At 37.2% G+C, this 552682-nt stretch overlaps 1 protein-coding gene and 1 pseudogene across 1 annotated transcript; one reads left to right on the top strand and one right to left on the bottom strand.

The window, feature by feature from the left end:
- Nucleotides 1-123114: 123114 nt before the first annotated feature.
- Slc35f1 (solute carrier family 35 member F1) lies at nucleotides 123115-497291 on the top strand. The gene is made up of 8 exons (XM_076859791.2): nucleotides 123115-123293; nucleotides 348521-348696; nucleotides 421107-421234; nucleotides 455530-455689; nucleotides 462760-462916; nucleotides 464686-464738; nucleotides 469700-469854; nucleotides 497067-497291. Exons 1-8 carry the CDS (start codon nucleotides 123115-123117, stop codon nucleotides 497289-497291), a joined length of 1233 nt encoding a protein of 410 aa, XP_076715906.1.
- A 31877-nt stretch (nucleotides 497292-529168) lies between these two features.
- LOC143401850 (mitochondrial nicotinamide adenine dinucleotide transporter SLC25A51-like) lies at nucleotides 529169-530100 on the bottom strand (annotated as a pseudogene).
- Nucleotides 530101-552682: the final 22582 nt, after the last annotated feature.

The raw sequence follows: 552682 nt of genomic DNA, 5'->3' as shown, positions 1-552682 counted from the left end.
GTTTGTTTCTAGGTTAGTCCTTTGATAAGGTTTAAAATTCCAATTTATACTTTCTGTCTTGTCAAATTTGGTAAGGTTTATTTTCCTAAGAAATTATGTTTAATCTAATTTAAATTTTCAAAGACATATATTAAGTACTTTCATGATTTAAAAAATATATTATTGGTGTCTAAGTCATTTTTCTCTTTTTATTTCCTATTTGCATATTTGTGTTCTTTCTCTCATTTCTTCTCTCCCACTCCTTTTCTTTGATTAGGTAACTAGCAATTATTTGTTTTGCTGATTAACTTTAAAGAATCAGATTTTTAAATTATTAGTTCTGTTATTTTGTTTCTAGACAATTACTTGTATCTTACATTTATTTTTGCATTTTTTTCTTTCAACTTTATTGCTGTTTTTATAGTTTTTGAAATGAGTAATTCAATATATGATTCATTTTTATTAATATAAGTATATTATAATTTCTAAAGTTTCCACAAATATTTAACTTTTTACATTCTAATACGTGATTTTTTATTGTAATTTTTTTTTAAAGAAAACTGATAGTTTTGATTTTTTTTCATTCTGATCTAAATTATTTGTTTAATGGTGAATTTTGAGTTTTTCCATTTTCAGGTGAAGTAACAGTTTTGGTTTTTAAAAAATTCTTTTTTCAGCTTTTAAATAGACAATACTGTGATCAAAAATATTTGCATTTTTCTTACTGAAGTTTTCTTTGTGACATAATATACAGTCAGATTCCTTGAATGTTTCACATTGTTTGAAAAGAAGATAAGATTCTCTAATATCAGGGTACAATTTTGGAGATATATCTACTTTAGTGAGTATGTTTTTAGTTATTTACTTTAGTGAGTATGTTTTTAGGTCTTTGACATACTTATGTTTTATTGTGGTTGTTTTGTCTTTTTTCCACTTGATTTATTTGTTTCATTTGCTTTTGGATCTGAATTTTCCTTCATCAGATATGAAGTTCACAATGTTTGCTTTACTTTTATTTGCAATTGCCTAGTCTACTTTGCCTATTCCTTTATTTTTATTTAGCCTTTTTTTAAAACAAGGCAAATGAGTTAGGCTGATTTACATTTATTGATACAAATTGCTGGTGACTCTTAAGTAGAGTGTCAATCTGAGACTTCCAAATTCATATGAGCCACAACTTAGGCAGTTTTTACAGTTCTGTAGCAATGCTAAATATTTTACTATTGATGATCTTGTCTAGCTTGCATTTTCTTGAATTTCATGAGTAAGAAATATTTGGTAGTTTTATCAAAAGAATATGGCTAACCTAAATCAACAACTTAATAAAATGTAGTTTCAAAATCACGTAAGAGAAAATAATGAGCTTTGGAGTAAGAGTAGCATGTATATTTTTTTATTATACATCGAATTCAAATGGTCAAGCAGCACATCCAAATCTGCTAGAATAGCAGTCACTAGGGGAGAATAATATCTAGGGTATGCCATTGTCTAGGCTAGTATTTACATAGAGGTTTAGCAGGGCTAGGTATTCTATTCTGGGCAAGTGATTACTGGGATAGTTGGACTTCTATGGTGCATGACTATTTTGAAAGCACTGGGCTTCCTGCTGGTGTGATCAGGGGTTGGGGGAATGTAGTCATATCCTAATAACTCAGGCCTTAGGCTAGGGTGCATATATAGGGTGTGGGTTGAAATACTACTCTTCCTTTGCTGTAATGATATGCCAGTAGCAGGATTTGTTTCCCCCTCCTCTAGTATGACCAGGACAACAGGGTCCAAGATTTGGGGTTAATTGAGAATAAAGGCATTAAGTACTAGTAGGCATAGCTATTTTTCATGAAGTATTGCAAGTTCCAACTCCTTCTCTGAGAAACTAGCCTCTTAGGCAAATTAATAATTAATCCTCTATTTCCATTACAGAAAAGATCATTATCAATTAATATTTATCTCAAAGCAATGTATGTGTATGTAAAATTCCTTAAATATTTGAAATGTTTTCCTTTGATAGGTCACCAGATCATGACTTAAATCTGGTCAATTGTGAGTAAGCTACACAATTTAAAAGGCACAACTTAATTGTGCCTTTTAAATTTGGTAGTTGTTACCATGGGGGAAAAAAATACAAATTCTATTTTTAAAGGTACTAAACCACATGGATATGAAATGTGCTTCCTTGAGGGGAAAATATTTTGTGCAAATAACTTCTAGCACACAGCATGCTTCCGCAGACTTGTTACACTAGTTTCCATTATACTTTATTGCCAACTAGCCAAGCTGGCGACCTATGCTGGGTTCACAAAATCTGGCTACCTCAATAACTAAGAAAATGGGGAAAGAAGCACACAACACACAGAAATATCTTTTGCTTGCAGGAATCAGAGATGGCTCTCGAGGACTGCTCTCAACCTTAAGGGTCTGTGGGAAAGAGAGAGTGAGCCACTTGAAAAATCCTCTATTTATTAGGGAGAAAGATATTTGAGAAAGCTCAACCCAAATGAGGCAAGGGATTGGGTTTTGGGGGGTGTAGCCCAGTCTCATTGGGTGATGCCCACTCCCAGAGCAACAGTCTCCTGCCGAGTAGAGGTGGGATCCACCTGCTCTCCCCTGGGAGTGGAAGCCAGTCCCACACCTCCCTGCTCAAGGTTAAGGGTATTGCTCACTTCTGTGTGGCAGCTCCCAACAGTACTTCAATTTCTCTCTCAAATGGCAAAGGGCAAGCATTTTTGATCTACTCCAAGGAAGAAGAGGTTAGAGACAAATAAACTTTGGTTGTAGTTTGGGGCAGATATTTAACTCATTTCTTCACATTTTTAAAAATATTAATAACTTTTATAAAAATGAAACTGATAATTCTATTTCTTTTCCATGTTTCATGCTTCTTAAATTTTCAATAATTTATATATTATTTTAATCAAGTGAATATTATATTAAACAAAGCTATGTTTCTTTGTATATTTCACATATATGGCATATATTTTATTTTACTTATATAAAATATTTTTTAGTTTAAAAATATTCAAATATCTATATGAAATTTGTGTTTTTTCTCCTGATGATAGCTGAAAAATCAAGTGTGTTAATGTGTTTGGTATTTTTATTGACATGTTCTTTTGTTCCTTTTTGTTATATCTTCCATGATAATACAATGACATGCTTATGGTGAGGAGTTTGTTGTTGTTGTTGTTACTGGGGATTGAACCCAGGGGAAGTTAACTACTGAGCCACATTCAGCATTTTTATATATATTTTTGAAAGTTGCTGAAGCTGGTCTCAAACTTGCAATCCTCCTGCCTCAATCTCTCATGGTGGTTCTTGATGAATATGGATAAATAAGTGACTGCAATATACCCTCTCTAAGGCAACTTTAATCCCTATTTGAATATGTCTCTGGAACCAAATTTGTGATAATTAATTTACTGTCAACCAGACTGTGCCATGTAATGCCCAGATATTTGATCAAATGTTATCCAGGGTATGTCTGTGAAGATGTCTTTGGAAGAGATTATCTTTGGACTTGGTAGACTAAGTACAAATTGACCTTCCTAATGTTGTTGGGTCTCATTTAATCAGTTGCAACCCTCAGTGGAATAAGAAGATTCACTCTCTTGGTGAGTAAGAGGAAACTCCTCCTGTCTGATTACTTTGAGCGGGGACATTTTCCCTGCTTTCTTTGGACTCAAACCAAAACCTGGATTCTTCCTGGATCTTGGGTCTGCTATCCTTCAGGCTAGAATCTATACCACTGACTTTCCTGAGTCTCTAGCTTGCTGGCAGCGGACATTGAGAATTGAAAGCCTTCAAAATTGCATGGGCCTATCCTTATTATAAATATCTCTCTTTTGCTTTAAGTGTGCACACATGTACACAAACACACACACACACTATTGGTTCTGTTTCTCTGAAAAGACTTAAAACACCTAACTACCATTTGTTTTCATATGTAATTTAAAATACGAATGTTCACTATTTCCTTGAACCCACTTTCCCTTTAAGTTAAATATGTTATTCTTATTTTGCTGGGTACTTATGTATACATATAAAACTTGTATAGAAATGAATATTTAAACTATATACAGAAATAGATTATTATGGTTATAGCAGGTTGAATAGTAGCCACCAAAAATATCATATCTGAATTCCTGGAATTTATAAATGTTACCTCATTGGAAAAAAAGAAGATTTGTAATTAAGGTAAAGATCTTGAAAAATGAGAGTAGCCTGAACTGTGTCCCTAAAAGCCATCATATTTTTCTTATAAGAGTGAGGCAGAAGAAGATAACAGACACGAGGAGGAGGAGACACACAGATGAGGAGGACATAATGTCACTGCAGGAGGGGACTGACGTGATGCAGCCATAAGTCAAGGAATACCTGCAGCCACCAGAGCTGGAAGAGCAAGGAAGAGGTTCTCCCCAGAGCCCTCAGAGGGGTTGTGGCCCTATTGACACCCTGATTTAGAGTTCAGGCTTCCAGAACGTGAGAGAATTCAGTTCTATTTTGTATGTTTTAAGCCATAGAGTTTGTGAAAGTTTGTTAAAACAGATAGAAAAATATGGAAAAGTTACTTAATTAATATTATAATGGCTATTGTAATAGAAAATAGCCTGATTGGTTAATGTGTTTATGTGGAATAACTTTACAAGTAACCAATTTGTTTTACCATGTAATTAATTAAAGTCTCTATTCAATCTGCTGCTATTTCAATGATCTGATTTTATGCAAATAATTGTAGTAGCATAGCCAAAAGTTTTTGAGGCTAATTGCTTAAAAGGCAGAGTCCTTTTCAGGCTGACAAAATGTGAATTTGGATTCTAAAATGATTAAGGTATGGATTGTCCTCTTATGTCATTCAACTGACAATCACCTGGTGATACTTGCTTTTTTTGAACAAAATAAGATGGATGCCAATATCCCCACCAATAGCATGAAATCCTAATATCCTTCCAATAAATTCCCTCTTTACTTTAAAGGCCAATATCAGTTTCTTTCAATTAAAAGATTTCTAAAAGACATAATGGTTTTTAGCACCTATCTTTGTTCCTAATATTCTCTTAGCAGTTTAGGCTCTGTTAAATCCAATAGGGTTTCTGATTCTGAGATAATGAGCCATCATGTATAGCCTTAAACTTACTGGTGTTGATTATCTCCTTTCAAGCCATATAAAATTGCACGCAAGGTTTTTTTTTTTGTGTGTGTGTATGTGTGTGTGACAAGCTACCAGGTGCCTTTGCATAATTATATCACACAAAGTAACAAGAATTCTGATTAGTGCTTAATACGTTAAATAAGGTATTTTTGTTGAAAGAATAGATGAATTATATGGCATATATAGGAAATTGTATGATAGATAAACATTACTGAAAGCTTTCTTCATACCAATAATTGTTTTAAGCATTTTACATACTTATTTAATTCTCATAATAATTTTATAAGGAAGGTACCTCATAAAATTATTTCAATTTGCACATAATAAAATGGGGGCATTGGCAAAGAAAAAAGAAAAACACTGCTGATAGTTTTATTACTCCCCAATGCTTCAATCATTACTAGTAAGTTCGGCCTGTAAGTCTATAAGATTTTCTAGCTTCTTAAAATGCAGCTAGGTCAGGTAACTTTGCTGCTATAAGGTTTCATGTGCCCTTTGCTGCTTAAGTATGTATCTCAAAACAGCATCACATGCAGATGGTGCAGCTGGCCTAGCAGATGTAGATTGAAGCCATCTGCAGAATTTCACAAATGAATCTGTAGTTTAATTTGTTCATATGTATAAAAGTAATAGTAATGTGCTATCTTAATGTATACATTAATCTTTTTTTTAAGGAACACCTTTCTCATCTAGAAAATCATTTGGGATTACTTAAGGCAATCTCAATTTTATAGCTCAGCTGGAAACATAAGGAGAATCTTGATACAGCAGTGCCGAATAAAATTAAGTCAGTTATGGTTGAGGTTTCATGATCTAATTGGCAGAAATAGATTTCTTTTTTGGCTTCATAAAATACTTTGGCCCAGTAACATTTTACCTCTTTCAGGGTGGTGGGCTATAGGTGTCATTTAGATGGAACGGATGGTCTGAAGCCCACGTCTATATTTCTGGGATTCTCTGGCTTCTTCAGTATTACGCATTCATCTCAACTTCTTTTGATCTTTAATTTCTTATTCATTCACATATTGCCTCTTACCACTTCCTCTTTTAGACCCCACTTTTTCTCTGAAGCTGAATCCTGTATTCCAATCACCCAGTGCTGCCTAATGAAGTACCTTACAATTTACTGGTTTAAAATAACCGTTTTCTTGTTATTTTTTCACTGTTCTATGGATCAGAAATTTAGACAGAGAAAAGAAGTTTTATCTCTGCTCCATATTGTGTCTGTGGGGCTAGAGTGTCTAGTGCCTCCCATAGGAATTGTCCCGTGGTGGGACTGACTTGAATGGCTCTGCTGGGGTCATATGTGTAGTGCCTTTGCTCTTCCTGTTGGCTCTATTTCTCAGTTCTTCTCCATGTAATGATATGATCCCTCCCCCACCCCTTCTCTTTCTCTCCTTCTCTCTGTCTCCTTTCCTCCCTCTCTCCACATTGTGTCTACAGTGGGGTTAGCAGAAGCTGCCTTATTCTGTTGGTCAAAACAGGTACAGATAAGGGGAGGGATTACACAAGGATTATTTTAGGCACTATATGGTACGATGGCAGCATCCCAATCATGTTTGTGTCCAGACATTGTGCGCACGCACAGGCAGATATCTGATGGAAGCTTTCACTCCATTCTCCTTCTATCAGGTTAGATCCTTGTTTCAGTCACCTATATATAGATGTAAAATTAACCACTTCACATATTATTCTTGTCATTCAGTTACTACTTCTTTCAGTTGGATCAGATTTGCAATAATTTCAGTCAGGGATTAATACAGAATTTAGAGAATGATGAGTTATGTCTTCAAAATACAGGTAAGATAAAACAAAGTGGGTTTACTTCTACTGCCTTGCTATTTTAAAAAATTATATCACTTTTTTTGTTCATTTCTCTTCATTCCTGCCATCTTAGGTATTTATATATTTAATTGTTTTTATCCTCTGGTGTCTTTAGCTAAATATTTCTGTTTTTACTAAACTCATTTTGGGAGGAAGAGACTAAAATATAATTTATTGTATATTGATTTCATTTTTTAGAGTAGTTTTAAGTTTACAGGAAAATTGAGCTTGAAGTACAGATAGTTACCATACAATTCTAACTAATCCATTTCTCATTATTATCATTAAATATCACAAATAAAAGAGGTTTATTTTGGCACATAATTCTGGAGGTGCATGGTCAAGGGGACTTATTTGGTGATAACATTCTTGCTGGCAGAATCCCAAAGTGGTAGAGTTCATCACATCACAAGAGAAGACATGTCTGTCTGTGTGCCTCTCTCCCTTTGCTTACAAAGCCACCATGATTCAATCATAGACTCTACCCAGTGGACCTTATTTAATCCAATGACTTTCCAAAAGCTCCACTTCTAACACCAATGTCTAGTTCCACCCATTTAAAACCATTAACATATGACTTTGTAGATTAAACTTCGACATGAGATCAGGGAGATGAATCACATTCAGACCCTAGCATAGCCCTTGTTCTCACTGCTCCCTAAACCTTTGCCTGTATCAACGTCCTACACCAGAGTGATGTGCTACATTTGTTATAATCAGTGAACCTATGTCAACACATCAAGACCACCCAGGTTACTGGCTTACATTAAGGTTCACTCTTGGTTGTGGGGTACATTTCACAGGTTTTGACAAATTGTCTAACAGCATGTATCCACCATTATAGTATCATACAAAGTATTTTCACTACCCTTTTGTTTATCTAAATTTCTGTGCTCCACATGTCATCTCATTTTTTTCCATAAATTGTGGCAACCACTGATCACTTTACTGGCTCCAGAACTTTGCCTTTTCCAAATGTCATAGAATTGGAATCATACATACAGTTTTTAGCCTTTTCAGGTTGACTTCTTTCACTTAGTAATATGCATTTAAGTTTCCTTCCTGTCTTCTCATGGCTTCATAGCTCATTGTGTTTTAGTGTACTGTAAAATATTCTATAGTCTGGATGTATCACAGTTATTTATCTATTCATCTTCTATCTTCATTGGCTAGGCCTACCACAGGTTGGTGACTTAAAAAGAATTTAATTGTTCACAGTTATGGAAGCTGGAAGTGCAAGTTCAAGGGCCAGCAGAGTTCAGTTCTTGCCGAGAACTTTCCTCCTGGCTTGCAGATAGCCTCATTCTCCTTGCATCCTCATGTGACCTTTCCTCTGAATGCACATGGGTGGGGAATATAGGAAAATCTCCTCTTGAAAAAAAACAGACCTATTACATTAGGGCCTCACCCTTATGACCTCCTTTAGCTGTAACTTCCTCCTAAAAATTATGCCTCCAAATTCAGGGTTATGAATTCTATATATGAATTAGGGGTGAGTGGGTAGAAATAGCTGGGTTTTGTTTTGTTTCTGTGGACTTAAGTTTTCAATTCCTTTGGGTAAATACCATGGAGAATGACTGCTGATAATGTAGTAAGGGTGTTTAATTTTGTAAGAGACCTACAAACTGTCTTCCAAGGCAGCCATGCGATTTTGCATTCCCATCAGCCAATGAGAGTTCAGTTTGCTCCTGTCCTTGTTAGCATTTATGTCAGTGTTCTGCATTTTGGCCATTCTAATAGGTAGATAGTGGTATCTCATTGTTTTAGGGTTGCATTTCCCTAATGACATGTAATGCATAGAATTTTATCATGTGCTTATTAGTCATATCTATCTTCTCTGGTTATATGTCTGATGAGAACTTTTGTTTATCTTTTAATGGATATTGTTATTTTCTTGAAAATTTTTTTTCTGCTAAGCCTAGGGTTCTTTGCATATTTTGGATATGCAGCCTTTTATCATGTATTTTGTACATATCTTCTCCCAGGCTGTAACTTAATTGCATCACTACTTTGATAATCATATATATATAAAACCTAGATTTTTACCCTCTCTGGTGTTTTTAATTTATTTTTATAAATCTGAACTTTAATTTGGTATTATTTGTCTTACCCCCCCAAAATGTTTTTGGAAACACTGTTTTTTGATAGAGAAGTTCTTCTGGAGATGAATTCTCTCTGTTTTTGTTGAAAATATCTCTACTTCACTATCACTTTTGTAAAAGGTTTTTACTAGATATATTGTCCTAGGTTGTTTATTTTTTTTCCTAGAGCACTTTATAAATATTATTCCACTGTCTTTGGGATCCATTATTTCTACTGAGAGGTCATCTATAATTACTGTTATTCCCTGCATAAAATATCTTTTTTTTTATTTGGCTGCTTTTGAGAATTTGTCTTTAGCTTTGTTTTTTAGCCATTAGACAATGTGCCTAGTCATCTATATTTCATCTCTCTCTTTGAGCATTTTTTCTGTCTACCTTCTGTCTCTCTTCTCCTTATGTGCTCCAATTACATGTGCTTGAGATTTCCTTCATATTATACATAGATATCAGGTATCTGTTCAATATTTTTATTGCACTGTTTCAGATTTCTATTGATCTATCTTCAGATTAGCTGATTTTTAATTTTTCCATCCTAACATACAAATTAAACATATTAATTCTTACACTCATCAAATAAATTTCTTCTTCCAACATTTTATTTGTTATTTTTGTTACTTCTATTTTTATACTTTCCATATTTATGTTGAATCTTTACATGTTTCACACATGTAGTCCACATTATCCACTACACATTTCAGTATATTGAGAGTTATTTAAAATTCTTCTTTAGTAATTCTGAGTTTCTGAATCTTCTTCTATTGACCATTTCTTTTTTTAACCATGGCTGTATTTCCTTTCTTTTCCACATCTCATAACTTATTTGTTTATTTAGGTTTTATGTTGAACACTTTGTGTCAAAGACTTAAAGTTGCCGCAGCCCGGCTGGCTGGGCAAAATAACCGGGGGGGTGACGAATAACTTGTGTACATTGATGCAGCAGGAATGGAAGCGGTTTATTGTAGGATAACAGAGGTATTTATACATTTTGCACAGCTTATCTTAATTAGCATAAACTAGATACAGCAGTCAACCAATCAGGAATCTCCACACTTAATGGCTCGCTTTTGTTACTTTACAAACCACTTCCTCTGGCATTTTGCCAGGCGCCATCCAGACTTGTTTACAGACTCTAACATATCCCCCTTTTGTTTAATTTAAATAACGACCATAGTGGTTTTTACACAAACACCATAAATAACCTGCTAGAAACAGAAAGGGAGGATACAAAATGTTACAATTCCAAGCTAATTGATGGCTCCATGCAAGAAGCCCTTGGAAAAATTATACCAGCAATGACACCGTTAGCAAAGATACTGAGTTACAATTTGTTGTAGATTATAGTTTGTTATCTCAGTCCAGGTAAAGCAGTGTCTCAATAGATTAACTCACAGTCCAGGTAAATCACAGTCCAGGTAAGTTCTGCAGGCAGCTAGCTTAAGTTGTAGCAGCAGAAACAGCAACAGCTCCGAAGTCTTATCGGGTTCTCAGCTGAAGTTTCCTCTGGTTCTCAGCAACACTGTAAATTCTTTCACCTTTGTTTTTACCGGCACTGGGACAAAGGCAGGAACTCCGGATGGCTAAAGAAAATCCTGTAGCATTTCACTAAGAAAACAACCTTCTGAACAATTTAGTACATTATTTCAAGGTTTTTTTTACATTTGAAATAAGCCTTAATAGTGCTCATTACTCATTAGCTTCCAGGTGTGAGACCCATTGTAGTTACTGGTCTTGGAAATGATCAAACTTCAGGGACACCAGTAGTGTCTTCTGCCAGCTGTAGCATCCTGGGCAGCCCCAGATGGCCCTGGGGAGAGTCCCAGACTCAAACTGCTTCCAGGCACAGGTTTGGATTTTGGCTCTCACAGTGGCGATCTGATCCCCCGGGCAGGGGGGCGGGGAAGAGCCCAAAACTGCCGCTTGGAAAATTCTTGCTGCTCCATGATCGGCTTGGGCAGGTGGCAGCCGCCTTGTCGATTCACGCACCCTCCGATAACGAAAAGTATTCAGTAGTAGCCTTTTGTTGCAACTTTTTTCCTGATAATTCTTTTTCTTCTGAACTTTCTTTTTCTTTCTGACTAGAGTTTCTGGGCTTTTATCAACACATGCCCTAACTATTCTTGGTTCCACTGGGGTGCCTTTTTCCCTTATCAATTTACTTCTCACCCCTTCCATATTTTCATCACAAAGACAATACAACATTTCAAGACAAAACAAGACACAAACATACTGCATCAATCTTCTCCATTTTCTTGAAATGGCCATTTTTCCTCTCGCCCTATCTGCCTAGGGATGAGCAGATTGCTCCTGTCCTATCTATGGACGGGCAGCTTTTTTCGTCACTTACCCCCGAGTGTCCCGGGGCTCCCTGTACGGGCCACCATCTGCCGCAGCCCGGCTGGCTGGGCAAAATAACCAGGGGGTGACGAATAACTTGTGTACGTTGATGCAGCAGGAATGGAAGCCGTTTATTGTAGGATAACAGAGGTATTTATACATTTTGCACAGCTTATCTTAATTAGCATAAACTAGATACAGCAGTCAACCAATCAGGAATCTCCACACTTAATGGCTCGCTTTTGTTACTTTACAAACCACTCCCTCTGGCATTTTGCCAGGCGCCATCCAGACTTGTTTACAGACTCTAACATAAAGTAAATAACTTTTATTTCCAGTAATGAAGACAGTTATCCTTTCACGCCACTGTTTTTGTGTGTGTGTGTGTGCATGCATAGATTTAATCTAATATTTAGTTGAGTAGGCTTATTACAGCTTTGATTAAATTAAGTTCAACACTGACTTAAGGTATTTAGAAGGAAGGGTAAGGATTTTGCTCTAAGAAAAGATTCAGACCTGAGAGTCAGTGAGACTTCAGGGATTTTTAGTTTTTAGAACTCGTGTGCCATCTTTCCCAATCATAAGAAATCTGTGCTTTATAGTTCAGATTCCAGCTTTCTAGGCCTCTGAGTCAGCTTTCCATTACTGTAACAAAACGACCAAGACAATCAATTTAATAGAGGGTCAGTTTATTTTGGCTCACAATTTCAGAGGTTTCAGTCCATGGTTGGTAGGCCACATTGCTTTTGGGATTGTGATAAGGCAGTGTTATGGGCCAGCCTATATGGGCAATAAAGAAACAGACTCCATTTTACCCTGAGACTCCTTATTATGTAAGAAATGATAAAATTCCATCTTTGCCATCCTTAACCTGCTTAGTACGCCCTGTTTAGAAACTCAAATGTTTGTCCTTTTCTTTCTTTTTTTTTTTAATATTTATATTTTAGTTGTAGTTGGATACAATACCTTTATTTATTTATTTTTATGTGGTGCTGAGGATTGAACTCAGGGCCTCGTACATGCTAGGTGAGTGCTCTACCACTGAGCCACAACCTCAGCCCATAAATGTTTATTCTTATACATTATAAAATTGTTCTCATTTTGGTTCCCATTTTTCTAGGGCAATGTACCCTGCCAGAGAATGATTGTCTAGACGTTAGTAACCATTCTTTAACTTGTACTCAACTAGGATCATTTCAACCCACTTCTCCTTCTGCTTATGATTTTAAATCTCATGATGTTCATTTATGGTTTTGGATCATAGCAACAGCCACTTGTGATTAATGTGGTTTTGAACTATAAAGGTGTGCTGTAACCCTTGGAGGGGATCAAAGGATGCAGACTTGCATCCTGCCTGTTGGCCTGCCAGCTGGTGAATAAAGATGGTTCCATCTCCTGCTTTAAAATTGACTTGGTGATTTATTGCAGTCTTGCTATAACAGCAAAACTTCTCAATTCATGGCAACCAGGACAAAGGAAGGCCCAGGGTTCCTATATCTCTTTACAATATCCTGCTCCCCATAACTAGCTTCCTTTCTGTAGGTCCACCTCTGAAAAGTCCCACCGTCTTCCAATGGCACTATGGGTGAGAAATAACCCTTCAAAACTGGTCCTTTTGAGGGTACCTATAAAAACCATAGCATTTTGATTTCTTTATATACCCTAGAGATTAGTGCTCTATCTGATGTGTTAGGGTTAAAGATTTACTCCAAGGATGTAGGTTCTCTATTCACTTCACAGATTGTTTCTTTTGCTGAGAAGAAACTTTTTAGTTTGACCCCATTCCATTTATTGATTCTTTATTTTAATTCTTGTGCCACAGGATTCTTAGTAAGGAAGCTCATCCCTAATCCGACGTGATGGAGATTAGGGCCTACTTTTTCTTCTGTTAGACTCAGGGTCTCTTGTTGGTTTCCTAAATCCTTGATCCATTTTGAATTGAGTTTTGTGTATGGTGACAGACAGGGGTGTAATTTCATTTTGTTGCATATGGATTTCCAGTTTTCCCAGCACCATTTGTTGAAGAGGCTGTCTTTTCTCCAATACATGCTCTTGGCATCTTTGTCTAATATAAGATAATTGTAGTTTTGTGGGTTAGTTTCTGTGTCCTCTGTTCTATACCATTGGTCTACCAGTCTGTTTTGTTGTCAATATCATGCAGTTTTTGTTACTATTGCTCTGTAGTATAGTTTGAGGTCTGGTATAGCAATGCCACCTGCTTCACTCTTCCTGCTAAGGATTGCTTAAGCTATTCTGGGTCTCTTATTTTTCCAGATGAATTTCATTATTGCTTTTTCTATTTCTATGAGGAATGTCCTTGGAATTTTGATTGTAATTCCTTTAAATCTGTATAGTGCTTTTGGAAGTATGGTCATTTTGATAATATTAATTCTAAGAGCAGGGTAGATCTTTCTATCTTTTAAGGTCTTCTTTGATTTCTTTCTTTAGGGTTCTGTAATTTTTCAATATATAGATCTTTCACCTCTTTCATTAAGTTGATTCCCAAGTTGTGTTTTTTTTTAGGCTATTGAGAATGAGGTAGTTTCCTTGTTTCCCTTTCTGAGGATTTGTCACTGATATACAGGAATGACTTAAACACACATACACATACACAAATAAATAAATATAACCCAATCAACAAATGGGCCAAGGAACTGAACAGACCCTTCTCAGAAGATACACAATCAATCAACAAATATATGAAAAAATGTTCATCATCACTAGCAATTAGAGAAATGCAAATCAAAATCACTCTAAGATTTCATCTCACTCCAGTCAGAATGGCAGCTATTATGCAAACAAACAACAATAATTGTTGGTGAGGATGTGGGGAAAAAGGTACACTCATACACTGCTGGTGAAATTGCAAGTTGGAAAACAGTATGGGGATTTCTTGGAAAATTGGGAATGGAACCACCATTTGACCCAGCTGTCCCTCTCCTCAGTCTACACCCAAAGAACTTAAAAACAGCATACTACAGGGACACAGCCACATCAATGTTTATAGCAGCACAATTCACAACAGCTAATCTGTGGAACCAACCTAGATGCCCTTCAATAGATGAATGGATTAAAAAAATGTGGCATATATACACAATGGAATATTACTTAGCAATAAAAGAGAATAAAATCATGGCATTTGCAGGTAAATGGATGAAGTTAGAGAAGATAATGCTAAGTGAAGTTAGCCAAACCCAAAACACCAAATGCCAAATGTTTTCTCTGATATAAGGAGGCTGATTCATAGTGGTATAGGGAGAGGGAACATGGGAGGAATAAATAAACTTTAGATCGGGCAGAGTTGTTGGAGGGAAAGGGAGGGGGTATGGGGTTAGAAATGATGGTGGAATGTGATGGACATTATTATCCATAGTACATGTGTGAAGACATAAATTGGTGTGAATATACTTTGTATACAACCAGAGATATGAAAAATTGTACCCTATATATGTAATAAGAATTGTAATGCATTCCACTGTCATATATAAATAAAAAAATAAAAAAATACCAGTCTCTGAAGAGTTTTCTTTGTTCTCTAGCCCAATGGCTATATTTTGTTTGTTTGTTTTTTGATTTTCCTCAAGAGATTTCTCCATTTTGCTGCCCTAGCCTCAGTCTTTGGAAGACAGCTACCTTTCAGTTGGTGAAATTGCAAAGTTTCTCTGTGAGTTTTTTCTTCTCTGTGTGGACCTTCAACAGTGCCTTGCTTGCATTCAACTAAGGTCTGATATATATCAGAGGAATTCTGCTCACTTCTCTTTTCCTGTTTCCATCCATAGCTGACTGTCGCTTAGTGCCTGGAGAGAGCACTGTGTCTTTCAGGGTAGAACTCTTTTGGCTCTCCTGACCTGCATCCAGTCTTAAGCATACTACTCATCTACTTGAGGAAGATCCATGGGAAAGAGTTGATGGATGTGTTCAGATATCCAACTATTAAATGGTCATTTAAAATACAGTTTGTGCTAACTTCTGTCTATGATAAATTCACCTTTTTAATTTTCTGGATAAGTGAAAGTAGTCATTGATCCCTTCCTTCAGAGAAAGAAATTGTTACTTTATCTCACTTAGTTCACTTTTCTGAAGTCTAGTCCCACGACTTTTGGAAAGTGTCTCCTATGTGACTTGCCTCGGTTAACTTCTGTGCTTTTGCATATGCAGTTTCTTTTATTATTTTTGTGACTCCTCCCCCCACCAATACTCAACATTTTGCCTTGTTAAATTTTGTTTATTCTTCAATTTTATTCTACTTAGTTCAGTTCCTCTCAACTTACACTTTCACGAAATCTAGTCCAATGTTACTTCCCAAGTTTACCTTCCGTTACCTACAACAATTTTTCGTTATTTCTCTTAAAAGTATTTTGCACCTTTTCATCATAGTACTAATCTATTTTATTTATATTTTTATGTGGTTAATGGATTCAAGTCCATTTCTTCCAGCAGACTGGTTAGTTCTTGACAAGCAAGACTGTCTTTTGCTCATGACTGTTCCCTTCCTACCTGGCAGGCAGTTCCAAATTTTACCAGATACAATGATCAACACTGTTTACTTAGTCACTTTTACATATAAAAATAATTATTCATCATTGATTATTTGATATTTACTTGGAAATTGTGTTCTAATACAAAATTAAAATTATAGACAAATGAAGTTTAAAAATATACTGAGTCTAAAGATATTAAAAAACTGAAATGATTTATATTGAATTTATAAATATAATTCTTAGAATTCTTAAAAAAATTGACAAATTTTTCTTCTTGGAATTTTTTTCTTTTTTTGGTGGGGGGTAGTCATTTTAAAACCACATGAAAATAGACTTTTATTTGGGTATATCCATCATGTGTGTAAATGGGAGATTTGGAGTATTAGAGTTTTTAAGGAATAGTGACACACATATTGAAGAAAAACAGGGGACATCTTCTCATTTCTATAAGAACAAGGGACCTTCCCATCCCTGCCCTCACCCCAGACCCTTGCTTGCCACTTGGACTGTGTCACATGGACTGTGTCACGTGCCTTTTCAAAGCAATGGATGGAAAAGAAAATGAAGTCTTCATGGTTGGCTTAGACCAATTAGGACCCAGACTTGGACCTAGAGATGGAGCCAGTTTGCTCTGAATTTATGACTATATGGAAGAGGTGGATGTCTAAGCAAAATCAAGGTAGTACTGTTAGAAATAGATGTTTAGCAGAAAATAAATGACTGCTAAACCTCATTTCCATAAATGAATTTACTTATTGTGACTTTGGAAAGCAGTAAAACTGTGGCACTGAGGGAGAGTTACTTCACTAGGGATTGGTGCCAATGTTGGGGAGGGAGAGTCAAATGAGGTGGAAAACAGAAGAATGGTAAGGCCCAGGTAGGAGCAGGATCTGGAAGGGACTCAGGCGGAGACAGGGTCATGAGGCTAATCCTAGAGGGAGACAAGCAAACTTCAAAGGACAGCTTGGCTGGCTGCAAATTTTGCCTTGGGCTATCATGCTCACATGTTTGTACAGAACATAAATAAATCAGCAGCTCTAGGCACTGTAGCAAGTCATGAGGTCAGAACTATGAGCTGTTTCTTAAAATAATTAAGTCAGGAGGGAAATTTCACCTCTCTGGATATTTATGGGATTTTATTTACTTCAAAAAGGCATACACACACACTCACACACACACACACACACACACATATTGAAGAAAAAAGGGGACATCTTCTCATGTCTCTAAGAGCAAGAGACCTTCTCATCCTTGCTCTCAGCTCAGACTCTTGTCTGCCAATATATGTGTAAAGAGCAGGGTCAGCTACATAATTAACAGTTAAAAATTCAGAGAAGCTTGGATTAAAAATTATACATACACAAACTCACACGTATGTATGTGTATATATATATGTATATACATATGTATACACACACACACACACATATATATATATATATATATATATATATATATATATATATATATGTATTTTTAAGACATTAATAGCAGGACATTAAATCAAATGTAAGTTCTTAAAACATGGTGCCCTGTACAACTGTACAAGTCCCATGCCATGAACACATGTCTAGTGGGGAATGTTGTTCCCTGCAGAGTCTGATGAGGCACCAAGTGATTCCCATACATCTCTTTAAGGAATCCTGTATATATTTTGATAGGGCAACCCCACTGAAGCCATGTAACATCAACTAGAGTATGGTATCAGAGCACAATATAGGGAATCAGAGAAGCAATTTCTGGTCCAGTTCTGCAACTGAGGACAAATTGTTTGACTTTTTCAGATCTAAGTTTACTCATTTGTTAGATTTGATCTAGACGAGTAGTTTCCAAACCTTTTATTTCAAAGCAGTAGAACCTTGTTTCCATTAAAAAAATGTTATCTGGAGTCTGCTATGGTCTGAATATATCTCCTCAAAATTTATGTTGAACTTTAATCTCTAATGTAATAGTATTAAAAGGTGGAACTTTTGAGAGGTGATTTGGTCATGAGGGTGGAGCCCTCAAGAATGAGGTTAGTGCCTTTATAAGGGGCCAAAGAGAGCAGAGTTTTTCCTTCCCCCACAGAGGACACAGTAAAAGATGGGCATCTATGAAATAGAAAGTGGGTCTCGCCAGACACCAAGTCTTTCATAACCTTGATCTTGCATTTCCCAGTCTTCATAAATATAGAAAATAAATTTTTGATAGCCTTGCTATCCTGTTTATGGTATTTTATTATAGCAGTCCAAATGGACTAAGACAGAGTCCTAAATACAAAATGATAAAAGAGAAACTTCTAACAAGCTAGAAATCCAATTAGCTGAAATGGCATTTGGTACATGGATCTAGACTCTGAAATAAGAGAGAAGCCCAGTTACCAAGATAGAGATACAAGGCTGAAATGAGAAAAGCAGTAAGTTTGATAAGATGCCAGCTTATCTGAAGTATGGATTATTTCTGAAATTTCTTTGAATAGTGCTCTGAATCTCAGAGCCTCACGAGAGAATGGAATTGGAGAATAGAGAAGACTGAGGTAGAACAAGATGAGTCCCCATGCAAGTCAGAGAGATGAAAAGAAAATGTCCGTGGAAGGATACAAGAACACAAACATGAAACACTCAGTAATGAATTGAACACAAAGAATAAATTTTAAAAGAAGAAGAAGAAGATGATGATGATCCAGGAGGATAACAGAAAACAGAACAGACTGTTTCATAAGCATCTATTATAGGTATACAAAATGAATGGAATTGCACATACAGGTCAGTATATAGGGGCATATATGGAAATCAGAAAGAAAAATCATGCTGGAATATAACACTGTGGATTTGAGCTTCCTGTGGCAGTTTAAAAGTAGAGTTGCCAAGGCAGGTCCCTAAACCGACTGAATCTGAGTCTCTGTGACTGGGTTTTGGCAATTATTATGGATTGGATTATACTCTCCTGAAACTTCATATTTTGAAGTACTAAGCCCTAGTAACTAAGAATGTGTCTATATGGAGGCGTGGGGTGGGCAGAGCACTTTAAAGAAGAGATTAGGTTACAGAGCTTAAAGAGGAGGTGTGGCCATTAGGATGGACCCTACTCCAATCTGCCTGATGTCCTTATGACAAGAGGAAATTTGGACATAAGAACATCAGGAATGCACATTTACAGACAGAGGACGACCCAAGGGCACAATAAGAAGACAGTCACAAGAAGCCAAGGAGGACTCAGGAGAAACCAAATCTCTGAAAACTTTGCTTTTGGACTTCAAGTCTCCAGAACTGTAAGAAAATTAATTTCTATTGTTAAAGCCACTAGTTTATGGTATTATGCTATGGCAGTCCCAGCAAACACATTTGTCATATTCGATATTTAATAATATACACAGGTAATTCTGATATCCACATGGAGTTGAGAACCACATTGTTAGAGTTAAGATGTAGACCCAGCGGAAAGATAAAGGAAAAGTGCTGAAAAATTGTGTAAAAGAAATATTACTTTACACATAAAAAAGAACTAGAACCCTTGCGTCCCCTGTGCTGGCTCCTGTGCCTGTTAATTTGGTCTGTAGCTGTGAAGCAGCTGTTTTTGTGCAGAGCCCTCAGCTGTCCACAGGAAGCCCTCCATTTGGTATCAGGGTGTTCCTTTTGTTGTATGGAGTCAGATTGGCCATAATCTGTTTTGTTTTGTTTTGTTTTGATTTTTTGGAATCTTGCTCTCCACCAATGGCAGCTGGCACATGTTCCTGTTTGTGTTCTTTGTTGGTTCTCTCTCCTGTTGTCATGTTGGAAATTGTGCAAGGGACAGAAGCCAAAGACCAAAGGCTTCTCTTACCATTAAACAAATTATTTTTAAGCTAGACAACATAAGGGCCATTTTTTTTTGATGGGGTAATTTTGTTGCTATCCATGACTCATTGTATAAATCCCATTTCTCAAAAAGAGTTGCAGCTTTAGCAGTTTCAATGAAGCACTTATTAAGCATATTTGGCTCTGATGAAGGCAGACTCATTTGCTAATGATCTTTATCGGACTGAAAATAGCAAGTCTTGAATATTTTAGTCTTTGTGCAGAGAATATTAATGTTTTCTTTATTTGTTCCAGAGATACTGAAGCAAAATGTCTTCTGACAAATCAGTCAACTGAAACAAAATCTGAGCTTACCTTAACTCCTGTCTCTTGTTACTTAGCATGACATTCAACTAAAATTTCAGCAGCCCATTTTCTCTGTGGTTCCGATGGAATATATCTGGACCTTAATCATTTGCTTAAATACTTCAAGCTTCTTTTTAAAGGAGATAACATCTTCTGTTAGATCAAGGAATGACATCAGCAAGATGGTGGGATAAGAGATCCTGGCCTTCATCCTCCAACAAAAACAATGAGCTACCCACAAATAAGAATAGCCCTGAGAAGCTCAGGTGTCTGTTTATGAACATTTGGCAACCTAGTAGAGCAAAAAACCAAACCCAAGAATAATTGCACCAAAGGGGTACAAAGAAAAGTTTAATTTTGCCTGCATCATCCCATCCTCCAGGCTGTGAGTTCCCCTTTCAAGGAAAAGGAGAATAAGGTAAATGACCAGTTTCCTCAGACTTTGGGGGCATTTACCAAAGGACCTGCTTTGATTTTACCCTACCCAGATCATTGGGGAGACCAGTAGAGCTGAAATAACTAAAAACAAAGAAGGGTGGGAGTTCTCATTATTTGTCATATAGTGAGTGGGTACCACTGTGGTCCCCAGTGGTTTGTGTCCAGGTTTCACAACTGAGGACCTCAACAGCTCTTGTGGCATTACACCCACAACCCTTCATTGCTAGCTTTCACTGTCAAGGACTCCATGGTGTTTGTCATTGTGGATCCCAGATATCTGTTTCACCAGTTGCTTTCACCTCTGAGAATTGCAAATTTTTGCAGGCTCCAGTTGTCTAAGACACCATCCTTCTCCCTTTCCTGTTGGGAGCTGCTCTGTACAGGAGCTATATACACACCTTTAAGTCTTGAGTAAATAGGCACTGAACTGGTATTGCACACATTGCAATGCAATTGGACCTTACTTCCACTTGGATAAGAGAGGTGCAGCTCCAGAAGTGGGCGTCACCCGATGGGGTTGGATTACACCCACTTGTTTGTTGTAACCCTACCCCTTGCCTCATTTGAATGGCTTCTCCCCAATAAAACCTGGGTTTGAGGTGTGCTCTTTCTCTTTCTTGCCCCCCTTTCCCCCTTGTGGGAGATGTGGCTGAGGAGCCGTCACTGAACCCAAAAAGGTACTTTCTGTGTCTGTGTGTTTATTTAGTCAGCCCAAATTCAACTGGAGTGACTCTGACAGGTTTAGTCGTGTGTCACGACACTTTCCCCCTTTACTAAGCTTCCCAGGTGGTACCACTGTGGGTCCCCTCTCCCTGGGATACAGCATGCCACTCACTGTATATACATAACTTGCAAATGCTCTGGGTTGCTGACATAGGCTCTGGCTTCCAATGCTACATGCACACTCACAGTTGCCCCTGCAACCATCCGTATATAGGTAGCTGACTCTAACTTTACTGTCAGCCCCCACTGTCATGCAGGTACCTGTGATTGATCCCTACAGCCACGTACAAATATGCTACAAGCCTCAGCCCCAGATGCATGCATGCAGCTAGTCCTGACTCCTGTTCTTGGCCTCTCACCATATTCATGCCTGAAATTGCTCTCTGAAACTGAGCTTACAGTGCTGCCAGCTCTAACCAACCTAGACACACATGTACCTGCAGTTGGTCCCTATAGTCAAGCACATACACATCATTGTCTCCCAAAATATCCACTATTGTCTGCTACGGTCCATTGCTGCTGAACCCAGAGGCATTACTGGGGACCTCAACAGCTTCCTCCTTATTGTGGAACCTTGAAGTCCACCAAAGGTCATGTGGTTACCAATGTGAGGGATCCAGCATCCTGAGCTGATGTGATACTGTGCCCCATGATTCTTATGCCCCTTGTGCAACAAAATACTCCATGGTGCTCTCACCTTACTGAAGAAAGCCTTACCAAAGTCAGTCCATAAAGTCAGGAAGAGCTCTTCAATATGCACCTATGCAAGTCTACAAGAATCATAAAGAATCATAATAAACTTACAGTAACCAAACCCCAAATAACAAATAACCTGACAAATAACCTGACAAAGAATTCAAAATGTCGAAATGATAGATATATTAACTTTATTGTAAGAATTATTTCACAATGTATAAATATATCAAAACATCATGTTACACAACTTAAATAGATCCAACTATTGTTCATCAATCATACCTCAATAAAACTTGAAAAAAGGGACTGGAATTTATCTTCTTTCTCAGTTACCATCTGATATTTCTTCTGTTGACACTATGGATTTTTTTGCAATATTACTTTTAAAAATATTTATTTATTTAATTTACCGTAGAACACATTTTGACATATTGTACACAATATGTCAAAACGGCTGTACATGGTGCAAAAAGCCACTCCAAGAGTGTAATCATATAGGTATATATGGTAATAATGTCTGTATCGTTCTACCGTCCTTTTCATCCCCACAATCCCACCTATCCCTTCACTCCCCTCTGCACAAACCAAAGATCCTTCATTCTTCCCTATCCTCCCACCCCACTATGGATCAGCATTCGCTTATTAGAGAAAACATTCAGCTTTTGGTTTGGGGGGATTAGCTTATTTCACTTAGCATGATATTCTCTAGGTCCATCATTTACCTGAAATGCCATAATTTCTTCTTCTTTAGGGCTGAGTAATATTCCATTGTATATGTACCACATTTTCTTTATCCATTAATCTGTTGAAGGACATCTAGGTTGGTTCCATAGGTTAGCTATTGTCAATTGAGCTGCTATAAACATTGATGTGGCTGTGTCACTGTAGTATGCTGATTTTAAGTTCTTTGGGTATAAACCAAGGAGTGGGATAGCTGGATCAAATGGTGAATACATTCCAAGTTTTCTGAGATGTCTCCATGCTGCTTTCCAAAGTGGTTGCACCAATTTGCAGTCTCACCAGCAATGTATGAGTGTATATTTTCCCCCACATCCTTGCCAACACCTATTGTTGCTTGTATTCTCGATAATTGCCATCTGACTGGAGTGAGATGAACTCTTAGTTTTGATTTGCATTTCTCTAATTGCTAGAGATGATGAACCTTTTTTCTTATGTTTGTTGATCAATTGTGTTTCTTCTTCTGTCAAGTGTCTGTTCAGTTCCTTAGCCCATTTTTGTTATTTGTTTGGGTTATTTGTTTTTTGGGTATTAAGTTTTTTGAGTTCTTAAATATCCTGGAAATTAGTGCTCTGTCTGAGGTGCATGCAGGAAAGATTTTTTCCTATTCTACAGTCTCTCTGATCACATTAATGATTATTTCCTTTGCTAAGAAAATTTTTAGTTTGAATCCATCCCATTTAATGATTCTTGGTTTTACTTCTTGCAGTTAGGAGTCTTGTTCAGGAAATCAGGTCCTAAGTCAACATGATGAAGATTTGAGCCTACTTTTTCTTCTATTAGGCACAGGGTCTCTGTTCTAGTGTCTAGGTCTTTGATTCACTTTGAGTTGAGTTTTGTGCATAGTGAGATATAGAGGTTTAATTTCATTTTGCTATGTATGGATTTTTAGTTTTCCCAGCACCATTTGTTGAATAGGCTATCTTTTTTTTTTCCAATTTATGTTTAAGGCACCACCATATTTATATGAGCTTTTCTCTGTGTCTATTTTCTACCACTGGTCTACATGTCTATTTCAGTACCAATACCATGCCATTTTTGTTACTATTGCCCTGTAGTATAGTTTAAGGTCTGGTATTATGATGCCTCCTGCTTTACTCTTCTTGCTAAGGACTGCCTTGGCTATTCTGGGTCTCTTGTTTTTCCAAATGAATTTCATGATTGCTTTTTCTAGTTGTATTAAGAATATCATTGGGATTTTAATAGGAATTGCATTAAATCTGTATAGTAGTTTTGGTAGTATGGCCATTTTGACTGTATTAATTCTGTTTATCCAAGAGCATGGGAGATCTTTCCATATTCTGAGGTCTTCTTCAATTTCTTTAGTGTTCTGTAGTTTTCATTGTAGAGATCTTTCACCTCTTTTGTTAGATTGATTCAACCTTGTTAGATTGATTCAACCTTGTTAGATTGATTCCCAAGTATTTTATTTTTTTGAGGCTATTGTGAATAGGGTGGTTTTCCTAATTTTTCTTGCAGTGGAATCATCACTCATGTATATAAATGCATTTGATTTATCGGTATTGATTTTATATCCTGCTACTTTGCTGAATTCATTTATTAGTTCTAGAAGTTTTCTAGTGGAATTTTTTGGATCTTCTAAATATAGAATCATGTCATCAGCAAATAGAGATAGAGGTCTTCTTTTCCTATTCCTATCCCTTCATTTCTTTGTCTGTCTGATTGTTCTACCTAAAGTTTCAAGGACTATGTTGAATAGAAGTGGTGAAAGAGAACATCCCTGCCTTGTTCCAGTTTTTAGAGGGAATGTTTTCAATTTTCCTCCATTTAGAATAGTGTTGGCCTTGGACTTAGCATAGGTAGATAACTTTTACAATCTTGAGGTATGCTCCTACAATAGGGTCTTGACTTAACATCTGAGCAGCCATCTTAAGTGTTTATCACCATCTTACCTGAACTTCCCCCACTCCCTTTGGTGACCGAAGCCTAAGCCAATCTCAGAAGGACAAAAGCCTAAGCCAATCCCAGAAGGACAGACCCTTTGACTCTGGAAAGCCCTATGGTGCCATGACCCATGCTATTCCCACCCACCTAGCACTCACACAAGCACCCACCCCCTAGCCTATCCCATAGAATCACAACTACAACTCCAAACCCCTACCCCACAAAAGTTGAACACCCAAACATCTAGGGGCCTCTCTCTCTTCTCTATCGAGAGATGGTCTTTATTTGTCAGCTTTCACAAATCAGCTTTCATGTGGATCTCTGCCTGGTCTCCATCCTTCATTTCTCGCTCACCTGTCTCTTGCTTTCTCATTTTCACCTACTAGCCCTAGTTTTTCCAGGGTTTTGAACATGAAGAGGTGCTGTATTTTGTCAAATGCTTTCTCAGCATCTATTGAGATAAACATGATTCTTTTGTTTAAGTCTATTGATGTGATGTTTATGTTTATTGATTTCCGTATGTTGAAACAACCTTGCATCTCTGAGATGAACCCCACTTGATCATTGTGCACTTTAAAAAAAAATTTTATTTATTAATTTTTTTTGTAGTTGTAAACGAACAGAATGCCTTTATTTGTTTATTTTTATGTGGTGCTGAGAATCCAACCCAGTGCCTCTTACATGCTAGGCAAGCGCTCTGCCACTGAGCTACAACCCCAACTCTGCACTATCATTTTATACTTTGGTATGCGATTTGCCAAAATTTTATTGAGAATCTATGTTCACCAGGAGTATTGGTGTGAAGTTTTCTTTGCTTGATGTGTCTTTGTGTAGTTTTGATATTGGGATGATACTAGCTTAATAGAATGAGTTTGAAGAGTTCCCTCCTTTTCTATTTCATGGAATAATTTGAGGAGTATTGGTATTAATTTTTCTATGAAGATCTTGTAGAACTCGACTGAGAATTCATCTGGTCCTGGGCTTTTCTTGGTTGGCAGGCTTTTGATGGTGTCTTCTATTTCCTTGCTGGAAATTGATCTGTTTAAATTGTCTACATGCTCCTGATTCAGTTTGGGCAGATCAAATACTTCTAGAAATTTGTTTGTGTCTTTGGGATTTTCTATTTTCTGGAATATAAATTTTCTAAATAGTTTCTAATTATCTTCTGTATTTCAATAGTGTCTATCATGGTATTTTCTTTTTCATCATGAATTTTAGTAATACGAGTTTTCATCTTCCTTTTTTTAGGGTGGCTAAGGATTTGTCAGTTTTATTTACTTTTTCAAAGAAACACCTTTTTGTTTTGTCAATTTTTTTGTTTCAATTTAATTAATTTCAGCCCTGATTTTAATTATTTCCTGTCTTCTACTACTTTTGGGGTTGATTTGTTCTTCTTTTACTAGGGCTTTGAGATGTAATGTCCTTTGAGATGTAATGTCTCCTCCCTGATGTCTTCTGTTATCCATGAATCATTCAGTATCATATTGTCTAGTCTCCAGGTGTTGGAGTAGCTTCTATATTTTATTTTGTCATTGATTTCTAACTTCATTCCATTATGGTCTGATAGAATGCAGGGTAGCATCTCTATTTTTTTTCGTATTTGCTATTACAGTTTTACCCTACAATCTTGTAATGTCCCTGCAGGTTATCAACACCTTATGCTTTGTGGCATAACATACAGTCTATTTTTGAGAAGGATCCATGTGCTGCTGAGAAAAAAGTGTATTCTCTTATTGATGGATGGAATATTCTATATGTATGTTAAGTCTAAATTATTGATTGTATCATTGAGTTCTATGGTTTCTTTGTTTAGTTTTTTTTTTTTTAGAAGATCTGTCCAGTGGTGAGAGAGTTGTGTTAAAATCACCCAATAGTAATGTGTTGTAGTCTATTTGATTCCTGAAATAGAGAAATGTTTTTATATATACACGGATTCTCCATTGCTTGGGGCATAGATATTTATGATTGTTATGTCTTGTTGATGAATGATTCCCTTAAACAATATGAAATGACCTTCTTTATCTCTTCTGACTAACTTTGGTTTGATGTTCACTTTATCTGATATGAGGATGGAAACCCCTGCTTGTTATATGGTCCATGTGAGTGATAGGTTTAATCCCATCCATTTACCTTAGTCTGTGGAAGTCTTTCCTATGAGATGGGTCTTTTGAAGGCAGCATATTGTTGGGTCTTTTTTTAAATCCAATCTGTCAGTCTATGTGTCTATTAATTGACGAAAAAAAATATATATAGTGTTCATTGCTTGAGATTCTGCCTTCTAATTGATCTAGTCTGTTTGTGATGCTTTCTATTGAATTTTTTATTTGGTTTATTGTTTCCTTCATTTCAAGGATTTCTGTTTCGTTTTGTTGTTTTTTTCAGAATCTCTATCTCTTTCTTGAAGTAATCTTTTGTTACCTGTATTTGCTTTCTTTTTTAAAAAAAATTATTCTAATTTGTTATATATGACAGCAGCATTCAATTGAAATGAATGCATTTCAATTCATATCACACATATGTAGCACAATTTTATTTGTCTCTTATCCCTTTGTTGGACTGATCAGTTGTTGCCTGTATTTCCTCTCTTATATTATTCTGTGCTTCACAGATCATTTTAATTATGTATGTTCTGAACTCTTTCTCTGCATTTAATCTACTGTACTGTCGATGGATTCTATTGCTGTAGCATCTTGGTTTGTTTGGGGCACTTTCTTCCCTTATTTTTTCATGTTGTCTGTGTGTTTTCCTCTCTAGCAGTGCAGAGCTGAGGTATTACAGTTTCTATCCTACAATCTTGTAATGTCCCTGTAGGTTACCAACACCTTGCCTTTAATGGGAAGATCAATGTTTACAGCATCCAATTCAAACAATATGCAGCCTTAAACCAAATGACTCCTATTTAGACAATTACAGTTCTGTGGCAATAAACAGAAATGATATGTTCGATTAGTATCCACAGTATAAATGATAGGTTTGCATATGGATCTATAGTCTCTAATGGTGGACAAAGTGGGGGTGTAGGATGTGGGGTTTATGAGGTAGGAGGTGAAAATATCGAGGTATTAGGTCATAGAGTGAGAGAGGAATCAAGAGAAATAGACTAGTAGGGATACCTCTGGTGTAACCAGGCCTTCAGGGACCTTGGTGATAGTCTTCCAGGTCCTGGCTGTTGTCTCCAGATGGAAGGAGTCCGGGGGAGCCATGTGTTAGTAGATGGGGGTCTGCAGTGTGGTTGGTCTCCTTCCCCTCCTCAGGGCGTTGGGCCAGGAGACACTATGCATCTCCATGCAATGAATCCTTTGCCTTGGCTGCTAGGATGCTCAGAATCAACTAGATGTTCTACTTCTGTTGAACAATATTATCAACTACTCCTTCATATTATAATTTTTAGTATTACTTGCATTCAACCCAAATTCCTCATTTACTTATTGTGGTTTTTGAAATGTTCAACTGGGCATATTTAAATTATCTTTTTAAAAAGTAGATCTTGCCTCTGCCTACATTAAATTGAAGAGTAGCAGGGATACAATGGGAGTTTTACCCAGACTACAGAAGCTTGAAGAGTTATTCTCATTGGCAGGAATAACCCAAGTCTAGTGACTCTTGCCTTGCACGTCTTCTTTAAAAAAAAAAAAAAAAATTTTTTTTTTAGCTTTAGGTGAACATAGTATCTTTATTGTTTTATCTTTATGTGGTGCTGAGGATCGAACCCAGTGCCTCATGCAACTAGGCGAGCACTCTACCATTGAGCCACAACCCCAGCTCTCACCTTGCCTTTCTTCTTTACACTGGGTTTTGATACCAACATGTATTTCTTCTTGGCTCCCTTGCCGCCTTCCCATGCACCTAAGCAAAAGTTTCTCTAAGCAGAGTTTCTCCACCCACTCCCTCTTTCTATTCAAATCAATTCATTAAAATAAATGGCATAGGTTTGCCAATGATATTACTTTATTAAAATTTTCCTTTAAATTTTTTTTTTAAATTTTTTGTTCCTTTTAGTTGTATAGGACAGTAGAGTGTATTTTTACACACTTATACAAACATGGTATATCTTATTCTAATTAGGATCCTAGTCTTGCGGATGTGGAGATTCACTGTGGTGTATTCATATATGAACATAGGAAAGTCAGGCCCATTCTACTGTCTTTCCTAGCCCATACCCCTCCCTTTTCTTCATTTCCTTTTGTCCCCTTTCCTTCATTCCAATGAACTTCTATTCTTCCCCACTTTGTTAGCTTTCACAAATCAGACAGAATATTTGACCTTTGTTTTTTGGGGATTTGATTATTTTACTTAGCATGATAGTCTTCAATTTCATCCATTTATTGACGAAGGTCATAAAGTTATTCTTTTTATGGCTGAGTAATATTCCATTGTGTGTGTGTGTGTTTGTGTGTGTGTGTATCACATTTTCTTTATCCATTCATCTGTTGAAAGGCACCTAGGTTGGTTCCATAGTTTAGCTATTGTGAACTGAGCTGCTACAAACATTTATGTGGCTGTATTACTGTAGTATGCTGATTTTAAATCCTTTGGGTATATACTGAGCAATGAGATAACTGGGTCAAATGGTGGTTCCATTCCCAGTCTTTTGAGAACTCTCTATACTGCTTTCCAGAGTCTTAGCACCAATTTGTAGTCCCACCAGCAATATATGAGTGTACCTTTTCCCCACATCCTTGTCAATGTTTATTGTTACTTGTATTTTTGATTGTTGCCATTTTGACAGGTGTGAGATGAAATCTCAGTGTAGTTTTAATTTGCATTTCCTTTGTCCATTTATTGATTAGGTTATTATTTATTATTATTATTTTTGGTGTTAAAATTTCTTTAGCTCAACCTAGTCTGTTATGTTTATTCTACCTGGGACGTGGGAAATGTACCACAGAGCACAGGGAAGTGCCCAGACATGCTCTTTCTTTCCCTTTTGTTTTTTTACCAGTTCCAGGACAATTTTCCCATTTCAGATTCTCTGGGTACTTTTACTGTCCTTTCTTTCAGCCATTATGCAGGGTCATAGCATCTCCACCAGGTTATACCCGTGTTAGTGATGCATATGGACTGTCATTTAGACTTCTGTGCAATTTTCTTGCCTCTGACACACATGATATTCGTGGGATATAGTTGGAAATAATTAATTTCCTGACAATTAGGCTTTTGGAACCAACAGTGTTTGCTGATAACTCATTGGGAAAGGTACAAGGTTCCTATAACCTTTATGGATTCAAAGAAAAGAGCATTAATTTAGAAAATTATTCTCTTTTTCACTTGAGTCCTTCCAAGTTATGGAGCCACAATGTGGTTTTATAAGTTTCTTCCTTTCATGAATTTTCTCCATTAGCTATTTGTTTCAGGTTATTTCAATTAAATATTAAACTATATGTAAAGGAGAGTTATGAACTATTGAGATTTTGCTTCTACTAATAAGAAATTTTAGAGTAATACCCCTGGCTGCACAGGCAAATCACTTGGGAAGGACTTCAAAACACTGATCCTCAAAAGAATTTAATTGCCTTCCACTGGAAACTAGTGGTAAGAAATTCATCAGATATTCAGTGTGAATGATGCTGCTTAAATGTGCACTGAAGTAAATAATCCAGACCGCAGCAAAAGTAGAGGCACAGAAGTTATTACTTAATACAATTAACTTCCCCCCTTACACCTTATCAGGGCATACCAAAGACTCCCAGTTAGGTCCCTGGTGTCACCTATGGGTTCATCAGCCTTCTCTGAGTCTCTCTCTTCAGTCTTCTCATCTTCTCTCAGCAGCTTCTTTGATTCTCTTGTCTGTCCCTCCCTGGGGACACCAAGGAAGTTGTCCTGGCCCCAGTCCTTTCATGTGTCTGGTAAGTTTCCTACTTCAGATCTGGCTGGAAGGAAATGGATATTTTTCTTAAGATTCTGCTGACTCTGAGAGGAGGAGAATTGCGTTCTGATCTAAAGAACTGGGGGATTAGAGTTGAGGGTGGAGGTAGACAGGAGACAGGTAGACAGGTTTCCCCCAAATTATGACTATGACTAGTTGCTCCTCAATTATGACAAATGTGTCATAAATAAAATTAATTTTCTGCCAGGCACAATGGCTCACGCCTGTAATCCCAGTGACTCCAGAGGCTGAGGCAGGAGGATCATGAGTTCAAAGCCAGCCTCAGCAAGAGAGACGCTAAGCAACTCAGTGAGACCGTGTCTGTAATAAAATACAAAATAGGGCTGGGATGTGGCTCAGTGGATGAGTGCCTCTGAGTTCAATCCCTGGTAACCCTCCCCCCAGAAAAAAGAAAATTAATTTTTTCTGTAGATGACATTCTCAGATGAGAAATTTTGTTTAATTAAAATTAATTTATTTCTCCTATTTGACCCTATTCCTTGCACAAACAAACACATAGAAAAAAGAATCTTAACAGCATTACATTAGGGCTCGTTTTGTCATATAGAACACCCTCTTGGTTGAGGCTGACGCCATCAGAATCATCTGGGCTGGGAGACGCCATTCCCAGATAGTTTCCTCTTGATTGCCAATCTCTTGCAAGACAAACACAGATGTTAACTTAGTTAGTGTATAATCCTCTCAAAGTATCTTGAGGCATATAGATTAAGTTAAATATTCTCAACTGAGGGCAATTTTGTTTCATAGGTTATATTTGGCAATATCTGGAAACATTTTTGATTATCACTGTAAGGGAGAGAAGTTGCTACTAGGAGTTTTGTAAAGGCCAATACTGTTACTAAGCATGCTAGAGTGCACATGATAGCCCCATACAACCAAAAATTACTGAGTTCAAAATTTCTCCAATGTAGCTTCATCCATCTTTTGATTAAGGAAGTAAAATCACTAGGTCTTACTTTTGGACATGCCCTGGTAGGACTGAGCTCTAATGGGGAAAAAGATCACTTTCTGTGACAAAAGGCCAATGGGGCCTCACTTCCCAGTGTTCTCTCTTTATATAATGCTCTCTCCTCTCTCCCTCTTCCCCATCCTTAACCCCACCCCCACCTCTCTCAGGGGAAATCAAAATTAATATCAAGAACGTTCAAAAGTACAACCTTAGGGAGGATGTGCATTGAAGGCTAGCGATCCATTCTGGTGCTTTGTCTTTGAGATGGGAGGCCATGCTTGGACTGTACAGGTTTTAGAGAGAAAGGATGATTCTTTCCTTTTCTTCTTCACTCCTATCTGGCTCCTCCAGCAGGGTTAACAGATAAACTAAAGGATGCTTGGCTGTCTTAGCCCAGGTTACCATAACAAAATGCCTAAGACTAGGTGGTTACACAACAGAAGTGTATTTTCTCATATTTCTGGAAGTTGGTAAGTCCAAGACCTGGGTACCAGCTGATTCAGTTCCTGGTTTGGTTCATCCTGGCTTCCAGACAACTGCCTTTCCTCTGTGTCCTCTCAAGGACATTCCTTGTACAATTCCTTGCACATTCCTTTTTCCTCTTCCAAGAAGTTCACCCACCATATTATATTAGGATTCCATCCTTATAATCTCATTTAAATTTAATTACTATCTAAAAGCCCTATCTTAAAATAGAGTCACAAGAGGGGTTAGGGATTCAACATGTGAATTTTGGGAAAAATACAATTTGTCCATAGCAGCAGTCAAATTCAAATTTCAGATAAACAAACAAATAATTTGTTAATGCATAATTATGTTAAAATTATTTGTCATTTAAATGAATAAAATTTAAAATTTATTTGGACACCCTATGTTTTTATTTGCTAAATCTGGTCACTTGGCTTCCTAGTCCATTAGCTGTTTTAGACAGCACAGACTGTTCCAGGATCAAAACCACAACAGGGGTGTGGTGAATTCCAAAGTCACATTTCTACAGGGCAGGTCTGATTTGGCCTTAAAAAAAAAAAAAAAAATCCCCGTTCCATTGTTTTCTGCACTTAAAGAAACGTCTCTTTACTAACATTGGCATGTTTGTTCCAAGTGCAATTATGCCCTTTCCAGAATGTGAATAGAATTAATGTTGCCATTTACAGTTGAGATGTTAATTGTTTTTGTTTTTATATGATCCAAATATTGAATAATTTGGAAAGCAAACAGTAAGTTGTTGTTAGGAATTGCACAATTTTCAGTGTCAACCTTAATATCTTCATATTATTTGTTGATTGTTAATAGTAAATCATTTTAATTACCTCACTTTTAATATGACATATTTCTTGTACTATGATATAAATCATCATTATTTACCTTGTCAAAGACCTTATTAAAATACTAGTAGTTATTCAACTTTCAATATACCCAAAAGGCCATTCAAGGTTTCTGTCTCTGGAGTGTCTAGCTTACATTTATCCATTTATTCATACAAATGTTTTTATACATATAATGAACACTTGATACTCACAGTGTGCAAATACCTAAGATCTTTCACTAGCTTTTGGAACTTCATACTTTGACAGGTGTACCACACTCACATGACAGTTTGATTTGCTTATGTATTTGCTAGGTAAAAAATTAACCAACACTTTTGTGGTTGAAGCCACCACATTTATATCTCCCAGTTTCTGTAGTCCAATCATCAGGGTACAACATCTCTGGGTTTTTTTCTGCAGTGAGTGCTGACCAGAGCCGTGTTCTTATTATCCCAGCAGGGAGCACCCCTGCTTCTAGGCTCAGTGATGCGATTGTTGCAGTGCCCAGTTCCTCCAGGGTTGTTGGCCTGAGGGCTTCAGTTCCTCACCTGCTGTGGACCAGAAGATGCTCTCAGTTTGTCTCCATCTGGGCCTCTTTATACCATTGCTCAGAACATGGCAGATAGTCTCCATCAGAGAAATCAAGTGCAAGGGAGGGAGAGAGAACAAACCAGTAAGACAGAAGCCATCATTTGTAACCTGATCATGGAAGTGACATCCTAATACTACTCTTGCTATATTGTATTTGTTAGAAGGAAGTTTCAAGGTTTAGCCCTTAGGAAAAATTAATCGGAGAGGGCAAAAACTGAAGTATCCTTTGATTTTTAAAAAATTCTGACTTCATTGAAATTCTTATTTAAAGTTACCTTGAAGGACAACAAAGAAAATAGGGGAATTCTTCAGGAATAAAGAGGTTGGAAGTTGGACAACATGCTGAGACTAGGGTTGAGAGGAGTGAGGGATCAGATTTGATTTAACTGGACTTACAGACAATAATGGGTATTTCCTATAAAATTTCCACACCTATATAAATCTGGGGACAGAATGCCTTTGCCATTTATGACAATTATTCACTTTAAGAGTTGATATGTGATTGAGACGGGACTAACACCAATGTTTGAAACTAACTGAATAATCGTTTTATGGATTTAAATCTTGGTGTGTCTAATTTAAATTGGTTGTTTGTAGAATCCTATAAAACCTATTAAATCATGTTAGGTGGAATTTGTTCCAGAACAATTATTGATGCTTCCACCAGACTTAATATTCCTTTCTATAATTATTTTCCAATAAATGAAATGCCGTAAAAAGACCAGAACAAATGAGTTTTTGCTTATTTAATCAGCTATTTCTAGTGGTTAAAATAGGATGTTTATTGGGCATGGGAATGAAAATATTAAAATCTCAAAATTTGAGATGAACTCTTGGTAAAATAAACAAAAATAATGATATTTACTCTGCCTCATTCTTGTTTCCACTCGTTTCCTCTGCCTCAGACATTTCAGCAATCCCCTAGCTCCCACTGCTGCTATCTTGGTGAGAGACAGTGTTCTCTCTCTACTGGTCTCCTGCAAGAACCTTCTAAAAGCTTCCCTACTGCCACTCCCACCCTAAATTAACTCTTCCTCTTTTTTTTTTTTTTTTTTTTTGGTACCAGAGATTAAGCCCAGGCCACTTACCACTGGGCTATATATCCAGTCCTTTTTATTTTTTATTTGAGATAGGGTCTCACTAAGTCGCTGAGGATGGCCTCGAATTTGCAATCCTTCTGCTTCAGCCTCCTGAGTTGCTAGGATTACAGCTATGCTTCACCACACTTGGCCTAAAACTCTTCCTTTACATAGCAGGACAGTGATTTTAAAACAAACAAAAGAAGTCAGATCACACCGCACCCTTTCCAAAGCCCACCTAGAGCTGCTCACTCAACTTGAATAAAACACAGATTCCTTAGATTGCCCCAACCTGTCTGTCCAGCTACACTCCCTCTCACTTTACTCCACTGGTTTTGGTCCTTATCCTTACTAAATTCTAAAGGGTAATTCAGGTGGGTTCAGCACACCAATAAACAAATAAAAAACAACAAATAAAAAAGCAACTCTGTCTTTGGTGATCAGAGTGCTCCTACCAAATACTTTTAATAGATAAGTTTCTCATTAACTGTTGCCTGAATCAATTCAGGTTTTCTCATGTGTTAAATTCTAGTTTATTCTGTCAAATGAACCACAGTTTTTACATAACTGGGAAGCCAATTTCTGTAGCTTTCTCTGCCATTACTCTCTAAAAGGAGTGACAATGACTTGTTTGGCTGTTCAGCTAGTTTTAGCTAAGAGTTATAAGATTTATAAAATATTTCTTTATTTGAAGATGTTTAGTAGTAACATCTGTGCCAGGAATTTCATGGTATATAGAAACTAGGTATGTGAGCCTGAAGCAAATTTCTTTGTTATTAAATTCTTTCTCCTTCTGTTCATCAGTCCTCATGAGCACACATATTCTAGTTGTCAGAAATGACCTACCTGTAAACAACTTTGGAAGCAATAGTTGCCTCTAACTGCTTAACTCTTTCCTTAGAAAGGAGATATAATTTCTTGGCCAAACAATATACCATCACACTGGGTATTTTTGAAAGGGGTGGAGAAAATGGAGTTATTAATCATTCTTCATGTTCTGCAGAAAATGCAGTTTCTCTTTTCAGTAAAGCAAATCGTTTCTATTTGTTTATAAAAAGTGAACTCTGACCCTCCTCATGACTTTTGGGTCACGCCTGGAAGCATGTCTATGATGACTCCACAGGACCCAGTTCTATCCTTCCATAGGTTATTCTTTCTCCCAGATGATTTTATGTGGTGGAGAGAGTTGAAGCCAAGCTTAGGTTATTTTTCCTGGAGATTGCATGTTGTGACTCTTGAGTACTCTTAAAACACTCCCTGCCTGAAGGACTGTAAATTCTCAAGAGGAAAAAAAGAATTTCACATAAGCCTTAGAAATATATACTAAGATATACTGAAAAGAAAAAATTGTACTTTAAAGCTTTCATCATTTTCTCCAGATAGTCAAAAAAATATCTGTTAAGCAATTAAAGTGTGTGTTCAACACTTCACTAGGACAGTTAACAAACACTCTGGAGACCCAATAATGACCTATACATCACAGTAAAGAAAGCATACTATATAGCATAATGTAAGAAAGAAATCAGAGAGTGCAGGAACCAAAGGATGAAGTACAAGAAGACTGCAATAATCAGCACAGCCCTCCAGGGTTCTCAGCGATGGGAATGATTTGCCTGGGAATTGAAGCCTTAATCATTCTCCCTGTGAAGCCTATAGGACAGTTTTGTTATTTTTCTTTCCAAGACGGCATTCTGCCTTCTCAGAAATATGATCATTTATCCTGGCTCTATCTAGAGTGGCTTAATCCGTGAATTCTCCTCTTTATCTAGGGACTCCAGATATTCTCAATGTAAAGCCAGGTTTATAAAACTATCCAATCTCATCTGTGCCTTCAAATCTGGGCTCAGGTTTCCTTTAAGGCAAATAATAACTTCTTACCAATACTCTGCTTAGAACTTGCAAAGAACAGATCATCTCCTCTGCCCAAGAACCTCAGGAAGGGAGATAAATAACATTCATCTTACTTCCAACACTACTCACAAACTGTTACTCATGCAAAATTTCTTTCTCCTTGGAGACTTTTTAATCTTTCTCTTCTTCATAGCTGTCAAATACCAAACTCATGATGACTCATCCATAGTCAGTAATGACTGTGGACCTTGGCTCCCTGTCTTCCTCTTCATCCCAAGCCCCACCATGGTTCTTAAAAGAAGCACAGACTTTGAAATCAGAGCTGGGTTTGAGACACAGCTCTGCCATCTACCAGTGAAATGATCCTGGGCAAGTCACATAACTTCCTTGACCCTTAGTTTTCTCATGTGTAAAATGTAATAAGGGTGTTTATTTCAGAAAGGCTGTGCAGCTCTGCATGAAAATTGATAACCCTATCCCAATTCATAGAAAGTGATAAATAAATGTTCCTTATGAGAATCACTATGATGTGGGCAGTATACCCAACCCTCATTAATGGTTCTTATCTCCACAGCTCTACCAGTCTCCACTCTACTCAGACATCTTTAGCTTTATGTCAACAATTTTTATTGCTCTTCCTGAAAAATCCCAAACCTCTACATTTTTACATCACTCTTTTATATTATTCTATCTCTCTTATTTCTATAATTACAAACCTGTTCTTCAAAATTTTCAATCCTCAGTTCTTCCTTGTTCTTTTTTCTCTTTTATTCTCTAAGAAGTAAAAATCTCATGATGCTATTTATAACAATCTTTGACAACTCTTATTTTTCTCTGCCTCTTTCTTGTAAAACCTTATTCCTAAATCAAATCAAGTGATCACCTCTTATGTTTTTATGCCCAGCCACTAGAGAGCTATTAGGACAAAAATACATTTCAGTGTCTGTAAGTTTGCAATCTTAAACCTAGCTCTGGTGAACTACCTCTGCCATGCCTCACCCATCCTTTGACCTTCAACACATTTCAAGTAATCTTACCTACCCGTATCACTTCCATGAAAAATCTTAGATGAGCATCTTCACATCTAGATCATGAGAGGAACTTTGTTAACCTTCTGCTGCTTCATGACTTCCAATCCTTTTCCAACTCCCCTCCCTCCAGTAATATGGATCCACAAGTACTTTTAGTAGAAAGTTCTGTATCTCACCCATCTCTGTTTCATTAGGGATGTCTTTCCATTGTTCATCTCTTTTGCTTTATCCTTCCTTCAACTAGTTGTTCTTTCCTTCAGAATATAAATGTATTTTAACATGTTCCTTCTTCATATGCTTCTCCTCCCCAGACACTAGTCACTAGTTTCTCTGTAGCATTCTCCTGGTATTTCCTGTCTCTCTGGCCAGGCTTTCTCAGCCACCATTGTGGGCTCTTCTTTATTTTCCTCCTGTACTTCTCCTTTATTCTTCAGTAAACTAACATTTTTTTTGGGGGGGGGGGATTTTATTCTCAACCCTTTCCTATCATTACTAGATCATATTAAACATAGGTGTGTTAATCAGATTTCCATTTCTGTGACAAAATACCTGAGAAAAACTACTTAAAAGAGGAAAGCTTTATTTTGGCTCACAGTTTCTGAGGTTTTACTCAGCAGTTTCTTGACACCATTGCTGTGGTCAGGCAGAACATCATGGAGGAAGGATATAGTGAATCAAAGCTGCTCACCTCAGGGTGGTCAGAAGTAGAGAAAGAGTCGGGGGTGGGAAATGGGAAGAGGCTGGGGACAAGATATACCCTTTGAGGATACTCCTTCAGTGACATACTTCCTCCAACCAGCTCCTATCACCCTATTCAGCTATGAACTTGCTATAATTCCACTGATGAGGTTAACACCCTCATGAACCATTAATTTTCAAAGAATCCCACTTAAGAACTTTGCTGCACTGGGAACCAAGCCTCTAACACAAGAGCCTTTGGAAGACACTGGACATTCTAGATCCAAACCATAACACAGAAACTATGGACCTTTAGCTGAATTAGTGTTCAGAAGGAGCTCAACAGAAGTATATGGATTGAAGGGCTGATGTACAAAGTGGAGATGTTATAAATGCTTAACATCAGTACATTGGGTCTATTCATTGTTGGTATGTGGGTTTTGTTTCTGGTTTTAAAAAAACACAGAATTAATGACATAGATAATACTTCCTGATCTTTGTTCAGTGTTTGGAGAAACTATCAAGACACACACAAAGTGTCCCTCTGGAGTTTCTGAGATTAGAGGGCTTTTTGAGCACCTGCTGCCTTCCCTTGAGTACTTATGGGTGCTTGATGCATCTTGACTACCGACTGTAGCTTTCTCTGTATGTTGCCAAAACAAGTCTAGATGCTTTAAGTTAGTTTCACTTGCCACTCTCCTTCTTTCTAGATTTTTCTTTCATAGAGCTAGAATAGTAGCAACATGGACACAGGTAACATTCTTCAAGTGATCTTGGCTTATATTTTGGATGTTTTCTCAAGATCCTGCTTCCTTTTTTAACCATTTCACTAGAGTTAAATGATTTATTGTTTTATGTTTCTCTGTTGTCCTGTAATTTTAGAACATGCAAAGTGAGTTCCAGATGCAAATTGTGATTTGGCTTGTTAGTTTGGATCCGGAAACCATTCGATTTAAAACTCTAGAGAGAACTGCTTTACTTACTAGAGGTTTGAGTCACTGTGTCTCTGGTGACTTGGGAGCAGTGGTAAATATGTTTGAAAACAGAGTCTGGAGTAGTAAAGGAAAAGACAGCCTTCAGTCATCAGAGGATGCAAAGTAACCAGAAGCAGATTAATTACACAGCAGCAAAAGATTCTTCCTTCAGAATCATCTTTAAAATTGTTGCTCAAATTATGGCTAAAACACACCTTCCCTTTCCTTTTCATGGCTCATCTTTGTTGCCCTATAAGTGAGATTAACAAACAGAAAAAAAAAATGTGATTTCTTACATTCTTGAGTAAACAGAAAGTTCAAGCCTGTTGTATTTTATAATTTTATACTTTTTGTGTAAATATTATTAATAATTTGAATTTTTCTTATAATTGAAATTCAGAGTAACTCTTGCTGTCACGTGATCCTTGCTGGGGGTTAGCTGACTTTATTATCTATTTTAGGCCATCCTCATTTTATTTTCACAAGTAGACCTAGTGTTATGCTATAAATGCTCAAGTGGCCATGTTGGAATTTTTTTTCCACATCATCTTTTTTTTTTTTTTTCTTATGGTATTGGGGACTAAACCCAGGGCCTTGTGCATGCAAGGCAATTTCCATATTATCTTTAAGAAAGGAAAGGAATTAGAACTCACTGATCATGCATAATGTGCTGGACACAGTACTAGTTGTTTTCTGTGTACATTCTCACTTAATTCTTCTTCATCATTCTAATCTCATGAAGAACAGATTATTTTCATCATTTTACATGAATGCACTGGAGTTTAGAGAGCTTATGGAATTTGACCAATGGAGCATGGAATGTGGGGAGCTTAGATTTAATCCAATTAGGATTGATAGCAGAAGCCCATTATCATTCTTTTACCCAGTACTATTCCTAGTATGATTAGGGAGTACTCCAAATTTAGTATTTACTTTCCCTTTAACTTCTTCTTTTTAAAAAATATTTTTAGTTGTAGATGGACACAGTACATTTATTTTTATGTGGTGCAGAGGATCAAAACCAGTGCTTCATGCGTGCTAGGCAAGCTCTCCACCACTGAGCTACAACCCCAGCCCCCATCTCTTTTACTTCTTATTGATTCTTTCTTCTTTTAAAAATTCACTGTTTTCTAATGGACTCTCTATGTCTCCTGTAACTGCTGGGGACACTACGATGTGAATACATATACATCCATTGTCTCCATTCTATAAAACTTTTTCTTGTCTGTTCTCTTCTCTTATCTAGAATCATGGCCTTCCTGGTTGAGCAATGAGACAAAGATTAAGTGATTCTTAGTAGTGGTCTAACAACTAAATTCAATGGGCAAGAACATTGGTTTTGAAGTATTTTCTTTGATTTTTTTCATATTTTTATTTTTTTGTTTTTTTTCTTTCATATTTTTTATTGGTACATTGTAATTTTACGCAAGGATGAGATCTGTTGTTCCACATTTGTACACACACGCAATATAACAATATAATTTGGCCAATATCATTCCCTGTGAAGTTTTTTTTTTTTTAACTCATTCATAATGGTTGAACAATGCTGACTTATGAGTCCTCAACAAATTATTCTAGGTTGTTAGTCAGGGCTGCCTATGAAGCAATACAAACACAGGGGCTATAAATTGGCATGCACTTCATGCACTTTGAAATCAACCTACCCAGTGACTGGGGGAGCACTACCATCTGCCCCAGGTACATGGAGAGCAAGGCTTGTTAGTACAGAAGGATTCTTAGCAAAGGGAATAGCTGGCATTATATAGTGTCAAGTTAATTAGATGATGTGATGTAAATTATAAGAGGGGTGTCACATCACTCAACAATCTTTTTAAACTTACTGTTCTGTTCTATGCAAATCCACTTTCTTGACCTCCTAACACCTGCCTTGTACCGTCTACTGCAGCCCTAGTGTCGTGTCTTAACTTTCTTGCTAAAATTCTTTCAGACCTATGTCTACTTCCAGAGCATCCCACCATTCTGCTAGCAAAGCACTTAAAACAATTTAAATGAGGTGTGCAGCTGGATAATATATCAGAGTTTCCCTGTGCGACTATTGAATGCTCATTTCTTCAGAGAAGGATTATGCAAAGCAGAAGGCAAATGCTTCTTGTCTTAACTTTTTTCTTCTAATTTCTAACCCTGGAGGAGGGGGGAGGAAAGAATGTCTTGGTTTGACTAACATTTTGGAGAGACAAGGATTTGAGCCTGTGGCAGAGTCCACTGTGTTACTCACCAAAACTTGTTTCTTTTTCTCTTGGAAGTACAGTCAGATGACACTTTCTAGACTTCCGTGTCATATGAGACCATAAATAAGTCTGGCCCATGGAATGCTAATAAAAGTGATGGGCACCTCTTCCCACCTGGCCCATAGCACCTACCAAGTAGTTCTCCATGCTTCATCTTCTTTTCTGTTTGTATGGAGAAGACTCTAAGGACCTAAAGGAAAGGATAATCACAAAATGCAAGGAAAATAGGTTCCTGAATCACCACATGCAAAGTTTCCTGTTGAATACATAGAGGAACTGTTCAATGAGGGAATGCAGGATGGGAGGGGACAGAAAGACCTGATTACAAGACAGAGTTGTAGACATTGAAAAAATGGAAGCCCAGTTTGGTAGCAGAGCTTTACTGAAGAGATATGTAGTGAGTGTATGGTGTCCCAGAACACCATACAAGCAGAATAATTCCCACTCCCTTAGCTCAGTACAAAGTATATAGAAATGTTTGACATGAAGGCCCATGTGGATGGGTTGGGACCATTTCTCAGAGGTGATCTCAAAGACTGATGTCAAACATCATATGGAATGCTAGATGAAGATGTGGGCCAGCTAATGAAGAGTGGGCAGGTAGCTTCAAGTGGCTTCAAGAAAGTGTTACCTTTTTTCATCCCTATCAACTCCTCAACATTTTCAAACACCCATCTCTCAATGTATATGCAACTCATGCAAAGAGGTCTCTAATGGACCAAAATGATTTCTGTTATTCTGAGAGAAATGGGAACTTGAAATAAAAAGTGGGTTGACTTAAAGAAAAATTAAGAAGTGTATATATATTTTCACCACTGAGTGTGGGGACTGAGGTTCATTTTCAGTCTCCTCATTTGCTTATTTTTCCTTTTTTATATTGTGAGCTCCATGATGTAGGGCCTGTTAGTTCACCAGGCTGTCCCTTGGCATCCAGCACATGGTGAGCATTTTTTTTTAATATTTATTTTTTAGTTGTATTTGGACACAATACCTTTATCTTATTTATTTTTACTTGGTGCTGAGGATCGAACCCAGGGCCTCACACATGCTAGGCAAGCGCTCTACTGCTGAACCATAACCCCAGCTCACCAACCCCATTAAAGGTGAGCGTTTAATGACTGTAAGAACATCTGTGGATGAGAGGGTGGTTCCATATCTGTCCATCAATAGCAGCCACAGGAAATAACTTCACATCAGCAAGAAGACAGAACCAGGTTAGAAGTGCCTTCTGTGAGGATTTTGTTCTTTCCTTCTAAAGGCCAAAAGTTAAATGTCACTGATTCTTGGGAGACAACATTAGCTACTGGGTCTTAAAATTAAAATGGCCAGCGACAGAACAATGTCACCTCTGTGAAAAATTTCCTCTTCTCCATGTTTAACTCTTAGGGTGCCAAGCTCAGAAGACAATAAGATGATGTTCAGTGGTAGTCTTCTATCATGATACTTTTTTATGGAAAAAAACAAACAAACCAACCACACACCCATACACATAAGCTTTTACATTTCACATACTGTGTCTCTATAATTTTGATTTTAATCATAATGAGCAAAAGCAAGAATTAATAGTATTTCTATATGAGTTGGAAATGCTACATTTGTTAATAACCTAAGAGTGCTTATTTTTGATATATTATGTAGGATAATTTTGTTACTATGTTTTCATTTTACATGATAATTATCATGGTCACAAAAATAAGGTTGACATTGTCTTGATGGGTTGTTATTGAGTGCTTGCTTGGTGTCTCAATTATTTTTAACCTACTTTTGGTTTTAAATCTATGCTTAGCAAGGCAGGAAGTGTCATTCCCCCATCCCTCTTGGGATCACACCTTGACAAGTGGATGTGAGCAACATAAACTCCCAGAGCTAGAGGAACCAGAGTGTTGATGGCTTATGCCTAACTCTCTCAAGAACAGTGTAGGAAGTGCTGGGGTTGTGGCTCAGTGGTAGAGCATTCGCCTAGCACGTGCAAGGCCCTGGGTTCAATCCTCAGCACCACATAAAAATATATAAAATAAAGGTATTGTGTCCAGCTACAACTAAAAAATAAATATTAAAAAAAGAGAACAGTTGTAGGAGATGCTAAGACTAAGTGAAACTCTGAATTCAAAATGATTTGAACTTTGGTCCCCAAAACAATAGGTACCCCTGGAAACTCAAAATGTGAGCTTATTTGAAATAAGGGTCTTTGAAAAGTAATTAAGATAAGAATATTGACCTACATTATGGTAGATTAGGTCGGATCCTAAATCTAATGACAAGTGCCCTTAAGAGATAGGAGGGGAGATATACAGAGAGAAGAAGTTCATGTGAAGATGGAAGTAAAAATTGAACAATGCAGTCCTCAGCTAAGGAATGCTAAGGGTTGCTGGTCATCACTAGAAGCTTGAGGAGAGACATGGAGCAGATTTTCCCTCAGACACTACAGAAGCAACCAACCCTACCTACACCTTGATTTCAGATTTATGGCTTCCAGGACTGTGAGAAAATAAATTTTTGTTGTTCCATATCACCTGTTTTGTGATGATTTGTTATAGTAGCCCCAGGAAACATATATTAGCAAGTACAGAGCCAGGAGACCTGTGAGCAACCTTACAGTCTCCTCCTGCAGGTCTATGCACAGAGAGCAAGTAAGCTTTCTAGACCAAGGGGCCAGAGAGTTGGAGTTGTCCAAAAGGACCCCAAGGCAGGAAAAAGAAGGACCAGAGTGTGAAAACATTGGGCCCAGGGTAATAGCTTGGATTCCACTGATGTCCCAGGGGAGTCCATGCCTGCATAGCATAAGAGCAGCTCAGCCACTCCAAAGGGAATCTATCAAAGGCCAAAAAATAGCAGTTGGATGCCAGGGGCCTGCAGGGATGAGGGTCATCGTGGAAGAAAGCATCAGGCTCTTTGGTTCCCAGCATATAGCCTAAGGAACTCTGTGCCCACTGCCAACGCCTGGTGTGAGCTGCCTTTGGTGTTTTGTTTCCAAGGAAGCAAAGAGAAAAGAGAAAGGGAAACCTGTAACTGAATATTTACTTAAAACATATCAAGTATTTATCTGAAATGCTCTTTTATACTGGAAGGGAAAGTTACCTTCAACCTGAATGCCTAGTTTGACCTTCAGTATTAATCATATAGAAGGCTGAAGGAAAACCTATAGGAAATAATGCACTGCTTTATCCATCTGAGTTATTTGTGTGAGTTCAAGAATTCTATACTTTATCTCTGTCTTATCTGAGATGAGATCTTTCTCAGGAGACTCCTGTACCTCACAGGACAAGATTTCATGGTGGTTTCAGCACCACTGCCCACCCCTACCCTGTGATCTTCCAGATGGTTTAGGTGTAGTGGAATCCTACAGGGAACCCCCTGTGCACTCCAGATGAAATTTTTGTCTAACATTTGAGAGTGCTCAAAGTGCGTGTGTGTGGGTCTTTACTTTCTGTTTTTTTCCTACCCAATTTTGCTGAATTATAAAAACTTTCAAATATGCTAAATAGTTCAGAGAACTGTGGAGTGATACTCCCAAATACTTAGATTCAACAATTACTAATATTTTGCTATTATTTCAAGTACACACTGTCTCTGTCTATATCTAACTATCTCTAGATATGTTTATGTCTTTAAATAGAAAATATAGATAGATATCTTTTACTGAAGTATAACTTACAGATAATAAACAGCATATGTTTCTTTCTTATATGATTTATCTCAATCTTCTTTTCGTATTTATTCTTTTTAGATATAAATGACAGTAGAATGTATTTTGACAAACACACATAGAGGAAAACTTCCCATTCCTGTGGTTTTTCATGATGTGGAGTTTCACTGGTCATGTATTCATATATGAATATAGTAAAGTTATGTCCAATTCATTCTACTGTCTTTCCTATCCACATCCTTCCTCACTTTCATTCTTTACCCTTTGACTAATCTCTTCTCCCTTCCCCACCTATTGTGTATTAGCATCCACAAAGCAGAATATTTGGCTTTGTTTTTTTGGGATTGGCTTATTTTACTTAGCATGATAATCTCCAGTTCCTTCCATTCACTGGAAAATGCCATAATTTCATTCTATGTCCGGATACATTACATTGTGTATATATACCACATTTTCTTTATCCATTAATCTATTGAAAGGCACCTACGTTGGTTCCATAGCTTAGCTATTGTGAATTGAACTGCTATAAACATTGATGTGACTGTGTCACTGTAATATGCTGATTTTATGTCCTTTGGGTATATACTGAGGAGTGGGATAACTGGGTCAAATGGTGGTCCATTTCAAGTTTTCTGAGGAATCTCCATACTTCTTTCCAAAGTCGTTGCACCAATTTGAAGTCCCAACAGCAATATATGAGTGTACCTTTTCCCTCACACACTCACCAACAGTTATTGTTACTTGTATTCTTGATAATTGCCATTATGACTGGAGTGAGATGAAATCTCAGTGTAGTTTTAATTTGCATTTGTTTAATTGCTAGATATGTTGAACATTTTTTCATATATTTGTTGACTGATTATATTTCTTCATCTGTGAACTGCCTGTTCAGTTCCTTAGCCCATTACTGATTGGGTTATTTGGGTTTTTGTTTAGTTTTTGGTGTTAAGTTTTTTGAGTTTTTATATATCCTGGAGATTAATGCTCTATATGAGGTGCAGGTGGCAAAGATATTTTCCTATACTGTAGACTCTCTCTTCACATTCTTGATTGTTTCCTTTGAAAAGCATATATTTAAAGTATAGAATTTGATGAAATTTGTCTTATGTATACACCTCTGAAACCATCACAATCAAGTTATTAACCACTAACAACAACCTTAATTTCTAAAAGTTTCCTTCTGTTCCTTTATGATACCTCCTTCCCTTTCCACCATTCATTTCCAGGCAACTTCTGATCTGCTTTTGTCACAATATTGCATTTTCTAGAATTTACGTAAATGGAATTAAACAGTACGTACTCATTGGGGGTGTTTTTTTTCACTTAGCATAATTAATCTGATATTCATCCAGGTTATTACATGTTTTAACAGTTATTTATTTTATTGCTTAGTAGTGTCCTATTGCATACAAATTCACCTGTTGATGTAAATTTTAGTTGTTTCCAACAAGTACAGTGACTAAATATTTTTATACAAGTTTTTGTGTGGACCTATGCTTTCATTTCTATTGAGTATATACCTAGGGGTGAAATGACTAGGCTATTGTGCCATTTATTTATGTTTAACATTTAAGAAACTACAAAGCTATTGTCTAAAGTGCTGGTGTCTAGTTATATCTATCAGTAGTGAATGAGAGTTCTAATTGCTTCAAATCTTTGCTAGCCTTTAAGTTCATTTAAGTGCAATATTTCAGTCATGCTAATAGGTATGTATGGAACTATCCTTGTGGCTTTAATTTGCATTTCCCTAAAATCTAATGATGTTGACAGTCTCTTCATATGCATAATCCATCTTTTCATCTTTTTATTCACCTTTTCCATGTGTTTTCTTTGGTGAAGTATCTGCTGAAATCTTATCCACCTTTTAAAATTGGATTAATAATCTTAAATTATTGAGTTATCAAAGTTCTTTTACATTTTAGAACAATATCCTTAATGGATATATGTTTTACAAACATTTTCTCCAAGTGTGTTGCTTGCTTTTTTATTTTTTCTAACAGTGTCTTTTGAAGACCAAAGTATATAATTCTGATGATGGAAAGGAATCCAATATTTGTCTTCTTTTATCTACTTTACACAACTGGCATTAAAGAAAGTAGCGTGTGATAGATATGCACATAAGTTTTAAATTCAAACAGATCTCAAGTGACTCCAACCTTTTCTACTTGCAGATTAACACCATTTTGTCTTATTTTTCTCATCAGAATCAGGGTAAAATATAACAAATTTATAAGATTCTTTACAAAATTGAGAAGGATTCAGCAGGGGTAGGGGACACTTAGTTTTAGTGATTGGCATATGGTTAAGTATTCATTCTTTTAAAAATAAGCTATTATGTTCCTGAATTTGCATCATGGTTTTACCTTCTAAGAATATGGAGGAGCATATTAATAATTTAACTAAGTTCGTCAAACTTTGATGAGGACATCTGACCCAGGGAAGGGACAAGTCCATGTCACTCCATTCTACACCTTCTTTTCCTGACACTCAAACCCAAGGATATGCTTACAGCACTTGATGAGAAGATGCGTGCTTATTCTTGCCCTAGTCACAGGTATGGTTTGTTCAGGACAGAAACTGAGAGGAGCATATTAGAGTAACACAAGGGTATGCCCGGCTGGTTTCATCCAGGACCTTTCAATAGGTATATGTGGTCACCACCATTTTACAGAGGATTGTAAAAGGCTGCTGAATGTGATCTACTTTCTCAGCAGGGTGCAAGTTTTGAGTTAGGGGCAATTTGGGGTGGGGGACAGTTTCCCAGAAACCAGGGCTGGTTTTGGAATACGCTTATAGCCTCAGAATGAGTCTTAGGAACAGACCTGTAAAAAAAAGTTTTGAACACTCAGATGATCAAAGGACTGCCTGGTCCACCCACATGGGAATCTTATCTTTGGTGTCACATATTGCTGATAGCCTGCTCAATGATTGTTTCCTCCTTCTCCTAGTCAATGGAATGCAATTTTATTTAGACTGCAGCTTAGTTTCAGGGATGAATCATGAATGAAGTAAGTCATTCCTAAAAATTTTGTTCCCTTTTGGTCAGGATTCTTATGTTCAACCAATGGGACATAAAAGATCCGCTAGGGGATTCTAGAGAAAATCTTTCTAGATCTTTAATGGAAAAGATATCTACAGAGTTACAGAGGGAAAATGTTCCTTTTCTTTTCTACCACATCCTTCCTGCTGTGGACCATTTCACTAAAATGGTGATAGTTGTAGTTTCTGCAACCCTCCTATAATGGTCAGGTAAAGAGAATCACAGAGGTCCACACACAGAGTTCTTAGGTCATCGAGCCACTACTACCTACTCCAGAGGTACCTGTCTTCATACTTTTTGTTAAGCAAGATTAAAATTGAGGGGTTATTCTCTTAGGTTTTTTGGACCCTGATTAAATACATGTATAATCCAATGTTCAAGTCAGAGTTTGAGAAGAGAATTTACTAAAAGGCCTAGTTGAGAATGCTTGCTTAAAGTTGCTCACAGGTTCTGGACTGCACTTACCAAAGAGTCTGACCCCACGGATATTTTCTGTCTCTGAATTAATCTGGCATAGAGAAAGATTATGAGAACATAGCTGTTCCTGATTCTGTGTGTCTCAGATAAACAGGCTCATTGTGTTGGGCAGCAGATTTTCTTAGTAAAATAGTCTCCAATTATATTATGTCAAGTTGTTTGTAGATAAGGTCACACTTACTGTTAGAAACTGAATAATTGATTCTATAAAAATAAACCAATCAACAAAGAAAAATGCAAACAATATTTTTCTGATTGTTATTTTGTTAGTTTTTATATTGGCTTTTTTAAAAAAACAGTGTTTCTTTGCCAGCCTACTTAATCAAAAACAAAAAAAAAAACTTGTTGAAATCTGCTGTATGCTTGACACAAAAAAAACGTGTTTTGCTTGCCCTAATGGCTAATTATTTCAATTGGGAAAAAAATTATAAATACACACTGATTAACGACATAAGCTTGGAAATTACCACCCACACATGAAATCACTCTTCAATGAAAATTTTTCATAGAATTACATGATACCACAAAGAAGCTTAAATCTTTTTATGTGGTAATAACTCTGGCATACTTTAAAATAAAGTATAGGCTCTGGAACTTCTGGAACTTCTGACTGGACATATGTATCTATTTAATGAGTCTTAGAAAAAATTATTGGGCTGGGGATGTGGCTCAAGCGGTAGCGCGCTCGCCTGGCGTGCGTGCGGCCCGGGTTGGATCCTCAGCACCACATACAAACGAAGATGTTGTGTCCGCCAAAAACTAAAAAAAAATAAATAAATATTAAAAAATTCATTCTCTCTCTCTCTCTCTCTCTAAAAAAAAAAAAAAAAAGAAAAATTATTGTAAGCCAGTATGTTCCATAAAATCTACACATTATGCCATTTCATATTTACCATTCTATAAACTTATAAAGGAACTCTCTCCTCATTTAAAAAGATATCTTATTGATTTTGCTTTGATTATAAAGGTGACATGCTCCAGGACAAAAAGTCAAAGTACACACTTAAATGTTCAAATGTATAATGTGAAACTTCCCCTGTAAGTTCATCCTCCCCAAAGGAAGCATTGCTGACTTTTTAAGGCACAGACTTCCGGTCTTTTATGTATGTGTATGTATGTGGTGTGTGTGTGTGTGTGTGTGTGTGTGTGTGTGTGTGGGATCTTATTCTACATACTGTTTTATAAACTGCTTTTGTCATTTAAAAATATGTCTTGAGTCTCTTTCCAAGTCAGAAGTAATATATGGCCATCCCTCAGTACTGTGGAGGATTGGCTCCAGCACCCCCCACAGATACTGTAATGCTTGCCTGTTCAAGTCCCTTATGTAAAGTGACAAACATACTCTTTTCACATAGTCTACACACATCCTCCAGTATACTTTAAATCCTTTAGATTATTTATAATGCACAATAACGTGTAAATGCTATGTAAATAGTTGTTATGCTATATGGTTCAAGGAATAATGACAAGAGGAGAAGTCTGTACATATTTTTTAGAGATGTAATATTTTTTTCCGAATATTTACCACCCATAGTTGGTTGAATCTACAGATGCAGAACCCATAGATACGGATGACCAGCTATACTTCATTTTTAAAATGGATGGATATATCATACTTTATTTAATGAAATTAACAAAAAAATCAATTTTAAATAATTCTGCACAAACCTCAATGTGCCAGCATGCTTTTGTACTTGTATGACTGTTTTTCTGAAGATAAATTCTAAGAAGTTGAATTACTTTATTAAGGGATAATGCTTCAAGATTTAAGTTCATATTGGTAAATTTCTCTAGGAAGTTTATATCAAGTTGTGTTATTGTACCCAGTGAATGAGAGGATGCACCTTTATATCTTGCTATTGATGAGCAGTACCATCTTTTGTTTTGTTTTGGTACTGGGGATTAAACCTAGGGGTACTTTGTTACTGAGCTACTTCCCCAACCATTTTTGTTTTTTATTTTGAGATAGGGTCTTGCTAAATTGCTGAAGCTGGCCTAGAACTTGCAATCCTCCTGCCTCGGTCTCCCAAGTTGCTGGGATTAGAGGCATGTGTGTCTGTGCCTGGCAGTAACCATCTTTTGATAATATGTCTATCTGAAAGACAAAAATAATACCATTAATATTTGTTCTGTATTTAATTAATGATTACTGAGGTTGAACATTTATTCATTGACTTATTGGTTACTTATATTTCATACTTTGCTGCTGGGAGCCATCAGCCAAGTAGGTATGACAATTTCCTTGCCAGCGTACCCCCATGTTTCTTTAGTGGAAGGACTTGTGGAAATAGGACATTTTGCAGCGACATTGCATGTAAGGTGACCTTGCTCAAGGACCAGGGCGGATCCGTGTTTAGGGTGTTCCCGGTGTAGGATAATCGGAGTTTAGGGTGTTCCCGGTTTAAGGTTATTCCTGCTGGGAATAGGGCGTATCCTGCTGCCTGAGTTCCCCTTGAGTTCTCACGGAATTCAGAATATATTTGGGAGACAGAAGCCCAGTGGAGTGTGGATTTGGGCAGAGAACGTGGATTTCCCCAGAACGTGTTTGTAGACTGTTGGTGTGAGATCGGGAATAAAGAATTGCTGTTTGAATCTACAAAGCTGTGAGTGGCTTGTGATTTGTGCCCAGTCAGACTGCGGCACTTTGCTAATTGTTTGAGCATATCCTTTGCCTGTTTTCATAGGAGTGTTAATGTTTTACATATTGATTTGTAAGAGTTTTTATATTTTAAGGGTATTAATTTATCTGTATGTTTGTAGAAGTTACTTGTTTATTGAAGATTACCTATCCAATTGACTGAGAGTTACTTATTCACAGAGTCCCAGTCTTCTTTGGAAAATGAGCTGAGTTAAACAGTCTTCTCTTTTATTCTGTAGCACTTTGGACAAGCATTTCCTAGAACTCTCGTAGCTAAGCACTGTGAGTGTATTTCAGATTGACGCCTTCATCAGACCTGTAGTTCATGGGAGGCAAGGACAATTTTTGTTCTCTTTGTACCCTAGTATTGGACATGTCACCCTTAGAAAGAAGTCATTGAAAGTGGTAATACAAGCAAGGCTATTTGGCTTTATTTTTTCTTTTATTTCCAAAATGAAGCCCAAGCTGAATGTACCTAATAGTAGGATAGCATTTTGCTCTTTTCAATCAGTGTGAAGTGCTTACAATGTGCCAACATGATGACAGAGGCAAGAGCTTTAGTCCTTTCTCCCTGCCATAACAGAATAGCATAACTAAGTGGCTTATCAACAAAAAACATTTATTTCTCACAACTCTGAAGTTCAAGGTGATAGCAGATTTGTTGTCTGGTGAGGGCTCACTTCCAGGTAATAGAAGGCCATCATTTTACTGTGGCAGAAGAGATAAAGAACCTCTCTAGGACTTCCTTTATAAGGGCATTAATCCCACTCACAAGGGCTCCACTTTCACATTCACATTCCAGAAGCCCCACTTCCTAATTCCATCACCTTGGGGATTAGAATTTCAACATACGAATTTCAATGAGACACAATCATTTATACCATAAAAGATGATACTCAAAAAAGGAAAGAATGAGTCCCCAGGGTCATTTGCTGATTTTTTAATTCAAGAGAAAGAGGTCTGTTCCAAAATTTGGGAAACAAGGACCAAAATATTAAAGTCATTGCCTACATATAGGGTGATATATATGAATACAGAAAATTAAAATAGTATGACTGACACTGAGAAGATTCATCCTTACAGTGTCTCAAAAATGGCTGATAGAACAAGGACAACATATTTTGAAACTCAATTAGATTTTTACTCATTTGTTTATATATCTAGATATAAATACATCTAGAATGTACAGATTAGATTTGTAGCTTATTCTCTTTTCAGTGATTATGCTGATGACAGATTTGTAAAGAACTGTTGCTAAGCAATATAACTAGAAGCATGTAATGAAAGTTTCCTGTGACTACTTAAATATAAAAAATTACTATCTTAATTTTACTACTTTGTTATCAACAAACTACTTTTTTTGCGGGGGGGGGGTGCCACAGATTGAACTCAGGGCCACTCAACCGCTAAGCCATATCCCCAGCCCTATTTTGTATTTTATTTAGAGACAGGGTCTCGTCTCACTGAGTTGCTTTGCACCTTGCTTTTGCTGAGGCTGTCTTTGTACCCCTATGTTCTCCTGCCTCAGCCTCCTGAGCTGCTGGGATTACAGGCGTGCACCACCACATAGGCTCCAATCTACTTTTTTTGGTACGGGGGATCGCATTCAGGGGCACTCAATCACTGAACCACATCCCCAGCCCAATTTTATATATTTTATTAGAGACAGGGTCTCACTGAGTTGCTTTAGCACCTTGACATTGCTGAGGCTGGCTTTGAACTCGAGATCCTCCTGTCTCAGCCTCCTAAGCCACTGGGATTACAGACATGTGCCACTGTGCCCAGCTCCAACCTACTTTTAATGTCTGGGGTGATTCGTCCTTCATACTTCTCTAATTAAAAATGTTGTACAATCATCTAAAACTGACCTAATAACCCAATAGAAGACCATGGGGCAAATCTCCTTCAGATAAAAATGTTTATATAGTGACAAAGAGATAAGATTTTGATATTTAACACTGGGTTTCTGTCATTATCTGGCTGTGTGATTTTGATCATGTTCCTCCTTCTTTCAAGATCTCACTGGAAGTCACAGCCAATGTGATAGGAAAAAGAAATGCAGTGTGAGCATGAGGAAAGTCAATATTTGCTATAAGATTATACTATATTTTAAATGTTGAAAATCCAAAAGATCTTGAAAAATATTGGATATAATAAAATAGTTCAGCAAATTTGACATAAAGTTCATCAAAATACAAAAATCATTTGTATTGTTATGCTAGCATAAGGAGATAAAAACAAAAATAGCAAAATAGATTCCATTCCAAGAGGGACCAAAAGCCTAAGGTAACCTAGAAACGAGTCTGTGCCAGTTATCCATGGAGAACATGAAAATGCGTTAACTTGACTTAAGGAGAAAACCTGAAGAAATAGAAGAATGTAGTATGTTAATAGATGGAAAGACTTGCTACTATAATTCTATAATTTATGTTATTTCTTTCCAGAAAAAAGGCTTATATAACAAGAATAAAATCTCAATAGGATTTTTCATAGAGCATGACAAATCTACCTGAAATTCATATGAAGAAGGCTAACAGGCCTCTCATAGAAAGGGCTGAGAGGTGCTGAAACCATTTTGAAGAAGGTGGGGACAGAGACTTGCCCTTCACATGGGAAGAGATATTATGAAGCTATGAAAAGAAAGGTGATGCTTTTTTTTTTTTTGAGAGAGCTTTTTTTCTCCAGAGATAAACAGAAAGAGTAATGGGATAGATTGGTGCAAGCAGAACTCAGCAAAAGCCCACAGTTACACGTATGCTAGATCCACGACAGAGATACCACCATAAATCAGCAGAGAAAGGTTGGACCACACTAAGCAGTGTCAGTACATTTAAAGAACATCGCATAAAATCGAATTCTAGGTAGATGGGCTGGGGTTGTGGCTCAGTGGTCAGTGCTTGCCTCACACGGGTGAGGCCCTGGGTTCGATCCTTAGCACCACATAAAAATGAATAAAAGATATTGTGTCCACATACAACTAGAAAAAATATTTTAAAAAATTCCAGGTAGATTAAAGAATTAAGTGTGAAGAATAAAATTTTAAAACTCTTAGAATGTAGATGAATATCTATTATCTCTCTCACAGGAATTTTTAAAACATAGAGATGTGAAAGCACAAGCAAAAAGAAATTGATAGATTTTATAATATAAAAACTGAAAAGCTTTTTATTTTTTATTTAAGAATGATAGAATTTATTAGCCAAAGGTATTATCTTTTTTAAAAAATATATTTCTTTTAGTTGTTAATGGAACTTTATTTTTATTTATTTATATGTGGTGCTGAGAATCAAACCCAGTGCCTCACACATGCCAGGCAAGCACTCTACTACTGAGCTACAACCCCAGACCCTAAATGTATTATCTTACCACATGACTTCTCACAAACTAGTTCATGTAAAAAAATGTATAGATCTTAATTTCTAAAAAGCAAAATTCCACAAATAACCAGATTATCGTATAACTTTTATGGTAGTGTTTAGTTGAAAGGTCTTTACTTTTTTGTGAACTCTGTTTGTAACTTTAATTGCTTTGTCCTTTATGCTATTTAATTCATGGGAGCCTCTCCTACTGCCACACAATCTCAGTCCTTGGTGTTTGGAAAAACTGCTCTTCTGCATCCAAGACAGTACCTTTTTGCTACATCCTCATGTGGCAGAAAGCAGAAGGTCAAAAGGAGCAAAAATCTAAAAAGACTTTTTATTTTAAAAAGGTATTTTAAAGGCTCAAATACAACCTACAGACTGTAAAAGATATTAGCAAGAGAGAATTAATATCTAGGATACATAAAATACATAGTTGAATCAGTAAGACAAAAGGAAACAACTCAATGTAAAAATGGGCAAAAGATGTGTATGGATATCAATAAGAATAGAAGAGCAAGTCTAAGAAGAAACACTTCAAACCAGGGAAAGCGTTGCAGGCCTATAATCCCAAGTGACTTGGGAGGCTGAGGCAGGAGGATCTCAAGTTCAAGGTCAGACTCAGCAACTTTGTGAAATTCTCAGCAACTTATCAGGACCTTGTTTCAAAAAAAAAAGGTAGGGGGGTTGGGGTTGTAGCTCAGTGGTAAAGCACCCCTGGATTCAAAGTCCCTTCCTCCCAGCAAAAACAAAAACAAAACAAATAAACACCCCTATCTCACCCCCCTCCGCAATTTCTAGTTACGAAAGCGAAAATAAAACAATAATGAAATAACCTAAGATTGACAAAAATGGAAAAGCTCAATAAATAGCAAGTTTGGGAAGTCTGGAGAAATGAGAACTCTTCTCTGCTCCCTTCAGAATCCAGAGGAAAGAGAGCTTAGTGTCTGAGGATGTGGATCGCAAAGGAAGCCTGCCTTCCTTACCAGCCAAGAGACATTTGTCAAGCTGTTCCAAATGCGCATGCCTCAGCTTTGTCATCTATGAAACACAAGTAACAGAGGCCAAAACTTACACAGAGCTTACTCGATATGCTGTTCTAAGGTACCTCACAGGTTTGAGTGAGGACTCGATGAAAAGCTTTACACAGTATCTTCCCACAGAGGAAGCACTCTACAAATGCTAGGTATTTTTCCTTGGTAATATCTAGGAAAGCTAAAGCTGTCCATACACTTCAATCTGACATTTCCCCTTTGAAGTGCAAACTCTTGAAAAACTCTCGCACCTGTGCTCTGGGGGCCTATACACAAATGTGTATTACAGTATTGATGATTACAGAAAAAAATTAAAACCAATCAGGTTTCTATCCATAGCAAAATAGATAAATTATGGGGTATTCATTCACTCTTCTAAGAGCAACATGTAAAAACATGCTGATTTTCTTCTAACAGAAAAGCAACATCCAAACTGATTAAATATATGCACATATACACACATGTATATGTATTAAGATTTCATTTATTTAAAGCTTAAACATGCAAAACAGTACGATGTGATTATGGACAAATATAAGTGTGTAAAAAATATAAAAACAGGTATGGGTAATATCAACAACTGCAAGATAATGATGCTAAGAAAGGGTACTTAGGGTTCAGGAGAAGCAGGGATGCAGGTTGATGGAAACCCAGCCATGCTGCAGGTGCACCATCTGGAATATTCCACCTCCTCTGTTCCAACAGAAGCAGATAAACACAACAGGGGAGGCACCCACACACTTCCTACCTCCTCAGCTCACAAACAACACCGGTCATTCCTGTCCACGTTTTGTGGACTAGAACTAGTCATTTGTCCTCAACTAACTGAAGGGCATTCTTTTGAAGAATGTTTCCCATTCTTGGCCTGCAGTCTAAAAGGAGATAGAGAGCATTCAGCTCCAGAATAAGTAGTTTCACACCATTTTGTTTGCTCTAGATGGGAAACTCCTCAATAATTCAGTCTTCCTGGATCTTTCAATCTTTGGACCTTGCATTGGATTTGCAAACAAATTCCTTGAATGCCTTGGTGGGGCCCAACTGCTTATTTCACAGAATCACCATATGGGAGCAGAGGTTACCAGGATTTTATAGTGACTCACAAAGTCTGGAGTGTTTCTACATCTTTTGAAAGTTTTTTAAAGGTGTCTAGAATATTTTTAGGTTTTAAAAGTAAACATTAAATAGTAATCATTGTAGTTATCTTTTAAAAATAATTTAGGCCTTACCCCTTAGTGGCATAATAAAGTGCTTTGATGAGAGAGTCTTTGAATGAGGTGCATACTGACTGGTAGGTCTTCCCTGAGCTTGGGATGCTTTGAAAGGCTCATTCATCAAAGCCAGCAGTTTTGGCAAACTCTGAGCTACAGCTTTAATTAGCATCATGTTGCTTTCTTCAGTTTGGAATTTTGCATAAGTTAAAGCAGCCAGGGAAATATTTTACTAAAATCCACCTGCTCACTCAGCATCACCTACCTCTTTGGTTTTCCATAAATAGCTCAGGATGAAGTTGGCAATTGACTTGTTTCCATACTCACAGCTTGGGTGACTCAACTGAACATATGGAAAGATAGAATTTGGGGGCTTTATGACTCTTCATAGGCCATGGAAGTGGGAACCCAAGGCTGTTTTCTTAATACCTTCCTTGATCTCCATCTGGCGCTCAGGTCTGGAGCTGGCCTTGTTATTAAGTTGGAGATTTAGCTGGCTTTGATGTTGTACTGGAGTGATATTTCACTTTTTTTTACTGAATATCCTTAGAAACAAACATTCTCATAAGTTAGTTTCAGAACTGCCTAGACCCTTTATCTAAGCACCTGTGTCAATTTATCTTTAATTAATTTAAGTGTTAAATAATTTGGCTGTATCATTAAATCAGTTTCTGTATACATAGTATTGAAATAGAGCAAAAAGTATTCTGAGAATATAGGATATATCTGTATTTTATGGTTCATTTCCCCAATTGTCTTGACTCACTTCCATTTAAGTAGGTATAAGACTTGAGAATTCCTCTCTAGTACCAGAGGGTAGAGGCAGAGGCAGGTGGATGGGTGGGCCGGTTGACAGTTGTGATAGTTCTTGCCATTTACCATGGTAGAAGGTGGCTTAGAGCTTTCTGCCAGTTGTGTGGATTCTCTTGTCCTTCATCAACTCTGGAAATGGGTATCTCTCTACAGACAAATTCCATATCTCACAAAGTCTATGGACCCCCTTTGAATCAGTTAGGCACTTCAGCGTCCAGATAGAAAGGGAAGTAAAACCTTTCTTTCCAGATTCCATGGTTTTCTCCCTAGTATAACTGGAGCAGAGCAAAACTGTGTCTACCTTAAGTAATTAGAGTGTGTGTCTCCCAGATACCCTTCAATGGAGGACTTATAGATCAACTTCCACAGAGAGCCTCCAGCTGCTCTTTCAGGGTTTGCCTCAGTTGCCAAGAGTGGTCTTATTTTTTTTTTTACAAGAACAATGAATGCTTTTTAATAACTGCACAAAAAGATAATCATGGGAGATACATGAAAATACTGAAGAGAAATGAAAGGACCAGCTGAATAAAGATGACAGAAATGTTCTTCTTAGGTTTTCTTTAAAATCAAAAATTGACAAGTCAGAAGTAAATGAACTATCACGTAGTCAGTTCTGGACACTACCTAGTTGTTCTCTGAGGGTGGTCTGATATTGCTTTGCCTCCAGGGCTTTGTTCATCTTCTTCCTCCTGCCTGATATCCCTCCATTCTCCTCTCTCCCCAAGGAGTGGTCTTATTTAATGTTCTTTTTTTCTTTTTTTTACTTGATGTTTAATTGGGGACATTGATGCAGACATTGTCTTGGACATTTTGGCCCCATGGGGGTCAATTCTGATGGGCAATATTTTCTTCTGGTTCCCTATGGGGTCAGCCAAGGTTTTCTCATGCCCACACCAGAGACTTTCCTTCCACCCAATCTGCTTCTTTTCCTTAATATCTCTCTGTATGCCACAACTCAACCTGCAATATAAAGCAAGACTCTTTCCTTGCTACTTAGCCACATGCACCAAGCACAACAGTGATTTTTTTCCACATTCATTTATTTATATGGGGTGCTGAGAATCGAACCCAGTGCCTCACACATTCAAGAGCAGTGGCTCAGGTAGGTGAAGGGGTATAGCACCTGGTAGGGCCACAAGATTATAGATTCCACTGAAACCTAAAAATGGGGGAGCTAGAAGGGTCTAACGAGTTCAGGGAGTCCAGCTCTTTCAAAGTGGCTGGGTCAGGGATTGAAAAGTTGTCCTAAGAGTGGCTGTTATGCTGACATGGCATGAGGACAGGAGGGGACTTACTTCTCCCTATAAGTAAAGTGCAGCTGGCTTTAAGAGGCTGCTAGAGGACTGGGGCTGGGTCTCTTGTAGTATAGGGAGCAGTGGTCCAAAGGAAGGCTGGAAATCAGCCTGGTATCACAGAGCAGAAGAGGATGGTCTAGGAAATAATTAAATCCCCAACAGGGAAGGACAAAGTGGTGCCTTTTCCCATAGTGGGGAAATGAGAAGCACAGACCTGGAGCTCTCAAAAAGACTTAGCACAGGCTGGCTGCCGGGAGTGGAGATCAAAACAGAAAATAAAAATGGCAATGGAGGTGGATTGCTGAGACAGCCAAGTGGAGCTTTAAGAAACTAGTCAAAAGGGGTTACTCGTAAAGTATACTGCAGTGTGTAACCCTTGTCATAGGGGGTCTTCCAACAGGTCACAGACACTTACTTCAGGTATGAATCAGCTTTAGACATCAGTTTTCCAGAGAGAGCAAATACTTGTAAGAGACAGGCATGGAAAAACTTCCCTTACTCACTCTCCTTTCCCTTCCTCATCTGCCAAACTCAGAGAGGAAGCCATTCTAGTGATCAGGATAGCAGAAGGAGCTGGCAGACTAAACGGGAGAAGCCAACTGAGGCCCCTCTCCCAAAGCAAAGCCAGCAACAGCCACTACCTGGGAGTTGCTAGGTGCTGGGAGATGATATTGCACTGTATCTTGTCTGTTACTTACACTTACTGGTGACTATTTACTGGCAGACTTTTATTCTCAAGGATAAAGGCTGTGATTCTTGCCCAGGGTTTTATTCAAGGAAGGGGATGGACATAGACAATGCATAGATGAAGCATAGATGATGCTGTCAGATGCTGCAAATCTCTCAGCAGATTTGAAGGTGCAATGTTGAGAAAAAAAAAAGTTGCTGAGTGAATGAATGAGAACAGTGCAGTGGTAAATACTACGGGCTGTGGAAGCTGATCCCCTGGTTTCACATCCTCACTAATTAGCTCTTTGACCTCGGGCAAGTTGTTGAACTTCTGTATGTCTCTTTTTCCTCAGTTGCAGAATAGGAATAATAATAAAACCTACCTCGTAAGATTATTATAAGAATTAAATTAGTCAACACATAATGAATACATAGAATAGTGCCAGACACATAATAAATGCTCTTGTAAATATAGGTTATTATAGATCTAGTTCATTTATTACCTATTATGCAAGAATATAGGAATATAGGAGGATTCCAGAAGATGCAGCTCATTACCATTCTGTTGGTAACATTGCAGGTTTCCTTTCTTCCTTAAAAAAGGTATGCTGTTTTCAGAATTGACTGTGTGGACACTGACAGAACTCCCTAGCAGGCCCTGAAAGATGCTATTTCATTTTACTTTCAGTCTTCCTATAGGACTTGCACCAGGGCTTAATATTGAAGGCCAATTTCATGAGTTCATCAGCAGGAGGCGCTGTTCCTGTGCAAATCTACTAGAGCTGGCACATGCAATTCAGTATTCAGGACATTGTGCTCCAAAGTGAATGTTTAATATCATTTGATAAAGATTTCTAGTCTGTATTGTTGATTCATATAGTTAGTGAATTCTTCTATCAGCTAATAAAAAATCTGTTTCAGTTCTTTGCCCACAACTTCAATCTGTGTATTTGCAATGATAGAGAAGTGGAAATCCAGAGATTTTTTTCCCCCCAGCCCTTAGAAAATGAGATGTCTGAGGTTGAAAATCTTTCAAGTAGTTTCCAAGATTCAAAGCCGAATTTAAAACAAGAAATACAGAGAATTTGACATTTCCTTTTTATATCAGTGAGTCATGTAATTTGTTTTTTTCCTATGATCTACATACTTAGAATTTAAATTCAGCAATCCATTTTATACTATATGCAATTGAGTTAAATAATAGTTATATAAGAACAAGAAGGTCAAGTTTGTATAGCTTAGTTTTGTGTTGCCAGTTTGTTGGTCTCTGTTTTGTATATGCTTCTCTTTACATAGAAATAATCTGAAACATAATTTTCCAATATTAGGAAAATGGCTGAGTATATCAATATAATGACTTTAATGTGTGAATATGACCAAATTATTATGAATACAGACTAGATATCACCTTATCAATGTGGAATACACAGACACACACTTAAAGTAACTAATGATGTATTGTTTGGATTTTTTAAATGTATTTTTACCTCTATGACAAATTTTTGAGCTTTTAAAAAATATAACTCAAGTTAGTGGCCTGTTTATTTTGCTTATCATATTGGCCTTTGAAATAAAAATCTAGATTGAATGAGTTTAATTATTTCTGTTTCCTAAAACTATGGTCACCTCAGCGGAAACTTCTGAAGGAGATTTGCCTGGGTAAGTTTGTTTTAAACAGTTCTTTCAGGATCAGGCCTTCATCTTAGTGTGTTTTGTGCTGCTGCAATAGAATACCCAAGACTGAGTATTTATAATAAATTTTTTTTGGTTTAGAACTTCTGGAGGCTGAGAAATCTATTTTGAAGGAGCCAGCATCTGTCGAGGGTCTTCTTGTTGCGTTGTCTCATGGCAGATGGTAAGAAAAAGAGAGAGAGAGCAAGGGGGAGTCAAATTTACCCTTTTATAAGGGCATAAGCTGGACTTGGTGGTGAGTATCTATAATCCCTGCTTCTCCAGAGGCTGAGGCAAGAGGATTGAGAGAAAAGGAAAGAAAAAGTAGAGAAAGAAATTGGTGGAATTGTACCCATTCCATTAATGAGCGTGAACCCCCATGACTATGGCTTTGTATAGGTTCTACCTCTTTATACTATTGCAATGGCAATGAAATTTCAATATGAATTTTGGAGGGGATGTTCAAACCAGAGCAGGCACCCTTCAAAGTTAATTTTCTGCCAGCTTCTTTCACATTTTGCCATGTACTCACACGGAGGAACTTGTCCAAATTTCTTTTTGTGGCAGGAGTATTTGAAGTATAGCAGCGGCTGTGGATTCAGTGTCTCTATATCAGTTTCATAGGATGCAATGGAAACACAAAGGAAAATATGAGAATATGTCTTTTTTAAAAATGTAAACTCAAGGAAATGTGTTTTCTAAAACTCCAAGCCTCATACACATTAAATATTAAACTATATAAGTAAAATTCTTACCCATCGTACATATTCTAGGTGGGCAATAGAGTCCAAGTGATCTACTTGTTCTAGAAAAACAATCATTGATTTTATTATGCAATTTAACATTGCATAGTTATACATGAACCCAGCAGTATGTCTACCTATACCTGTAATACCTTAGCCTCTTTTTGATAATGGTTTTCTGTATTTGGGTCTGGGCATTACACAATCAGAAATGAAGCCGACTGTTGATTCTAATGACCACTCAAGGGAGAGAGTGGTCAGACAGAAATATTTCTAGCTTGAGAATGAAATTCTCTACAAGGAAGGGACTAGCAGAAATTTGCTCTGTAGTGCCAAGTGAGGTTTAAGCCAGTCCAATTATATGTCCAAGTTAGACTGTACATCCTCAAGAGGCCAGAGATACCAGGAGAAGAAATATGTGGCCTGGGGATTAGGGAGAGAGATTTTCCCATTATTGTCTGGTAAACTTCTCAAAGACCAATTAAGAGTACCAGAGTAGAGAAGATTTAGAGAATAAGGATTCTCTTTGCTTTAGAGCATAACTAAAAACTCATTTGTGTTATTTCTGTATCTTTTCTTTGCCCCATTCCTTCTTGATCATTTGCTGGCTCTTTTAGGTAGGTACAATGCACTGAGAACTGTGGCAATAGACTGTGTCAGCACTATGGTTACCATACAATTTGATTTGTGATCTTTGTCTTAAATAGAGTCCTAGGTTATTGCTGGGCACTTGACAGTTTTAGATGATTCTCTGGCATTAGTTCAATTACTAATAGATAGCAAGGCAGCACAAATTCTGAGTTATGGAATATATGTAAGGGTATAAAAGAGAGATTCATTTCTTAATACTTTAAGATAGTTTAATTTTAGTTTATAGCAACTCTTAAAGAGTTTTATTCATTTGAAATTAGTTGTTAGCAGCTCATTAACAACATACTGAGGACATTAAACAGTGTTAGTGACCAAAATGAGCCCACCACATTCCATTATGGGATTGAATGAAAAATATTCACCCAATTTTGGTTAATATTCCATTTTAATCTGATGTCTTCAGATGGACTCTTAATGTAATGAAGGTAAGTTAATTGAAGTTGCATAAATGGTAAAAAGAGGACTGCACCTATGCCTATCAGAAGTGACATCTTGGGTTAGACTAGATATCTGTAGATGCCTGATAGTTGATCCCACCTAGGGCTTGCACTGTGAATGGCTTCCCATGAGAAGCAGCATGACATAGCTGGAAGCATAATGACCTGATTTAGGAAGACCTCTTGGGAAAAACTTCATTGCCAATGGGATTTTATGAATTGGGGCCTGACTTAGGGCTGGTGAGATGGTCCAGGACATGCTGTCTGTCCCAGGCCTGCCTAACAGATGAAAGCCTTCTATTTTAGGTTTTGATGTCATCTCCAAATCTGGCTGTCCAGTTACACAGGAACACAGCAACAGCATTGAAAGGAAAAGAGATTTGTCATCACCTTTAGCTTATGTCACTTTCCTAGACCACATTGACTAAAGTGGGATATAGATATTCTATGATATATATTTTATATGGAAACATTTTTATTGAGTGGTAGAGCACTTGCCTAGCATGTGTGAGGCCTTGGATCCCCAACACTACAAATTTATTTTGTTTTAAATATAAATATTTCAAAAATGTAGTAAATTTATAACCTGTTTATTATAATGGTAAACTTGAAAAAAAGAAAATATTTTTATCTGTCATATTGTATATGATTTTTAGCCTACTCAAATGTGGTTTATTTGTACTTAAACATTGAACTAGGAATTCATACTCCAGAGACAACTATTTAAATATTTTTATTTAAATTTGCAGCAAAGACTTTGTTATTTAGACAAATGATATTACAAATAATTCTTCACTAGAGAAATGAGAGGTGTTCAAAGTGCAGATGGTCCCCAACTTATAATTGTTTGACTTAGTTTTGACTTTATGTTGTTACAAAAGTATACCCGTATAATCAGCCTGGTTTTCATTTTCAGTATGGTATTCAATTAATGATATGAGTTATTCAATGCTTTATTATAAAGTAAGCATTGTGTTGCATGAGGTTGTCCAACTTTGGGCTAATGTAAGTACTCTGAGCACATTTAAGGTAGTCTAGGCTAAGCTATGATTTTCAGTAGGTTAGATGTAGTAAATGCATTTCAATTTATATTTTCAACATACAATGGATCTATCAGGACTTAAACCTATTTGTGAGTCAGGAAGCATTGGTATACAATTGGTTAAAAAGATTATACAAATATCTTTACCCTTTTATGAAAAGAAAAAAAAAATGGCCTAGCTAACACCCAGCACATGCAACAACATACTATGTTTGCAGAAGAGCCTTTGTTCTAGACCTCCTTTCGATAATTTATGCCTCCCATAATGGAGGGTAACAAAGCTTATTGATTCTGTCTTCTAAATATTATTATATCTGATTTGAAGTTTTCTGTAGGACCTATTTTAGAGTCAAGAGTCATCTTAGTCAGCTTGAGCTGCTATAACAAAAATATCATAGTCTAGGTTCTTGAACAACAGACACTTACTTGTCATAATACTGGAGGCTGGCAAGTCAGAGATCAGGATGCTAGCATGATTGGATTCAAGTGAGGGCTGTCTGGCTTGAGAACACCTGCCTTCTGGCTGCATTCTCACGCAGCGGAGGAGAGCTCTAGTGTCTTCTTCTTATAAAGTCTCTTCCTCTTCTTGTAAAGACACTAGTCCCACCCTGAGGATGAAACCATCATGACCTCATCTAAACTTAAAACAAAGGTACTACCTCCCAAACCCATCATGTAAGGAGTTAAAACTTCAATATGTGAATTTCTATGGGGACACAAATATTCAGTTCATAGCAGGCACACTTTGAGAGAAGACTTTTTAAAATTTACAGGAACATTTTATATGGTTGTTTCTGTACTTAGTTGTAAATAAATGTTTGTAGGTGTACACAACTTAGTCTGACTTATTTTCATTTAACATGCAATCTGGTAGCCAGGTGGTGGGGAGGAGACATGCAGTCCTCAGTTTTTTAATTATCACTGTAGAATTTAGGAGGCTCTGTTTTGAATATAACTGCTTTATCTTGTATTTTTCATTACCCTTTCAACTGGAGGAGCATTTCTTCTTTCTTTCCCTTCCTTCCTTTCTTCCTCCCTCTCCTATTCCTTTCCCAGCCTTCTTCCTTCCTTCCTTTCTTAGTTGGTTCTGGTGCTGGGGATTGAACCAGGGCCTTGTGCATATGAGGGAAGCAGAGCTACATTCCCAGCCCTTATGGAGGAATATTTCTTCTTAACTGAATTATGTTTTCCTCTCCAAAACTCAAACCATGAAAATAATGTTAAAACACATGCATGAACCAGGTATGTAAAAACTTCAAACATGATCTCAGGATATTTCTTCATGTGAAGAAATTATTCTTTCTTATCCTGAGTCCTGAACCAGAGGAATGCTTTAAAATGATTCCAACAGAGAATTGCAAGATTTTGAAAACTGTCTTACATGGTGTGTAGAAGTAATGGGGATGATTGATTGACTATTTAATTCTTAATGGCTCAGTTTCTTCCAGGGATGACTTTGGAAATTGATATAATTTTTCTTGTTCCTAGTCTACAAATCAGAAAGGCATTTTTTAGTGTGTTGCATATTGCAATGATATAAAAAAATAAGTTATTTACTTGCAGTTTTATTTTTGTTATTCATTAGGATTTTTTAAGAGAGTGACTACTTTGAATCTCTTCATATGGGTGGCATGTTTTTCAGAATGACTGCAGATACTTTGTTGGCACTATTGAACAGGAATAAGGTATTTGGGAGTGTGGAGTTTGAAGTAGAAATTTGAAAAGTGTAAGAAGAAACATGGATTAAAGACTCAAGGCCTACTCTGGTGCGAAATCAGTATAATATGTCTTAGGGTATTTGCTTATGCTAAGTTAGTATCTTTATCTATGAAAAATCACTGTATATATGGAGCTGAGTATAGTAACATGCAATTATGAACATAGTGAGTTTGTATTTTATCAAAATGTTTAAAAATAATATCTTAAAGTGCTTTAAGGCATCAGGTCAGTCAGCAAAATTTCATCTAGTAGAAAAATCAGGTTCCTTTTTCCCACATTGAATGTTGGCTCATGTGTCCAATGCAATTATTTCCCAGTAAGGAAATGAGACCCACAGTTTTTGAGACCCAAATCTTCTCTGCAGTCTTTCCTGTGGATGAATTTCAAGGGCAAACTATCAGACTCTCTATCAGATTCTACAAGATTGTCTTGTAGAATATAAAGTTACACTTTGGTCAAAGATTCTGCAATTAAACTCTCAAGTTTCTTGACAAGTTTCAAATAAATTATTATTACAAAACACAAACAAACAAACAAACAACCTCTGTCTTACTTTCTGATATCTTTTGGTTAGGTCAAGAACATCAGTGTGTTTGTTGTTGTTATCTGATATAGTGTTTTTGTCCATCTGTTTCAAGGCAACTTGAATGTGGAAATCTTCCTAATATTTTCCAAAGTCCAGAAAGAATGTTAAAAAGGCAACTTCTTAAAATCAAGTGTTCCTCATGTTCAAGGCACTGTGCAAAATGCTCTAAACAACTAGACATTTATGTGCCTTAATCCACTGATTGCATTTTTTTGTGTTCAGTAATTATGTAATATTCCCTCATAACCTGGCTGACTGTCTTCAAAATTAACCAAATTTAAAAAAATGCATTCAAATTTCTTTTAAGGTTATCCTTGTATTCCTTCTTTTGCTTGCTGCATAATTTCTGGTTTTCACTTTAATTTCTAGTCTGAATGTGCTTATTCTCCTCTCTTTAGCCATAATTTCATTTTAAAAGGAAACTTTCTCTTCATAATATTCTTCCACACCTACCCCTAGGTCTTGTTATCTTGTTTCTTGGCCCATATTTGTTCCAGAACTTTAAATGATCTCCGGACTTCTTGTGGCCTCAAAAGAACTACTGTTCTAATCCACAATGATTCTTCTTTTACCTACATTTGATCTGTCCATACCCTTTAAACTTCCTATTAAAAATTCCTATTATTATCTGACCTATTATAAATTCATCAGGGTCATGTTGTTTTTTTTTCCAGATCAGTAGTATCTTCCAGTCCAAGTTGTCAAGTACAGAATCACTCACAGAGATTCTGCAGTCTCTTCTTTATCCAGCAAGTTGTTTCTGCATTTCTGTTTTTCTTTTCTTGGATGTGGCCCAATATTAGCTATCCTCATTTAATATGGCTGTATTCTTCCTTTATAATTTTGACATGAACCAAATTTCATTGGTTGTCCTTATTTCTTCAAAGCTCTATGTTGTCCATTATATCAAAGCTCTTCTCTACTTTTTTCTCCCTAAAAGAAATTTTAGGACTACACACACACACACACACACACACACACACACACACACACACTTTTTTTTTAAAGGAAAACTGATTTTTTAAAGGAAAACAATCTAGATATGATGATAATTAATATCAGAGAAGATCATATACATTTTTTAAAACAAAAATAATTTCAAAATAAGATATCTTTGATCAGTAGATCTTTGAAAGTAAAAACATTATTGCAATGTATGTCTGTGCTAATACTATTAGGATCACTCTACGATGAAAATTTAATCAAAGTTGTCCTGACTTTTCAATGGAATACATTATTTTTTCCCTCATGGATAGAGTTACAAAGAATCACAGAATCTTGGCTGTGATATTCAAAACACAAACCAGAGTAAGAGAGAGGCCAGAAATTGTTGGTGCATTTACATATTGTTTTTGCATTTATTTCCTAAGGGAACATAAATAACTTATGAAGGGAAACAGAAAGAAGCAACACTTTTGTTCTCTTCCAGGCATAGTAAAATACAATGTCTTTATTTTTTTTCAAAGACCTATGTATTCATGCTTGACATTATGAAGTTATGAAGTAGACTGAGCCTTTGGTTGTTTACAAATGTAAGAAATGATGGTAAAAACTTAATATTTTCTGGTAGTGCCTTTTTTTAAAAAAAAAAAAACCTTTAGAAAAACACTTAATAAAAAGGAGAGAAATAAATTCTCTTTATTGGTATTCCTAACATCATATGTTTTAGTTTGAAATAATATATTTTAGCCTTATAAGGAATAACAATATAAATAACCAAAATAAATCCTTGAGTACTTTTCCAGAACCAAATTATTTTCTGAAAATATTTCCTTTTTACAACATAAAGGACTTAGTCCTTCTCTGGATGGCTCTGTCCTCTGGGTACTGGCATTAGGGTGCTCTGTTAAGATGATGATAGTGTTCTAAAATTAATTTCCAATGGTTGGAAAATATATATATATATATTTTAGTGAAGTTTGGAAATTCTTAATTTCTATAATTTTTGTCTAGCATAGAGCTCTGCCACCAAATCAATTCAATCAACATTATCAATGAAATCAGCAAAAATAAATAAAACTCATTGTTTGAGTTCATATTCATTTATTCAATAAATTTTTATCAACATCCTGCTAGGATAAATACTGTTTTAATCACAGTAACTAAAAAAAACTCGCTGAACTCATGAAGCTTCTAGTAGAGGAGAGAGACAAAAATTAATAAGTATGTAACTAGGTGTGTGTGTGTGTGTGTGTGTGTGTGTGTGTGTACACACATAAGCACTTAGAATAGTGACTAGTATGTGTTAGGCATCAATAGTTTTTTTTGTTTGTTTGTTTTACAAAAAATGATTTATTGAAGTAAAATTTACATAAAATGTGGAAGACAGAAAAAAGCACCCCGAAATATCTGTCTTACATCCTCAGAAGCTGTTATTGTTACTTGGCAAGGGTGATTACAGGTAGAATTAAGATGGCTTATCAATGGACTTAAAATAAGAGACTACTCTGGATTACCAGGAGGAGCCCACTGAAATCACACTGGTTCTTTAAATATGAAAGAGGAAGACACAGAAGGCCGTGTCAGAAAGATATAATGTGAGAAAGACCTGACTAGCTTTGGTTGGCTTTGAAAATAGAAGGGATTCATGAGTCAAAGAATGTGGGCAAGCTGGCAAAAGCAAGAAAATATGTTTTTCTTACTTCTGGAAGGAATCAACCCTGCCAACGTCTTGGTTAAGTCCAATGAGACCTGTTTTGAACTTCTGACATCCAGAATTGGAAGTAATATCTTTTGTTATTTGAAGTCACTAAACTTGTTGTCATTTGTTACAGCAGCAATAAGAAACTAATATATATGTTAAATTTTATAGACCTTAAGTGTATTGTTTGCCAAGTTTTAACAAGTATCTTTATCCACAGTAGTCAATGAAACTATAGATATTTCCATTCCTAAGAAAGTTCCCTCATTGGCCCCTTCTAGTCAAATGACTCTTGGAAGTGGTTTAAAATTAGAATTGCTGGGCTAGGGCTGTTGCTCAGTGGTAGAGTGCTTGTCACACATGTGTGAGGCACTGGGTTTGATCCTCAGCACCACATAAGAATAAAGCTATTGTGTACATCTACAACTGAAAAAATATTTTAAAAATTAGAATGGCTATTCTATTTTCTATTAGATTAATTTATTTTAACCTGTTCTTGAACTTCATATAAATGAAATCAGAAAGTATTTATTCTATTGTATGTGACTTCTTTCTTTCAATATGCTCACTTAGAGATTCATCTAAATGGAGTCTATCAGCCTTTCAATACTTTGTATTGCTTAGTAGTACACCATTTAAAATACACTGCCAAGTCAGATCAGGACTATGCCTGGAGCTCACTTCTGTCATCATGTATTGGTCAAAGCGGTGAGAGCACCCACCAAGATTCAAGTGGGTGAAGAAAATGATGAGAATGGCAAAGACCCTCTTATGGACTGAATTGTGTCACCCTACCACCAATTTATATGTTCCCCAGGTATCCCAGAATGTGACTATATTTGGAGATAGGGCCTTCATAGAGTTATTTAAGTTAAGATGAGGTCCTATGGGTGCATCTTGATCCAGTATGCTCTTTTAAGAAGAGGAGATCAGGGACAGACACTTACCCAGAGGGAGACACAGGGAGAAGACAGCTGTCTGAGAGCCAAGGAGAGAGACCTCAGGGTGAAAATGACCCTGATGATACCATGATTTTGGACTTCTAGTCTCCATAACTGCGAAGAAGTTAATTCAGTTGTTCAAACCACTCAGTCTGCGGTATTTCCAGCAGCCTTCAAATGAATGCAGATCTACTATAGAAGATGGGATGTTATTATTGTGGCTATATATGGAAACCACAGTCTCCTATGGTTAGGTCTGAGCCCTCTACCTTCTGTTGTTTTTCTAGTTGTCCCATCTGCTTGGTTTTGGTTTGATTTTAGTCTTCTTTTGTCTCTCCCATCTTCTTTTTTGGTTTGACTGATTTTTTTTTTTTTTTTTTTTTTTTTTTTTACAATTTCATTCTTCATCCTTTTAAGTTCTAAATCTCTTCTTTTGGTATTTGTACTAAGGAGTATGTTATATATCCTTAATTTATCATAGCCTGTATAGGATCAATATTGTACCACTAACATTTAACATACTTACAGCAATATAAATTCTTTTGTACTTTATTATTATACATTTTTCTTCTACCTATATTATAAACATTTTTTTTCCTTGTAAGCAGTCAATTGTCTTTTTAAAAATTTAGGAAAAAAAGAAAATAGACTTTTATATTTACCCTTTTAGTTAACAGTTTTTCATTTCTTCTTATAGATCTGACATTATATATAGCATTTGATTTCATTCTAAATAACTTTCCTTAATATTTATAAAGCTTTGGTTACCAGAAAGATTACCTCAGTTTTATTTTATCTGACAAAAAGTGTGCGCTTTATCCTCATTTTTGAAGCACATTTCCACTGAATACAAAATTATAAGTTGACAGGTTTTAAAAATTTGTATGTCAAGAGTTAAATTGTGTCCCCCTTGTTACTTTCTAAATTCCTATGTTTAAGTCCTAACTTACAGTCTCCCAGATAATGATTCATAATGCCCTTATTTGAAGATAGGGTCTTTTCAGAGGTAATCAACTTAAACTGAGATCATTGTGGTGTCCTAATTCACTATCTAGTGTCCTTATAAAACAGGTAAATTTGGACACAATGACATGCGGGAACCAATGAGAACAGGCACAGGGAGAAAATGGCCACCTACAAATGAAGGAGTGAGATGCCTTGTGCTCAGCAAGTACCTGAGGTGCCGCAGGTTACTATAGGGACAATATTCTGCCTCCTCTGGTTGCACCACAATGTGTGAATTTCAAACTCTCACTAGCTCCAAACTCCTCTACTTCCTCCACTGAGTTCATGTTTTCTTCCTGGGCTTCCACATCTGTAGGTTGTCAGGAAAGTGTTCTGAGGAAGAAAATTGTAGCTTATGTGTGTATACTTGCTTCTGAGCATTAAAACCAGAGGTTGTGAGGGGAAAGGGGTGGGGGGAAACAAGGGAGAGAACTGAACAACAGCAGATAAGGTAGAGAGGGAAGATGGGAGGGGAGGGGAGGGGGGATAGTAGGGGATAGGAAAGGCAGCAGAATACAACAGTCACTAATATGGCATTATGTAAAAATGTGAATGTGTAACTGATGTGATTCTGCAATTTGTATTTGGGGTAAAAATGGGAGTTCATAACCCACTTGAATCAAATGTATGAAAGATGATATGTCACTAGCTTTGTAATGTTTTGAACAACCAATAAAATAAAATTTCTCCAGTTCCATTGTATTTATGGTGGAAGAATAAGTTCAATAGTACTTGCTCCATCATGGCCCAAAGTGGGAGTTCAATACTCAATACATTTTTATTCATAAATGAATGAATTTGACTTTGTATTCCTAATATTCACCATAAAACCCAGCACAGCTGGTGTTTAATCAATGCTTGTCAGATAAATTTCTAAAATGTCAATGAAAATCTATTCTTGAGCTCCTTTATTGGCTCTCTATAAATGTAGAAGATAGGAAAGCAGAAGTAGATGAGGGTATTGAGTGTTAATATAGTACTTTTTAAAATTTCAGTTTTCTTGTCTTCGTGCAAACAGAAAGACATGTTTCTATTTCTTGAGTTGTTTCATTGGTAAACTCTATGAAGAAGATTGAGGGGCACTGCACAATGCAGATTACTTCCTATGTAGAAAGAAAAATGATATCTCCACTAGACTTGGCTGGGAAGAAACAACCATGGTGTCGAGATCAGAAGATGAAATGCACAGTTTCTTTGAGGAATAAAAGAGTGTCTTGACAAGAGATTTGGATCTCATAATCTCATTTGACTGTGGATGCCATTATTAGTTTTCTAAGAGGCTATGTAAAAAGAGCAACTTTCTATCCTTTTTAGCATTTTTCACCTTATTTTTCATGAGGGTTTTTTTTTCTGGTTTTACCAAAACCCAGCTGAGGAATCCTTCTGCATTTGTGATCTATAGGTCCATTCCATGTCATCAGCTAGGATGGTTGTCAGTACTCCAATTAATCCTTAAGGATAAATCTGCCTCTCTAACAGCATGGTGACACCACACCTTCATACTAATAGAATATAATGTCTAATTATTCAAGTTATAATAAGGATAGTGCTTCCACTTCTTTTCAAATTTGGACTCTCAGAAGAATATCCATTAAGAGAATCAACTGTGATTCACTGTCACAGCTTGCATGCCCATTTTCTCCCCAGTAATGCCTTCATTCCCATTCTCTGCATATTCTTTGTAGACAAATCTGTGTTCTCGTTTACCAGAGAAATAGCAGCAGAGTTAAAATTTGCTGATGAATCATGTGACCTCTTACAGTACAGATTTTATTGACTGTCAGAATAGAATCATGCAGATCTGCCAACTGCCTAAGTCCTAACACTTCCTCCTTCAGAGAATTAACTTGGTTCAAGACTCTGGAAAGCAAGAAGATGAGTAAGATATTAATAAGATTGATTTATGCAAAGTAAGTCACAACAATGAATATATTGTGCATTATGCAAACCAGAGGCAATGCCCTTCAGAACCAGAGTCACTCCAAATGTTAATTACATTGTTATATCAAGAAGTACACAGCAGTGATGATGTCCCATATTAAATATCTAATCTCAGGATTCTCAAATAAAAGTTGTGGTTAAAAAATTTTAAAGCAATTTAAAAAACCCACAACACAATGTTATAAATTTCTGTGTATTTCTTTACTTAACAAACATGACAAGATCACAAGTGATAGAAAACAGCTGAGTGCATTTGACATGTGCCTTTCTGCTTCATAACACACCTTATATGCCTAATGAGGAGATAACCTTTTCTGTTATAATACGACTCAAATCACAACCCACTGGGAAATGAGGCAGCCACTAATGCACAGCTGTTAGATTTTGTGTAATAGATTCAGAATAAAACGTCCTCTATTAGGGCTACTGCCTTTTTGTGAAACAGCAGTGAAATTGCCTACAATAAGAGCAATGATGATAATCTCTTACATTTACTTAATGATTTATAATTTACAAAGAATTTTGGTTTTAGAAAGACCATGGCTACCATTTCTTTACTGCCATATGCATTTGGGCACTTTACTGAGTACCTTTCCTATACTTTGTTGGCTTAAGCTTTACAACAACTCTGCATGGTAGCCAACGTTTTCCCAATTTTCCAGATGAAAATACCGAAGTTTGAGGGATTAAGTAATTTAAATAAGGTCATGTGACTGGTTCGAAATCACAGCTATGTGCTTCAAAATCAGTCATTAAATACGTTTTGTACTGCCTGGTTTGACGCTCTCAACAAATATATTCTAATGTTAAATGAGGATAGCTAACTCCTATCCAGCTTCCAATGTGTTACAAACTATTTATGATTTGAAAAAATAATACATTTGCATAAAAGGAAAAAATAGAAAAGGCTGTTTTTATCTTCAGTTGCTTATGTTAGTCGCTGTATCTTCTATACCCTCAGACACTATCACCAATGAAGGAGCCCACCATGACTTACCCAGTCCCTGTTGTTCTCCAGCCTGAAAATCCTCTTGGCCACTCAGTAAAATGATTCAGTTCCTCTATCATAGATATTCCCGTGTGTGTGTGTGTGTGTGTGTGTGTGTGTGTGTGTGTGTGAGAGAGAGAGAGAGAGAGAGAGAGAGAGAGAGAGAGAGAATGAGAGGATGCAATGCAAAAAAGAGCCATGCTTGAAAGATCACAACCAAAGGGAGAGATCAGGTTTTCTGTGATAACAGTGTTAGCTCCTCTAGGCTTTTGAGTCATGCTGGAATATTATGCAGATTAAGTTAATCATTTGTTCATTCATTCATTTGTGATCCTTAAGCATTCATTCATTTGGTAAGTGATCCTATTAAGTGATCTATAATAGGCCTTGTATTAGATACTGGAAATACAGTGAAAAATACAGATATATTCCTTACCCTCATGGAACTTATAGTTTGGGAGGAAAATAGGTATTTCTCATTGCAATGTAATTTGAAGAAGGAGATTTTGAAAATAATGACAAAGCATAAGTCAGAGACCAAATAATTAAATTAAATTAAATAGCTTCTGAGAGTGGTGGAACATTGCCTCCCAACTTCTGATGTTTTCATACTTGTTGGAGGACAAGAATTAGTGCAACACCCAGCATGTCTCACGTTGTGTTTAATTCTCTGGGTCACTACTGTGTGCCTTCACACTTGCTCTCCATTTCTTCCCTATTAAGTCTTACCGACTGGTGAGTCTGGGAAGAGAAACCAGGCACCTGCAGCCCCATGCCTTCCATTCCCCTTCTCTGTGGGACTTCTGTCTGTAGGAAATGTATGCTTTTGTCTCTCCACCATGCTATTAAATTATTCCAGGCTTGCTCTGCTCTCTGGAGATGACTGAAGATTTCAGTCCTGACTGAGACTGGGTGGATGAGACTGTTTAATCTGGATTGCAATTTTAGAAACACATGGTTGCTGCACATTTAGCCACATTCTTCCATATCAGCTAAATGATAATAAAACTGACAATATATTCCCAATCTTTGTTTTTTAATATTATTTTTCAAATGCTTCAAAGAGCCATTGGGTGGGGAGATAAAGGTGTAAATTATTGTGATTCATTTATAGTTTAATGGTAGCCATCCTAAGTACTGATTAAAACAATTACTTTTAAACATCTCTATTGTAGAGGAGGACTATAACACATAGAATTATACTTATAACCCAATTGTCAACATGATTACTGCCTGTTATTATATTTCCTGTAGCAATGTCATTTGAATAAAAGTAGTCCTGGAATAAAAAAGTTAGGAAATGATTCTATATTCAATTATCAGTATCTAATTTCTCTTTAACATTTTCTACATATGTAATTATTAATAGTAAATTTAATTGTGGCTCATCACAAATGAGTTGTCCTTTTTTACATGATACTAAGCCTTGGAGACTCATTTCACGTTTATACAGAAAAATTTATACAGACAGAAAAATTCACAAAATATTAATGCCAACCATTGAATTATCGCTAGATATTTACTCTTTCTTTATCAGTGTGTGAATTCTGATAAAGAAAATAATGTGATGGTGTTTTAAACATATTTGTTGATTTTTTCAAGTGCCAGTGAAATCCAGGAAGCTTTGATATCAGCCCAAATTTTAGTTCTTTATTCTTATCTTAGAAGCACAGCCCTCAGAATGCAGTTGATGATCAGGACACCTCCCAATGTGTGAATTGCCTCTTATTGACCTCCAGGGTGCCATTGAGACTGCTGTTTCCTCTTACCTTGCCAATCTCTGTCATTACCAGTGCCACTCCATGCATGGGCAGGTGTAGAGGATTCGCACAGAGAGGCTGTTAACTTGATGACATTTCCTTGGGAACTTAGGAGGCTGGAGGGAAAAAAAAAGGAAATTTAATAACCTTTATTTCCTTCTCATTTTGAATGATATGAGTTATATTTTCATAGGTGAATCTTCTAGTCCTTTCAACTCAGAGCTATAGCTTTGCTTGGTTAACTCTAATAGAAATACAGTCAGCCCTTCTGCTAATCAAATATATGTACAATTTTCACTTCCTAATATGTTGTTCTTTGGTTCATGAAATTATTTGTTTAACATTTATTATTAAGGTCTTTACCAGGTTCTGGGAATGCACAAATGAATAGGAAATAGAATTATAATAGAGTGATAAGCTATGAAGTAGATTTAGGAAATAGATTTGGGAGCACAGTGCTGAATATAGACTGCGAACAATGAGGAAAGACTTCATGATAAAGGAGGTGGGGGCAGGTTGATTTGATTTCATGAGAGACTAAAGCTAGGAAAGACAAAAGAAACTGAGACAACCTCTCTGTTTGGTAACTGTTTATATCTTCTTGCTTGTTTCATTCTTCATTCTCTCTGAAGTCTGATATTCAATACCTAAGCAGGCATATTGTAGCAAATGGCTACACTGTAATTCTTTCAGGTCCAGAGTTTTAAGTGCTTAGAGTTGAGGTGTCTCAATTATGAATTTCTGGAACAGAGACCTATGTGATTATCCCATCTGAGGTCAATGTCTGTTCTTGTTTCAGTTACATGTAGCTAGTTTGCCCTGCGGCTCACTTTGTAGGGATTGTGAAGACTGATTCTCTGAGAAACAAATATGAACAGGTTCTAAAAGGTCAGGTAGAGTTGGTGGGAGTTGTACTTGTTAGTACATATACATATACTAACAAGTGTATATGTGTATGCAGGATATGCATATAAAACTAAGTTAATTCGTAAATTTCATGTAACATCCTCAAAATGCAGCTCTACTCAAGTGGATTTAGGATTTAATTTTGGAATTAAGAACTCAAGAATAGGAAAACTATGGTTTAAATTATTGGTGCAGTGTCTCATTGATTTCAGATTCCTTACTCAAGAATGTAGCTGATTACAGCCAGGTAAATTATACACTGTGCAAATGGCCCTGTGAGTCTGTGCCAAAGATATTCCTCTTTTGCTTCTGGTTCTTTTATCATACCCCCAAATGTCTTCTCAAAGCTTTTGTTTCAGCCCAGGTGAAATCTGTTGTTACGCTTGTTGACCATTTAAGACAAAAATGAACTCTTCTTTGTTCTCACACTCGCTAACACTGACTGAATTATTTAGAAATTTGAAGCATTCTGTCGGGAGTATCACCATTTTTTAAATCGTTTATTAAAACCCTGAATTGTATAGAAAATATTCTATTTTGGATTTATGTCTACTGATATTTATTATTATAATTTAGCAATCTAGTCAGAAAGAAATGTAACTGAGAATAAGAAGACTGCCTTTGTTTGGTAAAAACCCTAAATGTGAACGTAAGTGGAGAAATGCCTAACTTTTTTCTGTCATGTTTTATAGACACATGTGGTTTGCAATTTTCCTCAGTATTTGTTCTTTAAAGTTTAAATTATTAGGCACAGGCAACAAGAAGAAAGAGTACATTTTCTAGTCCTCAATCCTTGTAGTATAATGTGACTATAACTAATTTCCTATGTAAGTTCTGGGAAATTTTTTTAAAAGAACATCTGTCCTTTTTTTTTTTTTTTTTTTTTTTTGGTATCAGGGATTGAACTTGGGGACACTCAACCACATTCCCAGCCCTATTTTAAATTTTATTTAGAGACAGGGTCTCACTGAGTTGCTTAGCACCTTGCCCTTGCTGAGGCTGGCTCTGAATTCTCAATCCTCTGCCTCAGCCTCCCAAGCCACTGGGATTACAGGCATGTGCCACCATGCCCGGCTTGTCCTTTTCTCCATTCCTTCTTTTTTCCCTACTGGTTGGAATTTGGATGTGAGGTCTAAGTGGCCATACTGGACCATGAAATAGAAGCTTCAAGTTGAGGATGCTGAGCAACATAATAAAAACAGCTTGGGTCTTTGGCACTTCTGAGTTTTTATATTTACCCTGGACTGCTTTGTCTCTGCATCAGTTATCTATTGTTATAATAACACCAAGTAGAAAACATTCACAAAACCTTAGTAGCATACAAAATTAAATAAGGGCTGGGGTTGTGGCTCAGCGGTAGAGTGTTTGTCTAGCATGTGCTAGGCCCTGGGTTCGGTCCTCAGCACCACATAAAAATAAATAAATAATAATAAAGGTACTGTGTCCAACTAAAACTAAAAAATAAATATAAAACAATAAATAAAGACTTCTCTTACATATGTGAGATGTAGTTGATCTGCTGCTGGGCTCTCTCATGCTTCATTCCATTGACCAAAGCAAGTCACAAGACCAGCTCAGATTTAAGGAAATAGATTCCACATATTTAGTAAGAGGAACTGAAATTTATACATAGGGGATGATGTAGGAAAGAGTGAAGAATAGGAATTTTGTAATGTTTCACATTTTGTAATTTTGTAAGTTTTGGTAATTTTGTAATGTTTTTGCATTTTTAGATTCTTTTGTGTAAAAGCAAAAAATATATATATCTTATTATAAGGTATTATAGATTAGTTTTTATTGTTGCATGTAACTGACTCTAATCCTGATTGGTTTATTGTGCTCCCACTGGAATGTGAGTGAGCTCCATGACTATGACAGATACTGTAATTTGCCCCACTCAGCTCCCACTCAATGTCTTTTAAATTGACTTTCAGAACTATAAAGACCTAAAAGCTAAAAACCTATATCTTCCCATTTCTTATCAACCAAGATACTACAAGCAGTTCTTCCACCAAGTTGATCAAACTATACTTGATATGGGGTTAGCAGTGAGCTGCACAGGGTGTCTCGCAGCACAAATGATGGCAGAGATATCCATCTGAAGCTATAGTGAAGGTTTTTACTTAGTGTCATAGGTGTTGACTGGAGAGGAGTGGGGACAACATTTGCATATAACCATGTAGGTTCAGTGATGTCTTTTGGTTTTTCTCCTCACTGCTCTATTTCTGGTTATATTCTCAAGCCCAATACGTGGACACTCCAAGATATTCTATCAGCAACACAGTATTTCCTAAGAGACCTGATTCTTCACAACAGGGGCTTTTGTTATCTGCAGTTGTTTCCAGAAACAACCAAAAATCTGATGAGTTATATTAGCAGAATAGCCTCCATTTTTATGGACCTTCATTTAAAATGTTGCAGAAATCTATTTTAGCTTAGGGATGGAAGTGGGAAAGCTTCATGAATAAATAGGTACATTTAAATTTTTTTATTTGACTTTTGTTTATTTAAAAAAATACTTCTTTGCCTAACAAGAATGGAAAATGAATAAAGCATCAATATGTGAGATATTAATATTTCAAATGTGTTTTACAGTAGTTCTTTTCTATATTCATGAGGCATAAAGATTAAACTTTGTTTTAATTATTCTGTTTTTTAATTACTCATTCTTACATCCTTGCACAAATTTTTATCCTATGTAAAACACTAATAAATATTTGAAATAAAGCATTTACTTTGATTATATTTATGACATGGATAAAAGTTTCTACCAGAGTGAACTGCTTTTTCCAATATTTTTGCTAATTTTGGAATAAATGGATATAAGTTGATACATAATGTATAATCATCATATAAAGCCTATAACTGGGATTCTCCACTGCAGCACTACTGACCTCTTGGGTTGGATAAATTTTTGTTGTGTATTGTGTGCATTGTGGAATGTTTAACAGTATCCTTGGCCTCTACACATTAGATATCAATAACACAAATCCTTCCAAGTTGCAATTTAAAAAAAAAAGACACTGGTAAATGAGGCAAAATCACTCCCATTGAGATCCATTGACTTCAATAGACACATAAAACATGAAAGAAATTTCTAATGAAGCATTAAAAATATTTTTCAAGATCTTAAAGGTTAACATCTTAGTGCACAGTGTGTGAAAGATGCACCATAGATAGCATACTTTAATATTATATCAAGGACTAGTAATGAAATGGGTACATATTTCCTTTTTTCCACTCTATTGCAATAATGACATTAAGTTTGATTTTTTAAACACAATATCTAAGTAAGCAAGTTGTCAACTTATTAAAGACAAAATAATCCAGGCACGTATACAAATGAAAAAGTAAAACATAACTAGAGGCACATAACAATTACCTATGATTAATTTTTGAGCCTGTTTTTATTTTAATTTCTGAGAACACTCTTAACAGTTAGAATCTTATCCTGGGGGTGAAATAAAAAATTACTTTTTCTTTTTCCCAGCAGGTGAAAACAAAAATGACTGTACCTGAGTTCATTCTCAAACCATGTATGGGTGGCCCTTGGGCTGTATTGTCACAATTATTTATTTATATGCTCTATGATCTTAGTCTGGGAGCGCTTCAGGGTTCCTAGAGCAGTTTTGAGGCCACAACAATAATAATTAATTAAAAATACTGTGTCAAATTTTTTTTATAACTCAACAAACATTTGTTTCACACATAACATCAAGAATTTTTTACACACCAGAGGACATTGGCAAAATGGCAGAATAAGCAGGCTTCATTCCACTTTACAGAAAGTTCAACTAACAACTATCCACAGGCTGGATAGTTTTTCTTTTTTGAAAACCCCCATATTTGGAAAAAAGTCTGAAACAACTCTGTGTTCCATAAAACTAAATAAGACTTAAATTAGAAGTGTCAGAATAATAGTCTAACTTCATTATCCTGCCTCTCCATAATTCCCAAGTCAGCACAACATCAGATAAAAATTTCCCTAGCTCATTGTTAATACAGGGAAAAAAGAGAAACAAAGGTGGTTATCTAGTTCTTCAGCTGAGATGCTTCCAAGAAATCCCACTTGGTCTCACCTCACAGGAAACACCCAAGATCAAGTAGAATAAAAAAGGAGGCAGAACTCACAGAGAACAGTACATGATTCTTGGTGAGATCTCTGTGTTCCTGCCAGCTATAGTATCCAATCAGAGATACCAGCCAACTTCATAGTCCACCCATAAAGCTGAGATGGTAAGATTTAGAAGCATGGAGAAGCCCAACCTAGCTTGAGTTCTTAGATGTCTCTGTGTCTAACCTCAGAGCCCACTCCAACAATTGTCCCGGGAAAAGAGACTCCCACCTCTGCCCATTTGAGAGAAGCACAGGAACTAGACCTTCCCAACCTAAGAGGCCAAACACTGGCACAACTCAGCCAATAGTTCACTCCATAGCTCCACCACCACAGGAAGCAATCTACAATCATACAACTTCTAAAGAGCAAAACCTTGGGTCCCACCTATCCCAAGCAGTCACTACACCTAATTGTAGAGCCCAGCCTGTATTCCTATCCAATTGCACATTCCAAATAGCAGAATCACCAAGTCAGAGAATACATCCTCAGACTAGCCTGTATAGAAGCCACTATAGTAATCAGCTAGAAGCTCTATCTGATGGCAGAAACCAGCCAGTGGTCTAACCAGATGTCAGAGTACAGCCAGTAGAGGGGACTGTTTTGTTAAATATGCAGATAACAATGCAAAGATTTCAATGAATCAAGAATCCTGACACTTTCCAAAGGAAATAAAGCTCCAGCAATGAGCCCTAAAGTAAAGGAAATCTATGAAAAGACTGGGAAAGAATTCAGAATAATCCTCTTAAAGTAGTTCAGTAAAGTACAAGGACACATGGGGATAGAAAATTAAATGAAATTTGGAAAACAACACAGGAACAAGCAAGAAGTTTGACAAAGAAATAGAAATAATTTTGTAAAAAGCAAATAGAAATCCTAGAGATGAAGAATATAGTGACTGAACTAAACTTAAAAATTTAAAAGAAGAACTCAATAGCACACTCAATCAAGCATCAGAAAAATATCAGTGAACTCAAAGGCAGAACATTTGAAATTCTCAGGAGACAGTAAAAGAACAAAGAAAGGCCATGAGAATTATGGACATCAAGAGTCCAAACTTTTGCATAATAGGAATTATAGAAGCAGAGAAAAGAGTAAAGGGACTAGAAAGCGTATCTAAAGAAATGATGCTGGAAACTCCCCTAATTTGGCAATATGTGCCAGCATCCAGGAATAGTAAGAACAGAGTTCCCCAATTAAATTCAACCCAAAGTCGAGTTCACCAAGACATATAATAATAATCAAACTATCAAGAATCAAAGACAAAGATAAAATCCGAGAGTAGCAAGAAACACATCATAACAAAGGAGTGCCCATATTACCATTTGTGGATTTCCCAGCAGAAAGCCTACAGACAAGGAGAGAGTAGGATGTTGTATTCAAAGGGTTGAAGAGGAAAAAAAACAAAAAAAAATTAACAAAACTTTATTAAGACTTCAGAAATGAGGGAGAACAAAAACCTTCCCTGACAAACAAAAGCTAAAGAGTTCATCATCACTAGACCTGCCTTATAGGAAGTGCTAATTAAAAAGGGAAAACATAAAGCACAAAACTCAATGGTATAAGTAATACAGAGTCATATTCAGAATATTCTAGGACTGTAATGATGATATGTAAAGCAACTTTTTCCTACTGTGAAGATTAAAAGACAAAACTATTAATAACAACTATAGTTAAATAAATTGCCAAGAGATATACTTTACAAAATTATATATATATAAATTTTGACACAAAACCATAAATTGGCATGGAGGCAGAGTACAAGTATAGAGTTATTACATGCAAAGTTAAGTTATTAGCTCAAGTTATTAGGCTATTCTAATGTATGATGTTGTTATAGTTTGGATCTTCAAAGTCCTCCAAAATCCAATGTGTCAAAGACTGGCTCCTCATGGTGGTGCTATTTGGAGATGCTGAAACCCTTGAGATCGAATGAAGGACTTTATGATATTCTGGGAGTGTGCCCATAAAAGGATGCAGAACACTGTTTACCTCCTCACTTATTTTTTGCTTGCTGGCCGGGAGGTAAATGGTTTTCTCTGTCACACATTCCTGCTGCCTTGATACAGGTTCAAAGCAATGAGGTCAACAAATCATGATTTGGAACTTCTAAAACTGTGGGACAAAACGAACCTTTTCTCTTTATAAATTGATTATCTCAGGTGTTTGTTACAGATACAGAAAGCTGAATAACACAGATATTTTGTGGAAACTTCATGATAACCACAAAGCAAAAATATTTGGTAGAAAACAAACATAAAAATAGAAATAACTCAAAACAACCACCACCACAACAAAAAACACCAAACCACAAGAAAGAAAGTATCAATAAAACAACAAAAAAACCTTCTGTGTTCTCTATTCTGTGCCATTGGTCTATAGGTCTATTTTGGTGACAATACCATGCTGTTTTTGTTACAATTGCTCTGTAGTGTAGTTTAAGGTCTGGAATAGTAATGCCACCAGCTTCACTCTTCTTGCTAAGGATTGCTTTTGGCTGGGTCTCTTATTTTTCCAGATGAATTTCATGATTGCTTTTTCTATATCTATGATGAATGTCATTGGGATTTTGATTGGGATTGCATTGAATCTGATAGTGCTTTTGGTAATATGGTCATTTTGACAATATTAATTTTGCCTATCCAAGAACATGATAGATTTTTCCATCTTCTAAGGTTTTCTTTAATTTCTTTCTTTAGTGTGCTGTAGTTTTCATTGTAAAAGTCTTTCACATAACTACAGTTGGCTTATATTAGACAAAGGTGCCCAAAATTTACGCAGAAAGATAGCCTCTTCAACAAATGGTGCTGGGAAAACTGGAAATCCACATGTAACAAAATGAAATTAAACTTCTCTCACCATGCACAAAACTCAAATCAAATTGGATCAAGGACCTAGGAATTAAACCAGAGACCTTGTACCTAGTAGAAGAAAAAGTAGGCCCAAATCTCCATCATGTCAGATTAGGGCCCAACTTCCTTAATAAGACTCCTATAGTGGAAGAATTAAAACCAAGAATCAGTAAATGGAATGGATTCAAACTAAAAAGCTTCCTCTCAGCAAAAGAAACAATCAATGAGGTGAATAGAGAGCCTACAGAATGGGAACAAATCTTCACCACAAGTACATATAGAGCACTAATCTCTAGGATAAATAAAGCACTCAAAAAAACTTAACACCAAAAAAACAATTAACCCAATCAACAAATGGGCCAAGGAACTGAACAGACACTTCTCAGAAGATATACAATCAATCAACAATTATATGAAAAAATGCTCAACATCTCCAGCAATTAGAGAAATTCAAGTCCAAACTACTCTAAGATTTCATTTCATTCCAGTCAGAATGGCAGCTATTAAGAATACAAACAACAATAAGTGTTGGCAAGGATGTGGGGAAAAAGGCACATTTATACATTGCTGGTGGGAATGCCAATTGGTGCAGCCAATATGGAAAGCAGTATGGCAATTCCTTGGAAAACTTGGAATGGAACCATTTGACCCAGCTATCCCATTTCTAGGCTTATACCCAAGCGACTTTAAAATAGCATACTACAGGAACTCAGCCATTATCAATGTTTATAGCAGCATAATTCACAAAAGCTAAACTGTGGAACCAACCTAGATGCCCTTCAGTAAATGAATGGATAGGGAAAGTTTGATATATATACACAATGGAACATTACTTAGCATTAACCATTTGCAGGTAAATGGTTAATGATATATATACACAATGGAACATTACTCAGCATTTACCATTTGCAGGTAAATGGATGGAGTTGGAGAATATAGTGCTAAGTGAAGTAAGCCAATCCCCAAAAAACCAAAGGCTGAATGTTTTCTTTGATATGAGGAGGCTGACTCATAATGTTGATGGAGGAAGAACATGGGAGAAGTGGAGGAATTTTAGATAGGGCAAAGGGGAGGGAAGAGAAGGGAGGAGGCAAAGGGGTAGGAATGATGGTGGAATGAGTTAGATATCATTACCCTAAGTACATGTATAAAGACACAGATGGTGTGAGAATACTTTTATGTACAATCAGTGACTTGAAAACTTGTGCTCTAGATGTGTAATATGAAATGAATTGCATTCTGCCATCATGTATAACAAATTAAAATAAATAAATACATAAATAAATAAAACAAAAAAAAATATCAAATAGCAGTGAGAAGTCCATGCCTATCAATGATTATCTTGAATGTAAGTGGAATAAATTCTCCAATAAAAAGACATAAAGTGAAAAAATGGATAAAAACTAAGACCCAACCATAGGCTGCTTAAAAGAGTCTCACTTCAATTGTAAGGACTGAAAGCGAAGGAATGAAAAAAGATATTACATGCAAATGGAAATAAAAAAAAAGTAGGGATAGTTATCCTTATAGCAGATGAAATAGACTTTAGGTAAAAATCTAAAAAAGAGGCAAAGATGCACAATATATGATTATAAAGGTGTCAATTCATTAAGAGGATATAACAATTATATATGTACCCAATGTCAGTGCATCTAAATATACACAAAAATATCTAAAAATCTGAAAAAATAAAGAGAGATTGCAACACAATAGTAGCAGAACATAAGACCTCTCTTTCAACAACAAACACACTATCCAGAATGAAAATAACTTAGAAAACTGGGCTTGAATAACACCTTGACCAAATTGACCTGACAGACATACACAAAACATTCCATTCAACAGCAATAGAATACACATTATTCTCAAATGTATACAAAACATTCTTCAGGACAGATTATTTTTTAGGGTATGAAACAAGCCTTAGCAATTTTGAGAAGAGTGAAATTAGATCAAGTATATTTTCTGACCACAATAGTATGAAACTATAAATTAACTTCTGGGAGAATTTTGGTAAATTCATAAATACATGGAAATTAAACAATATGGTCTGGAACAACCAATGTGTCAATGAAGAAATTAAAAGGGAAATTTAAAAATATATTGAAATAAAAATGGAAACACAACATAGCCAAGCTTATGGGATATGGCAAAAGTGATTTTAAGAGGGAAGTTTACAACAGTAAGCAACTACATCAAGAAAAGAAAAAGATCTCAAGTAAACAACTGAACGTTACTCCTTAAGGAATTATTTTAAAAAAGGAGAAAATTAAGCAAAAAGTTAGTTTAAAGAAGGAAATAATAAAGATCAGAGCAGAAATAAATGAAATAGAGACTAGAAACACAATACAAAAGATCAACAAAACTAAAAATTAATTCTTTAAGATAAACAAAATCAATAAACCCTTAGCCAGACAAAAAGTAGACTATAATAAATAAATCCACAAGGAAAGAGATGTTATAATGGGTATCACATAAATACAAAAGATTTATAAGAAACTACTATGACTAATCAAACACTAACTGGTTGGATAACCTAGAATAAATTAATAAATGAATCATGAAGAGATAGAAATATGTTCATATTTTCAATAACTCAATAAAAAAGTATCCTACCAAAGAAAATTCTAGCACCTGATGACTAACTACACTGCTAAATTATTTTATTTTCCATTTTTATTGGTATAGTATAGTTGCACATAATGATGGGATTTGTTGTTACATATCAATGTATGTGCACAACCTAACAATAGAATTTGGCCAATATCATTCCCCAGTATTTTCCCTTTCCCTTTCTTCCCTCCCCACCATGCCTTCATCCCTTTCCTCTACTCTACTCCCTTTGATTTTCATGAGATCACCTCTCCAACCTTTCTTTTCTTTTTGACATATGAAAGTAAACAAATGATCCTTTATCTTCTGAGTTTGGACTATTTTGCTTAACATAATGGTCTCAAGTTCCATTCATTTTCCTGCAACTGAATAATTTCAGTTGTGTCTGAATTAAACTCCATATTTTATATATGCCACATTTTCTTTACCATTCATCTGTTGATGGATACCTGGGCTGGCTCCATTGCTTGGTAATTGTGAATTATGTTGCTAAATATATGGGTATACATATATCACTAAATACTGACTTTAATTCTCTTTAGGATAAATACCCAGTGTTGAGAGCCACAGCCGAAGGGGCCCCAGCAAACTTTCAGACTGCCAGCTGATGACTGGCTCACAACGACCCAGGAGTGATATAGCTGGGTCATATGGTGGTTTCTTTCCTAGTCTTATGAATACACTGATGCATTCAACCAAACATAAAAAGTACTAAGTCTGAAACTTTTACAACTCTTTCAAAAAATGTAAGAGGAGAGAATACCTTCAACATCTTTTCAAGGACTCCATTAACCTGATATCAAAGTCAGGCAAGAAAAGAGCTTTACAGACCAATAAGCTTGATGAATATAGATGGAAAAATATTTAACAAGATATTATCAAATTGAATTTACAAAATACTAAGAGGATCATTTACTATAAGTGAAATGTGGGCAAGGAAAAAAAAGCATATAACTAGGAAAGAAAGAAGTGAAATTATCAGTGTTTCCTGATGACCTGCTTTTATATGTGGAAAACCCTAAAGATTCTGCCCCCAAACGTGTTAAGTAATAAAAGAGTATAGTAAATTTGTGGGACACAAAATTAGAAAATATTGGTTCTATATACTAATAATGTACTTCTATATACTAATAATGAATATTTGAAAAAGAAATCAAGAGCATGTTCCCTTTTACAATAGCTAACAAAAGAATTAGAATAAGTTATATTCCACATATGTATTAAATGTCAAAATATGCTACAGTCATGTATATCTAAAAAGAACAAATAAAAAATTTGAAAATACAAAATATTTAGGAATTAATTTAACCAAGAAAGTAGTAGACCTAGACACTATGAACTATAAAATGTTGATGAAGGAAATGAAAGAAAACACAAATAAATGAAAAGATCCTTCATTCATGGATTGGGATTAATTTTATTAAAATCTCTGTACTACTCAAAGTGATCCACAGACTCAGTGCAATTGCTATCAAAATTGCATTGCCATTTTTTCATAGGAAAAAAAGCCATCCTAAAATTAATATGAAACCACACACACACACACACACACACACACACACACATTAGCCAAGGCAGTCATGAGCAAATAGAACAAAGTTGGAGATATCACGCTAATTTCAAACTACTACAAAGCTATGGTACATAAGCAGCATCAACCAGCATAAAAATAGACACATTGACCAATAGAACCCAGAAATGAAGCCATTCACATATGGTCAACTGTTTTTTGACAAATTGCCAAACTACACAAAGGAAAGGAATAGTCTCTTCAATAAATGATGTTGGAAAAACTGGATATTCACATGCAAAACAATGAAATTGTTCTCTTATTTCACCTTGTATACAAAAGTTAAACCAAAATGGATGAAAGAATTAGTGTAAGACAGAAAACTATAAGATTAGTAGGAAAAATTGAAGAAAACTATACAATACTGGTGTGGGTAGTCATTTTCTAGACCTGACTCCCAAAATTTAATCAACAAAAGCCCAAATAGACGAATGGGATTACATCAAACCCCAAAGTTTCTATACTGTGAGGAAAATAATTAACTGCAAAGAGACAGTCTATAGACTTCTCTTTGCAGAGAGGGTTCCTCAACTTCATTGTGTATTACATGCTAAAATGAATTTTTATTGAGAAAATATGAGTAAGAAAGCCCTTTTAAATAGAATGCTCTACATTCCTCTCTTCTCCATGGATATAAATTTTTACATCTTCTGCCAGTACCCATAAACCTGTGATGGGTAACTTAATTTGCCAGCAGGATGCAATCTCAGACCCTCCATAGTTCTTGACCATTAATATAAACATATATTTTTATTTGCTTACTTACATATTACCTGTTTCTTTATGTCAAAGTTAAGCTCTATGAGGGCAGGGACTCTTTTCACCTTATATCTTCAGTGCATGAAATAGTTCTTAGCACATAGCAGAGTCTCAACAAATATTTGCTGACTGAATAAATAAAAAGTTTTTCTTATACATAGTTTCTTAGCATAACTTCAAAAAATCTATAGAGCCATTTTTTCTACATCATATTCTGAAACCAAATCAACTCCTATTTTTTAAAAGTTTTCATATATAATATATATATATATATATATATATATATATATATATATATATATTAAGAGCTGTTTTCTAGTCATTGTCATTGTTGGTGCACATAGAAGTCACCTTATCCTAATACCAAAGTTTCTACTGCCTAGATCATTTTTCTTCCTGACTAGACTATTATTTAAAGTCTTTTCTTAGCACACTCACATTATCTTTCATTTCTTCAAAAGCATATTTTACATTTGTTCTTCTTGTAAGAGTTAATATAGGGGTTAATGAATATGGGCATAATGGGTAATATCATAGACACTAGAGACAAATAGCTTCATGATAGCTGTTGGCTCTACCAGCTACTAGAAGTATAACCTTGAGCAATTTACTTAACTTTTACAAACATCATTTATTTTTTAATCTTTAAAATAGGGATGACAATAATACTTAATTTGTAAAATTAAGTATTTTGTCATATACAAAGTATATGACATATCATATTCAAAGTACTTAGCAGAGTACTGGAGCTATAACAGGCATTTAATTCATGTGGATTGTGTTATTTATGGAATTTGGTTGTGATTAGTCTTCCCCATGATGCTGACAATACCTTGGAATCAGAACTCTTTGCCAACTTTAAGTATATGCTCTCTGTTCCATGCTGAAGGAAATAACAAAGCCAGAGACCTATAATAGGTTCATAAATGTAAAGCTCTGGGTGTGCCACTAAATTTTCACTCAACTTTATAGTTGCCACAGATGACCTGACAATGCTTCTCCAGAGTAAAATTGCAGCAGAAAATGTGGGCAAACCTTTTGGAAATTCCGGGAAGTAAAAAGAAATGAATTTTGGTTTGGATCTTCATTTCTAGGTGTACAGAAATCAAACACTTAATGTTATTCCTGGTTCAGAATCTCCCCACAAACAATAGTTTCAGTGCCTTGCTTTATTAAAATTAGGGACTAACAATATATTAAAGCTTTATTTTAAAGACAGAAAACTAAAACAGTGTGGTGTCATGTAAAAAATATGGAGTTGCAAATTCTCACCAAATAGGCTTTTATGAATTTGCAATTCAAGACCTGGGGTATACATTTGAAATTCTTATGTAATATATTAAATGATGTCTGTGCTGCTAGATAGTGGCATACTCATATACTTGTGACATTGTTTTATTTATATTAAACAGAAAATACTATGTAAAGAAAATTTCTATGGAAGGCAGAGGTGCTTCTTTTGTGAAGAGGTGCTTCTTTTTTGAAAAGGTGCAAAGGTTCAGCAAAGACTTAAATTCATCTTTCCCAAATGTCAGCACACTCCAGACATGTGCAACTGCTAGCTCAAATGAAGCCACAGTTCATCATGAACTCCACGTCAACACCAGTGCAAGGGGTTGCTAAAAAATAGACTGAAAATCTGGTGGTTATAGATAGATTTCTAGAAATAGATGAATTTCAGAAAACAGAAACAGAAAAGGCTTGACATTCTCAGATGGTGTTATATTTACAAGTTGCTCTAGCAAATGAAATTGAACACTAGTGACAAAGCATTCACCAGAAAATAAGTAACAGAAAGAGTCCCTTCAGGCTGTGATTGAGGATGGCATTTTGTTATATCAGGCAGAAAACTTTCATTAAGTAAGGCTAAATGTAAGAGAGTACGAGATGGGATGAATATCCACTGTCAAGGGATTATTAACAAATACCAAATGCAGAAATATATTGGGCACATTTTCCTATAGGTGCATTATTATCATCATTTTCAGCAATATCACGTGCATTCTAAAGAGACCATGTACCATACACTCTAGTGTGTTGGACAGTATTTGTTTATCTTTGTTGTTCTTGCAACTCTGTCTGTTAGGGTTCTTTTTTATTCTCACATATGTTCTAGTTTGGACTCTAAGATATACAGTCACTCTGTGCATGACATGGAATTTGAAGGCTATTCCAGGAAAAGCTGTGACCCTTGAACTTAGTAGTAATTACTTTTCTTCTCTGTGGACACTAGAGTCCCTCTTGCATTCTGAAAAGCAGGGGTCAGGAAGCAGGGGCATGCAGCACATGGTATGCAGCAAGGCTTCATAGATTGGTAAATTGGTTGAATAAAATGTGTACCCACCCTCAGAGCCTCTTGCGGTTAGGTGAATTCAGTAGTGCCCATTTACCTGATGGGGATATATTTCAAGACCCCCAATGGATGTCTGAAATCACAGATAGTACCAAACCCTATATAGAATCGTTGAGATACCAGGACAGTTGATCTGACAACCACGATGACAATTAAGTGATTAACGGGCAGGTAACATATACAGTGTGAATACTCTGGATGAAGGGACAATTAATGTTTCAGGCAGGACAAAATAGGATGGTGAGAGATTTCATCATGTTACTCAGAATGGTACACAATTTGAAAGTTATAAATGTTGATTTCTACAACTTTTCACTTAATATTTTTGGACCATGGTTGACCATGGGTAACTGAAGCTTCAGAAAGTAAAACTGTGGATGGGGTAGGTGGTGGGACTACTATAACATCTTATTGTAGAAGATTCTGAGGAGTTTAAAAACTACTGTAGCCTGAACAAAAAGAAGTTGTATTCAGCCTTACCATGTTGGAAAGTAACCATGTCACAGTATTTGCCCTAAAAGCCAGCTTTTATGCATCAATATATGACTAGCTCTTCCCTTTGAAGGTTAGAGTGAGTTAATATTTGCTATTAAAAATCTTAAACATAAGAAAAATTCCGAGGCAGTGCTCCCCAAATTAACAAACTTATAAAGCTACTACCTGAGCCTCTTTCTGAATTAAGCTTTTCTTTGCTATTTTTCAGGGACAGCAGCCAATCAATTGGGTTCTGAACGGAGTATGTTGTTTAAGTTTTTTAAATATCATACTGAAAATTAAGCTTGGATTTTTAAAAAATGAATAATCATCCCTGTAGGTATTAGAGGCAAAAAGGAATAAGATTCAAAATCTAAGCAGAACCTTAGACTTTTTAATAGTACCTGACATCAGGATTCAAAGAAACATATAGATTTATTTCTAAAATTTAATTCTCACAGCTTTATGAAGAAAGAAACAGATATTAACATCTCTGATCTCTGTGAAGTAAGGAATAGGTATTATAATCTCTGTTAAGTTGAGAGAGAAAAGGAAAAGTGTAGCCTCAAAGATTTACATACCCGTGGTAAAATAATGAAGTTTCACTGAGCTTTAAATTAAAGAAAATTGGTAAAATAATTGAAACTTTCCTTTTGGTGATGATGAGAAGAATATACATTGCAACAGGGCCTCAGAGATAAGCTAACAAGAAAGATTAAAGAATTTTCTGGCTAATTTATTTTCAACATCACATTCACTTGAATTAACTTGGATATTTATCAAGTTAAAATTGCTACTGTGAGTCTTTGTAAAAATCATTTATTGCTCCTCTTAGAAATATGCAGTTTTGAAGAATTCATTAATTTATTCAGCAAAGAATAATTTACCACTTATATGCCAGTTGCTCTTCTAACTTCAGGGAATCCCGAGGTGAAAAGGATAGACAGGGCCCTCTGAACATATGTAAAAGGAAAGAAAGATATAAATATTAAGACACAATATGAGTAGGGGATGGTAATTTTTATGCTTTAATATTAAAATAAAACGTCCTTGTCTGGTCTATCATAAGATCCATGCAATCATTTATCATTATGTGTGTGTATGTGTGTGTGTGTATGTGTATGTGATTTCTTTAAAAACAGGGTCATTTCAAACTGAAATAAGTGCAATATAGTTTCAGACTGGGATAAGTGCTATGGTTAATGAACCAAAGATTACCACAAGTTTTGGGGAGGGCAGGTTTAGACTACACATTTTTGGATGGTGAAATTTAAATAAATTTAAGGCCAAGGACAGAAAACATGATGAGAAAAAAGTCACCAGAATCACACTGGGTATTAGTGGTCATTTTTCTTCTGCTGAATGCCTTCCTTCAATGCTGAATAGCTCGTAGCTTCTCTCAATCAGCCTGTCCTACTCTCCATTTCTTAAGTAGAGATAAGTGGTGAATCCCTGACGGAGCACAGAAACTTGGTAATCCCAAATCACTCCTAACATGTTTTTCTTTGATGCTGCAAATCTTGGCAGAAAGAATCCCTGTATTTAATCCTTAAGTGCCATGCTACGATGTTTCCCTTGTGTTTTGCATACTAATCACCAAGTCCACTTCACCCTTTAGGGAGTGGTTGAGATCAAGCTCCACCTGCTAGAGGAGGGAGTATCTATATATTTTATTTAGAAGTCTGTAAAGCACACTTGTCTCTTTTTCCCCACTTGTTTATTCAATCATTTATTTACATTAATATGGACTTAGGCATGATCATTTTATGCTCAGAGTTAAAAGATAATATTGTGTTATTTATATTTTTGCTCTAATTATTTCAGATTTGTTCATGAGGAGTTCATTCAGGTCAGTTCTTATGTACCGTACACATATCTCTATCCTTTTGTTTTAATGTATTTCTTTACATTCTAGCACTACAAGATGCACCAGGTTCCTCTTATATTTTCCCTGGACTAGACCTAGAAACAGACATTTCTTAAGGAACCCTGATTCTTTTTATTGGACAATGGTGTTTAGAAAGCAAGGCAGGAGGGTAGGTATGCTCATTGCTACTGGAGTATTCTAGGCCCTCTCAGTGGGTGGAGGTAGGAAATAAATGTATGTATATAACCCATGCCTATGCTGATTGTTAATTTCTAATTGGCTGGTTCTAACTTCATGCAGGTTATGAGAAATTGAACCCACACCCAGATATGGCTCACTGTTTCAGGTTCCTGATGGTGACTCTTTTTCCATTCACCACTCAGTGTTGCTGTCACTTCCCATGATTGATCTTGGGCCATTGAGCAGTTTTCTCCCTATCTTGGGGACTGCATTCCTCTCTTTAAGCAGGAAGGTAAGTTCTAGCATCAACATCCCATCAAGTGCAGGGTGTGCAGCCTTAGCAGGATCCTTTCTCAGGCATTATATCCCACCCCTTAACTCATGTCTTCTGACTCTCCTTAGGGCCATTAACTTTTGTCACCACTTTGAGTTTATTGTATTCATAGTTTCTGGTACCTAGGGACATCTTTTTCTTACTTGGAACTTTGGTAGGTATAAAAGGAAACATTTAATGTTATGTTTTATTTAGCATTTCTGTTTCCTGTGTGTGTGTGTGTGTGTGTGTGTGTGTGTGTGTGTGTGTTTACTTTCACATTAGCCCCATCTGTTGTATTGAATAGAAATTCTGTCTATTTATAGTTAAGGTAATAAACACCAGAAAATTGGCATTACCCAAGATCACACCATGAGTTAGTGCCAAAACTGTCTGCACTCTCATTTTGAGTTTTCCATTAAACTTTCCTATTCCTGTGGTAACTGCAATAGTTTCAAAAAGTTTTAAGCCTTTTCAGACATGACTTTCTTTTTCAAAAAATAATTCTGTCCTAAAAACTTCCAGAGTTCTCCATTGTAGTCAACTTTACTTGAAATGATGCCATAAAACTGATGGGGTGGGCAGAAGACCATGATAGACTCAGGATGAGTTCACTTTCATTTTAGAACAATATGCAGTGTATTTAATTTGCAATCCTAATGGAGAAGAACAATGCTTGGCAAACACAAATACTCCTAAAATTTTGGAATTCGTTTAGAACTCAAATATTAGCTAAATGCAAACACTTTTATTGGAATTTATGTAGATGATATTTATAGCACAGCCCTTCATTTAAAAGATATCTACCTAGCCTTAGAGAATAGGTCAAATTCTGGACCCTTTCTTTCTAACTGATGTGAGACATATCAAAATAGAAGTAAACATTTGCTTTATGGTTCAGAGGTTGAAGCAAAATTATTTGTATGCTCCTCAACTGGGCTTCATCTATCTATCTTTTCTTACTGCATGGTTGTCTGTGGTTTTCTCATTTCATTTAAAAGTAATAATATTGAGAACATTTTACATAATCAAATACTCTTAACATTAAAGCATTTATTGATAGAATGAATTATTTTAAATTAGTAAGTTAAACATTGTAAATGTAATTACAGTTTATTTTTTGTGTGTTGGGATTTAAACCAAGCGCCTCACACATGCTGAGTGTATGCTCTATCACTGAGCTATATTCCTAGCCCCTAATTATAATTTTTGCTGAGAAATAAGTAAAGACAAAACCAACAAGCAAACAAACAAAATAGCCCTCTCCTGACCTCTAATCAAACTTCTCCAATGATGCCAGATGGATATCAGATATAAAACATGACTGATACTTCATTACTCATATTATTTTAGAGCAGAAGAAATGACCCTATCAAAAATGCATTCTGAGTAATTTACCACTGTGAGATATGAATCACTTAACTAAATTTCCTTCCTTAACTTTGACATCTGCATTAATGTTACCTAATGCTGATTAAAATTTGAGGATCAGTTATGCTTGGGCAAACCACAAGAGCTACATTTTAAGCCCATATTCTCCAAATGTGTAAAGCAAATATTATTTGAAATGGTTCTTTGGTATCTTTTTCTTGTGGACTTCTCAAAAGTAAATGTCCTCAATGAAAATCAGACCTATGTGATTTGTGGGGAATTATTAAATGCTTTAAAAATATTTGTTAACTATAATATTTATCAAAATATGTTTGTTATATCTTATTTTTATTAAATTATATGCTATTTATTAAATATTTATAAAATATTGTTGGAACTACATTTCAACTGATTTATCTTAGGAGCCAAAATGTAATATACAACCAGATTTTTTTATACATAGTTATTTGTTATGACTAACCACTGAAGTCTGATTAATGTTAGCTGTAAACTAATGAGTTTCTTGAGTGTCAATATTTATACAATTTAAAAAATTTTACTCATCCACATAGTCTTGAAAATGTTAATGGAAGTTGCTATTGAGTGTGATATTATTGTTCACATTATCTAGGAATAACCTAATTGTAGGAGAGAGAGACCACAAATCCAGGATATTGGGCTATCACAGGCTATAAGCTTTGTTTGTGTATGTGTGTGTTTTTAAAAGCTTCTCTATGAAAATAAAGATATGTAAATAAAATGAAGTATTGATTTATGTTCATTGTTTCAAAGATGAATATTCTGTACTTCCTGATGAATAATTTGGGAATCCAAGAATTGTGGGAGCATTTGATGAATTAATGTCTTCAATTTCCTCAGTGGAACATCTGGGAATCCCAGTGGTTCAGATTATTCCCTTTGTTTACTTGGGACCAAGGTGGTTTTGAGCTACGGCATAATACTGAACAAAGAGAGCTTTTGTCTCTGCTTCTATGCCTATAGGAATCTCACCAGCACTTTATGTCCACTTCTTTACTGAACCCTTAAACTGTGCAACCATCCTTGGTTCTAATGGTATGTACTCTTTTCCAGTTTGATTCTTTCTTTATATAGATATATTTTTTGCAGCAGTTCATTAGAAAACAGCAGCCAAACCAACAGCAGCCACCATTGTGGATGGATGCCTTCCCCCTTGTTTTCCTCTTAAATGGCTCCATGCTGGTACATGAGGTCAGCAGCATCTTGAAACACAGGGTTGGAGTGTACCATTCTGTACGTGAAACTGCTCGAGTGTTACATTGAAAATGCAAACGGTGTTGTTTTTAAAATAAAGGAGCAAAGTGTTTTTGTTGTTCTTTTTTTTTTCTTTCTGTCTTCCTTTGGTTCTACCACATACACATGTTTTCTCTAATGAGAGGGGTCACTGAGTGACCCTTTGATTTGTCCTATAATTCCCAACTGTGCTTTATTGAACAAAAACCCTTTTTAGGAGGAGAGTGGGAACATTTTTTTTTTCTTAGCAATGCATTTCTATTTTTGCAGGGGAAAAAAAAGCATAATAGAGTGACAGTCACAGAGCACTAACAGTCTACCTGTATCTTTTACTCATTCCTTTGTAGAAGTTTCTAAAAGCAGAATTTTCTCGCTTTAGGGGAGGGAGGGGGGGAGAAAAGTGTGTGTGTGTGTGTGTGTGTGTGTGTGTGTGTGTGTGTATGTTTTGTATGAAATAAGATGAAACAGTTAAGTCATTGAAAAAAAGGAAACCTCTTTTCCCTTTCTTTGCATTCTCTCCACCCTTCTTTCACTGAGCCTGTCCTCACCAACCAGCTCCAACAAACATTCCCAAACCCATTTCCATAATGATCTCATTAGTCAGCAGAGCCAACACCTAATGAATCTCTTTTATCTTGTCAGGGAACAGGCATTTAGTTCTTGAGGGGAAAAACATTTGAAAAGATTTGACTTTTCCCTCTTAAAAATGCCCCAATTACTTTTAAAATGGTGACACATTAGCAATTACAATTACCCTCCCCAAGTGGGATCCCTTTAGGAACATGGGCTTCCTCCACACTTAATATGACTGCCCTGACTGAGGTGGTCCCCCCTGTGTCACTTAGTTGGCAATCTGTCTTTGGCTTACCTCGGTCTCTAGGCAGTCTTGACAATTAAACAATGGCACCATGGGAAGAGGCATCTTGACACTCTGACAAGACTATCCCGCTCATTGACACTGGTGAAACCCCACTGGGGGGAAAGCATATTTTATAGTGTTTTGTGAAGTAAGTGACAGCTGGGAGTGAGATATTTGAAGTAGATTGATGCCCAGTTATCAGTATTTAGTGGAGATCTTAAACATCCTTCACAGCAAAGGACAATCTGGATTTATGAAAAGAAGAATTCTCCTATCAAAAGGCCAAAAGTGGCCCCAGTGAAAAACTATGGGTCTAGCATACATTAAGAAAGGAAGAAGGTTGTTTTGAGTCCTCTCTGTGTCCCCCATCTGGCATTTGACTTCTCTGTTTCATATGCAGTCTCTGTTGCTGCCAGTCATAGGTCAGCTGGTCACTTTGCTTCTGGTCACTTACTAATAGTCTGGGACACAGCCCTTTGGGGAGACTTTTGCTTTCTTCATGGAAACCAACATCAGGACTGACTGAGCTGTGTGTCTCTACTCTCCACATTCCACCACCGGTGTCTTAATCTACTTCTGTCAAGATTTTGGCATAACCAAAGGGAATGGCATTATAAATGGGAAAATGGTTAAAAATTTACACTAAATAAAACTTTCTTCAGATTTCAAGATTAAAAAAAACCCGAAACACTGACTTTTATGACCTTGCAAACCTGTACTTAGATGCTCCACTAGAACATTCTCTTCTTTGCATCTCTTTCATGTAAGTCTGTCTCTCAGAAAGTTTGTGCTGTATGTGCAGCTTTGATCTTGCCCAGGATTCATCACTATTTTTGATAGTACATTTTCCGAAATTTGGGTAAGTCTATCCAGAATTTTATATATATATATATATATATATATATATATATATACATACACACACACACACACACACACACACACACACACACACAGCCTTTCCAAGTAGCATACAGCATTTTTTAAAAATTGTAAATCTAATCATATTACTCAGACTTTCCAAAGAGCACATGTAACATTTAGATTAAAATCTGAAGTCTTCATCATGGGTATGAGCCTTGAATGATCCACTTCCCTGACCTCATCTCTTGCCACTCTGCTCGTGTAATACTCTGCAGCCACTCTGGCTTGTTTGCTCTCTTGTTTCTGGGTTAAGACTCTGTACTTTTATTCTATCAGGGATTTCTTTTTTCCTGATGCATTTATAGCTGGCTTCTTGGTTTCCTTCAGGTCTAATAGACACACCTTTAAAAAGAACTTCTTGGACCACCCTATGTAACAATGACAAGTCCTCCTCACTTTTCCTTATCCCCTTTCTCTGACAGATTGTTCCTCATTTCTCTTACTGTAACCAATATTACATTAAATATTTAATAGACTATAAATCTCTGAGGACAAGAATTTTGACTTTCCTGTTCATGGATGTATTCCTGAGATGCCTAGTGCATTCTTTCATACTTACTAGGGTTTAATCAAGCCTTGTTGAATGAATCAAGTGAATGAAAACTTTCTTCTTTCTTGCAGTAAATCCTATTTTGGCTTAGGATAGATTTGATTTCTGTTACTTGAAGTAATAATACTGAATGATATAAAATTGAATTTTTTAAAAAAAATTCTCATTTTCCAAGAAGGAGAATTTAATCCAAATGCCAACTGAGAGATTGCTAGTTGTTCTTGGCTCAATTCTCTTTGCCCTTGGTACTATTTAAAAGCCCTTTCTCAAAAATACAGTTGGATAATATTTGACTTGTAACCTCACTTCAGATATTTAGCAGACTCACATCTAGTACAGTTCTATTGAGATGAAGTGAGCTCTTTTCTCATCTTTCCTTTCTGGGTTTCGAATGCTCTGAGTAAATGACACACACAAGAACTTCCTCAAATGCTGACATTAACTCTTCCTAGCACCCCAACCAAAATACTTTATAAGAACATCAATACTTCCCCCCCTTTCCTTCTTACTGACCCTTTGTTTTCTGGGAATAGCCTCTGTGTGACAGTAGAAACAGGCCTCAGTGGCAACTGACGTGGACAAGGGACTCTGGCCTCCTGAGAAGCAACATTCACAGGCAGATGGCACCAGTTTTCTGGTCCGTGTTGTTTGACCCAGTGATAAACATTGGGGAGTGGTGAAGCTGTCTTGCTCCCTGTGATCATGAGGGACATTGGGTTCTTAGTGAAGGTAGTTTTATCTGGGGTACACTTTGAGAAAATTCCTCTCAAATTTTACAGATCAATGAGTGCCATTCTTAGGTTATAATCTCAAAAAATGTACACATCTTTTTTTTTTTTTTTGGTCCTTTACAAATATTTTAGTGGATATTTGGAGATGATGTCAGAATTTAAACAAGCCCTGGTGGTTATTTCTGGACAAGTCATATTCTCTCAGTAGTTTTTTTAAGGTCTTTATCTCAAGAAGAAATACACACATGTGCATAACCAAGATAGTACTTGCATTCATACACTCCATATTTTACTTATGTGATCCTCTCATTTGGAGGCATGATCTTGAGTTGCTATTGCAAATATTGAAACTCTGGTCTCCCCATTTCATTCCAAATCCTTCAAGGAAGGAAGAAAAGGAGGTAATAAATTGTGATAGTCTGTGGTAAGTTGCCAAATATTCTCTTTGCCTTGAGGCCTCTGTATACAGGCCATTGTTTTCAAAGGTGGTGGTGGCCTTGGCATGACTTAAGCATTTGTCTGTAACTTATTGATAGCTTTCTCACTATTCTCATTAATGACTGCCTACTATTAAAATAGAAGTGCTTCTGTTTTTACTTAAATTTAAGTTCTTTGAATGTTAAAGAGCCATGCACAGAGTTTGTAAGATGCCTATAGACTGCTTATAGACTCTGGTGCCCTGCACAGAAGACTCATTGCCTTTGGTTGATTGAAAATTGCCATGTGTCCAGTGGCAGACACAGATTGGGATACTGAGCTTCATCTCTACACACCATTAGAAAACTATGGGGTGAATAGAGAAGGATGTACTATCTGTATTACATATATTTGTTGGCATTTTAAATGTTTGTGGTAAGCATTTCTGATATGCTGTATCATTTAATTTAGTTTTCACTGCAAATATTACCATTCCATTTTCACTAACAAAACTTTTGGTTCAGAAGAAGTGATTACATGACCACAATAAATAGAAACATCAACAACTAATACTACATAAAATTACATTCTAGGAACTGAAAAGGAAAATTCATATCTGTATGTATAGGAGAAATCCTTAAAGTAAAAATGAAAGGTAGGATCATTTGTCTGTTGGGAGATAGCCTAGGTTGGTAGATAACTGGTATTCAATAGAGACCTGGAATACTAGAAGTATAAATGTCAACAGTTAAAACCGTAACTTAAAGGTCTAACTTTTTTTTCTTTTTTGTTATTTTCATTCTGCAGAAGCAGCACCAGGGAATTTGAGGATAAAACAATGTAAGGGAATTTGGAATTCCTCTGATTTTACATCTTTCCATTATTAATTAGTACTTTATGTCTCTCCATTATTAATCATGTTCAGTAGACATCAAAATCTCCTAACAGAACAGTAGCCTTATTCCTGATTATGGAAAATCATGTTTCCCTTTCTAATCAAGGCATTATTCTCTAATTGCTTTAGTGAGTAAAACACATCTATTCCTGTATTTATATTTAATTTTGTGATTCTTCTCCTCAAAGTCACATAGCTTGACAATGCTAGTCCTAACATCCTGTTTGTTTAGTGCAAAACTGTTCAACAGGGAGAATGTCAGTTAAGGGTACAAAGTTTGAGTTATGCAGTTATTTCAACCATTATCTGCTTGCTTCTGGCAAAATTTTATAAACTATTTTATTGGATAAGCTTTTCATAGGAGCACTGTTTTCTCACCTTTTCCCATGTTTTGAAACTTTAAAGTGATAATTTGTAAAAGTTGTTTCTTTTCATATTACATATTATGCCAAATCAGTATTTCCTAAAATGTGGAGCATGTGCCCCTGGTGACATGAGAGACAATTTTAAGTGGTATGGTGCCAAGCATTTACATAATCATATTACTTATTTTTATTTTAGTAGGTATTAGAAAAATGTGATTAGCACCTCAAATGTGTAATTTTGTGAATATTCTTTCTCAACATGAAGCTAAAGTAGGCAATTACATTTTAGAGAGCCATTTAAAAACAATATCAAGTAAGTAGTAGTACAACTTATTTTTAAAGTGGCTGAACTCTGGGAAAAGTAGTTGTTAAAAAAATCTTCTGCATTGGCTCTACCGCTTGTACTTCCTGCTCACAAGTGCTCTTCTTCATCTGTCTGTCCTTGATGTGGTTACTTCTACCAGGAGTGTCCTCTTCTCTCAACACCCTTACTGTCTGTCCACCAGGTAAATTCTACAGAACCATCAAGGCCAGATCAAACCCTTGGAGGAATTTTCCCTGTCACCTTTCCTTCCCCAGCTCTTTCATAAAGCAAACTGCACCTGCTTTCTACCCTCACTATTAAAGTTATTCATTCATTCAGTGTGGCACTTATCAGCTGGTTATATAAAAAGATCTGTTTTGCTCACTAAACTGAGAATTTTTTGAAAGCAGAGACAGTGAATTATTCATTTTTGTGTCCTAGAAGTAACCACAGTACCTGGCACATAGTGCTATGCTTAAGAAGTATTTTTCAAAGGACAAACTCTGATTTTAATTTCAACTTTATTATTGGAAGATATTTTTTGAGTACCACCCTCTCTCCCTCTCACATTCATCCTATTTGCAGGCAGCTTTCCACCACTCTAGACTAGGAAGTACTCAGGAAAGCAAGTTGCATTTAGTATTTGCCAAAGGGAAACAAATTAAGATATGAAATATGTGAAGGAGAATCGCAAAGCTTTCCAAAACTAAAACAAAATCATTCTTGGGGGGATTGCTTATACCTCTGCTATCAAATGGTTTCTAATGTAAGGACTTAATTTATTATGCAGGCAAATATACCCTGCTTTATTGAAAAAAAATCATATTTGTCTTGATTATGAAGCTTTATGCTAATTTCCTATACCAAGCAATTGCCCAACTCTCCTTTTTACCTCCTTGATGAGCTGCACTACAAATATACACTGCATAGTTCTTTACTATTAAGGTAGGATAATAAGATAAATAAAGAAAGCTTCTGAATACATTTTCTATAAGCCTCCTTATGTGAATGAGTCATTTAGTTACATCTAGCACAATAACAATGTGCAAGATAATCAGGGTTTATAGGAATAATTTCTGGCTAAATAAAAAGTTAACTGCATTACTTTCTAGAAAGCTTTTGGCCTTTTCTTGAAGTATTTTCTAACTTTTCCATTCCAATCTTAAATAAAGTCCACTAGATTGGGCCTGCTTCTATCTTTTTTCTTTTCTTTCTCTCTACCCCTCCTTTTTCTTTGTCTGCCTCTTCTTCTTCCCCTTCCCCTCCATACTCCCTTTCCTCCTCCTTCTTTGAGAACGTGTAGGACAAATTCCTAAGTCTATTTTTTCATCTTCAGGGAGTTATTTGACAAATCATATACTTATTCATGCCAAGCACTGTACTAAGTGCTGGGCTAGAAGCTGAGGGAGGTACTTCAGATAATGGGGCTTGCAGTCTACAGAGAACCACATGGGGAAATTGATGCTGTGTTTGGTGCACTGAGAGAGAACTGTGATTTCACTAATGAGGACACCTGATCTTTTTACAAAAGCAGGGAAGACTTCCTGAAGGAGCTGGCTCCAGAGGTAAATCTTGAACAATAAGTGTCACCTGGAGCAGGAAAGGAGGGAAGGACATTCAGAATGAGCACAATGTGGGAAGGACCAGAGGCATGAAACCACGCTGCACTGTAGGGAAACCAAATATTCTGGTTCTGCAAATGACGTTCACACTGGAAATGGGAGAAAATGAACCTAACCGGAAAGTTTTTGCAAATGGACAGAACGTGAATGCTCTTTCTAAAAAACTAAGGGATTTGAACTTTATCCTGCAATCTGGTAGAATCATTTAAAAGCTAGTAGCAAGAAAGCGATAAAGTCAAGTTTGTGTTTTGATGGAATACTCTGGCGACTTATTGGAGAATGTATTGGAGTAATGTCAAAATGAGACAGAGAGTTTAATTCAAAGGCTTACAATAGTGTCCAGACTGAGGTGTTTACAAAAGCCTGAGCAAGGATTAGTGATGTGTTGTGACAGAGAGGACAGGGAGAATTGTTAGGAACTAATACTGCAAGATGTGGTTACTGTGGTGTGAGTGGGAAGGCACAGTGTAGGCATCTCTCAGGGCTTTTCTTGAATAACTGAGTTGGAATTAATGTTATTCACCAAGCCAGCTGTCATAGCAAGAAAAAGAGATGAGAAGGATGGTTTGGGAAATAGTTTTCTGATGAGTCTCCAGGACATCAAGTGTTGAGATTAGGGACTGTCAGATAATTCTGAGACATAATTAGATTAGAGAGTCATTGGAGTAACAAATGACAACTGAAACCATATATATGGACGAGATCTCCCACAGATCATGCAGTGAATGAGAAAAGTGGAAGACCAAGACCAAGGCTCTAGATACAAGCAACAGTTAAGAGGAAATCAGAGGAGGAAGAGAAGGAGACCTGTAGATAAGAAGGAAAAGCAAGGAGGTGGGAGAAAAGAACAGAAAAGTTCTTCCAGGAGCAGAAAGAATAGAGAATCAACAGTGTCAAATACTGTAAAATTTTCAGGTAAAATAAGAACAAAAACAAAAAAGGGCATAAATGTGATGGTTAATTTTATGTATCAACTTGACTAGGTTAGAGATATTTTATAGCAAGCAAAGCATCATTCCTGGTGTTTTAGTGACAGTGTTTCCAGAAGGGATTATCATTCGAACCAGAAGATCTACCCTCACCTATGTGGGCAGGTACCATCTAATTTCAGGTTGGTGCAACTGGGTAGAAGGTTGGAAAGGATCAGTTTGTATTATGCATAGGTTTAAAATTTTTGTTTTAGATCTTCAACTGGAAGATCATGTGAAACATCTAAGTAGAGATTCTGAGTGTATCTAACATATCTAGAGGCCAGAAGACAAGACTAGGCTGAACATATCAATTTGGGAGTAATTCATTCAATTTACTAGAGCAAACATTTTGAGTAAAGACTTTGTACAGACATGTTTTATGTGCTTGAGATAGAGAGGTGTTGAGTTTTTGAGGCAGAACCAACAGCATTTATAGATAGATGTTGGGATGAGGAAATAGGGAATGAAAGGTAATTACAACATTTTTTTGTTTCTTTGGGAACTGATATTGACTTCATTTATGGAAATGAAGAAGTTGAGTTGTAGATATGTAAAATCTGAGACATATGTTAGAAATTCAAGAGGAAGGTAAAGGTAGATATGTGGGCCTTGAGGTCAGGAAAAGAAGTTGGGCTAAAGGTATGAATTGGGGAGTCTCTGACACATACATGCTAATGGACTGGAAGGATCACCCAGTAAACATGTGTTATGGTTTGGATGTGAGTGTCCCCCAAAAGCTCATGTGTGAGATAATTCAATAAGGTTTAGAGGTGAAATGATTGGTTATGAGAGCCTTAACCCAATCAGTGAGTTAATCCCCTGACAAGAATTAACTGAGTGGTAACTGTGGGCAGGGAGGGTGTGGTGGAGGAGGTAGGTCATTGGATGGGAGCGAGCCTTTGGGGTATATATTTGGTAAGTTGAGCTTTTCCTCTCTCTGCTTCCTGATCATCGTGTCTTGAGCTGCTTTCCTTTACCACCCTCTTCCAACATGGTGTTCAGCCTCATCTTGAGCTCTGAGGAATGGAAGCTGCTGTCTATGGACTGAGACCTCTGAAACATGAGCTCCCAAATAAAATTTTCCTTCTCTAATTGTTCTTGTCAGGTGTTTTGGTCATAGCAGAAAAAAAAGCTGACCACAACAGCATGGAAACATTAACATGAGAAAGATACTAGGAAAGAACTCCTGGTATTTACAACCACTACAGGAGGAACAGAGAAAATTGGAAATGTGTCTGGAGGATGCATGAGGGTCAGTGTAATAGTGAATTCTTTGGGTCACCTTGGCTGCATTATAGTGCCCTGATATGTGGTCAAACATTATTCTGGATGTTTCTGATAGTGTGTTTTCAAATGTGATCAACATTTAAATTAGTGGATGTTGAGTAAAGAAAATTGCCCTTCCCAGTGTGGGTGGACCTCATTCCTTTAGGTGAAAGCCTGAATAGAACAAAAGACGAACTGCCCTTGAGAGAAAAATTCTACCAGCAGATGATCTTCAGACTTGAACTGTAACATCAGCTCTTCTCTGGTCTCCATTTAAAAGCCCACCCTGTTCATTTTGAACTTGCCAGCCTCCATAATCACATGAGCCAATTCCTTAAAATAAATCTCTACCCCTGTCTCTCCACACACATATATTATTGGTTCTGCTTCTCTGGAGAACCTTGACTAATACAGTCAGACTTTGAGAGGAGGGAGAAAACCATCTTTATCATACCAGGAGGAAAGGTAGCCTGTGACTAAGGATGTATTGGGAGGAAGACAGAAAATCTTCTGATAGCATCCATTTCTCAATGAAGAATGGAAAGAGAAGATGAGAGTGATGGTGGAATAGGGTTGCAGAGAGAGGAGAATGTATTTATAGGGGGAGACCAAAAACACTAATGTTAGTTATTGGGGAAGAAACGATATTTGAGCCTTGTGGCTGTGGAAATGAAGGGATAATTAGCAGGCTTGTGTTTTCTCTTTTAGTAACCTTCAACTAGCTGCTAGGTACACGCACAGCATAGGGTGATAAATGGATTTAGTCAGGTAGGGATTTGTCAGGTAGATGGAAGGAATTAAGGTAATTTGAAAGATGATTCCCATAGTGGCTCATGGTATTTAACTTTGGAAAGGGGGGGGCATTAAGAACTTGAAAAGAACTTCAGACGGAGTTTTGATGAAGTCAATTGCATCCTCCATTGAAAGTACCAAAGTGGCAGTCAGAGAATAGGATATTTTGATATCAATAGATTTAGAAGTCACTCAGTTTTTTGTGATGATAAGGACCATGAAAGTGAAGGAAGAGTTTAAGGGAAGATCATTGGAGCCAAGGAAAACCTCAGGGATAAGCAACACAGGTATTATCTTAGCACTGGATCATTACACAGAAACTAATAATGCTCCCAGAGTCTTCTTGTCTTACACTCAGCACTAACTGAACTTATCATGGAAAAGTTGGTCTTCAGTAAGGCTTCTGGCCTCTATGAAGTTCATCTGCAAGTAGACAGAGAATATTATGTCTAAGTCTGAGTCACAAAATTTTTTAAAAATGGGGAGGTATATAGCTATTTAATGTTCTGTAATCTCATATTGAAAGATATCCAATATGCAGTAGCTAACTCCCATTGACTTTAAAGAGCCCATTGGATGGTACAAACCCAAAGGAAAAAGGGAAATCTACTATATACAGCTGAATGGATAAATTTAACAATGTTTAATTTGTAAAGAAAAGAAAAAACTCTAAAACTTGTTTACTCTCTGACCCACTTTGCTGACAGGATGGTAACTTGATATCGGCTTATTGTTTATTTAATATTCTATCAGTTCATCTAATTTTAAAGACAAAAAAGTGTTGAAACAAAGTTGAAATCATCTATTGGAAAATTGAAGGTTTATCAATGAAGAAAAGATAGTTGTTTCTGGTGAATGGAAGGACAATTAGTAAATTAATGAATCTGCTTATAGATTTACTGACAATTACTTATTCACTTAAGTAAGCAACTGTTCCAGCTCCTACTATCAACCCCCACTTTTTTCCTTTAACTACACCTCCTTAGGAAGTGGCCTCAAGGACACTACAAATTCTGTGAAAAGACAAAATAATCTGTCAGGGGTACTCTTCTTCATTTTCCTTTCTTTAAAAAAAAAGGTTTATTTTTATCAGGGCTATACCTGTATGGGATTTAAATGGTCAAATTACTCTGTAAGAGCATGTCCTTCTCCTCCTTTTCCACCAGAGGCAATCACTTTCCATTCTCTTAGTTGATTCTTCTATTGATTTCTCACTATGGAAGTGTGAGTTTAGCTTTCTCTTTTCCTCTCTCCAAATATTCACATGTGTCATTTTATCCCCTCATCAGTCATATATAGTTATAAAGGCATTTAAATCAAAATTCAGTGTCCATACTGTTAAAGCTCAGTAAACATGATTCAAAACTTAGAACTTTAGTGAATTATGATTGCATTTCCTACCTGAACAACTCTCAGTTACTGCTGGAGATAAAAATTACCACTTTCTTGAATTTTGGGGGGTCATTAAATTCGAATGAAAATTCTCTGCCTGTTGTCTAAATTTATTTTCAAGAAATTAAGAATATAAAATTAATTTCATTTCCTTGGTGATATCTCTCCAAGAGTCTCCTGACATTTTCCAATGTGGATGGCTTATTCTCTATGACTTCTGCATATCTGTAACCTTGAGATTTCCTGATACCAACCCAAATATTCCCTTTGTTTTTCTCCTTTGTCAGATCTCTATTTCTCTTTCTTCATTTACTCTTGTTTTGGTACAGCACATCAATAAGTAACTTCTTGACAAAATGTGTATAGGAGAGAAATATTTTGAGAACTTACATGTCTGAAAATGTCTTTACCTCCCTGCACAGTAGATTAACAATTTGGCTGGGTATAAATTCTTAAAATGAAACAATTTTCCTTCAGAATTTTGCACAGCGCTTCATTGTCTTCTAATTTCCATTGTTGTTATTAAGAGGACACAATTCCCTTCCTCCCTCACCTTCTTTTCTCTCTGGAAGTTTGACAAATATTTTTTTGTCCTCACACTATTGGACTTTCATGATAATTCACTCCGTGTAATCTATTGTTCTATGCCCTATCCGACTGTAAACTCACATTTTTCAGTTCTGATGAGTTATTAAATTATTTAATTGATTGATTTCTCCTTCCCATTTCTCTATTTTATTATGTGGAATACCTGTTTTACAAATGTTATGACCATTTCATTGATTTTCTTTCATTTCCCTCATATATTTGTATTTTACGTTCTTATTCCTGAGAGCTTTTATTACCTTGTCTTACAAACCACCTATTGAGTTTTCACTCCTTCTTTAAAACATTTTAATTTCTATGAGTTCTTTTGCTTTCTGAATTTTCTGTGTTAGTCTGTTCCTGTTTGTAAAATCTTCTCTTACCTTTCTGAAGATACAAATGATATCTTTTCAATTTTATTAAGGTAAAATTTGCATATTATAACTTTATCTAAATCAGTATACAACGCAACAATTTTTAGTAAATTTATAAAATGATGCAATCATCAATTTTACTATTTTTTGGCTAATCTTTGTTCCTACCCTTGCCTCAGGCAACTACTAATGTACTTTCTATCTTCATAGTTTTGTCTGTTCTACGCATTTCATATAAATGAAATCAAATATATGGTTTTTGGTATCTGGTTTCTTTCAGTTAATATAAACTGTTGTAGATTCATCTATCACATAGCATATATCAGTAGTTCATTCTTTTTTATTGGTGAATAACATTATATTATATGTATAAGCCACATTTCATCTATCCATTCATCAGTTGCTTGACTTTAGTTTTTTTCTGAAGTTATAAGTAATGATTAAATAGACACTTGTATGCATGTCTTTGCATATATATTTTCATATCTCTTGGATAAACACATAGGTGGGGATTTCTGGATCATAGAGTCAATTTGTGTTTAAGAAACTACCAACCTGTTTTCCAAAATGACACCACCACTTTGTAGTCCTGCCAGCCATGGATTAATGTTCCTATACTCCATATCTGGCCAACATTTGTTGTTGTCTGTGTTTTAATTCTAGGCATCCTAATAGGTGTGAAATGGTGTCTTATAGTGGCTTTAATTCATGATTTAGGAAAAGCTTTCTTTTGAAATGACTTATGATGTTAAATGTATTTTTATGTGCTCATTTGTTAATTCACATATCTTCTTTGGTGAAATGTTTGTTCAAATTTTTTGCCTATTTTTAATTGTTCTTTGTTTCTTTCCATTGAGTTGTAAGTTGTTGTTTTTTGTATATTCTGGGAACATGTCTTTTATCAGAAATGTTTCTTTGCAGACATTTTCTTCAGAATCTGTGGTTTGTTTTTTCAATTCCTTAATGTTGTCATTTGAAACACAAAAGTTTTGAATTTTGGTCTGATTCAATGATGTTTGTTGATGGACCACGCTTTTGATGTCATATCAAAGAAAGCTTTTACTAAATCATGATCTCACAGATTTTCCTCTGTGTGTTCTAAAAGTTCTATTACTATATATTTTGCATTTACTTGTAAAATCCAGTTTGAGTTAATTTTTGCATATGGTATGAAGTTAAATCTAAGTTCACTTTTTGTATGTGGGTATACAATTGTCCCAGACAATTATTAAAATACTATTATTTCCTCCAGGGAAGTGGCTTCACAATCCTTTTAATTGATAAAGATTTTGTTTTGACTCAATTTTGTTCCACTACTCTGTATGTTTATTCCTTTGCTAGTATCATACTATCTTGATAATGGGTTTTATATTAAGATTTGAAACTAGGAAGTGAAAGTCCTCCAACTTCTTTTTCAAAATTGTTTTTGATAGCCAAGAGCTTTGCATTTCCATACAAAGTTTAGGACCAGCTTATCATTTTCTAAAAAAAATCCTGATGATATTTTTATATGGATTGTATCAAATATGTAGATCAATCTGAGGAGTATTGCTATCTATATTAGTCCACTTTCTGTTGCTTTAACAAAGTTCCTAAGTCTGGGTAATATATAAAGACAATAGTTTTTTAGCTTATAGTTTGGGAGGCCATCAGTCCAAAATGGGTTGCCCCATTGGTAGGGCCTTACCACAGTATGGCAGATGGCATCATGGTGGAAGCATGTGCTAGAGGGAGAGATCAGGTGCTAAGACTGGAAATCAGAGAATGAGAAAGGGCCAGTATTGCTCTTTTTTTTATGGCAAATTGCTCTCACAAAAACTCTCCCTCAAAAAACTAACATTAATTCTTTCTGAAGGCAGTGCCTCGCCAATAGCCTAACTGCCTTTTTTTCTTATAAATTTTTAAATTATTTAAAATGAGTTATACATGACAGTAGAATGCATTTATGCACTTTGATATTCCATACAGAGATAGCATATAATTTCATTTTTCTGAGTGTACATGTTGCAGAATCATATTGGTCATATAGTCATATATATACATAAAGTAATAGTGTCTGTTTCATTCTACTATCTTTTCTATTCCCACATCCCCTCCCCTCCCCTCCTATCACTTCCCTCTACTTAATCTAAGGTAACACTATTCTTTCTAGTGTCCCCCACTTTATTGTGAATTAACATCCACATATTAGAGAAAACATTCAGCCTTTGGTTTTGTATAATTGGCTTATTTCACTTAGAATGATATTTTCCAACGCCAACCATTTACTAGCCAATGCCATAATCTCACTCTTCTTTAAAGCTGAGTAATATACCACTGAGTGTATAGACCACATTTTCTTTACCCATTCATCTGTTGAGGGACACCTAGGTTGGTTCCATAGTCTAGGTATTGTGAATTGTGCTGCTATAAACATTGATATGGATGCATCACTATAGTATGCTGATTTTAAGTCCTTTGGATATAAATCAAGGAGTGGAATAGCTGGGTCAAATGGTAGTTTCATTCCCAGTTTTCTGAGGAATCTCCATACTGCTTTCCATAGTGGTTACAACAGTCTGCAGTCCCACCACCAATGTATGAGTGTACCTTTTTTTACCACATCCTCTCCAACATTTATTGTTGCCCGTATTCTTCATGATTGCCATTTTGACAGGAGTGAGATGAAATCTTAGTTTTGATTTGCATTTCTCTAATTCTAGAGATGTTGAACACTTTTTCATATATTTGTTGATCAATTGTATTTCTTCTTCTGTGAAGTGTCTGTCAGTTCCTTAGCCCATTTATTGATTGGATTATTTGTTTTTTTGGTGTTAAGTTTTTTGAATTCTTTATAGATCCTAGAGATTAATGCTTTATCAGGGGTTCATGTGGTAAAGAGTTTCTCCCAATCTCTAGGCTCTCTCTTCACATTATTGTTTCCGTTGCTGAAAAGAAGCTTTTTAATTTGAATCCATCCTATTTATTGATTCTTAATTTTACTTCTTGCACTTTAAGGTCTTGTTAAGGAAGTCAGATCTTAGGCCAACATGGTAAAGATATGGGCTATCTTTTCTTCTAATAGGCATAGGGTCTCTGTTCTAGTGCCTAAGTCTTTGATCCACTTTGAGTTGACTTTGGTGCAGGGTGAGAGACAGAAGTTTAATTTCATTTTGCTACATATGGATTTCCAGTTTTGCCAGCCCCATTTGTTGACTAGGCTATCTTTTCTCTAGTGTATGTTTCTGCACCCTTATCTAGTATGAGATAACCATATTTATGTGGATTTGTCTCTGTGTCCTCTATTCTGTTCCATTGGTCTACAAGTCTATTTTGGTGCCATTTTTGTTACTGTAACTCTGTAGTATAGTTTAAGGTCTGGTATTGTGATGCCTCCTGCTTCACTTTTCTTGCTAAGGATTGCTTTAGCTATTCTGGGTCTCTTATTTTTCCAAATAAATTTCATGATTGCTTTTTCCATTTCTATGAAGAATGTCCTTGGGATTTTAATAGGAATTGCATTAAATATGTATAGTGCTTTTGGTAGTGTGGCTATTTTGACAATATTAATTCTGCTTGTCCAGGAGCATAGGAGATCTTTCCATCTTCTGAATTTTTCTTCAATTTCTTTCTTTAGTGTTCTGTAGTTTTCACCTCTTTTGTTAGATTGATTACCAGGTATTTTTTTTTTAGGCTATTGTGAGTGGAGTAGTTTTCCTCATTTCTCTTTCAGTGGATTCATCACTGATGTATAAGAATGCATTTAATTTATGGGTGTTGATTTTATATCCTGTACTTTGCTGAATTCATTTATTAGTTCTAGAAGTTTTCTGGTGGAATTCTTTGGATCTTCTAGATATAGAATCATGTCATCATCAAAGAGTGATAGTTTGAGTTCTTCTTTACCTATTTGTATCCCTTTAATATCTTTCTTTTGTTTAATTGCTCTAGCTAGAGTTTCAAGGATGATGTTGAATGGAACTGGTAAAAAGAGGACATCCTTGTTGTGTTCCAGTTTTTAGCAGGAATGCTTTCAATTTTTCTCCATTTAGAATGATGCTGGCCTTGGGTTTATCATATATAGCCTTTACAATGTTGAGGTATGTTCCTACTATCCCTAGTTTTTCTAGGGTTTTGAACATGAAGTTGTGCTGTATTTTGTCAAATGCTTTTTCTGCATCTATTGAGATGATCATATGATTCTTGTTTTTAAGTCTATTAATATGATGAGTTATGTTCATTGATTTCCATATGTTGAACCAACCCTACATCCCTGGGATGAATCTCACCTGATCGTGGTGCACTATCTTTTTAATACGTTTTTGTACATGATTTGCCAGAATTTTATTTAGAAGTTTTTCATCTATGTCCATCAGGGATATTGGCCTGAAGTTTTCTTTCCTTGATGTGTCTTTGTCTGGTTTTGGTATTGGGGTGATATTAGCCTCTTTTAGAATGAGTTTGGAAAGGTTCCCTCCTTTTCTATTTCATAAAATACTTTGAGGAGTATTGGTGTTAATTCTTCTTTGAAAGTCTTGTAGAACTATGCTGAGAATCCTAGGCTCTTCTTGGTTGGGAGGATTTTGATGGCATTTTCTATTTCATTACTTGAAATTGATCTGTTTAAATCATGTGTGACCTCCTCATTGTGTTTGGGAGATCATATGTCTCTAGAAATTTGTTGATGTCTTTGATATTTTCTATTTTAATAGAGTATAAATTTTCAAAATAGTTTCTAATTATTTTATTAAATTTTCAGATGTGTCTATTGTGATATTTCCTTCTTCACCTTGTGTTTTAGTAATTTGAGTTTTCTCTCTTTTTCTCTTTGTTAGCATGGCCAGGGGTTTATCTATTTTATTTATTTTTTCAAAGAACCAACTTTTTGTTTTGCCACTTTTTTTCAATTGTTTCTTTTGTTTCAATTTCATTAATTTCAGCTTTAATTTTAATTATTTTCTGTTTTTTATTGCTTTTGGTGTTGATTTGTTTTTCTTTTTCTATGGCTGTGAGATGTAGTGTTAGGTCATTTATTTGTTGACTTTTTATTCTTTTAATGAATGCACTCAATGCAATAAACTTTCCTCTTAGTACTGCCTTCATAGTGTCCCAGAGATTTTGATATGTTGTATCAGTTTCCCATTTACCTCTAAGATTTTTTAAATTTTATCCTTGATTTCTTCTACTATCTATTCATCATTCAATTGTGTATTATTCAGTCTCCATTTGTTACAGTAGCTTCTATTTTTTATTTTATTGTTGATTTTTAATTTCATTCTATTGTGGTCTGATAGAATGCAGAGTATTATCTGTTTTGTTTTTGGTTTTGTTTTGTATTTACTAAGAGTTTCTTTGTGGCATAAGATCTGGTCTATTTTAGAGAAGGAGCCATGTGCTGCTGAGCAAAGTGTATTTGCTCATTGATAGATGAAACATTGTATATATGTCTGTTAAGTCTAAATTATTGATTTAGTTCTATAGTTTCCTTATTTAGTCTTTGTTTGGAAGATCTGTCCAGTAGTGAGAGAGGTTTATTAAAGTCACCCAGTATTATTGTATTGTGGTCTATTTGACTCTTGAAATTGAGAAGGGTTTGTTTTATGTACATAGATGCTCCATTGTTTGGGGCATAAATATTTATAATTGTTATGTCCTACTTATATATACTTCCCTTAAGAAGCATGAAATGTCCTTCTTTGTCTTTTCTGACTAACTCTGGTTTGAAGTTTATTTATCTGAAATAAGAATGTAAACCCCTGCTTGTTTATGTAATCCATATGTGTGATAAGTTTTTTTCCCATCCTTTCACCTTCAGTCTGTGGATGTCTTTGCCCATGAAGTGAGTCTCTTGAAGACAGCATATAAGGTCTTGTTTTTTAATACAAGCTGTCTTTTTATTGATGAGTTTAGGCTGTTAACATTCAAGGTTACTACTGAGATATGATTTGAATTCCTTGTCATTTTGATTTATTTCTGGTTTTTGATTTGTCTTGTTTCTCATTTGGTTGAATGTCCCTTTTGTGTAGATCCTCCCTTTGTTTGTTTTCACTTTTCCCCCCCCACTTCATCCTCATGGAATATTTTGTTGAGAATGCTCTGTAGGGTAGGTTTTCTAGTTGTTAATTCTTTTAATTTTTTTATATCATAGAAATGTTTTAATTTCATCTTCAAATCTGAAACTTGATCTTGCTGGATATAACATTCTTGGTTGGCATCTGTTTTCTTTCAGAGCTTGAAATATATTATTCCAAGACCTCCTAGCTTTGAGGGTCTGGGTTGAGAAATCATTTGAGATCTGAATTGGTTTCCTCCTATGTATAATTTGATTTTTCTTCTCTCACAGCCTTTAAGATTTTATCTTTATTCTCTGTGTTAGTCATTTTCATTATAATGTATCTTGGTGTGGGTCTGCTGTAATTTTGTACATTTGGGGTCCTGTAAGTCTCTTGTATTTGATTTTCCATTCTATTCTTTAGGTTTGGGAAATTTTCTGTTATTATAGCATTGAAAAGATTGTGCATTTCTTTGGTTTGTATCTCTGCTCCTTCATCTATTCCAATAACTCTTAAATTTGGTATTTTCATGTTATCCCATAATCCTTGGATGGTCTGTTCATGATTTCTTACCATCTTCTCCACATGTTCAACTCTGCTTTCAAGATTATATATTTTGTCTTCATTGTCTGAGGTTCTGTCTTCCAAGTGATCTAGTCTGTTGGTGATAGTTTCTATTGAATTTATAATTTAGTTTACTGATTTCTTCATCTCGAGGATTTCTGCTTGTTTTTTTTTCCCCACGATTGTTAACTCTTTATTGAAGTGGTCTTTCACTTCCTGTATTTTTTCTTTGATTTCATTCCTTATACTATCCTTTACTTCACATATCAATTTAACTATATACAATCTGAACTCCTTCTTGGACATTTCTTCTACTGTGTTATCAGTGATTTCTGTTGTTGAAGCATTTTGATTTGTTTGGGGCACTTTATTCCCCCCCCTTTTTTTTCATGTTGTTAGTGTGTTTTCCAATCTAAACATATGGATCTAAGGCAGGATAAATTCTACCCTATAGACCTATAGTGTCCCTAAAGGTTTCCAGCACTTCACCTTTACTGGTAAAACCAATATCAACAGCACGCAGTGTACACAATATATAGCCTTAAGCCTAATAGCTCCCACTAAGGTGTCTACTGCTTTCTCGCATTAAACCAAAATGATGAGTTCAATAACTATAGTACAAACAGAATATTTGTTAAAATGATTTACCATTTCAAATGGTGGATGAGAGAACAGAAGTACCATAGTATGCAATATCTGCAAGGGGGGAAGAGAGAAGCTAGAAGTGAAAATTCACAGGAAGAGTGGAAGAAGAGCTTACAGAGATTGGCTATTGGTTGGAGAAAAGTTGGAAAGAAAAATCTAAGAAAATAGACAAATGAGATGAAGAATATGAACAAAGAGAAAAAAATTAAAAACATAAGAATACAACAAAAATGCAAAACACCATTCATATATCATTGTCCTCCACACACTGATGCATGAAAAACATCCTGTTCCAAATAGAGAGATTAGTGAATCAAAAAATAAAATAAAGTGTACAATCAGAGATATGAAAAATTGCGCTCTATATGTGTAATATGAATTGTAATGCATTCTGTTGTCATATATGACAAATTAAAATTTTTAAAAATTAAAATAAAATAAAATAAGATAAATCTTGCTGGAAAGTCAAACTGTCTCTGTCAGTGTTCAACAGTTTCTCAGCCCTGACTCTACATCTCTCAGTATCACCAAACCCAGATGAGCCCTGGCAAACCCAGTCTCTATCCCACTGATCTGGGTTTCAGATGCCTCAGGCTTGGCCACGCTTCAGTTCCAATATCTCAATGCTGCTCCTACTTGCAGAGAGTCTGACAGGGATACACTCATGCAAAGGAGCAACCCCAAGATGCAGCAGCAAGACAAGGGCCACCAGCACTCTCAGCAGGAAGACCCCAGCTCCTCCAAACCCACAGACACCCCTACACTGGACCTGCAGTTCCCAGCTGGAGTCCACAGACTGAGTCTCTTGTGGTGGTAAACCTGCTGGCACCCAGGCCCCAGGCCCTGGCTGGTATCCCAAATGGGTGCAGCCATGTGCAACCCAACCTGGAGTCTTCCCTGAAGCAGTCCTCTAGGCCGTGGTAGCAGTGGTAGTGGTTGTTGGCAGCAGGCAAGGGGTCAGCATTAGCTGGGGCTTCTGCGGCAGCTGCCTATGGCAGCGAAGGCATCTGTCCCTGGCTGCCTTTTAAAGGTTCTATTATATCTCAACATTGCCACACTAAGGACCAAGCTCCCAGCATATGAACCTTTAGGGCACAAACTACATACAATTATAGCACCATCTTAACAACAGTATGTGTTCCAACCCATAAATGTGGTATACCTTTCCATTTTATTAGACATTAATTTATTATGATAATATTTTGTGATTTTTCCTGTAAGCATCTGACACTATTTTTGTTAAATGTGTTTCTAAACATTTGATTATTTTGATGCTCTCATATGTGGAATTGTTTTTTAATTTCATATTTGGCAGTGTATTGCTAGTATATATAAATATAATTGACTTTTGTACATTGGTCTTATAGTCTTCAACCCTCTTATATGTATTTGCCCTGATATATATTTTTTTCTGGATTCCTTGGGATATTCTATACAGAGGCTGATTTCATCTAGGAATAGAGAGAGGTTACTCTTTCTTTTCCTTTTAAAATGCCTTTCTTTCTTAATGATTGAACTGGCTAGGTTCTCCAGTGTAGTTTTGAATCAACGTGGTGACAGCAGATATTCTTGGCTTGTTCCTCACTTTGGAAGGCATTTAGTCATTTAGTCTTTGAATATTAAATATGATTTTCACTCTAGAGTTGGGTTTATTTTTGGTTATTTTTCTTATTTTGGTTAACACTTTCAGATTTAGAAAATTCCTTTCTCTTATAAGTTTTGTTTTGTTTTGAGATTTTATCATGTATGAACATTGCATTTTGTCAAGTATGAAGTTTTTGTTCTTTATTCTATTAATGTGGTATATTATATTTACTGGTTTTTAGATGTTAAAAGAACCTTGCATTATTAGAATGAATTCCTTTTGGTCATAGTATATAATCCTTTTTATGTTTTTGGAATTTGTTGGCTAATATTTTGCTGAGGATTTTTCTATCTATATTTCTGATGGGTATTGGTCTGTTTATATATAACTCCAAACTTAGAAGAATTCCTACATTTTAAAATGATTTTAAAAATAAAAAGAATATATGATAGGTGAAAACTGTAAGAAAATAAAATTTCTTTTTGGGGGGGGATACTAGGGATTGAAAGCAGAGGCACTCCACCACTGACCCACATCCCCAGCCTTTTTTATTTAGAGACAGGATCTTACTGAGTTGCTTGGTACCTTGCTTTTGCTTTTCCTGAGGCTGGCTTTGAGCTCTCAATGCTCCTGCCTCAGCCTCCCAAGCCACTGGGATTACAGGCATGTGCTACCATGCCAGGCTAGAAAACAAAATTTCAATGTGTATCAATAAATAAAATTTTATTTGAAACAGGGCCACAGTCATTCATTTGCCTGTTGTCTATGGCAATATTCACATATAACAGCAGAGAAGTTGTAACAGATTAGTTGCAATAGGCACTGTATGGCCTACAAAGCCTAGAATATTTACTTAGCATTTTCAGAAAAAAATTTTCTAATCCCTGCTATATGTAGATCATTACTCATTTTTCACCCTAGCTTTTTTTTTTTTTTTTTTTTTGCATCTGGAGTAATACCAGAATGTGACCTTTTTTTTTTTTTTTTTTTTTTTTTGTGGAGTCTCAACCAAATGTCTGTGGCTTTCCAATTTTCTTTAATAGCTAGATCTAAATGCCTATCTCTTCCAGTACTGTGCTGCCTCTGACATGTCTTGGGTAGCAGTTTTCTTTGCTAGATTTCTCAGAGTCTTGCATTGCACAGATATAGCTTAGTAGTTGGGTTTGAAGGTGATTTTTTTTTTTTAGCCTATTTCTCCTACATTTTTTTTTTTTTTCAAAATTTGGCGGTAATTCAGCCCGCCAAATCTAAGCTATAGTTCTGAACTTCCATTTTTGTCTCTTCTGTCCAGTGAGATGGCCACTCTGACTATTTCTCTGTACTGTGGTTTGGAAAACGCTCTGAGGGAGATACACAGGATAAACACGGGGCTTATCTAATGTGCTGCATTTCTTATATTTCCTTTCCCTAAAGGATCGTAATCTTGCATTGACTACTGTTCAATATTTTGTCCAGCTTTTAGCTCTGTTCTTGGGGAAAGGATTATTGCAGTATCAGCCACTTCATCATGTTTAGGTCCAAGTCAATTATTTTTTAAAATATAACTTTTATGTCAAATTCTTCACATGTATTATTGCTAGTCTGCATACATCCTGAATAATAAAAAAAATTATCCTCATTCTTGTGGATTAGAAAACATGCTCAAAATTTAAGAGAATTATCCAAAATTAATACATCCAGTCAATGAAACTGGAATTGCAACTGAGATTACTTAGGTTCCAATTTCTATTATAACATTCTATCTACTAGCCACTAAATCAGCACATAAATTATGCACAAGAGTAACTATAATTTTACCCCAAATTTTACATTAATATTATTTCTATTGATTAAATATATTAGAGGGACAGTATGTTAAATTAGCAGCTGAAAATGATAACTGACATTTGTACAAGAATTTTGTTTCCCTACTCATAACTGATGACCGATTATAGTATTTAAAATAGATTATGGGGTGCCGTCAATAGATGTATTTTCTTTCCTTCCTTCCTCCCTCTCCCCCCCCTTCCTTCCTTTATTTTCCTGTTCTACCCCTTCTCCTCCTTCTTTTTCAATGGTGCTAGAGATTGAACCCAGGTCCTGGCTCATGTTGGGAGAGTGCCCTACCACTGAGCTACAAACCCAGCCCTCCACAGATACTTTTGCCAATGTATTGGTATATTAAAATAATTCTTATCACTTAGAGAAACTGATACTACTGAGTCAGCTGAATATGGAAAATTTTCTGTTGACAGAGATTTATTGCATCACTATGTCTAAGATTTACCTTACTATGCTTTTGGAAAGAAACACTTTGCAAATAATACTTAGACATTTTAAACCTATCAAAATGTAGTCTGACCCTACAAAATTAGCCCTTATTCACAACAACTAACACTAATCTCCTTCTCTAACCCTCATTGCTCTGAGCATAAAAGGTCAATTATAACCTATAAACAGTATTCTGAATACAACAAAGGACTGTTTCCAAACTGTAACACAAAGAATTACATAAGCAAGCAGAAACATAGTGTGATGTGAACGGTCTTGTTGCCTAATGTCCATTTACCTGCTTTGTGCATATTATTTATTTCCACTAATACCACTTGCAGATTGTGATGGTAAGTGCTCACTGAACTTCTAGGCCTTGATGTCCCAATGATTTTTCCATTTCTAGGATGTAAATGTAAAGACATACCCAATCTAATCCACTTTTTTTTCCTTTCCTCACAAATTTCCTATGTGTTTTGCTTAGCTTTCTTCTATCCTAAATGGGTTCACTTATGTGAATCAAAACCATGAAGCTGTATCATTCTAGATGTCATACATTTAGCAGTATGTGTGAAATAGATTCCATCAGACTTAGGAGAGACAGAAAGATATTAAGAGAGTGACTCAGAGAAAGCATATGGGCCACTGGGCATTTGCAGTAGCACAAGAAATTCCAGGCAACTGTTCAGCAATTTGGGGAGGATCATCAGTCACTTTGGGTCATCACTCTGAAGCTTTTCTCAATATAACGCACAGGTGCAGCCTATACTAAACAAATTAGTCAAAATGCCAGATGACTGTAAGTCCTGAAACTGAGACTAGATTTTACACTTTCCTGCGTAAGTCTTCAAAATGAGCAACACTGAACAAGGTGTAGCTGGTAGCCAACTTCTGTTTCCTTAAGGAATCTGACAAAACTAGTGTGTCTTAAGAGATACTTAGGCAATATAACAGTGTAAGTGCAAAAACTACATGGAATGAAAAATTTGCAATAACATCATGCCACTAACTGGTCAGGGAGATGTCAGCTAAGCAGTGTGATGTTGGAACCCACCTGCCACCACTATAGTACTAAATCTAGATCTTTGACTTATTGTCTTCATTTCCTCTCCTTTTGATAAGAGTTCAGGGAGGATGGATTTTAAGGTTAGGAGACAGACAAGACACTTATAGCATGAAAAAGGGGGAAAAAGCCTTCCCCATATCTTTTCTGTTTCATTCTATGTTAAACATACTACTGTGAAACTTGTACTTTTGACACCAGTTTCCCTACCTCTCAAATGATACTTAGCTACTTAAGGGATGAACATGAAACACAGAATCTGAGGGGAAGAAGAGATCTGATGATGTACCTCCATACAAATTGGAATAATAAAAACACAAGGCTTGAGACTGCTTTGAGATATTTTTTTCCCCTTACCAGTAGAACTAAAAATTTACATCTCTCATTTTATTTTTTCTCTCCTCTTCATTTGATTCCTTCCTAACCCAGTGGAGATTTAGATCATTTGGATTCAGTAGTACTCTAGAGAAATGACAAGATGTAAGTGCAGATATTGAAGTGCAGACAAAGCAGCAAGTTGTGACATGCCAAAAACACTCAAAGGGAAGCAAGCCAAAGGTGAAGGAATAGGGCACTGAAGCAACCAGTCATTCAAGGAAGACACCTGAAATTACCTTAAGTGTTGTTTTAATAGAGAGACTCCTACAATGATTTGCTGCCAGGTTCTGTTAAAGTGCAGTTTGTTCATGTCTGCAACCTTTGGCTGGTCCACTGCGGGCAAACTCATTACATCTATTGGAATTTTAATGTCCATAGGTTTCAAGCCTTGTTCTTTTTATTGCAATTCTTCAGGGCATCCTGTGCAAACCTGAGGTGGAAAAGTATAATGAAAGGTCCTTGAGAAACAGTGGGACAACATATTAATTATAAACAGAAAAAAATTCTGAGATCTCTTTCTACAAACCTCAACCCTGATTGGAATTTTTGTCTGTTTAATGGACGATTATAGTATATTTCAGGGAGTAAATAGGTTTTGCGGCTACAGGAATCTCTACCTATTGGAGAGATTTTGTGGATACCTGTATCTTCAGATTCTTGATAAAAAGAGGACTCCCAATATTGTTAACTGAATGAGAAATTTTGTTTTTTTATCCCTCTCTCTCCTGTTTTCCCTTTGTTGAGAAGATATAGCCCACTCCTTTTTTGAATGATATTTGCTTCCAACTGAGCCACATCCCCAGCCCTTTTCATTTTTTATTTTGAGACAGGGTCTCACTAAGTTGCAAATTTGCTGAGGCTGGCTTTGAACTTGCAATCCTCCTGCCTCAGCCTCCTGAGCTGCTGGGATTACAGGCTTGCGCCACCGCTGCAACTGGCTCTCCAACACCTCTTTCTATGGCAAATTGTATGACCAGTATTTTTTATTTGCTGGCTTCCAGAGTATTTAGAATCAGGGATGCTATCACCATGCTTCTGTGTGAACAAAGATATCTATTAAATTTAGGGCAATTAATTCCCCCATACTGCAGTGAAGTGGAAAAAATATTATAAATGTGAATCATTTTTCATTGAAAAATCCTTATCTAGGCAATCTCGATAAACGAATATTTGAAAAATCTCTCTCTTAATAATCAGTTAGTAACGGGGATGTGAATCAATAGGTATAAGAAATACATGGAACAATCATTTTCTTGGTAGAAATGTGGTCTTGCTCAGGGCTAAGATTTCTGTAGTAAATACGCCTTTTGCAGGTGAAGGATCATCTGGCCCTCTGCCTGGGTGGTTTACCTCAATTTACTCTTACAACATTCTTGGGAGAAAGACAAAAGTAGCCCCGTTTCACAAAGGCGAATGCCTCAAAATTTAAGAAATTGCTTAAGGACTCTGTGCTAATAACTTTCACAAGTGCTACTGGAACTCAAATCTGCTTACTTTCCTTTCACAGCGCGCTGTATTGCCTCAAACTGATAGGTTTTCGGTTGGCTGAATTTGCTTTTCCCAGTTCCCAGAATGGATTCTTGGTAACAAGTTATTTCTGCTTATATTTCCTCCAGACCAATTATTATGAATGTAGCTGTAATATTTTGGATATTCAATTTGTGTTTCTAGTGGGGCCAGCACCTATCTCTGAGTGCTGCCGCTGTCCCGGGCCGGTGGTGCTGGATTCTGCGGCGCCATGGCTGGAACGGGAGAACCCGCCAACTCCAGAGGGAGGATGTATCCTCAGTCCGCCCTCCCCAAACCCCAAACCCACAGACCCAAAGACAAAACAGTCACCCGAATCACCACGACCTAGACCACGGGCCTCTGTGGACCAGGGGAGAGGAGGGTCGGGGGCAATAAGGCGCCTCCGGCGCGCCCTCTGGCGGGAAGAGAGCGCGCAGATTCCCCGCCCAGGCCCCCCTTCCCCGCCGCCGCCGCCGCCGCGGCGCCCCCGCCCGGCTCTCCAGGTTCACTCTCTGTCTCTCACTCCGTGAGACACAGACGGCAGCTTTCTGAGCCGGGGGACAGGCTGAAGCAGAGCCAGCACAAGTGCCACCGCTCGCCCGGAGAAGACCTGGGCAAGGGGAGAGAAAACTAAGCCCGGAGCTCCATCCCTCCCCTACACGGTTCCTCCAGGCAGACCCGGCGGTTCCGCGCCCCCGCGCGATACCCATCGCAGCCACTTCGCGGGGCGTGCCTGGACTTGGGTCGCAGATCGGAAAGAGCCAGGCGCGAGGCAACGGCGGCCCAGGAGCGAGGGTGCGCTCACTGGGACTGGAAAGGAAGGAGTGAGTGGCGGACTGGGCGGCGGCGGCTGTAGCAGCGGGTACCTCCCCACCTCTCCGCTTCACGGGCAGCACCGCCTCCAGGGCCGGGCCGCTCGGCCGGGTCTTCTGCGCGTTCCCGGGCCCGGAGCCGGCGCACGATGCGCCCGGCTGCCTTCTGATCGCCGCTGCGCCTCCGCCTCCGCCGAGATGATCCCCCCTGAGCCGCCACAACAGCAGCTGCAGCCGCCACCACCGCCAGCCCCGCCGAACCATGTGGTGACCACCATAGAGAACCTGCCGGCCGAGGGCAGCGGTGGCGGTGGCGGGAGCCTGTCCGCTTCCTCCCGGGCTGGCGTGCGCCAGAGGATCCGCAAAGTGCTGAACAGGTGAGTCGCGGCTCCGGGCGAGGGCGCGGGGGAACGGGACTGGGGGCTCCCGGCCCGGAGTTCCCTCCGTCCCTCGGATGTCTCAGATCCCTTTGGGACTGGGTCGAGGCTAAGGGAGACCGAGGAGCCCGGGCGACCAGCGAGGCGCCCGGCGCTCGCGGAGAGGCCACGGTAGCTTTGTCCTGGCGCAGGGAGCCCTGGAGTGCTGGAGCTGCAGGCTGGTCCGAGGAGCGAGTTCGGGGAGAGGCGGGGTTTTTCCGTATCTAACCTGCCCTGTGTGTATCCGCACTCACGCCCTCGCATACTCTTGTCTCACTTCCCTTTCCCACTCGTACCCCAGCTTTGCACTCGGGGGACCCGGGGACGTGGCCAGGGCGGAGGCGGGAAGGCGCCGGGCTGCGGAGAGGGCTTGGAAGTCGCGGCCTCGAGCTGTTGTCCTCCCCGCTCGGCTGCTCCGACCCCTCCCCAGGGGATAGGGTAGTGGCTCCAGCCTCAGTGGACTGGAGGGGAAACCACTTCTGCCAGACGCTCATCACGGCTCAGTCTCTTACTGGCTTCGGGCAGGGAAACCGAGGCTAGAGGCCTGGACCAGACCCATGCAAAGTGCAAAATGTTGCAGGAAGGGTGTGAGAAGGAGGTGCCCGATTATTCTGAAGCTGGCCAAGAAGATCGCAGGCGCCTCCAGTGCTGGAATCTGCGTAGTGGAGCCTTTAAGGACAGAGGTGTTTTAGAATGAGGTCCTCGATAAACATAAAAATGGGTCCCCCACTATAGCCCCTGAGTCATCTGTGACGTGAAAAGGACTTTTGCTACTTAAGTAACTTAAAATGGTCCGCGAGTTGGAAGATTAAAAAAAAAAAAAATCACAGAGCAAGTGGATTTTGTGTGTTTTCTTTTGGGTGCGAGTGCGTGCATTTGGATGCGCAAGTAGGGGTAACCCTTCCGGTTGCTCTGTTCATACAGGTTTCTGTGCGGTACTGTTTTGGGTAGCAGGGATTTCCCAGTGACTTCACACCAACTGTTTTGGGGTTAAGGCTCTAGTTAGTTCTGTATATAGAAATAAAAACTTGATGAATATCTTGATTTGAGGAGTATGGATTAATTTAGTTATATCAAACCCCAAACCATTCAAGATGCCTTGTGAAGTCTTAACGTGTATAACAACTTACTTAGGGCTACTTCTGCATGTTTCCACTTATTTTCCAAGCAGCAATTCACTTCTGAGTGAGACACAAGATGGTAATAAAGTCGAATCTTTCCTGTCATTTGTAGTTTAGAATAGCACATTCCAAAATATTGCGTCTGAAGGATAATGAGCAGAATAAATCAAGGAGATGATGACTCAGTATTTATCATGTTGGATTTCCTGTTCTTTAGGAATACCTGTAGTTTTAAGCAGAATATGTTTTTAATTATTAATTTTCTTATCAAACTAAAAAACACTGTTGTAGTAGTTCGCTTATTTTTAATTTATAAATTATTATCAACTCTGTGCAGGCAGTTTATATAATGAACCTTAGAGTCGAGAATGACAAGATCACTGAGTTGGGCTTGAGGTTTGAGGCTAGCCTTGGCAATTTAGTGAGACCCCACCAATCAATCAATCAATCAATCAATAGATAGCTGGCTGGCAATGTAGCTCAGTGGTAAAATGCCCCTGAGTTCAATTCCCACTACTGCAAAATAAAATGTCTAACAATATTTGTCTTACTTCCCCTGCCATGATATTGAGAATTAGATAATACTGAAGGAAACACCTGGAAATTTAGGCAGCTCTACATTTTTTCATTTATCCAACTTTTGTTGTATGAGTCTGTGGGAGCAACATACACAAATAAGAGAAAGTCATAGTACATTATGGGTAGAACTTGGTGTTTACTAAGACTTTTGTGATCTGTGACATAAGTTGTAGGGTTCCTAGTGTATCAGGGAGGGACTTAAATTTAGGTTGGGTCAATGGAATTTCATCTCAAGCATATCCATGAGTGGGACTCTAGGATTATAACCTTTAGAATTAAATTAAAAACAATTACTTATTTGTCTTTTAAAGTTCTTCAGATTTTTCAAAATCCTATTTCGTTTGGGTTAAATGGCTTTTCCTTATACTTAAAGAATAAGGAGAAAATATTTCTCTTTAGAAAGATCTTTAGTAAGAAGACTAAATCATAATACATTAAAAAATGTCGACTGGATAATTTCTTTAGCATGCCGATGAGCTTGGCTTTTGTGCCAGGATAATGCCAATCAATTAGAGACAGCATCAGTAGTGGCTACTGAGTGATAGATGCTAAGAAGAGTGTGAAGGAGAGTGGAATTATAGAGGTTGCCAGTTCCATAATGTGGCTCTCCTCATGAGGTTTAAACCCTCATGGTGTGTTGACTAGTCAATTATACCTAATCAGCTGTGTTTATTTTCTGAAAACTCAAGATCTACTCACATTTTGTCCCCCCTCCCCCTTTTATTTGCCTCCTTCTACTTCCGTTTCTTTCACCTGCATTACCCTGTCCACTCATTGTCTTCAGTTGCTTCCTTTAATCTATCCCTGGCCTCTAGAAACCAATATAAAAAAATATCCATCCAAATTTTGGCATGCACCTCTGTAGTTGGCAGAGTTCTCCTACTGTAAGCTGGTGGGACAGCCTCATTGACCCGCGATGTAACACTGTCAGCTCCTACCATCCCATTGGACCAAAGGGGTAGAGCTGAGGGGCAGGGTAATGCCATGGGAACAGGAATAGAAGACAGTGAGCCAGGCAACCCTGGTGAGCTGCCAGTCCTTGGTCAGAGTTACCTGCCAGCCCAGAGGATGAAATGCAACCACATGGTATTTATGTCCTGTCTTCACAGGGACAGTTAAAGAGAGAAGTATTGATTAATAACTAATTAAAGGTACTTGCTCTCAAAAAGCTGAGAAAGAAGATGTAGTGTTTCCTTAATAAAATAAGCTTACATGGTTCTGCATTGTTTTATTTCCTAGTAGAGCACCACATCCTGCCCCCTTACTTTAAGCCTTGTGCAGTTAGACTGCTGCATTTTATTTTTGTTGTTTTTTTTGCACATGACAATCCAGGCATCTCACTGAGGTCTACTTCCTTTCTGTGAAGCAATTAAATTAGAATATACTAGTTTCTAAGACTTAGGCAAAAGAGGAGATGCCAGATAATTCTTTTTTAACCTATTAATGGGATATATCATATTCTTTCCCCTGTTCTAGTCACAATTGTTTTGGCAGTGAAATGTAAGAAATGCAGGATTATTTGAATGCTGAGGTAATTACATAAAATTACAAAGATGCAAAATAACGTATTGATTCAAACAAATAAAAAAATTGGCAATATGTTTTTCTCTTATTTTTTAGAATGAAATCACATTTATTACCCTGCCTCAGGCAAGCAAGATACAACAAAAAGAAAATGCTTCAAGGGCAGCAGTTGATGACCCTCTCACAGAAACTGCTGATCAAGTAGATTTCTTTGAGACCTAGAAGAGTTGATACGGATCTATTATATTAAAGTGCCTGGAGATCCTCTCCTCTAAAATTATTATTTAATAAGATACCTTAAAAATGAGTGATAGCTTATTTTGTGTTTTGCATATGTATGCCTTCCCATGGGAAAAGAAATATTTCATTATGCTATAAATATTATTATAAATATTCCCATTATTTTCAATTCTTCACAAAAATAACTAGGAATTTCTAGTTTTGATCCATTTTCTTCACAATAAGACATATATTGGATTGTCTTAAGTTATAAAGATGTTTCTGCTTTTTGAATCTTGTATTGGGATGTTTAATCATTACAATAGAACCACTAGTGACCCTGGGCTATCCATTCATTTGATTTGGAACTGATTTCCAACTTACATTTAAATTTATTTCATTAATTTTAAAAGTACCTGAAACTTTTTTGTATTGTAAACCAAGGAACATTAAAAAATGATACATAGGAGAGTTGCAAGCAAGACTTCATTAAATCAATGTCCAAGTGGGAAAATGATCATGTAAGATGGGCTAATATGTATACATAGCCTTTCTGAGTCATTCATAAAGTGGACAGAAAATTGCAAACCAATGGAATTGGCTGCAAGAAATAAGGTCATGCCTAATCTAGGTGTTAGATCAAGTTGATGATGACACATTGTAATTTAGATGATCTTTCTTTAGAAAGTGAGAAGTATTTTGTTAAGAAATTGATAGTGAGGTTCTTCCTCAAGCTGCTTCTTTGAACAGATGTCAAAATGAAAAGAGGAAGATTGGCTCGTAATGAGGATAATTGATATAAATATTCCAAATGGAACCGGGTGCTGTTATTAAAACAGACATTTCTAGGATCAGTAGTAAATAAAAGTTTTCTGAAGGATGCATTTATTTTTAACTAAAAAGTCAAATTTATGAAAATAAAGTAAATGGTCATTTAGTATGCTTTATGCACTGTACTTGGAGAAATGAATGGTAATATTAAAGAATTATTTGGTTTACTTTGGGTAAAGATGATGCGTTTCCAAGTAATTTATGTATAAACAACATACATCTCCATGTAGTTTTTCTTTGACCTCTTACTTTCTCAAAATTCTTCAGTGCCTTAGGATCGTCATTATAGATGTCTATTTTGTTGTACACTGCTGTAGATTATAGATGGTATAGGAAATTGAGCTGGCTGTCCATATAGTTCTAAAGATACTTAATGCAAGAGATGATTTATTATTTATTTTTAATTTTTTCTCATGAAAGTCAGATGCAGTATGTGAAAGTACCACTATCAAATTGTTTAGTTTTTTTTTTTTCATTCATTTGAGTTCAGGCCAATGAACATGAACTGTACATTATTCAAACACATTGATTTTTTATTTATTTTTGGTAGCAGGATTGAACCAGGGAAACTTAACCACTGAGCCACATCCCCAGCCCTTTTCATTATTTATTTTGAGACAGAGTCTTGCTGAGTTACTTAGGGCCTAACTGGTGGTTGAGGCTGGCTTTGAACTCATGATCCTCCTGCCTCAGCTTCCCAAACTGCTGGGATTACAGGCATTTGCCCCAATTGCTTGGATTACACATTGATTCTTGATTATGCTACTAAAAAGTGATTAGGAGGTTAAACTCTAGTAGACATATGGAAAATACATAAACATTTGGCATATTTTTGACTGCAGCATAGACATATACAGGTACATATTCATTTATTCTTAGGCAATTACTTTATGCTGAGCTCTCTAAAGACACATGGATGAAAAAACAGTCTTCTTGGATTCGATGCCCTCAAAATCTAACTGGGGAATTTGACATGTATATTGCTATTTGAAGTGAAATTCTCTAACCCATAATCTGAATTATCCTATATAATGCCTAACTGGATGCTTCCAAATGTTTAGATACTAGAATCAAACAAATAAATTGTTCAATATGCAATTCATATGCAACTTCTTGTTCTGATATTTTGGCCTTATTCAGGGACTACTTGAACAGAGAAGAAATTTCACAGGAAATGTCAAGGAAAACAATAAAAATAAATATGCTTTAGAATATGTTTTCTCAGAAAAATGTCACATCTCAATCAGTGAACACAAGAGTGTAATTTGTTTGTCTATCTTGTTATTTAATTTTTTTTTTTTTTGGTGGTGGTGTTGGGGATTGAACCCAGGTCCTTGTGCATGCGAGGCAAGCACCCTACCAACTGAGCTACATACGCAGCCCTTGTAATTTAATTTTTAAAATATTTTTCTATTAAATTTAAATTTTAAGCTTTTCCTCAAGAATATTCACCTATGTGACTCCGTGAGAACTGAAAAAAGTACCTTAAGTATCATTTAGCAAAGTCCAAGATTATGAGCCACTAATTCCTATTACATTACATCTTAAATTAATTAGGCAGACCTACTACAACTGAATAAATATTTAATAAATTTTTAAAAAAGAATTCATACTAATTATATCCAGATTTAGAATGACAGGGCTAGAGCTTGTAATTATCCTTGATTCTGAGAAAGCACAAAGTGTCCTGATCCATTGAAGAAGCAAATCTCCTTCCCTTGTTCATTGATTCATTCACCCAGGCAGTCTTTTATTCAATGAGTATTTGTTGGGTATCAGACACTGGTAGCACAACAGTAGTGAACCAGACAGCCACGGACTGGTGTGGCCTCTGGGTGCCATTGGTAGAGTTTTTTATTATTACCCTTTCAATATAACCCATCAAAAAGGCAATTTAAATAAAGTGGAAGTAAATATACACCACGTCTCAAAATCCCATTTTCAAGCTGGTTTAACAAAAAATCCCCATAAGTTAGCTGCTTATGGGAAAGCTGCTCCGAAAGTTCAAACCCATGAAATTACTCCAGGTGTACACAGATTTAAGCAGTAGAGTTTTCTTTTTTCTTTATTTGTACTTTTTAGTTACACTTGACAGTAGAATGTATTTTGATGTATCATGCATACATGGAGTATAACTTCCCATTCTTGGGTTATACATGATGTGGAGTTTCACTGGTTGTGTATTCACATATGAAAATAGGAAAGTTATGTCTGATTCATTCTACTGTCTTTCCCATTCCCATCCCCCCTCCCTTCTCCCTATCTCACCCCCAATCCAGTGAACCTCTACTCCCTGGCTCCCTTGCATTGTGAGTCAGCATCTGCATATCAGAGAACATTCAGTCTTTAGTTTTTTGGGATTGGCTTATTTCACTTAGCATGATACCCTCCAATTCCATCCATTTACTGACAAATGCCATAATTCCATTCTTCTTTATGGCTGAGTAATATTCCTTTGTGTATATGTGCCACATTTTCTTATTGTGAACTGAGCTGCTATAAACATTGATGTGGCTGCATCACTATAGTATGCTGATTATAAGTCTTTTGGGTATTGCCTAGGAGTGGTATAACTGGGTCAAATGGTGTTTCCATTCTAAGTTTTCTGAGAATTCTCCATATAGCTTTCCAGTGTGGTTACACTAATTTGCAGTGCCACCAGCAATGTATGAGTGTACCTTTTTCCCCACATCCTCACCAACATTTGTTGTTGCTTGTATTCTTGATAATTGCCATCATGACTGGAGTGAGATGAAATCTTAGAGTAGTTTTAATTTTCATTTCTCTAATTGCTAGTGATGTTGAACTTTTTTTCATATATTTTTTGACCATTCATATTTCTTCTTCTGTCTGTTCAGTTTCTTGGCCTTTTATTGAATGGGTTACTTATTTATTTTTGTTAAGTTTTTTGAATTCTTTATATATCCTCAAGATTAATGCTCTATTTGAGGTACAGGTGACAGAGATTTTTCTCCCATTCTGTAGGCTCTCTGGGTACATTCTTGATTGTTTCCTTTGCTGTGAAGAAGTTTTTTAGTTTGATACTATCCCACTTATTGATTTTTGATTTTACTTCTTGCCCTTTTGGAGTTTTGTTGAGTAATTTGGTTCCTAAGCTGATATGATAGAGATTTGGGCATATTTTTTTTTTTCTAGTTTGCACAAAGTCTCTGGTCTAATGCCTAGGTGCTTGATTTGAACCTTGAGTTGAATTTTGTGCAAGGTGAGAGATAGGGGTCTAATTTCATTTTATTACATATGGATTTTCAGTTTTCCCAGCACCATTTGTTGAAGAGGCTATCTTTTCTCCAATGTATGTTTATGGTACCTTTGTCTAGTGTGAGATAACTGTGTTTATGTGGGTTTGTCTTGTGTCTTGTGTTCTATATTACTGGTCTTCATTTTATTTTCATGCCAATACCATGTCATTTTTGTTACTATAGCTCTGTCATGTAATTTAAGGTCTGGTATTGTGATACCTCCTGCATCATTTTTCTTGCCAAGGATTTCTCTGGCTATTCTGGGCCTCTTATTTTCCCAAATGAATTTCATGATTGCTTTTTATTTCTGTGAAGAACATCATTGGAGCCTTAACAGGAATTGCATTAAATCTATATAGTGCTTTTGGTAGTATGGCCTTTCTGACAATATTAATTCTGCCTATCCAAGAACACGAGAGATCTTTCCATCTTCTAAGGTCTTCTTCAATTTCTTTCTTTAATGTTTTGTAGTTTTAATTATAGAGGTCTTTCACCTCTTTTGTTAGATTGATTTCCAAATATTTTATTTTCTTTGAGGCTATTGTGAATGGGATAGTTTTCCTAATTTTTCTTTCAGTGGATTCATCACTGATATATAAGAATGCACTTGATTTATGGGTGTTAATTTTATATCCTGCTACTTTGCTGAATTCATTTATAGTTCTAGAAGTTCTCTGGTGGAGATTTTTGGGTCTTCTAAATATAGAATCATGTCATCAGCAAATAGAGATAGTTTGAGTTCTTCTTTTCTTATTTGTGTCCCTTTAATTTCTTCCTTCTGCCTAACTGCTCTGGCTAGAGTTTTCAGGACTATGTTGAATAGAAGTGGTGAAAGGGGGCATCTCTGTCTTGTTCCAGTTTTTAGAGGGAATTCTTTCAATTTTTCTCCATTTAGAATGATGCTGGCCTTGGGCTTAGCATAGATAGCATGCTCCTGCTATCCCTAGTTTTTCTAGTGTTTTGAGCATGAATTGATGCTGTATTCTATTCAGTGCTTTTTCTTCATTTATTGAGAACATCATGTGATTCTTGTCTTTAAGTCTATTGATGTGATGAATTAACATTTATAGATTTCTGTATATCAAACCAACTTTGCATTACTGGGATGAACCCCATTGATTATTATGTACTATCTTTTTAATGTTTTTTAAAAATTTTTAAAAATTTTTTATTTTTCGGTGGACACAACATCTTTATTTTATTTTTATGTGGTGCTGAGGATCTAACCCAGTGCCCTGTGCATGCCAGGTGAGCGTACTACTGCTTGAGCCACATTCTCAGCCCCCTTTTTAATGTTTTTGCATGCAATTTGTCAGTATTTTATTAAGAATTTTTGCATCTATGTTCATCAGGGATATTGGTCTGAAATTTTCTTTCCTTGATGTATCTTTGTCTGGTTTTGGTATCAGGGTGATACTAGCTTCATAGAATGAGTTTGCAAGAGTTCCCTCCTTTTCTATTTCATGGAATAATTTGAGGAGTATAGGTGTTAGCTCCTCTTTAAAGGTCTGGTTATATTCAGACGAGAATCTATCTGGTCCTGGGCTTTTCTTTCTTGGTAAGCTTTTGATGGTGTGTTCAATTTCATTGTTTGAAATTGATCTGTTTAAATTTTCTGCATCCTCCTGATTTGGTTTTGTTAGGTCATATATCTCTAGAAATTTGTTGATGTCTTCAGGATTTTCTATTTTTATTAGAGTATAAATTTTCAAAATAGGTTCTGACTATCGTATGTATTTCAGTAGTGTCTGTTTTGATTTCCTTTTTCATCTCAGGTTTCAGTAATGAGTTTTCTCTCTTTTTTCTTTGTTAGCTTGGCTTAGGGTTTATCATTTTCATTGATTTTTTTCCAAAGAATCAACTTTTTGTTTTGTCAATTTTGGGGAATTGTTTCTTTTGTTTCAATCTCATTGATTTCAGCTCTGATTTTAATTATTTCCTATCTTCTGCAACTTTTAGTGTTGATTTGTTGTTCTTTTTTTAGGGCTTAGAGATATAATGTTAGGTTATTTATTTGTTGACTTTCTATTCTTTAACGAGTGACCTCAATGCAATGAACTTTCCTCTTAACACTGACTTCATAATGTCCCAGAGATTTTAATATGTTGTATTGCTATTCTCATTTACATGTTTTTTTTTTTTTAATTTCATCCCTGATTTCTTCTGCTATCCACTGGTCATTTAATAGTGCATTATTTAGTTTCCAGGTGTTAGAGTAGCTAAGCAGTAGAATTTTCTTGTTGAATATAGTTGAGCTGGTTTCACCTAAGGCTTAAAGACAAAATAAAAACAAGGAACTGGCCATTAATGTTCATCTAACTTCAGAGTGTTAGAAGAAAAAGGAGAACAGATTTGAGTTCTGTCCTGCTGTTCAGGTTGAACTTATTAAGGTCGTTGCCATATAACTCAAGAAACTAGTTTTCTGAAAATATCATGTGCTGGCAGTGCAAAGACAACTTAGGGGGGCTTGGGCACATGTTTGTGCATTGCAGAGAGGAGAGATTTAAAGTATGATCTGACCAGGAAGATGCATTGGTGGAAGGACTGGATACTTTACTGTTTGCTGTGATATAACCTAATGAGAGCGCTCAGGTTAAATTAGCATTTAAACAGCAGATCATGTTCTTAAATTTTGCATTATAAAATATACATTTTATGTTAGAAAACATTACATTATATGTTATTCTCCCAATGACAAAAGTTGTTAAGGGGAGATACTAGGGAATGAGAATGGCCAAATTATATATGTGCATGTACAAATAGATCGTAATGAATCCCACAGTCCCACTATTTAGTACAGTTAAAATGCACAAATAAAAACAAAATGAAAATAAAATATATTTAGAAATCAAAAAGTTCTTATCCTTTTCTAGAAACAAATTCATGTGATTTCTCACTTAAGACTACAGAGGAGGGAGAAAGAGTGCTAGGCTGGAGACTTGACAGGAAGGGTCAGGGTGGTATTTGCCATTATTGAAAGATGGATAGGATAAGAACATGGGTGGGGAAGGCATGGAGAGAAAGGATGAACTATATGTATGGAAGTAAAAGATTGAGGAAAGGAGTCAATGCCCAATTTGACAACATTATATATAGGATGTGACTAAATTGCAGTAGAATGAATTAGGGCTTGAATTGTGGAGAATGAATTAGGGCCAGTAAGTAGTTTGACTTAATTCCCTTAGTTATTATTATTGTAGCCTATTGAAGTGATAAAGAGTATGATCACACATGTGCCTAGACATGATATTCTGCGAAAAGTCTGCAGGCCAGAGGTGAGGAAAGGGATTGGAGTATGGGGATCAATTAGGAGACAACTGCATTTATTTGGGGAGAGGAGCTGGGAGTCCAAATGGAGTGGAGGTGGCCAGGATGGAGAGGGAAGTTGGTGAATTAAACAGAATCTGGACCAGAATCAAGAGGAGGAAGATTATATTATATATGGGAAAGCAACCAACAGGGCCTCGAACATAGTAGATATTCAATACTTTGTTGGATTCCCGACAGCACTTATTTGTTGGGACGCTATTGAAAAGCTGCTGCAGGGAAGAGATCTGCTCCCTGGGGCTGAGGGGGTGTAAGGTGCTGAGTGAGCTAGAGAGGCAGTCAGGCCAGCATCAGCTACTCAATGTGGTCTGTGGACCCATGCCAGACCCCAAACTGTGTGACCCAGCTGTGACAAGAAGAGAAATGAAGACTAATCTTTAGAAATAGTTGCAGAAGTTTGACAGAACACTTCTGTGTCTTTTGGGTCTTGTATTTGACTTTTGGTTTTTGCCACTTCATTTTTCTTACAGTTGCTTTTAATTTAATTTTTTTTTTTTAAGTATCACCTGGAATGAATTGATAAACAATTGATATTTTACAACAGAAAGTTTTAGAAGCACAGGTCTCAGCTGGTATCTCAGTGGGAGTAATAAGTAACAGTGAGTTTTAGGAGTGCATCTAGTCATGGAGGAGGGAGGTCCTCGTTGTGGGGGCATTAGGTTAGTGCTTCTCATGGCCCTGCAAATCTGTGCATACCAGCTGGTGATGGGGAGTATTTTCCTTTGAATCTTAAATGTCCCTCAAAGGCTTTGTGTTACAGATTTGGTCGTCAGCCTGTGACACTATTGGGAGGTGATGAACCTTTAAGAAGTAGGGCCTGGTGGAAATAAGTCAGGTCATTTGGGGCATGCCCATGAACAGATACTGGAATTCTAGCCCCAACCTCTCCCTCTTAGCTTACTGGCCACCTTGAGTTGAGCAGATTCCTCTGCCATGCTCTCCTGCTCATTATGTCTTGCCTCTCCACTGGCCTAAAGGCATCAGGGCCAAGTGGTCATGGACGAAACCTCTAAAACTATGAACCAAAATAAATCTTTTTTTCTCATAAGTTGGTTATCTCTGGTATTTTGTTATAGTGACAGAAAGGTGACTAACACATGGAGGTAGAAGGGTAAGCCTGGCAATTGCTACGTAAGTATCAAGGCTCCAACCAAATTACCAGGAGTTCAGTTGGGGCTCCTCCTTGAAAGGTCCCCCCCACCCCTGGAATATTGGGCAGAGAAATTAAGAAAGGAATAGGGTAAGTACAGCAGCCCAGATCTGTGGAATGAGCTGTAATTGGAGAGTGCTACCTTTCAGGGGTCATAGCATTGAGGAGAGCAGATGCTGGGTCTGAGTGTATGAAAAGTGTGTCAGGGTTACCATGGGCCCAACATGAGTGGCTTGATCATTGATACCACTTCATCTCAAGTTCTGAGTAGTACAGAGTAGGTGGCACTCAGCCATTCAACACATAATCATTGAGTCAGGTCAGAGAAACAATCTAGAAATTGGTGGTGACTTAGGGAACGAGAAAGAAAAGAGCTCCATCTTATGGATGCTACATTCTGGGGGTAAGGGACAGGCAATAAGCACACAGGAAAGATATTCAGTAGCAATGCATATGATGCAGAGAATTAAAGTGGGGTGATGTGACAGAGAGGTAATGCATGGACTTCAACTTGTGGGGGGGTACAGGAGAGGCCTCTCTGGTGACACTGAAACTAAGATTAGAATGGCAAGAAGAAATGGGCCACTGGAGAGTCAGAAGGAATGGCATCCCAGGCAGAGGTGCTGAGATCAGTTATGTAGGCATAATGAACTGGAAGGAAGAGAGGCTCTAGTGCTAGAAGCAAGGGAGAGTGGTAGGGGAGAGGACCAGAGAGGGAAGAAATGCCACTTTTAAGTGGGATGGGGAACAAATGGAAGACTTTAAACACATTATTGTATTAATGTTTTGAAAAGACCACTCTGGCTGTTGTTGGAGATTGTGGGAGAGGTTATGTGGCTACTTTAGGAGAGACATGTTAGAAGTGGTACTGTCCAGTAGCAATGGAAATGGAGAGGAGTGGTTTTGTTTTGGAGAGATCTGCATCAGGAGATGGAGTCCTTGGGGGCTGGCTGGTTTATTTGAGGAGGAGGAGGAGTCAAGAAAAATTCCCAGTTTTTTTCAGCTTGAGCAGTTGGGTAGGTGATGGTGCCATATTTCTCATGAGACAAAAAAGAATAAGAGAGGAATATGTTTGTGGGTAGAAATTTAAGAGTTCACTTCTGGCAAGTTAACTTAGAGATGCCTAATGGAAATGTCCAAATGAAAGCTAGTATGGAATTCTGGGAAGAAATCAGAGCCTGGCATTTGGACTTGGGAGTCACGGGTCCCAGATACGATTGCCCAGAGGCAATGTACAGACAGAGGAGAAGAGGGATAGATGATCTGTGGAGCACACTCATCTTCAGAGTCACAGGAGGACCCAACAAAGGTTGATGGCAAATGTAAAATAGGAAGAAAGCACCACAGGGAAGTGTGGTGTTCAGAACCCAGAGAAGAAAGCATTTCTAGAGGACAGAGAAATGATGAGTGACTTGGACAGTGTCAAGCACAGACTTAGAGGAGTGGTGCTGATGGAAACCTGATGGAATGGTTTGGCAGAGAACATGAAGTGGGGGGGGGGGTCAAAACAGCACTCTGAGACATGTTGCCTCAACAAGGAACAGAATAACAGGTTTGTGTGCTGATGGGATTGGCTTATGAAGAAGGGAAAACTGGATATGTAGCAGGAAGGAAAGCCTTGAGAAAGTGCAGATGGTGGGCTCCAAAGCATAGAATTAGGGGTTAATATTTGAGAGGAGCCAGGGCTCTCTCCATTGCAGAGGAGGGAGGCAGAGTGTAGGCCTCAATGAAGTTCATTTGGTAGATTTGGTAGTAAGAACAGAAGGCAGTTCCTGTCCGGGGCTTCTCTTGCTGGAGGTCAGGATTTCAACTGTGAATTGAAGGTGCTAGGTGCTGTGGGAGGGTTGGAGAATGTTTGTACAGAGAAATGTGGGAAGCCATCCTTTTGAAGAGTCAGAAAGGAAATGCACTAAGAAGTGTTATGTGTAAATTTGACATTTTTGGATGTGGTAAGGGGTGTGTTGGGCTGGAAAAAAAAAAAGCCACTGTTGTTTAGAATCTGCCTTGGAAAGGGTTAACTCATAAACAGATTTGAGACCATCTTAAGCCAGAACCTTTGGTGAATTCAGATGTGAAGCCAGGGTGCCAGAGCAGAAAGTGTTTGAAGGAGCTCACTAAGACATGGGTCCTGATTCTATTTGGGAGTGGGAGAGAGAAGAGGGAATTCAGAGATTTTATTTAAGAGCTTGCTTGGTGATTTTGTGCCTAGGCCACTAGATTGATGGTATCCCCTTGAGAAGTCGATCTGTTCTCCCTCAGGCAAGTGCCAACTTGTAGGGCTTCAGTTTTCTCCTTTGTAAACCAGTTAAAGTAATCCCAGTTTATTTCCTATTGGCTGTTTGGGATTTTTAAATGAAAAAGCATCAGGGAGACGGCTTGGAAAGCTGCCAGGTACTAACTATGTGATTGTGATCCTGCTCACAAAATTAAAAAGTGAGCCTGGGTTTTCCTGGCTTTCCCAGGATTGAGGCTGTGATACCAGCTGACCCGTCTCCTTATGGACTTCCACACAGTCACTCCTCTGGCCCTGTCATTTGTCTTAGGAGCCTTGTCAGGGTTTGAAGCGAAACCCACCCATCTATGAACAGGCACTAGTCTGTTTATGTTAACGTGTGTGTTTTAAGCTACATTGATTGATTGATTTATAAGAAAGCAAGCCACCTTTGGGGAAGATTCCCTTGGCAGCCGGCATCTGACCTGCCCTATAACTGTGCCCCTTGAGTGATGGGGCTTAGGGGTACCTGTGGGGTGTCAAGCAGAGTTTGACAGGCTTCAGGAAAGGGTTAGTGGCTCTTGAACCCGGCAGGTTTCAAAATGAGCAAAGGCCTGAAAGGCTCCTTGGAGGCCGGCAGCAGGGTGGACAGAGCGGCTCAGAGGGAAGGGACAGAACAGCTTTAATGTGCTAATGAGGGGAAGCCCAGATGCCGGCGGGATCACTGGAGTCCTTTGTGAGGCCGGGTTCCCGGGGCTGGCTGGAGCCTCTGTCCCTATCTGGATCCTGCTGCAGGCCGGAGGAACACTGCGCTCTCAGAGGGGCCCTTTCCTCCGCAGATCGCGCTCCAGACCGCCCACGCTGGCGGGCGGGGGCGCCTGCGGAAAATGCCAGGGCGGGGCCTGCCCGGCGGGAGGTGGCGGTGGGGCGCGAGGTGCGGGGGGCGGGGGCAGAGGACGCGGGGATCAGTTCTGGAGCGTCGTGTGGAGGCAGAGTTAGGAAGGTCGTTTGTAGCTTCCTTAAATGAGCGGATTTCCCTCCACTACCCCCAAACCTGGCGAGTGCCTTTCAGTGCAATCTGAAAGGGGATCATCTGCCCCTGTGCGAGTCAGTTTTTGGCTAATTGCAGGATAAGTCCGAACCATCGCAGTAACCAATACTACCACCACCCAGTGAGTGCTGGAGTGAAGCTCACCATCTGATTGTTTTCCATCAGGGATCCCTCCTCCATTACAGCGTGGGAGGGCTCAGGGGCCAGGTCTTCAAGTGGAGCCTGCATGACAAGAACACAGTATTTACAAAGACTCTGTTTACCTGTACTGACCCCATCCCCTCATAGGCACATAAGGTAACTGAAACACCCGAAATGCTGCCCCTTTATTTCATCATAAGATCTAGGGTTATTATTGTCTTTGGAATTTCCAGGTAAGATATTCAAATGATGATAATCAATCCATAATATTCTGCTTTTCTTTTCCGAATCTTTCTGGGGACATATAACTATTTAAATACATATCACAGATTATATACATACATGTGTGTAAAAAAAAAAAATATATATATATGCATATATATAATTTCCCAAATACTGTATATTAGATAATATTTGTAATGAGTTTTTCCCTGTCTTGCTCTATTTTCTGTCTGTCTGTCTGTCTGTCTGTCTCTCTCTCTCTCTCTCTCTCACACACACACACACACACACACACCCTCATTCACACAAATAGTCATTCACTCACTCAGCCTGATAGAGAGGATGGTTTTCCATTTGGCATAATTTGTTTTCCTTATTTGACAATACCTCACAAATTTCTTTACTATTTTTTTTTCTTTTGGTGATGGATGGATGAGAGAGCTCATAGTTGGTTCAAGAAGAATTCTTTGTTTTAAATGTGAGTGTGTGTGAGTGTGTCTCTGTGTGTGTGTGCTTTCTTTTTTTGGAACCACACTGAATTAGTATCATCTAAGAGAAAAAAATTTCATTGTGGAATAATCTGTGACCTAGTTTTATCATTGAACAGCCACTCTACAAGGATTTTTCCTCCATTTTCCTAAAACATATGTGATTTTTCTATAACATTTCATTCCAGGTGGGAGTGGGTACAATGACTTGACTTTAAGTTGTATTGTCTTTTATTCACTCTGACTAATGGATTGTGTGGTTTTGTTGCTTTTCAGGCAAAATCTCTGCTTTCCTTGATGCTTCTTCCCCCCTAATTGAATACATGTCTTTTGGGTTGACCTTCCCTAGTGAAAGCTGGATCCTCTCAAGCCTAAAGAACTATAAGCAATGAGGGGCTTGTTTGCATTGGTCTTAGAAAATTGATCATTTGCAACTCTAATGCTGATAAATGGACTTAATTGTGTCCAATATAGAGAGACCGTAATTATTTCCTTCCTGTCTCAAAGTTAATTGCAACCTGAGAGTATGCCTTCTAGGATGACAGAAGAAAATCATCATTAAAAAATTTATAGCAATGGGTATCAGATTCCTCTTTTGGATATCAGTTTATTAAGGAAAACAGTGATTACAAAAAGTGTGTATGTAAATGGACATGCAGGTAGAATGAACCCAGTGGAATAGATATGCAATTTGTTAGGATATTGGTTGATGAATACAACAACAACAGCAAAAGATATCTTAGATTGTCGTCTTGTCACAGCTAGAAAGTAGTTCATTGGATTTAAGAACCTAAGGACTCTTTCTTTTTAGCTGCTACTGGACAAGCAGGTAAAAGGGCTAGAGTCCACCAGTAAAAAATAAATAAATAAATAAAAGAGAGAGGGGCAGAGTCTACAATGCACTTTTTTCCTAAAAAAAAAAAAAAAAAAAAAAAAAATTCCCACAACTTGATACTTTACCACAAAGAGTGTTTGGAGGAGATAATACTTATTCAGTGGTTTAATGGTGTACTTATAGTGAGTTGAGGAAGGAGAGTTAAGAACGTCATCCAAAAGTTAGAAGCCTTTAATTCAAAGAAAGCAAGGGGAAAGGAGAACAAGATTCTTTATTCCCATTCACAGTTATCTTTCTGAACAATTTCTATCCATTAGAAGCTAACTTAAGTTAGATTTCTTCTTCATGTGCATCACTTTGTGAAAGTTAAACACAATTAAGTTTGATATCCTTGGCGTGTCTGCTTTAAGAAAAGCATAGTCCTAAGTGTGGTTAGGAGGGCAAACCCATAATGTTAGGTCCCTGCTCTCTAGTATGTTTTATTCTAATAAATTCTTATTTCAGAAACCAATTAGATTACTTTTCTCTTAAGAGCTGAAATCAATCACAGAAAAGAATGGGAACATTACTTGAAGCATCTTCGGAGCATAGGACATTAGATATAAGAGCAGGTCTGGCTCACTTTACAGTGGGGGGAAGTTGTACCAGTCAAGAGCTATAAGCATTTTGGGCTAAGGAGAAGAACACACAAGCATGGGAGAACACTGGAAATCCACTTTACTGTCTTTGAAGTATGTCCAGAAACCCCTATCAGTAGAATCAAGTATTACCTCACCAGATTTTCAGAGGTCAGTAAATGTCTGAGAATGTCTACAAGACATCTGTGAGAATTTTTCAATTCATCTGAAATACATGGTTCTCTATTTATTAAAATCTTTGATTATACATGGAATACAGCTCAAAGATCTTTTGACAAATTATATGATGTTTATTTCCAAAGCACATGTATAATCTTTCTTCTTCATGTGCTGGTATCTCAAAATAAAATCACAGCCCTGCCATTTTAGTAGTCATTTTTATGTGCTTATGTCCTGTGCAAATAGCCCCTGCAGAAAGAGTTTAGAAGTTAAAAGATCCTGCTTAGAGCTCCAGCCAAGGAATTATTAGATACCTCTGTATGTTTAGATATTCTCTGCCAAGGTAGGCTCAGCCTAACTTAACAAGAATTAAATGGAAATTGGCATATACATTTTTCATTTTTTCTAAAAGTATCAGTTAACCTAGTTCCTTTTTGTTTTTTTGTACCAGGGATTGAACCCAGAGGCACTTTACCACTAAGTGACATCCCTAGCCCTTTTTATTTTTTATTTTGAGATAAGTTCTTGCTTACTTGCTGAAGCTCTTGCTATGTTGCTGAAGATGGCCTTGAAACTGTAATCCTCCTGCTTTTTAGCTTCCTGAATCACTGGAATGAGAGGTGTGTATCACTGCACCTGGCCCTAATTAGTTTTAAAATTTCTTCTCCACAAAACAGAAATGTGAAACCTTGAGGAACAGAGCAGTGCCAGAGGGTGGATAATTATTACAACCTTTTCTATCCTCTCTCCAGTTTTTCCAGTATCACTGAAGCAGAGTTCCTGATTTAGGATGGACTGATGGAAACTCACTTTATAATTTGTCAAAGATCTCCCTGTATAAAAAAGAGTGATGAAGTCATTTGGCTGGTGTGCTTGATGTCATTCCTGTTGCCTCTGGGCAGGGTCGAGGGAGGCAGTTTCTGTAGCTGCTGTAAGCAATAAACCTCTAAATGTTAAATGCTGACTCAACATAAGTGTGTCTGCAGAAGAAGATGCTTAACTTGAAGGGTGGCTAGCATCAGCAAGAAGAAATACAGCCACACATTCACACAGAATATAGAGTATTTACATGTGACATTACAGGAGCCCTCTCAGAGAGAGAAATGTAATTGTGTTAGGTCAAAATCATGTGCTCTTTCCCTTTTATCATTGGCATTAGAAATTTTCTTCTCCAAAATCTGCCACTGGTTCCCTTTTTTAGTGTATCCATTTTACCCCAGATGGTTAACATAAGCCAGTTGGTTCACGGCATCCTCCTGGAGATTGTTGTGGGTCTCGTGATGGGCAGCATCTCAGGTTGGCCTAATCAGATTGAAAAGAAGGACTTACAGCTGATGCTGGGGGAAGAGACCTCTCCTTCTCTTGCTGGATTTTATAAAGGAAGCAGCCATGTTGCCACTGCCTGTTATAGGCAGCCACCATAAGACCATAAGGGAAGCCCCCTTTAGGATGTCAGCAGAGTGGAGAGGGGGTAAATTCCTCTGTTCTTGAGGGTCACACTGAACGCTTGACTGCAGTTCCTCATGCCTGTAGCTTGCCTATCACTAGACTTTCATTGTGTGGGATAATTAGTAACCTCTTTAAGCCAACTGGAGTTGAGATTTATTTTGTAGCTGAAAGCATTCCCTAAGTGATACACAATCATTCACTCCTCTAAAATTGATGAATTCCTTTGAATACCATTCAGGCCTTTTCATGTCTTCCAGTCTGGACACCTCTGCCAAGGAAGAGCAGGGTCAGGTTTGCTCCAGTCTCTGACGTGGAGGGTTGGTTTTTCCCAAGATGTGATTCCATGGAGGGTAGAAAGAATGGGCTCTTCTAAGACAGGTATGGATAGCTGTGGTATCTGCCAGTCTGTAGCACCTTTGGTAATCTTGAGGAGACCTGGATTTAGACAAATAGATTGAGGAAACTGGAATGCCGAGTGAAAGTCTCTTTCTATATCATCTATTCATTCATTTTTTTCGATGAGTATTTATTCTGCATCTGCGTTGTTCCAGGTGATGCAAGGCATGGGTATGTGAAAGGTCTTACAGGGGGTAATGGAAGACCATGGGAACATCAAACACAAAAGGGTCGAGGAAGTCATCTGAGCGTATTTCAGCTAAACTCGGAGAAAGAGGACATGGCCAGGATAAAGGGAGGAGTGTATTTGTGAGTGTGTGGTTGGTGGTGAAGGTTATGGGGAATAGTAATTTTGACTGAGGAAACATGTCAGAAACCTGTAGGCTGGTGAAAGCATGGTGCACAGGAATATAAAGTAGGTTCCCTTGGCTACAACCACATGTGAGAGGGAGAGATGTCAGAAGCTGGAGGAGTAGGTAGGGACCAGGTCATGCAGGGCTCTGGAAGTTTTATATGCTTTGCCTTAAGACAAGGCAGCATTGGAGACTTCAAACCAAAGGGTAATATGACTGATTTCCACATTTCTAAGATCTGGCTACCTGCAGTGTAAACAGTGAATTGAGTACAGCAAGATTTCACTAAGGAATCTATCTTGGAGACAGTTACAGAGGACAAATGGAGGATTATGGAAGACTCTTAATCTCTCCTTTCTGAAACTATGGGTTTTGATTTGTAATTGCCACATAAAAGAAGGATGAATCAGGTCCAAGTTTGATTTCATTTAGTGTACCAATCTTGTGACATGGGTAAATTATCCAAACTTGCTAAGCTTTGGTTTCATCACCTGAGAAGTCAAAATAAGAATACCTATTTTATAGGAATATTGAAGAGGACAAGATAAGATATTTAAAGTTCTTGGCATCATGCCTGAAACATGTTAGGTATTATTATTAATATTCAGCCTAATAAATATTGAAGGAAGAGGCCCAAGATTGAAGATAGAAGAGGACCTTCTTTCTGAGTTCCTTCATTGTCTAGGAATTGAGACAAGTATAACTAGTGTGCTGTCAGTTTTTCTTTGGAAATGGGACTTGTAATTATTGTATTGCCAACAAATTTCTAGTAATCTTTGCTCCTGGAAGGAGCATAAGTAGAAATCAGGACAAGAAATGCTTATTTTTGGCTAAGGAGGAGAAGAGCAGGAGTCTTGGCCCAACAGAACTGGCAGAGAAGGAACCATTCCCGGGAGATGCCAGGAGCAGAGACTTCCAAACACCTGAGACGTCTGTGCAGTGAGAGCATTCAGCAGAGAGATGCCTAGAAGCCCTAGATGAAAGCAGGTGTATTCTTTAGGGTGGGGACATCTGTTTCTTTTTTTTTTTTTTTAAATCAGTAGTGCCTGCCAGATGGTATTGTAATCAGCAAATATTGTCTGAATGAATGAAGGAACGAATGATGAAGGGATGGATGTGCTTCTGTCAAGCTTTGCATTCTGGGGTCAGAATTTCTGTCTGGGGCATAGACACACCCCGGGTCAGGTTCCCTTCATTTGCTGCCTACAAAGAGGTCTTGTATTTTCTATTGCAGCCATCAGAGAAGCTAATTAGAGAAGCTAATCAATAGCTGATGAACTGATTCATGAAAATAGATTTCTCAAGCCAGGGTTTGCAAGAACAGAACAGATTCTTTCCTTGGGCTGTGTAAGCAGCTATTTTTAGTTAGCAGATGTTACAGCTTTTAAGAGACGTTTGGCAGGGTTTCCTTCTACTCCCATTTCATCCCAGATATGTAACTTTCATCGCTTCCCTTCCAGAAACATGCTGCTTTGTGTTTTCTGGTAGAAAAGAGGATTGTGAGAAAGTGTAATCAAGAAAAAAAAAAATGGATGAACTGCTTAGCACAGAACTTGGCTCCAGGAGGGGCAGTAAATAAAAGTGAACATAGAAATGCCATTTGCCGAGTGTGGGAGGAGGAAGGAGATGGCAGGTGGACACTCCTCCCTGTGAACATGGAGGACATTTCTCTGCATCACTGGAGATAGTGCTTTGCTTTCAGTTTCCTCAGTCCAAATCAATTTCTATACCAGAGCCTTGGTTTATAATTTTAGCTGTCAATACCTATTAGTTTGGGAAGGGCCAATCAGTTTTCTTTGTGCATTGCTTTAAAACAAATCCCCTCCAAATCGATTGATGAAAAGACAGTAACTTAATGCTTTGGAAAAAAAGTGGGTCCTTAGGAAAACAGTATGATACAGTTTTGAGGTGAGAACTGAACCTCCAGAACCGTTATTTCCTATGATGAATTTCTAATCATAAATCAGGCTTATACCAGCAATTGAAAAAGGTAAGCTGTGGGTATTCATTTGATCTGTGTTCCTATGTTCCACTGTGAATTGTCAAACTTGGGAAGACAACTTGGACTTGTGTTTTTGAGAACTGCTGCAGAAGTCAGTCAAGTGTGCTGGTGACTTGCGTCAGTTAGCTCATCATGGTCTGCAGTTGTGGATCCTGTTCTGACCAGTACTGCAAGATGGTTGGTGAACAGCTAGGCATTCACGATGACTGGATCAGTCGGGTAGTCTCCGGAGAAACAGAACCACTAGGCACAATTTGTCTATACTTTATATAAAATACATATTTTAGATATGTGAGAGAGAAAGAACTTTCTTTTGAGGAAATTGGCTCATGTAATAGTGGGGATTGGCAAGTCTGAGATTTGTCATGCAAGCTAGCATGCTGGGAATTCAGGCAAGGTTTCTGTGTTAGTGTTGAGGCTGGATTTTTTTTATCCTGAGAAACCTGTAAAGCCTGCAGCTGATTGGATGAGACCCACCTGTGTTATCAAATCTGTGCAAAGCCAACTAATTATACATGTTAATCACATCTATAAAACACCTTCAGAGTAACATCTAAACTAATGTTTGACCACATAATGGGACACAGTAGCCTAACCAAACTGACACATAAATTTAATCTTCACAATGATGATGATGGCAATAGTGATATCAATTCTTAGGTACCCCAGAATTACCATGTGTCAGTCACTGTACCGTGTACTCTACATGTATTATCTTGTTTAATCCTCAGAAACCTTTGTCTGTATCTTAAAGATGAAGGTAAAGAATATTAAGCCAGAAAAGTCTGCTAAGATGTGCAAAGCTGCATAGATCCTGAGTGGCATGGCTAGGGCTTGAACCTGTCTGGTTTTTAACCTGTGTTCATACATAGCAGTCTGTGGAGGGGTTATTAGTCTGTACCGTTTTGTTTTCTCCCTGTGACAGAAACCTAACTCTGGCTGAAATGAACAAACGTGCAGTTAATTGTGTTGTGTTTTAGGAAGTCCATGGTAATGGGATTCAGGGGCTAAAACGAAGCTGTTGGGACTCTGCTTTTTGCTCCATCTTTTGATTCTATCCACTCCCTCTTACTGTAATTCTGCAGATATCCTTTCTTTGAGGAAGGGCAGGACTCACTTCTCTAACTGAGCAAGTGCATTGGAAAGAGGCTTTGGCTTCAACATAAACTTATTGTGATTCCAGAAAATGACTTCAGCCTGGCTTGCATTATGGCTATCTGTGATCTGATTTCTAGGTCCTAGACTCATAGACTGGCACCACCTGGGGCTCAGGTCTAACTCTGGTTTAGGAGGTTTGGGGCCCAGGAGCCAGGGCATTGTGATGGATGTTTTGCTAGAACAGTGAGAGGTGAGCACAGCCACACTTAGTGTCCCCCCCCCCCCCCCCCCCCCCCCCCCCCCCCCCGCCAAGTGGTTTCCTGTGGATACTTCCTTGGAAGGGAAGCTCCCACAACTGAACTAGGTATGACATTTTACATCTTCTTGGTGTGTAGAAGTACCCTATAGCCATTTTTGGGGAATACTGTTTTTAGTGCTTTGAGCTGTTTGAAAGGCAAACTCTAAACTGTTTAGAATTTAAATATGGACTTTAAATTTTTTTTTCCTCTGATTCAAAGCCCAGGACCCAGGCAGGCTTCTTTGCTAAGCCTTAATGCTAAATTAGCTTCCCAGTGGGTGCCTAAATAGCAAAAGCTGTCTTAGGGAAGGTAATAGTTAGAACTAATGCTCATATTACTTTATCCTTTCTAACTGCCGATCACAGATTACCCTGAAATATAGTTGTTTGTATTTCAGTTTTATTTTCCTACTAGACTGAGCTATCGAGGTGGAGGGGGCAGGGCCCAATCTTATTTCTCTTACTAACTCCCTACAGTTCCTGGCACAGATTTCTGTCACAGTGGGTGCTTGGACAGTGTTTTTAAGCAAGTGAATGAATCTGAGTCATTATAGAGTAAAATAACCCATTGTGTGCAGCACTGAGTTCTCCAGGGAAATTTTCAAAGGGGCACACACAGAACAGGGTTAAGGGCACTAGTTCTGGGCCAGACTACCTGGACTTGAACCCTTAACACTTTACTTTTTTAATCTTCATACCCTCAAGGTCATATGGAGATTGTACTAGTTTTTACTCCACAAAGAGGTTACAGAGGATATTGTCAGTACCTGGTCCATGGTTAATATTCAGCAAATGGTTGCTATTATAATTATTGTTGTCCTTTGCTGGATTTTGATGCTTTAAGATTTCTGGACCATGTTTGAATCTGGCAAGTATTTGATTTACTTATGCTTATAATTGTGCCTCTTTCATATATCACTTAGACTTATTCTTGCTTAGGTTGCAAAAGTGAAAACATCTCTCAAAAAGCAGGTTGCTTTTATTTTTAATGAAAAAAATGCTAACGTATATCAAGAAAATTTATGAAAACAATCATAGTGTACAGGTAGTTGTTCTCTAAGGATCCCAACTTCGGATGTGGTAAAACTGCAGCTGGTTCATCCTGATGATCCCAAAAGACATTCTTCAATTTGCTTGATCTATTTCCACTGTAAATGTGGCCCATTTCTCTCTAAGCGCATGGTTGACTAATGGCTTAACTCCTGTCTTGCTCATTCTTATGGTTCAGTCACTTCTTGGCACATCATTTGATAATCTTCACATTCCAAATGCATTGGAGTCACCCATACGGATTTTTGACTTAGCACGAAGATTTAATTAATTATATGAGGCAGTGAAGGTAGGGTGGAGTGCGTCCATGCTTCTTTGGAATTCACTCTGGATTTCTGTAGATGGCAAGAATGTTAGAAGTACTTGCAGAGAGGTCTCTAGCCTTGCTTCATGCAGTACCAAGGACCTGTTGCAGTTAGTTATCTGCTTAATTATTGCTGGTTTATGAGAAACTATGTATAAAAAAGGATCTTGTGTTTCACTATTATTGCCTAAGGTGTTACTATGGCATGAATGTTTGTGTCCCTCCAGAATCCATGTTGGAACTTCAACCCAAAGATGATTCTCCTAGGAGGTGGGATCTTTGGGAGCTTATTAGGCCACGAGGGCTCCACCCTCCTCAGTAGGATTAATGCCCCTATTAAAAAAAAAAAAAAAAAAAAAACCCAAAACTGCCTGATTCTTTTGTGCCATGTGAGGACAGATTTGACCCCTTTGCCTTCCCACTATGTGAGGCTGAGGCAAGAAGGCACATCTTGGAAGCCGAAAGGGGCTCTCTTCAATATTGGATTTGCTGGTCCTTCATCTTGGAAACTCCCAGAACCCAGACTATGAGAGAAAAAATTCTATGATTTATAAATTATTCATTCTGTGATATGTTTGTTTTAGTAGCAGGGACAAACTAAGACATATGTTTTAACTTTTTCAACTGTTAACTACATTTCAGAGGAAAACTAAGACATATAAAGATTAAGATACAGAAAATAGTAAAGCTGAGGTTTGAATTTCTACAATTTACAGGCTTTTAGAACCTATACTCTTAGCCATTGCTCTGTACCTGCAAAGGACACCCTTTTGAAACTTGCATGTTCTCTACCAGATTAATTAATTTACTGAACTTAAAATACAACATGAAAAATGCTAGATGAACCAAATTTTAGACATTGACAATGTCTTTTCCTCTGGGAATCACCAAGGTATTTGAACTCTTCATTTCTAAAAACTAGCTTTTTGGTATAATAATGTTGCCTGAATTATGTCTTCTCAAGGATGGTGTGAATTTTTTTTAGGAAACTAAAGGACCAGTGAGCCTTCTAGAACTTGGAGTAGCTTGAGGTTCATCAACATTTTCCTTTGGAGGTAATTGACAAACATGATCTTTAGAAAGCTCTTCTGATACGCACACACACCTATGTGACTGGGCTTTTGGGCTGCATGAGCCAGTACTTTGCCCGTGGCCTATGCCCTGTTCTTCACTGTCCCTCTTCCTCTTACTGGACTTCTTGGAGGTACTGCTCAGAAAACTGGCACTAAAAAATTTCTTGTGTGGCTATTGCTACAGCTCAGAGGACAAGCTCAGAACTTGTTTGAATTCTGCTTTTTGTGCTTTAAGCTAGAAATTGTAGAGACTTCTGGTGATGTTTACGAAATGAATGTGATGCATATTGAGATGTCATGGATGGGATCATAATCCTTTTTTCTTAATAATTCTTCTTTCACTTTTCAATCCTAATGTCTCCAACATTCATACATTACCAGGAGTTATAAACCTTATATATTTACATCCTAAATACTTTTCTCGGGGCCTGCCATATTCAGTATTTGAACTCCTCTAGTTTCTTCCTTCCAAAAAAAAAAAAAAAAAAAAAAAGCCAGCCCCACAAAGCACCCCAGATTCTATTATTTTAGAGTAGCAAATTATCTTTAAAACAACGTCACAGCTGGGCACCAGGGGGCAAGCCTAGAATCCCAGATACTTGAGAGGCTAAGGCAGGAGGGTCACGAGTTCTAGGTCAGCCTTGGCAATTTAACAAGACCTTGTCTCAGAATAGAAAAGGGCTGGGGATATATAGCCCAGAGATAAAATGCTTCTAAGTTCAATGCCCTGTACTGTAAAAATAAGTAAATAATAAATAAAACGCCACACTTAAGGTGCTCCCATTTACTTTTCAGCACTCTGTTTTGCTTTTTTTTTTTTTTTAAATGTACGACATTCTCATAATATTCCTGAGTAAGCATAGGTGTCTTGTGATGTAGTGGTTGCCATAGTAATTAATTACTTCCCAAAAAGGATAGTGGGGAATATAAATCCATGTAAATTACTCAGAACACCAAACGGAACTGCCCCTGTGGCACCTTGGCTTATGAAAAATTTCAGCAGAAAAAGGAGGTTTTCTTCTTTTTATGTTTCATGGAAAGAGGGATAGAGAAAGCTGCTTTTGTGCTCTGACTGCCCAGGCCTCTCCCTTGCTGCTGGCCAGTGCCAGAAGGTCGAGCAGCAGTCAGGCAGTCACTGAGGCTGACAGAGAGGTCTCTTGTGATGACAAATTATAAAATTCACTTGGGCGTGGTGGGCTGCATCACTCTGTGAATATTCTGCATTCAGATCCTCAACTGGCAGTGCCCTTGCAAGGACCCTGCGTGAGAACTTGGGAGCTGGAGGTGCTCACTGCTGTGGTGGATGCTCCTCTGCTTCTCCTGACCTGTGTGTCCCCTTTCAGATTGAAGTGAAAGTTACCACCGATTTGGATTTAATAGTAATAACAAAAGTGATTTTGAAGGTTGTCCATGGAGCAGGGGTCTGCTGAGATGGAGCAAGTCACTGTGGAGGGAAATTCATGAACTATAGAAAAAGGCCTGCAAAGGTAGTAAACAGCTGAAGGGTGATTTTAGAAATTTAAACTCTATTGAGCAGTTGCTGTTAGGCACCTAGGATAGGCTCACCTTTTCTTAACTGCTCCTTGTAAATCAAAACGATGTTTTCCAGTCCTGTTAAGGACAGTCTGTGTCCTTCGGAGGTCTGGTGCAGCTCCGTGTGGCTGGCATACAGAATCATTCCTGTCAGGATTTCTTACAGGAAGGCTAATGGAAAAAGGTTAATAGGGTGAGGGTGATTTTTAGCGAGGACAAATTCAGGGACTTGCATTAGGTCATTCTGGGATCATACCGGAGAGACAAATTTTGATAATGAGATATCTGATAACAATCGAGGATCTATTTTTAGAGAGAATTAACAGTATCAAGCAAAAGCCTTAATAATTCATATGCAGGTTTACCTCCCTATGTAGAAGATATTTTTGTTACTTGTTCACTTGGGCGTGGTGGGCTACATCACTTTATGAATATTCTGCATTCAGATCCTAAACTGCTAGTGCCTTTGCAAGGACCCTGCATGAGAATTCTAGTCTCAGTCAAAACAAAGTTGCTTTGGGTAACAATTACTTATTATGAAGTTTACAATTTATTTTGGGATAATATTTGGTCAAGATGTTTATAACAAGCATAATAATAAAACAAACAACTGTATTTAATGGTTTCATTAAAATGAAAACAACTGGTTATTGTTCAAAACAAATTTCAAGATATGAATTTTTTTTCATGTTTGACTCATAAATAAGATAGAGTTCAATGCCAAAACCCAATAGATCCTTCTGACAAGAAAATTAGTCACTTGGCCTCTGTCATACTTTGTGCAAAAATTCTACACCAAGAAAAACCTACCACTCTATTCCATTTGACTGATTTTACTCATTGACAGATATCAAATTACCTTCTTACTCTCAGTACCCTCTGCATTAAACAAATCTGAATATGGGAAATAATTATTTTTTTCTTTATTTTTGCCAATGATAGAACTTCTAACCACAAAATATGATAAGATGAGCAGCACAACTGGAGCCATAGAAAGGGAGGGAAGTTCAAGGTAATTATAACTGTAGTGTTTCAGATTGAAACCAACAGAATTAGATTTTATTTCATTCATATGAATGCTGGTCTCTTAAAGGATTACCCTGTTAGCTTAATATTGTCCACACAGACAATTTCAATATACATCACTGCAGAGTGAGCCTGGTCTCATTCCTCAAAATTCAGTAGTAGATAGGATATGATCATTTGGGGAACCAACAGTTTATGAGCATCTACTAGTGCTGGGTATAATGCATTTCATTTAATCGGCAAAACAGATTATGTAGATGATCACTTACAAAATGGGTAACCATTATCAATTTCATTTCAATGGATGAGAAACTGGGGTTCAGAAAAATTACATAATTCACACTCCTGTGGACAATACCATAATGGAGATTCAAATCAAGACCTTTTATTACAAGCCCATTCCTTCCCTTTAATTTTCAAGTGTTTTAGATAAGAGTTCCTTTTTTTGTATGTGAAATCTTAGTGGAAACAACACATCCATTAGAAGCCATGACACAGTCCCTCAGATACATTGTCTTCATTATTGGGTGAAAACATGCCATAGTTAGTGGATCTCTGAAGCATCTCACCAGAGCCTCAGTATATTGGGGGAGCTCACTGTGAAACTGATGCCAGATATGCTGCCTCACCAGCCTAGAATAGTTGTGGGAAGGAGAGGCTAGGTGACTGTGGAACTTAGACAGTACATCTTGAAACAGGCTCATAAATGAGATACATATGCAATAAGGTAGTGAGCTTTTTGACCAATTTCAAGTGAAAATAATGGTGTCCATATAGCTCTCGTCAAAATATATACAACACTGGAGCAATGAGGCTCCACAGAATATATAAATTTAATTTTTAAAATTTTTCCGACCTGGTGAATAGCTTTGCTATTAGCCTCTTTTCTCAACTTGACCCATTTTGTGTCATACCAGTCCTTTGGAGCAATATATCAACTTTCTAATTTAGGTCAGGACAAGCTCATAACTGTTTCAATGTTAGTTACATCAAGTTATAAAGAGGAGATGGGTTGAACACAAAACTGGCAGTCAGGAATTCCAAGTGACATTCTGAATTGCTGCTCTGAGTTTTGAAAAAAGGCTTGTTAAGATTGTTTAGTTCATGGAATAATAATAATTTCCATTAATTCTTTAGATGTCTTTTTGTTCCTTCCCACACTGACCATTCCCAATCCTGTTTTTGAACCTGGTAAACCTGGATTACAAAGCATTCTTTTCCCAGAGATGGCACACTTATTTCCCAGGGGTGATGCTGGCTAGCTAGTAGATTCCATGAAATGTCCCACTGCAAGATGCAACAATGACTGTTGTTTTTTCTTTAATCTTTATCTATTTCCCTAAATCCTTTCTCAAATTCCCATTGGACGTATAGTATGTTTATAGTCATTACTTAAAAATATAAGTGGTGATCAAAGAAATCTGTAAAACTTAGATGTATGGCTTCATCTTTTTTTTTTTTTTTTTTTTTTAGTGGTGCTGAGGATGGAACCAGGGCCCCTTGCAAGTTAGGCAGGTGCACTACCATTGAACAAAATGCCCATCTACTATGAATTCATATTTTGTTTTGCTGAAGTGTATAATAATTCCTCTGGAGCAGATATGAGTAATGAAACTCCAAAAAATTTTTCAGCACAAGGACTTATCTTGAATATTAATTTGGCTGAGTACAGTTTTTTAAAATTATTGGTTCTTTTTAGTTATACATGACAGTTGACTCCATCTTGATATATTTATGCAAACATGGAATACATCTAATTCTAATTAGGACCCCAGTACCTCTCCTTCTTTTTCCCCATTCCCTATTCCCTTCTGTCTTGATCTTTCTGCCATTTACCCATAGTTATTTTTATTTTTTAAAATCAATTTTTGTGGATGTACACAATGGTGAGATTCACTGTGCTATATTCATATATATACATAGGAAAGTTATGTCAAAAGTTCAGAGGATTAGTAAAAGAGAACGAAAGGAAGGGGGGATAAGAAAAGGGAAGACAGTGTAATGAATCTGAGTATAGGTTTTATGATCAAATTTGTTTTCTGAACTTTGAAGGTACTGTTGCATTTTCTTTTAGTATTCAGGATTGTCCCTAAAAAGTTTGAGTTTAAAACGAGTCTGTTCTTTCCAGGAAACCTAGTTTTTTTTTTTTTTCCTGGAAACTTAGAATTCCCTCTGTATCTTTGGGATACTAAAATTTTACCACAGTATATCCACAGTCAGATCCTAAAATTCATTCTCTGAGCACTTGTTCAGCTCTGGCTATTTGAAACTAGGTCTTTTCTTGATTTCAGAGGAATGTTCTCAGTTCTCTCTTATTCTGAAACTTCTATGTCAATGTTAAAATTTCTCTCTCCCCAACTTCTCTTACATAGCTTGCACATTTTTGGTTCCTTTGCTGTGCCTTTGGGAACATTTCTGGCTTGACCTAACTTGCTTATTTAGTCTATTGCTAGCATCCATTTTGCTGTTCAGTATATGTTGATTTTAAAATTTCTGCAATCATGAATTTATTTCCCAAGAATCTCATTGTTTTCCATACAACTTGATCTCACTTTTGGATGTAACAGCCTTTCTTATCCACATAATGATGTTAATTATACAGTTGATTTTCCATTAATCACAGTAGTAATGCTTTATAAAGTTACTGCAATTAGTGAATTAGCAAATACTAACCATTGCTCTTATAAAATACATGGTTAGGCTCCTGTGAACCTTTGGTCACAGTTTCATCAACCAATCTAAACATTATTTTATGTGTGTTTCTATTTAAGACACCTTATTTAATATATATTGTTGACTCACAAACATGGATCTCACAGCCAACAGCACTACCCCTCATGCTTGAATGAAGCTTATCTAGCACATTATTTTTTCTATAAAGTACATGACAGCCTCTGGCACTCAGGAAACCAGACAGCCCCTAAGTGTTATGCTAGGGGATTATTTTGTACAGTGAAATTACCAATAAAAAAAAAAGCAGCACAAAAATGTGAGAAATATGGTACTATACAGAACACCAAAAGGACACTTCTTTTAGGATAAGAGTTGAAATAAGAAACTGTTGCTATGACTCATTTCTGCTGGGAATGTGCATGTCAGGCAACTCAAAAATTTCACCACTCTATGTATATACATGAGTGACCACAAAAGTGCTGGGAATACTGATTTGGGGATTACAAATTATTTTAGCCAAAAGACAAATTCACACATGAAATTCGCAACTAAGGAGAATCATGGCATATTTTCTTTGAAAGTTAACATCTGCTTGTTTTATTGTTCTTTTTAGGTGTTTGTGGTTCTTGTCATTGAATTTGGTGGCTTCTTTCATGGGGTTAGGTTTTTTTTTAAGGTATTTGATGTTTCTTCTGTGTTCATTTTTATATTTGAAAGTCTTACATATTCTTCAATAATGTTTGTTTACTGGACTGTCTTTTCTGATGGAGGAGGAGAGCAGGCATGTGCTACCAGGTGTGGTTCAAATGCTCCCCTTCTGGATGTGGGGGCATTCTGTTCTTCTAAGCCACTGATCATCCACATCTCTCTCCCGTCTTCTCTGTTCTCATGGTTCCTAGACCCCCAGGTGGATGGTGCTGCTGTTGCTTTTGGTGGTGGGGGAAGTTGGTCATGGAGATGTGGAAAAGTGGGAGAGTGGGACAGGGCGAACTGATCACCCACCAATTACTAAGGTACTTTTCTTAGTATTACTTCCTGCTACCTTGTCATTAATCTCAGTTTTGAGTATCCCAGAGTTGATTTTCTTTTTGCAACTCAATTCTTCTCCATGTGATGTACATTCAGTTTACTCCATCAATTTTGTCTGCAAGTCTTTTATTATTTCTGGAAAGCTTCAAAATATTTGTTTATCAATTCCACTAATTCTTATTTTCTAGGATTTCTCCCTCGTGTGTGTGTGTGTATTAAACAGATTTTCTGGTATTTTTAGTAAACTGAAGTCAAGGTAGGCTTACAGGCTTTGTCATTTTTCTTCTAAATTTAGAGAAAAGATGGGTCTTCAAAAATTTTTTTTTGTATTTTTAAAATAATCCAGACAAAAATGTTCCAATTCTAGATTTCCAAGGCAGATCCAATATTGATGGTTTATGTAGATATCTGCAAGAATAAATTGGTAGATCCCAATTTATTGAATTTATTGTACATGTAATTTTTATCTTCTTAGTTATTTAAGAATTTTTTAATAATTTTTTTAAGAATCTTCGGCCTCTAACATGTTTCCATCGTAACAGCAGATGCCAGATACTTCATGGTTCATTACCTCATTTAATCCTAAAAGGGCCTATATGGCAGTGGTTGTCATTGTCATTTTGAGGATGAAGAAACAGGTTCATTGTCTTTACCTCACCTGTGGATATCAAATATATAATGGAGCTGGATCTGATCTAACATCTCTGGCTCCAAATTCATCATCCTGCCACATTCTTCTGGAGAACTGCTGCTTTTAATTAGCACTCCACAATGCTAACTATTAGCTTTCTGTGCATGTGCTCATATACATAAAAATTGGGAAGATATGCAATGCATAATGAAAAATTAAATCTACAATAGAGGGACTTTTTGGTAAACATTTAAACATATGCTATAGCCTTGTTGAGTTTCTCTTCATGTTAGAATGAATAACTGTTTAAAAGTTCATCTTTACAAAGCAAATTAATGATCAATTTAGTGTCATTATCAACCATTAAAAAATTCCTTTCCCATTTAAGACATAGCAATCAAACATTTACTTAAGGAAAATAATTCTGCTCTCCCTGGGGTTTTTCATTTGAATAAACAGATAATAAATCAAGAAATACTGTACACAGCAGGCCTCTAGCTCAGAAAAATGCTTCCGACATTTATGTTATAAAAACATAGAAGAATTACTTAATGATTGGATTTAAGTCGGAAAAATACCACTGGTTTTATCTATAGAGATGATGAGTACATTGGGCAAAAGCAAGAAGATCTCCATTTCTAATCTATTTTGGGTTGTTCAGGCACAGAATAAATTAAAATTCAGTGGAATTCCCTACAAAATGCAGGCTGAATCTGACCTCCATGCTGCAGCCCTCACCTTCCTCACCCTCCAGTTTGATGGCTCAGTTGGTTCCATATGCATTTCCAGTCTACGCCTCTTTTGAGGCAGCATTTCCTCCTTGGAGGCTATAGAACCATTTTTAGAGATTAGTTCAATTATCTGACATGAAATATAAATCAAATAAAAGCATGTGGATATCAGACCTTGGGAATAGGCCTAAGAAAGAAACCTAAATATCTTATGACTTCCCTACATTTTCACTGTATATAACCACACACACACACACACACACACACACACACACACACATACACACACACACATATACATATACATATATTTATTTTGGGGAGGGGATCATGAGATGATTTGCTGAAATCCAGAGTTTATTATCTCTTCCAAACCTAGTTGCTAATTTGTCAATCTGTCATGTAAGAGACATAACATAGAAATAAAATTCATTTAATTCAGTTGTATACATTTTACAGAATCAGGAAAAATAAAAATAAAGTCTGCTGTCTTTATTTTGGTTAATGCTACCAATCTACATTGTGTTGACATTAGTAACTCTGTCCGATTCTTCTAAATCTGTTTGTTCTTTCAGCAGTTTCAGTCTATTGTGGTAAACTTCTGAGAGCTGCCTTACATACCATACCTCATGGGTTTGTCAGGAAGTCCATGCCCTGGCCTTGTCATCCAGCAGAGCCCACTGCCCTTCAGCCTGCTCTGTTCTTCTGAGCACTTACCCTGCAGGAGGATCTGAGTCCTCCGAACCATAAAGGTTTTTGATGAGCCTGCTCCCCTCTAGAGTGTAGGCAACTCTAGAGAAGAGGAACAGAAGATATTTCTTCCTGCTTAGTAATATTCAGCTAGGGATGTTCCAAAGAAACTGGTGTCATTGAGTGGGATGGTTTTACCATATTCCATGCAATTCATTTTTGGCCTGCAGAATGTACATATCCCAGGGTAGCTTTGTCTGAATGAATTTAAGTACCAACCTACTGAATGCTGGCATTTATAATTATCTTTTCCCTGACTCTCAGGCCTGCTGCCTCACCAAGTTAAGAGACTTCTGCTTTTAAGATGGATTTTTCTTTTGTAGGCAGCCCCCCTATCCTCCCTGAATACTGATATCCATTCCTTTTATTTCCAGAATTCTACCAGATGTGCTTGTGTTTAGTTGTGTCTAGATAGAGACAGGAATCAAGTGTTTCCCTGCCCACCTAGATGGCCTTTAGCCCTAATGTAAGTCAGTGGATGCAAATATGAGAACAAGTGCCACTTAGATCCACATACCAATAGAATCCCCCCACCTCTAGTCTGACTTCAGCTCAATAGAGGATGGTATGTAGTTTTCCCATTTATTTCTCTTCCCCAGATGTGTACTCTTCCCCTCATATTTTTATGTTTAAACAGTATATTAAGATGATGTGGGCATTCTGGATCATGGTTTTCTATGACCTTGAATTTTTCTTTGCAATTTTCTTACACTTATTAAAAGTTACTAAAAAAGTTGAGTCAATGGAATTCTAAATACCTTTGTCCCAGTAGTTTTCTGAAAAGAGCCAATTAGAATGGACCTAAAAAGGTATAAACCCAGAAATATAATAGATGCCCTACTGTGGCATTTGTGAAACAGGAAAAGTAGAGAGGTGATTTATTAAATAACCAGAAATGGTGCTTAGGTTCACATTACTTTTCTGCTTTTGAATTAAGAGTTCTCCTTTTAAATTGACCCAAAGAGGAAAGCTCATTCAGGTAGAGTGGGAGAGGTCATTGATTGAGTGCTCCTTGGTGGAGGATAGAGACAGAGGGACCTCACATTACTTGTCCTCGGGTCCTGTAGCCCTATAGTCCAGCCCAGCTCAAAAGGGAGAATGGGCAGTTGTCCTTGGGACAGTCCAGGAACACACAGTAGGTGCTCTTTTAAGTTAGCCTTTTCCCTGCCAGTTGAAGAGCTCCTACTGGCAATTAGTCACTTAGCCGAATATAAGATGGGCATTGAAAAGGAGGAAGCACAAAAGGAAATCACCTCCTTGCTTTTGATCCCTCATAACCCAATTTACTAACTACTCTTAGTGACCCTCTCCCCCCCAAAAAATCTTATAGTCCTTATTAGCCATCACGGAGGTAGTAGGATGTTTCTGTTGAAGTGTTGGTCAAGGTTGGAGTTTTCTCTAAGGATCATCTGATACATTTTATCTATGCGAAGACTGTACTTTTAAATTTATTTAGCTTTTGAAGCATAAATAACAAAAATTATATTTAAGGTCTATTTAAAAAATTAAAAATAGAACTACCATATAATCTGGCAATCCCACTTAGGATTGATATATCTTTCAGACACTGATTTCATTTACTTTGAATATATGTACCTCCTATGTTTATTGTAGTATTATCCAAAAGAGCCACAAATAATGGACTCCACCTAAACGTCCTACAACAGATATATAGAGATTGTATGCTTTATCACCAGCTGACCAGACTGGCGATATGAGCTGGGTTCAAAGGAGCTGGCTATATCAATAACTAAGAAAATGGTGAAGGAACCACGCAGCACATGAACATAAGTTTCTAAGGCAGGATGGCTTGGCTTGGTGACGCCAAGCGTCAGCTCCAGTGCTGGAAGGAGTAAGAGAGCAGGCACACCTTCTATTTATCGGGGAGAAGACATTTGAGAAAGTTCCACCCAAATAAGGCAAGTGATTGGGTTTCAAAGGGTGGAGTCGTGCTTGGTGATGTCTTGTGGTCAGCAGATTGACATCTTGGAAAGCCACATCCATCTCTGGTGCTGTGTGGGATCAAAGGTAGAGTGAAAGAAGAGGCACACATATGTTGCACAGCTCAATCAGGCAGTAACATCAGTCGAGTCCCCTCATGTGCTCAAATGTGCATAGCTCTCACAGCTCATGGATGGCTCACGACAATGCTTTTTTACTTTGTTTTAGCATCTGTAAAGTTTTCTTTAAATAATGGTAATGGCAACTTGCATTTGTGTCTATATGATGCATGCTGATGTGAAAGCCAGACATCAGATTTGATACAGGTCAGTTTTTATTCTCCTTTGATGTCTACATGTTGGCTATGATGTTTACATTTGGTTTTAAGAATCCAGACATAACTTTCTGCTTTATATATTGCATATTTCAAAATTGCTTTTTGAAATAAAACCTCTAGTACCCCTTGAAAAAATATATATATTTAGAATAAATTATTTTTAGCCTTTTGTTTCAGATAAACATGTTAGGAAAAACTTACTGCTATTTTTTTTTGTCTTACACATTGTTTGCATTCAAGGTGAACCCCTAACTATTTTCACTCTTCTATTTCTGTAATCAAGGTAGAAAGGTTTATGGAGTTGGGCTTACATCTTTAATGAAACCCTAAAGTCAAATCTAGTCAATAACAATAGCAAAACCAATAACAACCACTACCATTGTGGCCCTTCAAGCAAACCAGGAAATCAGAAATGTCAAGGGCAGTTCATCTGGTTAGTGCATTCCTGCTTACCTTTAAGGCAGTGACTTTTATTTCTTTCTGTCATATAGTATTCTACTTGCCTTTGTAAATTGATATTTGTTGCTGATAATGCAACAGATTAGTTTTCAATTAAGAAACAAATTCATTCCATGAAGTGAGTTGTTCAAGTACCACTGTATTTAAACATCATATGTACTTTATTATATTTCTTGTTTACTTGAAGCTTTTCTGAAAGAAAAAAAAACTTCTTTTTTTTCCAATCTGGGATTTTTCTATTCAAATCTGGAAAATTCTTGACAATCAACATGACTCAGCAGGTATTGACCACCTAGGAGTTAGCTAGCTGATTTTTTTTTCTCCTTTTTCATCATATCACTTACTTGAATACCTACAGTCTTCCAGGAACATCTTTCTCAAGATCGTAAGCATTACAATAAATGAAGAGAATGAAGTGACGGAAAGGGCAATAATATGTGTATTTTATCAAAACAGTCATTTAATCCTCTCAAAACTTTGAGGTATTAGTGTCATTTCATGGACATTGGTACTGTCCAATGGTGCATCAGTTAGTTGTGTGAGATAACTCACTAGTGGTACAGTGAGGGCTTGAACTTCAGTCTCATTGACAGAAAGGTCCATGTTGTTGTTTTTTGAGAGTTGGACAAATTCTATTATATATTATTATAAACCATTATTAATCTATTATAGATTATGAATTATGTAAACATTATGAGCATAGATATTGTAAATTCCTAGGAAAAAGGAAGTGGGAAAACATTCTTATGTGTATAGTCTAGAGGTCAATACCAGTTGGCTTTGATTCTGAAAATGTTCATTATTTTGTGTTCATAATTTAAAGTTTTTAATACTTAACAGTGATTAATTTCAGACTTTTCTAGAAGCAATTTCTATACAGAACAGTTTCTATACAGAACAGCTAATTCTAGTTTTTCATGTTATTACTTTAATGAAATTAATTTAATTGCCTCACTTATATTTTGTTTGATTTTATAAACAGTTATTAAATATTTTGTTTAACTTTCTGGTATGTATCAAAATGTTAACGATTATACCTTCTGCCTTGAAGTTGTTATTTTGGTTAGATATTGTCATGATTGAAATTTTAGAATTGAATTCTTCCATAGTGCCCTGATATGCACCTGTCCCAGCTACTCGGGAAGCTGAGGTAGGAAAATCATTTGAGCTTAGAGTTTGAGTTTAGCCTGGCCAACATATTGAGACTCCTTCTCAAAAAACAAACAAAAGCAACAACAAAAACTTCAATTGTCAGTTTCACATTATTTCTATTAAATCTAATTTTTCAAGATCAATTATTAACAAGATAGCACGTGAAGTTGTAGCTATGATGAATTACCTTTTACATTACTTGTGCTTATAAGTGATACATTCATTTAGAAAAACTGGTAGTTTTTATTTATTTCTTGGCCAAGCCAAGAAAAATTATGATCAATTTGTTAGTCCATCGTTTCTTTTGTCAATATACCATCCCCATCTCAAATTCTTTCAATTTTCACACAATCAATAGTCAAGTAGTGCCTTTGAGACAATTTTTTCTCTCAAATGCACAGATCTTATTATTGATCCATTTTGGATTGAATTTTGCAGATCCTGTTAATGCATTTCTAAAATACACAATGCATTATTTCAAATTTCATTTGAACATGATATGCATTTCTCTAACTAGATTATTTGGTAGATCTTTACTGGTGATTGATATTTCATTTTGGGATTAGACCTGTGGAGATAATCAAAACACATTTTCCTGAGCCAATTTAGATGTGGTTGAATAATATATCAACTGCTAAGGTCTCCAATGAAATCATAGCTTATAAGTTGGAATTTAGGCAAGTGACACAATCATTACCTCTGAGCAAAATACATGTTGCTGTTGGATATGCTGTTAACATTTTCTCTCCAATTTTCACTAAGTTAAAAAAATGTAAGAAAAAAATTGGGTGGTCTGGATCAATGTTATTTGTTACAACTATGAACACTGATGACAGTTTGAAATTTTGTATAAAGATAATGACTTTAAGCATACATCAGTAGCAGGTCAAAAATAACTGAAATCATCTTGCACTGGAAATTCTTGCCAAAATTCTGTGAAGGATGACTCATTTTGATCATTGTAGTAAACATGAAAGCCATAGGCTAGACTCAAATAAGTGTCCCATATTTGTAGGTCTGAAAATATTTTTGAACTTCTATTTGTGTAAAAATTGATTTTGCTGGTGCTTGAAATTCCTTTAGTTTTATGTCCTTTTTTGGTCATTATATCCCTTTAGTTTTCCTTTTGCTTACTCTCATGTGCTCTGATAAGCATAAATCTAAATTAAAGATGATGTTTCAAATTTTATAAGCCTCAGTCATGGCGGCACAAACTTTGGCAACAGCACATCCATGAGAATGTTCCTTGTCACCCATAGATCCAATCTCTTTGTGGGGATGTGAAATCTAACTTTGCAAGTGTGAAATGCACTAAAAATTGATATTCTGCTTCTCAAAAATAAGTGACAATAAGTAAGTGGTCATCATAAGAAAATTTCCTGCAATTACATTTGATACTCTTGTTTTAGATTTGTTTTTGATTGCCAAACAAAATGTGAACAATTAGGGAGAATTATGTCTACACTTGAACTTACTCCTCCTCTCCTGTCTCCTTGCTATCATTTTGCTACCTACATCCTTCACAGTTCGAAGATCATTAGTAAGGAAAAGATAAAGAATCTAGGTGCTTGAAAGGGATTTATCATCTCTGAGGTCAAAGTTGTGTGGCCAGCATATATCATTTATTGCCAATTTTAGTATAAATTCTGTTGCTGGGCTTAGAAAGTCAAGGCCATGTTGCCATAATAGAATGCCTTGAATAGCTGAAAAATTTGAATGTAGTGGAAAAAAATACTGATTTATTATAAATTTAAATTTTTTAACTAAAAAACTAGTACTATAGTTTGGATCTGGAATGTCCTGAAAGGTCCATGTGGCAGAAGCTTGGTCCTCATAGAGGTATTATTGGGAGGTGGTGTACCCTTTAAGAGGTGGGGCTGTGATAAGGTCTTTTGGTCATTAGAGAAGGTGCCCTTGAAGGGGATGATAAAACTAGGTTCCCCTCTCTCACTCCACCCCCCATTTCCTGGTCGTGAAGTGAGCACTTTTGCTCTCATACATACTTCCACCATGAAGGCAGCTCCAAAAGCAACGAGGCAAACAAATCATGGATTGGAATCTCCATGGAATCTCCAAAATAAATCTTTTTTCTTTATAAGTCAATTATCTCAGATATTTGTTATAGTGGCAAAAGGCTGACATAGCTAATTACTATTTTTGTTTTTATTTTTTAAAATGAAATCGTTTTGAGATCTACTTTTCTTAACACAGACACAGAGACACAAACACATGCACACAGAATATATTCTTAATGCAAACACATGATAAGTATTTGTTGATTTGTTTCAACTTTACTACCATCTTTATGGGTGCATCTGTTCTAGAGAGAGAATGCCTGCATTCAAACAAGGAAAATTTAACTACACTTCATAGAATTCCGATTTTAAAGAGTAATTTCTCAGCAGTTTTGAGATGTGATTCTTATTTCAATATGAAGCCATTCTTACCTTTAGTTCCAGTATGCTGAAATCTGAGTGTTTTTTACCATGTTCCAAATGGTCTGGACTATTGTGAAGATGTTGCTGGATCTGCCTTTGACAAGGCACAGGGATTTGGGCACTGCAGGGCAGAGCAGGGGGCAGTACCTTTTGGCAGGGTACCTGGGCAATCTGGGGGGCTCCGAGGTGTGTTGTTCTTCTCTGTGGGTCATTTAGTGATTGCCCAGTCACTGTCAGGGCATAGCACTGAATCTCCTTAGGTCACACATAGATGGGGTTGTCCCTATTTGGAAAGATTTGCTATAATATATGTTTCTTCTTGTTTGAAGGGTTTAAAACATAAATGGTGGTAAATTTATAACTATTTACTCAGTACATGTTACATACATTATATCTCTCAATCTTTACAACATCCTACAAGGTAGACAGTAGTCATTATCCCATTTTACAAATGAGTAGTGTTGGTTAGTGAATTAAAAAATATATATGAAATATTTCTCACTATTCTGAAAATAAAAGTTAACTAATCAGGATGATTTTTAAAGAGTTGCAAGTGTTTAAAGTGATCACTTCTTGAAAGTTAGAAGCAGCATCCTTTTCCCCACTCTCCAGTTTTTAAACCTACAAGTATAGACATGTCCCAGTATCACAGGCTTGATGAGACTCTCTGCTGTCTTTTCAATGTTGATGTGCTTATTCACTTTTCGGTGTGTGTCTTCACAGCAGGATTGTAATGGGAAATACTTCTCTTCTGGGATAGTCACAAGTCTTTCCCACTTTGTAGGGCCATTTTAAATTTTGCAAAAAGTGTAAGTTGCTCAGTGTTATAGTTCCCCAGAATGAACTTTCAGAGATCAGTCTCAGGAGACAAAGATGGAAATAACCCAAGAAAAGAGACCAGGGTCCTAAGAGAAAATGATAGTTGTTAAAGGATGAACATTTTCCGTCATCCGCAAAAAGTTTATGTTCTTAACTTAGAATTGAGGAACAAAACTTACTCCTTGTGCTCTATGATGGTGCAAGAATCAAAGGAAAACGAACCAAATGGTTTCCACAATTATGTTCGTTTCTTTCCATTCTCTTCACACCTAACTTCCAAGTCCCAGTCCCATTCCAGAGACTTTTATGGGGGGTTCAGTAGTAGAAGAGGGTAAAATAAATGAGTTTGTACTTACTTCAAAGATGTGGATTTAAAAATTCTTCTGTTAATGGTAACATAAAAATAAATAAAATGTGAAAACATTCTGCAAAATGCTGTTCAAACCACTCAGATGACTGAAGAATTTTGGGCTTCTTAAATTGGAGTCAGTGGAGGTTTGAGAGATTGTGCTACTGCTCGTGGAGCTCACAAGAGTTGGAGCTTGGATAATAACTTGGGCTTCATGACCTTCAGGCCAGCCTTCTGCAGTCCAACATTGCTTTCCCATTTAAAGCTGTCATAAGTAAGAAAGATCATATAATATGCCTCCTTTTGAGGTGATAGCCTCCATGAACTCTTTTAAGTGGTTTGACCTAGAGGAAACCCATTACTGGTTAATTGAAAACTTTATGCTTTTTGACATTACCAAAGACGTGGAGATGAATGTAGAAAAACAATGACCTTTCATGTCACAAGATTCTTTAGGCTTCTTGATACTTTAACGTCAACCAATGAAGATCTTTTTAGCAGTTATAGAATAGTACCTTTTATTTATCTAAAAGTACATCTTAGAAAGCAAAAAATTCTAACTGGTTCGTTCATTCATTTGATAGGTATTTATTGAGTCCCTACTCTGTGCAATGCATTTTTAGATTTTGGGGGAAAATCGGTGAATAAAGTAGACAAAAATCTGCTTTATGTCTTTGTAGGGGAAGACAGAAGCTCAAGTGTTAGAAACTTGGCCCCCATTGTAACCGTCTTGAGAGGTAGGAGCTCTAAGAAGTGATTAGGTTACCAGGCCTTGCCCCATAAATAGGTTAATGTTGTTGTCACAGGACTAGGTTAGTTATCATGCGGGCACCTGATAAAAGTGAGTTCAGCTCTCCCTTGCTGTCTTGCACTCTTGCGCTTTGCCATGGGATAACTTGCCAAGAAGGACCTCACCAGATGCCAACATCTAGACCTTGGACTTCCCAGCCTCAAGAACTGAAAGCAATGAATTTTCTTTAAATGTGGTATTGCCAATCTGTGGTAAGGTTATAGCAGCATAAAAACAGATTAGGACAACAAAAAATAAGATGAATGTGTACATTTTATGGTACTGGGTAAGGAGAAAAACTAATTGAAGGGTGATATAAAGTATGGAAAATGAGATGAAATTTGAGAAAAGTTAGTAAGAGGTCTAAGAAGATGACTTTGAGTGAAGACATGAGGGAATAAGCTATTTGGATATCTGGGGAGGAGCTTCCCAGGCAAAGGGAACAGTAAAAGCAAATGCTTGTGGCTCTAGGTGCCTGGGAGGCTCAAGAAACAGCAGAATGTTGAGGGCCCCAGAGGCTTTGGAGGATGGTGAGAAAAGGTTCTTGATGAAAGTGGGACAGGTCACTGGAGGAGAGCCCTAAAGGTCACTGTAAGGATTTTGGCTTCTATTCCTAGAGGAATGAAAGTCACTTGTGGATGTTTAAGAGGAAAAATGTAATCTCATTTCTAAGATCTCTCTTGTAAAACAACACTCTAGCTGCTCTGTTGAAGAGACAGTTATTTAAGAATCAAATGAAGGGCATTTTTTTTTTTTTTTTTGGAGGTAAAAAGAGTCATCCAGTGTGAGATGATAGCAATAGCGTAGGTGATAAAAGGTGGTAGGATTCTGGATGTATTTGAATGTAGAGCCATCAGAATTTCCAGCCTGATTGGTTGTGGGTTTTGAGAGTAGTTGAAGGAAGGATTATAATCAGTTATGACGGGGAGGGTGCAGTGAGTAGGAGGAGGGGAAAGACCAGCAGTTTAGTGTTGTGTTTGTAATGAATACTATATTCTTAAAATGTATTCAATTTTGAATTGTTGAGGGGAATTGAGTAGAGGAGACAGAGGAGGAGAGAGGCCTTGCTGGGCATACAAGTTTGAGATCATATTTAAAATCATGGTACTGGACAAAAACCTTCAAGGAAGTGAAAATAGACAAAGAGAGAAGATGACCAAGGTTAGTAGGAGTTGGAATGTTCCTACAGTAAGATCTCAAGAAGGAAGAACAAGCAAAGGGATTAAGAAGCAGTTGTGATATAGGATAATATATTGTATAGTACTAGATTAATTCATGTTTCAATATTTTTTTTTAGAGAGAGAGAGAGAGAGAGAGAATTTTAATGTTTATTTTTTAGTTTTTGGCAGACACAACATCTTTGTATGTGGTGCTGAGGATCGAACCCATGCCGCACACATGCCAGGCGAGCGCGCTACCGCTTGAACCACATCCCCAGCCCAACAATATTTTTTAAAACTATAAAACAAATGACAGTAAAGGAATCTGGAGAAAAGTAGCTAGTGGTTAGGGAAAAATTGGAAAAATGATCAGAAATGACAGTTTTAAACTAATACAAACCTTAGCTGTGTTAAGTAGCAGAGTGTTTCAGTCAGCTTTTTGCTGCTGTGACCAAAATACCTGACAAGAACCACTTAAAGAGGAAAAGTTTATTTTGGACTTGTAGTTTCAGAGTTTCAGTCTATGGTCGGCCAACTTCAAGGCTGTGGGCCTGAGGTAAAGCAGAACATCATGTGGAAGGATGTGACAGAAGAAACCTGCTCAACTATGCAGCCAGGAAGGGCATGGGGAAAGAGACAGGGGAAGGGGAAGAGGAGGATGAACCAGAGGGGGCGTGGGGGAGACTGTGTGTATGTACAGGGAGCCAGGGACAAGATATAGTCTCTACGGGCACACCAAAATGCGCCATCCATCTACAGTCCAGCAGATGGATTAATCCATGGATGAGGTCAGAGCTCTAATTATTGTCTGAAAACCTCACTTCTGAACCTCATTGTACTGGGGACCATGCTTTCAAAACATGAGCTTTTCAGGTGATATTTTTAGATCTAAACTTTAACACAGAGCTAAGTGCATGGAAGCCAGTAATGAAGAAGCAATAGCATCTTCATTTTCCCCAACCTTTTCTACTGAAGACTCACCAATTCCTAATACTTTGGATTTGACTTAGTATTAAAAAATGATATAAGCTATGGTTTCTGAGTTCTGGAGAAGCAATATCTATTTTGTTCTAAATTTGGGTCCATTGCTTTCTACATTGTTTTCAGATATTTGAGTGAAGAATTGGTTGTTTGATTTGATTTTCAGTTTTATTTTTATTTTTTTCTTGTGTCGAGGGTAAGAGCATTCTGAATTTCAGTGGAGAGTCTAGATCTCTCACCGTGGCCTTTGTTCATTTACTTATGCAATATATTCTGAAAAATATTTGCTGTCAAGCTTCACATTTGACATTGGGAATATAAATATCAAGCTAATTCCTTTTCCTGAAAGAGTTCCCATTCTAGTGTGAATGAACAATTATAATGGAATGTGATGTGTGTATAGTAGAGTTGAGTGTTGAGGGGGATTTATTAAAGACCTCAAAGAATAACTAGCTTCTTGGTAAGGACTGAAGAGGGCTTTCCACAAGGGGTAATACTCAACTTAGTCTTGAGGAACAATAAGACTTTCCTTGGATTTGACTTAGTATTAAAAAAAAATTCCAAGCAGTCAGGTTGTGTGTGTGTGTGTGTGTGTGTGTGTGTGTGTGTGTGTATGTGTGTGTGTATGAAGGAAGTGAAGAGTTTAGAAGGCATATCAGAGATGGAATTGGGAAGGTTAGTAGGAGTTGGGTTATGGAGGCTGTTCTCTGCCCTATGCTAAGCATTTATTCTTAATTTTTTTTTTTTTTTTTTTTTGTGTGTGTGTGTGTTTACCCACTGAATTAACCTCTGAGATGATATAGTATTAATGCTATTTTTGTAGACGTCTGTGTTAAAGCATAGAAAGAATAAGTAGCTTCTCAATCTGCTATTAAGCTGTAGCGCTATTATATACACATTTGATGCCAACAGTATTAATTCGTGATTCCTAACTTTCATCCCCATTTTCTTCTTCATAGCATAGCTTCTGGCCCCTATCATATCAGATTTGACAAGTGTTTAATTTTTTTAAAAATTTTCATCATCTTTTCACAAATTTGAATTTAAAGTCTTTTTATTAGGTTGGCAAGCCTCCTACCAAGGTTTGGTTTATGTGAGTTGCCATCAGACCCCTTCCAAGAGCCCATAATTCTGACATTTGTGAGCCAGGGCTCATAACAAACTGCCATCCTTCACTACCACCTCATATGCTCATTTTCCCCGTGTAATTCTCACCTTCATGTTGGACAAGACCACCTATCGACCTGCATCTCGAGGCTTTCGGTTTTCTATAATACTATCACTATCAGTTTCTACTGAATGAGTTATGAATTGTAGTGTAGGTGGCACCTAACCAGGAAGATGGCATCTCTCCTTGTAGTCGTGGGAGAATTGCATTTACATATCTTCAGTAACACATTTCTGTCTCTGGGGGAGGTGGGGGGCTTTGCACTTGAGAACGCATCCTTTTTTTGTGTTCTGTGGAGTGAGGTGCTTCTCCATTTGCAGGTCTGGAGTCCTTCCACCTTGGGTAGGGTATCACATTTTTAGATTAATACTGGGAAGAGCATATTTTTGTCTATATTACAATCACCATTCACAGCCTTTCATCAGGTTTGACTCTGACACCGATTTCCTTTCCCCATGCCCACATCCACCATCTTTTTCTTCTGAATATTGTTCTTTCCAGGGATTATTCATCTTCATAATAAACTAGTAGAAAGATGTTCTTCAAATTCTTTCACATTCTTCCTTAGCAAGGAATTTGACTCTGACTTGCAGCATAATATTAAATTGGGAGCCATATATCCAGGAGGAGCGTGCCTTAATTGGCATTCTTCTACATTCTACTAACTTAAACCTTTTGGAGGTTTGGGGAGGTTAAAGTAATATCCCAAAGTATACATTGCCATTGTGCTGAGGCCCAAACTCCAGACTGGTGAAATTCAGAATCAGCTTTGCTTACTATGTTCTGCTACCTCTTTAATTCTTAACATCAGGGAATAGTGGTTTTGCTAGTTTTATTGGTAAACATTAACAAATGCCATGTAACATGGTAGCATACATAGGTCTCTACTTTCAAGGAGGCTTGCTCTCCAGTGGAGTGACAAAGACTGATGTGTATAACACCAGCCATGGACTTAGTTTCAACATTTCCTGCACATGAAGCCATGAATTCAAGTAAAATAGAGAATTTTCCATAATAAAACTAAGATCTTATAGGGAAGTCATCTGAAATGATTTTTAAACGTTAACAGTTAACATGATTAAAAGCTTTAATTTAAAAATGGTGCAGTGTTGGAATTATAATTCCCTAAATTACAATAAAGGCATAGAATAAAGCAGGTGTTGAGACATAAATGTTGATAAACAAGGGACTTTTAAATAGTCTGAGTCATTCCTAAGAAATGGAAATTTTTTTTCCAAAAATTTCAACGCATAGTTAAATACATTCTTAACCATGTCTGAACTAAAATAAAAACCAGAGACATGTAAAAGTGAATCAGTGACTTTAGTATTTGCTTCTGTCTGGATGGTCTATATCCCTTAGACTGAATTGGGAATATTTTTATTCATTGGGAATTTATTGCAATAGCATGAATGTTATCTCAAAGTGAAGATGTTTTATAAGGTTTGTACAGACTCCAGAATCCTTCCAAAATGCACTGAGGGGCTTGAACTTTGGAGCAAGACTGGAAAAGTCTAAAAGATTTAGAGAACAAATTCAGTGCCTAATAGTAAGGTCACTTCTCAGGAAGAAAGGGAAACAAAAGAAGGTCATGTTAGAAGGAGTAAATAGTTGTCTGCTGGGTTTAAGGTTGAAAGAGTTACATGTCATGATAACAATCTGGACATAAAACTGTTGGAGAGATGGGGAAAAACGCACTGAAATTTAGTAGTGCAATTTTATTTTGCCATGAAAAAGAAACAAAATGGAATTTAGTGCATTTAGTGGAATTGAATGATGTGGGGGAAATAAGTTGTATCATATTGCACTTTATATGCTTATCACATTGTATTTTATACATACTAGTAAGGAAATACAAGAATAACAGAAAGTAAGAGAAGCTATTTCTGTGAGTGGAAGGCATGATCTAATTTTTCTTTTAAATTTTTGGCTTCTTTAAAAGAGCAGCTCATCAGCTTTTTTTTTTTTTTTTTTTTTTCCTATGTGGAACAAGGAATATGCTCAGGATGAGAGACTGGGAAAAGACCCCTGATCAAACCCAAGCAGTGTTGAAGGACCCCACACAAATGCTCTTTTTGCCAGAATCCTAACCCTTGCCAAAGAATAGCCACAGTGCATGTGTGGGTAGGGGGGAAGCCAAGGAAGATGGAATGGGAGTCAGCCCCGATTGCCATGGGCTGCTTCTAAAGTTATTCATTAAGCCTGAGGGATCCCCAGCAAAGTGTCTGCTGGTGGAATGTGGAGCTCCTGAAAGGAACCTCCAAGTGCAGCTGGGAATGAATGTTGCCCGTGCTGTGGCTGCCAGCCGGTGGCCCGCCTCATGCTGTGTCCTTCTGCAGAGCAGCCATCTGCTGCTGCTTTAATGAATGAATCTGGTGTGTGTGTGTGTGTGTGTGTGTGTGTGTGTGTGTGTGTGTGTGTGTGTGTGGTTTTTTGTTTTTTGACAGAACAATGACTTCCATGGTGTGATCTGCATTCCAATGGATTGAGTCACTTACAGTGTGTGTGTGTGTGTGTGTGTGTGTGTGTGTGTGTGAGAAAGAGAGAGAGAGAGACTGACTGTACAACTGAGGCTTTTCAGTCTGGCCATTGGCCTGTTTCGGAGGGTGGGAAGCATAGCACTGGTGAGTGTTGAGGGTTATTTTTCCCCCCCTAGAATCCTCACTTTGGAGACCCATGTTATGCTGCTGGCTGCTGTTCTTTCCTCTCCCTTCTCCCACCTGTTGCTCTCATTTCCAAAGCCCTTTACCCCTGAACACTGAAGATGGATTCCCTTCTTTCAGGAAATGTTAGTGAAGTATAGGTCTATGGAATAAGATATTTAAGAGGATTTTTTTTTTTTTTACTTAAATCACCTGATGGTAACTTGAGTTGAATCCCCTTCTTCCTCCTGCCTTGGCCAGGCTTTTTAGATCCATCTGACTGCTTTTGATGCCTTTCACTGGATGAACCCTCTGCAACCGTTGTCAATCTCTTTTTCCCTGTGGGGCTCATCAAACTTGAGACTGATTCTTCTTAATTACAAAGCAGAGAAACATCCCAAAAGACAAATCAAAATTTGTACCAGGAGAAGATTGATTTGGTCTTTATTTTAATCATCCCTCAGAATAGAAAATTCTATTTTGCCTGTCAATAATTGTCCTGTGGTTATAATCTTTAGCCTAACAGAACAAAAAAAGAGAAACTAATTTGGGGAAAAACTTTTGAAGATTGGTTATTGAACTAAGTAAGGACATCTAGTTTTTGATTTTCAAGGAGGGAAACGATATTTCAAGTAAATGTTGTGCAGAACCTTTACATATAAACCAGATAGAATTGTAACTGCTCTGGCTGATGTGGAGAAGTGAGCAGGAAGGAAACAGTACCTCACTGCATACTGGCCAGCGTTTGCAGGTTTTATTGGACCATTTGTAAAAAATATTCTTCTAGGATATTTATTTGGGGAGTGATTCTGCTAAGCCATAGTAGAAACTAGCTTATTTGTATTTGTATTCTGCCTTTTAACTGTTAGCAGATAAACTATTTTATATCCTGTACTAGAATTCCTTCATCTCAAGTTGGGCTACAATAGGCAGAGGATGGAATAAGGAGAAACTAGAAATCCCTTCCATTCTAAAATTTGAAGTCAAAATACATTTACTATTTTGCTACTCTATGCTGAAATCTTTTTACATAGTTGCCATGTGACAGTCTTACCATTAGATATGTGTAAGAACTGATTTGATTTTTGGCTTCTTTTAAACATGCATATCTATGTATATTTATGTGTGTATATAAACACAAAAGATATACTTGTGTAACTCTGGCGTAGTTTATTGTAAGAGACATATTTTCAGTGATAGGATTTTGGAGTAGTTGAAGTTCCTTTTTTATAGATGCTCTCACCAAACCCTCAGAATCCTTTTTGTAAATCCCCTTTTATAATCTAAAACTATCAGCAAAGCATCAATTAATATAAAAGTTATTGCTGTTTTCAATTTAAGTTCGGGCCAGGGACTAAACCAGCAGATCGAGGAGGTGAGCAAGTAGTTACTTTTCTATTTATTTCATATGTGAAGGTTTCAGATTCCACAAGGAGTTTATGGAACCTTAGCCAATTTGGGAACAGAGGAAGACTCGCATACCCAACTAGGCCCTCTATGAAGGCATCTGAGTGGGTGGATAACCAGTCACTCTCATGGTGGCAGAACACAGATAATTATTGCTAAACCTGGGATTGTTTTGAGAGTGTAGGGAAGCATCAATTGAATGGGATGCTGCAGCAGCAGGTATTAACCAGGTTATATGGTCACCCTCCTAGTAGCTTTTGACAGCTCCTGTGGATGAAGATCTCTACTGCTTTAGATTTTAAAGCACAAACTTAAGTTCTGTAAGCAATTTCAAAGAGAACCTTAATAACTCCAGGAAACAAAAGCTATCTCAATTTTGTTAAAGCAGCTTGGTTATTTATAGCAGTCTTACTATATTATAATTGCTTTTCTGTGACCACAGATTATAGAACTGGTGTGGGGTAAGAGCCAGTTAAATCATCACAATGATGAACATGATGAATTTGGTGACCAAGAAATTTTTTTAAAAAGATAATGCTGCTTAAACTGGATCTGCAGAATATTCAAGTGAAGAAGTAGGGGTGATAGTAGACATCATGCTTTCAGCTAGATATTTTTTCTATGTCTGAATATATGAGAATATGTGGAGCTGAAATTTCTATTTGATGGACTGTGATCCAAATTTTGCATTCAGATGTCTGGTGGTGCCTAATCACAGGCAAAGCCTTTCTATTCTCCAATTTTTTCATCAGTGTAAGTAGTTGAATACACAGGAAATTCAGCGATGACCTCAAGATTTCTTTACTCATTGAATATTAAAATATGCTCAGCATAAAATTTGCAATTTTAAGCATATTTTATTGTAATTCTTTGAAAATATTAAATATTAACTCACCCATAATTTATTTTGAATTCTTCATTAACCTTACTGTTAAGCTTTATAGTTCACTCCTGGTCTATTCCAAGTTTTGGGGAGATAATTCTTCACTTTGAAAACTTAGGAGAAAATTCTTATCGCTGGTATATATATATATATTTTTAGCATTTGGTTTGACTAACTTTTAAAAATTATATTTATGCCACTTAATAAAATTCCAGTGCTATTTTATATCTTCGAACTTATAACTCCTGATTTTTAAGAGATTTTAATATTGTTGTCAGAAGTTCCATTTAGGATTTGTAAGCAAAAATTAGTACTTGAAACTGCATTTTGTAATACTTACTAATTTTCTAGTAATCCAGTATCGAAAGCTAAACTTGTTACTCATTGCCCCGTTCATGGTGTGACAAATGGTTCGAGAAATGGATTCATATTTGGAATCAGAACTGACCCACCCTATGGTTACCACACCCAGAGCAACTGATATAGTACCTAGCAAGTTTGGTGGAACTTTAAGTACAGAATTGTATTCTGTCTGATTTCAAGTTCTAATGCTTCTTTGAATCTTAATGTTCCATAGTCAACAATTACGAACAAGATTTCTAAATTCACAATGCTGTTCCAAGACCTTGCTTCTCCAGATACCCAAGGTAAAGGAAAGTGGTTAAATCAGGAGCTAAAGGGGATATGAGAACAATGGGAACTGTGTTAGGACTGCAGCTCTGTGCGCTTTTGCTGCAGTCTGGTATTAGCTTCTTTGTCTCATGCTTGCCTGTTGTCATCCAGTTTCTGCCTTTGTTCAACTGAACATTTCACATCGGAACTCAAGTACAGGTACCCAGCCCTGTCTGGGGGTGCTTGAAGGTAATATAATTGTAGAAGTAGTAACCTAGAATGAAGACTGAAAAGTTTTATGTGCAGGCATTTTATAACTACAGAAATTCACCTGCCTGTTTAACAGTAAGCATTAGGAGAAATGGTGTGAGTTACCAAAACTATGCTGGTCTGCACCTGTTAGCTGTGCCCTGGCCTGCAGGGACCACTTGGGAGATATGTAGGAATTGCTTTACAGGAATACCAGGAACCTCCAATCAGAGCTGAGTGTAGCCCCTACCTCCAGGTTTACTATTACATGTCCTTTCTACATTTGTGTTGGACACTCCAGGATAGTTGGAAGACACCTGCTCTTCAGTTCATAACAGGTATCAGCTTAGCAATGGCAGGGGACCTTCCTGGGGGACAGACTGGAACACCTCAAGCTCTTTATCTCCGGTCAGTGGATTTACTGTCCCTCTGCAGAGTGGGGTATTGGGGGTACTGTGGGCATTGAGCTTTCCCAGAAGATGAGTAAGCCATGGTCTTTTTGCTCTGCCCAGCTGGAGAAAACATATATGGGACAATGCAGAGAGATCGTGTTGTCTTTTGATGTGCTGTTGGATTACCTCGTGCAGTAAAGGGTTCTGGCCCTTCCATTGTGGATGTGAAACTGTGATTAAACCTTCAATGAGTGCTCTTTTACTAGGCAACATGGGGACAGTGCCTGGAATCTAGTCAGTTCATTGATAAAACTCGAGGTTGAAAGCATGACTATTCCTTTGTGTGAGTGCATCCAGGCCTCATTAGCGGGCCACTGCCCAACTCTGCCATCTGATTCAGCCGCTGACTAATCGGAGGCCTTGCAGAGGCCATTTTAAAGCCACCTACAAGAGAAGCTTTTAATTTCTCATTGAAACATTTCAGGACTTTCCAAATGTCAGTAAAGTCCCTGTTGGTTGGTAAGGATTTCAACAGAGATTGTGTGAGGTTAAGATTTCAGCAGGCCTCAGAAAGGGCAGGGGAAGCTCATCCTTCTTGGTGCATACAGTTTCAACATTTTCTTCAAGCAAATATCTAACTTCAAAGGTGGGCATTTGTCTTAACTCTAACCATCAAAATGAAAGCTGAAAAGGGGAAGATGAATGAGGATATCCCTTTCCACAACTTTGTCCATGGAGTAATATTCTAGGCTATACTGATGCCTTCTTTCTTGGCCCTGTGAGGGTGGTTTTTCTTTAGTGAGTGTGAGCCTCTCTGCTCTCCTCTTGGGCACCCTGAGTGATTTATGAATCTGCTTGTGCGTCTGGTGTGTCATCATTTTTTTCTTCCATTTTCTCTAGATATATTTCCTAGGTAAAATGCACATTTATCAAAAGAAAGAATGACTCCAATCACCCATGAGAATCATTTAGTTTTTCTTGAATCTAACTTCTTTTTTTTTTTTTTTTTTTGCCACTCTTCCTTTCTTATAGAATAACCTTTGTCACATTGAGTTTCCAGAGGTTAGTACACAATACTAGGGCTCTGTTCTTTAGAGAAATCTACCAGAATTAAAGAAGAAAAAAAGGCAACAAACTGAAAAGCATTGTGATGGTATTTAGTATGTATTCAGATTTTCAAAATAGGTTTTATCAAGCATCTGAAGGAGCTTGAATTTTACATGTGAGCTTAATAGAAACTTCTGAAGAATGGTTTTGTGGTGTAATCTATTATTCTACTGGAATAGTTACTGGGAAATATAGAAGGTTTACATAGGGTTCTATAAGGCTATACATAAGGTTGTGATTTTTGCGGTGAACAATTATAAAAGTACATCTCTTTATACCATTTAAAGAATAATAATTTTGCATCTTTCTTTGTGGACAGTTGCTAGATAGCCATAAAGAGTACTTCAGAGAAAGACTATGATTTAAAAATGCATTCATTTCGTAGAGCTCTGCATTGCAAGAATTTCTGAATCTCTGACTAATTTAGTGTTCCATTCCTGTGGAATTTCGATTTGGTGAAGTAGTTTATCATTCAGAGCACAGAAGCAGACTCCCTGGTTTACATCATGACTCCCCCACTTGCTTGTTTCATGACCTTGGGCGAGTCACTTAAATTCTCTGTGCATCAGTTTTTTCATTCATAAGATGGAAATATTCTTGGGACTCTTATGAGATTTGTGAGTCTGATCTAGATAATGCTTATAGAATAGTGTGACACATGTGAACACTATATGAGTGCTTGCTGTTTCTTAAAACTTGAAGTCTTGGGGATGGGTCCAGTAAAGCCCTCTGAGCATGTGGGGAATTGCAGGTAGGGAAGACTAAAGCAGCCTCATAGTTCTTTACTAGGGCTGGGTTTAAGAGTGGTATACTCTGCTTTTAAAAATATACTAAAGCAAATGCTGTCCTTTGGGTTAAAACTTGTGAGACTTTCATACAACAAGGATCATTTAACATTTCAGTAACTAAATATTTATATGGCCAGAGATAAAGTTCCCCAATACTCAGGATTGTTCTACAGTGAAGAATTTTCCATCTAGGTTCCAGCTTGTCACATCCAATGGGAAGAAAACAACTCTAGCCTCCTGATGGACAGGCCTTGCTATACTGAGATGTAGGAAAAAGAAATAAAATATATTTATACACAAATACATAGATATAAAAATAGGGCTCACTAAACTTTTTGGCTAGATAATGCAGAGAATAAGAAAAAGAGAGCATAATAGTATTTGAAATTCTCTTCTTTGTACAGGTGAACAGTATACTGAACCAAGAGGTTTCAAAGGGTTGCTATTGATATATTCCAAGTCTGTATAATACCTGACATAAGTTGTACAAATAATGCTTTTGGTTCCCTACTATGTGGTTAACACGTTCAAAAGCTTCGTTCTATAAAAGTCTCCATTTAAGAGTAATGTAACACATTCTGATTCTTCTTTTGATTCCCTTATTTATAAGACATGTGGGTTACACATTGTCTTAATTTTTAGAGAGGAAAAACTTAAATAAGAAATTTATTGAAGGCTATAGACACCTAACAGTTGTCAGGGCAGTTTTCAAATCCAGGAACTTCTGATGCTGAATTCACATGCTTTCCAGTAAAATCTTGTCTTTCAATGATAATTCAATTCAGTCCAGTGGAAAACTACTAAGCCCTTATTGTGAGCAAGGCACTGAGGAAGATGTGGGGGTATACCCTTTAATATTTTTAAATGTCCTTATTTGTATTACAACGTGCACATTTTATATTCTCATCTCCCTTACTGAACATTGCCACTGACATCACAGTTCACAGATAAGACTGTATACACTACAGGTTCATCATTGATTTGGTTGCTTTGAAGATTCAGTAGAAAAGTGATAATTCAGCAAGTTATATTTCATTTTAAAACAAAGGCATCTCATGTCAGCTTTCTTACTCCCAATGTGATACAACTGAAGTTTAACAGATTTATCTTGATGTTGGGGAGCTCACATAGAAGAGGTGAGAAGAAGCAGGAAAGCAGTTTCTGTAGTATATGACCCACAGCCCTGCAAATTGGGTGGAATATGGATAAAGTATCTTCGTTGCCGAAAGAAAAGTTGTGTATCAGTTGATGATCGATGGAGAAAGGACAAATTATTAGTACAGATACAGGAGAGGTAAAGGTCAGATGGCCAGGGAAGCAGAGAGAAAATGAGGGGTGATGAGGTGTGTGAGAGTTTATTTTAGACAAGATTGCATTATTTGTTATTTCCACAGTTTCAGGAAACTTTGCATTCCTTCAGGGGCCTTTTTGTGCCCAGGTATGGCTCTTCAACTGAAGAGTGCAGGAAAAGAAAGATATATGCTATTATGACACCCTGCTCTAAGTCATTCATCTTTAACTAATCCTGTCCAATTTAACACAGCATCACAATATCTGCTTCAAACCTACATGAAAGAAATATAAATAATAAGGGAATCAAAAGAAGAATCAGAATGTGTTACATTACTCTTAAATGAATCACAAATTTCTTTTAGATCTAGTGTATTTTCTTTATTTTTTTCCCTATCTTCAGTGCTTGGGTGGTTGCTCATTTATAATAATAACCTCTATAAGGAACTCTGTGGAAAAACTTGGAAATGGAACTACTTAATTTCCATGAATGAATAACTAAAAAATCCCTAGCAAATTCAATTATTCTGACATTTTTATTCTGTTTTCTCATTAAAACTATTCAGAGAGCCAGAATGAGTGCAGGCAGGACACCAAGACCTCTGAACATCTCCACGGGATGAGAGCATTTAATAAAACCAAATGGAAAACTTGGTGATTTCTTCCTTCCTAGTCTTCTCTCAGGCAGTCCAGACAAAGGCCCCATTAATGAAAAAGAGCTCAGCCTCAAGCTCTGGAGTCATTTGGTCAGGTCCAGAAGGGAAGTGACTTCCAGGGCTTCTCAGTGCTGCATCTAGTCTGGCCTCTTCTGTCTCCACTCCTCCCCTTAGCTGTCCCCTGTGCTCCGTTAACATGTAGCTCAGATACACATTGCTTCCTGAGGGACTTGGCTATCATTTTTCTTGATTCTACCGTGAGTTTCTTTAAAAACTGACCCACTCTGAAGTCTCCTGTTAGGTATACAGCCCAATGTATACAAATTTAATTTTTCTCGGTAATTTGCTATCAAATGAGAGATTTCTTTCCAGTACTGAATGTTATCTTAATGTATAACATTGAAATCGGAGTTTGAGGTGAAACTCGATTCTCCGCTTCTGATGGCAGGTGGGGTCTATGCAAGCTGCAGGCCTCTGCAGCCCAGGAAGCCTGTTTTAGTGTTAGCAGCTAATCACAGCAGGGGATGCTTCCCAGCATCAGCTCTGAGGGTCCCATCCAGCAGAACTGGAGTGGTATGTTGCAGCTCTTCATGGTGGGCTGTGCTCTTCAGTATTGTAGCAGATCCTTGCAGCTCATTGCCAATTTCTTCCAGGATCTTTTCTTGCAAATTTGAAGAATGAAATCCATGGGCAATGATGAAAGACGAGAGTAAAAGGAGTAGGACTTACTCAAATCTGAAGAAACAGAACTCTCATAGGACACGAGGGGACTCCACAGCAGGTTGCTGCTTGAGTGTGCTAGTGTAGGGGTTTATATAGCTCTTGAGTAAAAGTTATGGTGCAAATTTATGCTCATTAGGGTTTGGACAAGTACCAACTTATTGGTTAGCCCCTGAGTGACTTTCTTGCAGTCTCAATGCAGATCTACCCCCACTTCTGTTTTCCCATGGCTCAGTGCCCCAATTCACTTTGGCCCTGACTTGCTGTGCCTCAGGCCCATGCTTTTGGCTTCATGTGGCTATGGCTCATGCTTGTGGTTGGCGCTCCAGCCCGCCTGGCCCATTGCTCTGCCACTACATGGTAGGATTAGTGGGCCAGTTGCCAGGCTCCATGACCAGGGAGCCAAGTTGACCAGGACAAGGGCTTGGATTCAACATCTCATTTTCTGTCATTCTAATTTGACACAACTAAATAAATATGCCTCCTCTACATTTATGTCTAGCCTGTAATTCCTTGTCTTACAGATTACAGACATGTGAAGAAAGTCTTGGTCAGAGTAAGGTGGCAGTAAGTGATGGCAGAATGTAATTAGAAAACAGAGTAAGTGCTGCAGAGGTGGTTCTTTGTGTGTGAGGATTTGGGTCTGATGATACATACTGTTGAGGATGGCTGTGGTGGTTTCTCACATGGGAATGTTTACTAACTCTTGCATTATGAACTGAGTCACTCAGTTTCCATTTAGAGGTTTGTAGTCTTCAATATGTAACGTTTCTTTAGAATTCAGGACCAGTTCACTGCCAAGCCAGAATGTAACACATCTAAGAGGCAAGACAGGCAGGAGCCTCCCTTACCCATTCCTGTCTCCCAGTCTCCCAGTCTTCCGTTTTCACCGCCATGTAAAGATGAGGAAGCAGCACAGCTCCTAAAATATTCACCCAGTATTTTAAGGCAGAAATATAACCCAAGGTGTGATGTTTTTGTAAGACAATGAAAATTATTTACTTTCTCCCTCCTCTTACTAAAGATCCCCATCATCTCTGCAGATCTTTTAGCGGGTTTACATTTTGAAATGACCTCCTCCTTGCTTTTTAAAAAATGCAGGTCCTTGAGCCATCACACACAGTCGCACAAAAGGTTTTAAGATGCAGTCTTCTTTGATGTGAGACCCTGGGGTCTTGTATAATCATCTGCTCACCCGGAGAGCAGATGCTGCTCTCTTTCTTGGCAAACAAAGCTTGGATTAAAAGGGCAACAATGCAGAGAAGCTGTTAACACCCACCACTCCTCTCCCACTGACAGGAGGTGGACTTCTCTGGAGGGCCTGCCAGCTCCTGTCAGCTGCTAGACATGGAGTCTTCCTAAGGGACAGAAGAAATTGTCATCAGAGCATAATGTGCTGGAGAAGAAGCATTGAAAAAATGCAGACAGCGTGAGACTCTCGATCAGCTGGGGCTCCCTCTAATTGATAAGCTGCCCCGCCCATTTTTTCCAATGCGGGATACACAGATAAATGTGTGGAGAGGACAGTGGGTACTGGAAGACCCAGGAATCCCATGTTCAAGCTTGGCTTCACCACTTTTCAGCTATGTGAGCAGCACAAACATCTTAAGCCCCTGAGCTCGGTTCCTCATGCCATGGCTTGCAGCTAGCAAACTGGGGGCAGCAAAGCCAGGATCCCCGATTTCCTGTCATTTGCCAATTTCAATGGTGTAACTAATTCCACTGTGGCAATTTCCAGCCCCCAACAGTTGTGGCTGGAAAACATCTTGAATATTTAATAACATGCTCATTAGCTATTACAAGCCCATTATTGCTGATCTATAAAATAAGCATGATAGACTTCATCTGGTAGGGCTGTGCTACTGATTCATGAGAAGACTTATACAAATTCTCAGTACTCTAAGTTCTGGCATGCAGCAAATATTCAACCATTCGTAAGTATTTCATTGTTTTTCAGTTCAGTAACACTTTTAGGGATTCTTTTGCACTAGTATTTGTAACTCTGGATTCAAGGTGTCACATGTCACAAAAGTTGTCATGATTCAAAACAATTTAAGGATAAAATTAATAAATTCTTAAAATAATCATTGTGTACTCTAAAACAATTTTAGAGGAAAGAGGGATATTTATCAATGTGGAACAGTATGTATTTCCAAAGAAACTGTTAGCTGATGCTTTTTAAACTGCATCTTTTAAGACGATCGTTTTTCTGAATTTTTGAAATTTTTTTTTTTTGCCAAGTCTTGAGTATTTTTTGTAGTTTTTAATGTCCTGGGCTTTTTCATCATATCATGAGCCTCACTTTGAGTATCAATGTGAGTTTTGTTTGTTTATCACTTTCTCCTGTGCTGTTTCACACTTTTTCTAGCCTTCATGACATCCTGGGAACATCCCTAACATTCCTGGTTGCTTTGTCTTATTAATAACATAGCCTCTCTATTTTGAATTTTTCCCCTCACATCTGATTCAAAACCTCTTTCCTCCTCCAGAGCAATCTCCATCTGTGACATAAGGGGCTTGGAGGTAGGATGTGCACTACAATTTATACATCTGTTCCTGTTTTCCTTTGTGAGCTCCTCCACAATTGGCTGCAAGAAGGGCATGAGGAGAAAGGATCATATCTGATCATGTAACTGGCAGGGCTCGGGTCTCTCCTTTTGCCATTTCTTTGGCTGATAATGTCTTCCTTTTGGATCCCTCTCTGAGAGGTCAGCATTCAGCTGTTGCTTTTTATAGAGCACAAGGATACTTGGGAGGACAAGAGAAGCCTCCTCTTTCTACCATTCCCCAAGGTGAAGGTTTAGACTCTAGCTTGACCACTTCCTCCCACTCAGCATTAAACACCATGTCTTACCCTGTAGCCTTTGTAGTGGGGTATCAGCAACATGTAACAAGTCTAGTAGCTTCTGTTGATCACGGACCATTCAGACATTGTTGCCTAGCTTTTTCTCAACCGTGCCATCTCTCTTTACTTCTCATGAACCATAGACAGACAGAAACAGTGAAAGCTGCCAAAACAGAAGTCCAGCTGGGGAACAAATCATTAGCTTCTTCTTGTATTTGTCCCAGCCTTTAAAATGAATATTCTGGAGGCCCTCTCATTTGTATTAGGAATGGAGGAGCATTATCCTTCCTTCCCCCATGGGATCCTCCATCATGAGCATTGTTCCCCAATAGACTAAGGACTCCATTACTCCTGTCCCACAGCTGGGGTGGTAGATGGTCAGGCATATTAATTTCCTAAAGCTGCTGTAATAAAGTACCATAATTGGGTGGCTTAAACAACAAAAAATAAACGATTTTAACAAAGACAATTCTGGAGGCCTAATGTTTGAGATTAAGATGTCAGCAATACTGGTTATTTCTGAGGCTTCTCTCTTTGGCTTAAAGATGGGTATCTTTGTGTTTTTTACATGGGCTTTTCTCTGTGTCCTGGGTCCACATTTCTTCTTGTGAAGGCACCATTGGTTGGGACTAATCTAATGACTTCATTTTAACTTAACTTTTTAAAACCCTATCTCTCAATATAGTCACATTCTGAGATTCTGAGCTATGGTGGGGGGCGGGGTTAGGACCTTGGGCCTTAACCATCAATTCTGAGATGATATAAAAAGTCCACTCAGAATTCTATTCATTGGGAATATAATAGCTAATATTGGATATTTTACTTTGCCTACATCATCCAAATAGTTGAAAATATGAAACATATAAAATTTGTAGAGCATCGTAGTAAGGGCTGAAGAGAAGGAAAGGAAAAATTAACCATGAAACTTCAGAAACAACTAGAAAAAAGACTACCAGAAGTCCATTTTGAAACTGAAGAAAACCTACACTATATCTTGAAAATGAACAAATAAGATTTTAGAGTTAAAACACTTTTCAGTGGAGTTTTTTTTTTTTTTTTTTTTTTTTTTTTTTTTTTTTTTTTATGAATTTAAGTACTCACCGAAAATGTTACTCTTATTTTCTGTCAATTATGTAGAAGTTAGTAGATTATTCCTACTGAAGTATCTGTCCTCATACATATTATGGTTTCTTTAATGCTTTGGCTGTTCAGTGAGGTCTCAAGATAATGTCTGTTCAACTTGATAAATTGGCACATCCTGCCCCTGTTTATTCTAGTCCCCAATGCTAATTTTTGACTTTTCTGCAATTTGTGGGTACTGAGACCCATAAATGTTCATTTAAGTAAATAAGCCCTTAAGAACAAAAGGATCAGTCAAGCTATCTTAGGCAATGAAGGAGTTAATGAAAGTTAGCCCAGTAAATTAGTGGATGCTGTTATCAAAAAGTGAATCACTTAAGGCCAAGCAAAGAATGATGGAGTCATTTTAATCCAATGTGGTCATTGTAGAGGAAACAGTATGTCTTTATTTCAAAAAATTTTTTAAAAATTCTTTTGACTTCTTCACTGCAAGAATTCAGAGAAGGGTGAGTGTGTGTGTGTGTGTGTGTGTGTGTGTGTGTGTGTGTGTGTATGCATGCTCTTAATAAAATATTGTTAGGATTGAAGATGTTGTTCAATATTTTTGCCAGAGCATTACTTTCATTTTATTTCTGAAATAATTGGCAGAGAGACAAGTAGAATTGTTGATCTCTTTTGGATGGTGGAGAGTGGCAGGGAATGATGAAAAGAAATTGAAGAGAGGCAAAAACTTACTTGAAAGAAAATTTGGGGAATGCCCAAACTCTTCCAGTATTTCATTGCAACCATTTTTTAAAATGATAATCACAGGTTAAAATAACTAGTGAAGCCATTATTTTTATAAATCCAGTAAGATTTAGATTGAAATGATGTGCCAAGTAATAGTTTGAAAACTCTAATAGTCAGTCCTTTGTATATACAAAGACTTGAAAAATATAGCTGATAGTCTATCTGCATTGGAAGCATCTAGGGTATTTATTAAACCTACTGTTCCTGGGTTCCTGGGATTCTGATTCAGTATGGTGGTGTCCAAAGACTGCGTTTGTAGAGGGTTTTCCAGATGGTTCTGAGGCACAAAGACGTTTGAGAACTACTGTTTGGGGAAATAGCTCAGTTCATTGTGACAGCAATGATGCTTGATTGTCTATGAATCTTTTTTTCTTTGTTGTGTAAGTTCACCAACTACACATTTTGCTCCAGAGACAGTTAGTTGATGACTGTTTTATATGGGTAGCCCAGAAAATGTTTTGTTATTAGCTGAAAGTTATTTCATAATTTCAGTATGAGAGTATCTCTCCCCAGTGTCTCTTAGTCTTTGGATGTATTTTAGCTAGCAGAAATTGAGAGATGATCATTTCTGAAGTGAGAAACAAGGAATTTTGTTAGAAAACATATTCACATTTTTCACAGTACATTCCTCCGTAATTCTCAAATTTTTACCTGTAACCTGAAACAACTTCATGTATGTTTGAATAAAAATATATTCTTCACTTGTGCCCTTACTTTTTAAATAGGACACACTTAGTTGGGAAGGTACCTAGAGATTTTTCCCAGTTTGTGATCAAAACATCAGTGACATGATCAAGAAAACATTTTTAAATTTGATTATTCATAAATCAACATGGTTGTTGTAGCATTTTTGAAATATAACAAAAACTGTAAAAAACAAATAAAATTACCTGCAATTTCATAACTCAGAAAAATGTTAACATTTTGCTTTTTTTCTCTTATGTATATATGTATGTATATATTATACACATACACATATACACACACATATATAGTTATTAATATTTTATGCATGGTCTGCAGGTATTTTTGATCATATCATCCCTTTAGGATAAATTCCAGAAAGTATGATTCTTATTTTTTAAAAAAGACATTTTGAGGGTTTTTGATATATATTGCCAAATTGTTTCCCAGAAAATTGAGCTAATTGATAGTTTAACATGTAAATGGATAATCAGACTTAAGAGGTTCAAATTGGTATCATTTTTTTTTAACTTATAAGGAAAACACTGTCCATTTTTTAAAAGGTTCATAAATTTTTAGTGAATTTCTGAATTTTCTGACTCCTTTGCTATTTCATGCTGAGGTTACTGTAATGAGTGGCCTGAATGACATTCTCGGACAGTGTTGAGTTATGCCAGTCACCATGTGTGGGGGTGAAGACACTATTTCGAGGGTTCACCTATAATGCTTCTGTTTAACCCACTCCATCTTCTAGGGAGCTCTTCTGGCTGCAATGAGGGTAGCAACTACTGACATTGGCGTAATAGCATCCTGCAGCTGCCACCTCTGGCCTCTTTGTTCTTCACAATAGCTTGTAAGTTACTATAGCTGACGGTACCACCCTCTTAAGACGTTCCAGAATAGAAAAGATATATGACCTTGAATTTCTATATATGCTTTTCTGGTAGTGTTCTGTAGTTTGGCCATCTTCTCCAGCTTTTCCTTGTCAGCTCTTGACAGGGGAGGTTGACCACAGTCTGTAATTCTAACTGTTATCACCTGTGAGTCACCCATACCAAGAGCCCCACTGTGGGAATAGGGGAACTTCAATTTTTCTTCTCAGGTGAAATATCTAGATGTCAATTTAATAAATCTTACAAGGATAGTGTTGGAGGTTTAAACTGGAATTAAAAAAAAATATATAATTGAGGGCATTAAGCTGGTGTTTTTGTCCACTAAGGCTGCCCTAACAAAACACCATAAGCTGGTGGCTTATAAAAAACAGAAGTTTATTTCCTCACAGCTTTGGAGTCTATTAAAAGTCCAAAATCAAGGTGTTGACAGGTTTGGTATCTTCTGAGGCCTTTCTCATTGGTTGCAGACAGCTGTCTGCCTTTTCTCTGTGTCCTCATGTGCCTTTTTTCTCCGCATGTGTGCCCCTAGTGTCTTTCTTCTTGTAAGGACACCAGTCATATTGGATTAGGTCCACCTATATGACCTCATAGCACTTTACTTACCTCCTTAATGGACTTATCTCCAAGTACAATCTCATTATGAGATGAACATAGGACTTTATTTTTTAATACTGGGGACTTAACCCAGGGACACTTTACCACGGAGCTAAATCTCCAGCCCTTTTTTGAGATAGGGTTCTGCTAAAATTGCTGAGGCTGGACCTTGACTTGCAATCCTCCTGCCTCAGTCTCCTGGATTGCTGGGATTATTGTGAGGGGGGACACAGTATCTCAGCAGCTGATTTATTTGCCTTAAAATAGATTTACTGAATGTGTAGAGATTGTACTCTTGGACTGATTTGCTGATGGTATACTTTCTAGGTGTATCTCCACATTTCAATGTCAAGATTTATTTTATATAAATTATGCTATTTATTGTATTATTGGTAATATTAGGGCTTTTCTGCAAGCTTTTATAATGTGAACAAGTTAAGGATAACCAAATATTCCTGCCAATGTACTTTTTTTAGATCAATGAGGGTAGCAACAGATTCCAGACGTAAATAATAAACTCAAATTCATGGAATCTTCCAGCTCTTGGCAAGGTAAACTCACCGCAGCAAATCTTGACACTGCTTTGGGTGAGCCAGTCTGTGTATCCAGTTTTAAGACCTCACTGAATGGTGTCAGTTACACTGGTTATGTCCAGAGATTTTGCTGCCTGTAAGTCCTGGCTCTTGGGCAAGTTGCTTCACCTTTGCACCCCAGTTTCCTTGTCTATAAAACAGGAATGATAATAATATATGGGATCCTAGTTAGGAGTCAGTTAGTTATGCCAGTAAGTACTTAGAATAGTGTTTATAACATAGTACATACTTAATAAGTGTTAGATATTAGAATTTAGAGGAAGTTGCATGTAGTTTTTTTTTTTTTCAGGCCCAAAAGATACCACTTATTTCTCTAAACTAGAAATTTACCAATCATTGCTTTATTTGCACATAACAGGTACTCTACACATTTTTACTGACTAGATGGATGAGTGATATTTGAAAATTTCTTATTAGGTTGTTCTTCACTGAAGTGGAATTTAATTTGGATTCTAAGTAACAAAGTCAAACAAAATTGCTTTTCAACTCTGGAGTGAAAATCTAGAAGATCTTCTGGGGTGTCTAAGTTCAACATTAATATGGCTTTTCACTGCTGAGTCAGAATAGAGGTCTGATTTCTATCTACAAGAATTTTGGTCCAGGACCTATTTATATTCTTTAGAATTATTGGGAACCCAAAGAGCTTTTGCTTGTGTGTGTTATATCAATTCACATTTACCGTATTAGAAATTAAAATGAAGACATTTAAAAAATGTATTGTCCAAAATTACAAAAGTAAACACATTATAGGTTAACATAAATAACTTGTTTTTATAGAAAAATACTTATTTTCCAAAACCAAAGTTTAATGTGAAGAGTAACATTAGTATACATTTTCACAAAGCTCTTTAATGTCTGGTTTAATAGGAGACAGGTGGATTTGTTTATCTGCTTCTGCATCAATATGTCACAAAATTTGCACTGTATACTTGTAGGAGAATGAGGGTAAAACAGATAGTGTATTTTTATGATTACAGAAATAGTTTTAATGGTTAAGGCCTCCTGAATGGATCTTGGTGGCTCCAAGACCACATTTTGAGAGCCACTGATGGTTAAGTCCATTAGGAATCCCTAGTCTCAGAGCTTTGCAATTCTCTATCTATCAGCACTAATGAGATGAACAGATGGAAATGTTTACATCCTTTCATTGATGTTTAGAAACAAGTTGACTAAAATGGTTTTCCCTATGTCATTTACCCACCCTTCAGTAGTAATGCCCATCTTCAAAGTGTCAACATTAAATGTCTGGGGGAATAAAAGTGGTTCGAGTTGTTTGAAGGAAGGAAGGAGTGAAGGAAGAAAGAAATGGGAAATTTTGGTTATCATTCACTACATTATAACTTCCCAAAGACAATGTGCTGCTTTATTCTCATTTAAAGTCCTACAAGTAGGGATGCCAATTAAGCTTCTACCTAGGATTGGCCGGTAGCACCCCAGGAACGGACCAGCAGTGTTGTTGAAGTACAGAAATAGGACCTAATGTCATGAAAAACTCTTTTCATTTTAATATGATATTCCCACTTTGATGTGTTAGGCCGAGATACACAATTCACTCTGTCAATCAGATGTGATGTTACTATAGGAAGAAGCCCAGAGTAGCGTGATGGGAAATGTGAATGTGTTTTTCTGGGCAGGTGGGAATCTACCAATATCCACAAAGGGGGAATTTATTCTGTTCTGTTTTCTTTATGCTCTGTTGAAGATGACAGTCTCTATTCTGTTATCTCTAATTTGATTTTGTTCCTGACATAACAAGTTGTTTTTATCATTTTCATTTTTTAAAGAAATGTTTTATCATTTCAGAAAGACTTTAAATTCTTTTCTGGAGATCCTGACTTAAATGTGAGCACAGCAGAGCATATGTACTGCCTGAGATCATCGTGTGTGCTCCCCTGTGTTAATAACACTACCATGTAGTAGGACAGTACAAGAGGTGGTCAAGCTGCCAAACATGAGTTTAGGACAAGATGCATTTCTGTTGAATGTCAGGAACTTTCCCATACAAACATGTTCATGCTGAAAACCTCAATAATCAGTCATTCATGGATGATTTTGCTTCAAGGAATGTGGACTTCTCTGTCTACTGAGCACAAATGTTTTCTTTTTTTATCTGATTTTCTTTCTTTTTTTTTTTATTGGTTGTTTCTTCTATAGGGAGATAACACCCAAGTCCCTTTCAACTCTAAATACATTTAAAAAATTCTTTCCCATGCTCACAAGAGGGCGCTAATTCATATTCATGCCTCAAGTGGCAAGGATATATTTACTCAAATATGTTACCTTCAAGGTCAAATTGGTGAAACCTTGGCTGAAAGAAGACTGTTAGTTGTAAAATTTCAAATTTTACAAATTTTAGTGTGCAAGAAAATCCAATAATTTCACATTGTTGTTGGATTATGTGGCAAACTCGGATTGAGGGGGACAACTGATTGGGGTTGCAGGGATTTTGTGTGCTCAGTTTAACTCCTGTTCACTTTTTAGTCTATTGTTGAGATAACAATAGATAGTTTCAGGATGGAAGGCGATCCAGAAATATGTAAATATAAATGTTGAAATAAGTACCAATGTATTTATTGAGTAGCCTTGTAAAAGTCTGAGTCTTTTGCATATTAAGATTAATCTATGTGTCCATTTTCTTATTATAAAATCACAAAGCTTAGCTAAAGCTAGTTCTGCTATTTTGCTTCTTTCATTGCAAAAGTAGTGCACATTTATTGTAGAACCTTAGAAAATACAGGAAAAATATTCAAAGGGAAAAATTAGTCCATAATCAATTCATTTAATCGTAGTTGACATTTTGGTATATTTTCTTCAATCTTGTCATATGTAATTGTGATCATACTATATATAGATACATAAATTTAGTTTTGTGTGCTACTTTGAAAAACTTGATGTTAAATCAGTTATTTTCAAATGCCATTTAAATTGTTTTATATGTAGTTTTAAGGAAGACCTAGTATTCCATTTTAATTATTGAACATATATATGTTTATCCCTTTTTCTGCTATAAAAGTAATGTGACACTTTGTTGCTAGCTCTTTGACTTGACTTTTTAGGACAGATTCTAGAAATGGAATTCTTGAGGAAAAGATGATTATTTTTAGAGCTTTTGACACATACAGTTAAATTACTTCCTAGAAAAGTCTTTCACCAATGTATACAATAGGAGAGGGTCTGACACTCAGTAACTAACTGTATTAGTGCTGAATATTTTAATTTAAATAATAACAAATTTAATGAAAGTGTTAACTTTTCTAGCAATCACATATGACAAAGTTTAGCTGTTTTCTGTTAATTATCTTTTCATGACTTTTGTCCATTTTTTAATATGATGTGGCAGATTTTATCTTTTCAAATGAGTTCTTAATTAGTTTGTACTTTGCCATTTAATGGTTTCTGATTTTTGAAAAACATACTAAATCAGTTCTAGGTTTTTATTTTTTATTTTTATTTCTTGCATTTAAATCTATTGAGTACCTTTGTGATTTTGGTCATTTAATGGATAAAGTATTTGAGTAATCATAAAAATATTTTTATAATAGGAAAAGATTTTAGAGAAGTGACTTTTAAGAATTAGTTTCATTTAGTAATAGTAATTAGTTTCATTTAATAATAAACATTGAGAAAAAAATTGCTTGGAAAGAGAGTAATCTTTATTTGAATTTTAGGAAGATTGTGCTTCATAGTTCACCACAGTCTTTTTCCAGTAAGCAAACAGATGCACTTATTACAGTCTTTTCAGGATCAATTAGTTGTGTTATCTCCTCAGCTGTACTTACATGGTCTGAACTTCTTGTCCTATTGGATCCATGTTCTCCCTCCAAGTAGTGGAGAGGTGCCTCATTTTTCTCACCTTTTACTAGAGAATAGAAAGAGGGCCTATTTGTCTCTGGTTCCATTTCCAAAGATTATTCCTGTGAAAACAACTCCTCCCATGTTCCCTGGGGACCCTCTTTCTCCAGTTTTTGATATCATTAATCCACCAGATGGAGAGGTATGTCCCCAGACCCAGGAAAGCCTTACCACACATATCACTTGGTGTTTCATTCCAGGCTGGATTAGATGTGCCTCTTCTTGTGGATGCCTGTCCACATCCCCTTTCATCTTCTGCACAACGAGCAAGCCCTGCAGTCTTGGTGCCAGTTAGCTACAGCACATTCTTGTTCCTTCATGGAGTGGTCCTCACTAATCCCTTCTATGGCTCCCTGTTCGCTTCAGACCTAGGGCAGAACCCCTGTTCATTCTTATCAGATTCTGGACTCCTAAGAGTCCCTTTCCTATGACAACTTGATCCTGTTTTCTCTCCTGGGTGTGATGAATCAGGTTTTCAGTTCTCGTTCTTATATAGGCCCTCGTGAGCCCCCTTGCCCTCATTTAGGGCTTCAGCAAATAAAAACATAGGACAGACACCTCATTGAACTTGAGTTTCAGAGACATAAAGAATAATATTTATAAGCATGTCCCATGCAGTCAGTAATTGGAACATTTCTTATATTCCCATGGTTTTCTTGGTGGATCTGAAATTCAGATTTAACAGGATGTCTTGTGGTTTATCTTGCAACCCTGCCCTTTTTTCCTGTGGTTCATTACATGGTCACTCTTCCATTCTTCTGGTTCCTGTGGAGCTGTGTCCTTCTGGCCATATGCCACTTGTCTGAACTCCTCTCCATCTTGTCCCATCGTCTTGATCTCATCCTTGCCTGCCTGCTATTAATTCTTTAATACTTTGGAATACATTTTCCAGTTTACACTGTACTGTTGTCTGACTCACTTCTATGTGAATAGATGCCCTTGTGGTTGGTTTAGATGGAAGACTAGCCAAGAGGAGAAGCCCCACTCATCCCTCAAATGGCTCCAATGAATTCTAATTCCAAAAGTGGTGGTGGAGCCAGGACTCACATTGGTGAGCTTTTCATTTCACAGCTCGTAAAAGTCACAACCCTCTATTACTCCATTGGAAGATTTCCTTATGAGGCAGGTGCTTGCTTCTGGACTTTTAAAAACTGTTAAGGTTTTACTGTGTATATAAAGCAAATAACAGCAGGTACAGTTTAAAGATTGGTTTTGCCTCACAATATTTTTCCTTTTCCTAACAGAAGTCGATTTCAGATGCATTCATTGCACCTTGCCCACATCTAGAAAGTATTAATAGCTTTTTCTTTCACTAACACAGCTTGTTCTCTAGTAATCAGCATACTGGTGTGTTCCAATCCTGCTGTGTCCTGCCTTTACATCAGAAAGAGAAATCCTTGCTTAAATCACTGCTTTTATAGCACAGAGGCATTGAAATTCTATCATTATGTCTTCCCTTTCTTCTCTGAGGCTCTTAACTCAAGGACACATAGGAGAGTCTGTGGGCTGGGAAAATCCAATTCTGTTTCTACCTGCATGTACTGTGAGATCATGCTCACCATTGTCCTTGGACTTTTATCTGTTGGATCCACTGAGGTGGTTTCCAATATTGGAGCCTCTTGTTTCACAGCATGATGAGATGAGGGAGTTTTTTTGTATATCTAAGCAGAAATGTTTGAGATTCCTGTTTCTTTTAGCTCTCTTGGCAAAACTTACGAGAATTTCTGATTCTTTTATCGTGGTAACAAGTTGCTGTTAGTGCAGTTATGAGGTTCCTTCTACCCATTTTCAGGGACTGGGGCCTCAATTCTTTTTTCAGTCATGGATGGGTTTCTGTTTGTGCATGCATATATCTGTCTATATGCACTACTTTCCAAAGCCTCATTTGTAAGATTGAAGCAGTGAGGCAGGGTCTATTTATGATTCATTCTTAACATCTTTTTTGATTTTGAAACAACATGTGAGGGGAAGCTTCAGAAATGCACATAAGTAAACCTTCCCACTGAGGTGCAGGTGATCAGATGAGCTAACTGACCTCCAAGGTCCCTGCTTCAGGCCCTTGATTCTTATATGCACATCATTAAAGCAATGTGGGGGATGGTGGAAGCTACAGACTCCCTGAGGAACACCTAATGATTCTCATTTCTCAAAGCCCTAATGATTTTGTAGAATTAGAAGAATTTTATTAAACATCCAGATCTCATGTTGTATTTATTCCAGTACCTGTTTAATTCAACAATGATACATTTCAGTGGATGATATTACAATTTCTAGAAAGTAATAGGATTTGGGGAAAAGCTTAAATGGAGGAAAAAGGAATTTTATTTTAATTCACTTATTTAACAGACAGTTGTTTGTATCATTGGTACTCCTTAAGCCTGACACTATGTTGGTTGAGGTTTATAAAGCTTCTAGCTTTAGGGAGGTCAAGTTTAAAAAGAAAAGAAATACACATACAAAAAGTTATTGGAGTACATTATAGAAAAGACTGACTAGAAACAATTACAAAAATGTATAGGAGAAATGAAGATTCTGAAGGAGAACTAATTGTAGTCCAGTTGGCTTTTCAAATGAGTTGAGATTTGAGGAAAACCTTAAATAGTGAAGGAGTTAAACAGGTGGTCCCAGAGAATAATCAGGGTAGCGGGAAGGATATGAATAAAGACACAGGATAATTACTTTTTTTTTTAAGCTTGATTTTAAGGGATAAAGTGATATTTTGAGTTTTGTTTCCAAAACTCAAAATATAGGAAGACTAGTAAGTGGCTTATAGTTGAAGAATGTAATAGAATTGGAAACAGGTTAAAAACAGGGAGAAGTGAATTTGAGAGAGCTTTGATTGTAGGGGATGAGAGAATTCCCATTCATGTAATTAGGATATTTTGAGTTGCTATTAAATAAGATAGGAAACTGAAGATTAAGAGAAAGATGTTGTTGTTCTAAATATGTTTTGGTCATTTTGGATTAGAGGTAGAACATGAAGTCGGATGATGAAACTCCTGAGCTGGAGGGCAGGAGAGAGATGGAGCTGAAATTGTAGATACAGTCATGACACAAACATCAATGATAATCGAAGGCGTGGAGGAGACCAGGTGGGGAGAATGAGGTGTAGGCCATGCGAAGTAGATTAAGGTTAGCAGGCTTTTTTATTTTTATTCTATTTTACGCTTTAAAACTTCAAAGCTCTGCTAAGGAGTATAACAGTGGTCGAATATATTTTTGTAAATTCACACCACTACTCATACCATTCCAGTTTTACAGTGGTTATTAATATTGTTTTTGCATTGCCTTTTTCAAGTTTGTTTTTCAAGAGATCATTTTAGGGCAGGTAGAAATTCTCTGTGGACTGAGCTGATGGATGTTAGAAACGTTGACAAGGGATTGAAAAGCCATGCAATGTATATCTGTACTTTCAATATCACAGCTCCATGCTTACGTTTTTAAGGATATTGTAAAGTATCAAATTCATATTTAATCCATGATCCATTACAATCTCCAAATCTGTTTCTGTCAAACTTATATTTAAAATATATTTAGTTAAAATTTTTGTTTCTTTCTACATAAGCCACTTTTTGATTCCTTTTTACATCAGTGTGACCAATCTTTAAGGAAAAAAATCGGCAAGTTGACTCCAGCTTTACTTGGTGGGTTGCTGTCATGGATTTCTTGAGAGCTTTCCCTTGTGAGATGTCAACAAATATCTCTGAATTACTGAAATGCAAAATGTAGCAAAGACTAAGAAGTCATTATTTAATGAGGATTTGGATTAGCATTGAAACTTTCCTTTTCAAAAAAAAAAAAAAAAAACTCCTATGATTTCAGAAAACAACAGATTCTTTCTCTGTGGCTTTTTCTCTGTTGCCCTACTTATAAAATGTTTTGAAAATAGGAAGGGTAGAAACTGTTTCAATTTTCCCTACAGCAACTTAAAACATTAGCAGTGGTGAATAATGTGGGATGATGAGTTGACATTTAATTGGAATACAATCCATGGTATGGATGGGCAAGGGGAACCTCCAAGGAGCTCAGACTTCAGCCTGGATTGCAGGGTGCTTCCAGTTGGCAGAAGTGTATGAATATTTTTAATGAGAGCTTTTTCAGAAGGGAAAGCAATTAAGACATGGGGGTCTTACACTTGGGTTGCTCCTGTGCAAAGAGAATGAATATTAATCTGAAACTGAACCCATGGAGGGTAAATATGGAACTTAAACAAAAACCCATACTTTTTGTTTCTCCAAAGTTTTCTGCATATCATCATTCCTTTAAGAACTTCAGAAAATTAACCAATCTGACTTTGGGAGATTACCTGAAAAACTATCTACAAATACGTTTCTGCATTTTCAGGTTCTTAGACATATGATCTCTTTCATTATCCGGTATTACCTACTCATTAATACCTTAATAAGATGGTGGCATTTAAATGCCACTATCCATCTGCCTATCTTTTTTTGATCTCATTCTTTGAACTGGAGAAACTTGGACTGGAGCACTTGTTTTAGAAGGAAGAAAGACCTAATTTTTCCCTACTGCACTTCTGTCAGTGGACTTATAATTGTATTCCTCTGGACTGGAAGGGTGGTCAGCAACTGGATGGTGATAGATGAGTTCAAGGCCTAGGAACCAACCCGAGGCACATGCCTTTGGAAAGCTGGCTGATGTTCTGTCTCTTACTGATGGAGAATTGTCTGTGCTTAATTGCAAATGGAAGATGTGCTTATCCAACATGAGAAAGGTCTTTAAAAAGTAGATTTCTGCAGTATGGAGATTTCTTGGAAAATTGGGAATGGAACCACCATTTGAACCAGCTATCCTTCTCCTTGGTCTACACCCAAAGGACTTAAAAACCACATACTACAGGGACACAACCATATCGATGTTTATAGCAGCACAATTCACAATAACTAAACTGCAGAACCAACCTAGATACCCTTCAATAGATGAATGGATAAAAAAAATGTGGCATATATACACAATGCAATATTATTTAGCAATAAAAGAGAATAAAATCATGGCATTTGCAGGTAAATGGATGGAGTTAGAGAAGATAATGCTGAATGAAGGTAGCCAATCCCAAAAGACCAAATGCCGAATGTTTTCTCTGATATAAGGAGGCTGATTCATAGTGGGGTAGGGAGGGTGGACGTGGGAGGAATAGATGAACTCTAGATAGAGCAGAGGGGTAGGAGGGGGAGGGAGCGGGTATGGGGTTAGAAATGACGGTGGAATGTGATGGACATTATTATTCAAATAATGTACTAAAGTACATGTATAAAGACACGAATTGGTGTGAATATACTTTGTATACAACCAGAGATATGAAAAATTGTGTTCTATTTGTGTAATAAAAATTGTAATGCATTCCACTGTCATATATAAATAAATAAAGGAAATTCACTTTTTATTTATTTAAGTCCCTATTGATTATTTGGTTCACCTGCCTTACAAAATTCGTAAGGGGTAATAGATACATGCCATGTTTTTAAAAAAGGCAGGAACTTTTTCTAAAGTTCCTACAAAACTTCCACCATCCTGATCTCGCCACCATGAACTAAAAAGGTGTTTAAAGATAAGGTAGTGAAACCCATTTGTGGCCTAGATGAGAAATTGGAACAGAAATGGTCAGGCCTTTGTCTTTCTGTTTAGTTAAAATCCATGCTGACCTTTATTTCTGTTGTGACTGCCTTGCCCTTTCCTTTTCTCTTTTTGAATGGTAGATATGAGGGTCCATCTAAACCTTCATATCTAGGCTCTGTTTGGAGTTGAATTAGCTGAACATGGAGTCTATAGTGGGAATGACAAGGCTTCTCTGCTCCTTCTTAAATGCTTTGAAAGCTATATTTCATCATGTCTCAGGAATCCATCCAAAAATCCTTTTATTCCTCCAATGGCAGATTGAAATGTAGGAAATAAGTAAGAATACATTTAATTTAAAAATCTCTTTCTATGTTCGACAGCAGCAATCCCTCCTTTATTTTTATTTATTATCGTTAATAGCAGTACTTGTCAGGGTTTGCTGTGGGGGCAGGCTCATTGCCTATTTTTGTATGGCTTGCAAACTAACAATAATTTTTACATTTTTTAATGGTAGGAAAAGCTAAAAATATTTCATGACACATGCAAATAAAATTGAAATTTTAGTGTCCATAACATAAGTATCATCAGGTCACAGTCATGCTCACTTATTTATTTATTGTCTGTGGCTGCTGTTGAGTAATTGCTGCAGAACCTAAAACATTTATTGTCTGGTCCTGTACAGGAAGTTTGCCAAACCCTGCTCCATACCACATTCTCTATGATGTCAACCCTTTCCACAGCGCTTTGCTGTGTGTGCATTGGTTCTTTTTCCATAAATGAATAAACTGGAGTGGAAAGGATATAATTTGACCAGGGTGAAGCAACTAGGGGATGGTAGAATTGGGAAGGTAACTCGTGTTTTTCTGATGTGCAGGTGCTAGCTCTTTTTCATTCATTAAGTTGCATTTCTTATTGGCTAACAACTCAATCCATTCCTCCAACACCATTGCCATCTTCTTCACTCTTAAGTGTCCTCATCTCTGCTAAACTGAAATGTCAGTGCACACCATTGTATAGGAAAGCTGTGCATAATATAGATCACAACTTGATAAATCTTTTCCTTAATTGAATAAGTTGACTGCGCCTTTGTTACCAGACTCTGATTATCAAAGAGTTGACTGAGCTTTTGGTTGTATGTGTGAATAAAAACATAATGTATTTTTTCCCATTTCAACAGTACCATATATGATGAACTTTATATACTGAGCATGCTAACTGATATGACACAGGTTAAAACAGAAAAAGTTGAGTCACTGGAGAATGTTATGACTCAAATGAGCACATTAAATTTAGTGCCTGTAACTTGAGCTTTTTAAGCTGGGCAGGGATTGTAATGATTTAAGATTCTGTTTTTAGCGGTAATACTGAGCTAAAAGCAAACATTAGATAATTGCAATTCACTTTCAATGGACACATGGAGGGAGAAAGTGCTTGAGAAACACTACAGAAATTTATAATTGTGTGCAGAGTTGTTATGGAGGAAAAAGTAACAATTAAAGTCATTGCATTCTACATGTCAAATTGCAGCATCTTAAGATGTTCATTAAACAGCATAGAGGAGCATCTGAGGCCATTGAACACCTGTAGTTAACTGGTATAACTACCTACATATAGATCCTTTAAGTCATATGCTCCATATGTTGTTAGAATACATTCAAGACGATGAATAGTACCTCAATCCATTGACTCATTTCGTTTTAACTTGCAAGTCTTTTAACTAGGGAAGGAAGATAAGTTCATAAATTCTTACATTAAGGGAAAAATATTGAATCTTTAAATGTGAAGACAAATAAACCCACATGCTCTTGAATGGGTACCTATCTTAAAGTTAGATCTCCCTTGTTTGCCAGTAACAGAAACTAGCACTCACTGGAATGAAAAAGGGGAACTTCTTATTGGTAGGTGTGACCCAGGGGGGTCTCCTGGAATCCAAGTGGGATTAATGGGCTGGGGTATCCCAAAGGACAGTGCTATGTGTTCATCCCTTTCTCACTGTTTCAGGCCAGATGGGTCCCTTGTTTCATTCTTTGTCATGTCTGCTTTAGGCTTGTCTTTCTGCAGAGTAGCCTTTTCTGCTTCTCCATTCACATGTTGGAATATGGCCGTATCACAGCTCACTCGATTCTGGGCAGTGTCCCAGTTCCCAATCCTGGAAGAAAATCTGTTCGGGTTAGCTTGGATCTGGGGCCAATCAGTTGTGGCCAGGGATATGGGTATCCCAGTTTAAACAGGACCATTGGAGCACTGGTGGAGAGGAATTATCAGAAAAAAGAATCTGCAGCCCAGGTAGGAGTCTCAAAAAGGTATCTATCACACTATCCTAATAGCCAGCGTCAGACCAAAACTGAACAGACTTTATTTATTAGCTTTATTTTTCTTGCTTAACTCAAAAAAGCTTGCTGACATTATGTTTTTGAGTTTTTGTATGTTCTGTTTATTTTCAACAAGTGCTAGAGCCACCTGGGATGTTGGGATGTTTGAAGCTGAATGTTTGAAAAGCTCACTGATGGGCCTGTGCCCAGGCGCTGTTCATGATCACAGCTACCCCTGGGCCCCTGAGGGCACTGTACCTCTGTCTGGCTTACTCCAGCCTTGCAGTGCGTGTTTGATCCTCAGCTTCAGTCATGGGAAATTGTTAGTCTAGCTTTTCACCCCAGAGGATCTTGAAAGATGAAGAATCTCTTTATTTACTTGACTTGTTGAATGTGACAGAATGCATCAAATATTTCTGAGGGTGCCATTTCTCTCCAGCAGCTCTAAAGAGGTTTTGTTCTTGACGAAAACTGCTGAAGATGATTTGCAGCCACCTGTGTTGGGCTTCTTAAGCTTAGTTCAGCTCCTTCCCTATTGTGTGACAGACAACGTGTTGGGTGCTGAGGATGGAGATATTTAGAATTGATTTCCAAATTGAGCAGACAAAGTAATTTAGAAATGCTTAGGACACTATGGAGCACAGTGCAAGGGACATTCAGGTAGCTGCTGAATGAAGTGATGCTTACAAAAGCCGACTTGGAGCCAGCCTGCACCTCACACCTAACTGCTTCCTTAAGTTTGTTTCCCTTGGTCTTGCAATATCACCTTTGTCATAAATCAGACAGTTGTACGTATGTGGAAAATCTGTCTGGAGCTCTGTCTACCCGATCTGCCCATGATTGTAGCAATTCCATACTGTATTAACTACTATAATTTTATGTTTGATATCAAGTAATGTTAAGTCTTCCAGCTTTCTTCTTTCTGCTTCTCCCTTATCTTCCCCTTCCTCTTCCTCTCCTTTACCTTCTCTTTCTTTTTTTCATCTTCCTTACTTTTCTTCTTTTTCCAGGCTACCTAGTTCAATATTTTCATACCAGAGCCTTGGAATTCAAACAGTTTCCCTTTTGTTCCCTTAAGCCAGGCATCACTAAACCTGATGACTACCTGCTTAGAAATGGGGCACAAGAAAAAGGGGATGAGTCTACCAAGAACAAAAACAAATTGATACTTCAGTGATTATTGTGCTTTGCAGATATAAGCCCTTTGAATGGTAATGTGCTTTCCTGTCCCAGACACAGGAAGATTAAACTTGTGATTCATCCAATGCCAGGGAATTTCTCCAGAATACCTTATTTTATGTCTTTCAAATGACTGACAATTCTTATTGATGAATATCAAATTATAAATTATAAATTTTTCGGTCCAGACAGTGTATTTTTTAAATCTGAAGAAATAGATTTATTTCAAGAAGCTTAAAACTTAGGTTGTAGAGTCAGAGCCCTCTGTGGGTGGGACACGCAGAATGTCCAGGAATTCCAGCACTAGAAAGGAGAGAGCATTGTGAGCATTCATCCACCCCTCCATCCAGATAACAGCCTTTTGAGAGCAGTTGGGGGGACATATATCACTCCTCAAGAGACGTGTGAAGCAGGAGAAGTCACAGCAGAGTTCCCAACCCCTATTAACAGGCAAGGCACAACAGGTGCCCAGCAGTATTCATAAGTGGATGAGTTAGATAGAGGGATGAAATAATGAAGATTGTGTTTGAGCCACTTTGAGCTTGGATAGAAGGTGGATTTTTTTTTTTTTTTTTTTTTTTTTGCTTGCAGAAACTTCCCATGTATTCTATAGCAGTAAGCCCATCCAGATTAATAGAATGTTAAAGTCCATTAACCTCTCAAGAGAAAAAGGGAATGAAATCCTAATTAGAATACAGCAAAATCCTCACATCTCCCAGAGTTTGTATGGAGTTAAATGAACAGAGTTCCTAACTCCTGCACCTCAACTGAGATGAGGTTTCTCTTTGCAGAGAAATCCTTGGTGTGAAAGTTATTTCAATTATTTGACTATCAGAGATAGATTTACCTATCATTAATATTAACTAGCCTGACCATTAACTGTTCTTTTATGATATTGAGGAATGTAACATGGCAAAATGTTTCCCTTGAAGAAGATAAACACCATGGCTTCATACTGTGGGGGGAAGTTGGATTCCTATTATTTATGATAAAAATACTTTTTAGGGCTGGATGGTGGGGTCAAGGGGTGTTGTTGCTTATTTAGTATAGAGTTTCGGTTTTAGATTATAGAAAATTTCTGGAGATGGATAGTGATGATGGTTGCATGACAGTGTGAATATGCTCAATACCACTTAATTGTACACTTAAGTGATTAAAATGGTAAATTTTATGCATTTTAGAGTAAAAGAAGTCCTATTTTGTGAGTTTCTGGAAATGTCATTTTTTCTCATTTTTTATTGGTGCATTATAATTCTACATAATAGTTTGTTACATATTTGTACATGCATATAATATAACAATATAATTTGGTCAGTTTCACTCTCAAGTACCTCTCCTTTGCCCTCCCATTTGTCCACTTCCTCTACTGTCAATCTTCTATTTCCAGAGATCCCCACCCCACTTTTTTCCCTTTCCACCTCTAGTTTCTATATTTGAGGAAAAAGATATGACCCTTGACTTCCTAAGTTGGGCTTATTTTGCTTAACGTAATGATCTCAAGTTCCATCCATTTTTCTGAAAATGACAATTTCATTTTTTAGGGGGTACTAGGGATTGAACTCAGGGGTACTCAACCACTGAGCCACATTCCCAGCCCTATTTTGTATTTTATTTAGCGACGTGGTCTCACTGAGTTGCTTAGTACCTCACCATTGCTGAGGCTGACTTTGAATTCGGGATCCTCCTACTTCAGCCTCCTGAGCCGCTGGCATGTGCCTCCATGTGCCATCATGGCTGGTGACAATTTTATTCTTTTATTTTTTAATTCTAATTTGTTTTATATGACAGCAGAATGCATTATATTCATTTTACACATATAGAGTACAATTTTTCATATCTCTGGTTGTGTACAAATTAGTCACACCATTTATGTCTTCATACATGTACTTGGTCCACCGTCTTTCCTACTCTCATGCCTCCTCCCTTCCCCTCTCTCCCCTTTTCCCTATCTAGAGTTCGTCTATTCCTCCCATGCTCTACACCCCAACCCCTTTATGAATCGGCATCCTTATATCAGAGAAAACATTTGGCATTTGGTTTTTTTGGGTTGACTTACTTCACTTAGCATTATATTCTCTAACTCTACCCATTTACCTGCAAATGTCATGATTTTATTCTCTTTTAATGTTGAGTAATACTCCATTGTGTATATATGCTACTTTTTTTTAATCCATTCATCTACTGAAGGGCATTTAGGTTGGTTCCACAGTTTAGCTGTTGTGAATTGTGCTGCTGTAAACATTGATGTGGCTGTGTCCCATTAGTATGTTGTTTTTAAGTTCTTTGAGTAAAGACTGAAGAGTGGGATAGCTGGGTCAAATGGTGGTGCCATTCCCAGTTTTTCAAGGATTCTCCATACTGCTTTCCATATTGGCTGCACCAATTTGCAGTCACACCAGCAATGTATGAGTGTGCCTTTCTCCCCACATCCTTGCCAACACTTATTGTTGTTTGTATTCTCGATAGCTGCCATTCTGACTGGAGTCAGATGAAATCTTAGAGTAGTTCCGATTTGCATTTCTCTAATTGCAAGAGATGTTGAACATTTTTCATATATTTGTTGATTGATTGTATATCATCTTCTGTGAAGTGTCTGTTCAGTTCAGCCCATTTATTGATTGGGTTATTTGTTTTTTTGGTGTTTAGCTTTTTGAGTTCTTTATATATGCTAGAGATTAGCACTCCATCTAACGTGCATGTAAAAATTTGCTCCCATTCTGTAGGCTCTCAACCTCACTGTTTCTTTTGATGAGAAGCTTTTTAGTTTGAACCCATCCCATTTATTGATTCTTGGTTTTAATTATTGTGCTATAGAGTCTTAAACTACAGAATGCTAAAGAAAAAAAACTAAAGAAGACCTTAGAAGATGGAAAGATCTCCCTTGCTCTTGGATAGGCAGAATTAATATTGTCAAAATTACCATTCTACCAAAAGCACTATACAGATTTAATGCAATTCCGATCAAAATCCCAATGACATTCCTTATAGAAATAGAAAAATTAGTCATGAAATTCATATGGAAAAATAAGAGACCCAGAATAGCTAAAACAATCCTTAGCAAGAAGAGTGAAGCAGGTGGCATCAGTATATCAGATCTTAAACTATACTACAGAGCAGTAGTAACAAAAACAGCATGTTATTGGCACCAAAATAGACTGGTAAACCAATGATACAGAATAGAGGACAAAGAGAAACCTACATAATTAGTTATCTTATATTAGACAAAGGCACCAAAAACAGACATTGGAGAAAAGATAGCCTCTTCAACAAATGGTGCTGGGAAAACTGGAAATCCATATGGAACAAAATGAAATTAAGCCTCTATTTCTCACTATGCACAAAACTCAACTCGAAGTGGATCAAGAACCTAGGAATTAAACCAGAGACACTGTGTCTAATAGAAGAAAAATTAGGCCCAAATCTCCATGTCAGATTAGACCCCAACTTCCTTAATAAGACAATTTTAGTCTTTATGGGTGAATAAAACTCCATTCTGTGTATATATATCACGTTTTCTTTATCCATTCATCTGTCAGTTGACACCTAGGCTGGTTCTGTAATTTGGCTGTTGTGTATTGCTCTGCTGTAAATATGGGTATGCATGTATCACAATGGTGTGCTGACTTTAATGCTTTAGGATTCATACCCAAGTGTGATATAGCTGGGTCATATGGTGGGTTCATTCCTAGTCTTTTGAGGAATGGAGATGTCATATTTCAAAGTAATCATTCTTACCTCTGTGACAAGATAGGTAGAGAAGTTGGTAGTATTCACAGAGCCAACTGAGCTTCAGTTCCAGGTTAGTCATTGCCTTTGGTACTTCTCCTAGGTCATCTCTGCAAGGCTCAGTGCCTTTTGCAGTCCCCAACTCCTGGCCACTCTGAAACCTCAGCAACTTGAGCATTATTACACTAGGGTAAAGAACAAGTTTTGGTCTCTTGACAGAACAGTTACAGGAACATTCTTATGCCATTTTTAGCTGAACACATTTTATTCCCCTCTCCTCAAATGGGAGACTGTCTCTGTACTGTCAAACCAGTGCACTTTCCTTTCTGCAAGATTGTCAGCCATGGAGGAAGTACTTTCTGCCTGTAACCTGTCAGATAATTTGGGATTTTTCTGCATGAAAAGTGACATGTCTGGAAGAAAAAGGCTGCCTACTTAAAATAATTTTTGGTCTGATTTTCATATACAGTTTTCATTTTGAGAATGTTTTATCTCAGACATTTAATTTTAGGACATTCTGAAGTCTTTTTTGGTTCACCAGTGGTGGGGGGTGTTGACAAAATGGGGAATAGATTGTAATTCCTGAACTTGCAAATGATTTGCTTTTGTTTTTATTAATTAAATTCAGAATCCTATGTGCAGTGCTTACAGTCAAGTATTCAGAACTTGTGAATCACTACTAAACTTAATGTTGGATTTAATTCATTTTTTTTCAGTGATGATGGATATAAATTTTTAGTTGGGGTTTATAGGTAGAAAAAAGTAAAACAATGAATTTTAGCACTAATGAAGCTTCAGCATGCTTTGAGAGGGAAAATAACTTGACTTTGTAGCAAAGCCCTCATAGATGCATCAAGTTCATTTGGTCTGACAAGTGACAATGGTTTTTCCATTTTGCAAGCTGTTTTGTTATCCTATTATTTTATTTTTGTAGGTGAGCTGAGTCAAATTTGGTGTATCAACATGACAGTGAAACACCTAAGTTCAGAATTTTCTTACTGCTTGAATATTTGATTCAAAGTAGAACCTGACAGTTTTCATTTCCCTAGGTTAAAAATGGCTCAGTGGATGGCTTCCATCTTAAGGGTATCTGAGTCCTTTAAAAAATAAAATTCAAAAGCCATCAGGTAGAAGAACTTTTTTCCCAGGGTACTTTTGCAGAATTTTATTGCAGGAGTCGACTCTTAATCCTGAGTATTGAAGTCTGTTATTTTCTCCAGGAAATAACTAGACGTATATACTAAGGAACTTCTGTCTCTTTCTGGAAGCCACTGGTAAGTGTGTGTGCTTAGACTCACATTTATGCTGAGTTTGCACCATATGCTTCTCCTTTCTCCCTTCCCTGGTGAAATATTATTCTGGTTTATCTAGTGGTAAATTTCCCTGGAAGTTACTAGATGACTGAAGAAGTACATTATTTCAGCAGTTTCAAAATTCAAAAAAGAAATGGGATATTCTGTTGTATAAAATAGTGCAACTCAAGGCGACTTCATCCTTTTCTGATTGCTTATATGAGCATCCCAATTTACATTTTACAATGTGATTGCATGATTAGTTACTCCTCAGTATCCATAGGGGATTGGTCCCAGTACCCCTGGGGATACAGAAATCCACAGATGCTTGAGATCCTTATATAATATTGAGTAGTATTTGCATATAACCACACACTCAATTTCCATATATTTAAAATCATATCTAGATTACTTGTATACCTAATACAATTAAAATCCTATATAATAGCTGTTATGCTGTATTATTTAGGAAATAATGACAAGACAAAATATTTTGTGCATGTTTAGTATGTTTCAATCCTCAGTTGTTTGGACCCAAGGATGTGGAACCCACTGATCCTGTGGGAGGTCCAACTGCACATATGTTCATTTGTTTTGGGGATTGCCCTGAGAGCAAGTGCCTACTGTGTGCTGAGCTCTGTGCTAGGTACAAGCATGTAAAAAATGAAGAAGGTTTTTGTTCTTTTAAAACCTGTTCTTGCTTTTTAAAATGAAGTGTTCAAGGTTAATGTTATGAACAGAGGAGAGGCTAAGTGAGAAAAAACCCAGATCAAGTGGAGTTAGTTGCTGTTGACCACATCGACCCTGTCTACTGCAGGTTGTATTATAAGTCTTCAGGAATGACCAGGACTTGATGAGATTTGGCCAATTTGTGGTGATTGATGGTATTGTCTTCCAAATTAGAAAAAAAAAATAGGGTGTGAATTTATCAAGTAAGTGACTTGGTAGTTCTTATTTTTTTTTCTGATTAGAAAATCAGTAGATTAATAAATTATTGAAAATACAGGAAAAAATAAAGAAAATAAATTATTTATAACAGACCAGATCAAGACATTCAAAGGCATTAAGCAAAGAATTGAAGTAAATAATGCCTTTAACCCCATACTTGTATTTGATAATGAAAATAGAACTAAATTGTACTGTGAATGTAAAGAAATACAACTGTTTTAAATTTGGACACAATGACTAACTCACTGCTTATTATTTTTTTTAATCATGAAGTTTTTTCAGAAAAAAAATGTTGCCTTTGCCTTCCACAACTCAGAGACAGTCACGTCCCTATTTTACTATATATGTGTCTAGAGTTTTCTTGTGTATAAAAAAATAAATTTGATAATTGTTATGGTTTGATCTCATGCGTTAAAGGCTTGGTCCCCAGAGTAGCAATGTCCAGAGGTGGGGCTTTTGGGAAATGATTTGATCATTGATCATGATCAATCCTTACCATTGATGGATTCAGAAATGTATGGACTAGTGGGAGGTGGTAGAAACTGAAGGATGTGAGATCATCTTATTGTACATGGATTGAAGGGAATGGGTTCTTGGGGTTGTGCAGTTTCGTCTCTGGTCCCTTCTTCTTCCCTCCCCACCTGTTGCTTCCTGGCTACCATGAGAAGCACAGTCTCTTCTGCTTCAGGTTTCCACCACCATGATGTTCTGCCTGCCTTAGGCCCAAAGCAATGGAACTCAGCTGACTCTGGACTGAAACATCTGAAACTGTGAACCAAACTGAATCTTTCCTCCTCTCAATTGATTTTCTTGGGTAGTTTGTCACTGCAAAAGAAAGCTGACTATATGATAATGAAATTTGGATACTGAGCGTGAAGTTGATTTTTTACTTAAGCCATATCATGATAAATATTCTTTTGCCACTAAGAAGTCTTTAAAGACACTTCCAATATCTGAGTGCTGGTTAGAGTTAACAAGCCTCTGAGTGTTTCTAGCTTCATATACTTAAATAAGTTTCTACAAACATCCTGCTGCATCCATCTTTTAACCCATTTTTGATTTTTCATTATCTGGATCTGGTTTGTAGAACTACCAGAAAACCTGTCTTTCGCTACTTTTGACAGTGTACAATGGTATTATTTTAAAAAGGAATTAAAAGTGAAGTTTCTCTTTTCATAGAAAAGGTAGTATTTTGTTTTACTTTATATTTATTGGAGTAATAGTGGGATTTTTTTTCCCATGTAATAATTGGCTATTTTTCAATTTCTGTCTGCTTATACCCATTGAACACTTTTTTTTTATGTTCTCAGAATTTTTTATAAACATTATTTCTATGTTAAGGATATCAAACCTTGTATTTGTCAGAAATATTTTGCCTTTTAATTGTATGGCATGTTAATTTTTCTAAATTATTTTTTAGTTGTAGTTGGACACAATATCTGTATTTTATTTATTTATTATTATGTGGTGCTGAGGATCAAACCCAGGGCCTTGTACTTGTTAGGCAAGTGCTCTACTGCTGAGCCACAACCCCAGCCCCATGATAATTTTAATTATATTAACTTAAATCTTTTATCTATAGCTTCTTTATTTCCTTTTTTTTTTTTTTTCTTTGTGGTGCAGGGAAATGAACCCAGGGCCTTACACATGCTAGGCAAGCACTCTTCCACTGAACCCACACCTCTGATATCTTCTTTTGAATTTGTTCATCATGTGGAAAGCCCTTTTCTATCGTGAGTTCTGACATTTAAGTAAGTTTTCTTTCAGACTCCTTAAATTTTTTTTCTTTTTAATATCTTAGCCTCTGACTAATTTTTTTGTTGTTTCACACAAGGTTTTGTTTATTTTCATTTGCCAGATACTTGAAATTATTGTATTGTTAAGGTGAGAGATTAAAGAGAATGGTCTAAAAAATTCACCAAAAGGATCCTCACTCCATGTCCTTTTAATAATCTGAAATCTGTGCATTAGAACATGTGAACCTTTCCACCTGCTCTTTAGTGTACTGCTCCATATCCTGTTCACTTCCTTTGCATTCTTATCTCTTTATTTCTCATCTTCCCCTGATTATCATTTGATAATATAAAATCTTTCCTGTGGTTCCTCATTTAAACCAGTATGAAGATCCTGGTCACAGAAAAGTTAGGAAATTTAATGATTCTATACTTACTATGCAGTTCTCATTGAGAGAAATTGCTGGCTTTTGTATACATTAGAAATATTTCCTATTCAGCTATTCCATCTATTTTTATATGAAAGATTTTTTTAATGGAATGGCTTATGGTTGTTTTTTAAATGATACAGAGAGTCAGATATGAAAGATTTTCTAAATCTAGAATGGTGCAGAGAGGAATTCAATTTCTTATTTTGAGATTCATTGATAGTCTTTCCAGGAGTCATCAGTATCTGTGGAGAGTATTTTAGTTCCATTAGTTTCGCCCCTCTCCAATCTCTATCAGAAAAGATAGGAATTTTGCAGATGGCATCAAGCCATGCTTCATTTCTGGTCAGATCACACCATAATGATACCACTTATTCATCCATAAAAGCTTGTGGAAGTGCACCGAACATCTGCACATAATGCCCCCATTCATTCAAAGAAAGCCGAGGACCCTGTTTATCACAAGGGATCTGCAAGCTCTCTCTTCCTGCTCAGTCAGCCTCAGAAGTTTCAACTGCCCTGGGAGAGAAGTGCCAACAGCCCATTAGCCTGATGAGCCAATCCATAGAAACATGCTCTCTCTGCCCTCCCGGATGCCTGGCCTGAGCTGGGGCACAGCCAACATGCGTTGAGTTCTTCTGGAGCCTGAACAGCAGCATCTTCCTCCTCAGCCCCACTCCCAAACCACTGCTTAGACATATGGCTTCCTGTGGTAATGTTTACTCTTAACCACATGTTCTGTACAACTGTCAGCCAAAGGAAATTTGAAGTTCTTGAAATTATAACAATTCTTCAAACAGATGTTGTTACAGAAGTACCAGTTGAATGAAAGCCTTAACAATTACTCCCTGTTCCCAGGCATTGTAAGTATTTTTTAGTTTGTCTAGTCAATAAACTTTTATTGAGCAGTTACTGTATATTAAGTAGTATGGGTAGGATAGTGAATAGCTAGGGATAGGAAGAATTTGTTTTATATCTTTTGGCATAATCCAAGTACAACAAATTTGGATGAATTCTTTGAGAACTATTCTTTATTATTTTCCTGAAGAACAGCTTGGCTTTTTCTGGTTCATAAATTTAATTTAGATCCTAGGCTGAATAAAATTCTACAAATGTGAACAGTTCACTTTTGACAGTTGTCCTCACTTTATTTGCCTCCTATTTCCCTAACAGAAATGTATTTTACTTGTACCCATAACATTATCCTTGATCCATGTTGGCTAAAATAATAGTGATACTAAGAGTAGGAAGAAGTAGTAGGACAAGACTAAATACAAGAATAATATTTTCTGTTACTACCATAACATGCTATCACACAGTTAAGGGGCTTAACGTAGCACAAAGTCATTATCTCAGCCTCTAAGTCAGTAAGCTGAGTGGGTTGGCTGCTTCCTCTGCACTGGGTTGCACAAGGCATAAATTGAGGCATCTCCTGGTCTGAATTCTCACCTGGGGCTCTATGAGAGAATTGGCTTCTGAGCACACTCAAGTTTTGGGCAGAATTCAATTCCTTGTGATGGATAGGACTGAGGCCTGTGTTTTCTTGCTGGTATAACCAATGGCCTCTTGGCTTCCAGAAGTCACAGCATGATGTCCTCATCTCACTAGCAGTATCTCATTGCTGAGACCTTTATACTTTGTGTCACTCTTTCACCTCTGGAGCATCTCTGACACCACACAGAAAGTGGTTTTAAGAGCTCATGTGATTAGATGGATCCACCTGGATAATCCAAGGAAAATCTCCGAATTTTAAGATCCATAATCTTCGTCCTATCTGCAAAGGTCCCTTTTGCCATGGAATGTCACGTATCCCCAGATTCCAGGGATTAGGATATAGACATCTGTGCTGACCCATTTCCGTCTTTCACAGCTTTCAAGGTTCTCATCCTAAGAGCTCTTTCTGACTATTAAACCCTGTGAGATGGGTCTACCAGTAGCCTGATTTTATAGTGAAGGCAAGGTAGCCGCTCAAAGTCTTGCAACTGTTAGTGTTGTCATTGGATTTAAACTTGGTCTGTCTCCAACCTACTGTATTTCATTTATGCACAACAAAGTATAATATCATTGACTGATCTTGTTAACTGAAAAAAAATTAACAGAGTTAATTTTTACTAGAATACTTATGGATTCCCAAATAGCTAAGAAAAATGAGAACACATACACATTTGCTTGAATAATGTCTGCATCAGAAATTTACATTCTAATATTCTTTCAATTTTCAAACAAACCAATTAATTCAACTTAAAATGTTATTATAAATTGAATGCCAATGCCTTGTCATTTGTGTGTTTGGCATCTCTGTAATCATTGTAGTCTGTAAGTATATGATACCAGCATTCATGGAATTGGAATGCATCTCAGGGATCATCTCTCCTGACTTTTCACAAATGTAGGAATTATCTCTGTGGTATTTCTGGCTTGAGTTTTCTCTGACTACTAGAACACTAGTGGTGTCACAGGGCTACTGTTTTGCAAGGTAGCTATTTTTAACCAATGGATAGCTTTAATATTCATGTCATCTTTCATTAAATAAATACTTTCCTCTGCCATTTTTTACTACTGATATTTAATATAAAGCTGAGGGAGAAGTCTAAAAGTACTTTCTATTTGAAAGGTAAATTTGACAAATATATCCAAGTATTTTGCTAAATACCAATGAATACCATTTAAGAGTTCCACTTAACCTTGAGCTCAATGAAGGCAGGGACATCATCTTATGTGCCCAGCACTTAGGAATTGTCACAGGTTGAGTGCTAAGTCAGTATTTGTTGAATGAATGAAGCAATGAGTGGATTTAAATTTTCCACGTATGCAAAGGTACATGTTCAAAGTTCTTAAAAAATGTTAAATACATTTGGACATTTTGATAGATTGGATGGATTGTATTGTATCATAAATCATAACATTATTTAAAGATGTATAAGTGAGAAAAGGAAGTATGTATTGTTTGCAAGAGCAACCAATTACTGTTGAATAAATTCTGAATTAAATAAAATATTAGGGAGGGGTCTTTAATGCCATGCCACATCTTTGTAGAAACAAGTGTTCTCTGTGGTTGAGGAAACATTACAAAGACTATTAATGTACATTTTAGTTTCTTCATATTTGCATTTCTTTTATTCATATGCTTCAGAGCATATAATTGTCTAATCAATGTGATTATTCTGAAATACCAACATTTAAGAGCATGTAAACCTTCACATTAAGATAAAAATCTGAAAAATACATTAAGATTCTGCAATGATTTTAGCACAGACTTAAAATTCAAGGGCACTACATTAGTATAAAAGAAAAATTTATATAATTGCATTAAATAAAAACCACTTTTTTCCTTTTAGTTTAAATAATGGTTTTCCAAGGTCATATTAAATCCTGTCTTGGATGACTGTATGCTATCAGAGACAATGTCCACAAATATATGTAAAAATTGTCATTTTTTTGATATGCCTTTTCTTCCAGTTTAGAAATTCTTTTTTTTTTATAAGAGATAAGAATATAGAGAAGAAACTGAAATTATTTTTGAGAACTTAAAAAAAATTGGCAGTCATTCATAGAACTCCAAGCATACTATTATTAGATCAGTTTTATATTATTCCAGTTATGTATGCATTCTCAGAGTTTGCCTCACCTCTTTCCACTTCCTGCGGCTATGAAGGAAGTCTTTTGCAATATTATCAATATTGCACATAATATCCAGATTCTACTCAGTAATAATTCATTTAGAAGGAATAGAATCATGGGTGAACTGGCAATGGGGCTGGCTACCAGCAGAACCTCAGTGTGTAATTCAGAATGTATCACTTCTAGGTTCTGCCTCCTCAGAATTTCTCTTGCTGAGGTGTAACCCATGTGTATAAGCTTATGGCTGCCTGAAGAGGGTGGGATAATTCCTCAAACAAATCGAGAATAGTGAAAAGAGAATGATTCATTAGATTCTACAGTCAGAGTTAACACGCTAGGTATCAGATAGCATTATGGAATACATAGAACCAGGCACAGGAGATTTGGATGCTTCTGGGTCCTGGCTGCCATGGCAACCTACAGGCTATGTTCTCTAGATGTCTCATCTCTGAGACCAGGTGGATGAGGCAGGTTTTTCCTTGGTGTTATGTTGTCTTAGTTAATGGAGTGCCTCTCAGGAGACAGTTCTAGACCCAAGAATGTGCTATCCAGGTGTTGAGAGAGAATCATTAAAAAATGGAAGTCTAAATCATAACTCAGTGTTCTCATCTGTGAAATGGAGATAAGCTTACTTGCTCATGTGGTGGTGGTGTTTTGATTATAGGAGCTAATATATCAAAGGCCTCAAAGTTATATTTCATACCTAATTTTATGTTAATGATTTGCATTCTTTTGCTTTAAGAGGGCACTCAAACTTGTATAAAGCTTCAGATTTCATAGAACTTGGATCTGTCCTGCCTGGCAGACAGAAATGAGAAAAGCAAAGTCGAAAAGAACAGTCACTGCTCCCTAAAGGGAAATGAGGAAGAGAAGAGCTTTAGGATTTGTCTTGTTCAGCCTCTGACTCCTTATTCATAAATAGGGGTGTTGATGTCTTAGCTACCTTACAGGGATATTATAAAGCCCAAGTGACAAGTGCACACTAAAGTAGCTTACAGATATGAATCTCTAAGATATTATTAGTATTTGGTAGTCTTGTTTGCTGTCCTTGTGTTTTGCGGATTCTGTGAACAATGTGAATAAATGTGCAAAAGGTCACCTTCAGTTTGTTACGTTTTCTCTAAGCTTTCTTTTCTTGAAAGTTGATGATTGCACAGGATAATTTAGGTGTCTAGAGAACACTATTTTGCAATTTTTATTTTTGTTCATTTCAAATCCTGAAATTGAGTAATCTCTCTAAATGCTCTTGTGGAACCAAAATGTTTGGGTTCCATTTAGCATCCAGAGTTTCTGTTTTATCACAGGGAGTTTTAGCAATAATTGAAAATGCTAAGTTAAACTGTAGATATTTTGCTCATTTTCTGAAACTTAAATCCTTATACAATATGCTAACCATTGATTTGGAAAACGAAGTTCTAATTTTACTAGATTCTGTCCTGGTATCTCCTAAAATTCAAGTAAACTCAGTTCAAAATTTATTCAACAAAGATTTACTGCATGTCTACTGTGTACTAGGGACAGTTCTAGTTTTTGGACATAGGAAATCAAATAAGATATGACCCTTGATTTCAGAAAATGTACAGTCTTGGTTGGAGAAAGGTTAATTTGTATATGCTTATATCTAATGGACATTTATTTATTCACAAGGTGGTAGAAAATGACAAAGGTTATCTCAGTTAGACTGTGGGATGGCGGTCTGAGAAGGGTTTCCAGAAGAAGTAACAGAGATGATTTGCCATGTAGTAGACAACATCTAGACAGAGAAGAAAGGCATGGAAGAGTGGAAGGCCCTATGTGTTCAGAGGACTGCTTCTGGTCCTGATGCATGCACACCTACTCACATGCATACAGGTTGAAAACAGCCTGTCCACAGGAAGGCCTTCAGTTTCACACTTAGGAACTTGACTATTCTAGAAATTGTGGGGGCCAGTGAACAGTGTCTTGCTTGTTCTCATTCATGGAGCCACTTTTCTCTAGGCATGTAGATTGGAAACCATAATGACTTTTGTATTTTTTCTTTCTGGTGTTACCCAAACTGTTAAATAACTATTCTTTTAATTCATTCTTTATAGTGTATCTGCCTATTCCCTATTATCCCTCATCATACTATTGTTTTTCTCAATCGTGTGCTCATTTTCCTCATGCTGGAATGGCTGCTGGGTCCTCCTCCTCTCCTTCTGTCTTCTCCAGCTGATTTTACCTAACTGTGGCAAGTTAATCCACTGACACCACACTGGCTGCAGAAACCTTAGAAGTTTTCTATTACGGTATCCCTCAAATATATATGTTGACGGGTATTGGAATGCTGCTTTCAGCAATTCAAGCCCATGATCTAGCAACGACTTATCCTATCTCAGTTTCCCCTGATCCATCCACCCTCTGATCCAGCTTGACTGGCTTCTGGTGATCCAGTGATCCATCCAACTACAAGGAAGTTGCTCTTGGCTTCCTCCATAGGGATCACTTCTTCCTCTGAATTTCCCTTGGCCATGTAAGCCCGTGCATGACATCGATATGTTGGGATCAATATTTAAATTAATTGTAAGTTGGAAAACAGCAGAATCTGGACTGTGAGGAGGTTTACTACAAGTGGTGGAGCACATGGCTGCCATCATTCACAGAATGTTGGGCTGGATGGGCCTTGGCCCTGACCTTATGAAGCAGTGTATTGTTCTTGCTAAAATAGTTCAAGGATGAGAATTTAGTTCATAATTCCAAAATGAGTAAGGAAAGCTTTTCTGGAATTTAGAGGAACAGAACCTAAACTTATATTCAGTGCTAGTGACAGACCAGATTAGACCTAAGCAGATGGTCAGTGACAACTGCAGATGGCAATGGCCTCAGTTTAAAAATTCTGTCTATTGCTGTGGGGAATAACATTCTTTAATATTTTGCTTCCAGTGCCAAAACTCCCTCTGGAGATGGTTTCTTTGTGCTTATCCTCAGAATTTGGCTCTTTTGCTCATGTTTTCCTTTCTGTTATTAGAAACTAAAGACTTGAAGAATTTCTTATGGCAATTATCATTAATTATTGAACATACCACATGGAGAACTTATAATTTCGACAGCCTTTAGAAAGATTTGTTGTCCTGACATTTACACACTGCCCTGAGTGCCACTTATCTATTTGTATGGTCAGTTATCAAACAACAAATCAGGTGAAAGAAATAATTGGGTTGATTTTGATGTGTAGAATTACCTATTCATTCACAAATGTGCCACAGTGCTGAGATTTGGGGTACCACAGGGAACAAAGTACACCTGACTTCTTCCTTCAAGGATGGGGAACAGAGGGGTTAGGCAGATTTCAGGTTAACCTGATGATGTTCATATTCTTTTTTGTAAAATTAGATGCTAGGTTTGTTTTATATAGATGGTTAAATGACAGTGCCTTACAGAGTCAGGAACACCTGAGATTAGGGTATAGGCAGAGTTGCATTAGCAATCAGATCCCAGAGTGCTAAGTGGCCCAGCTTATCAGGCCGTCTTCCCATTTTGAACTCTAAAAGAAAGCTAAGTGGAACTGTTCGGAGAAAATAAGTATAAAGAAAAGAGAAATCATGGATCTGCTTTTCTCCTTTGTTTTTTACACCCCACACTAATGTGATCAGGCAATTTTGCTCCAGGGTCACACAGCTAATTAGAACAAGACAGCAATTTGAATCCTACCAGTCCAATCATCTTTTGACTATAGCTCCATAAAACAGTTTAACACCATATATTCTTTTGTCCTTTCTGGTATGCTTGTAATTATCCACTCAGTAAAACTTCTTTCAAAATGATGGCCTTAATTCCTCAGTATAAATTTTATTCTCATTTACTTAAAAAGATTTTAAGTTCAAATTGGTCCAAACATATGTTCTCTTAGATTTATCTTCTACCTATGCTTCCTTAAGAGTAAATTTTCTTGAGTGTCAGGCCTTCAGCTTTTGAAGGAATTTATTGTTTTATATGTATGTTCAGGAAATTTGCATATTAGGTGTTATGATTTAGATATTAGGTATCTCTTAAAAGCACCTGCGTGAGACAATGCAGGGAAGCTTAGAGGTGAAATGAAAGGGTTATTTGAGCCATAAACTAATCAGGGCATTAATCTGCTGATAGGTAGTAATTGTAGGCAGGTGGGATGTGGCTGGAGGAGGTGGGTAACTTGGGGCATCTCTTTGGGTTATATATTTTCTTCTTGGTGAGTGGAACTGTCTCCCTCTGCTTCATGATGTGATGTCCTGAGCTACTTTTCTTCTATCACACTTTCCTGCCTTTATGTCCTATGGAGTAGCTAAAATTGTTCTTGTCAGGCCTTTTGGTCACTGTGACACAAAAGCTGTCTAAAACATGAGGGAAGTAATAACTTAGACATTTATTGACTATTTTAGAGTTGACTCCTAAGGATGATAGAACCCATGTGCATATGTGATATTGATATTGTTTCCTTTTAAAATTAAATTTGTCTCTATAGGTGGGAATTGATGTAAAAAATCTTCCTTAACTAAATTGTGTTTTGATGGCACAGAGAGGAAATTTAAGGTTATAGTTCTAATTCCAGAATCTGAGATGGTAAAATTTCCTTTATGGGCCAAGAAGGTCCCTCTCTCCTGGACCTTAGTATGATTAGGTACAGTTTTGCCAGTGTCCAATACTTTCTTTTTAGAGTCTCTTATTTGTATTATTTCAGAACAATCATTTTACTTGTGTTTACATCCATTTAATTAGTAAGAGATGACAATCATTCTTTGAATATTAAGTCACTGTAAGGATTAATTGTTTGTGAAAGCTTTTGAATATATTTTTATAGCTAATACACATTCTTGTGGTAAAGACAAACACAAGAGAAAAATATAAGTGGGTTGTGATATTTTGAGTGAACAGTTATTCTTAATAATTGATTTTACCATTTTTTAGACCATATTTATAAGTAGATGCCAAAAGTTTTGGCTTGTTGACATATTGATAAGGTAGAAAATGTATACTGATTCTGTTAGGCTTGATCCACTAATGCTGTATAAAATGGGTTGCTCTTCAGTGCATTTATTGTTTGCTTTTTGAGTTTTTCCTCCAATAAACTCAAAATCCTTTTACCAATCCAGTTCACAACAATTCTTTGAAGACCAATGTGTGGTGAGTAGACATTATTGAAGAAAATAATCTCTCACCTCACTGATCCCGAGCTTCATTCCCACTTCAAGACTGACACACAGAAAACCTAAAATAACTTCCTCTTTTTCAACTCACACAAACCCACAGAAAACCAGGAAGTCTGAATAGATAATTATCTCTCAACTGGGAAGTTTTGCACCCCAGCTGACAATTTTGGCACTATCAAGAGACTTTTTGGTTATTACAACTTGGGGGTGGGATTGTTATTGGCATCTGTTGGGTAAAATCAGTGATGCTTCAAAACATCCAAGCAATGCACAGGACTTCTCTGCATGGTCCAAATGTAATTAGTGCTATGAGTGAAAAAAACTCATTTGGAGGCAGAAACGTTGAGGAAGTGATAAGAGACATGAGACATTTATCTCAACTTATAGGCCAACCAGAAAAAGGGGGAAATATTTTGAATCCTCAGAATGTATGCCTTACTCATATCACATTGACTCTAAACAAGATATTAATATTTTTAATGTTTTGAACAAAAGGTTCAGTAGCATGTGTGGACATTTTAAAAGAAAAATATGGAAGGAAGGTGTTATGGTTTGGATACGAGATGACTTCTAGTAAGCTCATGTGATAGACAATGCAGGAATGTTCAGAGGTGAAAGATTAGATTATGAGAGCTATAATGTAATTGTTGGATTGTTCATACTTGATGAATTAATAATTTGAATGGAATCTTGGATGGTAACTGTAGGCAGGTGGACAGTGGCTAGAGGCAGTAGGTCACTGGGACTTTGTCCTGGGGGATTATATCTTGTCTCCCTGTCTTATTGCTCTGATTCCTGGATGCCAACTTTCCTTCTGCCATGATGTTCTGCATCATCTTGGGCCCACAACAACAAAGCCACTAACTATAGACAGAACATCTGAAATTGTAAGCCCAAAATAAACTTTTCCTCCTCCTAAGTTGTTCTTGTCAGGTATTTTGGAAACAGACGAAAAGCTGACTAACACAAAAGGATTAGGAGGGGAAAATAATTTTATGTCTCAATATCATCAAAATTGACATCCTATAATGTGTGACATTGGTGACTAAGATGGAAAGGAAGAATCGGAAGAAGGCAAAAGAAAAGGAAAGAAAAAGACAGGAAAGTGTATAGTTATTTGTTCATTTAACCTTTCTTGTGATGTTTTTTGACCTTTTAAACAACCTAGCAATTGTTTTTCCTCCTGAATTTGGAGCTATCTCCTGAGACAGCATATAGGCACAACAAATGGGAGGGGAAAACAAACCAAATTAAATTGAAGGAAAATACCCTCTGGATATGTGACTCTGAGAATCTTCATGGTGACAGTAGCAGGAAGGATCAGCAAGTTGCTGCCCTACCCCTCATTTCTGGAGTTCCTCCCTGTCGGAGAAGCTTGAGCGGAGTCGCCATGCTTTTAAGATGGTTGGTGTGTGTCCCTAGAATTATTGTAGGACACTGCTACTTACACCCTTATTGGTACTTGCTAACTTTTTAAATGATAAATCACTTAATTTGGCAAATAACTTAAACTCTCTGAGGTGAGAATAGCTTCTCTTTGTTTGCTTTCTTTAAATCAGTGAGAATTGTGAGATGCAAGAAGAGCTCTGAATTTGGAGCTATGTGCCATTTTATAGGTGTCATTACTTCATCATTCATTAATGACATGTTCATCCATCAAAATGGAAATGAGGGCTACTATTGTAAACCATTAAGCACTCTGCTTAGATATAAATTCTTATGTTACCCACAACAGTGCCTGCAAGTTTTGTAAGTGACATCTTTTGCCAATACTAGCCTTCTCTTGGTGGTTACTTGGTATTTGGATAGATGCGCCCCTCCTCCTTTTGAGCAGTTTGTTCATTATTACAGCAGTAATCATGAAAATAGGTCAGGGCCCTCTTGGAGTTGAGTTCTTAGACTCCCACCTCTCAGAGAACAGCACTTAAATATTAATAGCATCACTGGGAAAACACGGCAGCTATTTCTCTGTTTTCTGTAGCTCAATGAAGAGTTGTTCAGTATGGACCCCAGTGCTCTCGCTTCATGAATGGATGTGATTGTAAGGAAACCATCTCCTACTAAGGCAAGACGTGACACTAGGAACAAAGGCTGATTTTTAGCCTGATGTGATGAGCTCACTCTAGTGCCCATGTGGGGACTTTGAAGCTTATCCAGGTGCCAGCTTTCTGTGTATATGACATTCTTGGGGAAGCTTTGGAGACTGGGCTTCAGGCCTTTAAACATTGATCTGCAGTGTGTGAATTACAAGGTCAGATGGGGTGAGAAGTCATAATTTCTGTTTAGCCTAAATCTCCCCCAGAAGAAACATATTTCTTTTACTTGGAGTAAAAGGAAACCGCAATATTTTCAATTCAGCCAAATCAATAAGAGCTTTAAAAAAGTCTATTTGTATAATTATTTTCTGGGTGATTATGTCTGTAATAAGAAAGCACATTTTACCTTTTTAGTACCTATTGTACCTTTTGTGAAGTGATGCTAATGTTGAGAAGAAATACAACTAGGAAATCAGGCTAGCATAGCCATTGAAATGGGAAATCCTCATAGAATCAGATTTTGATTTATATAATGTCTTAAAAACCACTTTGAGTGCTGTTTTTTCTCATTGAATTGGCTGATTCGATGGTTTTATTGTCCTCCAGTCATAGCATATTATGTTGGCTCCAGGAAAAATCCATCTAACTCTTTGTGGATCATAGTGAAATTGAATGGCATTAGTTTATTTTTCCACTTACATAGAGAATTTCCAGTCACATTTTATATATATAAGTAAGTGCATAAATAATTAGGCACCTACAATACACCTCATGTTCAACATTTCAGATTATGAATAGTGATTTACAGTATAGACTATGAAAACATTACAGGAAAACTCAAGTCTACATAATGGGAAAAAGAAGTATTTGAGTTATACTTGGGTCTTTGTTTTGAGTACTCTGGATTGAACACAATCCCCACTTTATAACTTGAGATCCCCAACTTTCCCACCCCATTTTTAAATTTTGAGAAAGTGTTTCCCTAAGTTGTCCCAGCTGGGCTGAGGAGTAGCTCAGTGGTAGAACACTTGCCTAGCATGTGTAAGACACTAGGTTCAATCCCCAGCACCTCAACAAAACAAAATGCCCATAAACCTAAATTGTCCAGGCTGGCCTGGACTTGTGATCCTCCTGCCTCCTGCTGAGAAGCTGGGATTATATTCATGTGAGACTGCACCCAGGCTGGGCTAGACTTGGGTTTGAATCAATGTTTATTAACTAAACATTGTCTTAAGTTCCTTGACCTCTGAGTTTCACTTTCCTCACTTGTAAAATGGGTATAATAATATATACCTTGAAAGCACTGGATCAAAATAAGATGTTGGATATAAAACACCCAGCCAGGGGGATCCAGGGGCACATGTCTCTAATCCTAACAACTGAGGAGGCTGAGGCAGGAGGATTGTAGGTTTGAGACCAGTCTCAGCAACTTAGCAAGGACCTAAGCAATTTCACAAGACCCTGTCTCATAATTAAAAAATAATAATAATAAGTAGGACTGGGGATGTAGCTCAGTGGTGGAGTACCACTGGGTTTAATCCCCAAAACCACCATCCAGCTAAAGTGCCTGTCACCTATCACTCCAAAGATACCAAAAGGTATGTAGCATGAGGGCTCTCGGGATTCAGAAAAGGTTGTCCTCCTCATGGCTGGACTAGTTTGGGAGAAATTCTTCCTGAAAATTAAGTTGGCCTCTTAATGGCCTATGAGAAATGGTGGGTAATTGGACAAGAAGTCCATGAAGGGTGCCAGGATGCATTAAGCACAGGAACAAATTGTGAAACACAAAAACCATATGCTGGGGACAAATTGTGGTGTTCAGGTTTTCAAATGCATACATTTGTCACTTCTTAGGTCTTCTCCTTAAAACTAAGTTGTAATCAGGTGTTTTCTGGGGGTGGAGGTAGTCATGGCAGGAGGCAATTTTAGATTCTCGTGGGCTGTGGAGACTCTGGGAAGCAGCTGTAGGTGAACAGCTATTGTAGGTACATCTCCTTATCAAGGAGAATCAGACATTATATCTGAGGAAGCTGAAGTGGAGATGTGGATACATGTCACAGAGCAACTTCTCTCTCACAGACTAGATAGAAGTGGACCAGTAAAGAGCAGGGTAGGAGGCTGGCAGGTGTATGACAGTTAGGTAGATTGGTTGGCTTGAGGAGCCAATGGCTGGGTGGACACTTGCCTAGGAAGACTGCTCAGAAATGAGGCCTCTGTTTCCTGCTTAATCCCCAGGTTTTTTCCCCCCTCTCCTCTTCTTTCCCTTTCCCTACTTGTTTTTGCTCATTCTGAAAACAGCTATTCTCTAATAATTTTTATAAATTCAAGTCTTTTCTTCATATCTGATCTCAATGTTCAAAGACCAGCCTACATAAAAAGTCTTATTTTCTCACAGGAAATACTCACAATGTGCCTCTAAATTATTTTAAGACACTTTCCCACCTCCATGCCCTGCTCCACATTTCTCTGCTAGGCAAAACTGGTTAAAGGCAAGGGTTCTACTAATGTATTCTGTAATTGGCTAATTCTGAAGAACTGCCAATGCTTTTCATGTGAATGGCTAAGAAATCCAGCTATTTGCTAAATAAATTTGTATGTAGAATTTTGGAAGATAATTAACAAAATTTCCTGGGATGATTTTTTAAAAAGAAAAGCACCTATCAAGTATAAATGGTCACACCAGCTTTTGAGAGAGATTGATTTCAAAAACATGCTGTCGTTCCTCAGTTTTTCCTACTCCACAAGTTCTACTTCTCAAGAATTCAGCCCTTTCCTGGCTGTTGTCTGCATCTTGGTTTTGGAATCAGTTTGCTATATTTTGTAGGTGTCCTTCTCTAGCCTGAACTTAGAAACATTCACCAAGGAAAATACTAATTCAGCCTAAAGGGATCAGGCTGTACCCAAAGTGGGTGTCCAGTCCCATGTTTTGAGTGGTTTAACAGCCAACTCCATTCATATATTTGTGTATTTCAACCTTAAAAAAAAAAGGCTGAGAGTAGAACTCTGTAAGCACTGTATACACTTCACAATATTATTTTGTCTAACCTAGTTCATCAGCAAGGCTGGAAAGGAAAATAGCACAGTTTGCATTCTATTCCCTTTAAGTTGAAGAGAATTCATTTCTTAAATCAATATTTTAAGGCTGAACTGCAAATATTCTTTGTTCAAGAACTTCTATTTTTATAGAATGACTCTGGTTCCAAGCTATTGTGTGAAAATGATGCTGTGGAATCAGGGCCTGTACCATGTCTGGGAGTTAATATTTGCTTAATGCTTGAATTAATCAGCATTGGATTCCTTGCTGGTGTCCTGGGTTCTTCTCATCCAAGAATTTCTTTTCTTTTTTTAAAGAATCACGGCAGTACTTCTAAGGTTTAAAGTCATGACTTCTAATGATTATTTTCAAAAGGAGAAACTCCAAGTCATCTTTTCTCTTTATCACAATAACTCGCCCTGTTTCTATTCTGCCCCTAAATCCCAATTCCTACTGTGGGAAATTGCAGGGTTGCTCTCCTTTAACATGTGTCTGGCTCAACAGACAAAATGCAGCCTACACAGGCTGATGAGAAGAATTGCATCTGAAGAATATCATCTTTCCCTCCCTAGAATATTTCTGGAAAAGAGAATTGCTTCCAGAACCATTCTAGGAAAGAAAAAAAGAGGCCCAATATCTTGAATTAACTCTAGAACCCATGTAAACTGATAGAGTTCTGAATGTTGCCTGAAAGCGGGCACAGATTACATCTACTGTCTACATGAGGACTGATCCTCAGGACCTTCCCGGAGCCTGGAGAGAAACTGCAAGCCCAGTGTGATCTGGGGTTTGGGAATGTTACCGACTCCATGGGTTCTTGTGTTCTCTGTCAGAGAATCAGACAAAGGTACATTGACATAGGAACATGGCTTTTTATTCTCATGTTGAAAATAAGAGAGGCAGCATATGGAGGATCGAAATTCCAGGCTGACTCAAAGGAGAAAGGCACACAGCTTTTAAGGCATCTACTGGGTAGGCAGGGCCCCCGTCTCTTGATGTCATCACATGCAGAGGTGGAGTTTTGGCTTTGTCCATGCTATTCTTTATCATGCCTCTTCATTTGATGGAAGTCTCATTACTAAGTCTAGTTACTAAGTGTGTGATTTTTTACTATGTTAATAAAGTGAAGGTAACTGTCACTTGCTCAGGGGGTGCTTCAGTTTATGCAGAATAGGAATAAAACACAGCTGATAGTGTTAGTAAGAATTACTGATAGCAATAATTAATTCATCAAGTTTAGCTGCCCCTTAGAGTAGCAAGGGAAGGTGGCTACCCCATAGGCACATTTAATAAATGCGTAGGCTAGTTGCAATTTCTTATTGTGCGATGTACCATTTTGAACATGGTCAAAAATCTGAAATAATGTTAGATTCCCTCCTTCTGTGTCTTTTAACATGTAAACACATTTAAATGAGGGCCTCTGTTACTTCTGGGCAAGTAGTTATGGTCAGATCAGCCTGCAGGATGGGATCTTCTCCTGTTGTTTGTCTTGAGTAATGGATGTAGTTTGGAAGGCCTGTCTGCCATTTATCTTGAGCATAGAGCATACAGCCCTTTTCTTTGAGCAGTCACCAATTTAAATTTAACCCTATGCTCCTGCTTCAACTGTAGGTTGCTTTAATTCCCATTATGCATGTGTTTGTTCCTTACTGCCTGGAATTTGCCCCTTATCCTCTGGAAAAGTTCCTAATCAGGTTTTGGAACAGGACAGATCACTGTCTTGCCTTGGTGGCTTTGGTTTTAATGACCTTGTCTTTTTTTAGTACCAGGGATTGAACATAGGGGCACTTTACCACTGAGCCTCATCCCAAGCCCTCCCCTGCCTTTTGGTTAATATATTATTTAGAGATTAAATGTCACTGAGTTGCTTAGGGATTCACCAAGTTGCTGAGGCTGGCTTTGAACTCATGGTCCTCCTGCCTCAGCCTCCAAAGGCTCTGGGATTACAGGCATGTGTCACATGCTTTGACTTCTTGGTATTTCTGCTGACTATATCATCTTTGAGGCTGAGCTGACCTCCCAGCCTCCTGTCTTCAGGTCTAAGACTTCAGTCTTAAGACTAGTTCATTGTATTAACCCCCAATTTTCTGGCATGTCTGTTAACCCCATAAAAGTGGGGATTAAATTAGCATCTCGGGAATATGGGGCAAGCAAATCCATACTGGATTGGGTGCCCTTGCATTGGTGTAAAATTTCCCAAACAAGGAACACTGCTCCTTTGTCCTTTTTGTCACATTGCAAGTCCTAGGCAAGCCAAGATTGGAATGTGGCTTCTCATTAGGAACCCCTGAGCAATGCTTAGTATTGGCTATATTGTCAACTAATAAAGTTCCCTGGAATTCACAGCAGGATCATCTGCTCTTGGCCACCTTCTTCAGTTTCTGCCAACTATGATATTTAGTGGGTAGCAAAAGCTCAACTTCAAGTAGAGAGCACTCTTCTAAATAATAGCAACTTGGCAAACTGCATGAGCTCATACTAATTATGTTTCTGTCATTCATCTGTGGTAGATCTTTTGTAGCTCTTGTATAAAATAGCTCCAGGGTATTATTTCTGCATACTTATGTAAGCTCTACTCATTAAGTAAAGTGCTCCCAGTTAAGTTCCTTTTAATTTTGTTTTCTAAGATCATCATAATAAGAGAGGGACTAGACCGTAGTGAGCCCTTTTTGTGCAGTAGTTAATGGCAAGTTGATACAAGATCAAATTTTTAAAAATGCATAAAGAAGTTAATGGGACTTATCATTATTTTATACTTCACTTTTAAAGTCCTCCAGCATCAGTCCAAAGTGGCACAGTAACAGTTCGTATGTTGCCTCATAAGTAGTCATTATCAGAATCTGGCTTCTTTAAGTGGAAGAAGTATTAGCTTGCAATCAAAGGACAGACTTTTTTTTTCTAGAACTTGGTGGCTGCATAAGTCTTCCATTTTCTATGAACATCTCTTTTATCATTTGAAAAATGGCTATAATAATTCCTACCTCACAGTTATTTGGAAGTTAAATGACTGATTCCTTTAAATAGATCAAAGGCAGTTTATAAATTAGCAAATTATAACTCTTTGCCATCGTTATTACTATTGTTATGAATGCCAAATTCATAACAGATAGAACATATCCCTATGTCAGTTAAAGATTTATGTTTGAGGTCTAGATGTAAGAGCCTTCATCTTACAGGAGCCTTCCAATACTTAATGATAATGAGAGATTGTGTAGGAAAATCTCATCCCCAAATTTCATGCTGTACTGGACCCTACAGAGCTACCTGGTGATGTGTGGTTAATGGGACCAGCAGCTATGTTTTCTGAATTTATATTATTAGGCTGCACTGTACACATCCTAGATTGATTGACTTTTATTGACTTTTTCAACTTGAGAACTTCGAGGACACTCCTAGTGCCTTGACAGAGAATTGCAGTTTGCTTTGTGACAATAGTACTTTTGATGGTTCTGTCACATAGGCGTAGACTTAGAAGCATTTAAAAGCATTTTATCACTTTAGGTGGAATAGGACAATTCAAATGAGACCAATAGAGTTGCTATCTCCAGATATCTTTTACCCTGAAAAAATGATAGTTTTAAATTTTGCATGTATAAATTTGTAGCATGGTTTCCATAATGTTAATCTAAGTTTTGCTACTTCTCAGCATTGTATTTGAATAAATAGTTTAGCTACTAGAACAAACATATTGAAATATAAAGTATATTTGTTATTTTAGATTGTCAGTATTGTTTCAACTTGTCAATGTCTTTTTATCCATAGATACATACAAATATATTTGTAACAAGTAAATAAATTTTTACTTGATATTTTCAGAACCAAAGAATGAAGCATGTTTGTATATAGCCATTGGAGTGTATCTTTTCCATTAGTATGAATAAAGAGTAATGAGATGTCAATATAGAAGTGGGTAGTTGAAGCAAGTTACAAGATTTTCTTTGTATAGATGTGTTTTGTTAGCATCATCAGAAAATAATCAGCACCAATTATGTGAATATTTTTATGAACATATTAAAGATTTAAAATGGAAGAAAGAGAAACTTAAAAAAAATTTTACATTGTTTTATTTAGGCACAACCCTGATATGCATATTTCTAGTAGTTCCATAGTCCCTATGTCACCCTATGTAAATGCCCAGAATAATATATCATCCTAAGTGACTCTAACCTCATCATTTTCACTTCAGTTTTGGTTGAACCCTTGGGCAATGCTAGTGGGAAAAATGTAGGTCTATTTTTATGTAAAAATTGGTCTTTGGTGATATGATGCAATTAAGTTGCTATTTGTCTTCATAAAAAGTCATTTAAAAAAATGTTCACCCTATTTGTGTTGTACCATCTAGTATGATGGAACTAATTCAATATTTTTTCCCAGTGAGGATTGTTTTTAAAAGTTATAGACAAATGCCACGGTATTTGAAATATTATTAGAGGCTGGCCCCTGGTACATTTGAAGATTTGATGAAAACAGACATATTTCTTCCTCTTTGTGACTCTATATGGGTCTTTATAGTGCCTTCATTCCTACTCCCTTTCTCAGAGACATTATTAGAACATATTATGCCCTACTTATTATATAGAACTAAAACTGAACATCATTCTGTAGGTTACAAAGACTGTTTGGTATCCATCTATAACCAACTAGTTTGCATGTTAGACTGACTGCTAATTATGTACCAAGTATCATAAGACTACCTGACCAAAATATGGTATGGTCTTCACCCTCAAAAAGTGTGTAGATGATTGGAAAGTAAAGGAAAATGATCACAGAGAAAACAATTGGAATGCAAGTTTTTGAGCAGGGTGAAGATTTGAATTAGAAATGTGGAAGAACTGAATTTTTGAATGTTATACTAGTAGGCTCAATCTCCTTAGAGTACATATGCAGAAACTGGTTATTCATCTGCAAACATCTGCCCGGGGAAGAATGAGGATTAGAATCGTGTCTGTAATTTAGGATCCAGGAAGTTGAAGGATGTGGAACTTGAGTTGATTTAAGATGGATGGATTAGCAGAGAGCAAAATTCAGAGGAGATGGGTTTGTGGCTATAAAGCCAGGAGGATACAATTGAGACTTTCTGTGTAACTGAGAAAATTGGACTGGTGTGGTAAAGAGGGTAAATACAAAGGAATATTGGGACATAAATTTAGATAGACTTGAGGAGGAATGGAATGTATTAACTTGATGAAGTGGGAAGCAGGAAATTATCATCAACATTTTTGTGAAGGAGAAATAAAAGGAAGTTTGTTAAGAAGATTAATATGATGCTATATTTAAAATGTTTGGACGGTATAAGAAGAGGGCCTGGAGCCAGGAAGAAAGCCAAAGGCTTGCTGCTATAATTGAGTCAGGGACATAGATTTGGAGAAGGGGCTAGTAGTGGGATTGAGGTGAAAGGGCAAGTCAGAGACGTTTTTGAAACAGTGATTGGATTTTAGAGGGATTTAATATGAAGACTAGAGTAGAGTAAGGGATCAAAGATAATTCATAGTGTCTTCATCTGGGGCAGATGGGACATTGAAATGAGAGAACCGTTTTGGGAATTGGTGCACAAGTCAAACCTTTGATCTAGTACTTTGGTTATGTGTGGAGGAATTTCTCCAGGAACCAGTACAGAGCATCCCAAGTGATGTCAGTAACCTGGATCCCTGTGGCCTTCTGCATTGGGGAAAAAGCTATTGTCTGTATCACAGTCCTATCTTTGGTGGCCTGGAAAGGCCTCCCTTCATGATTCCTCCCCTCAAGTCTATCTAAACTTATTGAACAACTACAGGACAGCAGGGCTGATGACTTTGTGCTGTTATGATGGAGCATGAAGGTCTATTCCATATGCATGATTACACTGTACTTACTAAGGAGGGGGTAGAGTCTGGGATAACTTCCCATAGAGATCATGCTTCCATGTATGACATGGGATTCTGCACATACAGTTATCTATTATGGCTCAACAACCCACCCTAAAGCATGATGACTTAACAGCGTTCTTATTTGTTCATGATTTTGTGAGTTAGTGATTTGAACTCAGATTGGCTGAGCAATTCTTCTGTTGGTTCCACCTGGATCACTCAACTGACTGCAGTTATTTAGTGCCTTCCTATGATTAGGTAATCCAAGATGGTCTGTCTCCCAAATATGGACTTTGGTACTAACTATCATTTGGGCCTTTCTCTTCAGGTAAGTGAGGCACAGACACAGGGAGAGTATCAAGCAGACAAAGAGGCAGAGACAGAAAGAGGCAGAGACAGAAAGAGGCAGAGACAGAAAGAGGAAGAAAGAATTTTTGCCTGATCTCTGTAGTCCTGAATTGAGAACCCCTGTCCTCACCCAGTATCCCACTTCTGCTACATTTCACTGGTCAGAGCAAGACCAAAAGCAACCCAGAATCCAGAGGGAAAGGAAAATAGATGTTACCTCTTAAGGGAAGGACTATCAAGACTACATTGCAAAGGGACATACACATGGGAATATATAGAATTTGTGGCCATTAAAATTTTTTCTGCAATGTATCATGGAACATGATCAGACTTCTGTTGTAAAACATATTATTAAAGCATGAAAGTAGATTTAATGATCAGGAATAAAGTTTAGACTAGGAACATGGGAACTAATCAAAGTTATTATAGTAAATCAAGAGAATAATTTAATGCATCAGTGAAAGCAGTGGCAAGATGGTGGACAAATATGAAGAGATACATGTATCTATAAGATGGTAGTGCCTGGAAATTAATCTGATGCAGAGAAGGGTCAAGGATGACTAGAGAGTTTTGGTTTGGACAAGTGGGGAAGAAATGATTACTTTCATTAACACAGGGAAACTGGTAAAATAGCTATTGTTGGGAAAGGAGATGATGGAAAACTGGAATCATGGGGTTATGTGTAATTAAGAGAATGGGAATCATGAAAGTGAGTGACTCAATCCTGCAGGTTTGAGCAAGTTTTTCCAGTCATGTTTAGCCATCCTTATGTAGGCACAGAGTGCAGTGGATATGTTCTAACATTTAGTAGGTGCTCATTGATCTTTGCTCAATGTAAGGATGAAAAGTTTAGTAGGGGGGAGAGATTTCTGAAGGTAAAAGTGATACCTTAAGAGGCATTAGACAGGACTGGCTACATGCTTTTCTGGGAAGAATTCAAAATAAAAAATCTGAGCTCCTTGTTCAGAAATTTTGAAGGAGTTCAAGATGGTGACAACAAAACTTGAAGCCAGGCTCAGAGCCTTTTGGAGTGTGTGGTCCTGGGCAACTGTGCCCATCTTACTCCCATGAAGCTGGCTTGGCAATGGAGAAGTCATTTGGAGACTCAGCAGAATACAATCACCGAGTGAAATTTTGGATATTTTTCTTTGAACATCTTTTCCCTTCTTCTGCCTCTTTTATCGCACATATAAATAACTAAGGTAATAAAAATGATGGATGCTGTAGAAGTCACAGGCATGGAAGGGGTTGGGTGGCATGATATATTTAAGGGCTGACCCTCACTATTCATCTGTGCCTATTTAAATGGAAAAGCTGATGTCTCTGGCCTCAAGTCCTATATCATGGTGTCTACTCCATGACAGCCCTGGGGAGTTCCCAAGCCATGTTAATATATTAAGGTTATCTTAAATGCACTATTCCTACAATCCTCTATTTTCTTACAAATATGAAGCTTGCTTTTACATCTTTTCCCTTTCCTTTGAATCCATCTGAACGCTGACTTCTTTGTGTTGTAGAAAAGGATGCTGCTCTTTAACCTATTGAAGACTTATGCCCAGAGTCAAAGGAACAGGAAACAAATTTTGAAATTTTGAGATCATTAGGTCTACTGACCCCAAGGAGTCTTTTTTTTTTTTTTTTAAAAGCACAATCTCTATTGTAAAGATGAAGACTCCTATCCCTGTTTCCATTAATTGCAAAGAGTTTACCCTTGGGAGTCTGGGGTTCACTAGGGAATCAGACTCAATGGAATTTACTATACTCAGACTTTATATTTTTTAACTGTAACAAATTAAGAAATAAATGATCATGAATTATAATCATTTCATTTTATAAATAAGAAATCTGAGACCAGATTTGTGAATTGTTCCAGATCGGTTAGCTCCACAGGAACAGGTTGTGAGACATAGGGGATCACTCCCACAGCATCCCAACATGCTTCCATCTCCATCCTAAACAGCAGCTTAATAAACACAAGGTACCCTTCTCTCAATTCTTTCTACTATACTTTCTCTCATATAATTTTATATATTACATACATAAAACTTATTTTAAGAAGCTTGTTGAGATCAAAGGAAAACACAATTCTAGCAATTAAAGATAACTGTAGAGTGTCACACTTCTTCTAATTTATTTTGGAAGGAATATTGTGAAAATTAAGAACATAAAAGCCTATTCCCCCCCCATAATAGTACAATACAGCATCTCTTTATTTGGAAGGGGGAAGGATAAAAGAGAATTGGTCATCATTTCATGACTTCAGTTGTATTTTATTTTAGATGAAGCTGACTAGAGAAATAAAATCACACATTTTTTCAATAACTTTCAGTGATTTCTTAGGAACCTGAGGCAAGGAAATTGCATGCAATAGTGAAGCAATTATTGAAAATTGTACATTAAAACCAACAATCTTAACAGATATTGAAAACAATAAGTTTACTTATAGTTAGAAACTTTATCCTAACTATAACCCCAGACTAACATATGTCTAGGAGTGTTACCCTATATAAGGAGTCTCAAGAGAAATGTAAATCTTTACCACTTAGAAAAGTTTTGTATTTAGTTATAGTGTTTTAACATTTAAAATTTGTGTATTTTTAAAATAATTTTGATGGTTTTGTATAAAAATTACAAAGATAAGGCTTGGGGTATAGCTCAGTGTTAGAATGCTTCCCTAGTCTGCTCAGGGGCCTGGGTTAGATCCCAGTGCAGGCAGACACACACACACACACACACACACACACACACACACACAATTATAATTATAATGTAAATTATAATGATAGCACAGAATTTATACTTCCCATCCAGGTTCCCCTATTGTTAACAGCTTACATGAGAAAGTTACAATTAATGAATCAATAATGACATAATTATTAAACTCCATACTTTGTTCATATATTCTTGATTTTTCCCTGAAGTTCTTTTATATTCCAGAACCCTATGTAAGATAGCACACTCCATCCAGCTGTCATAGTTTCCTAGACTCCTTTTGGTTATGACTTATTTGTTTTTGATGATCTTGACACTTTCACAGAGCATTTATCAGGTATTTTGTAGACAGTCTCTTAATGAGGTTTGTGTGATTTCCCCCCCCCTCTCAGGATTAGACTGGGTTTGTGTTCAGGGGAAAAAAAGTGTCCTTGTCATATTTTACCAAGGGAATATTCTGTTAGCATGCGTAATCATCCTTGCTGTTAACCTTATTGCCTGGCTGAGGTGGTGTTTATTAGGCTTCTTGAAGCTCATTCCCCATTATTTCTATACTGTACTCTTAGGAAGGAAGTCACTATGAAGAGCCCACAAATAAGTATGGAATGATGTTCCATCCTTGAGGGTGGTGCATATGTAAAAATTATTTGGAATTTCTCTACATGAGAGGTACTCCTATTCTCCCACTTTGTTTATTCAGTCATATATTTGTGTCAGTATGGACTTGTAAGTATATTTTTAAGAAGATTTTCTGCTTATATTCCCATAGTACTTCATTTTTTCTATTGCTCAAAGTGTTTCAGCTTTGGTCTTTGGAAACTCTTTCTGTGGAATCAGTCTATAGTTAACCTGATATCTTCGGAACAAATATGATACAAGTTCTAGAAGACAGCAGGCTATATCTTATATTTTAAAGTAAACCTTGAAACAAAATACAGCAAAATTTTCAAATGGACCAATTTTCTGTGATTGTACCAAATATAATCTAAATTCATTTTAGAAACACATTGGACATGTGTTTATTGGGCACCTGTGACTTCAGGGTATACTTTTGGGTGCTGTGGGAGATTTGGGGAAGACTCGGCATCTCCAGTCTCCTTCAGCCTACAGGTCAGCAGGCTAAGGCTGTATCCATATGCCTTCAGTACAGAAAGGAAGAATCATAAGAGATGCCTGTAAAGGGCTGTGGAAACTCAGGAAAGGCAGGGCCCAGTGAGTCCTGGGGATGTTTGAAAGGGTCCTAAACATTTTGGCATCTGAATTAGCCCTTAAAGGACAGAAAAGGACTGAGATATCGTGAGTTGGGGAGGATGGCATGACCAGTAACAGAACAGTGAACAGGAACAGGGGTAGAAAATGAAGGCCACCATGGTGAGAGGCGAGTAGATCAGTGAGAGGGGAACCACTGGTTTCTTTGGGTGTGGATTTCTAGACAGTATATTTAGTTTAACTGGGTAGCTACACTTCTCAGATCAAGTTAAGTTTTAGCTTGTGACTATTTGTTTAAGAGGGAAAAATTCATTCTGACTTCAGAGTGTTAAAAACACTGGCATCACTTTTTTTTTTTTTTTTTTTAACTCTTACTTTGAAAGCTTACTTCTGGATTTACCTCCTGATAGCATTTTTTGCCACATTTGCTGTATCTCCCTCACCAAACATACAGGCATATTTTTTTTTTCTTGCAAAATGAGTAAGTTGTAGATATTGTGACCCTCCATTCCTAAATATTCTTAAATTTCTCTTGTGAGAATTATGTTTTCTTCACCCCCATACAAATACTAAATGCAAGAAATTTAATAATATTTTCTCTGCAATAAAGTTCATATTCACATTTTATCAATTATCCCATCTGGGCTCACACATGGCATTCAGTGGCCACAGCAGTGTAGTCTCTTTCAATCAGGCGACAATGTGAGAGTTGAAGAATGAGGAGAATAAGAATGGTTGTTACTTAGAATATTCTTCAATTTTGGTTTTTCCTGTCTGTATTAAAAATACACAACTGTTGGCAAGTCGTCATAGGTGTATAGTAGAGGACAGCCACATGTTGAGTCTGGGGAATGATCTCTTCAAGTGCCTGCTCACACTGGTGTCAGTTTTGCTTACAAGGACTTGCTGTTTTCACAAGTCATCTGTAAAATGACTTCTGAAATCTTTAAACAAAACCATCATAGTATCTCTCTTGACTAATTTTTTCCAGTCATTTCTGAAGCCTTTCCCCTAAACTCTACCCCTTGCTTTCTTTTTTTCCTAATTGTTAAAATCATCTTTATTTTTTTTTTCAAATCACATTTGTTGAAGTATATATGCAGTTAAATTCATTCTTTGTAGGTATTGACTTCTATGAGTTTGGGCAAATAACATCAGTTGTGTAAATAGTATATTGTTATCATTCCAGAAAGCTTTCTGGGCCATTTTATTAACTTTTCCCAGTACCAGCCTTTTCCCAGTACCAGTCCCTTGGCAACCACTGATCTGATTTCTGTCTTTGCCTGTTCCTGAATGTCATACAAATATAATATGGCAGATAGCCTTTTGTATCTGGTGCTGCTGCTGCTTTCATCTTCTTTCTTCTCCTCGACCTCCTCTGAAACTCAACCTCATTGATGCATATGTCATTAATTCATTCCTTTTTTCCCCACTGAAATCCCCCACTGTTTTACAACCATTTTCACCACTCACTATTTGATAGATATTTCAATTGTTCCTGACTTTTAGCAATACTTTTTTGATTTTCAGCCCTCTTCTCCCACCCCCATGCTGTTTAATATGGAGCAGAGTTCTTTTGTTATTTAAAAATTAAATGTTGATTTGAATTCCAAGCCTTTGAATACAAATGCAAAAAAACAAAATATATCTGACTTTTTTTAATCTTATATGCATTGGCCTGCTACGTTCTGTAAATGTGTATAACAGAGAGTTGACTGTGCTATATACACTGGGAGACAAACTTCTTAAGAGAAAAGTTTGTTTCTTCTGTCCCTTGTAGCTTTGTTTTCCTTCTTCCTCACTATAATCAACAACAGTAAGACTATCTCTGTAATATTGTTAACAGTTTTTATTCTTAGCCTTTTTCAAAAGATCTCCTCTGGAGGGAGTCTAGCAAGATCAGGAAAGATAAGTATGGAGGGATAATGGGGGCAATGTGGAAAAACTAGAGGAAACAGATTATTAAAAGAGAGGAGTGATCAGGGGTATACAAAATTACATACAAGAGGAAGTGAGGGGAAAGGAGGAAAAATATAAGGGGGAGAAATGAATTACAGTAGAGGGGGTAGAGAGAGAAGAGGGGAGGGGAGGGGGGAGGGGGGATAGTAGAGGATAGGAAAGGCAGCAGAATACAACAGACACCAGAATGGCAATATGTAAATCAATGGTTGTGCAACTGATGTGATTCTGCAATCTGTATATGGGGTAAAAATGGGAGCTCATATCCCACTTGAATCAAAGTGTGAAATATGATATATCAAGAACTATGTAATGTTTTGAACAACCTACAATAAAAATTAATTTAAAAAAAAAAAGAGAGGAGTGAGCAGGTAAGCGAAGAAGTAAAGCTTAGACTTGCAATCTGGCTTGAACACACAGGACAAATTGGGGAGATGAGTGACTGCTTCAGAGATACCATACAGAGGCAGGGTAAGGTGGTGTTGATTGGTGTAGTCCACAATTGGAAAAAAGAAAGGCTATGGGATGGAGAGGGGCTTCAGGAACAAAGAAACCATTGAGAGTATGTGAAGCAGGTGAAATAACACTAAATGATGAGGATGGGGGAGGAAGTAGAGGAAGATGATCAGACATTGAAGATAATTCCCAGTCTGCTGATGGAAAAATGGAAAGTGGCAGACACGAAAGAGTTTGGCGTGAAAATTCAGTTGAAGATAATGAAGATAATGGTTTTTAAACAATGTTCTTTTTTAAAATATGGCAATTGATACTAAATTATTCTTTGGAAATATAATTCTGGGCTTAAGTTAGTCATAGAGATCATTATAGTTGAAAATTAATAATACGGGATTAGTATCTCCAAAGACAGAAAAATGAAAGAATAAAAGGATTTATCTTTTGATGGTGCATCTAGTTAAAAAAAAAAATTGAAAAGTCAGATAAGAAACAACTGAAGGAAACCAAAATTGTCCAGAAAACAGCAAAGGGAACAGAAGGGGTAGCATATACACAGATGGAGAAGCTTCAGGAAGGACTTGTGCTCTTCTAGATGTGCAGGACAGAGGTCAAGCAGTGTGAGGATCCCCAAAGGACACTGTTTAGGGAAAAAAGGTCCTTGGTGACCTTGAACAACGGTGGTGGAGGACGATTGCATGAGGAGGGAAACAAGGAGACAATCTCTATCAGTTTCCCAATTTATGCATTCTGACAGTTGTAAATGCTACAAGATTAAAAATTCTTTTATAAAAATGTAACAAAGAAACACTTTTCTGAAATAGCTTTAAATATTTCTTTTTTTTTCTATTTTCCTTCTGACATTCAGCATCCTTCACCATGCCAATGTGAATTATCTAGCCCTAAAAAGGAAACCATAATACCAGCTTTTCCTACTTCATGGGCTTTGCATCCCTCTTATTATTATTATTTTTTTCATTCATAGAATATCTTCTTGGAAGTGACATTCCAGTAAGGAGAGAAAGCACCTAAGTCAGAGTTTATCCTGCACATTAAATGTGATGTGATAAGTATTATGGACACTTAATAGAGGTACTTAAAGGAGAGAAAAGAGATAAATGTGTCAAAAAGTGAATTATAGGGAATGATGATATTAAAACTTGAAGGAGGCAAGGAAGCAAGCTTCCCTCTGGGGAATTACCTTCTGGGATGCAAAGTTGCTCAGGTGATAGCCTCACTTATTTGCAAGATAAAGGTAGTAGACTGCAGGAGAATTGTATCCTCAGAGGTGTGTCTTAGTTTGCAATTTCTGGAACTGGAGCATTGACTTGAGATACAGTAAAAAGGGTTTCTGGTTTTGTGATTTCAATGATAGTAGGTCAGCTTTGGCAGATACTTCTCATTTCTTTGGCCAGTGACCCGTTGCCAGAGAAGGAACCTTGCACAGAATGGTTTCTGCTCTGACCATTCTGGAAAAGTAAAGAATGATTCTGTGGGGCTTTGAAGAAACAAGAAAAAGACAAGTAAAACATGCCATAAATTAGCTAAAGACCCCTGAAAAAGGAGAAAATTTCGAGGCACATCCAGGATTCTGAGAGGAGCAAATGAAAAGTGTAATGATCTTTGGGTGTGGGGAGACTGGGGGTGGTTACGGAAAACAACCATCCTTTGTATTTATAGGTATCACATCAAATGCTCAAACATGGATTTGGGGCAGTCCTTTCAAATTCTTAGGATTCTCTCAACTATGGTTTATAAAATGAGTGATCCCCTTGTAATATATCAGTTCTGCACATGAAGCTTCCTCCATATCAATCACATCCCTGTCTCACTCCTGAAAAAAAAAAAATGTCTTTTAAGTAGTAGTAATTCTTTTTATAATTTGGAAAGTATTCAAGTCTATAGAAATTATTTACTTAATGAGTAAATTTTATTTTTTAGAGCAGTTTTATGTTCACAACATAAAACATAAAAAATGAGTAAATTTTATTTTTTAGAGCAGTTTTATGTTCACAAAATGTTGTGAACATAAAACTGCCCCACAGCAGATTCACAAGAGTTTTTATATAGGCACGGCCTCCCTCACTATCAACTTCCCATATCTAAGTGGTAGGTATGGGAAGTTGATAGTGGAATTTTACTTTTTAATAAGATGGAATAAGAAGTGAAAAGTGTCTTTTTGAGGCAGGTATAATTTACAATGTTCCTGTTCACTCCTGGTGTTTATTTTTGTAAGCCTGGTTTCTTTATCCCTTCCATTCAAAGCTTAGTAGTAATTTTTAAGTAACTATTTACCTTAAACTATAAGTTATTTCTATGTGAAGTACTAACTTTGAGGCCAGGTATGAGTTCTGCAGTAATTTTAGCTAAAGTACTGATGACTGATTTTAGCAAAGCAGTCACAGCTCTGAGGAGACAGGATTCCAGATTCCCATCTGTTTACATGGGCCTGCTGGAGGTTCTGCTAGAGCAACTGCTGGGTCTGAGACTGCTTCAGATGGATAGGGACAAGTGCATCCTCTAAAATCATAGTATGAATGTTAAAAAAGCTTGGTTGGAGTTCTTATCCAGATAGCTATTTAGAAGGATGTGTATATGTACAGGTAAAATGTTTCACAAAGTATTAAAATCAATGCTTGGTTTAGCCCCACAAACCTAGACATAAAATCTCTTTGCTTATTCATCTTTGTAATCCGAGAACAAGCTTTTTTATTTTTCTAGATCTCTTATTTTTTTAAAAAAAAATTTTTGTATTGGGGATTGAACCCGGGGCACTCAACCACAGGGTTTCACTGAATTGCTTAGCGCCTCACCATTGCTGAGGCTGGCTTTGAACTCACAATCCTCCTATCTCAGCCTCCCAAGTGGCTAGGATTATAGGTGTGTACTTAATTTTAATTTAATTATTAGAGATTTATAGTTATACATAGGAGGAAAAGCTTTTTTATTAATACTGTAAGGTCTAATTTTTTGAAACATTCTTTTTGTTTTTAAATTTTGTAGTGATGAACATTGAATTGGGGCCTATTGCATTCCAAGCATGTGGTCTAACACTGAGCCAGTTCCCTGATTCTTTTTGATATTTTTTAACAGAAAAAAAGGAATAGAACATAAGAAAGGGTGAGAACAGGGTCTGTTTATAGCTATATAAGAACATCAAAGCAAAGCAGATGTTCCTCAATTTTTTTTATTAATTTAACCTATAATTTAGAAAATTTGATCAATATCTATGTCAGAGCGTTTGCTTGGGACTAGACAGATGAGGGTAAGTCACAAGTTCTATAATGAAGTGTGTATAGATGCTCCAGCTTAATATTTCTCTGCCATAACACTTTCCTCCCCTATTTCTGTTACATCTACTTAAAGGATAGATGTTGATCTTTACTCTTTGGGGGTAGATGTAATGATCTAACCTTGAACACCTTATATACAATGTAGATTGTTTCCTTTCCAGCCTGATTTAACTATTGCAAGTGATTCTAGTGTAGTGAAAATAATTACCAGGAAGTTGTTGGTTGTTGGTATTATTTTAAAATATTTGATATTGTTTGGTTTACTTCTTTCCCTTAGGCTGTAATTTTTCACCATATTCTCCTTTAACATAGAAAAGCTATAAGTTTTTAAGGTCTTACTTTTAGGGTCAACAACTCAGTTTCTTGTTCTGGATTCCTTTGATCTATATTTTAAGTAGTTAAAAAAATCTTCTCCCTTCCATTAAATTTTTGAATTTTGAAATCATTCTTTGTCTTTTCTCACCTTTTACAAATTTGTTCATTTATTTTAGGAATGGAGGCTTACAGGTGACATACCACTACTAGTCTTGTATCTTTTCCTTCCTGTGACATCTTTTCTGCAAGTCCCAGTCAATTTGGTGACTTTGGCTTCTATATTTCCTTATAAACATGATTATCTCACCGAACGTTCTTATATAGATGTTCCTCTAGCAAGTCTTCCCTCCACCAAGTTTTTTAGTTCCTGAAATAATTGATTCCAAGAACTTTATGCAGAAAAAGATCCTCATTTGCATTTTGTTAAATGACATTTTTCAACCAATATTAATACTGCCCTCGACTTCTTTTTACTAGTCTGTCTTACACTCTCTGGATTTAGAAACCATGTAGTTGTCACTGGATAAGTAAATGTTAGCTAATGCTTTTTAACACATTAAAATGCATATCCTTTGGATGTGGAAATTTTTTACATTAACTTTAAAATAGGGAGTTATTTTTGGATGCATTAATAAAACCTCTTAGGCATTATCTTCCATTAATGTTCAAATGTTACATTTTATTTTAAATATGAGATTTAAGAAGTAGCTCCAATTTGAGAGGATTAACAATTCTAAAACATTGTGAATTGAGGAAGCTACAAGGTCATAATAATAGCTTATATTTACTTCTCTATACATTCACATTAATATTTTCATCTTTTGTGTTGAAGTGTATTATTATCTCTGTACTAAAATGCTGAGAAATCTCACATCCAAAGAAGGTTGGTGTCTACTGCAGAATTCAGGGTCTGCCGTGGCAGTAAGAAGATGGGCCAGGCATGCTGGGATTACCTGATCATTGTTACACACATAGACCTGGTAAAATTGTGCTGGAGTGACTAACATATTCATTGAAGCAATATTTAGATCTTTTTTTTTTGTAAACCTAAAAGCTCTTTGAAGTCTAAGTTGCTGATCTTCATCATTACATTACAGATAAAATGGCACAGTGGTTGATATACAAAGGGACTTCCCTACATAATTTATTGAATGACTGAATCTGTCAGGAGGGGTCAGAAGCTAAATGGAAGGAAGAGAATAGGAAGGCTGGAGAGTGTCTTAATTTCTTTCCTACTCCTCCTGATAGAACAATAAGTTGACTTATTTTCATAGCCTTGTTAGAGTAGCAAGTTTAGCAAACTTTTTCTGCAAAGGCCAGAAAGTAAATATTATTAAATTAGTAAATTTTTGGCTTTGTGGGCCATATCACTGCTATGTTTCTTTCTTCCTCTCTTCCCTTTTTCCCCCAAGCAATTTAAAAATGTAAACCTGTTCTTAGCCTGCAGATAGCATAAAAAACAGACCTGGACTGGATTTGGCCTTTGTCTGCTATAGAACAAAATCATGTTATGTGTTTTGCCTGATGCCGTATTATGACCAGGATCTTTGAGGTTTTTCCTGTAACATTATTTGTGTATAGTCCAAGGCTTTGTGTCAGGGGTATATAGAATGTAGCTCCACTTTTATCATCTTTATGACTTTATTAAGGTATAATTTACAATGTTGTGAATCAGATTTTGGTGTTGGATTGTACTGCTCTTGTAAAAACTAGTTGAACAGTATTTCCTTCTCTGTTTTCTGAAAATTTTTCATATGAGACTAGTTTAGTTCCTTGAATGTTTGTTAGAATTTACTGGTAAAATCACCGAGGCTTGGGTTTGCTTTGGGGGGACTTTTTTTTTTTATAAAGAGTTAGATGTCCTTAATAGATAAAGACCTCTTCATTTTCTGTTTCTTCTTGTGGCAGTTTTACTGAGTTTTATTTCTTGAAGAATTTGTCCCTTTCATCAACTTAAGTTGTCAAATTTTATGGCATAGAATTGTTCCTAGTTTTCTCTTTTAATCTTTTAATGTCTGTAAGATCTGTGTCGATAAATCTTTTGATATTGTTTTCTGTTCTTTTCTTTAATGTCACTGGAGTTTTGTCCATTTTGTTCATCTTTTCAAAGAACCAATTTTTGACTTGGTTACTTTTTCTCCATTGTTTCCTATCCCATTTATTTCTAACATTTTATTTTCTACCTTCTAGTTACATTGAATTTACCTTTATATCTACATTCTTGAGGTAGAACCTTAGGTTATTGATAGTAGATTTTTCTTTTAATGTAATAAAAACACATAAATTTCCCTAAAATCATCACTTTAGATGTATCCCACAAATTTTGATATGTTGTAGTTTCAGTTAAAATTATTTTCTGATTTCCCTTGTGATTTTTGTCCATATATTTAAAAGTGTGGTTTAACTTCCAGATACGTGAGGATGTCCTAGATTTCTGATTAAATTCAGTTGTGGTCAGAGAGTAAATTTTGCATGACTTTGAACCATTTAAGTTTCTTTCAAGACTTGTTTTAAATATAAGACTATGATCCGCCTTGGTAAATGTATATGTACCTTTGAAAAAGGGAATACTCTGTGATTGTAAGATGCAATATTCTATAAATGTTAATTAGATCAAGTTGGTTGATAGTGTCCTTCAGAACTTTTATGTCTTTGCTGTTTTTTTCTTCTTCAAATTGTTCTATTAGTTACCAAGAGATGGGTGATGAGACCTCTAACTATGATTTTGGCATGGCCTGATTCTCATGTTAATATTGTTAATTTTTGTTTTATGTATTTTGAAGGTTTATTATCAGACATATGCATTTATAATTGTTATGTTTCCTTTAAATTATCTATCATTATGAAATATCTCTCTTTATACCTCGTAGTGCATTTTGTCTTGAAGTTTATTTTATCCACTATTAATATAGCAACTCCAGTCTTTGTATGATTAATCTTTGTATGTTAACTTTTCCTTCCATTTTCTGTCACCCTTTATGTCTTTGTATTTAAAATATGTATCTTTTAGACAGTATATAGTTTGGTTCAATTTTTTATTCATTCTTTCAATATCTGCCTTTTATTTATTTATCATTTAATAAAACCATTAATATTTTTGAATATGAACTTACATTTCTATCATTTTTTTCCTGTTCGTTCTCTTTGAGTTTTGAACTTTCTATTCTCCTTTCCTGATTTCTTTTTGATTATTTAAGTACATTTTGGTATTGAATTTCAAATTTTTCATTGGTTTTGGCTGTAAGTTTGAATTTTTTCTAATTTGAGTTAATAGTTTACCACTTCAGGTTATATTGTGCAATTATATTGGTCCCATTATGATGCCCTGCTGTCTTCTTATATTATGATTGTAATATGTATTGCATCTATAAATATTGAAAACATACTAGAAAATATTTTGATTTGGCTTAAAGAAATTATATTTAAAAAAATTTAAATGGGAAACTCATAGCATTTTATATATTCCTAGATATTTCTCTTTCTTATACTTTTTCTTTATTGTTAAAGACTGAAATTCTCTGTTATTATTTCTACTTGTTCTGAACAAATTTCTTTAGCATTTCTCATAAAGCAGGAACACAGGCAAAAATTTTAAAGTTTTTCTTTATCTGAAACTCTTTATTTTGGCAGGAATTATATTGAACTAGATCAATTTGAAAGTTCTGTATATTAATGATATTAAATATTCCAATAAAAATTCAAATTATCTTTCCATTTATTTATATATTCTTTAATTTTTCCAGCAGTACTTTGTACTTTTCAATGTGCATGTCTTTTGTAAAAATTTATTCCTTAATATATAATTACTTTTGATGCTATTAAAAATGGAATTTATTTTCATTTTATTTTTTGGATTAACCATTATTACTGTCTTAAAGTTGAGTTTTGTATATGGATGTTTTATCTTGCAAACTTGCTGAAATCATTATCAGCTATGATAGATTTTTAAAAGACTCCTTAGGGCTTTCCAGGAGATAGCTTTTTTTTGTCTTTATTACAGAGTGATATATTTTCTCGATATAGAATTTTGGTTTGAAAACTATTTTCTTTTAACACTTTGAAAATAATGCTATATTGTTTTTTGATCTACATAGTTTCCAATTCTATAACTATTGGAACATTTTCTCCCCTACATGCATCATTTTTTTTTTTTTTGGTAGCTCATTTCAAGATGTTGTTTGTTTTTGTTTTTAGGTTTTGGCAACTTTGTTATGATGTATCTATGCATAGTTTCCTTTAAATGTATTCTGTTTGGGGTTCACTGAGTTTCATGAGTCTTAAATCTATCTATGCCCTTTTACCTTATTTGAGATGTGGTCAGCCATTATTTCTTCAGATATTTTTTTCTGCCTCAGTAGTCTTCCCCTCTTTTTCTTCAATTAAAAATATTTTAGTTTGTTTCTTCTATTGCTATCTCAAGGATCTCTGAGACTTGGTTATTCTTTTTCATTCCATGTTCGTTCTTTTCTTCATATTGAATAATTTCTATTGTTATCTTTTAAACTTCTCTGCTTTTTTCCTCTGCTGTTAAATTGATCCATACTTTTAAAAAATCTCAGATATTGCATTTTTTCAATTAAATATATCCAGTTTGGTCTTTTTTGTAGCTTATATTTCCTTGCTGAAATTTTTATTCATTTTAAGTTTTCCTTTTCTTGTAGGAGAATTATTGTAACCATTTTAACATTTTTGATGTTAACATCTGAGTCATTTCAGGATTGGCTTTTATTGTCTTTTTGCTTTAAACTGGTTTACATATTCCTACTTTGTATGTAAAGTAATTGACTGTACCCTATACATTCTAAATGTTATAGACTTGGAATTCTATTATAATCCTCTGAAGAATGTTTGATTTTAGTAGATGGTTACCTGTTTTGGTTTCAATAGACAACCAACCTGATTAATTCCATGTTGTTTCTTTCAGCAGTGGCTCAAATCTCAGTTCAGTTCTCTAACCCTTTGCTACACTGCTATGTCTGTCCTACACATGTGCATGTTTTTGAGTTAGGCTGAGGTCTTTGTGGTCTTACACAGTATAAGCGGGTTTCCTCCTTCTGTCTTTCATCCTTTGGGATTTCTCTTCCACTGGCTTTAGGGTTTCCTTTCCCTGTACTTTGAGCTAGAAAAATGGCAGTTTCTATCATTTTAGCTGCCTGTACTGCAGATATCCTCTGACAAGGACCCATCCTCAGGGCAATGACATTAAGAAATACAACCAGCAAACTAATTCCTATGCTGAGTAACTCCAAGTTTTGTGTGTCTTCTCTAGTCTTCCTGCCCTCTCAGAGTCCTCAGATAGTATTGTCACTTTCCCAGTCAGCGGGGAGGGGTAGATGGTAGGGGAACTATATTGCTGCCAAAGAACTGGTAATTATCTAGAACCCCTTTATTAATAAAGAAGAAGTTTATTTCTGTATAGAACAAAGTAATGATGGGTAACAGGAGTACCAACCATAGTTCTTGAAGTATTTAAATTTATTTTAAAATCACAGAGACGATGTTATCACAGTCAAACCATTTTTCTAGGTATTTGTACAGGATAGAATCTTGGAAATTTGGGATTGGATGGAAATTCATGCCTATAAATCTAACCTCACTATTTTACCCTTCATGTCCTAAAGTGAAATTTAGATCAAATGAACTCACCTCACTGTTCAGATTCACTATATAGTTGCCATATATAGTCACATAAGTGTGTGTCCTAAAGTCATAATCCTTATGTCTGGAGTATGAATGTTGTTACATTTTCTCAACCTCAAAACCTAAAAATTAGACAAAATTCTATGAAAGAGAGAACCCAAACAAGTCTGCATATAAACACTGCTGTGTTGAATTTGACAAGGTTGGTCTACTTTAAATTGCATTTATTTTGATCCAGGAACATAAATACAAGTTAAGAGTCAGTGGTTGCTATTCTGATTTTAGAAAGTGTTCTAAGAAGTATGAAAAGGACTTAAATGAGCTTGCTCTGTGTTTCCCTAAGTATGAGAATACTGTTGTTTTTTAAAAACAATGAATGGTACAATTAATCTAAAATTTGTAAGATTTTATGCTGGTTGTAGTGATGGAAGTAAATTGGTTATTTAAAAACATGTTTCTAGCAATTTGATTAAAATATGGAAGATGTATAAAATGGCAAGTATTTGAGGATCTCTCAAATCTCAAAAGATCTCTCTCTTTTCCAGCATCTCCTTGTTTTTAAGGTATTTTGCATTTTTAATTTAAAGATGATTTTAAATATACATCTTTGGTACTACTAACTTCCATGTAAAAAATGTGCAGTGCATATACCCCCAGTTACCTATTGTTTAGTTCAGAACCCTGCCCTGTCTGTCCACTCTGATTGCTAGCCTCAGCTAATACTTCAGTCATTTGAATAATACTTATTGAATACCTACTATTGGGCCAAGCAGTATTCTAGACTGGAGATACAGTTGGATGATGTTTAAAAAAAATTTAAGCAACTTAAATACATAAAATTTTCAAAGAGTTTTAACTGATATGAAGGAGTAAAGCAGGTGTCTAACAGAGAGAGTGGTTCAAAGGTGCACCTAGAGAGGGAACAGAGAAGGGGCTCATTGAAAAGATCCCATTTTAACTCAACATTTGCCACCCTTCAAGGATCAACAGTAGAAAAGGCCCTAAAGAAGGCATAAACTTGTTGTATCAGCAAGCAAGAAGAAAGATAGAATGGGTGGGGTGAAGTAGGGATTGGAAAGTAAGGGGTTACAGATATCTTCACACTTATGTAATCATAATTTGGACCTTAGCAGTTGTGGTGAGAACTTCAGATTTTATTGATAGTCAAATTTTGAAATTTATCTCTAGCTGGGCATGCTTGCTCATGCCTTTAATCCCAGTAACTCAGTAGGCTGAGGCAGGATTGCAAATGCAGCCTAGGTAATTTAGTAAGACTCTCAAAATAAAAATAAATAATAATAAAATAAAAGGGCTGGGGATGTAGCTTAGTGGTAGAGGGCCCCTGGGTTCAATCCCCTGTGCCAGAGGAAAAACTTATCTCTACTTTACCCTTTATGGTCTCATTTACATAGTTGTTTTTAAGTGGACACTCTCTGCCTCATTTCTTCCTGTCTAACTCATGTCCCATTTTTAGAAGTGAAGCTCAAACTGAATATTATCCACAAAGTCACTCCTGACTGCTCTTATTTGATATATTTCTCTTTTCTATATATCCAACCATACATTCTTTAAAGCTTAGGTATTTATTAAAAATTTGCTATACAACAGGCTTGTGCTAAACACCAGAAATATGTCCTTCTCCTTCAAAATCCCATTGTTTGTTCAAAAAGAATAGTGTGATAATAGGTTGTACCATTATTTTGCTGCTCATTCATATGAGCAGATCCTTATGAATAAGCATGATGAATGTTGGAACCAATGAAAAACAAAGCATGTAGTCTGGCAACATTGTGGAAGAAACTATGCCTTTCGTAGTCAAGTTTCTAAATCTGAGGAGGAGTTTGCTGTGTGAGGGAGGCTAGAAAGTCCTTCTCAGACTCTGGGTCTGAATGTGCAAAGACATCAAGACATGAGTAGGCATTTATGGAAGGTTTTAGATGGACAGCAGAGACTTGGGCATGATGTTGCCAGAGTTGTTCAGGGCTTTTCACATCATACCTTGCCAAGAAGTTTGGACTTAATGGATAATAGGGGAAAGAAATATGGAAAGTTACCTGGTGGCAGTGTCAAGGATGATTTTGGGTTTGGAGAGAAAGAAGATAGGAAGTCCTATTGATCTGTTGGAGTAATCCCAATGATGAGGATCAGAATTTAAGCAAAGGCAGTGTAAAGGGATAGGGCTGCATTCAAGAGGAAATTCTACCTTAAAAATAACCAATATTGGTGACTTGTGGAATATATGGAAAAAGATTTTGGTAGCTCTGGCTTGCGTGAATGTTCTCCCCATTGACTAAAATAGAAAACAGGAGAAGGGGATTGGTTCAAGGAGAGATCATTAGCTCCATTTTGATTAGATTATGTTAGAAATTCTTGCAACACATCTCAGACCCCCATTTTGCTTATTGAGTTTACAACTCTATTGGTACTTATCAGGTACTGCTGTGTGTCTTGTGGTTAGCACCTTACTTATAAGGATGACATCTTACTAGGTAGAATGTTGGCCATAAGGGAACAGAATTGTGCATTTCACTTTTCCATGTGTTCTTTAGCAATATACACATGATCTCTGTCCATAATGGGTGTTTTCCTGCTGCTATGAAAGCATACTACTAAAGTACCCAGATTGAGTACTTCATGAACAACAGAAGCTAATTTGGCTCACAGTTCTGAAGATTAGAAAATCCACAGCATGGCAGTGGTATCTGTTGAGGGCCTCCATACTGCATTATAACACAGCAAAAAGACAAATGAGCATGTGCAATACAGAGAGGGGCCAAATGTATGAAAAACCCACTCACAGTAACTAACCCCCTCTTGAGGTAGCAGCATTAATTTATTCATGAGAGCCCTTATGACCCAATCATTTCTTAAAGGTCTCAACTGTTAATACAGTTAAAATGGCAATTAAAATTTAACATGAATTTTGGGAAGGGACATTAAAACCATATTATGTATGCAATAAATGTATAGTAAAAAAACAAATGAATATAATTTAAACGCTGATTGTTTTACATGTGGTTTAACTGTTCCATTAGACCCCACGTACTTGATAGAATATTAAATGGGCTCATTGTTTGAGTGACAGCCTGCCTTTCCACTTGCATCCATTTTTACCTCTTAGGAAATGTATCATCGCAGCAACTCACTCACAGAGGAGAATTTGAGGTAGGTCTCTATATTTTTTTACACTGATCCTTTTTGTAGTTTATGTAGCAGATGGCCTTGTGGTGATGGCATTTTATGGTATATAAATGGAATCATGCAAGGTTCTAGGTGAAAAAGAAAAGGAGTGGCCATATCTATCTTATTTTCAATTGTCACCTGGTATCCAGAGCTATAATTGGTACTTAGTAGAATTGGAACAAATATTTAACAGATGAATGGATAAATATAGATTTCCCCATGTTTTTATAGTTTGTGGGACACTTTCATCCAGATCTGGTATTGGGTGTATTCCCTCACATTCAGTCTTCTTTTAATTCTAAAAGTATTTCAAATGAATTGTATACCTATGTACTTGAAGGAAGTTTAACTTTCTGACCTTTGTCAATTTTACCAGGTAGGCAGCATGAAGAACTATTTTCTAAAGTCCTTTGTGCACATCTATAGGAAGGAAAAGTATCTCCCTTTGCCACTGCTTTCAGAATTTCTCTTTAATCAGTCCTTTTGGGGGAATCTGATTTTCTCTATTGTGTGTACAGGATGTGACCTATTCCCCTTGATTCATCAAGTCTGTGGTGATTGCTCACGGAAGAGGGCAAAAGGGGGCTGCCAATGGATCTCTTAATTGACCAGAATGTGGTAAACTGGCAGCACTTTAGGGTTGCCAGGTTGGTCCCTGCAGGTGCAGAATGTGGCACCCACTGGGAATGAAGAAAGAACTTGGCAGCCACAAAGCAAGTGCCTTGTTGGCCTCATGTCCCCTTTAGTTCAGCCCTATACTTGGGGTTTTTATCTTGCTGTCATCGCAAGAACGTGGACTGCTTACCCATCGTGGTGACGGTCTTCTTCCACGCCAGAGGGTCACTGGGGGACATCCTTTCTGCAGCTGCGGTCCTGCCTCCTCCATTGCCCTTTCTTCCTATCTGCCCTTTCTTTCTTCCTCTCTATTTCTCTGAATGCTATATCTCTGTCACATCTGCTTGAAATCCTTCTCCAGGGATTTCACCTTTGGATCTGGGATGGAGGTGAGAACAGTATTTTCTGAGGTGTCCTTACCAGGAATCATCCAGGTTCCAACCAGGATGAATCTGGCCCTTAAAATGACCAGATTCACAGGGTTCAGCATCAGAGAGGCTCGAACACACAGCTGAGTAGCCCAAATAATTATCAATTAATAGCCAAAATATTTAAGAGTTATTCAGGTCTTTTGAAGGATTTGGTGGAGGGTTGGCAGTGTATGGGGGAATCAGTTATACTTATAAAGTTCCCTTTCTGCTCCTGTCCAGACCATTCTCTTCCCAGAACCAACTGAGCCCCTTTCTTTCTTTCTTAGCACTTTATTGTGAATCAGAATGAAGCTTTCTCCACAAGCTCCTGGCATAATATCTGGGCTATGGCAAATGCCCGTTGGATGGGAACTGTTACAAACATGATTTTGTTGGTCCTCAACTACCCAGTGAGACATGGAAAGCAAGAGTAATTGTTAAACCCATTTGTCAGATATTTGTCAGATGAACAGACAGAAGTTCCAGACAGAGTTTAAGCTACTTGCCAAAGGTTACACAGCAATTTAGAAAGTGAAACTTGGGACTCCAACCTGAGTTTTGACTCAAATTCCCTAATCTTAAAATGTATCGAGATTGGCTCAGTCCATATTTTTCAATTACAGATAGATTTTTGAGATAGGAAAAAAAGATCAGATTTAGTCCTCTAATCTCATTGCAAAGAATTTCTAGCCATTTTCCCACATTTGCCCAGGTTCCAGAGGTTTTCCTTATCTCTCAGGGTCCCCATCTCTGATGCTGTCAGCTGATCTTTTTTTTTCTTTCATTTATTTTTTCTGCTCTTAATTTGTTGCAGCCCTTAGAGGGTGTAAGGGGTAGGTATTTCTGTGTATGCTAAGTAGATACCTCCTTCCTGCTCCTCTCAACTAGCTAATACTCTCTCCCAGGGAATCTGGAGTCTAATCCACCTGAAAGTTATGAAAATAAAGTAAAGGACAATGGAATGGGTAAAGATGAGAAAATAGGTGGAAACATCAGTCTAGGGAAAACCTGCCCAGGCAGCATCCACCTCTGGAGAAATCAGACATGTGAGAGCCCTGGCAGAGGAGTGACTAGTTTGGGTTCTGTCTAATTAGCTTTGCTCCTGTTTGCTTTTAGTGGCTTTTTAAAAAATTGCTTTATCTTTTTAAATACATGATAGCAGAATGCATCACAATTCTTATTACACATAGAGAACACTGTGTGTGTGTGTATGTGTGTGTGTGTGTGTGTGTGTGTAAAATTAAGGGAGTTAGATGGGTCTTATATTCTACAATCAGAAGCCCTCAGGGCAGGCAGGTCATTTAAATAGACTCCGAGGTCTGGGCAAGTGCTGATGCTGATGTGGGAATGAATGGTGGACCAGGCTGTGGAAGTGGAGAGTGTCATATACTTGGCTCCATGCATTGCTGATCTGGAAGAGCTGGGAATGATCTATCCAAAACTGGTCCTGAGATTGGAATAGGCAGTTTATTTAAGAGGTGGTCCTAAGAAGCAGGGTGAGGAAGAGAGGAGATCAGACTGGGAAGAAAGGAAAGCCATTGAAAGATGCATTAATGAGTGTGGGCTGCAGGGTCTGAGTCACTCTTGTAGAACTGCCTGAGAGAATACTTCAACACACCCAGAATCAGGCTTTTGAGGGGCAAGCAAGTGGGTATTGATAACTGTAGGCAAGCTGCTGCTGAAGGTAGGGAGCTTTGAGTTAATACTGGAACTGTCCTTCCAAGCTGTAGGGGATGCAGTAGGATGCGCTTGAGAGCCAAGGGTATCTGTTCCCTAACAGTTTACTTTTTCAGGAAGCCTGAAACCTCATTTGTTGGGGGAAGTTTCCTGATTTTTAAGTTGACTACTAAAAGTCAATTTTTCTTAAATCTGAAAAGGTCAAATAAAAGACATTTGTGGGTCATATTTGACCCATGAATCATCTGGGCTAAGTGCTTTCAAAGCATTATGCCCTTTTATTCTCAAAGGAACAAAAAGGAGATGAGTGCCATTATCATCCACATTTTATACATGAGGAAACTGAGGCACACAAGGACTGTGACTTCTCTCCAGCATGATTCCTGAGAAGCTTGTTGTCATGGCTTTCATTGATTTTTCCCAAACCTGAAGTGTGGCGGGGGGTGGGGTGGGGTGGGGAACAAGCCCAAATCCTCCTAGCACCTCATCTTGATACATTCAAACTAAAGTCTTAGATTATCTGAATTTCTGGTTCTCTATTAAAACGGTTTCCAAAACAAAATTTTAGACATAAAAAACACTTTTTCTTTGACATTTTAAATTTCAGGGCATTTTATTAATTCATGTGAGAGTGGCTGAGACGTGGGAGAAAAGTCATTTACTAAACTAAGTCTGAAAACTTTAAATTGTGTTCCTAAATACTAGTTGTCTAAAGACAGGAAAAGACATAATCTCAGAGATTCCAACAATTATTACACACATTATTTTTCAGCTGAACACGAAGAGAAGAAGCTTTGAAGGGAAAAATGTTCTATTTTGGCTAATGAAATTTTCTGCTGTTTGGCTTCCCCATCAATTCAGACTGATAGTTCCATTGTAGGCATGTCAAGGTGGGATGTGGCAATATTTATTCTATTGTTCTTATCTTTACAAATATTAGGTACAGAGATTTTATAATATCCTCTCCAAATTTGAAAGGGAATGATGTTTGTAGACATGAAATCTAGTGCATTCATCTCACATATTTGGTACTTTATGTACAGGCTTTGAGCCCTTGAGGGAGAGCTGCAACCCCTGAGTGTTTCTAGGATAGTGAGTTTTGTTTGAAGCATCTGAACAATTTTTAGTCGATATGAACTTTTTGTAGTCAGCTTTTTGCTATCTTGGATAAAAATTAAATTTGTTTGAACAAATTTTGCAGAGCATTTCTGTAAGCACTGAGCTGTGCCACTTTGAAATCAAATGTTTTTCCCCCTCTGGACTTCATTAACAAATGATCATGGCAATCTCCACCATAACATCTGTCTTTGCACTAATGGAAGTTTACCTATTTCAGTGCCTTTAGCTTCTGGTAATTTAAATGATCAAAATTTGGCAAATGGCACTGAAAATAATAGCAATAAACAAGATGATATTCAAGGAACTCACTATAGAAGGGGGAATTTATTTAAAATTTTTCTAAAAATAAAAATAGCACTGAGAATTGTATTAGAGCACAAAAAGTATAATGGCTCAGAAGGCTGAGAAGGATTGCAAGTTCAAAGTCAGCCTCAACAACTTAACAAGGCCTTAAGCAACTTAGCAAGCACCTCTCTCAAAATTAAAAGAAATAAATAAAAATTAAAAAGAGCTGAGGATATGGCTCAGTGGTTAAGCAGGCCCCTCGGTTAAAACCCCAGTACCACAGTAAAAACAATGAAGAAAACTAAAGACGATTCAGTGACCTCAATTGTGAGATAGGGGCACAGGATAAGAGGAGTGGTGATACTTAAGGAAGAACAAATTATTCAGGCAAAGCTGGAAAAGGGAACAAGAGCATTTAGACATAATGCATTGAGATAATGCAACTTACGAACTGGATGAGAGTGAGCACAAGGCTTGGGGAACTGAAAGAAATTCTCTGTTGAATCCTGGGTGGGAGAAATGAGCAGCAGGTGGGGTAAGATGAAGCTAGGTTTCATTGAAGACCATGAATTTTAAAGTAAGGATGCTATAGGAAGAGTGTGATTTCTATGCCTAGCTATTGACCTTTCCTGGAAAAACATGGAGCAAGAACACCATGCGCAGGGCCTTCTGGTTGCTTCAGGGTGGAGAAAACACCTCCAGCTGATGAGAAGTCTGAGCTGGGTTTCAGCCTTAAAATGTTACATTGAAATCTAGAAGGGTCTCCCTTCTGCTTCTATCAAATAAGGTTATGGAGAAATTATATGTTTCATTAAAGGGCTTATATTAAGAATTTGTACATTCTAGATTAAAAATTTACTCCAAAGTCAGTTTCCTAGTTATATGGGTTGTTGACTTCTTACCATTTATAAAGTACTGCCTTTAAGAATTTATACCTATTTAATTATCATTCTAAATCCGTTTCTCTTAGAAACATGCTATTTAATTTTCTAAAAGAGAAGCTCGAAGTACGTTTCCTTTTGTTCCTTTATTCAATATGCATTGAATCTTACCGAGTACCCATTGTGGAGCTGGCACTGTTGACAGCTTTGTACTTGACTATTGCTCAGTACCTCACTGAATAATTGAGTAATCTTCTAATTATATATTGTAATGAGTGTGATGCTTGCATGTTATTTTTATACAAAGATAAATTAAAGAATTTTCCAAATGTTTTAGTTACAGGGAAAATAAATTAATATATACAAATTTGCTATCACCCACTATACAGTCATCACTGTGCAAGTGTCAGGGTAGGAGGGGGCATTTTAATCAGCTGTTCATCACTCTAATAAAATACCTGACATAGGTATGAAGGAAAGAGATTTGTTTAGCTCAGTTTTGGAGGTTCAAAATCCATTATTAGGAGGCCAGTGGTTTAATGGCTGGAGCACATGTAGATTCTAATGGGCACAACTTGAACCAAAGCTGAGACAGAGACAAATAGACTGCTGGGGTCCAGCAGTCCCCTTCAAGGACATAGCACCCAGTGACCTAATGATCTCCCTCTAGGCCCACATCTTAAAGATCCACAGGACCTCTCAATACTATGACCTTGGGACCAAGACTTCACATATGAACCTTTGAGAGATATTCAACATCTAAACCATAGCAGTAGGTCTATTTTTTTTTAAAGTATAAAATGCATAATACTCGCTAACCATTCACAACATTGGTGAGGAACCTTATCATATGTAGAAAAAGGAAAGGAGAATAATACAAGGCAAATAGTAAGAACTCAGAGTTATAGTTGAAATTGCAAACTGCAATAGGGGTGCAAAGAAAGAAGATCTAAGTATGAGACAGAATAATCCAGTTTTCCTACAGAAGGGATACTGGAGCCTAGCCTGCCAGCTGACTGTGGATGTTCATGGCTTGTCGTTCTGGGGGAGATTTTATGTGTGAAAATAATCTTGATGCTCTACACACTGTCAAGGAGAAACAGTGATGATGATGATCAGAAACTGCATGGCCTCAGTATCTTTTCTTACAGGACCAAGCCTTAAAGTTACTGATTTGTTTGAGAAATACTACCTTTAAACAACCCTTTACACAAAAAGCAACTTTTACTTCCTGAGGTGTTGTTCAAACATGATCCACTCTGAAAATCAAAAGACAGAATTCCCTAAGTGCTAATAGGAGGCTGAGGAAGTAATGCAAAGACTCTGACTGAACTTGAATTTTCCCTGAAGTTCTGCCTCATTTCCTGATGTATAAATAAATGCAATACCTGGGTACTATTGTACAGTGATTTGCATAAATTCTGTTATGTTCCAAGAGTGTGTGTGATTAAAGTATCTTGTCTAAATCAATAGTGTATAAGAATGGTTATCATTAACTTTGATACAGCATTCTGGAATGATCAGACAGTGTAAAGGATGTGCATCAACATTATGAAGTGATTTCATTGCAGAGGTAATTTATCTGGTAAGGAAGTTTCCCTTGAAAAGATAATCTCACTTAAGGGCTCCAAACAAACTAAAATATTGCTAGTTCCATTTTTTTTCAGGAACTCTCAATCCAGTTATGAATTTTTCTGCTCTTTAGCATTCCAAAGAGAGAATGCATTACTTTGCTGCTGCTTAGGCATAACAACATATAAGGTCACAGAAATCTACATTATTATCTAAAAATGAGCATATGTGATGATGCTCTAGGGAGCTAGACTAATGCTTAGATCATCACAGAGATGAATGAAACACAGTCTAGTGTTTAAGATCTTAGCTCAGATTTCTGGGAAGGAAAAATCATCTTTCTTATCCCCCCACCCAAATTTTAAGTTTAAAAAATATTCTTATGACAATATTAATATCTAAAGTCATTAAATAATTCCTCTGTAACCCTGTTAGCCTATTTGATTACATTTAAAAGTATTTTTCCTTCTAGTCTTTGTCCTTATCCATATGTTTATTTCACAAATTATAATCATAGGAAACATAACTTAAAATTTTTTTTCACTTAATAGTATATGGTTAGCATTTCCCATGTTGTTTTTATAGTGTTTATATTTGTAATTTTTATAAGCTGCCTGGTATCCAAATGGACAGATGCTCCAGCATTTAAGTTTTAATGTTTATGTAATAAACATCTTCATGCACATATTTTTTGTTTTGAGAGTTTTTTAAGTATACTATAATTGTTGGATCAAAGAGTAAGAACACTTTTATGGTTCTGGATATGCATTGCCATATTACATTCCAAAAGAGTAAAATCTAATTAATTTCATCATTATGAGCAAAATATTTGTGTTACACCATATTGATAACATTGAGAATTTTTATTGTCTGTAATATAATATATGCCAAATGGTACTTTTTGTTGCTTTTAATGTACATTTCTTTGATAATTAGTAAGGCTGAAGATCACTCCATGTGATTTTGGAACATTTGCTTTCTTCCTTGAGCTCATCATAACTTTGCAATTGGACAGCAATGAGCAAGGCTTTGGGGCAGAAGAAGTACTTTCTAAACAATGAGGCATTCAGAGAGAGGGAGCCCTGGGAACAGAATTTATTTGGCATAGTAATAGAATTCTCTCCTATAAATGTCTGTCCATTGTGTGGATGGAAATAAAAAGGATACTGTTTTAGCCATATATCACACTGCAATTGCTGAATCCTAAGGAATATTTTTATGGCCAAGTGGTCAAAATGTCTTACTTTGGGATAACATATAAAGATTATTTTCCATCTGGGAATATGATTTTCTGCTCTTGGCACAATTACAACCTGGAATTAAAGAAAGGAAATACTTTTTTTAGGGTCTTACAGTCTTTGTATATCATTTTGGCTCCAAAAGTGGTATGAATTTGCAGGAGTGGTTTCCCCCTGTGCCTCTGGTAGTTACTTGTCACCTCATTCCCTATGACACTGACTGGCTTCTGTTAGCACTAATGGGGAGGTAGAGGATTCCCCATTCTGGGAAGTATTTTTTCCTCAACCATACGACCCAGCCTACAGATGGGTGGATTGAGTGAGTTTCCGGGCCTATTCTTTTGAATCAATGAATGAATGAATATGTTTGAGTACTGGGAGAGTGTTGTATATTAATATCTAGTTTAGAATATGAATACATATTACTTTATTAGTGTTAGGTGATTTATTTGTCATTAGATTCTAGCATAAATTTTGAATGGATAGAACCATTCTGATCTATTGTGTTTACACAATAGATCATAAAGCATGCTAATGTAGTTCTGGCTGGTTTATGAAATGACTTTATTGATTAAATATTTACAATATAGACTTTTTTATTTTTGGTAATTTTATTTAGTCAGATTTTGACATTGGTTAGCTCTGAAAGTCACTATTTTTGGCTTCTCATGTATATAAGTTTTTCATCTTAGGAAGGGGTTTATTTTTAAAGTGGCAAATTATTTTTATTTCTTTACATTAGTATGACACTCACAGCATAAATCATAGTAATACCAAATTATCTTGTAATCTTGTGAAAATGTTGAGATCTTCAATAAGTTGTTCCTGGAAGTACTGTTATTATTCTGGGTGGTAAGGCATCAGATCATCAGAGATCTGAGCCATAGCTGCAGAATGACTAGCTCTGGTAGATATAAGATCCAAGGGCAAAGACAGAGGCAAATCCTGAGCAGTATATTTGGACAAGAATTCCATTGTAGAAAGCAGTTCTTGGCCATTGATTGGCACCTATGATCAAATCAGAGAGCAGGGAGGGAGGCCAAGTTTGTCTTTACATCCATGTGTCCATGACAGGCTGAACTTTGGTTCATAGTCAGGAGACAGTTGAGACACAACCATTAGAGACCACTTCTGTCTAAAGGAAGAAGAATCAGTTTAGCTTTGTCTCTGAGATGACTCAACTTCCCATCAGCCTTGTCCTTGGGATTATCCTTAATGTTGAGTGCTGAAGATGAATCCTAATCCCCTTTGTAGCTCAGTCACTTATCTGAGGCCTTTTAATTTTGTTTGAAGTCCTTTCCAAAAAGAGAAGGTGTTTAGGGCAGAACATGGGTGAGAACAAAGAAGGGACTTATGTTCCTTGCTTCAAAATTTGTAAAGAAATAGTGGGGATCACAAAACTAATGCAGAGGCAAAGGAGCAAAGCAGGTAGAACCACAGTGCCAATCTGCAGGATAGAAGGTAGGTAGAAAAGGAAACAAGGCAGAAACTAAATTTTTTTCATTATTACTAAACAGGACAAGAATACCTAGTACATCCAATGGCAGGCAGGGTCTGGAGAAATTCCAAGGTGCTGACTTAAGGATATGTTTAAGAGTGCCTAGATTTGATCCTGGTTGGGCAGCAGGATATTAAGAATTTTCAATCATTTCAGACAGTACAAGAGAATAGTGACATATTTTCCAAGAACATTCTGAATGCATCATTGGAGAGCTTGGTTCTTAGGAAGACAAAGGCTAATTCCTTGATGATTCCTTAGTCATTGGCCTGAAGCTCATATTTCAGTCCTGATGGATCAGTCTCTTTTCTCCTAATTCAACTGAAACCCAAAAATCTGCCATCATGTGTTAACCAGATAAGAGCCCCACCATGTCCTCAAGTAGGAGAGCTGGGAGAAAAGAACCTAAAGCCGACTCTGAGACTGTCCTTAGGTGAGGCTTCATTTCCCCTACCCCCCCCCCCCCCCGCCACATTAACCTGACAGTCACATCATAAATCATAATACCTGACTATCTTCTGAAAATGCTGGGATATATCTTCAACCTAATGTTATCCCTAGAAATGCTGTTATTATTCTGGGTGGTAAAATATCAGAGCCAGGTTCAAGGAGAAATAAGTGGAAAAAATGATCTCTCACTAATTTACTAATGAATCTGGCTTAGTTGGTATCCTCTAACCACACCATTGAGATCCCTACTCCCTTGAAAGAGGGCAAAGAATGCTTTAAGGGAGAGAGACCAATGTCTTCTTCTTATAGTCAGCATTTTAGAAAGACATTTGTTGATTCTAACAAGACAGTTAAATTAAAACTAGTAATAGAGAATTATTTGAACTGTTTGTGAAGTATTTCTAAAGTGTTTATGCTGCCTCAAATACTGTGTAATCAGAAGTCAGCATTTTTTCTTAAATCTTTTATCTCTAGCATATATTATCCTTAGGTTCACTTTATTATTCAAATATGCTTTGCTTAAAATATAGTTAAATGACAATTTTAATTTTACATAATTTTTAGAAATTATTTTATATCCTTTTAACCATGCCATTCTTCTACTTTTCACTAAAAACTAACATGGTTTCTCTAAGAAATATATCCTGCCTCAGTATGGGCAGATTGCTACACATCTCAAAAGCAACGATGGTCACATAACACTTATTTAATATTTTAGATTAAGGAAACATGAAGATGCTTGGATAGTTTAGTCAGATGAAAAACGTGCCCCAAGGAAGGCCATTTACTTCCACATTGGGAGCAGTACTTTGAAACTATGGATATTCAACCAGGACTAAATCAATATATAAAGTCTTGAGCCAGGTTTTCAATTCAAATCTGGTTGCCCTTTCAGGCAGACGAAATAACGAGAGCCCCCTCTATCATAATAAATGGAGAAGTTGATACCTTGTATTCTAGTTCGGTGAACCTGAGAATAGTGTGTGTATTCAAGTGTAGAAGAGAAAAAATGGTTTGTCTTTATATAAAGATTTTATATGGATATTTCCTTGAGATTTGATAGTCACTTATCTTGGTAATTAATGTCCCAGGGTAATAGGGAATTGGTCTTCTGTAGTACCTACTTCGCATGTGGGAAAACTAAGGAAATGAAGATGTTAAGAATGATTTGTCCTTGTTTTGATTATTAAATCATCTTGTTTGACAGCACTGACAAGCAAGAAACCCCCCTCCCCCTACTCTTTTACCTTGTCATTAATAGCTGCTTAAAGAGAACAAGCAAACAAGATAGTAAGAAATTAAAGGTGAAAAGCATGCTGATCCTAATTTAGTTCTACACATATAGATTTGGTGATAATGAGATCATTGCATTTGGGAGTGATTATCTCTGCCCAGGGTAAATTTAAACTCCAGACTCTATGAGGAGGCCGTCTTTAAGGCTGCCATATCACATGAGTTGTTTAACAGGGGCAAATGAAATTAAGCACTGAATTAGTTTGATTAGTGTTTACTGCACTGTTGTACTGATGTCATGTTAGAGATGTTTACTACTTGCCATTCAAAGGCTTTGGTGTGAGTTTTAATGGTGCAATTAGAGGGAAGTACTGCAAGGGCATGAGATCCTACTTGGACAGATATACCCTTTAGACAACCCCAGATGACCCTCTGATGTCCCCAAACAAGAAGAGAGAGAGGACTTGGTAGTCTAAGGAAAACTTCAAGCACTATGGGATTCCTGAAGATGAGTTGTATGGTGAATTTGAAGAATTGATTTAAATTAACTATCTGAGAAAGTATAATAGATATTCCTCTTCCTAAATTGATGAGATTAATCTGCCAAAAAGAAAAAAGAAACCTATTTTTGGTTTCTCTTGTCATGGAAGAAGTAAAAATACTAGAAAACATAGATTCATCAAAAGATTCTGGGAAAAATAAGACATGGAAGGATTCTGAGTTTTGTGTGGTGTGTTGTCTTGGTAGAACAAAAAGTTTATGATCCTTCCTGAGAAAATCTTTGAGAACTGGGGACCAGGGAATATTAGAGAAGGAAAAAGACATTTGAAGTGAAGAGTGTTAGTAATCAGAGAAGGGAGACTTGTGGAAGACAGCCTCTTTTGCCAAATGTGTGGAAACTCACAGATATAAAGGAAGGTGGAGGTGTTTGGGGACCGAAAGAGAAGAAACTGTCCTTTTTCCAGCAGGCGTGCCTCCCTTCTAGGGCTGGGAGAGCATTAATACACTTTCCTGTCATAGCATGCCAGGGGTGGCATGAAGAAAGTGATTTCCTAGGGTGTAGGAAGAAAAAAAAATACAACTTTGATTATTCTATATAATTTATCTTAAGTATTTTTAATAGTAGGGATGCAGATTTATACACATGCATTGTGTGAATATATACATAGATATACTGGGTGATGTGTGTTCAACTATTTTTTTTTTAAACCGATAAGGTAAAGAATCCCAAGGGTTTGAAGATTTAGAATTAGGCCCTCTTTCCTCAAGTAACTCAGGCTGGCCTTCCAAAAACACTCCATAAACCAGGGGCCCCAGGAAAAGGTTTGTTTTCATTATCTGAGACCCAGGCACTAATCTTATCTTTGCCTTATTCCCAGACATTTGTTTTTCAGAGACTATTTCCTCATCTCTTTTTTAAATCCTAATGCTCTATAGGCATACCACCTTGAGATTTTTATGGAACAAGGTGGGAATATAAAAATTAGACAGTACATAATTCATCATGCGATTAGAACTTCCCACAGCAGCTTCATAGTTTGTAAGTGGATTTTTTATTGGGGAATTTCTAAGAAGCTTGAAATAGTTGACTTATTAAAAATGCTATTTGCCTTGATAATCATGTTTTTCTAATCTGTACATTGCTGTTTTGGTCTCTGAGATTACAAGTTGGAATTGTGAAAATAGTTCTTAAAATAGAACACAATTCTTTTTCTATAATAAGATCAGATTTAATTTAGTTCCAGGGCAATGAAAAACATAATGAAAATCTAAACTTCAGAACATAGAATCTGGAGAAATTGGCTGTCAATAGCAAGAAGCAATTCATAATCTTTTCAAGATATAACAAAATATTTCATTTCTCACTGAAATTATTTGTGGGGCTTAAAAATATTCTCTGATAACAAAAGTTGTCACAAAGTTGGCTCAGTGGGATGATTTTATTACAATTCATCACCCTAAGAATAATTTAATTAGTTATTCAGGATGTGGGAAGGCATACACCTCAATATTTAATCACCAAGTTCAGTTAAAATGCCTCCCACATGTTTGAATTGCCTCTCCTATTCACTATAATAGAGCAGAATGTACCTTAACTGATACTTTTGTCAACCTTGGACTCACTTATAAGAGGACTGAGTGTCACATGGTGTTATTTGGTACATTGAGTTCATGTAGGAAAATGGCTCATATGTATAGTGTCAGCTGAAACTTCCCTCCCTCAGCCAGTTCATGACTGGGTAGCACAAAGGGGAAAATGGTGGAATATAGATTCTGATATGATGGACTTTCACCCTGTATGGTCATAAAACAGTACAGTAAGTTTCTATTTATTCTTTTCAAGAGATTAGCTTTTTTTTTTAATGTTTAGTTGAGATCTTACAGTAATGCCAAATGGATTAGATTCTAAAATACTGGCAGTACAAACTAGGCTATGTTGTGGTAACAAGCAACTCCCAAATCCGTGGCTGACAGTAACCATGTTTGTGTGTTGTGTACTCTGTATCCACTGCAAGTTGGGATCATAGTAAGAAACTCCCATGTGGAGGTGCCATTACCACCTGTGATTTTGCAATCCCTAAGGCAGGGAAGAGGGGGCATGGAGAGTCATGTGCTGGTTCTGAAAGCTGCTACTGGGAGTGAAACTCATTAGTTCCAATTAGCTATAAAGCATGAAGCAAGCAGGGAATTCCAGACTTCTACCACATACTCAAAGCAAGAGATCCTGCAATTGTAAATATCCCTAATGACAATCATAGAACCACTTATTGAAAAACATTGAAATGATCTAAGGGTATCAGTTTTAGAGAGGTGAGAGGAGAAACACAATTATTCAGAATATTTATATATATTAAAATATACTTATGGCTCTATTTTAAAAATAAACACTCTTGATACCCACAAATAGCTTACATTCTGAAAGGGGAGGCAAGTATATAATTATCAGAAGTCAGATAATGATATCTGTTTAAGGGAAAACAAATTATAAGGATCAAAGCCAGATAACCTACAAGGAAAAAAGGTACTTTAGCACTGGACTTGAGCTTGCATGTGCCTCTTCCTCTTTAGTAGCTGTATGTGTTAACATCTGTGTAAATAGGGAATAATATTTGTATCACTGGCTTTTTGTGAGGACTAATAAATGGTAGATACAGAGAGTTTGAAATGTAGCTCAGTGGTAGAGTGCAAGGCCCTGGGTTTGATCCTCAGCACCACACACACACACACACACACACACACAGAAAAAATTGGTCAATGATAACGATTATTACAAGACCTTAATCTACAAAATATTGTCTATTGACACAGTATGCACACAGATAGGTATTTCTTAAATGGATTTGACCACATGTGAGTTTTCATTCCTGGTGATATAAATCTGAGTTTACATATGATGTCATCATTTTTAAAATTTATCTATAATTACAATTACAATTAATATATATTTACAAATGATTTAAATATGTCTAATTCTATTCTGTTTTTTAAATGATTTATATATTACATAGATTAAATTTATATATATAGATCTCTATTTTTAAAAATGATTTAAATTTGTACATCACTATATAAAAGATAACCCAGTCTTGCTGAACTTGTTATTTTAAAGTGACTGGTACTAGTTATTATCTAGATCTGTGCTAAAACATTCACAAATCTCAAGTATTAAGCTCAGTTGATGAGATATGTTCTCTTTTATAAGCAAGAGAAGATTGAGTATAATATCAGAAAACATGAAATGGATGAATGAATAAATCATAAAAGGACTACATTTTTGTGAAACAGGATGTACTTTTATGTCATTTTATCAACTTCAATTGAGGATGTTTAGTAAAATGGAGACAATAGAGTAGCTAACATGCATTGATTCACTTACTTCTCACAACAAGACCAGTGCTCTTTTCCACATTCTACAGATGTGGTCACCTAGGCTCAGGGAAATTAAGTAACTTGTTTTTGGTGTGTAGAGATTAAGAGATAAGGCCAGGTTGAAATTCCTCAGTGAGATCCTAAAACCCAGGCTCAGGCACTGTAACCTGGACACCCATTCATTCACTCACTCATTCATTCTCATTTTCTTTTTCTGTCTCTGGTAAAATGTGTGTCTCCAAATTTCAAATATACTGTGAATCATATTGATTAAACTTATGCACAATTTCGGGCCAAGTGACACAGAATGGACATCATTAGTAGTTTCAATTGTCTTTCCATACTACGGAGAACATAAAACAGAGCAGAACAGACCATCTACTTCCCAGAGAGGCTGGAGGCCACCATTGTGGACATGAAATTGCTTTTTACATGCATCAATTGAAATGGTCTCCGCATAGCAATTAGATTTAATGAAGAGAAGCTGCTGATAACCAAGACAGGCTGCCAGACCTTCTGTTGGTTATTTTTAGAGGAAATAGATTGTACAACCTATTTGGCCTCAATTCCTATCCCTCCAAAATTGCTTTTTCTTGATGGATTTTCTATTCCTTCTGAATTAGAAAACAAGAATGAACTCTTAAAGATTGCTTACTTGATAACTTCAAACCAATGTTATCATACAAAACAGGACACATGATTCTAAGATCCATTAGACATAACATAGATTTGATATAAACACAACTTACATATATGGATTCTATAAATACATATTCATTTATATGTTTATCATATGCTCAGTAGCTTTTTATATGTTGTTTAACTGTATGAATGGCTTGGGTCTTCATTCCATAGTTTAAACCATAGTTAAACTGGAATTTTACTCAATATTCCACTATTTTTTTTTTTTTTACTTTTAAAAGAAGTTACTAAAGAATCCATATATTCTTGGTGACTTTTGATGACTGTGTGTCCTACCAATGATTGCCTACAGAAACTGTCATTTGGGGAAGGTATTCAAACCTCAGTTAAAAGACCTTTAAAGATATGAGAGCAAACCTATTGTAAATGTTAACCGAGGACTGATTGGCTATTATGTTCTGAGGTTATTCTCAAGATGAGATCTAAAAAGACATGACTTTAAATGGGGTTATAAAATGTCTTTAATTTGCATTTCTTCCAAGTTATTTCCCCAAGAAAATGCTAAATAGTCTACAGTAAGCTGAGCAAAATGTATCTTTTAAAAAATAATGGTAGCAGAGTTCTTATACTTTTAAGATCTTTGTTTTTCTAATAAAATAAAAATGAGATTTTGAATACATGAGAAATGCGATTTTAAATGAAACAGTAGATATAAATGAAAATATATTATCAAACATTGAAAGAAAGTTTTTATAAAAAAATCACATAAAAGATACTCTAAGCAGTTGAGCATGGTATTCATATAATTGGATAACAAGTGAGAAAGAAAACACACCAACTCCTAAGTTATACTAAATAAATAGTTGAGACTTTCCTGATTTTTTTTCAGACAAGAATTAAGGCAAGATGGAATTCATTTTGGGGGGAGAAGACTATTTGTTTTTAATCTATTTATCTCCTAATGTAGGATTTTAGAATATATATCAAATTATTCCTCTATGTATCATGTTTATATTATAAAAAAGAGCAGCTGAATTTAGATTTTTTTCCTTTTTTAAAAATTAGAATATTATAGTTATACATAGAAGCTGGGTTTATTTTGACAAAATCATACATGCATGGAATTTGATTTACTCCATTTCAGCCACCCCCCACCCCAGACTGCTTTCCTTCCTCTCTCCCTCCCTCTATTCTCTACTTTATTGATCTTCCTGTCACTCATTTATCTTTGATTGATGCTTTCTACATATACACAAAGGTGAAATTCCCAGGGTCTGATTTTTTTTAATATTTATTTTTTAGTTGTAGTTGGACACAATGCCTTTATTTTACTTATTCTTTATGTGGTGCTGAGGATTGAACCCAGGGCCTCGAGCATGCTCGGCAAGTGCTCTACCACTGAGCCACAACTCCAGCCCGCCCCCTCTGATTTTGTATGCATGATTTTGTCGAATTCATTTGCATTTCCTTCACTTTCCTGTCCCTCCTCCTTCCCTCCCTATCACCTCCTCTTTCTACTCCACTGATCTTCCCTATAATATTTATGATATTTGATTTCCCACCACCACCTTCTTTCCCTTATTTTAAGGGTGACTAAACTTTGATGTCGTGTGGTCATAAGCATTAGAGAGTTATGGTCAATACTCAGGGAGGAGGAAACAGAATATCCTTTGGGTGATACTTTCCATAAAATTTCTTGTATAACTTACTTATACTTTCCCATACATTTTTGTATTTGATTTGTCACCAGTTGTACAAAGAAATATTCTGTATTATTTTTACTATGAATTTACAATGGAGAAAGATTCATTTTTGCCATTATAGAATGCTTTGAAAACAAAGAATAGATTAACAGAAAGATTTTCCTCTCTTTCCTTTCTGTATATGCTACTGTCTTCACTCCAGTGTGGTGCCTCTCAAGACTCATCTCTATAGCTCTTCTAAGGTTAAGGATCTGGACAAAGAGCCAAAAATTCTCAAAAGGAAATTATGTAATAAGTAGGCATTTTTCCTCTATTTGTTGACATACTTTTCAATTATTTGCTGTATAAAAGGCTGATTGTTTCTGAAATTCAGAAATGGGTCAAAAGCCATCCTCACCCTCACCCACCCCCATACCCAAGCTTTGTATTCAACTTGGTGATGCTTTCTCACACAGTGAAGTCATTCTTCTCAATAATCAATGAGGACTGACTCTTGGGAGGAAGTGACGTGCATAACCATAATCTTTTTAAACTTCATCCCAGACAGATGCTTCCAGTGTTATTAATTCCATTCTAAAGAATCAGACTCAATACTTTGAACAAATGCTTGAAAAAAAACTTGGGGGTGATTCTGGAGTAATTTTGTTGAAAACTTATATCAGCCTTTTTTAAAATTTTTTTTTGGTAGTTGGGATTGAATCCAGGGCCACTTTTCACTGAGCTACATCTGCAATATTTTTTATTTATTTAGAGACAAGATCTTGTTAAGTTGCTGAGAGTCTATCAACTTGCAGAGACTGGCCTCTAACTTTTGATCCTCCTTCCTGACTCAGAGTCCCAATTTGCTGGGATTATAGGCATGCACCACCATTCAGCATCAACTTCTTTTTATAACTTACTTGAAATGAAGGTGTAATAATGTACAGGGAGTAATTGTAATTAATCATTATCAAGAAAGGTCTGCCTCAGTTGGAGGACTCAAACCCACAGTTCCTTTCAGGTCTTAGTCATTTTAATTTAATGGCACTTGAGAAATTGGAAATTACTTTTGTATTTTAGCCTGTCATAGATAGTAAATTGGAAATTCACAACTATGGCACACCTACAATAGCCATCACCCTTACAATACCCCTTAGAATAGAATTGCCCAGGCTTCCCCATGTGTTTTGGTAACTTGCCGTTGAAAAGCTCTAGTCTTTTGTGCTAGTGATATGCCAACTGAAGTCAAATGTGAGTCCACAAATTGGACTTTGGTGGACCCACTGAGTACATAGTGAACATTTTTATTAGGAAGTCTCAGATTCCCTTAGATCCAGCTAGAGAACTAGGGAGTCAAGAACTTTTAGACCTAAATGTCTATGAATAAATAATAAAGCCAACATTCTGAACTTGTATTCTGAACTTTATAAAACCCCTGAGAAATTTATCATGTTCTTTATCATACTATATGCACATTGTTTGTCTATAGTCATACGTTTTAGTTAGCTTTGCATCACTGTGAACAAAATGCCCAACAAGAACAACTTAGAGGGGGGAAAGTTTATTAGGGGCTCATGGTTTCAGGGATCTCAGTCCATAGATGGCCAACTTTAGTAAACTGGGCTCAAGGTGAGGTAAGCACATCATGGGGTAAGGGTCTAGCAGAGAAAAACTTCTAAGCTGATTGTGGTATCCAGAAGCATAGAGAGGGGCAGAGGGCCACAGAAAAGATGCTTCCATCTGGGGCACACCCCCAAGTGACCCACCTCCTTCCATCACACCCTATCTGTTTAAATTGGCAATAACTGTAAACTAAGATAGATGGATTCAGTTACAGCTCTCGTAATCATTTTGCATCTGAATATTCCCACATCAACAGGAGCTTTGGGGGTGAGGGTGGGGCATCTCGTGTCCACACCATAGCATCATGCCTTTTCTCTGTTAAGGACTGCAATCTTCTATTTCTTTTCATCCCCGTATCTTACTTCTTGGCTTCGCTATATGGCCATGATGATTGATTTACCCAAGGCACAGGAAACCAATTCAAGGTTATGCCTCTAATTAAAGTATGAGGGAACAGTCACACAGCTAATATAGTAATTTGGGGTGAAGGTGGTGAGGATAGTCACCTGAATTAGTTGGATTTACTCTAGGGAAGAATCCTAAATTATTACATGGTCTTTCACTACAAGTTTGTAATGGAGTACAAAAGAACAGGAGTCAAATCCTATGCCTCCAGCTTCCAGGTTAATGCTGAATCCATTCATTTGATCACATGGAACTTCCCAGAAGACAGGCTGAGAAGGAAAAAATATCCTGCTGCTGGTTATTTTAGAGCAGGATAATAAGTTGTTAACATGAACTCATATTCCAGTAATCTGTAACTTGCTTTCTGCAAAAGCTAAAAGATACTCAAAGATAGGACTGAAATAATTTTTAACTTGATTTTGTGGATGTTTTTCCTCCACTGTTAATTTGTGGTTGATTTGTACTGTATTGCTTTGCCTAAGCCATGAGTACTCACAACAAAAAAATAAAATAAAAGTATTGCCATTGAACAAAGAGTAAACTGGTTCTTTATAGGAAAATTTATGTAAAATTTATGTGAAAAATTTTCAGCTAATTAGATGTAATGGAGCTTTATTGTTATAGTGCAGAGTAATTTCATAAAAATTAGGTAAAAATTTATCACACAGACTTAGATATATAAAATGATGCAGTTGATTTGGACTATTCAATTTTGCATAATTTTAAAAGTAGATGAAACATGAATATAATTGAAGATTTTTTCTCTTGCATATAATTTTATAACTGTTCAAAGATTTTGTTTACAATCTAAAATAAAATAAACAGTTCCAGAATATCCACTTTTAAAAAGCATCCCTTGATGTTTTTGTACAAAGTGTTATAGCCACTGGAAATATGTTTTTATTTAATCTTTGGAAAGTACATTTTTTTGTAGCATTAGGATTTGGATTATGTCTATTAGTCGAATTATTTAACTACTACTCAGATCAGTTGAAATATCATCCAATTCATAGAATCTTCAAAAAGTATATCTTCATTCTTCAATGTCAAGAAAGCATCTAAGGAAAAAGACAAGAGGAGTTATGGGGGATTAAATCAGATTGAAGTAGGATGAGAAATGGAGGTGAGAAATTAGAAGCAGAAAACTGTCGTCCAAATTGCTGCATGCACCAGGATTGCTCCAGGACTTTGCTGGACCGCATCCCCAGAGTTTCTGGTTCTGTACATCTAGGGTGTGGCCCAACAATTTGCATTTCTCCCAAGTTCCCAGGTGTATATTCTTTCTGCTGATGTTGTAACAAGTCACAAAATAGTGTTTCAAAACAACCCAAATTTATTATTTGCTTTGGAGGACATAGGTGAACACAGGGCATGGTGGGCTAAAATCATAGTGTCAGCAGGGATTTTATTTTGTTTCTCACACCAAATGATGCTGATGTTGCTGGTATAGGACCACACTCTGAACACCGATGATATCACTATTTCTTTCCAGAAGTTTAATAGAATTATTCAGAGTAGAGTAAATAGACAGATGAGAACTTTTCAGGACAAAGGAAAGATTTGGGCATATTGGGGGTAGGAAATGGAGAAATGCTGGTAGAGAAAAGCCTAGGCTCAGAGGAAAGAGCTGGACAAAACTCCCCATAGGTGAAAGTTTGGGCAAAGGTTAAAGGCTGTTCTTTTGAGATGGGAGAAAAAAGGTAAGAAAGGGCCAAGTTCCTCAACCTGTACAAGACTTTTTTCAATTACTGAGAGGGGATTTGCAAAAGCAAAACAAATAATAGTGAGATAAACTGGCATTTATCCTACTAGAAGTTTAATGTCATTTGGTAGCTTTGGGTTTGAGCAACCAGACCAGAGGATATGTGTTTTCATCTCAAAAGATCAATCATTTAGAGACAGTGACACAGAAAGGCAATGTTTATGCTCAAAATAAGTTAATATTTTGCATGAGATTTAAGACCTGAACAGCACAACTGATTTTTTTTTCATTTTTCTAAGGTTATAATTCTAGAATGTTTTAGGAAATAGTTTTAGATTATTTAAAAATAATCTAAAAATGCTCATCTTTTACCACAAACGTATAAAGTTGCATTTTTCTTACAGAGAAAAATTATTGAAATATGGTGATTAGAATGACTTCCAATACAAAAGGAGGTTTCAGTCAAACTCTTACATTTTGAAACCTTGGGAATATCAAAGACTGACTTCTTGTTAATCTTAAACACAAGATTAAACACAATGCATTAATAAATTCAGACCAGTTAGTATATCTGCTAGGATGCTTTTATTCACAGGTATACCCAACGCAAAGTAACCTAATAAGAACTTTTATTATGTCACTAAAGAAGAAGGTTTTGTATAGTCAGTTTCAGAATTGTTAAATTCAGCAATGACTCTAGAGCACTGATTTTGACTCCTTTTTTGATTGCAAGCAGTATGTCTTTAAAAACAATATCCAAAGACAGAAGGAAGAATTCACTGTCTTATAATCCTTTTTGAAGTTAAAGGAAATTTTCCAGAAGAATCCTTATTGTTCCTATGCCCAGTTTCTCCTTCCTTGCTATATCTCCTACTATCTCAGCATGGTTACATCCATGACTATGACTATTACCTGGAAATGAGAATGGATTCAACATCCATTGATCAACATTTGTTGGAATAGTGATTCTCATCCTTGGCTCTGCTTTTTATTTTGTTTTTAATCAATGCTTACGCAAAACTTAGAAAAATTAAATCATAATCTCTGGCAGGAATAGTCATGTACTGGCATTTTTTTTCCAAAGTCCTTCAGATGGTTTTAACATATAGCCTTGAATTGAGAATTAACTGTGTTACTAGTGGTTCTTAGGACTTGTTAAAACACATTTGTGGGCCCTACACTCAAAGTTTCTGATACAGAGGGGATAATTTACATTTTCCCTAAGTTCCAGGGAAAATGCTAATACTGGTCAGGAGATGGTATTTTTAAACCAGTAGATTGGAGATGAGTGAGGAAGCTGCCCAGTGCTTGAGCAAAATAAGGCTTCTCTTAGCAAGAAGGGTGAGCAGAAGCAGGGTCAGTGGAAGAAGCATGTATCTCAGCTTACTTGTTCTAACTTCTCACCAGTAAGTACAAGCTTTCAGTCTTATTCCCTGAAGGCAAACCTGGTCCATAGTTGCAGTCACTAACTTTGACCCTACATATTCAGGTTCTACAAAACATCACAAGAGAGATTAGTAAAAATTGGCCAGTTTCAGCCATTCACTGTTGTCCACCAAAGTCATAAGCAGCCCCTCTGTTATTTTATAATACACACACATTCACACACAAGTCAGCCCTGTACATCAAAGGGTTCCATATCCATGGATTCAACCAATTGCAGGTTGAAAATATTCAGAAAATAAAATTGCTTCTGGACTAAATATGTAAAGATTTTTTTATTTTTTTTAAATAATAATTATTTAAAAAAAATTTTCTTCAAATAACAGTTTACATAGCATTTACATTGCATTCGGTATTATAAGTAATCTAGAAATATATTGAAGTATACAGAAGAAGATGCAGAAGTTATATGCAAATACTATGCCTTTTTATATAAGGGACTTAAGCCTCTATGGACTTTGGTTTAGGACCTTTGTGGATACCAGTCTTCATTGTCCAGTTACCAAGGGACAACTCTTGTGAACACACACAAACACACACACACACGATTTTAAGAACTAGATAATTCCAGAGTTCGTAAGTAGAAGATGGCTTTGAGTGACACTGTGGGCTTACACAACATCATCTTGAGAGGGAGGGAGCATGAAAATGAAAATATTAAATGTGGAGAAAGTGCTTAAATTTAGGATTTTCTTTTTTTTAAAAAAAAAATTTCAAATTGAGGTTTCCATAATCTTAATTTAGGGAAGTTTTTAGTCAAGATTCTCCAGAGTGTGAAGCAATAGGAAATAAAGGTAGATAAATGGATATATGAGAGATTGACTCAAATGATTTTGGAGGTTTAGAAATCCCATGACAGGCCATCCACAAGATGGAGATGCAGAGAAGCTGGCAATGTGGGTCAATTCAGGTCTGAAAACCTTGTAACCAGGTAACCCAATTGAGTACTTCTCTATCAGAGGCCCAAAGCCTGAGAATCCATTGGGGGCTGCTAGAATCTAAATGTTAGAAAAGTTGGAATTCTGATGTCTAAGAGCAGAACAAGGGTGTCCCAGCTCCAGAAGGAAGCAAGTGATTTTGCTTTTCTTCTGCATTTCTGTTCTGCCTGGGTCTCCAGCCCACTCCATGAGGCACACCCATATTGAGGGCAGATCTTCCCCATTCAAACCACCAATTGACACCAATTGACAATTGACATTTCTGGAAACACCCCCACAAACATGCAGAAGAAATCGTTACCAAATTTCTAGATATCCTTTAATCGAGTCAAGCTGACTGAAAATTAGCCACCATAGAGAATAAAGACAGAGCAGCAGCCTTGGTGCCATCCCTGTGAAGGTTAGAGATGTGTTAGGAAAAAAAGAAATCAATTCCATATATGTCTCAGAAAGTAGAGGACAAGAGAAAGTGGGGGATGGAGGCTTGGACCAGCTCTCCTCTCCCTACCTCACCCCAAGTGGAGAAAGGCAAATTTAACCCCTACTTTGGCAAAACTAATGATGTTTGACAAGCTTCTGCTAGCATGCATTTGCTGCTTCTCAGCAGAAGGGAAGATGAGGGAGGTGAAATTTACTCAAGGGAAACATTTTCATTATCCTGCTCAAGACGATTGGAGAAACCATGTCCCAGGGAAAAGACACCATTGGAAATGGCCTCTGGCTAGTAGGTACCTGTTATATGTTAGAACTTCTCCATAAATTATTTTATCAAAACTTATAACTGTTTGTGAGGTAGCCATTGATTAAACACATTTTCATTTTATACTATAAAGTTTACAAAGAAGTAATACAAATACCACTAAATAGAAATCAAATTCCATTATTTCTCTCAGAACAAAACCTCAGGACAGCATTTAAATTTAAATGTAGACAGGCACAGTGATGCACACCTGCAATCCTAGAGACTTGGAAGGCTGAAACAAGAGGATTACAAGTTCAAGGCCAGCCTCAGTAACACTATGTAGCAAGACCCCGTTTCTTTTTCTTTTCTTTTCTTTTTTTTTTTTTTGGTGGTGTTGGGGATTGAATCCAGTGCGTGCAAGGCAAGCACTCTACCAACTGAGCTATATCCTCAGCCCCATGTAAGACCCTGTTTCTAAATAAAAAATAAAACTGGGTGGGGATGTGGCTCAGTGATAAAACACTCCTGGGTTCAACCCTTAGTATCAAAAAATTTTAAAAAGTAAACCAATTAAAAAAGATCCCTTTGACAGTAGTTAAAATTCCATTAAGATATGGTATATAGAAAAAGTCATAGATATATTGGAATAACAAAAGCTTAATTAGTATTCAAGAGCCAATTTTGGCTCCTTGTGTCAGACTGAGATAGTTAGGAGAATTAAGAAGATGCCATAAAATGGTTGTCCATTAACAAGATGTTAGTTGTGATTTCAGATACCACCAGCTGTGGAGTGCATATATGTATATACACACACATACACACACACACACACACACACACACACACACACACGGCCATTTATCATTTACTTGAAGTCACTTATGCTTGTAGATATTAATCACTGCATTTGTATAACACAAACTCTTCCTTTGATCAATTATTTTTAACAATTTCTCAACCACAAAGGTAGCACTAAATTTTCATTGCAGGAAAGAGCAACTCTACGTCTTCACATCATCTTCACATCATCTTGGGGCTTACCAACAACATTAAGGTTTTTGAATCTTTTCATTTAACAACCAATATTTCCTTGAATATGAAGAGAGAGAGAGAGAGAAATAAATCAGATATCTTATCTCTTTTGCCAAGCTTCTGCCCCTTGAAATATGTCTAAGATCAGGCCCAAAGAGATGAGCTATTCTACTGAATTCCCTAGACTAGCAAGAGTTACTTTCTTGAAGCTCTAGCTTGCCACTCAACTTTGACAGTTTTATGAGACACATACAAAAATAAAGCAGAAGATTGTCATAGCAATGATTAACAAACCTCCTTGTTGGCTTCTCTAACTAATATCTAGGTGTTAAACTATTCTTTGCAGCAGGAATAATTATACTTATTTATCAGTTCTGAATGATTGAAAAAGTACAGTTTACTTCATGCTGCACACTTAGAGATGAACTCTGTTCCTTTTATTTCTGAAAGAACAAAAACTCCCAGTACACAGCAAATGAGATCATTTATGCAAGAATTTTCATTTAATTAAAGATAACTTAATGGATGTGTAATGCATTATGCAGTGAAGACTGAGGGAATCTAACATAGGATTAAAAAATGCAAAGTGCTTCTACCTTCAGGTAGAGGGAAAACCTAAATTTCAGAGAAACGGCAACCCACACTAAATCTTATCAAGTGAGTTTTATTTCCAATTGGCATTTATGTTCCTTCTGTGGCACAACAAGTGTGAGAACATAAATCTTGCATCAAGAAGCTGAAACCTACTTTAAACAATGACAGTAAATTCTACACCTTTGGACAGGAGTTAAACACAGGAACTGTGTAAGTCTTGTAAAAACAAGTGTGCACATACACATACATATCTGAATATATGTATGTATATTTCCTATTAATTGAAATACTACAAAATTTTTATAATTTTTTTCTGTTGTACCACTTCCCACCCCACCACTACCCATTTCCACTTTCCAAATATTATTTTAAATGGTTGTACCTGTTTCTCCGGGTAGTTACCACAGTATCTTTCAATACTGTGCCTTTCCGGCTATTACTCTTTTTTATTTAAATTAATTTATCCTCTAAACTTCTTGCTGTGATAAAGACTTAAATTTTTAAGCATCTGTCCATCTTCCAACTTCTCAATATAGTGCTATTACTATCTGCGAATATATATTAAGTTATTCATTAGTATTTACACTATTGCTATAAATACTGGTCACATAAGGCAGTTACTGGCAGAGCTGAGAAAGGAACATGGACAGTCTGAAGCTAGGGTGTCTCAAAATAGACAGGATTAGGGATGTAGCTCAATGGTAGGGCACTTGCCTCATGTGTGTGAGGCTGTACCACAATATATATATATTATATATATATTATATATATATATTTACATACATAAAATTTGTGTATATAAAATATATACATATATACTATGATAATGTTTCCTTTTCTATATAGACTTGTTTTTCCTGAAGTTTCTAATTGCTCTTATTTCTTGCCCTATATCCCCATTGTCTTATCTCCCTTATTTTCAAAAACTTTATCATATTAGGTATTAGATATTCCACCACAATCTCCTTTTTCTTTTCTGGATCCTTCCAACTTTTCGCTCCAATAGGATAGTGTGTTGATTGAAGGGTTTTAGTGTTAGGTGTTTGAGTTTAGAGTTTACTGTTCAATTGAAAACCTAGAATATCAGATTATAATTCCCTTTTCCTCTCTGTGATTGTTCAGGTTTTTGTTTTTGTTTCCATTATAAGAAAGCTTGCCTGGGGTAGGTAGATACAGAGCTACTAGGCATCTTTTATATGGCAATGGGAGAGGGAAGATGGAGCTCTACCTCTTCTTCATACAAAGCCTCCTTTGATCTAATGGGACACTAATGACTCTTCCATACAATTCTCTATTCTGCAAATTTGTTCACATATCTTGTTGTATGATGGCCCCTCTTGCTTGCTCAGTTATAGCTTTATATATTTTCATATTTTTACCAGCATTTAGGTGATAACTCTATAGAGGGAAGATAGATGCATTTGTCAATGCTTGTATTTAACCCAAAGTTTTGGATTTTTGAGAGAGAGAGAGAGAGAGGGGGGAGAGAGAGAGAAGAGGGGGGGATAGGGAGGGAGGGATAGAATTTTTTAATATTTATTTTTCAGTTTTTGGTGGACACAACATCTTTATTTTATTTTTATGTGGTGCTGAGGATCAAACCCAGTGCCCTGCGCATGCCAGGCAAGCGTGTTACCGCTTGAGCCACATTCACAGCCCTGGATTTTGTTTTTAATCGAGTTTTCAGGAGGAATTTTTTGTACTTACCTCTGTGAACTACTGAGCTGATGTGTGGAAAGGACACTGACAGTGGCTAGGGAAAGGAGCAGGGAGATGCAAAATAGAAGCCAACTTCTTCTGGGAAAGAGTTGAATACTTTATTGCACTGAGTTTTACCCTTTATAGAAAAGACTTCTTTATACTTGAGTATTTAAGAGTTGTGGCTTTGGAGTCAAGACAGTCTATATTTGAGTCCTGGTTCTGCTGTTATGAACGGAAGGACCCTTGGAAGTTGCTGAAGCTCCTGAAGTTTCAATTGCTCATCTGTAAATTGAGCCTGTTTATCATAACTATCTCATGAGGTTGTGGTGAGATTAAATGAGATAAAACTTGCAAATAGTTTAGTCTTACTCTTGGAACATAGTAAGCACTTACTAAGTGTTTACTGTTATAGTTATTAAGGTAGCCATACCCTTACGTTGATGTTGTAAAGAGCAATGAAAAAAATAATATGGTAACTATACATTTAGATAAAACATAAATATCAGTTACAAAATCTATCTCAATTATATAATGTAAAAATAAATAAATTTTAAGTAAAATTTTATATAACATAATTAAGCAGATATGTTAATGTTATTTTCAATGCTGATATTTGAAAAGAATTTACATATGTATTTAAATTTATATATAAATTTATATGTATAAGTATACATGCACACAGTGTAGCCTGATATTATATTTTAAGACTACGCTTTACTATCTAATGACATATATAACACAAAGTAGCCTTTTGTTTGTTAAGTGGGTCCACTTAAGTTGATTACAATATAAATAATACAAAGACAATTGATCATATTAAGACTTAGCAAAAGAAAAAGAAATATGGCCCATGGCCCATTTTTCAATTATTCTGATGTTAGCAAATCCAGGGAAATCTGTTTGTCAAAAGTAAAAAAAAAAAAAAAATGTGTCCTGCTGATTATATATGTCTAGTTACTTGAGCTTTTCCCTATATACTTTTTTTTTTAGTAATATGTTTTGATGAGTATGCCCTACAGTGGGGAAGGAGCATTCTGCCAGAAGTTGGGAAACTTGAGTTCTGATCCTCTTCTGTTACAGATTGCTAGTATATCCTTTCTGTTCCCTGAAATGCCTAAAGCCTTATGTGATGCGAGGTCATAATGCGTCTTTCAGGTTCATTACCATCATCTCAAGCTGTTGCACATCATTTCCACCTCTATGAAGAAAGTGGGGTAATTCATGTTGTGCTGTTGTGCTCCCAGCATAGAATTGATCGTTTCTCTTATTTCAGCCTTCTTGGCAGGTCTTCTTTGCAAACGCTCCTGAGCCTGTGCGTGACCTTCTCAAAAGCACATCCTAAACTTGACATATCTGACACTTGTCATCTCCATTGATGGGTAGGCTCTCCAGTGTTCTCAGGTTTTCAGTTCTGAGGATCAAAATGTTGTTTGAGGTTCTTGTGAATATCAAATAGATCTGGCAATTATAGAGTAATTTTAAGACATGCAGGTTGAAAACATAGGTTATGGGGTGCTTTGTTACCTACGTACGTGTGGAAGCCTGGCTTTCCAGTGCAGTGTTTGTGAAGGCCCTGTGTCCATGTAGTTTAAATGAATACAGCTGGAATGAAGCTGAGGTCTGCTTGAGAACACGGTGCTTGTTTAGTGAGAATTTTGTATCTTTAAGAGAGTTTGGTTAAATTAGTCAGTTGAATTCTTCTGGAACCTAGTCAGGATTTTATTTGTATGCGTCAGAGTATGAATGAGACTTCTAACATTTCTCACATCTAATTATATTTTGGAGGATTTTAGTTTCTTCAGTGACTCTGCATTAATTGTCACAGTACATTAATAATGATGGAATCACAGCTTAAATCTACATAAAATGGTAAGTAGTGCTATTTCTAAAAGAAAATCTGTTATTAATTTTGTATTAGCATCTTTTTAGCATTACTAAATAGTCCATCAGATTTTGTGGTCACACATCCAGATTTTTTACTTCCAGAAAGATTTCATAACTGTAAACCAAGATGCACTGAGAGTCTATTGTAAAGATTAAGATGACAAATATTGCAATTAGATACACAAACAGCAGTAAATCCCTGACTAATATTATATTTAAAGCTGCATTTGTATTTTTGTTTGCACGTTAGTCTCTGAGTTGCAGCACATCCTGTTTTACAAATGTGATATTTTTGATCTGTTACTGATTTATTTTTGGAAACAACCTGGCTGCACTTTGGAGATGATTGTAGTATTGAATGGATATGGATTTTAACATGTGTATCTGTACACACATACTTATGACTTTTTGATGGGCAGGAGGATAATGTTTATATTGTTAAATCTATCAATATTTTCCTTCATGGCAAAATGAGTCAAATCAGATGTTTTTCTTTGTTAACATAGGGTTGTTTTTAAAAATGTAAGTCAACAGCAAAACCTGGCTTTCCTAAGAAAATGGGAAAGATCTGGCCATGGGAGCCTATTTCCACATGTTGCTTCCCTTGAAAGTGGAAGAGATGCTCTGTGACCCACCTCTTCGTGCAATTTCTTCAACACCAAGTCCCAGCATCACTTTCATTACCCAAAACTTACTATGAGCCTGGTGGGTAAAATCAAATTATCTACTTTTAGAATTGCTCATGTATGAAGCCTGTTTGACTTGTACTGACTTAAATTTCTGCCTTATACTATTGTCTGTTTGTGTTATGCTTGGGAAAAATTTCCCACCCCAATTATATAAATTTTTGTCCATATTTTCTTTGGGGATTTTTAAGCTTAGTATTTACATTTGAAGATTTAATGTATTAAGAATTTTCTGGGCTGGATTTGCAGCATAGTGGTAGAGTGCTTGCCTAGCACCCATGCCTTAGGTTTGATCCTTGCAATGCAAAAGAGAATTTACCTATCATCTATGATAATCAGGTCAAAGCTTCATTTAGCCAATTATCTTCAGCATTGTTTATTAAATAAATCAAAGGCTCATCATGAAATGAATATACTGTAATATGTAATAAATTATTGTATACAACTCTAGCTACATTTTTCATAGATAATATTGGTTCTTTTACTCCCAATAAGTTGTTTTAATTAGTCTTTTAAGACCCATCTATTATTTATGAGGTCAGTTTTATTTTCTCAAATCTTTGGAGAACTTATAGCTAACAGTTTTTTTGTTGTTGTTGTTTTGTTGTTGTTGTTGTTGTTGTTGTTGTAGTTAGACAAAATACCTTTATCTTATTTTTATGTGGTGCTCAGGATCAAACCCAGGGCCTTGCTTGTGCTAGGTGAGCACTCTACTGCTAAGCCACAACTCCATCCCCTACATTATACTTTTGAGTATTTGTAAATAAAGTATTGACACAATTTTTGTTGTAAACAGACAGTAATATAAGAAGATTCAGAAACATCCAGGGCCCTGTGTAGTGGCATATACCTATAATTCCAGCTATTGGGGAGAATGAGGCAGGAGGATTACAAGTTCCTGCGGACTGGGAAACTTTGACCCTGTCTCAAAATCAAAAAAATTTCAAGGGGCTGGTGGTGTATTTCAGTGGCACAACACTTGCCTAGCATGTATAAGCCCTGGATTCAATCATTTGGAAAAGCAAAAAGCAGCCTCGTACAAAATAGGGGAAGCAGAGAGCTCAGCTTAGTCAGAGCTGCAGAGGAAAGAATTTGCAAAGATATTGGGGGGTTGGGGGCGGGACAAAGATTGATGGATGGGTGGAAGCATACAAAAGTAATAGAAGATCCATGTAGAACATTTTTTTCCCCCAGTGCTGGGATAAAATCCAGGACTGTGTACATGTCATGCTCCATCATGAGCCACGCTCCCAGCCCCCATGTAGAAATCTGTTGTGAATGATGCTCTGCTATCCAATGTATTGTGTTGGCAAGTATAAAAATGGACATAACCATTTAACTAGTTTATGACAAAAAAGTAAATGACCTTTGAGAACCAGAATGGAGAAAAGCTAACTGGCTGAAAATGGAATGGATAAAATTCTGCCCAAAGTGTTTTTGTTTTAAAGACATATTTTTGTGTGCTTGACCTTACAATAAGACTTCTGAGGATTTTAGTTTATTAATCATAAAGTGGTAGTGGTAACTAGGGTTTGACCTCAACAAAGCAACATAAGATCTAAAAATGCTGGAGAATAGATTAAGATGGTTGTATTTGAAGCTTTGTCAGCATGTTGAAGGAAAGACAGAGGACCTAGAGATATCTGTGACAGGCAGTCTTCAAACTTGGAGATAAATTAACTGCATTGAGTAGTGGAGGAAAAGAATTCCCAGAAAGCTCTGAATCAACAAGAAATCATAGTCTAAGTTCTTCCTATCGAACTGCAAATGCATTACTAAACCCATTTTTCACCTAGTCTGGCTGTGTTTTAATTTTCTAGCTCACTAAGTTTGTCTCAGTAGAGGGTTAAGCTTGCCACTGGGAGTCCATTTAAATTCTGCCTCTTGAGGTTAAAAAAAAAAAGAATTCAGAAGGCAAGCGTCTCTCTTTAATTGATGTCCTGAAAAGACTAAAGCAATGGAAACTGTTTCGTTTAATGGCTTCTCGTTTCACTGATGTCACCTCAGAAGCATGACACACAGATGGTGGGGCACTTTTTTATTTTTTAAATACATGGGTGAGAGAAATACTGAGAGCTCATTCTTTCTCTATTTCTATTCAAAGTTTAAAGAAAGAATGTAAAGCAAAGCATATGTCCCCACAAAAAGCTAGCTCATTGAATGAATTGAAAATTTTTAAAAAATTAAAAGCTCTATAGGACACTTATAAAAAGATTTATCACCCTTTACCTTTATCATACTACTTTAAGATGTGTATCAAAGCAGTTTCAAAAGGGGAACAAATTTACCTGATCTATTTTGGTGGTTTTTGCATTCGGAAAAGTCTTAACAAAAACATACCTGGGAAATGGTGAGGAGAAAAATGAAATGTATTCTCTGTTACTGAGTCAGACTGAGACTCAAAAGGTTTTCCAGTCACATACAAAGTTCAGAAGGAAAATAGAGCTTGCTTAAAAAAATAAATAAAATTTACAAATGTGTACAACTGACCTTATCCTAGCCCTTTATTTCATCCTGACACTTCATTCCCATGGTGGTGGATCATTGTTTGATTTTTACTGTTAAACAATCCTAGTTAAAATGTTGTCACTTGGAGTAGTTCATGCAGAGCTGAATCTCTTTCTGCACTCTGTTTTTCCATCTCATCGGTGCTCCTCTACTTCCTTTCCACTCCAAGTGGCATCAGAGTGTAGGAAGAAGCTGGTGCCCCACTACTGCTGTCTTTTGAGTCCTTATTGGCCTGTGTGGAAATGTCCCTCGGCCTGTCTAAACTCTGGGTGTCCTGAGCCACAGCTGTTTTGTTGTTGTTGTTTGTCACATCATGTGAGAATCCACTGCTGACCTCCATTGTCCTTGATATGCCTTCAAATGTTGTGTAGTCTTCTGGCCTTTTTGCCAGGCCATTAGGGTCTACTTATTTAAAATAATAATAATAATAATTTTGTTGGGGTAAAATATACATATCATAAAATTTAACATTTTAACCACATTTAAATGTGCAATTTGATGGCATTAAGTACATTCAAATGCTGTACACTGTCACTACTATTCATTTCCAGAATTTTATCACCCTAAAGAGAAACTCTGCACACATTAAACAATTACTCCCCTTTCTGTTTTCCTCCCAGTTCTTAGAAACCACTATCCTACTTCTTGTCTCTATGAATTTGACTACTCTGGGGATCTCAAATAAGTGAAATATTACAACCTCTCACCTTTTACGTCTAATTCACTTAGCATGATGTCTTTAAGAGTCATTCACATAGCATACGTAAGATTTTCATTCCTTTTTATGATTGGATATTATTTCATTGTATGTACATATAGCATTTTGTTTATCCATTGAACTTGAGTTGTTTCCATGTTTTGGCTATTGTGAATATAACTGTCACGAACACTAGTGCACAAGTATCTGTTTAAGTCCCTGGTTTTAATTTTGGTGCTATGTACAAAGGAGGGGAATTCCTGCAAGGAAGTTTACTTCCTATTCTACCTTTATTATACCATATTCTACCTTGTTCTTCTTTTGCCTTTTGGAGACTCAGGAACCTAAAGACCTGACCGCTTCAGTCAAGTATGGAGTGAGTCTGATTAAAAATCTATTTGACTTGATGTGTTCCTCAGTCTTTTCTCCTTTGTCCTTGGTGCTCACGGAATGTAGGTACTTAAAAGTTGCAGAGTCATTTCCTGGACAAAGCAATAAACAAGTTCCTCTGCTCTGTGATTAGAGGTTAGAGTTTCCTGTTCCAAGAGGGTACATGCCAAGACACTCACCTCTTGTCCCCTGACTCTCACATCCTCTTCTTTGTCTTGTCCACTAGTAGCAGAACATTCTATTTCCCCTACTTGTTTGTTAGAAGGAATTTTACCTGCACCATATTCTTTTGCCTTCTATGTTAAATCTTGAAGAAAACAGTGCTCATAACGCACTTTGCTTTTAATATATAATGGGACTCTTAAAATTTAGAATGCCTTTATTTTCAACAAAATCAGAATTTCAAAATTGTCTCACTCCGAAAGGTTAAAAAAGTTTAGCTTGAAACTCGAAGCTGAGTTCACTTCTTTCTTCCTGGATGGTATCCACCAGCTCTTGAAATAATAATGCCATCAATTCAATAAATGCGGAATTGCAAGGGAGGAAAAAGTATATCAGTAATGTATCAAAACTACTCTCCCCAGTACATTAGGGATACCATTTATTTGGTCCATGTCTGCTCAGGTTCTCTTTGCTCTCATCCTCCTACTTCAGCTCTGATTTTGGTGAAAGCACTCTACTGAGGAGACTGGGTGGGAACACATTTGTCATGAGTTCCAGAGAGGCTTTAAGAGTCTTCCATTAGTGTTTGTACATAGGGTCTGTTTTCAGATACGGTGAGCATTGTTAGGTCAGAAGACATTTTAGGTAGAAAACTTTGATACACATCTTAAAGTAGTATGATAAAAGTAAAGGATGATAAATCGGCTGCTTGGTTTAAAAAAAAAAAGGAAAGGAAAAAAGTATGGAACGGTTCAGACTACTATTTTCTGTGATTATTGATTTCTAATGGCTTTACTGTGACCTTAATTGAGCCATTAGAGGCTGAGCCAGGTTTGAAATAAAATGGAAGTGCTTGTAGCATATGCAGGAGCTCTTCTGGGTTGATTGAAATAGTGATTGGGAAGACAGTGGGAGTCCTTTCTGATGTGCTTGGGTTCTTAGTGGCTAGGAGCTAAAATGCATCATCACCTTGCAGGGAAACAGTGAGCTATCCTAAGTAGCATTTCAGCTGCCTTCAGCCTGGAGAATAAGGCAGAAAAAGCTGTTAGCAGTTGGCGCAGAGAGTAAAAGCTAATGAAGAAATCAGCAGTGTTCCTGACAGCAGCACATCAGTGGCCTCCTACTTACTTTGCCAGTGTTTGCCTGGGAATTCTCACTCTGAGCCCTGTTTTCCTCATTGTTGTATATATTGGTTTGCTTTTAGAGCAGAGCCTTTGTCTAAGCATGAGAAGTTGGTGAGCCAAGGTCCTCTGCTCCCCTCTTCATCCTATATAATTGTGGAAGCTCAGAGCTTCCAATGAAATCTTCTCTGAAATCCTCTTTTCTCCTTTGCTTTTACCCCACTTTGGTCCAGGGGATACGTATTGAGGTTTTCAATGGTAGAAAAATTCTTCTCTTAAAAAACATTTTATATTTAAGGTAAGCTTTTGGAGTTGTCAAGCAATAGTTGTGCTCACAGAGAAAAGACCAGAATGATGAAACTACAGTACCTGATCTATTCTTGTTTTATGGATAGTGTGACTTGGCCCATTCATTCAGATTATTTATCCAGGTTCAGCACATGTCATTGTGCAAGTAGAGGCAGAGCCAGGTTTGAAATAAAATGGAATTGCTTACAACATATGTAGGAGCTCTTCTGGGTTGATTGAAATAGTGATTGGGAAGTCAGTGGGAGTCAGTACCCAGCCTTGCAAATTCCAAGAATTCTTAGCCCATTTCCCTTAAAACGCTCCTTGCTCTGAGTCCACACTATGGCAGATTCACCAAGGGAGGCATGGCTCATCATTGAATCCAGTTGGTCTTGCACTTGAATAATGATCACAGATATATCCCAGGGAGCCATGAAAACTTTTGAAGACCTATTAATCACTATCTTCTCCCCATCCCTTCTCTCTCCAGAATCTGTTTTTAAAGAGTGTTCCATAATTCTGATGATCAACCAAATTGTGGTTCTTTATCTTTAAATAAGATACCTATCTAAAACAGGTAATTCCTAAATACATCCAAAATATTTATAATGCTTTTAAAAATACATGTTGAAGGCTCAAACTTTGTGGAGAGCTCATTGAGTTTGGGGTCTAGGCAATTATAATTTTCTCAAGCTGAATAGGTGATTTTTCTGAAAAACTGAATGAGTGGTAAGAACAAAGTCTAGTTTTAGTGAACGATTTAAACTGTATTTGTCTTTATTATAGAATGCTAACTATTAATGATAAAAATGATTAAAATTTGAAGGACTCGGGGATCAAGTTTTTAAATTATTTATTTATATTCCCCCTGTGGCACTGGAGGTAGAATCAGGGCTCCTATACCTCTGAACTACATTCCCAGCTCTTCTTTTCTTTTTTACTTTGAGACAGGATCTTGCTAAGTTGCTGAGGCTGACTTTAAGCTGGTAATCCTCCTGACTCAGCCCCCTGAATTGCTGGGATCACAGGCATGTGCCACTGCACCCAGATCCAGGGAGCAATTTTTTGAAGTTATAGGAGCAAATAGGACTTTAGAGTTTATATACACCAGGACACGGAGAGTACAGCAGAGTGGCTCTCCAAAGGGGGAAAGGAAAGAACTGCTAGATGGGAAACAAATAAACAAATAATACCAAGCAGCTCTTCTATGAAGAACAAATGGAATGATTTATTCTGCCTACCTCAAATTCTAGTATTCATTAAACACTGTCATCTGTGGGGAGTCACACATTAGGCACTTCTGGGCAAGGAGAATAAGTTTATTATGTGGCTGCTGTTAGTGGCCTGTTAAGAAGGATATGTGACTGAAATGGAAACCCAATACTGCTACATTTAGTAATACCAACTTGAATTGGATGAAGTAAACAAATCTGTGGACAGATATTTTAAAAGGCACTTTATAATCATTTTCAAGATAAATGGGCTGACCTAAGTAGTAATGTTATACTTTCCTTATATATTTGTATGCAAATGTGTTTCTGTACTGAGATTATGACCTTGAACTTGAACCATCTACAGCTTTCCACACCTGTTAGTGATACTTATAAGAAAAGAAATAATGAGGAAATGTTAAAGTAAAAAAAAAGTGTAATTCAAAATTCATTAAAATAATCCCTGAAGTACTTCTTTCCCAGATGTTAAAAGCAAATAATTAAAGAAATTCCTTTTTACTGAATCCAGTCATGCTCTCGTGTTGCTGTTTTAAAGTCAAGGTCAAAAAATAATTTAATACTTGTTTCTCTGTTGTATGGCATGCCCTATAAAAATGTTCTGTGATGGATTTTGATTGGTATTTGACAATGTACATTGCAACTAACATTTGACTTCTGGATATAGATGAATAATAATTTGCAAGTTAGTGATCACTAATTAGCATCATTTAAGGGAGATCATTATTGCCACTTCAGGTTATGAAAGACATCTTTCTCAGCTTCAATAATGAAAACTCTCTGCTGTTCTCAAGATTTCACCATTTATGCTTTGGTTATTTGAATGACCTTAGGTTATTTGAACGGAGTTTGAGCCTTGGCCACTCTGCTGTCTCCCGCTGCACTACACATAACAGTGGTACCCGCTGAGCTCTAGCTGAGTGACAGATACTATTCTGTGCCCTTTTCATTCTGCTCAATTCTCACAGCATTCTGATGAGATAGATTCTTTGGTTTCCCCATTTTGCATATGATGAATCTGAGTCTTAGAGAGTTTAAGTAACTTGCTCAGAGTCACATGACTAATGAGCCCTGGTCACAGGACCCCCATCCTGTTCTTTCTAACATCAGAGCTCAAATCCTTGATCCTCAGACCCTTGCTTCTCTGCTTCTCTCCAACCCACGATTTTATTATTACTATTATATACGTAATTTATATATATAATTTTTTTTTGTGGTAAATTAGAGATTGAACCCAGGACCTTGCTCATGTTAGGAGAGGATTTACCACTAAGGTACAGCCCCCACTCCATCCCCACTCTTTTTTGTTTGAGAAAGGCTGGCCTCAGACTCATGATCCTCTTACCTCAGCCTCCCGAGCAGTTGGAATTGGAGGCATGCCTCAGCAAGCCAAAAACTTTATAAAATTTTTTTTAAAAAAGAAGTTTAAAGATTAAGGGACTGAGGTTGTGGCTCAGTGGCGGAGTGCTTGCCTACCATGTGCAAGGCACTGGGTTTGATTCTCAGCACCACATATAAATAAATAAAACAAAGGTCCATTAACAACTAAAAAAAAATAAAGTTTAAACTTCTTTTTTTTTTGTTTTTAATGTGAGGAGGTTAACTACATAAATCGCCTGGATTCCCCCAATCAGCTTGCTTTTCATGTTAAACTGGAATAGATCCTTTAAAAGATATAATAGAGAGTCATATTTTAGCTCAAGTTTTACACATGCACATTCACAGGCATTTCTGAACATTTTTAATGTTCCTGGAATTTGTATCACCTCTGCTTGTATGCTGATGTGTTAAATGAAATGCAAACTAACTTAAACACAATATTTGCCTGCAAGTATTTTACCTTTAATTGGAGGAAATGGAGCCATGTTTTGTCCCACCTAAGTTGTGGCTGGAGTCACCCCAAAAGCAGGTCAGGCAAGTTCCCACAAGGAATTGTCCCAAACCATCCCCCAAAGGGACCTATTGTAATTCCAAAGAAGAAAGCCCTACACACCAAGGCAGCCAGTTCAAAGTATTTATTGGAGGAACTGACTTCCAGAGTGCTGCAACTCATCCTCGTAATGGACAGTGAGATAAAGGGATTTTACTCCACGTAGATATGTCCTCTGCGAGAGAGTCAGGGTGTGCAGTATGTAAGAAAGTGTGAGGAATTTTGTGTTAGGGCCAGGGCCAGCTTTCAGTCTTTCAGTGTTCAAGGCCTCAGCCTGGGCTCAAGCCTGCTGGGTAAAACCTATAGCTGTTGAGTCACAGAGCTGCCAAGGCACCCCGCAATCTTCAGTCAGGACACAGAAGAAAGTGGATGGGTGCCTGTGAGTCTCAACAGGCAGGAATAAATGTAACTATCAGAAAGTATGGTATATGATGTGCTTCAAAAGTCACACTAAAGTAGTAATGCCCATACAGAACTATGGCCTTCAAAGGTACATGGTGGTCCTGTTTCCTGGCTCAGGTGATAAGAGAAGTCCGAATTGTAGAAGTCATTGAAAGAATTGGGAGAGTATTAGTCTTGGTAGATTATTAAAAGAGAGTTAGGGGTCAGAGCTGGACAGGTGTCAGGGTCTTAGGGAAACTTGCTCCTTGAGTGGAGACGCTGTCCCAGTTCCAGGCTGTCTATTGGGAACTGCAAAGTCTTATCACTTCTGTTCCTAATCCTGTGAGGAGCCTTGAGAAGTTTATGCTTTTCACTGCCCTTGGCCAACAGCACATCTACTGGATGTCACTGAGTAAGCACCTTTATTCTTTATTTAACCACTTCCTCTTCTAGCTGTAGCAGCCTGAGAGAAGGGGATCCATGTATGAAGCAGAATGTGGGGCAGGCAGGCAGAAACCTGCCATCACGCTGTCTCCACCGGAACACTATTCTGCTCAACCACCAAGCATCTCCTAGAGTTTGTGTCTCCGGTCAAAGGATTCTAAGGAATTTGTTCCCCCTTAGAAGAAGCCGCCTCTGATGTAGGAGTGTCCTCCACAAGGTGTTGCTAAAATAGTCCACTTTCAGAACCTCCAGCTGGCCTGACATATTTAGATCCTGCCAGTTGCAGCTTCGACCAAATTCCCTGGTGTCTTCCAGGTACAAATTAAAAGAGCGCCCTTCTTACAAGTCCCTCAGTAATGTTCTTTGTATGAAGCCTATTTCAACTAGTTACCAATTTAGTTAAGTGTGCAGTCATCCAGACTGTGGCTTCCTGTCATCCTCAAGCTATGCCATGCTGACGCTCATGTCAATTTTACAACTAGCCCTAGATGAAGATTATCTAATATGTCTAATATATGGTTATTTAAATGAGCTGCCTTGAAATTGAAAGGCAGCATTTCTCTCCATTGGATGTGTTCAAGTATAATTTGGGTCAAAAATTTATGGAAATTAAAACATTTGAGAGATTTTGGGTTAAATTATTCTCAAGTACCCACCCTTCTAGGCCCAAAATTCTATATACATATATTTTTATAGTGCTTCCATACGGATTTCTGGTGATTCAATTTCCCCCTCTTCAGTGCTCCCATGTCCCCACTTGAGGTTTTTCCCTGGGATTGTGGTCAAGCTATCCATTTTGTAGTTTATAGATTTCTCTATCTTTTGGTGAAAACAGACCAGCCTACGCCATCTTCTGTCTTGCCTGTCTCCTCTGTTTTTTTCTGTGCTTTTTCCAAGATTGGTGTCAGCTGTTCTGCTCTTTTGCAAGTTCTGCAGTTACCTTGAGATGTGATTTATCGAGGTCAGCTACTTGAACTCACTCAGAGTAGCCTCGTACTCTTTTATAATTCTTTACTTCCCCTGAATGTGAATTCTCTCTTGCCAAGGCTCATTCCTGTCTTTTTATTCTGAATCTCCTGGATGACAAAGACTGAAGCACAAGAGGAATGGATGGTTTTACTTGCAGCTGTTATTGTGGATACAGGGGCATCTGCCCAGCCCAAGCCCCAGCATCCTCAGATCATGGCCATCAGCTCTGATTTGAGGAATTCTTATCGTTGACATGCATGATTCTTAGAAGCCTTGGTTTACCATGGTCTTTAATCTTACTGAGTTTTCTGACGAGTTTGCATCTGTCAGATACTTTTCCTTGATTGCATGTCCTTCTTTCCATATTTCATGCATGTCCTTTAAAATACAGGCTCCTTCGGGGCTTGCCATGCAGCTCCTTTAGTTTCGTCTTCCTTTCTTCCTTATCTGACGTCCCTCAGAATTATAGTCTTGTAAAGCATATCGTGCCTTCCTTTACTCTGAACTTTCTGGATTTTGGCAAAGCCAACCTGTAGTAGAGCTGCTATAGCAGTGTGCACAGACTCAGGGGCTTAACCAACAGAAATTTATCTACTCATAGTTCTGCAGACTGGAGGCATCAGCAGAGTGGGTTCTTGCTGAAGTCACTCTCTTTGCCTTTAGGTGGCCACCTTCACCCTGGGTTTTGACACAATCCTTCCTCTGTCATCAGCTATCCAAATGTCCTCCTATGAGAACGACAGTCATACTGGATTGAGGCCTATGTTCACAATGTCATTTCAATTTAATTACCTATTTAAAGACCCTGTTTCCAAGTGTAGTCACATTCCAAGGCACTGGGGGTTAGGACTTCAATGTATAAATGGGGGAGGGGACACAATTTAGCCTATGACAGGCCCCTTTCCACCCAGAGGGGCCATCATTTTTTGTAAGCAAAGACATCCTGTGGACTAGCAACAGCTATGAAGATTAAGGAGAGGCAGACCTACCAGATTAGAGGCCAGAGTAGAGGCAGGGAGATCACTTAGCAAGAAGAAATTCAGGAAAGAAACAATGGTGCCTAGAGCAAGGTAGGGGCAATGGAAATATAACCGATGGACCTGCTGATGAACTGGACATCAGAGGTGCCAGAAAGAGAAGGAAGAGTGACAGGGGACCTCAGACCTCTTGCTGAAGCATCTTATGACCATTGTTACCATTTACTAAAATGGAGAAGACTGGGGGTGAAGTCCAGAAGAGCAAGGAAGAAATTTATGAGTTCTGTTTTTTTCTTTTTTAAGAGAGAGAGAGAGAATTTTTAATATTTATTTTTTAGTTATCGGCAGACACAACAACATCTTTGTTTGTACGTGGTGCTGAGGATCCAACCCGGGCCGCACGCATGCCAGGCGAGCGCGCTACCGCTTGAGCCACATCCCCAGCCCCATGAGTTCTGTTTTGAGGGGCTCTTATAGGTGCTTTTTGGGGTTTTCCTATTTTATTTATCTTTGGAACTCCATTAAGCAGCCATGACAAGCCTCATCCTTTCATGTGCACAAAGCCTAAAAGAAACAAAAGAGGCTGGGCTGGTCGTTTAGACAAGTCATTCAACATCTCTGGGCCCTTTGCCAAAGAAATTAGGTACTGATTACTTCCAAAGTCCTTTCTTGCCATAAACCACTACTATTAATTGACATTTCCCTTTGTGCAGGTTGCACAACTCAAGGTAGTACTGACAGTAATAAACTAATGCAGATTCTCTCAGCTTAAAAACAATATCAGCAGCACACAAAAAGAGGCCTCAAGCTGCTACCTAACATATTTTGCAAAATGGTATCTTAAAGATCAATACTTGGAAAACTTGTGGATCTATTTTCATGCCTGTATTTCCAGTAAAAGTCTACTTTTCTACTATATATTTGGGTCTTGGGGATATCTGTAGATCACAGGTTGTTCTGTTAACAGCTCTCCTAGATAACCATTAGCCTCCAATTTCACTTTGTAAAATTGGAAGGAAAGTCATTTTTCCATAAGCCAGTTTCATGAAACAAAAAAACAATGCCTCACTTCTTGACTCAAAGCCGAAAAGCTGTAATGGTCCCATAAATGATTTAAACAGCAGCTGGTAATGTCTTGGAAACAGATTGATCAGTTGGAATGCCTTAAAATCTGTTTAGATTCTGCATGCCTTTGAGCAATTGAACTAATTCTGATGTGAGACTGAGTAAGAGTGGGTATTTAGAGCCTAAAGATGTCAAGATAATTATGAAAACCCTGGTGGAGACTCTATCTTTCTAGGGAAACTCTAGGGCTAGCGTATTTTAATACCCCAAGGTAGGGTATAAATTTTGGAAGATTTTCTGAACATGGAAGCTCTTGGTAGCCCATGTTTAATTGATGAGGAGGTTTGAAGTCAAATATCCTAGTGTTGTCATTTACCCAGAGAAAATAGATTTTGCATATCCATTAGGTATCAGAGACAAGCAAAGACAGTGATGAATGGCAGAGTTTCCACGCTCATTGAGCCTGGAATGTCATAGTGTAAGGAAACAGACAATAACCTAGTAAATAGAAAATGTATATAAATTTATATGGCATAAAAGCCATGTTGAAAATCAAGGTGAAGTGGTGAGACATTATTTTAAATTGAAACATTGAGAAAGGCCTCTCCAAAGAGAGAATGTTTGGGCAGAGACTTCAACGGTGAGAGGGAAGGCACCAACAATGTAAATACTTTGGGGGAAATTCTACCCAACGGAGGGGGAGTGAGAATAGGATTGGCAGAGTTGGAGAAGAGAGGGAAGGCATGCCTGTCTGGAGTCTGCTGAATGAGAATAGTGGAAAATAAAGTAAGAAAGGTAGCTGAATCCAGATATAGTATCACCTTCTATATGATAAGGAATGGGGTTTAGTTCTCTGGGAACTCAATAGAGGATTTTAAGTAGAATTTAAAATAATAGGATTATCAAACTAATATTTTTAAGAACATCCCTATAATGAGTCCATGGAGAATGAACTATGGTGGGCATAAGCACATGAAGGAAGAAAACACAAGAGGTTATTGCAGCTGCTCAGGCAAAAGAAGACAGTAGGCTCAGACTCCCGTGGAAGTGGAAGTGCTGTCAGAAGTGGATCAAGATGAGAAAACATTTGAAGGAGGAGCTGATAAAACTTATTGGTGGATTAGATTTGAGTAAGAGGGAAAAAAAAGAGAAATAAAAAAAAATGATGACACTTAAATTCTTGCCTTAAACCTTGGGTGAATTGGTCTTAAATGGATGAAAGAAATGAATCTTAAATGAAAAACAGATTTGAAGTGGGTGGAGGGAGAATGCAGAATTTAGATTTGGACTTGTCAATATGATTCCTGTTGAACTCATAAATGGTGATATCTCATGGGTTGTGAGAGCTCCTCAGTTACCAAGAGAAGTCTGAAGACCGAACCCTGAAACTCTTCTGTCTTCAGCAATACTCAGTAGAGTATTATTAAGGTAGGAGAAAAATCAGGGAAGGGGCTCAGGGGAAAGGAGTACCAAGATGGTAAGTAAGAAGAGAACTGATAATTGACCATTATCTTTGACAAGATGAAGATCACAGCTATACTTGACAACAGATCTTTCCTTTGAGATGTAAGAGAAGTAGCCCTGAAGTGGATGCATGAGATATAGATGAGTCTTTGAAATTTTTCTGTAGAAGACTAAAGGGAAGTCGGGTGCTAGCCTGGAGAGGATGAGTTTTTATTGTGATTTTTGTTCCTAAGATGGCGGTGATACCATGATTCTATCCTGTTGAGAATGGTCCACAGGAAAAACTTACATGCAAAAGAAGAGAGCAATAGTATTTTCAAGAGTCTTTGAGTAAAGTGGTAGAAGATGGTATCTAGAGCACAAATGGAGGATTGGCTGGCCATTGATTGGGGAATATTGTGCATATCAAATTAGACAACATACTGAATAGAATATTTTTTTTCTTATAAGAAACTTACCATCAGTCCTCTTCAACCTGTTAATCTTTGGATAAATAGCTATGGGAACCAGTAAATTTTTATGAGTCTTTTTGTCACTGTGACCAAAAGACCTGACAGGAACAATTTACATGAGGTAAAGTTTATTTTGGCTCCTGGTTTCAGAGGTTCAGTTCATGGGCATCCAACTCTATAGCTCTGAGTCTATGGTGAGACAGAACAGTATGGCTGAAGGGTGTGACAGAGGAAAGCAGCTCTGGACATGGCAATAAGGAAGCAGAGAGAGAATTCTGCTCACCAGAGACAAAATAGAGATCCCCAAAGCACACTCCCAGTGACCTACTTCCTGCAGCCACATCCTACTGCCTACAGTTACTACCTAGTTAATCCACATCAGTGGATTAATCCACTGATTAAGTCATAACTCTCATAATCTAATCATTTCACCACTGAACATTTCTGTGTTGCCTTCACATGAGCTTTCAGGGGATACCTCATATCCAACCCAAAACAGGACCATTTATCAAAAGAAATCAGGGACTCATTACCTAATGTGAAGATTATGTATGTGGCCCACAATAATCCATGAAACTTTGATATCTGTAGGAAAGGAGTTTCTTGTGGCTTTCTGACTAAACTGGATATAGCCAGTGGAGCACTCAGAGACTTAAGAAGTGGAGCCTGAAATTACTAAAAATGGAGGACTGAGATGGTGTAAATAATGAGGGTGGAGTTGAAAAGAAACAGTCAGGGAATCAAGGAGGAAGTAGAATCAGGAAAGGAGTAGAAGGGCCGGGAATGGTAGAAGGTGGTTGTGAACTAGATATAAGCCACACTTAGAGTTCAGTGTTCCTGTTTCTGGTTAAGATGGGTCTTTTGACATACCTTCATTCTTACCAGTCGAGTGCCAGGCCCTAGACCTGGTTCTCCAATTTATGAAATTTGCTTTGACAGAAGAAATAATGTGAGAACGTGGGTCATGTAAGAGGCATAGGCTTGGGTTGTTCTGTACTCAGATGTGGGAAAGAAGGATTTGGGTTAATGAAATATTGCAGCTAAATCCTGTTTCTCTGAAATTTCTTTTCCCCAAACTCAACCTCTCCTTCAATCAAGCAAGTTGCTGATTCAGGCTAAATTTGAATTTAGCAAATATTGAATAAATAAAAATAAGGATACACTAATACATTTGAGGAATACAGATACAGATATTTTTAGGTAAGCCTCGGTTGGTGCAATTTGCCCTATAAAACTAGTAGGCTATAAGGTGAATCCACACTTCCTTTTGTTAAGGCAGCGTGGAGTGCAGTGAAGGTGAGCTGGAAAGAATTAAGCTACTTGTGACACAAATCCTTGTAGACGTTCTTCCTCTTTTAACCACCTCAGATCTTTTTTGGAAAAAGCAAGGCTATAAATAAATAATCATAGTTCTCTTGGCTGAGTTTCTAGTGATTGGGCATTCAGGTTTCTCTGGCTACACACTGAGCAGCTACTGGTCACCAGCATTGTTGTAACATCCCCTTCAAGTGCACAAAGGATGGGCTTTCATTATTTTTCAAAAGCCCAAGGACTTTGACTGCCAGGGATCACACTCCATCCCTCGTCTTCTTCGTTCTCAGGCTTTTCCTACTGAGAAACTTTCAATGAGCTAAAGAAAATATACCACACACCTTCCTTTTGGACCCTTTATTCATTCAGTGTCTAAGCATGAGATAGCGTTACTGGAAAATGCGGAACTGCAACAGGAAAAATATTCTATTATTTATGGTATCACTCTCTCCTTACCCTAAATCTGCTCTTTTCCCACTATGTTCATATTCCCTCAAGCACAAAACTCACTCTCCATTTTATCCTGGACTCATTGGTCAGGAAATGCTATCAGTTCTACTTCTCTAGTATTGGCTGGATTTAAACCCTCTTTAGCATCTTTTATACCTCAGTTCAGGATCTCGGCAGTCTCTCACTCTGGGTTCTTGACTGGCCTCTTTTCCTCCCTCTATAACCTTGTCTCCCTGTTCTCCCTTTGCACCCCTGGTGATCTTTCTGAACTGCAAAGTTATCACTCCCCTCTTTAGAATTCACACAACTACTTCCAGCTGCTCCAGGTATAAGGCCACATCCTGAAACCCATCTGCAAGGTCCTCCCGGTTGGACGCTTCCCTCACTTCCTGCCTGCGTTTCTGGCCTTACACCTGTTCATTTTCTGTTTTCCCTATGCCCCAACCACATAGCACTACTTTCAGTGCAGATAACAAGTGTTGTCGAGGGAGTGAATGAATGCCTTCTTCTGAAGAGAACAGTTTCCAGGCCAGGAGAATGCCTCTTACTTTTAAAACAATTTCAATTGTCCTGCACTGGAGCATTAAAGCTCACCATCCCCCATCAGTTGTGCCTCAGGGCGTGTGCATTTATCTCTGTCTCTTTTTCTGTTGGACCCAAAGTGATGGAAGCCATTTTGGTCTAAATGTCAGCTGTCACAAATGGGAAGTTTGAGTGCACAGCTAGAGCTGGCTCTGGCAGAGTGATATTTTTCTGTGAAGATTGCTTTATTCAAATCACAAATCTCATTTAGAGAATTATTTTGCTGCCAACACCAGCCGCGATAGCTGATAATGCCATGGTGGTCATTCTTTGTACAGATTAAACAGTATACTAATCCATTAAAAATAGTGTTGAACTTAAATCTATAATAATTATCCAAGACAATTGCCAGTTACCAAGTAATTATTCTGGAATGAATTTTTCAGTCTAAGTGAGTAGGTGTGGTTTAGGTGTGCCTTAATCTTCTCATATCTAATTATAAATAGGTCTGTTTCTAAGTAACACGTGTTTCCTTTCTAAAAATAAGTCTCATATGGCTATATATTTCCAGTGTGCTGTGCTGTGACACAGCATGAATGGAAAATCCACACTGGTGCCAATACTCTTAGAGGACTTTGATTCATTCAGAAAGTACTTATTGAGTATCTATAAGTGCCAGCACACTTTTAGCTGGTGAGGATACAATGAATAAATTAATCAATAGAGTATATGTTATTAATTCACAGTTTTATAGGGGTTTGCAAAGCACTTTCGTAAACATACCAACTTTTGATTTCTATGATACTGGCATGAAAGTAGATGGTGCAAGAGGGATTGCAGTCCTCTTAAGATTAAGACATCCTATAGTCAGGGTGTCCTAATAACTGTGAATGGCAGATCTAGGATCAGAATACAGGTCTCCAGTGGCCATTACTCCTTGAGCCAGAAAGCCTCATGCACTGGACCTTGGAAGTGAAGACAGCTGAAAACACGTACCACAGGGCGACATATACTCTTCTGTTAGTGTCCCTTTCTTTATGCTTCTTATGACTTTATGCTTCTTCCTTTATGATGCTTATGACTCCTGTCTCGTCTTTTTTTCTATACTAGTCTTTACATATCCAGAGAGCATCTTCAAATGACTTTCCAGTGAAGTCCTATTGCCTGTATACATTTCTTGTTTACTAAGCTCATTTGTATTTCATGAGACGCCCTAGAGTAAAAATCAGTGGATGTGGAATTTTATTTATAATATTTTGCACAAAGGAGTCTGTTAATGTGGAAGAAATAAAACTTTCAACCTTTATTTTTAAATTTTATTTTCTTAACATATGTGAAGAGAAGGAGGAGGGTGCAATTCCTTGTCCCTGTTCAAAGCGTCCCTTCCTGGTCCCCTTTATTTTCTCACCACTTGGTTTTGTTTTGTAAGATGCCTGCCTCCTGAAAACTCTCGCACTGTGGAGGCATGATGGTGTGGATGGGCCATATGTCAAAAATAAAAAGCAGCACTGGGAAATGTACCCCTGCCAGGAGAACTCATGCTCATGGGACAGACCTGCTCTCCTACAGAAAGACTTAAGAGATTTCAGCAGGATGGATGGTGAGAGTGGCAGTAACATGAAGCTAGGCCAAGATTTTCCAATCCAAGGGCAACTCTGCTTGGTGTGATATTATCATCTAGAGCAGTGGCCCTAAATGAAATGATAAAATCCCTGAATGGAAGCCTTGTTAAAATAGATCTCTGGACCCCACCCCCTGAGTTTCTGATTCATTGATTAGTGCTGCCAGTTTGGAGATCTTCCTTTGAAAACTACCAATTTAAATGCTTCATCTGTCAGTTAGGAAAAGTATAGAACCAGAAGACAATAAGCATCAAGTCTGTTCTCTTTCTCAGTCTTTCTACTCTTTTTTTTTTTTTTTAACTCCTCCTCCTCTTCTCCTTTCCCTGGTATCCTTTTATTCAGTTGTCACAGCTGCCTCTCAAAGCCTGAAATGCTGTCATGTAGTCTTCCATCTAATCCCAATCAGAGTGACATGGTGCTGAAGGACCACCCCAGACTAAAAATGTTTCAGCGGCCAAGAGCCCATCTGAGGTCAGCCGTGAAGTGGACTGTTAGTACTATCTGCATTTATGGATTCCTACCCTGTGCAGCCCACATTGGGAGAGGAGGCTGCATGAGTGTCTGCAGGCACAGTCATGAAGAAGCAATTGATGGATATTCACCCTTGTCCCTCTTTTGCTCTAAGAACAGCAATAGAAATAGCCCTTGGGTAAATGTCTAAATGCTTGAATTGATATGTAATAAAATAAATAAATAAAAGACAAAATATATTGGTATCATATGCTTGTTGGTTATTTTTAATAGTAGTTTGTGTGTAATCAGCAACATTTATGAACACTTAAGAGCGTTTTTGTGTGTGTGTGTGTGAAACACATTCTCACATCAACTGAGTTAGATATTATTATCCTCTTTTTGTAAATGAAAAAACAGGCTTAGTGAGCTTAAATAATTTGCCTGAGGTCCAATAAGCTGTAAGACACAAAAGCTGGATTTGGACAAGACAACCTTATTCCAGATCCTGGGCTTGCTTTTAACCACTATGCCAGACTGATTTATGGTTATCTCTTGAGCAGGGACCTTTCATGCACCTTAAACAGATAAGACCACTGAGAAAGATACCCAGGTGGCCAAACTTGAGATTAAGGACACAGCTCTCAACAATACTGCCTGTATTAGTCAGGGTTCTCTAGAGGAACAGAATCAATAAGAAGTATGATTACAAAAAGGGAATTTATTAGATTGGCTTACACTACCAGAAGCTAGATAGTCCACAATGGCCGGCTGCAGACTGAAGTCTACAGGCCGGAGAGTTGGAAGAACAAGTAGCTGCACAGTCCAAGAGGCTGAAGCCTCAGAACAAGAGGTGTTACCCCAGTCTGAGATGAAAGGCTTCTGGAAACTTCCTGGAGAATCACCAACAGAGTCTGCTTTGGAAAAGTGAAGGGTGAGAGTCTAATGTTCTCAGGCATTTGCAGCAGTGGTCAAGAACATCCAAGAGGAATGACCTTGTATCTATTGCTGCTTTCTTATTCTTCCAACTTTTATTCCATCCAAGCCACCATCCTATTGGACAGTGGTGCCCATGCTTCTGGAGAGTCTCCACTTCAGTTTGCTATCTCACATGCCAATCATTCCCTGCTGCACCTTCATCAACACACCCAGGAGCCTCTTAATCTTCAGCATATCTTAATCCAATCAAGTTGACAATTCAAATTATCCATTACACTGCCCTTACTTTAGACACTGGCCTACAGTTGAGGGGTTCCCATAGCCATCTTCCCTTTGGATCAGCAGGTTACTAATTTGGGGAGGCCCGGTGGATTTCCTCAGATTCAGTAACTCACTAGAACAACTCATAGAACTCAGGAAGATACTATAATTATTACAGTTTTCTTATATCAAAAGTACAAAAATTAGAATCTAGCAAAGGAAGACACAGATCGGCAAAGCCCAGGAAAGTTTCAAATATTAAGCTTCTGTCATTCTCAGGGACATGCTAGCCTCCCAGTATGGAAGTGTAACACTTCAGACTATTCCTAACCAGGGTGGCTCACCTGAACCTCCATGTCTGGAATCTGTACTGGTGTTTGTCTGTAGGCTCACTGGTTTAAATCACTGGCATCATGGTTAACACCGTCTCCAGTCACTCTCTGCCCTGGAAGTATGGCTGTTACTGTGGTACAGAGATTCAACCCTAATGACACGCTTGAACACTCTGGTGGGGCCAGCCCTTATCTGGAACCTCGGCACAAACCATCCAGTGTGGTCTGGGGGCCCACCCTGAATACCAAGACATTCCAGTTACTCCAGGGTTTAGAGGTTACCTCCCAGGAACTCGGGACAAAGACCAGCTAAACTGTTACACAAAAGCACAGCAGAAGGAGGTGGCTGAACAGAGATGCCTGTTCACATGTGAATTTTGTGATATCATTTAGGTCAGCAGCTCTCTTTCTGTGCCAGGCAGTAGTCTCCCTGTCACAGGCAGGGGAAGAATCTCTCCTAAAATTTCTGCAAATAATAAAGCTCTAAGCAGGAAAGGTAGCATTGGAGGGAAAGTGTTCAAGTTAGGAGAAAGCTAGAGCTCTCTGCATGATGGAAGTTGCTGGTGAACACACTGGCAGACATTCCAATGAGTTCACAGGCAGATGAACCTCAGGGAGGGAGTCATGGTGAGGGAGCCAGTATCTGCTGTGTGAATTGAGAGCCACAGGACTCTGCCTTGTGAAGCTTTTGTACACCAACATGTAAATTACAGTGCTTGTGAATGGGTGTTGGTTCACATGTAAATGAGAAAATGCTTCAGTTAACCAAGTCGGCCTCTGAAAAGAATAGAGATCTAGGAACCAAAGGCTGCGCTGAGGTACTTACAAATAATGGGAAAGGAGAGGGAGCTGTTCTAATTCCAAGGGACTTCTAGAATGAAAAATAATGAGGGGGGGAGGGGCCGGGAAAAACATCAGAAGAAGCAATCTTCCATGAAAATCCGCCTGTGCGCCATTAATGCATGTCTTTCCAAATAAGAGCAAGCAAATGAGAAAAGAGCAAAGCAGTCTAAATAAAGGCTGGGGTGAGCTCTGAGAGAAGCACACTATGCATGGATGGAGGCTTTTATTTTAAAGGGCTGGCTGTTGTAGAAATATGCACATTATACACTTGTGTTTATGACTCACTCAAAACATGGGATTTCCTATTATGCTCAGGCCCTCTTTTTCTCTGAAGTTGAAGCCCCTCGGCACTGATGAGTTTAATCAATTTCCAGTATGAAGCAGGAAGAGGTGAAGGAATGCTTAATTTGTCTAACCTCCTTCACTCTTCACTATTCCCTGCAGGTGTGGCAGAGATGGGGCTCAGTGATAGCTGTGGCAGCTCTTGAACTGTGGAACCCTTATCCCCAGTGGACAGTAACAATGTACAACAAGACTATTTCCTTTTTCTCTGTGTGTGTTAGGAAAAAAAAAAAAAAGAATGGTTTACATTCAGATGTAGCAACCTGCTCTGATTTTCTGCCCTGGGTGACAAATGTACACAGATGCTGAGGGACTCTTGCATGTCCTGGCATAGCAGACTTTGCTGTGAACTCAGCGGTTTCAGATATAGAGAAAGCAACCCACCAGTGTACCTGCAGACCTCACTATGGGCTGTGAGATTGATCTCTCCTGTCCTTTCCGAGTTCTTTTCATATGTCTGTCCCCTCAGCCAGAAGCAAAACTAGCTCTTGGCAGGAAGGAAGATGTCTCCCGGGAAGAAACAGGTCTCAATTTGGAAGGAAAGCTGTGAAGCAAGTTCCTGTTTAAGATAGCCTGATCTGATGCTAGGAAGCCAGGGAGGAGAGAGGAGCAGGACTTCTGGATCTGCTGGACACACATTGGCAAGTTACTTCACTGCTGAGCTTCTGCTTACCTGTCTATAAAATTGGTATAATCATGAAGTTACCTCCCAAAGTTGTTTGAAGATCACTGCAACATTTTTGTAGTTCCTAAGATGCAGTAGATGCTCTGCTTCCAAGAATATATTGAACATCAAGTACCTGTTTCTAATGCAAAATATTAAGCAAGCAGATGATATCAACTTTTAAGAGTTGACACCTAATTTAACTTCTGGACTGTCAGTTTAGTGATCTGTTGTCTTTGGAATTCTAGGGCCTAATGGGAACTATTTTTTTGTTGCTAGCAAAGTGCCACTTGGTTTCCCTACTCCGATGCCTGCTAAGCAGAAAGCCAGGTCCATTCTGTGGGTGTGTGGAGTGGATGAAGCAGTCACACCCATGGAGATTGTGCCCACCCAGGCCATTGCTTTCGGTGCCCAGGTCTGGGATGCCTGAGGGAACACCTTTGATCACTAGCTGAATACACTGAGAAATGGCAGGGGAGCAGCTATATGGTGCTGTATGAACCCAAGGGTATGTTTGCTGATGTGTGAAATGCCAGCCTCTCTCTCCTTCCCTTCCCTTTAGCAGGAGAGAATGGACCATTGGAGGGGTGGTTGTACCCCAATGGATCTGGTTTGCTTTGTTGATGAGTGCAGCTTGTCCAGACTCAGATGATTGTTCTGACAGCCTTGAAATGGTTTTTCGATTTAACACTTTAGTTCTCCATCATTCAAGTCTGCTGGCAGTTATTTTTAACTAATAATACCACTGTTGAAAAAGTAGATTACTGTGTTTATCAGTAGATATCTCCTAGTGAGCTTACACTTCCAAAGTACACACAGTGAAATGCCACATATTCCATCACAGAGCTGGCCTGGGAGAATTTCAAGTAGCATGCACATACACGCCAGTATGTCACGGTTTCCCCATTCCTTCCTATCTTTCTTTCCTTCCTTTCTCCCTCCCTCCCTTGCACCCTTTTTTCTTCCTTTTTTCTTTTCTTCCACCTTCATTCCTCTCTCCTTCCTTTCATTCTTCTTTCCTTTTCACTCTTAAGCACTTGTTATTTAAATCTTCCACTAGGATATTTAGAGATTAGATGGTGCATCTGGCATGGTTTGTGCCTGTGTGACATAGAATGAGACTTAGCAGGGCCAAATCTTGGCCTCACCATTATGAGATCCTGGGCAAATTATTAGACTTTCTTAATTCTTAGTTGCAGCATCCATGAAATGTAAATAATAAAGTTGATTCCATAGGATCCTTGTGAGTTTTATGTAATGCTTGAAGCACCGTGCTGGACCACAGTAAATGCTCCATAAATGTTAGATATTTTCTTTATTTGCATAGGGAGAATTTGGTAAGTTTTACTAACATTATTCTTGTGATTTATTTCTCCATTTTAGCAACCACAGAAATTGCATTATAACCAAATAAGTAGAAAGGGAGAAATAAGGTGGCCTGTAGGATGAGTTTTTAAAAATATTCTTTAGTGTTAATGGGCCTTCATTTTATTTATTTATACATGATGCTGAGAATCGAACCCAGTGCCTCACACATGCTAGGCAAGTGCTCTACCACTGAGCCACAACCCCAGCCCCAGATGATTCCTTTAAAGAAATAAAGAACTGAAAACAAATAGTCTGTGTCATTCATGAGTCTCAGTATTGCTCTTGAAGGCAGGTTCTGAAGCTATGGACCAGTGTCATCCAACCCCTTGTGATCTCCTGCCATTTGACTTAGCATCATCCTTCAAGTTGAAAAGACCCTTGAGGCTAAATCTACTTGTTCTCTTCTTTCTCTCTAAACCTTATGGAACAACTGTTTGCCTCTAAGTTCAGCCCTTCCAGTCCCTCCTGAGCCATGATGCTCAAAGCATCTCTGTTCCACACCTGGGCCTTCTTGCTCCTTCCCTTTTGAGCTCCTTACATTCCACCTTCCAGAGTTGCTCCTTCACTCCCCTAACTCTACAGATTGATGTCAAAGCCAGCCCTTACTCCTCCTGTATTTCTCCTGAAGACAATGCTTTTCTTACAGTCTTGTCAAACAGTAGCTTTGTACCACCTCCCATCTGTTGTTCCTTAGAGGAAACGGCAGATCTATTGCTTGGTTGACTTCCATGCATCCAACTATGACCCCACCCCTTCTCTTTGCACACACCATCCACTGATACTTCTTGCTTGTCTACTTTCTTATCTGCTCATTCACTAAAGACTTTTGTAACTGGATCACACTCTCAGTCTTCAATTCAAGTAAGACTGTAATGTGTAGGTTCAGTGTACCCATGAGAGTTCAAGACCTTGAGCCTCAGGTCTTTCACCCATTTATCACCTCTTCCTTGACCTTTGTACTCCCTCTCAGACCCCTACTCTGTAACTACCCTTGGAAGTTGTCATCACACCTCCGAAATAAATATTCTGGGCACTTTACATCCTGGCTGATACCTGTCTTGTTCTCTTTGCTTGATCTACCACTCATGCCATGACCGTGTGTTTCTTTGACATGCTTTGTACTTCTTCATTCCCTCATTGACCTCTTTATTCACTGCTCAAGCATCTTTTAAGAACATCAATCCCTATCTTAGACTCCAAGATTTACTCTCTAATAGGACTTTATTAGTCAGCTTTTTGTCACTGTGACCCAAATACCTACCAATAACAAATAAAGGAGGAAAAGTTTATTATTTTTAACTCAAAGTTTCAGTCTGTGGTCAACTGCCTCTATTCCTCCGGGTACAAGTGAAGCAGAGAATCACGGTAGAAGGGTGTGGCAGAGGAAAATTGTTCAGCTCATGATAACCAGGAAGCAGAGAAAGAAGGGATAAAGGGTTGCAGGAAAAATGGAACTTTTCTATGGCATGCCCTCAGTGACCCACCTCCTCTAGCCCTGCCTCACCTGCCTACAGTTATTGCCCTGTTAATCCATGAGAACTAGGATAGATTGATGAGGTTACAGTTCTCATAATCTAATCATTTAATCTCTGAGAACTCCTGCATTAACACAGGAGCTTTTGGGGGATACTTTATATCCAAACCATAATAAGGAATGTTACCAATATTCTTCAATCCCCTCTTTCACATATTTTCACCACATCCATCAGATAAAACATGAATTTTTATTTTACACTTTTCATACTTAATATGTACCTGTTCCTGGCCAGTGGAGTGCTGACAAAGGAGAAAAAATTACACATCATGATCACCAACCTCAGAGAGATCTCAGCACTACCTGGTAGACTCGTCGGTTCTTTTGCTAGTCAGCTCTTTCTCCCACACTTTATAAAACATATTTTAAATTGTCACCACTCTCCCCAATCACCCCTTTGTCCCTGCATTCTAATACTTTATAGACAAATTAGCAGTCATTAAAAGGCAATATCAAGCCTGCAACTAAGTGTAACTAGTATTAATTAAGCCTGAAAAACTATGACTAGGTCCCCATCAGCTCCTGTTAGCTAAGAACAGACCCTCTTTATAACTAATAACAACCCCACGTAAGTGTTGTATCTCATCCTCTCTTTTTCCCTTGAAAACTTAAACTATAAATTCTTTTGTTATGTAGATCAGTGTCTGTCTTTCAATAAGGACTCTTCCATTGCAACAGAAATCTTCATTCCTCTTCCCACATCAACCCAATGATGCTTGCTCACTTTCGTGATGGCATCATCATCCAGCCAGTTGCTCGTGGAAAAATCCCCAAAGACATCCTTTTTTTTTTCCTCTCTCTTATCTTTCACTGCCATGCAATCTCTCAGCTAGTTCTGTTGGCTCTACACCCACTGTTGAACTAAATCTGATTGCTTCTCACAATTGCACTGCTGTGGCTCTGTTACCATGGAGTACAGCAGTAGCCACTTAATTGGTTCTAATAGATTTGTTGTTGTTGTTGTTGTTTTAACCGCTTACAATTCATCCCTACTCTATAAGGGGTTAAATTGTTTTAAATTTTTTAAAATATGATCATCCTAATCTCTTTGTTGAACTCTATAATATATTTCTATCATGATTAGAATAAAATTCAAACTTCTTTCTGTGGCCCATTGGCTTTGCTGAACTCTGGAGATTTTATTTTCTACAGGTCCTCTCACTTACCACACTCACTGCTTATCATTCAGCTCCTGGGGCACACCAGGTTGTGTATTTTGCCTCAACACTCCCTCTGCTTTGAACACTCTTATGCTTCAGATTGTTTTATGACTGGCCCTGTTCATCAGCTTTCAGTCACTATCACAAAATAATTGAGATAATTAACTTACAAAGAGAAAACATTTATTTTCACTTAATTTTAGAAGAAGCAAAGAGGAGGAAGAAGAGGAGAGGACCATGATCCCCTTTAAGCCTACGCCCTCATTGAATTAAGGACCTCCCAGTAGTCCCTGTCTCCTAAAGATTCCACCACTTCCTTGGTGACCAAGCCTATAACACACACACCTTGGGGAACATTCATCATCTAAACTAAATGGGTCACTTCTCATCATTTTAACATTTATTAAAATGTTGACTCCTAACAGAGGCCTTTTCTAACGGCCACATATACATAAATGACATTCCACCTCCAATATCCTTGTGTGATTTTCTTCACAGCATTTACTCCTAGCCGAAGTTAATGTTATTTGCTTCTCATTTATTTATGTTTTCCCCAAACAGACAGCAAGCTCAGCCAGGATGGGAATCTAGCTCCTCTTGTGTGTTGTTATTCTCTGATGATCAGAACAATGTCTGATACACAGGAGCTGGTCAAGAAATGTTTTTTATGTGAATGAATGGATGGAAAAAAACATGGACCTTTCCTACAAATACTAAAAGCTATTTAGGTTTATGCCTTCTTAAAGGAAAACCAAACAAAAACAGCTTTCCTCTTCCCTCACATCAGTTACTGCTGTATTTTCTCTTCCTCATTTTACATCCTGCATGCTCATCTTCCAAACCCCCTTTTCCCATTGTTCTGTACGCTGCATATTTACTCAGTACCATCTTGGAAGAGAAATGGAGAGCACATACAAATATTTACTTTTTCTTGGCTATTTGTCCCCCAAATGGAATGCTGGCAGATGAATATATATATATATATATATATATACATATATATATATATATATATATATATTCATCAGGACATATTTTCTTCATTGCCCAAAAAAGCTTAAAAAAATTAATCCAGCCTATCAACAATGATGGAGTCTTTTTCTTTAAGGCAATATTTTAGTTGGAACTTAGATCTAAGAAGAACAAGAGAGATTGGACAGTTTTTCTGAAAATAAAAAGTCTTTTAAAATAATCTTAGCCACATTTGAACTTGTTTGTAAGTTAGACACAGGCACCTATACACATAGACTGTGTGTGTGTCTGTGTGTGTGGTGTCGCCCGTATACACACCTGTAAGTGTATGATCAGAATCGTTTGTGCAGGACTAAAGTATGAATGGTATATGGATCAGGGAACGATTTTAGACACTTTTCAAGGTCAAACCAATCTCGAAGCATTCCGTAAAACTCCAACAAATTCTCCATTGCCAAGAGTCTTACCAAAAGGTGATCATTGTTGGCCCCCAGTTCCACCTGACTGTAGTACAATGAGAACATCAGATCTGACTCTGAAGTGCCATGCTGGGTTAAAATGCTTTCTTAACCATTCTAGAAAGAATGATCAGGGTAAAATTGTGGAGCACAATCTAATTAATTATTTGGAGAATGATAGTCAATGTCCAGTGTATGTTGTTACTCTATGTGACTCAAATAATTGATTTACAAAAAAGTTTTGTTGCTGCCAAATAATAAATTTCTTGTTTTGTCAGGTTCGTCCTATAAGTCCCTGAAACTTGGTATTTAGCTGTACAAGTGTACTAGTTCTATAACTTTTCTGTAATTAGAGTACAAAGTGAGATTCTGCATTTTTGTCAGGACATTGTGGTCAGGGTGCTTGTGATCATCACATTGGTTCCAGTGCCTATGCTACTTCTAGGTAAATTTCCTTAAGAACCTGAAGGAGTCACTCTGGATTTTTAAGTGGTGATTTGTCCCTGTTTTAGGCCCTGGGACAATCGGCCTGTCTATTCATAGCCTCCTGTGGTGGAAAGGTCAGAAAGCTCTTTAAGAAGCAAGCGTGCTCAAAAATATTAGCAATACTTAGGAGGTTTTTGTTTGCAGATGCTTTTAAATGTAGATTGGATGTGTGATTATATGAAAGGAAATTACCTGAAAATCTTTTCTCAACACTTGTTTCCCCAAAATACCTTATCTGTTTTTATACCACGTTATTACTAACAGTGGGTTGGGGAATTGTTTGGGGCCCATTTTTTACCATTTTTTCTTCATTCTGAAAACTGTAAATCAACTACTCCCCATTAATTTGTTTTTCCTTATCACACTGTTGATGGAGAAATGAGTTTAGCTGCTTACGTTACTGTGACATTTTATGGGTATATTATTTTCTCACACTGGGGAAAATTAAACTTCTCATAAGATTAAATTGCAGTACTTATTGCTTTTCTTTGTTTTGAATCATTTTAAAGTCCTCTGTGCCTGTGTTTCTTTGAAAGCATTTCTGCTGGGTAAATTATAACAGCTTCAAGTAAAAAAAAAAAAAAATGAGAACACATAGTGAAAGTTAATGAAGAAAAATGTCCAAGAAATAGATTAATTTAAAATGGAATTTCACATGTAGGAACAACTTCCTCATTATTAGGGAATTATAGTAGAGGAGAGATGAGATTCAGAGGAAGACAAGAAGAAGACATAAGTCCAAACTTTATAATAAAATCTGAACATTTGAAGTAATAGTAATTGGATTTAGAGGCATACCTACTCAGAGTTGAAATGGGTGAGGAAAACAAATGTGGAACACATGGAGAAATTTAATTCTCCCAAGCTTTATGATTGTGTTGGGTCACTGGCTACAATCCAGGTGGCCGGGATAGGAGTGACTGTGGGAAATACAACTTAAAATTTCAAAAGCATGACCTGATACCTCTTGGAGTTCTTCCTTTGCCTTTATTCTTCTCCAAGCCAGTGGCACAACAGTTCTGTTCAAGCTCATGCATAAATTCAGGTAGATAGCTGTCTGAACAAGAAAGTACCATATTCTACAGAGACAACACTCAAATCCAGCTACTGGTGGATATGAAGATTATTATATTGTAGTTTCAAAGTCTAACATTTAGAAGGTCAGAACCTACAAATCTTGGTGGAAGAAATCTTAAAAACTGAAGTTGAACTAAATATCTTGGAAGAGAGAAGTGTGTGGTAGAAAGAGGAGTTATTCTAAATTACCTTGTCTTCAAGTTAGAATGGCTCACATAAAGTTAAAAGAAGTTTAGAAACCCAGATATAGTAGATATCAGTCATTTGTTGAATGAAGGAAGGCAATAATTGTGAGGCATAAAACCTAAGCTTTTATTGAGACGTAACAATATATACTTTTATTTGTCCATATGAGGAAATTGATCAGAAAGTCCTGGAGGAAAATGGACACACACACACACACACACACACACACACACACAACAAACAAACAAACAAACAACAACAAAAAAAACCCAGCAGACTCTATAAGGGACACTGAGGACTGAAGGATCCATCCTCTCAGCTTCTGACAAGGCAACTCTGGAACCCTTCCAGGCATGTCAGGAGCTGGCTGCTTTAAGGGCACATAGGAAAGGAGAGCCCATGATCTGCCTATTGACCCAGTCCGGGCCATTAACAGACTTCAGAAAACCCTCCTTTATAACTTGCACTTACCTTTATTTATGTTTAGCTCTTTGTGCAACACGTGGGTTTTAAGGGCTTTCTGCCTGTGAGGAATCATGTTTGTCTCTGGAGATAACACAGGAGAGCAAAGGAAATGAAGCCACTGCCCTCATAAACCTGTAATAATATGAAGGTAACCACAGAAATGTGTAAAAATATATCATGTTAAATTTCATTAAGAAAGTACTCAGTGGTTTTAAACATCTAAGCATATGAAAGTAGCCAGTTTCCCCTGTGTCATGGATCCTTGATGGTCTTTAGTAGCCTCTAACATGTCCAGTCTAACACGTAAAGAGCTTGGAAGCTGTCATTCCCACCCTCAAAACTGGGATGAAGCCAAGCAAACTGAAAGCCAATGACTTCTTCAGTGAATGGATTTATAGAGAAAATTGCTGTCTTGAAAAATGAAGAAAGAGACAGGTAAATACACGGAATGAAGTTTACTTAAGTTGGTAGAAACACTATAATCAGTGGAAGATCAGTGTCCACTAGAGTGAGAGTTAAAAAGTCTGAGGAAGCTCATCCATAGGTGGGGTGCGTGCTGTGGTGAGTTTTTTCTCCAAAAGACATCCTAGATTCTCAAGTGGAGATTGGGAAACAATCCCTTCCCACATGAGGAAGAGAGAAATTATCATTATTAAGTACACCCTGAGCTTTCTGTTCTCCTTAATAAGCTTATTCTAGAGGAAAATTATCACAGTTTAAAGAACTCTTTTTTTTTCCTGGATATATGTTTATTTTTTTCAAAAAGAATCATTAAAAAATATAAAGAACTTGGTTTTTACCAAAGCTCAATCCACTAGGGGGAAGGGAATAACCTAACTCAAACTCAGAACTCAGACCTAACCATGGGGTGAACCCACGCTTTGTCTCCTCCTACACTTTACCAACATATTAATAATGTTATTATGTAATAATAGGGCAGTAAAGCTGAAAGAACTACAATCCTCAGACCCCATTTAAGAAGTCACTAGGTAGTCAGAGACAACAAGGGAGAAGAAAAACAAGGACATTAGAGGAAATTTCAGCTTCTGATACCACAATGTTTGCATGTAGTAAACACAGCCTAACTTCCTAAACCCAAAGCCTTACCTAAAGGAATCTCTACCTTCATTCTTTTTATCCAATGTATCATATCTAGCTTTCAACAAAGTTTTCCAGACATGGTAAAAACACTACCTGAAGAAGCCAAGCAAGGATCATTTCCACACTCAGATAAGACAGAAACTTGGGAACTGTTTGATGCAGAAGTTAAAAGAACTGTGATTGATTTGCTAAAGACTCTAGTTGAAAAGTGGACAATATGCAAGAAGAGATGGGTCACATAAGCAGAGAAATGGAAACTCTGAGAAGAATCAAAATACTAGATATCAAGGGCCCTACAATATATATAAAGAATACCCAGTGGGCTCATCAACAGACTGGACATGGCCCAAGAATCAGGGAGCTCAGATAAGCCAATAGAGATATCTAAAGCTGAAATAAAAAAAAAAAAAATGAAAGGACAGTATATCCAAGAAATGTAAGGCAATTACAAAAATATATTGTGGATGTAATAGGAATGCCAGAAGGAAAATAGAAAAAGGAACAGAAGAAATATTTGAAGTAATGAAGACTGAGAATCAAAATTAATGAAATAAACTGCAGATCAAGGAAGCTCAGAAAACAACAAGCAGGATAAATACTGAAAACCGGAAAAATATATCTTGGCATGTTATATTCAAACTGCAGAAAATCAAAGGCAGAAAATCTTGAGAAGTCAGAGGAGAAGGCGACAGAGACACTTATGTCTAGAGGAGCAAGGATAAGAAATGCATCAGACATCTCTTCAGAAACTATGCAAGCAGGAAGAGTGTGAGGTATATAAAAATGTCAAAGAAAAAAGCCCACTAACCTAGAATTCTATTTCCAGTGAAATTATTTCTCAAAAGTGAAGAAAAAATAAACATTCTTAGACAAAAACAGAGGGAATTTGTTGTTCATAGATCTACTTTACTTAAAATATTAAAAGTAGTTCTTTAGAAAGAAGGAAAATTATATAGGTTGGAAACTCATATGGACATAAAGGAGAAGGATTAGGGAAGTAACAAATTAAGATAATGTCTGTTAGGTGTTAATTGATCTAACAGAAAACAGTTTACTCAAAAGAATGAGAAAAATAATATGTTGATAATTATAGCTTATGAATTAAGTGAAATGAAGATAGATACATTTTTTATAGAGCATGGGAGGAGGGAGGAATTAAGAGTGCTCTATTGTACTGAAGATGTAGCTCAATGGTAGATAACTTGCCCAGCAAGCATGAGGTTGGGTTCCATCCCTAGCACTACCAAAAAAAAAAAAAAAAGTATTGTAAGGTACTTGCACTAGTTATGAAGCAATAAAATGTTATTTGACAGTGGACTTGGATTAGTCATAAATGTGTATTGCAAATTCTAGGGCAACCCCTAATAATGTTTTAAATAAATATAATCTACATGCTAAAAGAAGTGAGGAAACATGATTATGTACAATGTTCATTTAAAACTAAAGAAGACAAAAAGTGGGAGATGAAAAAAAAGTCAATAGAATAGGTACAAATACAATCCATATTATTCCAATTAAATTGATAATAACTCTAAATGTGTATGGTCTAAATAGACCAATTAAAAGTCAAAGATGGCTAGAGCAAGTTAAAAAATGTATATTATATATGTATATGTATATATGTGTGTGTATGTGTATATGTGTATTGTATGTGTATGTATGTATATATATATATTCACTTTAAATATAAAATACTAAATGTAAAGGGGAGCTATAAAATGTACAGTGGCAAGAGTGAACCCTAATGTAAGCTGTGGACATTGAGTGATAATGATGTGACAGTGTAGGTTCACCAGTGGAAGCAGCTGTATCAATCTGGTGGTGGATGTTATAAAGAAGAAGGCAATTAAAGTGTGGTGATGTGGAAGATCTCTAAACTCCTGCCCAGCTTAGCTGTGAACCTAAAACTGCTCCCAAAGTAAAATATATTTTTAAAAAACTAAAGGGATAGAGAAATATATACCATACGATCACTAATCAAAAGAAAGCTGCAGTTGTTTATTAACTTCAGGCAAAGTAGGCTTCAGAGAAAGGAAAATTATAGTAATGTAACCTCTCAGTGTCATCTTTTCCATTGTGATTTCTGTTTAACTTTTCTTCTTAGGAATGTCTTTTTAGGTCTATTAACTGTGTTTCTGATTTGCCTCCCCAAATTCTTCATATTTTAGAGCCCAGAATTAAAAATTTGTCATCCAATTTCATTTAATAATGCTGTGCAATTTTATTTACTTAAAAAATACATTGTTATACCAGGCAAGGTGGCTACTCAGGAGGCTGAAAAATATATTTTTAAAAAAAGTAGAATAGTTTAAGAGACTCAAACTTTTTTGCATTAATAGCCAATTGCTTGAACCCATGAGTTCACAGGTAGCCTGGCCAACAAAGAGATACTCCATCACACACACACACACACACACACACACACACAGTAGATTATCCCTCTCTATCAGTTAAATTATTTATTTGCAACATTCAATGACTTTTTTGGTTTTTACTCACCAAAGCTTGAAATGTAATGTTACAGTGAAGCAAAAATACCACTATTAGCTAACTTAATTCAAGCCCTTCTATATGCATCGTATCATTTTTATTTGAATAAGCAGTAGATACTAGTATCATCTCCATTGTACTGATGTGGACACCAAGCCAAGAACATGCTGCAAAACTTAGCCAAGGTTGCTGAGTTTAAGTGTCAGAGTTGAGGCTTGAACTAGGGCTGTGTTGGGCTCTACACTTTAGCTTTCCTCTTTATAAAAACGATATTATTCTCACACTAATGTTCCATTTTCACTTCCTGCATCTGATGCATATTATTTGAGTATTTTAGCTCCTGAGTGAATTGATGCTTTTATTTTCCCCTATGTTTTCATATTTGACATTGACTGTACTGTGTTCCTCAGCCTCGCCCCCAAGCTGTGTGCCTCCTAGTATTCTTCCAGTGGTTCTGACTCCTGTTCCTTTTGAACTCTTTCCCATGCCATTCTTAATTCTCATTGCAAAATTCAAGTGATTTAGGTTTGGGGGTTATCTTGTTATTTTGAATCAGAATCAAAACAGTGTAGGAATAGAGTTGATTTAAAAATGATGTTTTTATTAAATGCAAGAAAAATATTTTTTAAAAAAATTCAACTGGTTTAAGAGACAAAATTTGCTGCATTTAATAACCATGGATATCTCATACAAGGTATAGGTAGAAGCTAATTGGCATAGAAGATGTTTCTTTTTGATATTTCTAATTAGGTATCCAGGTTCTTCTTCCCAAACCGATGCATTGGGTTATCAGTTGACTTTTAAACTTATAGTCCTTTTTTAGGAACTCTGTCAGCTCCTGCCTCAGTTAATGCCAGCACTGTTCTGCATTGATATAAACCAGAAACTAATAGTATTACAATGTGTTACTTTTTCTGGCAGATGCTTTGCTGATGTCTTCTAATCAAAAGAGGGTGTATAACTCAAAGTATATTTCTGTATAATTGCAGCCTGCTGTGAGTGCCATTAAGAAGAGTTAAATTTTAGCAACTGAAGGAGTAAAATGACTATTCAGAAAAGCAGTTTGTAAGACATCTTTGCTTTTGTGAAGTAGAATTACAGTGTATGTGCAATTAAAGAGGCTAGCCTTGACCTTAAGCATCACCCTCAAGATCATTTTCTGTTATGTTCAGAGACACAACATTGTTTCAAATCTTGTGGCTGATTCAGCTGGGTCTCTCAAGTACTGCTCTACCCATAATTCCTCATTGATAAGCTTGTCACAGAAGAATGATTTATGCTTGATATGTCAAAGCCAGCCATCACCTAACTGAAGGGATGGGAGATTAAGGAAAGATTTGTAGAGGAAGAGAAGACCCTATAGCTGCTAGAGAGGAGGAAGGCACTAACCAGATAATAGGCATGTCCTAAGCACTTGTCGGTTGACAAATGGAAAAGGAAGGAAAGTAACAGTACCAGCAGGCAGAACAGGTAAGGCAAGGATAGAATGGTGGTTTTAATGATTATATTTTTAAAATTGCATTTATTTCAGAGTACAAATGTTTTTACTCACAGGATTTTACAGTTCATACAACATTTAACATCAATTGCTTCTTTGGGTCTTCAGCAGCAGCTAAGAAGGATGGTGTGTTTTACAGATACTGAAACTGGCCAACAGGGTATCTTCTTTGTCCATGTGGGGGTGTCTCTTATACCTGACTTATATAGTGCTATGTGGGCAGTTCAATTAGTTGTTAATCTCACCTCTGAAATGTCTTCCTCACATTTCCCCCAAATACCATGTAACTCTGATGGTCTAACATAAATCTTACAAATAATGAGTAAATAGAAAATTTGGTGACAAAAAGACAGACTTGCACCCCAGTGGGAAAAAAAATGAATATGAATTTATCATACCCAGCAAACATTTGGCTTTGATAGTTAATGAAGGTGTTAATGTTAAAAAGTTAATATAGTGTTTCTTATTCAAGTCTGAATAAAAAGAAAACACAGACATGAATTTACCAATAGGTGTTCCTTTCTTTTCTTTCTTTCTTTCTTTTTTTTTTTTTTTTTAAAGATTTAATTTGGATCTTTGAGAGGTAAATATGAACATGTAATTTGGTTCTTTGGGAGGAAAACATAAACATGAATTGAAAAATTCAGATATGCAACTGAGATCAGAATTGGTGCTTTGATAAAGTATTTCAAACTGTCCTTTTGTGTTGTGCCCTCAAGTGCTTCTTATAGCCCAGGGATATGTGCCACCATAGTGAGGGGCAGTATGGTCAAGAGATGTTCCCTTGTTTTATAATGTGGGAACAAAGGGAATGCCAGAGACAGATGAGAGGCCGCTCAATCATCCATTCTCTAGCAGGTGTGTTTAGGAAATCATACACAGGGAAGCTGATGATCTGGAAATTGATTATCTTCAAACTGGCCATACTTGCAAACATTGATAAATTTTCTGTGAGTACACACATCCCAGTTTAAAGAACACTGAGCACTGAGTGATACAATCAAAGTGTGGTCAATGTGTTACAACTTTGCAGAAAATAAAACTCTTGTCAGACATTTATAAATAAGTCCTCTTCTGGGGACAGTAAATATGTGTCAACTTATTGGAATGACTATAACTACAATTAATTCAAGCCACATTTGCTACCACCCAAGATGTGTAGAATAAGCAACATGCACCAAAATGACTGTTGGTATTATTTAGGTACTATATTACCTTCCACCTCATGCTAAATACAAAGGATAAATATTATATAAGTTTTTTTTCTGAGCTACAGCTTTGCTATAAGTTACATCTCTGAATTTTTTTTAAAAGTAGAGGAAAAAAATCTAAGATGGATCAAATAGTGCAATTTAAAAACACAACAAAAAGTTTAAAGAACATCAGATACCTGGCTGTGGTGGTTGATGTAGTATAAAGGAACAGCAACTTAGGTTTGTTAATTATATCACATTTTAGGTTTTCGAACTGTTTTATGAAGCGATGTCTCATGTAGGACTTTGTCAAATTTTATATATGATGAGCTTTGGTTATGTTTTGGGTAACATTGCTGGATGCTAAAGACACCATGGGGAGCAAGACAATTTCTGCCATGACAAATTTGCTGCTGCTCTCTCCCACCCTTTCCCTTGTTCTGGCTGATAACCACAGAAGACAGTAGAGTTGAAGAGAGGTGATATGTTTGGTATTAGAAAATGTGGTTCACATCTGAGTCTCACCACATCAACCAATAGAAGTCTATCACTTTATCTACACCTCAGATTTCCTGATCTGAAATCTAGGAGATAATGATGTCTTACAGAGTTGTTGTAGCAATTAAATAAAATCATTACCATCCAAGGTTTTTGTTGAGGTTGTTCTGTTCTTCTTCCCCATCACCTCTGAGCATCTTCTGCTTCCCCCACACAATTAAGCCTTTGTGGCGTCACTGGATCTTCTGTATGTATTGCATTAAAACTACTCTTCCATGCTGGAATACTCTCTCCCCCTGGTGTGCAGTTGAAACTGGAGTAAACCTACTTTTCATCCTAGAACAGTGGCTATTCACTTTGTTTCTGAGCTGCCAGAGGAGACATGTAATTTAACCCAGGCGAGATGTTTAATTTTTATAGACACTTCCATCTGCCCAAACATCCTCTTATTCAGTATTCTCCATTGTATGTGGCTGTAAACCTGCAGTCTCACTTTCTTCTTCTGTTCTTCATAGGAATCTTCCTCCCACTTTACAGAAAATATAAAAAACATCCGGGGACATTACCTACACATTATCTTCCCTTTTCTTTGTCACGTCCATTTTCCTTTTCCCATAAGCTTCTTTCTATTGCCTTTAAAACCTGTTAAAAATTATGGGGGGAGGACTGGGGATGTGGCTCAAGCAGTAGCGTGCTCGCCTGGCATGCGTGCGGCCCCGGTTCGATCCTCAGCACCACATACAAAGATTTTGTGTCCACCGAAAAATAAAAAATAAACATTAAAAAAACTCTCTCTCTCTCTCTCTCTCTCTCTCTCTCTGTTGAGATCCTGTTCCAGTAACCACTGCAATCCAATTTTTTTCTCTTTCCACACTTTAAAACTTAAATTTTAAAAAACTGATACATAAAATCATTAAAAATTGTATGTATTTAGGCATACTATGTGATGTTTCAAGTTACAGGTACATGTTGTACCTGTAATGTTTACGTCAGGTTAAATATATACATCTCCTCAAACACTTATTATTTCTTCATGGTGAAAACATCTGCATCCTTTCTTCTAGCTTTTAAAAATATATAGTACATTATTGCCATTCGTATTCATTCCATTACACAACAGCACACTAGAACTTCTTGCCCCTCTCTAACTGTAACTTATTACCCATTGATGAGTCTTTCCTTACTCCTCCCTTCCCCAACTTTTTCTCTTCTTTGTGGCAACTTCTCAAACTTGCTTGAACAAGAAGACTGTGCCCACTAGCTCATTTTCTGTGCAGTCTAGATTTGACCTTTGACTTTGCTGAAACCACAGATGAGAAGTTCATTAATGATTTCATCAAATAATACAATCTCAGCATTGAGCAAGACTTTGGAGATCAGGCAGTGTCACCTCTTAGCTTATACTGAGATAACATATGTGACATTTGTACCAGTGTGTATCCAACCTCTGCTTCATTATCTCTAGGGAAGGGGGCTAATGCACAGAGAAGCTCATTCTAATTTCAAACAGTTATAGATTTGATGTTTGGTTTTAGACATGTACAAATCCCTGTACATTGAACAAATCACCCTCATTCTACTGAGGCCTAATGTAGGTCTCAGTCTACTTTCCCAAAATGAGATTGTCGTTCCTAGACTTGCAGGAGGTAAGCAAGAGGTAAGTGACTTATGCCTTACTTTGAACAACTCTACTTGTATATATTTGATTCTAAATCTTATCATCCTTATCAGTACATGCATTTTCAAAAGAGAGTCTTATAAAGAATTCTGACTACATTTCTAAGTGGAGAGGGATTCATTTTTGTAAAGCAGCTTACTCCTCCAATGACAATGTGCTTATTGCTTATGACATAGGACAAAAATCATAAATGGACACTTGCAGCAATTGCATTCTAAAAACAAACAGAAAAGAAATGATGTGTTTCATGGGTACAATCGTAGAGTAAAGGGGCTTCTGAGATTATCAAAGTGAATTTTCTTGGTAAAAAGGCAATAATTTGGAGTCAGCTTTATCACTCTATAATAAATATAATGAGTCAAAAACAGGCCAGAACAAAATGAGTCAAAACAGTCCAAGTAAAAATTTAAAGTATTACATAGAATAGCTTCATAAGTGTTAATTGTATACAACTGTGCACAAAATCAAGATGCAGAATATTTTCATCATTCTAAAGATTTCTCATGCCCCTTTACAGTAAATCTCTTCTTCAGAGCCCCAGACTGAAGCAGACACTTATATATACCTTTCTGGAATTTCATATAAATGAAGTTATACAGTACTCTCTCTCATGTTTGACTTCTTTCACTTGGTGTGTTTTTGCAGCTCTCCCATGTGGTTGTATGCATTATATGAGGGCACTCCATGGTATGGATAGAGCATAATTTGTTTAGTCACTAGCTGAGGAAGATTCAAGTTGCTTCCAGTATGTGATATTATGAATAATAGTACTCTGAACCTTCACATATAAAATTTTGTGTGGATGTATGTTTTTGTTCTTATTGAGCAAAATACTTAGGAGTAAAAATTGCTGGGTTGACATGGGAAATATATGATTAACTTTATGAGGTTTTTCAAAGTATCTATACCATTTTGCATTTTCACATGCAATACAGGGGGAGTTCCAATTGTTCTAAATCCAATTGTTAACCCTCTGTGTCATCAGTCTTTATAACCTTAGCCATTCTGATGGGGGTAGAGTAGTCTGTGTTTTTAGATAGTATTTCTCCCATCTTTAGTGATATAGAGCATCTTTTCATATGCTCCTTGTCTTTTTATATATTTTGTAAGGAGTCTATTCAAATATTTTGTCCATTTTTAAATTGGATTATTTATCTTCAAATCAGAAACTGAAAGAATCCAGGAGTCTTTGAGTTCTTAGAACACTTTCATGTGTGGAGAAGTAACAAATCTGGTGGGTAAACAGACCAGAACTCATTTCAGGAAGGGACAAGTCTGAAGCTAATGAGTCTGTCTCTTTTCCCAGTGCCTGGAATGGGACACCACTGTGTACCATGCACTACTGATTTATTGACACCCATGGCAAGATGGAAATGACAAACCCTGGGATGAAAACGGAAGCTTCTATGGACAGACATGCTTTTTATTTTTTAGTTTGTTTCTGTTTTGTTGCAAAAAGAGTCCAGACATAGGTTTTTCTTGAACCAAAGAGAATAAACTATTGTCTTCCTCCAAAATAGAGTAAAGTGACCTTCAGACTTAAGTCAGAGTGAAAGATATTAACAAAGCTATGTGAGTATAGATCTCAGAGCACAGAGTGATTTAAAATTAGGCAAATATAGCTCAATTGCCATTTTTTTTATGTTAGAGGGAAAGAAATGGAGCATAAGTATTCTGCTTTTTTAAAATTTAAAATAGGGTGCTTGTGTTCAACAGGATATAAAATAATTCTGCAGTAACAATGTTTTCTTGTAATAAAGAGCACATAGATTTACATATTGTTGGCTAGTCTATAATAATGCTATCTAATACACAATAATTTTGTACTAAGAAGTCATTACCACATAATATTTATTCAGCCTCATTATATATATTGTGTGGTACCCGTGGGAATTACCCAACATAATCTCAATAATACTGTCAGTTTATCTAAAATGTATAGAAAGCATATAATATTATATTCACTTTTATAGGATGAAAAAAATAGGCATACATTTTTTGAGGGACATCCAGAATATTGTAGCTTTTTTTCTGCTGTTGTTCACTGAAATTATTTGAATAGCTTACATTTTGTACTACTGTAGCTTAATAAATTGAATGCACAACAGATAAAGGGACTAGGGATAAAATGAATTGGGAAGTCAAACATGATGAAAGTCTTTGTGAAAATAATAAGGTCAAATATTGGAAAGGATAATCTCTAAAATGAAAACAGAAAAAAAAATGGCATAAAATGCAGTTTATGGCCACGGTACAAACCAAGGACCACTCTGGACTCTAGACTCAGGCTGGAACATATGAGCCCCTAGTTCATGAGCATGTCTCCATTTCTTTTAAGCTAATTTGACCACTGGTAATAACCAGATGGCATGCAACAGTGCCTGGCATGGAGTAGGCAGTGGGTACATTTTGGGGTACTACATAAGGATTTCTAAGAACTCAAAGAATAATATTTAGAGCCAAACACTTAATCTTTTTTGTCTGGTGATAAACAGAGATGTTGCAAATGGAGTTAGCTGTGACCAAGCTGTTGCAGGCTTAGTTCTCTGGATAATTCCCGAAAATCCACCAACTACTCTCTCACCACAATCACATTTTACTCATTCTAAGAATACATGAGACCATATTCTATCTTCAGACATGCATGCAAATGTACACATACAGATGCATGCCTATGCTTAAAATACCTGCAAAGTTAGGGAATTCCCTTCATATCTATGTACACTTGGGAGCGAAAGATGTGGTCATTACTATCCCCATAGCTTCCCCAACCATTTTGTCAAACAGTTCAATCATGGAGATCCTTGGTTGGTTTGTGCTTTCTGCTTATATGGAATTCCCACCTTTTCTCAAGATAATTTAAATTATGGGAAAGGGCTCAAATCATAAATTAATTATACATTATAACTAAAGACTTGAATGGAAAAACTTTGGTGGAAGGTGATAGGTGAGCTGGAGCCCCAGGACAGGAGAAGCAATCACTAGGAAGACTCCACACTGAAATAACACAAGCAAAGTTGATCCATCATGTGTCTTAATAACGGAATGAGCCCTTTTGCCTTAGCTGTGAGGATTCTGAATGTTAAACTGAAGCCTCAACCATAGTAGTTAAATGATTACCTCTATTCCTGACACAATAATCCTTTTCCCCCTTCTGTTGTTCCTTAAACTCTATTTTAATAGTCTTATCAGAAATATTTTTGTTCTTATTTTAAGTGATCTAAAAAAATTTTTTTAAGCAGATAAGGTGCCAGTTAAAAATAAATGGTTTAGGGTTATAAACTATCAAAAAGAGAAGGATTAGGCAAAAATTATTTAACACCTGTTTTTTTGTATCTGTTCCCTGATTTGCCCTGAAAAAAATTAGAATGGAGATGTCCACTGCTTTATTTTAGTAGATGCTCAGAGGAGCTTCTAAGAGGTTAAAGTTAGAATCTCTGACAATATTTCTAGGAAGTTTTCTGAAAGAAAATTCATTAAAAGTAACTATTACCATCTAAAAACATTTTCTGATCTAGACAGCATGTTAAGACTTCTGTAACACTCTAATTTAGTATTCATAAAACCATTGACAGTTATATTTTTATCAGTTTATAGCTGAGAATATTAAGGCCCATGAAGAGTATGTGTATTGTTCAAGGTCACACCACCAGTAAGTGGCAGAGTTAACACTTGGACCAGTGCTGTCTGGCAGTATTCTTCACTCAACAAAGATCCCCTTAACGAATCTCCCTAAGACCAATCAGAGACACCTAACCTCTCACATAGACTCACATTTAAGTTAGTCACATAAATTTTTGTCTTCAAAGACATCTCTACCATTCCCTTAGAGATGCATTATGATGCTTGACATTCCCTTCAAAGCTATTGTTCTATTTATATATAAATTTGTGTTTTATATGATCTTCCAAGATTTTTCTCTTTTTTCCTTAGTTGAAGGGGAAACTGTCAGACACATCAAATATACACTATGGTAGACACAAGGGAAAATATAGTTCACATATCTTTAGATATTTATGTAACCCAAATTATTAGAAGATTTGATAATAGAACAATGGGAACTTCAGGATAAGTTCCTCATGTATCCCATATTTGAATAGCTGTCCTAATCTTTCAAAATCTAATGTTATCAAATCCTATGAGGAAGAGATTTTTCCCTTTCAGTTCTTTTTTCTTTTTTTGTACCAGGGATTGAACTAAGGGGCACTCAATCACTGAGCCACATCCCCAACCCTGTTTTGTATTTTATTTAGAGACAGGGTCTCACTGAGTTGCTTAGCACCTCACTTTTGCCAAGGCTAGTTTTGAACTCATGATCCTCTCACCTCAGCTTCCTGGAATTTTAGCTGTGTACCACTGTGCCTGGCTCAAAGTTATATTGTCTTTAAAATGGAAAGTTACCCTCAGAAAATGGGAAATTGATAAACACTATTTTTTATTTTAGGAAGCACTTAAGGCCTAGTGACATTTTATTTTTGTACTTCAAATGATGCAAAATAATACAGCACTAATTCATTGTAATTGAAGAATTTTAGCATGGCATTTTCATGTCCAATATAAGAGTATCTTTACTCCCTCATTTTTTAAAAATTTTGTTTTATTCAAATAAAAATGGAAATGCAACAGATGCATACACTTTGTTGTTTTAGCTCATTGCAGCTCAGCTCTGGGGAACTTGTGACAACATGATGGTGGCTTGATTTCCAATGGCTGATTGCCTTGTGCTTGCCAATATGAAAAAATTCAGAACCAAGCAAAGCTGCTCATTAAACAACCTTTTGCCAAGTCAGAGAAACTTTATTTTTCCCATAATAGTATAAAGTACTAAGTGTAATTCTGCCAACTTTCAATTTAACCCCAGTAATGAGAATCTGGGAGAGTTTGGAAAATGAGTACGCATGATAAAGAAAGTTTACTTTTATTGTGTGCTTTTGATATCGTACCTTGCCAAACTCTTAACCAGAGCTTCCAACAAATAACAAAATGGGCTTATTTAAGTCTTGAGGCATTTGTCCCTACCTCAACGCTGCCCTTCAATTCTTCACAAAGGAACTAACAAGCTGTGTTGTGGCCAAAAGGCAGGCAGCAGGAAAGAAAAGGAGAAAAAGCAGACCCTGGCTAATTGGCATCCAAATAATTAAGAGCTGGCTTTAAGATAACATACCCGCCATCTAATAGAGGCTCAGTGATGAATACCATGAAGGGAAGAGCACTGAAATTTTGGAGCATTGATCAACTAGTAGGAATCAGAGGCTGTGGGTTAAAAGCAGAAAGTTAGATAGAAATAGAGACCCCAAAAGGAGATAGGAAATTAGACAGCTAGCTGGCAGAAGCTAACTCTTCTCATAGCTGGAGAAAAGATCAACTTTCATTTTCAGTGATGAGATGGTGTGTAATTGGTAGTGTGAACAGGACTTATTCCCAAAAGGCCTTTAAAAAAAAGCTTTTATTATGTTCCATTTATGTTTATAATAAATACCCATCAATAAACTGAAGATAAAACCCTGGGATAAACACGTCTTCAGCTATGTCTTCAGGTTCAATAAAAGTAGAGGGAGAAGTCAACTATCCAGAAGATTTAAAGGAAAGCAATCTCAGGTTTGCCAAAATTAGCAAGCAAATTTGGCCCACTTTGCTTTTACACTTCACTATCATTGGGTAGAACTGACCACCAAAGGCAATATATTTGGCAGATGTTAAAAGATTACTCTTGGAAATCCAATACCAAATGACAGATTTTTGAGAGTTACCATGGAGACTGCTTCTACACCAACAGATAAGCAATTTCTTTTCTTGTCATTTGCTAAATATCTTATGTGCACTTTAAAGTGGTGGCTCCTGTCCTGCATGCTAGTGCTTTGGAAAATGCCAGTTTTGAACCTGATGCATCTCTGCTATCTTTGGCTTCTCTAATAAGCCTGACAGATTCCAAGGCTTAAAATGGAAAACATTTCTGAATTGACACCTGGTAGCTTGCAGTGAGCTCCTATCCCTTGTCAAATTCTCTTGCCATCCTCTTGAACAACTCACTTGCCCATCTTTGTTCCCTTGATGAGTATTTCTGGAAACTCTGAGTAAAAATGTAATTCTGGAAGCGTTTATTTTTTGGCTAAGCAACTCCTGGCAAGAAGACTTCTAGGGACTGTCGTGGGCACAGGAGAAGCAATGTTGGCCAGGCTTCCCATCATGTTTTGAGAGATGGAATGGTTGGTAAGTGGTCAGTCCTATACACAGCAAATTGACTTCCACATGTGTCTTCAAGCAGAAATACAAATCATAGACTTGAAGAAATCTGTCTTTTGAGTAGAATTTGTTTCTTGACATTTCACAGTTTCAGAGTATTTTCCCATTTTCTCAAACACCAAGACCTCTGGGAGACATTCAGAAATGATGTATGAACTAGGAATTAGGATTTATGAGCTCCTGTATTGTCTTTGTTACTAGCAAGTTATGGTCTTGGATTATTCACATAACCTCATTGAATTTCATTTTCCTCAACTCTAAAATGGAAAGTTTGGACTATCTCATTCTTAAGGTCAACCTCACAGAATCTCATAGTCTGATCGATTTAGTTTAAAAGATAATAGAAGTGCTGGGGTAATAATTTTTTCTCTGAACTGTGCTCTCCAGGGTAGGAGACCCTCTGTGGTACTGGGATGTTATACACTCTCTTCTAGAGAGAAATGAATAAGATATTAACAACCAATACCTATAGTGCGATGAAGGAGAGGCCTGAGGTGTCTGACCTCTTCCCTCTCTACCCTGTATCATCACCAAGCCCAGGCTGATCTGACCTGCTTCAGATGATGCCCCAAGATTACTTGTCATGACCATTTGAAGGTTCTAAACCTGAAAAGTGTCAAATCCTTACTTATAAACCTTGGGTAGGACCCAAACACATATATTCACTTTGGAAAATTCCATGTGTTCTCAAGGTATCATTAAAAGCCTAAACTCTAAAAATGACTGACAGTTACAATTATAAATGTCATTCTATGGCTTTTTCCCCATGCCTCTTTTTTCTATAACTTGTTATTCTTCACAATGTGCAAAATAAATGGTGGCAAGATGAGTGAACAGTAAATTAGAATGAAGCAAAACTCAATCAGAAACCATGGACAAGAGAAATTCTGTAAGGGTATCATGCAGCTTGTTCCAAAAATCTTGACTTCATAAGAAACAATTTACACAAATTTGTATATCTTCAGATACACAGATATATAGGTATGCACATTTAGAGAAAAAATTTTTAAAAATTCATAAAAAAATAAGAAGTGGAATTTTCAGAATTAAGCATTCAGTTTTACTTTCTGGATACTGAATGAAAACTACTAGCCCAAATCTACTGTTACAAGGAGCACTGGGTCACTATTCCCTTTGTGCTAGTTCAACTACATCATTATTTGGGAAGAAGATACCAGTTATATGAACAAAATTGTGAAAGTGTTTTAAAAACTGTTTCAATGGTCATGTATGTACTGGTACTGGCGAGGCAATATATTTTATGTGATGTGTAGTTATTCACTAGATGTTTTCTGAAAGGTGGATGTGAGTACTTTGGGCTCTTGAGAAGGTTCTGGAAAGAGCAGGAACTGCCCTGCTTATTTGTGAGCACATCCTGAGTATTCGTGGGCTAACTTGGGTAGAAGTTAAGCCTTTTAGTCCTGTTCCTCCAAAGTTGCTCCCTTTCTTAGCATTCATGAAACGTAGAACTCTCCTACCTACACAGAAGACAGGCAGCCACAGAGCTACCCTGATACGGAATCCAAGATTCCAAGATGGGGTTTGCCAAAGCACTCAGGTGAAGCAAGCCAAACCAGATGACACCTGTGAGTCAGTGAGATTTTGAAGAAAGGGCACATTTAATATGTGACCTTATTAATATCATCATGCCCACTTCAGCCAGCCAGATCAGCAAGAGAAGAGGGCTAGCAGGTTCAAAGGGCCTATATGGCTCTTGGGCTACTGCCCAGGGATAATTGCTCTTCATATTTTTTTTTCCCAATCTATTTGGCTTTGCTCCTATGGCGGGAGACATTCTGCTAACATTTGCCATGGCACACTGACTGAGTTACAAGTGGTATTGGAGGAATAAGTTTGCTTTTATTTTTTGAACCCAGTTGCACAACATGGCGAATGTAGCTAATCATTGAGTACTGAGTGTTTCAATATCACTGAGAATAAATTTCAGATGTTTTCATCAGCAAAAATGTTAAATATTTGAGACAATGGATATATTAAGCAGTTAGATCTAACCATTCTGCATTGTATTCAGAAATCACATCACTTTGTACCTCATAAATACAACTAAAATTCATAAATATAAAAATAAACTTCAAAAGTCTAATAAAGGGAATAATGATAGCAGGATCTTACACTGGGTGAAGAGATGAGAAGTGGCTTCTCTTAGGAGGTGCTAGGAGGACTGGTACACAAGGATAGAGAAGAGCTGGGGGAATAGCGTTCCAAGCAGTGGGAATAGGAAGAAGGCAGGAAGGCCCAGGTGGAGCAAACACTGTCCAAGAGCCAGAGCAGGAGTGTCCAACCCAAGGAGTCATGGAAGGTGATCTGCATTTTCTGAAGTTCCTCTACCTGCATCATGAAAAACAGATACAAGGGGGGCAATTATGAGCACAGCCAGAAGAGTCCAGGTCTAGAGGATGGTGAGGTGTGGATTTGAGAGATGTTCTGGAAATCAAATCTACATGAATTGCCACAAATAGATTACGACCTGCTCTCTGAGGAAGAGGGAAAACATCAGGGATTTAATATAGGAAAATCCTATCCCTAATTTTTATTATAAATATGATGCATATAATACTCATAAATATGAGACACCAAAGGAACCATCTTTACCTTTTTAAGAGCTGATTTATATATATAATGCAGCTAAACCTAGGACCTACTCCCCTGTGCTATGGGACAGAATTTCATAGCTGGAATTTTATAGCTGTATTTTAGGAAAAAAATATTTGAGGAATTTCTTCACTGAATATGAGGACACTGGATAAGTTTCATGCATTTGCCTCTTTACTAAGTTGCCTAACCAGAAATGGTCCAAACTCTCCATCTCTCTACCTATGGTAGCTTATGTTTTCTAAACTACATAGTTACAAAATGCATTATAATTCTAAAACCTTTTAGGCATTATGTTATGAGCAATTTGAGATATTTGTCTTTCTAACTGAAAACATTGGGAAAAGTATTAACCTCTCATTGGCTGCTTCATCTATACCTTGGAAGTTAATAGTAGCATCTTGCTTAAAGGGTTGTTGAGAAGATTAAATGAGAGTGCCTGTGAAGGGCTATTTAAATACCTGCCACATAGTGCAATTTTAATAATTTTGGGCTTTAGTAGTAGTAGTAATCTACATGGGAAGCTTTTTAGCAACTAGGTGCTTTAGTTTCTCCATTGGCCAAAATGAACATAGTTCCCTCCACAAAAGCCAGTGGGAAAAAATCTACTTTACTATAGAATATTGTGTTTTTCTGAGAAAGTTGTAATTTAAAGACAAGGCCTTTATAGTTTGGGGGTAGATCACACAAAATGCACAACACTAGACCAGTCACATTCCACAGTGTCAAATATTCAGAAACGTGGAGACACACATCCCTTTAGACAGTATTTTTTTTCAATTTTATTGGTAATTCAAAGAACTTCCATACTTTGTATGCATGATGCATTATTATTATTTTTTACCTATTTATACTGTATCAGATCAGAAAAGATTTGAACTGAATATAGTAAAGGTATCAGAGATCATAAGTCGTTTAAACAAAAGTAGCCACACCAAAGGAGGAAGTAATGTATGAAAAGATTTTATAAATATTTTATGTTCTTTATAACGAGGATTTTTTTATGGAATTACTTCAGAATATAATCTTCTGATTAATCTTCATAAAATACCTTCCATGGAAAAGTAGCAAGTGTGTTGTCCTCACACCACAAATATGAAATGTCATTAATGTGTGGTTAATGCAGAAGGCTGAGCATATTCAGCATATGGACTGGCTAGTCACACTTTCCCCAAATAAACAAAAACGTTTTCATCATATTTCTTCCTATAATTCCAGGTTACTCCATGATTAATATAATAGAGAATAGATTCAAGAGTAAAAATATTTCTATTGATCCATCAAAGTTATAAACATACATAGAAAGCAAAAAGAAAAAACAATCTGTTATTGCACATAAAATTGCTTTATATACTTGTAGTTAAAATGATTTTTATAATAGTATTTTGCCCGGCATTATATTTCAAGCATTTTTATATCTTTTGGTCATGATATGTAATTGCTCCCTACTCTTTAATCAAGTTGATGCACTGTAACTTAATCAACCATTCAGTTATAGAAACATTTATGCCATTTCCATCTTTTATTATTGTGAATAATAGTGGTGATACAAGTCTACTCTTCTCATCTTTTGAATGAATTCTTTTAAGTTCTCAGAAAGGCGATTACTGTGAGTGTCAAACAATACAAACAATACTGTTTCTCAGTTTATACTGCTGTCCACAATGCTGGAGGATGTCAATTTTGCTCCCATCTTTTAAACATAGGTGCTTATACTTTTTCTACATTCATGAGTATAAAAAGATAAAAATTTTCATTTGCTGATAAAGTAACTCTAAATTTTTCATTCTCACATTCAAAGACAGTCCATGTATTCTTGCTTATGTTATTACATTTCGTATACATATACATGCAAATGCATATATATATATATATATATATATATATATACACACACACACACACCCCTAACTAATATATTACTGTACTGATAAGTCATTTCATCTCTATGCTAAAATTCTTTTTAATAGGTTTTTCTAGAAATGGGTAGTATAATATCTTTAAATCTTTTGGTTTTTCAAAAAACCTATGAACTCCCAGAGTGTGCAGCATATAATTCATCATTTATATGCTGTTTCTGTAAGGACTTCAAGAAATGGATTTATAGAATTGGTAAAAAAAAATTAAGAATAAACCCTGCTCTTTCAAACCCCTATTTTAAAAATCTTTTTATTTTTTTCTTTTTAGATATACATGACAGAGTGTATTTTGACATGTTATACATACATGGAGTATAACTTATTCTAATTAGGATTTCATTCTTGTGGTTGTACATGATGTGGCATTTCACTGGTTGTGTATTCATATATGAACATAGGAAAGTTATGCTTCATTCTACTGTTTTTCCTATTCCCACTCCCCTCGCTTCTCTTCATTCCCCTTTGTCTAAGCCAAAGTACTACTATACCCCCTGAGCCCCGCAATTGTGTCAGCATCTGCATATCAGAACATTCAGCCTTTGGTTTTCTGACATTGGCTTATTTCACTTAGCATCATAATCTCTAGTTCCACCCAATTACCAGCAAATGCCATAATTCATTATTCTTTATGGCTGAATGATATTTCATTGTGTAATTATATCACAATTTTTTAATCCATTCATCTGGTGAAAGGCATCTAGGTTGGTTCCATAACTTAGCTATTATGAATTGAACTTTTATAAACATTAAATAATGTTGATTTTAAGTCCTTTAGGTATATGCTGAGGAATGAGATAACTGGGTCAAATGGTGGTTCCATTAAGTTTCCTGAGGACTCTTCATATTAATTTCCATAGTGGTTGTACCAAATTGCATTCCCACCAGCAATGTATGAGGGAACCCTTTTCCACATACTCTAGCCAACATTTATTGTTGCTTCTATCTTTGATAATTGCCATTCTGACTACAGTGAGACGCAATCTTGGTGTGGTTTTATTTGCATTTCTATAATTATTAGAATCTCTATTTGTTGGCCATTTGTATTTCTTCTTCTTCGAAGTAGGCACAGTTCCTTTGCCCATTTATTGCTTAGATTTTTAGGGGGTTTTTTGGTATTAAGTTTTTTGAATTCTTTATATATCCTGAAGATTAATGCTCTGAGGTACAGGTGGCAAAGATTTTCTCCCATTCTGTAGGCTTTTTCTTCTCATTCTTGATTGTTGCCTTTGTTTGAAAGGAGCTTTTAGTTTGATCCCATTCCATTTATTGCTTCTTGATTTTACTTCTTGTACTTTAGGAGTGTTGTTGAGGAATTCAGTTCCAGCATGATAGAGATTTGGGCCAACATTTTTTCCCAGTAAGTACAGGGTCTCCAATCTAATGCCTGGGTCCTTGATTTACTTTGAGATTTTTGTGCAGTGTGAGATTTAGGGGTTAAATTTTATTTTGCTACATATGGATTTCCAGTTTTCCCAGCACTATTTATTGAAGAGGCTATCTTTTCTTCACTATTTGTTTATAGTACCTTTGTCTAGGATGAAATAACTGTATTTATGTGGGCTTACCGCTTCGTCTTCTATTTCGTTCTATTGGTTTTCATGCCAATACCATGCTGTTTTTATTACTACAGCCCTGTAGTATAATTTAAGGTCTGTTATTCCTGCTTCACTTTTCTTGCTGAGGATTGGTTTTGTGGACCTCTTGTCTTTCCAAATGAATTTCATGATTGTTTTTTTCTATTTCTATGAAAAATACAATTGGAATTTTAATAGGAATTGCTTAAATCTGTACAGTGCTTTCAGTAGTATGGCCATTTTAACAATATTAATTCTGTCTAACCAAGAACACGGGAGATCTTTCCATCTTCTGAGGGCTTCTTCAATTTTTTTCTTTAGTGTTCAGTAATTTTCATAGTAGAGGTCTTTCATTTCTTTAATTAGATTAATTCTCAAGGTTTGTTTTTTGTTTTTGTTTTTGTTTTTTGAGGCTATTGTGAATGGGATAGTTTTCCTAATTTCTCTTTCAGCTAGTTGATCGTTAGTATATGGGAATGCAATTGATTTATGGGTGTTAATTTTATATCTTGCTACTTTGCTAAATTTTCATTTATGAGTTCTAGAAGTTTTCTGATGGAGTTTTTTTTTCCAGTGGGGTCTTCTAAATATAAAATCATGTCATCAGCAAATACGGACAGTTTGAGTTCTTCTTTTCCTATTCATATCTCTTTAATTTATTTCTTTTGTCTAATTGCTCTGGCTAGGTTTTTCAAAACTATGTTGAATAGATGTGGTGAAAGAGAGCATCCCTGTCTTGTTCCAGTTTTTAGAGGGAATGCTTTCAATTTTTCTCCATTTAGAATGATGTTGGCCTTGAGTTTCGCATATATATATATAGCTCAAAGCCCTATTATTTCCTGAAACACAAGCAGAAAAATAAAGCACTTTCAGAAGAGATTAAATCTCTTTTCTCCTTCCCTAGCCCCTTATCCCATATTACATTTTTATAGCCCTTTGAATCAGAAGAATATAAAAACTGTAAGTGTGAAGAATTAGAGCAAAATATATGACCAAAAAAGTAATGATATAAGCAAAGCAGTTCACACATGTTTGATATGTTTATGAACTTGAGTGTGGCATATGGACTAGTGATTGTGTACAGCTGTGGTTGTGATAAGAAGGACTCTCTGTGATTAGGTTGAGTTTGGATGACATTTCTTTTACTTGTGCTCACGTGTGACTGTGTCATCTAGGACAAGTTACTAAGTTGCCTTGTATAAATCAGTTTCCTCATCTGTAAAACAGGATAACAAAAATACCTACCTTATGGGTTTGTTGTACATTTAGTCCATGTAAAGTTCTTAGAGTGCTGGCATACATCAAGTGCTTGATAAATGTTAATTAAGATTATTGTTATTGTCACTATATGGTAAGAGCTTAAATCTCCAAAATGACTTAGTTTTCAATAAAGAATGATTGAATGGAGATATTTTATTGCCTTTCATTTTATGGCACATCTTAGATGCCCTAGGATATTTACCTATAGGGTATGATTTGAGCAGTATCTGGAAAATTCTATCCTCAAATATAACCTCCACTAATTTGTCAGGTTCCACCCTTTCAGCTACTTCTTGTTATTTGGTTTTGCCCTGCTCCCCTTGCCATCTTCTGAAATGCAAATCCGGTGTCTTATTACCTCAAGACCTCCTTGGCATTCACAGGGTGGCCAGGAGTTTCCTGAGTGGTTGAGACAACACAGGAACCCACACTGCTGCTTGAGGAATGCATGGGATGGGAATGGAAGGCTGGAAGGGGCTGTAGGAATGAAGATTTTGCTGCATTGGAGGGAAGAAGGGGATTGGCAGCCCTTTCCAAATGCTTCCCTGGATATTGCATCTGGACACAAAATGCAATATCCAAGGAAGTGGATCTAAATATCTGGGAGAAACAGACACAGGAGAGATGTAGTTTATCTGAGAAAGAAGTCTGTGTTACGTTTGCAGTGTTTTCCTAGCTTCAGTCATCTGTATTCTGCCCAGGATTCAGGGGAAGGATCTGGTCCTCAGAACTCTGCAGGAAGAACCTGTCTGAGGGCAAAGAAAACAGAGAAGACAGGAAAAAAAAAATTAAAGAATGAAACCAGCTGCAGAAGTGTGGTTCCCAGTGCTGTGAATGAGCACAAAACTGTTGCTTTGACTTAGAAGGTTTTCTTCTCGAAATTTAGAAGCAGAATTATTTTTAGCTTCATATATATATATATATATATATAAAATTTCTTTCCACTAAACCTAGCTTTTATATGCATAAATGGCAACATTTCTAGCTAGAAAAAATATATATACATTAAACAAGTTTGTAGAAAGGTTAATCTTATTGATAGAGTAAAAATAGACCAATTTTTACTGCAAATAAATATTTTAGTGTGCAGAATTATCAAAATAAAAAACATTTTCTCTTGATTTTCATTTTGAAGTTAAATTTATAGAAAGGATCTTTTAACTTTCAAGTGAAAATTTTTGATTTTTTTTGTTCTCTTTTCTTTTGATCAGTATAGATTTTTATAAAAATGTTTAAAAATAGGTTCTTCAATTTGTTGACTCCTTGAGGTGGCCCTACCTACTCTGACCTCCCTTGTCAAGGTCTCTGTATCTAGAATCTTCAGACTGTGGGCTCGCTCCAATGCCAGGTCCAGTGACTGCCACAGGGTGGTTTTGTGGAAGAATCTTGAGCTCTGATTCCTGACAGCCTTATCTTTCTCTCTATCAGGAATCTTCCTGCTTAAGACCTGTCTCTTCTTTATACCTTTCTTTCCTGAGTTTCTCTGAGACCACCAAGACAGTCTTACAGCTCCTTTTCTGACTTCTTTCTAGAAGATAAAACACATTTTTGAAAGTTCAAATCCAAAGAAGTCTGAAGTTAAGAAAGATGTATCAGAAGAGAATACAAACAGCATGACCAGTAAAAGAAGAATCTGCCTGTGCAGGATAGGCCTCAATATTGTGTTCATAGCTGAACACTTTAAGGTGGGGGCTGGGACTTGGAGAAGAACACCTTGTATGACAGGCAAAGGTCTTGCTTCAAAGAAGAAAGAAGTGTGGTTGCATCTTACAGTCCATTATCTCACTACTTACTGTGAAATTCTTCTCTCTGACTTTGGAACATTTGCTTTTTTTCATTTGTCAAGTCCGGTAGAAGCAGGGAATTGGAAATGCTGGCTGCCTCCAACTCTGATTCAGCAATCTGGGGGCATAAGATCCGGAAGAAATATGTTGGTGTACAAATGAGCTGCTTACAATAGCAGGTAATTGATGAAGGCTGGTGAATACTGCTGAGTCCCTGCATCATGCTATGCAATAGATAGACTTTAATAAATACAACCTACAACTTGAAGGTGAATTTGAGGAAGAGGCCTAGACTGAGTTGACTTGATATCTGTCCATCTGTGGTGGTCTCTGCTTTCTGCATGTGACCCTGTGAGGCAGGCCTACCTGGAATGTAGAGCCACAGACTAGAAAGTCATGACACTGGAACTTCCAACATGTTCACAACTGCCTGGTAGCTCAGAAATGAACTGTGCCATTTTAGAGGCTTGCTGTCACTTCCCTCCACAGTGGATTTCCACTCCATCAGAGTCTGTGCTGCTGCTGCTGCTGCTGCTGCTGCTTCCTGCTCACCCATCTCCCCAAACCACCTCCTCCAAATTTCCTTTTTCATATTGTTGAACCCAGAACTAAAATTGGAGTGTTCACTACCTGTTCTCTCAAAGTGAGGAACAATTTGGAAAGCTTACTTTTTTTTTTTTTTTTTGCAACAGAGGTTATACAAAGGCTAAATCGATAGACAGAAGTCAAGTAGGTTGAGATCAAGAACAAGAATATTATCTCTCTGTGGGCTAATCAGTAAATATTGTCTTTACTGTGAACTATATTTCTGAAAGCAATGACACTCTGGTAAGCACAGTGAATACACACTGCCACACACCCCTGTCTTTACTACACTCAGGACCCACTAACTTTCCAGAGTCACTAAAACTCAAGATATCCAAATTTCAGTGCTGTATCTTAGTTACTAACTCTGTAGCAAACAACGAAGTTAATAATTGCTCCATTCTTCAAAGTCATTCTCCAGGTTTAAAGCTCTGTCAGCATTCTTTCTAAAACCCTATTCAAAAAAACTTCAGTACTACTTGAACTTTATGTTTCTATAGAGGAACATTATTTATATTTATTTGTTTATTAAAGATGCACATGAAACAAAGGGAGTGGTGAGGCATGGTGACATTTCCACTGTTGGCCACCTGTGCTTGTATCTCTGTGGGATCCTTCTTTTGCCTTGGCTGCTTTCTAAGCAATCTGACCTTGTAATTCCTAACACTCACTACAACTGCGCATAGTGTACAAAATCCACAATCTCTCCATATTTCCCTCACCAATTTCCCTCCAAATATTGTGACAGAGGGAGAAGAGTGCCAGGTGTTGACCACCTGTGTCACATAATTGGGGAGATGACTTCAATCAGGTTTTCCCCGCAGGCTGAGGAGCCAGGTACTCATTTCTGCAGAGATCCTATGAAGGTTAGTTTTCTTGGTTGCTACTCCATGTACAGGGCTCAGGGAAGACTAGGACATGTAAGATCAGAAACCCTTCGTTATTGCCAACCAAGTTCACTATGAGGCTTGACGTTGAACAGCATCATGTGAATAGTCTCATTTGGGCCTCCTCCCCATAATGCTCTACTAAGAGCACAGTGTTTTCCCCCCACTGCCTGCCCCTTAGCTGCTGATGCTGTACTGTGAATTAGCCCCCCACCCCTCGTTTTTGGAATAAATTTCCCTAGTATTAGCAATGGTATTCACTCACCTTAGAGTATTTGTAAAGCATTCAAAAGGTTCTTCACTCTTGCCTTACACATAATCTATGGTTACTAACTTTTTTCCAGCACACTACTCTATGTCTGTACCTCTTTCGTCTTTGAAAAGATGTGGACACAGAATTGTCCCTGAAGTGCTGAAATACTTAACGTAGATCATTTAAAAATACCTTCAGGTTTATTTAACTGTTTGTCTGGGATTTCTAGGTCTCTGTGCTAACAGGCATGCCTCGATAAGAATAAACCTTTTTATTTCTTTTAGTTTCTAATCATATTAGAGTCAAATTACAGCACTTAAATTTTTGAAGGAATATTTGCCTTAATAGAGGATGGAGCTTTGTTTCTCCTTCATTAACACATGCTATGTTATAGATCTTAAGTGTCCTCCAAAGTCCATGTGGTGCACACTTGGTTGTTAGCATGGTGCTTTTTAGACTGGTAAAATCTTTGGTAGGTGGGGCCTGGTGGGAGGTCTTTAGGTCATTGGAGACATGCCATCAAAGGGGATAATGGGACCCTAAAACTTTTTTTTCACTCCCCAGATGTGAGATAAGTGGTTTTGCTCTTCCGCATGCTTCTACTATGATCTGCCTAACCACAGGCCCAAAGCAACAGGGCCAATTCATCATGGACTGCAACCTGTGAAATCATGATCCAAATAAACCTCTTCTCTTTCTAAGTTGGTTATCTCAGGTGTTTATTACAGTAACAAAAAGCTGACTAGCAAAACCCATCTACTTCTACACCTCCTTTTTTTATTTTTAAGGGATCCCAAAATAGCCAGGTATGATAGCACATGCTTATAATCTCATCTACTTGGGAGGCTGAGGTAGCAGGATCAAAAATTCAAGGCCAGTCTTGACAAATTAGCAAGACCCTGTTTTAAAATAAAAAGGACTGAGGATGTAGCTCAGTGGAAGAGTGCCCCTGGCTCAATCCCCAGTACCACAAAAACAAATAAAAAATTCCAAAAGCAACTCATGTCGTGCTCTACCTCCAGTCATATGCTTTTAATAAATACCAAAAAGGAAAATGCTTGAACCAAAACTTTATTGCCAAACATGAAAAGACCAGTTAGTGAGAAAACTTGTCCCTCTCATCTCTCTCACTGATATATCAGACAGCATTGGGAATGCACAGAAAACACTCTGTAAGAAAACATTTTATGAAATATGTATCACAGTAGATATTACATTTGTTCTTCAAAGGGCCTGATTTCTCACCTTCCTTGGATTAGCTATGGAACTGGAATACAAATTAGGCAATATCAGTTCATTCATGGTGAGGCAATTTATGCAGACCCTTAACCCACTCTCATTTGACTTTTTATGTTGTTGTTTTAGAAAAATGGGTAATTGTTGTATGAGTAGCTCTGTTTTTCCAGATACAATTACACATGATACTTTACCTATTCCTCATCCATCTCTTATCATATCATGTAAATATCTCTTAGCTTTTAAAATCTTTCCTTTCTGCCTCTTCCCTACCCTCTCAAACTTTGCTCACTTCTACTCCAAGCAAAAGGAACTGTAGTCCTTGCTCATGATAAAATGCCAAGTATTTGCCAAAGGAGTGGAAAAAGAAGGGTTTTAGGGAAGTGAGATGCTTTAGTCATGAGTGACTTTTTGCTTAACCAAAATGGACATAAGGAGGGAAGGGGGGATAGTAGAGGATAGGAAAGACAGCAGAATACAACAGACACTAGTATGTAAAACTGTGGATGTGTAACCGATGTGATTCTGCAATCTGTATATGGGAGAAAAATGGGAGTTCATAACCCACTTGAATCAAATGTATGAAATATGATATGTCAAGAGCTATGTAATGTTTTGAACAACCAATTAAAATGTGAATTTAAAAAAATGGACATGAACTTTTCCAAAAGTGGAAGAAATGGAGAACTTTTTTTTCACTAATTTTCACAAATAAATTAAATCCAACTCCAAGTTCTCTTGGTTCTTGATTAAGAAGAAATTCTCTATCAGCCATTTGGCGAGACGGAGGGAAGCCCAATCCCCCCACCCCCCAATCCTCCCTCTAGACTCCTTCCAACCCAATCCATTCTTCTAGGACCAAATGACCCAGAGTCATATGTGGATCAAAACACACTAGAGTACAAGTATGCATATTTTGCAGGTCTGTACTGTCCCTGGAATCCTGAAGCTTTGCAGGTTTTCCGTGAGCCTCAGGCACAAGAATCTATGCAGGATGAGACAAATTTTGGGATAAGATTTCCCTGAATGGTTATCAAGCCATTCTGCCTACATGTCTGTAACCTCTCCTTCCCAGAGTTGGAATGAGAGGATGGTTCTGGTTGCCAATCACTTCCCTATCCCTGACCTAATCATCTCTGTGGGATTGCAGAAACAAATAGGAGGATGCTTGAGGAAACACTTGTTTTAGCCTCCTCTGTTTCCTTCTCAACAGAAAATATCCTGATGCCACGGAGCTCAAAACCATAGAGAAAAACTGTAGAGAGGAAAACCACATAACTAAATGCCTCAATAAATTATTTTACCATCAATATAAAGTATGACCTGGTCTCTTTTTAGCCAGTTTTTCAGAAGTTAATGTAACATCTATGTCATTCCAGAAAGAAATGACCCAAGGTCAGCCTGACCTCTTCTTCACTCCAAGGGAATATATCAGCAAACGAGTCATTAAACAAAGCCCATTCTGTCTTTTTCACTTATAGAACTTCATTAAGTTTATCTGAAATGTGCTTGAAAAACAATCTAATTTATCTTGCTCCAAGTAATTTAATTAGAATTCAATTAAATTCAGCAGAATGCATACATCATTTTACATGTTGCACCTTGATTCATTTAATTTACTATTTTTATTTTAAAGATGCAGTGGAGTTTTTTGACCCCCTACAGTGTTCTATCCAAAATCATCCACTTCATGAATAAACTAACTGGTCCTCAGGAGCACTAAGGGAAACAAAATGTGTATTCATCATTATGTATGTCACACACATCTAATTTGAATTTAATCTCTTGGGCAATGTGTGCACTGGTAAGATAGGTACTTCATATCAGTTCATTTTTACTTCCAATAAGGATATTTTTAGCCCCTCCCTTGTTTTCTCATCAGACACATGCACATAAATGGATCAGTAAAGGAAAAGAAGTGATATTCAGATTTTATTCAAATAATTTTCAGTCGTGATGAAAATTTTAGGGTAGCAAGGGAAACAAGGATAGAATTTAAAACTCTTTTCTTTAGGGATAGTTCAAAATACTAAATTGTCTGGAAATTGCTTTTCTGTTAAGGAGTAGACATGCTGTACTGGAATGCAGTGGGTCCTGGTGAATATAATCTTAAAAGGTCCCATATCACGAGAGTACTGGGTAAGTGGAAGGATGTTGACCTCATTCATTTTCCAGGAAAAATTGAAACTATCTTTTGAGTGGTTGTTGGCTTTGAGTTAGATTAATAAAGCAGAAATTTTCCAATGCTACATGCTTCTGTGATTTCAAATACAAAGGGGAATAACCAACATTTGGGGGGTACATTTTTTTAATCCAAATTACTTGTGGCTATGGTATTCACAAGTAGGAAGTGAGTCTGGTGCTCTTTGGGTTCACCATATACAGCTGCTGTCATGATGCCCCAGCATTGATCTTTGTAGCTGTCATGTTAAAGGAGAATTGGTAGTTCCAGGTGGAGGTGGGGAAGAGAAAGGTAGGTAGAAAATATACCTTTCGGTGGGGGGAGGGGGGAAACAAATGTTAAATTGAAGTGTTTACTTTTTAGCTACTTAATTTCCTCTTTAGTGGAACTTTAAAATATCAACGAGTCCATTCTCATTTTTTCATTTGAAAGACAAATTCCGAATATTCTCTTTGGTATTTTGCTACATACTTACTGGATGCCTTTTGTGCCCTTGGACACCTTGCAAACATCAACGTAGCCTTTATTGAGAGAGGGGTAAGATGGCTGCCATGTGTCCAAGATCTAAAATGTCCCAGATTTATAAATATTGAGTTAGGAGAAAAGGAAAAAGGGTGTTTCTTAGTTCAGGCTGTTATTAAAAAAAAAAAATACCATGAACCAGGAGACTATAAACAAAAGAAATTAGTTTTTCATAGCTCTGGAAGATGAAAATCTGAGATTGAGATACTAGCATGGTTAGATTTGGTGAGGAGTCTTCTTCCTGGTTGCAGACTGTATCCTTATATGGCAGAGAAAGGCCAAGAGAGGTCTTGGGCACCCTGTATAAGACACATTCATGAGGACTCCACCCTTAACCCAGTTGTCTTCCAAAGGCCCTACTTCCTAATGACATCACATTGGGCAGGGGTAGGATTTCAACACATGAATTTGTTGCAAGGTGATTTGTAAATGATTTCAGCTGGAAAATATTTGACTACTTCCCCCTCCAGTCTACAGTATAAAAGAGCCACCATAAAAAGACAGACCAGACTGTAGCCATGATGAAAGTTTGGAAGGTACAGTGCCTTGTCCCGTCCTGTTCTGGGGACTGGATTTCACTAAGCCAGGTATGTCAGAGCACATCTCTTTATGTTAACAGATTATTTCAGAATGAGCTCAAGTAGGAAAAAGGTGATCATGAAAGTGATCCCTCATTTTTTTTCTTCTTTGCTCTTAAAGTTATCAGTGGTTCCCTGACCTGAGGGTCTGGAACTGGTTTTCAGTTGTAACCATGCAGTTGCTTCTCCTGTAAAATAGGTTAATCTCTGTTACACAGAACATGAATTTAATGGGAATGCTCATTCAGAATAAGCATCGCTATTGCACCCTTGGTTTGTAATTTGCCTGACATTTTTGTTTTCCCTAATGTTTTACCACAAGGCTTAGTCTTAGTAGCTTTTTAAAAGTACTTAGAACATTTTATACTGCATGTACCACCCTGAGTTATCTTTCAGTAGTCATCAATGTAATTTCAGCATTTTCTGTTCTCCACCAGCTCCTTCCACCATCCGTCTTTAAACATCCTTAGACAGCTCAACTCAGACACATTCTCTCCTGCTGGTCTTTTCTTCTCTTCAGTCTTAAAGGCAGTTGAGGATCTTTTGGGATTCCCTTTCTTCCAGTTGCCTTTTCTTCTTTTCAACCCTGAACTGGAATGGCAATAATAGAATTTTCTGTTGTTGTTAGAATGATCACTACAGTGAATTTCAACAGATCAAATTTCTTCCCAGTCATTACCATATTTAATTATGGTAAATACATAGTTTTTGTCCTTATAGGTGACCTTTTCCTATAGAATAAGATTTACCCCAAAGGACTTAAAATCAGCATACTATAGTAACACAGCCATATCAATGTTCATAGCAGCTCAATTCACAATAGCTAAACTGTGGAACCAACCTTAAAGTCCTTCCATAGATGAATGGATAAAGAAACTGTGGCATAGATACACAATGGAATATTACTCAACATTAAAAGAGAATAAAATTATGGCATTTGCTGGTAAATGGATGGAGTTGGAGAATATCATGCTAAGCAAAGTAAGCCAATCCTGAAAACCAAAGGCTGAAGGTCCTCTCTGATAAGTGGAGGCTGATCCATAATGGGGGATACAGGAGACATGGGAAAACTGAAGGGACTTTGAGCAAAGGGGACAGAGGGTAGGGTAGGTGTATGGGAGCAGGAAAGATGGTGGCATGAGATGGACATTATTACCATAGGTTACATGTATGACTGCACATATGGTCTGATGCTACGTGGTGTACAACCATTGAAATGTGAAGTTGTGCTGCAATAATGTACAATGAATCAAAATGCATTCTAGTGGCATATATACCTAATCAAAATACATTAATTAAAATTTCTTAAAAGAAATTTACATAGCCCATATTGCAAAAATTGGATTTTGATGTAATATTGAGATGTTTTCAAGGGCATCTGTTAGATAAAATTAGTCCTTTATTGTCATGTCCTTGGAATAGGGCAATTGGAATCATCCTTTGGTGCAAAGCAAGTAGGAAAAAATGAGTCTACTTAGAGAATCCTTTTAGTGCTTGAAAGCAAAAACCTGATATATTTGTCTTCTAAAATGGAGCATGGCTTTTCTACTTATTTATCCTAATTCCCTGCATGTTCTTCCAAGTAAAAGGCATAATTGATGATCTCAGTTGATTATACATTTTTCAAATAGGTTTTAATTGTGTGTGGAGAAGTTCAGCACTCAGTGGAATCTAATTTTCTCTACTTCACATATACTACACATCATACATAAAAAATGGTAAATATGTAATAAAATAATGAAATTTGACATGGGTTCATTTTTAAAAGAAAGTGAGTCACCAATCGACTTGATACTTTCTTTGTTTTTATTTATTCAATAGATTTCAAAGTTAAATGTTTATCATTTGGCCTCAGGGTCCACTAACATAATCCAAAATGCAAAGCTAAAAGCATTTCGTAATGAAAAATGTCAAAGTCATTTAAAATGCACAAAGAAAGAAAATAGCATCACAGTCATCCTATAAAGGTTGCCACCTCTTCTCTGCTCTCCAGAAGATGTTAGCAAGAGTGAGAACTGGAGTCAGAAGCTCCTATTTAAACCTAAACTCTATTAGTTTTATAATAATCATGTCATGTAAAACTCCTTAAATATGCCTCATTTCATTTTTGCTTTCCTTCCTCAATTTCCAAAGGGCAAGAATCCTTTAAACTTTCCTAATGGGGAGATAATTTATTATTCAGTGAATCAATAAACCTGAGGGTACACATACATTCACACAAACACACATATAGAGATAATAAATGTACACATATGTTTTCTTCTAAATGTATCACAGCACAATCTTATAGATTTAACTAATCAAATGGTATTGGTACTTCCAAGTGTACTAAGTTATAAGAGCTCTTATTCTAAGTTTGCATCATAAATGAGATATTATAGGAGGCAGTTTATTTACACTGTCGTATTTAATCCTCATGACAGGCTTCTGAGATGTATGTTACTATCCCCAATTTATCAATGAGGAAAATGAGTCTCAGTAGCAGAGGCAGGATCTGAATGCAGATCTGTTCAGTTTCAAAATGTGCTCTCATCTTACTACACCATGCTGGTTCTTTGGACAAAGATGGCAAAGTTTCGTGCCTTTCAAGAAAATGATTAAAAAGCTCACCTTCATGTCAGTTGTCTCCAAAGTGGGAGTATACATTCCTCGGGGAATACAAGATGATGATCCTGTAGGATCTGAGAGTAAAGTACTATCATTGCTGTATATGTGAAAAGAAGAAACTATTTTACATGAGAAAATAAGAAGAAAGTAATTAGGTTTGGCTGAGTTTCAATATATCAATGACTGATGCAGTTATTTCGTTTGTAAGTTGGATGCCTGAATCTATCTTCTTTTTATTTTTTAAATGACTGTTTATTTTTTCTTTTTAAATTTTTCTTTTATTTCCTCTCTCCATTCTTTTTCTTTCTAATAATGGCTTTAATGATATGCAATTCTTACCTTGCTGTACAATTGATTCATCTACTTAAAATATGCAATTTGGTAGTTTTGAGCATATTAGTATTTAGTATTAGTATTTATACAGACATGTGCAACTCATACTATAGTAAATTTTAGAACATTTCCATCACCTTGAAAGGAATACTACATCTGTTAGCTATCATCCTTTAATAGCTATCCTACCCCCCAGCCCTAAGCCACCAGCCATCTGCCTCCTATCTTTGTAGATTGGCCTGTTCTAAACATTTCATATTAAGGGGGTCATATTATATGTGTTCTTTTTGTGATTAGCTTCTATAAATGGCTGTCTCTTAAGGTAGAGAGATTCTTCAACACAAAGAGGATGTTCTGCTATCAGAAATAGCTCACATGGGCCTGGTTAAAAGGATTGGCAATTATGTCATTTCACCAAGTAAACTTTATAATCAGAACAGTTGGCTTAAAAATGATTCCTACACAGAAGCTGAGAGCCAAAGATAATACTAAAATATACCATAAGTAAATTATAAAAACAACAAATTGAACTGGGTGTGGTAATGCATGCCTGTAATCCTAACAGCTTAGGAGGCCCAGGCAGGGGGATCACAAGTTCAAAGCCAGCCTCAGCAATTTAGTGAGGCCCTGAGCAACTTAGCAAGAACCTATCTTAAAATAAAACATTTTTTAAAAGGGCTGGGGATGTTGCTCAGTGGTTAAGTGCCTTTGGGTTAAAACCCTAGTTCTAAAAAAAACAAAAACAACAACATCAAATTGTTCAATTGAAGCATTTCTAACATTTCTTACTAATAAGACTTTTCTTCATCAGTCACATTACAAAGTAAAACAAACAAATGTAAATTCTCATAACGTGTAACAAAAATATTAAGTAGGATTTGTGATTGCCAACAAGTCAACTGTAAACATGGTTTCACTTACATTTGGGCACTTCAAATATACAGTGTAGCTTAAGATGTTCCATAGTGTCAGCAAGAAATTTAAAAATAAACCAGCCATAACATAAATGTAAATTCCAGTTTTGGGGTGTTATTTTATTATTTTAAAATTTTTCTATTCAGTGTGATGATAATTGTCTAATTAGCCTCAGTTAGTATTTCTTATGAATAAATTATCAATATCCTTATTCTGTTGGGGGAAAACTCCTCTTTTCTGTCACTGTAATGATGGCTATAATACACACACACACACACACACACACACACACGCACACACACAGATGATAAACACATTCTTCTGCCAACAAATAACATTGAAAGATGCAAAAAAAAAAAAAAAAAAAAAAAGCCATGCCAAAGCCTGGAAATACTAGAACTCTGCTGCTTTGCAATGCTAGGGTACAAGCACAGATGTTTCAGCATCTTTGCCAGAGGTGATATGTGACGGAGTTAGGGCAATTGGTGAGGAGTCTCACTTGCACAGAGAGATACCTGGTTTTTCAATCTTGCCTCTTATTGAAACTTTTTTCATCATAATAAAATCATAATGAACTTTGGGACATGATAACTGGTGTTTATTTCATTTTCCTTACCCATAAATTCCAAAGAATAATGCCCAGTGAATTAAAATTCTACCTTGCTCTTTAAAATCCTCTGCCACTTACCTGTCCATATCTATCTCATTTATGATTTCTTACTTGATAACCAAGTATGATTCCACATCTCTCTGCTATGACACAACATAGCATTCCCTTCCCTGCAATGGTATGCCAACCTCTCACTGCCCAGCCACATTAATTAAAAATGAGACACCCAAAGCTGTGTTCTCCAAGAAACTATTACAGATTTGCTTTGTTCAATTTTTAGACTAAAATTGTCCCAATAACTTCTAGCAGCTTTATATAGATTTGCTTGAATGCATAGGTATTTTTACATTCTCTGTTTAGATGGTCTCACTTATTTATGTTCCCTGTCCCTCTGAGCTTCGTGGAGGCAGGGTATGCAATCTCTTCTCTTAAGCTGCACCCAGCAGGCCATGGCAAATGCTACTGAATGGCCTATTTCTCTGTGGGTAATCCTCAAACCCACAGAGTTATACATAATTTGTAGACATTCCTGATAACCCAACTACCAAAGAATTGTTTCAAATATAGTTGAGATTGAAGATACAGATTTCAAGAATTGGCATGCACATATCAGTGTAATTATGGAGTGGAAGAAAATGTAAAGTTCACTATTTCCCCCAGAAAGCAGATGGAGACACATGCAGCTTTTATTAAGGGGTGCCATTCTAGGGAGCAGGAGTGAGAAAAGGAAGGAGGGAGGGACAATACAAGGGCAGGGTATACCACTGAGAGCCTTCAGAGGCAGGAGCATCCCCAGGGAGCCTGTATAAATGACTATGTCAATACAGCTTGCCGAGGTGAGGAAGAACAAAGAATCCATTGCTCTGCTAGAGTTTCCTATTGTTCAAGTACAATAATTCCCTTACACTTTCTGAATGCTCATGAATAGACACCAAGCAGGCCTCTGTGAGGTCTGGCCCTCAGCCTCAGTGGGCAGTCCCCTGGGTAGAAGGTGCAAGGTAAACATCATAGTCTGAGGCAGAGGGCCACTAAGTTGTACCCACATAAAGGTTTCTATGCAGAGATGGTCATGACAGCCATCAATGAAACAGGAAGGAGTAAGTGGCCAGGGACCCTAGAGATAGGTGAGGCCAAAAAGATTTGGAGGGGAGTGTGAGGGGTGTCGTACACACACTCACCCATCATAATATTCTCATTTCACATGAAGAACCCTACGCCTATGAAAGATGCCAATCCTTGCGAGACACCTAAGATCATGGAGCTTAATTAGTGGAACTCACAGGACCAGGGGCTTCCAATGCCCCTTTCAGTGCCTTTTCATTCTTCTTTGCTGCTTCTCTGGACATAAAACACAACCTCTGTGAGCATTTCTGACTCATCCCCTCTCACTGGAGTTCAGATATCTCCCTACATATGTTACCTCCTAGACCCAGTGAAATGTTGTGTTCGAGACCATTTCCTTGTGGCTTGGTTTCAAGCAAAAGAAAATGGATGCCACAGTCAAAGAATAGATTCAATTCTGAGAGTACCGTACCGAACCGGAGGGAAAGAAATCCCAATTAGTGTTAAGCCTCTGGTGGTATGTATTTGCTTCTTACCTAATAATCTTCTTACATAGAAGTCTAATTAATGCTTGAATGCAATAAAACCTTTCAGCAAACAGCTTCTAGAAGTCAAGGGCCTAACTTCTGCAAACAAGAATCTTGTCAAAGAACATAGTACAGGACATTTCTCCTGCATTCAAGTAGTATTGTTTTTCCCCTGGCAGTACACTTGGGTGTTCTTTGTGAATGCATATTTGAATTTAGTGCTGACTCAGATCTGACATGACTTGCCTAAGAATTATTAACAGAATGAAGATGCCTCCAAAGATATGTTGATTTGCTCTACTTCAAGATGATAACATAACTTTTTTCACTCTCATGGCCAAGAATTACAGAGCAATATGATTATATAACACTACATTGAAATGAATAGATTCTTACAACTAAGAGAAGAAAACAGGTATAATTTATGCTTTATTTCTAATCCTATTATTTTGAATATTTAATTTGTAACATGAGTTTTTTTCTCAAAATTGTAAAGTCTGTTCCTTTAACAGAACAAAGTGCTGGTGATAATGGTTATGTCAGTCTTTGTGAATATGAGCTCTATTATAACAGGTATTCAGCTTCCAGCAGCACTATTTTTCCTGAGACTCATGCATTTTTCATTGTCTAGGCCTTCTGAATTTAAAGTGGATAAGATATCCTTTTAAATGCATAAACAAAGAAGACGAAAATGTGTATCATAACCTCCTCTCCATTTCTGCTACTAAAATTATAGGAACTATGTATCTTACGTTGGAATACATCTGGTGTGCTGTTCTATATACTACATGAATAACCAACAGCTTGCTGTGCAAAATTTCACCCTGCACCATATTTAGCATCATTTTTGCAAGATAGCACCTTACCAGTCTTGTTCAAAAATGCACCAGAAAATAGCTTATTAATCTCAGTGTCTAACTGGCAGATGGAATACACTGAAAACAAGGTTGTTTTTGTCTTTCAGTACTAGTAGTTTTTTCAAGATAAGATGAGCAGCCATATTTCAAATCTCCCAAGACTTTGCCATTTTCATTTTTTTGATATTTGTTCAGTCTTAAATTCATCCATTCAATCACTCTTTCTGTGTTTATTGAGCATTTATTTATTTTCTGTCTCACAGTTCTCAAAAATCTTCGAATAGGGAAATGAATAAAACACATCTTTTTCTTCTTAAGAATTCATGAGCTGTAAGGTCTGGTGAGTGAGTGCAAGTAGATACAGAGACATAACAGATGAGGACACTGAACTCAGCCTTGGGGAATAGGCAGTGGTCAACAGAGGCATTCTGGACAAGATGGATGAGGAGTTAGGTAAGGGGACCACAGATCAACTGTAGTGGTTACCTAAGGGGAAAACCTGTTAGGAGGGATAGGATGAAAATAAATGTGCTGGAAAGATTGAGACACAGAAAAAAAAAAAAAAAGATTAGGGAGAACTCTTCTATGCAAGTGCCATCATATGGATTTGCCCTGTGCTAGATAAAAGGACAAAAGAGAATTTGATGGGGCAAGATGGCAAGGCAGGGGAATAGCTGAGAGAGGGTCAACATTTACATATTTAGGTTCATTATGTTTTATACATTTACTGATATATTTTATTTTTATGACTCTAGTAACCAGTCTAGGTCTGCAGGTTACATTAGGTATGATATCTAGCTCTCTTCAGTCAGGAAAGGACTTATGAACTAATCTGATAAAGGTTCCTTCTATCCTTTCCTGTTCTACGTGTCATGTTCATTAGCATGACCGATGAAACCATAATTTGCATTCTCTATCAATTCACACCAGCAGCAGCTGAATGAGGTGGCCACTAATTATAAGCAGAAATTGAAATTGAATACAGCAGATTTGCTGTTTTGTTTGGCAAAAGAAACAAGAATAGGCTTGTGTTGACCTATTGAAAGGGGCACATGACAGATATCTTGAGGAGGGGGGTGTTCATCAGAGCATCTGGCCAGCTTTCTTTCTTTCTTTCTTTCTTTTTTTGTCTTTACCTTCTCTAAAATATTTCTAGAAATTATCCAGTTAGGTTAGCTTGAAGCTCTGTGCATTCTGTGTGAGAACAAAGAATATTTTTTGGCAGCATCATGATGGTATAACACAGTACAAAGATATAGAACCATATTACCTACTTCTCATCTAAACTTTTCGCAGTGTGGTCAGTATAAGTTGAGTATAGCTCAGTGACCTCTCTGAGCATCATTTACTTATCTATAAAATAGAATGTTAATAATATCTGCCTTGCAAGATTTTTTTGAGTATGAAGTAATAAGTAAATTTAACCCCAGGGTTTGGCACATAATAGGCACTTATTAAACATCAACTATTATTGTTATTTCACCTCCACTGGCCCACATTTTTTACTAAGTTATTTGGGAACCCTCTTACAAATTTTGGGATGTATCACTCCCCAAGGATAAGGATTGTGTCTAACTCATCATCACTTGTATAGCATATGGTATACAGAAGGCTATTTCTTAGTATGCTGGCACATCTACACAATTTAGACTAAAATTTTTCTCTTTCACATAAGTAATCAGTAATTCTCTCTGGCTTGATTTTGTTCAGGAAAGGCTTAGGATACTGTCCAGGTTTCGAATACTATGGTTGTAATTTGAATTGCTGTAGAACTACCAGATCTACCAATCTAGCTATGGCCTTTGCCACTTCTCCCAAGGGAACATAGTCCAGCTGAGTTTGCTCCAGGGGACATCAAGAACAACTCTCTTGTATGCCAGCTCTCACTCAATCCATTTTCAAGGATCTAGCTTATTAGGCAAATAATCAAGAGTAACTCAATAATTGTATAATCAAGTCTATTGTAAATTAATGTTTAAGTCATTTTAAACATTCTTGTGTCAACTATCATGAAGGCTATTATGTTTCATGGTAACTGGATCCTACTCCTTCAAAAAACTCTTTAAATTATTTGAATTCTTCAAAGTCAACACCTTTTATTTCTCAGCACTTTCTATCCACTTAGTCACCTCTCACAATCTCTTCCATGAAAGTCTCTAGCCTCTTGGTTTCTATAACATCAGTATTACAAAGGTTGGCAGTTGCTACCAGTCATCTTTTGCCAGTCCTCAATCTCTCTAATCGCCAAGCAACATTCAGTGTGACAACCATTTTCTTCTACAAATGCCTGGCCCTTGGTTTTCTTAACACCAAGAACTACCCTGTCCTTCCAGCCACTTTTGACCCAGTGATGCCTTTTTTCTTCCACTTTGCCCAACGCTACTCTTGGAATCTCCCAAGGGTTTTCCCAGTGTCATCTTATTTTCTCTGGCTCTCTGTTCTTTGATGATACTCTCCATTTTCAGTACTTTAGCTATCACTTCCGTAAATATAACATGTGCATATTATCTCTTGAATGACTTCCCTATCCAACCATGATCCCATGTTTCTTATACTGCTGGATCATTTGGAAGATCATCTGGCAGCTCAGAATCAACATACCTAAAATATTTATTGTCTTTCCACTAAAACCAATACCTTATCATGATTTTTGTCAGTGGATATTTTATTTCTCTCAGCCTTAAGAAACTTTGAGTTGATTCTCTCTACATTTTTTTTTAAATCACCCTTTCTATAAACTGTTCAGTGTTGCCTACACCTATCTCGGCACTGTCTTTGAATCCTTCCATTTTCTACTTCCTCTGAACCAACCAGATTGCCTGTCTATAGATATATTGAAGAGCATTGTATAAGAATCACAGTCTGGCAAAGGCAAGAGAAATGTAAAAGCAGTAATTACAATGCAATGAGATAGAACTAATAAAGGAGATGCCTACCAGGGGAGCAGAAAACTCTTCTCACAGATGAGCCAAGTCCTGAAAAGATGAATAGGTGTCAGACTGGCAAAAGCAAAATGAATATTCTGGAAATAATAACGTATGCAAAATAATACAGCCAACGAAGACCATGACTCATTGAAGTGCAAATAGCTCCCAATGTCTGGAACTATGGCTTCATGGAAGAATCATATGGGGTAGGGGCAAAAAGAGGCAAAGCTTCCCAAAGGTAGTTGAAGCAGAGGAGAAGATTTAGAACACCGTTTCAGTTACCTGTTGCTGTATAACTATTGTAAAACTCTATGCCATAAAATAATATTTATGCTTTCTCAAAATCCTCCAACTGAGCAGCAGTCTCTGGGGATAGTTCATCTCTGTGGCCTATGGCACAGGATGGTTTGACTTGACTGGAGCAGGAAGATCCCAGATCCTGACTCCTATGTTCTTCACATCAACTGAGGCAGCCATACTAACTGGGCTTCTCTTATATTTCCCTGTGGTCTCTCAGTATTTAATAGTCAACTCAGACTTCTTTACTTGGAAGCTAATTCCAAAGAAGGGAAAACATGGAAACTGCAGAGCTTCTTAATTCTTAGGCTTAGAAGTCACATGGCATTCTTCCCCTATACTCTATTGTCAAAGCAAGTCATAAGACCCATTTGGTTTCCCAAAAAGGAGAAATTTTGGAAGGAGCAGCACGAATACAAAGGGAAGTTGGCAGCTGTCTTTGCAGATCGTGTACGATAGGCCCTGTGGAACACTGCATTCTATAGAGAAATGTAGGATTTAAAGCTGCAGACGGGTATTTGAAATATGTTTAAAACCATGTCTTTAACCCATTTACAGAATTTGAATTTAGGGGTCAAGGGCCAGTACCTGGAAATAAATTCGTCTCAGAAAAGTGTCCTCCAAGGTCCATGGACCTTGCCATATTTTTACTCTCTGTGGAAGCAAATGGAATGAACAAAGTATGATTGATGCTTTTCTGTTTCAAATCAAAATAAAATCAAAGTACTGCTCAGGACTCTGTGTTTTTCCTTCCAGAAAAAAATGGATTTATATCCTCCATGAGGGAAAAAATTTAAAAACCACCGATCTTCTGCCTAAGGCCATTTTGTTTAGAAATACTAGTGCTTGCTTATTTTATATTTCTGTGTGTACAAATACACCAGGAAAGTCAGATGAAACTTTCAGGGAGGACAGAAGTCTGCTTTGTATTTCCAGGGAGTTTTCTTCTGTTGGAGAATGCATGTGTATGTCATCAGAAAGCTTGGGTGGGCATTTCATTTTCATGCAAAGTGAACACTTCGACTATTGCCTGTCATCTCTACTATAGTGGTCCACAGGGGCAGAGCCTATGAAAAAGGCACAAAAAATATTTGCATACTTTGAAAGGTTTTATTATACCACTATGGTGTTGAATTTCCTTTAGGAATAACAGTTTTAATAGAAAGGCAATTGTGATGTGAGAGAAGCAGAGGCCTAATGTGTGTTAAAGCTTCCTAGAGAAAATTAAGATCCAAAGTTTAGGAATGAACTGGAGATGGCCCTTCTGGAATTTTAGGGATTCATATAGCTGTTTCACCTAAGTGCTCTGGATCCAGAACCTTGATCTATAAAGGAAAATGGTGTATGAATCTGAGGATGAAGCTGGACTGTGTTCACTCCTGGTCAATGTTGAGGTTCTTTCTCGTGTCACTAAATACTTATTAACATTATGGTGGGCATCAAAATATGATGTTCATTTTTCTCTATAGTCGCCAGAGTGCAGTGGCTAGAATCTAGATTCCTGTGAGGGGATTTGACCTCATATCTGATTTTGCCGTTTCCTATTTACATGACTATGAACAAATTCCTTAGTCGATTTAAGTTTTGGTTTCCACTGCTATAAAATCTCAATGATAATTGTACCTTCCTCATAGGATTGGTGTCAAGGATTAAAAGAATTAAGATATATTGCCCTTAATCCAGTTCATGGTATGAGTAACCAATAAATTTTAACTGCTATTATCAGCAATAAACTTCTTGCTGATTTTGCTGTGTTTATCTCTTTCTCAGGGAGATGTTAATCTCCGTGGCTCTGGGTCAAGTGTTATCTCTTCTTATTTGTGGAATTGGCCTGACCAGCAAGTACCTGTCAGAAGATTTCCATGCTAATACACCAGTCTTCCAGAGTTTCCTCAATTACATTCTTCTCTTCTTGGTCTATACCACCACCCTAGCTGTCAGACAAGGTAAGCTTCCTATATCTCCAGGAATATAGCTTTTGCATCTACCTAGAAGAATGTGAGCCATGGCTGAATAACTTTTAGTCACTTAAGGCATCAATAAGACAATTCAAAAACTCTAAATCTCACTTTTCTATTTTGCAGTAATACTGCAAGCAAAATGAATGAATAAATCACAAAGAAGCATAGTATGTGTGAATTCAGCAAGAAGTAGCAAATGCAGTATAGGTAGAAATGTATAGTTGCTCACTATTTGAATTCCTGTTAACATTCCTTATACCTTAGTGTTTCTCTAGAATCAGAATCAGGCCCCATTCAGATTTCCTAAATAATGCTAATCCTGAGATAGCCAAGAGCAATTCAGACAAATAAATGTTCTTTGGAAAAGTGACATAAGAAAGATATAAATAGTAAACACAAACAACTCTAGTAAAAACACAGGGGAGAATAAAGAAGTGAAAGCTACCACAAATGGTCAGGCAAGTTGGTAAATTATTTTACACTAAAAATAATTAAAGTAATAAAATAGTCTTCTAAGAATCAATGCAAGAAAAAAAATTTTTTTTAAGAAACCATTGCAAGAAAAAAAAGAGCAGTTGAATTGAAAATCCTGAAGTATGTCCTCTCCCAAATAATAACCATTTAACTATGAAATATGCATAGAAAAATAATCATTAATAGGTTTAAAAATAATTAAATACATTAGGACACATGTATAACTGTATACATCAGTTCTAATAGTGTTTCTGAAACTTTTGTAGGAACTATTTTTCAGTATTTAATTTCTACATTTATTGGATTTTTATCTATAATAATATTGCTTAGTTATAATTTTTTGGCTAGTACTTGGTTTTATCTTAGAGGAAGAATAATAATGAACAAGCTGATACTGAATTAATTTTGGATTTGTTTGAAGTATTAGAGAAGCTAATTTCACTTGCTTCTTAAAAATTAGTGCTTTCAGTGTTTGTTTTTTAAAAATTTACCATCAGTAGACATAATTAGCTTAAGAACAAAGTGTCAGCTAAAACCTCAGCTTACCAAAGTTATAGACATTGAATCTCAGCTGTTTCCTCAGCATGTTGGAAGCTAATAATTTTGAATGTTACAAATGCAATGTCTAACAGTTATCCCTGCTGTTTTGCAAGTGGTACTTCAAATCAGGAAAGGGCTCCAGTAAGTAAGGATATGGGGGAGGCATATAATTAGCAATGCATGTCTGAGAGACTGTGGGAATGTGTAACTTGGCCATATCAAGATGAAAGGACTAAGAGCTAAGAGTTGAATGTTAAAATCACTTGATGCAAACTTGAATCAATATTAAAAGAATCTACTAATTATTTAGCCCATTGCAAGGAGTATAATTTAGAAGAATAAGACTAAATGAAGAACAGTTTTGCAATACTCTAATATTGAAAAAGGAAATTACCACAAGAGTGGTGAATGCATCTTCTCTAATGATTTGAGAACTAAACAGTAGGGACTATCAGAGGTGGTGATGGTAGCTTTGGGTTCTCATCCATCTTACTTTTCAGGAGCCCAGAGATTTAACAAGAACCTGCTTCAGGGGGAAAAAAAATTAATCATTCTAAAAACCAGAAAGAATATATTCAGCAGTTACAGGTAGAAACCAGAAGACATTAGAAAACTAAATGTAGGAAAAAACCCAAAGTTATATTATCATAATCTACATAATGTGCTAGCCACCTCTGTGTGTGTAATCCCTTTTTATTCTTTCAGTACGAGAAATAAGTATTATTATCCAAAATTTTACAAATGAGAAAGCCAAAGCTTTGATGGCACAGGATTCTGCTCAAGCATATGGTTTAGGAAGTAGTAGAGGCACATCGTGGGCCTGGCTTGTGAAGCTGTGGGACTGCAGGGCCCACGCTGCCTCCCCATGTGAGGTTCAGGGGAGGACGCAGGAGAGATGGGAGATTTTTCTGAACAAAAATAGAGGTGACTTTGTTCCTTCGTTCGTTTGTTTGCTGAATTTCAAAACCATTGAACAAGAAACCAGCCCTGGGGTGTAAGATCTAGTGAGACACAGCAATGAAGCCAGGAGGAAGTTATAGATCATATGGGGAAAGGGTTGGCTCAAATAGAAAGAGGGACAAATGGAAAGAGACCAAAGACTAGGAGCATCTAGGTACCTGGAGGCTCTTTGGAAAGGAAGGCTGAAAAGGACTTAGGGAAATTCTGACTGAAATTCCTCAGGATGGAAATCAATTTCTAAAATGCCCTCTCTGGAGATTTTTACTATTGCCTCATTATCACTAAATTTGCTGGTATGTCTTTATTTGTGTTTTACTTTGGAGTGTTTACTTGTTTTAAGCTTCATCTTTAGAGTTTTAATAGGCTGGCATTAAGCTAACATCTGGAAATCAACATAGTAATTACATTAATTTTGTCTAGGCTGATTCAGTGCTATGTTCTAGAGACATAACATCTTTTCATTCAGGCACCTCAAGATTTGGGAAGGAATGAAACACAGAGAAGAGGCCAGGAAGTCCTGTGTGTATGGGACAGGATCTCTCATAGCCATTTTCTCCTCTTTTCCCAGTGTTGCTCAAGGGCTGAGGGTTAAGTCTGAGCAAGGTGCTGGTCTTTATAGCTTTCCGAGCACAAACCAGCTACTCTGCTGGGCCCCCATAGCAGCTTGATAAGACCTTAGGCCCATAACAGCTAGAAGTTAGACTTATGAATATGTTTTTTTAAACAAATCTTCTATCATGTTAATCATACAGCTTCTAAAAATGTGTGATTATCACATTTGAACACAATGTCGTAAATGCAGGAAGTTCTTCAAGAGCAGTAAGGGTAATGTTACTATGAAAACCCTGCCACAAATTGACTTCAACATTAAGCTGAATTGTCCCCATCATTTTTGCTGGGGGCCAATGGTGAAATGACAGAGGCAATAGCTTCCATTATGAGTTCTGGTATGAAGTTGAGTTTTGAACTTACTCCTGATTATTAATTAATTCCTACAGAAATTTGGGTACCATCCCTTCTTCAAAAAAAACTCTATTGAGTAAATTTTAAGTCTAGCCTTATTCATAATTGGAATTAGGGTTTCTTTCAGAAGGTTCTGAAAAATTTTTTAAAAAAGCTTACTATATATAATGAAGACCTTTAAAATATAACTCTGTAGAAAGAACTGTACTTCAAAAATGTAGTTCCACTGACAGTGTGTATAGTTTGAGAATTTCGGTAAAATTTAGATTACTCGTACTTTAATAGCTTGATTGTAACCATACTGGGAAATTATTTGGGAAGTGAAAATGTACCTTTAAAGAAATGTCAGAAATTCAAATAATTCATGCAGTATACCCAAAATAGGGCTCAAGATTATGATTTTAAAAGTATAGTGAGGCTTCTAAAAACTCCTATGACAAAACTTCAAGTGTTTTTTAGAACTCACTTTCAGCAGTTCTTGAGTAAAATATATAGTCAATAATTCAACTTCCTTTTCTTCTACTATCATTTTTCTATACCTTTGTCTCTAATTTAAGGAGGTAAAAGGCAAGAAGCCAAGGGTAAAAAGAAAACACTTTCTGGCCTTGTTCTCTTCCTCAAGTCATAGTGGCAGGGAGAAAAATGAATATGAGGAGTGAATAGAATCAGAAGTGTCTGCCACTTTTTAATATATACACCCTGGAAATGAAATAAAATGTTGCCACCATTGAGCATCGTTAGAGTACTAACGATCTCAATATTTCAGGTTCTATAAGTTTTGCTTTTTCATTGAAAGGTATTTTTATATGTTCTCCCAATTTTGAATATTAAACAAACTGCCAGTTAAAAGCAATTTGACGAGCACTGCATGTATCTTGCTTTCCAGTAAATTCTTGAAACATAAACATTATTCAATCTATTTATTCAATCATTTATATATTTTTCTGTCAGTATAAAAATGAAATGAGTCTTTAATAGTACCAATAGAGCACTCATAAAAATATCACCATATAGAATCTTTTCTTTTCCCCAAAGAAAGAATGCCAAAAAGTGAACTTCATGTGATGTCGCCCACTGCCCGAACAGACAATAGAAACTTGGTTCCCCTCAGTGGAATGGGCTGGCTGAGAAAAGCTAAAAAAAGAAAGAAAAGAAAACCACCGGACACAAAAAGTAGTTTCAAAAGTGGGGGCAGCATGAGCAAGCCAATCAGACAGATGGAGCTTCTATACTCTAGCAAAATGGAGCCCACGCTTGCTTTATTTATATCAGGGGACATCAAATACAGGGATAAGGTTTCAAGGGCAGAGTCTTGCTTCTTGGTATCTTGCAGTCAACAGGTTGATTGACATCTTGACGGGCCACGCCCATCTCAGGTGCTGTATGGGATCTCTGTGAGGGGGAAGTTCACCTGCATTAGGTGATCAGTCCTTGTGGGGGTGCTATAGGAGGTTCCCAATGCCAGACTTATCCCCTCATTAGGCTGCTATGCACCACATAGTCCTCACACACAACCCACAGAAGGTTCGTGATGATGTGAGAAATGTTTTTGTTTTGAATATTACATTTTAGAAGGTAGGAACCCTAGAGGTCTAAGTTCCAATTTCAGTTCTAAGAGACTGGAGAAATGAGGTCAGTTGGGTATTGCAAGTATTCACTCTCTCCCAGAACCATCTACCCACCATATTTCATTCTCCACCTGGAGTGCTCAAGTGGGGTAAAAGAAATAAGAGATATATATGAACCTGACAGCTTTATCTACACGTGACAGCTGATTGCAACTCTTAACCAATGGTCTGGTCCTTAGCAATTAAAATAAATATTCATCTCATAACTTGTGCCAAAAGAAAAAAATGGGGGCGGGGGTGTTTTGTTTGTTTGGAGTTTTTGTAGGGTGGTTGGGATGATAGCTTGGGTAAGCACTGAACAGAAAGCAATTTTTGCCTCTTCCAACCCAGGACAGGAGGGTTCTTATTTTCTTTCTAGAAACTTCTTATAACTACAGATTAAATTCTCAGTTACCAGCATTGCAAGATTTAAAATATTGATGCAATTAAAAAAATGGAACTTGATATGAAATAAAATGAGCCTCTCCAAGAGCAAAAACAATCTGGGAGAGTAGGTATCTGGAAGAGTAGGTATTTCCCAATGTCAGACCCTAGAGTCACCTAAAGATCTCCCTCCTCAGTTCTGAGAAAACTCTGAGCATCTTTTCCCCAGCCTTTGTTGATGTTTCAGTTAGCTTTTTCACTGCTGTGACTAGAAGACCTGACAAGATCAGTTTCAGAGGAGGAAAAGTTTATTTGGAGGATCGCCATTTCAGAGGTCTCAGTTCACACACAGCTGGGACTTCATATCTTAAGCCTCAGGGTGAGGAAGAATATCATGGTGGAGGAGTGTGGAAGAGGGAAGTGGTTCACATGATGATCAGAAAGCAAAGAGACTAAGCTCAGCTCACCAAATATATATCCCAAAGGCATGTCTCCAGTGACCTGCCTCTTCCAGCCATATCCTACCTGCCTTTGGTTACCATTCAGTTAATCCCTACTAGGAGATTAATTCACTGATTAAGTTAAGGATCTAATAATCCAATAATTTCTCCTCTAAACTTTCTTACATGAACTTTTTGGGGACATCTCACATACAAACCAAAACAGTTGGAATTTTCTTTTATTATTTTTATTTTTTTATTTTTTTATTTTTTTGATTGTACTGGGAATTGAACCCATGGCCTGAAATTTTCTTTAATGTTTGCCATAGACAATCAAAAACATGGACTAGAATTGTGAAACAAAGCCAGAATCTAGGGCTTTCTCAGAGCAGAAGCCTGAACTTTGTTCTTATACAGCTCACTTCCTAATTCTCTGGATAATCTTGACTGAATCACTGAAGAGAAAGACTGTTAGTGGTTGATAGAATAAGAAAGCACTTGGCAAATGTAAATACAGAATTATAACTCCCTTGGGAGTCGTGGGGGAAATACTACTGTTACTTATCTAAGTCTGGTGAGATAATATTCATTGGAGCCTCTTAAAAAGTCTCCCTTGTGGGAAATTACTTGGCAACCTTCCATACCTATTTCTTCTCAGGTCACATTTATATTTATTTCTTAAGTATGATTGGAGAGTTTTAGGCCCCACAGTATGGAAAGATTGTACCTCAGGGATTTCTGAGATGAATCCTGGTAGATGTTCTGTGGGAATTATGCTTGTGGGGAAGAACAGGTTTGGGACTAGAGTGTCAAACATATTATACTGGGAAATTGGTAGAGAAAAATCATAAGAGAGAATCAGAATCCATATCTAACAAAGCTGTCTGCCAACATATATAACGACTGAGACTCTTGTATATTGTTGGTGGGAATACCAAATGGTAACACTTCTTTGGAAAATGGCTTAGCATTTGTTTGTCAAGTTAAACATACTCTTGCTGTGTGATGCAACAGTTGCATTCTTCCAAGAGAGATGAAAACAATGTCCACACAGAGAACTGGGTGGTAATGCTGGTAATGCCTAATACTACTTTATTCATAATTGCCTCAAACTGTAAACAACCCCAGTGACCATTAACTTGTGAAAAGATCAAGAAAAAGTGGCAAATTAACAAAATTAAGTACCACTCTCCAATAAAAGAAATATACTACTGACATATGCAGCAATATGGACTGTTTTTGAAACATTAAACTAAGTGCAAGAAGACAGATAATCAAAACTTACATGCTATGTAATTGCATACTGCACAGTTACATGATACTCTGGAAAAGGCAAAACCGTAGGACAGAAAAATAGACCAGTAGTTGCCAGAGCCTAGGGGTGGTGAGAAGCTGCAATGGGGGCATCAAAGGAACTTTAGAAGCAATGTCAATGTTCTATATATCTCAATTACTATGGAGGGTACATGACTATATACATTTGTCAAGAGTCTTAAACTATATACTTAAAGATGGTGGATTTTATCATGTCTAAATTATATTTAAATACATCATCCCAAAGGGAAAAAAGAGGAAATTAATGGGCTGTCTACTCTAACTTTGTGGTTAGCTTGATGGAATAAATACATTGTTGGGGCACAGCTTCTAATATGTAGCTATTTTTTTTCAGTCATTTCCATATATTGAGAAATGTCATTTGAAGTGTCTGCCTTCATTGTGGCACCTTTTTAGACTAGAAGAATGAGTATAGTTTCCTCCCAAAATGTATCTACTCCAAAGGACTTGCTAGTGTTACATGATTCATCAAGCTCATGATTCATCCAACAATGCAAAACATACACATTCCATATGCAGAGAGTGCTTAAAGGGAAATCTGCACCAAATCAAACCTTCTATAGTCTTAATCAAACTTACTATCCAATAGTGTGTGTCCCATTTGTGCTAATGTATATGAATCTCAAATAGAGTGATGTTACTTAGTGTAACAAATGACTTTCAGATTGAAAGAAATTGGTATGAATATGCAACACCATCTTCTCCTTTTAATGAATCCTTATATAAACTCACACACACACACACACGCTTTCTACATTAGACCCTTCATCATCTCCTATGCCAAATACTTCATTAATGAACACCCTTCTGATTCCTTCATTCTCAAGAGTATATAAGCTGTGGGGAGGGGTTGTCTCCTGTATTATCTGGAGCCATGTTGACTGTTAATTCTGGAAATCTTTAAGCATTCATCTACCCATGCTGAGAGCTGGCATTGAGCAATACTCATTCCTGGCACGAAGCTCCCGTGTTCATGTGGGAGATTGAAGGGTGGTTACAAGATGATAACTGTATTGCCTGAAGCAGATAAGTCCCCTTCTGCCAAAATAGTGCTTTGTATGTAATTAGTGTAAAAATTCAGAGGAATAGAGTTTATCCTTCCAATCATCTTTCTCATTAAAAAAGAATCATAATGGAGGAACAAAGCCATCCCTGCAGTGAATTGAATTGCTTTCCCTAAGTTTTCATTAAATCAAAGACTCAGCAGTTAAGCATCTTGCAAGACACTATTGCAGTCTGCTGCATGAGATCTGCAGGAAAAAAAAATGAAGCAAATGACTTTTTTTCTTCAAGTATTATAACTGTATTACAATTATCTTTAGATCTGTGTTCTCTGCCTATGTATTTTGTGAATGTTTGGTTTCATAGATTTGGTTTCATGAGATTTTTGAGACTGGGAAGAGTGAAAAAAATCATTGATATAATTATTTTCCTAGTGCATTATTAATTCTACAATGCACAAGGCCAATATCCCTTCTTCCAGGGTACAGAATGGGGTCTTCCTGGCTGAAAAAGTCAAGCCGCGGGTCACAATAGGCATTCAGAATCTTTGCTCAGAAGCTAGAGCTACCCTCTGACTTTTAAGTATAACTGCACTATATCATCCAACAAGGAGTAGGTAGCCAAGGAAAGAGCTGAGAGGACAATTCTCTAGAGGAGTTCTTGCCCCAGATGAGTATTTTTTTTTTTTCCTACTGCTTTGATTAGAGTTGTGAAATCCTAAGGCAAAATTCTTTCCCACTTTGTCTCTCCCTCTTGATTGGGCATGTCTGTTTTTCCAATCTCTTCTGTTTCCCCTCTTCACTCAGCCTTTTCTTCTCATGTAGTCTAAACTGATAGACAGATGTGGGGGTGAGGGGGACGAATGGGGAAGATAAACATTCCATTCCTGTGACCTGGGGGCAGAATGTCATTACAAACCTAGACAAAGGAGGGAAAAAAAAATCCAGATTCAGTTCAAGGTGTGTCTGCAGATCACCACTCCAAATTACTATTATTCTTTACTCAAGAAAAGGGTTGGTGCACAAGGATGCCCATTAAAGTATTCTCTGCCGTAAGTTTGAGTACCTTCTTTCCAGAGTGTTTTCTCTTTCACAACACACACAGAATGCATCTGTGAACTGTATCCAACTGAACACACACACAGAAAGTAAAGCAGATCCAGAGCAGCTGGGAAAATCAATTTCCCATTTGGTCTGCTGACCAAGGCTCCTGCCAGCTGGAAAAGTTGGGGGGGGGGGGAAGCCAGAACAGGATGACATTTCTGTTCCTGAAAATTTCCAATAAGGATTCAGTTCATGGGGCCAGGGACAACAGATGTTTTGGAAGACCCCATCATTACAATGGTAGAACTCTTCAGATATATTCTAACAAGGAGTATCGAGTCACTATTTTATAATCAAGATTCAATTTCTATATCAGTGACTTGGAATAGTCCATGAGAAGCAACCTCTCTTAAGGGCATTTTGTTAGATATCACTATGAGAAATCTGTAAGCAAAGATCTAGCCTCACTGATGATCTACTCTAAAAACAAGAATAATGCTTGGGTGAGTTCTTTACAAGAACACTTGCTCCCATTTTTGGACAGTGTAAGAATATTCTATCGCAAAGTATAAAAATATGCTTAGGATAGAGAAAGAAAAAATAAGTTAAAATAATTTAAACTGATAAACACCTGTAAAATTCCCTGTAGGGACACAAAGTACTGAGGGCTATAGAACCAGAGAAGTGGTCATGTGTCCTACAGCTGAGAAGAGGGAAGGCCAACTGTCACAGATCATGGGGCTGTTGCTTGGCCCTCATTAAGCAGGGGGAACATGCTACAGACAGATTGAATGGAATGCTGAGGCCTTACTAGGTTCAAACAGTAGCCTCTCCACCTACAAGCCCATTTCAACTTTTTTCTTAAATGAATGTCATTTGCTGAGGTTGAAATTTCCAGCTGTGCAGTGTTAAACTCAGGACTATTATAGCACAGCTTTAAGTAAGCTATTGATTTAAAACTTTTGTTGGACTAAAAGAAACCAAGTTAGATCATTCAGAAGCCAGCAAAGAACTCAACATCTAAAAATAAAGTTAAGAGACTTGTTAGGTACTTCCCTTAACAAAGAAAATGTGTGGGCATAGCTTATGTAAGTGACATAAATGTAGATATCTCTGCGCTTGTTAAAAATTGTACGCTATTTACTACATGGAAACTTACTAGCTCTCAGCTCCTGATTTCTGTTGTTTTGACCTCAGATATGTTGAGTGATTTGGATACTTGAGAATACTCACTGATAAAAGTGATCCCGTACTTATAGTGTCTCTTAACTGAGGGTGTCAAGCTGGTATACAAGTCAAGGATGCGACCTCTCCCCAGAGGCCTTTGTAGTTTTAATCCTGCCCATGATCACTTCCTATAGAGCCTTCCAGAAGGCTCCAACCTGAGTACTTCTTATTCAAATTTATATAAATTTTGGTCTTCTACCTTCCTCAGTCATGTTTCTTACTTCATGCATTCTCTTGTTCATTATTCATTTATTCAGCAAGTGCTTTCAGAATGCTTTCAACTGTCAGGCACTGTGCTGCTAGATGTGAAAGATACCTGACTGAGTAAAGATGGTCTCCCTCCTCCTGCCCATGTCAAGCTTGCAGAAGAGGGAGAGTGACAAGTAGAGTCCCTGTGACTGATCCCAGGGCCTTCTTTCCCCTTATCTCCACCAAACCTTTACTGCAAAAGCACTTACTTTTCCTCTGTCATCCACTCCACCACTCTTCCCTATACACCTTGAGGCCTCCCTTTCCCAGTTATTCACAGCAGAAGGATTCCTTATGGACCGTTAAAATCAACATATTGCTGTCCAGTGACCTCCCTTGGATAGCACACATTCCCTTTGTGCCAGGATCCTGTCTTTGCATTAAGAATAATTTGCATCTGCTTCTCTAGTGTCTCCATTACCTACCCATCGCCACTCGCTCCCTGAGAGAATACTATGCAGACATCACTCTCCTGCTTTCTTTAGAATTAGCTGTGGAGACTTCTTGACTTCTATGAGCTAGACAAGATGGCTCATTTTAGGATTTGTAATGGCCTCCAAGACCCTCAAAAGACTCTCTTTCCTTACCAGTGTTTGTGTATACATACATACGTGTGTGTGTGTGTGTGTGTGTGTGTGTGTGGTCTACATCATCTTGTCTGATTCAAGTGACTCCTCTATGTAAAGGCAAGTACTCCTTTACTTTGGGGGCTTTACCCTTTCAGGAGTCTTTGCCCTTTCCTTGTGACTTCCTTCAGCACTTGCTGGTGATTGAATCGTAGCTCCTGCCAAATTTCTAACAATCCCCATGAAATAGTAGAAACCATAATAATCTTATGTTATAAAGAGAAAAGTGACCAAGTAAAAAACACAGTGGGATTTTCAAGGTTCATTGGCTTTATCCCAGTACCTGACAGAGTAGAAAGACTTCCAATCACTCACTAGAACCATTAGCATCTGCTGAGGAGCAGGAAAGGAGAATAAATTACCATCCTCTGGCATTCGACCAACCAGCTCATCTTATTTTATTAGTATCCAGCATGTTCCACTCAGCTAATGGTCATCACATCTTTCAGAGTATCAGGCTACCATTTTTTGGTATTGTAGAAGACTAAATTAGTGATGCCTTTGATAGCAGGATCACAATAAGCACAATTTCCAGTAATACTAATTTTTTCCAGAAAGTAGCACAGATAATATCCATTCAAATGTAGCAGTGATTACAGTGCCTCTAATAAGCCTTTGTATCATCCTTTAATTTTACCAAAATCCCTGGTTTCAGGGATTGGTTTCACCTGAAAGCCAGAAAAGTATATCTTTCTTTATCAAGGATACCTCCAAAACCTGTATATCTTGCCAACTTCCCAGTTTAATATTTAACACACTCCACAAACTGACTTAGAAAACCACTTCATCTCTGAGATGGAAGTTTAACTTGCTTATAGAATATATAGTTGTTTTCACTTAAATTTCACAAGCATCTATTGAGCACAGTGTGTGCCCAATGCTGCACAGGTGCCTTAGAGGGACTTCTCTAGTCCCATCAGCTCTACCCCTGTCCTAAGCTAAGCCACCATCACCTCTCACCTGGACCAGGGCTACCATATCCAAAATGCTCACTTATCTCTGATGCCTGTCATGACTTATCACAATAGCCCCTCTTTTAAACGTTTATTTTATCCAAGTCTAAATACATTAGTAAACTAGGATTGGGTGATCATGTAAATCCTTCTTCATTTATGATTCTGATTGAAAATGGTATTTTAAAACAACAGCTGGGGAGGAACTGGTTAATAAAAAGTGATTATTTTCCATATCCATTGAAATCAACATGTACTTCTCTGTCATTCTATGAACAAAAATAGAGTCGTTTAACAAGGACTCAAAGAAACTCAAAATCAAGGTATTAAAATGTTGCTATTCCTGCTTTCTAATTAGCCTGTCTACTTGAGGAAAAGAGGCCAAAGATTTAATATGCTAATTTTTATTCTCTGAACAGGGTCTTTTCTCAAGTACAAGCCAAGTTACCTTGTATTTAAGAGTAGGAGACTCTGATCCTAAAGTAAAAAAAATACATAAAGTTAGAATTTTAGGTGCTAACTTCATTACAAATAAATTTGGTTGGTATTACACACTCTACATGCAACCTAATCACTAACCCCCATTTGTCTCTTAATATAGAATTGCCGATTAAAATCAGTTTGATTATGAGTTAAAATGAATTGAAAGACCTTAATAATGAAACTTCTGATTAAATATCTTTGTTGAATTGCTTCTAAGCAGATGTCTACTTTGTAGATACTGCCAAATATAGGGAAGAAACCAAGAAGAGCCTGGAGCCTCAGATAATTTTGATGTGATAAAGTTATAACCATTTTTAAAATTTTAGTTTTTAAACTACTCAAGTAACATCTCGGTATAAACATTGCTTATGTAAATATAAGCATTTTAAATACAGACATATATATAGTAAAAAAAATAAAAGTAAAAAAGAATGGTACTTCCCAGCTGTGACATAAATCCCAGTCTCCAAAGGAAATCTTTGTTAAAATGTTGTTACTCATCTTTCGTGACCTTTTTTTATGTGCATTTGCACTTACCTGCATAGTTATGTGTTTTTCATGTAAGTGCTAGAAACTATACAAATTGTTCTATAGTATGCTTTTCCACTTACTAATTAATGGATCCTGGAAGAATTTCCATCTCAGTACAGGTACATTTATCTTATAGTTTTTCATTGCTACAATAGTATTGATAAGGCCCAAATAAGTGGTGTTACAAATTGTTTCCAATTTTGAATTATCCCACCTATTTTATAAGAAGCATCCTTATAAAAGTTTCTGAATACACGTGAGACTATCTCATAGTTTAGATTTCTAAAAATTGAAGTGCCAGGAAAAAGGTCATTGTAAATGTTGATAAATATCACCATATTCTCCCCACCCACCCCCTAACACCCAGAAAGGCATTACCAATTTAAAAGTCTACTAATAGTGTTTGAGAGCACCTGTTTCCCCATTTCTTTATCACCACTGGATATTATTAATTTCTTTTTCGTTCCGAAAGGTGAGAAATACCTCATTGTAATAAATTCCATATCCTTAATTACTGGTGAAATGTGCATCCATTCATGTTTACTGGCAAAGTTAAATAACTTTCAAATTCTGAAGTAAAAGTGTGCAGTGATAATGATCCCTCGCACAGTCTGTTCTGGGTGTAGGAGTGCGTCCCACTGGGCTCCTTTCCTTCTTTCTTTCGTTCAGTTTCTTGTTTTCATTTACTCATGAATTAGTGCAAGAAGGAAAAATGAATGAGCGCTGTGATAGCTTCTTCTGGAAGAATGCCACTGCCTGAGCACTGGATAATAATATTGGAATTTATGCCATCAATAAACCTTTTATGGTAATGTAATTAGTAGGACTAGTAATACCACCCAAGCCCAGCATTTCTTATTGCTATAAACACAGCTTGTGATCATATAAATGACATTAGTGATAATCCTATGGGGTATCATGTAAACCAGAGCACTTGAGTGAGTTTAGGACCTAATGAGAATCTCTATTAATTTTTTTTCTTTTTTTCTTAGAAAGCAGAGTATGAGAGAAGATCACTGGGTATCTTCCAACATTTGAATTTTGGATTCTAGAGGAACCTTACTGGTGTTAAATGGAAAGAATTAATTAGAGAGGGATAGAGGAATTTTAGCCAGTATCAGTTCAGGGTTATGACCCTCAGAAAAATATATTCCTTTGTTTCTATGGCTCACTTACATAGGTTTTCTACATTCCTGTGCCACTTTTATTAATGTTTAATTTTTAAAATGGGATGAGTATATTATATATTCTTATCTCTTCAAAAAAATAATGAACGTGGGCTAGGGAAGGAACTCACTGGTAGGGCGCTTGCCTAGCACATATGAGGCACTGGGTTCTATCCTCAGCACCACATATAAATAAATTAAGGTATTGTATCCACCTACAGCTAAAAATATTTTTTTAAAAATAATGAATGTGGCATAAAAGTAGCTTTCAGGCTGTGTAAATTGGCCTGATTTAGAAGAATGTTGTCAGTATCGGGACATTATAATTACATTCAAGAATGGTCTCTAACTATGGTTCATGTTTCTTCCTTTAGGAGATCACCTTAATATCCCTGTGGTTCAGATTGCCTAGCTCAATAAATGGGAATACCTATCAAAAACTACTTATTAACCTGTATTGTCACTTTATGTGCTCAGAGATACAAATTTATAACTGATGGTTTTATTAAAATGTTAATCTCTTTGATGATATTGGAATGTGATTTGGGGAGATTGACAATTTACTGAGCAGTATCTCTGAATAAAACTAGTATACTACGAGTAAGATTTTCTGAAGCAACAGGTTGAAAAGTCTGTTGATTCAACTTGAATAATTATCAACAAGGAGAAGAGCACAATGAAATCAGAGAAATAATGCACTATGAATTTGTTTACTGTTACGACCACACTGTGAACTATTTCAAGTACCACCCAAATAGGAAAGAGAAAGGAATTGAGGATACACAACAGTTATATCATTTTAAAATCTTACGATAATTCTATATGATAATTCTATATTTTACAAATGAAAAAACTAAGGTTCAGAGAGTTAAACTAACTTACCAAAAATTATATATGGCTCTATTTAGCATATAGCAAGTCACAAAAGATTCAATTCACAATAGCTAAACTATGGAACCAACCTAGATGCCCTTCAATAAAGGAATGGATAAAGAAAATGTGATATATATGTGTGTGTGTGTGTGTGTGTGTGTGTGTGTGTGTGTGTGTATTCATTCAATGGAATATTACTCAGCTTTAAAGAAGAATGAAATTATGGCATTTGCCAGTAAATCGATGGAAATAGAGAATATCATTCAAACAAAATAAACCAGTCCCAAAAAACCAAAAGCTGATTGTTTTCTCTGATATGCAGATGCTAGTTCACAATAAGGCTGGCGGGAAGAGGGGAGGCACAAAGGAAGAATAGAGTTACTTTAGATTAGGTAGAGGAAAGTGAAGAGAGGGTAAGGGATATGAGGATAGGAAGGATAATAGAATTAAATAGACATTATTACTTTATGACATATATGACTGCATGACTGATGTGATTCTACAACATGTACAATCAGAAAAATGAGAAATTATATTCCACTTATGTACATCAAAGTACATAAATGCATTCTACTGTCATGTATAACTAATTAAAACAATTAAAATTTTTTAAAATTTGTCCCTCTATTCTAACAACTAAAAGAAACCTGATAAACTATAAAATTATAGTTTCATTGAACTCATCTGTCATCTTTTCTGCTGCTGTGACCTAAAGACCTGACAAGAACAATTAGAGGAGGAAAAGTTTTTTGAGGGACTCATGGTTTCAGAGGTCTCAGTCCATAGACAACTGTCTCCATACTTGTGGTACGAAATTAGGCAGAACATCATGTAAGAAATGTGTGGTAGAGGAAAACAGCTGGGAACTTGGCACCCAGGAAACAGAAAGAGAGCTCTGCTCAACAAGAACAAAATATAAACCCCAAAGGCATGCCCCTAAGTACCCACCTCCTCTAGCCACACCCTACCTGCCTCCAGTTGCCAGTCAGTTAATTCCTATCAGAGGATTAATTCAATAATTGGGTTAAGGTATGCATAATCCAATCATTTCACCTCTAACCCTTCTTGCATTATCCACACCTGAGATTTGGGGAGACACCTCACATTTAAACCATAACACCATCAGAAAACTAAGGAGTGTAGAAAACTTTAATGTGAAAAACACAAGAAAATTTCCATCATAAGAGAAAAAAATCTATACCTCTTCTCATCTGTGGTAGAATGAATCAATCTGAGGCATGTGGAGTCTCCCTCCCTGAGTGCTTGGCAGCCATCCTCTGAAGGTATAGGGAATTATATAGGAAATCAGAGACATGAATTTGAGGCATTCTAGAATTTCAACTGCCAAGGCAAGATTAGAGAATTGAGGTAAATTCTTCTGAGACATTTTAGGCAGAGAGATACTTCCATAGGTTCAGAAAGCTCAATACAGGACTGAAGAGCCAAGAGAGTTCCCCAGCAACCCAAACAATAGTCAGCTAAGACCCATATTTAATGTTTCAGAAACCTGGTAACAGCTATAAAGCACAAAGGGATCTCCAGAACTATAGCAGTACTCAGATTCCATACCTGAAGAAGAATAAGTGCTATTTCTTCTGTCAAAATACTTGAAAGCAGTGGTAAACTAAGCCAAACTAAGGTCAAGGGAAGCTCAGTTTCACTAATCACATTGACTTGGTCCTCAAAGAAGACTGATACAAGAGAAAGAACAGCCCATTTTTTTGAAGTGCATGTTATTTAGTTCAGTCTCTACAGTTCTTTTATTAAAAATGTCTACAGATATAATAAAAAATCTAGGTATGCAATGAAGCAAGAAAATATTACAGTCAAGAGAGAAGGTAATCAATAGAAGTAAACCTAGAGATGTCATAGATGTTAGAATTATCAGAAAATCATCAGACTTTATAGTAACTGTGATAAAAATCTTAAGTTGTAGTAGAAAAGCTTGACAACATTGATGAGGAAATGGAGAATTTCCCAAAGACCAAGAAACTATATTAAGAGTATTAAAATTGGAAAAGTGGACATAAAAAAACACAGTAAGAAAAATGAAGAATGTAGGACTTAGTAGAGGAAAGAATCCAAACTTGAAGGTCAGTCAGAACAAAGAATCCCCCCAAAACATAAAATGAAATGGAAGAGTGGGAAGAAAAATAGAATATAATATTCAATATATATGGGACAATAAAAAGTGATCCAACACATATGCAATTGGACTTCCACAAAAAAAAAAAGGAGACAATGGAACAGAATAAATATTTGAAGAGATAACAGAGAACTTCTAATTTATTCAAAGACTTCACAGAGACCTGAGAAGCTCAGCAAATATCAAGCAGGAGAAATGCAAAGAAATCACACTTGTGTATTACATAATCAACCTATTAAAAACCAAAAGAAAGAAAACCTTGAAAGCATTAAAAGAAAATGATATATTACATAGAAAAAATACTTCTCATCAGAAGCAATAGAGATAGGAAGACAACATATTTTTAAAGGGCTGGGAAGGGGGAAAACACTGTCATAATATAAATGTATAAGTATTTAAAGTATCCTTTAAGATATCTTCAGATGTCTTTAAGATAAAGTGTTTTAGATTTATATTATGACTGTGCTTTTTTTCTTCTAGCACTTTATCTTGAAGATATCTTAAGGGATACTTTAAATACTTATAGATTTATGACAGTGTTTTATTTTTCTCTAAGAGGTTTAAAAATATTATATTGCCTTCCTGTGTCTACTGCTTCTCATGAGAGAGAATTTTTTTTTTAAAAGAACAGTGATACACACCTGTAATCCCTAAAACTCAAGAGACTGAGGCAGGAAGATCACAAGTTCAAACTCAGCCTCAGCAACTTAATGAGACCCTGCCCCAAAATAAAAATAAAAGGACTGGGGATAACCACCCCCCACCCCTGCCACCACCACCCCTACCAGAATGTAGCCTTTAAGAGAGAAGGTAGGTAAAAGTCAGCCAGTAGGACATGGAGCCAAAATTTGAACCAACACTCTGAAAATAAGAAGAGTACTTGACATCATATTCAGCCCTTCCTGAACATTGCATTTGTGGTATATTGGCACATGTCTTCTTCAATGCTAGTCCTTAAAGTCTTTTTCTAGTACTGGGGATTGAACCCAGTACATTCTACCACTGAGCTATAACTCAATCTATTTTTTTTTAAATTTTCATCTATTCATTTCATTTCATTTTTCTTTTCGTTTTGTACAGAGAATTGAACCCAGGGGCACTTAACCACTAAGCTATATCCCCAGCCTTTTTTGATATTTTATTTAGAGATAGGGTATTTCTGAGTTGCTTAAGGCCTCACTAAGTTGCTGAGACTAGCTTTGAACTCACAATCCTCCTACCTCAGCCTCCTGAGCTGCTGGGCTGGGATTACATGTGTGCACCACTGCACCTGGCTCAATTTTAAACTTTTTTGAAACAAAATCTAACTAAGTAGCCCCAGCTGGCCTTGAACTTATTCCTGCTGCAATCTCCTGAGTTTCTGGGATCAGAGTTTTGACACACAACACCCAACTGCCTATATGATTTGATCTTTCCCCAAAAAACACTATTTTTTCCCTGTGAATTGTGGTTGGGTGATTTGCTTGTTTATTTTTGTAGCTAGAGATTGAATCCAGGGCTTTGTGTCTCCTGGGAAACTGTTCTACCTCTGCTCTAGATCCCCAGTCACCCCCTTCTTTTTTTATTTTATTTTGAGACAGTTGTCCAGGCTGCACTCCAATTTGCCATCTTCCTACCTCAACCTCCTGAGTAGCTGGCATTGCAGGCATGTGACACTGCATCCAGCTAAATGTTTAATTTACAATTCATTTTTACTATAAAATAATGGACTTATTTAAAAATTAAATGATTACAGAAGTATAGAGAATGAAGCAAAGGCACCATTTCTCACTTCCTACAGATTTGAATTGGCAAATTAGAAACGAGAGAAAAGATCCACTTTCCTTGACCTCATTTCTCAGACTAGGGATGTGAAAAGTCATAGTGAGATTACTCTTCATTCCTTCTCTGTTAGGGAAAATCCTAACTGGCAATCATAATAAGAAATTCAATCTTTTAAATATGAAGATTTAGCATTTCTATTTCTTTCTAACTCAGGGAAAAGCATCAGAAAGAGTAAAATATGCTAATTAACATATCACAGTGGTGCTAGGATAATTAATTGGTTTATAAAAGAAGGCAAAAAGTTTTATGTAGTTTCCTGAAAGCAAGTTTCATTTGGTATCTGATGTTCTATAAACATCATGTCATGTCTCAGGTGTTTTCAATCTTAGTTACATTAACCAGCCCGATTGATCATCACAACCACCATCCTAAGAGGCATACATGTGCATATTGACTACAAATATTGTCAGCAGTTTTAAGAATTAACATTTTCAGTGTGTATTCACAGCAGCATCTTGAGGCAGCAGGTGTCAAGTTATACCTGAAAGGTCAGGAGAGGAGCCTTATTTTGATCAAGTATTTCAGAAGCTCTGTTTGAGAAACTATCTGTTGTCACTATATCATCCCAGTTTGCTAATCTAATTTCAGACAGAACCAGAGGTAGGAGATAATTTTCTTGCTTATACTGTGACTGATTCAAGAGTGAAAAAAAAAATGCTGTAGGTAGGCAGACTGGTGAAGACTTTAAGAGTCACCTACTCCAACTGTTTAATCTCCATTTCTACCACACCCAGGCTCAAATCTCAGAGTAACTGTAAGTATTTTGAACTCACATATTCCAAAGAGATGCATCTCATCTTTCAGTAGCTCTGACCATTAAATTTCTTCCTTGTACGTCTTTCCTGGTAGCTGATGTCCAACATCCTAAGTCTATTTCTATGGGATCCTGAAATATTAAATTACTTTTTTACAAGATGGGCACTGAAATATTTGAAGGTAAACTTCATGCACACTTTTTTTTAAAAAACAAAACAAAACAAAAAGCTAAACATCTCCAGTCCTTCAGAAGTCATCCACTCTCCATTATTATTTCTGTCCTCTCCATGTTTTCCATCTAGTCAAAGCCTTTAAGAAAGAAGCTTCCACTTCTCTGTTTCAGTCAGAGATTAGGAGTGGGAGGAGACTGATCACTTCCCTCTTTGCTCTTTCTAATGTTACATTCTTATTTATACAATTTAAACTTTCACTTGCTTTTGTTTTTCAGGCACAATTCATTGCACCTAAATAATCCCAAATGAAAAAATGATTGATTTTCTTACATATTTCTTTCTCTTCATTGTAGGAAAGCATTTTCCCAAGCAGCTAATTCTATTATCTATTAGCTTGTTAAAAAGTTATTTTTTCTGATACCTGATCAGAATTCCTTCCATGATATTTATAAACTCACTTTTTTCTAGTAATTTTTTGCATGCCTCAAAGTCACCTTAAGTCACACAAAATCACCAAAACCTTTCCATCTTTAAGGACACTGCACATTTTTTTTTTTTTTTAAGTTTTCTCGATGGGTCCTATTTACTATGCCTCTCAGAGTTTTCCTTGCATACCTCCAGACTCTCTTTGATCTCTTCCCACACTCTAAAAATGTGAGACTCTAAATTAGATACTGTTAAATATATTATAACTGACAGAACTTCGCCTTTTCTGAGGAAGTCTCCCTATCCTTTTGCTATCTTAGGCAATTTTTATTTTATATTTCTTCTACTAAATCAAAACTTACTTGAATTGTCAAGAAAGTAAAGATCACAATCCCATTCATTTACCCTAAAGTTGAGGAATTCCCTTCCTGCTCCATGGAATAGTTCTTGTGTTTCATCACAAAAATATTTAAAATTAAAAGGATGGCTTGAATTTCTTTAAGAATTTCCTGTGGCAAGGTGTGGTGGCATATGCCTGTAGTCCCAGATACTGAGTAGGCTAAGGTAGGAGGATCACAAAACCCCTCTCAAAGAAAATTTTTAAAAAACAGAAAGAATTTCAAGTATAGGAGAGAATGTATCAGAACATATCAGAACCTTGAACAAGGGTTAATTTCTGTTCTATTCTAGTCCAGTCTCTTATTTTCCCCTAAACTCTTACCACTGATCTGTGACACATGGTTACAAATTGCAGAGATTAATTAGTCTTTTTTAATAGCTAATATTCATAATTTAAGCAGAATCCTCAGTCTAATTCCATTATTCTAGGTAGTGATTATTATTATTATTTTATTTTTTTAGTTTGTCACTAGAGGTTTCAAGTCCCTTTGGACTCTACTATTAACTCTGAAAATGATGTCTGCTGACGTAGAATTTTTCGTCCTTGTCTTAATGTGAGGGAACCTCCATTATATAGTTTACACTGATCTTTGGAAAGAAGGAAATGTCTAGATAAAGTGCTGCCTGTAAATACATTTGCCTTTCCTCTTTGCTTCTTTGCTTCCTGTCTCACACATTAATAAACATCCTTTTGGTGAAGTAGAATATGAATTATCTCATGCTCACTTTTGTGAGGTTAAATGTTCTCCTATTACAGCAACTTTCCCGGTCTTGCTACTCAAGTATCCATAAACAGGAAAGCATAGCTAGATTCCCACCACCATTTCCTATTCCTTTGGTTTGGATTCCTAGGATGTCTATATCCCTAAATATGGACACAACCTGGGGCTTGGTGATTTGCATTTTTGACCATTCCCTGAAAGATGCCAACTCTTCTGCCTCCCTTACCTTCCTTTTCTCCACATAGAATATAGTTCTTACATCCTCCTCCATACCTTTCTTGTTAAAGTGCCTTGTTTTTAGGGCACAGCTATTTGCCCATGTGTGTGGGAAGACCTTGTGTTCCTACAGCTGCTTTTTAAACAGTTTTTATATGCTTTTATTTTTGTATTCAATTCAGCTGACCATCCTATTTATAAAAAAAAAATTTGGTTAATGATATTATTAACATTAAAAAGTGAATTTTAGCATATTTAATCTTTTTTCCACATTCTATGGGTATATTTATACATAATGATGGGATTTGTTCTTACGTATTCATACATGAACACAATATAACAATATAATTTGGCCAGTATCACATCCCAGCATTTCCCACCGCCCAACCCTTGGTCCCTTTCCTCTAGTGATCTCCCTTTGATTTTCATGAAATCTGCCCCAACCTTTCTTTTCCTTTTTTTCTCTCTAACTTTAGCATATGAGAGAAAATATATGACATATTTTATCTTTCTAATGAGAACTACTACTTATTATTTGCTTTTAAGGGTATGGAACTCACAAAGTAGGTTAAAAAGAATAATGTGAGTAAAACCTAGGCGCCTTTTTTATTCCACTGAACCCTGAGTATGGAGAACACTCCCTTCACTGAGCCTCAGGGAAGAGCCTGCTCCTAACCACAGTCAACTAAAGATTGACAGCATCTATAAAGAAACCCAGACAGTCTGCGGACAGATGTAAGATTTATCCCAAAGATAACTCTCTTATCTTTTTTTCAGGATATTTTAGAACCTCTGAGAGTAGATTTGTCCACTAAAAACCCAGATCTATGATTGACATGCAATCAGATTTACCCAGGGAGGTTTTGCTACTCAGTCTCTAGAAATGAACTTAGATAATAGCAAAATGATTTTCAATATTCTCTTTAAGGATATTTTTTATGGGGAGTCACAATAAAAAGTCTATGTCCACATTTTTAAAAATTAATGAAGACTTTTCAATGCAGATGACACATAACTAAGTTTATTTGTCTATTTTCTTGATAAAGATTAATCATTTCTCTTAGTTAAATCTGGGGACAAAGCAAAAGCTGATTGGAGCCATGGTTGCCTAAGGAGATTTGGGGACAGAAGCTTGGCTATGTTTATCTTCTATATTTGTCACAGTTTTCCAGAGAAACAGAACCAATAAGAGATTATAAATGTAGAAGGAGGAATTGGCTCACATGATTATGGAGGCTGAGAAGTCCCATGATATACCATCTGCAAACTGGATAACTAGAAAATTTAGTGATATAATTCAGTCTAGATATAAAAGGCTGAGAACAAGAAAAAGAGGAGTTCTTGATATAAGTGACAGATTCCAAAGACCTGAAAACTAGGAGGCCCAATGTACAAGGGTGGGAAAAGATGGATGCCCTAGTTCTAGAAGAGAGAAAAAGTGAACTCACCCTTCTTCTACCTTTTTGTTCTATCTGGGTCGTTAACTCCTTGGGTGGTGCCCAACCACGTTGATAGTCAATCTTCTTTACTCAGTCTACCAATTCAAGTGTTGTCTTCCAGAAACACCCTGATAGACACATTCATAAACAGTATTTTGCTAGGTATCTGGGATCTCTTAGCCTGGTCAAGTTGAGATGTAAAATTAATCATCACAGAATTCATAAACAATATTTTGCTAGGTATCTGGGATCTCTTAGCCTGGTCAAGTTGAGATGTAAAATTAATCATCACAGAATTCCAACTTTTGGTGCTATTGTTTATAATATAGGATGTATGTTCTGAGATGCCCTGCCTAGCACAGTATTCATAAGATTGTGGGGAAAATGTTTTTAAGGCCCCTTTTAAAGCATAACTACTTCGAAAACATAGTATGGCAATTAGTGGAGGCCAGATACAAGCTGTAGGCAGCAACTTGCCCTGATGTGGTTTACCTTAAACTATGTGTAGCTGTTCCTGGTGGTCTAGAACCTGGGATTTAGCATTCACCAATATGGCATTCAGAAGGAAAAGCCCAGAACACAATATATACGGAATATAGAACCAAAGACCTAGAGTAAATCCAGAGGTGCCAATGGAAGTCCTCTCAGCGGATGAACTAGAATGAAGTCTGTCACATAGGAAAGGAGATGGGGACATGTGCCTGTCTGAACTTTGATTTGGTTAGAGCAGAATCAATAGAAAAAAAAATCTGCCCTGAGAATTTCTGACCATAAATTCACATGTATGCATATAGGGGGCCTGAAACCATATTATTTTATATAAATTCTGAAGACTGAGGCTAAAATTTAATTTTAAGTTGTCTCAGACTGGTAGTTTCCCTAGGTATTTGACATAAACAATTACAGATTTTCTAGAGGAATGCATTTTAAAATAAAATCTCATAGATCAAGTTCTTAGGAATATCAACTAAGCTATTATTTTTAATGTTAAACAAACTGTGGAACGCCATGAGTAAAATCTAGCATAATAAAATGCTATAGAAGCAGGCCTACAAAGATTATAGATTGCCGAAGAAGAATTTAAAGTACATATATTTAAAAAACTAAATGAGCATTTCCATTGTATGACAAGGGAGGAGACCGTCAAAAATTGATCAGGTAGATCTAAAAACAAATGAGCAACCAAAAAACAAATAGGATCTCTACAAATAAAAAAATATGATAATTAGATATAGAGAGTAATGTGGAGATTAATCAACAGATATGATTCCACTGCAGAGAGAATTAGTAAGATGAAATTTATTTCTTATGAATTGATTTAATATGTAGCACAAGATGAAAATATGAAACAGAAGTTCATCATCATGGAGACTGAGAATGTGTACCATGAACTCAGATTCTGAAAAGAGTCTACAGAGGAAAAGGGAGAGAGGCACTGAAGAGAAAATGGCAACAAGATTTCCAGAATTAATAAAAGGCCCAAATTCCCAGGTTCTGAAAGTCTAGGGAGTACCACGCAAGATAACAAAAATAAAACCATACCTGAATTACATCGTAATAAAACTACGGAACCCCCAAAGGAAAGAGCAAAAATACAACAATAGATGAAGACCACCCACAAAGAAAGATAATTAGTGAGCACAGTTATATCCAAAAAGTAGTGTAGTAGTACCAAAAAAACCTAAGTTACCTATATGACAATTATCCTTTTCCAGAGAAAATACACTGAAGATATTTACTGACAAATTAGAATAGAGTGACTCTACTAATAGGCTTTCAGTAAGGGAAGTTCAAAGAGTGTCCTTCAAATAAATACAAATGATCTTAGTAAGGTCTAAGAATGAAAAAGGAATGGTAAGAAAAGAATATGGTAGACCTGAAGGCAAATCTATATTAATATTCAGTAGAGGATAATGACATTTGTGATAATTTGAAAACAAAATTTATGCTACCGGCAATAATAGTATATAAATCAGAAGTAATGGCTGGGATTAAAATGTTCCAAGTCCTCCTTGAATTGATGTTGAGGAGAGTAAAATCATCTGTAGATACTGGAATGTTACATTTCTTAAGTAAGAAACTAAAAGAACTGAGAAAACACATAGTTTAAAACCTATTAGAAACACAGGCAAGGTGGCGTGCAGACCTATAATCCCAGCAGCTAGGGTGGTTGAGACAGGAGGATTGCAAGTTTAAAGCCAGTCTCAGCAAAAGGGATGTGCTAAGCAACTCAGTGAGACCCTGTCTCTAAATAAAATACAAAATAGAGCTGGGGATGTGGCTCAGTGGTTGAGTGCCCCTGAGTTCAATCCCTGGTACAAAAAAAAAGAAAAAATCTATTAGAGGAAAGAATGATAAATCTAAAAGAAGAGAAAATGTGTAGCAAGGAGAAGAAATGATACATTAGACAAATAAAAAGTCCAAAAAAATGGCAAAAATTAGAAATATATTGGGAATCACAGTCAATATAAATGCATACACTTTTCCATTTAAAAAGTGAGTCATTGGAATAAATTTTTTAAAATTCTAGCTATATAATAATTACAAAAGATACACGTAAAATGAAAGGATTTTTAAAATGGAAAAAAGATAACTTGGAGAAGCACTAAACAAAAATAGAGCTACTATAGATATAGTTGCAAAAAATACTTAAGACAAAAATATTAGTAATGAGAAGATTTACTACCTATTAAGTAAAGGTTTAGTTAATCCGAAGTTAATCCTAAATCTATAAGTACCTAGTAATATAGTTTTAAAATAGATCAAATAAAATTAGCACATTAAAGTGGGAGATTTTTAAGTGACTCTCAATAATTGATAGATCAAGAACTACTATAAAATGTGCTTGTTAATTTTGTTTTTTAAAGAAATTACCTTTGACTGGGATGATGCTTCCTATTATGTCTTTATTTTATAATTCATTACTTTTTCCACTTATCCTTTATTATCTCCTTGCTTACTCTTTCTTTAGGCTTAAGAAATGTAATAGAGTACAGAATAAACCCAAGGCATTAATAAACCCAAGCATGAAAATGCAATTTAAATATAATCAAGAGGAATGGATGTAAGGGTGCTATATTATTCATTGTTACAAAATGACATTATTGTTTTCACATTTTCTTCTCTCTCTCTCTCTCTCTCTCTCTCTCTCTCTCTCTCACACACACACACACACACACATACACACACACACAAAATATGTAATATGTGCAAAAACATTTGTAACACAATTATAGTTTCATAGATTGACCAGAGACATATAATGTGAAATAACCTTGATGGTACATTTTCATAAACAAATTTAATCCTTAAAGACTATTGTAGTAAAACTTAAAGAGGTCTCATGATTTTTCTCTTCAAATGAATAAATCAAAGCCAATTATTGTTTTCTAGAAAGGTACACCCTGGATTTCTCTTTAGTCTGACTTAAAAATGTTAAGCACCTCTTTCAAAAATCTGTTTTCAAAATAAAAAAAAAAAAATCTGTATGGCTCAGATTGCTGTCATCCATCATGGTACCTCCAGATGTCTTGAAATACCACCAGCAGTGAAGAACTTTATTTTCTGAGGCTTACTAGGTGGTTTTGAAACCCATGACAGATAAAAAATGGTTGGATAGTAGGTCCGTATTTTGCAGTCACAATTTAAGTTAAAATTCTGCTCTTCAAAGTTAAGGTTAAAGGTGAATTCCACCTGGATGGTTCAGAGCCATTATTGATGACAAAGGGTAAAGGTGTCAGAGCAAAACTTGTACTGTGCTAAGACATGCATAGAAGAGGAAGAAATGACTTCTTAGAGAGAAATTGCATAGAACCCATGAAGTGACAACACCAAGGGTAAAGATCAGTACTCAACAGTGGCCATCAAGAAACAGCCTTTTCATATTATATCCTTGGAATGCAGAGCATGAACCTCCCAGAAAGCTCTTATTACCTAGAATGCCAAGATAGTTTAAGAAAATCCAACCTAACTAGAGATACTGTCATCGGGTACGGGTCAGTAGATCTAAAATCTAAACTGACCCTGCAATTAACATTAGCAGATATATGTTGCAAATTATTATAAACCCATTCCTCTCCCTGCCATAATTTCTGTTTGTTTGTTTGTGTGTGTGTGTGTGTGTGCATGCATGTGTGCACTTAAACAATTTATTTTAATTCCTCTTTCTAAGCAAGATACAGATATTTTCTAATTTTAGATCTTTCAGTCATTTCCTTAGTCTTTTGTTTGGGGAATAAGAAAATTTGACTCCATCTCCTCCGTCTTGAAATAGTGGATCTATCAGCAAAGAATTTTGTTCAATTGGTAGTGGACCCGAACACAGCTTACCCTAGGTACTGGTCCAGATTCTTCAGAGTGTTTTAGAAAATTAGACATTTCTAACTATTTTCTAGAATGTGATGTTTTCCTTGATGAGATGCAGAGCACAACCTGCAACACAGCGTATTCAAGAGCATCTCCCCACAGTGGATATAGGATGACTCAGCCTGGTTAGCCTACGACAGTGCTGTGTTGTGCACACATCCTAAAATAATTATTCAGAGAAAGACTCTCAAAAGTGTTTCTAGATAATGGAATACCTGGCCCTGACATATACAGGATTCCCAGAAGGCCAGTCCAAGGGGTTTCCAAGCTCCACTGCACCATAGACTCTCCCAGGTCCTTTGTTAAGGGGAATAACACACCCAATAAAGCCTTCTTTCTCTAGCTACAAGAGACTGTCAGTAAGCCACAAATATCCCAGCTCCATGCCTCCTGCTTCTCCCTGCTGATGCTCTAAAGAACCAGAGCATCCTGCACCCCAGTATCTAGGGAGGGGTGCAGCAGGAGCTCTTTGAAGTCTTTCAAGGTTAGGGCATAGAATTAGTAGCAGAAAAGAACAACATGTGCCCTGTGTACCTGTATTAAAAAGAAAAAAGTGTTCTGGAAGGACTTTACATAAAAGCATGGACACTTGAGTGTGTGAAGTCCCTAAGTAAAAACCATCATGGGTTTGAATTTAAAGCCACATCCTTAGATGTGGAGCAAATAACCCATCTTCATATTTTCAGCAATTCAACTTTTTCTAACTGTAGCCACTCTTGAGAGGGGAAGAATGTTTCACCTTGGTCACACCAGGGACTCTCTCTTCCCTTCCCTCCTCATGTGATCTTTTCCCACATCAGGGATGGGGCAAAGATTCTGTGGCTATTGGTCATGGGCACTGACAACCAGGAGATTTAGTCACCACTAGGTCACCTGTTATGCTCTCTGCCTGGCCCCTTGTCCAGATGCTTCTGATGCCTTGCTTGGGGTACAAGATATATTTTTAAAGCTGCCTGCAGACCCCTCTGCCTAGATGAACCAATGGTAATATTAGCAACAGGCAGAGAGCCAGGATCCTCCCTACTTCCACACCATTAAATTTCTCCTTTTTCTTCTCCTATATTGGGGAGGAGTCTGGGAAGAATTTCTTGCCTGGGGTAGGAGGTAAGTGCTACTTTGTCCCTTGGTTTTACAAGATTGCCTATCCTAGAAAATCTTCCTCTTTTACCTCTTCTGCAAATTACTTCTAAGATTTTAGGTGTGGGGAAAATAAAAGCCAGAAAGATTTGCAGGCTAATTCTGCGTTGGCCCTGCCCCATTTCCCCTGAGGCAATAAAATAGAAGCTCAGCGCCAGCTTGAATAAGGGTAGGAAAAGGGAAAATACAGGGAGAGGAAAATAGTCTCAAAACACTCTCTAGCCACAAAATCAGCAGGAAAACAGAAACAAACCATATGAGTAGCACTCTCCTTATCCATACAGCAATATTTATGTGAAAGTGCTTTCTTTGGAGAACCTTTTCTCGACTAGTATAGGGCCCCCTTTATGGCTTCAGGTAGTACTCTATTTATTTTATCATAATGATTTATTAAAATCATTTAATACACAAGTAGCAAACTGGCAGGCTACAGGCCAAATCTGGACTGCAGATGGTGTTGTGTTTGACCCACACAATGTTTATAAAAATTTTAATCAGTTGGCAACAGTTTTTAGTTCAGGGCATTTTTCTTAAAAATATGGATTTCCAGATTGAATTGAAAAATCAACTTGGCAACTGTGGATCTGTGTGACTGACAGCAGCAATCCCAAGAAAGCTGTGGCTCACCCCTAGGCAAAGCAGGCCCCCTTCAGGTGGACACTGTGTCTATTTGGTTCTTACTGAGTAAGCACTTGAGTTTGTGAACCCCGGTCTAAATTCATGTGTTTTAATTTCTGTGGTGTCAAGGATTGGGTCTCTTTTGTTCCATACAATAGATACAGTATCCGTCACATATTAGAAATTGATACGTATGTCTAGAATGAATGGATTCACATCCCCTCCCCAAACCATAACATCTTATTTTTATTCAAGTCTGTTCCCATGAAAAAAGAATTTGATTTGTTTGCATGACTTTATCCTGATAGATACATGCAATATGCAAAGACAAGCAGAGTAATTTTTGCCCTCAGTGGCCTCCAGCCAGGGGACATACTCACATAACTACCTCAGCTCCCTGGATCACTGTGTGCAGAGTTATCTCCTCTCTTTGTGCACATGTGCATGCCTACGCATACCCTGTCTATGGTTCCATTGTATTCCCACATTGAGCACTGTGTCTGGCACAGAAATTTCACTTTCTAATCAAGGTGAGCACCACATATAAATACAATAGGTCCTCTTACTTAAATCCAAGGAGTTTCTCAAGAGCTCAGTTCCAGGGCACCAAAATGTGCATTGCTTCAGGCTCCTTTATCTTTTTTTTCTTTTAATTTTTATTCTAATTTGTTATATATGACAGCTGAATGCATTACAATTCATATTACATGTAGAGCACAATTTTTCATTTCTCTGCTTATATACAAAGTATATTTACACCATTTGTGTCTTTGTCCTTCCTTTTGTATGTTGAGTAAAGCTACTCATCAAAGTAGGAAGCAAATTCAGTGTTTTGAAAAAGAACTTTTTGGGAAGCCTTTAGTTGTTAACATGTACAAAGTATCGGATATTGCTTTAGGTATTCAAGATACAGATTAGAGTAAGGTGAACTCAGACTCAGCTATATTCTACAATTGATAAGAGAATGTGATGATAAAAGGACAGATTTTTTTAAATTTATATGTGACAGAGGAATGCATTACAATTCTTATTACACATACAGAGCACAATTTTTCATTTCTCTGGTTGTATACAAGATATATTCACACTATTTGTGTCTTCATACATGTACTTTGGATAATAATGTCCATCATACAGTGTGGTACCTGCACTGCAGAAGCACTGCCTCCTTTTGTACCATGTAACTCATTGGTCCCCTAATCCCCCAATCTCCAGATTTTTTTTTCTTTAAAAACTATTCCTAAGACAACATATTTCTTTTGTCTGACTAAATTTACTGGGAATGAGTCTGCTCAAGTTTCAAATAATACAGATTGGCTCACCACTCATAACACTAATAAGCATTTACTCAACTGCTTTGATTTGTTAGATATCAAGCAAGGTGCTATCGATAGAAAAGGAGGTCAGAATAGCATCCCATGTCGTCCAAATGATCCATCCCTAGGGAACTGGTGAATCTGGAAAAGGCTCCCCATGACCTAAATAAATATACAGCTTTTCCTGTCTGGTGAACTGCTAAGGACTTATGATAAGTTTCCTAGACAACTTGAACCACAGCCAGCTTCCCAGGGCTTTGGGTTATCTTCTAAAGCTGGTGTGGACAGAAATTTTCTATAGACTCTCATTCCTGAGATTCCCCCCTTTTCCCATATCAATCTCATTATTCATGCCTGGTTCTCTCCCTCTCTCTCTCTTTTCTATCTCAACCAGCCGCTTTCTGGAAAGATCTCATTTTCTTCTGATGTGCACAAGTTGGGGTTTGTTGACTACCCTCTGCTCCCTGTCACAGAGTCAAAATCTGTGAAATGAGATAATTTATGTAACAACATCCTGCACAAGGCAGGCACGAGAATGTTACCTCTCTTCTCCCTTCTTTGTCTCCCTGAAATGCCAATGCTGAAATTGCTTTTCTGTCAAATGGAGCACTCACGTTTTGAGAACATGTTTTTATTTCCATCTCTTTCTCCCTCACCAACTTTGCTGAGACTGACAAGTGTTCCAATTAATGTCAAACTCCCATCCCCCAAATAGCAGGAAAAAAAAAAAAAAAGAGAGACCTGTAACCAACTCATGAAAGCAGTTTTCTAAGCATATAAGTGAAAAAGAAATAACAACAAAAAGAAGTTGACTTTTATCCTGCACTATTTCACCTTTTGGTCACAGGCTTTCTTCAGTGATAACGGAGTTTACACTTTGCTCTGTTTTGGCTTTTTCCTTGACAGCCTCTTAATCAGGTTTCCCCTGGTTATCCTGTGCGTGGGTGGCTAGAGGGACTTCTCTAGAAGCTTCCAGATGAAACAGCTCTCTGGGAAATGTGTGAACCAAGCCTCCGGCCCACACGAAGTACAGATTTTAATGAGTCATTTCAATTTTAGGAAGCATATTAATTTAAAAGGTGCCCGAGCCAGAAAACAGAATTTTCTCAACTGAAAGTTAAAAATAGTCTTTGTTACAGGCAAAGGAGAAACTTTCTCCTAGCATATAAATCATGCTAGCTCTGCATGGGGAAGATGGGACTTGGGCCATTCACTGTCTCTGGCCCCTGTCACACAGTTGTTTCAAGAATAACAGGATAAATTCCTATTTCCCAGTTGCTCTGCGACCATTATACAATGTATTTAATTCACATTCTGTCAAGTCATTGAGCAATCAGCTCTTACCAAAGAACTTAATTCTAAGTCTGATTGCTTCATTATGCGTAGCTATCCTTAACTTGAGCTATAATGCCCCACTATCACTTAGAACTTGACACAGACTCACAGATTCAGGGGGAGGTCGGCTGCTGCAGGTTCCTGAAAAAATGTTTAAATCTTTCCTGGGGACTGCATTTCTGATTCGCAGAAAATTTGCTTTACGTTAGTTGTTTTTATCGTCTTCCAGGCTGTCTTCATTTACTAAAGTTCAGCCGAAGAAAATCACAGTTACAAGAAAATCTGCAGTTCTGGTTGAAATTCATTAAGCTTCTAGGAGCATTGATAACTCAGTGGCATGTAAAAAAGAAAGTTTTCTTTTTTAAGGCTGAATAATATTATATATACATAGAAAGCATATTCCATATAATATATTTACTTTTATATATTTATAGCTATAAAGTATTATATATACACAAAGTGATATATATATAAGTGTGTATATATATATATATTGTGTGTGTGTGTGTAAAGAAAAAATATGTATAGCTTCTTTGTCAATTCATCGAGTAATAGAGAGTTGTTTCCATATCTTGGCTGTTGTGGATAGTGTCATGATGAACATGGGTATGAGGATACTTCTATGAGTGCTAATTTCATTCCCTGATAAATGATATAGTAGTTTTATTTTTAATTTTTTCAGGAAACTCTATAACAGCTTTACCAGTCTATATTCATAACAGTGTACAGTGTTCTCTTTTCTCCACACCCTGGTCAACCTGTTTTTTTGTTGTTGGTCCTGTGGTTTGGTTTGGTTTTGGTAATAGCTGCCCTAACAGGTGATATCCTGATATCACCTGATATCCCCTATGGTTTTCATTTGCATTTCCTTAATGATTAGTGACATTGATCAGCTTTTCCATAGATCTGTTGGCTATTTTCTGTGTCTTCATTGGAGAAATGTGTAATCAGGTCCTTTATTTTGCTGTTGAGTTATATGAGTTTCTTTTGTATTATGGATATCACCTCCTGAGCAAATATGTGGCTCACAAATATATTCTCCAATCTATATTCATTTTGTTGATTGTTTTGTTTGCTGTGCAGAAGTTTTTCTTGTCTAACGTGTTTATTTTTCCTTTTGTTGTCTGAATGTATGTATGATATCTAGAACATCATTGCCAAGGCCAACATCAAGGAGATTTTCCTCTAGATTTTCTTCTAAGCATTTTATTGTTTCTGGTCTCATAATTAGTTCTTTAATCCATTTTGAGTTGTTTTTGTGTGTGTGTGTGATGTAAGATAAAGGTCTCACTTCATTCTTTTGCAAGTAGATTTTCAGTTTTCCCAGCACCATTTATCAAGGAGACTGTTGATTCTTCATTGTGTATTCTGGGTACCCTTGTCCAAAATTAGATGTCCCCAAAGACCAGCTCCAGTCACTCCATAAATTTAATGGGAAAAGTAATAGCAAAATAGGAAAGGAATTGATTAATTTATTATTCACAGGAACCACACTGGGAAGCAGAGCAACTTAGTGTCCTAATCCCAAACCATACCAGGTCTTCTGATTCAAAAAGAGCTTCAGGTTTATATAGGGAAAGGATCAAAAATAGTGAAGGGGGTAGGGTAGGGGGAGAACACAGGTAAGCAGTCTTGGTCAAACTCTGGGCTAGTAGGTCATTATTTCAGGTCATGGTCTGCAGGGTCCTGCTGGATCTGGGGAGCCACTAGAGGAGGCAATTCAGCTCCCAACATGATTGCTTCTGCTTAGTGGGTAGCCTTAGTTCTTCTCATGGAGCAATGGCTTCCCCTTGAGGAACAGACCTATCCTGAAGTGATCTGCCAGTGAGGCTTCTGAGAATTATGAAAATATCTTACTCTTATCTTGGTGTCTTCAGTCTTAAAGTGGGACAAGAAAGGTAAGGTAAATTTCGGATAATCAACCGTGTACTACCTGGTTTAGTCAGACACTTCTTAAGTGAATAACAGGTCTGTGTACAGAGTTGAGCAGAAATCTGGCACAAGATTTAAGGTAGCAAAGGAGGAGGTACAAAATGGAGGCAGAGATGCTAAGCTTTGATTCTGCTTTTAGTTATCCACTGACCATCTGTAAGATCAAGTGAAGAGTCAGCATTTTTTCAGCAAAAGTAGCTTCAAAGTCCCTGCTGTAGTTACACATAATGGAATGTTATTCATAAGCCAGACAAAGAAAAATATTATGTATTCTCACTTACACGTGGAATCGTTACCCTTTGATACCCGTTCTGCCTGGGGAAGAAGATATTGGGCTATAGTGTTCATTCACTGCTCTAGAAATATTCAGAGTCAAATTGGTAGGAAAATAGGTTTTATTCAAAGCCAGCGGAAGATTGAAGAAACTTATTGTTTCAAAAGTTCCATCTTCAAAATCTCTAAAGGTAAGCAGAACTCTTAAAGAGTCAGAGAATGTACATTTGCAGATTTAGTTAGTCTGTCTAAGGCCAGAGGAAGGAGCTATCTCCTCTCTTGTCTCAATCTCTCTCTCTCTCTCATACCTCTCTCCATTCCACCTCTCTTACCTTTCTTTATATTTCTCCCCTCCCCACTTTTCTTCCCAGCCTGCCTGCCTGCTTTCCTGTTTTTGTTTTTGTTTTTTTTTTTTGTCTTTAGATTACTCAAGATTTATCTTTGACATTCTCCATGTGTAGAAACTACATAATATGAGAAACTAGTAATGTTAGAATTTTTCTTTTAAGAAACTCAATGAGTTTTTGTGCTGCCTTTATTGTAAAATACTTGGATAAAATGAAGTTTTACCTTATTATGAAGTTATTTTTTTCTCCACTAACTTAGAAAATACAGAGGATCAGACCAATTCTACTCTCTCTGTGAAGTAAAAGTTTCCCTATCTGATTCCAAGGAAATAGTAACAGGATGAAAGAGGATTCTGGAAAATACAGAACTTGGAGCTTGTAACAATCGATCTCTTGCCTTCTGAGGCTTTGGCCTGAATAAAGACCATGGCCTGAGGCCCAAACTGTACTCAGCCCTTATAACAATTCAGTCTTGAATTTTTAAGACTTTAAGTTGTCTGCTTTCAGAGGGAAGAAGGCAGAAAAAATACTGCTTTACATTTGAAAAGCCCACTTTCTGAAACAGCTGGTTCCCCACTGGGAGAGCCCAAGACTTGGCTGCCAGTGGATTTGTAAAGGCATTCCTCTAATAAACTTGCAGACAAGATAAATGCTGCTTTAAATCAAAGACATCTTCTTGGTCCAAATGTCTTTTTTTTTTTTTACAGTTATGAAAAATTTACAGTAGGAAGAAAATTTACTTGTATATGAGCAATTCTTATATCATAGATACCCTCCTTCTGGAATGCTTTCCTCTGTGAACTATTCAGTGGACTTAGAGACTCTCAGTCCTGTGGCAGATGTAAACATTAAGAAATGGTGTAATCATTTTCTTTATTCATTCAGACAATTAAATCTGCTTGACTTCAATCATGCAATCTATGAATGCAAACATGCTCTGTTTTTATGAGACTGTTTTTTCTAGGTTGGAAAAAAATTTCACAATTTGAACTGGTGCATTGTAACATTGCTCAAAGGTATTCTAGTTTAACTGCTTACTTCATATACTGAGGCAGGACAATGTTCAGATCTTGGGAGCTTATATTATAGAAGTAAAATGACCATAAAAGTTTTTTCTTTCAAATTGAAGCACTTTTTAGAATGAAAAAAGTCCCTGTTACTACTCATGAGGGGATAATAGGCATACTTTCCTGAGCTAACTGTGCATGAAGGATTGAGTTTTTAAATTTGAGAACAAATTATTACAAAATAAAAAGTACTCTTGCTTATCAATCATTTTCTTAGTATAAGCATAATTTATTTTAGAAAACTGAGAAAATACAATCAAGCATGTAGAATTCAAAATTTCCATTCCCAGAAATAGCCCCTCATATAATATTGATGTATATAGTTTTAGAGCTGAATCTGATACACATATGCATTGCGTTTCTGTGCACACACACACACACACACACACACAAAATACACATACAGTGCAGAAAACCGTACAGCACTGGTTATTGATCCCAGCACAGGATTCCAAATGTCTTGCCAGTTCCTGCTAAGCCCTCCACATCTAGCAAGAAGGCTTGCACAAAGCCAGCTGCCAGAATATGAGTCTGGTGAGACATAATACTCTCAGAATGTCAGGCAGAACAACATAATGACTCAGAGAGGCGGAATTAATCAAAGAAACGTATGATTCACAAGGAATTCTTCCCAAGCTTGGGGAAAGCTGCCCAGGGTACATGTGGTCTTGTCTCCCCATCCTCCATTTTGCACCAAACCTGAGGGATACTGAAAGTATTTTGTTCTAGGTTTTATACCTCAGGGTGGCAGATTGGAGGCTACTCACATTGCGGAGCCAAATCTTTATAGGACACCCAATTTTAAGAAGGATAAAGATAGGGTAAGGCTTGGACTGTTCTGGACAGTTCTTCCGTATCGCAAGACACTGTTTCAGCTTCTTCTACAGTTATCATGAGAAGTACCAGAGAGAGAGGTAAGAGCTAGTGCAGCCAAGGTTGCCTGGGGACCTGTACTCCTACACATGCCTGTGTTTATAATTCCATTTTTATACAGAGTGAGCTCATACTGTGTATATGGTTTTGTAAATTACCTTGTTCTATGCCATCCAATTTTTCTTTTGTAAGCAACTTTTAGTTTATTAGAACTCTATCATGGTGAAGCCAGATTTAAAGTTAGGTAGTCAGTGTAGTTAGGTAAATCGGGTCTAATATCAAGTGAAATCTAAAATGGAGGCCATGCTGGGAATGACTCAGGAAAACGCAGGACAACTCATGGAATGTTAATGAAGTCCCGAAAAGGCCCTAGGCCAAAGTCCACCTCAAAGAAATGTTAATGGAGCCCAGGAAAACAGCCCCAACAGACTTGGAGATAGCCCATCCCAAAAGGTGATAATTAAGCCCACCTGTGTCCCACCCCTCCGGCCTCCAACCTACATTCCATCACTGAAAGAACTATAAAAAGGGAAAAGAACAGCCCTTCCACGGATTCCCACCTTTTGGGTCCCCTTCTTCCTCTGGGAGAAGTCTTTTCTGCTGTCCTTTAATAAATTTCTAATTTCTACTCTGACCTTGCCTCGGCGTGTGCTTTCTGGTGTTATTTTTCAACATTGGGGAAGCAAGAACTTGTCACCGGTCAACAGCGGTTTCAATAGGAATATACCATTATTTATTTAGCCAATCTCAACATCAAAGAATAATTTTTTTAAAGAGAGAGAGAGAGAGAGAGAGAGAGAGAATTTTTTTTAATTTTTTTTTTTTTTTTTTTTTTTTCAGTTTTCGGCAGACACAACATCTTTGTCTGTATGTGGTGCTGAGGATCGAACCCGGGCCACACGCATGCCAGGCGAGCGTGCTACCGCTTGAGCCACATCCCCAGCCCAAGAATAAAATTTTTAAAGGATAAAAATCATGACTTTCATACAAGTTTAAAATGAATGTATGTCAAAGATTTCATTTACCTCCTTAATTAATGAAGGAAACAGAAAGATATCACAATCAGTGTACAAAAGACCTAAAAAGCAGCCACAGTTAGAGTCAGGTAAAGAAGGTGGGGAAATAAATTTACAAATGATGCAGAACTGGTAAAAATTGGTCAATATTCACATGGAGATAATTTCTTTCTATCAGTACATAATTTTTATTTCCATGAAATGAATTATCCAAATTATTGTCATTTTATTCAGGTAAACTCCATCTTAAAATAGTGTACTCAAGCTGGGTGCAGTGCCTATAATCCCAGTGGCTCAGGAAGCTGAGGCAGGAGGATTGTGAGTTCAAAGCCAGCCTTAGCAATAGTGAGGTGCTAAGCAACTCAGAGTCTGTCTTTAAATAAAATACAAAATAGGGCTGGGGATGTGGCTCAGTGGTTGAGTGTCCCTGAATTCAATCCCAGTACCTGCCGACCCCACAAAAAAAAAAAAAAAAAAAAAAAAGTACTCAAACACAAATAATGGCAGAGACAGAGAGGACACCTCGTAAATTTCAAAATCTTTCAAAATTTTTCCATAAAATATTTTCCTGTCAAAGTTTTCATCTAATGAATTATGCCACAAACATATGTACAACTAAATCCATGATTTCTTTAATTTTTAAATATAGGATAAATTGCCAGAAGTATAGTGAGTGGGCCAAAGAACATGAAGTTTGGGAATTGGAAGGACTAAGAATTACTTCTATTTTATGACTTTTGAAACATAGTAATAAACTGTCCTCCAGAAAGAGTATACTTCTCACCTCCCCACCAGTGGTATAGGTGAGTGCCAGTTTCCATGTTAAATAAAACAAAAACAAAGTTAGAGCTGAAGGGCAGTTACAGTGGTAAAAACAAATTTTATTTAGAAACTGTTACAATAGGGGAAAGAAGACCTCAGTATCAAATTGGGCTCCATTCTAAATACTATTAGGACAGTGGTGGACCCATATAGTCAGGGAGTCGGTGTGTGGGGGAGTCAGTGGATGAAAAGTTACAAAGAGCCAACCTCAGGGGTTAGGGGCATTCTGGCTAAACCAACTTGACAGAATTTTTGCTGAAGGCAGCCTAGGAAAATCAGAGATACCAAGGGTGAAAACAAAGAATATGATCAGATACCTAGGATTGTTTTGGTCAGCTTTTATGTTGTGGTGGCCAAAATACCTGACAGGAACAACTTAAAGGAGGGAAGGTTTATTTGGGTCCCTTAGTTTCAGTGGCCAATGCCGTTGCTCTGGGCCCATGACACCATAGCACATTGTATCATGGGAGATAGGCCCAGCAGAGAAAAACTACAAGGCTCATGGCAGAGTCAGGAAGTGGGGTGGGGGGCTACAGGAAGAATAATCAATCCTTCCAGGGCATGCCCACAGTGACCCACCTCCTCTAGCTACCTTTCTACAATTACCACCCAGTCAGTCCATTCAAACTAGGATGGACTGATTAGGTTACAGCTGTTACAATCCTATCAGTTTTCACCTTAGTATTTTTGCATTAATTAGAGCTTGGGGGGAGGGGGCGGCTCGTATCCAAATCACAACAATGTTCTTCAGATATAAAGGAGGAGGATTCTTCTCAAACTGATTTAGCAGGATTTTGTTAAAAGTGGGCATTGTGAAAATGGACAAGGAAGCCCAAAGGTCAAGACCTAGTTGAGAAGAAGGTTGAAAGGTGCCCGATTAAAGTTTGGTCAAGGAAAGAGTCTAACTTATTCCAAATCATCACTGAAAGTTATTGCATTTTCATGAACCATTTCAGTTTGCAATGGTAATTATGGTTTTAAAATGTCCCACAAAAACTGTTCCTTTGATTCCTTTTTCTTTCTCTTCTGACATCTCTTGGAGAACTCTGATTATTTACCAGTGACAGACTCCTTTTCTGACATTCCTTTGGACAGCCCAAACTAGAATGGCAACAAGGCCTTGCTAGACATGATCCTCGCTATTTTCTGAACAAACTCATTTCAGCTTTCTGAGCATCTTTATTGTGTGATGTTGGTTTCAATACTCTCTTGCATTTCAGCTATTGTTGGGAAGTCTGCAGCATATGGACCCCAGCCACTCTGCATGTAGCTAGAACCTTGGTGCCACATGCTCTGGCGAGATTTCTTTAGAACATATTCTTCCTTTGGCCCTTTGATAGGTTCGGACAGAGATCTAAACATCTGCTGTCATGGGAAAGGGCATGTTGCCCTTGTTTCTTCATTCCTCCATCTCTTCTTTCTGTGTGTTTGCAAAAACTTGGGGCCTGGCAATTAGAGTTTTTGCAAATACACAGAAATAGAGATTTCTAAATTGAAAGTGATTTTCAATTTTTCACACGAATGAATGGGCATGAGGACAATTGTGTTTCCTTCTATTCTGTATCTCTCATTTTTCCTCTTCCTTCCTTTTTTGCTTATTTTTTTCCAATGCTTGATAATATTTTCATGAGAACTCAACCTTCCTAATATGGGCTTATTTGAATGAATGTCGAAGTTTTGCAATTCCTGAATTACAATTCACCCTAAATAGTATCTTTCCTCATCTAGTGTGATCAACCAAGTGAAATCACAGTTACAATGTGACAGATATTGTTTTAAATACCAAATTAAGGTTAGTCTTAAAGCATAGAAGAATGAATGAAAAAAATAAATCAGGAAGAGGAGCATAGGAGGGGAAGGAAGCAACAGTTTTGTAGGAGTCCACCAGTATTTTCTTGCTAATTTAGAGGTGAACACCACAGTGTTTTGTTTTGTTTGTTGTGTGTTTTAGCATCACTTTTCTACACCACTGTATTCAACTATAGCTACCCTCTAACCTGCTGTGCTTCTCCAGGTATCTGGTTGCTGAAGTAGCAGGAGTCCTCAAGGAATAGAAGAAACCAAACCAGGGTTGACTTATAAGAGCAATAACCCAAATCTAATCATGACCTAATAAAAGTATCACTTTGTATCTGAAGGAAAATGCACCTTAAAGCCTAGATTGTTAAGAGACTGGTTGGGCCTCACAATTTACAATATTTCTATTTTTCTGATATACCCCAAATGTCTTTTATAGGGTAACATTAAGTTTTGCCTTAGAATTAGATGTTTATTTCCTTCAAACATAACAGTACAATCATGGATTTGCTTAGGAGATTTGCTCTATATGTTAGAGCAAATGGGACCCAAAATGATAACTACTCTGCCGTCTTCAATATGTAACTTGCAAGATCCACATGTTCATTTTTATTTAATTGGCCCTAGGCAGGGCATACAAGGAGAATTCTACAAAAGAAGTCTTGGAGAAAGTAGCATATTACTTGCCCTCATGAATTATTAGCTAAAAGTCAGTTACATGTCCACCCAAATACAATGTAGGTTGGGAAATGTAGGTTGTGTGTCTAAGAAAAGGACAATGTGTACTTTACTGAACAGATAGTAATCTCTAGCACACATCATTTCTTATGCTCAAATTTCTTCTCCAGATGTGAAATAAGGTGGAGAGTTGGCATAAAGGCCAATAACACTTTAATACAATAGTTGTTCCCCTCTGTATCTTCTGGTACTGAGCCTATTACAAAGCAGGTGAAGAATAAGATTGAATTAATGAATAGCTTCAGGTATTATGCACAGTTGAATGACTTTTTAAAATAGCTTTACTGAGGTATAACTTACAAAGCACAGTTAATGTATACAATTGAATGATTTTTAGTGTCCTCATACAGGTGTCCAACCATCACTGTAATCAATTTTAGAACATTTTTATCTTCCCCAAAGGAAATCCTAACCTGATTAGCAGTCATTTCCCATCTCTGGTCCTACTTCCCTAGCTCTAGGCAATCACTAATCGACTTTCTCTGTGAATAGATGTGCCCATTCTGGACATTTCACAGAAATGGAATCATAGACTATGTGGTCTTCATGAATGACTTCTTCACTTAGCATAATGCCTTCAAGGTTTATTCATTTCCAAGTATGATCAGGACTTTTTTCTTTTTATTACCAGATGATATTTCATTATATGGCTATACTGTATTGTATTTATTCATTCACCAGTTGACTGGAATTTGTAAATGATGAACAGTTCATTTTAAAGATTGATGTACAAGCTTTTATGTAGACATACTTTCATTTCTTTTGGATGTGAGTGTGGGAGTGGAATTCCTGGGTCATAGGGTAACTCTGTGTGAATCTTTTTAAGGACTGCCTGCTTTCCAAAGTGGCTGCACCAGTTTCCATTATTGAATTGCTTCTTAAATCTCCAGGTCTCACATGACACCTGGTACATACTAGATAGTGAAGAAGGTAAGTTGCTGAACAGTTACAATGTGATAGATATTGTTTTAAATACCAAAGTCATGATGGTGACCAAGTTCTGCTCTGATAGTGTTTCCAATCTGGTGAAAGAAGACAACTGTATAAACACATAAAATAGTTGTTTTTATGTAGTGATACATGTTATGAAGGCCATTCAACAGATTTGTGTGACAGAGAGTGGTGGGGGCAAGTGCAAGAATGTCCCTTACAGTTGGATCACTGGGGAAGGCCCCTATAAGGAGATCACATTTGAGTTGAGAACTGAATAATAAGTTCTAGCTGCCTGAAGATCTTGGGTGACAAGTGTTCTAAGCAGAGCAAATGTTAATACAAAGGCCCTAAAAATTGAATCTTCAATTACAAGTTGTAAGAACCCAATAAAATAAAAGCCCTGAACAAACTTCACTGAAGAAAGATCACTATTCCTAGCTGTGACTAATTGATTTCCATAATATTCCATTCACACATTGCAGTCACAACCTCACAATTGGACTGGGAGTTTTCATGTTCCCTTCTAAGCCAGGCTATGTCTCTGTGTACCCTTCTTCCCTACTCATACAGGGACCAGATGAGTTGACTGCCACCTGAGGTTCAGGGGGCAGTGGTGCTATGGACTGTTCTTTTAAACAGCAGTGTCCTCTTAAGTATGAGCACTCTGTTGTCCAGGGTCTTCTGTAAGAATGAATGTCACATGAAGAAGATACCCTACCTTTAGGGTTACCTCTCCAGCAATCAAGGAAGGATCTTTGTAAACTAGGGGCCCATGAAACCTCTTCTGTAAGTCTCTTCTCTAGTCTCTTATTCTATTCTCCCACTTTTCAGAAGCCCCCTCAGAATCCCATGGTGCTTTTTGTTTGTTTTTTGGTACAGGGACTAAATCCGGGGGGCTCTTAACAACTGAGCCACATCCCCAGCCATTTTTTATTTTTTATCTTGTGACAGGGTCTGGCCAAGTTGCTTAGGACCTCGATAAGTTTCTGAAGCTGTATTTGAACTTGCAGTTCTCCTCCTTCAGACTCCTGAGCCACTGGGATTATAGGCATGTGCTGCCAAACCTGGCCCATAGTGTTTTAATCTGACTCTCTCCCTTTGTGGACTCTATTTTCAATAGACAATCATTTGAGGCTGTTGGAGTGAAGCCTTGCTCTGTGAAGGTCAAGAAACCATTCCACTGAAAGGAATATGTCTGCTTCTTGCCAAGGCTCATAGGCAAGCCTGTCATGGAGAGATGCTAGAGGAGAAATAGCCGCAAACTCATTACTCCTCACTGAATATCCATGTAATCCACATTATGCTATGGAAACTATCCTAAGGAAGAACATCCCATTTGCTATGGTCTCCACTAAAACCCAGTTTCTATTTAATTAATTTAGAGCCGTTCATGTCTTCATTAATTTGCATAACAAATTGGCTGCTGTACAATACTACCTGCTTTGAACAGTACTAGGTTCTGGTAATACAGGATAGGCAGGGTGAAGGTCCCTGCCTTCAAGAAGGATTATATGCTATCAGGAAAGACAAGTCTGCAAGAAAAGTGGTAACAGTAATAAATGCTGTGAAGGGAATAAACTAGGAGATGATATAGAAAGTAATAATAGGACTGTCACAGAAAGCTTTATTGAAGAAGTGACAGTTAAGATGAGATCCGAGGCGAGAGAGAGAGAGAGAGAGAGAGAGAGAGAGAGAGAGAGAATGTGTGTGTGGGTGTGTGGATGTGTGTGTATGATAGGACTGCAAAGAACAGCCCAGCAGAGAGAAACAGTTGACACAAAGAAGAAGACAGGACACCACATACACAAACACAGAAAGAGGCACATGTATGTCTTCTATTTGAGATATATATATATATATATGAAAGACAATATATATATTCTACTTAGTGAAAAATCTACATATGTATGTATATATGTCAACTGAATACTGTGTTCATTAGTATAATGGAGGTAGCTCATACCATGTCACCAATACCAACTGTGCACATCTGTTGTGGTTTGAATCTTAAACACCCCACATAGTCCCATATGCTAAAGCCTTGGTTGCCACCTTTGGCACTACTGGGAGATGGTGAAAGCTTTAGGGGTTGGAGCTTAGTGGGAGGAAGTAAGTCATGAGAGTGGAGTTGGGGGTGGTGTCTTTGAATAGAATATTGGGACTCTGGCCCCTCCTCTCTCTCTCTTTACTTCCCAACTGCCAGGAGGTGGGCCATTTGCTTCCCCATGTGATGCACTGCCTCACCACAGGCACAAAAGCAAGGTCAGGTGACCATGGACTAAAACCTCTGAAACTATGTTCCAAAATAAACTTTAACCTCTTTCAAGTTGATTTCCTCAGGCATTTGTCACAGTGATAGAAAGCTAACTAACACAATATCTTTTCCCACTTCCTGATCAATGTTAGATTTTACCTTAAAATTATACATGGTGGCCATATTATATGGAAATCAATAAATGCTGTGAATCAAGATTTTGGGTTGTTATTGTTGCCAGACAACAACAACATAGATAGTTTAATGTTTATCATAGTATCAGTGGGTATATACTCAGGAGAAATGTCAGAGCTTTGAATGAATAAGTGTACATCCTCAGTGGATACAACCAAACCAGTTTTCCCAAGTGGCTGTATCAATTAATTCTCACCAACAGACCAACAATACAAGGGAGTACTGTAGACTATATCTTTATCAATACTTTCTATTTTCTATCTTTTAAATTTCAGCCTTTCTGATAAGTGTCTCACTGTCATTTAAATTTGCATTTCTCCAATGCATAATGAGGTTGAGCACCTTTTCATATGTTTATTGGTTATTTGGATATCTTCTTTTGTGAAATGCCTGTCAAGCCTTTTGTCCATTTTATTAAGTTATGAAATTTTTATTAGAAGTGAAAATAAATCCTGGGAGACTCTTTCTTCATTACTCAAAAACCCATTTCTCTCTCATGGTCTCACTGGAGTCATTCAGATGCAATCATGTCCCTCACTTGCTAATTTATACCCACTAGGCAAGACCTACAATAACTCTTATTATTATTCAGATAATAACTCGAAAGTAGTATCAATCAAACTGGGATGCTTATTTTATTATTTTTAATTGACAAATAATTATTGTGTATATTCATGGGATACAATGTATGTTTTTATATATGTTTACAACATGAAATGATAAAATCAGGATAACCAACTAATCTTATCACCTGCATATGTATAATTTTTTATGGTGAAAATATTTAAAACCTACTCTTAGCAATTTTGAAATATACAATGAGTAATTATTGTAGTCATCATTTCTGTGCATCAATCAATGAAGCTTATTTTTCCTTTTAACTGAAACTTTTTACCCTTTGATCAACACAGACACACACTACATTCTTTTATCCATTCACCAGATTTTATTTAAAGAAACACTGGTCTGAAAACCTCTAAATCTTAGAAGGGTTATGGACGTAAGATTTGGGAAGCTTATCAGTGTGCGGTGGCCCATGCCTATAATCCCAGTGGCTCAGGAGAGTTAAGCAGGAGAATCACAAGTTCAAAGCCAGTCTCAGCAACTTAGTGAGACCCTATTTGCTGTGAATTCAAACTTCCACCCATGGAAAAAAGAGAGCAAACCCCAATGCACAAACACATTTTCAGTCTTTACCTGTGTCATGTTTGCTAATGACCCACTGGCCAAACAGATGCCATGGCCGATCCAGAACTAATGGGGAAGGGACTGTACAAGGTTGTGCTCACTGGAAAGCCTGATCCTTTGAGGACCATTATTGTAATAATATATCACAATCTACCACAAAATTCTTTGTCTGCTTTCATAATACAAGTTAAAAATATATTTTAATTACATCATATATTGACTAGCTAATTAGGTACACTAAAAGGGAAAAAGGTTCAAGGTGTAAGGTACCCAACAACAGTGTGAGGTCAGACTCAGATGGCAGAAAGATACATTGCAACTTTGTAGTAGAACAGAAAAGGGATTTGCTTGCTTCTCACCTTTGAGTTTGTCAGGGTTTCTTTGGCTGCTGCAGTATCCAGGGAAGCCCAGAAGATATTACTCTATTACTCTTCTCTTCTGAGACAGCCCTATCTCCCTACACTTAACCACCCATTGGCATCTGAACCACCTGCTTACCATTACCTAGCATTCCAGGATTGACGGTAAAGACCTTTTTTCTTATTGTTAAGCACAAATACTTTATATTTATATATTTAATTGAGTTAGCTACTGACAAGAATGGAACCCAGTTAAGCTTATAAGATAACAGTAAACCATCCCCTTTTGGGATTGGGGAGTTAATTTCTGCCCAGAGTAGAAGGCGGAAAGGTGCAAGGTTCTTGAAAGCAGGCAAAGGATTTCTTACAATCAGAAAGAAGAAATGCTGGGGCTTACCTGCTATTGTGAGGATTGAACCCAAGGGCTTTTGCATGCTAGAGCTCTTGGGTTCAATCCTCACAATAGCAGGTAAACCAAGCACCCAGCTTCCTCTTCTTGAACACCCAGACCCTGGAACACCAGGGCAAAGCCTGTCCCATATGACCAGCCAGGACCCCGCCACCCCCACTTACCAGGTTGTAAGGATATCTCAGTTCTTTATATTGTACTCATAGGTGACCCTGGGAAGTAATTTTTAGCTCCTTAATCCAGAAACACCTGTTAATAAAATGAGAACCCACCAGAGTGTGAGCAGTGCTCACAAAATAATGACAAATGAGTTTGCAATTTCCTTTGACCAAAGTATTTATTATTTGAGACTATGGACTAAATTATTCTCCGATTTCTTCATACATCTTTTAAAATTATAAGAGTTCAAACCTATCTTGTAAAGAGAAATTTATTATAAAGTAACTTTTATTATTGGGAGTACATAGATTTTTAATGTAATAGTAAGTGCTTTTTAATTCTAAAAGCAATTCATGCTTATGGAAAAAAAGTTGGAAAATAAATGTTATTAGACAAGAGAAATACCCATTGTGTCATCACCGGATCACAAACACCTCTTTTAATATTTTGATGTTATCTTTAGAAACTTCCTGTACTTAAGAATTTGTACTTTTATTTTTTATAATTGAAGTCATACTGTGTTTACAAGTTCCAAGCCTCAAACCTGCTTTTTGAACACTTAATATTTCAATGTAGGTTTTTTACAGAGACTTCCTAAAGATAATTTTTTTTTTTTTTTTTTTTTTGCAGTACCAGGAATGAACCCAGGGCTTTGCATGTGCTAAGCCCAATGACACTTTTAAAAATAACCTTTAAATAGTTTAACAAGTAGAGGTAGTGAAATTTGCCTCCACAATCAGACAGTTAAGTATTTAAATACCCAAAATCTTGAAAACTAAATCTATTAAATATTAAAAGAGCTGCAATCAATTTTTCCCTCTTTTTTTGGTAACTCTGACATTTCAGAAATCTTGACAACTGTTAAAAAACACTGACCCTGGTCAGCAGAGTAGTAAAATTACCTTAAATAATCTAAAGAGTTTATATGTCCCTGGCGCAGTGAAGTGCAACAATGTCTTACTCAAGTTTCCATAAATATTTTACTACCTTAAATATCATGTTCAGTTTTCAAGACTGCACTCAGTTCTACCCTCCAGGGCAATCCACATGACAGGAACAGAAGGGATTTTTGATTTTACCTTTTCCAAAAGTTTGATGTAGACCTTTGCTATTCCAAACTAAAAAATGGAACATATATTTCAGTGGCCTGCTGTAAAGCATGATCTTTATTTTATAATTCAGTGGAAGCAGTACAGTGATAATAACTCTAAGATGCTGAGTTGGAGCAAATTGTACAACCAGAAGCAAGCCAGTTAGTTATACAAATGTGTACCCATCCATACCTCTTCTGCCTTGGAGGGTGGAGGATGGAGAAGGTGCCTGGTTTTTAGTTTTCTCCCTCTGAGTGATTAACCTTTTCTTTTTTAATAATTTTTTTTAGTTGTAGATAGGCACAATACCTTTATTTTATTTATTTATGTGGTGCCAAGGATCGAACCCAGTGCCTCACTCATGCAAGACAAGGGCTCCACCACTGAGCCACAACCCCAGCCCAAGTGACCTTTCTTTTAATTAAAATTATACCTAATTATGATTATTAATATTATTATTCAAAAATTAAGAATTGTCTACCCAATAGATATATCCAGTTGTTTTATGTTCCTCATTTTCTAATTCCTTCTAAAAATATTTTCTTCTTCTCTCTCTTTTTTTTTCTTTTTGGTCTTTATTTATTTTTTAATTTATTGGTTTTTTTATTATTATTATTAAGATGTTTACCACCTGATCTATGGAAAGTCTTATTTGGAGTTATTACCAATCAGGTTGTAAGTAACCAAAAATTAAATTTTAATTTCTTGGATAAGAACAAAACAACAACAACAAAATGAAACACACACACACACACACACAAAAAAAAAAAAGACTGGAAAACTGAAGGGCAGTACCAGCCTAATGTAGCTTTCCTGGCTCAGATAACGCCTTAGGAACCCATTTTCTGATTTCTGTATCTCTTTACTTTGGTTTCCCCTGGGTAAGATCCATTCTCAAACAAGCTTCCTCTCTTATAGTGATAAGTATCTACCTCAGGTCCAGCCTTCAATCCTCTAGGTTTAGACATTTAGGAAAAGGATAGTCTCTCCCTAGGCAGTAAAACCTGTTCTCTTTAACTGTGGTTAGGTTAAGTGTCCAACCCTAAATCAACCACTTTGGCTAGGGTAAAGTTGACAGGGTGATTATTTCATACCTGACTGCTTTTTCACTGCTGTGACCAAAATACTGGACAAGGACAATTTAGAGGAGGAAAAATTTATTTGGGGGCTCCAGTTTTGGAGATTTCAGTCCATAGATAGCTGGTGGCTCCATTCCTTGGAGCTGGAGGTGAGGCAGAATATCAGAACAGAAGAGTGTGGTAGAGGGAAGCAGCTCATATAATGATCAGAATTCAGAGAGAGACTAAGCTCAGCTCACCAAATATATACACCAAAGTCATGCCCCCAATGATCCACCTCTTCCTGCCATACCCCAGCAGCCTACAGTTACCACTCAGTTACTCCCCATCGGGGGATTAATTCACTGTTTGAGTTAAGGCTCTTATAACCCAATCATTTCTCCTCTGAATGCTCTTGCATTGGCTCACACATGAGCCTATAGGGGATATCTAATATCTAAACCATAACACCTCTCCAAGTGCCGACTTCCCTTGGAAGTCTACTCTCCAATTTCTCCAGTTACTGCTGAGTTATATCTCCCCCAAATTCATATTTTGATATCCTAACCCTCAGTATCTCAGATGTGACTGCATTTGAAGAGATCTTTAAAGAAGAAATTAAGGTGACATGGGATCATATGAGTGAAACCCAATCTAATATGACTGGTGTCCTTATAAAAAGAGAGCAGGACACGTGATTATATACAAGTCAAGTGTTTTAGTCAGATTGTCATAACAGTGACAAAATACCAGAGAACAATAACTTTAGGGAGGCAAGATTTATTTTGGCTCACAATTTTAGAGGTTTTAATCCATGGTTAGCTGGCTGCATTGCTCTGGGCCAGAGCCAAGACAGAACATTATGGCAGAAGGGAGTGGAAGAAGGTATCTGTCATCTTAGGGTAGCCAGGAGGTGGGGAGGAGGGAGAAGGAACAGAAGAGAGACAGGAACAGGATATAATCTCAAGGATAAAATTAAAGGACCTACTCCCTTCAACTAAGTCCCATCTCCGATAGTTTCCACCACTTCCCTATAGTCCATTCAGCTGAGAAGGATCAATGATCAACCCATTGATGAGGTTAGAGAGCTCATGATACAAGTGCTCCCAGAGCCCCACCTCTGAATATTGTTGCTTGGAGACCACACCTTAAACACATGAACCTTTCGGGGACATTATAGGTTCAAACTATAACACCAGGGAGAGATGCCTCAGAAGAAACCAATCCCTTAAAACCTCAGTCTTGAACCTCTAGCCTCCAGAATTTTAAAAAAATAAATTTCTGTTGTTTAAGACACCCAGTCTGTGATACTTTGTGTGGCAGCCCAAGTAAACAAATATACCACCAGAGTCAGAAATAAACTCTTTTTCCTCTAAATTTCCATTGTCTTTTTTGACTTTTTAATTTTTACTTTGTGTTATAATTATATACATATCTATGTCTCTTTATTTCTTCCAAGCCCATAGGACCATTGTGCAAAAGAACAAATTATAATTCATTTTCACACTCCCCACGTAGCACTCATCCATTCATCAAATGATTATTGTGTGCCTACTATAAACTCTGCATGTGTAACAAGCTTACTAGGCACTTGGCAAATATTTGTTAGTGAATAAACGTGACCCCAAAGAAGCAGCTGACTTACATAAATCATTACAGAATGTCAGTTCTTAAAGGATGCATGATCAGTTGAAGAACAACAGCCAGGAACATATGGACATACCCTTGAGGTAGAGAGTTTGTGCCAAGAACATGTTGTGCTGAGTACAGCATTTTAATATTTTCATGTTGCTTATCCCTGTAAGGGGCTAGAAGCTCAAGTGATGTTAACAGGTCATTAATATAATAAATCCCCTTATCCGACCATGGACAGAACTATACCCAGCTGTTACTAGAAAGGAGTTCTAGAACTTAGGTGATACATGACCTAAATAATTGGATTCCTTAGGTAAGAATATTAACTGTATATTTTCTCAGGACAAATTTAATACATAGGCATGCACAGGTCATTAAAAAAAAAAAAGCAGCAGCTGCTGCATATAGTAAACCACTCTGACTATTGATTTTTAGTCAACAAGCATACACACTTCCTACTTCCAATAGACTCCATCTTTAGTCAGGGGATCTACCCCATTCCCTATCCCAAGACCTATGCCTCTCAGGTAAGCACATTTTTCAGTCAAGGGTAGATGTGTGACCAAAATGAAGCTGGTGGGACATTCCCTCCTGAGACCTTTAACCATGAATGGTGTCATGAGAGGACACAGTGCAAAATAGGAAAAAAAAAATGGTTGGAGGTCCCAAATTCCAGTTGCAGTCCCCCAACTGAAGACACAAGTTTTTCAAGCTGTCTTGGTTCCTGACAGATTATCCAGCAAACCACCAGTCCCAGGAAATAGATTACTCAAGAGACGTAGATCACAGAGTAATCCCATATGTGTGTGTCTATTCCACAGAGCAAAATAGGTAAGGACTCTCCCCAGGAGAACTAGGGATCACAGGGGACAGGGACAAGAAAAGCCATCATCAACAAAAATTCAAGGAACTAGGTTGGCTGACCAAAAGCCCTTCAATTCCAAGGCAGAAAGCTCTCTATTCTCAAATGTGAGTTTTGATGCAATTTTCTTGATTTTTCTCTCCCTTATTGCATAAATCAGTCCCTTGGCAGTGTTTAAGCCTGTTACTCAGAGGCAGGAGCTGTACATTCTCATGCTCAAACTGAGAAGATTGCTCATTACTTGGGGAATTTTGACTTAGATATGAGTGTATATTCCAATTACAACACTAGATGCATATAGTTTCAGCATTGGACTTTAAAGAAGACTAACTGGTGAGTCATTTAGCTGTTACTCCTTTGTGAGGGGAGAGAGAGTAAATTTTATTTCCATGTGGACATTTCTGTACATGTAAAGAAAGGAAGATGATTTATAAAGATGTATGGGTGCTGGGAAAACAAAAGGATAGGTAACAATAGACAAGTGAGATTTTTACTCCTAACATCCTTCTCCTTCTTTTGACAAAGTATTCAGGATGAGTAATTTAACTCCAGCATATACAGTGGAGTCAAGTGATTTGGAATTAGACATGGAGAGACTGGCTAGAATTCTAAAACCATTGTTAGGTGAGAAGTAGTAAGATATTTAGACTCAACATAGTAGAGATGACAGTCAGGGGAGAGAAAATAGAATGAGCAGGAATTCCAAATTGACAAGGTACAAAAAAGGGACAAGCCAAGGTGGTTCTAAGGTTTGAGACTTTGTTTCTATAGTTAGCAAGAATGGAACCTGTGATAGAAAGAAATCTCTTGGAAGGCAAGGGATGATTGAATTCAGTTTTAAAAAATCCAGTTCACTTGTTTGCAAGACAACCTTTTGGACACTTAAAGAAAGCAGTTGGCTCTGTTGGGGGACAATGTTGTTTGGTGGGAATCACACAGATTTACTCAAATTAGTTTTCAGGCTCCCTGGCTTTGCATTAGCCCATGGGGCACAGAGACATATTGGTCATTCTTGGCATGTGTTAGATGTTAAATATTATTTGTCCATGTAATAGGCTTTTCTTGTTTGTGGCCAATCAACATCCAATCATCATTGGACATTACTCTCCTATGTTCCTATATGAATATACCACCAGTGAAACTTCACATCATGTACACCAGTGAGAATAGGATCCGAATTAGAAGTTATGCACCATGTATGTATAATATGTCAAACTACACTCTACTGTCACGTGTCTCTAAAAAGAACAAATTTTTTAAAAATCCAATCATCTCTAGTTGAGCTAGATTATCTCCTATTTTCCTCAAGGAATTAAGCTATTTTTTCCTATGTGGGGGGCGTCTTGGTGTGAGTTTATTTAACATTGCCCTATCTCTGACCAGGAGTGGGACATGTGATCCAAGCTGCACCAATGTTTCTTTTTATTCCAGGTGTTTTAAACTTGAATGGAGTGGTGAAAACTGAAAAAAACAAAAACAAAACAAACAAACAAACAACAACAACAACAACAAAAAAACCCGGTTTTGTTTTGTTCTGGTAATGACATCTTGAAAAGGCCATGTGTTTTGACTGCATAGGTGTTCTAGCAGTCCTGATTCCTCACTTTCGTCAAACCCAATCCCCCAGCCTTTTAGCAGTTTCTTTTTCTAATTGCAACCATCACAGCTGGTGTCTGCTGATTTCAATCATGAAAATCTTGATGTAGAAATAATCATATAGTCAGCACTTATCTGCATTCTCTCAACACCAGTAGTCTGAATCACTTAAGACAATTATTTAATTTCCTTAAAGACATAGATAGCATGACTAACTAAGGAAATTTCCTCATTTTTAAACACTATTTATATTGGAAAATAATTAATATCTAACCTGTATTCTGTCTATAAAAATTTGAAACCTAAAGCATTGAAGAAAGAACATATAGAGGTATGATAATCCATCACATTTATTGTAAACATAGGGGTACAGGTTAAGTCAAGTTTAGGTGCATATAGACTTAGTTTTAAATTCAGCAATGCATGAGGATCCACTCCAATTCTACTTAAGAGATCACTTCTCAGTTGTAAGTCCTTTCACATAGCACTTAATTAAAATTCACTGTATTAATATAAAAAAACCAACAAGTTATGGCATATTATAATTATCTGCACTGTACTAGCAATCATTTAAGGATTGTTAAGTTTGTCTTGGTCAAAAAACATTACATTGATGAGAAATTATCCTCTATGTTCCTCATGAGATAAGCATGCAGAATGTGTTTAGTCTAGCAAAAACGAGGAGAAGGCAACTCTGCTACTGCTGATGAAGTGCAAACTGTACAAATACTTGAGGGAGTTATTTGGTTGTAACTAGGAATGTGAAAATATGCATATTCTATGAACCAATAAGTTCAGATCCTCATGAGTTTTCATAGGCCCAGAGACATGTTTATTGCAGCATTGTTTTTGCTAACAAAATTGGAAATAACCTGTGAGTCCAGGGATGGGAAGAATGGATGAATAAAATGTAACATGCTGTCCTTCGATTTTTAAAAAAGTGAGTCAGATTTATTCATACATATTATGGATAACTCACAAACACAATTTTGAGTAAAAAAAAAAGTAAGTTACAAAATAATATACAGAATAACTAAAGTATGATACCAGTATTATAAATTTTATAAAACTCATGCAAAAAATGTTGTAGGAGAATGCATAAATATATATAAAACCAAAAATTGTGTGTAAGGCAATTCATAAATTACTTAACATTGCTAATGAGATGGGAGAAAATACTGGATGTGAAGGAAAGTGAAGATTTTAGTTCTGTATGGAGTGTTTAATTTTTATTTTACTTTGTTCTTTGAAATTATTTTTTTAAAAAATAAAATTACCCTTTCTGTGTTGTGGTTACATTTACGTAGCCTGTTAACTTTGTATTTTTCAAAACCAAGTCTTCTCGAGTCTACCACTATGTATGACACAAAATGTAAAATGTTTGATTCATGTATTCATTCTTTCTCCAGAAAATACAGACTTTCATACAATGGTTAAGACATGATATTCAATTCCACAAAAGAGAACAAATATGTCCAAGACATGATCCTACCCACATGGATCTTATAACTTCAGAATTTAAAAGTTCCTATTGGGAAGAGTATGTGTGGGTTCAGGCATGCCTCACGGTCGAAATATTTTCAACAGGCTTATTATATGAAATTATTACAGTTGTCATGAGGTTACATGTAGGTGGGTTTCACTCTGAAAACATAATAGGAAAATCACCACTTACAAAAGATTAAATTAGGGTGTGATTGGCATTTTAAAAGGAAATTATTACCTTTTTAACAAATGATTCATTGCAGGCCTCTTCCCTGAATATATAAAACGTGATGGTATATAAAAAAAAAATTAAAGAGTCTCCTTATGCCAACCCTTTTGAGCAATATGTTTATTTTTTTATTTTTATTTTTTTAGGGGGGGGGAGAGAGAGAGAGAGAGAGAGAGAGAGAGAGAATTTTAATATTTATTTTCTAGTTCTCGGCGGACACAACATCCCTGTTTTGCATGTGGTGCTGAGGATCGAACCTGGGCCTCACGCATGCCAGGCAATCGCGCTACCGCTTGAGCCACATCCCCAGCCCAGCAATATGTTTATAATGCACAATAAAAAGTACCAGTATAGGACAGATTTTTCACTGGGAAAGTGATTTCACTGTTACATCAAGAGCAAGTCAAGCACGCATAGAAACTTGTAGCTGAGGACCTTCACAGTAGCTTTGTGGCCATCTCTGGGGTCCCAGTGGATAAATATGATCAATCAGGGACTGGAAACCCAATGGGAAAGCATTCCCTGGAGTATGTTTCCATTGCAGCTTCCACAGGAACTATTGGCTAACAGGGAACATGTGAATTATTGCAGATGCCTACAATGAGCATAGAAAGTAAAGAATGATAAGTTGAACTTTGTCTCTAAGATGTTGAAGGGTAACACCCCTGTACAAGTTGGTAAAGGGGTGAGCCAAAATACAGTCTGCTTTTTTCACAGACAATCAGAAAGGGCAAAATCATCTGTGAAAGTAAAGGAAACTGATAGCAGCTTTAGGTAAAACTAGAGGAATTTAAAGACTACTGATGAGGGAGACTATCAAGGAAGACCTGTGTCTTTAGTAGAAATTCAGTAAATGTGTGTTGATTGATGGAGGACCTGTATTGAATATTGAATACATTGCATGTGCTTGAATTTTCTAGGGCACCAAAAGGAATCTGAATCCTCAGTAGCCACAGCTTACTAACTTGGAGGGCAAAAGCTGAGTCAAAAGGTTCTCAGGACTCTGTTCTCAGAGGATGGCTCAGCAGTCATTGTACTGGGTTTGTTCTTTCAGTTCACAGAATGGGGTTTGAAGTGCTTTTGTGTGCTTTTCTTTGTGTGGTCTTTTCCCCTTAAAAAAAAAAAAAAACAGTTCAGTGTGAAAAACACCTAAGTAATTGCTAAGAGGCTCAAAATGGCAGATCATACTGTGTATGAGAGAGAGGGAGTGGTGGGGAAGGACTGAAGTAGAAAGGGGAGCAGAAACACAGGCAATCTGTGGCAGGAATGTGTTGACTTTTTACTTTTGGTCCCTTCTCCCTTACCTCTTTTGAAAGTGGTTGACTGATACTTGACAGACACTGCCTGTGTATTTTTGTGAACAATCTGTGTTCCCCACAGCCTTTCTCTAGGAACCTTCTTTTCCCCCTGTATCAGGAAGCAAAGAAGAATCCCAGCCTCTCTCCTAGTTTTGTCACTGGTATCCTTGGTTCAGGCAAAGTGGACCTTGAGGGTAGGAGTCCTGAACCCCTGGGAAGAAGCTGTCAACTGCAGTGCTCCTTGGCATTCAGACACGTTATGTTCCTTGGGGATTTCTCTGTTCAGCCAGACTGCAGGTACTAGAGTAGATAGATGAAGTAGAAGAGATTTGAAAACTGCATATGAATTTGCTCTTGTGGTCTTCTATCTCAAAAAAATATATAGGCACTTTAAAATACGTGCAAGAAAAAAGGATATTTTTGAAAGTTTCAAAAATAAAAGGAAGACAAGAAGTGCTTTAAACTACTATACATTAAAGGTTATTTGCCAGTGTTGTTGCTAAGCAACAGAGATAGAGACAATGGTGGACCATAAAGGTAGAGGAACTCATGAGTGTTTTAATGTGAATTGTTATCACAATGGTGACTATGCTAACAAGCTTCTCCAATATAATGAGAAATGATAGAAATAGAGGTTTGATGGACTGAGAGAGATTAGGCATCTTGATCTTATTTGCCCAAAATACCCAATTCTTGTGTGATACAGTTAATATTTTGTTAATGTAGAATGGTCTGTTTATCCTAGTAGAGATTTTTCTACCTTTCCAGGTTGTTTTAGATGACTCTATTAGTGGAAGTAACTAAAGGATTTCAGAAACTAATGTTGAATTAGTTTCTAATTCGACACAGCTACCATGGACAGCAGAAAAGCTTGGTTGTCTTAGCAGTGCATATTTGGTATATTCTGAATGAGAAACAAGGTTGGGCTCCATCACTAACCTATCAAAGGAATCTGGTTGTCACCTAAAAGTGAAATACATTTGACAGATGATGGAAGATGTCAAAGTATATTTCATATCATAGCTTTCTTTCATAGGAGTAAGAACAATATTCATTTCAGGAACTCTAAAGATTTTGAATACTTGGTATGCATGTTTTTATTCTAGATTTAGTCTGTAGACTTCTTATCTTACCAACCCTACTACTAAAAAGTTGTATGGGAGGCAAAGAAGATACTTTCTTTCCATCCCCTCTTGCTCTGCAAAAAAAAAAAAAAAGAAAGAAAGAAAGAAAGAAAACTGTTGAAAAAAGTGAACAGAGGGGACTGGGGATGTGGCTCAAGTGGTGGCGCGCTTGCCTGGAATGCGTGCGGCCTGGGTTGGATCCTCAGCACCACATGCAAATGGGGATGTTGTGTCCGCGGAGAACTAAAAAATAAATATTAAGAAAAATTCTCTCTCTCTCTCTCTCTCTCTCTCTCTCTCTCTCTTTAAAAAAAAAGTGAACAGAGGGCTTTTTAATTATTCTGAGAAGAACGAACAGTCAGGAAATGGCTGTAATTAGTTGTGTCAGAGGCCTCTATAGTAATTTACTTACAAGAAAGCCCACATCTCACAAGAAATGATGATACTCATTAACTGTCAAGAATATAGTTATTAGACACAAATGACATCCTTATTATCTTTATATGAAGATCTCAAAATTCTAAACCCAGAGCAGCACTTTATAATGTAGTTTTAATTTTTGAGGTTCAAAAGAATGTAAAAGTATAAACTTTATATTCCCTCATGTATATATTATAGAACTTCAGTTCCATCCAAAAATAGCAGCTACTTAGACTTCTCATCAAGTGTGAAAATAATCATGTATAAGTACCACTCAACTCCTTTCTCATTGAATGGCCTTCAGTTTAGACTCCAAAGTGATTCAAATGGAGCTGGCATGTAATAGCCTAAGTGTCCAGTGATTCAAAAGAACCAATGTGTATGATTACAAAGAAAAGCCAAAGCAGCAAAGGAGAAAACTTTTCCATAGCTCCACACTCATAATTCAGGACTTATTTATAAAGATTATCACCTCAGTTTCCCCTACATGTATACCCCAAAGAATTGAAAGTAGTATCTTTAACAGACATTTGCATACCTATATTCATAGCAGCACCATCCACAGTACCCAAAGATGGAAACAACTCAAATGTCTATCAATGGATGAACATAAAAACAAAACAAAATATATACATTCAAAATATATATAATTAAAATATTATTCACCCTTAAAAGGAATGAAATTCTGATACATGCTACAGTATGAACGAACCTTGAAAACATATGATAAATAAGCCAGACATAAAAGGACAAATAATGTATAATTCTATTTATAAGAGGTACCTAGAATAGTCAAATTTATAGGAACAGGAAATAGTACAATAATTATCAGTGGCTAGTGGAGGAGAAATGGGAAGCTATTGTTTAATGGGTGCAGAATTTTAGAGTGAGATGATGAAAAAGTTCTGGAAATGAATAGTCGTTTCATTACACAGCAGTGTTAATATACTTAATACCACTGAACTGTACACTTAAAATGGTTAAAATAATAACTTTTATGTTATGTATATTTTATTAGACACAGAAAAGAATAATCATGAAGAAAATATCACTGCCTCATTCTAATTCAACCCTCGAATTAGTCCTTGCTGAAATTGTACCTTTCTGCTTTTTTTTCTTCTGACCTCAGGTCTAAAAATACAACTGTAGCATCACAACGAGCCTTAATTTAAACTCTAATAGGATACTGCAAGGTCAGTTTAGTAATTTCCTCTCCTGGAAATGTTATTTTCTTGAAACATTATTTATTTATCTGTTACTTATCAAGGCCAACCACGTACTTGTGGCATCAGTGGAAACATCAAGAGAGAAGCCTGATTCTCCTTGCCCTGGTTAGAGCTTTGTGGGACAGATGGCATGGTATAGACAGCAGGTCCACAGACTGGACAGATGGCCCAGTCTTTATTCTGAAGTAGAATGCAATTCTTGGGATTTGGGTTCAATTATACCAGCCCAGTGATGAGTCCCCATGTCTGCTCTCAGGGAAGAGATGAGAGACCTCTCCAGAAGGTAGTTAAGCAAGGAGAATGGAGGAAGCCTCTACAATGTTTATAGGCACAGTATACCCAGACGAGAGGGAAGAAACAATCTGAATGTCATTTAACAGGACTATACCTGCTCATGGTCAAATTTCCTACTAAGGAATTAGCAATATTAGCAGCTTCCATTGCTCAGTTAGATGAGTATCCACAATCTTCAAATTTTCATACCCTTTCAACAGAACACTCTTTTAGTTGAGGTCAGGTCTAAAAAACAGGCTGGGTTTGGCGAATGGGGGAATGGTCATGGGATCCAAGTGGTTTTTGAATTAAACCTAAGACATAAGAAGTGAAGAGAGCACAGTGGTCAGTGGGATTCCTTTGGAGAATAGCCTGAATTATATTCCACATTTACATTAAAAATCCTAATTTTAACTTGAGACTTTCTTTCCTCCTATTTAGGCAACTAAATTGGAAATCTAAAGTGTTTTCTTCTTATTTACCTTTAAGCTCCCAATGTTTCTTTATGTCCTAAGAAATCCACAGACAAATGGAACATTATATTACAAGCTGTTATGTAGCCAGTAATTTCTGGGACACATTTGATCAGTTTTGGTTACTAAGGGTTCATTAGTGGTAGTCCATGCTAATCCCAAATCCTAGATGTGTATTGATGGGCCAGAGCTCAACAGCATTTGAGTACTGTTACTTAACAAGCCATCTGCTCTTTCTCAGAGACAGATAACCTACAGAGGCACCAACCTTTCAATTCTCAGAGATAATATCCTATCAGTGGGCATATCTCTAAGAATAGAACCATTTTTCAAGGAAGTAATCAGTATGGATCATTAGTGTTTTGTGTGTTTTTTTTTGTGGGATTAAAAATTATTATATTGTAAAATGAACCTTTTTGAAGGCATCAATTTCTATGAATTTTAACATGGATCATTAGGTTTCGTCAGACATTGGCGATACACATGTGCTGAATCACTTAGTGCTATAGTTGGCACATAATTAATAAGTGAATGAAATCTTAGCAAGTCAAAATGTCCCTAGATTATGATATGTAAGTTTAGTGGAAGGAAATAAAAATAGAGATGTTAGGTTCGATGGAATAGATCTATATTTTGTATGTGTGAAGATTTGTTTGTAATAGAAGGTCAGCAAATATTTGTTAAGCTGACAACATGTGTTCATAAGAGGATAATAGACAGGGTTGATTAAATGGAAGCTTTGCTTTCCCTCAGTTTACTACCATTTAGTTCAGAAGTACACCTGTGCAGCATTTTAATACAAGAAAGGGTACGATTATATTTCCAAATCAATAGAACAACACACATGGACTCTAAGAATTCAGATGAAAGTCAATGTGGGTCAAATTCGGAAAATTTCTTTGAGAAGGGAGGAGTTGGAGGAAGGCTCCTAATGATGCATTTGTGGATAAATAGCCCCAACTTCTCCCCTGGTCTCTGGCTGTCTCAGAACAGCCATCAAATTTAGTCCTGCACCAAAAGTTACCTTATGAGTCACTTCTACTCACCAGCCAACAGGTTAGCAAGCCCTGGAGAAAATGCCTCAGAGAAATAGGCCCAACTTATTTATTAGTTTAAATCAAGAATGTGACAACGTAATCAGAGATGAGCAACACTGCGATCTCTGAGAGGTTTATTTAAGGGACTGCTTCCTGAGTCTCCGTCCACACCTAGTGGACTGAGGTGGAGCTCAGAAATTGAATTGGCAATTTTAAATGCTTCCCAAATGATTTTAATGCTCATTCAAGTTTAAGAACCAAGCTAGATAAAGCTGGGGAGAATAAATGGCAAAAATCTGATGTGGTAAAAAAATAAAAAATAAAAAAAAATTATATAATCTTAAAGATAATCGCTTATTATACTTTGTTTTCTTGTTTCTAAAATGTTTCAGCATTATTAAGTGCTTTACTCAAGGCCTGGGTATATGATTATGTCTGGTAACATACCCCAGAGCCTCACTGTACTATGGCCTGTGATATCCAGGGTTCCCGATATGTTCTTGCAGCACAGTGTAGGCAGCTTCACCTGGGATGCTGGCTTATATTTAGCATCCTTTCTTCGCTGGTTCTTAGCAGTCATAATTTTATTAGGCCATCTCTCTTTCTCTCTCTTACTCTGGTACTGGGGTTTGAACCCACTGGCACTCTCCTACTGAGCTATATCCCCATTCTTTTATGATTTTTATTTTGATATTGAATCTCACTAAGTTGCCAAGGCTGGCCTTAAACTTGTGATCCTCCTGCCTTAGCATCCCAAGCAGCTGGAATTACAGACCTGTGCCTCAGCACCTGACTATTTCATACCTTTTTTTTTTTTGGTATAAAAAATTGAACCCAGGGCCTCAGTCATTCTAGACAAGCACTCTACCACTGAACTACATCCCTAACCCTTTTCATGCCATCTTTAATCATTGTGTTAGATGTTACTGTGCTCAGCTGGCTCTACTTTTATAGCATCTTTTTTTTTACTGAAGAGAGCAGTGTCAACCTTTGAGAGTATGATGTCTCCACTGGTAGCTTTGTGAGGCTTTAGTAGTTGATACAGACACTGCATCCTAAACCAACAGAAGATTCCCTATGAGGACTTTTGTGGTTCAAACATGAACAGGCTTCTTCTATAAATGAGCTACAAGGACAGACAACTCCACAAATCCAGAATGTGGGGAAATGAAAAAGAGACTTTTAGCCATTGAGGATTTGTCAACCCTCTGCCCAAAGAGTTGCCAAGTATTCCTCTTGACTTCCTACACTGAAATGAGGATATGGACGTCATAGAATTCAAATTTAATTCTCTAGTTGCTGAAGAGTATAATACTTCCCATGATTCAAGGACACAGTAAGAGGAGTGATGTCTACTGACAGACACTACTGATACTCATGTTTCTGCCAATGCTACATGCCAAGGCCTCCCTTCACCATGAAGTTTGTTTTTGTATTACTTTCTCATTATGAAAAATTTCCAATAGAAATAAAGTAGCATAATGAACACCTAAGTGGTAATATTTTATGTTCAACAAATTTCACCTGGTGGTCAAGCTTGATCATTCCATAGCCTCACCACTTACTCCTTTCTGTGGCATTGAATTCAGTCTCAGACATTATATCATTTCATCTGTAATGATTTCAATATTTATTTCTCAAAGAATTAAAAGATAACACAGTACCGTGATCACATTTAAAAATAACATGAATTTCAAATGTCTGTCAGTGTTCAAACTTCTAATCATCATGTGTGTATATGTATGTATATATATGTGTGTGTATATGTATGCATACATACATACATATACACACACATACAGGCTGGGTCAGCATTCAAATAAATTCTGCACATTGCAAGTGGCTGATATTTTTCTTCAGTTATTTAAATCCATAGAACGCTCTTTTATTTTTATAAATTTTTGTTGAAGAAATCATCCTTTCATATTATGAGCAGTACTTCTCAAATGGTCATGCACACAAGCCCATTAAGGACTTGATAAAATGCAGATTCCAGGTCAGTAAGTCTGAGTGGGCCTGGGATTCTGGATTTCCAACAAGCTGTCAATCTATCTCAGTCAATGCTGTTGCTGATATTCAACAGACTATACTTTGAGTAGCCAAGTTATGGCATATCCCACAATCTGGGTTTTTGCTGATTGAGTTTTTCTAGTATATTTTTAGATGTTCCTCTGACCCCTCTATTTCCTAAATTGGTACTGACTTGATCAAATTTATGTGTGTATAGAGGTGGTATCTTGTTCTTCTATTAGAAAGCACATAAAGGAGTGCTAGTTTTCTCTTGATAATGCTAACAGTACAACCTTCAAGGATTATATCCACTAACTTGTTAGGAGGTATAAAATGATGACATCCTAATTTCGTAATTTTTGTTCATTTATTAGCTAGAATACTACCATAAAGACAAATCTCTCACCTATTTTTTTTATTTCTTTGACAATTTTAATCTGTTTATATACAAACCTTATACATTTCCTTCATAATTAACCATTTTCTAACTAATCTTAATTCTTCCTTCACAAGATTAATTTGGATTCTTATAGTAAGATTAAAAGTTATAGAATTTACTGATTAACTTTTTTTCTTTATTAAATTATTTATTTATTCTAATTTGTTGTACATGATGGCAGAATGCAATTCATTTCATATTATACATATAGAGCACAATTTTTCAAGTCATTGGTAGTACACAAAGTATTTTAACACCATTTGTGTCTTCATACATGTACTTAGGGTAATGATGTCTAACTCATTCCACCATCATTCCTATTCCCTTGCCTCCTCCCTTCCAGTCCCTCCCTTTTGCTCTATCTAAAGTTCCTCCATTCCTCCCATGCTCCCGGCTACCATCGCCATTAGGAGTCAGCATCCTCATATCAAAGAAAACATTTGGTCTTTGGTTTTTTGGGATTGGCTTACTTCACTTAGCATTATATTCTCCAACTCCATCAATTTACCTCAAATGCCATGATTTTATTCTCTTTTAATGCTGAGTAATGTTCCATTGTGTATATATACCAAAGCTTCCATATCCATTTGTTTACTGAAGGGCATTTGGGTTGGTTCCACAGTTTAGCTATTGTGAATTGTGCTGCTGTAAACATTGATATGGCGGTGTCCCTGTAGTATGCTATTTTTAAGTCCTTTGAGTATAAACTGAGGAGTGGGATAGCTGGATCAAATGGTGGTTCCATTCCAAGTATTCCAAGGAATCTCTATACTGCTTTCCAGATTGGCTGCACCAATTTGGAGTCCCATCAGCAATGTATGAATGTGCCTTTTCCCCCACATCCTCACAACTTCTTATTTTTGTTTGTATTTTTGATATTTGCATTCTGACTGGAGTGAGATGAAGCTAGTGGCATTACTGTTCCAGACCTTAAACTATACTGTGGTGCAATAGTAACAAAAACAGCATGGTATTGGCACCAAAATAGACCTGAAAACCAATGGTACAGAACAGAGGACACAGAAACTAACCCACATACTACAGTTATCTTATATTAGACAAAGGCACCAAAAACGTACATTGGAAAAAAGATAGTCTCTTAAACAAATGGTGCTGGGAAAACTGGAAATCCACATTTAACAAAATGAAATTAAACCTCTCTCTCTCTCACCGTGCACAAAATTCAATGCAAAGTGGATCAAGGACCTAAGAATTAAACCAGAGACCTTGTGCCTAATGGAAGAAAAGTAGGCCCAAATATCCATCATGTCAGATTAGGCCCCAACTTCCTTAATAAGACTCCTATAGAGCAATAATTAAAACTAAGAATCTACAAATGGGATGGATTCAAATTAAAAAGCTTCTTCTCAGCAAAAGAAACAATCAGTAAGGTGAATATAGAGCCTACAGATGGGAACAAATCTTTACCACAAGCCGATCAGATAGAGCACTAATCTCTAGGATATATAAAGCACTCAAAAACCTTAACACAAACAAACAAACAAACAAACAACCCAATCAATAATGGGCCAAGGAACTGAACAGACACTTCTCAGAAGAGGATATACAATCAATCAACAAACATAGAAAAAAAATATTCAACATCTTTAGCAATTAGAGAAATGCAAATCAAAACTACTTTAAGATTTTACTCCAGTCAGAATGGCAGCTATCAAGAATACAAACAACTGTTGGTGAGGATGTGGGGAAAAAAAGCACTCTCACTTATTATTTATTTACTTAGTAGGATAGTTCATATTGAATCCTCGGAGGAGTACTTTATTCTTCTCCTTTATTTACCAATTTTCAAAACAATGACTTGGCTTACCAACATCTTCCAATGGTGACCAGTGTTTTTAGTTTTGTTGTTGTTATGTTTCATTTTTAAATGTTTGTCCAAGTAATTGTTGTGGTTGCTACTATTTTAAAATTAATTATGTACTCATGAATTTAAACATATTTCAGGCATTTCTGTTATTTTCATCTGAAAACTTCTTCATATTGGTCACTGAGTCCTTTTGATGCCAACTACTATTACCTTGTAGTCTTTGAGCACTTGGATTCCTCTTTTGTATGACAAGATATTCCAGGCCTAACATTTCCTCACCCAAATTTGCAATGGACCATTTCTCCAAAGACTCTTGTTTCTCTTAATAGAAAATATATTTTAGTGGGAAATGTATTTTAAGACGATAATCTGGATGTTATGGTGCTCACTACCACTAGGTTGATATTATGGAAAATTTTAAATGCTATAAATGATTTTTTCAGTATTTTCAGGTGGAAGTTTTATACACACTCACAGACACACAGACATACACACTTAGCTGCTACATAGCTCTTTATTCAAAACAAATACATATATGTATATATGTGTGTGTGTTTGTATGTATACATATACATACTCTAGAAGTTTTGTACCCTATTATTGCATTGCTCACAAAATAATTTATTTCTTCTGAATTTAATTTCTGAAAGATATAAACAAAAATATTTCTGATTTGTTTTATTAAATATACCCTGTAAATAAAAAGCACCACTTTTATAGTAGTGAATTCTTCATAATAATAAAAACAAAAAAACCTTGGAAAAATTACTTAACTTCTTCTAAATCCAATTTCATGATCTGAAAAATACCTTCCTCACAAGGCTCTTAATAACCAAGCTGTCATTTACCAAGTATGTACATTTTTTTCACTCAATCTTTACAGCTACATATTCAAGTAAGTGCCTCATTCTATAAAAGAATAAACTTTACTGAGGAGATAAAGGCAGTTAAGTGTCAGTCTGTGTTTTCACACAGATCTCTCTGGCTCCATGCTTTTAACCTCGAGTTCAGGGTGCCAGCTAAATGAAAGAACGAATGTATGGTGCCACTGGCCCAGTAGCTGACAAATGGTGTTCAATGGAAAATAGATGACAGTGAACAGAAGTGGCCTTGGTGGATCTCTACTTGGCATTTGAGATGGGAGGGTCCATGGGAAAACAGGCCAGCCTGCTTTCTGCTTCACCAGGCATCTGGCCAGTCGACACTCTATCCTGCTAATTTCCCATGTTGGGTCTAACCTGTGTGTCCACTATGACAGATTCTCTCATGTCAAAGCCCAAGGTCAGCCCTCAAGAGTTCAGGCTGGCACCTTCTGTCACACTGTCTTTTGAATATACTCAGCAAGTGGCAGGTGTCCTGAGGCAAGCCTGCTTTGGCCTCTTCCCCTTACATCGCATGTCATTAGCTGCTACATAGCTCTTTGTTCAAAACAAAATCCACAAAACTGACAGATTCATCTGCTAATGTCGGGAGGCATCAGAGCCAATTATAGGATAGTTCCAGAAGGCAAATAGGGTCACTTTTCACAAAATGGGATGAAGAAAAGGAAAATAGTCTTGTCATTAAAAAGGACAAATACATTTTCCTCTCAGCAGGCTCACCTCAGGAAAGTAGAGAGGTTTATATTAATGCATAGTTTCATTCTGATTGCTTTAGATAATTTAAAATCAGAGCATCTACCCCCAATCCTCAGCCAATCTATCTAGCGAGCAGTATTTCTTGTTGTAAGGGATATCTTCATAACGGTACGAATTTTAAAGATAAAGTGCAGAATGTCAACTCTCTTTCTAGATAAGAAACACTGTTTAAAATCACCTGGAAAGGAAATTAGTTGTGTGTGTGTGTGTGTGTGTGTGTGTGTGAGAGAGAGAGAGAGAGAGAGAGAGAGAGAGAGAGAGAGAGATTGTTTTACTTTGAACCCAGGCCTGGAGGATTCTGGGATCTGGTTTCCTGCTCAAGAACTTGAGTGCATACAAAGTGCACTCAAGTTCTTGAGCAGGAGAGTGAAAAAATTAGCTGTGCTTGAGGAAAAGTTATTGTAATGTTTAGGGGACAATCCTGATACTACCTGATACTTCATATATATATGAAAGGGTATTGGACAACAAAGTTGGCATTCAGTTTTTGTATATCAAAATTTAGATATCATGAGAAGTTGTTTGTTCTGACTTTGTGATAATATCTGAACAAATGTACTATTCATTTTCATATTAATATAAAGAAGAAAATATAATTATATGTATTTTCTCTCCTAGGATACATCAGGACCACAGGAATTTTAGACATTTTAGAAGTGTGTAGGATATAAATGTGCTACCTAAAATCATGTATTTGAGCTTCATGAAAGAACAGCTGACAGAAATCCAGGAAAAAAGTTTCTCAGTTTAAGTGATTCAGTTCATATTTAAAAAATTGTTACATATGCTGAAAAATTTGCCTCAGAAGAAGCAAAAGATTGAATTCATAATTAGAGCTAGAATATTTTATTTTAATTATCAGCACCAAAAATATAAGTTTGAAGGAGATAAAATTATTGTTAAGAAATCTGTCCTGTATGCAATCATATCTAGGCATGTATGTTTTTTTCTCTTACACCCAGCTGAAAGCAAAAGATCCTTAGAATTTTATGCAACTATGATTCATTGCAGTCTCTTTTAGGTATTTCTCCAAATTCATCTTAGGCATTTCTTGAAAACAGCCAGATGATTGAGCAGATTTTAAAGGTCTTATTCAGTTATCTTACTTTAATAACAAGCTCATGTTGTATAATTAATTTGTCTAAATCACTATGCTAGGCAATATAGAACACTGCAGGGAGGGGGGATAGTGCTGAGGGAGACTGGGAAACAGTGGCAGAGAATTTTGGAAGGCTTTACATGGAGCCAACATTTCAACTGGGTCTTAAAGTATTAGTAGGAGGTCAGGTCTCTTCTCCCCCTGGCTTCTTTTCAGCTTTTCTGTATGATTTCCTCTTTTGCATCTTGCCCATCATGTGCAGCGTGTATGGTAGGAGGCCCTGGTAGGATCAATGTTGGAGGCAACAAAGCCAGTTCTAGTGTGGGTCTCTGGGAGAAGAGATGCATTTTGAAGTCCTCCATGTGCAGATCTTGTGGTAAGATCCAGAGGTTTAAGACAAGAGTCTGGCTCAGTGGAGAGATGTCAAGGACAAAGCCCTCAACCTGCCTATAGTCTGGATGGATGTCACATGCTGGCTCAAATGTGATTTAGCACAACTTACCAGGGTGAGAAACAGAGAGAGATGTGTGGCCAATACCCTACTCTGGAATCAGAATTAATTTGCCTGAGCTTCTGCCATGCAATAGCTATCATACATGGTAGACTAGCATGTGGTGAGGATCTAGCCAAGAATTATATTAGTCAGGAATATACAGGGAAACAAAGTCAACAGAGTAGGCAGAGAGGTAGGTAGGTGGACTTATTATGAGGATTGTATCATATGACTATGGAGGCCAAGGAAACCCATGGTCAGCCCTCTGCAAGTTAGAGACCCAGGGATGCTGGTGGTGTGTTTTTTAGTTTGAGTCCAAAGGCCTAAGAACCAGAGAAGTTGATGGTACAAATCCTAGCCCAGAGGGGCAAGAGGAGATGAGATGAGATGATCCAGCCCAGGCAGGCAGCTAGGTGGGAATTAATCCTTTATTCCTCTGCCTTTTGTTGTATTCAGGCCCTCAATAGCTTGGACCATGCCTGCCCACACAAGGGAGGGCCATCCACTTTACTAAGTCCACCAATTGAAATACTAGTCTCATCTGGAAATTCTCTCACAGATGCATCTAGAAACAATGTTGAATCTGAGTACCTATGGCCCACTGAGATGAAACATGAAATGACCTATCCTAAGGAGTTAGGATTTTAGTACTCTACCAATCACTGTGATGCCTTGTGCACATGCTTTGCATTAGATGTTTCCATTACTCATGTTACCTTTAGTTTAACAACCAGTTGTTATAATCCCCATTTCACAGTAAGGGATTAGAGGTTCAGAGTCATTAACCCAGTTACTCAGTATCACAGAGCAAAAGGCAGCCCATGGTCAAAATAGGGTCTGTTTCAATTTTAAGACAAGATCGTGCTGTTGTTGAGCCTAGCCTCAAATGTATAATCCTCCTTCTTCAGCCTTTTGATTCTCTGTGATTGTGTGTGCCATAATGCAGTTTCTTTTTCTTTTAGCTAAATACACCTAGGGTGTTGGCCTGAAATACCACATTTGGGAGTTAGGGGATGCTTATGAATAGGAATGCTATGAATCAAGGCTTTTTTATTTTCCAGTCACGTGGACCATATTTCAACCATTGTGCAAAAACTTCTTCACTCAGCACTTTTTAACCATTGCTACCCTTGCCATACCCAGAACGTGACCATTCTAATTCTACTTGAGGCTGTCGCAAGTAGTATAACACATAACAGTCACTCTTGTAATGAGACTTTTGAGCCATTAAATTGATTTAAAGCCTTATTTCACATTTCACAAGGGAAATTCTGTCACACACTTAGATCAGGCAGAGAAATAAAATACTGAACCAATAGTACGGGGACACATCCTAATCATACGGGTTCAGGAGAAGAGGACACACAGTTGCATGGTGGTCACTGGTATCACCAGGGCCGCATGAATTATAGGTTCTGGTATGATAGGCATTTCATGGAGTTGGTACTGAGGCATCCTGCGAATGAGTTGGACATAGGGATCATGAAAGATCCTTTAATGAGAAATGCTTGACTTGTGAGGACAGTGCTATGACTACAAATCAATAAAGCAAAACACAGTTCAACATTAATGAATATGAAGCCTGGTGCCAGGTTATCAACTCCTGCTTCATCTAGGTGAGATTGTGTGGGTTACTTTGTTCCTCTAGGCCTTACTGTGGTCCTCTGCAAATAGGCATGATAACAATACCTACCATATGGGCATATTAGGAGGATTGGGTAAGTTAGTATTTGTAAAGCATATAACACTGATGCCTGCCATAGTGTCTGTTAAAAATATTAAAAACATATTTGATGAATCATCCTGTTGATGCTTGATAAAGTTAGACATGAATCACATGATCAAGATTGTCCATAATTTTCTCTCTGATCTTAGTTATTAAAGTAGTTATTATTGCTAGAATGATATGCTACTTCAAAATAAAATAGCCTTAATACATTTGTGACTATTTGCATATTCTATAGTCTTTAAAAAGAAGAAAAATAAAATCTCTATACCAGTTGTAGAGATACACATGTAAAAGTATATACATGTCTTTTTACTGTATTATTTGTAATAGAGAAAAATTATGGAAAATTTAGATTTCTATCAGTGGAAGATGGGATATATTATGGTATAATCATTTAAAATAAATGAATTAGCTCTACATGAAACAACAGGGACATTTCTAAAACAATTTCAGGTACAAAGAAACCTTGAAAAATACATAATATGTACAGGAAACTTTCACGTAAAGTTTTTAAGCACACCAAAGGAAGTTATATGTTACTTTGGATACATACGTATGTAGAAAATGTGTCACAAAAGCAGGAACATAACGGATGCACTACAATATCAAGATGGTGATTTGAGGAATAAAGGGACTGAAATGGAATCTGGCAGGATGTGGGTGGTCAATGTCATCTGTAATATTTTCTTTCTAAAATTAAAAAAAAAACTAAAACACTACAAGATGTTACCATTTGTTGAATCAAAGTGGAGGGTAAATTATTACTTTATTCTCCATTCTTCTTATTTACATTAAATCATTTCTAATAAAAATAATAAATAATGCATTTAAAATGTCAAATCAAAATCATAACTGAAGTTTCCACTCATGAATTTTATTACTTTCTCTAATAATAAAAGGCTGAGGATTTCAAAACAGTAGCATATCACCAGTTGTGCTGGTGTTTCCTATGGATGGCCCTATTTTATGATGTTTGGAGAGGATTTTAGCTCAGCGACTCTACGGGGACTCTATGGAATGCATTTTCAGTATTCTAGAAAGATTTTTAATGATCTGTTGTACATCAGTGTTAATGGGAGTCTGTTAAATAAATCTTCAATCAGTCCCCGCGCGCATGCGTGTGTGTTGGGGTACTATTGATTGAATACAGCAACACTCTACCACTGAGCTACATCCTTGGACCTTTTTTATTTTTATTTTTTTATTTTGAGGCAGTATCTCACCAAGTTGCCAGGGCTGGTTTTGAACCTGTGATCTACTACTGTGTCACCTTCCTGAGTAGATGGGATTACAGGTGTATGCCACTCCACCCAGCTCCCAAGAAGTCCTTTTAAAAGGGTTGCATTTTTTGTTAAAACAAATTTTTTTTAAAGCACTCACCTCCTTGCTAATTCTGCTAAGCAAGTGCATTGCATGTTTCTAGGCTTCAAATAGAACAATATGGAAGCATATGATGTTCTGCTTTGTAGCTTTTTTTAAAAAAGCATATTAGCAAGGCAACTAATAATTCCATTGAATCCATGTGATGAATTATTCTTTGGATATGTAATTGATTGGTGAACAAACAGTACCATTGTAACCCATTTTTTTTTCAGTGTTGTGTATCGAGATGTGTCTGTTGTGCTGTGAATTAGGCAATTCTCTGTTATTGTATAAATTAACTGGAACAATGACTTGTGACTTTAGAGGTTGAATATGCCACTGACCATTTTATGTCCTATATACAATGTGTTATGTGTAAAATATTCACCAAATTAATTTTGTCAGATGTTGTCTACATTTTAACTAGCAAACAGTTTCATTGGCTAGAAAATAAATGTTAAGTACCTCAATTTTAATGTAATTTAACATTGCTGAAGTTGTTAAACATGACATTTATTCATACATTCTATATTATTTATTGACTACTCATCATGCACTGTTGGGTCCTAGAGATAAAGTAGGGACCAACATAACGCTGTTTCTCTTCAAATTGTTAATAACCTAATGCATAAGAGAGAGAAGAAAAACAAGTAATTATAAAAGATAAATTCTATACGTGTGATCGACAAAGGGTATTAATGGGGCACAGAGCAGGGAAACCCAACCCAGACAATGGTAACAAAATTATTAAAGAAAGTTGGGGAATATGTGCATGCTGATCCTCTATTTGGAAACTGGGAGAGCAATAGTCCAAGTAAAGGAAATAACACCCGGAAAGGCCCAGAGACAAGAGAAAGTACATTTAGGGCCAAATATTAGGTTGTTTCTTTAGCTTCAAGAGTCTCCACTGCTTCGTTATTTCTTTGGAATTTCTAGCCCAAGTCACTTTAAGAATGGCCATTGGACATCAACTATCTGTAAGTCCCAGAATGATCATCAGCCACCACTCAAGATTAATTGAATTTCTGAGGCATTGGGATTTTTAAAAAATCTTCCCAGATGATGTTACTATGCTTTCGGGTTGAGAATCACTGATTTACAAAATAAAGCCTGAAGTATGTGTTGATTATGAATGTTTAGGCAAGTAAGGGGGACAGAAGTGCAGTTCAAGGGCATGGACAAAACAAGATGGCTGTAAAGAAATGACCTTGGGAGTGCAAAGTGTAAGGCCATGAGAAGAGTGACTCATTCCAGAACTCATCTTGATGGATTCAGATAGATAGCACTTAATACTTTTTCAATTCCTTTACTCAATCATTTCAAAATACTTCACCAACCCTCACTATAAGTCAGTATGTTGGGTGCTGTGTATACAGATATGAGTAAGACAGCTCCCTCTCTCTCCCCATCTCCCATACATCATTAGAGTGCAAATGTTCAAAGCTGAAGAAACACTCAGGATGGCATCTTAGAGTTTTACTCTAGACCTGTTGCCACATAACAAGCCCTTTTACCATTAGGCTACATTCTTTTCATTTGTATTTTACCAAAATCCTGTAATTTAGAATGATTTGGAATTTGTATGTTTATGCAGTCTCTCTGGTATAATTTTCCTTTTATTTTAATGTGATATAATCCTGCATACCTTCACTGGAAAAGTTTTTGCATGGTGATATAATAACCTGCCTAATCTTACTCTAACATAGAAACTAATTTAAAGAGCCCAAATCTTCCATTTACCAAGTAAATGTATGTGCGTCTTTGATACATTGATTCTTTTGTTTAAATATTTGGTAAGTTTATGGGAAAAATATATAATGCTACAATATTTTAGCACTCTAAATACACAGTTTACTATGTGTCAAGAACCTAACCCATTTTTATTTCCCTTTCTAACACAGGTGAAGAAAACCTCCTGGCAATTTTACGACGAAGATGGTGGAAGTATATGATCCTGGGACTGATAGACCTGGAAGCCAATTACCTGGTGGTCAAGGCTTACCAGTACACGACCCTGACCAGCATCCAGGTACCAGTGGCTCTTCTTTTCTCAATTTCCCCTTATAGTTTACATTCAGTTTAATAACTTGGAAATCTGAATACTCTCCTATAAATTTTTCAATAGAAGGGGGATTGGTTGTATAGAAATTAACTTGAGCTTCATTCATGTGTCATTAATTTTTCTTAATTCAAGTATCAAGAACTTTTCCTCTTTGTTCTGAATCATCATAATAATCATTGGCAACGTAGGAAAATAATTTGTGGCTTTGAATGCTGCCAACTAATCTTGTGTCAGCAGGAGAATTATTAGTAAGTATAAAAATAAGTCTATTTTTATCACAACCTAACTTTTTAGAATGTTAATAGACTCTGATTAAATAATCAAGCTGCTTAATAATCTTTTCTTTTAGCTTGTTTCAGTATGTAGAATTTGTAATCTGAAAGTACACGATTTTTCCTAAAGGGATAAGGATAAAATTCCTAAAATGGCATGAAGATAGTTACTGTGTTTCTTTCCCTTTCTCCCTTCCTCTCTTCCTCTCTTTCTTTCCCTTTCTCATACACACACACACACACACACACACACACACACACGAATGCAAATTTAACCTAGTTTTTCACAATTGTCAGACATTTATATTCCTTATTACATTGTAAATGATAAGTTTGACCACTTGTTTCAATCTTTGGTTTTTCTTTGTATAACAATATTATGAATCTCACAGCAATTCCAAAAACTCCAGGAAAAACATAAAACATATTTACATATTAGATTTGGCTTAGATTTAATACTTCAACAAAATTTTTGCCATCCTATTAATTGCCTAGGAACAACAAAATATAGATAAACAAATAAGCAAAAAAGCACCTGAATAAATTTAGATCATATAGATTGGATGAGAAGTAATCTTGATTTCACTTTCCTACCATCTGATTTATAAGTGAGCTTCAAAGATGATGACTTACTCCATTTTTGCTGCTATCACAAAACACTTGAGACTAGGTAATTTATAATAATAAACAGAAACTATTGACCCTCAGTTATGGAAGCTAAAACTTAACTTTCCCACCATCTGATTTCCAAATGAACTTGAAAGATGATGACTCAGTTTGGTTTTGTTGCTATAACAAAATATTTGAAACTAATTTATAATGAACAGAAACGCATTGGTTTATAGTTCTGGGGGCTGGGAAATTCAGTATCAAGTATCCAGATTCTTATGAAGGCCTTCAACTGCATCATCCCTTGGTGGAAAGTAGAAGAGCAAGAAAGAGTATGAGGGGGCAAACCAATCCCACCCACAGGGTGTAACGCCCATGGCCTAATCACCTCTTAAATGCCTGCCTCTTAATACTCCTGCAATGGCAAATAAATATCAATGAGTTTTGGAGGATACAAACATTCAAACCATAGCAGATGGTTTGAAAAACAAATAGTTATGGTGACATTTTTTCCAGGGCCATTTCTTTATGCAATTTGTATTCTGAGAGCATTTGTGGGGTGAGTTTCTAGTGAAGATGCACACTGAAGCAAGAAGTGAACTAACTGGTAAGGAAAACCTGACCTTCCCCCTCAATTTAGTCCTTAACATTTTGCAGCTTTTGGACTGATGTTGGAAGGTATGAGGCAATAATATCCAGATGCACTGTGAGGGCCCAGAAATACTGCATTCTGGCATTTGGCACTGCCCTTTTTTGTTCTTTTTTCCCTCCCTTTCTTTGTGTGAAATCAATCTCTCTCTCTCTCTCTCTCTGTCTCTCTCTCTCTCTCTCTGGAATCTTGTTTTTCTTTAATTTTAAAGGTCCTACTCAACTGAAGTTGAATTTCGTATTTCTACTTTTTTCTTTTTCATCTTTTCCCCTATAGGAAAGAAAGTCCTAAAAAGCCAAATTAAAATAAATAAATAAATATATAAATACACACACACATACATATATGTGTATATATACATAAAATATTTCCTTTGGTTATAAAACGTTTGGACATGTTCAGATCCTCTCTTCCCTATATGCCAACAATGCTTTTGGTATGATTTTAAACATTGTGAAATCAAGGACCATGTTTATACAGAATAATTTATAATTCTTCCTAGTACAGCATCATGCATAAATTTGCATTTAGACATAAATACATCAAATATAAATATGGTTAGCCTCATCATAGGAGTGCTCTATCTATATTTGATTTTTTTCTCTTTTAGATCTCACTGAATTCTAAGAAAACACATGCATAATGTAGTTGCAGATTCCAAAGGGAGAATAATTAGGCTCATACCTCTTCTTTAACAGTAGTAGTTATGGCGTCCCATATTTATGTCTCCATATAATAAAGCTTTAAAATGGAAAAATATATGTCATTTTTAGATATGTCATAGTTATAATAACAATTTACATATTGTATATAAATGAAATGGGTTTTCATTCATTGGTAAAGTTACCGCAAATTTAATTTTAAAAACATTTTATATGTTTTCAATGTTAGATGTACTGAAAAAAAATCATGGAGACAAAAATATCGATATGTATCAACATCAATTATCTAGTACAATTAGCCATCTAAAGTTGCCACTAGAAAAAGAGTTTTTGGCTTTCTTTTCCTACCTCTCCTTTCCTTTGTCTTATTCTTCAGTTAGAAACAAGATATAACAATAGGCTACCTCCCACTACAGGTGCTCTATAAACACCTTGGGTCACACACATACTACACTAAAACCTGTGATCAAGTTTTTTCTGTTACTTGGAATATCCCTCTCTCCTCCATGTCCTACCCATTGAAATCAAATATAAATCCAGAGCTCTGCTCTGATTGGACCACACTAATGGCCAGGATATTTCTGTGAGCTAATTGACTTAAACCTGGACTCCCTGAAACCAATACAGGATGAGATTTCTCTAATTAACTGAGACAAATATTTCCTAATAGGAGTCCTACTAAAATTTACTGTAGAAAAAAAAATCCCAATCCCAGAGTCAGAATGGGATCAAACACACCTGTGTGTTAGCTTTTCATCTCTGTGACCAAAACACCTGACAAAGAGCAACTTAGTGGTGGAACAATTTATTTAAATTTCAGATGTTAAGTCCATGGTTGGCTAACTCCATTGCCGTGGGCCCAAGGAGGCAGAACATTATGGTGGAAAGGCATGATGGAGGAACACTGCTTACCTCATAGCTCAGGGAAGCAGAGAGGGAAACCAGGAAGGGGTCACAGAGAAGATGAACCCTTCCCAGGACATGTACCCATCACCCACTTCCTCCAGCCATGCCCCGCTTGCCTGCAGTTACCACCCAGTCCATTCAAACTAGGATGGACTTATTAGGTTACAGCTCTTACAGTCCAATCATTTTACCTCTTGACATTCCTGCATTAACACAGTTTTTAGGTGACACCTCACATCCAAACCATGACTCCAGCCAGTCACCTATCTGTCACCAACTGAGGAAAGAGTGAGGTGGATAGATGCAAGAGGACCAACCACAGTGTCCCCACATCCAGATTAACTCCCATCTCACTTCCAAAAGCCCCACAATAAGAAGTTTCTATCTTTTCTGTGCTCTCATGAGGTTTTGTTTTTGAGATCTATTTCTAGCCCCTTACCTAAGAATGATGCTTGCACATTTCCATCTGCTCCACAAACTGTGAGCTCTTTCACAAGTATAATTTCTTGTTCACCTCTGAGTCTCTAGTACCCAGTAGAAAACCCAGCACATACTAGATTATAAATGTGTAAGAGGTTAATTAAATTGCATTAATTTCTAGCATTTTGGGGCACAGAAATTCCCATCAGTCCTCTACCTAAATTTAGAGGGTCCTAGAATATAGATGCAGGTATAGATATACAAGAAAAGTGGAATTTAGCTTCATTGTGGAACTTGGCCCATTAGCCTAGAATCAAAAATTAGAAATGGACCTAGGGGAAAATGAGGGGTGATCTCCCAATTTGAAAATATGTTTGATATCTTTTTTTCCTTTATCTCCTTTCTTTCCTCTCTTTCTTTTCTTGTTCTCTATTGAAAAATCACAACCAATTGTTGGTCTCTTAAGTTTTATGATTTTCGCCAAAATTTATTTTTAAGTTTTTCTATGTGTTGGAACTGTGACAAATTATTTCTGGCATAGGTTCCTTGAGCCTCAGGTATTTAACTCAGTTCAAATTGTCTACTACCACTAATCCTAATGCCTTTCTTCCTTTTGCATGTGCCTGTCTGTGGCTCACACACGTGCTCATGTGTGCTGGGGATTGATTTTAGGGCCTTATGTATGCTACGTGTGTGCTATACTACTAGCGGCATCCCCAGTCCTTTCCATTTTTATCTTTTACTTTTGAGACAATATCTCCCAGACTTTTGAGACAGTATCTCCCAGACAGTATTTCCCAGTATCTGCCCAGACTGGCTTCCAACTTGCAATCTTCTAGCCTCAGCCTCCTAAGTAGCTGCAATTACAGGTGTACATCATCACACCTGGCTCAACGTGCTACCTTTCTTAAATTAGCTTTAAAACATCCTGTTGAATATCTCATTCTAGAAAAAAAAAATGTTTATTTTAATTCTGTAGTAAAACAGAAAAACTAGAATTCTAAAGTTATAAAATTGGTTCTTCATTGTAATTCCTGATCAAGGAAAAAGAGAAAGTAAAAAGGCAAATTGAATCTAACAATTATAGAACCATTTTGCCACTTATAATAAATAAATCTTTAACCTGATAATAAATGGTCAGGACAGAGGGTATTTGCTCTGGGAACCATGTAGGTACTGCTGTTTAATAATTTAATTCTGTTTACTCCTTGTAAATTGGTGAAACTAACAAGGACCTATAATGATCATCCCTTATTTCTATAAATATCAATTGATTACATTAACTCATGTTGCTCAATAAGCAAAATACATTTATATCTATACCTGCATATATATTCTAGGAGCCTCTAAATTTAGTGCATTTAGAAATGCACTAGTTACTGTGGTGATGTAAATAGAAATGAATCAGTCTTGTCTTCCAGACTGGTAAAGGGAGAAAAGAAGTATAATTTAAATGATAGTAACACCAAATAAAGCAAAAGAACAGATGTCCAAGTACTATGATTTTTCAAAGGAGGCAAAGATGATGGTTATTTGCAAAGTCAAGAAAGTGCCCATTTAGATGGATCTGTGAGATTGGATAAAATGTGGAGAGGATAAAATGTGGATTTAACCTTGCGCATGAAATCAATGGCAAGACTGAAGACTGAGACAAAAACCCAAGGACTATGTTTGAAGAACAATTGTTCCTATTCAATTCATACAGTCACTTAAAAAATAATTATTGAGTACTTTGTGTTCAAGGCATTGTGTTAGATGATGAACATGCTTATGAGCAAAAGTACATATACTCTGTATTCTTATGGAGCTTCAGTCAAGAGGGAAAGGGATGCATAGGTAATAATCAAGGGTAAGCATTCTGAAGGGAATCAACACAGCTTTATTGGGATGTTTGTCAAAACACCCTGGTTTAAACTGAAAGGTTGGGGAAGATTTTTCTAAAAACCAGTAGTGAAACTGAAAGCTAAAAAAGAACTAGAAGGTCAACTGGGAGAGAAGAGATCCAGCAAAGAGGACAACATGATCTAGGCCTTTGGGTGGGATGGACCACGGCAAGGATGAGGCTCTGACCAAGGTCATGTGACCAAACAAGGAGACTGAAGAAACGAGTGGTGCAAGATAGGCTAGAGGAGGAAAGAAGGGGCAAATCCCGTGGGGCTTAGGGACCAGCGCAAAGGTTTAGATCTTGCTGGGTACGTGGAAATTCATCAGAAAGTTGTAAACTAGAAGGTAATGTGACCAATTTGACTTTCAAAGATGACTCTGGCTGTGGTGTGGAGGACAGATTGACACTCATAAAGGAAGAGAGGATGGTAGAGCCAAAAGTTGAGTTTGAGCCACTTTATAGAACATATTGTGAAAGGTTTTCAATAATCAATGAAGAGCGTGACTTGATTTTGTAGGTAACAGAACACTGAAGGTTTAGGATAGGATGTGACCCAAGCGTAGTTTTGTTTTGTTTTAATAAGAAGGTCTTCATTAATGGTTGAAGAGGACCAAGTATGCTTGTTTTCTGATCCTCTCGAAAGCAGGGCTCTGAAACAAAGCAAAGAGATATGGAGAGCCACTCCTCCTTTCTTCTTGTGTTCCTCAGTGTGTTCACCAAACTTATGGTTGAATGTCACAGTTGATACATGAAGCTTGAGAAGAAGAAACTATTTTTGAAATGATTGTAGACTTACTGGAAATTTTTAAAATATGTAGAGCCCTTTGAACCTTTCAAACCCACTGGTGACATTTTCTATGACTTTAGTGTGGTATAAAATTCAGAATATTGACATTGATAGAATATCATTAGCTTCTTCAGTTTTTCATCCATTTTTATCTCCATTTGTGTGTGTGTGTGTGTGTGTGTAATTCTATATAGTTTGAAGCCATATATAGGTTTAAGTAACCACCACTTGAATGGAATATTGAACTGTTTCATTACAACAAAGAAACATCCAGGCTAGGGATATGGCTCAGTGGTAGAGCACTTGCCTAATATGTACAAGGCCCTGGGTTTGACCCCCAGTTCTGAAAAAAAAAAAAAAAATGAGGTGAGATGCCGTCTTTTCCAAGGTGATGCTCCATGCTTACAACAAAGGAACTCTCGGTGCTTCCACCTATGAAATTACCTTCATCCCAGTCTCTTGGCTACCAGTATTCTGTTCTCCATCTATAGAATTTTGTCAGCTGGAGCATGCTGTGCAAAATAGGATCATGCAATATTTAGCCTTTTGATACTGACTTTTTTCACCAAACAAAAGTTTATCTAAATTGTTGCCTTTATCAAAGTTTGCTCCTTTTTAGTGCTGAGTAGTATTCTGTAATATAAATATACCAGTTAGCCTGTTCATCCATTGAGGGCGTTTGTTTTATTTCCAGCTTTAGGCTTTTTTTAAACTTTTATTTTATTTCCATATTTTTATTGGTTTATTATAGTTGCATATAATGGCAGTATTTGTTGTTACATACTTGTACATGCATGCTATGTAACAATATAACTTGGCCAATATCACTCCCCAGTATTTCCCCTTTCCCTCTCCTTTTTCCTCCTCTCAGTCTCATTCCTCTACTCTACACATCTTCCTTCAATTTTCATGATATTCCCTCCTCACACACACCTCTCTTTTCCTTTTTTTTCCTCTCTATCTTTCGCATGTGAGAGAAAACATATGATCCTTGAATTTCTGAATTTGACTTATTTCACTTAAAATAATGTTCCATTCATTTTTCCTGCGATGACATAATTTCATTTTTCTTTATGACTGAATAAAACTCCATTGTGTGTATGTATATATATATATATATATATATATATATATATATATATATATATATATATATATATATCATGTTTTCTTTATCCATTCATCTATTGATGGATCCCTAGGCTGGTTCCTGACTATTGTGCATTGTGCTGTAATGAGCATGTGTATGCCTGTATCAGTATAGTATGCTGACATTAATACTTTAGAATAGGTAACCAGGAATAAAATAGCTGGATCATATGGTGGTTCCATTCATAACCTTTTGAGGAACCTACATACGGATTTCTGTAGAGGTTGTCCTAATTTACCAACAGTGTAAAACTTATTCCTTTCCTTCACTTCCTTTTCAGCATTTATTATTGTTTATATTCTTGATGAGTGCCATTGTAACTAGAATAAGATGAAATTTCAGTGAAGCTTGGATTTGCATTTCCCTAATTGCTAATAAGGTTGAACATTTTTTTTATCTTTGTTGGCTATTTGTATTTCTTTTTTTTATTTTCCCAGAAGTGTCTGTTTAGTTCATATACCAATTATTGATTTATTTTTGTTTTTAGTGTTTTGGGCATTCTATAAATGTTCTGGCTATTAATCCTCTATCAGAAGAGTAGATAGTAAAGATTTTCTCCTATTCTCTGAGTTTTTTCTTAACATTTTTAATTTTTTAATGTACTGAAGCTTTTTAATTTCATTCAATTCTGTTCATTAATTCTTGGCATTATTTCCTGAGCTTTAGGGGTCCTGGTGAGAAAGTAATTGTCTGTACCTGTATTTTGGAGTGTCAACCCTATATTTTCTTCAACGACTTGCATACTTTCTGGTCTAATTCCTAATCTAGATCTTTGATCCATTTTGAGACTTTTGTGCAGGGAGAAAGATAAAGAGTTAGTCTCACTCTTCTACATATGGATAACCAGTTTTTCTTTCACCATTTGCTTTTTAATGTCTCTCCTTTCTCCAATGTTTGTTTTTGGCACCTTTGTCAAGTGTCAGATGATTGTATCTGTGTGGATTTTTCTCTGTCTTCTATTCTTTTTTTATTTTAATTTGTTATATATGACAGCAGGATGCATTTCAATTCATATTACACATATAGAGCACAATTTTTCATATCTCTGGTTGCACACAAAGTAGATTGACACAAATCGTGTCTATATATATATATATATATATATATATATATATATATATATATTTAGGGTAATGATGTCCATCTCATTCCACCATCTTTCCCCCATGCTCCCTCCCTTCCTCTCTCTCCCCTTTGCCCTATCCAGAGTTCATCCATTCTTCCCATGCTCCCCGACCCCAACCCCATTATGAATCAGCCTCCTTATATGAGAGAAAGCATTCAGCATTTGGGTTTTTGGGGATTGGCTTAATTCACTTATCATGATATCCTCCAACTCCGTTAATTTACCTGCAAATGCCATGATTTTATTCTCTTTTAATGCTGAGTAATACTCCATTGTGTATGTATACCACAGTTTCTTTATACATTCACATACTGAAGGGTATCTAGATTGGTTCCACTGTTTAGCTATTGTGAATTGTGCTGCAATAAACATTGATGTGGCTGTGTCCCTGTAGTATGCTGTTTTTAAGTCCTTTGGGTATAGACTGAGGAGTGGGATAGCTGAGTCAAATGGTGGTTCCATTCCAAGTTTTCCAAGGAATCCTCCATATTGTTTTCCAGATTGGTTGCATCAATTTGCAGTCCACCAGCAATGTATGAGTGGCCTGTTGCCCCACATCCTTGCCAACACTTATTGTTGTTTGTATTTTTTTTCTATTTAGGTCTTTATTTTCTCCTCTTTTTCTTTTTTTTTTCAATTTTTTTTATTGGTTGTTCAAAACATTACAAAGCTCTTGACATATCATATTTCATACATTAGATTCAAGTGGGTTATGAACTCCCATTTTTACCCCAAATACAGATTGCAGAATCACATCGGTTACACATCCACAATTTTACATAATGCCCTATTAGTAACTGTTACCTTTCCTATCCTCTACTATCCCCCCCTCCCCTCCCCTCCCATCTTCTCTCTCTACCCCATCTACTGTAATTCATTTCTCTCCTTGTTTATTTTCCCATTTCCCTCACAACCTCTTATATGTAATTTTGTATAGCAATGAGGGTCTCCCTCCATTTCCATGCAATTTCCCTTTTCTCTCCCTTTCCCTCCCACCTCTCATCCCTGTTTAATGTTAATCTTTTCTTCCTGCTCTTCCTCCCTGCTCTGTTCTTAGTTGCTCTCATTATATCAAAGAAGACATTTGGTATTTGTTTTTTAGGGATTGGCTAGCTTCACTAAGCATAATCTGCTCTAGTGCCATCCATTTCCCTGCAAATTCCATGATTTTGTCATTTTTTAGTGCTGCGTAATACTCCATGGTGTATAAATGCCACATTTTTTTTTATCCATTCATCTATTGAAGGGCATCTGGGTTTGTTCCACAGTCTAGCTATTGTGAATTGTGCTGCTATGAACATCGATGTGGCAATATCCCTGTAGTATGCTCTTTTAAGGTCTTCAGGGAATAGTCCAAGAGGGGCAATAGCTGGGTCAAATGGTGGTTCCATTCCCAGCTTTCCCAGGAATCTCCATACTGCTTTCCAAATTGGCTGCACCAATTTGCAGTCCCACCAGCAATATACAAGAGTACCCCTTTCCCCACATCCTCGCCAGCACTTGTTGTTGTTTCACTTCATAATGGCTGCCAATCTTACTGGAGTGAGATGGTATCTTAGGGTGGTTTTGATTTGCATTTCTCTGACTGCTAGAGATGGTGAGCATTTTTTCATGTACTTGTTGATTGATTGTATGTCCTCCTCTGAGAAGTGTCTGTTCAGGTCCTTGGCCCATTTGTTGATTGGGTTATTTGTTATATTATTGTCTAATTTTTTGAGTTTTTTGTATACTCCTATCCATGAACACAGGAAGTCTTTACATTTTTCTGAGATCTTGTTCAATTTCTTTTCCAATATTCTATAGTTCTCATATATAGGATGTATTCAGAACCCCAAATAGACATGATCAAAAAAACCCCTCTCCATGATACATTGTAATTTAAATACCTAACATGCAGACCAAGGATAGACTTTCAAAACTCTCAAGAGAAAAATATCAGGTCATGTTGAGAGGCAAGCAAATCAGACTTTATTCTGATTTCTCATTACAAATTCTAACATCCAGGAGGGCTAAGATTGCTATATTCAACAAAACTATCCTTCCAATACAAGCAGAAAATAAAAGAATTAATGACTACTAATCCAGCACTACATAAAATATGTAAAGAATTACTGCCTACAGAAGAACTCAAAACCAAATCCCAAAGTCACAAATGGACAAATCTCATTTGGAGAGTAGCTAAGCAAATGAGAAACAGAAACAGATTAAACATTAGATATAAACCTGCTTTAGGCTTTTACAAATTTAGGTTCAATGAATATTTGTGTGTACATTTTTGTATCAACAAAAGTATTTAATTCTCTAGGATAAATGTTCAAAAGTACATTTGCTGGGGCATATGGTAAATGCATATTTTGTTTTAGAAACTGTCAAAAGGAATTTCCATTGTGACTGTACCATTCCTGTCAGCAGTGTATGAGGAATCTAGTTATCCTCCATCCTCAAAAGCACTTAGTATTATTATTTTATATTGTATCAATTCTAAATAGTGTGAGCAATGTTTCTTTGCAGTTTTAATTATTTCTCTAATGACCAGTAACTTTGAACATCTTTTTGAGGAAAAAAATTAACTTTCCCTTTATAATCAGAGGCTAAAGAAAGTTAAAAGTAGTAAAAAAAGATAACTTCTATGTGGGAAAAAATGCGATGAAAGAGAGACATCGAAGAAACCCAACTGTTTTATTTATTAGAAAATATAAAGAGAGAAAATAACATCATGTTGAATTTATAAGGATTTTATTTTAAAGACACATGTGTGGGTTTTTAACTCTTACCTGCAGAGAATGAATAGGTTGTGGCTGTGACTGTGAGACAGATTAACAATGACATTTGGATATACTTTAACTGCTATGCTATTTTTATAACTGCAATATGAACTATTTTGGTAGAAATGCCAGAGATTGTGCATCTTTTTTCAGCCATGTAGTACAAACAGATTAAACTAGTGCTGCTGGGGAAAAAAAGAAGAAAGCAGTTCTCTTCAAATATGATAGTTCGATAATTAAAATTAACTCACACTGAACCAGTTTCTAGTACACTTGCTAACTGTGAGAGGTCTATACCTGTGGCACCAAATTTCTTCCTGCATTATGTGCATGTCAGAGCTTTTCACATTCTTTAAGCAAGTTCCATCAGCAGCAGAGAACAAGAGAATATTCCTTTCAGCCCTGATTTTTTTTCATTCTGCCCCACTTCCCTGACTTTAGTAAGTAGAAGTGTACACAGAACAACTTCCAGCCTCCCTAGTTTGCAAGGTGGCATTCATTTCGGAGACTGATTCCACACAGCATGGAAAAACATACATACCCCAGTTTGTCTTTTTGCTTTCCGTAATGCTCAGGTTTTTCTGGGTCTTGTCTGTATGGATTTTTAGTAGGCTAATAATTAAATCATATCAATGGCCAAGAAAGGCCAGGGAGTGTATACCTTCTTGTGTGTCTCTGGAATCTAAAGTTGAAACCATATGAATAGAAATTCCATTACTGATTAACAAGTGTCCCAGCTAGATGGAGGGAACCCAACTATTGAATCCTGCCATGGGATGACAGATGGCTACATTCACAGAATACAATATGGTTAGCACAGTGATGCAAGTATGCTGAAGTTCCATAGAGACACAGGAGAAATGAACTTCCTACCTGTGATGCACATAATGGTGGCCCACTGTGAAAGTGTTATGACTCATGAAAGTCACTGAACTGATATTTCATCTGTAGGCAATTTGAATTTCCACCTGCATGGAAGAGCCCAAAGAGAAAGCACGTCTATATTAGAAAACAGGACTCACAGGCTTGAGTTTATGAATATGAACTCCACTTTTTAGGCTGTATTTTTTTTCTTTATTTTTTCTGTTTTTACTTGTCCCTGATGAAAGACTATGAATTTTAATGACTATTCAAGAGATATTTTCAAAGTACCTTTAAAGGTAAAACTCTTAAAACTGGGCAAAGTTCTTGCCCCCAAAGGGAATATGATTATCTGAATCACTTTCAGATTTCTTCAGTCCAGATATCCTATTCCCATGTTTGTGAAAATATGTTAAATACATCAGCTCAAATCTAAATATTTGATTGGGTGCTGCATGTTTTCTGTCAGATCTTTGCACTAATAGGTAATATCACTCCCTGCCTACCTTCAGAGGAATATACTAAACTCTCTTCAGTCTCTCTGCAGTTCCATTACTATGCCTTTCCCTATATCTGTCTTTAAATGTTCTATAGAACCTTCATCTACAGAGGCCGCTTCCATATTTTATCTCATTGACTAGTCCCCAGGTATCATCAGTAAAGCCATGGGAAGCAAGAAAAGGGGAGTAGTTTTGTCTCCTCCACTTCACTCTGTGCATCCACGCTTGCAAGATAGAAAAACATTTGATCCTGTCTGGATTCTTTATTCATCTCTCCATCTTCACATTGCTTGTGGTAACTGTCACTTTCTACGACATATGATAGTATTTGGTTTACATATTTCCTCTCCTCTTTGAAGGTCTTTGGAAGTGAGACCAGTGGACTTGATCTACAACATGCACTAAATGAACTCCTGGTGTCTGAATAAATTTTTTTTTAAAAAATGCATTTTTGTTTTCTTCACAACATCATGTACATGACACATTAAAATGTATCAAGTATTTCAATAAATAAGTTAATGAAGGAAATGATGAATTTCTAAAGCCCAGCCACTGGGCCACGAAACATCAGTGACCACTACGGTGGTGTTCATTTATTTACACAGGATATAGGCATGGAACACTAAACACATTTTAAGTATCCTACCATGTTCTTGGGATTTACTGATGAAGAAAAAATCTATCCCAGCATACAAGAAGCTCAAGTGTGGTAGGCATAGCCTGGATGCCGACTCATTTGTAGTACACTTAGATATCCAAAGCAATTACACCTTCTTTATATCTTATAATTGATTTAATCATCATAGCAAACCTCCCCCCAAATATTCTCTAGCTGGCTAAGTAACAATGGATGAAAAGAAAAGATTAATTAAATATAAAACTGGCCAATCTCGGTTTAAAAACTGTCAGGGGGTAGTTCAGTTACTGCTGGACAGATGCTCAATCTCTCAGCCTTCCCACCCTCTACACTAATTTCTTAAATGGCACACGAGTCTCGTGTTGGCCTAATGTCCACTGTGGGACAGCTGACCTGTAGTTGGGTGTGCACTTTCTGAATTGGATATGGAGCTGCTGCTCAGTTCTGTGTCTGGGTTCTGCTGTCATCAGTTGTTCCCTCCACCCCAGAAACTGCCCCTCTCCTTACTGACTGCACCCCTGCCCCCTACATCCTGATTCTTGTGATATTGTAGTATTCCAAATATCTGGCTGAGAATGTATTTGGTATCCAGTCTGAGTGGTTCCTGCAATATTCACCCTCTCCCACCCACCTCAGGTAAACCAGCCTGCCCCTCTTTGCAGAACTTGGACTTTTGAACATCTTCCATCCCCACAGGAGCTGGGAGAATTCTAGGAGCAATGGTACCCTGCTAACCACACTTCACCTTTATTTGTTCTCTGATGTGGCCTCTTCGGGTTGGTTTTGGGCTGTCTTAAAGGGAACCAACACTTTGCTTTCAGTTCCCCCTCAAACTATCCAGTATTCTTTCGCCTCTGTGACTTCAATTCAGAAAGGGCACCTCTGGGCACATAGGATTCAAAGCTTGTTTCTCCTCAGTAGGTTTCCTTTGCTTCTCCAGCATTGCACAGGTGGGAGGAATGAGTGATTCCCTCACTCTTTTTGGCATGGACTTCTTGTCTCCCATCCTCCTCTTTCCAGAGGTACCAGGTCTTCTGGCTCAACCCAGATGGAGGAAGTGGTAACCTTCCATGTTCTGGAAGAAACTCCCATATAGTTGACAATTGGTTTTTGATATGCTGCAGGGAGAATTGCAGAAAAATATCTTCTGTCTCTGTGATCCTGATTTTCTAGACCCTTCCTTGCTAAAGAAGTCTAGAAAGTCAACTTGGTATTTTAAAACTGATCAGTAGCCTCTCAGTTCTATAAAGAATATATCCCCCCACCCCCATTCCCCTCATGGCTGTGTTACAGGTAAATGACTGTCCAAGGCATGATTTAAGGAGGAAATAAAATTTCCCAAAGTTTTATTCCAATTTTTCTGGAAGACAGATCTGTAAACAAATTATAATGAAGTGTGAAGTGGAGTGAAATTGAGCTATACACAAAATGTCCTGGATTACAGAGGAAGAATGCATGACAGGAAGACTCCAGAGGTGACATTTAAGCAGGACCCATAAATCTAGGTTTCATTGACAACATGAATCTGACAATAAAGCAGGCCACTGGTGATTTTAGGCTCCAATGATGTGCACACATGTTATTAAAAAAAAGTGAGATGCCCTTACATGTTTTTCTCTTCTCTTCTCTCTCTCTTTCTCTCTCTCTCTCTCTCTCTCTCTCTCTCTCTCTCTCCATCAATTTTTCCTACCTATAATTAAGAATAAAAATCCTTCTCCCCTGATATAATCATGGTATGCAAACAAAATATTGTGTCTGATATTCCATGTTTCTCCATCAGCCTGATAACAAAAGTAAGGTAACCATTAATGATGCATTCTATTGTTTTTTATCCTACTACTAGCTTCTGATGCACTCTAACACCCTCTCCACTGAAGTTCCTGTGTTCTTCCTAGTAACTGACCCCTCAAGAGTACCCACACTACTTTTCCAACATTCCAAGGCTTGTTGGATATTCATGATAATCACTTGGCCACACTAGTATCATTCTCTTGGCAATGCTTCTAGTACATAGTAGGTACTCAATAAATACCAGCTCCTTTTACTTAGACATTTTCTACTTCATGTGTTTTCCCCATCCATTTAATTTAAGAAAAAAAATAAAGAAGGTACAGTTTGCCCAACCATCCCATCCTCTCATCCTCTCATACACTCTCACTCTTGGAGTGAAAATTTTAGAAGAGAGATGAATTTTATAGTTGCTTGCCAAGTGATCTTGGTGAAAGAACTTGCTTGAGACAAAGGTGAAAGCTAGGAAACCCACATTCCAATTAGCTTTGGCACTGATTGATTACCCTGTTAGCTCAGGTGAAACCATTTGCCGGTCAATAGAGGTGAAATCTTGTAAAGATTAATGAGGTTACTCCTAGGTATGAACAAAATTTTTCCAACCCACTCTATTTTAGAGTAAAAGTATTAGGGGGAATTGTACCAGCGAGTGTGGCAATATCCTACTTGGAATCATGTTTTCATAGTACCAGGGGCTAAAAACACCTTACAGCTCTGGAATGCTATTGCTTGATATATAAATGCAGGAAAATTTCTCCTGTGGTACAGATGTACTTCCCTGACTGCAGTGAACATGCTCCTGAAAGAATATTTTCAAGTACATTTTTGTAAATGATTTGTCTTTTTGTGGTGCTGGGGATTGAACCCAGGGCCTTGTGCATGTAAAGCATGCACTCTACCAACTGTGCTATATCCCCAGCCCTGATTTGTTTTCTTAACACATTAGGAAATAAACTAGAGTATTTCTTGCAAATACAAATATCATTTTGTACTATGAATAATGATTCATACTTATTTCTTTAAGTATTATTTCCATACATTGAGTTTCCAGAAAGCGCAACAATCCTATAGCCTGGTATTATATTACAGTTTCATATATAAATTCTCAGAGCAAGTGGCTAAATTGCCTACCCTGGCATGATTGACAGGTAAGAGTAGATAGGGAAAACAAAACTAGGAAGGAACAGGAAACCCAGCCTCAGTTTCCCCAAGCCTCTTTACACAGATGGATTTGTCACTATTGACAATATTAAACCTCCAACAGGGATGCCCTCTACAGTTGGGGGGATTAAGGGTGGGCAAACGTACAAACTGAAGAGTTTTAATCAGTGTTTCATTCATTTAAGTAAAGGAGTACAAGTAGATTTAGTGTGTGCCTCTAGGGGTGTGTGTGTGTGTGTGTGTGTGTGTGTGAGAGAGAGAGAGAGAGAGAGAGAGAGAGAGAGAGAGGTGTTCAAAATCTGAAGTTTTGTAATGGGAAAGTAAAGAAAAATTTAAAACTCATTTCTTTCTTTATCTTGGAATCTTACTAATTAGTAACTTTTATTTTTTTAAAAAAAACTAATGTTAATTAAATAAGAAACTCAGAGTTTTCCAGTTAGCCACATTTTGAGATACTGACCATTAATGTGTACTCATTGGATGAACATGTTGATTTGTCCTTTAAGTGATTTTCATAAATTTTTTCAGAGAAATTTAGAGTCATGTTTTTATTCCAAATCACCCTCCCTGCCTTTCTCAAAAGATCTATAAAATAATTGATAATTTCTCATAGTTTTCTGCAAGTTGCTCCCTGGTTTTCGAAACACTAAGTATTATTAATGAGATGAAGGAGAAAATCAAAGATTTTTTTGTATTGAATACAAGGTTTGAGGATTTTTAAAGCCAGCAATCTAGTTTGTGCTCATTTAAAAAAAAAATGCAATATCCTATAAAGCATTTAATTAGAGGACACAAGATGAAAAGATAATAGACTTGAAAAGAGCTAGTTTGTAATGAATGGATTCTATAATTAGGGAATACAACATGAGAATTAAGAAATAAGCAATTTCAAAATGATTTCATTAAAAACATCTTTCTATGTAAGTTATCTTTACTTTTTAACCAAAATGTCCTTGAAATAATAACAATATTTTATAAGACAGAAACAAAGTGATTTAATAAACATAGCAAAACATATACACTAATCCATATTGTCCTTCAAAGTGCTTATCTTCTAATATTATACCCTTATTCTAATGTTTTAGAGTTTCTCCTTTTGAAATGTCCTTCAGGGACAATTTTAAGTCGTGTAGGTTTCTTTATGATCTGTCCTTTTATTTATTTATTCATTCATTCATTCATTCATTTTTGATCCAGAAAGTATTGCATAGCTTAATCTAGCATTTTGGTTCTTTCCAAATAATAAAACCTAACCTCAAAGAATGAGCAATTGCTTGCATTAATGAGTGCTTGGAAGGCAATTTCAAAGAGTCAAAATGGTTTTGAGTGATGAAAGCTTCATTAAAATACAACCATGACCTTCCAGAGTGACTATCTTGAATGACAACCATGTTCAGATGAATGAATTCCAGTGCATTACAGAAGATTAGATATGTAAACACCTGCACACCTTGCTCAGTAAGTGGCAATTTTCTACTTCCCTTTAAAAAAAAAAAAAAACTTCCATTATTTTCAAGACCTACCTTTATTTATGCATGAACGTAGCTGGAGTACTAGGCAGAATAATGTCCCTCTAAAGATGTCAAGGTTCTAATCTCTATAATATGCAAATATGTTGCTTTCAATGGCAAAAGAGTTTTTGTAGATGTGATTAAATTAATAATTTTGAGATAGTGAGATTATCCTAAATTATCTCTGTGACCCCAGTGTAAATCACAAAGGTCCTTGGAAGAGAGGGGCAAGAATAAGAGTAAGAAATTGACAACAGAAGCAGGTCTCAGAGGTGGGGAGAGTGGGAGGAGGAGGGGACACTGCTTGCTTTGAAAATGGAGAAAGCCAAGAAATGCAAGCAACTTCTAGATGCTGACAAAGGCCAGGAAGGGGAACCTCTCCTGCAATCTGCAAATGGATCACAGCCTAGCAACACCTTGGTTTTAGGACATCCGACCTTCACAACTACGAGATAAATTTGCCCATCTCTGATTATATTTCCATTGTTTGAGAAAAGGATCCTATCCTGGAAAATGAAATCATGATATTTGTAGTCCTTGATTACAGCAGCAATAGAACACTATTATTTGGAGATATTTAATTCCTCCCTATCTGCTATTGACTGATGTTTGTGAATCTCCATTTATGCATTGAAACCCTTACCCCACAACATATTGACATTTGGAGTGCTTGTTTGAGAGGTAATTAGGTCATGAAGGTGAAACTCTTAGGAATAAGAATTCTTGTTCATATCTTCTGTTTAAAAGATACGCATTGACCTTTTCTTCCCCTTCCATCATTCGAGGACACAGCAAAAATAACAGTCATCTATGAACCAGGAAATGAGTCCTCCCCAGATACCAAGTGGACCTTAGATTTCCAGCATCCAGAGCTGTGAGAAAGATAGTTCTTTATAAGCTACCCAGTCTATGCTATGTTTACAGCCTGAATGGAAAAAGATACCAACACCAGGCAGGTTTGAAGGCACTGACCCTTTGAGGGCTTCCATCCCCAAACCTGGGTACAAGGGCAGGTTTCCCTGGCCCATCTGTGCCTATGTTTCCATTGTTTGAGAAAAGGATCCTGTCCTGGAGCTATTCCCTCTCTGTGGTTACAAAGATGCCAATTCCCTCAGTGCTGCCTAGATGGGTTCCTTGGAGGACCACCTGATGCTCTTTGCCAGGCACAGATGCACATCAGAACACTTCTAAGCCTTTACAGCTTCCATTGACAGACGTGCTCATTTTGAGTTGATCACTACACAGCATTCCACTGTAATAAATGGTTAAACTAGGAGAGAGTTCTTGTGCTTAAAAAAAAAAAAAAAAAAGTTAAAAAAAAAAACAAAAACCACTTTGTATCCTGTCTCCCTTGGCAATGTATGTGAGGAGATGTGCTTGTTCATAAATCAGTAAAAACCTGGGAGCTTCTCTAAGATAGAAGGGGGTGCAGTCTTAAAGCTGCTGAGACTTTTAAAATCACAGACAATGAGAATTCACAGAAACACCCACATCTGAGAAAATGGCAGAGAAATTATTTTTAGTCCCTCTTCCTCCTTTCTTTCCTCTTGTTTATAACTTCTGAGTTGGGCTCATTTCTAACTCAAGTGCTCTCGAACAGGAAGACAGAGCATGACTGGGCATCTTCTGGGGCCATTAGGTGGAAGCTCTGTGAGTAGGCTAGGGACTGTGCCACCATCTGGGCCAGAGAATAATGACAGAAACTAGGAAATGCAGCTTTATGCAATTTCAGTTTCTCTGACCACCCTATTTAAAATCTTTATCTCCTCACTCCCTGCCCCCACCCTGTTTTCTTTTTCTACATAGTCCTTATCACCATGGACATACTGTCTATTTTATTTAATTGCCTGTCTTTTCCTATATATGATTAAAAGCTCCATAAGGACAGGGATTTTTTTTTTTTTTTATTACCTGGATTCTGTATTTCCTAGGACAGTTCCTGTCATATAGAAAGATGCTCTATAAATATTTTTAAATGAATTAATAAAATACTGATATACTGTGTACTGAGCATCATCCTAACTGTAGAAGATAAAACTGAACATGCGAGAGAAAAATCCTTGTCTTTATGGAAGGTAATCGTGTTTTATCATGATAAACACAAATTCCAGGGAAATACAGGACCCCCTCTGGGGACACCTTATCTGGACTCAGGGAACCTAGAGGAAGCATTTTCTAAAATGAACTCTGAAAAATAAGACTGCATGGGCCATGACAAGGGGTGGCAAGGGAGAGGGATGTGGGAACTCCAGATAGGGGGAAAAGCATGTGCAAAGAAGTAGAAAGAAATAAAGAAAGGAAGAAAGAAAGAAAGGAAGGAAGGAAGGAAGGAAGGAAGGAAGGAAGGAAGGAAGGAAGGAAGATATTTTAATGCATTATTGTGTTTTGGAGTTTTTTGTTTTAGTTTTTTACTCATTTTTTTAAAAATTGTGATTACAACATCTAACATGAGTTCTACCCTCTTAAAATTTTAAGGGTGCAATAGGGTAATGTCAACTCTAGGTGTAATGTACAACCATTCTCTAGACCTTAGTCTCTTATATAACTGACAGTATGGAATTTCAAGGAGGAAAAGTTCAAAGAAGAGGATGAAGAGTAGCCAGAGACAGATCACAAAGTAGTTTATAATCCACATCAGAGATTTTGGTCTTAATACTGAAGTTTTCTGCTGTAGGAATAACGCGATGGCATTTGCAATTCAGAAAATTCACTTGCATGGTCTCAACTCAAAGGAGCAGACAGGATGAGTGAAGATATTCTAAAGATATTTAAGTGGCTAAGAAAAGACTACTTATTTGATATGTGGGTGAAGAAGAACCAAACTGTTTTATTCATGCACTGAGCAAATGTTTGTTGAGCATACACACACACACACACACACACACACACACACACACCAGACACAGGGCAGGGAAAAGACTCTTCTTACCGGCACGAAGTTTCCATTCCAGGGAATCCTTAGTTTTCATTTTGTATCTCTGTCACAATAATGCAAGTGACCAAAATATGAAAAAATATGTAAAGAGTATTTTGAGCAAAGAGTATAGTAAAAAACAAAAAGTGCAGATCTTAAGCCTTGCACATTAAAGAAATGGAAAGAGAATGAAGTTACTAGTAATAAGAGATGCAGAGTTAGGAGACAGATTATATTAGTCTCTGTAAGTCAAAAAAAGGAGTTTGAATCTGTTCTTATGACACTGATCTGAAGGTATAGAGTAGAGGATTGGTGTGTGACCTGGTTTGTGTTTTTATAGCACCACTGCTGCTCAGGGAGAACTGACTGTGATGGAGTGGACATGGTTAGACAGGAGGCCACTAACTGAAAGTTGATGGTAGCTTAAAGCCAGATGCTAAGTGTGGAACTGACTAGAAGTACATAGAAAAGTCAACAGGATTTTCTGAGCATCTGTATGGATGAATGGAGGAAGTTGGAGAGAAGAGTCAGAGTGGTTTCCTAATTATTGGCCTGAGCTACTGGGTGAATGGTGATGCCATATCATGAAACAAAGAAAACAGGGAAGAGAAGATGTGAAGCAGAAAAGCTAAGGGTTCTGCTTTGGTCATATATTTTAAGCTTCAAAAGAGCTTGGTGTAGTTGGCTAGCTGTATGTGAATGGAGCTCAGCAAAGAGGTGAGAACTGTAACTGTGAACTTGGCTGTCATTTTCATGTAGAAGGTGCTGAAGGTCATGGTCTAATAAGACCCCAATGGAGTGAGTATAAGTAGAAAAGAGAGGAAACTCAAAACTGAGCTCTAGGACATGGCAACATTCAGAATCCAGGTGAAAGTAGACTGAGAAGCCAGCATGATAAGAAAACTGAAAGAATGTGATATGTCCTGTAACCAAAGTCAAGAAGGTACTTCAAGAGGGAAGGGGTGACCTGTGGATGTCGGTCACAGGGTTCACACCTGAGCAACTAAATCGCCAGAGGTCCCATTCACCTAGGGAGGAATCACAGGAGAGGAACAGTCTGGTGTATGTTTGAGTCATGCTGGCCTGGTAGGCATTTCTGGTACATCATAGCAGATCTGCACGGGGGTTAGGAGCACCAGAGGAAGGAAGAAATGTCAGATTCTGCACTAACGTGGGGATTCAAATGTATCTGCTGGATTAAAAGCAGGGAATGTATTTTTGAGCAATTTTACTAGTGTGTAGGGAATAGAAACCAGATTGCGCTGACTGGAGGTGTCGAGTGGATGTTGGAGAGATGGAGACAGTGGCTGAATGCAAGTTTTTTTCCAAAAAGTTTGGCAGGGAAGGAAACAAGAATTGCATATATAGAATGTGATAATAAGAGAGCCAAGGACTGAACCCTCAGATGCACCAAATTTGAGGAAAAATAACCCAGCTAGATGAGTCCCCCAAAAGACAGAAGAAAGGGCCAGAGAGGTTAGAGGGGGAAAAGAAAAAGACAGATGAATCAAGGAAGGAGCAAATTCAAGGAGAGAGTGGTTAGAAATTCTAAATGCTGCAGTGGTTCTGTAAGGTAAGAAGTGAAAACTGGCCATGCATTCAGCATTGGTGATCATGGATAAGGACACACTATCACTTGAGGACCAGCTCGTAAAATGGGTGAGACCAAGATGCCAGAGACAGTGACTGTGGATTAATCCTTTACAGTATGACTGTGAAGAGGGAAAGACAAATAGCTACCGAGCAATTGTACATTAAGATTAAGTGCTAATATGGTGAAGGAAAGCTGCCAGTTAAAATGGGTGAAGATCCAGGAGGAGCATGGGGTAGCGACTGGAGCGTGGGGTAGCTTCTTCCAGAGGAAGAAGGAAGGGAGGATTTCAAAACACAGAAGACAGGGTGACCTTCAGTGCCAGGCAAGTCCTTAGGGAAAGAAACTGAGCGTGAACTGCAAGAAAGAAGTGAATGTTTGTTGGCAACTGTCCATCAGGTCCTAAGCATACAGTATTTTGTTCACTCTGGTATCACCTGCACCTCTAGCAACACTGAGCACATAGTAGGCATTCAAAAATTGATGCATGAACAAGTAAACGACTAGTATAAGATGATAAAAACCTGATTTTTTTGCCTTCTTTTTAAACAAAATCAAAATAGTGAGTGAGACCTAGAAATAGATCCACAAAAGTACAAAATGTTTTCCTCTAGCTTTTGAAATTGCTTCTCCCTGCTGGTTTAATGGTGTGAGGAATCAAAAGTAATGCAAAATTAATGTAGAATTAATATTTTATCAGAAAACTTTCATTTCCTTCAATATGTGCTTTGAAATGTGTACTTGCTTTAATGTTACCGTTAATGTTCTTATACTCATAAAGCCTATAAATAAAAAAAAAAATACAAGTTAGGGTTTGGCTGACTTAAGGCGACCACTTCTGCAAAGCACTCAAGATAGCCACACAGTATCAGAGACTCACTGCTAAAAACAAATGATTCTAATTCTCATACACATTGTCTTCTAACCTATATTGTCTTTAAAATATAAAATGTAGAGGAATACTCCCATCCAATGACTGTTTTCCAATGGCATCAGAGTCAGCTGTATTTAAATGCACGAGACCTCAGCAGCCTTCATTAGAACTGCACCCTGTGTAGTTTCTGTGCTACCTGTGCCTGTATTACTTAAGCTTGTTTTGTGTAAGGAAATAGTGGATTGGGATCCCTGGCCCTTCACAAATATTATGTGTGACTTCAAGAAAGTTATCTACCCTCTTTAGAACTATCCTTCTTCCTTTGTAAAAATGGAGGAAATTAGAACCTATCACGGCTTTTGGCACATAGTAGCCACTCAGTAAATGTTAATTCCTTGCTTTCTCCTTCTGGAGTCCAGTTTGCTGGCAATCGGAGCTTTTTAAGGTAATTAAAGTTCAGATGAAGCACAGTGATGCTCACCCAGGAGGAATTCTTCCTCTAGGACAAATCTGGTCTCACCTGAGGCATATTTCCCCACAAAAGAGATAGAGAGCTTGTGTCTAATTATCTGTGTCTTCTGGTCACCTAGATTTCTAGGTATTTGTCCCAGATTTTCAGTGCGTGGCAGTTTCCTCTGTCTTTCTCTCTCCCTCTCCCCCACAGTCTCACTGTAACCAAAATAGAAAAGTGAACATGCTTGAGCAAATGGGAAGTTTTGATGACAGGCACAAGGTGACAAAAATCCTCCTCAGTAGGAAAAAAAAAAAAGTAGTTTGGTGAAAATCTACTTCTAAATTGTGTAAATAGGACATTTCCTGGCAAATGGCTCTCATGTAGTAAGTGCAGTGACAGGTTATAACCACTCAGATATTCATCTAGCAGAAACATCTTAAGAGAGTAAAACATAAACATTAAGGCCTAAGGTATGGTGTCAAAGGGAGCATAGTATGCATAAAATAACCCGGGAAAGAAAAACTCTGGTGAGAAGGGTGTTAGGGGAAACAGTAGTTGTCTCCAGGAAAGACTGTACCAGATGAAAGCTACAATCCCCTGGTACCATACTCCTGGTTGGATTTTCAAATGACTGTGGGAGGGCTACATATGCAGGCCGTGGGATGGAAATGGTTTTTGATAGCATGTGAATGTACATTTCCCAAACTGTAGTCTACTCTGTCCAGCTGGACTGTCAGCCTTAAGAGGACTTTTGTTGAGAGTTTGTGTGCATATGTGTATGTGTGTGTTATTGAAGTTTGCCTCTGTAAAGATCCTTTCCTGTTAATGCTTCTATTATACTCACTGGAGATGCAAAATTTAAATATATGTCACTGTTAGAAACCAGGGAGAATTACCAATTAGAAGCAGAGAAAGGAAGAGGAGGGGAATTCTCTTTCCTGGAATCACCTACCAGTCGCCTCAGGTGCGGCTTCTGACAGCTGGGCTGTGTCAGGGAGCTTTGGCCTGTGAATAGCTGGAGGGGAGCGATAATGAGGAGCTGAAGGCTGGTGAAGAAGTCTCCTTTGGGCAGAGAGCATTTGACTGAGGGATGAGGTCACCTCATTATGCTCTACAGAAATGGGAACAGTTGGGTTTGGTGTTTTTTTTTTTTTTTAATATGTAAACCATCCACTTCCCTAGAGGAAGACTGATCTGACTGGTAGATTTTTACTCTCTCATAACATGTTGTTTTTGAAAGTAGTATATATTCAAGAGAGGAAATTTGAAAACCATAGAGAATTTGGGCCTTGGGCTTGTGAAGAATCAGTTATCCCATTCAAAGATAACTAATATTAACATTTTATTCCTATAAATTCTTTCAGAGATTTTTATGTCTAATATTATGATATGTAGATCCTTGATCAAGAAATGAAATTTTACATGAACATATATGTCACCTAAACCAAGCATGGTGTAGAGGGAATATGGAGAAGTTCCTGAACTCCCACGATACCACCAGATCAGGGAAGATTTCCATCCCCTTCCCCAAGCTGAATGAATGTGAGAAACTCTCTCCCTTACATATGTGATCCACCCCAAAGGGAAAATATCTAATTCAGTCCCCATATTTTTTATTAGTGCATTATAGTTGTACATAATAGTGGGATTTGTTGTTCCATTTTTTTACATGCATGCAATATAGCAATATGATTTGGCCAGTATTTTCCCCATATTTCTCCTTTCCCTCCTCTCTTGCCTCCCCTGGTCTTTTCCCTCTACTCTACTGATCTCCCTTCAATTTCCATGGGCTCCCCTTCCCCACATCTCTTTTTCTCTTTCGTCTCTAGCTTCCACATGAGAGAAAACATACAACCCTTGACTTTCTGAGTTTGGCTTATTTCGCTTAACATAGATTCTCAAGTTCCATTTATTTTCCTGCAAATTTTGGTTTTATTTATGGCTGAATAAAACTCCATTGTATATATATGTTGCATTTTTTAATTCATTCATTTTAGTGGGATTTTGATGCCTTAAAGCAAAAACAAAAAAAGAAGAAGAAGAAACAATCTTCAGAGTGCTTCATTTCTGCTGGCTTTATGAGTTGTTAAGGATCAAAGATCCCTGAGACAGTGTGCAAGACCCAATGACCCTTTCTCCCAGCAGATGTACTTACAAGCTTAGGTAAAGTTAAAATTGTAGCTAAAGATGGGAAGCAATACTGCCTTTTCCAAACCAGGCTGAACATTAATACAGCTGGTATTTGATTTCCATTATGCTTTCTTGGGTCTTTTAGGCGAACATGTGAAACTGCCAATATTCAACCAATTTGACTTACACAAATGGCAGTTTCAAATGGAGCAAGGTATTATTCTCTGCTGGTTAGATTCTGGAGAAGTGAGTGATTGGAACCACAAGCACTGAACATAAGAGAAGAAAGCAGAATATGAGCATTTTAGTCACAAAGGACAGTCTCTAAATAGACATTTTATCAGAATATAAACAAAATGTTACATTCAGCTTTTCTGAAGATAGTTAAGGGCCATAAATTGAAGACACAGGACAAGTCATGCCAAGTTTTTCCATTTGTAAGTACAAAATGAGAATGCAACAGAGATTTCCTGAAATGCCTGCTATTAATTTACAGAACAATTCTCCCTTTTTAGTTGTATAGATTTTCTTGTCAATGTCATCCATGTTATAGAGCATGTATGTCAGAAAATACCAAACACCACAATATACTAACTTTATGATGATTTGGTGTTTTGTTTCTTTTTTCTTGAGGCAAAATGACTTATTCTTTCCAAAAATAAAATAAATGTCATTTATATTTTGGCCATTAGATAACTTTTTTGAGTGCATTATATAAAATTTTAACAGTAGGTTAAAATATAACATTTAAGTGCAATGTGACTACCTACATTTTCTACTTTGATTAGCATAAATATAAACCCTCTATCTTCTTTGTCTGACATGAAAATTATAATTTATACCCATCTGATATTTTCTGACAAGTATAATAAATGCAAATACTGAAATTCAAAGTTTCACTTAAATTTCTGTAAGAATCTGGGGAAAAAAAAAAAGTCAGGTGTAAGTGGCACATGCCTATAATCTGGGGAAGCTGAGGCCAGAGGTTCAAAACCAGCCTCAGCAACTTAGTAAAGCCCTAAGCAAGTCAGTGAAACCTATCTCTAAATAAAATATAAAAATGGGCTGGGGATGTGGCCCCAGTGGTTGAATTCAGTTCATTGAATTCAATCCCTAGTACCAAAAGAGGAAAAAGAATCTGGGGGAAAAAAGCATAGATTTGTCCACAAAGGCTTTATTTAACATTTGACAATGAGATAAGAATGCTATAAATGTTTTTTGAATTTTTCTAAGTTGGAGTGTGTGGAAAGAGGTGAAGACTGGAAAATATGATGGTAAATTTCATCTGAAAAAAAAAAAACAGATAAGAATAGCCAATATAATTTTGAAAACAACGAACAATGAAAACCAATTTGCATTAGAAAACATTAAAATGTATTTATAAATCTACAGCAATTAAAGCGACATGAGACTCTTGATAATATGGTACATAACATGGCCCTAAAACAGATCTGAATGTATAAGAAACACCGTAGAGAAAATACAATAGACAGTCAGAGAAAGGACACATTATTCAACAAATAATGTTGCTATAATAAGAAATAAAGTTAGACATTAGCCTAAATTTCACGCACAAAATATTCTAGATAAATTAAAATTTTAAATGTTAAAAAAATACATAAATAACTAAAAGGACATTAGGTAACTAAGCTGCTTTGGGGGAAAGAAAAGAAATTTCTGAAAATAAGCTTAGGAATAATAAATATTTAAGCCCTTTAAAAAGCATCATAAACAAAAATGTTTAAAAAATTATAAAAATATTTTAACAAATATCCTTGATATATAAAGAATTTTATGGATCAGTAATAATACTACTTCATTAGAAAGAAATGAACTCAGACCATGCATGAATAGATATTTCTAAAAAAATATTAATTACATAAATATTTAGATAAAAATGGTTTGCTTTATCAGTGATCACATAGCTAATCTTTTTAAAAAGTAAAATTTCAATAGGGCATGGTAACACATGTCTGTAATCCCAGGCACTAGAGACATTGAGGCAGGAGGGTCACAAGTTCAAGGCTAGCCCAGGTAATTTAGCAAGACCCTATCTCAAAATAAAATAATAAAAAGGACTTGGGATGTAGCTCAGTGGTAGAGGGATTTCCTAATATATAGGAAACTGTGAATTCAGTCTCCAGTATCACAAAAAAAATTTTAAAAGTAAAATTTTATATCTGATTTGATACAAATTGGCAACTTGTAAAAAAGATAATACACAAATTGATAGGAGTACAGAAGTAAAAATAGAATATTCAGTATTGAGACTGGTCAAATAAATGGCCACTAACTTTCTGGAAAAACATTTGATGGTATGCTTTAAGAAATTAGTTAACTGTCTGTAAACCATAACTTCATGGCTAGGAATTTATCATAAGGAAATATTTAGAGACTCACAGGTTTACATCATTAAACATCATTTATATTGAAGAAGAACTGGCAACAAATAAGAATGTGTAAAAATAGAAAATGATTTCAAATATAAGAAATATTTTTAAATCTCCAATTTAAAAATAGGCAAATGATTTGAATAGAAAGTTTTTTTCAAAGAAGTTATAAAAATGACTAGCATGTTAAAAAATTCTCAATATCATTAGTCATTAGGAAAATGCAAATTAAAATTAATAATGAAATACTACTTCACATCCACAAGGATGGCTAAAATCTAAGGGAAAAAAATGTTGTCAAGGATGTGGAGAAATTAGAACCCTCCTATATAGCTTGTGTGGTTGTAAAATGGTGTGGCCAGTTTATAAAACAGTATAGCAGTTCCTCAAAATGTTAAATACGGAGTTAAACTAAAGAAATGATACCCATGTTTGCCAACAAAAGCTCCTGTGCCAACGTTCATTGCAGAATCATTCATAGTATCCAAAAAGTAGAAGCAACCTACATGTCCATCAATAGGTGAATGGTAAGCAAAATGTGGTATATTCAATATTGTTTGGCAATGAAGAAGAATGGAATGGGCTATAATATGTTTGAACCAGGAAACACTATGCTGAGTGATAGAACTCAGTCACAAAAGGTCATATATAGTATGACAGATAAACAAAACATGCTTTCCTCCAACAAATTTTGTAGAAATTTAAATCAAAGTGCACAACTTCAGAGCAACAGACTGTATGCAAGTGGAGAAGATGTGGGGCCAATGTGCCCACAGGTGCTTGGGCAGGTCAACTTTGAGTGTAGGCTTGGCTATCATGTAGAGCCATCTTAGGGCAGGACTTGGAAGAGACTCAACAGGAAAGAGCCAGGGAAATAAGAGAAGAGGATGAGAATCCTATAGAGAGTGGAAGCGTCCTCTTGGAGCCATACAGCAGGAGCAGCTGGCACCTAATCTGTGCAAGGATGAGGCAAGAACACTGCTGGCTCAGCAGACTTCCTCTATCTCCTTCTCCTAGACCTCCCCATTCCACCCGTCTGGGGAGAGGATGTCCCAGAATTTGCTCAGCAAAGACCATATGCCCCTGGTGGAATTGCTAAGCAGAGCCAACCCTCCACCTCCACCTCATGCAGTTGTTCCAGGGCCTGTGCCTCTCCCTGAATCTCATACTTGGAATGCATCCTCCTGTGAACCAGAGACTTAGAAAATACTCTGCAAGACCAGGATACAACTGGGGATACCCACCAACAATGCAGAGATGCAGAGGCTTGGAAGCTGAAGAGGAAAAAGGAAAAAAAAAAAAAAAAAGATGTGGAGGGGAGTCTCATAAAAATAGAAAGGAGACCAGTAGTGTAGAGGACTGGGACCTGGGGAAGTGGGGAGGAATAGAGGAAAAGGGAACAATGAATCCCACTATTAGGTATAATTATGATGTCCTAATAGTAAATAAATAGAAATTTAAAAAGAAGTATCTGTGTCTGAAGGAGAATACAAGGTGGTCTAGGGAGTACTACCAAATGGAAGTAGCAGGTCAAAGGAAAGAAGCTTGAGGGACACTGGCAGGAGGGGAGGGATGGTGTGTGTAGGCCAGGCCACAACCAAGACTGCAGGGAAATATACAGATGGTCAGAAATAAGCTAAAGTGGAAAAGAAAAAAAAGGAGAAATATTGAAGAGAGTTAATGATACCACAGTCATACACACACACACACACACACACACACACACACACACAAGTACATATTCTGTTATCCTAAAAGCATCATCTTGGACCTATAACTACTAGAAGGTGCACTTGAACTCTATTCTAAGAGTTGGGAAACTTGTATTTTAGCCCCAATTCTAATACTAAATGGCTTTACTCCTGAACCCTCATTAAAAAAAATGGGTTCAGTCATAATTCCCTTAAAGGGCTGTTATGAAGATTAAAAGATAACATAATTGTTAAATTATGTTATCTTTTAATAACATAACTGTAAGTGTGAACTTAATGCAACCTTCGGCAAATGTTATGTAAAACTACAAGGTATAAATAATAATGCTGGTGCTGTTACCAGGGCTTCAGAGTTGTTGCCCCAGCCATCATGTACTATGTGCCTCAGTGTCTCTATCAATAAAATCAGATAATTGGATCATAGACCTGTCTGGCATATCTTATCTGAGCTGAGGGTTTGTGACATAAGGAGAGTAAAATTGGTTTAAATCCTTAGAGAAAGAATACATTATGTAAACCTAAGGACAAGGAATACTCTTCTTTCTGAAGTACTTTTAATGGTCTCTGAGATTTTTTAGAGCTATAAGATAGTTATAAAGTAATATTTATTCATCTCTTCTTTTGCTGTGATATTTTATCCTTTCTTTTTGAATAGAGAAATGGATATAAAATAGTTAAATCTTCTAAAAAAGCAGAGGTCAATTTTTTTTAATTGTTGTTGTTGTTTACTTTTTCTTTTTTTACAGTCCCAGTTGTAGGTAGCTATTTAGGATGTTTCTCCCTTTTATTACTCTAGTAACCCTTTTTGCTAAGAAGTCAAGCCACCAGAAAACTGTTGGAAAATTATTTTGTCGGTATGTCTTATGCTATAAGACCATGAGGGGAAAGTCTGGAGGCTAAAAATCACTAAAAAATAATAGCCTAATTACTAAACAACAGCTGCCAAACAGTTTCTTATCTGTAGTTACAGATGCCATGGTGAGACCTCCAGCTGTAACAATTAAATATTCCTGTCATTGACCTCCAATAAAATACCATAAAATTGCCCTTGTATAATTACTGCTGATGCCAATAATATGAGGCACCTTGGGCACATCACTCCACCTCCTGTGACTGTTTGTCCCCCCTTTCAAAGGATGGAATCTCAGTGATTCTAAACTGGGGAGATACTGCCCTGGGGGGTGTTTGTAAATGTGTAGGAGTGTTTTAATAGACAAGGCCAACAATGCTAAATACCCTGCAGAAAGCATGGGACATTCTTCCAAAATGAAAAACTGTCCTCCTCCAAATGCCAATATCAATGTCAATTATCTCTAATGTCCGTTCAGACAGTCACTGACACTATAGGTCTGTCCCTTCATTAATTCATTTAGTCACCAATTACTAAGCCCCATTGTATGCTGAGCACCACCCTTCCCTCATTCAAATGTCCCAGAAACCCTGGCTTGATTGTCTGCTTTTTTTCCCTTCTTTCTGAAAAATCTTCCCTGACTATCAGGACCACCAGACACAAATAAGGATTTTCTAGCTAAAACCAATAAGAAATAGACCCCAGGACATATCAAATGCTTGGAGGTTTCTAATTACACTGCAAACAAAAAGACTCACTTCAGCCCTCTTCGAAGATTGGAAAGTGGCCTAGTTTGCACTCAATAATTCAGGAATGGAGACCTTCAGCTCTACTGACTGAGGGCTTCCAGCCAGATAATGAAATCCCAGTTGTGAGGCATGTAGCAAAAAAAAATTTCAACTTGATTCAATCATTTTTAATTTTAAGAACAAATCACCAACTGTTTTGTGCTTAAGTGAACAGTTTTCACTGACAAACTGAAATTTCCTAATATATATAAGCGGCATCTGAGGCCAGTTGTAAAACCTGCCTCAGCACATATTACCACATCAAGTCGGCTCGTTAACTTACATTGCTAATTAACTGTGCAGTGAGCCACTGTGGGCTGCAATGCAATCCTACCTGCTGCCACCTCCTGCACCGAGTCCCTCCAGGAGAGCCACAACCTCTGGGCCAGGCCCCAGCCTCACAGTGCTGCTCAGTATTCACATGATGCTTCCTCAGTTTAACCTCATCATCTCACAGCAACCCCCGGGACAGGTTTCCATTCTGAGTGATTGTTTCATTTTGCAAAGGGGAAGACCAGTGCCTAGAGATGCATGAGGGTCTGCTCAGGTCACAAAAATGCTTTGGGGATGGAGGGAATTCTGAGTGCTATTCACACTGCCAAGAAATCACTTTGACATTCAGGGATACTCTGCAAATATCCAAGCCTTTAATGAATTTTAGAGACTCTATTTTGATGTTTCTGATCATTAAAAAAAATCTTCATATATATTTGATCAATAACTATTACTGGATACTTCTCATGATCCTAGCAGTGTTCTGCTCTGTGGGAGTACAGTCCTTCAGGCTGTAGAACCTCCAGGTAAGGAGAGAGGTCAGATATTATGCCAATTCCTCCATGTTAATTCAGTTCTATTGCAGCTGGCAGCATGAAGGAGAAGCACAGTGCAACAAAAGCATCAAACAGGACCTGACCTCACCTACAGATCCAGGAGGGTTTCTTGAGGAGACAACACCCAAGTGCAGATCTGAAGGAAAAGGAATCAGGACATTTAAGAATTGAGATATGGGGCTGGGGATGTGGCTCAAGCAGTAGTGGTCCCGGGGGTTTCGCTCGCCTGGCATGCGTGCCGCCCGGGTTCGATCCTCAGCACCACATACAAACAAAGATGTTGTGTCTGCCAAAAACTAAAAAAAAAAATATTAAAATTATAATTAAATATTAAAATTCTCTCTCTCTCTCTCTCTCTCTCTCTCTCTCTCTCTCTCTTTCTCTCTCTCTCTCTCTCTATCTCTTAAAAAAGAAGAATTGAGATGCAACATTACAAAATCTGGGGATTCATGAGTGAGGGCCCTGAGGCAGGAAGGAAGAGCTTGGTGCAGGTAGGAGAGGATGTAGCTGGCACAAGTGGGAGACCATGGCTGGAATAGGCATGACAGACATTTCAAAGGTGGAAGTGACAGAACTTAATGATCAATAATAGAATGCAGGCCATGAGAGTGGAGGAGCATGGGGGATCACTACCCATGCTAGTTGCTATATGATAAAGTCACTTGCTTAAGATTCTAGCAAGGAGCTGCACGGGGCAGCAGGACAAATCACAAGTCTCTTCTGTGGCATATGGAGTCTGAAGTTCTACAGGACATTAGTTTGTCTCTTGTAGACCCTGCCCTGGTTAGTGTATCCAGAGTGTTTTCCAGGGGTGACATTGAGAGTTAGTTCTATGCAGCACAGAACATGTTTGGAAGCAGGATATAGACAGGCATTGAGCGTCTCACACTGTACAAAATACTTTGATTATGTATTATCTCTGAGCTTCACACGATCCCTGGGGAAAGTTGGTGGAATTGTTGTCTTCATTCTAATAAGAATCTGGAGCTTCTTCTGAGTTTTTTATACCCAAGGGGATACAGCAACAAGTCAGGCCCTAGTTCACCAATTCAGGTCTTTTGACTCTTGATGTGGGATCTTCTCATTTCACCATGTTACATCTCTATGTGATCGAGGCAACTGCACCAACTCTGGGGGCTTCCGTGTCACATGGAATCTAATTTCTTGTGCATAAAAATGAAGTCAAAGTTATTTTTCTACTTTTTGTTCAAACTTTTCAAAACAATAATATTTAAATCTATTTATAAAGCTTTAAGACTAATATTTGTATTAATATTTAGAGCTCTGCTTCTCTCTCTCTCTCTCTCTCTCTCTCTCTCTCTCTCTCTCTCTACTGTAAATTGAACCCAGGGGTACTCTATCACTGAGCTACATCCCCAGCCTGCTTTATTTTTGAGACAGAGTCTTGCTAGGTTGCTGAGACTGATCTCGAACTTGCGATCCTCCTGCCTCAGCCTTCTGAGTTGCTAGAATTAGAGGCCTGTGCCACTGCACCTGGCACAGCATTTCTTCCTTTTAAGAGTAAAATGACAAGGACAGACTAAGTAACTCTTACTGGTAGTAGGGAGACAATTGTCTGGGAGAAATTAAGTTCAAGTTCTGTCTAAATTCTAAATTAAATAAACGTTCTAATACCCTCACCTTCCATTCTGAGATCTGCTCCTAAAGTAATGGAATCATGTAAAATGACTGGATCTTTCCTCGCGTGCCTCAGTGTTCCAGTGGAGACCACCAGGGCTCTGAAGAAGAGGGAGGCAATGCTGCCCTCACCACAGAAGGGGCAGGAGAAACTTCACTGCCCACCTGCCTTATTGATTTGCCTTCTCCTTTCCCTCAAGGCTCATGGGATGTTTACAATTAAGTGAAGAATAAAAGTTAACTTGCATTTAGTTCTGTTTTAACTAAATCAGCTCTGGTTCTACATAAAAACTCAGGTTCAGGGGAAATACTTTCTACAGAGCTGAATTAGTGACATGGCTTCCTCAGTGACAAGTACAGCACTCCTGAACCTCCTCTTATGTACCTTCCTCCCTCCAATAGCTCCTGGACTGTTTTGTGATCCCAGTGGTGATTCTGCTCTCCTGGTTCTTCCTGCTGATCCGGTACAAGGCTGTGCATTTCATCGGCATTGTTGTCTGCATCCTGGGAATGGGCTGCATGGTAGGAGCGGATGTGCTCGTGGGAAGGCATCAGGGAGCAGGTGAGTCTTTAGATGGTCACCAGGTTGGTGACCTCTGGAGGGGATACCAAAGCAAGAAATGGAATATTTGTGATTGGGAGAAACAAGGATCTTAGGAACCTGGTCTTGCCAGTGTCTGTGTCCTATTCTTGTTTGTTCCCCACACCTAAAATATTGGCATGCAGCAAGTACTGAATAAATGTTTCTCGAGTGAATGAAGGGGGCATTATGCCTGCAGGTGAATTCAGAAACCTGCAGACAGTGCTTAAAGTGGAGTTACCATCTACTCAGAGGAAATTTGGGAAGCCAAAGCTACTGGCCTAGACCAGCTGATTAGAGAGAGGTGTTTTCATGAGATAGTTCATTCTAGGAGCACAGGGTGTTCCACACTCCTCCCTACTCCCCCACACCCCAGCCCTTCCTCTGCCAAGCCACAGAAAGACTGGGCTTTCAAACTTATGGCTTTTTAGCATAAGTGTGGGTATTTAACCTTTAGAGGCTAGATCAGGAGTGTAGGATATCTTTACAAGGAAGAGCTATGTACCATCTCCTCTTGCATGGATTTTTGTTTATTTGTTGTGAGGGAGGGGCTACTGATATTAATCACAGCTTGCAGGTGAAGTTTCATGATTCATAAGATGAAGCTTCATGATTAACTCATCAGATTTCTGTGAACCTACTGGGAAACCCCGATGCAAGAGATTTCCAGAAGATACTTTAAAAAGCATTGTAATTCTTTAAAATACACCAAGATCCTGTAATACAGAAGGGTTTGGGGAACACGAAAAAAAATGACTGCCTCTGTTAACATCAAGCATGGGATAGAAAGTCTCTACTTTTTTATAGTTCTTGGAATTGCCCTTTCTTCTTAGGAAATTAGATAATAAAAACTAAAAATTGGGGCATTGCACTTTATGAGACTAGGTCATAGAAAGTCTCCAAAATGATGTCATTTATGTTGCCCCATAGAACTTTAGAGCAAGAAAGGACCTTGTTCAGCTTCTTTATATTTGACATATAAGAGCAACCAAAGTCACAGAGCTGGGACAGCAAGAACTAGACCCCAAAGTTTCTGTTGCTGGGGGCTAACGACACAAGACAGAGCAAAAGAGGGACAGTCTTGGCCTCCTAGGACCGCAGCCTGAACAACATTATCAATCTCCACCTCAACAGACAGATGTCTAACAGTACACACTCTGGCATTTTCCAGTTCTCCCCTGTGAAACACTGATTCCAAGCATATCAATAGATACCGGATCAAAGGGCCAAATTTATGTCTTTACACGTCATCAGTGATCTCGATATGAATAATCTCTTTTGAACTAATCAGATGGTACTTTTGTCTGATGCAATGTGACCAGTTCTAAAGTTCCAATTTAAAAACACTTTCTCAGCTTTCTGGGTACTGTGTAAATACAGACTAAGAAGAATTCTGTATCCTTAAAAAAAAAAAAAAAAAATTCTTTCTACCAATCCTGGCCATCCTGGCCATCATCTTACATTCCACAGTCAAGGAGACCACTTGTCCTGATAAATCTGAATATTTAAGCCTCTAATGTTAACATGGATTGTGTACACCACTAATCCTATTAAAAAAATGTTTTCTGGTTTCAAAAGAAGTGTTAGAAAAGTAGTACAACTTAAATAAAAGACAGTAAGTCCTTGAGGACCTTTTCAAAATGGTCATTTTTTTTTTCTTTTTTAATGTGGACATGGCTAAAACATCAAGTGGTATTTCATCTGCCCATGTGAGTCAGGCCCACAGCACTATTGCCTTTGTGACATCTAAAGCACCAGTGTTAACAAAAATTAAACTATTGTCACAGAGCCCCTCTGTGCTATTGAAATGGTGACCAAGTACATGGGATGATATTTTAAGGCCAACCCAGATATAGGATGAAAGGGGTCATTTGGATATACTTTGCTTCTATAAAAATATAAAATTTGGTGGCAATTTAAGCTATCATATAAAGTATTTTTTAAGAAGGGAAAGCCCCACATTAATTTTGAGATCAATATTATCCTAAAAGTGGTGTGTATCATTATCAAAAATACACTGCCCCCTTTTTCTGTATCATTAGCGTAGAGTTGGTTCAATTGTATTTAACTAGCCTAGGACACGGAGCTTTTCCACAATACTTCAGGCACTCTCTAGAACTTTAATGATGTGTTCAGCTCTATGTTAATTATCATCACTTTATCAGGGGCCTCTCATAGGATAAAAGAACATCTGACCTTTTTTTAATGTTGTTTAATCCATGTTTCACCTTACTTGGGATTTTGGCAGTTCTCCCCCCCAGCGCATTGATTTTGGCCCATTCGGTTACTTTGACCTCATTATAATTAAGGTAATTGCTTTAATTCTGCTTTGTCAGCATGTCTCTTTACCCACTATCTAGGAATTCCTCATTGGATTTAACCTTTCTGAAGGAGGCTTCTCAAATGGCATCAGGCCCTCCAGATACAAAACATAAATGTCAGGGCTTAGGATGATGTACCTGGGATGTGCTGGTGTAGACACCTGACCATCAAGTCTGCCTTCTGTAGACAGAGGTGAAGAGCAGGCATCTAATCATGGCCTGGGAGAGAGACCCTGCCTTTTAGCCTGTGAGTGGCATACATAGTGGGAAGACACAAATGACACTTGTGTTCTCCTTCCGTGCCCATCACAGAAACTAAGCACCCGCCCTAGGAAGTTCCCACACCTTTGAGCTCACATGAAAGGAGGTGCCTTTTCCAAGTTGGTCAGTAAATATTGATCATTATTTTCCAAGGAGATATATATATATATATATATATATATATATATATATATATATCCTCTTTGTGCCATCTGAGCTCCATGTCAGTATTAAAGTCCCCTTCTGATAGATCATCACTGCTGTTACCAGTGTGGGCTGGGGGAGAGATGCAAGGGAAGTTGCTCCTGAGAATATTATATATGTTGGAATGCATAAAAATGGCTTGGGAAAGCTCAAGAGACATATCTCCATGACTTCTAACTCCCTGGGAAAAGTTATGGATATAAAAGAGAAGGTTGGAAGGTAACAGGATTAAAACAAAATACAATTAAAATAGCTCCTTGTTATAAAACATAGTTTCTTGCCCTTCAGAATATTCTCTACCATAATACATTCATTGCATTTAGTTCATTTATCAAAGATGTTAGTTACCCATAACAACAATTTTATTAGACATAATTTTATGTATATTTCAAGGGAAAGAAAGTATTTTCAAGGAGCCAGATAATTAGACACAAATAAAAGTGACATTTTGGTCAAGTGCCCACTGGTGCCAGGTGCTTTCTTGTATTATCTTAATCTTAACTGTGCAAAGAATTTTTATTCTCATTTTTTGCAGCTGAAGAAATCAAAGCTCAGAGAAGATAAGAAACTTTTATGTAAGAGTGCCTGTTATTAAATCATCTGGCCCAGATGTGAAATCTAGCCAGAAATATATAGTTGCATTAATATAGTAAATTAGGGTGAACAACTTCCAGAATTGCCCAGAGTGGAGAAAATTCCCCAGATGTCAGACTTTGGAGCTCAAATTGAGTTCCAGAAAAACAAAACAAATGATTCCAGTATTTGAGACTCAAATGTATTCAGTGGTATGAGGACCTTTACATGGGTTGTACTAATAGTCTTCAGTATTCCAGGATAGTATAACTTACCATTAGATCTTAACAACCTTTTCTCTTCTCCTTCTACCACCATATGTGCACAAATATCCCTCCAAACATGATATTTCTGGTGCTTAAACAAAAATCTAATAAGGAAGCCATGTGCAGTGGTACATGACGATTATCCCAACTATTCAGGAGGCTGAAAGGGAGGTTTGTGAAAGCAGCCTGGGCAACATAATAAGATCCTATCTCAGGATGGGGAAAAAAAAGCAAAGGCTAATAATTGGAAAACCAATTCTTGAAAAACAATTATGACTCGGTTGATTAGAATTAAGGAGTAATCCAAAATGAGAAAGGCCCAACACAAAGAGACAGATGATTTTCCAAAGGGAATGATTGATTCACTTTTTAGCTACTACTTGTGAACACTTAGTGTCAGATACTATGTTAGTCATTTTACATGTATTATTTTTCTCACAATAACCACATTTTTAAAAGACCTTGTAGTTAGACCAATATTATATTCAGTTAGTAAGTGACAAAGTTGTGACTATTCCCAACTCTACCTGAATTCAGACTTTTTCAGTGAGCTCAGTTCACCTAGACATTTATTGAGAATAATTTTCCATGACTCATTCTCAGAATATAAAGCTAAGTGAGAATCCATGCCCTTCAACCCTATTTGTAAGAGAACAGGTAGGAAGTTAACAAGTCACAGGCATGGAGTGGAAAACAGTCAGTGCCTAGATATCAATGGTACGCTATTCAAAGGAGGAAGAGAAGTTTCAGGTTAGATGAACATTTCATCATTTCAAATGTTCCCATTTACTCAAAATTTGGAAAATGTTATCACTTGATGTATCTTTATGCACACAGAGATGATAGCTTTCCTAAGCATAGTGTTAACCCATGAAACTTTTTTAATGAACTAGTACCACCATGTCAGGATCTACTACATTAACTTCATAAAATATGGAGTAGAACATAGTGATTTCCAGTTAATTAGACACAAATTTTAGATGCAAAATATTAGTTCCCTTATTATATAAAGCAGTTCATTATATAATATGGTTGTAAAAAATGTACTGGTTAATGAACTAAATTTTCAAACATGCCATGTTAGTTTTGCATCAATGTAACAAATACTGGAGATAAATCAACTTCAAAAAGGAAGGTTTATTTTGATCCACAGTTTCAGAGGTTTTGACCCATTGGTCCTGTTTCTTTGGGCCTGTGGTAGCACAGTGCATCATGGCAGGAGCACATGGTGGACAGGGCCCCTTTACCTCATGGTGGTAGGGAGGCAAAGAGAATAAGAGGATGGGGCTAGGTCTCAATACCCCCCTTAAAGGCACGCCTCCAGTTACCTCACTTCCTTCCTCTAGGTCACATTTCCTAAAGGTTCCATGCCCCCTGACCCCTCTCCATAGCAAGCACCACAAGGTGGGGACCCAGCCTTCAACACAGGGACCTTGGGGGGACATTTAAGATTCAAATTATAGCATATGCTATATGCACATGGATCCACTTCAGAATTACTTACAAACTGATAAATATAATTAATAGTTAAAATTCTAATAAATATTATTTTATCTTTTTATCACTGGTAATTTTGAAAATATTTCTGAAATTGCACTTACACAGAATTGAATTCATATTATCCAAAATTATCACTGAATTATTGGGACTCAAAGTACTGGTGAATACATTTCTTATAGTGAAGGTCAGTTCACGGAGTAGTCCACAGCTATACAAATGTGAAATTTGAAAAAAATTGGTAAGACTGTTCACCAAAACAGTGTGTCTTCTTAGGGTTTTTAAAAGGTAGAATTGATATTCTCCTAATTCCCACTAAAATATTTCATTATGATTTAGCTTTCCTTAATCCAGTCATTTAAATTTAACTTTATTGACCAAGAATTCTACTAAGTAGACCTTTCATACTCCCCTAGTATAATGATAAGTGATTTTCATAATAATGACTTTGTGTCATCACAAGATTCTTAAATGTCTCCTGAATGAAAAGACACTCAATTGTGTTCATTATAATTCAGGCTATAGGTATATTTTATGAGTTGTTCCTCAAATGAACTACTTAAAGTTTGTCATTTTTTTTTTTAGTTGACACATAAAAAGCTTGCTGAAGATTTCACACTCTGTCATAGCAACCCTAACTTCCCCAGAAGATGCCTGCAGGGACCTTCTACCTGGTCTGGTTTCTCACTCAAGACCTCATTAAGTTCTCAGTTCATCTGCTGGATAGCAATGACTAGCTCCCCAGGGACCCAGGGAAAGCTCCTAGCCCTTACAATTTCATTCTCAGCTCCACTCCCTTGAGAATAGACTCTGCAAACTGTTGCCTTTCAGAGTCTCTTCCTTTTTCTCCCCAATCCCTACCAGGAATGGGATGTTGCCTCAGAAAAAGTGGCACCATTTAGAGGAGATACCCAATGCTCCAAGGTGACCACACAGAGTTCTTTCAAGCCCTGCCTAGAGGCTCTCATGTGAAACCTCTACCTAGAATATGCCCTGTGCTCCCAATTGAGAGCCCAGTTCTACAGTTTTAGATTGTTTCAACTAATCTGGGAATCCAAGGCTAGTCCAGGTGAGTCCCTTCCTGAGAATCATGCTAGAATGAGCACCTTCTCATCCGCACATCTCACATTGCCCCAGAGTGCCACATCGGCTAAGCTTCTGGCCTGCCAACTCTTGCAGCCCAGAGCCAGAGACCATGTGGGTACAGAGCCCATTAGTGTGTTGCTGATTCAACTCCCTGTTCCCTACCTCCACCCTTCTTGGAGTAGAAAGAATTTACCTAATTACAGGAAATACTGGGAAAACATGCATTAAAAATTGGACTCAAAACAAAATTGAGTTTAAAACAAGTTACTTTTTTGATGGAAAAAAAGCAAAATATTAACGTTATAGTGCATTATACATTATTTTCTTCAGGAGATTTGAAAATTTTCAGCTCATAAATCCTCTTAATCTCATTGTCCATGTATGTGCACATTTTGCCCATGGTCAAAATGTAGTATTGCTTGCTCTGTTCTATTTATTCTCACCATGTAGAGCAGAGGGGAGGAAATTGATCCTATTTGTTCTAAGCCAGGTTCACTTCTCTGAAACAAAAAGAACACATGCACACATCAGCATGTATTCACAGACACATAACTGGACCGCAGACATTGAACTTGATGGAGAGAATCAATTTGAAAGAACTGAGTCCCCTTCTTGATTAGGGAAAACTTCTGGTTGTGTCCAGATAGGAAACCTTTTTTATATCAGAACACACTGAGTGAGAGAGAGTACAGATAAAAAATCTTTACTCCATCTCAACTGGAAATCGCAGGACTTCATATAAAAATGTCAGAATAGAATGGGCAAAGAAAGTTCCATTTGCTGCAGCCAATTCCCTTATTAAGAAACTTTTAATGAGGCTCACTCTGTTCTCTTTGGTTCCTAGGGGAAAATAAGCTGGTAGGGGACCTTCTGGTCTTAGGTGGAGCCACGCTGTATGGTATCTCTAACGTCTGGGAAGAATACATCATCCGAACCTTGAGCCGAGTGGAATTCCTGGGAATGATTGGTCTCTTTGGTGCATTTTTCAGTGGAATCCAATTGTGAGTAAAAAATAACAAAAATTTCAAGGAGTAAATAAATGGAACTTATTCTTAAAATTTTTGTCCTTAAAAGTATAAAAATCAAGGCAGAAAAGCAATCACAAACTTCCCAAAGGTCTCATGAAATGTGCAAAGTATATTTATTAGTAAATTTCCTTCAAACTACTCAAATTTCTATAAATTATAAAACATTTAATAAGCCTGGAAAATAATTTTCAAGAAAGCATTAAAAATGCATCCATTCTCCCAACCTAGTAAGCATGTAATTATTTAGAGAAGTAGAAAAATTAAGCATAAATATCACATACTTCCACAAAAGGACATTCTGTTTACTAGCGATAACCACTAGGAAACTTCTGATTGTAAGTTGCCCTTTTATAAACTTGTTTTTTATTGCCCATGGATCATATATCAAATTCATTTCTTAGAGTTAAGTATTTCCATCTTCCTTAAAAACATGAAAGTGTAACCCAATATTCATTAAGCTTCAAAAAAACCAAAAGCACAAGTTCTGTAATAATCCTGGAATTTGTGCATATAAATCATCACTTAATGAATTATGCAGTACCTCAATTTGTTGTGAGAATAAGTGTCAAATCATAATTTTCCATCAGTACAGAACATACATTTTAGTTTCATGTAAGAAGTAAAGAATGGTAGTATAACTTCCAGTCTAATTTCACCAAATCCTTTTCTACAGATGACTGATTCTCACATCAAATTCTATCCGCAAAGCAAGTATTTTGTAATTGTGTTGGTTCAACATCTTAAATTACTAATGGAAGATAATGTGGCATCACCTGAAACACATTTTGTATATAGGCTATTTCTAGCCAGCCTCCAGATTTTGGCATCCTGAATACTGGTGAAAAACTCACCAAACAAAGCATAGAGGTGGGAAAGACTATCTGAGAAGAACTTAGTTTGAAAGTGTGGTGGCATTTTAAAGTTCCTAAGTTTGGTGTTTGAACTTTGGGAGAGGAGAATGAATTTTCTAGATCAGCTATTCATAGCCAATGTTCTGTAGATGGATGGCTCATGTTATGGCTTATTATACTTGAATCCAAAATATATATTCCGAGATTTAGTGCTCATTTGCTTCAGTTATAGCCCATTATTGATGACTGAGCCCTTTGAGGAACACTTGTTGCCAAATAAAGGCTTGTTTAGCAAATAGGAAAATTGAAGGCACACTGGCACCAAAGCAGTGCTGGTGGAGTGGTGCCAACCTCACCTCCTGGTCCTCCTCTAGTGAGTAGTTCTCAAAATGTGGTCCTCAGACCAGCAGTCCTGGCATTGCAGGAGAGCTTGTCCAAAATGCATCTCCTGGAGCCCCACCTGGACCTGCAGAATCAGGCTCTCTAGTGGTATTTTAACACAGTCTCCAGATGACTTTAAGATACTTTTATCCTTGAGAACTACTACTCTAGAAAATGCCCAATCAGAAAATTGATTAAAGCTGCAAGCACAGAAATTTTCTGAATCTGGGCATTTGCTTCTTAGAAAGCATCTGAGTGAGAAAGAACAAAGGGTCTGGATGGACTATTTGAGGACAGTGGAGTCTTGAGCTCTACCATAGCCACCAGGAAGCTCTCACCATTGCTGGCCACACTTGGCAAGACCACAGGCTGCCTCTGTATGGCTCAAAGTTATTTTTGAAATTCAATCGGTTGTTTTATTATTTGTATAAATATGGCAAATCAAGAGAAGGGAGAAAATAGAACAAATTATCATCTTGCTCATCAGGTCTGCTTTCTTTGAATTTGCAGAGCTATTATGGAGCATAAGGAGCTGTTAAAGGTGCCCTGGGATTGGCAAATAGGTAAGAAGTTTGCACACCTAAGATACTGTTTTTAGCAATCTTAAGAGTGATGAGATTGGGCGCAGTCATGAACAAGGAAGGGATTTTGAATGGCAGGGGGAAAAGATGGTGAAATCCCTTTTCATTTCAGGGATTCCTGTACACTGTGAGAGACCAGATTGTGTAATTCATCATGTTTCCTACTTGAGCTTCTTCACATTATCACTGTCAAGGTGCCATTATGGTGGATAGACACAGAAGTGTGTTATTAGGTAAAAGACCAACCAGAAAGGAAAATGCCCTGAGGCAGTGGTAGCACAGAAATGACAGCAATTTGGTCTAGCCAGGAAGCACAAAACTGATGTGATCATTAAAAAGTGGCACTTTAGTAAAAGGGAAATAAAACGGAACTGAACAAAAAAGCATGAAATGAAACAATGTAATGGGCATTCTGAGCCCATAAAAACCTTTTCAGAAAGGAGCAGTTTGCATATTAGAAATCCTTAATCCTTTTGGTATCCAAATGAACTTAGAAAATACCAGACATGCTTTGAGCTAGTTAATAGTCATCCAGGGCATCTCATATTCCACCTGTTTCTAGAATCACTTTCCTCTAAAATATTGAGGACAAGGATTTCAGATCCTAGGTGATGCTCTAATGATCGACCACAGAGCAAGCCCGTGAAGGGACTGCCATTGAATGCCCTCAGCAGGTATCCTCCGTGTCTATCCAGAGGCGCATGGGTCCCAGCAGTGAACATGGAATTTGGCTTAGCCAAGAGGCCCTTGGGAAATGTGTGCAGAATGAATGAAAATGGAAGGCAAAAAAATTCAGATGTTTCCACAACACTGGAGCTTGCTGTTCAAGCCATCTCCAGCCTATATAGATTTGACACAACTGACAGCTTCCTTTGACAAGGGACGAGAACAAGGACATAAAGTCCCCTGCATCACTTTACCTACCTCTGGGCCCCTATGCTCCAGACCCACCTTGCTGGGGACATCATTTCCTCTAAAGGCACGTGTGAGCCACGGCAGTGCACGTGACATCCCCAAAGGGATATTGCTAGTGATTTCAAGGGTTGCTCAGTCCTTATATCATCAAAGATCTGTGATTTATTTTTCCTCAAATGTATGTATAGGATGTTATAATTAAATGAAAATGAGTAGAGAGGAGAGGATGGGGAAGGCAGAGGGGGGTAGCCAGGAAAGGAAAGCAGCTGCAGGTTATAGAAGCAAATTTTCCTTGTGATTCTCAAAGCCACAACTCTCAAATGTTACCTGTGCTTAGTAGCATTTCACATGCAGTGGTCTGTGGGTATAAATTAATTTGATATTGACTGTAGTAATAATGATCAAAAAGAACTTCTCTTCTAATTATGTGGATGTCATGTGCATGTCCACCGAGGCTCTCTTATAATTCTGTGTTAGTTAAATGTGTCATCAAAAGATAGTTTTATCCTAAGCTCACAGACTGCCATTAAAATGTCAGTCCTCTGTAGTTCAAGATGATGAAGACAGTGTAAAAGGAACACATTACAAAGTCATCCATTTAATTCTTGATTGGAAATTAGGCCCAAATGGCCCAGAAGGGGAATCAAATATCCATCCTTCTCTTTCTGAAGGATTTGTGGGGTTGGGTTTGAAATTGTGATGCCTGGGCCACATTTGTCCTCATTAGAGTACACTGGCCAACTACATAGTTTTCTTGTTTAGCTTGATTGTGGGCACATGGCTATCAGAGAAGGTGTTTTTATTGTTGTTGTTTTTGTTGTTCTTTTTAGTTATACACAACAGTAGAATGTATTTTGGCAAATTATAAGTACATAGAGTATAACTTCTATTTAGGATTCCACTCTTGTGATTGTACATGATGCAGAGTTACCCTGGTTGTGTATTCAAATAGAAGGCTAAGAAAGTTATGTCCAGTTAGTTCTATGAATTCGTGTTTGTAGTGTTTGCTAAATGAGCAAATGAATGAATATCAGCAAAGAAGATGGATGCCATTCTACCTTCTCCCATCTCATAAAATATCGACAAATGGGAAGTGGTGGAGACAATGTTACGGGGAGGACTTTAGGTAGACATTGCAGTTTCTGTCTGGGGAACTGGGACATGGAATAGCACCTACTGCCACTCCTAGACCAAAGAGGCAGGGAACATTAAGGGTGGTCAGCATCATCTCACCTTCCTCACACTCTCTGGGAAGTCACCCAAGACTGGCCCAAGTTCTGATCTCTGGAGAACTCATATTGGTTGGTAAAAGAACATAATCTGAGTCTGTCTTCATTTTCCATCATCTGTCAGTGAATCTCTCTCCTTCCTCTTTCCACAACACTGATCTACCTCTTAGAATCTCTTGGACAGCTCATATGGTTTTTACTTTATCAAAGTAAAAAATCTTTTTTTTCCTTAGAGTAGACAGAAGGATAAATGTTTTATATTTTCTGGACTTGAAGAAAGTTTTAACAGATTGTAATTTCCTACAGTGTGGGACAGTTGTAAGATACAGAATGATTAAAAGCAAGAAGATACTACTTCTCATTGTTTTTATTCCTTTGTTTTACTCTAATGAACACAAAGACCGGCTGTGATTATCTGAACAGTAAACTCAAGTAAAATGTACAGCTTGATCCAGCTGAAGTATGCTCCTGGGGAGCAGAAACATTAGAATCACAGCTGGAAGTCCAGTAAATAACTTAAATATTCCCTTTATCCCATTTGCCATATTGTACTAATGGATGTATGAATGAATGCAGGCTATGGTGAAAGTCAAATGTCGTAGGAAAGAAAATGTACTGGGGTTCAGTACTTGATGTTGTGCTTTGATTCCTTTTTTGTTTCTTTGTTTTGTTTGTTTTATAGAGGCCAATCAAGATTTGGCCTTCCCTTGAAGACAGGATAATGGGACTTCATAGCAGGCGAATCTTGGAGTTAATTAAGGCTACACCTTTCTTTTTATCAATGAATCTGAGGTGTAGACAGTTGAGGCCCCTTGACTGGGTTCATGGCTTCCTGTTATGGGACTGCAGGCCAACTCTCCTGTTAACAATGTGCTCATTTGATTGACTGCGGCACTTACAAACAGGGTATTCGTACACCAAAGCACTGGTTCACCTAACAAAACAGACCACTGTGATGGTGTATCTATTCCACTGTGTCCCCCTATATTTAATTTCTGCAGCTTTAAAAAATATGTTTAAGCTGGTAGCAGTCTGAGTTAGCCTGATTAGTAGAGTGAAAGTCTGCTGTATACCAGTTTTTCTACTCTCTCAGCTTAGCAAGTGTGCTTGTAAAGTCACACCTCTTCTCTGAGCCCTCCAAGGACTTATCCGGCTCTCTAATAGACAAATCCTCATGGATTATACATAAGCATCTAAAATTTGACTTTCAAAATGGAACTTTTATTTCCCCTGAAAACCTAGTCTCCCTTAGTTCTTTCCATCTCAGTAAATACTATCATAATTCACCTAGTTTCTAAATTAGCTAGAACTCATAGCATCCTTGATACCTTCCCTTCCTTACTACCCACCTTCAGTCCCTCTCCTGGACTTGTTGAGTCTTCACAGATCTGGCCTCCTTCCTTCTTCTCCCCTGCCATTGGGAGCGAGCCCAGGCAAGCCACTAATCTCTCTTGCCTGGGCTAGGATACTGAATTTTCCACTGGTCTCCTCCCAGGCTTTCTTCTTTCTCATCTGCTCTATACAAAGTAGACAAAGTAAGCTAAAATCCGATTACTTTGAACTCCTGCTACAAACTGCTCAATGGCTTCCTATTGCAACTAGAATAGGGCATGAATTTCTTTCTAAGACACAAGTATTGGTATAATACATCCTCTTCCTAATTTTCCTACCTCATTTCTTGTGACTGCCCATTCAGTCATTCCGGACCCTGGCAGCTCCTCAAAGATTTTTATACCCTGTCCCTTCTCAGGTTCTTTTCATGTGAAGATCTCCCTGCCTAAAATATTCTTCCCTTGCTTTCTACTGTCTCCTTTTAGTCCATTAGCATTCAAGGTATATGTCATCTCCACAAAGCAGCTTTACCTAATCACCTTTTCTAACCACTACCCCCTCCTGCAGATCTCAAATAGCAACCCTAAGCTTCTGGTCCATCTTGTGTTTCATTGTAGTTCTAGCCCATTGCAGAGTCCCTAGGGTATAGAAGATACTCAGTAAATAATGGTTGAGTAAATGAGTGAATATAAGACCTCAGAACCCACAAGTCAGAATCCACCCAGGGCATGCTAGGTAATATGATGAAAGAGTAGAATAATTCTGGAATGTTGGAGCAGCAGACATGGTATGATGCAAATCAATGATGCCCTTTAAAAAAAAATAGTGTGGACTATATTCTATCCAAACTTGATTTTTTTTAGTGACTTAAACATGGATCTGTTCAGAGTCCATTAATCACAGAGTTCTTTAAGAAATACTGAATTAATTTTATGTCTTTTCATGTATTAGTCATAGGTTATGTAGTATTTATTGCATTTTTAGTAACTTGATTAAAAGGAAAATGAATTACAAGTAGTGTGAAACCCAAGTATAGGGAAATTGGCTACTTTTAGAGAATTAAAACTTCTGATGGAGAATAAAAAACCTTCTGATATTACTATGACAGAATATACACACAAGATCTACCTTATTAAAATAATGAAAACGCATTTCCATCTTCCTCTTGGAGTAAAGGGCATGTCCTCCACACTAGAGGGGGCTATTGTACCGAGTTTACTTACTTCATGCTCAAAATTTTTATGTAGATCTAATGTCACTTTTGTTAAACATAGGATCTGAAACATATAGAAATAAGTTTTTACCCTTATGTAGTTTTTATAGGGGCAGGCAAAATTAATATGGAGGAAGAAAAACTGCCTTCGGTGAGCCAGAGGCCGGGTGCAAGATTCCTCTTGGTCCTCCCAGTGGGGATGCTGAGGATGCCCTGGAGGAGGCTCTGACATTCCTCTCTTTACTCTCCCCCAGGACTGCTCTATGTTGGCTTTAGTGCCTGCATGTTTGGTCTCTACAGCTTTATGCCAGTTGTCATAAAGAAAACCAGCGCCACCTCGGTCAACCTCTCTCTGCTCACAGCGGATTTGTACAGCCTGTTCTGCGGATTGTTTCTCTTCCACTACAAGGTAAGTTGAGTCAGTGTTCTCTTGTGAAGATGACACTCTGTAGACATGACACACCGGTCAGAGTGCTGGGACGCGGGACACACTGATTTTGTGTGGAAAATAGGAATGCAATTCTGTAAGCAAGCTCCCATGATTTGGGTATTCACATTTCAACTCTAAGACAGAGGCTGTTTTGTCTCTAGACCATTGACTGCAATTGATGGTAAAAGATAAGCAACAGCCACAGAAGGAAGAGACTAAATAATAGGGAACAGTTTTCCCTATACCATTCAGCCCAGAAGCTACACTTATTTCTGACCTGAAGCTAGGAAGATTTGTCCAATTCCCACACTACAAGCACAAAATGGGTTCTGCCAAAGGCATTGGCAGATTATGTTCTCTTTGGAGAAAGACACAATTCTTGCAGTTTCTACTTTGCAGATATTTTTATAGCAAAAATGAATGGAAAATGCTAATGCACTAGAAATAGTTTCTATTCTGAAAGATTTGAGTTTGAGTAAAGGAATGCAAAGAGATCTTGTGAGGCATTTGCAGTTAATATATCAGCCCTGAAGAAAGGAAGAAATTATCCCATCAGAAGATGGCCCCCTCTTAGAATGCAAGACCGTACACACATCTTCACCCAAGGCAGGCATGACTAATTGATTATGACACACCAAGGTCTAGTGCTGTTCTGAACACCACACTTGCTGCATCCATTAACAATGGCTTAGAATTGGTATGTGTGAAGAGACCCACTTGCCGTTCCTTCACTAGTCCTTTGAAAACACAGAGTGAAGCACGCCAAGTATAGAATATCTAAGCACGTAAGACCAAAGTAGGACAGGCAAAAGGAGGAGAGACAGTACCTGGTCACTGGTAGTCATGTGCTTCATCAGTGGTATTATAGTTAATATCACCAGCACACACCAGCATGGCCAGATGATGGGGCACCTTGGTGGGCAGAACACCTTCCATCAGGTGAAAATGAGCTTGGAATCTCTTAGAATAAGGGTGGGCTGGAAACCGTGGATATTTGAGATGACAAGAGGCAAAGCAACTAAAGTGAATAATCAGAGTTATCATCAAGAGGAGCAAATGTCCTAAGCCCAGAAACAAACTGAGAAGAGCACAGACAAGACTAGTACCTGGAAGGACAAGAAACAGATCTGGAAGACAGCAGAGAGTGAGAAAGTGGCCGTGGCTGTGGGCTGGGATAAGTGTGTGAGTTCCTACTTGTTCCCAATTTTATTGAGGCATAATTGACAAAAACTGGAGAGAGATGTATATGTATGTGTGTGTGTGTGTGTGTGTGTGTATCCAGTTTTTATCAATTATACATACATATATATATAAAATATGATGTTTTGATATACATGTGCATTGTAAAATGTTTGCCACAATCAAGCTCATTAACATATCCATCACCACAGTTTTGTTTTTTCTCTGTGTGTGTGGTGAGAATATTTAAGATCTTTCTTAACAAACTGCAGACATTTAATACATTATCATTAACTAGAGTCATCACGTTGGACATTAGATCTTCAGAACTTATTATCTTAAAACTGAAAATTTGTACCCTTTAACCAACATTTCCCCATTTCCCCCGAGTTTCTATTTTATATGGAGCTTTTTGTTCAGTACACAGGCAAAAAAAATGACAGCTAAAAGAAATGACCTAGGCCTGGATAATATTTATTGTTAATAATTTGTTTTGTCTAAATAGTTTAATTTCTATGTTCCATGGTCACCCAAGTACTCATAAGGTAAAAAGAAGAAAACCATGATAATGTTCCCCTCATGCTGCTCTTGACCACAGGACCACAGTGCTGGGAGAACCAGGTTCCCTCAAAATGCTAATTATTGTACAGACCCTAGGGACAACCAGGCCATGGTCTTACTACAGCAAAATGGCCACGATTTTTTTTTTTCCTCTTCTCTGCAGTTCAGAATCCACATCTAGACACCATTCCTTAACATGAGTTCAGTTCTGAGCAATTAATCTTGTAATTGACTTTATAAGTTCCCTTACTAGAAGAATCCATTTAATCTCCCTTTAGGAAATACAACTGAAATTCATTGTTCTGATTGAGGACAAGCATCACTTCTTGGGCAGAGGAGACCCAGTCCACCTCTCAGCTTCCCTTAGAGCAGTGTTCTTAAAAGTCTGCTTTCACCCCAGGAGCCTGTTTAAAAATGCAGATTTATGAGCCATACCCCAGAGTTACAGAATCAGTGTCTGGGGACATGTCTGAGAATGTGTGCCTTAACAGGCTCTCCTGTGAGTCCAATGCTCTCTGAATTTGAGAATCATTATTTTGGAGAGAAGAGGGATCACCTGAGTGGTACCCATTCCTGTTTAAATCTGCCATCTCCACTGACTTTAGCTTAGACCTGGGGTTCCTCACATTTGCAAGCATCAGGAACTGAGAGGGCTGATGTATCAGGTAAATTCTAAAGCTCTGCAACCATCCTCTCCTTCCCCTGTGTGTTTCCCTTGTGTGTTACTCGCCCTTATGTATTGCTTTGTTGATGAGGAAACCATGTAATCCCCATATATCATGTATTTGTCACTATTTGAAACGGATTTCCTTAAGGCAGAGCTCGTTCCAACACAGTAGCTGCTTTTTATTCTCATTAAGATTGATTCCTATTCTTTAAAAAAACGTTACACTGATAAAGATGCTGTGGTCTGAATGTGAGGCATCCCCCCAAAAGAACTCATAGTAAGCAAGGCAGGAGTGTTTAGAGGTGAATGATGAGTTTATGAAAGTGGTATTGAATTGGTGGATTAATCCATTTGATGAATTAATAATTTGAATGGATTACTAGGTTGTAACTGTAAGCAGGTGGGGGGGTGGCTGGAGGAAGTAGGTCACTGAGGGCATGATTCTATCCCAAAGAGTTTGATCCTGATTATTGGAAATGGGGCATTTTAGGAGCTCTTCAGGTCATCTATCACATACTCTAATATACAGAGTTGAGAATCACTAATCTATAAGATTATTTTTAAAGGCCATATAGTATTCCCTGGACTGCTTATGCTTTGTTTAATGAAGGGTTTCTCAACCATGGCACTATTGCCATTTTATTTATTTTTTTTTTTTTTGAGAGAGAGAATTTTTTAATATTTATTTTTTAGTTTTCGGTGGACACAACATCTTTATTTTATTTTTATGTGGTGCTGAGGATTGAACCCAGCACCTGCATATGCCAGGCGAGCGCATTACAACTTGGGCCACATCCCCAGCCCAGCCACATCCGCAGCCCACTATTGCCATTTTAGATCAGGCAATTCCTTGTTATGGGAGCCTGTCCTTCACATTATAGAAGGGTTAGCTGCATCCCTGGTTTTAATGTGTTAGATATTGGTAGTATCCCCCAGTAATGACGATTCAAAAATGTCTCTACACATTGCTAAATATTGGAAATTACTGTTTAACAGCTAATTATGGAATTTTGATGCTCTTTTTGGCTAATGTTATTTGGAGAATTAACTCATAGTAAATTCTACTCACATCCAATGTTTTTATTTTTTTATTTAAATAAATGTATATAATTGTTTTTATCATTTCTAATTTGAAGCACAAATGTCTTAAATAATTTGAAAATCTATTTAAAATAAATTGAAAATTCTTTGCATACAGCATAGAGGCAGTTTATGCAAAGCCCTGTTGATGTAACAACAATGTCAGGATATAGACAAATGCTCTATTCTCCTTTCCTTCACTGTCATTGATATCCCATAGCTTGGTTCTTGAAGAAGCACTGCCTGTGTTGTTTTCTAATTGTTTTGTGAATAACAGAAGTTAATGTTCACAAAGAAATGATAGTTATTTAATTTACATTTAATATAAACAAAGAAATAGCTAAATGTTCCTTTAATCTACATCTAAATTAAAAAATAACTTTCTTTTGCCTTAAGGAGTTTACAAAAGACTCTTCAGGGAAATTCTTGAATTTCAAATAGTCATTGTGAAATCCAGGGTTTCTTCTCAGATCTCTACTTGCCTGCCTCTGGGGTTGCCCTAGTGCTCCATAGATAGGGGTCAGAGCTAGGAGTAGCTTCGGATCCTCAGGTTTTTCCACCATATCCAGATACCCTCATTCAGAACATTGAAGTTACTTTTATCATTATGAGGAATTTATGGTCAAAGCAAAAATTTTGCAAAATACAAAAATGCTTATGGTAAGGGATTTTTGTGTATATTTATGTTTGGGGAAGATATTGGGAGAAGAATCTGGTTATATTTTTATGTCTTCTAAATCTCTTGACCTTTTTTTTTTTTTTTTTTGGTACCAGGGATTAAACCTAGGGGTGTTTAACCATTGAGCCACATCCCAGCCCTTTTATTTTATTTAGAAACAGGGTCTTGCTGAGTTGCTTAGGGCCTAAGTTGCTGAGACTGGCTTTGAACTTGAGATCCTCCTGCCTCAGCCTCCCAAGCTGTTGGGATTATAGGCATATGCCACTAGGCCCAGCTTTGACCGGTTTAAAATTACATTATTTGTGTTTTTAGTCTTGACTTGCAATAGTTCTTTACATGTTCTGGATACTAAATCTCTAGATACTATCAGATATGTGGTTTGCCAACATTTTTCCCATTCTGATTTTTTTTTTCTTCATTTCTTGTGAAAATTCTTCAAAGCACAGAAGTTTTTTGTTGTTTTGGTACAAGGAATTGAACTCAGGGGCACTCAACCACTGAGCCACATCCCCAGCCCTCTTTTTTTTTTTTTTTTTTTTAAAGAGAGAGCGAGAGAGAGAGAGCGAGAGCGAGAGAGAGAGAATTTTTTTTAATATTTATTTTTTAGTTTTCGGCGGACACAACATCATTGTTTGTATGTGGTGCTGAGGATCGAACCCGGGCCGCACACATGCTAGGCGAGCGCGCTACCGCTTGAGCCACATCCCCCGCCCCCCCAGCCCTCTTTTGTATTTTATTTAGAGACAGGGTCTCACTGAGTTGCTTAGCACCTCACCGTTGCTGAGGCTGGCTTTGAACTCATGGTCCTTTCAGCCTTCTGAGCCACTGGGATTACAGGCATCAGCCACCATGCCTGACTGCACAGAATTTTTTTAATTTTGATGAAATCCAGATAATCTTTTGGGTTATACATTTATAAATATAGAAGAAATCATGTAAAATCCCACCATTTCCTTGGGCCTCCAGATCCTTCCTGGTTGTTCCCTACAGCTTCTCCTTCCCAAGGCTGTTAGTAGTAACTGCCATTTGCTTTTCTAGAGGGATGGTTGAAAATCACAGCCTAAGGAAGAAAAGAGTTAATTCAGATGAGGCGTCCGTAACTATACAAACAAAAGGTTCAAGCCAGTAATCTCCATCCGTGACTACAGAGTTTTAAAAATACAGATGCTTGGGTTCCACTCTCCCCAAATGGGACAGCCCAAGCATCTGCTGCTTAAAGGCTCTCTATGTGATGCCAGTGTGCAGCCAGGGGTAAGTCCTGGTGCAGACGTGCAGTATGTAGCTGCAAACAAGTGGAACTTGAACCAAAGGGAGAGGGTTGAAGATTATTGATAAATATAAAGAAACACGGTTAATAAGTCTTCATCCAAAAGTGGAACAGACTGTCTCTGGAAGCAGGAGTTCCCATTACTAGAAGAGACAGGACAAGAATATTAACAGAGAATGTGGAAGGTCCTCATGCTTCAGTGCTGGGGATTAGACCAGTGACCTCTGAGATCTCATTTGGTTTTACTACAGCCTGAAGTTATAGTTTATCCTTTCACTTAATCATGATGTCTTTAAACCACCTTCTGGTCTGGTTATAAATATCTGCAAATTGAGGGGGGAGGGCTATTTTCTCACAGATGTTGCTTACCCAGGCAGAACTAAATGACTAAATGAAGCTCTCTTGCCCAACATTGATTATTTGCTTTTTCTCACTTTACACTCTTGGAAAAAATCCATTCTTTCCCCCTCCCATCTGTGCAGTGCAGCATCTCTGCCTTTGTGCTGACTGGACAGTAAAGCCCCAATTCTGGGAAGCAAATAACCTAATTCTACATAAGATGGCATAGTGCTCGTGTAATCTCTAATTTTATGACTTTTGAAACATGGTATATATTTCTGTTCTTTATTACCTGACAGCATTATTGAATCCAGGACAGTAAATCTATAGCAATCCATGAAGACTACAGGAAATGAGCTTTCCTGGACCCCAGAGACCCCCTAATGCCAAAATCAGGGAGCCAGGATATGGAAGCTTTCCAATTTGATGGTATATTGACTTTTCAAGGTCGATCTTCATCTGTTATGAACTTTATAAATTGTGCAAACAGGACAATTTTGAAATTGAAAAGGTATTAGTTTCCCATTGCTGCTATAACAAGTTACCATGAGTTTAATTATTTACCACATATTTACTAGCTTATAGTTCTGGAAGTTGGAAGTCTCATTTAGCTAAAATCAGAGTTTAACAGAATGTGTTGCTTCAGCAGGCTCTAGGGAACTTTCCATTTTCTTGCTCTTTCTAAAGCTTCTAAAGGCCACCTGCATCCCTTGGCTTTTGGTCCCTTGCTCTCTCTTCAAAGCCAGTGGTATGACATCTTCAAATCTATCTCTGTCATTCCTGCTTCACTCTTAATGGCCTTTGATTACATTAGGCCCACCTGTATAATCCAGTACCACAGGGGAACAATTAACAATTACACCAGATAACAAGGAAGCACTGGCTCAGGCCAGCTTGGACATTAGGTGAAGCTATTCAGAAGCCACATCTGGGCAATGAAGACACATTCTCCACCTGCACACACCTGTGCTGTTTGCTGAATTTCCAAAATGATTTTTCAAGGAGTTCTGGTAATCTGCTAATATGTAATTATGATAAAGAAACCACTTGGAAAGAAAACCTTCTAGATTATGTCTGTTTGAGATTTCTTGATATTTCACATGGGGAGAGAACAAATTGGAATGGGAAGGCTCCTTTGGTGTGTACTGTTTGAAGTGTGAACTAAGCAGTATGGTATAGCAAAGAGAGCGTGGTCTTCTTACTCAGAGGAGCCTAGATTTAAATTGTAGCTTGTATTTATTCTTTTTGTCTTTGTGCCAGTTATTTATCCTCTCCAGACTTTAAGGAGATGAGATTGTCCTTATGGAGGTTATCAAAGGATTAATTAGAAAATCTATGAATTTTCAGTGCTGCATTTCTCTGATTAAACATATGACTCAGGATTAGTAATCCCTGTCTGCTTCCATTTTTTTGGACTATTAATTAAATAATCAAATACAAATTAATAGATGAGCAATCTAGTAGAGGAAGGAGAATGGGAGAGGGGAGGGAGAACAGGAGGGAAAAGGGGTGGATCATGAGCTAAAACTGCTTTCCATACATGTACAAGTTTGTCAGGATGAATCCAATTACTAACTATAAATCTCTAATAAAATTAGGAAAAATAATAAAAACAAAAGTAAAAATAAATAAGAAAAACTATAACAAGATGTAGCTCTTAATTTTGTATGAGTTCTTACTAACTTATTCCTTGTTTGAAAAGCAAAACTGCCATCTTATGCATAAAAAATTTAGACAATACTGTATCATTTTCAAATGAATTCTTTGATTTCATTCTTTCTTAAAATGAATTTTTAGATGATAACCAGAAATACTAAAACATTAAAAGTTTCTTTAAATAAATCTTCAATAAATTCTTTCATGACATGCCATCATGGGCTAAGCATTCTTCAACAAAATAGCAGCCAATATTGAGTGTGCAGAATATTCCTTTTTGCCTGACATTTAGATGACAAGCTAGCTTACTTCGACCATTATCTATTGCCTTTTCAAGGTTTAATATTGCCACAGAATTGCTGTAGTAGTTAAAGTTGAAAGTAATTTTATAAGAAGATATTATCTCTGTGGCTTTGCTAAAATAAACTAGAAATTGATATAAAAAATGAACATGGTAAGTTCTCTCCAGCCCCCTTCAAACGCTCTACTTAGGCCATTAGTTATATGGCCTGAAACCACAGGTGACCCTGTTTAAAGAGTAATAGCTTAGGAAGGTAAGGGCTTCATAAAACTTCTCTTTTGCATTAGAAAAAATGTTTTTACCACCCAAATATTCATGAGTACAAAAGGGGAGAGCTATTTAAGATTTGTTCAGGAAGACTACTTCAACTATTCTGGGTAATATGATTAGTGCAAAATGTTGTAAAATTTCACTGGTACATTTTCATTTAAAAACATTCTGCATATTTTATTCTCAACCGTATGCTACATGATTTTTAAAATAATTGTCATGAGTTATAAAATAGTAAAATAAATAAAAGTTTCTTAATATTGACTGCCTATGCTACTAATCCAGGTTACATCCTCTGAGGATAGGGGTAGAGCTCCATGATTCACCCTAACCTTTCAAAATCTGCCGCTATAATTAAATCCCACGTTTGCCAGTTTCTCTTACTGTTTTGTTGTTGTTGTTGTTAGAGATTTGGCAAATAAAGTTTAATAACTCCAGACACTAAGTCATTATAATAATATATTATGATGCATTCAATTTAAAACATCATCCAGCACATACTTATTCATTCTATGCATGTTATGTTCCAGCCACTGTTTTGGTGCTTACCTCTTTATTTATAAATAAAGATGACAGGAACATTAAAAATCACCAGGCAGATTAATGCAAAATATGAGGTTTCAAACCACTGAAACTTGAATAGACCAGCAATGTCAAATATCCTTAACATCTGAGAGCCTGTGCCAGAGAGTTTGGAGAGACTGGAAACTTTCATTAAGAATGGAATCTTTCATTAGACATGGATCAGAATCTTGAGCCAAGCAGCCTGTTGATCCTCTGCAGCATGAGAAATTTTAGCAATGTAACTGCACTTTAAAAGCCAGGGGAGGCAGCCTCAACCTGTGACATCCTATGGCATGAAAGTATTTGTAAAAATATCCACATAAGTAGCTTGTATTTTTTTTGTAAGAATGCATCTTAAAACACTATGAATTTTAAGCTCATAGCACCCACTTGTAATTGTAAAGGGGAGATTTTAAAATTAATACTTAGCTTCTCATGACTGTCTTTTGATATTATTAATGACTGCAAGTAATTGGGCCTGCAGCACTAGGCCCAAAATCACTTTACATGGAACACTTAGTTGATAGAGCATTGAATGTTTGAGCTTGGCTCTCCCCAACACAGTAACCAGTGCAGCCTGTTTTGGGGCTTCCATGTTGTTGAGTGAGTTGGGGTGAGTGTTGGCTTCTAGCAGTGAGGGAAGGGTGCTTTTATGCAGCCATTCAGGAACCCAGGCTCCTTCCTTGTGACTGAGATCCTCTAGGGTAGAGAACAAAAACTATGACCTCTAAGCCAAGCCCACTTTTGTAAAAAAAGTTCTGTTGAAGAATAACCATGCCCATATATTTACACATTATCCACGGATGCTTTTGTGCTACAATGGCTACAGTAAATGGCCTAAAATATTTATCTAGCCCTCTTTTTAAAATTTTTTATTCTAATTTGTTATATATGACATCAGAGTACATTACAGTTCATATTACATATATAGAGCACAATTTTTCATATCTCTGCTTGTATACAAAGTATATTCACACCATTTGTATCTTCTTCATACATGTACTTAGGGTAGTATTGTCCATCTCATTCCACCATCTTTTTTTACCCCCTTGCCACCTCCCTCCCCCTCTCTCCCCTTTACTCTATCTAGAGTTTGTGTAATCTTCCCATGCTCCCCATCCCAACCCCACTGTGAATCAGCCTCCGTATATTAGAGAAAACATTCGGCACTTGGTTTTTGGGGATTGGCTAACTTCATGCAGCATTATATTCTCTAACTCCACCCATTTACCTGCAAATGCCATGATTTTATTCTCTTTCATTGCTGAGTAATATTCCATTGTGTATCCATTCATTTTATCCATTCATCTACTGAAGGACATCTAGATTAATTCCACAGTTTAGCTATTGTGAAATGTGCTGCAGTAAACATTGATGTGGCTATGTCCCTGTAGTATGCTGTTTTTAAGTCCTTTGGGTATAGACCCAGGAGTGGGATAGCTGGGTCAAATGGTGGTTCCATTCCAAGTTATCCAAGCATTCTCCATACTGCTTTCCATATTGGCTGCACCATTTTTCAGTATCACCAGCAGTGTATGAGTGTACCTTTTCCCCCACATCCTTGCCAACACTTATTGTTGTTTGTATTCTTAATAGCTGCCATTCTGACTGGAGTGAGGTGAAATCTCTGGGTAGTTTTGATTTGCATTTCTCTAATTGTTAGTGATGATGAACACTTTTTTATATATTTGTTGATTGATTATATATCACCATCTGAGAAGTGTCTGTTCAGTTTCTCGGTCCATTTATTGATTGGGTTATTTGTTTTATTGGAATTTAGCTTTTTGAGTTATTTATATACCCTAGAGATTAGTGCTCTATCTGATGTGCAAACTGGTAAAAATTTGCTCCCAGGCTGTAGGCTCTCATTCATCTCACTGATTGTTTCTTTTGCTGAGAAGAAGCTTTTTAGTTTTAATCCATCCCATTTATTAATTCTTTATTTTAATTCTTAGGAGTCTTGTTAAAGAAGTAGGGCCTAATCCAATATGATGAAGATTAGAGCTTACTTTTTCTTCTGGTTTAATTCCTAGGTCCTCGATTCACTTTGAGTTGAGTTTTGTGCATGGTGAGAGATAGGGATTTAATTTCATTTTGTTGCATATGGATTTCCAGTTTTCCCAGCACCATTCGTTGAAGATGCTACCTTTTCTCCAGTGCATGTTTTTGGCTCCTTTGTCTAATATAAGGAATTATGTGGGGTAGTCTGTGGCCTCTGTTCTGTTCTACTGGTCTACCAGTCTATTTTGGTGCAAATATCATGCTGTTTTTGTTACTATTGCTCTGTAGTATAGTTTAAGGTATGCTGTAGTGATGCCATGTGCTTCACTCTTCTTCTAAGGATTGCTTTAGCAATTCTGGGTCTCTTATTTTTCCAGATGAATTTCATGACTGCTTTTTCTATTTTTATGAGGAATGTCATTGGGATTTTAATTGGAATTGCATTAAATCTGTATAGTGCTTTTTGTAGTATGGTCATTTTGACAATATTAATTCTGCCTATCCAAGAACAAGGGAGATCTTTCCATCCTCTAAGTTCTTCTTTAACTTCCTTCTTTAGCTTCCTGTAGTTTTCCTTGAAAGGTCTTTCATCTCTTTTGCTAGGTTAATTCCCAAGGGTTTTTTTGTTTTTGTTTTTGTTTTGTTTTGTTTTGTTTTTTGAGGCTTTTGTAAATGGGGTAGTTTTCCTCATTTTTCTTTCAGAGGATATGTCACTGATAAACAGAAATGTGTTGGTTTTATATCCTGCTACTTTGCTGAATTCATTTACTAGTTCTAGAAGTTTTCTGGTGGAACTTTTTGGGTTTTCTAGGTATAGAATCATATTATCAGCAAATAGTGCTAACTTGAGTTCTTCATTTTCTATGTGTATCCCTTTAATTTCTTCCTTCTTCATTTCCTATGTGTATCCCTTTAATTTCTTTCTTCTGTCTAAGTGCTCTGGCCAGTGTTTCAAGAACTATGTTCAATAGAAGTGGTGAAAGAGGGCACCCTGTCTTGTTCCAGGTTTTCAGGGAATGCCTTCAACTTGTCTCCATTTAGAATGATGTTGGCCTGAGGCTTAGCATAGATAGCTTTTACAGTGTTGAGATATGATCCTGTTATCCCTACATTTTCTAGTGTTTTGAACATGAGGGGGTGTTGTATTTTGTCAAATGCTTTTTCTGCTTCTATTGAGATGATCATATGATTCTTATCTTTAAGTCTGTTGATGTGATGAATTATATTTGTTGATTTCCATATGTTGAACCAATCTTGTATCCCTGGAATGAACCCCACTTGATCATGGTGCTCTATCTTTTTGATATGTTTTTGTATATGATATGCTAGAATTTTGTTGAGAATTTTTACATCTATATTTATTAGAGATATTGGTTTGAACTTTTATTTTTTAAAATGTATCTTTGCCTGGTTTTGGAATCAGGGTGATTTTGGCCTCATAGAATGAGTTTAGAAGTTCTCCCTCTTTTTCTATTTCCTGAAATAAATTGAAGAGTATTAGCATTAGTTTGTTTGTTTTTTTTTTAAGGTCTTATAGTACTTGGCTGTATATCCATCTGGTCCCGGACTTTTCTTGGTTGATAGGCTTCCTATGGCATATTCTATTTCATCGCTTGATATTGGTCAGTTTAAATTGTGTATATCATCCTGATTCAGTATGGGAAAATAATATGACTCTATAAATTTGTCAATGCCTTCAATATATTCTATTTTTTATATATTTATTTTTCAGTGAATACAACATCTTTATTTTTATTTTTATGTGGTGCTGAGGATCAAACCCAGCACCCCACGCATGCCAGGTGAGCAAGTTACCACTTGAGCCACATCCCCAGTCCATATTCTATTTTATTGGAGTACAAATTTTCAAAATAATTTCTAATTATTTTCTATATTTCTGTAGCATCTGTTGTGATATTTCCTTTTTCATCACGTATGTTAGTAATTTGAGTTTTCTCTCTTCTTCTCTTCATTAACATGGCTAAGGGTCTGTCAATTTTATTTATTTTTTCAAAGAGCCAACTTTTTGTTTTGTCAATTTTTTTAATTGTTTCTTTTATTTCAATTTTACTGATTTCAGCTCTGATTTTAATTATTTTCTGTCTTCTACTGCTTTGGGTGTAGATTTGTTGTTCTTTTTCTAGGGCTTTGAAATGTAATATTAAGTCATTTATGTGTTAACTTTTTCTTCTTTTAAGGAATGAACTCCATGCAATGAACTTCCCTGCCTTCGTGGTGTCCCAGAGATTTTGATATGTTGTATCAGTGTTCTCATTCACCTCTAAAAAATTTTTAATCTCCTCCTCGATGTCTTCTGCAACCCATTGTTCACTCAGTAACATATTATTTAGTCTCCAGGTGTTCAAGTAGCTTTTAGTTTTTATTTTATCATTGATTTCTAATTTCATTCCATTCAGATCTGATAGAATGCAGGGTAGTATCACTCCTTTTTTATATTTGCTAAGATTGCTTTGTGGCATACTATATGGTCTATTTTAGAGAAGGATCCATGTGTTGATGAGAAGAAAGTATATTCGTTCATTGAAGGATGAAATATTCTATATGTGTCAGTTAAGTCTAAGTTATTGATTGCATTATTGTGTTCCATAGTGTCTTTGTTCAGCTTTTGTTTGGGAGATCTATCTATTGGTGAAAGAGGTGTGTTAAAGTCACCCAGAATTATTGTGTTGTGGTCTATTTGACTCTTGAACTTTCAGAAGAGTTTGTTTGATGAACATACATGTTCCATTGTCTGGATCATATAAATTTATTATTGTTGTGTGTTGTTGGTGAATGGTTCCCTTAAGGAGTATTAAATGTATTTCTTTATCCCTTTTTATTAACTTTAGCTTGAAATCTACTTTATTTGATATAAGGATGGAAATCCCTGCTTGCTTCCACAGTCCATGTGATTGGTATAAATTTTCCCAGTCTTTCATCTTCAGTCTGTGGATGTCTTTTCCTATGAGCTGAGTCTCTTGGAGGAAGCATATTGTTGGGTCTTTTTTTTTTTTAAAATCCAATTTGCCAGTCTGTGTCTTTTGATTGAGAGTTTAGGCCATTAACATTCAGGGTTATTTTTGAGACATGATTTGTATTCCCAGCCATTTTTGTTTATTTTTGATATTTAACTTGACTTGGTTTCTCCTTTGATTAGTTTTTCCTTTAGTGTAATACCTCCCTTTGGTGATTGTCACTGTTGTTTTTCAATTCCTCTTCATGGAATATTTTGCCAATGATGTTCTGTAGTGCAGGCTTTCTAGTTGTTAATTCTTTTAACTTTTGTTTATCATGGAATGTTTTTATTTCATCATCAAATCTAAAGCTTAATTATGCTGGATATAAGATTCCTGGTTGGCATCCATTTTCTTTCAGAGCTTGATATATGTTGTTCTGGGATCTTCTAGCTTTTAGAAGAAGGTCTGGGTTGAAAAATCTGCACATAATCTAATTGGTTTCCCCCTATATATAATCTGATTTCTTTCTCTCATAGCTTTTAATATTCTCTCCTTATTCTGTATGTTAGGCATTTTCATTATAACATGTCTTGGTGTGGCTCTGTTGTGATTTTGTACATTTGAATGGCATCCTATAAGCCTCTTCAATCCAATTTCCAATTCGTTCTTCGTGTTTGGATATTATTTCATTGAATAGATTGCTCATTCCTTTGGTTTGGAATTCTATTCCCTCCTCTATCCCTATAACTCTTATATTTGGTCTTTTTATGTTATCCCATATTTCTTGAATGTTTTGCTCATGGTTTCTTACCATTTTCACTGTGTTGTCTACATTCTTTTCAAGATTATATATTTTGTCTTTATTGTCTGAGATCCTGTCTCCCAAGTGGTCTAATTTGTTGGTGATGCTTTCAATTGAGCTTTTAATTTGATAAAGTTTTTGATCAATGTGGATCTTTACAGCTCAAGTTGATGAAACGAGCTACAGAACAAAAAAAACTTTAGATTTACAATAGCAAACCACTGTTTAGGTTCCTGCTTTGGCTAAATTGATGGATTGCTTAGGGAACATTTCAAGGAAACATGGAGATTCAGAAGTCTGTTCAATGGCATGGTAACTGTATGAAGTATAACAGGAGTATGGAAGAATGGGAGAAAGGAACTCAGATTAAAGGTTGGGAATTTACCAAGAGGATTAAATTATATCTAATATTTTGGATATGTTACCCATAAGTCATCCAGAGTAGTTTTAGATGAATCACCATCAAAGACTTTGTCTACCTATCTCTAGCTATACATGTAGATATGGACCAGGGGTCAGCAAACTCTTCTGTATAGGGTTAGATTATAAATATTTAGGCTTTTCAGCCTACGTAGTTACTTCACATCTACTCAATGGTACCAGAGATATTTCTGTGTCACAATAAAACTTTACATACAAAGTCAGGCAGCTGCTATATTTAGTAGTTTACTGACTCTTGAAGTAGATGTTAATTTTCCTTGAAACCTTTCCATTAGTCTTCTGTTCTTGGTGGTATCTAAGGCCATACCTGTCCATCTTGTTGTAAGAATTTCAGTAGCATGCACAATCAAAAATGTGGTGATATATCTTTGGTTTAATGTTTTATGAATTTCATTTTATGTAAAAGAATGAGTAGGGGACCCATGCAAATCAGTAATCTTGAGCTAAGATGTGTGAGGGAAGGAATATTAAATCCATATCTTACAAATAACAATGAGCTCTCTGGGAGGCAAAAGCATTTGGAAACAGGGAAAACAATGTAAACTGACTTAATACATACAGTACACCTCAGGAGAAACATAATCAGGCAATAATAATCACAATCTCAAATTGACTTGTCCAGAGAAAAGATCCACTGGCTAATTTGACAGCAAAGAAGGTCCTAAATTACAGGTCTCTTTAAAGCATGGTGATCTCTGGCCATTCCTGTCTTTCTCAAAAATGTATATAGAGAAACTTACAGATCATGATAGATATATTGATTCATGGATGTCAAGCATAGGGGACACATATAGATTCTGAGGGAAAAAAATGTGGTTTTTTTTAATATAGCATCACCCAAAGTTTATGCTGTTACTTATTAAGACATTAGATAATTTTATTTTTAGAATTGGTACAAAATTTAATTTATGGAAGGGGAAAGAAACTAGCATTTTTTATAACACTGCATGGATTTTAAGGATTACACAATACTGTGAAAATTCAATAGCAATGGCATTATAAGATAACCAAAAATTTCTCATGAAATTCTAAAATTTAAAAGTGAATATTGATGGCTATTTAGGAGAATATGGCATCTGTTTATCAGGAAACAAACTGCTTATTTGGGAAAAACCTAACCATTAAAATCATAATATGTTTTCTTCCTTTACAATTGCCATATCATAGTATTCTTCACAGATAAATTATTTATCCATTTATTTCCTTTTTCTATCTTTCACAGAAAGCTACCACCAAGTACATAAAAAAGAAGGAAATACAGAATTATAATATGATGAGAGGGAACACATATTTCATGTCGTCAAGGCTGTTTCTCTGGTTCTTTTTATATTTAAGAAAGAACATCTCTCAAGTTCATCAATAATACATTAAGGTTGTTCCAATATATGTTGAATTTAAGTTGAATCCTTTCTTTATGTAAAAGAGATATGGATTGTCCTTAGAAGCTTGAGTATAGGGAACGGAACGGATGAAAGAGAAATAATTAACAGCTTGGAAGTATGGTTAATCAAGCAATTAGAAGAGAGGGAAGAGGCTTGAGCTGAGTGTCAAGGTCTCCAGGCATCGTGTTAGCTGGGACTACAGGATCAAAGGCCTAACTGCAGTTTTGAGCCTCCCACTTCCCCAGCATCAAGTGTTCATCATGGTACCCCATACTCCTCTGACAGATTGGTTCTTTGAAAATGAAATGAGAAAACACTTTGGAAAAGGTAGACTGCAGCTGTGTTTGCCAAGCAAGATTTTCATACCTAGTTTAGACGTGTTATTCCTTGTGCTTTCCTGAATACAATTCTCAGAATGTTTCTCAGACTACAAGAAGGAATGGAATGAAGTGATGGGAGAACTTTATGGGAGTAAATATTGGTAGGAATTATACCTAGAACAAGACAACTTACACTAGCACAATCAAAGATAAATGGAGGGACTGGGATTGTAGCTCAGCGGTAGAGTGCTCGTCTAGTATGTACGAGGTGCTGGGTTGGATCCTCAGCACCCCCTAAAAATACATAAGTAAAAGAAAGCCATTGTGTCCAATTACAACTAAAAAAATATTTTTTAAAAAAAAGATACATGGAAATCACCACTGATAAAAGAAATGATATATGAAATAGGGGGAATAAATGCTCTGTGAGAAAGCTTACTAAAGAATCATATACCTAAGAATATTCAGCTTCAGTAATCAAAATTCAGTCTTAGATTCTTTCTTCTTTATCCCCCACAGTTCACCCATCAGCAAATTATGTTGAGCTTCTTCCAGAATGGATTCTATGTCTTCTCCCACCATCTTGGTCCAAACCACCATCTCCCCCTCAGGCCATTACAATGTCTCTTGATCTTCCTGCTTCTGCTTCTTTGTTTCTACAGTTAACCTACTACTCACCAGAATAATCCTCTTAGAACACAAGACAGATTAGATTCTCCTCTGTTGAACACTCTTTGATACTTCTTTCTCATTGAATTTTGAGTAAAATATACATGCACTGCTGACCTTCGAACACTGACCCTGACTGTGGCTTCCACATCCATTCCTGACCCCACTATGCTTTCATGTCCTCTTCTGAAAAGGGGGAAAAATAACAACAGTTTCCTCATGAGTTATAAGGAAGGTGATGAATTTAAGTCCTATCAGTGACTATGAATCACTGTTGAGTATTGGACATCAGTGACATTGAGTGTCCTTGAGCTATCCAAACCCTGTGGGCTCTTGTTCTTAATGTCTTGTATCCTTAGGGCTCTTGTTCTTAATGTCTCCTGGCCTGGATGCTCCTCCCCTTGATGCTTTCATGGCTACTTCTTCTGATCCTTTAGCCCTCAAATGCCTCATCTTCACCCAAGACTTTCCTTGACTATTTAAGTAGCTTCTATGGAACTCTATCACATCATCCTGTCACCTGTTTACTTACTTCATAGCATTTTCCCAAACTGTATTACAGATTAATTCTTTCAACTTATTTTTAGTCTGTTTCCCATATAGACTGGAAACAAAGGTCATATCCATTTTATTTATAACCATAGCTCCAGCATGAGACACATAGTAGGAAGTCAGTAGTATTTTTTTTAATAGATTTGGTGGTTAGGTGCTACTTAAGGTCTCATCTCACAGTCATACTCAATTATTCTACAAATAATTAATTACTGGGTCTTTTAGTTTCATATGGCCACTGGAATAAATGACCACAAGCTTCGTGGCTCAAAATAACCAATACTTATTCTCTCACAGTTCTGGAGCCCAGAAGTCCAAAATCAGTTTCACTGGGTTAAAGCTAAGGTTCAGCAGAGGTGTGCACTATCCAAAGGCTCTTGCGCTGGGCAAGAATCTATTATTTTTCCCTTCTAGCTCCTGTGGCTGTCAGAAATTTGTCTGCTGGTAATGGATTTTCACATCATGAAGTTATTCAACTCCTTAAAAGTCTTAGTAGTCCTTCCTATACTGGATCATTGTAGTTTTCCATTGACTTTAATCTCTGGATATGGTAAGATCCTAAGGGATCTCCTGTATTACAGATATACATTTTCTCCCCTCCTTGGCAAAGTAGTAGTCCAGTTTTCCCCTGGTAATCAGAATTCACCCATCCAGCACTGTGCAATGTACACAGTCCAGTTTTTCTAGGGCAGTGGGATAGGTTGCTGAAAGACCAAAGAAGATACCCAGATGGGATATTAGATATTAGGTTTACTGAGAAATGCTTGTGGGGGCCGATGAAAGTGGATTGGACAGGTACTTTGCCAGAAGGTCCAGTGGCAATGGGTTGGCCAGGTTTACCTCTTGTTTCACACAGTACCTCCCATATTTTCCCAGAAAATAGTACCTCCTATCCCTCACAATGCTCTGTCCAGGAGTGGCTGCCTGAACAAGCATTTCCCTCTCCACAGTGCTCCAATCCTCACCTATTCCTGTAGGGGAGCATGGTTTGTAGGTTAGCTTATAGAAGCACCATCAGCTTAGCTTGCTTTGTACATTGTATGACTGGCACCTCAAGGAACTTGACATGTATGCAAGAAAGCAGCTCTCTTTAGATAACACTAACTTGCCCAAGTTCCCAGCATAAACAAGAGAAAGCCAGTGTCCTTCAAGATAATATGTTAACTGGACATTCTGGCCCAGACTCACTCTCATTGTTCCCTTAACTTGGCTGGCTTTTGGAGAACAGAAAGAGGTATTCAGACTCATGAAGTTTTATCGTCTTCCTTTTCTTTAAGGATAATAAACACTGTTCACTCGCCTCTTTGCCTGCTGATTCAGAAGCATGAGGAGCCGAAAGTATCCAGATGACAGTCTTTAACTTGCAATTCTGTGGAGTCATTGTTCTGTTTCTCAAGGAAAGCATGCTTCCTTTTGAAACTAAAAATTTTGCTAGTGCATCAACAGAGCAAATAGTGAATAGTGGCACATCCACTTCCATCCCTTGATTCCAATGTTTGGGGACAGGTGATATTTCGGATATGTTGAGCAGCAATACTACCATTTGCTAGAAACTAGCCTTCATTGGTTTTAACATCTAGTCTTCTGCAAAAACACTAGAGCTCCATGTGCATCTGTTTGTTGTGCTGAGGAAAATATATGCTTTGTGATACAAGAGTCCAAATGGAGCAAAGGCTACTGCTCAGAGTGTCTTCTACACAAATGTATTCCCTTCTAGACTACATAGTGATATTAAGAACAATGCATGGGAAGGTAACATAAATGAGACACTAAATAGCCTTGGTTGTAACTGAGCCTATAATTAAACACTCCCAAAAAGGAAGCCCCTTCTGTTCCACTTTGACCTGGGTATTAATGTTTTAATGGACTGCAGAAAACAAATCTACATGAAAGAGAATTTCTATCAATTCATCAAACCAAGTGAAATTGTCTGTTTGTCATATAAAAGAGAATGGCAGAATCCATTTTTAGCTCTCTATTGCTGTACTCATGTGTGAAATTATCCATAAGGGAAGATATTTGCCTGCAAAAGAAACTTTATCAGCCTAAGATGTGATTGGCTGCATAAATTATACTGCCAAATGAATTGGTTTTGCAAACCAAATATAAGGCCTCATAAACCAAACTGGGATTGTGTTCAGGGCAACAGCCTTGGCCTGGGTGACAGTCAAGCACACAGACGTCAAGGAACCTGATTGCTGTTTCCTTCTTTTTAACAATTCAATGCTCAAGGGAAAATTTTTTTAAAAAGTATTAAATCTTAACAATGCCCTGCTTTTCTGATATGGATGGAGAAACCATTGGCATACTAAAGCACTCAGGCTTTTTTTATTTCCTGGCTTGATTATATTATCATGAATTTGGGATTGGAATTCCCTAGAGAAAGAACAGGCAGTGGGGAGCCAGTATTCTAGGTCTGATTTCAGTATTTGTCAGTATATTGTGTACCATGCCCACATTTGGTATTTTCCATAATATGATCAAGAAGAAAGAATTATTGCAATATTTAATCAGAAATATTTAGCTTTTTGTTGGCTAATGATAAAAAGAATAGGAGAAACAAGGGGAGACATATGTAGGATAATAACTGGGGAGTCGGAAAGTATTTGAAAAAGCTGTGTCTCCCAAGGTCATTTATTTCTAGTTTGGTAAACCCATAAGTCAAAGTTTCATATTTTTCATACACTTAATAATAATAAAAATGATCTTGTTAGTTTAGTGTAGAGCCAAAATTAGAAGAGCCAGCATGAACTTGTTTGTGTTGGTTTTTCTGTGGAGCCAGGTCTGTCTAGTTTCTATGGCTGAATAGAAACTGGCACTGACCCAGCAGCAGCAGATCAGTCCCAGGCAGAGCCTTCCATCACAGGATCCTAACCAGGCCACTGCCTACAGCACACCCAGCACTGACCAGCAGCCTCTTGTAGCTCTTGCTCTCCTAGACACATAGTATGGTCCTCAACCCTCTAAGAAGTACAGGGATATGAGAGATGTGTTTTCATTACTGAGCACTTCTCCTTCCCACCCCAGGACATGTAGCAGTTGGCTACTTCCCTTCCAAGACTCCTGCCAAAAGGTCTACCCCAAGATCCACATGTAAATTGGGGACTCAACAGACCAAAGATTTCCCTTTCAATTATTCTTCACTAGAGCAGCCACACATTTAATTTATGACTCACTCTTTTTTTTTTTTTAAACCCAGGGGTGTTTACCACTGAGCTAATCCCCATTTCTTTTTACTTTTTTAATTTTGAGAAAGGGTTTTGGTAAGTTGCTGAGGCTGGTCTTGAACTTGCAAGCCTCCTGCCTCAGCCTCACAAGTAGCTGGGATTATAAGTGTGAACCACCATGCATGACTTGATTCACTCTTTCAATTGTCATTTTACTTTATTTATTCACTGACGGGTCTTTATACCACTCTGGTATCTAGTATTTCCAAATTGGCAATCTGTTTCCATATCAAACAGAATCGGGCTATGTATTAATCACCGATAGATGTGCCAGTTGATTTATCTTTGTATGTGCATCGTATATTACACACTTTCCTGAAGGCAAAAACAAGGGGGCAGGGAAGGAACATCTTGTTTTACATTGCAAAGAATGTTTAAGAAGGTTATTATAAACTTAATTAAAAGTCTATTTTTTTCCAGCCACAATTACCTTGTTAAAGTTATGGAATTCCATATGGAATTTCTTCCCAGCAGCTCTTAAGCCCACATTTACCAGCCAAGGCTGCATAACCTTGAAAATAACCAGTCACTGCCATTTATTGCTGTGCTTACCCATGGTTGCATTGATTTCTAAAGCATCTGTTAAGTTTGCAGATTCCTAGACTTTACCCTCATAGATGTTTTCTACTGGAGTTAAAAATATGGGAAAGTGCACAATGGCACATACCTATAACCCAGTTACCCAGGAGTCTGAAGCAAGAGGATTGTAAGTTTGAAGCCAGCTTGGGCACACTAGTAAGACCCTGTCTTAAAATTAAAAATTAGTAATAGTTAATAAAAAGGACAAGGGATGTAACTCAGTGGTTCAATCCCCTGATTTGGGTGGTGGGGAAACAGAGACAGAGAGAGAGAGAGAAGGAGGGAAGGAGAGAGAATTTAATTAGATTGATGCCTTTTTAAAATTTATTTCTTTATTTTACAGTACTGGAAATTGAATTCAGGGCCTCGTCTGTGCTCTAGCACTGAGCTCTATCCCCAGGTATTTTTTAAAAGAATAAATTGAATGATAACTAAAAAGGAAATTGGTATCATGCCTACATATTCATCATATATGTGAAATGCTTCAGCATTAAAAGTCATTTATATTAGTGAACTTTTTTCCCCTGGAATAAAATGATGAGTTGGGGAAGGAAAGACCAAGCACCTCACACCATGGCTCAAGGACAATATTATTGTTAAAATTCTGAGAATACATTGTCTTTTGGGACTCCATTTGATCTGAGTATACTTTGGAAGAAGCATACCATTTGGAAATGCAATAATGCTAACAGTTGATACTTGTTCCTGAACTGAGAAAAACAATTTAAAGGAGGAAAAGTTTATTTTGGCTCATGGTTTCAGAGGTTTTAGGCCATATTCTGTTGGCTCAGTGCACTCCCTCCAACTAGACCCAATTCCTACAGTTTCCACCACCTCCCAATAAAGCCACCAAATTATGAATCCATCAGTAGATTAGCCCACTGATTAGACCAGAACCTATAATCCAATCACCTTCCCAAATTGCTGCATTTGGGGACCATGCTCTTCACACATGAGCCCTTGGGGTACATTTCATATCCAAACCATAACACTTAGAATAATGCTTAGAAATTTCTAATAAATCTATAAATATCCTTAACATCATTTCTGTTGTGCCTCCTTAAGCAGTTCAGGAACAAGTTTCAACTGTTAGCATTATTGCATTTCCAAATGGTATGCTTCTTTCAGTGGTAGATTTAGATCAAATAGAGAACCAACAGGCAATGTGTTCTTAGAATTTTAACAATGGCATTGTCCTTGAGCCATGGTGTGAGGTGCTTGGTCTTTCCTTCCCCTACTCATCAATAGATAGACTTGGGGGCTGGAAAGCATTGCCCTTCATTCACTGTGGTGCTTAAGATGCCAACAATGATAATGTTCCATCAGGCTCCTCTCCTTCTGTCCAGAAAAACAAGTGTTCATTATTGAAATGCAAGTTCAGAAGGCATCAGGTCAGCAGTAGGGGCACACATAGTGGTGTGTGTTGCACTTTGGGTGATAAGGAGGTTTCAGTGTAAGTTTGTGTGGCCCAAAGGTGCATTGTGATCAGGAAGATGTTCCTGGTCAAGACTGTATAAACATGTTCAGGGCTACCTGAAGACTCTTCCCCTCTTCCTACTTTCTGCTCAGTTTTGTTGTGGATCTAAAACTGCTCTAAGAATGAAGTCTATTTAAAAAAAATTATACATTAAATTCTTAAAACACTTTTTCAAAAAAGATAAACAAAAGACAGAACACATTTTTTAAATCCAATTCTGCAGTTTTCTTTCTTCCTGGATATATAGATTTTTTTTTTTTACATATATCATTTCTCTTTCTAATCTGACCCTGCCTTCTACTGTATTATCTCTTGAGCTTCCTTGACTCTTCAAGGTAGGTCTAGATCTGTCCTTTTTTCTCAAGTAACTCCAGGAGCTTTTCTCCACTCTGCTTTCCCTTTCCCCCTTTCCTAAGAAAACTCACTGAGTACTCTTTCCCAATCCTTATTCGCCTCTCATGAGTAACAGTTTCTTTTTTCCACTGAATCTTTTTTAAGATATATAAACTGTCATATGCCTGTTTGTAAGAGCTAAGTCTTGAGTTTTTTATTATCCATTAAATCAACAGTTAGTTCTCATTGTTAATAGGTACAAGCACTTATTTAGCAAAAATGACCCAAGTCCAACATCAAGAACCTATAATTCACAGAAGCATATATCATAAACAGTCTCCTTTAAGGTGCACTTGCCAGGAAATAAGGTCAAACCAAGCCTACCATACCAAGTAGCTGATGTAAACAAGTCAATAAAAGTTCAGCTTAAATGAGTTTCCCTTCCTAGTTCACTTTATTCCCCTCTGAGGATTGCCCATGTTCTCCTCTGCCAACCACTGCTGTTTTTAGTCAAGCAAGAAAAAGAAAGCTGCCCTTAAAAAATTGCCCTCTTCCTCACATATCATAGTTGATATATTTATAAATGTACTTGGAAAAATGACTTTCAAACCATGTGATTATTTTACTTGTTTAGGTTTAAGTCCATTGAAGTCTTTAGTTTATTAAAATTCAACTTAGATGTTTAATGCCAAAAATAAAATGAAAATTTTGTCTGTCTTTAATGATGTGCCAAATACCACATTAATTAAATAGCAACCATATTGACATGCCAGCTGTCTAAAAGCTAGGTTTAACTCCTAGTTGGAAGTTAAAGAGTTTGTACAGTCTTATTATCAGCCTTCCAAGTCACCTCCTTTACAATGAATTGTATCCCGATCAAATTATTTTAAGCAACACACAGAAATTCTCATTTACGGTAGCATTTTCTGACCTTTTTTTCACAAAGACCTATCGAAATGGAAAATGCAGCAAAGCAAACATTGTCTGAAGAGTGGTAATGTTAACATAAGGCTCATTCTTTCCCAGTTTCTCCAGACTTATGTGCAGATAAAATGCAGGCTGTCATGTGCCTGTATCTCAGAACATACAGCATATTCTGAGGGCTACATTTGGTTGAGGGAATGACCACACAGTATATTCAGAGAGCAGCCCCTTAGTGGAGACAAGCCTCCCCCAAATCTTGCCTTTTCTGAAACACTGAGAGAGCTTTCAGTCCTCACTGAGTGTTCCTATCCTCTTTGCTTGAGAAAGGAGAAATAAGAATGTCTTTGCAGTTAACAAATTAAGCAGCCTAGACTGCACAAAACTTTTGTTGAATCGTTTTTCAAACGAATGCTGTACAAGATAAGTGCACCTATCCAGAACTGGGGGTCATTCTATCAGGTACCCTGATTAAATTTCCTTTTGTATTGTTAAAATGAAAAGAAATGGGGGCGGGGATGAAAACCTTTCTTGTTTTAAAACATCAGGACTTTCTGTCACCATTTGTAATGTTCAGAATTTATCCTGATTCATCATGATGCTTGTCTGTCTGCTCCCTTTTGGGGGAAGTGAAAACTTTCTCTACCATCTAATAATAAATGCCACTGTTGTATAAAATTTCATGCCATCTATCTTTAGAGCAATCTTAGAGGGAATTCTGTATGAATTAAATAGAAATGCATTGGAAATACAATATGTGTTGTTGTTCCAAAGCTGTGGCACAAGAAAGCACTCTCTAGTGGATTTTTCACTCAATCTTATGGTTCCATGTCCTTTTAAGTGGTACAAAAACAATAGCAACAACAATGAAACCAACAGAATGACTGCTGCAAGATAGGTACTGTGATAAGTGCTTTTCAGGCTTTATCTTACTTGATCTTTATAACCTCTTTATAACCTCCTACACAGTAGGGGCCCTTGATTGACAAGGAAGCTTGGACCTGGAAAACTTAAGAAAATTTTCCATGGTTATAGCTAGAGAGGAATAAAGCTATGATTCCAGTTTGGTGGTGGGAATGAGCTCCCATTCTTAATCTCTCTACCTCCATCTGCAAGAAGAGAGGCAGGCTCATACCTGAGACCATGCAAAGTTTCATACTTGACCTGAAAAGACACACGTAGAGTTTTGAAAGTAAAAGTCATTTACAAAATATTTGAAGTGATCTTATAATGTTGGTAATGAACCCATTTAATGTACTAAAGTTCCTGATAAAGGGTGAATCTCTTGAATATAGAATTTCAGGAAGCAAATTTGGGGTTAAGTAGGCTTTCTGAGTTAATGATCTTCTTTCCTGATCATTTTATTTGACAAATTCATGAATCAAAGAATTAGGCACATTTCTTTGGGGAAAACTGAATTAATTATTTCAAGTTAATTAAGTGAAGCTATTTCAAGCTGAGTCTAGTACATAAATCCATCTGATGAAGTGTCATCATTTGGTTGGAATGTGAAAAATAAAGGAGTTGGGGGTCAGGGCAAGGACTGCTATAGAAAGAAAATCAGACCTTTAGTCTTAGCAACCTTGTTCCTGCAGAAAGCAAAAAAGTGAACAAACAGTGTGGCAGGGACTTTTGCTACAGAGATACCTTTTTTTCTGTGTCATATTGCAAGACTGCCTTTCCTATTATTGAACCACCATTTATAGCTATTTTTTTTTAGCTCTTTATTTTAGCCTCACAACCTACTGGGTCATTTTCCTATTCTCCTTTCTTCCAGCCCCCAATGAATTTTTCTCTTTTTATCAGTTGTTATTTCTTCCAGAATTGAGCATAAACAATACAGTAGGAAATAAAATTGATCCCTTTCTCCCATGGATACAGGAAGTGGTCAAGACTGGGATAGTAGCTATTGACTGAAATGAGCCTTGACACTCTATAAGTGTGTTGTATTGCTTTTGTGTGTCTGTGCCTCTGTTTCTCCTGTGAGACTCTTAAGGCCTTGGTGGTCAAGACCAGCCATATTTTTCATTTCTCTTTCCTCAGAATATAATTCAATATTTGATACAGAGAAGGCATTGCAAGAAACTATTCATTGAATGAAGGAGTGAAACAAGAAAAATGAAAACACTCATCTTGTTCCCTTAGCTTCCCTAGTGACTACTCAAGTACTTCCAGTATAACTGCTCGAGAAAGTCCCAAAGTTGTAATTTTTCAAGAATATGTGAATTCTTGGGATTTTATAAACCAATTACTCCCCCCACACACACACACACACAAACAGACACAGACACACACAAACTCCATGAATTGTCAAGCAAGCAGTTTCGGATAAAGAATGCTATCTGGACAACCCTATTTGTTTTGCTTTTTGATTAGCAGGGCAGGGATGGAATGTTGTACTGTTTCTTCCTGTCAAAGAATAATCTAATCTTGCAAAAAAAAAAGATAGTTACCAAAGTCAATAGTTGTTCCTACTGAAAAGACAGATAATGTCTGCATTGGATTATGGTGAAACCAGAGTTCCCTGATGCAGCTGTCAGTGAGGGGTTCCTTGTTTATGGCTTCATTACAACCCTAAACAGAATATCTGTATTTCATTTGGGTTTAATGAGGCCACAAATAAGCAAGTCTTTATTGAGTGATGCTGGGGATTTTTTTGCTTTTAACTTGATGTATTTTAATTTGTGCTTAACTAGCTCTCCCAACATACCAGGTACTTAGATTGGCACTTTAGAGACAATTAGCTAAGTGTTCCTCTTATTAGCCACAGGGTCTAGAAAAAAGATAAGGGGAATCAATAAGACCAAGCTAGTTTAGGAAGAGAAAATTCACTTTTCATCACATGTATTGGCCAGCCCATCAAGCTGCCTGTTCATAAGGAAGCAGCTCCTCCTGCCTCACTGGGCTTCATTAATGTGGCAGTCTTTCTGCTCTGGCTGCTAAATGACCTTGCTGTTGTGTTTTTAGTTTTCAGGACTTTATCTCCTGTCTTTCTTCACCATCCTTATCGGGCTGGTGCTGTACTCCTCCACCTCCACCTACATAGCCCAGGACCCCCGAGTGTACAAGCAGTTCCGCAATCCTTCAGGACCTGTTGTGGACTTACCAACCACAGCTCAGGTGGAGCCTTCAGTCACCTACACCAGCCTGGGCCAGGAGACAGAAGAGGAGCCCCACGTTCGTGTGGCCTAGCGGGAGGTCCACCCTGCCCGCTGAAGACAGATCAGTGGCCATGTGTTTGCCCATCATCTCTGTATTGTACATAGAGAAAGGTATTTATTAGGTGCAGTTTACATAGGTGGACTGCAAGGTAGCAAATCCTCCAAAAGCTTGTAAAAGGAACAAGCTGGAAATCACTGGAGACACAGGCTCCCATCCACCTGACTTGGAGAGATGCCTAGCTAGTGTGTATCCTGATCACAACCCCCCCTGCATTAATTATTGTGAATATTTTTGAATCAAAAACAAGTATTATTGTTATTATGATTTGTATTATTATTGTTACTGTTATTACACTGACTTTCAGAGGAGGTTTTGTACTCCCAATAGGAACTATTGCCAGACCCACATGTAGTCAACATAAATCCCACTTTTCTATGGCAAGCCACTTTTTAAGAATCATACTTTATTTTTTGCACAGACTCTATGAGTGATGCATGCCACAGGAGCTCCACCCCTGAGAAGTTTCCTTATCCTAGGGACCTGGTGGCTAATGGTTTCCTCTGTTACCTGTTGGATTGCCTGCTCAATAAGTATTTTGTGCTGTGACCCTTGTGGGGAGGGGCAACTGACCATATAATTCTCTATTCTAGGAATAGATATAAAACAAACATTTTAGCCTTTTTATATTTCAATCTCTGATTACTCCAGGCCATGCCTTTCTGTTGTGCCATGCGATTCTGCTGATCAAGTCCCCATAATAACAGGACAAGGACTGTTCCACTTCTGTGGCTTTCGAGAAACCCCAGAAATAATAGCATTTGTGTTTAGGGTTAGATATGTTTTTTTAAAACCTTTCATCCTCTCCCTATATCCTTGCTTCAGGATAACAATAAATAAATCTAGGGGAAAAACAATTTTTCCCCTAGATTTCCCTACTAATAACGTGGAAATTATTCAAGGCACTGGAAAAAGCCATGGTCCTCTGCCCTCCTAATTATATGGAAGCCTTTTTGAAGTACACCAACATGGAAATTATCTTTGCTGTGGAGTATCATTGGTTATGCCACCTCCTAAAGTCAAGGTGCTGATGTGGAGCAATCTCTAATAATGGCTCAATTGCTCTGGTCACTTCATAGTGGTAATGATGTCACCATTGAAAAAGTCTGGCATTATGGTCATATTTGGCATCCATCCAATGACAGGCTATATTGACACACATTCTTATGGATATAGAGAATATTACAGTGTCCTGATAAGGCTTTGAGTGATATGTCACTAGTCTAACCTGTTGCCCATAAAATAGCCCTTTCTGCCAAACACAGGAAATGAAGAACCTTTTTGCCAAACACAGGAAATGAAGAACCCTTTAACTTAGAATAGATTCTGTGTGGCAGAATGTGAAGTACTCTTTGAATTTGGCTAACCTAAATACCGTTAAAAAAAAATCTTCAATGGAATATCAGGATTTATATAAATGTTTATGAAAATTTGGCAATTCAAATAAATACATCCTAATCAAGCAAAGCAAAACACCAGTGGGGTATCCATAGAGGACAGAGTAGAGCCTGAACAAGACCTAAATATGGCAAACTTATCTCCTGCTCCTGCTAGCACTCCTGTGGCCATTTTACCTGACTTATACACAGTGTGGATGGTCCTGTCTCGGGAGATGGGAAAAAAAAAATGATCTTCTCTAATGTGTAGATTTCAGGGTCAGTTCAGCTCCCTTAAAAACATGTTTCATTTTCTGTGGGGGGAAAAAGGTAAATGTTAAGGTTACATCAAATCAAAGCACCCTTGTCAACATCTGCTCTCTGCTACCTTTTAAACCAATTAAATACCTTTCTCTGAATATTTTGTCCATTCAGATCTGAAGACCTTTAAAGACTGTGGTTTTATTTTGGTGTTTACATTCCTTTGGTTTGCATAATTTGCTTGATTTATTGCATTTTTAGTATTTATTTTAAGCCAAATGTTTTTGTCTCTTCAATTCATTCTTATGACACTAATTTGTAGACACTTAGTAGTCTTATGAAAAGCAAGTGGCTGAAACTATTTCCAAGTCTACTCAGTGGACTGGAATTATTTTTTAATTTAAATTTCCGAAATGTTTGCAATCAACTGATGGTTAAAGGTCAACACATGAGTTATTTTATAGGATATTTTAATTGACTCCATTGAATGGAAACCAAGTGTGAAGGTCAAGATGAATTCACTGTATACCTTTATCATTCAGTGTCCTTGTAATCAGACTTCCATGTCACTGGGTTACCTCACTGTGTTGGTTTGTCTCCATTTAGAAAGGCTGGTAACACATTGAATTGTCTAAGATCATAAGCTCCAGACTGACCCTTAAGGGGGAAAAAAAAAAAGTAAAGAACAAATTCTTTTTTTGTGTGAAAACATTGGTCCTTGGGGAGTGGGGTGGGATATGGGAATAGGGCGATATTAACTCTAGCCGTTTAGTTTCTGAGATTTCATAACCTCAGTAGACACCAGCAAAACTTTCAGCTTTTCAATCCATCACCACTCTCTCCTCAACAAAGAAACTTTAGCAACTTGTATAAAATTTGATTAAGAGCAAACCACAGCTCTCCTAAACCCTGCCAGAGATGAGTAGTGGTTCTCATTCCTCAATGAAAACTTGCACTGGGGACCGAAATTGCCTTGGTCACACCTTCCCACGGCTCCAAACTCTGAAACACACACATCAAGGGAGACCAAGCAATGGAAAAATTTGCACCACTGAAAATTTGTCTCATGAAAATGTTTCAATGTTTAGTTTAGATATTGCTAACTTGTGCTATTAACCTTTTGACAAGCGTGTAGTATTATTTGTTTTGGGTTTATTTTTATTTGTAACCATCTAGTAGTCCCCAGCTAGCTGCCAGTACAGATTTTACCCCATGGGTAGGATTCTATTGTTAAGCCACATAACAAAGCACACTAATCCTGACACTGCAGATGAAAAATACGAACCAAAAAGGAAATTTACACTGATGAGTTGAACAAACTGTCCATTTTTGATATTTGCATGCACCCCTATGGACTGGCTGTGGCAATGTAATGCCTGTATAATGTTTTCAAATAAAAATAAATGCTTTATGAAAGCACTGAGTTCTTGGTTTTCTTGTGTTTGTCTGCACTATGACAACCATGGAAGCAGCTCCTCTGGGATGCTAGAAATAGCAACCAAAGTAGATAGCTGGGAACAAGTCAAAATAAAAACCAGAAAGAAAATATTTCCAAATTAGGAAGGGCACACTTGGTTTCAGAACTATAGGTTCGAAAGCCAAATTAAACACATTTGTAATTTGCAAAGTTAATTATTTAGCAGGGTACTTAATAAAACTCTAAGGCTACAACCTCTAAACCCATGTTTAAAACACATGTAGGACAATATAAATTTACCCCTGAGAAACAGTTTCTCATAAAGAAGAAAGTTCTGCATACCCTTGGTACAACAGCAGACCCACAGATCAGCACTCTTCCAGAGAAGGACATTTATAAAGCAGGGACTGCCCACAGTTCTGCTCAGAACCTGCAGAGTCTTGTAAACATCACTCCGCCACTAACTGCTGTCACCCTACAACCCTGAAAGTACCAGGAGTAGATGGTAAATACATTCACATTTTCTTGTCATTTGCATTCATAATCAGTCTCTCAAAATTAAATGAGCCAAGGTGACTATGTGTCTGAGACATATATTTAAACTATTTTTTAAAAGCATTCATTTTTCAGGAAAAAAAAACTAATAACCACAAACCAAGTGCTTTTAAAGTACTATGTAAAGTGCTCTTCATTCAAGATCCATCATGATCTGCTTTAATAAATAGTTAGAACATGTACTTCACACAATTTACTTAAAAATATGATTCACTCTTTAAAAAGGATTTTTCCTTCAGAAATATAAATTTAAGTACTGTTTAATTCTGCTTAGTAAGCTCTTTGATGGAAGATGAAATATGGTTGATTTCAGTCCAGTCTATGTCCAAATGTCCAGCAATTCCAAAAGATTTGGGTCCAGTTAGCATATACAATAAATGTACATGTCATGTTCCATTCATTTCCCCAATGAATTTTAATTAAGAGAAAGAACTGAGTTTCTTAGTACTTGAAAGCTCTTGCAATGGTAAGATAAGGAAGCACTTGAATGATTTTCATAACTCTTAGCATGAGAGAAAATAGAAAAAGACATAATAGTAGGTAGAAAGGGTGTAATTTATTATCTTGTCTTCATGTTCCCCAGGAAAACAAATTTACTGTATGAAATTACAGGATTTGAAATCAAACCCAGCGTTCCTATTTTCAGTGCCCAGCAAAACGTGCAGATGGAAGCACTCAGACATCTTATTTTAATGAAGTCTATCTTTTAATCCATAAGTTCCAAGGACAAGGATAAGAAATTCTATGACAAAAATCTTGTTTATTTGTTTGTTTGTTTTCCTACTATTTTTGAGGACTTTGTTTCTGCAAAATTCCTGTTCTTGGAAAGGAATAAATCACTGTGTTGACCAAAATGTACGCTTCTCAAGAATTGTTTTAAATCATTTAAAAGCAATGTTTGGTCCTTCAGGTTCAGGCCTGGGGTGCAAAGTAACAAAAGTTATCTTTTTATTTGCAAATAGTGTTTTCAACTTATACCTTCTTAATTATTTACACAATCTATTTCCTCTCTTTTTTCTTTCATTTCTTCTTCTCCCCACACACTTCCCCTTTCCCCCTTTCTTCTTCATGAAAGCATAAATAGAAGGCTCACTATGTGCTACCTAGGCAGGGCCTCTGACCCTCATTCTCTGTGTGGTCAAAACTGTTTAATTCTAAAACATAATAAAGCCTGACCCCTCCCAGGTGACCTTTGATCAGCACCTGAAAGCCGTTGTGCATCACTTTTCAGACAGCCTCCAAACACTACTGCAACCTGCTTAACAAGGAAAACTAATGATCAGAGGGAGGAGATCTCTGGGAATAGGCGCTTAGATTATGGCCTTCCATCTGGATGGCCAAAGGGTTGGTATAGATAAGATAAACATCTGTAAAAACATGCAAATGAGCTCCTTCCCCAAGTCTTGGAGTTAGAAGTAGAATTAAACCCACAATGCTTGAAAGATCACATCAGGATAAAGGTGTTACTTTACACAATGAAAAGTAATATTCCTGAACTCATTGTTCCAAACTGATGGTGTAAGCTAAAAAAAAAAAAAAAAAATGTGTCTGGTCACCTAACACATGCAGAGCTACAGTGGGGCATGAAGTAGGCTAAGCATACAATCCATTAAGTGAAAGTGGACACTTTTAACAATTATGCCCAGACAACAGGGAAAGGCCACCCCAGGTGGACCTGAAGGGTGATCACGTGGTTTTAAGAGATAAACTGGTACATCCCTTCCCATGGCAGGTTGGCAACAAAGTGGACAGCCACATCTCCCTGCCACTAAGATGTCACAGTCTGAGGTAGAACAGCAGGATGAAGCTGACCACCTGCTCACAATGGTGGAACTATTGCATTCTTATTCCTGGAGAGCAGCTCTGGCCTTAGCTCCTATCTTACTGTTTAGGGTTCCTGCTTAGAATCATCTGTGGCCAGGGGTGGTGGAGAAGAGAGAGGAGCTACTATGGCAATATCTCAAGCGTCATCACTGCTGTTTCATTGCAATGTGTGAAACAAAAAAGAGCAAAAGAAGGAGACTAAAGAAGGCAGTTTTGCTGGAATTATTCAGAAGTAAATTATGGTGGAAGCCAGCACACCCATGCATTTCAAGAAAGGATGAATGTCAAATAAACGCATGTGTGAATGAATGCATATCCCTCACGGTAGGAAGGAGATTCCTAGGAGCTAAAGAATAGATGCCTTATGGCAGTGGATCTAAACTGTTACTCAGTATTGTTCCAACCATGCCCACTATACCATTTCTATGATTTTGGACTAATAACTTGAAACATGGGACATAAAACCTATTTTTGTGCAAAGTTGGGGTCTCCTCCTTGCCTTCTTGGCTTTATCTTTGTGTCAAGGAGAAATATTTGCATAATACCTGAAGATCTGGCTTGATAAATTTTAAGTAATAGTAATAATTGCAGTTTCACAGATGGTTGGCCCCTTTCCAATTTCACAGCAAACTAGAAAAGGATTAAAAAATCTACTTGTTCTTAAAATGACTACTGTTCTAAATGAAACTTCCAGAGAGAGGGGAAATGGTCTAATCACTGGAATAATCAAAACAGTCTCATTATGGGACTCCCTGTGAGCTTCTGTTTGAATTCTCTAATGTAGTTTTTGGCATTAAATAGGATTTTACAAGTTAAATAGGTCACACATGCATACAAATGGTTGAGTGAATCGCGTAACTGCTTTATGTTTCCAAGATTTTGCCTATCAGGCTGCATTTTAATTAAAAAGAAAATTGTCGGGGATAGAAGACAACTTAATGTGAAGAATTTGGTGTCTGTAGTTGAAGGCTATGATTTCACTTTGCATTCAGTTTTCAATTCATAATTATAACTTCTAGCCAACAAAGAGGTTTGCTTTCATTTAGCCACAAGCTTAGACACAGAATTTGAGAACTAAATGAACCATGGGAGATTGTTGATTGTAATTCTTAAGTGAGGTCATTTTAAGACATGAGACGGTTTAGTTGGAGGAGAGATATTTAGTCATGAGAAGCTATAGCCTTAGTCACCCTGGTAAAATTCTGCAGGTAATACAATAGGACATAATTACTTAGTTAGAAACTGTCCCGTGATCACTAGAAATCAGGATCAGAGAGCTAAATGTAGATCCTTACCATCAAGGGGGCCAAAGCAGCTTTGCTTTGGGAAGATCCCTATTATCAAGCAACTCTTTAGGTGTAACCTCAAAGGGAGAAGAAAGAAAAAGTACAGTGTATCTCCAAGGCAAACTGACTTTGTCTCCCAGATTGAATTTTTTTTTGAGAAAATTTGCATGCAGGAAATTATCCCTCAATTGTTCCTACTCAATGCATAAGTGTAGCAGAGACATTTGCCCATGAGATGCTCCAAACCAGAAGCACTACTAGAGCTGCAATAGTTGATCTGTCCCTGCTGAATCCAGTATTGAGAGCTCACTGCTTTCAAAAGGACATTTCTTATCTCCAGACTTGGCACTAGCAGTCCCTGACTATATGCCCCAATGATCTCTTGGGTCAGCATCCATAGTGAGTCTGAGATCCTTGGAAAACAATTTGGTTGTTGCAGAATGAAGGCTAAACTCGACTCTAAGGTGAAGGAGCACTTATTTGACTCCTGAATATTAGAGCAATATGAACCATTCAGTTAAGCAGCCCCTGTGATATAAGGATATGGGAAAATTAAAATCTTTGAGCAGGAAGTCAAGATCATTGAAGCTTTGAAATTTTCAAAATGAAAGTTGCCCTGCCTGCCCTGAGGAATGCATGTTGCTCTTCAGACTGACAACAGAGCCTCTTTAGAGTGACCTCCTACTTATGGATTAGTGAAGTTGTGTGTTTTTAAAAAAAACTCTACTGAGCAAAAATGTTCATGTCTGGGCTGAATGCATATTTGTTTTATTTATTTATTTTTCTACATTTGTTTTAAAAGATAGAGTAGAATTAAGCTTTTTAAATATCACACTGCATATTTATTAAATAAAAACACTCTAGCTCCTAAATGACAATAATTTTAAATTAAAATCATGGCTTTAAAAAATTAAAAATTACTATTTTTTCCCAATGTTTTTACTTTTCAACACTACCTGATTCCCGCATTAGCAAAACACTGAAATATCTTGTTGCTGCTAGAGTTGGCTCAGGCCATTGGTCATGAAAATGAACCTTATTTCCTTCATTGGGATTGTTAGCTGCTTTAATTTCTCTTTCTCATGCATTTTTACTCCCAATGTTTCAAAAAAATATTCTTACACTATTCTCTAATTCATCCAAAGAAACAGTCTTGAGGAGAAGTTATGACCAGTTAGAATAATGTAGAGGCAACAATGAATAGCAAATAATTCTGACTTATATGCTACCTTGATTATGATAAACTGAAAACTTTCCTTACATGTTTTATCCTTAGTAAAAGAAAACAGTAAGTAAAAATGTTAACTTTAGAGATGAAGATCTGAAAAATGAGACCAAGTTTGGCTCCCAAATCAATCTAAATGAAAGTTTCAGTTGAAGTCTGATATTTTGAACCAACCCAGGTTCTATCCATGATTGACCCACTTACAAAAAATGGAAAGGTGTAGATGGAGTTCTGGACAGACTTCATTCAGCTCCCAGGGTCAGCTGACCCTTATGGTAAGACAGGCACCATATGATCCTACGGAGTCAACATTGAGATGGTAGGAAAAGGATCCAAGTTAATTGAGATTATCCAGCCTACTTACATGAGCCCATGCTTATTCCTGACAATATTCCTTTTGGACTCACTGCTGGGAATCCAAAATCTATCTCTACGTGAAAACCTGAGACCATCGTTTAGCTATTTGGTTATAGATTAAGTCCTAACTGATGTTTTCTCCATGGAAGGAAATCCAAATATTCTCCCACCTCTTCTCCTTTGTAGCTTAATACAGTAATTATATCTAAATTACCTTAAAGGTATTTTTTTCCTCTTTGTTTCTATCACTTGAATATCTTATCCCAACTGCCAGTCACCATCAAAGATGTCAACTCAGCACTCCAAGATGTCTCTGGTAAGTACAAGACCAATTGACAATAAGACCAAAGACAATGATTTTTTTCCAGCATCCCCTGGTTCAGAATGAGATGAGTGCCTGGGAGGAAAAAGCGGTCAGGTTACATTCCTCCTTTCTGAATACAACCAGAGCTGTGCTTAGGATGATGGCATGCCCTTCTTAGTTGGGAAAATGAAATCCTTAGAACATGCCATATCTAACTTTTCCATTTGCATCTCTAATGAAAACCCCAATCTATAAAATCGTGCCCTGGCCCTCAGATATTGACAATTGACAATGAAGGAAGAAGACTGAGATGATCAGCTTTCTAATACTGTATCCAAAAACAGTATGAAAGGAAATATGTATTTTGGCTCATGGTTTTGGAGGTTTTAGTCCATAGTCAGTGGTATCACCTGTTTTGGGGCCCGTGGTGAGGCACTACATCATGGCAGGGAAAACTATTCATGACTGGGAGTGAAGAGAGAAAAAGAATAAGGGGCAGGGTTGCACTATGCCCTTTACGGGCATGCACTTTAAAGGATGGAAGAACTCCCTCTATGCCCCACTTCTTAAAGTTTCCAAAACCTCCCAATATCACCAAGCTGGGGACTAAGTCTTTACACATGGGACTTGGAGGACACTCCAAATAGCACTCCGCTGTCACACCTGGAGATAATGTGAACCTACAGTAATTAGTGAAGATCTTCAACAGGAGAATGAAACTCAGCTTCAGTGTTAAACCTCAAGTTTTCTTCCTCTTGATATTCTTTGCTCACAGCCAGTCTTGGAGAATTCTGGTTCAGATTTTCAGCCAATATGTTTTTAAAACCTCATATAGATTTCTGTGTAGTTGCAGCTACAGCCAACATCATTTATTCTACTGGGTACTAGGTAGTGGGCTATTGTGGAAATTGTTTCATTTAATTTTCAAAGCAACCCTGGATAGGATAGGGAGAAGTCACAGAGTGATTCCAACTTTACTGATGAGTTAATAGAGGTATTAATGAGTCATAAAATGGCCAAATTTAGACATCTAGCAAGTGAGGAAGCCAGGGCACAAATCCAGGTGTGTCTCACTTCAAAGACATCAAAGTACACATAATGCAAAATATATTTTCACTGAGAAAAGGGTTTAAACTGACAAAACCTTTGAAGAGTTATCCCTAAGAATCCTGTGGTAAAAAAACATGTTGGAGAGGCAGGAAGTGAGTGCATCTATTATGGTTTCCATATTTTGAGGTGTCCCCCAAAAGCTCATTTGTGAGACAATGCAACAGAGTTTAGAGGTGAATTGATTGAGTTGTGACAGTTGAATTAATCAGTGCATTAATCCCCTGAGAGGGATTAACCAAGTGGGAACTGTAGGTAGGTAGGGTGTGATTGGAGGAGGAGGGTCATTGGAGGTGTGCCTTTGGGGTATATATTTTGTAGGTGGTGAGTGGAGATGCTCTCTCTCTCTCTCTACTTCCTGGGGCCCTGTTCCCAGCTGCTCTCCTCCACCACATTCTTCCACTATGATGTTCTGCCTCACTTCGGGCCCTGAACATTCGAGCTGGTCACCTATGGACTGAGACCTCTGAAACTGTGAGAGCCAAATCAATTTTTCCTCCTCTACATTGTTCTTGTCAGGTTTTTTGATCACAGTAATGAAAAAACTGACTAAAACAGCATCCAAGTAGAAAAACATTAAATTGGCTGGCATAAGAAACCTGGGCTGACTACCTGCATAGCTCACCGTTGATATGAGAAATGAGTGGCAGGCAAATTCCTCTTTGTGCAGTAACAATAGAAACAGTTGATTTAAAGGAAAAAAGAAGAAAGCCAAAAAAAAAAAAAAAATTCCATCAACCAACTGAAGAAATATTTACTCTCTCTGGAAGTACGAAGATGTGGTCAAGGGCAACATCCCTGACTGCTTCATAGGCACCATTCCTACCTACTGAGGCAACAAATCTACTCAAATATCTGTTCCACCTCTCCCAGACATCTTATCTGTGCTTCATTCTATAACTCCTTCTGTTTAACCTCTCAGCAGCATGTGACATTGACACACTCCTCCTTCAAACACTTCATTCCTCTGAAGCTCTGCAACTACCTTCTCCTGGCCTTGCTATGCCTCACAGGCCCTTCCTTCTCATGTCCTTGGCTGGATCCTCCTTTACTTCTATAAATAAATGTCAGAAACCCCTCACCCCTACCCCCACCCGCCCCATAGCTTTGTCCTTGGTTCACATCTCCTTTTTATTTACATTCACTCTCACCACTTTAAACAACAGCTTCATGCCAATGAGTCACACTTTGGCATCCCCAAATCCGGACCTCTCTGCCTGCCCAACATCTCCACTTCAACATTGAACAGGCCTCTCAAACCTAACTTGTCCAAAACAGAACTCCCGGTTCCCCAGACCCTGTTCTTCTTCCACAGCACCTTCTTCCCTGCCTCCCTCAACAGCACCACCATCTATCTGGCAACTTGGGCCAAACATCCTATATTCATTCTTGATTTTGTTCTTTTCATCAGCATCCACATCCCTTCCACTGGGAAGGGATGTGTTCTGAATGTAACTGACCTCAGATGCTTCTGTCCCTTCCAAGCCACCCTCCTCTCCATCTTGAACTATGGAAGCTATCTAAGCAATCTACCATGTCTACCTTTCTATAATCCATTCTCTACACAGTGAGAGCTTTTAAAATACGTCAATCGCATCCTGTCATTCCCCTGAAAAATCCCTCCAGGGTCTTCTTATAGTCATTAGAGTAAAATTCAAATGCCTCACCATGATTCTCAAGACCCGCCACACCTGGATCTTGCTGTGCTTTACAACTGCATTTTCTGTTTTCCTCTTACTCACTACAGACTCCCCTGTTCATCAGACCAAGCTCATTTCACCTCAAGACACTGTAAGCCAGTGGACTGGGGCGCTCTTTCCCTTGTTCAGGTTTTAGCTCATATGTTGCTCCTTTAAAGAACCTTCCATCACCCTTACTCCAGTCACACTCTTTTCCATTACCTTGGTCTAGTTTCTTCATGACACTTCTTACTATTTTAAATAATCTTTATTTGTGTCCTTGGGTAAATCTGACTCCCATTAGAATGTATCTGGACTGACTGTGTCCTATTCACTCTTATGTCCATGTCCTTAGCACCTAGAGTATTACCAGACACATGGTAAGCCCACAGTCAAAAGAACTCAGTAAATGGATGTCTAAACCCTGGAGGAGTGATTAAGGGTTATGTCAGTCAACTTTTCATCACTGAGACAAAAATACCTGTCAAGAACAAGTTAGAAGAAGAAAATTTTATTTGGGGTTCATGGTATTAGAAGTTCAGGCCATGGTCAACAGGAACAAAGGTGAAAACATCATGATGGGAATGATGGAGAAAAGCTTCTCAGCTCATGGCAGCCAGAGGCACAGAGAAAGAGTGAGAGAGAAAGAGGAGCCAGGGACAAGATATAGTCCAAGGCTATGCCCCTGATGACCTACCTCCTCAGCCCTGCCCGACCTGCCTATGGTTTAATTAATTAACCCACTGATTAAGTTACTACTCTAATAATCTATCAAGCTACTACTCTAATAATCATTTCAACTCTGAAGACCCTTACAGTAACACATGATCTTTTGGGGCACCTTAAAGAAAGATCTAGGATGAGATAGTAAAATATTAAGACCTGATCCCTAACTGTGTGGTAAAACATGGAATTTAAGACAAAGAAAGCAAGTAGAGAAGGTATTGGAGACTAGAGATCTCATACAAACTTTGAAATCCACACTGGCTAGGAAGTCACCTATGTGTAGAGCGCTTCTTGAGCCTAGATATGCATCAGGAAAGCAAATATTTTTCTTAATTTCTATTAAAATAAGAAGAGAAGACCTTATCACACAGCAGCCAGATAGAACTTACAGGACAAAGTTGTAGTCACCAAAAGAACTAAAGGCCTGATGCAGGGAAGGCACTCTGATTAAGGGCAGATGGCTTTTTTCTTAGCAGTTCCACTAAATGCTAGATCCTTCCCCTCCAAGCTAAAGTTCTGCCTTTATGCTCTGATCACTTCTTCCCTCACTGACCAGCTTTCCCCCTGACCCCCCACAACAACTGCAGCACCTTCTTTTACGGTCCTATGTCAAGGCAACTAGCCAAGCCTACAATCCTCTCTGTTCCACACAAATGGCTGCCTAGTATCTGTTACAAATAAACGACAACTAAGTCAAAAGTGTGGTACTAACCATATTCCAGGAATTGTTTCCTTGATTTAGAATCACAATGAAGAAAATAAAATAGCATGATATAAAGAAGTGACTTACAGGTGTGCAGCCACTTTAGATCTGGCCATGACGGTGGGCCTCTGTGAGGATGTGACATTTCATTCCACACACACACTCATTAATCAACTACCAGGCACCAGGCACAGATCAAGATGATGATGGCAGAGCAGCAGGGAAAGGAGACAAAGTGCTATGTTCTAGTGGAAGAAGATAAAAAATAAACCTATGAATAAATAAGAGACGTTTTAATAGTGGTAAGTGCTATGAGGAAAATAAACAATAAGGTAGTGAACAGTGATGGAAGCCGGGGTAGGAAAGTACTCTTTGACCTCAGTAATGAGATGAGAAAGGGCCAGATGGAGAAGACAGAGAGGAAGAGCACTAAGCAGAGTGAACAGCTTGTGCAAAGAGATTTTAGGCAGAAGTCTTGTTTGACTTTGCCAAGGTGTGGTGGCACATGCCCATAATCCCAGTGACTCAGGAGGTCAAGGCAGGAGGATCACAAGTTCAAGACCAGCCTTAGAAAATTAGCAAGTGCCTAAGCAACTTAGTGAGACCCTCAAAAGAAAAAATAAAAAGGGCTGGAGATGTAGTTCTGTAGTATAGTACCCCTGGTTCAATCCCCAGTACCAAAAATAAAAGAAAAAGAAAGAAAGAGAGAGAGAGTGGGGAAGGAAGGGAGGAATAATTAGCAAAATGATTAGCAGGGCTATAGCAGAATTTAGGAGTAGAATAATTTATAAGCACTAACATTTCTGTCTTTCGAATGAAGGGTCATGAGGCTTAGGCACACAGAGCTATAGAAAGACAAACCTTCCTTTCTACTTCTAGATTAATGACTTTGGTCAAGTTATCTAATGTGTCTGTCTGGACCTGGTTTCCTTATTTATAAAATACTGATAATAATTTCTTCTTAATAGAATTTCTTTAAAGACTAAAGGACAAGATTATATATGAAGCAGAGCACTGTGTGTGGTTATTGCAAGGGTTCAAGAAATGGTTCTACCCTTATTCTCCAGTCCTGGAGATAGGCATTCTAAAGTGCCAACACATATAATCTGGAGTAAAATGAGAATTCACTGCAGACCAAAGTCCGGGGGGCTTTGACCACTCAAGAAGTAACTGAGACAGCACAAAAAAAGTTGAAATTGCAGAGTTAGTACTAAATGGCATTTTTCTAAGTTGCCTACCTCTTCACTGTTTATTTTTTCACCTTAGAAGCTTACATGTAGCACTGATTTTTTTTTGCACTGGCTCCGACCCTAGAGCTACTTCCCAGACTCAGCATGAAATGCTGTCACCAATGCCAACATGGTGCCGACATCATTCAGAATTCCCCACCAGGACAGACAAATAAGCCCAAAATAGAGGAAGAATAAATGATGATGCTGTAGCTCAAGCACTAACATTGAATTTTTCTCAGACTCTTCCCCTAGGCAAGTAAGATAAACATCTATACCAAATTTAGAAGGTTCTATCTATAAATCATGACCTTGTCCTGGGAATTTCATTTTTATTTAAAGGCTACTTCTACATGTGGTCAACAAAGTCAACTGGTATTGCAGATACATCTTTTTGTATTTGTATCTTTCTGTATTTTTATACACAAAAAAGTTAATTTTGGTATGATGTGTTCCTAGTAATACATACAGGGCCTTTAAATAAGTAGAAGTGTTTATTTTCTAGTTAGCCAACCAGGCAAGGAATATATACCTCTTAAATGTCACTAAGTCTGTCCCCTTTTGCCCCTGCGATATTGGCATAATCCTAATTGCAGTTCACTTTATCTTTCACTTAATCAGTTGCCTGCAATGTACTCTCCTTCTGATCCCTTCTCTACTCAGAAGCTGAAACACAAATCAGATGTTGTCACTGTCCTGCAGAACACCTTCCCTGGCTTTTCAATTGCAGATGTCATCCTATTTGGCAGCTCTAGGAGGACATTCACATTTCTTAAGATCTAAATACTAATCCCATTCCTTCCCTACTCTATTATTCTCTATAGCACCTATCACTTTCTGACACATTACATGTCTAATTTGCTTGTTGTTCTCCACCAACTTGAATGTGAATTTCATTAGGGAAATATCTTGTCCATTTTGTTCCTTCCTTTTCTCCCTAAAAGAGTACCTGGCATATAGAGAGATCTCGAAAAATATCAGTTGAATGAGTAGATGGATTAATTTATGAATGAACAAATGAATGATGTTCAAAAGCCTCTAATATGGCACACAAGGGACAGGGTTGCAGGATCCCTACCTTGCTCTCCAAACTCTTCTCTCTTTGTCTTCCAACTCTGTTCTTGTACTTTGGTCAAACTGGCTTCCTCTTAGTCACCCGACTCCTTCCCACCCCATGTCCTGGCACTTGCTTTCTCTTCTGCTGGAAGAATCTCCCCCTTCTTCTCCTTTTGTCTAGATAACTTCCACGCATCCTTCAGAGCTTGGATTCAACATTACTTTTCAGGGAAACCTTTCCTGACTCCTAGGTGAGGTACAGAGGATAGCCATTGTGAGCCATGCTTCCATGGCTTTTTACCTCCTCTGTACTTCTCAAGACTGGTTGATGCCAGGATCTTCTCTCCCAACTCTGGAAAAGGAATCCATCAGGAATAATCCAGTATATTGTCATTTTTAGAAGATACCCAGCAAGTTGGACTGAATGAAGAATAAAGAATAATTGGAGCTATTTAGGACACAAGGGAAAAACAGCTGGAACCAAGAAGAAGATGTTTCAGGGACACAAATTTCAATTCAAACTAAAGAAGGACTTTCTAAAAGTTAGAGGAGACCCAAGAGGGGTGGCCTGACCCAGGTGGCACTGGAACATGGAGAAAATGGTAGGTGTGGCAGCAAGTAGGTGGCTATGATTCAAGTATCAGATGGGACATTGGACCAGATCTGTGGTTTTCAAACTGTGTATTAGGATTTGGGGATAGCCATGAAGTCAACTTCACGTTCTCTGGAACTCTAAGATTTTTTTTCTTCCCTTGGCTTTGGAAAAATAGGAAGTGAATTTCCAAAAAAGGAATTATAGTTTTCAAAATTGAACACATATTGAATCAAAGTGTGAAATATTATATATCAAGAACTATGTAATGTTTTGAACAACCAACAATAAAAATTAATTAAAAAAAGAAATAAATAAATAGATAGATAAATAAATTTAAAAAAAAACAAAATTGAACACATAGTATATCTTATTGTATTTATTTATCCAGATTGTCCATTAAAGTATGAACTCTGTAAGGCTGGGAAGAATATCAAGCAGTTGTTTTTGTTTGAAGCTGCAGGAACTGACTGACCAGATTAAAGAAAAAGGGAAATCTTTTGGAAAGGTTCTCACTCTTTGAGATAGAATTTTAACAGCATTTATGTTCTTGGCACCACCTTAGAGGCCTTTGAAAGACAAAACCTGACAAATAATCATTAGGAATCATCTTCTTTTAAACAGTAAGTAGTGTTTTAAAACACTGAGCCCTTGCTCAAATTTATAGGACGGTGAGAGAATAATTGGACCAATAGACCTATGGCCATTTATCCAAGTCGAGGTAAAAAACAATAGTTTTTAAGAAAAAGAGATTTTTTAAATCCCTTTGTGAAAAATATGAAGTATTAATTATAACAATGTTGTGAGTACTATCTTTTAAAATAATTACTCAGCTAGAACTTTTTTAAAAAGCAAAAAAAAGAAAAGAAAAATTAGAAAATAATTTATCTTCGACCTGGTGGCAATGGACTCAAAGCCTTTGTCTTAAAAAATGAACAAAAAAATTACAACAATAAAAAACCCCATGATCTACCTCTAGATATCAAGCTTGCAACTTATTTTCAAATAAGTGCAGCCAGGACAGGGTGGCATAGGCTGGTAATCCCAGTGACTCAAGAGGATGAGGCAGGAGAAGGATGTTTCAGGGACACAAATTTCAATTCAACCTAAAGAAGGACTTTCTAAAAGTCAGAGATGACCCAAGAGGGGTGGCAAAAATTAATTAATAAGGGGGTTTCCTGATTACAATATGAAATATTCTTTTTCCCCCACCCCACCTTTTCTTTTTAAACAATAGTGGAGATTGAACTTGGCAAGTATTCTACAACAGTACAAGAGAGCTTTTATATTTTTTTCCTTCTTATTTTATCTTGAGACAGGGTCTCACGGTTGCCTAGGCTGTCTCTTGAACTTTCCCCCCTCCTGCCTCAGTCTCCCAAGTACTGGGATGACTTGTGTGCACCATCACACTTGGCTAAAGTGTTTTTGTTTTGTTTTGTTTGAGGCAGAGTCATGCTAAGCTTCTGGCCTCAAATCTGTGGTCCTCCTGTTTCAGCCTCATGAATAGGTAGAGATACAGGGTTTACCACCATACCCAGCCTTTGAAATATTCTTATTTAATGAATAGCTCTAGATTCTCTTGTCTAAGCACAGTATACATTTTGAACAGAAAGCCTGAAAGGAACATGGGTTCTCGTTCTTGCTAATTATTACACAGCAATGATAGTACATTTAAAATCCAATAGGTTGGACTTGAATGCTTTCAGTAAGTGACAAAGTCTACAAAAGAAAAGTCAAAGAAGCAAGATTTCCTAGTTATATGAACTGAATTTAATTGCCTTCTAGCAATACCAATGAAGAGCAACTGAAGTTTACTCATCTTGGCTTTCCTTATAAAATAAACATGCCTTTATATTGAAAAACAAGGTTCTGAAAAAGATTTAATAAAAATTTCAAAACACAAAATGTATAAGGTCTTTACTTTTGTGACCCATTTGTATTAGCCCAACAGTCTCTCACTTCATGCCAGGAGATGACCATCTTCCAGAATAAAAAGAACAGTAATAAATTTTATGAAAACCAGGAATACATGGGAACAAGTAATGGCAAACTTTTCATGATGGCTAATGTCCTTCATGACATACCTTTATTCTGACTTTGGAGTACTTCAGGAATTTTTAAAATTAGAATACCAGAGTGATGTCCAGCTTCCTGTCATCTGACATAGGAGATATAGTGAAATGCTAAGACCACACTAAAAAATGGCATGTTAGTCAATAATGCCAGTTGTTTCCTCACAAAGCATTTTGTCCAGAAACCTAACAAGTGATTTTTTGTCCCTTCTTCAGCCTACCCCTGACAGTTTCTAGAGAACAGGGAAATGCAGGAAGTCTAGAGTTAAGAGCTGATGTGTAATTCCTGCATCTTCTTCTGCCTCTTGAGAGGATATTTTAAGAAACACTTGGTATTGCATATGAAGTCATCAGATACTGCAATTTCCCTGGAAAAAAATGGATGTGAGTGCTTAACCAAATTCATTCTTCAAGAGTTAGTTCCAAGATAAAGAAAAAATACAACCTGAAAATGGAGGGGAAACAGAACCGGGTAATACCATACTTTGAAGTCAGAAAACACTTTGGCTTATAGACAAAATGAGACACAGTAATAGTGGTCGGTTAGGATTCAATTCTAAAATGCCTGAGATATTAAATTATTTTTTAGCTCTGCATAAATGTCAAGAACCTCTAAAATAAACCACCACAGAAATAAGGGGTAATTAGAAAATTACCTTTAATGCTATAAATAAAAACAGGATGTGCATCTTTAGGAAATTGGGACAGAAGGAACTCTTCTGTTTTGTTGTTATTCTGCCATGTAGGGAGTTGAAAAACTCCACTGGGAATGAAGGTGGGATTATAACCCTACTCCTGGGATTCTGCCTTAAGTCTTGCCCTTCCCAGCAATAGGGAATGTGGACAGAAGGAGAAAAGAAGCCTCTGGTAGCCCCAAACAATAAACACCAGCTCTCAGGTCACCGCAGAGACAACAAACATTATCCTATGCCCACGTGGACCAAATGGTGCTGCAGTAGGTTGAATGGTGGATCCCCAAAGCTCTGTCTGCCTGAAACTTGTGAATGTGGCTTTAATTGGGAAAACAGTCTTTGTAGATATAATTAAATAAAGGATCTTGAGATAAGATCATCCTGAACACCCAGGTGGGTCCTTAATCCAAAGACAAATGTCCTTCTAAAAGACTGAAGAGAATACGATACACACAAAGGAGAAGCCTGTGAAGATGGAGACCTAGATTCGAGTTTTGCAGAGACAAGCCATATCCGTAAACACAATAGGTAAGTGTTTAGAAGGTCAGGAGCAAGTTCATATTTGGGAGAATTGCTCTTCCATCTTCATAGTTTGAGTCAACTCCCTGCATGTTATGATTCTCAGGATGTTTATCTTCCAGTCCAGAATTTTCCACTTGATTAGAAATTTCAAGCTCACTATAATGTTCTAGGGGAAGTGTCCCTGACTCCAGAGGTGTTCAAGGTCCATCTTCAATGTGAACTCTGATTTCTGATCATTTGTTTTGGCTTTGTCAGTTCTATAGACATGGCCCTCTTAAGTTAGAGCCAGGACAGAAGCTTTCCAACTTTTTCAAGTTCCATAAATTAAAGAGCTAATGGCTAATTAAAGTTCCATGTAAAATGTGTCTTTCCCCATCCCAGGTTCAGGGTCAGCCTGTGTGTTTTGTGTCATACTATTAGGCATGGCAGGTATAGCTAATTGCATGCTGAACTCTGTATCACCTCTGACCTCTGTATCATTTCCTGTAGAAACTGGATGGTACTAAAGTAACTTTTTCTCCAATTTTTCATTTCATGAGAAGGAACTGGTTATGAATGAACTGCATCATTAAGATTCTTTGCTGTAACCAGTTTACCTTGAGAAAAAAAATTTAAAAATGAATTAATGGGAAAAATATTGGGTAACTCAGAAGCCCAAAAAGAAGACTGGAGAATTGGGCTCACAAAACACACAAAACTCAAGGTAAAGAGATAATCAGGAAGTAACTGCAGATTTTGCTAAATACCTCCCTGGCCACTTGACTGAGCTGCCACTAGATGCTGTCATTAGCCACAGACACTGAGTGCTGTTAAAATACCATGAGAAACACTAAGAAACAAATCACAGTACTACCACCCACTTAAGTTTTATTGTCTGAATGAACACATAGCCAAGCACATACAAGGAAGAAAGGAGTTGTCCCGGCTCATGGCTTCTCCAGAGGTTCCTATCATGCACCAAGACTCTCACAGTGAGGGAATTCCCCACACCAGAAATACTCAACAGTCCAAAGTCACGACAAATGAGTTCATGGCTACATAGAGACACTGGTCATTTCTGGCAATCTAGAACCTAAGCCACAATATTGCTGACATTGAGACTCAGAATTGGAAGAAATAGCCTCATGATGGATTTATATAAAGACTTTCATTGAGCTAAAAAGTCATATGATCTGTTCTCCTCCTTCTAGTTTCTGCTTAATAGCACCCTGGGAAGACCATTTCACAACAGTAGGCCCTCCCATCTACGTAACAGAATTTGACAGTCCCTTATGTAAAGAGGGTTTGGCTTTGTCATTACAAACTGGAGTGGCCCTAAATTATTACCAGTTTTCCCGTGTCATAGGTACACATAATGATAACACTGTAAGGTATACTAAAGTAAAATGTTTATTAGGATATAGGCATTCAACCTGGGGAGTGACCAGGTATCCCAGCTCTCTTAGGGCACTTCAAGGACTATGGAGACCAATATCTTCATTCACTTCAGACTCTCTAAAATCTATTTCTGAATTAGGTCAGGGTAGCAGATAGCTGAGCCCTGGGAACTCACTACTTCTAGTGAACTGACCTCTTGAACAATGCCGTTTGTCTTTGTTAATGGTTGTTACTAAGAGTTGATCTATAATGCTTCATTACTGCACAGATTGTGCAGATGGATGTTCATTATACCACACAGAGCCCTCTCAATTACAATCCCAGGAGAACTTTTTTCCTGGCCTGAGTATAAAGAAAAGCACCTGACTTTATTTCATGTCATGGGCAGGAAACTGCAAATCTTGTAATGGATGCCATTTCCCTTCTAAGTTTTCTCTGGGAGGGCTATGATAAAATTTGAAGGCTGTCTCCAACTTGTCTATAAGGTTTTAAGGCAGGCATTTTCTGTTCTACTTCACATGTAGATCAATCTCACTTTCCCTCCTTAAGTTCCCCCAACAAATTTACATTTATTTCACCCTGTTATATTGTATACAGTTCTGTTATTCTCTTTAGATCATTTTAGGAACAGAGTAGAGGTGGATGAAAGTGAATGAGAGAAGGAAAGAAGGAAGATAGGAAGACTATCATAAATTTTTGACTTATTATATTATGTGTATTTGTTCGGCCAAGTCACACCTACAAGGTAAACTCATCAAGGTAAGAATAGAACTTACTCATTTTTGTACACTCAAACTTATAGCTTTAAATAAGTTGTTATGTATAAAAATGTCACAATGTAAATGTACTTAATGTTACTATATCATGTACTTAAAATAGAAATTGTTTGAATGGTAAAATTTCTTGATATATGTATTTACCATACAAAAAAAACTAAAATTAGACATTAAGATAAAAACTATTTAGTAGCTCTAAATAAGTCTTAAGTTTCTTAAAGGAAGAAACTGGCTTGTTTATCTTTGTCACATATCTTATACCTACCAGCACTTAGAACAATAAAATGTATGTATGTGCCATTTAAGTTTCTTGAATTGAATTCCCAGTAGACATAAATGGATTTTATATGTAAGTGGTTGTTTATGTGTGTGGTTTGGGATTCCCAAGTGCAAAAGCATTCTCCATTATTTGTAGTAACTGAAATTCTCACTATTCCTTTGGTTAAGATAAATACTCTGAAAGAGCAATGTTTTGTTGTTGTTGTTGTTGTTGTGTTGGGTTTATGTGTTTTTATTTTGTTTTATTTTTGTTTATTTTTTGATGATTCTGGGGCTTGAACTCAGGGCCTCATAGGCAAGGCAAGAGCTTTACCACTGAGTCTCATCTCCAGCCCAGGAGAAACAATTTTTTTACTGAATCCTTTTTAAAGCTATCTAGCTAAGAGTATGGGAACTGCAAAACAGGTAAGTTAAGGCTGAGGTTGAAGAAGTTAGGAGGATAAATAGAATAGCATTTCAAATAGCAAACATTATAGAACATAGCAAGTCTGGGAGGCCTGATAAGAGGGAGAGTCTATAAGATACAGTGGAAACCCATGAGCTTCCAGAAAGCATGGTAAGGGCACTGTGTGACCTTGGAGGGAGATATTTCAAAAGATGGGAAAGGGGTGCTGATATTCTAGAAGGTACTTTCATGAAGATGAATACTGAGCTGCTTTCTACCTGAAGTGGTCTGGAATCACACAGTACACTACATTATTGGCTTCAGAGCTGGAAGGAATCTTAAACATCATTTAATCTCATGCCCTCCCTTATAACTGCAAAAGCAGAGGTACAGAGAGGGGCAGTTGGTGGCATAATCCAGAGAATACCCAGATCCCCAAGCTGGTGCCACTTCTCTACCCTCCCAAATTGTTTACCTCAAGTAGGAGAAGATTTTTATTTTCCAAACTTATGTCTGATTTGATTCTAGCAGTTGGAATGCCAATGATTTCTCAGAGTAATGAAGTGCTTAATGCCCACCAGGTGGTAGAGCTTATGATGATGGGGAGAATTCAAATTGCAAACTGCAGTAGGTGAAAATTGTACACTGACTCAGGAATAATGTGTGTAATCTTTCTCTGATGGAGGTGGATGATTTGTTTACATTTTAGAAGCTATTTGGCAGCCCTTGCTGCCATTTTGCCAAGAAAAAAAATTTCTTTCAATACTATTTCCAGTTGGGAATTACTTATTCTAAATTCAGAGGCTAAAAATATAAAGACATCATGGGAAGAAGGAGAGGAAAGAGGGGCAAGCATAGTCCTTGGTTTGTACATTGCCATCTCATTAGTGCAGCTCTATCTTGCAGTGCCCCATGTTGGTTCAGGCCATTTCACCAACCACTTTCCTTGCCTAGTTACACTACCCATCTCACCTCTCTTTGATCCTCTTTAGCATTTTCTCCTTTTCTGCCTCCTGAAATTACTCAGCTTTTCATAACAATTGGGTTCATTTTTACTAGACACCACCACCCCCTTTTCTTTCCTTTTCTTTCCATTGTTTGGGAAACATGGGAAATATTTACCAATGAATCATATATATTCAGTGTGCTTGCTTTACCATATTTACAGAACCCAATAACAAAATGCAAAGTAATTTAGAAATACTGTCATCCCAAAGATCTGAAGTCAGCAGGCAGATAACCAAGTTAAATTCACCTGGTGATGACAACTGCTACAAGCTCTTTAAGCTATAGCTCTTTAAATTATCGATAGCCCTTACCACGTTCTAGGCAATATGTCCAGTGCTTCTTAGTTATTAATTCAATGAATCCTCATAACAACCCTATAAGTTAGGCACTATTATTCTCCCATTTTTCAGATAAGGAAACTGTTGCACGGATATGTCAATACACCAGTGGATTTGGTTAATAACTGACAGACTTGAATATAAACCCACTTGGCCCAAATATATGTTTTATCAAACCTACCCCAAGCTGTTGACACCTATGCAGCAGGGTGAAAATTAAACTTTCTCAGCCACAATACCAACTTCACCTGCTCTACCCATAGTTCTATCATTAGACTATGCTTCCTGAAGAGGTTAGAAATAGAAAATAGAGTGTGCAGATGGGTGGTGCTTTGGGCAGGTTAAATGACTAATACTAGACCCATCCTAAGGTAGAATGGCGGTGCTTTCTTTCTTCCTCAGTTTTCAGCGTCTCTTTTCTTTTCATGAGACCAGTTGTGCCCATCTTCCTCATCAGCCCTTTGAGTTTCAAGTTTATAGAAAAGTACATATTAGTAAAAATTGTGGCTGGGAACAGTGGTTCATGCTTGCAATCCCAGCTACTTGGGAGGCTGAGGCAAGAGGATTTCAAGTTCAAGGTCAGACTGGGCAACTTAGCAAGACCCTATCTCAAAAAAAAAAAAAGAAAAAAATTAATGATTATTGAATGCTTGATATATGTTAGGCACTGTTCTAAGATCATTGTATATTATTACATTTGATTCTCAAGAGGCAGGTATTTGTTATCTTGACTGTACAAGTAAGAATATTGAAACACACAAACGCTATGTGACTTCCTAAGACTTTACTGCCAGTGAACAGAGGAGCTGGCGTTATGGCTCCAGTGTCTGGACTCATATCTACCCAGGCCTTGCAACTCGGGGCTGTTGCTGGGTCAGTTTACTCCTGCTCCCTCTCACACTGGGTCTGTCACACAGCACTTGTCCCTGTGTCCCAGGGCTGGATAACAATGTGTCAGCTCCTCCCCTCAGTCATTTCATGGGCTTCTCTGATTGCTTGTTGTAAGTCATCCACCACGTGGAGGAAGGCTGTGGGTATGAGGCTAAAAGTGCACCTGCCCTCCTTTGTGCCACTGCGGCCACTCAGCATGTTCTGAAACACTAGAAGTCTATGATTACAAGATCCAGGAAGTAGTTTCCTTAGAGGTCATCTGAATTCCAGCCTTCACCTCCCTCCCTCTCTCCTTTTTCTGATTTGTGATTATATTTTTCTTTCCAAGTACCCCAGACACATTTTCTTCTTTGGGATAATGTTAACTACAGTAGTCATAAGAAAGTACTATCTCATTGTGTTATTATTTAGGGCATAAAATTTATAAACAAACTTTATGGAGATAATTTCAAATGAATATTACACAGCCAATCCAATTAACCTAACATTGAATTTTGCAGAGGAAAATAGGTTTTCTGTGAGCTGGGGAGAGGGAGATTAGAAAGGGCTTTGAGGTAGATTACCTAGATTCACAGTCTCTGACAGCTAGCTAGCATGTCTTGATGTCCCTCATCAAGAAAATGAAAGAATCAGGTTGGTTTCACATTTGTTGATGTTATTTTACACATGGGAAAAAATATCTAATTTGTGCTCATTCCTTGATAGAAGAGAAAGAGAGAAATCTTATTATCACTGAAGCTTCTTTTACTGAAATATTATATTAGAAATAGAATTGATAATGGAGGGGGAAATCCTCTGAGCCTGAAGCTATATATTATCACCTCAGTAACTTTTCATCAATCATGGATGCTAGGACACTTTGTTATCTACATCCTCCATGTAAAAATGAGTGACTCTCCAAAGAAAAGGAAGTAGTAGGCCTAAGATATTTCACTTGCATTGTTCTTGGTGCTTCCTGCCTATTCATAGAGTGACCATGGACATTTACAATTTCATCTGTGTGATAAAGAAGTACTAATTGGAAGACCATCTTAAAAAGTTAGTTGATAAGAATATCTATGCTGCCAGGTGCAGTGGCACATGCCTGTAATATCAGAAGCTTGGGAGTGGAGGATTGCCAGTTCAAAGCCAGCCTCAGCAACTTAGTGAGGCCCTGAGAAACTTAATAAGACCCTGTCGTAAAATAAAAAAATAAAATGGGCTAGTCATGTGGTTAAGTGCCCCCTGAGTTCCATAAACAAATAACAACAACAAAAGAATATTTATATTTAAAGTTCAGTTTGAGGTCAATGAAAAGTGAAACAAATAAATACACTGGAGAAAAGTCACCAGACACAAGTCATCTCAGGAGAGCCTAAAATCACTGCTCCTAAAACCAGGTCTGTAAAGAATCCTGGATTTGGTAGCAGTATATATCATCCAAATAAGATGCAGTGCCCTAGAAACAGAAAGGAATCTTCCACCAACTGTGACCATCAAATGCACCAGCCTGGACAGGCAGGAATTGCTTAGGGAAAACTCAGTGCAAACATTCATGTGTTTTTCCTCATTGAACCAATATTTAACCACTGAGGCATTTTTGGTGTTTTTTTTTTAAAACTATGGTAAAATGTATCTGACATAAATTTACCATTGTGACCAGTTCTGACAATTCGATGATATTCACATTATCTACAATTCATCTTTTTTATATTCACAAAGCCATTCATTATTATGCAACCATCTCACTCATTAATTTCCAAAACCTTTTCATCATCCCAAATGCATTTCTACACCCATTAAACAATGACTCTTCATTGCTCTCACCCCTAGTCATCTCTATCCTTTGTCATGTGCCACTGCACTTGACAGCATAGATATTCTTATCAACTAAATTTTTTATTTAAGATGGTCTTCCAGTTGGTACTTCCTTATGAATAAGTCTGCTCTCAGATACCTGTTCCTCGTATACAGGGACTTAGACAGTATTTGTCCTTTTCTTCCTGACTTATTTAGCACAATGTTTTTTTAAGTTCTTCCATGTATCAGAATCTTGTTCCTTTTTAAGGTGAATTAATATTTTACAGTACGGATATACCACCTTTCATTTACTCATTCATTTGTTGATGGACATTTGGGTTATTTCTACCTTGTAGCTATTTTGAATAATGCTGCTATGAACATGTGTGCAACTGCTGAAAGATTTTAAGCAAAGGAGTAATATGATCATATTTCTTTTTCATAAGAGTCATCCTGTACCCATCAGGATATAATCAGGAGACAGAAATCATGCCAGTAATTCATAGAGATAATTATTATCCAGGTAAATTAAAAGGCAAGAAGAGAACAATACATTATCATGGAGGTAAGAGCAGCTAAGATAGCTACTGTCTCTGGAGCTGGAGGCAAAGGTTGGGATCCTTAAAGCACAGAAGCCTAGGAAGAGACCCCAGTGGGCCAACACTCAGACCCTTGAGAATGGCTTAGCTGTTGCTGGTGTCTCTGAGTTCAGAAGAAAGAACCCAAGGAGCTGGGTTTCCACTCTCTGAAAGGGACATTGCTTGATGGATGCCGGTATCTCTGAGTAGGCATAATGAGCATTGGAAAGACAGCAAACTGGATTCAGAGACTTCTACTGGAATGATGTGGTGGGTGAAGAAGTGTAGTGGGAGTAATGCTACCAGAGACAGGAAGCCAACAGGAAGGAGCAAGTCCCTTCTCCACCTCCACTCTGTGGGCTTCCTGTAGTGCCGCATACTGCCAGAGGCTATGAATCCAGCAAAGTAGGAATGTGGGTTGCAGAATTCCAGCCCTAGTGTCACCAAACAGATTATAAAAGGATGAGTTTGAAGTTGAAAGACAATAACTTCTTTCTAGAATAATCCTACAGCAGTGTGGAAAAATAAATTGCAGGAGGTAAGCCTCAAGTTATGAATACAGTATATGTCGGATATATTCCCAGTCAGACGACACTTAAGGGTGATTCTCTCAGTGCAATATCCCTCCAATGGATATCGTCACTAACAGTCACATTGGTATATAACTCCATCCACTGACTGACTATAATTGATTTATTCATGGGGCCACTTAATTCAAGCTGAATTCACACTGTCTTTCTGGTCTTTGAAATTTGTAAAAGATATATAAAATCTGGGCATTATTAGAGCTGAACTAAGTAAGTATTTGGATCTGCAGGCACTTACTGTGGGACCCCTGGAGCTAAGCTGGCCCCTCCTTCCCATGTTCTTCCTTCTCATCCATACAAGGAATTGAACCACTGAGCTATATCCCCAGCCCTTTTTAATTTTTATTATGGGACAGAGTCCCTCTAAGTTCCTGAGGCTGGGCTTGAACTTGCAATCCTCCTGCCTCAACCTCCTGCATGCCTGGGAACACAGGTATATGCCTCTGTTTTCAGTGCTTTTCATGGGTTTCTGATTGTTCAATTTTAGCTTTGACTCCATGAGATAACCCAGAAATCTTCCAATAAATTGTTCCTTTCCTTAAGCTAACCAGAGCCACTTTCTGTTGCTTCATATTTTCTCTAACCTCCCGCAGCTTTTATTAAAAAAAAAAACAAAAAACAAAAAAACCAAAAAACATCACCACCACTTATGGTTGCTAAGCCCATGGGTTAGGACCAAATGTAGAGGAGAAGCAGGAATGGGGTGGGGATGGAGGGGAGCCAAATATTCCATACATAGTAATCTGTTTGACAGCCCAGAGGCAAAAGAAAGTATGGAATGTCTTAGTAAATGAAAACAACCAGAATGGCTCACATAAAGAATTATATGGGAAGGGAGAGACACAATTTAATGGTAAATCTCTTGAGGATTTATGTACTGGGCACTATTCTAAGCCATTATAAGGCATAACTGATTTAGTCCTTACAATAATCCAATGAAGTAGTTATTTCTCCCAGGCTCTTTTGAATTTCTGTATATTTTTATGAATCAAGGCATTCAAAGTTTTTTCTGAACTATTTTTTTTAAGATTGTTTGTATGACAAATACCCTTTGCACATAGTGATTATGTTTTTTTCAAAGCAGAGGGCAGATTTCTTTGCAGTTTTTAATACCAAAAATCTATTTCCTTCTAGGCACAATGGCACATGCCTATAATCCCAACAGCTTGGGAGGCTGAGGCAGGAGGATCACAAGTTCAAAGCCAATCTCAGGAATTTATCGAGGCCCTAAGGAGCTTAGTGAGGATCTGTCTCCAAATTTAAAAGGGGACAGGGGGCTGGGAATGTGGCTCACTGGTTAAGTGCCCCTGGGTTCAATCCCTGGTACAATTATATATTTTGCTGCTGGGGAAAAGTTCATAGACATTTGCTCACAGTCCACTTAGGAGTCCTAACTCAGGGTTTGTTAACTGTAATACAAACCCGTTGTGTATACAGGAACTACCTGAGCTTACATCACCCCAGGGATCATGGAGAACAAGAGGAACCAATTCAAACCTGAAGGTTCTTCTTCTGTGAACTAGGAATCTCATGGCTTTGCTGGCATCCATAAAAGTGTGGCAAGCTAGCTTGCAAGTCGGATAAAATTTCAAACTCTTTAATATATCTTAACAAATACTATCTCCTTTTTTTCTAAGGAGGAAATGAAGATACAAAGAGAAAGGTTAAGTATTTATCCAAGTTAGTGAGAGAGCCAAAATATGGACTCATGTGGAAGTGATCTGGAGCCTGTGATCTTAACCACAGCAATGAGGCTAAAGAAGCAGAAATCACAATGGACATTGTCAGCCATGTTCCAGAGTTTAAATTTCATGCTAGGAGTAATTAATAGCTTTTTAATGCAAGTGGGCTAGCTTCTGCAGTCATTAGATCTCAATGTGTATATTGGCTCAAACTTAATAGAACATCATTTCCTGCTCATCTAATAGCAGAAATTCTGATCACTGGGCATCTGTCTTCTAAAAGGTGATTCAGGAACTCAGACTTCTCTCTGGGGTTTTATCCACCCCTAAGGCCATTATCTGTTTCCACCCAGAAGAAATTAGAGGACAGCATTGGAAACCACATTTATTCTTAAAAGCCATGGCCTGGATGTGACCTACACAGTCAGAAACAAGGAGGCCCGTCAAATGTAGTTGCTGCTTTCTAAAGATAACTATCCTGTGGAAGGGGAACATAAATTTTGGAGGATAGCTAGCCATCTGTGCCACAGGAAGCCATCCAAAGATTTAAGCAGGTGTGATAATATTCCAGATTTATGCTGCAGATATGGAAATTTTTTTGGAGGGAATAACACAGGAGACAGGAAACATGCTAGGTTATCTGTTCTAATAATCTAAGTAAGACTTAAATTTCCAGGCAGGAAAAAAATGAAGAGGAAAATAGATGAAATCAAGAAATGTTTAGAAGGTAAAATCTATAGGATTCTCTCTTTGTTAAATTACCACCATCTATTTGCTATTCTATTTCAACCCTGATCCTAACTCCATTCCTGTGTTCATAGTCTATTAGCACAAGTGGGCTAGCTGCTATAGCAATTAGATCTCAATATGTATTTTGGCTCAAACAGGAGAATCGCAAATTCAAAGCCAATCTCAGCAATTTAGCAAAACCCTTAAGAAAGTTAGTGAGACCCTGTCTCAAAATAAAACAAGGTCTGGGGATATAGCTCAGTGGTTAAATACCTCTGGGTTCAATCCCTCATACCAAGAAAAGAAAAAATACACACACACACACACACACACACACACACACATATACACTAGTATATACATATGTATGTAAAATATTCATATCTATATATCTGTATATATATATATATATATATATATATTTGTTTCCTCTTACAGAAAAGTTCATACAAATTTGCTCACAGCATATAAAGAATGTTATAGCATAGGAATGAATGTTACAGTAGCAGAAAAGGAGAGATATAACTAATACTCTGATCTTTACAACAAAAACTGTATAGCCTACAACAGCAGTACATGGCACAAAATGCAGTTTGTGTTCCCCCAGAAAACTGATTCTGAGATGGATATTGGCAGACATGGTTTATTTGAAGGGGAAGGAAGCAGGGATTGCTGCTGGAATTATTACCTTAAGGCATGAAGGAACCGTTATTGCTCAGAAGAAGTTGATCTTTGATGCAATGGCAATACCTCCAGTCAATCCTACCTGGAGATCTGGAGCTTGGATGGCCTTCAGCATTGTCCCCAGTTGGGGCAACAACATGTGCATTTCTTGCATCAACCAGACATATTGGGTGGGACTAATACTCTAAAGAAGGGGGCATGACCTTGGGTAAGATACTACTTTGTTTTCTTAGTTGTATATGGATACAATATCTTTATTTATTTATTTTTATGTGGTGCTGAGGATTGAACCCAGTGCCTTATATGTGCAAGGCAGGCACTCTACCACTGAGCTACAGTCCCATCCCAAGACACTATTTTTTAACAGAGGGGAAAAATCTCAAAGGAACTGAGTAAAGAGCTGTAAACTACCAACATTCCCAAAAGCTGTAGGAATAAGCATATGCATACCCACACTTTGGAAATATGAGAGTGTGTATAGAAATGAGAAAACTGTAACACAGGACTTTTAAAACTACCATATTATTGAAATATGCATTTAATATCCCTCCTTTCATCTCACCCTGGAGAAATATGGTATCCTTGGGACAGATTTAGCTTATTTCAAAATTAATAATATGATCCCTTCTTAGGAGTCTCTCTAGTGTAATATATTCAATCAGACATTAGAGTGAGATAGAACTGGGGTTAAATCCCAATTCTGAAGCATAAAAATGCAAGGTGACACACAGATCACTTAGCCTCTACCAGCCTTCTTTTCCTCATCTATAATAGAGGGGAAATTAAAGTGCCTTAGTGTTGTGAGGAATAAAACAAGATAATATAACTAATATATTATCTTAATAATATATTACACATGGTGTCTGGCAAAAGCTTATGACAAATGGTGCTGTGGTTAGTAGAAGACAGATCTATGTTATATATACAATGGGTCAAGTCATGTCTGCTAGATGATGATGACTGAACAAGGTTCTCCAAGAACAGATGTAGTGAACACATTCCTGGAAGCTACTTGAAATGAATTCCTGATAAATCACATGTGGGTGAAAAATTATGAGACTTTGAAACAAGATTGCACTTAGTCCAAGTCATGAAAATCCCCACTCTAAGCCCCATGTTGTGTTAGAGATACAGGGGCTGCACCGCACATGGTTGGTAATCACCAACAAAGTTTACTCAGGTATCATCCCTTGGCCTGGATTTTGGGTCCTTCCCCCCAACTTCTGTGTCCATTTCATCTATTAAAACAGTTTTTAGGCTTCCCTGGTTCAGTGCTTATAAACATAAGAAACATTCACTAACTGTCCACACAGACAGCTTTTCTGTGAGACAGCTTTCCTGGGCACCTAGGAAGACATTTCCCAGCATCTCTTGCAGTCAGCTGTAAACGTGTCAGGCCTTTCTGCCAATGGGGTGGTGAAGGAGATATCTTCGATGTGTCTAGGAAGGGCTCGCTGAGGTGTGATGAGAGGGTTTGTTGAGGTGTATAGGAACAGCTCTCTGAGATATATAGGGACGACTCCCTGAAGTATATAGCAAGGCTTTATTTTTTTATTGATTTTATTTTTTTAAATACAGCAGAATGTATTACAATTCTTATTACACATATAGAGCACAATTTTTCTTTTTTTTTCCTACTGAAACTTTTTATTGTTTATTTTTGTTGTTGAGGCTTAAGGAAATTAACTTTGTCCATAATTCATTCAGCCTGGACTTAGTGACACCAACTTATATTTGCGCCAATTAGGAATAAGACCAAACTACATTCTTAGGTCTATTTAGTTAATACATGGCACTTCACCAACGACTTTTCACATATAACCTTTAACAAGAACTCATAAGTAGCACTGAGTATCCCCCAAGAGATGAGTGATCGATGGTAATTCAAATGGGCACCTCTGAAAAGATTTGTCAATTTTCTGTCCCGTTCTAGCCAGATTGTTTTGAAAACCTTGGGGAAAGACTGAAATTCTCCACCAATCTGAGACTGTATGCGAGTTTTTACAACATTAACTGGAAAAAACAAGAATCCCAACATGGCACCCAGTAGACCTCCACAGATAAAGTCACTGACCAAATGAGCACTGTGAGTCTTGCAGTAGGCAGGTGCTCCTTAATGGGACCTCGAAGACCAAAGAAAAGGGCATTGCTGGATCCATTACGGAATAGAATGGGCACCAAACCTCGATAATACTCTCCAATTCCATGGCGCTTCAGTGCCCTGAAAGCCTGACAAGTGTTTGTGACCTTGTCATGATGCTTGTGGTCTTGAAGCAACGTCTGAACTCTTTCCAATTGAGTGAAAATGGCTTCCGTTGTCCCTGCAAGTACTGCCACCACGTCAGGGGTTGCAAACTCTGGGGCACTGACGTGCTTCTGGAGAAGGGAAGACCAATCCTCGTGCAGACCCAACGTAAGTGCCAGGGTGGTGGTCTTCTGCATTAATGGTGGAAGGATTCCACGATACAAGTTTCTGAATCCATCCCTCCTCAACCGAAGCACTGCATCCCGGGTTTTGATTCCATAGAGCTGCTGCCGAAAAAGGATCTTCTGAACGGAGAATGTGATGGCTACATTGTTGAAAGCTGCGCAGCAGCCACACAAGTAATGCTTCATCTCACCAACATTTGTAATGTGAGGTGAGATGTCTTGTTTTGAAGATGTAAGGATTGGTGGTCTCTTTTCATGAGCTTCCGAATCCATCATGTTGCTTAAGGTCTCTCTTCTTCATGAAGGATTTTTTTTTTTTTTTTTTTTTAACCTGTGACACCAGATGAGCCTCGTGTGTGAGGGATGCTAGCTTTTTGGCAACTTTCCCAATTTCTTCCATTGTTACTGGTTTATCAGGTTCGTTCTTCTGGAGTCAGTTTTGATAACTGGATTTCCATGGCTGCGGGCGCCACGCCCCGAGCCACCAGCCCGCAGGACCGCGGCGAGTGAGCCCACGAGCCCGCGAGCCAGTGCCGACACAGGCGCGGACCTAGAGCACAATTTTTCATATCGTTGTATAAAGTATGTCCACGCCAATTCATTAGTAAGGCTTTATGACGTGTGTAGGGGGGCTTCTTAATGTGAGTGGGAGTGCTCCTTAAGGTGAGTAAGGGTGAGGTATGCCATGCCATGGAGAGGGACCAGCTGTCCCAGTTGGCCCAGAACTGAGGGTTTCCTGGATAGTGGATTTGCTGTTCTAAAATCAGTATAGTTCAAGGAAAATTAGGTCAAGTTGGTCACCCTACTTCCTGGCTGAGCCCATAAAAATCTGCAAACTGCCACCATGCTTTTTTCTATCCACTTGGAGAGATCACAAACAGCAAGCTTGGAAGTTGTTTTGAAGTTGGCAGAGTCACAAATCAAGGTCTGTAAATAACCACAAGAAGCAGCATGACCTGGACTAAAGTTAAGATGCTCCATTGATCTGGGGCATCTACCATGGACCTTACATGAGTGAAAAAGATTCCTCATTGTGTTCAACTCATGGTTTGTGAGTCTATTTCATAACTCTTTAGCCTAGTTTAATACAGAGGAACTCTAGAGTTAAAATAGACACAAACTTCACAGACTAGTGCAACAGTAAGGCAAGCACTCCTCAGAGACACATACTGGCTCACTGGGAAAGTTTTTATAAGGAAGATGGAATTTCAGGAGAAGTGAGAAGTAAGGTGGATAAAGATGCCAACACTCATATAAACTTTGCTCAAATCCACTGTGAAAAATGTCCAGATCTATTCTCAATGATTAGTAGTATTATTTTAAAATGAATCATATGCTCCAACATTGCAGGCTGCTACAGAGAACACTGGTACGGGTCTGTACCAGCTGCACCAAATAGCAGCTGAGTGACAATGGTGGTCAGTAACCTCTCTGGACCTCAGACTCCTCACCCAGGATGTGAAGATGTATCTTCCATGAACCAGTCCTAGGCCAGACATTGGAAATACAAAGATAAGAAAGTCTTCAAATTCACAAGAAGCTAGGAATGACTAAAAGTGGAGTGACATCTAGGGCTAAAATAAGAGGAAAAGGAGAGGGAGAGTTTTAAGGTAGCTGTTTATGTGCCCAAGTGAGGCCATGAGTGTAAAAGACTTTACCAGGTGCTGGGATCAGTAACGTGCAGGGGAACAGAGGCCAAGATGCAAGGGGTCTTATGAGTAGTGAAACTCTCTTGGTTGGCAATCATTCAAACGTTTATTCAATACCTACCATATGTGAGGCTTGTGTCAGCCTCTGGATGCAAGGATGAGGAAGACACTGCCCCCTGAGTTCTTCATAGCCAAATGGGGCAGCAGATACATTCATAATACAAAACTGGGTGATGGGTATTATGGTGGAGGGGGCACTGAGGAGATGCTGCTCATACAGAATCATAGGGCTTAGTAAGACTTCTTAAGGAGTTGGTGCTGAGCAAAGCCATGAAGCCTATGTATGTGTTAGCCAGATGGAGGGCAGAAAGGGGATGTTGGATGTGAAGGATGACAATGACATGGCTAGGGGAGTAAGAGTGTAGAAAGCACAGGAATTGTGCACCTATGGATAAGGAGTCAGGGCAAGAAAATACTTCTCTTTCTCTTTTTCATCCTTCTTAAGGAATTTTACCTTATCCCTAAAGTCATAAAAAGCCATTAAAGGCATTTCAGTGGATGTCTGGTATGAAGACTTGCCCTGGCTGCAGTGACCAATAGGGGTTATAGAGGGAGGAAGAAAACCATGTAGCAGACTCTGTGATCATCCATCCAGGTGAGAAATGACAAAGGCCTGATCCAGGGCAGTGACAGGCAAGTTGAGGAGGTTGCAGATGTGAAGGCTGTCCCTTGTAGGCAGAATTTACAAGAGCTGGGTACTGTTTGCATCTGGACCATGTGCTAAACTCTACCTCGGCAGGCAAAAGCCTCTGCTTATCCAAGAAGGCACAGGTAAATAGCAAACTGCAGACATTAAAGGGCAAAGTTATATGGAAAAGTGAGTGGAAATTGAATTTGTCTAAAACCGTGAAGACGTAAGGGAAGTAATACCAGTAAGGGTGATAGAAGGCCCCCAGTGATCTCTGGGAGGGTGGGTGCCTCTTCAGATTATGGTGGGGAAAATACTCAGCTGAAGTAAAGGTTGCAGAGCTCAACCACTAGCTCAAAAGCTTGGCAATATTTCAGCTTTTAGGAAAAATATAAAACGACCTCAATCACTCAGACACACAGGCCCCATTCTAGCCAATAGCCACATTCAGGGGAAGCTATGATTTGATGAAGCAGCTTAAAAGATAGTTTATTTAAGTTGGAGTTAGTCTTCAGAGTCCTGTTCCTTTGAAACCATGCTGTTTCTTGTAAAAATTTCACAGCAACTCTGACCATTTATAATTGGAGACTAACATAAAAACTGGAAATTATTTAACTAAACAAGGAAAAAAAAAAGTTTGCTGTGTCCCGAGTGCCTGCCTGCCTTCCCTGAGGACTAAATTGCCATCCTTTCATTTTCCTAACGTTTATAAACTTACTAGAGAGTGGCCTGCAGTAGAAATTTGAGAATGCAAATAAATTAGGAATTCTAATTTATCTTAGATGTTTATTCAAGACCCAGAGGATATATTTTCCCAAGACACTTGTCCTGCAGAGATTTTTTTTTTTTCTCCTGGAAATTCAGAGAAAACTTTAAAGAAGTGAAAATCAAATTTTTATTTAGCAGGCTAGGGAGCTGAAGCTATTCCCAGCCACCATGCCAAGGATCAGATGAGCAGTGGTTGGCCATGCTAAGATAGCATCTGTGTCAGGCCAGCAAGGCCCTTCTCTAAACTCACATGATGCAGAGAAAGGGGACAGAAGAGAGAAGGAGGGCAAAAGAGGGCAGGCTCTGCCATCAGGCAGACCTAGGTTCAAGACCTTGTTCTGTCATTTACTAACCTGTGAACTTGGCCATATTACCCAGCCTCACTAGTCTTCAATGGTACCTCTCTTCATCTCATCAAAATGTAGCAAATATTTCCTTGTTGGGAAAAAGTCACACCATCACCTCCGCTCTTACTTGTCTGTCCAATCTAAATGATACACATGCTATTCTCTTTTAGGCCAGAAACTGTTTGGCTGAGTTGTATCTCTTCAGATAGAATTTTATCTGACAAATCCTACCAAACAGAAAATTTTTATCTTCCAAAAGTTGGGAAGCTCTTGAGAATTCTAATCCTAGATCTACTCTCTGCTGTCACATCAAAACATCACTAAATGAATGGAGAAAACCCACTGGGTGTTCTCTTTAAAGTAAGGAGATAAAGGAAGGATTCTAGGCACAGGGAGAAGCTATGAGAAGGAGGACCATGTTTTGCAAACCATGAGATCACCACATGTTTCTTCCTATCCACCATCGGAGACAAAGACCACAAAGAGCACATCCCAGACACAAAGCTTCAGGAACCCACAGTCAGGCAGTTTACATTAGCAAATTATAAGCGGAGGAGTTTTGTTTATCTGCGTTTATAAAACTCATCCTGGCCCAGATACAAAAACTCTTTGGGAATCTACAGTGTGTTGTATGTTATATGCCATGTTGCTGGGGTTCCTAAACAAAGGGCAGGTTGAGTGATTGTAAATAATCAACTAAACTTACTGTTTGACATCATGTAGAACTATATAGTCAGCTATATTCCAACAAAGGCAGAGTTGGCCAACTTAAATTTCTTCCTTTCTTTTTTCTTCCATCTTTTCTTTCTTCAGGTATTATACAGGAATATATCAGACTGACATTCGAAAAGCATATACCTAAAGGCTAAAATATTTAGTGTTTAGAATTCAGCTTCCCACTATACTTTTGATAGACTGTGATCTCTGTAGAAGCTGCTAATTAGGGATCTTGGTTACAAAACAGAGTGCATTGTGATTAATTTAAGCAGAAAACCAATCTCTTAGAGGGTATTAAGTAGCTTTCCAGAATCTGTGGAAAGACAAGGGAATGAGATTGGTACTAAGAAGCCAGGAACTGTGGACTGAACAGGCACAGTCTTGAACATAAGACCCCACCACAAAGACCATTTTCAGGATCCCTTTAAAAGCTGCTGCCTATCCATCCCACTTGGCCACCCTCAGTGGGAAACAGTTCCACTCAGGGGCTTTAAAAAGATGACTTGTGTGGGTAGGTTCATTGACAGAGGCTGAGTCTCCCTTGCCATCATCCTAATTCAAGAAATGTTGGAAATTGAGTTCTAAGTCTACCTTAGGCAAGCAGAACCTGAGTGGGAATGTCCCAAAACAGACTGACTCATCAAAAGGAAATGACTAGGTAAAGTATGACACATGTATCCAAGATGCTAGAAAATATGTCTTTGCTTTATCTTTCTTGGAAATCATTTGATTTATAACAAGATCAAACTTTATAAGGAAAAATACAGCAATAAATCTTGCAATTTTGAATCGACCTATGACAATACCAGGAACACTAAATTCAAATAAATACATCTGCCATTAATCATCATTTTCTAACTGGACTGCCCAAAGTGAGTCTAATCACCAGAGTGGATATAGTTCATACAGTGGTATTAACTAGGCAGCTTACAAATGAAAAAGCCTTGCTCGGTCTGAGTAATTTTTCATCTGACTACACTGTATGAGACACTTTTTTTAATGCCAGACAAAATAGAAACTTCTTCCTCTGCCTGGTAGTTTATATTTCATGAATATCTGTTTCTACTTATATGTCCCTTTTCTTTCCCTGGTGGAGGAGACACATGTTTTTCAAAATTGTGATCAGAAATCAGACCAGTCTATAAATCAAAGAAAGAATCCTTATATATAGTTAAGTCCATCAGGTTTCTGATTTAAGCTGGTAGTGAATGACATACAACTAAAGCATCTTCCAGCATTTCTTAAAGGGTGCATGAATTAAAATATGCCTGTCTCAACCCCTAAATCATCATCAGTTTAAATAGGAGAACACTAGGAGTTCCGTTAAGTTAGGAATGAGGAAGTTACATCAACTCTCACCACTATTATTTGACATTGTTCTGGAGGTTGAGAGTTAATGGAATTAGGTAAATATATACATGGTGGGTAGATGAGAGAGAAAATTTAAAATAATCAGTATTTTCTAATGATGTGATTATATCCCAAAAACTCTAAGAGAAGAATCAATATGCAAATAATAAGAAAATTATGCAACATGACCAGGTACAAGACAAATAGATCCATGGTTTAGCATATATAAGAAAATTGATTAAGAGATATAATGGGGTGGTGATTTTCATTTATAATAGTAATGAAAAAATAACGGGAACAAAAAGGGATCTATGTAGTAAATTAACAGGATATATAAAATCTTTACGAAGGAAATTTTAAAACCCTCCCAAGGGACACAAAGACACAAAAAAAAACTTTATGAATCATACATTGATTGCTCTTTGTGAATCATACATGAACAAGTGAAAATTATTCCATCTTCTTGGCTACAAAGATGTCAAATCTTAATCTATTAATTTTAAAATTAATATTTAAAGTTAAATTTAAAGTGATCCCAATAGAAATCTACTAGAATTTTTCTTTTTAAATTTAAAGGGAAATAGTGAGAAAATTCACAAACTAGAATAACTTGAAACATTCCTAAAATTATGAGCAATGTGGGGGAGATACTAATTCTGTCAGGATAGAAAAATAAGGACAATAATAAAGGTTGATAAAAATTAAAATCAGAAATGTTAATAGTTGATATATATGATTGTTTAATAACAAAATAGAGAAATATACAACAAATCTTTTTCTTTTGCTTACAAAAGGGAAAGCACACATTTAAAAAGATAATGACAATATAATGAGTATGGTATTTTACAATTATAAGTACATATAATATTCAATTTTTACAATTATAAGTATTTTACAATTATAAGTACATATAATATTCCAGGTAAATATAACACATGATTTTAAAGTGCTGTACCTATTGTGAGAACTTAGAAAAAGCATAAGAGCTACAAGCTATAAAGTGCCAGCATTTTATATTCACTATAGTTAATTTTTACAATGACACTGAGCTCTACAGATGAATTAACTTCAGATTAGGAAAGTCAAGAAATCTACCCAAGATCAAGTTATGAATAATAACTTAGTTAAGATTCAAAACTAGACGGTTTGTTTCTAAGACCTCCCTTTTCTTTGAACTACTATCCTGTATTGTATGCAACATTTGTTGACCTAAGAAATACTATTAATATTTTTACAAGTTTTACAAGTAATTTGTTTTACGGAAATTAAAGTGACATTTCATGCTTTGAACTTGATTTACAGTAAGACAGACATAAAATATAATTACTAATTCACATGATTTTTCCAACTTATACAACTGAAGAAATATTCAAAATATCACCTTATACTAAAGCCTTAGATTCTGTGAACAAAACAAATTTTGTTGAGTTCAAATTATCACTGTAAATAAGCATGACCATAAGAATTGATGGGTGTGTGAGTGTTAGTTTCTATTTCTTTGTTAAGGTTGTATGGAAGGGTTCTATTCAATATTTTCCATAGTTCAATTCTTCTATACATTATAATAACAAGTCACTTTGGGGCATTAAATTATTTCACATAAGGTTGACAAAAATATCTGAATGTTTGATTAAACATCTGGATGATTGATTAAATCAGTGACTACTCTACTGGAACATTTGTACACCATAAAATCACTCAAAGAGCTGTCATTGTCTTACTGTGCAAGACAGAAATGGGAAAAAATCAACCTTTCCCTTTAAGACCTTTCTCCACCTGCCTAATAATCTAAATGTGTCTCACAGGGCCATAAGCATTGTGTGTGTTACATTCCTGTCTTCCCTAGAGGGGTGTTGTTTGTTTAGTTTCTGTGGCTGTAAATTGAAACAGAAACCAAGAGAACAGCTTAGAAAGATTTTCATAAAAACAATAGACTCATTCCACTCTTATTATAACATTATTTTTATTTAGCCTGTATTTTAATAAGCACTTTGGCAATAGAAGCAATAAAGAAATGATATAAAAACCTAGCACCCATTAGATTATAAATATTAGGAAAGAAAAATCAAAGAAAATGTAACGCATCAGTATAAAGTATATCTGCCTAAGAAAAAGTTCCATGATAAACCCATGAAATCAATGCAAAACAGGAGATAACCCAACCATATATCAATTACTGACTACCTTAATGTACATCAACAAAAACTCTCAAGGTAAGAATTAACACTTGTCTTGAACTAGTGATTTTTCACAGATTAAATTTAAATGACATAATTTTTTTGAAAATCACCAATTTATACATATATAAAAGGGAAGAGTCTCAGACATAAAGAAAATATTCAGAACTACTAGAAAGGAAAATACTTCATTGTTCCCTTTTCAGCATTCAGTATATGAATGGATTTTATAAATATGTGCTTAATGAGGATCCAGGATCCAAGGGTCCTCTTTTTCAGAGAGAGAAACATGGAAGGAAATGAGACAGAAGACCACAAGGAGAAAGTTACAAGAGATAAAGTATGAGGGGAAGTAGGTCTTGTTCTGTAGCGTGAAGGGGATATGAAGGAAAAGGCACTATCTTTGTCAAATGCTGACTTGAACCTTTGAGCAGCTCATCCTGACTACCTTGAAATCCCACTTTCACTCCCCATGAACCACAAAGATCATCAATAACCAACTTCCTCAGGTTTCATCCTCAATGTGCCCCTCATGCAGCATCTGACCATGTACACCAACCTTTGCCCCCCTCCTCTTTCCTTTTGCCTTAATCACAAACAATATCATGATTTTTCTTTATCCATTTCTCCTCTCATGTTCTTTCTTCTTCAAATCCTTCTCCTCTTTTTTTTCTTCCAGTTCCTCTACTAGATATTCCCCCCAAATTTTATACTAAATAAATAAAATACTGTCTAGGAAAGAACAAACCAATGCTGAAACATAATAAGCAATTGAAAAACTGAAGCTTCCTTTTCCTCCCTGTGTTTTCTTTTCTCAGTGAAATCCTCAATGCTCATGACTTTAACAATCGCTTCCACATAGGCAAGACTTAACTTTCTTTATGATATTGGTGATTTATTTTGATCATTTTATGCACAGCAGAACTACATTTAATTCTTTGTCCTAGTTATAAAAGTCACTAGATGCGAAAGCATCTAATTTCACAGTTTGCATAACATTTATGGACTATTTTAAAATCTTTTTAAAAAATATTTATTATTTAGCCTTTATTGGACACAACATCTTTATTTTATTTTTTATGTAGTGCCTTCTAAAACTCGCACACACACACACACCGCCACCCAAACACAAACACCCCCCCCACACACACGCACACACAGGAGGAATGGTCAAAAGGGAAAAAAGGATACTTGGTATTGTTGATGGCTTCTTCAACAGTAGACACAGCTGGAGTATAGCGTGGATTCTCAACTTCAGCAGATGCTAAAAGGGGCTTAAATTTTTATATTAGTCTTTTATGAAGAAAGATTGACTAATACAGGCCTGATTTCTCTCTCAGATTTGGAGATGAATAAGAAGGACAAAGAAGATTTCCTTTTCTAGCACAAGACACAAATGCAGTCACTAGTTTCTGATAGCAATCTGAGGAATTATGTCTACTTGCTCTATCTTGAAGGCAAGAGACATTATGAGGTGATTAATATAATCCTTAGAATCTATTTAACCATTAATTTTCCTAAAATTCTTCCTTTTTAAAATTTTATTTCTGCCACCTTGAGTATTTGCTCCCTGAATACACATATAGAAAGAAGAGCTCAAGGAAAAGAGTCTCCTGAATATGGGCTCTGGGCAGAGAGTAATGGGAGCAAACCCAAACCCCTTCTAAAGGGTAATAAGGAAAATGATCCTAAACAAAACAAAAAGCAAATATGAACAAAATGGCAGCAGGCTCTATTTGTTGGCCACTTTCTCTACACCAGCCATCAGGTGAGAACTGCACACTATGTTCTCATTTACTCTTCAACTCTTGCAAGTGAGAGAGGTTTTATAAATGCATTCTGTCAGTTTAGCTCCAAAATTGCTTTGGTCCCAATTGGTATGCCTGTTACATCCCATGTGCTTCATCTCTTTGCTTTGTCCCCAACTCTACAAAACTGCCTCTTCATTAACTTGTTGGAATTTAAACACCTTGGAAATCAGGGCCTTATCTTAATTCCTTCTGATCCTTAATTTTAGGTATGGGATTTAAATTTAGGATTGTTACTCCATAGTAGAAAATTTCTCAACTTTTTATTTCACTGTGCACTGTTCAAACCTGGATTATATTTGGCATTGATAAACAACAATAGGTTAAGTGAACATCAACCTTTTGGCTCAAAAACAAAGTTTCTTAAGTGAAATTGAAGTGGAATTTTTGAGCACTTAAATAAACTTCAATCAGAACTTACAAGGACCATATAATGTTAAAATGAACTCAAAAATTTATAGATTAAGAGCAAAAAATTATTTTTGGAAAGGGTAAAGATGGTTCTTTAGTGATATTTAATCCATATTATAATCTGAATTCTGAGAATGATTAAGACTTTGTGATGGTTAATTTTATATGTTAAATAAAATTAACCATCTGAGCTATGATGCTCACATATTTGGCCAAATATTACTCTGGTAATTACTCTGGTGTTTTGGGGTTAGATTTACTTTTGAATCGGGGACTTTTAATTAAATAGATTGCGTTCTGTAATGGAGCGAGACCTCACCTTGTCAACAGAATGCAACTGAAAGCAACAAAAAATCCACCTCTCCCAGACAAGAGGGAACTGTCCAGTGAACTACCTTTGGATTTCATCTACAACATTGATTCTTCGTGGGAGTGCCTTTGGACTCAAACTAGGACACTTTCCTGTATCTCTAGCTCCTCCCAGCCAACCCTGCCCAATCCTGTGAGCCAATAGCTGACAGGCAAGTGCAGGGAAGAAGCAGAGGCCCTGCAGGGGGTGAGTGTGCTACTGGCTGCCAGCCCCTGGTCAAAGTCCAGGACCGGCTTCTGAGTTTAGAGGCAGGAAGGGACGGTTGGTATTGGTGGAGCCCCAGGAACCTCGCGCTGTGAGGAATTCTGAGCGCTTGGGTCATAATTGACCCTAGCAACGCTGGAGGACGTTCGGGGCAGAGAAGTGGACGGTGATGGATGCGGTTTTCAGAGCTGGTCCGATGGATCACTGAAGTAGAGGCGATGTCGTCCTGGTTTGGAGGCCTGGTCTCAGGCTTGGGCCACTTCTTGGGTCAGGTGGGGAGCAGCTTGGCTTCCCTCACTGGCCATATCTCCAGCTTCACCAGGGAAATACTTCTGGATGACTTAGGAGACCCAGAAGCAGCATTACATCATTGTTGGGGAAAGGAAATGGAAACTACTGATTCCACACTAAGATGTGAAAATGAAAGACTGAAAAAGTATTGTACTGATCTGGAAGAAAAGCATGAAGCATCAGAGCTGCAAATAAACCATCAGTCTGTAAGTTACCAAAATCAACTGCAACAGAAAGAGGTAGAGATCAGCCTCCATCTTAAAGCAAGACAGATTGTACTGCAAAATCAAGTGTTTCAACTACAGGCAGCTGCTCAATGGGTACCTTCAGGAGCTGGTGGTGTACCAACAACAACTGCTCTGGCTCCATTCGGTTCCGGGATCAGTAGTCATTTTTCAGTGATGATTTTTCGTGATGATGACATGGATTTTAGTGACATAATTTTATCACGACAAGAAACAAGCAGATTGTCAATTAAAGTTGCAAGATATGAACCTGAAGTTGGTCACTTGAGGCAGATTGCTGAGGCTCAGGGAAAATATCATTCTGACACAAGTGAAATCTGCAAAGTACAAAATGCTATCAAGACTCTTCAACCAAACCAAAGTCCAGACATAGATGATCATCAGCATGAAATGTCAGTTTTGGAGCAGAGTTCTACTGTGGCAGAAAAGGGAAAAATCCTTCCTCAGAGTTCAGCAGTGGAAGAAGTGTTCAGGCTAAAACAAGCCCTGGCTGATGCTGAGAAGGAAATCATGAGACTAAATGGCTTAAACCAGGATAACCGTCTTGCTGAAGACAATCTGAAACTTAAAATGCATGTTGAAGCTTTAGAAAAAGAGAAGTCATCATTGAGTCAAGAAAAAGAGGAACTTCAGATGTCACTGTCAAAATTGAGCTGTGACCATCAAGTCATGAAAAACAGAGCTTCAACAGACATGAATTTGAATGTACGATTACTAGACTTACAAGTTCACTTGAAGGCAAAGGAGGAAGAACTGAATGAGACTATCAATGAAAAGAAAATGCTGATAGCTGAGTTAGAAGAACTGGATCATCAGAATCAGGAAGCTACAAAGCACATGATTTTGATAAAAGATGAGCTATCCAAACAACAAAATGAAGGAGACCTTGTCATCAAGAAGTTGGAACAAGAACTAGATGATGAAAAAAAGAGAGTTCATCAACTTGAGGATGATCAAATGAACATATCCCAAGAGTTGCATGTGCAGAAGGAGAAGTTAACTGGGAATGCACAGAGCCTCAGTGATTTGCATTTAACCAAGCAGAAGCTTGAAGGTAAAGTAGAAGATTTAGTAGATCAGCTAAATCAGTCACAAAAAAATAGTTTAAACATCCAGCAGGAAAACCTTGGGCTTAAGGATCCCATTAGACAAATTGAAGATGAGCTGTCTGGATTTAAGAGTAAGTACCGAAGTTCTCTGAATGAAGACTCTAACAGTCATTGTAAGGATGACATGCTTAAAGAACGGGAAGCTGAAATTAGCAACTTAAGGCAAAATCTTTCTGAAGTAGAACAGCTCAATGAAAATTTAAAGAAAGTTGCTATTGATCTCAAAACAGAAAATGAAATGTTGATTTTAACACGTGAAGATGTAAGGCGTAAGTTGGAAGAATCTATTGCTGCTAACAATCAAATCTCTCAAGAAAAAGACACTCTCATGGAGACTCTAAAAAGAGACAAAGAAGAGATAGAAGCCAAACTTCACCAGGCAGAAAAAAGACTGTTGGAAGAAGCAAATAATCACAGGCAGACTATTCAGGAACTCTCCAATGCACATAATTTGAATACCTCTGCCTTACAGCTGAAACACGAGTGTGTAGTGCAACTCAATCAAGAGAAGGACTTTGAAATAGCAGGACTCAAAAAGAATATTGAGCAAATGACTGCTGATGAAAAAGAAATGGAGGAAATTTTGGCATCTTATATAGAAGACGAGGAGCAATTGAAACAAGTCCTAAATGAGAAAGAAGTTTTTATTGAAAAACTCGAAGAAAAAAGTTCAGAACTACAAAAGGATTTAGATAAGTGTTCTCAGGCCTTAAGAGAAAATGAAACTTTAAGGCAAGTCATTGAAAGAAAGGACAGAAATCTTACCTACATGAAAGCAGAAAACAACTATCTGCAATTAGAACTGGAAACACTTAGGGAACAGCAAAATCAAGCTGTACCAGTGGCTGAGCCTAAAGCTCTTGATGCTATCACAGAACTAGAATTGGAGGTATCTCAACTGAATATAGTCAAAAATCATCTGGAAGATGAAATTAAAGACCATCTGAATATAATTGAAAATCAAAACCAGCGTAAAATGCAACTACTTCAGTCTTTACAGGAGCAGAAGGAGGAAATGGATGAATTTAAGTACCAATATGAGCAGATGAATGCTGCGCATAGCCAGTTACTTTTAGACAAAGAGGAGGAGATTAAGAACTTGCAGACAACTATTGAAAAAATAAAAGCCCAGTTGCCTGGAGAAAGAGGAGATGCTCAAACATTGAATTCTGATATTTTTCAAGAGACCAAAGTAAAAATCGTAACAACAAAAGAGGTTCAACACTTACAGGACCAAGAATTACGCCTAAACTGGGAGCTAGAAAGGCTACGCAGCCAGCTCTTGGAATCAGAAGAGTCTTACGCCCAGGAAATATTGGCTGCAGAAGACAAAGAGATTCAACTGAGACAGAAAGTCACACTCTTGGAGGAAAAGCTAGCTACATCTTCTAAGGCAAGTCATCAAGCCAGTGTGCAGATAGAGTCCCTGCAGGAACAGTTGAGTCTGGTCTCTCAACAGAGGGATGAGAATGCACTGCAGCTTTCGCTCTGCCAGGAACGAGTAAGGCAGTGTGCCCTGTCATCGAGTAACCTGCAAAGGGTTTTAGAGCACTCCCAAGAAGAAGAGAAAGCTATGCATTCTGCTGAACTAGCCAAAGAAAAACAGGCGGTAGCTGAATGGAAGAACAAGGCCGAAAAGCTAGAAGGAGAAGTATCATCATTGCAGGAACGTTTGCAGGAAGCAAATGCTATGTTGGATTCTGCTTCCAAACTGAGAGAAGACTTAGATGTCAAGGAAGAACAGATGGAGGAACTGAAAAAACAAAACGAGCTCCGAAAAGAAATGTTGGACCATGCACAACAGAAATTGTCCACTTTGGTCAACAGCACAGAAGGAAAACTAGACAAGGTCCTCATGAGAAACCTTTTGATCGGTCATTTCAAGGCACCAAAAGGCAAACGTCTTGAAGTATTGCAGTTGATGGGGAGCATTCTGGACATTCCAAAGGATGAAATGGAGCAGTTGTTGCATAAAGATCATGGTGGTGTCAGTAAGAGAAAGCAAAAAAGCTGGTGTATGTAAGGGTATAGCTACTAGGCATTTTATTTTATTTTTTGAGTTCTTGTTGTTGTGATTTTTTGCCATAGTACTTTTTTAAAAATTTGTTTTGTTTTTTGTAGCACTTTTTGTTTATAGAATTTTGTTCCAATGTAGCAGTTAATCATCACCAGTCATCAATTCTGATGTAATTTTGTGAGCAACTGTACAGAGCAGCGTTCTTGAACCATTAGTTCCAACCTCTTTTTTTAAAAAAAGAATAATATTTCTTAAATTTAATGGCATTAAGATAAAAATGATACATGTAATTACAGGAAACAAGAACAATCCAACCCATAAGAAGGAGGTCTCAGATTTAGAGTACATGAAAACCAAATATAATGTTGCAAAAAGTTGAGAATATTTATTTTATCCAAGATAACATTGTACAACTACCAAGGGAAAATTCCAGTGGGGAGGACCTAAACATGAAGCTTAGTGGATAAATTCTAAGATGCTTTGAATTCAAATTCTATGACCCCTATCCATTTTGCTTATTACCACTTCTATACAAAAGTCACTTCACATTAATTCAGTTTTCCAGATGTTTAATATGTCCAGAAGGAAGAGTATTTTTATGAGTCAACCCCGAAGTGGGATCACATGATCCATTGCCAATGCAAAAGTTAATTAGTAAGAATGCATCATTAAATATCTGGACTGTTTATCTACATAGTATTGGGGGCTCTACAATAATTCTTATAAACACATTTTATACAACAGTAGATCAAAACAAGTTGGGGAGAGAAATAAGCTAACAACAGTTTTTGAAAGATGAAAAGCTGAAAATAGTAGTAGTTACAAACTTTTGATAAATTAAGGTAAAAGATGAATCAAAAGTTTCTATCTTAAGTAGGTGAAATCAGAGAAGAGAAAAAGCAGATTGCATAGCACATACTTCTCTGACACCTGTAGTCTCTAAAACCACTCAGAACATTTTTATTAAAATTAATTTAAATTAAATTTAATATATTTTTAAATATAAATTATATTATCATTTAATATAAATTAATCAAATTTAAATTTACTTTATTAATTAGTATTGTTTAAATTTCTTTTATTAATACTATTGTTTGATTTAAATTTATTTTATTAACTGATATTGTTCATTAACTTAAATTATAGTATGATTTATATTTAAAAATTCATTAAATTTCATTTAAATTAATACAATTTAACAAAGTAAATTTAAATAATATAATATAGATTGAATTATTTAATATTTACTCTATAATTTAATATACATGTCAACAAAGTTAATTTTAATAAAAATGCTCTTAGTTGTTTTAGAAATTACAGGTGGCAGTGAAGTAATAGCTATATTATCTTCTTTTTTCTCCTCTTTGATTTTGCCTAACTTAAGATAGAAACTTTTGGTTTATCTTTTGTTTCACTTTACAAAAATAAAAAAAGGAAGACAAAACACCCAGTAGCTACACATATCAGCTTTTCCTTTCTTATTTCTAAATTTCACCTTAACATTTACATTATTTTACCAAAATTAAGATGCCATCAGTTGTTAGGCATGAACAAAATCACTGAGACAACAACTGGAAGATGCATCCCAAAGTCAGATTGGCTAAGTATTCAAAACATATAAATATCTGAGAACTGATGACCTCTGATAGTAAAGTTTCCAACCTATGGAAAGTTTCCAAATGCTATGGAAAATGATGACATTTCTTTTTTTGTGTTTTTAAGTTGAGAACCTTCTAAGTACTAAGGTACGTTATCAGAAATTGTATGTAACTCAAGTCTTGAAATTTCTTATTTTTCCTGTACTATAGAAAAAGGGACTCACAATTCCTTGAGCTCTGCTAGCATTTTAGTGACAGGAAAAAATTCAATGATGCATAGTTTTTTGTTTGCATTCAATGTCTACCGATCTTACATACTTTGGGAAGGGTCACAAGCCACAGACCTTATGCCTTCTGCTCTATTTCGAAGCTTCCAGCATCAGTTGCAACAATTCTAGGAAACACTGGGAATACTCTATGGTACAAAATGCACAATTAATTTTTTTTGAAACCATCCCTAAGACATGAGTCATTAGGTGACTTTCTTGTTCTAAGTAAATTTACTGAATTATTATTAAGTGATAACATGTTAAGCCAAAATGAAAAATGAAAGCTCATGCTTCACATCAGAGCAAGGAAGAAGGAAGAAGGTATGATGTGTGGTAAAATGCATGAACATGCAAATATTATCCAGCCTTCCGAAGTCCAATTTTCTCTCTTTATAATTTATTTTTTGGAGGTTACATTCTTGCATGATATGCATGGAACAACTTTTGGGGGGATACAATCAGAAATTCAGCACTAAAATCTGCCTTCCTGCAACATAACATGGCTTACTCCTGAGAAGAATATCAAAGTATATATTTTGCTTCGACTTGCCAAATTACTTGGAATCTTCTTCCAATAGACTTCACATGGTTGGGAAAAGCAGAGTTCAGATTTGTCAGGAGAGATTTTTATGTATTCTGCTCACTCCATTGTGTCTAGGTGAGCCTTTGGGTTTCAATGCCTGGAAACACACTTCTTATATTTCAGAATTGAAGAGCTCTTGGAAACAGCGACCTCACTGCATGCTTGAGAAAAATATGTTATATAGGTAGCCAGAAAATTACAAAGATTAATATAGATTCAAGATTTTTAAGACAGGGGTTTAATGGAGAAAACAGCAAGAGAGCCTTAGAAATTTCATACTCCCTGCATTCTTAGGAAAAGCTTCTATGTTGTAAAGAAGATAACACCAAACAGAAAAGTTCCTAAGAAAATATTGTGCTTTCAGTTTCCTTGTCTCATAAATTTTATTAAAGTTTCATTAAAGACCCTGAATTTGCTAGCCTTTTTATTAAATACTTATTTGAGATATTCTATTAATGTCTATCACTGGATTTTATTTGGTCTCACATTAATGTCGCTCCCTGTGACAAAGGGTACACGGGAGGCAGGCAGGATCAGCCTGTCCTCTCCAAGGCACCAGCTGTGGGAACCACCCTCTGACAGAGGTAATGAAGCACACTAGCGTCTCCTGGGCTGAGCTAGAGGGTAAGTATCTCAACCTGGCCTGCCACCCAACCTGGCCCACAATCACACTGAGTCGGGAGAGGTGTCAACCAAGAAGGTGCAACAGTCTCAACTTCATTTTGTCAGGGACAAGTTTATATAGTGATAGGAGGGAGTAGGAAGAGACAGTAGGAAGAACGAATAAGGGGCAGGTACGTCACTATCACTAAGGGGCCTAGGAAGATTTCAGATTAAACCATTAGGCAGCACTAAGGTCAAAAGCCCATGCAGAGGCTAAAAGCCTGCGAACACCAATCCAGCCAGGTCATGTATACGGAAATGCTCTGGAAGAACCCATGAGGCCACCTCAGCCACCAACCAATAATGGCCTCGGTCCCAAGAGAGGTAAAAGGTTCCAACAATTAAAATGTGTCTACTTTTTATGAGCACAGATGAAATAGTATTTGAGATGATTTATTGCAAACCTTTAGTGCCACAATCCGGCTGCAGCAAAATAACCGGGGTGTGAGGAGCAACTTGTGTACATTGATACAGCAGGAATGAGAGCCATTTATTGTAGGACAGGAGGGGTATATATACATTCCACACAGCTTATCTTAATTAACATAAACTAGATACAGCAGTCAACCAATAAGGAATCTCCACACTTAAAGGCTCCCTGGCGTTACTTCACAAACCACTCCCTCTGGCAAAATGCCAGGCGCCATCCTGACTTGTTTACAGACCCTAACACTTTAGTAGTTTATGGACATGGAGTGAGTATCAAATGATATAAAAAAATGGAGTTTTCTTTCATGTCTATCATAAGTCTTTGTTTCCTCAGTTGCTGGGGAGGAACATTAGGATGATTTGCTTAGAGTAAGAAAGACTAGACATGAGGAGAGGGAGGAGTAAGAGAAGGTACTGGGAAATCTAATAACCCAAATTAGGTTATGTGAATGTACCAATGTGTAATAACAAAGGCCATTATTTTGAACAATTGTAATGCACCAAACAATGATGTTACTAAAACAAAAAGAATAATATGATTTCTATAACTTCAAAATAATCTGATCTTTAGGAAAACTATTTTAAAAATAGTTTGTGCCTATCGGAATTTTTACCTGTTTATCAAGGCTTAGTCTTATGAGGACATGAATTAAAAAAATCTTGTAAACCAAGCGGGATGTGGTGACAGATTCCTTTAATTCCAGGGGTTCCAAGCCAGCCTCAGCAATTTAGAGACACTCTGTCGCAAAATAAAATAAATAGAACTGGGAATGTGGCTCAGTGGTTAAGCATCCCTGGGTTTAATCCCATACCTAAACAAACAAACAAAAATCATGTAAACAATCTTTTTTAAACCTATGCAATTGAGATTGATCACAAACTCATTCAAATCACCAGTGGCACAAATACATAATGAATTTGAATTTGAGTTTTAGATACCAATGAATCATACGCAAAATGACTGTCCTAACAAAAAATGTGTGGACTTTCATCTGTGTATGTGCAGAGATTTATGTATCTTCAGGTCTATAAAGAAATTCAGTAACCTCATGAGGCAGTTTTTCAACAATCTAATTTTAAAAGTGCTAATCTCTTGCTGTAATATATGGGCTAAAAATAACATTTCTAACTCCATATTCTACCTGTTATGGTTTCCTAGAGATGCTGAGTCTATGTAATCTTATTTAGTCAGCTTAGTAACTACTTTAAAAAACAATGACAACTCTGAAGGTATTTTAATTAGGGAACTGGTTGGAAATAGTGCTGTAGCCTTCCTATCCTGGTAGAGCAAAAGAAAGAGGTTCAATTGTTGCTTCTAAAGACCTAAGTTGGATTCAGGCTTAGGAAGCCCTTTGATTTACTTCTCTAGCAGCCACGCTGAGAGTTTCCAAGTCATTTATGTGTATACAGAACAAAATCAGATCAAGATGAATAAGCAAATGAGGGTATGGAATCCTGGAGTGCCCATCCACCTGAGGATGTGTATGGGAGCCACAGAGAGTTCTTCTCATTGACAAGCTGAGGGAGTGCTTCATTGAATCCTTGGGTCCATCTGTGTTGACACACCTTGTGGTCTTCAGGCAAGGACAATGATAGAGTTGACAACTGAAAAACTAGTCAGGTGACTTTAACTAATGGGACTTAAGAACAAACTGATAAGCTTGATGGAACTTTCACAGTAACTAATAAAATGTGGACTTATTCTATCTTATTTTTGGAGCCCTGGGCAACTTGCCAGACAACAATATTTGAACATATATTCACCAATGACATTTTAAGATGTTCTGGAAAATGCCAAAGCAACAGGACTTCAAACCAATATTTCTATCTATTTCACAGTGCCAATCTCAGCTCTTAGCTAGGGCTGGTTACATAAAGACATGAGCTAATGGTCTTTGGCGGTAATGTGTGTGTGTGCATGAGGATTAAGAGTAGTGGTGGTGGAGAGATGTGGAATGTCCATTCAGTAGTTTAATTACTTTAGGATTTTTGAGTGATTATACATACTTTACCTGGCAATTTCCATTAACCAGTAAGAAAGGGATGATATTCTCCTTCCCATTGAAAGGAAATCTGGGTCACTAAGTTAAGAAATACATTTTCTATTTTATGTAAGGCTTAGGGCTAAATGCAGCTTTTATTTTTTTATACAAGAGTAGGCCAGTGCTGAGCACAGGGAGCATATGAAGCTGGAGGTGGCACTTACAGTGAGCAAGGCTGAGCCACACTAAGGAAGGCTCAACCACAGTAGTCTTTGACCTAGGACCTTAGCTCACCTTGGCTACAAGAATAGTATTGTCACATGGCAACACATTTCTTCTCCTTTCATATTCAGGATTAATGCTTCTAAAGGAATTTGATGGTTTGGGTACAGAATTAATAGCAACTTCATCTTGAATATCCCCCATACAGGCCACTTCATCCTCAGGATTATGGACTCTGGAGCTTTGTTCTCATGGAATTTATTAAGGGGCATATAATATCATGAAAAGAAAGACTGAAAAACAGCTCCAAGAACAATACAGCACTTTAAGCTCCATGTAAAGTATATAATAGACTTGAAGCTAAAAGGAAAAGTATTTGTTGAAATAGTTTTGCTAAAATATATACTTCTGCACATAAGAATAGCCAAGAATTGAAGATGATAAAAGTAATAATATAAACGTTGCTTTATTATATAGAAAGGGGCCTTAATAAGTTTTAAAAAGTTTCTTACAGGAACACTTTTTATATTTTATCTCATAAAGACATTTAACAAATATATAGAGAGAGAGAAGTATAAAATATTTTTAGAGCAAATGTTCATATGCAGAAATGTTTAACAATTTAAGTGTTCTATCAGAATTCTCCTTGGGATGTTGATTTTTTAGTTTTTGTGAGAGACTAAAAGAATTTTGACAAATAAGGTGATCCCTTAGGCTTTATAAGGAAAAATCATAAATTAATTAGATTTCTTGGTATACAGTTGATAGTTTATTCTCTAAACTTGTGACCTAAGCCAAGTATCTCTAGTGGATAAATATCTCACTGTTTATTTCAAAAATTTTCCCAATCATCCCTGAATAGTGCTTTCAAGGATCCTTTAGCAGTAAAAATAGTAGTTAAAAAGTATATCCTCTGTATCACACTGAGAATAATTGATGGCTAGATATCCCAGATTTCAAGTCAAGTTTCTTCCAGACACATCTGTGCAACAAATGAAAATGCAAAGCATTTCATTGTATAGTGTTTCATTTGATTGGGGAATAAATTGAAAATTTATTCCTGTTTATTTTTCTGTTCACATTAAATATGTGATATAGAATATGAAAGCAAGTTACAATTTGGTAATGTCTTGAGTATAACCAACTTGTCAAAAGCGAAGATTTATATATTTCTAAAAATAGATAGCTATCACTACTTCAGCTATTTGATACAATATTTTGAATGTTTATCTTAAAAATAAATTTTCCTTCTATGTAAGCATATCTGTTTCCTGAATGAACATACTATGTTCTGTGTATTAATTAGCCTTATGTTTGAGTACAGAGATTGCAAAACTTTTTCTTCATAACATTGTATTTACTGTTACAAAAGCAGAAAACATGGCTGAGAAAGCTCAATCTAGTGAATTTTGAAACCCACAAGAACATAACAATGGTAACATAAAATAATGGAAAATTGCATTGAGGAAAGAAAGAGGCAAATACACTATTGCCTCTTTTAGAACTCAATTCAAGATGGGAAGAAATAAGTGATGGGATTTTGTTGTTTTGAAAAATTATAGAGTCACAGAAAGTGTTAAAGGAAGTATAGAACAGTAGTATGTACCTTCCACTCGGTTTCCCCAATGGTTTCTTCTTATACAACTGTAGTGCAATATCAAAATTAGGAAGACCAACCAATGTTAGAACAATGTGTTGTAGTTCTATGACATTGTATCATCTGTGTAGTGATCAATACAAACCAGATAGAGAACTATTCCATTACCACTAAAATTTCTCTTTCCACTTTCTATTTTCTGTTGTGTGTATGTCTGTGTGTATGTGTAGAGTTTACATATGGTAATCATAGCATTTAATATATGTATACAGTGGCATTTCAATATATAAATACAATGTATAATAATCATATCATGGGCATATCTCTCACAGAGGACATGCCAATTCTTTGTGTGGGGAACATTCAAAATTCTCATTATTAGCTGTTTTGAAATATTACTTATTGTGAGCCGTAGTTATCCTACATGTTACACAAAATAAGGAATCATTCCATCCATCTGCACCCCTGCACCTATTAATCATCCTCTGTCTACACACCCACACACACCTCTCCCAGGCTCTGTTACCAGGATTCTTTCTTGTACTTCTTTGAGATCACCTTTAGTTTCCACATGTAAGTGTGAACAGGCAGTATTTGTCTTTCTGTGCCTGACTTGTTTTGCTTAATATAATGTCCTCCAGTTCTCTTCCCTCTTGCTACCCTTTTACAACATCACTGCCAATACCACCCCCATCACTACCCAACTAATTTTTTCTCCCTCTCCATAATTTTGTCATCTCAACAATGTTTTATGAATGGAATCATGCACTATATGACTTTTTGAGATTGGCCTTTTTCCATGCAGCATGATATCCTTGGGATTCACCTGAGTTGCTGCATGGGTGAACATTTCATTCCTTTTTATTGGAATAAACATCCACCAGAGTCAGAGCTGGGCCCTGTGATAAGGGTAGGTTTACTTGTTTAAGAAACTAGTGACCTGTTTTCAGAGTGGCTGTACCATTCTCAGTATTCACCAGCAAGGTATGAGAGATCCAGTTTCTCTGCGTCCTGTATCATCTGTATCTGGTATTACCACTTTGGTTATCTTTGTTTAACCTATGAAGTGTGATGATGCCTCAAGATGGTCTCAGATTGCATCTCCCTAATGCTAATGATTTCCAACATCTTTTCAAATCGTTATAGTCATCTTTATATCGTCTTCAAAAAAAATATATGTCTTCTTATTTTAACTATATTCATAGGTACCGAGTGCTATTGCCAAGCACCAAGTGATTTCTTCAAGTAGTAAGAGCATTTTTAAATTAAATGTTAGTTTTCCTACAGAGGACCCTTTAGCAAGATACCCTAGGAAGTGTATAGAATAAAATTACAATGCATATATACCATTCTATAGTTAATGA

The sequence above is a fragment of the Callospermophilus lateralis genome, chromosome 6 (assembly GCF_048772815.1).
Source record: "Callospermophilus lateralis isolate mCalLat2 chromosome 6, mCalLat2.hap1, whole genome shotgun sequence".
NCBI lineage: Eukaryota > Metazoa > Chordata > Mammalia > Rodentia > Sciuridae > Callospermophilus > Callospermophilus lateralis.
Note: the sequence above shows the minus strand (reverse complement) of the source record. Positions and strands in the feature narration are given on the sequence as shown.

Excerpts from the sequence above, each read along its gene's own strand:
- Slc35f1 (XM_076859791.2), top strand. The coding sequence starts at position 123,115 with ATGATCCCCCCTGAGCCGCCACAACAGCAGCTGCAGCCGCCACCACCG. Across the intron at positions 462,917-464,685 it reads TTTTTCAGTGGAATCCAATT|AGCTATTATGGAGCATAAGG; the intron begins GTGAGTAAAAAA and ends TTGAATTTGCAG. Across the intron at positions 464,739-469,699 it reads GCCCTGGGATTGGCAAATAG|GACTGCTCTATGTTGGCTTT; the intron begins GTAAGAAGTTTG and ends ACTCTCCCCCAG.